The sequence below is a fragment of the Neofelis nebulosa genome, chromosome 4, assembly GCF_028018385.1.
Source record: "Neofelis nebulosa isolate mNeoNeb1 chromosome 4, mNeoNeb1.pri, whole genome shotgun sequence".
In the NCBI taxonomy this organism is placed as follows: Eukaryota; Metazoa; Chordata; class Mammalia; order Carnivora; family Felidae; genus Neofelis; species Neofelis nebulosa.
In genome coordinates, this window is record NC_080785.1 from 30,460,367 (window position 1) to 30,943,333 (window position 482,967).

Here is a 482,967-nt window from a genome sequence, read left to right on the forward strand (position 1 = left end):
GAAAACTTACATATATATAATGTTTATTTTAATTTTGAGAGAGAGGGTGAGCGAGAGAGGGACAGAGAGAGAGCGGGGGCAGGGAAGGGGGGACAGAAGAGCCAAAGAAGGCTCCCAGCTAACAGCAGTGAGCCTGATACGGGGCTCAAACTCATGAACCAGGAGATCATGATCATCAGGGAGGCCAGAACTGGGCACTCAACCCACTGAGCCACCCAGGCACCCCTAAAACTAATACTTATTTAGCACGCTGTAATTTAAAGCATCAGAAACACTGAAAACCAAACTGTTTTCTTTCTTTGTAAAAATATGAATCAAGAGTAGTTTGAACATTACTGGCCTTCATCTCGTCATAGAACATGGAGTGAGCATCTTTATTACACCTTGGTGAACTGTCATAACTCCTCTCTAAGTTAAGATCAACTGAACCAACATTTTATTCATTGTGTTTTTCACATCGTGAAATGCCTCTGATAATTCTTTTAATGTGATTGTCGTTGTTGTTGTTTTGTTTTGGTTTTTTGCCAGTGTCACTTCTGGGACCTCTTCGTTTTCTTTTCCCTTTGCAGTCCTCCCTCATTTATGTTCATGTATGAGGTCACCTTCGCTAAGTTCTTCTGGCCCCAAATCTAGAGCCCCTGGAACCAATGCAACTTCACCGTTTCCTCAGTAGGGTCTTTTAACTCCATTTACATTTGATTTGAATCCTGCCCTGTTATTTGCACAATGTGGTAAATGTTTCTGTCGTACTGCACAGATACTGCCTGCTTTTACCTCCTGCCGTAATACTTAGATGTTTTCAGTTGCATGCTTTATGACACATTTCTCCCCAAACTCAGTTAAAGTTACATGATCTCTAGTTATAGTATCAACAGCCTGTCCTGACGTCCATATACAAAAATGGGCTTTTTAAGTTAAAACACCCTCATGGCCCATTGGCTGGATTAATGAAGTTGTGTTTGGTGGTAAAAAGCAAATTTTCACATTTTCCAGTCCCCAAGGGAAACAGAATGACAGTCATCGTGCTTTAAAAGTTAAACTACTTGGCCTACATCATCTCTTTACAGCTGGGAAACCAGGAGTCAACACAATTACACACTTTCCTTTCTGTGCGTGGGCTGAGTAACATCTGTGTGGTCACCAGTTACCGATAGCCTTTGGAAAAGGTGATGTGAAGGTCATCGATCATGATTGGCATTTCCTATTTACGTAACGATTTGCGGGCCAGGGAGCTAGCAGCAAACTTTACACTTTATGCAATTGCTCAGTAAATATACTGTGAACACTGAAATTTAAACTGTGTCGTTGAGGGAAGTCAGTTGTGTTGTTTCACTAAGGTAACTGAAATTCATGCATGTTGGAACTGTGCGAAGTGAGGAATTCATATACTTCATATATATAGATATGAAAGTATGTGTTTCTGGAACCCAAATTTGTATTGTCCTGAAAGAGAAAAGCAACTTAATAAAGTGTAGAGCAGAGAATATAAACCTAGCCAAGTGATAACAGAGAGAAAGAGCTAGAAAGAAGAGAGTAAAGGAGAAAATCATGTCTTGTCTCCGTAAGAAGCAGGAATTTGCTTAGACTGCATTCTTCAGCTAATTCAAGGAATTTATGGACACAGGAACCAGGAAGGATAGACTGAGTCATCCTGTCCCAGCATCAGGAGACTGTCTGGAAGAACATTCGGCTTGATTTCAGTTTGAACGGACTTTGTCTCCAGAGACTGCTTTCAGGCAAATATCCAGCAGGCATCAGGTAGCGGAGCCAGGGGGACTTCAAGCCCCAGAGCTCCTACCGCCCAGGGAGTAATCAGTAGACCGGCCATGCCTTGATGCTATGAAATAGGAAATCCACACTGAGACTGAAAACAAGGGCCTGAGCAGGTGACACTGTTCTCTCAGGGAAAGGAGAAACATACCTTATTTTCCTTTCAAAGGTGGAAAACTGGCTCCTGAGCTCCACTCCACCTGGCCAGACAAGCCTAGTCTCACTCCACCAGCATCTTTCCTTATCAGCACAGCTTTCCAGCCTCATTTCAGGCATTGAGTCTCACAGACTCTTACCTTCCCCCCACTCACATCTGCCAGCTAGAAGCCTTGGCCAACCCCATCCTCCCTGGGCTGTGTTACTGTCTTTGCTTTCCCAGTTGGTAAGGAAAAATTTAACCTCCTAGTCATTTCCTAGATCCAGCTCTAGAAAGCTGTGATCAATCATTTCTTTCCCTTTCCCTAAAGAGAACAATGTTCATCACCCAAGTTCCCCCTCCATGGTTACTTTCCATCCCCAAGCTATCAGTTAGATGTCCCCACATATCTCCACTGATTTCTTATTTGGAATCTTTCATTACAAACTATAAAATGGTGAAGGCTATAAAACTATAAAATGTATTTAGTTTTTGTCCCAGAGAATGGAGTCAGTTATTCTCATTTACCTTTCTTATCTTACCTTATCTTCTTACCTTATCTTCATGCAATGGAATACTATAGGTAATACCCATAGACCCCTGGGTGGGCTGCAGTCAATTGACTTCTACAATGAAAAATGCAATACTCAAGTAAGCAAAATGTACTTGACCTTTACTTAACCATATGACCTCATGTGACCAGGTGACCTTGAGCAATTTATTTAGGCTCTAAATGCTTTGGTTTTATCATTTGCAAAATGGGAATACTAACAAAGCCTACCTCAGAGAAATGTAATAAATGAGTTACTATGTACAAAGCTCTGAAATAATGTCTAGCCTATAGTGTGTGCTCCATATGTTAGATTTATGGTTTTTGGCAAAATATGTCATTTAATCCTAACAACACTACAATGTGGGCGCTATCATCATCTGTTTTAAAGAGGAAAAAACTGAAGCACAGAGGGTTTAAATAAGTTTTCCAAAGTCACAATGTACGTAACCGTTCACCTCTATGAACTCATGCAGTCTGACTTCAGAACTCATTTTCTTAATCTCAGTGTTACGCTGCCTCTTGAGAGAATTGGTTTTGAGAAGACAGGGCTCATAATAGAATATATATTATATGGAAATATACTTGGGGCATATAACTCAACCGCAGGTCAGGTACTTATTAAAAACATTTCCAGCAGATCCACACTCTCTTCAGACTAATGAGGGGATTAGGCCATTATTGTAATTATTCTTTTCAGAATTGAGGTCTCTGTAAAGGAAACAGTGCAGTTTTATAGAAAGAGTATTCCCTTTAAAGTCTGACCCAGCTCTATATCTATCTACAGGCAAGTGATATAAATTCTCTGACTCTGTCTGATCGTCTGTAAAATGTTAGTGTCAGTGCCAACATCATGGCATTGTCCTGTGTATTAAATGAAAACATATGGAAAGCAGTTAGCACAGTCTCGTGCACATGGTGGATACCAAAATTATTAATTGTTTCCTCCTCTAAAAATTACATATTAGAGTTTTTCCAGTGATAAAAATAGTAATGCCCTCCACAATAACGTTGTTCTCATAGGGAAGAGAGCCCGTGCCCCCCTTTCATACACACAGTCAATCGCCAAGTGTGAGGCTCAACCTAGGAACAGATCCTCCTATCTTTTGCTTCCCGGTGGGGGAGCCTTCATCCTGAAGTGGCTGCTGTGGGAGGGGGAGTACAGGCAGAAGAGTGTCTTCCTTTCCCTTTTATCCAGGGAGCAGAAGTGAGAGTCTTGTTGAAACCTTGCCTTTCCCTCTCTCCTTAAACACTTGACATTTTCAGTATCTTTCCTCCTTTTAATGTCATTTTGATACCATCATTTCATTATCGGGCTTCCCTTACAAGAGTACTTAGATTTCAGCCCTGGAGAATTACAGTACAATAGCTATTTCCTTTGTAAGCATTACCAGGTAAAAAGACATAAAACTGGAGTTGGGAGGACCAGAAGTGAGAAAAAATGAACAATTCTATGAACTATAAACCTGACACCAAATATTACGTCTACCTTCCTGATGATGGATCTGAGTGACCCCATATAGCCAGGACCAGGTGTATCTATCTATACACATGTATGTACACACACACACACACTTAAACACATACACATGTATACATACATGTGTGTGTACACATAGGAATTTGTTATAAAGATTTGATCTTACTCAGCTGGGTAAACTGGCTAGCAGTCTTTGGAAGGCTGTTCTCTTCACATCTGAAGCCGGGGCTTGAAGTGCATAAGCAGACAGTTAGGAAGGACGGATGAATGCAAAGTGGATGAAAGCGAGGACAACCTGGAATCCGAACGCACGAGCTGGAGCCCATGAGGACAGACTGAAACCTAAATCAGTTCACGCTGCCTTTGACCTTGGTAACGTGGATATCCTACAGAAACCAGGTTCTTCCTCACAGAACTAAACACACACACCTTATCTCAGGCAGCAGAGAGGCTGGAGAAAGATCCAGGACACCGTGGAGCGGTTACGGGCCCAGCCACTGCCATACTCCAACAAGGTGAGCCAGCAGGTAGGAGACAAGGTGTGTGTGCCCTCCAAAATGGCAGCCACCTCACTTCCACCCTCAGAATCTTCTGCAAGAATTTCTTTTGGGTCAGTGTAACCAGAAACATACAGAAAAGGGAATTCTGGTAAATGTAGTTTGGCTTGGCCAAGTCGATACATTACTAACCTATTTTATATATATATATATATATATATATATATATATATATATGCACGCATATATATATATGTGCATATATATATATATATATATGCTTGAAATATATACTTATGAGTGTGTATATATACATGTGTGTATATATATATCCCCAAATTTAGCATCTTAAACAAGAAGCATCTCTTATCTTGAAAAGTGTCTGAGGTCACGAATCCAGGAATAGCTTAGCTAGGTGGTTCTGCCTCAGTGTCTCTCACAAGGCTGCACTTAGCTGTGGCTGAAGTCGTCTGAAGGCTTGACTGGGTTGAGGGTCTACTTTTCCCAGCTCCGTCATGTAGCTGTTAGCCAGAGGCCCGGGTTCTTTACTGTGTAGACTTTCCACAGGGCGGCTTACAACACACCCGCAGCCTGCTATGGAGGGAAGGATTGGAGACAGAGACTGAGAGGCTGTCATGTCTTAACCGAGTCTTGGACCCGACACACTAGCACTTCTGCCGTATTTTATTGGTCACACCGTCCGTCCCCAGTACTGTGTAGGAGGGAACTACACAGAATGTGAATACTGGAAGATAGAAATCATTAGGAAACATCTTTTTTTTTAATGTTTATTTATTTATTTCTGAGAGAGAGAGAGCAGTGGAGGGGCAGAGTGAGAGATAGAGAAAGAACCCCAAGCAGACTCTGTGTGTCAACACCGACCCCAATACAGGGCTCAAACCCACCATCTGCGAGATCGTGACCTGAGCCAAAATCAAGAGTCAGCTGCTCAGCTGACTGAGTCACCCAGGTGCCCCTAGGGAACATGTTAAAGGCTGCCTGCCACAATGTCACATCTGCATGGTTCTATAACACCGCTAAAAAAAAAAAAAAAAATGCCTTCAGGGTGGCTCAGTCGGTTAAGCATCTAACTTGATTTCGGATCAGGTCACGATCTCAAGGATTGTGAGTTCGAGCCCTGAATCGGGTTCTGCCCTGGCAGTGCAGAGCCTGCTTGGAATTCTTTTCGTCTCTCTCTCTCTCTCTGTCCCTCCCCTGCTTGTGCTCACTCTCTCAAAATAAGTAAATAAACATTAAAAAAAAAAAAGTGCCTTCAATTTCAGGGTAGAAAATTGGTTCTCTTCTGATTAAGGAGTGGTATCCTGTATTCATTTTATCTATGAACTCCATCCACTTCTCTGGAAACAACGCCTTTAATACTAATGTTCTTCTTTTGTATTGGCTTCTCTTTTACAGTACATTTTTACAAACATTGTCACATTTGAGCCTCAGACAGATAGTAAGAGGACAAAGCTGGGGTTCAAATTCAAGTCATTCTGTTTCCAAGGTGAACGTTAATTTTACATGTCCACAGCTAACTTTACAATATTTGCCTTGTCAAAATAGCCATTCTGTATTATTAATATTACTGAAAGTTTCATAACCAACTGACATAGTTTAGAAAAGTTTCTCCTTCTCTCCCATTACAAGTAATTTTTTTTAAGCCTGACTAGATATATTCAGTACTATGTTCCTACTTGCCATTTTAAAATCTAATTACATGCTTTATGCTAGTTTGTATTTTCGTATCTGTGAAGTATATGGGGCATAGCTTTCTCAACTACAAAACATCTTGCTTAAATATAGTTGCATACATTTTAATGTTTTCATCTTTTTTTTTTTTTTTAAGCTAGTGAGTCTCCTTACGTAAATTATTTCTTGGATGTAAACTTGACAACTTAAAGTGACAAACTACTTTCCCAATTATAGCTGGTAGTATTTAGCTACTCAGTATCTTTTTGTTATGGATACAACCTGTGTAGCTACAAAGTGGCTTCTCTGAACCACAGAACCATGGTTGGATTTCCAGATTTTAGCCTCTTTCCCTATTTGGTGAATTGACCCAGTAATTCAACGGGAAGTGAAAAAGGAATCCTAACAGCCTGCCTTCCTCTCACCTCTGAGCAGTATGCGCCTTCTCATCTGGCTCCTGCTTCTTCCTTATAATTCTCTATAGCCCAATTTACCCCTAAATAAAGATATTTCCATGTCTTGAAGGCACAGAGGAGTCCCCAAAGTGTTTTTTCCTTTGCCAAAACGGCATCCCCCTTTCCTAGTCCTGAGAGAAAATATATTAATACTCTAGCATTTTGAGTAATAATGTCTCTGTTCCATCTCCAGTCCTGCCTCCACTCTGCTACAGATGCACTTTGCACCTGAGCCATTAGGATGGAACATAGTTTCATCTCTCTCCAGCATTTTCCTGTTTACTTTTCTACCATTATCCCACTGAATATGCTCCTTAAGCAACTGGTTAACTCCTTACAGGACTCACAAAGTTGTGTGTTCTTGAAGCAATCTACCAACCCTTCTAGAAGTTTCTGGGTAAATAGGGTAGAACGATCTCACTTTATGGTTTTAGTGTTTCATAAAAAATATATTTGTAAGTGGCCACTTATATTTTGTGGGTTTATCTTAAGGTATGTTCTTACCTAGCACTTTAAGTACTTTAATTCCTCCTACTGTGTTATGCTGTGATTTATCTATACTTTCTCCAAGTCACTTTCCCTGCATTTTTATTTCCAGAGTGCAGCAAAGGGTCTGGCAGATAGTAATCATTTACTCAGCGATGACTGGAATAAATGTGCTCTTCAATGACCAAAGTCTTCTGCCAGGTTTTATGTAATATCTGTCCCCCTTGTCATCCTGGGGTGGTAGTCGCTGAATCAAGGGGGTTGTTGACCCCATCCCGTGATTTCCATGTAGCTCTACCCTTCTACACCCCAATGAGAAACAAACACTGAGACAATCTTCGGGGAAAAGGATTTGCGCAGAAATGCCATCTGGAGGTCCTTGTGATATCCCCGCCCTAATATGAAACGTTTGTCAGGGTTCCTAGTTGCAATCAACAGATAATGGCTAGGGCTGATTAAGCAAAAAGAGAGTTTATTCAAAGCATATTCAACGGTCTTAAAATTGCTGGGAAGGCTGGCGAACCAGACTTCAGGCTAATTCTCAGGAAGAAAGCCCAAAACCTCACAACAGAATTGGCCTGATGGAAAAACCTGCTGTCACTGCTGCTTTCCTTCCCACTGAGTACTAGAGAAAACTTGGCAATGCTCCCCTTCATGCTACTTCTGTGCCAGGAACTCTGCCTGAAACCCTCTGGGAAACTGCCCCTGCCACCACCAAGGCTCAAAGTTTAATGCATCTGTTGCCACACGCCCAAGCCAAAATGGAAGCTCCAGTCAAGGCCAATACCGTCCTGTTGCTTCTTGACTGACCCCCAGTGCCTGCACTTTATCGACTGGCCGTACTGGGAATTTAAATTAGGACACATGAAGAAGCAGGGTGCACTGTAAGAATTGTGTAGGAATTTACTCAAAGCCTTAAAAATCTTTCAAAGGAGATGGTTCAATCTTAAAATTACAGCTACACTATCAGAGACCAATTCAGACTTGCTGCTATGACTTATTAACATTTTCTTTTCAACACTCAGGTTTGAAACATTAGTTTCCCTAAATCTAGGTGAGAGTTTTACTCCAACACCCAGGAGGATGAACACTGGCCAAAACAGCCCATCTAATTTCTCTTTGTAGAATCATGAGACTAGATTATGACAGAAACTATGACTTTATGTCCCAATGGATAACCAACTTCAGATGACCTGTTTATGGTACCTGTTCATGAATCATTTGGTTGAAATCAATTAAATGTGACATGATGGAGATGCTAAAGGAAGGATATACTATTCATCTTAGGGCAAATATTATTTGTATTTCTTAAATTGGAAAGGATTCAGGACACAGGTTATAATTTCCTTTGTTATTTTTTCAATAGAATGATAGGATGTATTTTGACAATATCAATTTAGATGTGCCACATTAAAAAAAAAATTTCAGAAGTGAAAAGTAGGCAGGATCATACTGATGGAAAATGTCTAATTCACAGTCATCTTTCAATGCCTTATCCTTACAGCCATATTCTATAACTTCAAAAATTATTCGTGAAAATTTTGAGAACCTGGTGTCATAATTTTTGCTTTAAATTTCAATGAGTTTTCTTTTAATTACATTTCAACCACATGTTTCTATGGCCAAAATCAACTCATTGTTTTCCCACAAAAGTATTCCGCTTCTGAGATCTGAAACTCACCAATCCCTTCTCGGACGATGCCATTTCCCCCCCTCTCTTCTTTGATATCTCCTGAACCCCATCTCACTGCAACTTCCAGACCCCACATATCTCCCTATTATCCTATTGTATATCATCTTTTTATAACTTGCCTTGCCATCCAGCTGGGCCAAAATCCCATAGTCACATCATAAATCTTTACTGTTAGGTGGCCTTCACATTTCTCTGTCTCAGCTTCCAAACCAAAGCTGCCACACTTTGCTGAAGACAGTAATAAAATCATACTGATGGGATTATTAAATGTGTGCTCTCTGTGGGTGACTGCCCTAGTGTATGTCTATCATTTCTTGTCGAAGTCCTAATTCTCAAAAATGGTTCAAAGAAATATCTTCTCTCCTTAAACTACCCCCTACCTCTTACCTTTGGCAGGTGTTTTGTTTTGTTTTGTTTTGTTTTGTTTTTCTTTTACTCAATTGAACAATCACCTCCAACAAACCCATGCTGCCTGCCCAGGGATAAAATGCTGCACATATTGGTAAAGTCTATAGCATGAGTATGTGAGATTTTAGTGTACTGTCCCCAAGGCCGCAACTCTGGTTTAGGCTCATATTCAAAGGCAGATTTACATGAAGCAAATGCATTAAGCTTTGAGGCCCTTCCTTTATACCAATCCCAAGACCCTGGAAGGGATCTGTGTTCATTTTCTATTACAATGTAATAAATTGCTTCACAATTTAGGAGCTTAAAACAACATACATTTGATCTCACATTTTCTTTGGTTCAGGAATCAAGGCACAGCTTAGCTGGATCCTGTCATAAGGCTTCAATCAAGGAGTTGACCAAAGCTAGGATCTCATCTAAAAGCTCAACGAGGAAAGGATTGATGTCCAAATTTATGTGGTAGTTGACAGATTTTCAGTTCCTCAAAGGCTGTTGGACTGCTTCAGTTTCTAACTGGCTATTGGCCAGAAAACACTCAGTTTCTTGCCACATGGACCTCCCTAGTACCATGCTTTATAAAAGCCAGCAAGGGAGTATGCTAGTAAGATGGCAATGACTGTCTTATGTAACTTAATCCCATTACCTTTGTCACATTCTGTTGGTTAAAAGCAAATCTCCAGGCCAGCCTAACTCAAGGAGAAGAGATTACACAGGATTATTAATTCCAGGAGACAGGGACCACTGGAGCCATATTAGAGCATGCCTAGTGTCACAGGGCTCTACGAATTTGTTCAGTAGGTCATATATTTTCATAAAATTGGAAAAAAATAAGATATACTAACTACAGTTGGTTAAGACTAAATCTGTTTCCACCTCAACAGGCCTTCCATCTCATGTCCCCCAGCAACACCCACACCCCTTTGTCAAGCAGCATGGAAATGATCACAGGAATTTTGTATAGAGACAAGAGGTAATTGAGTTGGAGATTATTTGTGGTGAGTTTAGTGTGGTCTGTTAAGTGGTTCATACTCACTTCCTTGGGCAGCTAACTTGTTGCTAGTTTCTCAGGCATAGGAACGGTTTCAAGGAATATGCCAATTACTTACTATGCTGACTCAGTCAGCCTTGCCATACAAAGCAGAGGTCGTATGTTAATATGAAGGTATTCTCAGGTGTTCAACACTGTCACAGTTAGGAAATGAATTACAAGATTTGAAGGGTATAGAGCCTGAAGCTTGTGTGTGGGAAATTCAATCATTGGTGTTCAGTACAGTGGAGGATTCAGTTCTCATCAATGTCTAGTCAAAACAAGTTCTGCCTTGTCAAGAATATATTCAATGATGTAACATATATAATTATAAGTGTACCATTTATTTTGTTTTCTTTTCTGACAGTTAATGTGTGAAGTAGAATTATTAGATGTCCTGTGTGTAAAACAACAGCACATACATCTCTGGACAAAGTTTCGTATATTCCATCATATCGGAATCCACATGTTAGTGTGACATTACCAATAGCAAATTGTAAAATTAGAAGCAAATTTTCTAAATTATCAATGATTTCTTTAAAGCTGTGGTGAATCATACCACAGGACAGAAAATTATCTTTCCATTCTCCCTATAGACTCATGACTTTTTTCCTTTAAATTAATATTTGATACTTGGTTTTGTATTACTTTTCTTAAACTGTCTAATTGTGTAGGCATCAGGCCCCACAAAAACTAGATCTCCCTCATTTCTGACCACCATTGTTCTACACTCGCACACACAACTTCCTAAATGACCCATTGCCATCCCAAAGTCTTCCCAAGGAAACACTCCAATCACATCACTGCCCTGCTGAAAAGTCTTTACTCTCTTCCCATCACAGAAGTCATCTAAACTCTTCAGTTTGGCAAGCTAGGGTCCCAGTCTAATGTTTAGTTGTATTGTCAACAGCTCCCTGGTTTGGTTTGGTTTGGTTTGGTTTTCCTGCAATATAGATACTCGTTACCACAAAAACATCACTTGGGTGCCTTCTCTCCCTATTTCCCCTTTTCTCTCATTTTTATTTTCCATGGTCTTGTTCATTCATTAAGACCTACCTCACATACTTCCTTTCTAAACCACCTCTGCTCTCAGAATGTGACAGTCTTTACCCCCTTCTATGTGTCTGTTAGTGTTTTAATCTGTGGGGAATAGGCTTAGGAATTCCCTGAACTTGCACCGATGGGTTAACAAGGCATAAAGAATTAGAAAGCCACAGGATGAACACACCCAAGTTTGGGTAAACAAGATTAGGTAAATGGGGCAAAGTCCCTCAGTATAGGATCAAGGCATAGGAATAGGAACTTTCAGGATGAAAACATCCAAGATTAGGTAAACAAGATTAGGTAAATAAGATTAGGTAAACAGGGCAAAGGCCCCAGTATAGGACAAAAGTATAGGAATAGGAAATCTCAGGATGAAAACATCCAAGATGGGGTAAACAAGATTAGGTACTCAGGGTGAAAATGCCCCCCCCCCCAATTTAGAAAGCTGCTTTCACAGGAGGGAAGGACCAAAATAGGTAAACCGGTAAATAGGACTTTAGACACAGCAGGGTGAAGTTGCTCAGAGAGGAGCTAATTAGCAAAAGAAAGGTACCTTGATGACCCTGAGGTGCATGCCCTGTCTTTCTTGTCCCCTAAGCCAATTCAGGTAAACAGACTTGGCACCTCATGTATGCTGTAAACAACCTTCCACCCAGCACCAGAATTTTGTTTTGTGTTGGTCTGAACCCCTAACACTGCATATCTTCAAAACCCCTTTTCCCCACGCCCATGAGTTAATGTTCACAGTTTCATTGTCTTTTTGTGCACACCCATCATGCTGTGAGCCTTCTGATCCTAATAAAAACGGAGCAACGACCTTACTCGGGACTCTTGTCTCCTCCCGGACATTAGCTTCACTTGCATTTTCAGTCCCATGTCCCACTCTCTTGCTGGACAAGAGGGAACTTCAGACCCAGAGTCTGTGACATTAGTCTACTCTCAATGGACTTAGTTTTATCATTGCATATTGTATCTCCTGATTGTTGTAAATCCTAAACTCTTTGAGAAGAAATGTTACTTTTTTTTCATCATTTGTAACCTCTCTAGTGCCTCATAAGCTATATTTGCAGAACAATAAATATTATTGGCTATGAATGATTGGATGAACAAATAATGACTCATTTAACAAATGAACCTGTTCAAATGCTATCTCATCCATTCATTCATAACAAACAAATATTTATTGAAGCCATACTATGACCCAATACCTGTGCATTTCTGAGATTCTAAAAACATGACAAAACAACAACAATAAAAATGCAATCCTTGCCCAGAAGGAAGTAACATTCTAGTGAGGCAGACAAACATTGATCAAAAAATCCCACAAGTTAATATAAAATTTAATTTTCAATGGGGTTTATGCAATAAAGCTAACTGGGACTATGGAATTGTACATGTCGGATTTCAACCAGTCAGGACAGTTTCACATATATTTCCCATAATGAACAAGAAGATTACAGTTCTGTTTATTTTTAAATTACCTTCTCTAAGGAAATAGCTACATTGCATGGTATTTCATTTAACCACTTTCATAATGTTTAATTCCTTAACTAATAATTAATTTGATCTTGCAAATTTTACAAGATTAGAGCAATAGTTTGTCCCTTGTTTCCGAAAATTGGCGCGTTCTTGGTGCTGCTATCTGAGGGCATGAATGAAACTGAGAAGCCCCAAGGGCAGGCTCAGTCTTTTCTTTGGGTACAATACTCCTTTTGTCAGAGACCCTGGCTACTGGTGGCTGAGCTTATTGTCTGTGATGCTCTTGCTTAGTCTGTCAGCCCCTGGCCAGTGCCTTAGCTTGCATGAATCTGCCTTATCCTGCAGCCTATATTACAAATTGTCTGCTGCTGGGATTCCCACATTAGAGTGTTATGGGTTCAGTTCTTTCCCCCTAAGATAAAAGTGTTGGAGTCCTAAGCTCCAATATGTCAGAATTAGCTTTATTTAGAGATAGAGATATTTATTTACAGAGGTAATCAGGTTAAAATGAGGTAATTAGGGTGACTCTTAATATTACTGGTGTTCTTATAAAGGGACATTTGGACACGGAAACAGAGCAGTACAGAGGAAAAATATGTGGAGACACAGAGAGAATGCCATCTACAAGCAAGGAGTGCCTGAGGCTTCCAGAAACTCTGAAGTAGACACAGTCCTCATAAAGAACAGACCCTGCAGATGCCTGATCTTGAACTTCTAACCTCCAGAACTGAGACAATACATATCTGTTGTAAGCCACTTAGTTTGTGGTACTTTGTTGAAGCAGCTTTAGCAAACTAAAAGGTTATATTTCCTTAGAAAAAAAGTTATGCCAAACTAATGTCTTCTGGATATTTATTCTCTAGAGTTTTTATCTCTCTGTGATTATTTACATTTAAGCCTAAATGCAAATTCAGAAACAGTCCCTAGAGTCAAAATTGTATATGGACACTAAAAAAAAAATAACAACTGAAAGCTCTCTTGATACGAACACTTCTTTTCTGGAACTGTCTTCAACATCTCCAGGCCAACTTGGTGGGGGCTTCCTCCTCAGTATGCTGCTACCTCTGGCAGTATTAAGAGGGAGCTTAGCCATGACACCCTACGGGGTGCAATGAATGACAGCAAAAATGCTCCCGAGCAAGCAATCAGAGGGGAACACAGGGAGCACAATGTCGTTTTGCAGTAAAGTCTCTTGATGCTCAGGCTGCTACCATATTAACTTTAGAAATAGAAGAGACCATTGTATGTCCTGGCTCAGTGTGAAAGGTATTTTAAAATTCATCCAAATGGCTGTTCCCTGTGAAGGAGTGGCTGCAAACTTCTGTTCCTTTCATAATAGGACAGCGGGAGGGTGCTTTCCCATCTGGGCTGAAAAGGGGGACAGAGAGTCACTAAATATATTCACCAAATAAGAGTAATTGTTATTTGTATTTAACCTATTTGGGTAAAAATGAATTTTTGTAGGTTAATGATTCCTTTCAAGAAATATCTTTTGATGGGGCGCCTGGGTGGCGCAGTCGGTTAAGCGTCCGACTTCAGCCAGGTCACGATCTCGCGGTCCGTGAGTTCGAGCCCCGCGTCAGGCTCTGGGCTGATGGCTCGGAGCCTGGAGCCTGTTTCCGATTCTGTGTCTCCCTCTCTCTCTGCCCCTCCCCTGTTCATGCTCTGTCTCTCTCTGTCCCAAAAATAAATAAAAAACGTTGAAAAAAAAATTAAAAAAAAAAAAAAAAAAAAGAAATATCTTTTGAGTACCTACAATGTATCAAATGTTGGGAGTGCACAGGTGGGCAAAAATAGGCACAATGCCATTCTACGGGAGTCGGCAGACTATTAAAGAAAATAGATAATCTTCTGTGTATGTAATCTCTCTCTGCCTCTTTTTATAGGGATGTTTGTGATGGCATTTAGGGCTCGCCTGGGTAGTGAAGGATAATCTCCCAATCCCACGACCCTTAATTTAATCACAAAGTCTCTGCCGTATGCAGTGGGTTAAACAATGTCCTAGAAAAATTCTTGTCCACCTGAAAACTCAGAATTGACTTTATTTGGAAATAGGATTTTTGCAGATACAATTAAGCAAAGGATTGAGATGAGAGCATACTGGATTAGGGTGGGCCCTAAATCTAATGAAAGTGTGCTTGTGAGAGACAGAAAAAGACAGAGTCACAGGGAAGCAGGCCACATGAAGACGGAGACAGGGATTGGAGTGATGTCACGAGCCAAGGAACAGAAGGATCCACCGAAAACTGGAAGAGGCAAGGAAGGATTATCTCCCAGAGGCTTCTGAGAGAGCACAGCCCTGCCAGTGACTTGACTGCCAACTTCTGGCTTCCAGAACTGTGACAGAATGAATTTCTGTTGTGGAAGCCACCAAGTTTATGGTAATTTCTTGAGCAGCCCTAGGAAACAAATACGCCATATAAGATAATAAGCAGAGGACCCAGGAATTAGGATATGGACATTTTGGGAGGCCACTATTCAGCCTGCCACACCTATTTCACTATGTCAAAAGGGCAAGTGCCCTCAAGCAGGCCCTGCTTGGTGCAAGCAGCTCTCCTAGCCTTTTATCACACTTGATGAGACAAAGAGGCAATCACAAATCTGATAGTGTGCCATGATCAAATAAGCAACTCGGGAGTACAATAAGTCAATGGACCTCCCTCCCCAACGTACTCAGGAGGTGACAAGTAAAGGGAAGGAAAAGATTTGAGCAATACATGAGCGCCCATTTTTAAATGATAAATGAAATACACCACGAGACACGTACAGGAGAGGACATATCATCAGATGTTATTTCTGTGATTCAAACAGTAAGACTCAAAGAAACTTACAAAGAAAAGAAATTTTGACTTGAGGCAAGCAGTGGAAGTTTAATGAAAGAAACAAGACTTGAAGTGGGTCTTCCCTCCTCGCTGCCAGGAGACAGGAAACCATTCTGCCATCACTCAGCAGACTTGAACTAGAGTACCCCACTCTCTGAGCCTTACGATTTGCTAACCTTAGAGTTTCCAACCCTTGCCCCTGTGTTTCCTCAATCGGTCCACAAATCTCATCTTCCCTTTCTTACCTATCACCTGACCCATTCTATTACTATGGCTCCAATCCCACCCATTTCATTATTTCTTTCCACCCCCTTGCCTACTTGGTCTTTCACCACACAGCTCCTGAAACCTCCCACTCAGGAATTAGTCTACACATCTCCTCTCGCCTCCTCTACCTTGTAGGAAAATCACGAACTAGGACAGATTGAAATAGTTCCAAATTCCACGCTCAGCTGGGCCCTCGGTGCTGCTCGTTGTCTTTTTAAGAGTCTCCTGGTTACAGGAGACTAATGTTTACAGTAGCCAACATCACCACACTCTCAAACACCTATCCTAGCACTGTTAACGTCTGCCCTCCTCGGATGATTTTACCTCCTATTTCAGAGAGAGAACTGAGGCTAAATTCCTTCCTCTTCCTGCTTCTTCCATTAGTTTTCATCCATTCTTTTCTGAACATACACTTTCTCTTTCACAACAGTTTCAGTAGAAAATGTGCTAAGTCAAGATGAGTACCTCCGCCTGTTCTTCTCAGACAGCTCTGTTAATCTCTGCTGATGGCTCAGACTGAAGGGAGGAACACTGAGAAGCTGTTCAGATACTCTGTGCCCAGGAGTGGGGTTTGTTGACAGTCACCTTCACTACAAGGAGTCCTCTTGTGTCAGATTCTTTTTTCTTGGGCTGGTCAAGTTAAAGAAGGATCTCCTAGCTACTGCCTGGAATGGAGAAGCCTTGCTGCCACTAGCCGAGAATCAGTAGGGGAAGAGAGCTGGGAATCCCAGCATCCAGGATGGACACTTTCATTCAGTCTCCCTGTGTTCAGCGTGGTATCCTTGTCCCGAACTCTACCTCTCTCTGATTTACTCTCTCCAGAGAATCAGTCCACCAGCTGCGTATGACTGAGGGGCATATTTGGGGAACTCACTGCTTCTGAGACTTCACTTTCAGCCAACACTCTTCTTTTCAGCCCTTGCCCCACTTCTGGAGCAATGAGGGACTACTGTGGCCAATCAGTCCCTCAGCTGTTCCCTCTGCTGACTTGACATTCAGTTTTCTCAGATCTGCTAAGTCACTTACCACTGACCACTGACTACATTCCAACTTCCCAAATTTTGTTCCTGTCATCTCCTCTCACATAAATTATTTGCTCTTAGGGTTTTATGTGCTCTTGAAAAAATCTGTTTACACTCATTAGCAGAGTCTCAAGGATGAAGGGAGGCAAACATATGCTCTCTAAATACATTTCTGGCCTGCAGTCAGAACATACGGATTAATATTTCATTCCTGACCCTGGTAGTATATTTTTAAAAATTTTTAATGTTTATTTCTTTTTGAGAGAGAGAGGCAGACAGAACATGAGCAGAGGAGGGGCTGAAAGAGAGGGAGAAGAGGGAGACACAGAGGCCAAAGCAGGCTCCAGGCTCTGAGCTGTCAGCACAGAGCCTGACACGGGGCTCGAACTAACCAGCCATGAGATCATGACCTGAGCCTAAGTCAGACACTTCACCGACTGAGCCACCCAGGCACCCCCTGACCCTGGTGGTATATTAAGGAGCATTCTGCCATATTTAACTATTTTTATCCATTTTGTCTTCAGCTTTACTGTCAACCTTTCCCCAGTCCTGTATACACAGATTAATTACACTGTATCATGTCCAGAAAGTTCAAAGTATAAACTATGAAATGATGAGGTATATTACAGGAAAAGTTTTCTCCTTGGGAAAGGATTAAATCTTGCAATTGTTCTTTCCAGGCATTCCCAAGGGCCATTCCCAAGGCTCCCTTCTCTGTGTTCTTATCCTACCTTCCAGGCTTGAGTTTGCTAAACTCCACATGTGATTATGCTGCAGCCCTGTCTGCAGATTACAGCTGACCAGCCTATTTCACTAATGGATACTCTTGGGATGTTTCTGATCAGCCATCTTCCTAAGAGTCCCGAAGTCTTCATACATTTTTTATTTTGACTATTTGTAATGAAAATTATATCTTTTCCTGCTTTGGGAAATTGGAAAATTTCAAACAATTTTTTTTCCCCCTGGGAAGCTCAAGGTCATCATTACAAGCATCAGTTAAAGTACAGTTGATGCTTGAACAAGAATGGTTTGAAAGCAGATTTTTGACCACACAGGGGCTGGGTGCCTCTAACCACCTCGTTGTTCAAGGGGCAAGTATATTCTCCTCTTGTGATAGCTGCACTTGCCCTGCCAGACAGACATGGTCTCTCCTCTGTGCCCAACACTGCATCTTACCCTTATTACTCTTTGTCATTACTACCCTTCTGAGATTATAATTCCTTTTTTTTTTTTTTAATTTGTCCATCTTTGTTGACTTTGAACTCCCTGGAGGCAGGAGGCAGGAAGGGAGAGACCATCCCTTTTTCATATGAGTATTCCCCACTCCTAGCTTAGTACCTTTGTTTAGTAAATGCTTGACAACTGTGTATTAAATGAATGAATGGGACTGTAAATTATATTAAACAAAGAGCCAAATAAATAATGATACTATTCACATAACCGTGACCATGTAAATTTAGTTCAAGTAAGTACATGAATAAGTTTTCCTGTATGGAAAACATTTATGTTTTTTTTTTTTTTTCCTGAAGTTAACAATTGTCCTTTTTTATTCCATTTGCTTAAATTATCTATTTACGTATTACTAAATATTCTTAAGGGATGCTTTACCAAGTCTATAATCCATCACATAGTATGTCCGTTGCATTTTCCCCCCAAACCTGTCTCCGGCTCAATTCAGGACTGTGGATCTTCTAGCTCCACAGCAAAGCCTTGCTTCCTGCTCCTTCACCTTGCTTCCTGCTCCTTACCTTTTCTGTGCCGAGTATCCTGTCGCCTGCATCCCACATCTTTTTCTTTCCTTTCCTTTCCTTTCCTTTTTTTTTTTTTTTTTTTTTTTTGTCTTTCTTAAAAATTTTGCTCTCTGTTGAAAGAGCACCTGTCTCTATATTATTTTAAGAAAGGGGCAGAAGTTGGGGCACCTGAGTGGCTCAGTCAGGTAAGCGTCAGACTTCAGCTCTGGTCACGATCTCGTGGTTCATGGGTTCGAGTCCTTCCTTGGGCTCTGTGCTGACAGATCAGAGTCTGGAGCTTGCTTCGGATTTTGTGTCTCTCTCTGCCCCCCCACCCATGTTCTGTCTCTCTCTCTCAAAATAATAATAATAATAATAATAAAACATTTAAAAAAATTTTTAAAAGGGGGGCAGAAGTGTATTTAATGTGACCTTTAACTGCATGAAAATGCCTTCATTTTACCTTCATGTTTGATTGACAGTTGGCCTGGCAAAAAGTTTCTACGTCCAATATTATTTGTCAGAATGTTGCAGGAATTGCCCCACTGTCATCTAGCTTGCAGAGGGTCTAATGTCATTCCATTTCTTCATCTTTTGTGTACAACCTATTTTTCCTCCCTTTGGAAGCTTTCAACATACATACTTTGCCCAAGCATGCTGAAATTTTACAATTATTTTCTTTATTACAGTTCTTTTCAACTTTACCATGCGAGGCTTTCAGTGGACACTTTCCGTATGAAAATACATGTATTTTATTAAGTGCTGGGGAACTTCCTTGTACATATTTGTTGATAGTTGTTGATAGCTTGCTCATCTCCCTTTTCTCTTTTCCCTTCCTTCCTTTGATGTCGGTTGGTCAGATATCGCATCTTTTGCATTGTTCCCTTCATTTGCATATATTTTCTTCCATTCATTATTATTCTTCTACTTCCTATGTAATTTTCTAAAAGGTACCCTTCACTCTTAAATGTTAATTGAAATTTTTATTCTATTCTCTTAATTTTAATATCTAACGACTCAGTTTTCTGATGTTCTTCTCTTATGCCTTCTTATTCTCTTTCTGTGATGTAATATCACATGTTACGTCTCTGAGGCTCTATGTTACAGGGGTTTTTTTTTTGTTTGTTTTTTTGTTTTTTGTTTTTGTTTTTTGAAGTTGTCTTTTACATTCTAGAGTGGCTGTTATATTCCTTTATTTATTTATCACCTGTTTTCTGTGTTTGGTCTCTTTTATACTGGAGGCTTCCCTGAAATGTTTAACTCTTGGCCATCCATTGGTGTCAAATATAAAGCAGTTAAAATAACTGAAAATTCTGTGTACAAGGGCAGAGCCGGCACAGGGTGGACCTCTCTGAGGCATAATCAGCAGTGAGCGGGGTCTTCCATTGGGTGACTCCATAGTGTCAGCAAAGGAAGGCATTTCTCCTCGGGGTGTCAGTCCTGTCCTGCCTGGGAGAATTATGCCTGAATCCTGGAGTTCCGGGAGAGTGTGGGGTGGGGGGACGGAGGGAACTAGGGGCTTTCAATTCCATTCGCTGACATTCACTGTATTCCCTATTTTTAGGCTGCTCTGTTTGCCTGAATGAGTAGAGTTTCAGTTTCAATTTCCCCAACCTCCTTCTCCTTCAGTGGGGGGAGGGTTGAGGCAAGGTGGTTGCCTGGCCCTGTGACCGGCAGAGGGGCCCCACTCTGCCTCCAGCTTCTCCTCTCTAGGTCCTCCCCTACGCTTGGTGCCCCGAATCCTGGGGTGTTCCAGGTCTTGCGTCCTGCTGACACACTCCTGTGTGACCAGTAAGTGACAGCCAACTTTTATCATCTCAGTCAGCAGCCATTCCCCTCCTTCTGTCTTCTAACCAGGACCTAACATTTCTTGTCCCGTGTTCACTTCTCCTCTAGTCTCCTCCTTTGCTCTTTGTGCCCTTATCCTCTCCTCTTCACTTCCTGTCATTTTAGAAGAGATTGAGCTAAAAGGAATATTAACAGACAGGAACTGAACTAAAAACTCTTTAACACTGATCTTTCTCTACTGGCTTGGATTCTACATTATTTAGAAATAATGTACCTCAGTAAGGTTGTGGCTGTGAGATCATTCTCCACTGAATCAAAGCACCACAAACACTTCCGTGGCCTTTCAGACACCAGAGGTCCCCTCTCAAGGTAATAAAGTATGTCGTACTGGAAAGCTCAAGTGTGTCTAAATTTCCTAGTCAAGAGTTTCTAGATCTTTAAAGAAAAACTTTAAGAAATGAGTACTTACCAAGTGTTAATGGTGTGCATGTCACTAACAGAGGTCTCTAATTTACCCTCACAGAAACTTTAGAGATTGGTTCTGCTGTATACCCATGACTATTTTTATAGGTGAGAAACCCCAAATCAGAGGTTAAAAGAAATTTCTTAGTATTCTACACAGCCAGTAAATAGTAGGGTGAGGGCCCATTTCACAATTGACTTCTAAATCCACATTCTCTCACAAATTAATTCATGTGGTGCCTCAGTTTGAGGTTGAAACATCTGCCAAAATTCATAGGCTTCATCAGCATTTAAGTGATAGATTATGTTCAGTTATGATCTCTTCTGAAGTTGTCCTAGAAGTCATGGCTTACAAATTTTTTTTTTAGGTATTATATGTATCTCTAAAATTATGCATTCACATTGGAAAGTCAAAAGCACATTTCAAAAAACACACAAGTCAGTTAAACTCATTTTTCCTATTGAAATATTTTACGTTTCAAAGTAGTTTTGGGCTAAAGTTAAGAACACTTCCTTTCTTTTCTCTTTTCTCTTTTCTCTTTTTCCTTTTCTCTCTCTCTCTTTTTTAGCTAAGATTCCCATCTATTAAAACTACCTAAATGAAAAAAATCAACCAATCAATCAGTCAATCTACTTGAATATGGAACTTTGGCATATGCGGAAGACAATGGCATTTACCCGCTTTGAGCAAAGGGGTTTTTTAAATTCATTTTGTTGCACTTGTTTTGTATCTTCTTATTTATTTATGTATTTAATTTATTTTTTGTATCTTCTTTTTAAAAAGAAGAATGGTAAAAAGAGCTTTGGCACTTAAGGGCCAGATAGTCCTGGGTTCATTGGATTTTCAGCTTTGACACTTAGTAGCTGTGTGAATTTAAACAAATTTCTTAAGTCTGCTTTATCTCCATATTCCAAGTTGGTGGTAATTATAACTAACTTGCAAGTTTGTTAACAGGGTTAAAAAAGACAATGCCTTAAAAGACCTAGTAGAGTGTGTCCTTAGCCCCTTATCTCAGCCAGATTTGTTTGTTGCAAAAAAAAAAAAAAAAGTCAGATTCAAGCTAGTTCAAGTAAAAGAAATTATTGTGGAGGCGTGTGTAAATAGAAATTTCACCAAAGGCACATTAGAATGAAGGCAACTTGCAAAACAAGCTTTGCCTGCTTTCCTGTGTACAATGCGTGGGCTCTGCCTGCAATGTTACGTCTGCTTCCCTCTGGACTCCTGTTCATTCTCCTCTCCCTCTACTAACCTGCTTCCTCTACTGATTTGTCATTCTGCTCTTTAAAACTGCTGCTTGTACGTAGATTGGACTTAACCACACTCTCAACTCTTTTATTTATTTATTTATTTATTTATTTATTTATTTATGAGAGAGACAGAGACAGAGAGTGAACATATGAGTGGGAGAGAGGGGCAGAGGGAGAGAGGAAGAGAATCGTAAGCAGGCTCCATGCTCAATGCAGAGCCTGATGCAGCGCTCAATCCCATGACCCTGGGACCGTGACCTGAACCGAAATCAAGAGTTGTGCACTCAACTAACTGAGCCACCTGGATGCTCCCCAGCTTTTTCTTAGGATATTTCCCAATGTATCCTTTTGTTTCTGCCTATACTAATAATCCATTGACAGATTACTTCTGTTTTAGTTTAGAGTTTCAAGAGTAATTATCTTTAAAAAAAACAATTTGTTTGATTGATATTCAGAGTTTACACTAATTCAAAGGGATACATGCACCCCTCTACAATAGCCAAATTATGGAAACAGACCAGTGTCCATGGAACATATAAAGAATATATAAAGAAGATGTGGAATGTTACTCAGCCATAAAAAAAGAATGCCGTCTTGCCTTTTGCAGTGACATTGATGCAGTAGAGGGTATTATGCTATGAGAAATAAATCAGAGAAAAAAACACCAAATGATTTCAATCATATATGGAATTTAAGAAACAAAACAAATGAGCAAAGGGAAAAAGAGAAGTCAAGAGACAAACTCTTAATTATAGAAAACAAACTTACGGGAGGTGGGTGGGGGATGGGTGAAATAGGTGATGAGGATTAAGGCGTGCACTTGTCATGATGAGCACTGGGTGATGAATGGAAGTGTTGAATCACTATATTGTACCCCTGAAACTAATATAGCACTATGTGTTAACCAACAGGAGTTAAAATAAAAACTTAAAATTTTTTTCGTTTGATTTGTATTCAGGGTTTACATTACCGTAACTAGGTAAATGCCATTCATGCAATAATGTTTACATTTTTTTATACCATTTTCATTTTCCTGAAGTTAATAGATACAATTTTTGTTTACTTACTCTTTTATGTACCTATCACTCATTGAGCTCCACACTTTCTAGCAGAGACAGAAAGTCCTCAGTTTAATTAAACAAATTAAACAGATCACATAATCTCTTGCTTATTCTTCTGGAAACTTATGGCCCCTTTATGTTGGCTTTGCTGGGATTGGAGGTGGGGTGGTTGCCTAGCTGGTCCACCAGGAAGGATTTGAGAGTTTAATTGTTGCTTATACAGATTTTCAATCTTTCTTTGTTCAGTCCCATTATGTGCCCTGAACTACAAGGGTACATTTGTGGGGCTCTCGTGTGGAATTTCCTGTTTCCCCTCAGCTCCCCCTTCATGCTCATCAACTAACCCCCCCCCCCCCCCCCGACCACACGCTGTTAGGTGTACTACTCTGACAGTTCCTGGGTAACCAACTTCTTTCCGTCTCCTCAAAACATTTGCTTATCCTTTGCCTTCTGTTACTTTTAGCTCATATTCTTCTGGCCCCTGTGGGTTTACACTGATTTTTTTAAATGTTTTATTCTTATGTTAGCAGGGTTTCTAGAGGGAGCAAGGAAAAATGTGTACATTTAATCTACCCATGTTTAAAATAAAGTTTTCCACTTTCCAATGTGGAATAACTCACTGCTTCACAGCCCTGTCCCAAGTTCAGATGATTGCCTTTCTTTGTGTCCTCAAAGGACCCAGCAGAAACTTTCCAACGTGGGAGTAGCTTCTTTTTTAGTCTTTGGACCTTCAGCTGGAGTAGAAAGACGAGTCTTTATCTCACAACCTGTTTCAGGGATAACTAGGAAGGAGGAGACGTAGCCTCTCCCTTTAAGGCACTTACATTCTAAGAAACATAAAATATGTTGACCTGAGGCAGTATGCTAATACAATCACATGATGGTTTTCCACTCTGCTTAAATCCAGAATGGAAGTTTAACATTTTGGAAGATACATCTCAGATCACTAAGGGATTATTGAATGTATCAATTTATATAGAGTTGCTAAGAATTACTTCCCTGAGTGTCTAATTTACCATCTCTAAGACTTTAGACTCTAGTTTAAATATACATATGTGCCACCATGAACTGAGCCTAAAACAATGAAAGGAAATGACTGAACATCCAGTTGGTATGTAAGTGCTTTGGCAATAGTATGTGGAGGACATTTGTTTTACTTTTCCTGCAAGTGAGACACACACACACACACACACACACACACACACACACACACACACTGAGAGGGAGGGAACAGGGGATGATATGAAACTTCCCTAGGTAATAAATAAGTAGAATTACTTTGATAGTGATTACCCTGTAACTTACTTGGTTCTAACTGATACATATTTCTAAGTCCTTTCTTTGCTAGTTTTCCTTTGAGCTGGAGCTTGGAGTTGATCTCAACCTCTTATTCTTCTTTTCCCATCTGTTGTCTTCAAATGAACTCATTTTCTTGCCCTACTAAAAACACAAGAAGCCCTTATTCATTCTGTATCTCTTTATGGTGATTAAAGGGAATTAACCTAGATTGCTGGGAATCATTCATCCCCTCCCTCCTCTTTCTCTCCATTTCCAAATTGCTACCAAATCCTTTTATTTCTACTATCTGATTGTATATTGAAGCCATACGCTGCTCTCCACAACTGAATTCAGACCTTCTTTCCCAGCTGGCCTACGGCTAGCCCCTCTTAAGTGGTCTCCCTGACCCTAGACTCTGCTTTAGCCCCCACACTGCCAAGGTTTTCTTCCTGAAACACAGGTGTGATCATGGATTTCCTTGGTTTCAGATATTTAAAAAGCTTTCCATGCCCTATGAAATCAATCCCAAATTCCATAGACAAGAATTCTAAGAGCTTTCTAATTTGACAATACTTTTCTAACTTTCCATCAGGTTGTTTCCTCCATGCAGCCTCTGATCCCAGTCACGTTACTTGACCTTTAATGCGTCCGTGCCTAGCACTTGGCTGTTCTCTCTGCCGTGAACACAGTTTCCTGTCTTGTCTGCCACATAAAATCATGTAGCCCCATCTCAGATACTACATTTCAAGACATCCCTTCCCTTACTAATCAATTTAGCGTCTATGGTCTCATGGTTCTTTGCTTACCCTTCTATTTTGCAACATCTCACATTGTACAATAACCTTCTGCTTGTAAGTCTTTTCCTCCAATAGACCACAGGAAAAAATATTTTACTTATTTTTGCATCCCTAGCATCTAGTACCTGAGACAAAGTATGCACTCACTTAATCTTGACTGAATGATTAAAGAACTTTTTGCTATAAGTGTTTTTGGGAGAAATGCAGTTATTTTCTTTGCAGCAGGAAGTATCTCCGAAAAGAAGTTTTCACTGCTGCAAACCAAACACAATGATTTCAGGACATATGTCTGTGGTCAGAGATCTAAGAACATAGCCCTCATTCTTTGATATCTTCCAATACATTTCTTCTGAAGGAAATGATTAGGGATATCATGCTCAAGCATTCTCGTAAAGTATATGAATCCACTTTGCCCAATGAGAGGATTATGAAATCTTAGTGTCCACAGGGATGTTAGTAGCAATACAACTCTTATGGGTTGAATTGTGTTCCCCCCAAAAGACATGGAGAAGTCATAACCCCCATTACCTATGAACGTGACCTTATTTGGAAATAGGGTCTTTGCAGGTGCAATCAAGTTAAGATGAGGTCACAATAAAGTGGAGTCTATTCCAATATGTATGGGGAGATGAGGCAGAAACACACAGGGAGAATGCCGTGAGGTGACAGAGGTAGAGACTGGAGTCCTGCAGCCACAAGCCAAGGAAGGCCAAGGATTAGCACCCATCACCAGAACCCAGCAAGAAGCAAGGAAGGACTGTACCCAGAGTCTCAGCGGGAGTATGGCCCTGCTGACACCACTGACTGTGTACTTCAGCCTTCTGAACTGTGAGAGGATGCATTTCTGCTATTTAAACCACCAAGCAGGTGCTTGTGCCCTAAGAAGCTAATATAATGCAGGCCTTACCTGACGTCTTCAGGATCCCAGAGTTATGTTTGAATAACTCTTAAAATGGGAGACTTACTTCCTCCAAAAGGGGTGTCTTCCATAATAGTAAAGCCCAATGTGCTGGAATGTGTGAGAAGGATTTTCAGTTGACTCCCTGGGCCTTTTGCTTATTCTCAAACTGAAGATCATGACATATCTAGGTCCCATATTTTCAATAGCTTTTAATGACAGTTTACATATGGGTATTTCTACATGAAATGACCGAGAATTGAAAAATAAGGTCTTCACTTTTCAAGTATATGGGGCATAGCAGCTATTTTCCCTGGATTGACAAGAGACACTGGTATTTTTTTAGTGCGACCATACTCTGATTGACTGATGGTTTCTGTTTCTAATCACATCCTTTCAGGAAAGGGAAAATTATGTGGCTTCCTTCCTCCTACCTAGGCCTGATTAATCATAAGGGAGGTAAGATTTGCCAGTTTTCTGTTTCCTTGGTTGCTCAGGCACCCAGCTGGGTGGAAGACAGGTATAGGTATCAAGAAGTACTAAACCAGATTAAAGGAATTAGAAGTCAAAGCAGCTAAAATTCTAGTAAATATTATAGGATTAAGGGGAAAAGCAGGCTGCCTATAAAGTAAGTAAGCATCCCATGGATATAAAAGAAGAGGGGAAAGCATTGCTCAAGTTTGGGATTGCCATCCCTCAAAGTGCAATGAAAGGTTTGTGTCCGTGTTTACTCTCAAATGGCCCGTGACATTGATGTAAGCTGTGATTTGAAGATCATTTCCACCTTTTTAGTTATCAGAGCTTTGGGGAAAACTGAAAACCAGGACCAGGAAGGTAAATAAATTCTACAGACCGCTGCCAACTGAGGAAAATAAATGTTATCTGTACCGGAGGTGTGAACAAAGGTAGTAGTAGGTACAGGATGCTCAGATAACCACTGAAGATGTTAATCAACAGCAACTCTGGGCACGTCTGTAAACAGAAGGGCCGCGTGGCTATTCTCTTCCCTCTCTGGCTTCTCCACCGGCACCATCCTCCCCACCCCCACCACAATACAAGTGATACATTTCTCAGACAATCCAGGCAATTAAAGGAAGCAAAACCTCATTGCCAGCCTTACCTTTTATACAAAATAACAGAGAAGAAAACGGCTCATTGGTTTGTTGTGGAGTTTTGACCTAGAACACTACTTTATCGTATTCAAAGTTCGACACTTGGCTTTGCGATCCGTGGTGTGGTCAGCACCTGTGCCACCGTGACCCCCGGGGGGTTGTTTTTGTGGGAGGGCCTCACTCTTCTTGAAGTAGTTTCCTACTGCTCTACAGAGGTCTCTCAGGTCGCCGGGTCTTCGGTATTACGCTCACTTTGGGTTCTCTGCATAACATTCCTTCGGGATACTTTTCAATAAACTTATCTGGCTAAAGCAGAAATTAAATTTAGCATTTCTTAATTCAGAGAAAGGCTCTGTCTCTACTTGGGTTCAGCCAGGCCTGCACAGAACTGGCGGCAGGGAAGGGTTGGGCTGGTGCCACCTATCACAGGGTCCCTGATTCCTACCCTGCAAAAAACGATGCCGCAGCCTCTGCCTCTGGGTCCCACAATTCAAGAGTAGAAAGATGCACGGGGCACCTGGGTGGCTTAGTCGGTTAAGTGTCCGACTTTGGCTCAGGTCAAGATTTCACGGTTTGTGGGTTCAAGCCCTGCATTGGGCTTCGTGTTGACAGCTCAGAGTCTGGAGCTTGCTTCGGATTCCATGTCTTCCTCTCTCTCTGCCCCTGTCCCACTCGCACTCTGTCTCTGTCTCTCAAAAATAAACATCAAAAAAGATTTTAGAAAAATTAAAAAGAGTAGAAAGAGGCACACCAAATCTAAATCTAGGAAACTGGGGGACACTTAAAGGTATTCAATTTTTTCCTTCTATATCTTCCTTGACTTGGCCGTATACCTCTTTCATTGTGCCTACTTATTTATATCTCCTCATCTTCCTGATCAGCTGTTGTCTAGCCATCCCTCCAGTCCTCTTGTGGCAACCAGGCCTTCTAGCTTACCTGGATTGTATGGGAGCAGGAGCCACTCAGATCGCACCTCCACGTAGATCTCTTCCAAAGAGATACTTGCTTTTCAGTTGACCTTCTGGACTGGAGGCCAAACATTCCCAGACCTAGAGAGGTCTTACCCTACTGTTCTACAGTCATGCTGAATATTCTGCAGGGACATAAGCAAATGAGTTGCTGACAGCCCTCCATCCAGGGAGACCATGGTGTAAAGAAGATTTAAAACCAATACTAAAAGAACCTAAAAATTGGGTCTGCCTCACCTTATCATCATAAAGCAGAAATTCAATACAATACTGCAGGGGTAGGGGTAGGGGGTAGGGGATTGCCGCCTGAAGCCCCACTCTTAGCAAGCCATCCTCTTGGGTCCTGACATCATCTGTTGATCCCTGTAATAAAAAGGTGTTTAATTTGATGATTTTCAGACTCCTTATTGGTGTCCATCTGTGGCACTGGCCCTTCAGGCCTTCCACTGACTGTTTGTAGGTCTCTATGCCTTCCTCTGGGAGTTCTTTGCTTCTGTCCAGACACACTGTTCTCTGTCTTATCAGTCTTACTGAAAGTTGAAGTTCAAACTGGCTCAACCCTGAGGTGAACAAGGCTTCTTGCTCTTTGTTTCAAATGAGTTTGGGACCTACTTTTACCACATAAGCCACTGGCTTCAAGAATGAGTTTCATATAAAAGAAGCCTGCTTTATCTGGCCTGTCCCTACCAGCATACCAAATACAACTCTCTGGCCTTTCCTGCAATCTATTTCTAAACAATTTTCAGCTAAAATCCTAGTTTGGTCTCTCCTTTTCCATAGGAATCACCTTTTATTATTTAAAAATCCTAAAGCAGAGTTTCTCTGACCTCAGTCTTTTCACACACCACCTTTACACATTTCTCTGTAGCTAATTACGACTTAAATAATTACCCACTTCATTTCTAAGTGAAAAAAATAATTAAATAATCATTCGCTTAGCACCCAAATCCTGGTGCTTTCTATCACTAGCACAACATAACGTACTTTGGGAAACCCGGTTTTCAATAGCCAACATTTTTCCACCAATGAAGAGGAAATGTATTCCTTCATAGTAGAAGATCATTTTGTAGATAAATTATTTTTCTAGAAAAAAATCATAAATGTGTTAATTTTGCAATGATTAATATACACTTGCTGTTGATATTCATTAATGCGTTTATGACCACAGATAGCGAAGTCAGTGAATTAAGGAATATATTGTAAAGAATAGGAGACCAAATTAGCAACCTATCATGGCTTGGAGCCCTTCTGATTTCCCCCTTTCCTCAATACAAAATTTCTAGAAAACTCAGACCTCTGAGGCACCTAATCGTTTGATTAAATTATTGGCCAAGCTCTTGCATGACTGAAGTGCTTTTCTCTGCTTTGCTGGTATGGTTCGGAGTAAATTCTCAATGAGCCAAAGATAAAGTTGAGTAATCTGTAGGAGGATCTATTGAGTATTATATAGAGAATGGTTCTTATCTTCTCTGTGTAAGTGTCCTTCTTAATCTTCCATTTTGCTGAGTATCATTTACTAAAATGTTTATTTGTGTTTCAGGCTTTCAAGATGGCTCTCTTCATGAGCTCTAAAAGTTAGAAATAAATTTGTGTCATCTGTTTTTGTCTTCTTTAGATACATACAACCTTTGAATCACAGAATGATTGTAGGAAGTTATCAGAAAGCAGTAGCTTTCAATAAGTATTGCAAACAGTAGGAAATTGAGTTTTTCAGGTGTTCTGTAACCTGAGCAATGATCAAACACTGAAATACCCCATTCCAATTAGTTTACTCTTCTGAATCCAAGTAACATCTTTCAAAGACCTTAGTAAGTTGAGCAGTTTTTGTGGCAAAATGACTTGATTCCCCAAATTGTATTAGGGGAATCACTCTCATGAGACAGGATAATGCAGACTCTTGGCACCAAAGCCAAAGAGAGAACAACGTCCTGAATACATTTTCATTGGAGTGAGGAGATAATATGCAGGAAGCCCTGAGTTAACATGAGTTTCTCAAGCCACAGCCTCTCAACTTTGAGAAAACAACATTACTATACTATTTGTGTTGCTTAATTGTTTCCTTAGTACCTGAACACTGTCATGGCTAAGTCCAAAATCTGTTACATTTCATGAGAAGTAGCGTAATCTTATTACTTGGAATGTAAGTCAATCTGGATATAAAAAAATGAGAGATATTTGTGTGTAATGAGTAAAACACCCATTTGCCATTACCAAATCATAATGGTTGAAAACTAAGGGATTTTATAAAAAGACAGAACAGAATATTAAAGAATTAAATTAAACTTGAGTAACTTTGACATCAGCAAATATTTATAAAGAATGAATGTAAAACATTCTGAGAAATATCATAGTTTTGTGAACTGAAAAGGAAAAGTCTTGATCAACTGATGTGATAAATTCTAATCTTTTTAAAGGATACCATTTTCTTTTTTTAATGTTTATTTATTTATTTATTTATTTATTTATTTATTTATTTATTTATTTTGAGAGAGAGGGAGTATGAGCAGGGGAAGGGCAGAGAGAGAGAATCCAAAGCAGGCTCTGCAGCTGACAGCGCAGAGCCTGATGCAGGGGTTCATCTCATGCCCCATGAGATCATGACCTGAGCTGAAATCAAGAGTTTGAAACTTAACCAACTGAGCCACCCAGACACCCTATAAATTCCAGTTTTTATCTGATGAAAACTGTAGATTTGTCAGATGAACTGAACAATGACATTAGTAGAAAAACCTGGAATAGAAAGTGCCATATTACTCAGTAGATCCAGATTTCTGAGGAATTCAAAGCTGTGTGTGAAAGGGATAGGTACACTAGCAAGTGGGTTCCAGGTAAATAGGAATTATCTGATACAATGTTGCATCCATATATCATGTTTAGAGGTAAAAATGTACCCTTTATTTATCATATACTAATTAAAATATTTATTTTATTTTTATGTAAGAAATACATGTACCATAAAAAATTCTTATAACAAAAACAGGTAACAATGAAATGAGAACTGAATAGCAATAAAAATAAGTTAAAATCTTGGAAACAAACCAACAGACACATGAAAAGATGGTCTCGATATTACTGATCATCAGAGAAATAAAAATCAAAACTACAATGAGATATCATCTCACACGTGTCACAATCGCTAACATCAACAACACAAGAAACAACAAGTGTTGGCAAGGATGTGGAAAAAGGGAACCCTTTTCCACTATTGGCGGGAACGCCAACTGGTGCAGCCACTCTGGAAAACAATATGGCGGTTCCTCAAGAAGTTAAAAATAGAACTACCCTACCATGCAGCAATTGCACTACTAGGCACTTACCTAAAGAATACAAAAATACTAACTCAAAAGAATAGATGCACTCCAGTGTTTATAGCAACATTATTTACAATAGCCAAATTCTAGAAACAGCCCAAGTATCTATCAACTGATGAACGGCTTAGAAAAATGTGATATATATGTATATTACTACATACATATATATGTATATTATTCAGCTACAAAAAAGAATGAAATCTTGCCATTTGCAACAACCTGGAGGAAACTAGAGATATTATGCTAAGTGAAATAAATCAGTCAGGGAAAGACAAATACCATATGATTCCATTCATATGTGGACTTTAAGAAACAAAACAAAGGAGGAAAGGGGGAGAAAAGAGGGAGGCAAACCAGGAAACAGACTCTTAACTATAGAGAACAAACTGATGGTTACCAGGGGGGAGGTGGGTGGGGGGATGGGTTAAATAGGTGATGGGGATTAAGAAGGGCACTTACTGTGATAAGCACAGAGTGTTGTATGGCAGTGTTGAATCGCTGTATTGTACACCTGAAACTAACATTACACTGTATGTTAACTAACTGGAATTTAAGGAAAAACTTAAAAAAACACAGTAGAATTATGGAAATGGAAAACTTGAGAGCTGGGGAAAACTGTAGAATGCAGATATCAGTGAATTAGAAGATTGCGTTGAGATATTCACTCCTACCACAGAATGCAGAGACAAAGACGTTAAAGAACATGAAAGAGATGGATTAGAAATTAAGACGCTCCAACATTTGCCTGATAAGCATTATGGGAGAAGAAGAGGAAGTGGCAGAGAGGCGATATGTGAAGAGATGCCTAAGAATTTTCCTATACTGAGGAAAAGCATGAGTCAGATTAAAAGTACTCTCTGAGGGGCACCTGGATGGCGTCCGACTTCAGCTCAGGTCATGATCTCATGGTCCGTGGGTTTGAGCCCCACATCGGGCTCTGTGCTGACACTTCAGAGCCTGGACCCTGCCTCGGATTCTCGGTCTCCCTCTCTCTCTGCCCCTCCCCCGCTAGCACTGTCTCTGTCTCTCAAACACTGAATAAACGTTAAGAAAAAAATTTAGGGGCGCCGAGGTGGCTCAGTCGGTTAAGCGTCCGACTTCAGCTCAGGTCAGGATCTCGCGGTCCGCGAGTTCGAGCCCCGCGTCGGGCTCTGAGCTGACGGCTCAGAGCCTGGAGCCTGCTTCCGATTCTGTGTCTCCCTCTCTCTCAGCCCCTCCCCCATTCATGCTGTGTCTCTCTCTGTCTCAAAAATAAATAAACGTTAAAAAAAAAATTTCAAAAAAAAAAAAAAATTTAAAAAAAGAAAAGTACTCTTTGGGTGTCAAGAAATACAAAGAAAACTGAATCTATGCCTAGACCTTTTCAAATGTAACTGCACATCCATCAAGGATAAAGAGAAAATCTTAAAAGCTATTAGAGAGAAAGATCATTTTCGAAGGAACACAAATTAGACTGACAGAAGATTTTTGAACACTGTAATAGATGCCAGCAGAGAATTATATAAAATAAAGGGGAAAACCCACCCCAAAATTTGTGATAGCATTACACATTTATTCTTAAAGCATTCTTTCAAATATATAAAACAAAAACTGAAATTAAACACCAAGAGTGAGAAATTCACTGTCATTGTGGGATATTCATTGTAGCCTTTGTGGTTTTACAAACTTGGAAACAAAGAGAATGTATATCATCAGGGTGATGATTCAAAACACTGTATTCTACCCATACCATAGAATATTATTCAATCATTAAAAATATTGAGTGGAGGCATATCAGTTTCGGTTTTATTTCCACCTAAGCGAGAATATCGCAATGCAGAGAGATAGATGTGAAATGATGCCAGTGTGTAAAACAAACCCCACTCCACCCATGTGTGTACATATTTGTATATGGTTAAATGAGCATGAAGAAAGTCATGGAAAAATACATACAAGATTATTTAATTACTAACAGTTGAGGGGGAAGGTGGGGCACAGAAACTGTGGAGGGAATGGCAAACTTATTAAATTTCAATTATTACAGAAAAAAATAACTTTGATCCAGAGTACTCATCTAAAATTCCTCAAGAAAGGCAAGGAACAAAAACTAGTAGGTGGAGCCCAGCATTGGGGCACAAAGAAGATAGTTTGTTGTACCAGCATTAAGGGCACACAGGGTCTATCTGCTGCCTACATAGACAGACAGACAGTCACAATTTACCAAATGTGTTAGACGGCCAAACTTTGCCACACCTTCCTGTATTGAAGGCTTATGTCTTCATTTCCTCCTGTTATAATACCTTTGTCTTTAACGATACATTTCTGATTAGAAACAATTACTTTCTATTATGATTTGATCGAGAAACAGGAGACAGTCATTAAATGATTCCCCTTCATTTTGAACTTTTGGTTTTGGGGGGAAAAAAAGCAAAAATAAATAAATAAAGACCACACATTTTCCCAAATCAAAATTCCATTCTCATGTACGTGACAATCGAAGGTTAAACGTAGAGCCATTGAGTGTGGAGAACCCTTTCGTGGAATTTGCTCTAGAATGAAGCAGAGCTATGTGCCAGTAGCTGGAAATGCGGGAATTAACAAGGTTTGAATAAGTGCCATTGTTGTTTGAGTAAGAGTGATATCAAAGCAAGTATGATGGGGATGGGAGAAATCTAATGGAGAAGGAAAGGGCCATGAGAAAGATAATTTCAGAAGCAGCGCCCCTCAGCTGCCAAGTAGAGATGGGTTCTGATGTGTCTGTGAGGACTTGGCCTCAGATCACAGTACAGGCAGTTTATCCATCATAAAGGGACATGATGGGAGGGAAAGCAGAGTGTACTGGGTAAACATCCAAGTAGTTTAGCGGGGATGTGATGTTGGAAGAGAAGTGCTTTTCTGAAAGCTTATATTTTCTCAGTGAAATCAGAAGCAAGGCCATCAACTAAAACTGAGGAGAGGAACATAGAGTGTTGGCAATTTAAGGTTACTTCAAGGAAAAAACCAAAACTGTAAGAAAGAAAAGGTTAGAGTGGAAAGTCATAATGCAGCCAATAAATATATATTTATAAATGAAGCTACTTCTTTTGAAAAGGAAATAAAACTATATTTATTTATGATTATCAAAGGCCCATAAAAGGGAGGGAAACATAAGGCCAAAGCTGTCTACAAATTTACAACTTGGGGAGTTTCTATCTGCAAGAATAGAAGAGCGACTCCTCACTCCCTTCCTCACTGATCTATTGACTCCTTCTGGCTTTTAAGGTGCTTTAAACACTAAACTCAGCAAAAAATGTAACCCAGATACGTAGCAGAAGTTGAACTGAACAGGTCAAGTTTCATATTGTGTATATCCTTTAATATAATATTTTCATGCCAATAAATGTGTCATGCTTAAATGAAATGCTACACTGTCTTCTGGCTTAGCAATATTGGTCTGGGTCTCAGATGGATAGTCAGAACACAGCCTCTTTGAAGACTTCCTTCGCAAAAACGTGCTTATTTGCCATCTAGGTACTCCATGGTTTTGTTGCTGTGCCCGTATAAATTTACTTGAGAACAGAACTAAGTATCTAGTAACGCTTTTCTGAAGAAAACCATAAATTAGTCACATTCCTAGCATTCCTGTGGGGGGAAGAAGTGTATTTAATCAAATAACACTGAGATGCATAAAAATGAATATGGTGGAAAAACACTGGGATTCCACTAAGATGCTTCTCACCCATCAAATTGTTTCTAAAATACGAAGATCTACCAAAGTACCTTGCACTTCTGTCTCATAAACTCGTTCAACTTAGACCCAAATTTAGGGGTGGTCCAGAATTTATGCCACTAGCCACATGTAACTATTTAAATGTGAATTTACATAAAGTTAAAAAAAGTAAAAATTCTCTTCCTCAATTGCACTAGCCACATTTCCATGGGTGACTAGTAGCTAACATATTGGACAGCTCAGATAGAGAATATTTCATCATCATGGGAAGTTCTATTGGACAGTGCTTCTCCAGACCATGGAAGGCCTCTATGATTTATACCATCCTCAAAACTGTTTCTGGTCCAAGGAAATCATAAAGGAATATGAACTTCTGATGCAGTCTCTGACCCCAGACTGGAGCTCGAGCTTTCCTAGTCTGGACCAGACTCAACAGAGACCCACATCAACCATCAGAGTTTGAAGGAGGATAAGGCAACATTTATACCTCAAATGACATAATAATGCCTGGAAAGATTTTTTTAAAACTATGAAGCGCCCTGCAAAAATAAAATATTCTGTCTATTTCCCCATGCAATTGCCTTTACTTTGTTGTGGGAATCTCCCTAGATTATTACATTCAGTATTGGACTCTACAGCTGAGACAAATGCAGAAAATCTGGAGGCAGTTCAGAGGAGACCCACAAAGATGATGAAAGGTTTGGAAAACAAAATATGGTGGTTACAGACAAAAGTCATTCATTTCAGGAGAAAATTTTATAATTATCTTCAAGTGTAAGCATGTATAGCACAGAGAATTATGTCCAGCTACATTAAGAGATGCTTTGGACAGAATAGAGGAATTGGATCAAAGTAAGAGCACAGAGGCCATTTTCTGACAACGGTGTCTGTGCTGGAGTGGACCATTAAAGAAATTTAAGACGTCTTCCTTGGAAATATTTGAGAACAGAAAAAGGTCCATTTAAAATGCTTCCTGGTCACTGATTCCTTCTGAGGAAAGTAGTCAGACACATTTCATTATACATATGTTCCCATGTTTTGTATCATGTGCAAGTCTGGTCCCAGTTGTTTGGCCCAGAGATTGGTTCTGGCTCATATCAAGCTACCTATAGTCAGACCTGTGCACTTGATACTGGGATCGACACAGAGGATAACGTTGTTCCCTCCCCAGAATCCACTTCTTTTCTTATAACATAGCCCATTATTTTTCTTGTGGAATCGTCCCTGACCCATTCCATGTAGCCCGAGTCCAATTAATCGCTGTATCAGTCCTCCCTGGCCATAGTGATGCGTTCAGAAATAACAAATAACCCAAATCAATCTGATGAGACTCAATTCCAGGATTTTTTTTTTTAACCATTGGGTGTAGAGAATCTGACTTATGAACACGTTTGGAGGTGTGAGATAATAAGCCTCATTGTCATGACCTGGGATGGATTACCGCTGCATGGAGAGTAGAGAGCAGTAGTTTTCCTTATATCCAGTTGCATTTCTCCAGAGCAGAGGTATTCAAGCTCCTGCCAGGAAGCAAGCAGCCAGAGAGCCTTAGCTGCAGAGCTAGGGAAAAAGCAGAAGGAAGAGGTGAGCCACTTTTCAGTACACAGACCCTCAATCCAAGGCCCTCTTACAGCAACACACTCTGCCACCTCCAGCAGCCCTTGTCCTCTTTGAAGTTCTTTGGCTTCTTCTGAGGTTCTCTTGAACTTCCCCTCTGTCCCTTAATTCCGTTAACCACTGCACCGTGCTTACCCTTTGTTAAACATTGACTGAAATTTCCCAGTCACGTGTGTCCTATCTCTATTTTGTCTTTTTTGTCGTTTAAATATTTTTTTTTCTTTATCATCATATTAATATGGTCTTAGGAGGGAGATAAATATACTTGGTCAATCCATCATCTTTGAACTACTTGTCTGGTGAGAACAAGCCAAAATGCCTAAGAAGAATAAACAAGCATGAGGAGAAAGAAAGAATGAAAGCAAGACTTAAAGTGTGCTAGCTGTTGCTATGAACAAAGTGGCAAAGACTGGGATGCTTTTACTCAAGTGGCTCTGCAAACCTATTGTGTATGTGCGTAGCCTCAGAGTAACAGCTGATACTGCAGGGAGGTTGGAGATCAAATCTTGCTGAGTCCTACAAGAGACCAGTCTGTGGATGTTCGCAACGGCCATTTGCCCCTAGCTCTGTGAGAGCAATATAGAAGTTAATTTGGTTGGCTCTTTCCTTGTTTGGTTGTTGTTCATTTTGCTTTTTATTTTTGGATAGACCTCAGGTCTTCTTTGTTAGGCCTCTTTTTGTTGTTTATTTACCAAATATTGAATAACCAACGAATAGGTTCAGAGTATTATGGTACGTCCTAAGATACAGTGATAAAGACCCAAATCTTGCTTCGAAAGGTGTTTCAGTCTTTTTGAGAAAAGTCATCTGTATGCTAAAAAAATACACGGGGAGAAATATTTTGGGGGAAAGAGGAGAACAGGTGGGAAAGCAGATGGAGATGAGGTAGGTACGGCAGCAGTTACTTGAATCAAGAGGAAATATTTGGAAGTAGTCAGCCCTTTGGTGCCGAACTGGCATTGCCAGATGTCTCTTTAAAATCCCATCTCAGTAGCAGGATTAATATTGGAGAGACTTACCCAGATCTAAGGGCGGGGGGATTTGGTGAAGGCGCTATTGCTAAAACACACAATTTCACTCTACTCTTGAGCTATAATCTGCAATTTTTTTGCCGCTTAGTTTTCTCATTTAAAATGCCCAAGATTGGGGCACCCGGGTGGCTCAGTCAGTTAAGCGTCCGACTTTGGCTCAGGTTATGATCTCTCAGTCTGGGAGTTCGAGCCCCGTGCCAGGCTCTGTGCTGACAGCTCAGAGCCTGGAGCCTGCTTCAGACTCTGTGTCTCCCTCTCTCTCTGCCCCTCCCCCCGCTCGTGCTCTGTCTCTCTGTCTCTCAATAATAAATAAACGTTAAAAAAAAATTTTAGAATAAATAAATAAATAAAACGTCTAAGATTGTTTCAAGTTCTAAAATTTTAGTATTCAAACCCAGATTCTAGCTTCTCGACAATCTTACCATAGTCTTCCTATTTATACCACATCCTGTCCCCAAACCAATGAATTATTTTACTTTAACCCTGACTTGGAATTCTACATTAGTTATTTCAGTCCCCACCCTAAACATATTTCTTCTTCCCAATTTATTTTCAAGGTTGAAGTAAAGTTCAAGTGAAACCTAGCAACACATAAACCTAGAAAAGAGAGAGAAGCATATAATTTTTTTTTTTTTTGGTGTTTGCAGCTAAAAGCATACCAAATGCTCCCAAATCCATGAGTAGAGTTATATTAATTATATTTTCAGGGATGTCCTGAAATGGGATTTTTCTGACCTAAATGAATCACCCATAATAATAGCCTCCTAAGCTGAGAAGCCCAGGTTTTTTGATACTATAATGTACTGCAGAGCCATTTCTCTATCATATAATTTGGACAACAAACTCTAATTTTGTTTTCCTCCATAATTAAAAAGGATGTTTTAAAATTGGATGACTTTTGGAAATGGTTGGGAATTCTTCATTTTTGTTCTCTATTAGAATTATCCAAGTTTATGCCCAGAGAAACTCTAATTATACTATAAAATTCTCTGAAACGACAGTGCTACGTAAACAGTGCTTCCCACCTTTTTCTCATTTTGACACGCAGGAAAAATAATATTTGCATAGCATACAGAGATAAGCAAGTTGTGGAGGCTGCCGTCAGCCAGAATCAATAAATCCAGGGTTGTTTGGAGCCCTATAGACTGATGAGACCAATATTTCAGCACTGAGGTTCAATAACAAGGCACCCCAGTAGGGAAACTCTGGGGTGAAGCATGGACTTTGGTAAAAGAGTTGCTAAAAATTCCTTCTACTTCTCTTCCAAATCAGCCCACTTATCTCTGCCCCCACCTCACACTCCAAAAAACTGTTTTGCTCAAGGTGGGCTAAGCATATGTCGTGTTTGCAGTGGCTTAATAATTTTGAAAAATCAAAAGAAAATATAAGATGAAAATAGAATTGTGCTATTTTACCTTAAGGTAAGATTACTGCATTATACATTATGATTTTAGAGATAGACCTACTATGAGGGATCGTCAATAAAATTGTTGACCTTCGTAATCTATATTTAATAGTGATCGTATCAGCCGTCAGAAGTACATATTAGTTCTCATTGTGTTCTCATTTACATGACTTGAGTTGCATATCTAACCAAAAGCCCAGAAAGGTACTGAAAATTAAAAAAACAAAAAAAGAAGAATTGTTTCTGCTGTTACCTAGGAGATGAACAAAATCCCTTAAATTTTCTGTTCATTACCTCCTACTGACTTAGGTTTGTCAAAGATGCTATACAGATAATCAAGTTAGATGCCAATTTGTGATTGCCATTATACAGCACTATCACAAAACCACTCCTATTTTATAGAACAAAAGCGGAGAAGGAGAAAGAAAGGGAGAGTGAAGGAGAGAAGGAGAGTCTCAGTGGTGATCTTTTTTCCTTTTTCAGAAAGTAATTTTGTAATAAAAAAGAAATATATATTCATGATGGAATCTCTAGATAATAAGTAAAGAAATGCCTGTGGTAACTTTCTCAGGTGACTTATTTGAAGACTTCTTTCTTGCAAACAAGAAACATAGACTCAAAAATCTAGCAGAATATAATGATGGCTAGAATGTTACCAAGTTCTGGGTACCAGACTGTGCCACGCATGTCCCCAAACTTACCAAACTCATCTTATCCTCAGAACAACCCTATGAAGTAGGCGTGTTATCTTCATTCCATAAATGAGAAGACAAACTAAACCAAAATAGTTGGCCAGCCTGAGGCCATGCCTGGAGCCAGAAAAGATAGAGCAAGATCTCTCTGAGCTGTGCAAGCGCTTTGCTCTTGACCACATTGCCATAAGCCCAACCAGTGCAATAAAGGGGCTGTGCAGAAGCTACACCATCTCTCTTTATTAATTTACATCGTGGTTCTCAAACTTTGTCCCACAGTGGAATCACTTGGGCAGCTTTCACGATTCCTAACACCCAGGCCTTACCTCATACTACTTAAATCACAATGTTTGTTGGGGGTGGGAGGAACCAAGCATCCGTATTTTTAAAGACCTCTGGGTAATTTCAAATGCGGTAAAATTTGGGAACTTCTGGCTGATAGTCATTTTAGAAATCTCAGGCTATGCTTCCGATTCTGTGTCTCCCTCTCTCTCTGCCCCTTCCCTGCTCATGCTCCGTCTCTCTCTGTCTCAACAATAAATAAAAACATTAAGAAAAAAATTAAAAAAAAAAAAAAGAAATCTCAGGCTAAAGCTGGTTCTACAGTCCTAAGTGTAACTTTGGAGAGACCTTGTGCAGCGTTTGGGAGCTAGACATTTAGCTCCGGGCTATGACCACGCCCTATTTGTGGAAATCTCCCCTCCCATGCCAGCCCCTTCCAAACTACTCTATATGCATTACTTACACAGTGGGGCATGCCCAGGGGGTCTGAGCAACGGTAGCTCATGTTTTGATGTACTGGTACAGTTCTGGCTAAGTGGGCAGAAAAGTAAGAGAAAATCTGGGCAATTAGCAGTTATTTTGATACTGTCAGACAGCCAAACAGGAAAATTAGGCCAAAAAATCCACTTTGGGATTGAATTACCCCATTTGGCTGTCTACCATGAACAAACTAGTCACCAAATTGCCTGTTCACTTGTTCCGTGCACTCCGGCGTATTATAAACGAAAATGCTCATTTTAGAAACTTTTATTTTGGCTACCTTTTGTAGAAGGTAAGAAACGACGAAGATGTGACAGATCATCCAGGCCAGCGTCTTCATTTTACAGTTGAGGAAAATGAGACCCTGCATTCCTTGCCTTCTTCTCCCAGGAAACAGCTGGGGTTCTCCAGATGTCCTGCTACGGCCTGGGATTGACACTGTCAATCAATGTGGCCTTTCCAAACTTTTTCTGGTATAATTGGTTTGTTTGTGGATAGTCTGTATTGGCTCCATCTAAGTGTGCCATTTAGGATCTGGAATCAGGTAGGTTCTGTTTTCTGGGTCTGTAAGCATTTCTAAAACCGCGTACGTATAATCGATCCTCTTCTTTTTATTGCCATATATCCCCCACCCAACTGCAGAAGAAATCTTATCCACCTCCAGATTAAGAACTCCCATAATCTCTTCTCCATTCCCACTGCTCTAGGCAAAAGCCCATCACTCCAAAATCTTTCTGGCATTTTTTATCCATCCATCCATCCCAAACGCATGCCAAAACCTTCCCTTTGGCTGCAATGCAATTGTAACAGGAAAGAAAAATCGCTATTAAAAAAGATGACTCAAACTTGTTTCCATAACATGGGCAGCTGCGTAAATTTTGACTCTTTTCATCAGGTTTATTTATTTATATGAAAGTAGACCTTAGACCTCGGACAGAATTGGAAGAGTTGGAATGATGAAGACATAAATTCTCTGCATCATTAAGGGTTTTTTTTTCCCTCAGTTTTCCCTTGGAAGTCAGGAAGTCAAGGGAGAAAAAAGACTGGGAGTCCTGGAACTGGAAGAGAAGCTTCCAGAAAAAAAAAAAAAAAAGATTCAAATAGAAGGTGAGAAAAGGCTAGGTGATAAAAAGCACAAGTGAGACTATCCTTCTGCTGAGGATGTCTATGGATCTTGAATTAAAGTGACCTGTGATTGAGAGGGGCTTGGGAACTATCTTTATCTGGTCATTGACCAGAGACCCCTCCCCTCTTTTATCTACTCAGAGAACAGCCCTTTTCTGCACCATTTCATAATAAAACCTACAAATTTCAAAGCTATCTGTGTTAGTTACAACACAGAGAGAAATCTCACCTCTGTAAATTACTAAGATAATTAAAAGGAAGTATATTTGCTAAAAATATCAGGCCTAAATTGGGAACTGAGAGCATACCAGAAAAACAGGGCTGTCATAGTACTAAGAAAAAATCATCTGTCTGTGCACACATGTAGGGGAGGCTCATCATATAGATAAGGAGGAAAAGACCTCCATTCTGGAGGAAGGTTCCAGCTGATACTAATAGGGGGTAACTTCATATGTCAGACTACACCCGTTTAAGAAGCTAAAAACCCCAAGAGAGTACATCCATAGACTCTTTCCTCTTCAGAATACCTGTGAGGGGAGCCTTTCTTTACTCCTGGTTGTAGGAGCGCAGGAGAGCTGCTCAGAGGTGTCCTGTATCATTAACCATCTCCACCATATGATGTTTCTCTTCTTCTTCTGTTCTTCCTTCTTTTGTTCTTCAGAGAAACGCAGGGCTGTGGGAAAGAACAAGCAATGCTTTAAAGAAACCAAGCCCGGTCCCCCACCCCCTACCCCCGCCCCCACTTGTTTAACAAAAAGGAAGTGAATTGCAACCTTAATGTAGTTTTTTAAATTACTTATTGTCTGGGTCTCAGACAACATATAAGCATCATGAAGCCAGAAATGTTTGTCTTTATCGTTCAATGCTTTATGCCCAGCACCTAGAAAAAGGTTTAGATGATAGACGGTGCTAAAATCGATTTACTAAAGGGAATAAATGAATGTTGGTATGGCTCTGTTATCCTCAAACCCTGTGTGGATATCTGTTGCATAAAACAGCCTAGCGTTGGTGGTGGCCTTTGGTGAATGCAAGAGAAAGAGTAGTGCCCATGTGTGGCATGATGCCAGGCAAAGGTGACAGCCGCAGGAGTCAAGAGCATAAGCACAGATTGGGAATTCAGAGAGAACAGAAACTATGAGTAACAGATCAGAAAGATGTGAAAGTACAGGGAAGGGGGAAGGGTGCTTTCTTCCCCACAGCACATAAGATGGTGGTGGCCCAAGCCAATTATTTGGATGACGGGAAAGGTGACTCAGAAAGGCAGGACAAGTTAGGAACAACTGAATGGATCAATTGTGAAACCATTCTTTTATAGTGGGCAAATTTCCCTTCAGTTTTGACCTTTATCTCCACCTGAGATTTAGAACAAGAGACCAAACATCAATCGCTACTTATCAGATGAAGGCCCAAGAGTAAATTTCACTCTGTCCCATTGTTAGTTCTTAAAACTAGACCAACACCCCTGCACACCATGAATCAATGACAATGAACTGAAGTCTTACCAAGGTTCTGTCTCCATGAAACCTCATTTTTTCCCCAAATTGCTCTCTATCTCTGGTCCCGACTATCGAGTGTCTGACTGAGCAGAGATAATTTCAATCCTGTCTTTGACGTTTTGAATTTGAAACCAAAAGCAAAGGCAATCAAAGTAAAAATAAACAAAATAAAAATAAACATCAAGCTAAAAAACTTCTGTACTTCAAAGGAAATAATCAATACATTGAAAATGCAGCCTGTGGATTGGGAGAATATATCTGCAAACCACATATATAATGAGGGGTTAATATCCAAAATATACAATGAATTCATAAACTCAATAGCAAAAGAACAAATAACCAAATAAAAAATGGGAAAAGGACTTGGGTAGACAGTTTTCCAGTGATCCCATACAAATGGCAAACAGGTGCACAAAAAGGTGCTCAACAACACTAATTATTCAGGAAATGCCAATCAAATCCACAATAAAGTATCACCTCACAACTGTTAGGATGGCTATTACATTAAGGACCAAAGATAACTAATACTGGCAAGGATGTAGAAAAAAGGGAATCCTGCTGGTAGAAATGTTCATTGGTATGGCTACTATGGAAACAGTTTTGGGATTCCTCAACAAATTAACAGTAGAACTACCATATGATCCATATGACTTATAGTATATATCCATAGGACACAAATCATTATCTTGAAGAGATATCTTTATTCTCATGTTTTTAGCAGCATTATTCACAATAGCCAAGGTATGGAACCAACCCAACTGCCCACCAAAGAATAAATGGATAAAGAAAATATTTATATGTATATCAATAATGGAATATTATTCAGCCTTTAAAAAAGAAGAAAAAACTATCATTTGCAACATGGACGGATCTGGAGGGCGTTATGCTAAGTGAAATAAGCCAGACAGGGAAAAACAAACACTTACTCTTTTACTTACATGTGAAATTTTTAAAAAGAAGAAAAAAGTCAAACTCATAGATAAAAAGAGTAGAAAAATGGTTGCCAGGGGCCAGGGGATAGGGGAAATAGAGAGAGGTTGATAAAAGAGTACGAACTTTCAGTTATAAGATGAACAATATCTGAGAATCTAATGTATGAAATGGTGACTATAGTTGATAACACTTTATTGTATAATTAAAATTTGCTAAGAGGGTAGAACTTAAATGTTCTCCCACACAAAAGAGGTAAATGTGTTAGGTGATAGATGTGATAAGTAACTCAATGGGAGAAATCCTTTCATAATATACGTATATATCAAATCATCACCTTGTACACTTTAAATATCTTATGCGTTTGTCAATTATACCTCAATAAAGCTTAGGGGAGGGGAATCTGAGCAAGATTTTAACACACAAATTTAATAAATAGATCTTCCTATTGGAAACAAATAAGGCCATCGTCCTAATTGCCATTAACCTAATTCAGTCCTCCAGGTTGAGGACTGTGATTCTCAAGTGGTAGCTGTAAGTGCTAATTCCAACTTTCTGTTCTCCAGTCATGTGGAGAACTTCACTTCTCCACTCTCCCTTTGTTTGTAATTTTTTTTTTATTGTGACAAAATTCACATAACATAAAATTTACCATCTCAACCATCTTTACGTGTACATTTGAGTGGTATTACATATATTCATATTGTTGCGCAACCATCACCTCCATTTATCTCCAGAACCCTTTTTCATCTTGCGAGACTGAATTACACCCATTAAGCCATAGCCCTCCATTGTCCCTTCCCACTTGCCCCTGGCATCCACGATTCTACTTTCTGTCTCTCTGAATTTGACTACTTTAAGCCCTCCATGTAAGTGAAATCATACAGTATTTGTCCTTTTATGATTGGCTTATTTCACGTAGCATAACGTCTCCAAGGTTCATCGGTGTCATAGCATGTGTTAGAATTTCTTTCCTTTCTGAGACTGAATAATATTTCCTTGTATGCACCTACTATATTTCGCTTATCTATCCATCTGTTGATGGAACTGAGGCTGCTTCCACATTTTGTTTTTTGTGAATAATGCTGCTAGGAACATGGATGTACAATATCTCTTTGAGATCCTGCTTTCGATTCTTTTGGGTATATACGCAAAAATGGATTGCTGGATCATATGGTAAACCTATGATTAATTTTTTAAGAACTGCCACATGTTTTCCACGGTGGCTGTACTATTTTACATTCCCACCAACAGTGCCTAAGGGTTTCAATTTCTTCACATCCTTGTCAATACTTGTCATTTTCTGTTTCTATTTTTTGATAGTGGCCAGCTATCCTAATGTGTGGAAGGTGGCATCTCGCTGTAGTTTTGATTTGCATTCTCTTCATGACTATTGATGTTGAGCATCTTTCACATGATTATTGGCCATTTGATGTCTTCTCTGAAGAAATGTCTATTCAAGTTCTTTGCCCACTTTGGATTGTACTGTCCACTTTTTGTTGTTGCATTTTAGGAGTTCTGTATATATTCTGGATATTAATTCCTTATCAGATATGTAATTTGCTAATAGTTTCCCATTCTACGGGTTGTTTTTTATTCTGTTGGTAATGCCTTTTGATGCACAAAATTTTTAAATTTTTATGAAGTCCAGTTTGTCTATTTTTTCCCTTGTTGCCTATGCTTTTGATGTCATATCAAAGAAGTTATTGTTAAATCCAATGTCATGGAACTTTGCCTTGTGATTTCTTCTAATAGTTTTATAGTATTAGGTCTTATGTTTAGGTCTTTGGTCTATTTTGAAGTAATATTTCAATATGGTATTAGATAAGGATCCAACTTAATTCTCCTAGAAGTGGATATCCAGTTTTCCCAATACCATTTGTTTAAAAGACTATTCTTTCTCTTACTGAATGGTCTTGGCACACTTGTCAAAGTCATTTGACCATATACACGAGGGTTTTACTTCTGGACTCTTTATTCTATTCCATTGGTCTATATGTCTGTCTTTATGCCAGTGCCACACTGTTTTGATTACTGTAGCCTTGTAGTGAGTTTTAAAATCAGGGACTGTGAGTCTCCTAGCTTTTCTTTTTCTTTTTTTTTTTTTAATTTTTTTTTAACGTTTATATATTTTTGAGACAGAGAGAGAGCATGAACAGGGGAGGGTCAGAGAGAGGGAGACACAGAATCTGAAACAGGCTCCAGGCTCTGAGCTGTCAGCACAGAGCCTGACGCGGGGCTCGAACTCATAGACCGCGAGATCATGACCTGAGCCGAAGTTGGCCGCTTAGCCGACTGAGCCACCCAGGCGCCCCTCTCCTAGCTTTTCAAGATTGTTTTGGCTCTTTAGAGTTTCTTGCAGTTTCATTGAATTTTTAAAGTTAAATGTGCAAACAACCCAATTTAGAATTACCTTAGATCATTCAGTCCAATACATTCAACACTATAGATGAAGAAAGACCTAGAGAAGCTGGATGACTTTCCAAAGTCCTGAAATGAGCTGGTTGAAGACCCAAGACCAGAACCCAGTCACCTAATCTTCCAACCCCACCCCCCCAAATCCAACATTCTATTAGACCATGCTACTTTTCTAAGAGAAGAACATAACACCTCACGCTAAAAAAAAAAACAAACAAACAAAAAAACACAAAACAAAACAAAAAGCCTTGTTGACAACATTCTGCAATTAGAACTACTTAGCTGATTTTCTTCCCACCCTGAACCCCCAAATTTTGCTTTCATAATAAAAATTATTTTTAAGTATTTACTAGGCAAATGTGCTAAGCTATTTATATTCTGCATTATTATGGACCCTTTATTTACAAGCAATAGACAATGACAAGGCCAAACTTAAGCAAGAATGTTGTGCTCCTAACAGAATCAAAGGAAAAACTGAACAATAAAGTTTTAGAAAGAACAGGAAACAGAATGGCTTCCAAGATCTCAGTAACAACAATTCTCATAGAAATGCACTCATCTCCGTTTGTCCCCACTTAAGATTCAAATTTCTGGGAAGAGATTCTGATTACCCTAGCCTTGATCACCCATACTTGACAATACGGGGTGGGGTCCTATAAACAACAGACCTCTGGAATCAAATATAGTAGTGGAGAAGCATGACTTCAAAAGATGAGATGCTGCATGACCAAGAACACAAGTTCCCCATTATAAATACATTATCGCATTTCATTCTAACAATACTGTGGGGCAGGTAGTATTATTCCAGTTTTACTAAAGAAGAGATTGAGGGTCAAGGAAGTTAGTAATATACCCAATTGGACACAGAAAGTGGCACTCATATGTCTAATATTTCTCCTGGCTCAGCCCTGAAGCTCTTTTCTGAGTACTGTCTGTGTCTCTCCTACATATGTGTTTCCCTCTCTGGGTAGTGTTCTTTATCTTGTTGCCGAATTAGGAGACATTGTAATAGGCTCCCTTTGGTAGGAAAAGTCACTTCCTGTTGGTGTTCTGGGATCAAAATGGAATGCACAACTATGATACTCTGTTTCTAAAACAACAAAATCTTCCCTTGCAGTAGGATTATTATTTAACCCCTTCACATCCACTGCAGTGTGGGCACAGCAATTGGCAGTTTACCTGTTTTGCACAGTTCATTTCTATTACTGGTTGTGTTCTTACCTATCACTTCAACAGAAGGTGGTAAAATTTGATAGAGATAAAACTCTGTACTTTTATAAATTCAGAGTGATTGTTAACAGCTCCCATGAGACAAAAATAAACAGTGTAGGTTGGGGGAAAATATAGGTCTACCCACAATTTTGCAAGAATCTTTTCTTACGGCTTCTTCCCAAGTATTGATAATAGCCAGCTCATAATTGATGAGATTTAATAGATAAAAAAAATTATCTAGCAAAAACCAAAAAACAAACAGAAACACTTTCCTATAAGGAGTTTCTTGCTTCATGTTTTAATGGCATAGCTTTTTAATTGTTCACTTTGACTTGTATAAAAACTGAGAAGTAGGCAAGCTCCTTAAATAGATACTAAGGGTTTTTTTTTTAACCTCTAATTATTTGGTATAATTAATACTGATTATTTCACAGCATAAGTGAAAATTAAAGTTTTCATAAATCACTTTTACCTAGTATCAAGAATGCAACTAACAGTAATATCAAGATAAAATTACTTAGGACATAACTCATTATTATTATCATTATTATTATGATTATTATTATTACTATCTGTGATGGTTAATATTAGTGTCAACTTGGCTAGGCCACAGTACCCAGATAGTCGGTCAAACATTCTAGATGTTTCTGTGGAAGTATTTTTAGATGAGATTAATGTTTAAGTCCGTTAACTGAGTAAAGCAGATCACTCTCCATAATGTGAGTGTGAGTGGACCTCATCCAATCAGCTGAAGGCCAAAATAGGAAAAAGATTGACCTCTTCCCAGGAAGAGGACATTCTGTCAGTCCTGACTTACTTATCATGAGATTGATTTAGTTACTTGTTTCATGCATGAACTGGTGTTTTTTAATCTTGGTAAACTGAGTTGCGAATACAACGAATGGTATATAGAAGTTGCTCCCATATTTTTTTGTTGAAATGACTTATGAACTTTTATCATTAATTTTTTTTTTTTCTAGGGGTGCCTGAGTGGCTCAGTTGGTTAAGCCTCTGACTCTTGAGTGTTAGGCTCTGTGCAGTCAGCTTGGAGCCTGCTTCAGATACTGTGTCCCTCTCTCTGCCCTTCCCCTGCTTGCACTCTGTCTCTCTGTATCTCTCTCTCTCTCTCTCTCTCTCTCTCTCTCTCTCAAAAATAAACCTTAAAAAAAAATTAGGGGCACCTGGGTGGCTGAGTCGGTTAAGTGTCCAACTTTGGCTCATGTCATGATCTTGCAGTTCACGAGTTTGAGCCCCGTGTCAGGCTCTGTGCTGACAGCTCAGAGCCTGGAGCCTGCTTTGGATTCTGTGTCCCCCTCTCTCTCCGCACCACCCTTCCTTGTGCTCTGTCTCTCTCTGTCTTTCAAAAATGAATAAAACATTTTTTAAAAAGGGAAAAATTAAAAAAATTTTCTCTACATGTCATACATGTTGATGAAATTCATTTTCTACACATACTATAAATGACTTTTTACTAAACTATTTTATTTTTATCTACTTTTTATGTTTATTTTTGAGGGGGGGGGAGGGGCAGAGAGAGAGGGAGACAGAAGATTTAAAGCCGGTTCTGTGCTGATAGCAGAGACCCTGGTGGGGGGCTCAAGCTCACAAACTGTGAGATCATGACCTGAGCTAAAGTCATCAACTACGTGTTGATGAAGTTGGCTTCTCATGGGAGAAGAACACTTTAAAGGATATTTAACTTGAAAATTTAGAATAAAGTGTTTGAAAAATTACTTGGTTGTCATCTCCAATTATACTTTCTTTGTTGAAATACTTATTCTCCAGGGAAGATGTCAGTCGTGTTCCCTTTGAAGAAAAATTTATTGAGTGCTAGGGCAGTAGGCACTATTCTATGTTCTAAGGAAAGAGTGTTTGAACAAGACAAAGTGGAACTTAAATTCTCATGGCAGAGATAAACAATGAACAAGTAAACAAATAAATAATATAAGCTCACTATCAATACTAGGAAGAAAGTAAGGGAGAGTAAGGGGCTACTGAGTGTTGAGGTGGGGAGGTCAGGCAAAGCCTCCCTACTGAGAACTGATCAGAGGACAGAATGGTGAGATAAAGCAGTTGTGCAAAGGTCTGGGGGAAGAAAAGTCCAGGTAGGGAGAGCAGCCAGTGGAAAGTCCACGAGGCAGGAGGCAGCCTGGCACATTGAGTAACAGCCAGAAGGCCAATACTCATAGAGCAGAGTGAAGAGGAGAGAGGAAGGAACAAGGTCAGGGAAATAAGAAAGTGCCCATGATGTTGGGTTATGTAAACTTTGGACAGGGGTTTGGATAAAGTGGGAGTGAATTACAGATAGAGTATGGAAAATAAATATTTTGTGGTTGATATCATAGTCTACAAGTCAACCTAGAGCAAAGCTTCTAAACCTGGGATACTTAATTGCACTTACGACTTGGAAGCTTTGTAGTGGCCCACTCTTAAATATAAGCTGACAGCCAAAGCCTCCAGCAACTGGGGAAAGCCCTTACTAGAAAGGCAGAGATCAAAGCAAATATAGACAAAAAAGAGGACAGTGCAGAAGCAAGAGAAATGCTATTTTTAAAAACCTCATTGGGGGGCGCCTGGGTGGCTCAGTCGGTTAAGCGGCCGACTTCAGCTCAGGTCATGATCTCGCGGTCTGTGAGTTCGAGCCCCGCGTCAGGCTCTGTGCTGACAGCTCAGAGCCTGGAGCCTGTTTTAGATTCTGTGTCTCCCTCTCTCTCTGACCCTCCCCCATTCATGCTCTGTCTCTCTCTGTCTCAAAAATAAATAAATGTTTAAAAAAAATGTTTAAAAAAAAAAAAAACCTCATTGGAGGGGTGCCTGGGTGGCTTAGTCCTTAAGCTTCTGACTCTTGATTTTGGTTCAGGTCAAGATCTCACGGTTCATGAGATCGAGCCCTACGTTGGACTCTGCACTGACAGCACAGAGCCTATTTGGGATTCTCTCTCTCCCTCTCTCTCTACTCCTCTCCTGCTCATGTGCACTCTCTTTCTCAAAATAAATAGATACGTAAGTAAACATCTAAAAATAAAGAAAAACATCATTTGAGTCTTTAGGCTGGTGGCGAGGTGAACTCACACACACACACACACACACAAAATGGCAGTGGCCTGGGGTAGACAGAGATGGAAGGAATGAAGATTTCCATAAAAAACTGAAAGTGATCCATTATCCTATGTGTTGTACATTGTTAAGAGATTTGCACTCATCTAGGAAAGTTTGGAGTTGGATTAATTCTAAACAGAAACCAAGCAAATGAATAAAACAAGACAACTATTATGTAGAAAAAAAAATTAGAAAGAGTGCCTTGATGTCTCAGGCAGTTAAGCGGCCGACTCTTGATTTTGGCTCAGGTGGTTATCTCATGGTTCATAAGATTGAGCCCCATGTTGGGCTCTGCACTGACAGCATAGGGTCTGCTTAAGATTCTCTCTTTCTCTCTCTCTTTGCCTCTCTCCTCCCTCTCTTTCTCTCTCTCAAAATAAATAAACTTTAAAAAAAATAAAAAGAAAAATATAAAACTTGGCTGAGCTTCCAACAAAACTTACATAATCATAAACACTAAATGGTGACTCAGTTCTTTCAAAGTTGAGGAGGCATCTTTGATTTCAGTAAGTTTTGTCTTGAACAATTGGGAAATTAATACTATATGAAAAATACTTATATAAGAGAATGATATAGGGAAGTGAACTCGTGTCTGTGTGTGTGTGTGTGTGTGTGTTCAGGATGAGAGTGAGTTCATAATACTAGAAGAACTAGCTAAAAGTGTTGAAAATTTAATAATTAGTGGTGACACTATTTTTAAGAAGAATTAGTTATTGTTTATTGTATTTGAACTCTAAGGTTGCAACAAGCCTGTCAAAAATGTTTTCTGACAAAAAGAAAAGCCAGGATCATAGGCCAAATAGCCTAAAAACTAGCTGAGGTGATCACTATGTGCTCTTAACTGGGGGTGTTAAGAGCAATAGTAGGCAGAGAGACTAAAAATTATATTAGAAAAAAGAAAAGACTGGCCTTTAAAAGAAAGATTCAGAAAAGTACAGCGTCTATTTGTGCAGTCATTTAGAGCTGCCAAGAGCCCAAGACGTGCAAGGTCGAGCTACTGATAGACTCCAGGGAAAGCAGATCTTGATGGCAGATTGAAAGAGTGTTCTTTTAACCTTAAAAGCTTGACTCTGAGATACATTATATAAATATCAGGGTTTATCTATGAAACAAAAACTTCAATGGAAATTGAAGTGCAATGGGTTGAATGATATACCCATGTTCTAATCCCTAGACTCTGTAAATGTTACCTTATTTGGAAAAAGAGTTTTTACAGATGTAATTGAGTTAAGCATCTTGAGATGAAAAGATCAACCTAGATTATGTAGGGCTTCTTAATCCAATGACAAATGTCCTTATAAAGGCATGCAGAGGGGGAGATGTGAAGACAGAGGCAGAGATTGGAGTGATATGGCCACAAGCCAATAAAACCAAGGAATGCTATCCACTAGCAGGAGCTGGAAGGGACAAGGAAGGATTCTCTTCTAGAGCTTCTAGATGAAGTCCTGCCAAAACCTTGGTTTTGGACTTTTAGCTTCCAGAACTGTGAGAGAAAAAAATTGTTGTATTAAATCGTAAATTTAAACCATTAAGTGTGTAGTGATCTGTTAGGATAGTCACTGGAAACTAATAAAGTGCATTAGTTTCCAATGGTTATCTTTACAGATATTATGTATAAGATACGTAAGAGATTATATATCAGATACTGGCCAAAGAAATGAATATCAGGAGTAGAGGGCAACACACACACAGACACATAACTGGGATGGGCAGCGGGGAAGCAGGCTCTAAGCATGCCATGATAATTGTTCACACTCTTCAGGTATATATTAACATAATCCCCAGTCTTCTTTTCATGTGACCAGCTTCTGTGATTGTGAGGGGAGGGGAATTGTATACATCGATATTGATGTACGGACAATCGATACAAGCAGATTTACATCAGCGTACAATATATTTACAAAGGTCGGTTCTTCATATTTTCAGAGATCTCTAATTCAAACGCACCACCACCGCTGCCATGGTGCTTCTCTCCACCTATCTCAATACGGATTTGCTCTTTTTCTGAAGATAGGGCTAAAACAAATCTGATAGATCAACCTCACTAACAATTTAGTGGTGGTATTTCTCAGGAAGGATTTGAATTTTATCAAAGGACTATTGAAATAGAGAAAAGAAACTTTTTGAAAATTGTTTTGTGTAGTTTTGTTTGTTTCTTTTATTTCAACCTTGAAAGAACGGAAATTCAGGTCATCAGGGAGAGACCATCCTCAGATTATAGTAAAATGAAGGCTGCTGTTTCAATTCCCCCATGGCTGGTGTTTTTTAAAAAAGACCTGAGGGTTTATATGTGTAAACACAGTCTATAATTCTTCTCTTCGTAGAAGAGAAGCTGAAACAACTGAAAAAGACCTGGTTATTCCTTTCCCAGTCTCGAAGACCCACATACTCATTCCATCTATAATTCCTTCCTTGTTTCGCTTTCTCTTCCAGATTAAAGGTAGCATTTCGTGCTTATTCTTTCTTTACCACATTTCATCTGTTTAGAGCTCGACATATGGAAGCACACTTCCCTGAGAATGGTGTTGGTTCCACGCTCTTTAGAGAGGATTTGTGCGCCAGATTAGTCAAATAAACCCTCCTAAGTAGCTACCTGGTCATTAGGCACACTTTGGTTTCCTTTGGGTTGGTGCAAGCCATGGTGAGTAAATATAAAATCAGGGCAAGGAAATAAAAGATTTGTTTTACTTCTCTAAGTAAATGCCAAGTACTTCCCTAAGTAAGTGCTTTCAGGAATAGACCCAACATTATATAATATAATGATGAATCTAGTGCACTGGGAAAAAAAAAATACACGACCCTGTGATAATCAATTTATTTTTTTAAGACTGTGGATAAAAGTTTATCCACATTCCTTTCCATTGAACTTCTAAATAATTAAACTTCACATGAATAATTGACCACAAAAACTGTCCAAACATAAGAAACATTGTCAAGAACATAAACATCACACTACCTTGTTCGAGATCTTAGCAACATAAGTATGCTTGGTTAATCTTGTTAAGAGTTTATGAGAGAACTAGGCCAAATGTGTCTGTTTTCTAAATATTACTAACAAAGGCTAAATTCAGTGCACTTACTTCCCCACAAATTATAGGATCAGGAGTTAAACATATCTATTGAAGTATTTGAAGAGCGAATTGGAAGACATTTATAATTAAAAAGAAAATGTAGATGTTTTCTTTCTTTCTTTTCTATAATTAAAAAGAAAATGTAGATGTGTAAATATAGATGTCTGTTCTTCTTTTCTTCTCCTCCTCTTTTTTTAAAAATTTCCTCCAGGTGAAATATAAAACAAAACCATAGAAATCATAACTTCAAGTAGTTATAATATATTAGCATAGATCATGACTAGAGTAGGCCTTCTGATAGATTATATGCCTTGAACTGAATTTCATCTTTTCCTATAAGCACATACATGCTGTGAGATAGCATTTCTATTTGTTTCTGAAATCTGTTATTTTCTTATATAATCTCTCTCAATTTTGATTCATGATGGTTAGAAAGATACACAGAATCCAGTTAATCCATCATCTTTTTAAAAATTCTTAACTGTGTTCGGGGCGCCTGCATGGCTCAGTTGGTTGAGCGTCCGACTTCGGCTCAGGTCATGATCTCGTGGTTTTTGAGTTTGAGCCCCACGTTGGGCTCTGTGCTGACAGCTCAGAGCCTGGAGCCTGCTTCAGATTCTGTGTCTCCCTCTCTCTCTCTGCCCCTCCCCTACTGTGCTCTGTCTCTCTCAAAAATAAAAAACAAACATTAAAAAAAAAATTAAAAATTCTAACTGTGACCAACCAAGAGCAGACTTGGAATCCAGAGCCTTATACAAATTTATATTTACTCTTTCCTTGGGACGTACTTTAGTCAAGGCCAAGTTCACATTCTTTGAGTATCCAGAAGTCTGTTCTCTCCCTGAGCTACCCTTTTCTCTCATTTTCTATAGATTTCCTCCAGGTGTTGGCCTTGGCCTCTGGTCTGGAGCTTGCAAAATTGATAAAAGTTTCATGCCCTGGAACCTTGCCGTCTCAAGTTCCCTTTCCTCACATCCTCCTCAACCTTATTGTAAGTTACATACTCCTCTCCAAATCCCCAACTCTTACAACTGTGTCTGGCATACAATAGGTATTCAGTAAACATGCGTTCAGTGAATAAATTTTCACAGCATCATTGGAGTAACTAAAAGAACTTTCTCTTGCTATATTGGTGACTTTTTGTATTAAGGCCATGAGGGATCTGAATGGAAAAGACGAAGAAGGTGAAGGAAAAAGATGATCCTATCCTACTAGTAATAAACCACTTCTGGGAGGGGATCCATCAGACAGCATCTGGGAAGATAGATTGGATCCTTATTGGGTGTGGGCGCATTGACTGATCACAAACCAACTACAAAGAAGTTACACATCTGAAATCTGAAACCAGAACTCAGTGGGGAATGCATGAGCATATGGGCATTTGGGAAAGGGGGAAAAAAAAGTACTTTTATCATGGGCAGAGAGCAAGACAGACATGAGATGGATAGCCTTTTAAAAGATGACACCACCATCAGAGACCAGAGATGAGGTCAAGATATTATTCTGGGCCAGTGGTGAAAAAGCCATATCACAGAAAGGTGAGATCACAGCAGGGTCAACGATAGCAGTTCTGCACAAGAGGGACTCCTCCTCTCTCTAGGCTCGCAATTTGTTGGCATGTAGGAAAAGCATTTTGGTAGTGGGAGGCAAAAATAACTAAAGAGACGTCAAAAAAGTAAAGCATAGTTAGAAGTAAGGAGAAAAGGCAAAAACAGGGCAGCCTAACCCTTAGGTTAACTCTCTTCACCCGATTGGGCGCAGAGCTCTTAAGAGACTGAGAGTCCCTACACCGTGGGAGACCAGCCCAGGACCAGGTGACAGATAAAAGCATAAACTCAAAAAGAAAACTGAAAAGCAAAGTTTTGGAGGGACAGAGATTCCGCTTAGCTCACCCACCTTACCCTGGGAACAATACAAAGATACCAGACAGAGTTTAGGTGTCTCACTGCCTTATTTGCTTATAGGTTTGGAGATTTGTCCTGAAAATGTTTTCCAGTCAAGTCTATGTGTAGCTTCATTTTTCTTTACTTTAAAATATGCCATTTTGCTCTATGATGTCCTTCTTCCTATGTTCCTCTGCTACTTTTTATTTCTTTTTTTTCCCCTTAACCTCTTAACGAATTCACTTTGTCAAATTATAACTTGCTTAGAAGTAACAAAAGTGAGGGGCGCCTGGGTGGCGCAGTCGGTTAAGCGTCCGACTTCAGCCAGGTCACGATCTCTCGGTCCGTGAGTTCGAGCCCCGCGTCAGGCTCTGGGCCGATGGCTCGGAGCCTGGAGCCTGCTTCCGATTCTGTGTCTCCCTCTCTCTCTGCCCCTCCCCCGTTCATGCTCTGTCTCTCTCTGTCCCAAAAATAAATAAAAAACGTTGAAAAAAAAAATTAAAAAAAAAAAAAGAAGTAACAAAAGTGAAAGGATTGTTTCCCTCTCCTACCTAGACAGGTAAAAGGAGGGGGTCAAAATCTGCCTAAAGATTGGTTTACCGTAGTGCCACTAACGGGTAGAATCGATAGAGGGAAATGATGAGTGGAACTGGTGGAGGAATTAGCAGTTAACTGGTAAAATGAACCTCAGGAATTAGACCTGCGAGAGGAGACTCCAATAACTGTGTCCTTCCTGTTTACCCTCTTCCCTTTTTACATATAGGACAGGTTAAAAGCATATGCAATGTAATTCTAATGACCACTTAAGGTTATTGAAGTTTTGCAGTGAAAATACAGAAAGTACAAAGATGTTAAAGGATGACTTTTTTTTTAATGTTTCTTTACTTATTTGAGAGAGAGTGTATGTATGTGTGTGCATGAGAGCGCACACAAGTGGGGGAGGGACAGAGAGAGAGAATCCCAAGCAGGCTCCGTGCTGTCAGCACAGAGTCTGACTCCGGGCTCCATCCCACAAACCGTGAGATCATGACCTGAGCCAAAATCAAGAGTTGGACACTCAACCTACTGAGCCACCCAGGTGCCCCTGAAGGATGACTTTTAAAAGTCTTTAAGTTTATCTAACTTAAGAAACTAAACATGTCAGGTATGCTTAGTAATGTTTTTTCAGCACATAAGGCGATATGTATGTAAATAACCAACCACTTAGCCTTTGCAATGTGGCCTTTATAAAAGATCTCATAAAATGCTAACCCGATGCAATGAAATTCCAAACACAATTATTTCCTTTGCATTATATGTTGTGGAGAATGTTCTTTAATATTATATATCAAGGAGGCTATTTTAGTGTTTGGAGAGGAAGTAATGATATAGAGAAGGGGATCTGGCCAGTGGGGTGATTTGCTTAACAGCCTTTTGGCATTTGAAAGGGTAGTTCAGGAGATTGTAATCTTGTGTCCAGGGTTTCAGAAGGCGCATATACCTTCTGAAATCATAAGCATATCAAAGAGGAAAAAAATGTTTTGAACCATAACTTCCTTCTAAAGAAGTTGAAACTGTTAAAGAAAACTATGAGGTCTCAGAAAATGCTTGATGTTGCTACAGAGTAGGTGGGCCCTTTATTCAGCTAGGCACCTGGGTTCTTTCTTCCAACGTTTTCTTCTGGTAAGAGAATTCCATGATATGTAGCATATAATATCTATACACACAGGCAAAGGAATTGAAAAGGAAAGAAACTAATAGACAAGAAAGCTTTAAAAAAAATTTTTAATGTTTATTTTTGAGAGAGAGACAGAGCGTGAGCGGGGTGGGGAGTGGTCAGAGAGAGGGAGACACAGAATCTGAAGCAGGCTCCAGGCTCCGAGCTGTCAGCACAGAGCTCGACGCGGGGCTCGAACCCACAGATGGTGAAATCATGACCCGAGCCGAAGTCAGATGCCCAACCGACTGAGCCACCCAGGCACCCCAAGAAAACATTTTTTAAACAAAGAAATTTTATATTGCATATTTCTGTACTCCTTTTGTATTTTTTAAAATCTTCATGTGACTCTTTTTTATAAAGACATGTCGACATCTCCAGGAAATTAAGATTCATTTTGGCATTTCCTCTTTTCCTTCTTTCTAGATATGTGTACTTTGATCTCTCTGCAAAGACCTTTTTGGAGCTAAGATGATCCGTCGCTTTCCTTGGGTTTCTCTTTCAGATTTCAAAGACAAATTCTCAACCTTTTATTTCTAACACATCAACTTCTTATATTTTTGTAAATTTATTTATTTTTTTAGAGAGAGAGAGAGAGAGAGAGCACGATTGGTAGAGGAAGAGAGAAGAATCTTAAGCAGGCTCCATACCCAGCACAGATCCCAATGTGGGGCTAGATCTCACAACCATGAGAGTCATGTGCTCAACTAAGCCACCCAGGCACCCCTCAGCCTTTTCTTTTTGAAACTCATCTCACAAATTTCCGGTAGCTCTGGACTCAAAACACCCGCAAGTGAATAACAACTACCCTGTGAGAGTCTGTATGTAGCTGGTATGTGAGATCATGAAGCGTTTAAACCTGTCCAAGGCCAATTTGCTCATTACAAATTCTAGATTATTTGTGATAGATTAATGGTTGTTGCCAATACACGTGGTTGACAGTTAACTAATATCTACACACTTCCTAACAGATTCTAATGAAGATAAGTCTTGGGCCAAAGTCTGCCACATGAACGTTTATTAGGCAAACGGTCATGAGCGGTGGGCACAAAACAGAATAAAACCATTCATACAAACTCTTCTATGAGCTCTTTGAAATCCCAGTTCCCTGTACCCTGCAGAGGTTTGAACACAACTTGCAGAAGAGGTTCATTTGATACTGACACAACACTCTGGAGTCGGGGTCATTCTAGAGGCCATTCTAGAGGCCTCCACGGATAGTCCTTTGGGATACAAGCTTGCTAGATTCTCAAACCGTGTTCATACAATGCTGAGGGAATATTCTAATAAAAGTGTTACTTTAATATTTTTTCTAATGCATATATCACAAAACTAATTTCACCAGTGAGTGAACTCAATTTCTAAATTCTGTTACACTAATTAGCAAAACCTTTGGTGTTCACAGGAGATAAAAAGTATCCATAGCACTTGTAGTATAGCTGCTTCTGGCGTGAACATTAAAAAAAAAAAAAAGATTTTATTTTAAGTAATTTCTTTAGTTTTTTTTTAATGTTTATTTATTTTTGAGACAGAGAGAGACAGAACATGGATGGGGGAGGGGCAGAGAGAGAGGAAGACACAGAATCTGAAGCAGGCTCCAGGCTCTGAGCTCTCAGCACAGAGCCCGACACGGGGCTCGAACTCATGGACCATGAGATCATGACCTGAGCCGAAGTCGGACGCTCAACTGACTGAGCCACCCAGGAGCCCCTAAGTAATTTCTACACCCAATGTGGGTGTCACATATTTCATGTCATAGTCACATGCTCCACCGACAGCCCGTCAGGTGACCTGGGTGTAGCCTTTCTTAAATGTGAACAGATAGATAATCCCAAAATTGTTAATTTCTTTTTTTTAATTTTTGAAAAATATTTATTTATTTTTGAGAGAGAGACAGAGTGTGAGCGAGGGAGAGGCAGAGAGCAAGGGAGACACAGAATCCAAAGCAGGCTCCAGGCTCTGAGCTGTCAGCACAGAGCCTGACGCAGGGCTCAAACTCTTGAATTGTGAGATCATGACCTGAGCCAAAGTCAGATGCTTAGTGGACTGAGCCACCCAGGTGTCCCCCAAAATTGTGAATTTCTGATTAGGGCACTGACCACCCTTGAGCTGAGCTCAAACTAAAACAAAGGTATTATCACACTGTCAAGGCTGAAGTGCTTTACAAGAACATACTGATGTCACAACTGCCCCTTACGTTTTTCCCTTATTCTTGAGACATCTACACATGACCCCTACTAAGCTAAATCAGCTTCTTGCAAGGGGCAGCTGCGGGGGAGTTGGGAGAGTAGAATGCACAGAGTTAAGGTAGCAGCTCCACAGTTTGAAAGCCTAGAATAGGGAGCATACTGGGGTTCACTCAGCAGGCAAGGCCCTGAATGTTAGTCCTGGCAGGTCAATGGACACACAAGTTTACACTGTAACACACCTAACCTAACTGGTCACCTTCCTCAGAGATTAGCTCTGTTTCTGATTGTCAATTTCTAGTAACAGAGCTTTCCACTTGTTCTGTCATTGAAAATTATTAACTTGATGCATCTTATCTCTGCAATGTTGACATCCATTCAATAACCACGACTATTCTCCCTTCATGGTATTTCCAAACTAACTCCATAATTTGTGAGGCCAGTGCAAATGAAAATGCAGAACCCTTATTCAAAAAAAAAAAAAAAAGTATATATATATATATATATATATATATATATATATATATGTATATATATACTGTTAAAGGAACTAAATCATTTTTCCATGACCTTTCCCTCTCAATCTGACCTGGGTTTTTTGTTTGTTTGTGTTTTTGTGTGTGCGTGTGATTTAATGTGTGCTGCCTCAGGCATAGGGTCACTAGGCCCCTCCGCGTGACTATAGCAGCCAGGTTCCCTCTCCCACCAGCCGCTGGGTCACTTTCCAGGCCCTTTTTGGGATCAGGGAAGATCTGCCCAAATCTCCAGTGGATGGTGGCCGGTAAGATTGCAGCCTCCATGCCACGACGTGCTTAGCATCTGAATTGGGGAGGACAAGAGGTTTATCCCCATGGATTTGCCCACTGAATGCAGCTGGGCCCTGCCAGCTGGGGCTGGGCCTCCAGGCCCTTCCATGAGATGTTGTAGGGCATGCATGCCCGCCTTCAGTCCTCCTAAGCCTGCACCAGCCTACACTGGGGCCACTAGGCTGGGGCAGGGAGGAGGAAGTCAGGAAGGGCCTAGGACACCAGAGGTGGTGAGGCAGAGAACTCATCCTGGGGAGATGGGGAATCTGGGGGGATGGGCGGGGAATGCAGGGAGGGGGTAAAACTGCAGGTGAACATTGGCTCCAAGCCAATTACAGTTTCATTGTCCCACCAAACTTCACTTATAAAACACAGATTCAAAGGTAAAATGATTAAGAATGTTAAGACAGTAACCACAGAACATTAAACCCCAAGCAGGGTCCTTCTAAGTCCCCGTGATGGTTAGTTTTATGTGTCAGCCTGACTAGGCCACCAGGTGCCCAGATATTTGGTCAAATGTTGGTCTGGGTGTTTCTGCGAGGGCATTTTTGGATGAAATTAACATGTGAATCAGTGGACTGGGTCAAGCAGGTTGCCCTTTCTAATGTAAGTGGGCTTCATCCAACTTGTCAAAGCCTGAACTGAATAGAAAAACTTCCCTAAGAGAGGATTCCTCCTGCCTCATTGCCTTGGGCCGGGGACATCAGCTTTTGTCTGCCTTCAGACTCTTCCTGAGTTTTGGACCCACCGGTTTTGGGACTGGAAGTACACTATCGGCTCTCCTAGGTCTCTAGCTTGCTGTAGGTCTCTAGCAGCCTCCATAATGGCATGAGCCAATTCCTCATATTAACCTCTAGGTTCTGCTGCCCTGGAGAACCGCTACTAAAATAGGCCCTCTATGACTGGTTGCCTTGCTGTGAGGCCCGCCGTGGCTTCAGCTTCTTTCAGTCCCCACTGTCGCTGCCGGACGAGCTTGGAACTTTATTGCTTTTTGCCAGCTCTATGCCTGGAACTTCCCAGCTAGGTGATCTCTCCCGTTGGGCACTTCCCTGTCAGAGTCCTACAAATACAATCAATTGGCGTTACCTCTGTTAACAAACATTCCATGGTTCTCTTTTATCTTTAGCTTCTTTAATTACATCATGACCCTTTGGGTCTAGTCTCCGTGTAAATTTTATGTCATATACCTCAATGCCAGCCATTTGCCCCAGTCAGTTTTATTTCCTCACACTTATATTTGCAGTGGGCATTTCTACCACATGATTTTGCTCACATTATTCCTCAAGCCCGAAGTGCGACGCACAACCCTTTAATGACTATTTCAAGCTATTGTCCTTCATAAGGCCCGTGATAAGTCTACCTAAAGCCAGTTTACAATGGACCAGCCTTCTCAAATATCCTACACTTGACCCCTGCCCTCATTTGTCCTTATGCTGTGAAAATTAACAAAAGCTCTTTTAGCATGAAGTCCCAAGGCCAGAAAGAGGGAGCTCTCATGCCCTAGCACTCCTTGACCACTGCAGACCTAATAGAAAGAAACAGACCTTGGGCTTCAATACGACTTTACTGTGTTAATAGGAAGAAGAAGAGCTTTCCCCCACCTTGGCAACAGCCCAGCCAATGAGACACTGTCACATCTCAGCCAATGAAAAGCCACTGTACTTCTAACTCCCAGTTTACTCCAGGGGACTTTTTGTTTAGAACAGCCCTCCCCACTCCCCCCTTTCCTCTATAAAAGAGTGTTCCTCTCCTTTGTTCTACCCACGTGCCTATGGTGTGGCCATGATTTGCTTGTCCTGGATTTCAGTTCTCTGCTCTTCCTGAATCAACCCATTTTTGCTGGTTAAATAACCGGCAGTTTGATTTTTAAGATGAACAAGGCATCCCTTGTATCTACCACTGTCATTCCTCTTTGGCACGTGTTTTCTCTACAATGTGATTATAAGCTATTCATAGACGCCACGGGACACAGGCCATCTTCCCCAGCGTGCTATTGTGTTCCCATTAGGAACTCAAGGAATATTTCTTGAAAGAATGAATAAGTAAATTGATTACTGCTCGTTGGAGTAGGCTGAAAGGTGCCCTCAAAAGGATATGCCTGTCCCCTAACATCTGGAACTTATGAAGGTGAACTTTGTGGAAAAACGTTCTTTGTAAACATATTAAATTAAGTATCTTGAAGTGAGATCATACTGGTTTACCCAGTGGGTCCCAAATCCAATCACAAGTGTCTGTGTAAGACACAGAAGAGAAGACACAGAGAGAAGAGGAAATGGGCAGGTGAAGACAGAGGCATTGATTGGAGTGATACTTCCACAAGCCAAGGAATGAATGCCTAGAGGTACCAGGAGCTGGAGGAAGAAAGAGAGAATCCCTCCCCCCACCCCCAACAGAGCTACCAAAAGGAGCATAAGCCTGTCAACACCTTGAGTTCAGAATTCTGGCTCTAGAACTGTGAGAGAATAAATTTCTCTTGTTTCCGCCATCTGGGTCATGGTAATTTGTTATGGGCAACCCTAGGAAACTAATATATCCATCATTTCCTTGGGCTACTTGTAGAAATTAGTCTCTCATCACCTCTGTATACAATAGTAGAAACATTTTTCTCTTAGAAGCTGAAGAGACAGTTGCCCCAGGCTTCTAGTATAATATGTACCACTTGAATTCTTTTAAATGGCAGGTGCAAAAATTCCTTGAGCCCTCTCAAAAACTGACATCCCATTTACATGCTTCTCTAAGAATGCTGCCTTACTCTGATAGTCTAATTTTGAGATTAATGTAGATTCACACACAGTAGTAAGAAATAACAGGGAGATCCCATAGACCTCTTACCCGGTTTCTACAAATGGTTAACATCTGACAAAACTACAGTGCAATGTCACAACGAGGATATGGATATAAATACAATTCGACAACCTCGTTCTGATTTCTCCAGTTTTTAACCTTTATTTATTTTTTTGAGACAGAGACAGAGCATGAATGGGCGAGGGTCAGAGAGAGGGAGACACAGAATCTAAAACAGGCTCCAGGCTCTGAGCTGTTGGCACAGGGCCCGACGTGTGGCTCTAACCCATGAAACGTGAGATCATGACCTGAGCCGAAGTTGGCCGCTTAACCGACTGAGCCACCCAGGCGCCCCTATCTCTCCAGTTTTAATTGTACTCATTTGTATGTGTGTATTTAGTTTATGTACATTGATCACCTGTGTTGATTTATGTATCACGTGTCAAAAAAACAGTCAGAACACAGATCTATTCTATTGCCACAGCAATCCTTCGTGTTTTCTTTTTTAAAATTTCTTGAATTTTTTTTTTTTTTGAGGGAAACAGAGTGTAAGCAGGGGAGGGGGCAGAGAGAGAGGGAGACACAGAATTGAAAGCAGGCTCCAGGCTCTGAGCCGTCAGCACAGAGCCTTACATGGGACTTGAAACCATGAACCGTGAGATCATGACCTGAGCTGAAGTCAGACACTTAACTGACAGCCACACAGGCGCCCTTAGTGCCTTTTTATAACCACACCCACCTCCTTTTTTGTGTGCCTCATCCCCATCCTTGTCCTTGAGGATAACAAATTGGTGAATCTGAAGGGAATTATGCTGTATGGAAAAAGCCAATCCCCAAAGGTTACATATCATTTGATTGCATTTATATAACATTCTTGAGATGATGCAATTACAGAGAAGGATGTTGGTGGTTGGCAGCGGGTGTGTATTCTCTTCAAAGTGAAATTGATGTAAATATTGTCAGGGGACTCGAAGTCGTCCTATACAACAAGTTAAATTTTTTGTTCAATAAACATTTGGGGAAATCATTTTTTGTGCCTGATGCTATTCTCATGATGGGAATAATCAGTCTCTGCCTTAGGAAATGCACTAAGAGGCCAAGTGAGAAGCCTCTAAATGTAATTACATGTTAAGCCCCTTGGTTGGCAAAATGACCCACCATGTATGAAAGGCTCTAAAAGAGGTGACCGAACAACAAAAAACAAAGGGAGGTGGGACTGATGAGCAGATACAATGGTGTTCATGTAGGAAGTACATTAATGTTCTGTCTCCATTAAGGAACTGTGAGAAACTGTCAGAGGATTTGGAGTTAAGGATTTGAGAGAGTAAGCAGCTTAGGCTAAGAAAACAGTACAGACAGCTCATGATAAACCATCTGGCCTCTGGATTTCTGGAAGGGGAGAAATGGACCAGTGATGAGCCCAAGCCCCTAGGAGGATACCACTGGTATGGAGAGACAACCGTTCTCCTGGGTTGGACGGTGGCAAGAAGGGGGAGGAGGCATGAGGTGTCAGCTCCTAGGACAGCACAGGCTGTGTGTGATGGGTGGCACAAGAAACAGCTGAACAGACATCTCACCAAAGGTTTGCAGGGAGGTCAGGGGGAAGTGGGTGAGGACATTTAAGAATTCTTCAGGATCGTCTATGGCAAATGAGTTTCATCTCCTATTCTAAAAACTATACTAACTGTTCTGTACTACTAAAGAAAAAAAAAAACCCACAAAACCGGAACTCTGTGCGGGAATTGTTGTTGTTCCCGTTTACAGGGAGGAAACGGGCTTAGACAGACTAGAAAAGTTGTCTGGGGTCACTTAGCAGCTAGTAATAGACAGAGCCAGGATCTAAATTCATCTGTCTGACTCCAAATCCAACCCAACTCTGCCATCTCAGGCCTTTCAAAGAGTTAAACAATGATGGCATCGGGGAGGGGTGTCCTGGTGGGATAGAAGAGAAGGGAAATTTGGGCAGGTGACATTATTTGGGAATCTATAGAAGCTGAAGGTTAAATTTCCCACTCTTGGTTCTTTAAAGTGAAGTGAGCAATTTCCTTGGCTTTTGCTTCATGAATAGAGATGGAAAATTTGACTATTGGATAGAACTCTACAAAATACCAGATGCTCTATTTGAACAGGACTTCTCTGGGTAAATAAATTACACTTAAAAATATGCAGCAAACCTCAGTGAGGCCACAGCAGTTCTACAAGAAACATTTCAAAATAAAAGTGCAAAAAATGAACAGCTTAGGGACACATAAATAACCTTTCAAATTTAATCAAGATACAAATTCAGAATAGTTCAGATGTGGTATCTGTTAGAGGGAGTGAAGAAAGTGCAATGGAAATCGGCCTAAAATTGAAACCATAGGTCCTTATTGAAGCTGTAGGTATATCAGAGAAAGGCATTTTGCGCGTACAACCTTGCAGAGACCCTATGGCCTATATGACTTGACGATGTCCACGGCATTGTCTGGGTTCCAATGTTAACATATGCTTCCTTGGAATATTTACAAAGATGGCGATAGTGCATGGGCTAGGTTTTGTTTTGTTTTATTTTGTTTGTTCTGCTGCTTCTATATTTCTTAGATCTGCTGTAACCATTGGCCTCTTGGAGTGTTGCTGAACTGCCTTTAGTGACCATGAAATCCACTCGAGAATAGATCTTAATGCAATACTAATAATTGGATGATATTTTTGTTACTCATATTCCTATGGCCTTTCAAAGCAAACAATGCATCTCAGTTTGATGTAACTAGAGATCTTAAAGTTTAATAAAAATACCACAGTCATAGTGAATCCTTTTGTGCTTGGACTGAAGGGTTCCCAGATTCAGTTCTTAATCAAGAACTGAGGTTACAGACTGAAGCAATTATATTTTAGGGAAACACAAACTTTATTCCATATTTGTTCAGTTGCTTCTTCTCAGATGATTTTCTGGTGGACTCTTTTTTTTCTTTCTCTCTCTCTCTTTCTATTTCTCCTTCCTTCCTTCCTTCCTTCCTTCCTTCCTTCCTTCCTTCCTTCCTTCTTTCTTTATTTTAGTAGGACATGGAAAGAAGTGTTTTTGGATGACTTAATGCAAGGCTTATTCATTCATTTACTTAGAATTCTATGAATGTCAGGGGTGTAGTCACATTTTCCCATTCACTCTGTGGCAATAAAAAAAGAAGCTATTTGCTTTCAAGGTCTGATAAATATATATTTTGAAATACCTTACAGACTATGTGTAGACCATGCTTATGCAAGGGATGTGTGTGTGTATGTGTGTGTGTTTAGGCTGATCCATGGTTTCTTCATCTTTGCTTGGCATTACTAACAGGTAACATCACCATATAAGACTTTAAAAAATAGTTTTTACATTATGGTGCCGAGTCAGAAATTTTTCTAGGAGGTAATGTTTTATAAGACAGAATAATAAACTATTCTTCTGAAGAAACCACTAGTAATCTTAATAATTGTTTATAATACACACTTGCACATAATTTCAGGAAAAGTAAAGTTACTTTGTAGTTATGATTCCAAAACATATTTTAGATGTGGGTTACCATATTCAGTATATCATTTAATGTGATTTATCAACAAGACAAAAATGCCAAATTTTGCCACACTGAAAGATCTATTAAAAGATATAATCCAAACCAGAATCTCCCAGGGAGTAGAATCAAAAAGACATTTTAAAAACCCAATTTTTTATGGTCTCCAGAATTTCCTTATATGTTGCTAGAAAAGTAGTAATAGATGGAAAACTAGAGTCATTCTTTATGCAGATACATGTGTTATAATATGATTTCATTGTACCTTACATGTTTTATAACAAAAAATGCGCGTATTTTGTAGATACCATGTTGCTTACATATCAAATATGGTGTCATTAAATATACGAGTCTTTCAACTTTTTAACTATACTGTTTTGCCCATGTGAGGCAGATAAAGTCAAATTCATAGAAGGAGAAACTAGCATGGTAGTTGCCATGGACTGAAGGGACCATGGAATTGGTAATTATTGCTTAATAAATACAGAGCTTCAGTTTCTCAATGAAGAGAGTTCTGGAGATGGATGATAGTGTTGGTTGCACAGCAGTGTGAATGTACTTACTACCCCTGGGCTGTACATTTAAAAAATGGCTAAAATGTGTGTTAAAATGGTAAATGTATCAGATGTGCTATGAAATCTGTGAGTAGTCTATACTATTTTGCCCTTTTAGGTTCCTAGAAAATAGAAAAATTACTATTAACAAATAAAGTTATATTTGTAGCTGAACCAAAAAAAAAAAAGCATGTTAAAATGGGTCACGGTGACCCCCAAGCTGAGAACCCTTAACTGGTTCCAAAGCTAATTTGGGGATGCTAGCACAGAGGAGAATGAGAAGGATTTTTTCCTCCAAAGACCTAGTCCTTCATCATAACTCTTAGCCTTCTCTTTCACTGATGTACCCCTGCACACAGTATCCTTGTGCAGCCTGATTTTTAAGATGCAAAAAAATGATTATATGGTAGTCTCAAGGATACTCAGAAGAAAGCCTTTATTGCATAATTGAGTTTGAGTTCTCAATTATGCAATAAAGGCTTTCTTCTGAGTATCAACTGAGGTACTCAACTGAGTCATCACCAGTGGTACTCAACTGAGGAGGAGGTAATGTTGGTGATCCATTATACTTCATGCAACAACTTGGGTAAAGTAAGAGAAATGTTAGGGCTCCAACATAAAAGACAGTTAAGAGTGGGGATAGGCCTGGGAACAAGGATCTGGTATGGAATCTGTCTTTGGCAAAAACACACAGAGTGAGAAGAAAGGAGGGGAAAGTGGGGTGAGGCATTTAGCAAAGGTCCAGCCAGCTCACTCAGCCAACACAGGCTGTGAAAAGGAGAAATCAGGAAATTTGGAGTCTATGTAGATACCTGGGATTCAATTTGGCTCAAGTGATGACTGCCCTGGCTTGGCAGGAAAGGAGTTGGTGGGATGAAAGGAGTAACACTAGCGTCCTGAGACTTATACGAACAGGCTGGGTGACGTCTGAGAGTTCGAAATGCATGTATTTGAGGACATTCTGAAGAAAAGTTTTTCAACCACACTTGGGGGTGGTATTTTACCCAGTGTAGTTATCACATTTGACACTTTTACTCTTGTTTTTATTATTCTACTTCTGCTTTTTTTTCCTTAATATTTTTTAAAAAGCTAGGCAAGTTTCTGGCCATATCTCTACAGGATTGACTTTATGATCCAATATAAACACGCTTTAATATTTTAAAGTAACCCTACTCTCACAGCTGGTCGACTTTTTTTCCTTTTCCTTCCATGTTTCAGTTATCTGTTGCCATGTTAAAGACAACAACAACACAAAATTTAGCGACTTAAAAACACAACAAACAGTGATTTCTCAAGAGTCTATGGGACTGGCTGGTCTTAACTAGGAGGTTCCCAGGTGGCCAAGTGGTACTATCTGGGGTCACTCATGTGGTACATTCAGCTAGGAGCTTATCTGGGACTAAAACTTGTAAGATGATTTCACTCACACATCTGGTGCCTCGGGTAAGGTGGCTGGGATGGTTTGTGCCTAACTAGGTCTCAGTCTCTCTCTCTATAGTTTCTCCTCATCCAGCAGCCTGATCTGAATTTCTTTATAGGGTAATTGGATCCCAAGACAGTGAAAATGGAAGCTTCAAAGCTCAGAGGTCACAGGGCATCACTTCCAGGGCATTCTATGGATTAAAAAAAAAAAAAAAATCCCAGGGCCAGCCTAGGCTCAAGAGGAGGGGATACAGACTCCATCCCTTGATGGTAAAAGTGGCATGAATTTGCAAGGATGGGAGGAACTGTTGCGCAGAGCATTCTTGCAGGAAATTTACTAGTGCATATACAAGAAACAGATGCCAAGTGGAATATTCTGCTTGAGAATGGGTCCAATTAAAATTCTGACGCTTTTCATCAAGTTTTATATTTAACAACATTATGTAATCCTTATATGGAAAATACTGTAGTATGTTAGAGTTCTATATAAAATTCTGCACCCATTGAAGAGAAAATTAACTTTTCTCCTCAAGTATATGAAAGGTGGGGTTGGCTTTGAGGTTGAGCACGTGGGTTTGAATCTTGGCTCTGCCAGGTAATAGCAATAGGGTCTTGGGCAATTTTCCCTTTCAGTCTCGCGCTTTTCTCCTCTGTATTTAGAGGACTGTTGTGAAGATTATATGAGTCAATATAGCTAAACTGCTTAGCAAAGAGCCTGGCACATGGTAAATATGTAATAAATATTGGTTTTAAAAATACAAATTATTAATGCTTATTATCATGTAACACTTGTGTGGATTAAACCTCCTGGAAGTGCAAAGTTCCCTGTTCTCTGTAGTCTGATTAAACTTAATCATTTATCTTGATTACTTCCTCTGCCTCCCCTACCTCTTGCCAAGCGAAAAGGTAGGTGAAACGACTGATTGCTAAACAGGTGTTTTAAGAAAGTGACTTACCAACTTTTAAACATTGCAGTCCATATGAAGACATTGTAATTTACATTGTAACCCAGAACACTGTAACCAAGAAACTCATCCACCCTTAAATATTGTACAAATATTTTATGAAATAATACTCACCCTCATGTTCTGCTACGAGCACTGAAGTTTTTGTTCTATTCTATTCAAGTGTTTTGACAACAACAAAATGTTGGCTGTGACCCACTATAATTAATTTCATTACCTACTGAAGCATTCTAACCTATATATTATGGCCATTGGCAAATAGCATATTAAACACATTTTCAAACCACGAATTGTTTCAAGTGTAGTACTCTAAGAATATGACATACGTCATTTCTATACAGACTAATTCAGCTGCGGGTCAGAGAGCTCTTTCACAAATATGACCTGACCACTCTATTTGAGAGGTTTCGCAAATTCTTTCAGTGGGACATGGGGAACTAGGGGAAACACAGGCACACTAAATATTGTGGGTTTAGGTACCATAAGAAGCCAAGTGGCTCATTTGTTTGGAGCTAGAGGGACCTACGCTGGAATGCCAACTTCACAGCTTCCTATATTGTGGTTTTCTGCGAGCCATTTAAACTCAGCTGTGCAGTCTTGATTTTTGGTTTGTTAAAAGTAATATGCAAGTAATATCTATGTCAACTGAGTTGTGAGCATTAAATGAGAAGATATACCCAAAGGCCCAGCCAAGTATTGGGCACCAAGAAGCCTCTCAGAATGCATTTCTTGCCTCCTCCCCCTACGATAAAATACAAACTGCAGAATTCATAGCTATTATTTAGGTTCTGTGTTTTATACTTTTAGAGAAAAGCTAAGACTTGGTAGAAAACTATGGTCAAACCCTGTTACTTCTTCAGTGCAATTTAATTTCTACAACCATGCATTGTCTTGATTTTCTACTTAATAATATTTGATAGTTATTATTGTTCTGGAATGTGGATATGAACTATGAAACAATTTGGGGTTGTCAGGTCAGGTTTTGTATAATGGGGTTCAGACTGACTTCCAGTTATCAACCCGACTGCAGGGGAAAAAAAAATGTGTGTGGAGGAGATAAACAATTCTAACCCTGTGTTGCTAAGTAATTTAAACAAAAATGACGTGCAAAATACATGCACTACTTTTTTTCCGTTGGGCCAAATGTTTAAGGTTATCAGCGTTCTAGCGCTCCAGGCATGGAGTATTTTCACGGTAGGTTAGCTTGGCTTAGGTAATTGTCTAAGATCCTCGGTTGATCAAGACCCTTGCACAGAATCATCGGATCTCTAGAACGGGACTGGTTATTTTGAAATATCTGCCTTTAAGCTCAGAATTATGTCTGCGTGTGAAAGAGCGCAAAGAGGGCGTGACACATCTTTCCCACTCCCGGCTGCTAGCCTCCGCCTCCCGCCGCCGGGGCCGCTGCACCCACGTGGCAAGTCCAGAGAGCGCAGCGCCGGGCGGGGGACGGCTGGACGGCTGGACGGCCGGCCGACCCCTCCCTCGGCTCACGAACCCTTCCCGCCGGCCGGCCGGGCGCCCGCTCGGTCCTCCACCGCCAGGGGGCGTGCGCGGCTTCCCGGCGGCGTGGGCCCATTGGTCGCGGCGGGGAAGCGGGGAGGAGGCCCAGCGGCGAGCTGGCTTCCTCCTGGCCACTCGCGGGGGTGAGGGGAAGCCGGAGGAGCCCGGGAGGAAGCGGAGGAGGGAGCGGGAGGCGGCGGCGTTGGGTCCCGTCGGCCTCCGGCAGGACTGACAGCTGAGAAGCCGGAAGCCAGGCGCGCGCGGCGGAGAGGCGGGCGGGAGGCCGGTGAGATGGACGAGGAGGCGGAGGGAGCCGCGGCCGAGGGCGGGGAGGGATGCAGGGCGTCTGGGGGAAGCCGGGCACCCACCTTCACCTTCATCCTCCGCTCGCCCCGCCACCGCCGGCCGGGGGGCGGGCCCCAGAGCGCGCCGGGGCGTCGTGGCGCGTCCCGCGGAGGAGGGAGCGGGTGGGAGGCTGGGGGAGTGGGGGGGGAGCGCGGGCGGGACCGGAGTCCCCGGAGCGCGGTCGGCCGGGGTCCGGGCCGCCGCCCCGGCCGCGCATCCCCAGCTCGGCGTCTCCGTGCCCGGGTCCGCGGAGGGCGGGGCGGTGCCTGCACCTGGCGCTCGGTCTCGGCGCCCCAGCCTGGTGCTGGCGCCCGGAGCGCGCGTGCCACGCGGGGGCTCCGGCTCGCGGTGGGAAACCGGGGCCGAGTGCTCGAAGGAGGCGAGGGTGGAATTCGGTATTGCATTTGTATTCTGTGGAGGGCCGTCTTGGCTCACTTGTAAACTTTTAGCGTCTCCTAAACTGGAGGTACTTCTCATTTTTGAAATTTATCCAGCTCATTGATATTCGGTGCCATTGATGAATGTGCTCTTCCTTCTTTCTTTTTCTTTCTTTCTTTCTTTCTTTCTTTCTTTCTTTCTTTCTTTCTTTCTTTCTTTCTTTCTTTTTTTTTTTTTTTTTTTACCCCCGTCCCCTTTTTTGGCTACTATCCTCAAAATTCTTCACTATGGACAACAGTGAGTGACCCTAGATCTAAATAATATAAATGACAAATTGACGATTTGAGATTGAGATCTCCAGCTGTATTTCATCATCTTATCCCCCACCCTCGCTTTTTTAAGTTTCATATAATACAGAGCTGCTGTCTAATCGACAGAACCTTTTGTTTTTATTATATTTAGTCAGGAATATATGGATACAATATATGGATACAATATACTAGATGATATTAGATTGCTTACTAGGCACTGTACTAAATGCTTTCATATGTACATTTATTCCGCACAAGCCAAAAAGTAAGTCCTTTTATATTTCTTAATTTTGCAAATGAACATATGAACTCCTCTAGAGGTTAAGTAAAGGTTGATGACAGTAGATGCCGGACCCCTCGGACCCTTGACTACCTTGCAGGGCTAGTGGTATACTGCCAGATTTTCCAAGTTTTTGGAAACATTCCTGATACTCCTATGGTGCGCTACAGAGTACAGAGAGATCTCCATTTAACTTAGAAAATAAAGTTAATTGCTTATGCTCTTCAACAAGAAATTGGCAGAATTGGTATTGGTTTTGATCATATCACTAAATGTACCTCTTTCTAAAGGCTTCCGGTCTCTTGAATTCTCTAGCTGATTACTAAAGTTACATTCCTCCCCACCTCAATTTTATACAGGTGTTAGAAGCTTTGTTTCACAAATTCCATGTAATGTTTTCTCAGCTCACTAAAGACTGGCATTTCTTGACAGTGAGAAATAAAAAGAGTTCAACATAGTGATTCTTCACCTGGGGACTTCACAGAATCATACACAAATAAGACTCTTTAGAAAGGACACAGGCCCAGTTCCTCCAAAATCCGCATTGTTAGGAGATTTATGTTGCAAAAGGGAATCAAAATAAGACTGAGCACCACTGGATTAAAGTGACTTTCAAAATAGACTTAATGGGTGTTTTATTGGAATTACTAAAATTTGGATTGCTACCCTAAGCATGGGTAATTAACCAATCTTTCATAATTAATGAAGATACATTACAAAGGAAAGGTAATTGGAGAGAGGGTCAAAGGGCTAAGAGATTGTTGAATGGCAAAAAGTAATAATTTCAGTTTGGGCTCAGAAGAGTCTTATCTTTTTTTAACCACATATTTTAGATCTTAAATGGTGTCAGTGTTCAAGGATTTTTACATTCTTTCAAAAAAAAAATACTGAAGTACCTGGTAGGTGCCAGTTATAGGTATCAGGCATACTATGAATAAGACCACTAGCCCTTCACAAAGCTATTTTCTTTGAAACAGTGAATCTTTCTCTTTTCTTTCATTTTTGTACCCATTTCTTAAAGCTGAAAGGTGCGAGACCCAAGAACCAACCGCTTTTTTCCCAGGTGTCACAAAAATCAGTCTAGCTCAGAGCTTGGTACAATAGTAAACATTTGTCTTGAACTTAGTCCAGAACGGTTCCTGTCCTTGGGATCACATCATCTGGATTTTAAGTAGAAGTTCTGCATTTAGTTGCTTCGTGAATGTCATTGACCACATTAATTAACTATAGGCAGTGCCTTATTTTCTTAATTTGGGGATATTGAGTAAGATTCCCAAGATCTTTAAACTTTAAGAGGTTTTGTGATTTTTATTCAGCTCCTAAAATACAGCCAGCTGACTTACTCTCCAAGGAGGAAATTAAGTGTTCCAATTCCTCTAAATTTCCACTGTGTACCCCACTAGTATTCTTTCATTCTCTTCTTCATTGGCCTATTCCATTTGATTGAAGCTATTCTGAGATGACTTACCTTCTCCTTATTTCTAATCTAATTTTTTCATCTACTGTTTATGATTTTTTTCATTTTTTTGCTCATGAGTTTTTCCAATTTCCTTCCTTAGGAACTTAAATTTAATTCAAATAACATAAAATTTACCATTTTGAAGTGTACAATTCACTGGCATGTAGTACGTTCACAGTGATGTGCAATCATGACCTCTGTTTGGTCTGAAAACATTTTCCTCATTCCAAAAGGAAACCTCACATCCACTAAACGGTTATCCCCATTCCCCCTTCCCTTGAGCCCCTGGCAACCACTGGCCTGCTCTCTGCCCCTGTGGATTTACCTCTTTTGAATATTTCATACAAATGGAGTCATACGCGATGTGATCTCTTCTGTCTGGCTTCTTTCACTTAGCATCATGTCTTAGAGGTTCGTCCATACATACATAGTATGTGTCAGTACTTCATTCAGTTTATGGTGGAATGATACTCCATGCATGGTTACATTCCACATTTTGTGTAGTCGTTCATCCATTGATGGTCCCTGGTCAGTTCTTGTGCCCTAGTGAGAAAAAGTTCCGTGGACAGCTATAGCAGCCAGCCAGTTCCTGCACTGATTTTCATCAGAAGGTTTACAGGACCTCAGGCAGTATTGTGGCATCAGGTGTGCTATCGATACCATCCGTTATCTGCAGTCAAGTGATCATTAAATGTGTTTTTTGAAGGCCCCGTGATCAACAAAGATGAATTTCTTAAGTGGTTTGGGAAATTTTACCACTAGAAGCTACTTACTACCTGTTCTTTGCAAATAGCTGCTAACCCACATTGAGCTTTTGTGGTAGAAATGGTGCACCATGCAGGGTAGACCCAGCTGTTCTTCACGTGGAAAGTTTGAACCACAGAATTCTGTCCGCTCTGGTTCACTTAAACTCTGCAGATGCTTTAAAGACAGTGTAGGTGGAGAAGGTATGTGGGGTAATTCTTAAAACATTCATTCAGAATAGGAACTTGTAACTTCTCATCTGATACAATGCAAAATAGTTGCAGATGAAGATAGTTACACTGTATGTAAATGTGTGCCTTTCTATAATCTTTTTCATTGTTGCAACTTGTGAACCTGACACTTCTTTACCCTGCATATGTTCAACTTCTTACAGTTAAAATGTATTTTGTTTTGTTTTTGCCATTGTCCTCAATGATATCTATTTCTATCTATCTTTCTTTTCCTGGATGGTATAGTGAGGGATTAAGGTGGTTTACACTACAGCTGTTTAATCCACAGCTGTAGAACTCTGACGGAGTTGGGAGAACTAAATGTCATTTTCTTTTCTGTTTTTGGCATGTTGCTGGTGCTCTCAGTGGCAGAAATCTGATCACCATTTCATTTCTTGCACCGGATTAGAGGTTTTTAAGCAGAATTCTGCTTTGGTAGGTGAGGAAAAACTGCAAGAACACATTCAGGGAATTTTGAATCTAATACTGTTGTAATCATTGCAAACAGGATTTCTTTCCTCTGTTCCTCAGCACATTGTGTCCAGATTTATTCACTGCCCGCCTCTCCCTCCTCACCCCCACGGGAGGCCTGGCCCAGAGTCAGGTTGATTTCCATTCACTGTTAAGAAAGAATGAAATTCTTGTTCTGTGAGGTTTACCTTTGGGCTTTTTTGGCCTAGATTTGCCCTGCTCCCCATCCCCAAGCGTGTCTGTGTGTTCAGATTGCTGTACTGTAGATCCCAAGTTCTTAGACCGAGAGAAAGTGAGAACCACCTGGGGAGCTCCTTAAACTTGCAAGAGCTTTAATCCTTCTAGGGATTCTGGGCTCAGGAATTTGCATTTTAAAAAAAACCCACCTATAATCATGGTGTCCATACAGGGGGTTACATTGTAGTTAGGGCTTCAGAGAACCAGATAATGCTGTTTCATTGAATCTAAGATGTTTATAAGGTGCACCATTATTTTGTGTACTACTGTGGGAGAAAAATAGGGTTGTAAACCTCACCCCAGTTTAAGACCTGTTGAAATGAGGGAAGTAGTGTGCACCTTAGAATCAATAAAAATATCTTAGGATCAGAGGAACTACGGGCCCCTTTTAAGGTAAGTGATTATCGTGAGTCATAGAAGCTGTATGATAAATGAATTATAATGAAGCATTCTTCAGACTTTTTACTGTGTAAAATATTTGTTTATGGTAGAATTTAACGTAAGGTCCTTACTTGACGTTTATTTGTAATGAATGTCGTCCTGATGACTTGTTTTCAGATGTAAGGGAGCTGGATAGATGGGTGTAATGCAGTCTAGTTTGGCCCCCTCTCATTTTCATCCTAACCAGCCATTGATGTGTTGATAGTTCAGAAGCCTCATTTCTAATGTCTACAAAGACATTAGTGATTTCCATTTTGTAACTACAGTTCACTGAGATGATAATGTCACATTGACATCACGTGTGGCACGGTCATTTGATTTTTATCTTTTTTTTTTTTTTTAATAACCTTTTTTCTATTAGAGTGTCCTTAGCCCTCAGTGCCAGGAGTTGATATGCACAGACACCAGCCACCTATTGTCTTATCTTGGATAGTTCTAGGAGGGAGTGGCAGTACTATCAGGTTAAAAAGCAATCTGTGTCTGAGTAAACCTGAACTCTGTCTGCCAACTCATGAAGTGTCGTGGCATATTGGGGACTGTATGATAGAATGCCTGTGGGTTAGAACAAATCTTTGTCCACTAACGAGAATTCAGCGAAGAGCAACCCCACCTAGCTACGGTACTTCCTTCAGTGGTATCCTCTTGGAAAATGAAACATTTTTGTCAGGAAAACCTTGTTTAGTCCTGTTAGGTTTAGGAGGGGAAGCAGAACACGTGTCCATTTAGTCTTTAATAATCACCTGAAGTATTTACAGAAACCTTGGTTAAAAAGCTTGTTGATCAACTGAACTGTTTCTGGAACCTGATACCTCACCTGTCTGAAGAGGAAGAAGCTGTAGATCTCTAGCTGATTCACATTGGTTGGAGGAGTTGTGCTGTGGAACGCTTGATGTTGAGGTGAATCCTGTTGCAACACTTTTGTCTTCAGGATGTAGTGTGTGTGGTTTGTCTAGTTTGGTTACCTCCCCCTCCGTTGAGTCTTTGGGGTGAAGTCGGTGTAGGCGGGGCCCTTGTGTGATTTTACAGGACGTCTTCCCTTTTCTAAGTGGAGAGGCAGGTTGATATGATAGTTCTACTTTTTCATGTTTCATTCTTAGAAGAAAGGAGTTTTATCCAGCTGCTGTGGATCAGAGAGAAGTTTTCCAAAGCATGGCTCTCTCCATTCCCTGCCTGGAGAACCAAATAAAAACAAGGTGTAGGTATTTTTGGCAGACCGGGGTCGGGGAGAACAAGATTCACCCCGGAACAGTCCCAGGATGCTTCATATTAAGTGTTGGTTAACATTCTAGAGGGAAGCTAAGAGCACTTTGGCTCATGTGTGCATTTTCATAGTATGCTTTTAATTCTGTTTGTTTCTTAGCCGTAATTAGATACAAATCCTCTTTTGAATGTAATTTCACTATGATGCTGCATTAGAAAATAAGCCATTAGACAGTAGTTCACATGACTTAAAAAAATCTAGGCATAGATTGTGTATATTCCTCTCTTCCCAAGGTTTTCAACAGAAAATTAAAGTTCTGAAAGACTCATTGGTTCTGTTGAGCCATTATTTAAAAGTTTTTAAATAAGTTTTTTGGTCTGTTGCATTGTACTCTCATGTTTCTAAAAGCCCCTTTGCAGAAGAAGTAGAGACATTTATGTTTTCCTTGGGGACCATTTGAAAAAGTGGTTATTCTTGGCATTAGAGAATCATGCAGCTCTCTCCCCCTTCCCAAAGGAAAAACTATGTTGTGTTTTGTTTTTGGCTCCTTTTTTCTTCTAGTTAAAATGTAAGACTATTTTAGTTCCTTAAAAACCTGGAATACTTTTCTAGTTGTTACGTACTCATTTAAAATTTTTTTCCCTCAATTATTACCAGGTTATATCCAATTTTTAAAAGTTGTATAACGTGTGTATTAAAGTGGTAGGTTCTTCAATTTTTTTTTAAGTTTATTTGTTTATTTTGTGAGAGAGAGAGAGAGGGACAGAGGGGAGAGAGAGTGGGAGAGATAGAGAGAGAGAATCCCAAGCAAGCTCTGCATCACCAGCACAGAGCCTGATGTGGGGCTTGAACTCACGAACTGTGAGATCATGACCTGTGCCCGAACCGAGTCTGATGCTCAGCCGCCTGAGCTCCCCAGGCGCCCCATCAAGTGGTAATTCTTTTAAATGAATGCCTCTTCTAGGATTGAGAATCAGAGTGGCCTACTAGCACTAAAATATTTTCTGAAGTTGTAATTGGATTCTGTTCTATCAGGCGTTTAGTATTAATAACACCAAATCCTATTGAATTCACGCTATTTGTAACACGGTGAGAATAGCTCAGACATCATAATTAGTTTTCAGATGTTCAGACTTTTTTCACACGAGTGCAGCGTTTCACCCCTCTTCCTTTTGTTATTTCACGAATGTCTCCAGCGTGGCAAGGACGAGTGTGCGGTGGCACGCGTGTGAGCCGGGAGCCTCGACAGCCTGCAGCTGCTGTAGTCATAGGTGCTCTGTTTTGTTTTGGTTAAAGTAAAGGTTTTGGAAAGCTTAATATTTGCGATTTTAATAGTTGATCAAACATCAGGTGCACAGTAAACTCCCCCCCTTATGTCTATCACAAAAGTAATCATCACTTTTAATTGCGTGTGTAAAGAAAATAGTGTTCGTTTCTCCTCACTGACATAATTTTACAGTTAATGAAATGGGTTGTGAGAAGACTAATTTTTATCCAGTTTCTTTATACCTGCTAGGACCGCTTTGGAAAACGTTCCAAAGTCTAGATTATGCCTGTCTTTGCTATGGATGGGCTGCTTCATCTATAGGAACGGAAGGATTTGTTTTCCTTCCTTTGAAGAGAATCCCTGGTTTCTCATGGAGTATATGCTTCTTCCCATGGAGCGCAGCTGATTATGAAAGCGTGTGATTAGCATGTACAGAACACAATTTAGGGTTGTTTGATCCATCCTACTTCTAAAGTAGTACTTTCAAGGGGCGCCTGGGTGACTCAGTCGGTTAAGTGGCCGACTTCGGCTCAGGTCACGATCTCGCGGTCCGTGAGTTCGAGCCCCGCGTCGGGCTCTGGGCTGATGGCTCAGAGCCTGGAGCCTGCTTCCGATTCTGTGTCTCCCGCTCTCTCTGACCCTTCCCCGTTCATGCTCTGTCTCTCTCTGTCTCAAAAATAAATACACGTTAAAAAAAAAAATTTTTTTTTTAAATTAAAAAAAAAAAAAAAAAAGTAGTACTTTCAAGAGGACCAGTAGAAGCCTTGTGCGAGTTGCATATTCAGCAAACAACTGCAAGGAATGTTGGGATATTAGAGCATGGTCTGTTTTAAAAGTTGTTTTTAATTTAAATTTTATTTTTTATTCCTCTGTCTCGGTTGTCAAATGATGACCCATGGGTCCATGTGGCCCACAAACCAAGATAGGTTTTTACATTTTTAAGTGATTGGAAAAAAACCGGAAGAAAAATAATACTTGGTAACATGAAAACTTTATGAAATTTAAATTTCGGTGTTCATAAATAAAGTTTTATTATAACACAACTGGGCTCATTTGTTTACGTATTGTCTATGGCTGCTTTCCAGCTACAACTGCAGAGCACAGTAGTTGCCACGGAGACTGTATATATGGTCCACAAAGCCTAAAATATTTACCATCTGGCCCTTTTACAGAAGCGAGTTTGCCAACATTTTCTCTGTTTTGTTCACATGAATGCAGGTATTTTTTTCCGCAAATAGTGTTTTTAATACCATACTTCTGATTATAAACCACATCAGAATAACTCACCCTCATGACCTTTAGGTACAGCGTCCTTTTGTTTCCAGTGTTACCTCATTTCCCTCTTTAACTGCCGTAGGACTGAAATTTTAATCTACATTCTGATCTTGAGGGAGCCTGTTATTAGTCTGGGTTCTCCAGAAAATCAGAACTGATAGGAGAGAAGATATCTGTCTAGGATGAATAGAAAATCATAAGGAATTGGTCCATGGGGTTGTGGAGGCTGAAAAGTCCCAGGCAAGTGGGAGAGCCAGTGGTATAAGTTTCAGTCCAGATTTTTTTTTAAATTTTTTTTTTTTTTTTTAGCGTTTATTTATTTTTGAGAGACAGAGCATGAGCATGGGAGGGGCAGAGGGAGAGGGAGACACAGAATCTGAAGAGGCTCCAGGCTCTGAACTGTCAGCACAGAGCCCAATGCGGGGCTTGAACTCATGATCTGCGAGATCATGACCTGAGCCGAAGTCGGTCGCTCAACTGACAAAGCCACCCAGGCGCCCCAGTCCAGATTTAAAGACCGATGTTCCAGATGGAAGACTAGACAGAGGGAGTGAGTTCTCCCTTACTCAGACTTTTTGGTTTTATTCAGGCCTCCAGTTGAATGTGGCCCGTTCGTACTGAGGAGAGTAAACTGCTTTATGCAGACGTTAAGCTCATCCAGAAGCACCCTCAGACATTCCCATAATAATGTTTAACCAAATATCTGGGTATCCCATGGCCCAGTCAAGTTGACACATATAATTAGCCATTACAGGGCCTACATGTGCTTAAATCTATCTGCTTGCACTGACTTTTTTTTCCCTCTCAGTCCTCTTGAAAAGCCCCAGTTTGCATGAACATTACAGTCATCTGAACTTCACTTGGTTGATTCATTTGGAGTTGCCATTTGGCTAGCACCGAGTTAAAGTTGGATCAAATTGAGTGATGGTTTCTTTATATTTGTGGAGTAGGATTTATAGTATTTTCTCTTGGCTTAGTTGATTGTTGTTAATATTGAATACATCAGTGGGTGTTTTTGTGTGCTTCATTTTCTTCTATCCTTTCTGTCTGGGAGAGGTGTTCTAATATGTATTTGTAATCATTTTGGCAAAGTGTCACATCTCTGGAGTGGCTGGTTGGCGGCAGAGATTAGCAGTTCCTAGAGCACTTTGCAAAGGCCACACTGACCGGCATGGAATTGTGTCAGCGACTTGCTTGTATTAGAGTATGTCAGAGAGCTGCTGAGGTGAGAGGAAGTGTATGTGTTTGTATCTGCTTCTTCCTTACCCTTCGTGTGACCTGACACATTGACCTTGTCTATAATGCCATTGAAATACCCATGACTGGAGGGCTGTTAGGATGATTACATCAAATAAGAATGTGTACATAAAGTACTACTGAAAGCGTTATTACCTAGTTTATTTTAACTGGCAAGACCTTCCCCTCCTGGTAAATAATTGTTAATATGTCTTATTTTGTTGCTACAGAATGGTGGTCTTGTCATTGACCTGCTGTGGCTCAAGTCTGCTTCTCAAGGAGAGCGTGAAAGTTATCACTTGACCTGTGTTTTTATCTGTTGTACTGAAGTTGATTGATTCTAGGATGAGGCCTGATGATTCAGGCCTGATTTTAATAAAACTTCACCAAATTAGACCAAAGTAGGTAGTTGGGTTAAAGGAAATGTCTAAATTACAAGATACTCAAAGAAATTGAGTATGTCAGCCTGAGATCCTAATTTGGGCTCTCTTCTTCAGTGTGGGTCACATGCTTCATTAACGTTTCATTGCCCAGGGGCATCTTGGTGGGCATCTGTGTGGGGTAGACTCTAGAGGATTGTGCACTTTCACACGGCAGCAACCGGGTGGGTTTGAGCCTTTATCTGAAACACTGAAACTTGTTGTTTTGACTTATACTACACTTTGGGGGGCCAGTGTACTATCAGACTTTGTTTTCTTTTTTATTCTATCCTAAAAGTACTCTCTACCACCAGTATCTAATTTGGGTAAATAGCTCTAGTTTCCATATCTCTACCTTTTTAATGAATGTGTAAAAAAAAAAAAAATATTTCACCTGTGGATTCTGGATTAAAGAGCTATGAATTTCTAGCAGAGGACTTTTTACCCTTTTACCGTTGTGTTCATCTCGGAAGCTGTTTTACCTACTTAATTTCCGAGGTTCAATGCCTGAGGTTTATGCCAGGTTTATTCCATTATGTTTCTGCTTTTTTCTCCCTAAGATGATTATATGTAGTGATTTTCTTTGCTTTTAAATGTCATCCTAAGAAGACAAGTTAGGAATGCTTTGGAATTAGCACATTGTAAACAAGTTCCCTGATTTGCTCTCAAATATATTCAGTACTTTTTCCTTATGCTGATCTACATTCTTGCATCATTAATTTGCTTCTTAAGCAAACTAATTAAAAATGTGTTATAGCTGAGGTTTTACAAGATTTTAATTTAAGAGATTTTATGACATGTTTGTTTTCTCAGAAATTTAATGGAAAACATGAATTCTACTAGACAATTATAATTGCTTATATTGTGGTCTTATTAGTATCAGCTTAGAAGCAGGCTTGCTGGGCAGTGCAGATAGGTGGCAGATACGTGAGGCAGTGACTGTGCTTGGACAGGTGTGGCCTCCCCAGCAGATAATGGAAATGGTGAAAAAGAACAGCAAAGTGTCTGCCCGACTGATCTTCCAACTTCGAAAGAAATTTTCCTATACCACATTCAGATAAGAGTGAAGGTAGTTTGGAATATTACTGGGAGGAAAGGTATGCGTGTGTTGTGAACGTAGTGTTCCATTTTACTAGAAGTCAACAAAGGATTTAAAACCAGTTGGAGATTTCATTTGAAAAAACAAGGATTTTTTTTTTCCTGCTTTTATGGGATGGCTTATGGATACATTATGATCTTTTATTTCCTTTTAGTATTTTTCTAGCCTGTGGATAAGTAGTTAGCTTAAATAGATTGATAACATTGGCTTTTTGTATTACGTGCAATGTGTTCAGATAACTAACAAGGAAAAGAAATCAATAGTGCTTAATTCACTATTGGTTTAAAAGTTGATACTTTCTTCATAGTAAATTGGGCAGAAGAAAGGGAGCTCGCACAAGAGCAGCGGTCCTTGGATGCGCCCCCCTCAACCCCCAACCCAGCCTATTTCTTACTAAATATGAAAAAAAACGGGTGTCTCATTTCCTTTCTGTGTCCTTCAGGGGCATGCTGCTATTTTTATTTGAAATATTAGGTGAATTACTACATCAGACATCAGCATTGAAACATCAGTATCAAAATACAATGTAAAATAAATGTATCAGTTATCAACGTGACTCATTCATCAAAATTTTCTTTTGAATTCCTTTCTTGTACAATAGATTGAGTAGACCATGGTAGCTGTCTCGTTAAACTTGAGCATAAATTTCCTATCAAACTCATTTACTTTTTCTTTGTAAGATTTCATCCATCTTGAGTTATTTCGTAGGAGGGAAGCATACATACCCGTACAAAGATTTTTTCCAGTATCTATTTCTTGTTGTTCTTAGAATAGTATCAAAGAGTAGTTTCTTTATTTGACATGTAACATATACTATGAATAACAGTAATTACTGGAATATTTAAAATTGTAATTCTGTACTTATGAATATATTCTTTTACAAACTTGAAAACATGAAGAGGAAAATGATCCTGTTATTAACATAAGCCTTTGCTCTAAGTGCTTGTCACAGGGACACCTGAATTCTGTCATCCTAAACATGAAACAGCATCACACACTGGACCGAGCCTTAGAGCAGGGCCAGCAGACCTGCCTCTTGGCTCCATTTCTGCAAATAGTTTGTTCCATGACCTGACAAGCACTTTGGTTAGGTCATTCACTAGTAAGAAATAGGCTGGGGTGGCGGCGGGTGGGGGGAAGCATCCAAGGACCAATGCTTTTGTGCGAGTTCCCTTTTGGGGTTGGGGGGGGGGCATCCAAAGATCAGTGCTCTTTGCAAGGTCCCTTTCGGGGTGGGGGGGGACATCCAAGGACCAGTGCTCTTGTGCGACCTCCTCTTGGGCTGAGGCGCAGCATCCAAGGACCGAAGCTCTTGTGTGAGTTCCCTTTCAGGGTTGGGGGGACATCCAAAGATCAGTGCTCTGTGCAAGGTCCCTTTCGGGGTGGGGGGGGACATCCAAGGACCAGTGCTCTTGTGTGAGCTCCTTTTGGGGTGGGGGGCAGCATCCAAGGACCAGTGGTCTTGTGTGAGTTCTCTTTTGGGGTGGGGGGGCAGCATCCGAGGACCGATGCTCTTGTGCGAGTTCCCTTTCAGGGTGGAGGGGTGGCATCCAAGGACCAGTGCTCTTGTGTGAGGTCCCTTTTGGGGTCAAGGGAGGGAACATCCAAGGACCAGTGCTCTTGTGCGAGTTCCCTTTTGGGGTCGGCGGGGGGGGGAGGGAACATCCAAGGACCAATGCTCTTGTGTGATCTCCTTTTGGGGTGGGGGGGCAGCATCCAAGGACCAGTGCTCTTGTGTGAGTTCCCTTTCGGGGTGGGGGGGCAACATCCAAGGACCGAAGCTTCTGTGTGAGTTCCCTTTCGGGGTGGGGGGGCAGCATCCAAAGACCGATGCCCTTGTGCGAGTTCCCTTTCGGGACGGGGAGTGGGGGCAGCATCCAAGGACCGATGCTCTTGTGCGAGTTCCCTTTCGGGGTGAGGGGGCAGCATCCAAGGACCAATGCTCTTGTGTGAGTTCCCTTTTGGGGTGGGGGGAGGGAGCATCCAAGGGCCAATGCTCTGTGCAAGCTCCCTTTTGGAAGTGGGGGGATCGTCCAAGGACCACCACTCTTGTGTGAGCTCTCTTTCTTCTGTCTACTCTGAAGAAAATATCAACTAATTATGAATTGAGCATTATTGATTTCTTTCCTTGTTAGTTACCAGAACACCTGGCACATAATATGAAAAGCCAATATTACCAGTCTGTTTAAGCTAACTACTTATTCACAGACTAGGAAAATACCTACAAACTGGAAGTTTGGAACTCAGTATCGAAAGTTCCTTATAAATGCAGAATCACTGAGAATAACAAGGGGCATTATCTTCTGTTCCCATGCTTGATGGCAGGATTTCTCACATCTGTTCACCAAAATTAGCAGAGCGAGGGACAGAAGAGTATAAAGCACAGGCCCTCCTTTCAGGGGCTTTTATGTTCCAGTGGGAGGAGCCAGGCCTGGTGATAAGAGGTTTTTCATTCAGTGTCCATGTTGGTAGAATACTTCGAAATGTCATGACGTTTATCTAATTAGTTTATTATATAGTATACTTCAAGTCAGACTCAATCTAGACAGGAATGCTCCTTCTAGACCTAATGATGTTTGCCTTCTCTTTTGATTTTAGGAGGTTGTTTAATGAGAAGTGCCATAGACTGAAAAACGAAACATGAGGGTAGCAGGTAAGATATTTAATTCAATAGAAATAATTTTACTTTTTGTGTAACTTACTTATTTAAGTGGCTTGAGAGAGTACGTTGTCTTTTTATGTAGTGCGTGAAAAGCTGGAGTGTAACAAACTAAATCACTGCTTTGCCTTTTTTACTTTTTTATGTAGTTGGTAAATCACAAATTGGATGAACTTGTTGAAATTATTTATGCTAGGTTTTTAAACTTATGGCTTTAATGTTTATGTTCTTATACATTAAGCTTATTTGCCTAATACTATATATAAAATGCCCATATAAAGAACAATTTTGACAAGCTAGGGAGACTGATTTTTATTTTTGCGAAGTTCTAACTTCTTGAGAAAAATGCATTGTGAAGTTCAAAAGCTTGAATCTTTGCTATATAGGTACTTCAAATGGAAACTAGTGTATGTGAACCATTCAGTAAAATGTATTTTTGCTTAAGTGGCTATTTGCTAGTTCGAGTTCAGTCTGCATAGTTGAGGTTCTGTGTAAGAACATCTGTTCTTAGGCAGCATATGGAGGCAACTGAAAAACACTGCTTGACGTTCATAGTATTAAGGTAGCTGTCTTTGAATGTTATGAAAAGATGCATAAATACCTGGAGAGGCTGATAACTGCTTCCTGCCTTAATAGTGAAAATAAGTGTGTTCTCCTACCCCCACCCCTCCTTCAGCACGGCCAAGGGTCTAGAAGAAGTGCACACTCTGTACATAGAAATTTTTACTACTTGTTCTTCCAACATAGAAGATAATTTGTAGTTTCTCAAAATCGAGATAGTCTTCCTCTTAATTATCATCTTCTCACCAGCAAACCGTATTTTCCTATGGGGGCGTCTCTTAGAAGTGCCTCAGTCATGGTGGGTGAACAAATGCGTCTTTGTGCTTCAAGCATCATTCTGTACAATAAGGTGCAGGTGATGAAACATCATGATTATTAAAAGACATAACAGGGTTGTGCGCAAATGCCTTTGTAGAACTTTGAAAATCTGGACCCTTTGATCATGAACTTACAAAATATCCTTTTTTGAGTAGCTATTCAACAAGTGAAGGAAAATATTGCCAGAAACGAAGAGCTTGTTTATGGTTTAAAAATCATATTACAATGTCTTTTTTTTTTTAATGATCTTTGAATACAACAGGACTATTGATGATCATGTATCCTTGACTTTAAAAGTACATTAATTAAACATAATGATTGAAATAATCAAAGCAAGTTTCTGTTCCTCACATAATTCTACATTCATTCTAGTTGAAATTAAATTTTCATTGAGTTCATTTCTCTGATTCTAACAATTAATATCGAGGTTAATTGTAAGTAATTATTCATTGAGAACTTATTTTATGGTTGGCACTGTGCCTAGTATAGGTCTTGAAGTGTTTGCTTTTAATGAAGAAGGAAGATTAATTTAATTTATTGCCTTTAGAGTGATTAATCTCTTCTAGTTTGAAAAAAGTTGATTGCTTTGAAATATTCTTATAGGCTTTATTCTTACAGTGAGGCAACAGTGTCTAAAGTTTATGCTTTTTGTTTTGTGAAGAATAAGGACACCTCAGATTAGCGCAGTCCGTGGCTAGGAGGAAGAGAGAATCTTGTGGGAAGTCAAGATGGGGACTGTGGGGTGGTATGGTCAGGCCCTTTATGTCCAGAATTGGCTGGTGACCCAACTCTGGAGAGGACTCCTCTGTTACAGAAGTTCTAGAACTCTACCATTATGGGGTCTCTGCCAGTCTTCACCTGCCTGCTCTCTGGGACCATCTGCTTGTTCTATTATTAGTTCATTTCGCCACGTATGACTTTTCTCTGTCTTAGAGGTTTTCTTTCCTCCTAGTTCCTCTGGGTCCAGTATCAGTGAATAGGCCTTGGTTGAAGACTCATTTCTGCCACTGACTAGTTACGTGACCTTAGGCAAGTGATCTAACATTTTTCAGCTTTGATATCTTATCTGTAAAATGAAAATAATTACCTGGAAAAGCTATGCAAATGAGATTATACTTGTAAAGCATTTAGCTGTATGGTAGGCAGTCAGTGAATGGAGTATGTGTGTGTATTGTATACGTATGTGTATATACGTACGTATGTGTATATATGATGTATATAGCTTATTTAGTGTAGGCTCAGGTCTAACTTGGTACTGAATTTAGTCTAGAACTTTCATATGTTATAACCTTGATATTTTATTCATTTTAATATTTTGATCTTAAACAGTGACGGTTTCGTATATCTGCTGTAAGTGGCAGGGAGAGGTTATCTCTGGTTGCACATGCCCGTGATTGCTAGAAAATGAGTGGTTAAGATTGTCATGTGATATAGAATCTTCAAGCCCTTGGTCTTAAGTGATCAAGAAAGAATGTGTCACCTCTTACCATTCATCTATGTAGCAAACACTTGTTGAGAGTATGACTATGTCCAGGAATTTTGCTAGATCCTGTGGGGGCAAGAGTTCAAAGCCTATTGGAATTTTGCTGTCTTATGCACTAAACACGTAGGCAATTTGTGGTTGCTCTTGAAAACAGGAAGTAATTTTCAGAGGAGAGAAGGTCGGACGCAGGAGGTGAGGGAACTGATTAGGTTAGCTGTGAGGCTTCCTCCTGCCATCTCATTTCTGTATTGTAGAGTGTTTCTAAATAGAAAAGAGTGGCTCCGTGAAATCAGCACTTCTCAGCATCACTGGCCTTTTCCGAGCATCAGTGGTTCATCCTCGTCCCTCCCCTTTACGGATGCAGTCCTGGTTCTTTAGGAAATTAGAATGAACATAGGTCTTTTTGACTCTTCCTTTCCCACGGAGTTTTGGTAGTTTTTTTTTAGGAGAATGTGGTAATCTGGTGTTAGAATGGAGTACTGTCCAGAGCACTGGGCTGTGTCAGGATTCCAGGATTCCAGGCCTCGTGCTGTTGCTGAGTTATTTGTAATCTTGGGAGTTGCCGCACCTCTGGGCTTTTGTCTCCTTAAGGATAGGAGGATCCTGCTGATCCAATCCACCTCCTATAGATCAATAGAAATTAAACTTTGGGTAAAAGAGGGGAATGCAGATTGTATAGGCAAATACTAATATTCTTCCCCAACAACCTAATGAGATGGCCCTGAAAGCCTAGGGGAAAGAGGAAGATGTTTCTTTCCTGTCATTTTCCATTTCCTTTCCTGTCTTGCAGTGTTTTTTGTCTTTCCTAGATTTGCTTAGCTATGGAGAAAAAGACAAATCCTCAATCCCTATGAAACAGTTAGCTAATACCTGGCAGTGCTAACTAATTGTGAGACACCCAGAAATAGTTAAAGTTAGAAAGGTATGAAAGGGTACGAGTGTGTCTTCACAGAGCTTATCATGGAACCACGTTACAAAGCGTGTGTCATAGCTGCCAAATTAAGTCCTCTAGGACTGGAGACGGCCTGTCTTAAACTGGTATTCAGTTTGAGGAGGAACACTCTTGTTTGCCATGTCAGGAGCACTTGTGTTGCTCTAAGAGATACGTTGGTTGGTGATAGGACAGTAAACTGGTACATTTCACTAGAGAGTTCCTTGCTTAGTGAGCATCCTGCTAGTTGCCTTGGATCTCCATAAGGTCTGGTGTTTTTGTATTATCCCTGTATAGTATTGCCCTTTATATGTGAACAGGATTAGGAATGTGTCGTCCAACATGCTTGGTGATGGTGTTCCATTAGCTGTGATACTTTGGTACTTTTGTATAGTCAGCCAGCACTTGGGAGCAGTTTTTTTTTTTTTTTTTTTTGGGCAGGAGAAAACTAGGCAGATGACTCAAGCAGTCCTATGTCTGGGTTGCTAGCCAATCTGATAATTCTTTGAACAGGAAAATCCCTTATCTCGGTGGATTGCTTATACAGTTTTTCTTGTAACTCAAGTAAAATTAAGATCCAATACATAAACTTTATTAGTTTAAGAAATTTCTTTATAAACTTAAATTTTGCATGCAATGCACTGAAGTTCTCTGGGCTCATAAGCTCATGCTGAATTATTTCTCTCCTTTATCTAGGTGCTGCAAAGTTGGTGGTAGCCGTGGCAGTATTTTTACTGACATTTTATGTTATTTCTCAAGTATTTGAAATAAAAATGGATGCAAGTTTAGGAAATCTATTTGGTAAGTTCCATTTTTTCCCCTTTCTTAAATTTTATTTTCGATTGGTTGTCTGTAAATTGTTACCAGTTATCAATATTGAGTCACTCTGCTGTTTGTCTAGAAAAGAAGATACAATTATATCAATAAGTGTGATCCCTTAGAATATTCTAAAATACACAGTGGAAAGCCTTAAAATTAATCCAATATAAAGTATGAATCTTCTGCTCAACATTCTGAATATATTAATGGGGTCTGTTTCATTCATGTATAGGACATTAATCATGGCATTCTGAGCGAACATTCTAGAAGCTATCACACAGTATTTGAATTAGCTGATAGAGAACTTGGAACCAAATCTAGCCCTCAGATGGCAAGTGGAGTCATGATAATGCATTGTAAATACTAGCCATTGAAATCCATCTTGTATTCCTACCCTTATTTAATTCCTTCTGCATTATTTTTCTCTTTACCCATTTATTTAATGCTATGTTGCAAACACACCATTGTAAGCCACCTTAACTCAGTGTTTAACAAAATTCTTAAGTCAATAAAATAAATTAACTGTTGAAATGTTACAGTAAGCTCTGGATGAAGCATTGTTTAAAGTATGAAAAAATTAGGTGTGGGGGCACCTGGGTGGCTCAGTCAGTTAAGCATCTGACTTCGACACAGGTCATGATGTCACCATTCCTGAGTTCGAGCCCTGTGTCAGGCTCTGTCCTGACAGCTCAGAGCCTGGAGCCTGTTGCAGATTCTGTTTCTCCCTCTCTGTTTCTGCCCCTCATCCACTCATGCTCTGTCTCTCTCTCAAAAATAAACATTAAAAAAAAATTAAAGGGGCACCTGGGTGGCTCAATCAGTTAGGCATCCGACTTCAGCTCAGGTCACGAACTTGTGGTTTGTGAGTTCAAGCCCTGCATCGGGCTCTGTGCTGACAGCTCAGAGCCTGGAGCCTGTCTTCGGATTCTGTGTCTCCCTCTCTCTCTGCCCCTCTCCTACTCACACTATGTCTCTCTCTATCAAAAATAAATAAACATTTTTTTAAAAAATTACAAAAATTATGTGTGAAAAGTGAGACTGTGAAACGCAAAAATAGTATTTTCACCCATTTGGCAGAAATCAGATGAAATAACTTTGAGATCTCTGGAATAATGAGTTTTGCTTTCCATAAATTAATATTTGAAAGGGATCCCAATACCTCATTCACTCCCTCTCACATCTAGTTTCAAGACTCCCTTAAACCGGTGGTTCTCCAGTTTTAATGTCAAAAGAACCTCCAGGGAGTCTTGGTATGCAGATTCAGATTCAGTGTCTGGGATGGGCCCTCTCAGGGCTGCGTTTCTCACAGGCTCCCAGGTGATGCTGAGGTTGGTACCCAGACACCACATACTGAGTAGTGAGGCTTTAGACAATTCTGATGTGTAATCATCAGTTTCTGTATAAACGTTTTCAGGTGACTTTTCTTCCAATAACTACTTAAAAGTACTTTTTGTATTGCACTGAGTTCTGTCTTGTAAACTCCCAAGTAGTTTCAATCCACTGATCTATGATCTGCTGGAGTTCTCTCCTACACTAATGATCTCTCAAAGAGATAATTATAGTCATACTCCTTCAGGCCATCTTTTTAAAAATCTTCATCTTCTCGGGGCGCCTGGGTGGCTCAGTCGGTTGGGCATCCGACGTCGGCTCAGGTCATGATCTCGCGGTCCGTGAGTTCGAGCCCCACATTGGGCTCTGTGCTGACAGCTCAGAGCCTGGAGCCTGTTTCAGATTCTGTGTCTCCCTCTCTCTCTCTGACCTTCCCCCATTCATGCTCTGTCTCTCTCTCTCTCTGTCTCTCTGTCTCTCTCTCTCTCTGTCTCAAAAATGAATAAACGTTAAAAAATTTTTTTTTAAAAATAAAATCTTCATCTTCTCCAGTTTTGGAATCCCCCCCACCCCTTTCAACATTCCTCTCAGTATATTGGCTATTTTCCTCTGGAACCATCTATTTTTCAGCACCTGTTTTAACATGAAGCATCCGGGATCCAGCATGGAGTAGTCATTACAGAGTACAATGACATTTGACTTTACTTCTGGTCTACTTCTGTTACTACTAAAAGGCCAGGCTGGTGTCCTTTGGGAGCACAGCTGGTTGTAGTTGAATAAGGGGCAGAAAAACACTGAAGGCCTTGAGGACTTGTTCAGTGTTGCTGGGGAAACAGTGTGTAACCAGTTCACATAAGAAAGGTTGATGGTAAGGGAAGAAGGTTTTGGGATGGTAGCTTGAGGCAGAAGCAAGTTAAGTGTTTTGTTTTGTTTTGTTTTTTGTGAAGTAATGTAGAGTCTCACTTGTCTCTAGGCTTTGGGGAAAGATTCAGGGAATTACAAATCAGTGGGATGAAAGTGAACAAGCAAGAAAAGGAGGATCCTTGAGAGAAGCAAGGCAGTGGGACCATTGGTACATGTGAAAAACTACTTTGGGGAAAGGCCCGCTGTTTTCAGAGGGAAGAGGCTTGGGTGAAGCCTAGCGCTTGCCCTAGTTTGGGTCTTCGTCTCTAGTCTGGACTGTCTATTCAAACATCACAGGGATGTTCCATGTCTATTTCTCATCCCAGGTATCTGCCCGTTTCATCCCTGCCGGAGCAGGTCCGGCACTCATGAACCTTTTCCGGCGCTCATGAAGGTTAATAACACTCATGAACCTTTAGTGCTTCTGACTCTGAGAGAGTAAAATCTAAGGCCCACTGAAACCCCCACCCTGCCTCTGCCCTTCTCACCTTCTCGTTCCCCCCACCACGAGCCGTGTCTCACTCTTGCTTGTGCCAGTCTGCACAGGATCTACAGACAACGTACCTTGTCCTTCCATATCCCCACCTTGCTCATGCTGGTTCCTCACAGAGCACGTTTTTCTTATCCCCTCCTTCGTCTGTTAATCCATCTCATTTTTCGAAACTGCATAAATGCCCCTTCTTGAGAGAAATTATAGTTGAACCTCCCTCTTTTCCTATTAGAATGTATTGCTTCTTTTTGTGAGCTGTGTGTTCTAATGCATAGTACTTGTATCTCAATTTGGCACTGATTTCATTCTGCCTTACATCAGAGAATTTCTTCTATTTTTCATGTATCTGTCTCCCCTTACTAGAGAATGAATCTTGAGGTCAATAATATCTTGGTGCTTCACCCAGCATCTAGCACTGGGTCGTACGTGTAGACCGTCCACGCTGATTGAATGGAGAATGAATGTAGGTGACCAAGGATTAGTACTTTGACATGGAGAGGAAGAGTGGGATTCATTCAAAGCTATATTAGTTGAAAAGCCACCAGCAGTCACCTATGACCAAATGCTGAGCTACTTTAGCTAGGATAGTTGTCTCTTCATTTTCATTTTGATTTTTCCTAATGTTGGGAACTGCAAGGTTTTATTGTGTGTGTTTTAGCTATTTGACTTGCTCATTCTTAGGGAAGATGGCTTATTTTGTTGTTGTGACTGAAGTTGTACACTGTATCCACAAAACCTCATTGGATTCCAGTTTATTGAGTTGGTGAAAATTTAATTTGTTTGTTGTATTTTAATTCTCATTTCAGAATAATTGAGTAAAGATGGAGATATGGTTGTCTTTTGCCATTTGCTTAGCATCTAAGTCCATTCACCGAAGGGTAACGAGTTTAACCCAACATTAGAATTATTTCTATAATCAGTATATTGGGAGGGGGGTCTCGTGACATGAACTGTACTTCTTTTGGTGGTGAATTTTTTCATTTTTTCTACTGTTGATATAATAGCTTGATAGTGTCTATAAATTTAGTTTCAGGTTGGATATATAGTACTGTTTTAGAAAAATAAAATGATCTTATTTCTAGAAAGGAAGAATGAAGAATTATAGTTGAAATTACTAAAATACATTGTGATTTTTTTTGAAAACAAGTTTTTGTACAAAACTTATTGAGATAATTGTAGATTTGCATGTATTTGTGAGAAATAATATGGAGGGATCCTGCATACCCTTTACACGGTTTCTCACATTGGTAACATCTTAACAGAGCTACCCCTAGTGTCACAACCAGGATAGCAACATGGATACAATCTGTGAGTTTTAGTTATGGTTGCGTTTTCACACAGTGGTTCATTGTCAGGGTGGATACTTAACAACTAGTAAATATACTGAACACAGACCAGATTATTGCACACGTTGCTGCTGCCAGGACTTACTGTCCTATTGAGTTGATTACTTTTTACCCTTTCAGACTTAAACCACTGAAATAGTATATACATAAATTACTTGACGTTATTAAAAACTTAAGTACAAAATAGTTCTGATTTCTGTAGTTTGACTTGTGGAAAGACATTCATTGATTGAAACCAGATATGAAACAGAACTTCCAAGTGGATTCATTTTCTCAGCTCATCTGATGAGAGTAGATAATAATGATTAAACCATTAACCTTTTTCTTGAAGAAGGTAATTCTAATTGATATGTTACTTATTTCATAGATATTGCAGACCTTTGTTTTTCGGTTATTTTAAATGATTTTTGAAAAAAATTGTTCAGTGATTACATAAGCCATAAAAATAGCTGGTAATGTGAAAATTAAGCTCAGCTGATGTAAAAGATTTAGCAGTCAGCTTATTTAACTGTCCAAAGATATGTCTTATCTAAACCATACAAAAGTCCATTTTTCTTGATGCAATTAAATCTTGAGTAATTTGTGATAATTTTTCCACCATAAAAATAAAATGATTCCTGGCTGTTTATTTTCTTAACATGAAAAATTAACCCCCCCCCAAAAAAAGAAACCAAATCAAAAAGATTTACTATTGTTCCTTAAAGTGAAAAGTTGTATATAGTGAAAGAAATTAAGAATTAAAGCTATCAAGGTAGTTTGATGATTACAAGTTACAGGAAAGGAGGGCTTTTTATTGGTGTGCTGTGCCCATACTGCAAGTGGAAAACATTCTGTTTTATTTGTGAAAATTTACCTGTTTGGCCTCCAGGTGTTAAATTCTCAGGATTGCAGACCTAGTAGAGGGCTTTGGGTTTTGATAAGTATTAGACAAAAATTAGCTTTCATCTGGTCTGGAGAGAAAAGTCTTTCACGAGACTTTTTTGTTTGTTTTAAAGTTTATTTATTGAGGGGCGCCTGGGTGGCTCAGTCAGTTGCGCGTCCGACTTTGGCTCAGGTCATGATCTCACAGCTCGTGGGTTCGAGCCCCACGTCAGGCTCTGTGCTGACAGCTCAGAGCCTGGAGCCTGCTTCAGATTCTGTGTCTTCCTCTCTCTCTGCCCCTAACCCACTTGCATTCTGTCTCTGCCTCTCTCAAAAATAAACAAACATTAAAAAAAAAAATTTTTTTTTAAGTTTATTTTTTGAGAGAGAGTGAGAGCGAGCAGGGTAAGGGCAGAGAGAGAGGGAGACCCAGGATCCGAAGTGCCTCCACCTTGGCAACAGAGAGCCCCATGCAGGGCTTGAACTCATGAACCATGAGATCATGACCTGAGCTGAAGTCGAATACTTAATGGACTGAGCCCCTGTTTGTTTTTAAACCTTTAGCAACTTTTCTCCTTACTCTTAAAGTAAATGGAGTGATATTATGCATTTAAAAGCCTGATAATTAAAGAACTGGTTTTCTCAAAATCCTATCCCAGTAACGTTTTTTGAATTGAATAACATTTACTTTTTTTTTTTTTCTTAATCTCTTAAATTCTACAAGCAAACTAGTTTGACCATTTTACTGGCTCATCCCTGGCTTTCCCTCTGCCTTTCTTTCCTCAGCCACACTCTTCTTTCTCTGAGTATCAGTTGATTACTGATATCTCTGAAATTTTCTTATCACCCTTTTGACTTTAAATCCTCTCTCTGGGTGGCCTCATCATTTGTTAACTTTCCAGTTTGTATCTTCATCCCAGATCTCATTTAGAGCTGGCTTTTAGACTTTCTCACTTGGATCTTCTCCAAGAATCTAAAATTTGCAAGTCCAGCACAGAACTCATCATCCATCCCCTACCCCTAGCTCCTCACTAGATGATGAGCATCTACCTGAGTGTGGAGACGGTGTTTTTGTTCACTGGTTCATATGAACGAATAAATGAAAGCTTCTAAAGCCAAAAGTCAGAGAGGTAAACTTGATTCCTCCTTTTCCACCATTCCTCCATCTGTTCCGTTGCCAAGTCCCATCAGTGTTGCTTCCTTAGTTGTTCTGAACTGGTCTACTTGTTTCAAATCCAGTCATTACCTTTGTAGTGACTACAGAGGTGCCCTTTTTAACCTGGATTCCTTTAGCAATGTCCCTGTCCTTGTGGACATTTTGTCTCAAGTCTTGAACCCTCTTCAGTCAGAAGGTTTGTTCTAAAAGCTCCCTATTCTGGCTTCCTGATCTGAGCAGGACGAGCAGTTTTTTATACATGTGATCAGAAGACCTCAGACATTTCCCATTTTGCAATGCAATATGAATTTGGGTGCTAGAGTGAGATATGACTTTGAAAACTAGCTCTGCCAATTATTAATTATGTCTTGGAACAAATCAAATCAGTAAACTTCTGGGTTCCCAGTTTCTCTCTTTTTGAAACAGAGATGATGATTAAGTCAGTAATGCATGCAAAAGTACTTGGTGGATAGATTGCCCAGCATATGTGAATGAGCTATGTTATATCACCCCTCTTCTGATCCCCGAGTTTTCCCTGTATCTTGTTACCATAAGTTAGGTATACCAGAATTCCTGATTGAACAGTGTTCTTCTGTAAATATCTTAACACCTGAGTCTGCAAATATGTGTTTATTCAGGACAGAAGTGAAATTGAGAATGTCTAGTGTTCATGCTGCTAATCACTGGTTGTTAATCATTGTCTCAGCTTTCCTTTCCTTATTTACACAAGTGAGAACATTGGACCAGATGATCTCTAGAATGATGTTTCCCTTACTTTTATGACATAATGAAGGAAATTGAAAGAATGAGCTCAGTAGTCCCACTACTCTAATATACTAACTGGTCATTTGTTTTTGGTAAGTCTTTGTCCTTATCCGTGAATATTTTTCGTACTTACAGACAAGGTTTGCTTTCTGCTTTATTTCATGCGTTAGACTTTCCCCACGTTACTCCACTGCCTTTGTGACTTCAGGGGCATATAATATTCTCAGTATTTTATAGAGTTAGTGAGCCTTCACTTACTTGGTCATTTTTCTCTTTTTAAACATTTGCATATTATTTTTCAGCTTTAACTTTCTGTTCTCCACTTTGAGTTCTGGACTTACAGGAAATTCTCAATCATCTAAAATAATACAGAACTAAAAACCAAGTGACTATTTATAGTCAAACAGCTGGCAAATATTTATGACACTGCATGCTTATTAGCCAAATCAGGAAATGGCTGCCCACAATACTGTTGATGATTTAAACTGAATCCCCTAGGCTGGGATCAGATGCTAGTGCTTTTAAAAAGCTCTTAGTGTAGGTGGCTAGATTGCAATCTACTTCATTAAAGTTAAGATTTGATCACAAGATTCTGGCTTCCTTGAGCCAATAAATTATAACAGTCTTGGTAACTGACCTTAATTTTTTTTAAATATACGCAGTACACTTCTATTTTAGAGAAATTGAGTTCCTCACCACCACCACCCATCTTATGTTCTTCCACCCCCCAGATCTCCTAGCCTAACCACCAAGACCATTTCATGTATATTCTCCAGCATTTCATATGATGCGTGTGTACACAGCACCCTATAGCAGCAGCCACTTAAAGAAGTTTTTTTTCACGTTTTTTTTTATTTTTGAGAGACAGAGGGAGACAGAGCATGAGCAGGGGAGGGGTAGAGAGAGAGGGAGATACAGAATCCAAAGCAGCCTTCAGGCAATGAGCTGTCAGCACAGAGCCTAACATGGGGCTTGAACCCATGAACTGTGAGATCCTGACCTGAGCCAAAGTCTGACGCTTAACCGACTGAGCCACCCAGGTGCCCCTAGGCAGCAGCCACTTTTAAACACTGTAATAGTCAACAAGTATATACTTAAAGTCATTTAAGGAGAAGTTTGAAATAGTGTGTGGTATCAGGTATATGTGAAATCTAAAAAGGATAGACTCAGAGAAACAGATTAAAATAGTGGTTACCAGGGGTTGGGAAGGAGGTAAGGGGAGACATTGCTCAAAGGGTCTGAACTCCCAGTTATAAGATTTAAGAGTTTGGGAATCTAATATAGCAAGGTGATCATAGCTAATACTAACTAGTATGTGATACTACTGTATACTTGAATGTTGATTAGAGAGTAAATCTTAAATGTTCTCACCACGAAAAAGAAATGGTTACTATGTGATGGGATGGGCGTGGTAGCTAATATATAATGGTTATCATTTAGCAGTTTATACATGTATCAAATCAACATGTTGTATGCCTAAAGTTATACAATGTTACATGTCAATTACGTCTCAAGAAAGCTGGCAAAAAATTGAAAAATAAATTTAAAAAGAAGTTAAATTTGTAGAGGAACTTTCTGATTGGGATTTAAATTTATAAGTAGAAATAACAATAAAATGTAAAGATAAGAATAAAATGTTCTATCAGTAGTAGAATACTACCGTCCATAATTCCTCTGCATAATTGTTTATAGTGAGTTTTGTAGCCTGAAGTCACTTTTTCACTTTTTCTCTAGAGCAGTAATCTGTTTTATTTATTGTATACTGAGCAATAATTCAAGCACTTTCATTTTTATAGTCCTGTTAGTGCCAAATATGCTTAATATGCGGATACTTGCCAACAGCTTTATTCCTTCTAGCAAAGATAACTTTTTCTTTTTCTTCCTAGCAAGGTCAGCATTGGACACGGCAGTGCGTTGTAAGTATTGCATCTCAATATTTTGCAGATGGTTTATTCTATTTTATCCTATGTGCATGAGCACTTACATTCAAACAATGGGAATATTTCAATGTGAGCAAAATCGATTTAGAAATTTTTAAAGTTATAAGGATGCTATTTGAATAGCTCAATATTCTACATATATAATAGTATTCATAATGGATATTTTGTTAACATTTTTTAGGTTCAGTAACATACGCGCAGAAAATGTGTGAAAGAATTCCTCGTTAGAACTAGAACATAAACAGATACTCAGTGATGTTTTAGGCTTTTTACTGGTTCTAGAGGTAACCATGTGTTGTGTGTGCATGAACTAACTAGAAGTGTAAAGTAACAATTCAAAACCTCTCCTGTACTGAATTTTAAAAATAAACTTAAAAATAATTAGATAAAATACATATACCTTCATCAAGATCAACTGATATATTTATGTCAGTTATTAGCTTGTTTCCCAGGAGGTTCAGTGTTTTGTTTTGAGGTTCTTTGAAACCCTCAGGGTAAAAAAAGGCATGTATTTTAAGATATGTATATCTCGGTGTTTTTACATAATGCTCTTTTTGGTTTAAGACCTGAAACAAACTGACTCTAGAATCTATTAACTCTTTTAAAAAAAAATTTCTCCCCAAAGCTACAAAACCTCCCAGATATAAATGTGGAATCTCAAAAGCTTGCCCTGAGAAGCATTTTGCTTTTAAAATGGCAAGTGGAGCAGCCAATGTGGTGGGACCCAAAATCTGTCTGGAAGACAATGTGTAAGTATTTACCAGTTTGGAAGTATCTGGCGTGCCAGTGAATTTTAGCAAATTGAACCTGAGTCTAATGGATCTTTGGAAAATGTATTGGGCATGTTTTACTAAAGAAAAGTGATTTCAGTTTTCATTACACAGTTTTTTTCTCCCACACATTTATAGAGTCTTAAAATTCTGAGATTTCATATTAGAGTGACATAAGAACACAGCATTTGTCTAGCTTCACGTAAAGATGAGGGAGTTCCTCCGTGTGAATTCTCTAGATCTGTGCTGTCCCATCTGGAGCCATAGACACATGTGACTATTTAATTCTGATTCTTAAATAGCAGGGGGAAGGTTAATTCATTTACATTAATTAAAATTAAAAGTTCAGTTCCTCAGTCAACTAGCCACATTTCAAGTACTGAGTAGCCATACATGGCTTGTGCCTACCAAACTGAACACAAAGCATTGCCACCCTTGAAAAAAGTCCCTTTTGACAGCACTGCCCTAGATAATGAACGCTTTATCTTACAAACATCTTTCATTTTGGGGCGCCTGGGTGGCTCATTCGGTTAACCCTCTGAGTCTTGGCTTCAGCTCAGGTTACAATCTCATGGTTCATGAGATCAAGCCCCACATCAGGTTCTACACTGACAGTGCAGAGCCTGCAATTAATAGGAAAAAAGAAAAACATCTTTTGTTTTAAATGTCCAAATGCTGCTTGTTGACGTGTGAAGTAATCCAGTAATAACCTCAAGCCTGTTGTGATGCTGAACTGTTTGCCACTAAGCTCAATGGTTTTCTAGACTCAGATGCTTTACAGTCTTTAAGTAGTGTTGACTGTCACTTGTAGGTGAAGTTCGTGTCTCCGAAATCACAAGGCCTGCTTTCAGTTGGTTGCTTTTAATCTGCTCTTTCTTGGAAAATTAAATACATGAGCTTATTTAAATTTCATGTTAAAATAATAGACGTGCCATTAATTATATAGAATAAAGAGTTAATTTTATAGTAGGAGGAAACAGAAGCAGTTTCTCCCTGCAGTTTGTGTCTTTTTTTCCCCCTAACTTTATTTATTTATTTTAGGGCACACATGGGGAAGGGCCATAGAGGGAGAGAGAGAATTCCAAGCAGGCTCCATGCTGTCAGCCTAGAGACCAACACAGGGCTCAGGTCTCAATCCCATAAACCATGAGACCATGACCTGAGCAGAAATCAAGAGACACTCAACTGACTGAGCCACCCAGGTGCCCCTGTGTGTCTTCTTTTTGATGTAGAAGCTCTTGAATTTTTATCCTAAGCCCTTTTTCAGTTAGCTATGGGCATTATTTAGCCTCTTAGAATAATGCTTTTCTTGTAATTAAAGGCTTGAGCTAGATGATCTTTAAAGTTCCTGCTCATTTCCTTTCTTTTCCCTCATGCTAGTTATAATCCATTGTTAATCCATCACTGTCTTCTGACTTCCCATAATAGTCCTATTTTACTGAATTATGTAACAAGGAACTTGGATGTTAGAAGTTCAACAAACTTAGAAGTTTGCAGATTTTACATTAAATCATACCCTTCCCATTAACTTAGAATGTTTCCGTTCCCCTTTTCACCTTATTTGGCTAAGGAGGCCTCAAGTTTGATTCGGAATCATAGGTAGGAATTTCTCTTAGAATGCCTAACCCATGGTAGACTTTCTTTGGAGACTTCCTCTGCCACCCCGCTCCCCCCATGAAGCATGTTAGTTTTAATACAAAGAGGAGATCAAAGTTGTTTTACCAGCAGGTTCTCTATTTATAGATTGTATAGGTCAAAAAGAAGAGAGTATATATAGAGGCAGTGGAATTTGGCACAGTAAATACTAGGCTCCTAGCCAAAGAATTTGGTTCTAGCATGGTGGGCATGTCATGTGGAATTTGTATTTCAATTTCTTTAACTGTAAAATTGAAGCAGGCCTCCTATCCATCCTCATTTCAGGAATCATTCTGATACTCAGGAGAAATTAAATAATTGATGGGATTTTAGAGCTATGCATGAAGCCCCAAAATCTAGTCTTCAAGAAGGACTGAATAATTGGCCAGGGATCCCTACTGAAAAAACCGTGGGGACAGTTCACAGTCCAGTACATTGTCTCATATGTTCTGTTTCTGTATTGAAAGTTGTTGCAACAAAGAATTTAAACAAAGACCCTGACTTCCTTAGCATCATTCGTTCAGTTATTCAGCAAGCATTTATTGAGCATAGTCCCTGCTGTCACGAAACTCAGCCTAGTAGGAGAGACAGACATTTAAGGAGCAAATGCACATCAGTCATCGCAAACTGTGGCACAAGCTGTGCAGAGCTGGGTGACGAAGACCCTTGGGGATGAGTGATGTGAGATCGAGGAATGAGGGCCAGGGCAGTAGCAGCTGAAGGGTCATGATGGTAAAGAGGTGAGGTCTTTTCTTTCTTTTTGTTTTTAAGTTTATTTATTTTTTTTTAGTAATCTCTACACCCAACATCGGGCTTGAACTCACGACCGACCGAGCCAGCCAGGTGCCCCAGTGTCCCTTTCTGAGTGTTGAGTCGTTCACGGTTTTCAGATTCTGGCATGTCATGATTTCATTGATGTTGAAAAAATTACCTGACTGATGTGTAAAATGATTAGAACAGTTGGAAGGCCATCACTGCCAAGGTTCTTTGACACTGCCCCTCCTCCCAGTAGTAACAGAGGTTTTTTTCATGTGTATTCACTAAATATATAAGTAGACAGTAAAAATACATAAATAGAAATTTTACTATTTTCCTGCACATGTCCTGAGTACCTGCACACTCATTTCGGAGACCACTAGTTCAGATCAGTGCTTTTCAGTGGGACATTTGTCAAGGTCTATAGACATTATGGGGTGGTATAGCTATAGAGGCAGTACTCGTAAAGACTGGGATGCTCTTAAACACCCTCCAGTGAAGCCAGGCAGCCTTTACACATGAATTATCAGGTCCATAATGTCATCATAGACTAAATTTGAGAAACCTCAGTACAGACAAAAGAGGACAGTTAAGATCAGGGTGGTGGTTATGGTTTTAAGGACAGGTTGGATGCATCAAGATACATTACGGAGATTAACGTAAATTTCAAACTTCTCGTTAGTTTGTAATAGAAAATCCTGGGGATAAACATCAAATGTCACACACTACAGGAATTGTAGCTTCTTTTTATTCTGCATTAGAGAGCCCATAGAATTTACTTATGTTCAAGGTATAGCTCTTATTTTAGGCATATACTCATCTGATTTCAGTTTATATGACATTGATATTAGGATAATACCTCACCTTTTATTGTGGTCTTAATGTTTGGTATAGGAATATACAGCAATGATTTTCAGAGATTTATTTATTTTTGTACATTGAGAGACCAGATAGTATTTTTGGCTGTGAGGATCAAGAGGTAAAATCAAGGATAGTGTATAAGTACTTAAAAAATCATTTAACATATAACCATTTAAAAATACAAAAACCATTCTAAGCTCATAAATGATAAAACAAAAGTAGCCAAGCAGTTGGATAGATTTGTCCTGTGGGCTATAGGTTTGTTAAAGCCTGCTCTAAACTAACCATTTTAAGATGTAGCAGTTAAAACATAGAGTAAGTATTTGAAGCAAAACTTGCTCAAAGATGTAGAATCTTTCTATAGATTATGTAATATTTTCTTTAGATTTTTGTCTGGAGGCGTGGAATGGTAGTAGGGGGAACCTTCATATTCGTGAAAGATAAAGTATTTCAAATTGTGTGAGTAAGAGGGAGTAAGTAGCCTTTATACATTTAAAAATCTTGAGTAGTTTGTCATTTGCTAGTTGCAGGTTTTCCCGGATTGAATTCCTTGTTAAAAATCGATTAGCTACTGCCCTCTTGTGGGAAGCCTATGGCATAGTGCTTCTTTGTGGCTTTTATTTCTCAGCTCTGTGAAAGACGCAGCAGCATACTAACCCCATGATGATTCTACTTGGAGAAGACACTGTGATACTTAATTATTAATGTAACAGGTTAATCACACTATCGCTTCTTAACATTAAGGATGGAGTTTACTTATCTCACATATTTCTGAAGGGAGCAGAGCAAATACATTTTGAAATTCTCTCTTTCGGGCAGCACTTTTAGTGGGTTTCCTTATGACTCACCTTTCAGAACTGCTTGTGAGAAAAGTCTATGCTTTATTACATGTAAATTTTAGAGAATGAAAAGTGGGATTTTGAAGGCAGATATGTAACCCATATGGGTAGATAAATAGTTAAATGCTACTAAGCTTTTCAAAATCAGATTTTTATACTTTTCCTGTATGAATCTTCAAGTAGAGGGGTTTTTTTTTAACTTTTTATTTTGAAATAATTACAGAAATCACAGGAGATTGCAAAGATCACACAGAGCCGTCCTGCATACTCTATACCCAGTTTCCCCTATGGTTATATCTTAAGAGTACACTATCAAAAACAGGAAATTGACATTGGTACAGTGTGTGTATGTGTAGTTCTGTCATTTTGTCACATGTGTAGGTACACGTAGCCAGTAAGCAGTTGGGATACAGAATTATTGTATCTCCACAAAGAGCTCTTTCATGCTATGCTGTTACAGTCACCTCCATCATCACTGACGTCTGGCAACCACTAATCTGTTTGTCATTTCTATTATTTTGATGTTTTGAGAATTCTATATAAATAGAATCATACAACATGTGACCAGATGAGATTGGTTATTTCACTCAGCATGATGCTCTTGAAACATTGGTGCCTGTTAAATCCCTTCTTTTTTATTGCTGAGTAATAGTCTGTGTTACGGATGCAACACAGTTTATGCATCACCTGTTGTGCTCAGCCAAACAATTTCATCGTTTCCGGTTTGTGGTAAGCGTATGTTTAATTCTGTAAGAAACTGCCAAACATTTTCCACAGTGACTGCACCATTTTACATTCCCACTGGCAATGTATGAGAGATCCAATTTCTCTATATACTTGCCAGAATTTGGTGCTATTACTATTTTTTATTTTAGCTCTTCAAATAGATGTGTAGTGATATCTCAAGTTTATTGCTAGTGATGCTGAACATCTTTTAATGTGCCTTTTTTTTTTTTTTTTTTTTTTGGCCACCTGTATATCCTCTTCAGTGAAATATCTATTCATGTCTTTGTCCATATTTTAATTGGGTTGTTTTTGTTTGTTTGTTTTTTATTGTTACACTTTGGGAGTTTTTGAAATATATTCTAGGTATGAATCCTATTGTCAGATATGTGGCTTGAGACTATTTTCTTACAGTGTATAGCTCATCTAGACATCCCTTTCGCTGGGATGTTTTGTACGGCCAAAGTTTTTAATTTTGATAAGTTCCAGTTTATTGATGTATTTTTCTTTCATGGATGTGCTTTGTTGTTTATGGATTGGTGTCATGTCTGTCACTCACTCACGAACCGTAGGTTTCAAACATTTTCCTCTGCGTGATCTTCCAAAGCTTTTAGTTTTATGTTTTCTGTTTATATATTTAAATCTGTGATCCATCCTACATTAATCTTTGAATAAAGTACGACATGTAGGTTGAGGTTCAGTTTTGGCCTATGAATATCTAGTTGCTTCAGCACAATTTGTTGGAATGACTTTCCTCCTCCATTGAATTGCTTCTGCTCCTTTGTTGAAAAATAAGTTGGCTGTGTTTCCACTGGTACATTTTTTTTGTTCCACTTGGTTTTGGGTTCTCCATTCATTCCATTGATCCACTAATTTATCCACTAATACCACATGCTCTTGATTATATAGTTATAGAGTCTAAGTCTTTAAGTGGCGTAGAATGATTCCTCCCATTTTCTTTCTTTCTTTCTTTCTTTCTTTCTTTCTTTCTTTCTTTCTTTCTTTCTTTCTTTCTTTCTTTCCCTTTCTTTCTTTCTTTCCCTTTCTTTCTCTTTCTTTCTTTCTTTCTTTCTTTCTTTCTTTCTTTCTCTCTTTCTCTCTTTCTCTCTTTCTCTCTTTCTCTCTTTCTTTCTTTCCAAAATTAGCTATTCTAATTTCTTTGCCTTTCCATATACATTTTAGAATAACCTTGCCTCTGAGGCACCTGGGTGGCTCAGTTGGATAAGCATCTGACTTCGGCTCAGGTCATGATCTTGAGCCCCACATCAGGCTCTTGCACTGGCAGTGTGGAGCCTGCTTAGGATTTTCTCTCTCTTTCCCTCTCTCTCTGCCCCTCCCCCGTTGGCCCACACGCACACACGTGCATGCGCTCTCTGTCTCTCTCAAAATAAATAAACTTAAAAAAAATTAAAGAATAACATTGCCTCTGTATACAAAAAACCTTGCCGGGATTTTGTTAGGAGTTGTGTTAAATCTGTATATTGATTTTTGGAGCGAATTGACCATCTTTACTATGTTGAGTCTTTCAGTTGATGAATATGGTGTTTCTCTTTAAATATTCTTTGTTATCTTTCATTACCATGTTGTGGGTTTCAGCTTACAAGTCCTATACATACTTTATTAGATTTATACCTAAGCGTCCCCCATGTTTTGAGCAATTGTAGATGTCTTTGTATTTTTAATTCCAGTTTTTATATGTTCATTGTTAGTATGCAGACACAGTTGATTTTCGTGTGTTGGTCTTGTATCTTATAACCTTGCTGAATTAATTTCTCCTAATTCTATTTTCTGTTACTTTCCTTTTCTTGGTTTTTTGCTGTGGCTAGGATTTCCAGTACTATGTTGAGTAGTAATGGTAAGAATGGACATACTTGACTTGTTCCTCATCTTAAGGGGAAAGTGTTGTCCTTCACCATCAAGTATGGTGTTAGGTGTAGATTTTTGTAGATGTTCTCTATCAAGTTTAGGAAGTCCTCTATTACCGGAGTTTTGAGACTTTTTATCATGAATGGGTGTTGAATTTTGTCAAATGCATGTTCTATATTGAGATGACCATGTGATTTTTCTTAAACCTATTAATATAGTAGATTATATCAACTGTTCAAATATTGAAATGACTGTTTCTGTAGGCTAAGCCTGACTTGGTCATAGTTCATGATTTTTTTTAATATAATGCTGAATTCTACTTACTAAATGTTTTGTTAATGAGGATTTTTGCCTGTATATTAATGTTGGTTTGTAGTTTTCTTGTAATGTCTTACTCTGGTTTGGGTATTATTGTAATATTGGCTTTATAAAATAAATTTGGAAGTATTAAATTTTCTGAAAGAGTTTGTGTGGAAGTAGTGTTAATTCTTTTTTTAAACATTTGGTAGAACTCTCCAGTGAAACCGTCTAGGCTTGGAGATTTTCTGGTGAGGTGAGTTTATAAACTATGAATTCACTATCTTTAATAGTTACAGGACTATTTAAACGATCTATTTCATAATGGATGAGTTGTGTTAGTTTATACATTCTGAGGAATTGGATCTAACTCATTTGAGTTGTCAAATTCACATGTGTAAAATTGTTCATAGTCTTTATCCTTTCAATGTCTGCGGGGTCTATAGTGATATCCCACTTCACTCTTGGTATTAGTGATTTATGTTTTCTCTTTTTTTCTCTGTCAGTCTTACTAAAGGTTTAATTTTATTGATCTTTTTAAAGCTTTTTGTTTCATTGATTTCTCCTCTTTTTATTATTTTTTTTCTTCTGCTTGTTTTAGGTTTACGGCATTCTTTTTAGTTACTTGAGATGGGAACTTAGGTGATTAATTTGAAGCTTTTTCTTTTTTAATTTAAGCATGGAGTGCTATAAATTCCTTTCTCAGTACTCTTTTAGCTATGCCTCACAAATTTTAATAAGTTGTATGTGCATTCATTTCTGTGTGTTTTTTAATTTCCCTTCAGACTTCCTCTTTGACCTGTGGATTATTGAGAACTATGTTCTTTAGTTTCCAAGTGTTTGGAGGTTTTCCTGTTATCTTTCTGTTACTGATTTCATTGTGGTTGGAGAACACACTTGGTATGATTTCAATTCTTTTAAAAATGTTGAGGTTTATTTTGTGGCCCATGATATGGTCTACCTTTAGTATATGTTCCATGCACACTTGAAAAAAATGTGTATTCTGCCCTTGTTGGGTAGAATGTTCTTTAAATGTCAGGTAGACCCGTTGGTTAATGCTGTGGTTGAGTTCTTCTGTACCTTTGGTAATTTTCTGTCTGTCAGTTGTTGAGAGAGGGCTGTTGACATGTCCAAGTGTAACTGTACATTTGTCTCTTTCTCCTGTTCTGTCTGGTTTTGATTCACATAGTGTGTACCTCAGTTGTTTGCTGTATACACATTAAGGTTTACTGTGTCTTGTTAAAGTGACCCTGTGATCATTATGTGTCTCTTTCTGTGTCTCTGGTAATTTTCTTTGCTCTGAAGTCTATTTAATTAATGATTATATAGCCACTCCCTTGTGTAAACAGCTTTATTGAGATATAATTCACATGCTGTACAATTCACTCATTTAAAGTATACAGTCAGTGGTTTTTAGTGTATTCACAGGTACACTACAGTCAGGTTTTTTTTTTTGTTTTTGTTTTGTTTTTGTTTTTTTTGTTTTTTTGGTGGGGGAGAGAGTGTGCATACGTGAGCCAGGGGAGGGGCAGAGAGGGAGACCGAGGCTCTGAAGCAGGGCTCAAAACTCACAAACCATCAGGTCATGACCTGAGCCCAAGTCGAATGCTTAACCGACTGAGCTACCTGGCACCCCTGGAACATTTTTATACCTCAGAAAGGAATTGTGTCCTTGAGCTATTGCCCTTCCACCCCATTCCCATCCCCTTCCACTCCCTTCTCCCCTGCCCCCCACCAGCCCTAAGTAGCCACACTTCATTTGCTATCTCTATAGATTTACCTCTTCTGGACATATTATATAGAAGGTTTTACATGATAGGTAACTTTTTTGTCATCAGTGTCCTCACTTAGCAGAGTGGTTTCAAGGTTCATCCATGTTATGGTTTGATTAGTACTTCATTCCTTTTTATGATGGAGTCATTCTCCATTGTGTACATGTATCACATTTTGTTCATTCATCAGTTGATGGACATTTGGTTTGTTTCCACTTTTGGGCTATTATGAACAATGTTTCTTTCTTTAAAAAATTTATTTAAATTTTAGTAGTTAACATACAGTACAATATTGGTTTCTGGAATAGAATTCAGTGATTCATCACTAACTTACACCACCAGTGTTCATCACAAGTGCCCTCCTTAATCCCCATCACCCATCTAGCTCATTCCCCCCACCCCCCCCACCCATTCCTCCTCCAGCAACCCTCAGTTTGTTTTCTGTTGTTAAGAGTCTCTTATGGTTTGTTTCCCTCCCTCCTCTCCGCACCGCCCCCCCCCTTCCCCTATGTTCATCTGTTTTGTTTCTTAAATTCCACATATGAGTGAAATCTTACAGTATTTGTCTTTGTCTGATTGACTTATTTTGCTTAGCATAATACATTCTAGCTCCATCCATATTATTGAAGATATCAAAATATCTTTCTTTTTGATGGCTGAATAATATTCCATTATATATATAACACCACATCTTCTTTATACAATGAATAATGTTTCTATAAACATTTGTATACAGGTTTTGTATGGACATGTTTTCATTTTTCTTGTATATACGCTTAGGAGTGGATTTTGGTTCATATAGTAATTCTATGCTTAACTATTGGAGGAGGTGCTAGAGTGTTTTCCAAAGTGGCTGCACTAATTTGCCTTTTGACAGCAGTGTATCAGGTTTCCAGTTTTTACATATAACACTTGTCATTATCTAACTTATTGGTTATAGCCTTCCTAATGGGTGCTGAGTGGTACCTTGTGGTTTCAATTTGCGTTTCACTGATGTTAATGATCTTTAATATCTTTTCATTTATTTGTTGGCCATTTGCATATCTTTGGAGAAATGTCTATTCAAACCCTGCCCATTTCTAAATTGGATTATTTCTTTATTATTGAGTAGTAATGCTGTGTTCTTCTGATTAATGTTTATGTGATTTATCTCTTTCTACTCTTCTACTTTTCACCTACCTGTATCATTATATTTTAAGTGAGATTTTTGACCCAAAACCATAAAACTACTAGAAGAAAATCCAGGGAAAAAGCTTTATGACATTGGTCTGGGCAATGAATTTTTTTGGATAAGACACCAAAAACCTAGGCAGCAAAAGCAAAAATAGACAAATGGGATTACATCAAGCTAAAAAGCTTCTGCACAACAAAGGAAACAATCAAGAGAACAGAAAGTCAACCTACAGAATAGGGGAAAATGTGCAATCCATATTATCTGCTAGGATATTTAATATCTAAAATGTATAAGGAACTCCTACAACTCACTAGCAAAAAAATCAAATAACCTGATCAAATAATCAGTGAAAGGCCTAAATAGATACTTCTCAAAAGGATACAAATAGCCAACAGGTATATGAAGAGATGCTCAGTGTCACTAATTATCAGGGAAATGTGAATCAAAACCACAATGAGTTAATCACCTCACACCTGGTAGAGCAGCAGTCATCAGAAAGACAGAAGATATCAGATATCGTCAACACTTCATCAAGTGTTGATGAAGATGTCAAGAAAAGGGAGCCCTTTTACACTGTAGGTGGGCATGTAAATTGATACAGCCATTATGGAAAACAGGGTGGAGGTTATTAAAAAAATTAAAAACAACTGGCTTATCTAATAATCCCACTTCTTGGTGTATGTCCAAAGGAATTAAAAACAGAATCTTGAAGAAATATCCACTCTCACGTTCACTGCAGCATTATTCACAGTAGGTAAGATGGAAACAGTCTAAATGTCCGTCGACAGATGAGTGGATAAAGAAAATGTGGTGCATATATATGCGCAATGGAATATTGTTGAGCAAATAAAAGAAGAAAAGTCTGCCATTTGTGACAACATGGATGAAGCTGGAGGACATTATGCTGAGTGAAGTAAGCCACATGCAGAAAGACAAATACTGCCTGATCTCACTTATGTGGAATCTAAAATAGTCACATTCATAGAAGCAGAGAGTGAGGTAGTGAGTACCAGGGACTTGGGGGAAGAGTAAATGGGGAGATTTTGGTCACCGGGTACCAAGTTTCAGTTATGCAAGATGATTAAGTTCTTGAGATGTAATGTACAATGATGTGACTATATTACAGTACTTTATTGTTTGCTTGAAATTTGCTAAGAGGGTAGCTCTTAAGTGTTCTCACCATACACACACAAGTGGTAATGAAGGTGATGAATATGTTAATTAGCTTGATGTAAATATTTCACAGTGTATATCAAATCGTATACTTAAATAAATACAATTTTTGTCAATTAAAAATATACTTCAATATACCTATATACTAGTGTTCCTCAACAAAAGAAAGAATTTCTTGTAGACACTACGTAGTTGGGTCCTATTTCAATCCACTGTGTCAATTTCTGACTTTATTTGGTATGTTTAAACTACTTACACTTATTATAATTATTGACATGTTAGGACTTAAGCCTGCCATTTTATTATATTTTGTTCTCTCTTTTTTTTTTTTTCCTGTTTTCTTTTACTCGCTTCCTATGAGTTCCATGAACATTTTTTAAAATTTCTTTTTGATATATTTATAGTGTTTTTTGAGTCTATTTCTTTGTAGAGCTTTTTTAGTGGTTGCTCTTGCTATTTACTTATCTGGCTCCTGATAGAAGAAGTTTGCTGACTCAAGGTCTAGACAAGAAAGAGGAAGAAAATGTTAACTATGCAGATTAAAAGTATATTATGTCAGTAACTCTTACATTGTGAATAGCACAAAAAAATGAAGGAAGTTGTTTTCTAGTAATTTAAAACTTAATATGTGTTTCAACAAAAACATCACTCACATCATTGACAGGCGAGTGAAGTTCCAACGTATACCTTCATCATTTCAGTTTTTCCTTTGTCTTAACTCTTCAAATGAAATGTCATCCAAGGTTTGTGTTCAAACTGCATTCATCCATCACTTGCAACCATAGGTTAGCTACAGATGTGAGTTCTATGAAAATCAACACGTTCTGTGAGAATCAGTTGGCCACGTGGGGTTCGTAGTAGAGTATGACAGCTTCTCCTGTGAAATTGTGTGGAACAAATCTTTTATATCAGAAAAGTTCATGATAAACATAGGCCCCTGTGTGCGTGTGTATAGATGTACCACATGTGAGTGTGTGTGTGTCTGTGTATTCTCACATATGCATACTTGCCCCTCTCCACCAACCGCAAACCAGTTGTGAATCATTGAACAGCACACCACCGGCATTATCACTATTACCTTGAATTTTTAGAATTAAAGACACCTACAGTTTGAGTGTAATAATTCTGATTCAGCAAACCGAACCGACACAAGCCAGTGTTCCACTCGTACCTTCCATGTCACAGTATCCCAGTGGTCTGTAAGCTGCTCGTGGATGGTGATTACCTCAGCTGTAACAGTACGAGTGAGTGTGGTTCGATGCCGCAATTAAATGCATACAAGATTCCTTCTTCCGAGTGTAGAGAAATTTTACATTGATGATGATTAAGAGGATGTTCACCATTATTCTGGTTTTCAGATTATAAAAGCATCTCACTTGTGTTTCATGTCACATTGATATTGCAAAAAGTAGAACAGAGATTGTTTGATCCATGGAGGATAGTGCAAAATATGTGCGTAATGTCCACATGTTTTAAAGATTTTCTAAAATGCCATTTCATCACACAAAAGAGCAGCAAAAAGTAGTATTTGGGCCCTGATACATTTTAATATATCTATTTGTGAATTCTTATTTAAGGACATTGCTTTAAAATTATTCAAATTTAGACTGTCTCCTGTGACATAGTAGAGACCTTTTAATCTCCACTGCAGTTATTAAACAATTGTGTGTGTATATAATATCCCCAACTATTTTTTGACATGGCTTTATTTCTCTGAGCTAGGTTTATTTACAATATCTAATTCTAAATTTGTCTTGACTTTTCCCCTTCAGTTTAATGAGTGGTGTTAAGAATAACGTTGGAAGAGGGATCAATGTTGCCTTGGCAAATGGTAAGAATAATTATTTTAGCTTACAGATGTGATCAGTGGATACTCATGTGGTCCAAAGTAAAATGCACCTTAATATCAAGGGATCAGGTCAGAAAGTGCCACACTTGACCCTTAAGCCCTCTTCCCACCCTCATCCACAAAAACCACCTGTAGGGGGAGACTCGGTGTCCAAGTATTATAGCATGCTTTCTTGGAAGCCTCCCACTTGCTGTGCAGTGTGTGGAGAGCTTCCCACGTGAAATTGATGAATGCTGAGGAATGTGGAATCTAACAAAATGAAGATAGATTGACATGATGAGGGTGTGTGAATGACAGAGGGTGATGGACTAATGGGAGGGGTGGGGAGAGGAATGAAGAGTAAAAATTAATTGTAACTTTTCAGTATTATCTACATTCATCATGTAAGTTCATTAGTGAAAGTAAGTTCATTGAATCCTGAGCATCTCAAGTATTCTTGCAAAATCAAATCTGAAAATCTGAACCCGTGAAGTAAGGAACTGCATGCTTGTCTTTTCCTTCTGGTACAATAACCTGTAAGGCTGTAATGGGGCGATTAGGAACCACGGCCACCTTACCCAGTTCGTAGTATAGGAAAATATTCTTTACTTCTTTCACAAAAGATAAGTTTCTGCATTTCTACTTCATTTTCTTAGGTAAAAAGCTCTGTACCTATTTGTCTAATTGATAGCAAAAAAAAAAAAAATACACTTTAAAAGGGAAATAGGTGAAAAAATTTTAAAAGATGACTTTAATGATAGAAAATAGCATCAATTAATCTTTTTGTAAAAGGCTTACATATTTTTTGGTAATTGTTAAATAAGGGAAAGTGGTAACACCTAAGAATGAAAAATATCGACCTGAATTTGAGTGGTCTACATACGGTCTCTCATGAACTTCGGTTGCTGCTCCTTGGCTTAAAGATTAGTGAGAAAGTGCAGAATTTTAATTTATCCAAAAGTTACTCTTTTAGAAATATATTTCAGATGCACACAGTTCAGATTTTAAGTCTTTTTCAAAATAACTCTTTCTTGTAAATGAATTCACACCCATCATTGGATAAGATCATTTGTCCCATACAGTGTAGGAGTATATTTCAATTGCGTAATTTGATACGATTTCCATCTCTTTCAGGAAAAACAGGAGAAGTATTAGACACCAAATATTTTGACATGTGGGGAGGAGGTAAGTATAGGTAACATGTAACTGTTCTGTTGCTATAGCACTGACTGACTTTTTAAGCCTCCTCAATATAACATAGCCCATTACTGAGAAAATAATGGTATTTTTGTGTTCATTCATTTTCTCTTTTCACTAAACATCTATCTGTATCTAAGTCATTAGTCATATTGCGTATATTTTGCTTTTTTATAGAAATTGTGTAATTAAGAGCAATAATATAAAAATTCAGATTTTAAAAATCTGAGTCCTGTATTTTGCAGCACAACTAATTGAAAGCTTTGGATCCTTTAGGTTTCTGACTGAACTTTTTAAAAAGGAAGAAGTAATTTAGAGAAGGGCAGAAGTAATTTAAGCACTTTTACTTAAAATTAATTTTTTTGCATATTTTTTAGTCGCTAAAATAAATTATAACCAGGATTATTATTAAAGTAGATAAGTACTTGAGAGAAAGAATAGAGTGTTCTTTATAGTTCACTGCACGTAGAGTGATTCACCAGTACCTTCCTAATGTGGAAGTTCCTCAAGGAACAGGTATAAGTCATTTACCAGCATGCAGAAGCGAGGACCTAGCCCCTTGAACAAGAGTGTGCCCCAAAGACATTTCTTCCTCAGATCTGATGGAAGGCCAACACTGATTTATCTTTTGATTCTTTTCTGAGGTGTTGGTCTGGGACATATATCAGCATGAGGCTGTCCCCAGCACCTCCTCATTTCCATTCCCTTTATAGATTCCCTAGAAGCCAGTAGCTGTTAGTCTTGAAGTTTATGTTAGGTTTTCAAACCATTCAGCTTTTCTAGTATTTCTTCAGCTTGTAATGAGATGCAGTGTTTTATTTAGGACTTTTCATGGCTGTCAAAATGGTATAAACTTAAAAGGCTACCATCAATTTTATACTCTCACGGCATAATTGGCCCCACCAAAACTTATTACAGGGAAACACCCTTCCAAAACCTTTGTTGAAATCAGCCACATGACTAGAAGCTCTGCTGTTTCATCAACTGTAGATGGTAGATTAATTACTGCCGAACGCCGAAAAGACTCTTCAAGTGAAGAAATAGGTGCAGTTTACTTCCATCTTTGCATTTAAAAGGAAATGGTTTGTTAGCTGCTCTGTACATTTTCTCAGAATTGAAAATGCTATTATTACAAAAAAGAATGCAGTTAGAGAACGTCTTTGGAATCTGCTATGGGAAGAAACTGAGTAAATTTGAAGTGTTCCAGTTCTGAAATAGTGTTAGATTTGGGGACTGCACAGAGACCTGATATTGGAGCATTCAAGATATAAAACGATTGGTAGTACCTGATCTACCTCTGACCACTTTGTAGTCACTGAAGTGGTTTATTTTTAAGTTTTTGTGAATCTTGGTGCACTAGACGAAGCAGGTAATGACTGTGATATTTGCCATAATTAGATATAGCCTTCATTCCTCTCCCAAGATATGCCCAGAGGATCATAATCAGTGTGTGTGTGTGTGTGTGTGTGTGTGTGTGCGCGCGCGCGTGTGCGCGCGTGTGTATTTAATTTTTTAAAGAAATTGCAGAGCCTTTTATGAATTAGATAAAAGCTCTGTGTCCTTTTAGATAAGTACCCAAACCATTTTACATATACCCAGGGAATCACTGAGGCTTTCTTCTGCCCCCACCCCAAGTTTCTTTCTTTAAATTATAAGTCATGCTTTAATATGACTTTGCCATGTTTTTTGTTTTTTTTTTTCATTTAGCCCCTGGTGGAATGTCAGTACAAAAGACACGTAGGATGAATCAGGATTGGGAAATTCTAAGTTGATGGTGGGATCCTATTAAGGGACAAACTTCATTTTTAACCTATTCATAAGATTTATTTCCCTTTTGGTTACTCTTCTTTTGAAATTATTGATTTACAAATACTTCATGTTTTAGTTTATTAACTTTTAGGAGAATATCGTGATGGCTACTTAGTCACTAAAAAATCCCCCAAAACCATCAATCCTTTCTTTTTCTCCAGATGTGGCCCCATTTATTGAGTTTCTGAAGTCCATACAAGATGGAACAATAGTCTTAATGGGAACATATGATGATGGAGCAACCAAGTATGTAAACTTAAAATTTTATACAATTTTTGGAGCTATAATTAATTATAAAAGCAATACATTTTCAATGAAAAGAAAATACATAAAGCAGAGCAAAGTACTCAAATTCCAGATAAACACTATTAACATTTTTTTATTTGCTTCCTTCTGTCTCTGTATTTATCATGCATATATGGTCATAAAGTTAGAACCACATAGTACCTAAAGTTTGTTATACCCTTTTATATTCTAATTTTAGCAACCTTAAATAGTTTTCTCTAATATTAAGATTCTTCAGTAGCATTTCCCATGGCCCACCAAGAGTTGATCACACGGCCCCACCTTTATTTGAAAGTTTCCTATTATTGCCAACATTTTTGTATTATAAATAACATTTCGATAAACATCCTTTTAAGTAATCATGTCCTTAGGGTAAGTTCCTAGAAGTGGCATTCACTGTGAAGGAATAAGTGTGATATGTTTTTCATAATGTTTAATGCATGGTAAACTTTTATATAAAACTTTTTTCTTAAAATTGTACATGTTGTAAAACTTTGAAAATACAGAAAAGCACAAAGAAAACAAGTTATAGTTTGTCTACTCAGTGATAACCATTGATAAGTTAGTTTCCATCCCCAGTTTCCTTAATACACATATTTTCTTCATCTTAATCATTTGGAATGCTAGCATTTACAGCATACCTTTTAATTTCTTTATGTGGTGAATATTTTCCGATAACATTAAATAGCTTTCATAACAAAATTGTTCATGTCTGCCTAGTATAGCTCTTTAAACATGTGTCATGATTTAAAAATTATTTAATAAAATACCTGCTGCTGGATCCTCAGGCTATTTCAAGTGTTCATACTTAGAAAAATGTACTATCTTTAGACATTTTTGAACAATCATCTCTTTCTTTAAGACAGTTTTTTTGAGGTAAGGTATTGAATCAAAGGATGTTTATGTTTTTTAAAAATGATTTTTTTTTAAGTTTGTACCAATTTTACATGGATCTCATAAGTTTCAGGACACTGACTATTAATTTTTTAAAAGTTACCAATTCTAAAAGTTTTGGAAAGGGATTTTGTTAATGTGCCTTTCTTTGGTTATTGCTGAGACTGCATTTTTTTTCACAAGTGTTTTTGGCTCTTTCTCTTGTAAACTGTCTTTTGACCATTTAGGTTGACTCATATTGATTTGTAAGGACCTTTATATGTTAAGGATATTAACCATTTCTCATGTTAAAATATATTACTTTGTGGGTTTTTTTGTTAATTTATGGTGCTTTTTGACTTTCAAAGTTTAGACTAATTCCTATTTAGTCAAGTGTATGGATTTTTCATTTTAGTTTCTTCTACTTTTATACTTGAAGTGTTTTCCTATCTCCAAATTAAATATTTAGTACGTTTTCTTCCAGCAACTTCACTGTTTTCATGTATTTTATTTATTACACTATTTCATGTATTTTATTTATTGAACATTTACTAAAAATGTTTATTTTGAGAGCGAGCACACGCACGTGCGTGAGTGAGGGAGGATGAGAAAGAGAGAATGAGAGAGAATCCCAAGCAGGCTCTGTGCTGTCAGCTCAGAGCCTGACATGGGGCTCAGTCCCATGACCTGAGCAGAGATCAAGAGTCAGATGCTTAACTGACTGAGCCACCCAGGCTCCCCTGTTTTCATGTAATTTAAAAAATAAATCTGTTATTTCTCAGTGTCTTAGAATGCCTATTTTCATGTAGATTTGACTTTGTTTTTTATAATTTTTGTTCTGTTCATCTATCTCTTCTTCCCCAATAAGACACTGTTTCAGTTTTTTAATAACTATTTTATAAAAATAACTGTACTTAATACCTTTCTGGGGTGGTTAAGAAGTCTTTAATAATAGTGTTTCTCAAATCCCTTCTATGATATTTTATCCAGATGAAAAGTATGGTACTTTTATCAGGAATAAAAAGCACCCCTTACAGATTTTAATTGAAAAGGCTATAAAATTAAGTTCACAAAGGAATATGGCTTGTCTGTTTATTGATTTTTTTTTGTACCTGCATTTAATGTATAATTGCATTATTGCAGATTTGCACTAAGAAAACAGTGCTACTTTGTGAATGTTTTAAAGTGGAAGTATTTTCTTTGACTACATTTTATCTGGTTCAGCTAAGGATGTGTTAAATCCATAGATGGAAGGTTAAATAAAACTGATCTATGTATCCATTGCCATTTAGCTAGATAGAACTAAATGGAAAATAATTAGGCATTCTTTATGAAAAAACAAGTAACTTGCTATTTGCTTTTGCTGATAGATTAAGATAGTTTACATGTATAACTTGAGGTTTAAAAATTTTTAAAAACCTTGCTTTCCTGAGTAGATACACATGACCTCTCTTTTTCATCATGTTATTTCATAATTATAGCTGTCAGCTTCAGACCTGTTTCCCTTCTTCTGATAAATTGTGGCGATACCTAAGAACTAAGACAGGATGATATTTCTTCTTTAACTGACATTTATTGGTGCCCATCATATATAACAAGAGCAGAATCAGAAGACATTCAGCCTGTAAGGCAAAAGTAGAAATCTACATTTTGATGTCTTGGAGTGCCTGGAGGCTCAGCTGGTTAAGCCTCCAACTTTGGCTCATGATCTCACGGCTCGTGAGTTTGAGCCTGACATCTGGCTCTCTGCTGTCAGCATAGAGCCTGCTTCAGATCCTCTGTCCCCCTCCCCTGTGCGCTCTCTCAAAAATAAATTTAAAAAAATAAATAAATTGTGATGTCTTTATACTTAGCCAATATATGGTTCAACCTCTGTATATTTAAATGATTTCAATTGTCTGCATTTTCAGTTTGGGTACATGAATTTGTATTTTGAATATTTCCTTTTTCCAAACACCAGGAAATAAATTGTAAGTATTGTGTCCTTTATACAAAAATACACACGCAGTCTTTATAAACGGCCATCTGCATCTATTAAATGTAACGGAATTGAAGCGTACACCTTGGCAGGTATCTGTGGAACATTTGAAGTGTGATTCATCAGCTGTGGTATACCCAGTCTTCTATGGGAATAGAAGCTGTCTGTGTTTCAACTGATGTGTTAAGGGCTTTTCTTTCCATAAGGCTTCTGGATTTTACTTCATAGGAATGGTTTGTTTTCCTGCTTATACCCAATACCCAAAAGAGTTTAGAATTTGAAATGGATGTGCCTACTGTCTCCAAGACTGGGAGTTGGTATGGGTTCTCCATAGTTGTCCCTGCCTGATCCCAGTTATTGCTCTCAGCAGTGAGCTCCTTGGCTGTACAGTGAATTTGTGAGAGTGTTTGCGATTGGTCTCCATCACAGCACTTCCCAGAGTATGTTCTAGTGGGATCCCAGCCCTCTAAACTTGTAATGGTCAAATAAGTTTGGGGGATGGCACCTTGCATTTTGCCTCTTTCAGGGATTTACAATGCAAGGCCCTGAAGTTTGCCCTTTACCTTTGTTTATCCCAGTGCTTCTTGATTGTAACAAGGAAGCCCATTTTAAAAACAAAACAAAACAAAAAACAAACAAAAAAACCCCACTATATTTAAGAAAAGGTACATTTTGGAGAGTGCAGATCTCTAATGATGCCTACTTCCTCCCCCTCCCCCGACCTACCCTTCTAAAATAAATTATTTGTTTATTTAATGAAGAACTTTAATAGTTTGAGCAAGCTAAATTTTGCTATCGTAGCCCTCCTTTTGGAGACAACACTCTATGACGTGTTAGCTTCCTGGCTAAGTGAAAGGTTTAAATGTGGGTGATCTGAAGTAAGTGATCCTAAGTCATTTGACAAAGCATCCAAGCCACGGTTGGGGGTGGGGGGGAATTCCCATGGAACTCGTTTACAAATCTCTCCGCTGAACTGCTCACCTCTGAAGGGCACCAGTATCTCATCATTGCTCTATCTGAAACAAAACAGAGCAAAAAATTATTCTTAAGTAAACATTACGTTCTCAGGGTTGGTCTTCTAAATACCGCCTGGTAGTCTTAGCTTGGGTAAATGGAGCAATAAATATGTTCCCCAAATCATTTGATACTTCATGTTTGAAACTAATTAGCATTTCTCTTTCATTTTTCTGTTTTCCTGCACCATACACAGGACCCTTGTCACCTTGCATCATGTTAAGTTTATGGGTTGGTTTACCCTCTGGGCTGCATTTTTTGGGGCATCAGCTCTCTGGTTGATTATCAGCTCTCTTAAAATGAGTGCCCCAGATCAAACACAGGGCTCCAGATGTGGTCTGGTCAGTGCAGGGGAGATGCTAGCTTTTACCGTTCTGGAGATTACATTTCTTTGAATATTCATGCAGACTAGTATTGTATTAGTTTTCTTTAAATGGTCATATCACGTTTTTGACTCATGAATTTTTGGTTAAGTTAAACTCTTAGATCATTTCATTTGATCTCAGACCCCCCCCCCCTTTTTTTTTAAACCACTGCCAAGTCAGGTCTTTCTCCCCATTCAGTACTTTTGTTTAATCTAAATGAAGGGCTGCATTTACCCTTGTTATCCTTGTTACATTCAATTTTGCTGATTTTAGCCCATTAGGTCATGATTCTGACATTTGTCCTATGAGATTTCCATGATCCAGGCTTTGTAGTCTCTCCAGAGTTGTTCTTGTGTCTAAATCGAAGTCGTTGATGAAACTGTTCGCCAAGGGCAGTGTGCCACCCTACTTACTAGGGGCCTCCTCCAAGGGATTCATCTACTGATCATCTACAGAAACTGTTTTTTAAACAGCTGCCAGTGCACCCTAATAGGCATATCATCCAGCTGCTGCTTCATTATTTTATTCATAGAGGCTATTTTCTAAGACTCTCAGATGCTCACTTGAAACTCATGAACTATGCTAATTACAGTAGCCTAATCTACCACCCGAAAACCTCTTTACATGGTGAAATGCCTGAGATGACATTAACTTGGCTTGATTTATTTCTCCCTCCTCCTCACTACCCCATCTTTCCTCTTCCTCCTCTTTTTTTTTTTTTTTTTAATGTTCACAGGATCTCCTTGCTGTAATCCATTCTAGAATTTGCTAAGAATTTGAAGTAGTTCTATTGAACCATTGTTTCTAAAAATTTCCTTGCCTTTTTTGAAGACTGGAGTAACTTTTAACGATCTAGCACCTTCATTTTCCATAATGCTTCTAAAATAATGGACATTGCCTTGAAGATGATATTAATAAGTTCCTCGGAATTTAACTGTGTGATGTGTGTAGGCCTGGAGGCTTCACTTTACTTTAAAGCACTTATATAGACATTCCTGAACCACTCTTCCCTTTTTATGTTGCTCAGAGTGTTTGCCTCCCTGGAAAGGACAGGCATGCTTTGATCTCGATATTATACTGTTCTTGTGAAACAGTGGGTCACTTCGTTGTTTGTGCTTAATAGCAGAAGTTCTTTCTGTGGCCTTTTATAGTTTTAGGAGTCTCATCTTATTCTGAGCACTACAGGTCTTCCTGGTAGTAGTATTCAAAGTTTTGCCATCAGTAATATGATTTGCCCTACATTTTTGGATGCTTTTCTGAGTTTGAGCCCATCAGAGAACACTCCTATAGCAGCACTAATTTAGAACCTATCCTTCTCTTTTCTGGGATTGCTAGCAATCATACAGTGAAAATTATTGGGAGTTTTGGTTTGTTTTTGAAGAGTCCTCTTCTCTCATAAGAGCTTTTAATCTGAACTTTGTGTGATGTGCTCTCTTTAAAGTCCAGGCTCCAGGGTCACCTGTACCTGGCGTTGCTTATTCTTCAGTTTCCGGAGATAGTATGGTGATTTTCGTCCAAAGTTCTTGACACCTACACTTCCACTTCCCAAGTGGTTCTTCCCTGTTGGTCCACATTGAGCCCAGGACATTAATTCTCCATGTTGCTTTCTGTGCTTTTCAAGACAGGGTGCATCGGCCTGTTGTGATGGTGTGACCATGGGGCTCTCAGCGGCTCCTTTTTCCCCAGGAAAGATGGAGGCAGATCTCTGAGTCGCCCCCTCTCCAGTACCCACTTTCTCTATTTTACTCCAGATTGCCTGTGTGTAGCTGTAGAATCTCTTCTAGGAAAACTTGATCCCTGTCTCTGCTTTCTTGTTTGTCACAGGACAATTTTTAATTAATTTTAAAGAAAATGTAGTCCATTGAAATTTTTCACATCTCTGCTAGTTAAGACCATTGGTGGAGATTAATGTATATGTAACACACTCATGGGGGGGGGGGGGGGGGGGGGGGGGGGGGGGGGGGGGGGGGGGTCCTATATAGAATAAAAGCTTATATTTTTAAAATTTATGCTATGCATATATTAGTTACACTGGCTTTTAAAGAAATGGGAGGGGCTCCTGGGTGGCTCAGTCAGTTAAGCATCTGACTTCAGCTCAGGTCATGATCTCCCAGTTCGTGGGTTCAAGCCCCACATCAGGCTCTGTGGTGACAGCTCAGAGCCTAGAGCCTGCTTGGATTCTGTGTCTCCCTCTCTGTCTCCCCTCCCCTGCTCTTGCTCTGTCTGTCTGTCTCTCTCAAAAATAAAACAGCATTGAAAAATAAAATAAAGAAATGGGATATTTTGATACCTAATGTGTATTGAATCAAGTGCTGAGAATATTGGTTATGTTGCATGATTTTAAACTTCTTTTTGAAACATGAAATCATCTTTTACTAAAATAAAAGATGTCAGGAATAATGAAATCCTCCAAGTTCTATGTAGGCAAAGCAGACAATTTTAGAAATTACTGAGAAACTTACCTTGTTCTAAAACTATAGTGGATACTCATAGGGGCAAGGGGTGGGGGCGCATGGACCACCCCAGGTTTGAGGGTTTGCTAGGACTAGCATGTGGTCCTGCTCGCCTCATGACTGCTATTTGTTGCAGCAAAAGCAAAATCAGCAAAAAAGGGAGATATGCACTGAGCAAAGTCTGGTGGGAACCAGGCTCACGTTCCAAGAGTCCTCTCCCAGTGGAGCCACACAGGACAGGCTTCATTCCTCCAGCACCAAACAGTGACAACACTGTGAAATGCTGTCTTGTAGGAAAGCTTACTGGGGACTCAGTGTCCAGGGATTTTCCTGGCTACTGGCCACATAGGCACCCTCTGCCTGACACATCCCCAGATTCCAGACTCCCAGACGGAAAGTAGGTGTTCAGCATAGACAGCCTTGCTTCTGCAGTACAGGCACAGTAACCCATCCCAAACAGTTCTGGGAATGGGGGAAGCCCTCCCCAAATCCAAGTGTCCAGCTGCCAGCCGGGGACCAACCCGCTGTTAGGCCTTTCTAAAGATAGCCCTCGTAGGCCGGCTTTGTTGCCCTCTTCTGCACAGGACCGCAGGGTGTTCTCATGGGAAAGGAAGTAAAGAGATGAAGGGAGGGAGTCAAAACAAAGCCATTTTCAAGTTGCTTCTGGATCTCTGGCTAAATTGGCCTAGTTTATTCATGTACATCAAGATGACTGGTTCTGAAATTCAGAAGTAAGGAAGTAAAAATGATTGCCCTTCAATATATTTCTTAATTGATATAAAACTCATAGATGAAGAAGATTTTATTCATACTTTTTACAGGGAGCCAGGCCTGCAGTCAGAGAAACCACCGACTTTGCAAGCAGTTTTTTACTTTACGTATAAAACAGTCTCTTGGCATCTGTGAACTTCACCTTCAGCTATTTAGGAGCAACCCCAAAGCCCATGAGGTGCCAATTGGTAATTGTTCTGAGATGTAAATGTGAATCAAACCCCATAGCCTCAGGGCGCCTGGGTGACTCAAGTCAGTTAAGCTTCCAACTCAGAACAGATCAAGATCTCCCAGTTTGTGAGTTCAAGCCCTGTGCCATGCTCTGTGATGACAGCTCAGAGTCTGGAGCCTGTTTCGGATTCTGTATCTCCTCTCTTTCTGCCCTCCCCACTTGCATCCCCTCTCTCTCTCTCTCTCACTCTCAAAAGTAAATAAACATTAAAAAAAAATTTAAATATGTATTGCTGGGGCACCTGGGTGGCTCAGTTTAAGCATCTGACTTCAGCTCAGGTCATGACCTCCCAGTTTGTGAGTTCAAGCCCTACATAGGGCTCTGTGCTGACAGCTCAGAGCCTGGATTCGGTTTCAGATTCATTCTCTCTCTCTCTCTCTCTCTCTCTCTCTCTCTCTTTCTCTCTCTTTCTCTCTCTTTCTTTCTCTTTCTTTCTCTCTCTCTTTCTTTCTCTCTCTCTCTTTCTCTCTCTCTCTCTCTCTCTCTCTTTCTCTTTCTCTCTCTCTCTCTCTGTGCCCCTCTGCCCCTTCCCCACTATGCACTCGCTCTCTCCCTCCCCCCCAAAAAAATAATAAACAAACAAACAAACAAAAGCACCAAAACCTCTATAGGCAGTCATCACTAGGCTGCCTAGTGAACCTACTGCCCAACCTCTGCATTTTAATACTATTTATTCTTATAATTGCAGCAAGACTCACCTGCTAGTGCTGGTGATGCAAGTAAAATGTTCTAGGAAGGTAGCCAGAAAACAGAATGTTTGGATAAACTAAAGAGTGGAATTTGACAGTCTTCCAGATCCACGACATCCTAATACCATTTGGAAACAAGAAAACAGGGTTCAGGCAATGCACTCAGGGAGTGTCCCTCTAATACAGGTTGCTCGTTAAGCGAGCAAACAAATGAAAAGTGATGGCTAATTCACGTAAGGATGGGCGCAGGAAAACATGGCTGCTGACTTCGGGAAGAAAGCCAGAAGCATGTACACCTGATTCTCTGAAAGTCTCAAAATCTTCAGAGAGGCCAAGGCTTCAGGGTTTCTTTTGCATAGGCATTTCATTTATTTTTATTTTACCAGGTTGTAAGTGCCTCGCTTTATATAGATTTTTGAGTCTAAATATTCCAGGGTTATAGCTGATTTTTTCAGTGATTCTACCGAACTTCCTCCAGGAGAACAGCAGTCCACTAGTGGGTGTTTCCCCCCAAATACAAAAACATCCCTATGTCTACTGTGGCATTATTTACAATAACCAAGAGATGGAAGCAGCCCAGTGGCCATCAATAGATGAATGCATAAAGAAGATGTGGTATATATGTATGTGTACACATGCACACACATGGACAATGGAATACTACTCAGCCACAAAGAAATAATAAAATCTTGTCATTTGTAGCAACATGAATGGAGCTACAGAGTATAATGGCAGGAGAAATAAGTCACAAATACTGTATGATTTCACTCATGTGGACTTTAAGAAACAAGCAAAGGAAAAAGAGAGACAAACCAAGAAACAGACTCTTAGCTACAGAGAACAAACTGATGGTTGCCTGAGGGGAGGTGGGCAGGGGGGATGGGTGGAATAGATGATGGGGAGTAAGGAGAGTACTTGTCCTGATGAGCACTGGATAATTTATGGAAGTGTTGAATCACTATATTGTACGCCTGAAACGAATCTAACACTGTATGTTAACTACACTGGAATTAAAAATTAAAAGAAAAAACAACCCAGCTCCACTGCCCATGGATGTGGTTTGCATAAACTGGAAGTATAATATATATGCACTTCTTTCTTGTTTTATGCAGTTTTTTTTTAAACAAATTATTTTATTCATCGTCATGACAGTAACCTGAGAACTCTGGTACCTAGTGTTTCTTTCATTAGTACCTTAAAAGAGTTGACTGATAATGGCATGAGATGTTTCAAAGAACACTGTCAGGTAAATAAGTACCTTCCTCACTGCCCCTTATGCTATTTGCAAATAGAAACCTTACCTTGCCTCAGACTTTAGCAGAACAGACGTCTGTAAGTGACCTGTAAGTACCATCTCTTGGAAGATATATAGGACCTACTGCCGAATACCTGCACAGGTGGCCGTTGCCCTGAGCGATCTTTTGTTCTCTCTCTCTCTCTTTTTTTTTTAAACTCTACAGCTAGCTAGCGTGTATCTACTGAATTTCTTCCTTTTTGGGACACAGAGAGGACACCGAGAATATTCAGCATTAGGATGATAACCCGTACAACATTTCTTAACACTGTCTTTCAGTTAGCTGTTTCCCTACCAGTTAACTTTTGCCACTGCCCTTCGTCGTCGTTGGCTGCACTTCACCGCTATGTGGTTGATACTCATTTTTACTAAGTAACCACTCAGCAGTTCTTACTGAAGTACAATTTATATACTTATTCTCAAGATTCATTTTCTTTGAAATAAAACACAGTATTTGAAACACCTCGATACCTGTCAGCATTTACCTTTTTTCAAATGTAATTGACAGAGGGATTAGTGGAAATTCAAAGTGATTTTTAATTTTGCAAAGATACTGGTTGCTTAAGACCTTGTATTAACCTAGGTAGGCATGTGCTCACTGCGGTATCCCTTATTTATTTGGTGGACGTAGATGAAAGTGAATTATTGTAAAGATGAAGACATCTAAAAGGTATTTCTTAATAGAATAAACTTAAAATTGCTAGATTTCATGTCTTTTGTCACTAAAGAATTCAAATAGTAGGAATGTTGCTCTGAAAAGAAATTTTTTAAGTTTATTTCTTTATTTGAGAGAGGCAGAGACAGCACAAGCGGGGAAGGGGTAGAGAGAGAGAGGGAGAGAGAACCCCAAGCAGTCTCCGTGCTGCCAGCACAGATCCCGACATAGGGCTCAAACTCACGAAACTGTGAGATCATGACCTGAGCCAAAACCAAGAGTTGGATGCTTAATCGACTGGGCCACCCAGGTGCCCCTGAAAAAAATTCTTTATTCTTTTTTTATATTCTCATTTAAGCTGATACTTTCTCATTTCATCTCATGTTATATGTTAATATCCTTGTGAATCAGTATACTTAGATAATATTAGTGCTCTGTGTTAACTGTATTATTCTTTTTCCTCCTCTTTAAGACTCAATGATGAGGCACGGCGGCTCATTGCTGAATTGGGGAGTACCTCTATTACTAATCTTGGTTTTAGAGACAACTGGGTCTTCTGTGGTGGGAAAGGCATCAAGACGAAAAGCCCCTTTGAACAGGTTAGTCTTAGACTTTCAAAATTAATGGACAAAAGTAAACTGTGAAACTATACAGTGCATATTCCTATCCCAATTATTTGAAACTTAGACAAAGCAGCCATTAAATATGTTCATATTATTTTTCATAAGTTCTTGGTAATCAGTTATTTGAAATAACCATGGCACTGTTTTAAAACCAAAATTTAAAAACAGTCCTATTCTGCATGGAAAACTGTTTCCTATATGACAGTGCATTGGCATATCAGTGCTTTTATCAGGACCATTGGGAAGAATCGATTACTAAGGATTTTAATCGAGCTTTTGATATTATAATCAGTTAAGTTTAGAAATACATTAGAACTTAGAAGAACGTAAACTTCACTTTTTGACTAACAGGTGATCCTTTAGAAAACTTGTGCGATGTTTTGTTCTTTTGGCTATTTGAAGGCCTGCTAGGCCCCAAGGGTGGCTCATTGACTATCTGGAACAGTAATTGGTGTGCACGCATCACTGACATGAGTGTTACTGAAATGAGTGCACTGAAGTATGTTCCTGTAGAGCAGTGGTTCATAACGGTCTTTAACCCTGTGTCCTACTATTGTATTCCAACAGCACATCAAGAACAATAAGGACACAAACAAGTACGAAGGATGGCCCGAAGTTGTCGAGATGGAAGGATGCATCCCCCAGAAGCAAGACTGATGTAGAGGAAGTTGAAGGAGACGCACTTTCATTATTAGTGGCAGAGCTGTGACAGAGGAGCTATGTGTAAATACTTTAAGAGCATGCAGCCATCTCGGTGTGTGCATGAGCATTATCCCTTTTGATATCAGGATTATTTATTGCTAACGTAAATAGATGCCTTTGTAAATAGTCATCATAATGAGCAAATCACTGAACCATTTCTAAGCACATTTCCATAATAATAGTACAGTGGTTAGACTGCTCCAGTAATGACATCCTTTAATTCTAAAAGCATACCCGATGGATAACTGAACCGATTGTGAAAAATATATTGATATGTATACTGGTTGCTGTGAAAACCTACCATGGAATAATTTGGATTTTAGGGAGGAGACTTTGTTTTCTTTTATACACATATATACATACATGTATATATGTATGTATATATGTATGTATATATATTGCTTTTTAATGATAGTATCTTTTAAATTAAAAAGATATTTGGCTAGTTGTGTGTGTAATGTTACTTTACAGTCTCTCTGCTCTTTTTCCTTAGTCTTTCTCTTCTCTTCCCAAAAAACCTAGAAATAAATGAAAACCTGTATCAGATACGTGAAAAGCACAACAGAATTCTTTTTTTTAATGTACACAGTAAAAAAGTAAATATGTAAATGTAGATGGTATTCAGGATTGTAGTTTGCTGGATTTCGTGTTAGCGGTGTGAATAACGACTTCGCAGAAGCTGCTTAGAGTGAGGCTGGGGGTGGCAGCCCCACGGAACTAGGGAAGCTGGCTGCGTCCCTTCCCTGTCCCAAGCAGGTAGTGCGGGACAGCCATGGCAGTATATTTAGAGCAACACTGGCATAGATTTCCCTATTGAACTGTTGTCAGCATTGACCATGCGGTTTAGAAAAAGGCACACTTTAATATCACAGTTATTTTGATGGTCAACCAAGAAATAATTCTGTATTTACTTCATCTAACTTCATAATAGCAGTTTTGCCTGAAGATATAAGGACTTAGAAAAGTCGTAATTACTGAGTGGAGTGATACCATTTAAAAAATAATTTTATTGGACCTCAGATGACTTCATACCCAATTCTACATAAAATTTTGTTAACTTGAGATGTTAACTAAATGATTCAATTGTGTGTGTGTGTGTGTGTGTGTGTGTGTGTGTGTGTGTGGATACACACACACACACACACACACACTTTAAGGGCGTTAAATACCTATTGTGCATGAAATATCTTAAACTGGAACATAAATTAATGATCAAACTTCTATTCACAATAAAAGGCAACACTTAAATTTTGAATATAATTTTAGATGACTTGTATAAAAAAACTAAAGGCAGTATTTTTATTTTGCTTTAAGCCAACTTGGAGACTATTAGCTATTTCTTAAATATTAATGAGCTTTGGGGTACTGGTTCTTCTCAAACTGAATGTAATTCAAGAATAAATGCACCTTATACGTTTATAGAATTTTTGTAAACTTTTCAGATTTCTGGTGCTCATATGCAAAATCACATTCAGCATGTATATTTTGACATTTAAAATACTTCCCTAGATTATGTCAATTAAAAGAATAGCTCTTTTCCAGTTCCAGGGATGGTGAATTGATGTTGCATTTTTTGCATTGTTGGGTTTTGTTGTATTATCTGGCCAAATAACATACCTACAAAACTTCACATTAGTGTTTGTCCAGCGTTTATTGTACTGCTCAACATGGAACGTTTAAGACGTTCCTATGCTTAAACTCACTGATATCCTCAGGATATACATATAGAATTTAAGTACTCAGATGGCAAGACATCCCTTTCGAGGTGAAAAGCATAAGATGGTATCTTCGTGAAGCTGTACAGAATGTCAGAAGGAGGGATGAAGATTGGTTCTGTGGCAGTTTCGGTTCTGTGGCAGTTTCGGTGGAGTTTGCTTTTGCTTCAGTTCATGTATAGATGGTGCCAACTTTAGAAGCAATAATTCTCCCACATTTCATTTTCAGATCTCTTGTAAAAGTCTGCATTGTAAATGTAACTATGTTCATTTGATGTTGAGAATTTTCTTTATTAAAATCAGAAATTTGGCATTGACGTTTTGGTGTATTAAATGGTGTATGAGGACTTTGGGATGCATACTTTTTATTTGAAATCACAAATTTTTGTTTTCCAGAACAAGTGTGTTATAGTATGCCTATTAAAATTAAGCTAAGACTGTAGGAAAATAAGTGATATTTGGGAAATTAAAGAAAAATTGAGCCAGAGTCTTTATATTCCTGACTTTAAATTGATTAAAGTTCGTCAGTGTTCTGTCTACGTTTTGTATTTGTTTCAAAATGAATCAGCTAATATTTTATTATGCCAGATGAAACTCAAAGCATTTAGCCTGTATTGCACTTCATACTTTAACAGTTTTTACAATTCTCATTTGAACCCCTCCCCAAAAGATGATAGTTCAGTTGCCATACCCCATTTTTAACTGAAGGAATGAGAAATGTGCTGTACTCAGTTAGAATATGAAGAGTAGAAATGCATGTAGAATACTTTTTAAAATGAATAGACAAGGAACAGTTGCTCATGTTGATCAGGGAAAAGATTTCCTGCTTTACCCTCCTCAGCGAGGCCTCGGACAGCAGTCAGTACATGTAAGTTAAGAACTGCAGAGTAACGTACCAGATTTTACCTTCACTTTTTAAAAAAAAAAAAAGTTTATTTAAAAAAATTTTTTTAATGTTTATTTATTTTGAGGCAGAGAGAGAGTCCAAGCAGGGGAGGGGCAGAGGGAGAGGGAGACACAGGATCGGAAGCAGGCTCCAGGCTCCAAGCTGTCAGCACAGAACCCGATGCGAGGCTCGAACCCACAGACTGCGAGATCATGACCTGAGCCGAAGTCGGATGCTTAACCGACTGAGCCACCCAGTCGCCCCTGTTTTATTTTTGAGAGAGAGAGAGAGAGTGTGTGTGTGTGTGTGTGTGTGTGTGTGCGCGAAGCAGAGGAGGAGTAGAGAGAGGCAGAGAGAGAATCCCAAGCAGGCTCCAAGCTGACAGCCGTGAGCCTGACACGGGGCTCAAACTCACACACTGTGACATTATGACCTGAGCCAAAGTCGGATACTCAACTGACTGAGCCACCCAGGTGCCCCAGATTTTACCTTTTTTAAAGCACCCCTTAGAATTTTGCTGCCTCTTCCCAGCTTGATCTTTCTGTCGCATACTTGGTTTTTGATTGTCACGTGATGATAGTTAATCCCAATTCCCCTCAAAGCTCCCGTAATCTCACTACTGTCCTACCTCTGGTCTCTCCTCTCCCGCACCCCCGTTCTTGAGGTTCCTGTCAAATCAAGGCCAGCTAGAGCGAAAAGCAGGCCTGCCTGGCTTGGGAGTGGCAGTCTTGTTAGGCAGCTTGAAGGAGCGTGGGGAACGCCTTCCAGGAACCTAGGAGACTTCTTCCACCAGAACCTTCCTGCAATCCAGTGAGGGTGCAGACAAACCTGAGGGCAGCTATATTAAGGAAATGCTTTCAACACTAGGATGTCGCTTCCAGAAAGGAAAAGGGACTGGCTGATCCTTCAATTAGAGTCAGAAGAAAGGCTTCTGGGCTTTGTTGCCTAGGCAGTTTATAAGCAAACTTACTACAAAGACCGTCTTCCCAGTGGAGCTAGTTCACTGGCGCAACTCGCTGCCATCACTAACCTCGCTGTTTAGGGGCGCCTGGCTAACTCATTCGACAGAGCATGCAGCTCTTGATCTTGGGGTCTGTGAGCTGGAGCCTCACGTTGGGTGTAGAGATTACTTAGCAAACAAAACAAAACTCACTGTTCACCTCCACGTAAAGTCTGCCCATCCCTGGAGTGCACCGAACATTGAAAGAAGTTGAGACTGAATTGGTAAAAGAAGGGCGCGTGGGTAGCTCAGTCGGTTAAGCGTCTGACTTAGGCTCAGGTCATGATCTCGAGGTTTGTGAGTTTAAGCCCCCCGTGGGGCTCTGTGCTGACAGCTCGGAGCCTGCTTCGGATTCTGTCTGTGCCCCTCCCCTGCTTGCACTCTGTCTCTCAAAAAAATAAATAAACATTCAAAAAAAATTTAAATTGGTAAAAGATAGTCCTATTGGGAAAAATAATTTATGAAACTGCAGTCTCCTAATGTTTCGTGTAATCAGCCCGCATTTATTTGACTTGATCACCAGAGAGGAAAGGGTCCTAAAACCTTAAAGAGGAGTGAATTCTGTGACGGAGGGAGTGTAGCATACTGGTGAAGAGTACAGACTTGCCTGAGTATGTGTCTCTACTTCATTGCTGACTACATGGGGAACTTGAGAAAGTCTGTATCCTCACTATTATAAGGTAGGCATAATACCACGTGTTTGTGGTGCCTGCCCGAGTGCCCGGTACGCACTAAATGCAACTGCTGGTATTGTCCTTATTATTGACTGTGTCTCTTGCAGCTAAGAGTGTTCTGGTCAAAGAGAAAAGCCAGCCTCCCTAAGCTTCCCAATCCCATCTTGCCGAACACTGCGTACGGTCCCAATGTTTGTGTCCAGCTACCCCTCTTCCCTGCCCCTATTATCCGGTTGTTGAAACCTAATCTCCAATGTAACGGTAATTTGGAGGTGAGAACCCTGAGAGATGATTAGGTCAGAAGAGTAGAGCCCTCACTGGGGGTAGAGCCCTTATGAAAGAGACCCTAGAGAGCTCCCTGGCCCCTTCTGCCGTGTGAGGACACAGCAAGAAAACACATGAACCAAAAAGCAGGTCTTTATAAGACACCAAATCTGATCTTGGACTTCCCAGCCTCTAGAACTGCGAGAACGGAATTTCTGTTGTTTATAAGCCAACCCCGTCTGTGGTGTTTTGTTATAGCGCCCCGAATGGACTGAGACACCAAGCCAGAAAGGAGCCGTTGAACGACTTGGATAGTAAGGTCATGAGAGAGGACACAGCTCTTCACCCGAGCTCCTCCTTGACCTCGGCCTCCGATTATGTATCACCTGTTCTTTCATTCAGTCTGCACTGACACCAAACCGTATCTCATATGCAGAATCCAGGCTTTTGTGGATCTCCAGGGAGCCGGCAACTCAAATGATCACATGATCTAGTTGCACTTGCTGTCCCGTCTGGAGGGGAAGGTAGGGGAAAGCGTGTGACTTAGCCAGAGGCTGATTCCTTTCTGTGGTGGCAGCTGGCAGATGAGCCTCGTGGGGGAGCGCTCTGCTGCAGCCCCAGTCCAGGAGAGCCCAGAACAAAAGACCCGGAGCCCTGCTCCTAACCTGCTACCTAACCATCTAACTCCTGCTGAGGGCAAGGGGGGACCCAGCTGGCACCCTCTTGCACACCAGCATTTGCTTCTTGTTCAGAAGGCCCGTGGACGTTCTTACCCACTAGCGAGTGTTGCCTGGGCAGGAGAGGAATGCCTTGAATGGATTTTGAGACGCCTTTTGCTTTCTGAGACCTTTTTCCTTATAATAGTAAACTCATTATTTGAACTTTATGCATTTGACTTTCGAACATTTTTTCCGCGATGCGTTGTGCCTTCGTGTGCTGTCGCTGCTGCTTCGACCTGGCCTACTCGGGTGGACACGCTCAATACGGGGGCTGCTGAATCCCCTGCCAAGGCTTCTTAACCTCGGTGTCACCAGCGGAATGGTGAATGGAACTGCCCTGTTTTCTGTAGGTATACCGCTCAAAGCTGAGGAGAGTACACGCTGACCTCTGGAAATCAGGTTTTAGTGACGAGCCCAGTCTGAGTCTGAGAAGTTCTATCCTAAAACTTAACGTGAATTTTTTGGTTTATTTTATCATTTACTCAGATGTTCGTTTTAACATAGAAATCTTTTCAATTATTTCAAGTTTCAGCCTCTAAAAATGGTTAGCTTCTGCATACCCCGTGTGCCAGGAGTCAGACTGGAGAAGTGCTGTGCGCAGTATGTGACCAGAAGAGAAATGAACCCTGAGGAGAATGTCTTGCGAGTCTGAGCTCTGACCAGAGGAGAGATGTAGAAGCAAATGGTGCCGAAAGCTATAGTTAGAAGTACGTTTTTCAGTCGGTGGAGAAGGCAGTGGCGCCTGAGAGTTGCTGTTCTCAGAGGTAGGAGAGGTGGGAGAGTCGGCAGGTGGGGATTTCCTGAGGTCTGAGGAGCAAGCACCCGGCCCTCAGTCCTGGTGCCTCTTCCCAGGGGAATGCAGACAGCCCTCGCTGGCTTTCTGTTCTCCCTGAGGGAGAGGACCTAAGGTTTAACATCAGTAAATGAGCTTGTACTCCTAAAGAAATCTGAGACTTTTGTAGCATTTACGTATTTGAGAGAGAGAGAGAGAGTGTGGGTGTGTGAGTGGGAGAGGGGCAGAGAGAGAGGGAGAGAGAGAATCCCAAGCAGGGGGCTTAATCTCAGGAACCATGAGATCATGACCTGAGGCAAAACCAAGAGTCAGATGCTTAACTGACTGAGCCACACAGGTGCCCTGGAATCTAAAACTTCTGACCCAGGAATGAGGTTGGAAGCCAATTCTTGTGGAACTAGTAACACCTTGCAAGGGAATGTTAACATTCTCTTAACGGAAATAATCTGTTTGGAGGAAGTTCCCTATAATTCTACAGAACTGTGTCAGACACGGATACAATACAGTTGTGACAATCAACGTTTTAAGGCTGTAGTTCTCTAGTCAGCAAAGTTCAAAGTAGTTTCTCAAGAAATGATATATTGAGCACCTGGGGGAAAGAACAAGTGTTCAAGCCAGCAAAAGGAGAGAATTTCTCATTCTGAGTAGTGAAATTTATCTTTCAGCTTGTAAAATTATTTAGCCCATGCCCATTAAATAGAGGGCATGTTAAAGAGGCTTTATCACATTCACTTTTTCAGTTTTTCCATTTTGCTGGCTTGCCTTGGATGAAGCCGTAAGGAACAAACATTGGTAGTCTGCCGGGGAGTTTGAGATGAAGCATTTGCAAAGAACAGAACCTTAAACTTACATAATGTTATATGTCAACTATATCCCAGGAAAGCTGGGGGGAAAATAGAAACAATACAACTTACCAAAAAAAAAAAAAAAAAAAAACCAAAAAAAAAAAAAATCTTTTTTTTTTAAAAAAGAAATGTCAGGATTATGTACTAGGAACAAACAGGTAATTACTAACTTTACATTTTGTATATATACACCTGTAACTCATGCAGAATTTGAGGTGTACTTAAATGTGCGGTTAAATTTGGCGATACTCCTCTCTTGTCAAAGAACAATAGGGGCTACAAGGGGCCACCCTCCTGCTTCTTGGCTAAACATGGCCGACTGGGTATGGGCATGATCACAGGGGCTTGATTGTTACTAGCGTACATAAGGGAAGGCTCCTTGGCCTGTATTGAGGGGAGCCTCTCCGAGGGTTCAGAACAGCAGTTAACAGAGGGGAACAGGCAGCGCTATAGCCACCATTCACACACCAATCAGATGCTTTCACTTAACTCTGCAAATTAAAAAGTCACATACGAAACTGCAGTTTGTGTTGACTTGGTCCACATTTATTATTACTTTCCCTTTACAATCAGTGGGAGAGGCCGCTTTTTCAATCCTGATTTTGTTTCAAGAGGTTTTAATCATGCAAACCACCTCTAGTGGTTTTCCTTTGGATGTGAATGTAAATCGTTACCAATGGTACATTTCATCCGTGTATTAAAAATGACACCTTATGTAACAATTGGCTGTAAGCACAACAATAAAAAGGATGTAAGTATTTATTTAACGTCGCACTAAATTAGTTTGATCTTCACCCCCAGTCATTTCCTTTTGGAATGATTGTTAGGCTCTTGCATAATCCGACTGTTAGCCCACACTGGGATCTAAAATAGCAGGCAGTTTAAATCACTTAGAGCTTAGAAATCAAGAGGCAGTGTCTTTTCATTCTATTTCATGGTGAATTCTAAGCTCTCAGTTCTTCCATCATCTAACTACTGCTCCTCAATCAAGTTTATATAGCCAAACCATGAAGGAACATCCTGTAATTTTCATTTTATTTACAAAGGCCCCAAACTCTCTAAATGGTATACTGCAAACTCAGTGTGTGACAATTTCGATGCTGTGTGAAGCACATGTTGGTGAAGGGCACAGACTAATACATAGAAGTTACTTAATGCCTGGTACGTAGTAAGTGCTCATTAAGTGTTTGCTATTATTCCCTATTTCAAAGGAAATGAGTCCCTGGTGTACAACCACGTCCCCCTTTCCAGGCTGCGCCACATGCATTTGTCCTTCTCGGCTCACCTCATCATCCTACTCTGAGAAATGCTATGACTTATCACATCTGGTCTATAGTGAAACTGAAATTAAAAAAAAAAAAAAATCAAGGCATCTTAGCCAACTTTCCTTAAGAAGGGCTTGCCCTGAGGAGTATTCCCGGTTCCTGGAGATCAGACTTGAATTTTTCTTCCTTCAAGTCAGCTAAGTGGATTATAGTACTCTGGATCACTAACTAACTGGCTCCAAATGGTTGGTTTCACTCCGCAGTGTCTGGGCACTGCAATGCAATGCAACGCAATGCAACCAGTTCCAACAGCTCATCAAATTGCCTATAAATGAGTATTTTGATGGGAAGCTTTTCTGGTTCCACATTTTAAACTAAGTAGAAACCAGACACACTAGTATTGACAGTGCTTGCGAAAGTCAACGTGTGTTTCTAAAATCTCTACTGTGAATATCACATGATTACAAAGCTGCAAAAACATACAGGGTCATAGCATCTTATATAATTAGATTCTATTTTTACTCTAAATATAGCTATCCTAGTTCTTTAAAAACAAAACGACTATCATCCAGATTGTGAATAAGGAAAGAATGCAGTTGTTTATAGCCAAACAAATTAAAGCGTTTTTTAATGTTTTGCAAGCTACTACTACCAGGGAAATATTTTAATTAGCAAACTTCTTTATCTAGAGGTTATAGATAATGCCATTTGATATGCTTTTCTTGATATCATTTTCAGACAATCATCATTGCCTCTTACCACTGTCTCTATTAAGCATTTCCCAATTTACAAAATAGTTGAACTCCTACGTTGAAAATTAATACACTAGAGCACTTCCCCTCTCCTTTTCCCCTTTCAACATCATAAAGGGCATTTAAACAAAAGAAGGCACTTTGTACCCTATACATAAGTCACAGGGCTTTGTCTGGCTGTGAGCCTGACCCAAGTGCTGCCAGAAAGCTGTTTTCGAAACACATCACTGGAGCTGAAGACATCTAATGTCTGTGCTGCCCAGCACCCAGGTACCATTTAATGTTAACATAACACCCTGGTTTTCCTCTGCGGATTCACCTCTTCCCTCCCTTTTCTCAAGCTACGTGGGTTTAGTCGGAATGAATCACTCACTGCCACTTTCCACCCTGGATCTGATTGCCTTAAGATCATCAGTGTATTTATCCCCTAACCCCAATCTCCAATGCCCATTGTGATTGGTTCCCGGATGGACATATTAACCAATCAGAGCCAATGAGTCTCAGAACTACCTTAGTTGGTCATTTTGTGAAGGAAAAAAAAAATTCCATCTCTCCTATAGAAGCAACCAAGAAGAACCTCTCTCTTTCCTTAGAATGAGTGGTAGGAGAATGTGAGGTTTGGAGGGAGTGTAGCAGCCATTTAGCTAAGAAAAGAGAAGAGCCTGGGGCCCCTGGGGTGGCATGAGGTGGTGAGGGTCCCCCCACCACCTTGTAGGGCCTGAAGTAGAAGACAACACTGCAGAAGCCAGCCTGTTTAGGCTGGAGCTGGAAAGACCTGAACCGTGGGAACATAGTGTGAGTTTTCAGATCGAGCTCCACGGGAACCAGTCTGGACTCTGGACTCTTCAGTTACTGAGTCAATGCATTTCCTTTAACATTTGTCAGTCTGGGTTGTGTCATCTGTTACTTGCAACACGAAGAGCCCTAAACAATGCAGGCAAAATAGCCTAGATTGAATAGGAACATCTGGGCTCCACAAATTGTATTCCCGAGAGCACCACGGTGCTACCTGCAGCATGACGGGGAGTGGGAAGAAAATGAGCCAAGTCCAGGTTGGCCATCAGTTAAACTGGTGAGAAATTCAAGAATGGCTTCCATAGTGATGCCAGAGAGGAGAAGGAAAAGAAGAAGCCAAAGACACAAAAAGAAGAAGTCAAAGCTTGGGAGTTAGGAGATCCTGCTCAGGCATCCCAGAGAAGAGAGTCTGAGTTGGCATCACTGTCTTCAAGCAATGGCTGCATACTAGCGTTTGGGAATTAGAGGCTGCCTGATTCTACCAATTGGTTGGTAAGGTAATTATGAAAAGTTGTCTAGTTGATAGAAGAAATTGGTTGTTAATGGGAACTATTCTTCCCCTTAAAAAAAAAAAAAGAGTGCTTATTTTAATGCAGATAAAATAGATTTACTGTGCAAAAAAAGGGGGGGCATGAAAATAAGTCTCTCAGGTTATTCTAATCAGCGGATGCTAAAGATTGGTAAACCACTCTTTTAAATAAGTACTATATTTATTCAATTGTCATTTCCGAGATTTTCACTTATAAATAATATTTCTTTGTTAAACTGTAAGGGTCACAATGAAATGTTTAGCCTTGAATTTAATATGAAGCCTGAGACATTTTCCATGGGTTTGCTCTTTTTTGCAAATTATTGCTCTGCCTTGGGAAATAAGATTGAAAGGAAATAGGATGAGAGTTATGGGCAAGGAAACATTTTCTTGGCTTATTATTAGAAAAAGAATATTCTTTCTTTGTCCTTCCTGAACTTAGAAGTTTTTTCCTATAGAATACTGAAATAGTTAACAATTCATAAAAAACATAAGCATCTACATTAAAACACAACCTTAAATGTAGCCCTGTAATTTTTACCAGAAACCTTGTAAAGTATGATGAATATACATGTATGAATACTAAACTTAGAAAGACCATTCAACATTCACATGGAAATGCAGCATTACATACAATATAATAAATATCCAAGATATCAAATACACAAAGTGATCATTGTTTTGATGTAGATTCTTTTATCCAGTTAACACTTTTACTGCATAATTTATTATAATAGCCTTACAAGTTAAACAGAACTAATTAAAAGCAGAATTTAACTAATCTGCTGAAATAACACAATTCTCAATATCTTGCAGCATTTTTTAATCTATAACATGTAAAACTGTCATTTTGACAAGAAAAACACATCCATATAACTGCTCAATTAACTTCTTTTTCAATGTTTAAAAAAAGTCAGAGTTAATAGAATGAAAAGAAACAGAAGCTAATCTTATTTCTGAGATAATTTTATCGCCTTAACTCTTGGGCTTTGGCAATAATGTCTGAAGTTTTAATACATATCATCATATAACTTAAATACTGTATTTACAAAATATATAACTTTTTTAAGCAAAATACTGTACAAAATACTGTCTTACATGTTTAAAGGGTACTTTCCCTTACAATGTATGAAAGCCCTTTATGTTTTTACCTTTAAGTTTCCCACATGCTTTCGAGATCCCTCTCTTCTCCGATATTTCAGAGCTGGGGTTTTAATAGTAGAAACTGGTCTACAATTAAAGAATAAAGCCAAAGATAAAAGATTGCTGTATATCTCACTGAGATTTTTCTAGATAAACCCTCATAGTTAAAAGGCACTTAAAATCCAAATCATACATTTTACGTTCTATGTTTAGATTCTTCCCTTTTGTCACTAAACATCTCTAGCAAACACATTTTAGGGGTACTGTATCAGTTATGAAAATTCTTTTAAATTGCCCTTCTTTTGAAATGCACAAAAGGCAAGTAAGCACCTTCCACTTCTGTTAACTTTTCAATGTCTGTTTCTATGCACAGTATGATTTCTTCACCCAAATTACTGAGAAAATAAATGAGATCATGTTTACTGTTCCTTGCTGCTGTAAGATGCGTCTTTTAAAAACGTCTAACATTAAACCCACCGCTATGGAGTTCCATAACTGAATTCCATAGTCAAGGATCTTATCCTGAGCATGGCCCAGGTCTCCCCGCATGAAGGCTCCTTCTTCTTCTTTCTTGTTTAGGAGACAGATTATCTTCTTGGTAGGTCAATATGTGTTTCCAAACCACCAAAGAATGAACCCAAACCTTGTCAACTTTGGTATCCCCCCACATCCACATGCTCGGTGTGTGACTGGATATCCGTCAGGCAAGGAGAGCGCTGCCGGAGGCCCAAGGGTCTGGGACCTCGGAGGCAGGAGGCGCCTTCCACAGCCCTGCACAGTGGGGAGGCACCTCGGAATGGCACTCCCTTGTTTGGCACTGAGGAGTGGGGCTCAAGGCTGGATGGAGGGGCTACTTGCAGGTGTGGACGTCAGTCATGCTTTCACACCTCCTGCAGCGGACGTAGCAGCACCAGATGAACTTGCACTCGCACCTCTCCACGTGCCTGACCACGTGGGTGTTGTAGCCGCGGCCACAACAAAGGAGGTTGCAGCCGTCCGCGCCCTCTGACGTGCGGTTGCATTCTCTGCCCTGTGTTCCTGGGATCCCTAGTTTCTTGTCCTCTACACAGTAATTGGGAGACTTATTAAGGTAGAGCAGATCATCTTTGCGTATGGGTATCTTCCTCTGATCTTTTTCTCTCCTGCGCATTTTCCTCTTTATTTTGTCTGAGATTTGGACACTGTTTTCATATTTGTCCTTCAACAAATGGCCGATCTTTTCAAAGGAAGACATCGTTTTCCAGCACGTTTTCACAGCGCAGGAGCCGGACACTCCGTGGCAGCGACAGTCTACTGACATCAGCTTGGCGACGGCCTGAAACCAACAGGAATTGCATTAAATATCATTCATGAAGTGTCTTACCCAACAACAGAAGCGCGGCTGACCTCACCACTTCACTTTCTGGGTCCGTGTAGTCCTGCACAAAAACGGTAGTTTTGAACATAAAGGGTCTCTACAGCTGCTTCAGGGTTCCAGTGTTTTGTCGTTCTCCTGACCCTGCAGGGCAAACGTTTCCAAGTGTAATTTAAAGTAGTGGACCAGGCCAATGTAGTCATCAGGGTTGATCTGGGACACCCGAGGGAAACTACTTTTATGTCTATTTTTGTGTTTAATTTCGGGGTGGGAAGATGTCCATGCATGCCTCCATGTTCCTGATATTGCACCTTGCTACTCAGAGTGTAGTTCATGAACCAGCAGCACCAACGTCACTTGTGAGAAACGCAACTTCCCTGGCCCCACTATAGTCCCACAGAATCAGGATCTGCATTTTAATGAGATTCTCAGGGGACTCGTATGCACCTTAAAACTTGAGAAGCACTGACAGGATGGTCATCCTCGCCTCACCAGTGCATAGAAGCATCCGTGGAAACTTTGCAAATAACCAACGCAGTAATCGCTGAGATTCTGATTTACTTGGCCAAGGTGGGGTCCAGGCAGTGGCACGTCCACAAAGCTGCTCAGATGATTCTAACGGGCATCCAAGCATGAGATCTATGCACTGAGAGTTCTCAGGTTTGATCACTGTAAAAGTCCATTACGTTCATGCGGGCTTGGGGTACCGTGTTATCCTTTGGTCACAGACCACATGTGAAACCCTGACTAATCAACTTAAATTGGTCAAAAGGAAAAGGGGCTGGAGAGTGTGGTTGCTCCCAGCAAATTCTTCCCCTGTTGTGGAAAATTAATTCAAAACATATGTCCTATTCTTGATGGATCAGTAGCACCATCCTAACAGAAAAGGGATAATATATATACATAATTTTTCAATTCAAAGTGCTGAGTTTGGTTTATTCAGCCTGAGGAATTAAATGAGATTACATATATCTGTAAGAGTCCATTGCCTGGCACACATTAAGGTCTAAATAAATGCCCCCTTTCCCTGAAGAAGAAGGTCCGGGAAGAGTTGAGAGAAAATTTTACATGGGGCTCACCGTGCAAAAGCAATAGAGAGATTTCAAGAATTTGGGGGTTCTATACTCTTATACAGCAGGCTGGTTAACACAGCTTCCTTCCATCCCTAGAGGACGACAGAGCAGATTAATAAATCGCCGGGGCTAGCTGTAGCGCTGACGGTCTGTCAGCATGCTGGGTAAAATGGGAAATTGATCTGCCCATTCAATAACTTGGAAATTATGTGTGTCATCTCACCAAAGAAAGGAAAACCTCACAGCTTAAATTCCACTTACAGTTCTTATCACGACTCTAAAATGACAGGGGTTTATGTTTTGCCATTTTATACTTAAACCTGACACTGACGTGTTCGTGGAATGTTAGGTTTCCCAAGAAATTAAAGTTTCTGAACTATCTAATGAGATGGACTATTTCGGACAATTTATAATATTTGCAACCTTGAGTGAGAGCATATGGTATTGATTTGTGCAATATTCGATACTTATTAGTGTTGAAAATAATAAACAGAATAATATTTAAACCCTGTCCTTTATGGAATAGAGCACATATGCTCTTTTTGAATTCATAAAACTGAGAAGCAAGTAGCTATGTCTATTTCTTAGTAACTCAGGCAAAAGACAGCTTTCAATGATATGAAAGCAATTTATAAAGTATGGCACACAGCTTAGTTACTTAAATTTATGGCATTTGATATTCACAAAGACTTCCATTCTTTAAAATGTCTCCAGGCAAATAAATGTTCAAATTAATGCAATCTGCCTACTTTTGTTCAGATTTTAAGGGCTTGAAGGATATGAGAAAAAGAGAGCTCAGCTAATGCTAGGCAATAACAAAACAAATTGTCCAAAGAAAGCCAAAAATCTAAGAATGTCTGTTTATGTATTTAAACCTGATCAACATTCCTCACAGTCATCACTTGGTGATTTAAAACTGCCTCTTGCTCAGGATCTTACTGAGGGGCCGACTTTTGTTTCATCAACCAGTTCAGACATCATGTATGGTGTTGCCAATTTGCAAAGCATGGAGGACGGAGTAGATGCTCACCAAATACTTACGGAATAGTTAGTTCCAGCTCACTTGAACAGCTTTAACTCACTCTCTGTTGGTGCTCTGAAGCTGAAGAAAGAACTGAAAACCACCTTAAAGGAGTCACTGCCAGGAGAGTCAATGGCATGGAAAGGTCTTGATCCTAGGGGGCTCTCCTCCGATTCCTCAGCCCACAGCAGTGTTAGGCCACAGAGTTAGGACACATTACCTCCCAGGTTTGAAGGATAAAAAGGTGATATCTAATGATATCACCTGCTGAATTCACATTGGAATTCTGGGAAGATTTTCTTGCTATAGAAAACTAGAATCTTTTAAATACCTGGAGTTAGTTATAACTTTTCAGGGATGATATTTTTAAGTTTTGTTCGATTACCTTTCAATTCCATTATCTTTTTTGTCCTTAACAATAAGTACAAATATGGTATTTTTATCATGTGTATATTTTACATTTATATTTCATTTATTTATATTTTATCCTAAGTTTTATTGTATATATTTTATATTACATATGTTTTACCATATATATTATCATATATATGGATATAGATATAGATATAGACATAGCTATAGATATAGTCTAGGATAGAAAGACAAATAAACATCAAGGAGAAGAATTCCAAAAACTTGACATGAAATTTAAATGATTATAGCCCAAAAAAAAAAAAAAAAAAAAACTTTAAGGAAGAAACTTGGGCAAATAGGGATTAAAATAAAGCAATGTAATTACCATTAGGACAATTTGATGAAATGCAGAGTCCAAGGCAGATCACACACACACACACACACACACACACACACATACAGTTTAACTGCAGAACTTAGTGTTTCTCAGAGAACTTTTTCATAAATTATTTTACTTGATGTAGCTTTACAGAAAGAAATGCCTTGCACACAGTAGGTAGTTAATGAACATGTACTTACATATTATTCCAGTTTTACAAAAGAATGAACAGCATGGTTAAGACACTTGATTTACATAAGGAAAGTTGGTGATATATGATGTAAAGTCTGTATATGCAGCAGGAGAATTTTAGTAGAACAGAGAAAAATGAAAGTGGAAAATGTAGTATATTTAAGGAAATTGCATGAACACTCCAAAAAAAAGTATATTCTGGAGCTTTTCAGCTGGGATTCTTAATTAACATCAAATAGCCGTTCTGAACTGCAGTGATAGGAGCCATTTTCTGCTAACAGGAAAAGTTAGAGAACAGCATTCGTATGAGTAGTATGTGGTTATGAGAAAATTCCTTTCTCTACTCTAGTTGAGTTGTTAAGGTTTATAACGATATTAACAGAGGAATGTTTTGTTAACTATTGCAAACAGATGTGCACATTTTGGTGGAATATTTTTCAACTATGGGAGAGCAATTAGGAGGGTAGCATTCAATTTACTGGGCTCTTTGTGTTAAGTTTTGGTTTGATGAACTTCTATGAAGTGAAATAGGAAAGATGTATCATTAATACTTAATGTAAAAATAGAAACTGCTAAGAAGTGGTCTAAGGAGTGACTGGTCCCACAATTTTGATTCAGAGGTAACACAGCAGGCGATGATTGTTTTCCAGTGTATCGCTTTATCCAAACTTCACAGAAATGACCAAAACAAAACAAAACAAACTATTGTGGAACATTTTGTTATAAACATTTCATTTTGTCAACTATCAGATGATCTAGTTAAGTTTTTAGGAAAACTGTGACATAAGGTTGGATGGTTATATGTAGAATTCCTATTCCTCTGACCCATTTTGTCTCTCTCAGTCCAAAAATATATTTGAACCTGCTGAAAAGCAAAACACTTATGTGTTGTTCAAGTACTTATAAATATTCTTGAAACAGGTCAATGAAAATTTGGGGTTGGGCCCTTCCCACTTTTTTGAGTTACTCATCATAAAACAAATTATGGGGTAGGGAAACTTAAAAGTTTATGAGGTGGACATGGGAAGAATGGAAATATTTTAAGCACACCAAAAGAAATACCCATAAATATTCCAAGTCACATTATTCCCAGAAGTTCTGCCCCTGGAAGACATCACATCATTCTGTTAGCCAATCACCATTCGGCAACATTATTCTTGGAGTCATAACTTTAGGAATGGTGTCAGAAACCAAGTGGGAATCAGAGTATTTAAGGTCAGCGGTTAGAAAATCATCTATCCTGCTCACAGCACTACTAAGCGCCAGTACCCACATTTCTCTGAACGCTTTCCTACATTTTGAGTTTGGGATTTTGAGACGAGGAAAATCAACTCAATTGAATGCAGACCTTGAACTTTACTCAGAAGAATATGCCTATTAGATTAAAATCCTAATTGCCAATCTTAAAAATGGAGTTGATTGTTCTTCCATATTAGATAATAGCCTGGAAACCTGGTTGGTTTTTGTTGTTGTGGTGGGGGGGGGAGGGGAGGGGGGGTTTGGCTGCCAGTGGAAAGAAAAATACAAAATGGTTTTGAATTGTAATATTTCATGAAAACAGACCAACAAAAACTCCAGTCCAGGTAATGTTTTGTAATATTTTAAGACTATGTAGACCAATGAAGAACAAAAATACTCAGTAGAGAAAACTCCAAAATGTACACAAACTGCATATATATGTATAGGCTGAATTATTTTCTGCACGATTAGAATAATAGCAAAAACCTCAGTAATGTGAGAAGATTGTTTTTTGCCAACAAACAGTGGATTAAAATTGATGCTAAATAGTTGTATGTTTTTAATAAACTTGGAATATAAATACTAGTTGAAGATCAAGTGGTTACCGAGGCAAATATTGGTACCTAATTAGAAACAACACACAAGACAGAATAACACTAAATACCTGCCTAATGATACTGATAAAAACACAGAATACTGCAGAGCTTCTCAGAAGTTTAGGGATAGCTTTATTCAGGGAATTAATCATGACATGAATTTCCAAGTTTTGTTTTCTAGCAAAATGTTAAAAATCCCTACAAAATTATTTAAAGAATGATTAAAGAAGATTTAAGATCTAAATTGATAATTAATATACATTTGTGGGTCTTTTTAAAGATATTAATTTGACTTAATGTGTTTCTCATCCTAACTCTAGAGTTTTAAAAACTATGTATTAAGAAACACAAACATATATTTGACCTCTTTTATATTCATATGTTAGAGATAATTTTAAAAATCCTTTAGTGGATAATGTTTACATTGAAGCAGAACCTCATTCATTTAATTTTTTTTTTTTTTACATGGAAAACTTTAAGAAGAGACATGTGCGTAACTGTGGTGTCAGGCAAGAATTACTTTATTAAATTTTAAAATTTCTAAACAAAAATATGAAAAGCCTACCTAGCTATTTACTGACTTGCCTAGTTTCGATTTTGCTATTTTGAATCAATATTCACATTGAATTAAAAATTCAAATTTGAATTTGAAGCGTCATGGTGATAATAACATTTATTGAGATTTGTGTTTTCGCATTATAAACCAGAATGGCTAAGTAAAGAAAGCTGGCTGAAACTTGTACCTATTCTAAGCGGGTTCCATTTATTCACTTTCCAAAAATGTAAAACAAATGTAACATATACTTTAAATATTTCTGACAGATACTGCAACTTGTTTTAATTTATTTCAGGAGAATGTGGCAGATTGCAATGACTACTTTGGGACCTTTACAGGTTATTGGATATTTACAATAATATAGGATATGTGCTGATATTCCTGTCCTAAAAAGATTATCACAACATAGAAAATGTATATTCATAAAAAGGTTTTGACTGTTTTAAGAAACTCACTATGAATTACCAAGTAATTCCCCTATGTTGTAGAACTCAACTTTTATTGTGTCAATATTCATTAAAATAAATATGTTAAAGTTAAACTACAAATTTATTCCATTTTAAGAAAACTTTAGTATAAAACACAGAATTCATAAAAGAGGTTAATTAGATGGTGGTTCTTCAAATTTAATTAAAGATTAAATTAAATCTTTAATATGTATATATTTAAATATCCATATGTTTAATGTATCTAAAGCTTCTTTACATTTATCTGCATTTGTTGTTTTTTTATAATGAATCTGTATCACTTAATAATAAAATAACTAATTCTCTTTAAAAAAGATTTGTTTTACCAAAATATTAGTTAGGAGTTATGAATTCTCTAATGTATCCAAGAATGTTTGCTCGAGAAAGTACGGACACATTGATCACATTATGTTTAGGAGCCATTTCCCACTAAAAATAGATTTAAAGAAATAATCAAAAGTATATTTAAGACGGAATTTGATTTGGTACCATTAGGCAGATCCTGTAGATCTTATTCTGGCTCTATCGCTAAGGGGATGGAACAAAATCACCCAAAGGCATGTGCACATCTGTTATTTTGTAATTAGTGTTCCAGGTAGACAAAATATAAAATCACCAATACATCAATCCCTATCCGATGGAGAACTTAAACTGAATCGATGTAGAAGTCATACATATTGTTTATGTATACAATAAACACACATATATATTATACATATAGATGACATATGTGTTTCTTCCACTACCAGTGTATGTTTTTAAAATCACTTGGACAGATTCATTCAGAAGTGTCATCCCAGTGTTATTTAAAGGCACTAGATTTCATTCCATTTTCTGATACATACCTGCCTTCCGGCTTCATTGTTGTGTAGGTTCATTGCTAACAGAACTTTGCTTTCTTTTCCTGTGGTGTTTCTGATGGGGAAATCTAGGAACTTTCTGCTGAACCACATGCCATACTGGACATCATCGGAGCAGCCCCCCCAGTGCCAGCCTTCACTAGCTGAGCCGCCATTCTGCAAGGTGGTGTCACAGGAGCACTCGGTCATGTTGCCTGCACTGCATGACCTGGTCACAGAATGCACCAGGCCTGCAGCCATCACAGCATAAATAAATGCTGTTTCCTTGGTGCCTAGAACAAAACATAAATTGCTGAATGGAAGAGCCATACCTCCATCTGTTTATGTTCATAACAAAGCCTCTTAACCTCCTTGCAGGAAAGTGATTTTGCAATTACTTTCAATGGATGCTTTAATGAGTACATATTTAGAAAGGACAATTTCATATTGTTTTAGTCTTATAAAAAAGCTACATTAATTTTCAGTATTCCACTTGGGGGCATTTTTATATATTGTACAGCATAAATTGCCCTCATGACAATTAGAATCATCTGTTTATTTTTAAAATTTGAAATGTATGCCAGCACCTAGCTCAGTACTTAATAGACAATAAAAGTTCAATAAGTACATATTGAATTTAAAATCCTTTGCATGGATACAGTAAATGGTAATACAATGCCCAAAGAGTCCAGATTACCTTTATTTTTACATTTCAAATGTGTTCTCACAAAACACAAGCTGAAAAACTTGGTGTGATTTTTGTTTGTGTAAATAATACACGTCAGAATGCAAATTAAAAATAAGCAAAGGCCAAAGCAATCAGTAGATGTTACAGTTTACTTTCACATCAAAGACTGGTCTTTTTTTTTTTTTCCCAAGGATATCATAAACAACAGTCACTGATATTAATATGGAACAGTTAAATATTTTATATAGTGCTAGCTAATCCTTTTACAGTCTTAAAAGCAATGAAAGTCACCAGCAAAGAAATGAAATGTCAGCAGCAAAGAAAAAAAAAATTGTTATAGAAATCTGAGTATATATTTAGCCCACCTGCAATAGAGTTTGAGCTAAAATCTTTGAAAATTAAAGTTCATTAAAACATTAGTAAAATGGGCTAGAAGAGACTCAGCAAATGACCTTTTTTTCTTTTGAGAGAAGATTGGAGTAGAAACAGTTGCATGCCCGTTGTCCAAAAAACCTTTTCAACAGCTGATGTCCCTGAATTTCATCAACTAAAACTTTTCTGCTTCTAATTCTCCTTCTTCTCCTTCTTCTTCTTCCTTCCTTCCTTCCTTCCCTCCTTCCTCCTCCTTTTTTCCCCCCTTCTTCCTTCTTTTTTCTTCTGCGGGGGTGCGGGGAGGGGCAGGCCCCCTTCGGAAAGGCGCGCCGGCCAAAACGCAGCGGGGCAAATGCAATACTTTGGCGGCGATGCGTGCAGGGAGCGGGTGGAGAAGGGTCAAAGGAGGAGGGAGAACGGAAATGAATGTGAAAAACAACAACGAATCTTTCGGCGCCCAGGTTCTAAAATTCTTTGAATCTGCTGATATTCCTAGAACAATCCTGGTTCCCTGAACCTTTATCCCTACAGAGTCACTGGGCACGTGGAAGTGGAACTTTGTTTTACTGCAGCTTCCCGCGCCGCGGGTGTGCTCTCTGGAGGAAAGATATAAAAGGAAAGGAGACCAGAGGGGAGAGCCAAAGTAGTCGCGCTCGGGTTAGCCGCACGTTGAGTTGTCCAGGACATTCCCTTTTACAATCACCATTACTCTGTCTGCCCCGCGCTCCGAGGTGCCAACAAACGTGGGGCTTCGCTGCAATTAGCCCCTTGTCCAAGGCTCGGTGCGCAGCGGAGCTCTTAAATCAAAGCAGATGCGGCGGCAGCATTCCCTGCTGCCGACATCATGTTTCTCCAGCTGGTCACCCACGTAGGGGGGCGCTACGGGGTCCGAGGGGTCGGCGGGGTGGAGTGTCAGTTTTTCTGCAACTCCCGCCGAGCGCCGCGGGACGGAGGAAGAGCTACAGCTCCTAGCGCCCCATTCTGGACCTGGGGAGTCACCCCCCTCCAGGACCGCACCTGCACCCGGGCCTGGTTTCCGTCACCCCCCCAATTCTCGTCCACTAAAGGACCTCTTTTGGGATTGAGACAGCGGCGGACCACGAAAGCACTCCTTCATTTACCGTACTTGGAGGAGTTGTCGCCCTCCATCCTGCGCCATCCCCGAGGGTCCGGGACTTACCGCTGCTCAGCTCGTAGCCAAAGAGGGGGCTGGTGCCCGGCTGGGCGGTGGCGGTGACCAGGCAGTTCCATCTCTCGTGTCTGAACTGGCTCCTGCACTCCTGAATGCCCAGCCGCGCGCCCTCTCCGATGCTCGGCAGCAGGTACGGTTTCCTCTTGCACAGCTCCTTCTGGCGGCTGTTCAGCGGCAAGTTGGCGCAGCCCAGCTTCTCCGGAACCCCAAAGGAAGCGATGCCCAACCACCTGTAAGACACCGCCGCCCCTAGCGTGAGCCGCTCCCCAGCTCTCCTCTCCGATCCCAGGTGTTTTGCCAAATTTTGGGTCATCCGCCCTAGGGTCCCCGGCCCTGCTCCCCCGCGTCAGCTGGAAGTCCCCCGAGGCTGGGCACCCCTTTTGCCACAACCGCCGTGCCGCCCCCATACTCACATCCAATTTCCCTGGGCTCCGCAGGGGAACAGCGCGAGCAGGGCTGCCCACAGCGCGCACAGGCGGGACAGTCCCAGGAGCGCCGCTCTGTCCATGGCCCCAGCATGGAGTCCCCCAGCCCCAGCCGCTCCACTGCTGCCCTCTCTGCCCAGAGGCCCGCCAGGCCAGAGGTCAGTTCCCCAGAACCAAGTTGTCCCTCGCCCCCTCTCGCCCTGTGAGACAACATAAAAAGAAGGCCAGCGGTGGTAGGGGCTCTCAGCAGCCTTCCCCTCGCTTGCAGGGAGCAGTTGAAAGGAGGTGGAGAAAGGAGCTTGGGGCCCTCCTCCCGCGCGGAGCTGGAGGTGTGCAAGAGGTGCAGGAGCGTCCCTCGCCGAAATAGGTGAGAAACTTCTGTTGGTGTAGCTGTCTCCATCGCCCCCGGCCTCTCCTCCCATCTCCTCCCCCTGGCCGCGCCTGGAGCCTGATTGGCCCAGCCTCGGCCCCGCATCTCATCATCCCCGGACCTCAAGCTCCCATTGGCTGCGAGCGGGCTCCGCGGGGGGCGCTCGGGCCCGCTGCTCCGGGACAGCGCGTCCAGACCCGGGTGTGTTCATGACCTTTCCTCCTGTCGCGGTCTTCTAAGAGCGGGTCTCGGCGGGAGGGGTATTGATTCAACCCGAAGACTGCCAGGGCCGCTTCTGTCTTAGCAACCCTGGGGGAAGGCGTGGGTCGAATGGGAGATGTTTGAGTTCCACCCACCCCACTCGCATTTGGATTAATTACCCTCTGGGTGGAGTGGCTGGAAAACCTCACTGCCCCCGTTTCTTTCCTCTCCCTCACCTCACAGGAGAGTAATCTTTTTGAGTCAGAGTTGGTACCAAACAAGTTGACCTTTCAACACTGCTCGAGGTCTCAACGTGTCAGGAGACTTCAGATGGGTGAAATGCTGTCAGGCTTGAGGTCGTCGTCATTTAAATAGACATTTATTTATTTTTAGCGAAAGAGAAGATTCTGGCCTCCTATCTAACCTACCATATTTACATGGTGTTATGCGATTTCGTTTTCCCGGTCTGTCTTCCTTTCTGCCGTCTTTGAGAGCATTGTCAGAAGACGGAGGAGAGAGACAGAATGTGCGAGAGAGCTTCTGGGGAGCTCTAGAGTAGATGAGGGTTGCGTCCCTGCCCTTATCGCCACTCCTCATTGTGGCTCACGTGGAGACCTTGGACAAGGCTACACACGGAAGACAGTTTAAAAAGTTACTCGGTAAACGCTTCATGTTTGCCCAGTACTGTGGGAATTTATAGACAGTGTCCCTTCCCTCAAGTTCACAAACCAGCCACAGAGACAAGTCTAAAACAAAAGAATTTGAGATTTCAGTGAAGGAGAGCATAGAATCCAGTGAGGCACTCTAGAGCCAAAGAGAGTTGGGAAGCCAGAGAATGTATGGTGCCCGGCAGTTTAGGAAGGCTAGGGAACCAGTGATTTTCAGGATAGAAGATCTCTGGGACGGTTGGGAAGGCAAGCTGGACCTGCTCAGCCGTCGTATCCAACAGTCCTGCCTCGCCTGGTTGGTGACATGAAATGTTTCTGAGAGGTGTCACCTGCTCCCCAGAGGACTTCTGAAATGGTAGTAAATTCTCAGGGTGGACCTACCAGACTTACTCAGATAAAAGATTGGCTTTCCTTTGCTTTGTCCTCAAATAAAGGATTTTATTTGCTGCATGTCTCCTCCATCAGCCCAGAGCAATAAAAGCTCACTGAAATTCCCATCCCATCCCATTCATGCCTTTATCCAACAAATATTTGTTGAGCGAACACTATGTACCAGGTCCTAAAGCCACATTGTAATTTTTAGAGAGTCAAGTTGATGATAGGGTGTAGTTACTGATCCAGACATATTTTGGCTAATGGCTAGTGGCCTCTCTCAAAATCAGAGCCTTCATCCAAACTCACTTTATTCTGTGAGCCTCTCCAGGGGGATCATGGAGCATTTTCTGCTGTATCCCCGCCATTGGGCCCAGCACATGAAATCTTGGTTTTGAACAGAATTTATTGAGTGGATTAACATGATGAGGAACGCCCTGAGTGCATACCTAAGTGGTCTAAATGATGAAATAAGAGAAGTGACTTCCTTTTTGGGGGGAATGGGGGAGGGGAGAACATTAATACTTAGGGATTATTCTGTCCATACCTCTAAAGCAAAGGGTATTTATTTCCAAGAGTTGATGGAGCTGAAGAAATACACTTTTCATTCAATGAACAGACATTGGAGTGCCTTTTTTTTTTTCTCTGCCAGACTTTTATGCACGGAGAGTCTGATGAGTGCCTCTAGTATTCAATCTCTTACTCTCACTTTGTCTCTCTCTTCTCTCTCTCTTTCCACACATAATTTCAACCCTCCCAAATTGGTACTCATTTTATAGATTCAAAAATGAATTGGAGCTGTTAAAAACTTGCTCAAGGTCACTCAAGTAAGTAGTAGAGTCAAAAATAAGTCTTATTAAGGGGCACCTGGGTGGCTCAGTCAGTTGAGCGTCTGACTTCGGCTCAGGTCATGATCTCACGGTCTGTGGGTTCGAGCCCCACGTCGCGCTCTGTGCTGACAGCTCAGAGCCTGGAGCCTGCTTCCGATCCTGTGTCTCCCCTTCTCTCTGCCGCTCCCCCGCTCTCACTTTGTCTCACTCTGTCTCTCAAAAATAAATAAATGTAAAAAAAAAAAGTCTTATGGTAGCGGCTTGTTCTTTCCACCTCAATAACCTAATTCGCATCTTTCTTTCTTTCTTTCTTTCTTTCTTTCTTTCTTTCTTTCTTTCTTCTTTCTTTTTCTGATTAAATTCCACATCACTGGGCCTCAGGGGCTAAATTTGTCTTTTGTGTTCCATGGTTCTTCATATCACAGTTCACAGATCTCTCCATCAGAAGAGTTCGTCTGTCCTCTGAACAACCCACGGTGGGTTGCCTTGAAGTGGATCTCACTGAGGCAGATGTCCGTCCACCTGGGTATCCTGCCGCTTGCCCCCTCCTCACTGTCTGGTTTCTGCAGCCGAGGCAGAGCAGTGGGGAGAGCAGTGGGTGAGTTGGGTGACTGAGGCGCCAGTCAGTCAGTTGTACTCTTAGGCAATTCATTTCAACACTGAGTCTCAGTTTTCTCACCTTTAAGATTATAAAAAGCTCTCCTTCAGATCTGAAGCGCCTACTAGCATTCCCATAGGGCTGGAGGGAGGGAAGTAGTGGGAGTGTGTGTGTGTGTGTGGGCAGGGGTAATGGGGCGTGGGAGACTGCATTTGCGAGTGGATTTATAACCCCAGGAGGAGGAAGCCTTTAGTCATTGACAAGGGCATGTCTACTTGAGTGATGGCCCAGTTTCCAGGGTGACACAGGCTAGACTTTTTGGGCCCCTATCCTGCACCTTCAGTTCTACTTTTCCTTCTGAGTTTCAATTAAAATGAATTCTTTTAATTGCAAAAGTCTTTTTAAATGGTTGAACTTTAGGGGTACCTGGGTGGCTCAGTTGGTTAAGCGACCAGCTATAGCTCAGGTCATGATCTTGCAGTTCGTGGGTTCAAGCCCCACATCAGGCTCTGTGCTGACGGCTCAGAGCCTGGAACCTGCTTCAGATTCTGTGTCTCCCTCTCTCTTTGCCCTTCGCCTGCTCGGGCTCTGTCTCTCTCAAAAAATAAATACACATTAAAATTTTTCTTTTAAAAACGGTTGAACTTTAAAATACAGTATAATCTAAGGCTACCTGCGTGTCTCAGTCAGTTGAGCGTTTGGCTCAGGTCATGATCTCACAGTTTACAAATTTGAGCCCTGCATCAGGCTCTGTGCTGACAGCTCAGAGCCTGGAGCCTGCTTCCAATTCTGTGTTTCCCTCGCTCTCTGCCCCTCCCCCACTCGTTCTGTCTCTCTCTCAAAAATAAATAAACATTAAAAAAAATTTTAAAAATTAAAATAAAATACATTATAATGTTATCAGGCCATATGAAATTTATTTATATATTTTTTTATTTTTTTAGAGAGTGTATGTGTGCATGCAAGTGGGGGAGGGGCAGAGGGTGAGAGAGAGAGAGAGAGAGAGAGAGAGAGAGAGAGAATCTTAAGCAGGTTCCATGCCTGGCATGGAGCACCATGCTCACTGTGAGATCACGACCTAAGCAGAAATCAAGAGTCAGATGCTCAATTGACTGAGCCACCCAGGTGCCACGATATGAAATTTTATTTTGAGGGTAAAGGAAATTACAGATATTTTATTTATTCTGGAATGTGAAAGTGAGGAGTTCTTTTATAATCTAATTTATATCTCTAATAGAATATGGTTTATGTCTCCTATCATTAATGAGGATTATACTATGTAGAGAAAAATAAATGATGGGTCAAATCCAAACATATATATAACCACACATTTCAAATTGTTAATTTTTTAAGCAGCAAGCAGGAGCCTTGTTTCCTATTTATTGTTTACAATTCATAATTTGGAGAGAGGACACACTGTTAACAGGCCAATAGAATATGACCTGATGTTTTACTATGTGACGCAAGCTATCTAAGCTTCAGGTACCCATATCCGTAAAACGTTGCAAAGATTTTCTCATTCATTGTTCATAAATACAAACTTTACTATGTCATCTCATGATCTGAACCCAGCTACCTAAAATTTGATTAAGGCTAAGAAAATCACCATGTGACTCCAAGTTTGCACAGGTCATTGAAGCATCTATGCTGTCTTGATTCCGTAAGGAGAATGTGTATAATGAACCCATTTTCCTAGCAGGGGTTAGGGGTTTTGAGCTATATTCCAGAAGAGGGTGTTTAGGAGGGGGAAAGCCAGATTTCAAGCATATTCATTCACTCAAGAGAGCTCTCTCAAGGGACTGAATCTGTCATAATGGGGGCCCTCATTGACCAGCTGGGCCAACTGCACCAGATAAGGAGCTGGCTGGCAATAAATCCTACTGCCCACTCAGGACTGTTGTAGATTATTCGTTGTAGAACCGAGAGGACCCTGTTCTTTCTGGTAGTTTTCTCTCAGTCCCTGGGAAACTCAGCAAAAAAGTCTGCCTGCACAGATACGCCTTGGACTCTGCCTCTGGCAATCCATCAGAGAACGAGACTTCTAAGGACCCTGTTGTAAGAATTTCTGCTCAGATCACAGAGACTTATGTACTGGAAACTGATACCAGAAGCACCCAGCTGGTCTTAACTCCCATGATAGAACAGAAGACCAGAGGTGACTTTTTACATAACTGGGTCCCCATCCATTCTATTTTAAATTCCACCTGGATGCTACCAGTGTGGAACAGAGCACAGGCCTGTGAATACTGGCTCTCAGGCGGGGGGCGGAGAATGATATTCTGGACATCCTGCTGTCCTTTGGGGGCCCAAAAGGCCAGAGAGGAAGTCAGACTCAGAGCAGCAGAGGTGATGCCGGGGGCACAACCAACACAAAGAAGGGTGGAGAAAGGATGCTGTCTTGCTTTTTAAATTTCCGCAAGTATGAGAGTGAAAATCTTTCGGCTACTAGTCCTAAAAATCAAGGTTGAGGGAGAGAAGTGGCCTATCTCTAGTGGTAATCTCTTTGCAAGGAGGGAATACAAGTAAAACACCATCACTGACAAATGAGAGTGGTCACTCTTGCCTCAGGGCACAGGTAAGCAGAACACACAAAACTGAAATACGGGAGGATGTAGCTTTCTCAGTCTCTCTTTTCAAAAGTTGTTTTTTGAATTTTGTAAAACAGAACAACTCAATTGGTGAATAATTACTGATTTTAATAAGTTATGAAGAAAATGACTTCAACCATCTGGCATTTAGTTTTTAGAGTACTATTTTTAAGGTGATCACTGGGCTGTCTCTAATGGAAAAAACAAATCTTCTCTTTTTTTCCATTTTACTAAAATTGAGCAACCTTAAGGGCACCTGGGTGCCTCAGTCAGTTAAACGTCCAACTTCAGCTCAGGTCATGATCTCATGGTTGGTGGGTTCGAGCCCCACGTGGGGCTCTGTGGTGACAGCTCAGAGCCTGGAGCCTGCTTCGGATTCTCTGTCTCCCTCTCTCTCTGCCCCTCCCCCACTCTCTCTCTCTCAAAAGTAAATAAACATTAATAAATAAATAAATAAATAAAATTAAGCAACCTTAAATTTTAAGGGAGAAAATTTGGAGGAAGTGTCCTTTAGAAACTTGCCCGTTGTCTATCTCATTCTAACTGCTAGGTCAAATAATTACACTTGATTGTTAGGATGTAATAAATATTTGGCCAATAAAAGACCATTTAAAAATCAGCCCAGGCTGAAGTTGCTTTTGCTTTTTTTAAAATGTTTATTTATTTTTGAGAGACAGAGCATGAGTGAGAGAAGGGCAGAGAGAGGGAGACACAGAATCCAAAGCAAGTTCTAGGCTCTGAGTGTCAGCACAGAGCCGGACACGGGGCCGGAACCTACAAATCGTGAGATCATGACTTAAGCCAAAGTTGGAGGCTTAACCGACGAAGCCACCCAGGTGCCCCTGAAGTTGTTTTTGGATTCAAGCTTGCTGTTCACATTCCACCACTCACCACTGTCCTCATTGTGGGTGGGATGCATGTTCAGGTGTTTAAGTATGCCCAACCAATTAACAGCATTTGGGATTTACCTGGGTCTCTGTCTTCACATGGAGGTGAATCACATTTTTAAAAAGTTTTTAAGCTTTATTATTTATTTTCAAAATAAATAATAGAGAGAGAGAGAGAGAGAGAGAGAGAGCATGAGCAGGGAAGGGGCAGAGAGAGGGAGAGAGAGAATCCCAAGCATGCTCTGTGCTGCCAGTGCAGAGTCAGACGTGGGGCTCGATCATGACCTGAGCTGAAATCAAGAGTTGGTTGCCTAACCAACTAAGTCACCCAGGCGCCCGGAGGCGAATCACATTTAAACTTGACTTTAATGTTTTCACTTACCTGACTGAAATCCTTCACAATTTCTTATTTACTCCTTTAAAAAAAAAAAAAAAGTTTATTTTGAGAGACAGAGAGAGTGTGAGCAGGGGAGGAGCAGAAAGGGAGGGAAAGAGAGAAAATCCCAAGCAGGCTCTGCACTGTCAGCACAGAGCCCTATATGAGACTCAAACTCATGAAACTATGAGATCATGACCTGAGCCTAAATCAAGAGTCAGATGCTTAACCGACTGAGCCACCCAGGCTCACCCTTGTTTATTCCATTTTAAACACTTTGGTTTGACTTCTAAATCCTTCATTCAGGATTTGTCTATAGCAGTCATTTCTTTCTTTTTTTTTTTTAACGTTTATTTATTTTTGAGATAGAGAGAGACAGCATGAACGGGGGAGGGTCAGAGAGAGGGAGACACAGAATCTGAAACAGGCTCCAGGCTCTGAGCTGTCAGCACAGAGCCCGACGTGGGGCTCGAACTCACCGACCGCGAGATCATGACCTGAGCCGAAGTGGGCCGCTTAACTGACTGAGCCACCCAGGCGCCCCTAGCAGTCATTTCTGATGAAATTCACTCAATTTCAGCACATGTATTCATCCTAGACAGCCCAATTTCTTTCTCCTCTTTTCCATGAGCAGGGGCTGCATATTCCCATTTCGATTTCTTGAGAAGCACTGCCTCCATGCCTAAATTTTCTTCTCTTTCCTTTTTCATGTACCCAAACCCACCTACCCATCCTTTGAGTCATACCACTTTAGGAAGCCTTCCACAGTTGACCGTGTTAATGTATTGCTTTGTCCAATTCCTACATCATCTGAGGTACCTACCAGGAAATTTGTCACGTAATTAACTTTTGCTCTCTGATAGTTTTACGTGCTTTAATTGTAAGTCACCAAATAGATTGTAAATGTCTTCAAACCAAAAAGTATGAGTAACTTTTTTTTGCAACCTCCCTTCTCCCATTGCCCGTAAGGCTGAGTGCGTATTAGGCATTCAATAATGATTGTGTGGTTGCTGTTTTAACTGACAAGGAATTTCTCATAACAGTGGAATCAATAAAGCATTAAGTTGAGAGCTGTCAGCATTGACATAATCTACTCGTTTACCACTTTTCAACTGGAAATTTGCCAAGACTTGTACCTAGTACATTGCATGAGTATGTGCCACATGATTTGCTCAAGTTCCAAGGGGACCACCAGATGGCTATGTCTAGAGTGTTCACAGCTTCAGTTTCGGCTCGTGTTAAAATCAGTAAATAAGCTGATGCTCTTAAATCTTTCTGACAAATCTGTAGCTGTGCCATGTGCTCCTTCCAGGTAAGTTTGTTGAGCCGGGCTAATAACTCAACCGCTTACTGGAGTTTCCTCCAGAGAATACTTGCATTTGAGTAGGCAAGGGCTCCGAGCCCAGGAGATTTACGAGGGTTCAGAGACATAAACACAAACGGCATAATAGGTGTGAGGTGTGTTCCAAACGTGGCCCCTCTCACCTTCTGTTAATGATTACGAAGGGAGGCATCAATACAAAAACAGCCGACTGGAGGCTCTCAAGTTTGCAATCTGATGAAGTCTTCTGGTGCCAGACCAATTTTGGGGGCTGTCACATGGCTTAGTGAAGCAGCTTCCAAAGTGGGCTGAAAACCACAATATTGATATACTGGGCCACATGCCAGAACAGAGCCTGAGTCCAGCCGACCGGGTAAAAGATTCCAGTTGCTACTTTAGCACCAGCGCATTGTCTGGAATCCCCAGGGCACACTCGTGAAACCAGTACCAGACAAATATAGCGGAGCCACTTTTTAATGTTGTTTTGGGGAGAGAACTAATATTTGCCTTATAGGTTAACCGAGTTATGGCAGGTTTCGGCTGGAAGGAGTTTTCCTTCAGGAACTGATTTGGCCCTCAGCATATCTTAATCTTATAGGAATTGCTGGCAGTCTAGGGTGGGGTTCAGTGCTGGAATCTTACCCTTCCTACTCCACTCCCCTCCCTGCCCCAGGGGTTCTGATGAATAAAGCATGCACAGAGAGAACTGAACTGGTTTGGGCAAAGTATCAGCTTTATCAAATGTAAGGCTTCCTAGTAGAGCTAGATTATACAAAGTGAAGTTTCCTCTTCCTCCTCTCCTCCCCAGTTTGAAGACAGCAAGGCTGACAGAGCAAGGCTGATCCAATATGTCCACTCTGTTCCAGGCTGAGAAGCTAGACGTGAGAGAAGGGCTAGGATAAGGCAACAAGAAGTCAGAAGAGAGCTCAAGCTACTTAAAGATGTCCAGGTCTATGAAGAGAGAGGGTGGGACTATCTTGCTTGTGGGACACCTGTGCTGATGGACACCTACTGACGGGCCACTCTTTCTTCACAGGGGAATAGGTACAGACTTCCTCATGATAGAAGAAAGAAATGAGAATACAGACATGTTGAAGGAAGTCCTCACTTCCTTAGGCAAAGAGAGCAAGTTCATCAGCCCTGCCACCTACTATAAAATGTAGTGTTGTAAGCCCTCAAAACAGATGGGTCGGCAGATGAAGAACCTTCACAGAAGCCATAGGCAGGATACACGTGACACAAATGCTCTGGACTGTATTCTGAGGAAAGACAAGTTATACAGTGGCACACCGGTCAGGGAAGGGTTAGCATAGGGCATATCAGTGCTCACTGTAAGGCTATCCACTTTTGCACTTGGAAGCCTTGGGAAGACAAGAGCAGTGCCTCCTTATCAATCACTCTTGACTGTACAGATTAAACCCAAAGGGGCAGAGGGATGATTTCACACACAAAAAATCAGTGTCCCTAAACAATGTCCTCCTCCACTTTTTAAAGCTTAGAACACACTGTTTTATTTTCCTGCTTATGGTTTCCCTTGGTAACATTAAAATGAACTCATGATCCCTGACACATTGTCATCTCAGGCAAGTGGCCCAGAAGCATGTTGGGTTGCCTGGTAATCAATATAAGGTTAGAAAGGTAGTTGAGACAGAATCACAAAATAAATAAGCAACAGGTGGCTTAAGATCCGTGGCTCAATTTGAGAAATATATTGTAATGTGGATGTATAGAGATATTCATAAAAATGCTGAAGAAATATTTTTATTTATTTAATGTGCACAATTATTTGTTGATAGATTGCATAAATTGTCAGTCTAGACAAAACATGTGATGACTGCTTGTGATTGTTTATAAAGAAATATATATGCTTTGTTTTTTCAAGATAATTTAAGCCATTTGATAACACCTATGGTGGAGGGTTATTTTTGTTACTTGCTTGCTTTAAGGTGAGTCATGACTTAGAATTCAAACTCGAACAAAAGAAAGGAGTTGAAGGTCATAAATATGTTTCACAGCTGGAAAAATCAGAAGAGCCACTTAAAAAGATTAAGGTCATGCAACATTTGTTTATCTTCCTGGCTTAGTTTTATGCAGTAGCCTTCAGCAAGTCTTAGAATCTTTCTGTGACTCCTTTCCTAATATTTAAATTGTCCAGCTCAGTAATCTAGTCAAAGGGGTACAGCAGTGAATCAATGGAACTTTGCAGAATAACTTAAATAAAGTGACACTCCCACTGAAATTCTCACAAAGCCATAGGCTTTTAAGAAATCATATAGATGAAGTAATTAAATAATTGTCTAAGTCTTTTCATGAAAAACAACATTTTCCCACTTCCACACTGGCCATTTACTCCTCCCCAGAAGTAATAACTTCCAGCTGAATTCCTTGGGTCTTCTGCACCACTTTGCTAAATATCACACTTATACTGTTATTTCTGAATTTTTAAAAGCTTAGGCATTATTTGCCCCTTTCTTCTCTGGAAGTGGAGGATATGCTCTGTTCACCCTTCTCACCCTCCCCTTGCACATGTGTATACTTTGATATCCTTTGTGTCCCCTGTATGGGTGTCTCGAAACTGTGGTTAGATCAGCCGTCAGTCCTTATTTTCTTCTGACACATCATATTATTCATGCTAAGCTGTATAATACGCTGTGATTCTTTTCCTTTTCCTCACTTGTGTTTTTTTCCCCATTTGTCTGGTTGCTATGTGCTTATCACAAGTCCAATGTCAATCCTTGCCAGTTCCCAAATCTCCTCATGGGCATCAGAAGTTATATTAATATCATCTTTTATAACTCAGTGTTCCCCCAGTGTCCCCTGACCTATTCCAATATGGAATGGGGGCCCCCACATCTGTTGTCCATGCCATCTGAGATCTGCTTCACCATCATCCCACCAGTCACATTTTTCTTGGGTCTGTAGAAGGAACACAAAGTCTGCTTCATTGTCATTTCCAGCTTCTAGAGGTTGCCTGCCTTCCTTGGTTCTCATTGCCTTCCTCACATCGTTCTGACCTCTGCCCCTATTGTCACATCTCATTTCCTGACTGTGACCCTCTTGCCCCCCTCTTAGAAGGACCCTAGTGATTACATTGGGACCGCTTGGATAATCCAGGAAAATCTTCCCCTCTCAAGATCCTTCATTAAATCACATCTGCAAAATCTCTTGCTACAAAAGGTAACAAATTCATAGGCTTTGGAGATTAGCACATTGTAGTAGGTTGAGTGGTGACCCTCCAGAAGATATGTCCACAACCTAATACCCAGAACCTGTGAATGGGAACTCATTTTGATTTTTCCAAAGTATATTTCTTTACAGATGTCATCAATTAAGATGAAAGAGCAGACCTAGGCTGGCCGACTCCATTTTGTTCTGTGTCCTCCATCTTGTTCTGTATCCTCCATCTTGAGTGACTATGTCCCCAACATGGCCACAGAACGAAATTCCAGCTCAAACTTCAGACCACGCCTCCTCCCCTTGAGTAACTTCCCGATCAAACCACACCCGGCAACCTGCATAACGGGATTCTCACCCTTCCCCAGCCAATCGGCTAAGGCCACGACCACTACCTCACCGACTACCCCTAGATGCCTATAAAACCTTTGTGCTTTTGAAACTCTCTCTCTGTCCGGTATCTCACCGCTGCGTTGGCACAGGTAGGGGATTGGGCTCGAGCAAGCTCGAATAAAGGCTCTTTGCTTTTGCATCAGACTCGGCTCCCTGGTGGTCTTTGGGGATCATGAATTCTGGGCATAACAAAGATCATAAATGAAATCATCCAAAATTATCTGAATGGGCCCTAAACCCAATGACAAGAGTCCTTATGAGATATAGAAAAGAAGAAGACACAGATACAGAGAAGGAGAGGAAAGTCATGTGAAGGTTGAGACAGTGGAGCAAAGACACAAGAATGTTGGGAGCCACCAAAAGCTGGAAGAGGCAGGAAGTGTTCTTCCCTAGAGCCTCCAGAAGAAGTGCAGCCCTGTGACACCTCTTTCAGAGTTCTGGCCTCCAGAACTGTGAGAGGATATATTTCTGTTGTGTTGTTGTGAGCCACCCCATTTGTGGTACTTTGTTATGACGGCCCTGGAAAACCAGACAGGTGTGCACATATTTGAGGGGGTGACTATTGTGTTTAACATAATATATTAATGACATTTTTTTGCAATTTTCTTCCTCCTGCTTCTTCCAATTCACTTTTTTCTGCTTGCTTTGTGTCTATCTGTCCTTCCAGAAGCTGCTTCAGATGCCTGGTATTCCTTGGTTGTTGCTCATGATTATGCATGAAGTACTTAAAAGCCAGTTAGGAGCTCTGAGCATATGGGTAGGACTTACTGATTTGAAATTTACCTTATGGTGGTCTCAATGGGTTATTTTCCTGGTGAATCTTCCGGAACAATATATTTATGTCTTGTCTCTTAGGCTGGTCACATTCCCCAGAGAAGAATATTCCATCTCCTGTTTTGATGATACTGGCAAAATGTTCTTCAATCTAGTGGGGGAGAGGGCTTGAGAAGCTTCAGCAATCGCAGCCTAAATTGAATTTCTGTTTTTGTTTTAGTATAGCTGGCCTTCTACTGCAAATCCGATACAGTGCTCACATTGAAATCGCTTGATAATGTCAAGAGTTAAGTTTCTACACTGGAAAACGTGAATCAGAATAAAGGACAACTTTTATTACTGGGAAATGTGAGAAATGCAGTTAACAAGTGAGTTACAGCGGTTAGGTTTATTCCGAAACAAGAAAACTCATGACTCTGAAGACCGAGCTAAAAAAAAAGGATTAGTCCTTTTCAAAAGGCAGTTACAGAAGTAGCTGTAATCAGATTAGTTAGTACAAAGTGACATTTTCTTTTTGTGACTACAATTATCCTCTCTCTGATTAAGAGCATCTTTGTATTCCGCCAGCAATGTAGTAACTTAATGGCCACGAAAAAAAACACACAGCTGGATAATTGAAAATTTTAGTTTTCAGCGGGAGACTGTGACCTTTTGTTGTTTGTGACGTCTCCTCTAAGAGGCACACACTGACTCTGGTTAAACTGTAGTACATGCGTGCTGACTGAAAATCATGGCACCAAATGACATCTGCCACCATTTCTTAAGGCTTCTGAACCTCCTCTTTCTTTCTCCCCCAAATTCCTCTTGCTCTCATTTCCTCACTTTCTTATTCTTCTCATGTTCTGGGACCTCCTCCTTTTTTTCTTCTTTTCTTCTCATAGCCCGATGGACAAAACAGGCTGGCTTACCTTCCCACCTGGTGTTCTAGTTCAAAAACAAAAGAAGTGAACAAAAAAGCCGATGTTTCTGGAATCCTAAGAATGGGTGGCATAGGTGTTTGAATCTCGTGCCCCAAGAAAACTTAGGCCACTGGTCAACTGCTAGTATTGCATGGGAACAAACACTGCGAGATAGAACGCACTCTATTCAGGTAATGGTTACGCTTTTTATTTGCATGAAAGGAACAGGAAGCTTGAAGTTTTCATAGTTTGCCTTCAAACCACTAATCTACCTTACTTCTCTGGAGAGACAATCCAGAGACAATGGACATATCCAGTCAACATTTAAAAATCCTTTAAAATCCTTTAAAACATAGAATTTCACCACGAAAATTTTCAACCTTCCTGATTTTTCAGGGACCGCTCGTGTCTTAGAAGCTTGATGAACCTAGGCTCTCATATAAATTAACTGTAATAGATTTTGTGGAGGCTCTAGAAGGATAGAATCATTGTTATACACTTGATTGAATAACTCCTTTTCTCTCTGAAAAAAATACACCTGCACGGAGCCATGAGAATGGGTAAACCATTTAGGACACCCAGCCCACCAGCACCCCTAAATTGATCCTGGCAGTCCTGGAGACAGCTGGCATAGCAGCAAGATTGTACTTATATTCAAATCCTCTAAACAATAAAGGACAGATACAGATATTTACTTTATTTCCATCAACAGTTAAACAGATGATTGATCGTTTTCACTTTAACAACGCTTTACATCCTTGGCAACCCTCTGAGGTGGCCTGCTTTTACACGCAGGGGGCTGCTGCTTGGAAAGTGCAGAGCAATAAAGTGCAATCTTTTGTTGCCCTGGGCGGCGGTGGGAACCAGCAACTAGAGGGGACAACAAATGTTATGAGGTCTTCTGAATGAGCTGAATTGGTAAAGTGCAAAAAAAATGGGTAATGGGAGTAACCCAGTCAAGTCACCTCTCCGGGTGAATAATTTAGATTCCTGTACTGATTCCAGTAAGACATTCTATTCCAAGGCCGTTGCATGATTTTAAAGTTCAGCCTGTAGAGGTGAATGTGGCACGGCATGGTGCTTGGTCATAGTGGCTCATTGGAAACCAGTGCCCCTCTGCTTCTCCAGGTTCCTCCTTCTCCCAGAGGAATCTTCTTTGCAACAGGGTTCCCTTCGTAATTAATTATTCTGCATCCTCCTATTTACCCAGTGCTTTGAATTTGCCAGCTGTTTGGGGAAAAATAATGTGATTAAAGTCACTCACACTGCAAATGTCTAAGAGCTCCAACTTTCCGAGGATATTAGCATGTTAAAAGACCCTGGAGGTTAACGTGAGTGATTTCACTAATTGAATGATTTCAAACAGAAGAACCTAGTAAAATAAAGAATTGTGGACACAGTGGGGGAGCCATCTGGTAACAAAGCAAGGAAGCTTTCTTTTTGCTCTTAATTCCAGACCTAGCTTTGTGCTAAAGTAAGAGTGTCTTTCTCATGTTTTGCAGTCCTCTGTACATGTCTCAGATTCATATTTAGAAGGCATATATGATACCACTTGCAAAATTAAGTTGCTGATGAACAGATCTGCTATCTTGTTTTAGGAAAAAATATGCAGGGAAATCGTTTAGTTAACTCGCCGTTGTGAAAAAATTATGGAATCAGTGAGTGTAAAGGATGCAAGTACCTATTTGAAACGCACCAGAAACAGATGTCTCCCTACCTAGGCTTTTGAATGAAAATGTGATCCCTTTACCCATAGCATTTTCAGTTCTGTAATTAAATTCAGTTGCATTGTTAATGTACTGTTGACATTAACTTGTATCTCATATACACAAGACTGGGAATACACACATGTTAACTTGAAACAGCTGTTTGCAAAATTACTACAATATGGCCAGTACTTCTTTTAACCATTATGTCCCTCCATTTAAACATGATTTGCATCTGTAAGCACTTATTATATATAAAATTATAGGAAGATATATGACATAAAAATGATGACTTTTGATGCTACATTACTATTGCATTTGACAATAGTACAGGAGAAAAAGAAAGTTAATAGAATGCTTCTACAGATCAGAAGTCATGCCCCATTGGTATGCATGCCTGAGGGGCCGGGCCTGTGTGGATATCTTGCCACACACCCTAGGATCTGGTTAGTGGACAGCCCTTGGCCATCACTACCGCTTCTCTCCTGTCTCCTCTGTTCTTGCGGATGGCAGAACCTTGGGGATAAATTATGTGATGCTCCCTGCTTCTTTCAAAAGCCCCGTTTCTGGATTGCCGATGTCTGGAAATTTCACAACTAAAAACATCTTCATTTGCCCTCTTTTGAAGCCTCAGTACCCTTGTGAGGGCTTGGGGTAAACCTGCGCATCACGTCATGGCGTGACACCCTTTCCAGGTTTGCTAGGGGCAGGGCAGAGAGCACTGGCAACTGCTGAGATGAGCAATGAGTGGGGTACAGCAAAGAGGAAGTCCGGAGCACCTCAGATCTGTGTGGACTGCGAGCCTTCAAGCCCTGCTCCTGGTGTCAGCGGCTCCCCCAGCACCAGGCAGCCTCCCCAGAATCCGGGCAGGCTACTGGGTTTCCACCTCCTCCAGCCACCTCTCTGGGCCCCGCCTCAGTCCTCCAGGCACAAAGGGAATAAACAAACAACTGGCACTTGCTACAGACAACTGGCACTTGCTACAGAGGATTTGAGGAAGTGATAATGCGATTTCTAAAGCAATGCTTTCTCAGAGTCTCCTAGACAAGTTCCATTTTGAGCACAATTCCTATCTCCAGAAAATGTTAAAAGTTTGCTAGTGCATTTATTTCTTCATGGTATAAAAATTCATCGAGTGTCTTTTCTTTTGCTAGGCAATATATTTCCAAACTGAGAATGCAAAGATTAAAATACTGAGTGAAAGAAGCCAGCCGCAAAAGACTGCCTATAATCCTATTTATATGAGATGTTCAGGATAAGCAAATCTACAGAAACACAAAGCAGATCAGCAGTTGCCTAATGTTGGGGTGGAGGAGGGGAAGCGTAGAAAGTGATTGCTTTATTTCAAAAATGTTCGAGAATTAGATTACCGTGATGATTGCAAACCTGTGTACATTTACTAAAAACCATTGAACTGTAGACTTTAAATGAGTGAATTTTATGGTATGTAAATTGTATCTCAATAAAATAGCTAAAAATAAATAATAAATAAACACAACCAACCAAACAAAAAAGTCCCTTCCTCCTAGACTTGACATTCCAGGGGGTTCAAAATATGAAACAAAGAAAAAGGCTGGCATGGGGGTAAGTAGAGTAGCCAAGGGAGCACAAAGAAAGGACACTTTGGTGTCGGGGAGAATCCGAGAAAAATTCCTAGAGATGACATCTAAGCTGAGAAGAGGCAGACAGAGAAAGGAGATTGGGAGAAAAGTATTTGCCGAGCTCCTACTCTCTGTTAGACACTGTAATGTAGAAAGATGAGTTAAGACTCGATCCTAGGCCTTGAGGGGCTAAGGCTAGTGGGGTGGAGAGAAAGAGGTGATTAAAGAGAGGCACAGAGGCTGTGAAAATAACAAAAAGGGGAAACAAATCCAGTCAAGGAGGTGAAGGCTGAGGAAAAATTCAGACTTGGGGGAAGGCAGTGATGGTTTAACTTGATGAGCTACGGAACCGCCATCTTGCCAAGGCATCCCACCCAGCGGTGACTCTGTCACAGCTTACAGGGTTCCGTTACCATTGATGCCTTCTCACTCTTCACTCAAGTCTGCATTGGCCGAGGGGAAAGCCCTTTGAGATCAGAGCTACCCAGGAAAGCTTGGAGGTGGGGAGGTGGGCGAAGAGGCCGAGTGCACGACAGGAATCCCTACCAAGAGTAAGTCCCACAAGAGAGCTCTATTGACCCATTTTTAGCAGGGTGCAGAGCTGCCCAGGCCTTCTTTCTGCACATTCTCCTTATAGATTTAGTAGCTGGAATCCTCATGACTCTGCAGTTGAAGCTTTCCTAGCATCTTCCCATTCTGATGATTCCTGGCAGTTGGGTCACCTGTCACCTCCTAAGAGAAGCATCTACCAGACACTTCTTCTAGCTCCTGGCTCCTGGCTTGGCAGAGGCCTCCACCACATTCCCCACATGTCCAGACGAGCACCCGGTTAAGGCATCCAGAGACAGAGAACCTGTTATTCGAAAGGTTTTACAAGCTACTATAAATTTAAAAAGAAGAGGCATGTTTTAAAGAAATGAATGCAGTGAATCTAACAATTATTTAGTACGTCTCTGTTATTCATTACATTTTGTGTGTGTGTGCAGAAACACATGTATTGACACACATAAGTGCATATGTATGTTTATTCATTGTGAGTTTTGTTTAAAACAATCCAGAATTCCCATTTCTGAGTCCCTTACCAATACACTCTGCCCAGACACAAATGAAGGAAGGCTTGGTTTTGGCCCCACAGATTTGGATTTCATGTCTGCAGAGGCAGCATAACAAGTTAGTGACGGAAAGGCATTTATTTTCACTGCATTTGATAACAGTTTGCTGAAGATAGTGCCCAGGGAGGCTTCCATCAGAAGAGAAATTGACTTCCAGAAACTCAGTACTTCAAAGGCTTCTGGTGACCTCAGGAAACCGAAAAACACCACTTAGGCCAATCGCCCACTTGAGGCCGCCCATTCTTCTGGGAAATGGGAACCAGGGATGCAGTGTCCCTATCAGTCTCATCTTCGCGTCCATAAATAATTCAAGGAAAATATTAATTTATTTATACGATAGGTGGCCAAGAGAGAGTTCCAGATGTTTACCAATAACATGGTCTTGGAGCTCCATCCTGTTGAAATGGTTCCTGTTCTTGGCAGGAATAACTTGTGCTAAGATATACTTACAAAATATAAAAGGGGGTGGATCCACACCCTTTTATAAACATGCCATTGATTTTGCACAGCTAACGTGAGCACTGAAATGGGGACTCTTTAGAGACAAGTATGAACAGACACCAGGTTTTCCCCAGGGGGTGTGCACATGAGGCGGAAACTGTTGAACCCAAATTTATGCCATTTGATGACTATACTCATTTTAGTCTACAAAGGCATGGTTTCAATTCCCCCCTGTACTATTCCTAAAATCAGATCGAATTTTATCTTATAAGTAGAAGAAGTAGCTGCAAATAATTTCATGCCCTGCCAATGACATAGGCACTGATTTTTAACAAAAGGCTTATAAAACTTTTTATGATACCGTAAAACTGGAGCGCTCATTCCCATGAAAACATAAGCTTCATGTTACACGTAATTAAGGCGAGGAGGAAAACATAAAAAATGTAAGTTTAAAAGTGTATCTTGTACACATATTACACACGTGCACATATTAAATGCACACAGAAAACACTGCATAAGTTCCACCTCAAAGACAAAGGTAAAGACAAGCAGGAAATGTCATGGTGGGTGAATGATTCCATGGCTGAAAAATAAATTGCTATTTCAAGTTCTCCAGGGGATATGCTGTATTGAAGGTTAGAAGTCATTTTCTATTTTTCCAGATTGCAAATAAGAAAGTATCATGAAACGCACATTCAGCTGCTATTTTGGTCCCCTGAAGTTTGAAAATTATTATTTATTTTTTCCTTAGGAACGAGGACTTGTGTATGAGGAAGAGGTTTGAGGAGATGGGCGAGGCCCGTCAAAGGCAGCTGGAGAAGGGGCTCATAACCTCTATCTGTCCTAGAACCCAGTGGGAGAGGAAAGCTTATGCTGGGGACCCTCCTTTCCATCCGTTCAGATTGCGATGGGCCGACTGGATTCACTTAAGCCACGTTTGCTTCCATGGGGGCATTTGTAGTATCCTCTCAACTAAATGTATTCACTGCAGACAGATGTCAAGAATTCTCAATTCCAACTATTAATGTAAGACCTCCTGAGGACCAGACAACCTCTTATCTTTAAGTGGGTATACGATTGATTAGATGTTACAACATATGCCCTTTTTACTTTAATGGTCTGAACCTTTTTTCTAATATTCAAATTTATGATTTATTTTCAAAAGCATACAAATTATAGACCAAATAAAAACTCATATCATAGAGTGTGAAGAATATTAAAATGTTGATCTTGATGCCATATGCCGAGATTTCAAATCTACACATTTTGAACAGATTTTATTATAGGGAAAAAATGGAAATACAATTGAACAAAATATATAAATAAGTCATATACCATCATCATTATATCATTTAGCCTACCACTAAAACCTGCATCAAATTGATGTATTTCACCAGCCAACCATAAAATAAGGAAATTTTTTACTAAACAGTTGAAAATCAATTGAATACATCATATATATGAGACCATGTTATTTCCGAATTCTGATGTACAAATAACCAATTATAATTTCTTTGCTTTTTAAAATATCAAAACATTTAAATAAATTTTATAAGAATTACCTTTTCATGTAATAAAAATAACAATATATTGTTATCCTGAGAAAAATGTCTTGGTTAGATATATAACTTGTCTCCTCATAACCAGGCCCTCAGCATAAATCAAATTCAAACTTAATCTAACTAAATATGATGGCCTTGTAGAAATATATATAACATCCCTTTTATAGTGTTTTCTCTAAAAGCAACTGTTTAATTTTGTTCTTCCTATTAGTTGGGTTTAAGTAATTATCTTCATTTACATTGCAGATATACTTACAAGTTGTAAATATTCTTGAGAAGTTTAAGCATTAGTGTTTTGATTGTGTATTGTGTGTGTTAAAACATAGTGATCCGACATTTAATAGAGCCATAAAACAAATTCTTTATATTTCAGCGAACATAAAGAAAACAAATGGAGCCCCATTTTAGGAGGACTGCATGGTCTGTATCAGTTAGAAAAAATGAGATCCACAGCCCCCTACACCAGGTGACCAAATCATAAAAAAAATATGGAAGTTGATAATAGTAGTTACTACAGCAATAAAAACATGATAAAAGGTTCCCTGACAGTTTGAAACCTTGGAAGCCTTGCCAAATTGAAAGTCTAGTTTGGAAGTCCTGGCACTAACCTGCTGTCTTTAGTAGGTCTTTGGGTTTTCTGACAACTTCTGGTTCATCCCCTTAAGTCAAAGTGATCTATCAAAATGCCTTAGTTTCCAACAGCAACCAAAATCAATTGAACTAAAACACACATTTAAAAAAAACAAACTACTGTAGTATTTGTAGAGAAAGGACTCTTTGACTGAGTCAAAATACTCAGAATCTGCTGTAGATTCATTTTGCAAATGAATATATATTTTTTGGAGTTATCAGCCCTGAGCTTACTCAAATTTATGTTTGTTCATTTTAAATACAATAATCCTAACCACTGATTTTGATAACATTTTTCTTTTTGCAAGGTGGAAAATTCACAGGGAAAACTTTTAGATACCGATGATTAAGTCTTTGCTCAACTTAAGGATCCATAAGATGATAATTAATAAGATCCTAACGCTGACCGCCTAAGCTCTTAACCCTATTACTGTATTAGACCCCCGTCTCCAGACCATGCCAAAATATTACCGCTTTGAAATAACTTTTAGTGGGTTACATATTTTTTTGATCAGTTTCTGTTTTTCTTCTTGGAATCCTTCAGTGAAATGGAACTGAAAGAAGAAACTTCAAATACACAACAGCATTATGTTTTCCTCATAAACATTACCAGAACTATTTCCATTTCAAAAATCGGTGATTTATTCCAACACTTTCTAAGTGGAAATTATTGTTTTGTAGAGATGACTGCTAAGCACAGGGGTAACTAAAAGGAGGAAGATCAGATGACCCAAGGGTAAGCCTAACTGGCAGGGAATGGGGAGCCTTTCTTTTTCATATTTCCCTACAGGATCCTATTAGCCTACCTGGATGGCTTGCAAATAGCTCACTGTGCTTTCAAATGCACACACACACACACACACACACACACACAATGTCAACAGTGATGCTTGGACATGCTTATGCAGTTATTCTTGACTTTCAATATTATAAATGTTTTCTTTAGTTCAGTTTAGATTGGATACTAATCAGTTCTTACCAAAAATAATACACTTCCTTAAACTTTTACATCTAAAAATTTGTTTAAATACCTATTCTTTTTTTTTCTCAAATGATGAACTTGATAAGCACATACAAATACACATGCACACACACACACACACACACACACATATACACACCTAATTCCCCAAAGTAAAAAAAATGTTTTTTCAATTAAGGAGTAAAGAAAATAATCCTAGCATTTCAGGGACTTATCTTTAAAAAAAAAACAAAAAAACAAAAAACACTTCACTGCACTGTGTTCAAAAGTTTTGGTTGTTGGACAGCAGGGAGTTCATCTGATCAAAATTCAGAGGATATCAGGATTGGAAGGAACTAGACAGTTATCCTATTAAACCACATTCAAATAGTTGAATGTGTATGATAATATCTTTGCCAAGTAATCACTCTATGGTTGTATACCTCCAGTAAAAATGAAAATGAAAGATACTCTTTGAACACAGACTATTACTAGTAAGATATTTATTAATAGTATTGTTACACTTGTTTCTAAAATCTATTATTATTTCAATGGTGAAGAGGTAAATGCAGGACTAACCTCAGTCAGATGGTTATTATAGTTAGGTTGACAGTAAATTACAAGAAACATCCCTGACTATAAACCTATTATAGAGTATATAATACATTAAAACATGATGAGAGGCTGCATGAATTGGCAACGTTTTATATCACTAAAAAATAGTCAAAAACCTAAAAATAGTGTTTGCATATAGTTGCAGATATTAGAAAAATCTTTCATTTAATTTTTTTTTGCTTTATTTTATATTTGAGAGAGAGAGACAGAGACAGAGAGCGAGCAGGGGAGGAGCAGAGAGAGACAGAGACAGAATCGGAAGAAGGCTCCAAGCTCTGAGCTGTCAGCACAGAGCTGGATGCAGGGCTCGAACCCACGAGCAGTGAGATCATGACCTGAGCTGAAGCCGGACGCTTGACCGACTGAGCTACCCAGGTGCCCCCAAATCTTTCATTTTAAAGGTTAATTCTGTACCACTTAAAAAAATCTATCATCTGTCAGAGGCAGATATGTATTGTTTATATCAAGTGATAGTTGTGCTTAAATATAACTTAAGACAGTTAAATATAAATTCATGTTTACTTTCATATAAAAATATATATAAAAATAGAGTATTTAAAGAGGTGGATATTCATACCAAGGAACTGATCAATCAAAATAGTCTCTCTTTTTTTGTATGGTAATGAAATTGAGGTATTTGTACAGTTGTTAATTTCAGACATGTATTGAATAACACTCTCAGCTTTATTTTTTCCCCAAAAGAAAAATAATCCTTTAAAACACAATTGTAACTGTGGGATAGCTTACAACAAAACACGTAAAATAAAGAAATTCACTATTTTGAAATTAAAATATAGAAGAGAAAGTTCTCAATACTAGAACTAGGTATGTTTTCTATATGTATGCCACAGTTTTAATAAAAAAATATTTTTATTCCTACTCTCAATTTGGATTAGAAAAACCAAAATATAGTTACCAATAACATGGTATTTGTGGATGTATACAAATGCTTTATGAAAATAAATGCCTATGCAAATGCCTAATCCTTTGAAAATATTTACATAAAATGTAACCTTAAATTACATAGGCCTCTAACAGCAAACAAAAGCTTTCTTAAGTAGTATCATCAATAAAACATATTAAAGTAATACATGAGGAACTACATTTTGTTTCTCACTTTAACATTACATTTTTTATCAACTTAGACTGCAGTTACCCATCCAAGTTCACAGACAGGATAGGAGGGAATGTTACTGAAAAGTACAAAGAGTGCAAAGTTAAATCCATTGGTGTTTTAACTGTAAATTACTACACTTCCTATGTCTCTCCTAGAATCCCTCCGAATTCCCTGTGTGGCATTCCTGTTCTTTTCCTTTCAATTGTAAAATTTAAAAAGTATAGGAAGAAATGTTTTTCCTAAGCATTAGATTACAAAGTCTAAGCTATCGTACACATCACTCTTTCTCCTGGTAAAAAACACAAGCACAATCCCTACTTGCAAATGGAATGTAACTGCTCTTTTCCCCTCTTCAGTATTAATGTACCGATAGAGAAGATAACACAATACTCAAGAGCATTATCCTTTTTGTCCACATAATTGAAGTGTCTATATTTCTCCTTATTATCATCATGCAACACCTAGCCCACAGTGGTTCCAATTTATGATTATACTTCAAGTAACCTTTTTCATGCTCTAGCTTTCCCCTTGAAACCAAGTGATTGTCAAGTGCATATATTGACCTTATAAAGCTGTAGGAAGAAAAGTGTTATTATTACTTTTTTTTAAGCCATGTGTGCATTGGTGTGTATGTGTGTGCCAGCATGCATGAGTGTGTGGTCAATCCAAGATACCCGTGATGTGTAGGATTTGGTTCTTAGACCACGTCCAGGTGAGTGGCTTGCTTCCAATTCCAAGTTCAGTCCTCCTGCAGGGAGTCTACACAGTCCTTTTACTTGCACACATCCTGCTGAGAAGGATTTCAGAGCAAACCTGATTAACTGGACCTCTGACATGATATGGTGATTGAGAATTTGTTACAGAGTCTTGTTGTCGTTTGCTTTGATTGCTGAAATATTTTCCTACAATATGATTTCTTGATTGTTTCATTCTGATAAAGTGATATTCTTTGGATAACTTTGACTTCACTACCTGCAAATAAAGAGCAAAAAAAAAAAAAAAAAGTCAAAATCAAGGAGACTCAAGCCCTGCGTAGATTAGTATAACTAACTCACAAACTTGAGCGGCATCTTTATCACAGAGATGTTGCCTAAAGGTGATAAATATGATCTATATAACCAAGAGCCAGAGTAACTTACCTGTCAAAAAACCCCCTAAGGTTGGAATTAGAATTTCTGCCATTTTCCTTACCTCAGGACAGTTGGTTCCAATGCATCTGAGGGATAGTTTCAGATGGTTTCTATACCACACTGTTGCCTCTGTGTGTGTGAGTGTATGTGTGTGTGTGTGTGTGTACTTACGCCAAATGCTAACATATGGAAAAGACACTGAGGTGCCTGTGCTGGGTCAGTGAACCAAACATGGTACTCTAAACCTGTCACGGCATCCCTTTATAGAATGGAAATTAAAGCTATTTGTGGAGAAAAGAAAAATACTTTTCCATTGCACAACCATAAGCTGATGCTGTTACAATTAGTGGTTTCATTTTTTCTGGGTACTTAGTAAGTTATGGAATTTGTAGAAGCAGGCTATGCCATATTAAGCTAATAACTTATATATGTTTGTACATATGTAAATATATTTATCTTAAAATGTTTTGAATAGGCAGAATTACAAAGCATTTATATAGCATAAAAAGATATATAACAAAAATTTCCTCCCCATCTCTGCTTCCCCACCTCCAGTCATTCAATTTATGAGTGATTAATAATGCAATTACAAGACATTATTTTTGGTCAATATGGACACATAAACTATATATTATTGGTGACTAATGAAGGTAACACTGGCTCACATGGAGTTTTAAAATTCCTTTAATTGCTATATAATGATTTAGATCCACATTTTTTTATTCCATATAAGAGGATACACTGAAAACAGCTCCAAAAATACAGGATATTTAAACAAATACAAGATACTTATTTTGAAGATAAGGTATTTTTAGTTATATGCAAGTAAGTATGAACCTTTTTAGAAGATTTACTGGACTAGAAATTCTGTAAAGATATAAACCAAAATGTTAACAGTAGTGATCTTTGGGTAGAGGAATTATAGGTGATTTAAAAACGTATTCTTTGTAACTTTTAGTCTTGACTTTTTGAATACAACAAATGTACACTCCTTTATAATCATAAAAATGTTGAAGCTATTTCCATTCTGAAGAAAAAATGTAATAGTAATGCATTTTAAAACCAATTATACCCTGCTAACCCCAAAGAAATGAATTGTTTTCCTGTAGCTATGGGAGGTTTGGTTTTTTATGATCAGGCCTTCAGATGAAGTGACGCTTAAGAAGACCAGTGAAATCAGTGGGTTGTGGTAAGGAATCCCTACGGATGGTAATTCAGAGCTCAGTTTGCAGTTAACCACTGATTAATATTCCAGGTCCCAAGGTTGTAAGTTTCTCTTATGTGCAGTTCTTTCCACCCTGTTTAGTTATACTACAACTTTAAATATGATAGGCCAGGAGGTGCACCAATGTTTTCCTGAAGGTTCTGTTTTGGAGGAGGTGTGTATTCAATGATAGCAAGATTAGTGAACATTTTTAAGGAAGTTTATTTAAGGAAACACTTAAGCATAAATATTACATTCAACCTTGAAAAAATATTATTTCAGTGTTCTGAAGCCAAAATAAGGTTACTTTTGTTTGTATAAGTTTATCTTAAGGTCTGGCTTTTGCAATTGCCAGATGATCTACATGCTAATTAAATGCAAAACAGTTAAAAATACATCTCATTGCAAAAGGTTATATCGTTCTTTAAAATTATCTCAATGTCTTGTATGATTTCAGGGTTGCATTTAATGTTGCATTACAAATGTTGGAGAATGCTAGTGTAGATGCTTACAGCAATCTTGAACGTGATTTATAAAAGAGATAACACAAAAATGTTTATGTCCAGTGTCTTTGTTGAAGCCTATAGCTTCTCCTCAAGAGTAGTGTCAATATTTTGCCAGATCACATGGGAAGGTTGATAACGTATTTCTATTTTTAAACCAGTAAGGTGATCTCTGAGAAAGGAAGATGGGATGATGGAGTCTCTTCCACCTTCTGAGGGCCTGCCTAATGCCTCACACAATGCCACTGGTCACAGCAAGCTATTCAAGATTGATTCCTACACATCTATCCTAGGGCTTGGCCCAATAGCACTTAATTCAGTTGGTTTCCTTTGAAAGCTATTTTGCAAGAGATAATCAAAGACGATAACTTTCCTAATTCTTTGATTAAGCCAGTATTACTTTGAAGCTGACTCCTGAAAGATGACAAACCTACAAAGAAAGAATTACTTCAATTTTGATTTGTCAAAATAAAGATGTAAAAAGTCCCCTCAAATACTATTGTAAATTGAATCCAGGAGTCTTTAAAAAATCCAGCATTATTGTGCACTATGCCACTAGCACATAAAATTTATTTCAGGCATGCAAGTTTTAACATTACAAAATATTTTGTTATAGAAAATCACCAAAGAATTATTTGTAGCTATATGATTGTTTACCTGGAGAACCCAAAGGAATCTACCAAAAAATAATGAGATGGTATAAAGTTAATATTTAAAAATGATATAGCTTTTCTATATTCTATCAATAATTAAGAAGAGATATATCAGAGAAAAGATCCCATTACAATACTAAAACAATTTCATTCAGTTTAGCGATTATGCAGGTGAAGAAAACATGAAGTTAAAAAAAATTTTTTTTAATGTTTATTTTTGAGAGAGAGAGAGTGAGAGCGTGAGTCGGGGAGGGGCAGAGAGAGGGAGACACCGAATTGGAAGCAGGGTCCAGGCTCTGAGCTGTCAGCACAGAGCCCGAGGCGGGGCTCAAACCCAAGAGCAGCGAGATCATAACCTGAGCCTAAGTCAGACGCCAAACTGACTGAGCCACCCAGGTGCCCCCAAAACATGAAGTTTAATAAAAGGAAAACATGAACAAATGGAAAGACATACCACTTCAAATCCCTCCAGATTAATTAAAATACTATGCCAATTGTAATCCCAGCAGTATTGGGGGAGGGGGGGGGAACCTGACAAAGAAATCCTAAAATACATCTAAAAGAATAAATGTAAGAAAATAACCAAGACCAGTAACCAAATAAACAGTGGTGGGGGGTTGGGGGGATTTTCATTACCAAATGTTCACTCATCAATATTAACTGAGTCTACCACCAGCCTACCATAGACCCAGTTTTTTGTTGCATAAGCCAAGTATAAGCAGAATTCAATACTGAGAAAATACAGGGATGTCCATACTACAGATTAAAATGCATTTCATAAACTGCTATTCTTTCCTAAAAGTGTTTCTAGAGCAATAAAGTAGTTCTAAATAAAGCCCAATGTTATATAAATCTAGCAATCATAAATGCTGACATTGTAAGAGTATTAATTACATGGAATTAAAATCAAGAGTGTATGTATAAAATGGAGCTATGTACCAAACTGTTAATAGAATCTCCAATAGGGAAGGGAGTGAGAATTGAGGGGTATATATGACATAAAGGCTGGAATTTTTTTTTTAAGATTTTATTTTTAAGTATTCTCTACACTCTATTTGGGGCTCGAACCTACAACCCCAAGACCAAGAATTTGCATGTTCCACCGACTGAGCCTGCCAGGTACCCCTAAAGGCAGGAAGTTTTGTTTTTATTCTGTATACTTATTTTTACATTTTTACAGTTAGCAAGAATTCATGTAATCCTTGTATAATAGAAAAGCAGTAGAAGAGATTTACTGATTTATTTTTTTCCATATAATATCCAATTTTCAATCTTCAGTGTTCTCTGTGAGAAAACACATGGAGTAATTCAAATATGGTCCCTACCCTCAAGGGGACTATATAAAGACACATGTCTAAGATACTTGAAGTAAGCACAAGAATGAAATGACTTCAAAGACATTGTCTGAGACTAGTTCCCCAAGGTCAGGCACCATGTTGTTTCCACGTAACAAATAGTTTCTTCATACATTACTTAGTGCTAATTTATGGTGGGCATGGTAATCTGTTCACACAGCTATTATTTCTTTGAACTTATTTGTAAAATTTAGTCTCCAGCATTGCTGTCAAACTATTATCTCCAAGTTTCAAAATATTACTTTATTTCACCTACTCTTATGGGCTCCAAAGTGCAGGAAAAGGAGTTAGCTACAATTGTAAGGCTTGGAAATGTTTTGCAAGTGAAGATGTTGATACCTGTACAAAAAAGGGCTAATTGCTTTTTTTCTTTGATCTCTTGTGTGGAAATGTGCCCGTTTGGGTCCTTCCCCACATCAGAGGACCACTTAGGATTATTAAAATCCAACTTCCTGAGAAACTTAACAGAAATCCATGGGGGAGGGGAAGGAAAAAAAAAAAGAAAAAAAAGAGGTTAGAGTGGGAGAGAGCCAAAGCATAAGGGACTCTTAAAAACTGAGAACAAACTGAGGGTTGATGGGGGGTGGGAGGGAGGGGAGGGTGGGTGATGGGTATTGAGGAGGGTACCTGTTGGGATGAGCACTGGGCGTTGTATGGAAACCAATTTGACAATAAATTTCATATATTGAAAAAAAAATAAAATCCAACTAAAGTGTCAAATGGAATGTGGCTCTGAAAGAGAGATGTTCTCAATACAAATGGTAGGTTACCTCTGGGGCACAGTAATAATAACAGTAAACGACAAAAGTGATCTATTAGAAAATATCATGAAAGAGACCTTGAACCAAAGACAAAAGACTCTAGACGTGTTTGTATAGGGATCGTCTCAACCAGAGACAAATTCTAAGTGTTTGATGCTGACAAATGCTCCTTTAAATTTCGGCGCATGTGACCTGGCCAACTGAGAAAGAGACGTGTACCTAGAGGGATAAGGAGGTATCACCTATGATTATGTAATGGGATTTGGCACACGTTTACATTACTCTAAACATGAATGTTAAATGACAATTCTTTTGACACTTTACTTATTTTTAATATTCATTTACTTATCTTTGAGAGACAGACCGCGAGTAAGGGAGGGGCTGAGAGAGAGAGGAAGACAGAGAATCCAAAGCAGTCTCTGCCGCTGTCAGTGCAAAGCCCAAAGCCTGACACGGGGCTCAAACCCACAAATCGTGAGATCATGACCTGAGCCGAAGTCGGAGGTTCAACCAACTGAGTGACCCAAGCACACCTCTTTTGACACTTTAAAATACTCCAAAGTAACTCTTTGTTTTTAGCTTTGTGTGTGTGTGTTTGCTGTTGTTTATTTTCTTTTTATGAGTTTACTGTGTCAAATTACACATTAGGAAATAACATTAGGAACATTAGGAAGCAATAGTGAAGGACAATTGGTCCTCAGAAAGTGTGATAAGCTGTTTGGTCAGCATTGTTCTATAATCACAAGTATAAATGTGACAATAAAAATTATCTTTCTCATGACAATGCTCAAATTTAGATTAAGTTATATGTAAGAATAGACTTTCAAGTAAAGATGACAATGTTTCAAAACAGTAATATATTTGTAATATATTAACTATAGAAACTTAGGAGTATTTTGGTGCTGGAAGCAATTGCTGTCATGATAACATATTATAGAAATGTGGATGATCACATTTTCTGTGACCCAGGGTGACATGAATTGAAATTCTGTAGTTTGGCGTGCAGAAGTAAGTTTTACTTTTTCATAGGTTCCTTATATGCTAAGAGATCTCCCAGTTTATGATTGTAGATCTTTCTACATATCTATGTAATTAAAGACTTGGGCACAAACACATTTTAGAAGGCATACAAATGGCCACATTTCAACTTGACTGTTTTTGTCCTATGGTTATTTTAAGACTACCCAAACAAATGAAAAACTGTTATAAATTTACACAACAAAACTAACATTGCAACTTTTACTATTAAATGCATGTAATTTCAACCCTCAAAATTGATTTCACATAAATTTTAATCAGAATGAGTATATTACCATGTCAATTAACTGCTGCATCTGAAATAACTTAGAATTTTTGAAAAGTTACTACAAAAAAGGGAAAACTTGGTAAATTATTGGAAAAGTGTCAGGCAGATTATAAGCAAATACCTTTCCTAAAACTGATCTTAACCTGAATAACACCCAAGGAACTTCTGATGTGGTTCCAGATCCACAGAACAAAATAGAAAACAATTTTCAGTGGCTCAAGCGTTCCAAAATCTCTCTAGACTGGATTAAGGGGGATGTTCTGATTATAAACGTGTTTCACGGACAGGGATGGGCTATAAAGAATGAGGGTAATGGCTTTCCACGGTTGGAAAACATGAGCTTGACCAAAATGTGCTAATGTGGTCTTTAAAAACAAATGTATACTATTGAAGTACTTTTTATTTGGTATAGTCATTCTGCAGCCATGACATTCAATCCAAGATCCAGTCACCAAATTTATGACCAGCTGAAAAAGTAGCCCAAGAATTCACAGAAATGGAACAAAAATAAAGCAACAAACAATAGTTACAAGCCAGTCCTTATAATTCATGGTTCCATTTCAGGAAATCATGCAATTTTTACAGATAATAATGATTTTTTTCACCCTCCCCCCCAATATTGAATCATGGCCACATGAAATAAGTATGTTTTGATTGAAGGGAGTCCAACTTCTGAATGGGTCAAAGATGCTGAGGATTAGAGGGCAAGACTAAAGTTTTCTTTAGGAATGAGGAATTGTTTTTTGTTTTCGGTGTTTCCAGATTTGCAGTGTCTCAGTCTCTCCCCCCTACCTCCAAATCTCCAGTCCTTCTTACTCCGACAGCTGAGTCTTTTTAACTCCTGCTCCTTAGGCAGACCTCAGTTTCCGGCTCTGGGAACAAATTCTGCTCTGAGGTGAGCAGACTGATTATAAGGAGGTATAGACCAGTAGCTTACCAATTTAATGTTAAACTGTTGGTTCTATCTTGTATTCCTATGCAGCTCTCCAGAGACTAATTCCCATTTTAAACTCAATTTCCTAAGTGGCTGAATATTCATGTCACTGAATTCTTGATATAATATAAAAGACTTCCATTAGTGTAATTATTACAACCTAAGTTTCAACCTTGCTCTGTTTAGATGTACATCTTGGGTCTTGGAATCTATTTTGACCTTAACTTGCAGGTATTTGTTTCCATCGATCTCTCTTGAGCTGAGAAGTTTTATTTAAGCAAGAAAATGTTACTTAGAACCAATTTGTGTGGACCAACATTCAAACTGCCAACTTCACCGTAGGGATCCGCTGAGCACAACTGTGGCTTTTGAAAGATCTTCGATTGGGCCCCTCCGTTTCTTGTCAGAAGAGTCCTCTAGCCCCTTGTGTGAGGCAGTGCGCGCCTGTCTGCTGGTATTTTGGACGGTTTGGGGGGAAGTTTAGGGGCTCTACCCTTCAGGTGCCAACTTGTACGTGCATTTTTCTGAGTTCAGCCTCTAGAATAATTTGTTCTTTCCCATACCCGTGTTTCTGAGTCCATCTCTGATGTTCAATTTTAAAAGAAATCGTATATATGGAGGTATATATGGACAGCCATGGGGTGGGGTGGGGTGAGGGATTCGGGGTCCACCAGTTTTGCCTACAGATTGACCCGTGTCTCAGCCCCACCTTCTTCTGTGCTGGGCTCGTTCAAGTCTGGGTCAACCAGAGGCTCTGCGGGCAAGTGTGCCTTCCTCTCTAGTTGGTATCTCTCCTCTCTCTCATTTTCCACCGTAACCTCTTTTGTAGGCTAAGTTAAACTTCTTGAAATGAATTCGGATTTCTTATCTCTTATGAGTTATTTCTTATTCTGTCTTTTTGGGGGGAGGGAGGTGAATAGCTTTATGTCTTTAAAGTCTTTTGGTGGAGTTTCAAGTGGAAGAGAAGATAAATGCTTGCGGTCATTCTGCCACATTTAATCTGTACTCCATGCATGATTTTTGACCTTCTTCTGTACGCTAGTTTTTCCAAAGTGTGCTTAGTGAGGTGTTAACAGTGTTATTAAAAAAAGAAAAGTGGTTCTGTGGTCAAAAATGTTTGGGGAAAACTGGGTCAAACTAAGTTAAATAGTTTCTTTGCTGTAACGGCTTTTTGGATCATTTAAAATACTAATATTATTTGAGAATCTTTACAGTGGAGGAGTACACAGAATTCCCCAAACCACAGATCCTGTTTTTACTTGGGTAGAACATCAAAACATAAAGTAGAAAATGCTAATCAAGGTAATGCAGAGCCCATCTTAGCTTGACTTTTAAAGGTTGGCACTATTCCCCCAAAATGAGGGTTTACTGCAAAAAACATGAAATAGTTATGGGTCAACATCTCTTTCGTAGGCATACTGACATTCTAGGTTCTAGTACTGCAGAAGTTGGCATGTACAGCTGACTCATGGGGTCATAACACTAGTTCACATAGAGTGACTGGCACTCTTCGTTCATCTTTTATTTAATTATCCTTTTTAAGAGAGAGACCCTGATGTAATTGCTGTTACCACCATTCAATAGAGGATGCTCCTTCCAGAACAGGATTTTGTAGCAAACCATCCCAGGAAAGACTGGGCTCCCTTAGGGCTAAGGAATTCATTTTCAGCAGGCACTGATTTCTATTCTAATCATCCAGTGGAAAAAGCTAGAATTCACTTGCAGATGATGAAATGAGCACAAATTACTTTACACGGAATAAACTGTCTAGAGTCGCTTTCCCCCAAAAGGGGTTTAGGAATGGTAGGCAGTGAAAGCTCATGTGATTCCTCTTTAGTTACAGGGCCATCGAAAGGTTTTGAATGACAACATTGGGTTGGAACTATAGACACATCTTGGTGGGGATACGAAGGATGAATTTGAGTAGTTGAAAGTGAAGGTTCTAAGATGAAAATATTGCAAAAGTCTAGGGCAAATACATCATAGAGAAGAAGAGGCCTTCCAGCCAACCTTGTTCATTTAGCAGCACCCGACCAACTATTTACAGTGTCCTTGACTTGATCCTCCCCCACATTATCAGGGGCTTTCCTCCTATGCCCTCTTGTATTCCTGATGTATTCTGTGGTAGAGATTATTCTCTTTCTGCCCATAAACATGAAAAGCAGTTCCTCCTACCCTAGACTACTTTGTCTAAGTCCAGTATCTTTCCCCATTTCTTTCTTTCTTTCCCTTCCTTCCTTCCTTCCTTCCTTCCTTCCTTCCTTCCTTCCTCCCTTCCTTCTTTCCTTCCAGAGGGGGGGGGGTAGAGAGAGGAAAAGAGAGAGGGAGAGAGAGAATCTTAAGCAGACTCCACAACCCTGGGATCATGACAGAGCTGAAATCAAGAGTTGGACAGTTGGACATTCAACCAACTGAGTGCCCCACCTTTTTCTTATTTTCACTTGTTGAAAGGCTTTCCAGTCTCCTTTTCTCATTTCTTATACCTCCTCAATCTATTGTAGTCTTATTTGTGCCCCTAAAATTTTATTGAAATTGCTCTTTAAAAAAAAAAGTTTATTTATTTTTGAGAGAAAGAGCACAAGTGGAAGAGGGGCAGAGAGAGAGAGAGGGAGACGCAGAATTTGACGGAGGCTCCAGGCTCTGAGCTGTCAGCCCAGAGCCTGACAAAGGGCTTGAGCTCACGAACTGTGAGATCACTATCTGAGCTAAAGATGGATGCTTAACTGAGCCACTCAGGAGCCCCTTTACCGCAATCACTCTTTTTTTTTTAATGTTTATTTATTTTTGAGAGAGAAATAGAGTCAAGTGTGGGAGGGGTGGAGAGACAGAGACAGAGAATCTGAAGTATGGTCCAGGCTCTGAGCTGTCAGCACAGAGCCCAATGTGGGGATCGAAACCACAAACCATGCGATCATGACCTGAGTCGAAGTTGGACACTTAACCGACTGAGCCACCGAGGCTGAAATTACTGAAATTTCTCTTAAAGTGATCAGAAAAGACCTTCTCAATGCCAAATCCATGACTATTTAAAAATCCATATCTTAATAAATCCATCCATTACATTTGACAACATTAACGCTATTTCGATCTCTACAAATTTTCACTTTTTGACTTTTCGTCGCACCACACTCTACTAAGAGTTTTCCTCTATCAGTTTATTTTCTAAATTCAAATGTTCCTATTTCTCCAAACTTTGCTTAAATATTGGTGTCTCCAAGAGTTCTATCCTCAGTTCCTCTTACTCCACTCACTTTTTCTGGATGATCTATTTTCATTGTTTCAACTGTTCTGTTTTCTGATGACGTCCAACTTTTTATCTCCAGCCCCACCCTGCACCTCAAGCTTCAGACTTGTATAGCCAACTGCCTGTAAGAGATCTCCACCTGGATGTCCTACAGGCATCTCAAACATAACATGTTCAAAACTGAATTCATCATCTTTTCCCTGAGCTTGTACCTTCTGTCATTCTCTGACTCAGTTGCTGGTTCAGCTCTAATCCATCATCCAAGTTAGGAATCGTCTTTGAGTCTTTCTACTCCCTCATGCTGCAGATAAGATCTACAGGTTTTATTTTTAAAATAGGGCTTGTATTCTCCTTCTCTCTTATGCTTGCAGTCTCTGTCCTGATTTGGGTGAGCTTTTATCATCTCTCACCTGACTTCTGAAAAAGTCTCCTAACTTCTCTCCCAGACTCTGTCCTCTTTCACTCTGTCCCCCTTGATGTTATCAGACTTACCTATTTGAAACAAATATGTGACCATCTCATTTCTCTATAAAACCTTTCATTGGCTCTCCACTACCTATAGGATACAGTCTAAGCTCTTAACTATGATCTGGCCTTAGCCCACCTTTCCCAGGACCCTATTATAGTCGATGTTCTACAATATCCAGAATTTCCTGTGATTTCCTGAGAACATCAAGTTACTTCAAAGCTAATGTGGTTTACATCGTCCCATGGGGTTGAATGGCCTCCTTTCTGCCATCACCTTATTAGCCTGACTACTCATCCTTTAACAATCACCTTGGACAATTTTCAAGAGGAGGTTCACTCAAACTTCAGACTGGGTTAAGTGCCCTTTCTTGGTGTTATCACAATATCCTATTTATATGTATAACATGCTACTTAACATATTGTTTCATAATATGGGCTTTTATGCCTGATCCCCTGACTACACTGTCTTGAGGGAAGAGAATGTTTGTTATTTATGTTTGCATCACTACCATTTAGCTCAAGAACTGGACTCACAAACAAATTAAATAAAAGAATAAACAAGGTTAAGGCAACTGGAACAGAGTATGGAGAAAGGTTCAGAGCAGAATATTTAGTAGGTAAGGACTTGGTAAGTAGCTGGTCAGAGGTTGTTGGAGGCTGGGGAAAGATAAGAAGGAGTCAAGAATGATACTAGTTTGTAAATGAGAGTGCAGTAAAGAAAATCCAGGCCTTCTAGAGAAGAAAGTTTAAAGGGACTATTATACTTCTCTCTTTGGGGATATGTTGAGTTTGAGATACTCAAGGAGACCCTAAAAAATGTTCTCCTAGCTCATTTTATAGTAGTTAGTACAGCTCACACAGACACAAAATTTTTTTGAATTAAATTGCCTTTGCTAATTTATTAAAAATAGCCATGCTGATAAATTCTGAGATCTGCTATCCACGCTAACTGTATTTGAATCAGTTGTTCTTTTTTTCTCCAAAAGTCATTACCACAATTTTCTGGATAAATGAATTTAAAGGCTTTTTTCTTCATTGGGTTTATGACAACCTTTTAAAGTTTGAGGGAGAAAGGGAAAAACTTTAAGCCCATAACACAGAAGGAAAACTTTTCTAGGCCAGATAAGCTTTTGTTTACATAATTAAACTTAAATAATCAAGAGTATAAGATGAAGATTAAATAGTAATAGGAAACCATCTCTCACAAAGAACTAACAATCTTTTCTTCTTTCCATGGTTCCAGAATGAAAGGAAACCTAGTGGTATTAGAGCTGGGTAGTGATCAGAGGGATTTTTTTTTGCAGGGGGTGGGGGGGGGGGTGGGAAGAACTGAGGCAAGAGGTGTAGGTACATCTGCCAGAAAACAGAGATATCATATAAGGTCTGTACAGCTGATTAGACTAATTAATAATCACGTAACCATTGTGGTTTTGCCCCTCCTGCAGCCAGGTTTGGGCTGATAATATTTTTGTATCCTTCCCAGGTTTTAGCTTGTTCACACTAGATGTTTGCCACATAACTAACAGCACCATCCAAAACCACTCTTGGGAAAAAACTACCTGGATCCTGTTCGTTGTCCTGCATAAACGTTGGGAAAACAAAATTCCATTTCTGCCCATGAAGAGAAACACCTGCTTTTTTAACCAGCAGGAACATTTTAGTCAACATTGATGCACACTGGTTGGGAAATTGTTTAGAGATCCATGGCGGCAACATACTCTCTCTCGTGGTGACTTGACAGATGAAAGAGGTGGGCCGAGACCTCTCGTCTTACCTGTGGCAACAAGAGTCAACTGATGCAGGTGTGTTATGGCTCTGATAGAATCCTCACGACAAATCAGAGGACGCAACAAGATCTTACTGTAATGGTTGTAGCAATCCTTCTTAGGTATGTGAGGATCTATTGTGGGAATGGCTTAATTGAACACCAGAAGATACATACTCAAATTCTCATGGTTCTAGCACAGCTGATTTTAATTCTTGCTATTCCTGTATGACAAATTGCTTTGTCAGCTCATTAAGATGAGCACAGAGGGAAAAAATGGCTATTATTAACAAATTTCTGTCCTTTAATGTTTTACATGAGGCCAATAATCTCCTTTTCCCTGGCTTGCTACATTAATCATCAAATCATACTTTGCAAGGGCCTTTAGATTTTCTTGATTCTTTATAATAAGCTAACAGTGATTTAAGATGTTGGGTGATATCTTAGAAAGATTGTAAAACCTCAGCGTCAGCAGTAGAAACGTCCTGAGCTACAAGAGGTGCATTTTGTTCAAGACTTAAGCAGCAATTATGCCAAAGTGATGAACGGGCGTAGAGACTTTGTGATGAAGAGAGCGAGTTGAGAAAGATGACCTTATCACTCTGCAGTGTAACTGGAAAGGCAAATGCCCCCAGAAGTATTTTAGCTCAAAAAATAAAACTTCAAAATGGTAATGCTGCTCCAGAATCAATTAAGATAATTTGGAAGATACCTATGTAGCTTGCCAAGTCAACATGCATTAAAAATAGGGCTTGAGGCGCCTGGGTGGCTCAGTCAGTTAAGCATCTGACTCTTGGTTTTGTCTCAAGTCATGATCTCATGGTTCGTGAGTTTGAGCCCTGTATTGGGCTCTGCACTGATAGTGTGGAGCCTGCTTAGGATTCTCTCTCTCTCCCTCTCTCTCTGCCCCTCCTGCTCTCTCTCTCTCTCTCTCTCTCTCTCTCTCTGATAAATTCTGGGATCTGCTATCCCCTATCTGCTATCTTTCAAAACAAATAAATAAACTTAAAAAATAGGGCTTAAAAAACAATTTGTACATGATGATTACACATAATTATAAAGTCAAATAAGTGACATAATTTCACCTGACGTGCTTAAATTATTGCTATGCAAATTAAAGCTATTTTTATAAGTAATATTTATAAGCCAATATTCTAGTTCTGATGGTTCAAAGAGCCTTTGTTGTAGTTCTCAAATTCCATGACTATTAGTGTCAACCGGTTAATGCTGTGGCAGGAGACACATGTAATGCAATCATGTGGGAAGGGCATCTTCTGTTTTTAATTGGAGCCATGCTGGAAATCTTTGGAAGACTTCTCCTTTTTAGACTTCCCGAGCACTAAAGATGAAAAAGAAAAACAGATACCCTCCCCTAAAATACTAATTGAAGACACATTATATAAAAATAAGTAAATAAATAAACCTTTTCTAAAAGAGGCAAAAAAAAAAAAAAGATCAGTATATTGTCTTTCAAAGTCCCTGTTTTATGTGGGTTTTGGCAACCTTTGACTTGTTTTTGCAGCCAACTATGATACAGGGCTGGCTCAGCTGTAAGATTATTTTTTCCCCTTTCTGGCTACCTGCTCTCGTGTCTCTAAGTCTTGACTTTTTGCAAACAGAATAGGAACTCAAAGGGTGTTATATTTTTGTGTGTGTGGAAGAAATAAATAAACACATAGTCTCCTACAGTGTAAAATCTGTGCTGCAACAGCATGGCCAAACTTCAAGTTGCTAGACCAAAACTTAAAATGCCATGCTGTCTACTGTGGGTGCAGGCTCCCACTTCCCTGAGATGCAGCTCCATTTGTCCTACAAAATTATATGTAAAAAATATAACATAGAAAAAATATAACATATCCAGAAGAACCAATGCAGTGTCAGTAACTTTGGGTAGCCATAAAAATCTGAGGACCAAAATGAATTCTGATAGTCATCTTAAGGCTGAAAAACAGGATCCAAGAAACCTTTAGTGGTCATTTCCCTAGTCAGTCCAATAAGTGCCTTCTGGTTTACCAAGGGGGCCGTTTGAGAAAGAACAAGAGATCCCGTGTCTGGCAAAATGATCAGATGAGACACTGCAGTTTTTTCTTCCATTGCACTTTCAGCAGAAGCTCCTAAGATCTAGAGCAAACAACAGGAGCCAAGTAACTTCATACTCCAAAACAATGTATGCAGAACTTGAAAAAGTATAGAAAAAATCCAGTTTTGCAAACCTTTGTCTCATTAAAAGAGTAGGGAAATGAAGACGAAGGAAGAGAGAGATTTTCCATGTGAGTTGTCCAGATGATTGACAGTCTTTCTCCCTCATAAGGAATTGCTTTACCCTTGCTTCAAGCCAAATGAGAGGGGCCTTCGAGAGACCAACTTTAAGAAGTGGACGTGTGTCCTTTAGGGTTTGGGGAGCATTAGAATTGGTATGAGACACTGTGGCTATAGATGAGCTTTAAGCTGGCCGGGAGAATGAGAGAGCAAGGGTGAGACCAAGAGCAAGAAAGAGTGAAAGAGAGAGAGGGCTGTATTGGCAGCTAACTCTATTTCTAGCAACAGCAGAGCAAGTGTGCATGAGTGTTTCTGGTGGACCAAAGGTGGGCAACAGTATAGCAAGCCTAGTGCTATTTTGAATAGTTTTCAGGAGGGTGACTGGAGTGGCAAGGTGACCCACAACAGAGGGAGGGACAATTGGAAGTCAAGGGGCCCAGGTATTGCCTCTATCAAGGAAGGCATAGTCAGAGGGCCCCAGTGGGAAGGAGGGTCTTCAAGGAAGTCTACAAAAGCACTTTAACAAGAATTAGCATGCCTTACCCAGAAAGTACATCAATGGGTTATGCTTACACCAGTCAAGTAAGACTTTCATTGTCCTTAACATCTCCATAACCTGACCCAGTGACGAAAGGGGTGAGAGAAAGAGGAAAGAAAGCTCCTACACCCTCTCTCCTCCTTTGGGCTTTGAGACCCAAGAGGGCCTGAGCTGGGGGAAGGAAATGACTTCATGTGGTTATAACAGGACTGGGCAATTTTAGTACTGAACTGTCATTCTTCTTATGCCTGAAAATACTTTTTCACTCTTATTATCTGAAAGTGGTTTTAAAGTTATGGGACTTACTAAGATTTTATTCAAGTGATATAAAGAGGAAATAATCACAGAGTTTGAAAAAAATGGTGGGGGGGAAGGGAGGTTAAAATTATTGTCTGCTATCACCTTATCAGTTTAGCCTAATACATTACTGACCGCAAATGAAATAATTTTCACCACGGGGTGTTGGGGACTACTCAAAACACAGGCCCACCTGTTTAATGCATTGGATAAACCAATGGAGGAAGGTCGTTCATTAGTTTAGCACATTAAATTGTCTTGATTTTCATGCTCCACCAAAGAGATTTTATACCTTCTTTGGCCACAATTTCCTATGGGAAGGTTGAGAGTCTGTTAGTCAAGGCAAGTGCTCTCCACGTTGCCATCTTCCTGCTTTCATTGACCAGTGGTCTTAGTTTTTAAATGTCCACATAAAAACGAATTCTTTTTTAACATCTTATTTTGTAGAGTCTCAAGTTGTGATTGCTAAATGCTCTGGCTGAATAATGGTGAATACATCATTTAATCTCCTTCGGACATAGTTTTTTAATACAAAATAAGACTGAGAATATAATTAAAGATATAGTGAGCAATCTAACCAATCAAAAGATACAATAAATAAAGAGCCAGCGTAAATACCTCATGGAAATGACATCCACACGTCCCCTGCAAAAACTCTTTGTATCGCCCCATTGTTATAGTAAATGTGTCAACCACTTCATAGCCATATGTCTTTGCAGCATCCAGAATAATCAAATTTTCTTTCCATAAGTTCTGAACTTCACTCTGTATTGCAAAAGAGAAGAATGAGAATTTTTATTAAGAGGATTGTTTTATGATTTAATAACTCAGGTAGAAATCATGTAAATATAGTCTTTTTTACAGATAGATCCCACTGCAGGAAAAAGACTTAATTTCACATGCATTTTTTTAAATTTTATTTTAGGGAGACACAGAGAGAGAGAGAGCGAGAGAGCAGTGGGGGGGGGGGGTAGTGGTAGAGGGAGAGAGAGAATCTTAAGCAGGCTCCACTCTCAGCATGGAGCCCGATGCAGAGTATCGTGATCTGAGCCAAAATCAAGAGGCAGAGGCTCAAATGACTGAGCCACCCAGGTGCCCTTCACATGCATTTCTTAAGTAAAGATGTGTTATCAGTTTTTTATTCAAAATATAAATATGAACATTTATGTATATATAAAACACCAACACATAAATATCTATAATGACACACAGTTTGGAACTTTTCCTTCTATGAAAATTAGTTTTATTTCCGACAAAGATCCACTGAAATATTTAAAAGTCTTACTTTAAAAGTCAAAATTTGAAAATCACAAAGGCTGTCTCCATCTATTCGAACTTTTATTCATTTAGTCATTTGAATATTAATTAGTGTTTGTTTTGTGCTTAGCTCTGCTAAGGGACAAGAATACAAGGAAAAATAAATCATGACCCCTGCTCTTAAGACATTGTATTCTAACAGGAGAAATAGATTTGTAAGCATTTGCTCAGTCCTTTAATGGATTTAAATATGCTGGGCTCTGGGCTAGTCAGAAGAAGGAATAGCTGTGCAGGGGCAGGGGGACAGCTGGACAGTGAGGCTTCGGGAAGAGGATCCAAAGCAGAGTGAGGTTTGCCTATTGGATGGAGGTGGGGGCACCAGAGAAGAGGAGTGTGCTTCAGGGGGGCAGCAGAATTGAGTGAAATTTCCAGGCGCTGCTTTTTTGGATCATATTCTCCCCTCCCTCCCAACCATGTCCAAAGCAACGATGGCGCTTGGCAGAAAGTCTAATTCAGATCCACTGCTGAGAGGAGGGACCCTGCACTAACTACTCTAACTCTGAGATTCCTCATCAGCCTGGTTAGGATTTTCTTAGACTGACCTGTAGTCTGAGACTCTTCCTACCTCATCCATCCTTCCACTCCCTTCATATCAGACACATTACAGCCAACCACAGTGCCCAATGCATAGTAGACACTCAAAAAAATATTTGGTGCAAGATTGAGGGATATGCACTGGGTGCTATCCCCTGAAACTCTTCCTGCCTACTTGGCACCCTTCCCTTTATCCTTTCCAGACATTCTCCTTAATAAATCCCCTTATTCTGCTAATCTTGTCTGCTGTCTGTTTCTTAGAAAACCCAAACTGACAGAGGGAGGAGATTGCTCTTGCCTTTTCTAAAGGACAAAAATGCTGTTCATTTTCCCGGTGAAAAAGTGAATCACTTGCATTTGTTGATCAGGCTGCAAAGTAACAGAAGCAGTACACATAGGTTTAATTTTCTGTCTTCTCCACTGTGCTAGCATACCTAATCTTTATGCGACATCAAGAATCAACTGTAACCTTGACTATAGCCTTCAAATAACATTAAAGGAGATTTAACTCAAAACCCACAGCAAAAATTATCAAAGGAGCCCTCGTCTAATCCCTCAGTCTCCAACCCTTCAGCTACCCAACATGCAAACTACCTGCACTCATTTTAAGTGACCCTAACTTCCCCACACTAACTCCAAGAAGCTGAATTTGGAGGCTTGACTTGGGCCACTTTCTACCAGTTCTGTTTTTGCATCACAGATCTAGCATCTCAGCAGGCGAGATGACAAGAAGGGAGAGGGGGTTGTGTAATCTGCACCGGGGAGAGCCAGGAGAGCTCAACATTATTATACAAAAATAAATCTCACTCAGTTTACACAGTACACGGACAGCTCCCTGTCTCCCCAATTCCCAGTGCTCCCCTGAGCTCCCTGAAGCAACTGCACACAAACCTGCCTGCCGGTGAACTCTCCTCACTTGAACAAGAGCAGCTGGTTCTCTTGCCTACACATGTTGCCTTGTCTTTTCTTAGACTTTTCTTAGACTAGACTTAGACTTGTCTTTTCTTAGACTAATTTACTCTTTTCGAGAAGAACTGGTCAGAGGCTTCTAACTCCTCCCACTTATGAATATCCAAGGAAAGGAAAAACTAATGATACTACTTCAAAGACTTTTTTTTTTTGAAAAGCAATCAGTCAGAAATCATCTTCAAAAAAGCCACTCTTCCCCAAAGTACTCATTGACACTGACAATTTCATTTGTGGTTCCAGCATGAGTCTTTAAGGTGTATGAAACATTAGTGGGGTAAGGGGATACTTAAAGCCTAATCTCTCTCATCTACCCCCCAGTTCTTTGTTTTTTTCATAGCTCGGCATCGCTTTTCTTCTCTTATGAGCTCAAAGCATCCACAATGTATTCATGTGATATGGTCTCCTTATTTCCCGGAATAATTATAACTGGTTTGAAATCATAATCCTTAACTATATTATCCTCCTTTGATTTTTATGAAGGCCACTGAGTATTGCGTAGTGTCTTGTGGGTTCTTTTTCAGACACCAGCAAAGATTCTTATAGGAACCACAAAGTTCACATAGCCTGGAGGGAATGGGCCTACCTGTGTCAAGAAATGCAGTCCATCCACTGGGAGATGAAATCCAATTCCCAAAGTTTTGATGATCACAAGGATATTGAGTAAATTTTCCCTGTGAATCAGAATTCTGAGGTCATAAACTTTGATTACATTTCTAGATGTTTGTGCTTACATAAACAAATACACCGGAATTCTTCTAGAATGTGATAATTAGCATATAAGACTAAATTCTCATTTTATAAATATGATACATTTTAGGGTGTTTTTTTTGTGGGTAGAGTTTTATGTGCCATTGGGCATGTTTTTACCCATAGTAAATTCACATTTGGATAATGAAGAGCCATACAGTGATTGGATACGAAAGTATTTTGAAACATTTTAAACTAGACTTCAAGTATGTTATTCTAAATTACAAACTGCTCTTTAGATAAAATCTTGATGAAATTTAGTCACATTAAGGGTGACTTTTCTTTTTAACTTAGGAAACTAATGACAGTTATTACTTCAGAAACCTACCTCTTCAAAACCTTGTGAATAATTTGTAGGTGATTGGAATTAAGCCACTGAACACCACCAACGACCAATACGGTCTGGCCTGTATTCTCCAGGGGACGTGATCTGAAATCCAGGAAGGAAAACAACACATGTTGCCTTGAAACAGATGGCAAACATTTTAACAGCAGTGCCTCACATTTCACTGAACCATATCTAGCATCCTGATCACAGGACCCCCTTGTCGTTTCCAACTCATTTTCAGCCATATTACTTGGCATTTAAGCTTTTCAGCACATTTGATATACAGTGAGCCATTATGACCGCTAGTAAACCATCAGCACATTATGGCATTGTGCCATACATAAGAGTTCCATTGTACCTTTGCAAGAGATGTTCAAGTGCTTTTTCAAATGTTGGTCTCAATGAAGGGCTTATCCAGAACTGGGGATAGTAGGAATAACTGACCAAAGTCTTCCCACCATTGACATTGTGGTAGAATTTTGTGCCATGGACCTTCTGCCATTCTTGCAAGGTTTCATTTAGTCTTTCGATCAGATAGTACATTATTCCTCTATTGGTTGAATCTCCAATGAAAAGAATCTGTAAATTAAAGAAAAATATTTGCTTTCAAACCTGATGTTTACAGGATGAGAGATAATATAAAATAAGTGATTTCTTGAGGACTCATAAAACCACAAGTCTAATTCTTTGAAGGAGAGCCCTTTCAAATGTTAGAAATGACATCCATCATATTCTCCCCCAAGCCTGTTCATTTTCCTCTCTTCCACACTCCTAGCAATGATATCAGTCACTGACCTGCTAACTCATGTTTAAAGCTTTTTGCTTTACACTACCTTCAGGTTCTCCTCCTCCTTTATGCTGTTTGCCTTCCCATTTAATTAGCTTCACAAATTTTATTGATTCAAATAGGTATGAACTATTTTAGTGCTGTAAGAACACTTAGAGATTTTTCTAACCTCTTTGTTTTATAGATGAGAAAACTGGGGATCTGCAGAGGTTAAAAATCTCAGTAAAAGTCATGCCACTACTTGAGTAAAGAGCCACAGAACCCGGAGCATGAGTTTCTGAACAGTCGTCTATGTCCCCAGGAGCAGATCCCAGCACCATTGGCCCTCAAACACTCATACTCATCACCTCTTCCACATCCCCTCCCAGTGTGGCTCTGCTTCAGGCTCCCCTTAACTCAAATCTGTGCTAGTGGCCACCCTTGAATTCATTCTACACACACAGTGCTACAGGGATAAATTTCCAAATGCCTACTTCTGGTCATGTTACTTTCATGCTCAAAAACCTTATCAGCTCTCCATTTTCTATAAAATTAAGCCTAGTTACTTAGGTTCAGCCAACATTTGCTAAATTTTTGTTGCATATCAGACTTTGCTGGGTGGAGATTTCACACAGAGTACTCACTTCTAATCTTCATAATTGTGAGGTCTGAGTCATTATTCCTATTTCACAGATGAGGAATTTGAGGCTCAAAGAGATTGAGGTCATAAATCTAGTAAATGGGGAACACAGGACTCAAGCCTAGGCCCTTTAACTCCAAGTGCAAGATCAATGGCCCCATCCTCTCAATGCTTTCCGTCATGTAAGATTCCTACTTTTTCACTGAACATGATTTGCACTCCACAACATCTGTTTCTCCTTGTACTAATCTGTCTAGAAAGCTCCTCCCTCTGCCACCCCACCTGTGTAAACGCTACACAACCTCCAGACCCGAAACAAACATGTCTCGTAGTAGGTCTTGCCCAATGCCCCAGCTTGTCCAATGACCTTGTCTGTCCTCTGTGATTTCATTACATTTTTAATTTCCATGACAGATGTTATCAAAGACTACATGAAACTATGGCTATTTGTGTCTGTGTCTTTTTTTCTCATATCATATCAAGAAGTATTTGAGGTCAGAGCCAGGGTTAATTTCTAAATTCTAATTTCCCCCATACTACCATGCATGCACTTTAAAAATATTTATTGAATTGAAAGTCAAAACGACTTTTGTTAGAGACAATCCTTTTTAAGGTCTTTGAACAGGTTGATTTCATTCTTCACTTTTCTCTCTCTGTATTGAGATTTCTCTTTCCGTTAGCCATGCACATATTTTCCTCTGATTTCAACAGCAGTCATTGCTATCACTTCTCAGGCACGACTGCATTTGTCCATGCACAACAAATTAGGTGAGAATCTGCAAAAGTTTGTCCTTTCCATAGTGAATGTACTCAATTAGCTGTGTGAAGAAATGCCAGAACGTCTCTGATTTGCCCTCAGATCAAACACCATAAGCATCATCGAGTTGAACTGAATAACATACGATGCCAAGGCCCCAGTCACAGATCCTCTTGGTCAAGTTCTAGTTGGGGCAATAAAATTCCAGTATGATTAAATAACTTGTGAAATCATTTGAAATTCTTACTTTGACCCGTAACTATTTGTATTTCTGGCCCAGATTTCTGATTTTTAAAAGGGGAATTGTGAATAATCAGGAAGGCTCTTAATTTCAGACACAGTACTAGTAATTTTCCAACTCCATCTGTATTAGTTTGCTGGAGCCCCCATAACAGAGTACCACAGGCTTGGTGGTTTATGCAACAGAAATCCATTTTCTCATGATTCTGCAGTCAAATGCTCTTCCACTGAGCTATACCCCCCATTTTCTCATGATTCTGGAGGCTAGAAGTCCAAGATCAAGGCATTTGTATGGTTGATTTCTTCCGAGGGCCTTTCTCCTTGCCTTGTAGATGGACATCTACCCTGTGTTTTCACATGGTCTTTCCTCTCTGTGTCTGTGTCCTAATCGCCTCCTTTTTTTTTTTTTTTTAACGTTTATTTATTTTTGAGACAGAGAGAGACAGAGCATGAATGGGGGAGGGTCAGAGAGAGAGGGAGACACAGAATCCGAAACAGGCTCCAGGCTCTGAGCAGTCAGCACAGAGCCCGACGCAGGGCTCGAACTCACGGACTGCGAGATCATGACCTGAGCTGAAGTCGGATGCTTAACCGACTGAGCCACCCAGGCGCCCCTAATCTCCTCTTCTGGTGAGGACACCACTCACATTGGATGAAGGCCCACCCATAAGACCTTATTTTACCTTCATTGCCTCTTTAAAGGCTCTACTTTCAAACACAGTCATATTCTGAGGTATTGGGAATTAGGACTTCAACATATGAATTTGGTTGGGTGGGAGCACATCTCAGCTCTTAATACCAGTAAAAGGCCTTTAATATCAGCTTTTTAAAAAAAGTTTTAAAATTTATTTTGAGAGAGAGAGAGAGGAAGAGACAGTGCCTGTGTGAGCAGGGGAGGGGCAGAGAGAAGGAGAGAAAGAATCCCCAGCAGCCTCCTCTCTGCCAGTGCAGAGCCCAACCCGGGACTTAATCCTATGAACCAGATCATGACCCGAACTGAAATCAAGAGTCTGGTATTTAAACAACTGAGCCACCCCAGCACCCCAAGATCAGCTTTTAAACTAAATTGCCACTACAAGTTTTCCTGAAAGTTTCTTTTCATTATAATATGAAGTTGCAATCCCTCCTATGGATCTCCAGGCAGCCAGTAAGGTCACTGGGTGTCTGTATTGTGGGTTACAGAGAGAGATATAGAGGTTTAGGAAAATCAAAGTAGCTGCACGCTATTGAGAGAAGCACATCTCTATATAGTTGGTCTTTTCTGTGGGATTATACAAAGATAGAGCCCACCAAAAATGTTAGAGGCAAAAAGAGTTAAGGGTCAAAATTCTTAGGTATGGTTACTTATTAACTAGGCAATTTTAGACAAATTATATGATCCCTCCAAAGGTTCATTCTCTTATGAGTAAAATGGGGAAAATAATAGCACCACTTTTGAGGACCTCAATGAGATTTTAATACCTGTCTTGTTCCTGGCACACAGAAAGCATACAAAGTGAGCTAGCATTAAGGCATAGGAAGGGCACGGAGCACTTTTGAATGTATTTAGTGTGACTTGCAGTGCACTGCTAGCCCCTGTAAATTCATTAACTTGTTTAGAGAAAATGTCAGAGAAGATGGGGAATGTCTAAATCACAGCAGTCTCTCTCTTGCCCTACTAACCTTGCTATAGGTCCCCCAGCAGGACGCAGAGGGTTGCTGGTGAAACTCCAGTCCCTCACATCTCCATCCCTTCGTAGTGACCAACAAAAGGTGCATGGATGGGGGGGAGGAAGCCCCACCACCGTCCTCTGGAAAACAAGTTCTAAGTTGCAAATATCTAGGGGCACTTGGGTGGCTCAGTCGGTTAAAAGTTTGATTCATGGTTTCAGCTCAGGTCATGATCTCACAGTTCCTGAGTTTGAGCTCCATGTTGGGCTCTGAGCTGACAGTGTGGAGTCTGCTTGGGATTCTGTCTCCCTCTCTCTCTGCCCTTCCCCGGCTTTCTCTCTCTCTCTGTCTCTCTCAAAAATAAATAAATGAACATTACCAAAAAATGAACTGCAAATATCTAGACAGCATTTTTCAAGTCTAATGGACACTAGTCTGGGAAGAATATTTTCTAGAGAATTATTTTCTCCCATTGCCTTTCTATTCATGACAAATTCAAATGATTAAATTGTAATGAAAATGAAAATACAGTTGTGATTTTAAGATTGCCTATGCTGTAGGGGAAGCAGTTTTTGTAAAACGTTGATTGGTATTCCTACCTAAAAGATTTCTAACTTCAAAAGGTCAGCTCTTTTAAGTACACATACACAATTTAAAAATAACATCAGGAAATGGAGTGGTTTTTCTTCAGTTACATGGCTAATATTCAATCTTTATATGTTTTATTTTATTTTTTAAATGTTTTATTTTATAAATATATTTTATTTAAGTGTTAGATATTTTATTGTTTAAATGTTTATTTATTTATTTTTGAGAGAGAGAAAGCACAAGTGTACGTACGCTGGCAGGGGAAGGGGCAGGGAGAGAAGAGAGAGAGAATTACAGGCTCCAGAACGTGAGCCCAATGTGGGTCTTGATCTCACAAACTATGAGATTATGGCCTAAGCTGAAATCAAGAGTCAGATGCTTAACCGACTGAGCCACCCAGGCACCCCCAATCTTTATATCTGTTATATCATCCAATTCAAGAATTTTTAAAAATAAAATTTGTAGATTATTTGTTTTAAAGGTCTTTAAAAGGGCTAAATCATCATAACAGATATTCATAACAGGTCGTACAATTTTCAAATAACTCTTCTGTCCCATGAATATTATTGCCTCACACTAGCACGTACAGGTATTGATTGGCATAGGCAATCAAAGAAAATGAATGTGATCATTAAGTACAAATAACCAGTAAGCAATTATAAAAATAATCCATGTCGGCAATAAAACATCAAAATAGCTAATTTTTCCCCTACCAATTTAGCAAAGATTTTAAAAGCACCAACAATCTTATGATCTCAGGGAAATGAACCCTCTCCTTCAGACTATGTAAGGATCACGAGGGAGAGTTTTTATCTTCTTTCCTTTCAACTGTTGAATCCCAAGCTTCAGAAGAGTGCCTGGCATAAAAGTCGGTTCTCATGTGTTAAATGGATGAATGGAAACCGCTGTTGTGTGTATAAGTTGGCAATTTTTAAAGAATTCCACTTCTAGGAAATATTTAAGGATGTCTATTAAAATATATTTTAAAAGAAAAATAAACTGGAAGCAGTGTAAATGTCTGCCAGATTGCTTATATTAAAGTATAATCATACACTTAATTTTTTTTCCTCTTTTAACAATGATATCGTAATATGGATACATTGTAATGGGGAAGATTTCAGTTAACTTTTATAAAGGGCTAATTACAATCACAATATAAATAATGATTGCAATTTTTTTGGTAAAAAGCATGTGGATGTGTAGCAAAGGTCCTGGAAAGTTAACTGTGGTTAGTTTGCAAAGGGAGATACGACAGTGTATTCTGTTATCTAAAATGAACATATATTGACTTTTTATGACAATAATGAAACAACACAAAGGCAGCAACAGTGGCAGCAATAACAGTAAGTGCATTTTCATCTTAAAAACATTTTGAAAATTCCCATAAAAACAACCAGCTTAAACTTTTGTGGAACAATGGCTTAAGCATTGGTTCAATAAGCCCAACACAGGAATCACGTGAATCATATTTCGGATTCCAGTAGCAATCTTATTCCAAGATTGAATGGCATTTTCCCATGCAGCATCTCTTTTTGGGTTCTGCAGTGCAAGAGGAGAGCCTGTCTCCATCAAGGTGGGCTCTGGAGAGGAGCAGAAGCATCTGTGCCTGGATGTGTGCTGAGAGGCTGGACCTCAGTGCATCAGTGGGCGACAAAGACGTGTTCAGAGGACTTTTGTAACTTTTCTATTCCCAAGACTCAGCAGGAAGTGTGTCACTGAAAAGTTTACAGGGGCTGGCATCTTCCCACTCTTTTTCATACCACCATGGACCAGAGGACCTAGAAGCACATCATGTTCCTAGGCTCTGTTAAAGCCTGGGACTTTTTTTTTTTTTTTTTTTTTTAAGTCATCTCATTAAAAACACACGACATGGTTTAATTGTCTTTATCTTCATTTCTTTATTATCTAGTCCTTATATTAGGTGGGACGGGCTATGTGCTATAACAAATAGAGCCCTGAGAGGTATAATTGCCTGAACACAAATGAAGTTTATTTCTCCCTCAGGAAAACAGTTCGGGTGGTTTGAGGCAGGTGTATGTGTGGGGTGCGGCAGGGTCCCAGGATGTTTAGACTGTGCCTGCTTCAATTATGGCTTCAAAGACCTTTGTGGGCATCCATATCCAGCTGAAAGGAGGAGTAAAGAGCTGCCAGGTTGTCTATGGGCCCCCGTGGCAGCTGGGCACATCACTGCTGCTCACACATTCCATTGGTTAGAACTCAGTCCTATGGCAGCACCTAATTTCAAGGGAGACTGAGAAATGTAGTCAAGCTACATTTGCCAGGAAGAGGAGAGAATGAGTTTTATCAACACATAGCTACCACTTTCTCCTACATACCATCTTCCTGGGGAAAAAACCTAAAACCTAAATTCAAATTTTTCAACATGTGAATTAGCAAAAGTATGAAACATATGAAAAGCTAAATTTATAATCCACATGATGCATAGAAAGACTTCTAAGAAAATCGGTTCCCTGAGACAAATAATAGCAGGAAGTATCATTAGTATCAGTATCAGTATCACTATTAGTATTACTGAAAATGCAACTAGAACTTGGGAATTTTTGACTGAAATATAAAATAAAATGGTTTTCATTCCACTCATCGTGAATGAAGGGAACTAACAATGGTGACACTTAAGCATACAGATATTATACATTCCATTGCCTCTTTTCTGCAGAGTCATCAAAAGTAGCAAGGGCATAGTTAGCAAGCCAAGTTATAAAGAAATGGAAAGAAGAGTATCTGGCTATCTGGGTTGAGTCAATATAAAGGCAGTAGAATGTCTGGAACTTGTTAGCTTTTCAGAGTCTCCTGATCTGTTGAGGCCAAAAAGAATTTGGATATATGTAGAATCAATAGACAAGGAAGAAAACTCTTGATTTAAATAATTTCCATCCTTTCCTCTTTCCTCTTGGATAGACTTTATCTTCAACATTCACAGAAATAGGGATATTTCTTCAGAACCAACAGAATGCATGTAGATGCCGAGACAGGACTCAACCCAGCTAACAGGACCTAACTAAAACCTTCCAGGAGGGGAAGTTATATAGGAATGCAATAGAAGCTACTTGTCCATTAATCTAGGCAATGCCTGCTTACTGGAGTGCTCTCTCATAGGTAATTAAGGAAATGACAATGAGGTGAAGGGGCATTTTACTCATTACATATAGTCCAGGGCCAACCATAGCCCATCTATTTAGAAAGCTCCACAGCAATTCTGATGAGCCGTGTGATTGAGCACCACTGCTCCCAGAAGATATTCATTTCTAAACAAAACAAGGGGTCATCCAGTCTTAATATGAAGCTAAGACTGATCAGATGGCTAATGATATTTAGGGCGTGATGAAAATCTAGCTCAGCAAAGCATCTCTCTGTGAGATATAATATGGTTATAAATGTTTTCCAATGATGCATTTTGATTAAATTGGCTGTAGATAACCAACCAAATTGTTCTTTGGGGTCAAGAACAAATGCAAATTGCCATTTAGGCAAATCACCCTCAAATACATGAAATTTGGCCAAAAAAAGGGAGGGGGGGTAAACAGCTAAGCAATATCACCTACATGTAGGTCTAGCTGCTCAGAACAAAATTATTTATCTACATTGCTGTTCAATTTGGATTATGGGCATTACGGATAAGCCATCCTTTCCTGGTGAGAGTGAGGTGATTTCCTTCCCTTTTATCCTTCCTTTATATTGAAACTGACAAGCAACAAGAATTGTGTAACTATAATGGAACTCACATATTAGTCAGAACATATTATTATAGCCACACTTCAAAAATTTAAACACCTTTAAGTCCAAGACACTACTTAACTTGCAAATATTAAAGATGTAAGTTACGTTTCCTGTTTTAACAGCTGAATTTAAGTACTTTCAGTAAATACCACCTTTTTGTATTTCCCTTTCTTAATTGCACTCTTCTCTCAGATACTTTATTACTGTTTTAAATTCTGAGCTACGTTTTCTTTTTTTTTTTTTTTTTTTTTTTAAATTTTTTAAATTTTTTTCAACGTTTTTTATTTATTTTTGGGACAGAGAGAGACAGAGCATGAACGGGGGAGGGTCAGAGAGAGAGGGAGACACAGAATCGGAAACAGGCTCCAGGCTCCGAGCCATCAGCCCAGAGCCTGACGCGGGGCTCGAACTCACGGACCGCGAGATCGTGACCTGGCTGAAGTCGGACGCTTAACCGACTGCGCCACCCAGGCGCCCCTGAGCTACGTTTTCAACTGACAAACAAAATAAGGGCATGTTTAATTCAGTTTGGTCCGGCTCCTAAGTTTTTTCAATTGTAAGTTGATTATCATATTTCCAAACTATTTCCTATAAATTTCGCACTGTGATTACAGAGTTATGCTCTGATAAATTTGTATATGAATGTTCCATTCAGAGCTTATTAAGTAAGAGGTGGGTATCTATTTAGGTAAATGTGTGAGTATAACTGAACACATAGCTGATATTTTTCAATTGATTTTGCTTTGACCCAACACAGTTATACAACACAAAACCTATACATAACACATATGCAAAAACCTGTACATGAAATAACTCATATTTGGATAAGTTTAGAGTCTAAAAGGAGTCCCACATTTACTTGCCCTCCACACACAAGCAAGTATGACCTAGAAATGGGGTACAAACGCTTCGAGGAGAAACCTTTTTCCATCTTTTCTCCAGACATCAGCCTCCTGTTTACAACACTGTAGTGAAGGCAAATGATGGACTATAGAAAGTACAGTCCTGCTCACGTGCCACTAAGCACACGTGCCAGGAAAGCACTAACTTTCCTGGTCAAAGTTACTGGAAACTTGAACTCCTTTTTAAGTCTCAACTGATTTGTGTCTTGTCCCTTCCCCACAGGTGGGCACGTATTTCCTAGTATAGCCTTGCATTCATCAGTGTAAAATAGTAGTAAAAAGATGTAAAAGGTCGTAATAACAACATAAGGAAATTCAGTTGAGGGAAATGACCACTTAGAGATTCTAAAGAAAGCAGAATGCTAGGAGGCCGAATTTGCCAACAGTTCTCACGAGCTCAGTCAAATTCTATGGCATTTAAACCTGATTGTTGGAGAAACATTTTTCCATTTAATGCATCTCCAAAAGCTGAAGTCTGCCTTAATTTGGATTTGAAGTTCTGTTTTATTGTAGCACAACATTTGCACTACCTGTTCATGGCAACAGTGAAACTCAGCTTCTCACTGTAAAAAGTCTGAGTTACAAATTAATTGACAGTCTTCATGTTAGTAAGGCTACTCTACTGTTAGAATTTGCATGTTTAGATATGTCCCCACTTTTACATAATCCAAGAAACATAAATCGCAATGCACTAAAAAATGAGAAACTTGGACTCCTCTCTTGCGCTCCTGATTGGTTCCTGCCCCTCCTCTGTTTCTCTCCAATCTGAGAGAATCAAAGGACCTAGGCTCGAGTGATAGGACTCTCCTGGCAGATTCCTTTTTTTTTTTCTTTAATTTTTTGAAGTTTGTTTATTTATTTTGAGACAGAGACAGCCTGAGTGGGGGAAGGGCAGACAGAGATAGAGATTAGAGAGAGAATCCCAAGCAGGCTCCACGCTTCAGCACAGAGCCCTATGTGGGGCTCAAACTCACAAAACTGTGAGATCATAACCTGAGCTGAAACAGAGAGTCAGATGCTTAACTGACTGAACCACCCAGGCGCCCCTCCCTGCAGATTCTTTCAGGGGAAAGAAAGGAAGATCCTTTTTTTTTTTTTTTTTTTTTTTCCAGTTCATTTAAACCAGTTCATTTCAAAGTAACGTGTTTGGTAGATTGCCTGTAACTACCACCACCACCCTCCATAGGCACTTTCTCTTTTACCAACTTTTCCAGAACCTCAAGTACAGGTCAGGTGCCAGCCTCTGAGCTTCTTTCTACCTGTACAGTTATCACGCTATGAGGAAACAATTGCTTCTCTCACGTGTCTCCTTCTACTGGAAATTTAGCTCCCTGGAGGATCATGTTTGTATGCCCCTAGAACAGATTGTTAACTCAACAAAAGCTAGGCTAGTGAATGAACAGTGGAGCATCACAAAAGTTATAAAAAAGTATTGTGAGCTTCACTTTAAGCAATCAGGTGGCTAACTTCTACTCTGGTACCATGTTAGGGATAACAGATACTACAAGGTTTCTGATGTGGGGCAGCAGAGTTGATCTGATGGTGTTGATGAATAAAAAAATCACTTTGTCTGATGGGATCAGAACTGTAGTTAGTGCAGGCTTCCTGATTGTAGGTCTGAAGTTCCTACCACTCCCTGACCCTGCTATCCTTATGAAGTGAATTTCTGTATAATGTCATTCAAATAATACGCATCTGTTGAATGATTGACATAGTAGAAAGTGAGCCCCCCCAAATGTCAGTTTATAAGGTGTTTAAAAAACAAAATATTTATGTGACTTGTTTTTCTGTTTTTGTAAATGGTATGCCTTAACATGTATTTGTCTTTGGAATAGAATAATGATTATGAAAAATTCTGGGTAGGATGAGAATTGTCTTAGTTTAGTAATGAAAGAGTTTCAGGATACTTTGTGTATTTATATTTCTCTCATGGAAAATGAGAAATCAATGTACTGGGAAAGCTTTTTGCTAATGCACTTCTATGCATAAATAGAGTCTTCTTAAAATAAGTGCTATTTGATAGTCATAGTTGTGAGTGTTCATGCAATTTTCTCTGTGCTGTGTGGTGTATGTGGGCATGCACCTGTCTATATTACCAGGTCCATGATGTGAATATAAGATTTCTTCCTCAGGGTCTCTTTCCTTTGCATTTCCACTGCCTCTGCCTTAGTTCTGATTTAAATTTTAAAGTACAGATTTTTAGATTTAAAAATATGCACCCATTGTAAAAAAAAAGAAAATCATACAGATATTTTAAAAGATCTCTTCATCCTTCGCCAAACATGTTCTGCTACCTGAGGTGGCATCATGGGCATGTGACCTTGGGTGTTGCACAGAGTCCATGTAGCGGGAGGGCCTGGCACTCGTGCTATTGCTTTGCGGTTGCCTTCTTGGGAATCTTAATAATTTTGAACACAGGCTCTCGCATTTTCATTTTGCCCTGGGCCTCCCAAAATATGTCGCTGGTCCCATCACCACCCCACCCTTCTCCCACTCCCTTTCACTTATGTGATCATTTATTTTGTTGTTGTTGTTGTTGTTGTTGTTGTTGTTGTTTTTGAGAGAGACGAGCTGGGGAGAGGGACAGAGATCCAGATGTTCTGTGCTCAATGCTGAGCCTTTCACAGGGCTCGATCTCACGAAAGAACCATGACCTGAACCGAAATCAAGAATTGGATGCTCAACCAAATGAACCACTCAGGCACCCTCCTATATAATCATTCTTAACTGTGTTACTTCCAAAATGTTTCTGTATGTGTAGGCATGCTTGTATGTATGTATTAAGTTTTTATATTAGTGGCATTATTGTATACATATACTATTGAATATATACTAACTTTGAATCTGTACTTCTTTAGAAATCTATACTTAGAATCTATACTTTCTTTGACTCTTCAATGTTGCATGATGGAATTTTTCCACGAAACAGCCTCTGCTTCCCTAGCACCCACTTCCTCCTCCCCGTAGGCAGTCTCCATACTGCTGCAGAAAGATTTTTCTAATTCTAGCTGTGTCATTCCTCTGCTAAAAATGTATAATGCTTCCCTGGCGTGTATAGAAAACTTTAGCATCCTGGTAAACAAATCAGACTCTGTAGAATCACTGCCAGCATGCTAACAAATTGGAGTTCTGAGCACGAAGGTCCGAATAGCACCTCTGGACTAAGAGAATCTCTAAGAGAAGGCCCCCCCACCCCACCCCACGCAGCCAGCTAACTGGTCTCTGCCAGGAGCACCTTATCTGCATATAGGGGTTATTTTTAGAGTTTGCAACATTCTGTCTCCCTAACAGACAGAAAGAGGGATCTTCCTTTTTTCTTATCATTACTTTGTAGAGTTGCTAATAATCTACCTTGAAATTAGCAAAGACCGTATCATTTGTGTCCCTTCCCCATGTCCCCCCACCCTGGGTTTATTTATGTGTTGAAACCCTACCCCCTCGAGTGATAGTACTAGAAGGTGGAACATTTGGAAGGTAATTAGGTTTAGATGAGGTCATGAGGGTGGGGCCTCCATGATGGGATTAGTGTCTTTAGAAGGAGAGGAGACCAGAGCTCTCTGCCCTGTGAGGACAACAGAAAGGCAGCCGATGGAAGCTGGGAAGGAACTCTCACCAGAACCCAACCCTGCTGGTCTCCAGATCTCAGAGATCTCGGCCTACAGAACTATGGGGAATGACCCCAGTCTATGATATTTTAACACAGAGGAGGAAAAGGGCTTTTAGCTTCCTACAAAGCTGATTAATCTACAGCATAGGATTAGATCATATAGGCTTCTTTTATTTTACAGAGGAATAAAATGAGCCCAGGAAACAGTATGTGTCATGTCAAAAGCCATGGAATTTAGTTATGAACTTAAATGAACATCTACTGCCTTTCAGGTTAATAGACTGTGACATCTTGGAATTTTCCCGAATGCTCTAAATTCTGAGGTCGGAACAGTATCCTGGAAGAGTTTAGAGAAGTCTGACTGTTATAGCAACAACTATTTTCATTGCTTCCAGTCCTGCATTTCTAAGATGTGGATGTTGGGTTATCCAAGTTGGTGGTTAAAAATGTCAGAGTAGCAGCCACACATTCATGTGTGATCATGGGAGAATTACTCAATCTCTCTGAGCTTTAAATTTCTTAAGTAGAAAACAGATACAATATCTACCTCACAGATTTGTGATGAGAAAGAAGTAAGATTTTAATTTATTTGTTTACTCTACAAATATCTGTTAAGTGACTATTACGTGTCAAAAAGTTGTGCTAAGCAGTGATTCAAACATGTTCCCTGTCCTCATGAAGCTTACAGTTTGGTCAGACATAAGGTATGAAAGTTAGCAGCACACCTAGTTCCTTGCACACAATCAATTCTCTGTTAATAAGAATATTAAGTGACAGTTAATAAAAGCCTAAATGTTTGGTTTCTTCTCTTTCTTTTTTATTTTTTAAAAAAACTTTTTAAATGTTTATTTATTTTTGAGAGAGAGAGACACACAGCATGAGAGGAGAGGGGCAGAGAGAGAGGGAAACAGAGAATCTGAAGCAGGCTTCAGGTTCCGAGCTGTCAGCACAGAGCCTGACATGGGTCTCGAACTCACAAACCTTGAGATGATGACCGGAGCTGAAATCAGTCGCTTAATCGACTGAGCCACCCAGGTGCGCCTCTTTCATTTTTTATTTTTATTTTTTAACGTTTATTTATTTTTGAGAGACAGAGAGAGATGAACTGCAAGCAGGGGACGGGCAGAGAGAGAGGGAGACACAATCCGAAGCAGGCTCCAGGCTCTGAGCTGTCAGCAGAGAGCCTGACGCAGGTCTTGAACCCATTAACTGTGAGATCATGACTCGAGCCAAAGTTGGATGCTTAATCAACTGAGCCACCCAGGTGCCCCTCCCCCTTGCTTTCCTTTTTAAAAGTAAGTAATACTGATGCTTTTATATTTAGAGATACTCTCAGTCATGAAAATTGGTGCAGTTGTATTGGAATCACCATGAAGAAATGTCCATCCTCCTGCCCTGCCCCACACCCACTGTCATTCTTTTTAAATTATTTGCTAGTAGAAAATCTAACCATAGGCCTAATCTGAAAAGCTGGCATACATTCATTCCAGTACTCATTTCCTTTTGCATTAACAGAACTTAAAAAAAATCAATTTTGGAACTCCGTGTTGCCCATCTGTGAGAGCTTACAAACAGTTTGTAAGGAAAGAACTTTGAAAATCTGGGTAAGAATTACTTACTTCATGTTAACCAAGCATCTCAGTCTATGTGCCCGGTTCGCACGTCCAAGGGCTCTGCCGGAATCTACCTACTCAGAGTGCGCCTAGTAAGAAGACACTGCGTGTCCAACAAATCAGCTTAGAAGCCTCACTAAAGCAAAGGCAGCCTAGTGAGGTCCGTTTGAGACCTGCCCGGGAATGTGAAAGAAGATCAGGAAGGTTAGTGTCTCATGCACCCAGGAAGCTCTAGCAGAAGTGAGTCTCACATGCAAGAACATTTCATGGCTTGTGCAAGCGAGCTGCAGACGTCGGCTGTCACCGCAGTGCCTCGCTAGAGCTGCAGTTTGACCAGGCCAGCTGCTCTGAACCTCCATCTGTCAGTTGACGTGGCAAGCGCTCACCAATTTGTGCTGAGAAAAACCAGCATGGAATTGGGTCAGCACAGGACATGACTTTAATATCCTCCATCTGTCAAGTAGACTTATTTGGAAATAATTGAGCAAGAATTGTTAAGGCTCTTCTATTCTAACATTTGCCCGTGATTCAAAAAGCCAGACTGCATTGCATTAGTTATCCTCCGCAGAGTAAGAGAGCAGGAATTGGTCTACTAAATACAACAGCGTGGCTTTTGGTGATGCAGGTGGCAGAAATTAAAGGCTTCCCCTGCCGGATCCGGAACCTACCTTCCTTCCCCCCAGGCACCGCTGGAGTTGAGGCTTAGTTAGAACGCTGTACTGGCAGTTCTGAGGCTGCCACGTTATCTCTCTCCAGTCACAGGTCCTGTTGTCTGAACAGCTAAGGCAAGGCACGATCCATTGGCCTGGAATAGACAGCAGGACCTTTGTTCACATTCTACTAGTGAAATTACAGCTTGCAAGTTACTTTAGAATTCAGCTATGGCACAGTATTATAAATATTACAGTGAGAAGACCACTCTTGCGTACATCTGTGGAGCGACGCACACCCCCCTGACAACCAAACAGAATTGCAACAGGTAAAAATATTCTGAAAGAACACAGTCCATGCTAAAGTCAAGTACGGGTCCTGCTCTGTGAAACTGCATCCTTACAAAAAACTAAGTGATTGGGTACTACTCAATTATTACTTGTTTTTAAAGAGTACACTAGGCACTTAATAGAACCAAAGTAGATGGGAAGCCACTGATATCGAGGTAATTGACCACTAATCTTTATTAGCGTGAGACATGCTTAGCTTAGCAAGCCAATAATACATCTATCCCCTGCCTTCAAGAGAGTCAAGATATAAGAGAATTACTTCAATATACTGCTAGTTTGTTGTTTCGAAGACTAGTTATTGCTCTTAATTTGATCGGTGACCTTTTTGGTGTGAATCTCTTCAGCTCTTTCTAGCTCTGTGGCCTTCATTTCTCCAGCCCTTAGATGAGGTATGTACTGTTCTCAGACGGTTGATGGGAGGACTGAATGGGATAATGTGCTTAATATATCTAGCACAATTACAATATCGTATTTATCTTTGTTACTAGCTGACTTCAGGCACAGAGTAGGTCATGAGCTTTAGTAAATGTTTATAAGATAAATGAATATTCTCAATGCATTTGCGATCTTTTCTATTTTAGTGATAATATGTATTCAAAACGCTTCAGCTTCTAGTGTGAGTAGAGATGTTCATAATCAGAAAAAAATCAAGAAAGGATTTTTTATTTTTGTTTTTTCCTTCTTCATCTTTTCAGAAATGGAGTTTGAACTAGAACATTGAATACAGAGTGGTTATTTATATCCTTTGTGGAGAATGCCCTGACGTCTCCAACAATCACATGCTCTACCCTAAAGGTCTTGCTTATGTTACCACTAGATGTTTCTCTTCAAAACATTGAGGAGCCAAATATTCCCAGCTACTTTTTGAGTTAGAAAGAAAAAAAATTAACAATTTTGTCCATTCTGGCTTTGATTTGTGGTTCTGCTAACAAAAGTATCTGGTGTGGTAGAGGGAAGAATCTCTACTTTTGAGCAATGAATATGGTGTGCTTCCATTGCATGACTTCAAGGATGTCAGAATTGTGTGAGTGTTTTTGGAAATAGTTAGAAATGATAAAATACGAGAGGAGGTTTAGCTTATGGCCTCCTACTTGATCACAGAAAAGAAAAAAAGAAGTGTGGGTATATTAAGAGAGAACTGGGGGAGATGAAAGAAAATAGTACTCTCTAGGAGGATTTTAACCTAAAACGTTATTGAAGTATTTACCCTACAAGATGTTAGGTGCTACTGATGTTAAAATATAATAATTTTAAAAAATAGTTAACATTTCATAGCACCTGCCAGAGGTTAGGGATATTCTGAGCACTTTCATATATTAACATATTTAAGCCTCTTAACTACAATGTTAAGCCTCAAAAAATTTACAATCAGGTTAGAGGGTTACAATTTATACATGTAAAATAGTTACAGCATAATAAAAAAGGCGTAATTGAGTAAAAATAGCTGCGTGGTATGAAAAGATTCTGGGCTCTAGAGACACACACACCTGAGCTCTGCCTCTAGCTAGTTCTGTGGACCTCAGCACTGCATGTTAGAGTCACCTAAAAAGCTTTTTAAAATCCCCATGCTCGGATCGTATGCTGGACCAATTTAATCAGAACCACCCGGTATGGAACTCAGGCGTCGGTGTTTTTTAAATGCTTTTCAGGTGATTCCAATATGCAGCCACAGTTGCGAACCACTGTTTGGCTTGAAAAAATTACTTAATATTCTCTCTATGAGGAAAATACATATGGCACCTGCCATAGTGCCCGATACCCAGCAATCGGTGAATATATTTTACTCCTCCGCCTCCACCTCAAGTAAGCCGTGGTAGTTCAGAATAAAGAAAGCATCACAGAAGTCAGAATTGCCATGGAGCATTTGAAATGTGTTCACGTCTTCTGGATAGACAAGATTTGGAAAGATGGAGTGGGTGGTACTTTGGGTGACGAAGCCACCCTGACAGCAGGGGCTGAAGAAATAAGTGGCTTCCACAAAAGATTACATATAGGAGAAAAAAAGGTCTGCTCGGTAAAAGGCATTTCCAAAGTTTCCAAATGTAGAGAAGAGCAGTGCTACTAAAAGACGGAGAGGTGCTGGCTTTTGAATGGCAATGTGAAGATTATCCTCAAAAATGCTTGTTTCTCCATCCATTTCCGTTTTGTGATTTTTCTGTGGTTTTCATTTAGAATATAACTTGCTTCTAATTCTGACTTTGCCCTGGAATATAGGGTTTGTAATCAGTAACCAATTTCTTCACATCTTCACATCTTCACGATGATTTGTATTCAGTGGGCATCCTCTTGAATGTAGTGGAATGGGCTTTGGATCTTGTGTCCACCCTCCTCTTTGCCAGATGAGGTAAACTGAGGCCACAAGAATTAAATGAAAAAAATGGGATCATGCTGTTAATGACAGGTTGGACCAGGACTGAAGTCTTGGAGTCTCCAATTTTCTGATCCTTTTGTCGTATTAGGCGAGGTTATCACAAAATCATCAGTTGAAAATGAAATATGGCCCAATGGTCTCTTTGGTAGCACTTGTTTATAGGAAAGCCCACATCAGGTTGTTTTAATGAATGTCTTTATTTTTAAAAGCTGGATTTATTTAGTGGGTTCACCTGTTGATGGAGACTATGTTTAAAAAAAAAGATGGGTAATTTTCTTTCTAATAGGATGGTGGGTATGTTGGGGACATAAATGTGTTTCTGCTAATGAGATTATATCTAATAATATTTTGAAGGTCTCTGTTTTCATCAGATCCTTGAATATTTAAGGGCACCTGCGTCCTCTCCCCCAGACATTTTGTCCTGCTCTAACCTTGCTGACAGCTAATTTTGTACAAGCTGAGGTCTTCTTTGGCCATTTGCTTCTAAAGCTGAAGAAATAAGTGGCCAATTGCATGCACAAAAATCCAAATATGGGCACAATTAGTTTGTGGGCATAAAATCTCATGCACATCAAAAGGACCCCTGATTGGGTCTCTGAAATCTTGGCCTCAATGCTTCATACTACTATATATTTATACAGTCATAACGCTTTGCATTTTTGTATTGGTTTAAAATGCCCCCCCCCTTTTTTATTGTGATTTAGTAATGCTGCTTGAAATAGACATCTGTATAACATCTGCAAGACTGGAGTTTCTTGACATTTTAAATGATACCAGCTCTTAACTAAAATTGTCAAAAAGAGAGACATGAATTCTATGTTATATATTTAAACATTGAATGAATCAAAGCTGTGATTTCTGAAATAGAGTATGACATATGTTTTAGGGAATGACATTCTGAGGAATAAATAGGGCTTTTGGGAGAAGTTATTTGGTTTATAATTATAGCTTTATATTTAATGCAAGTTAGATTCCAGCCATTTAAGTGAATCAGATTGGCTGACATAATGGAGGGAAGAAACTCAACTTTGTGACCTAGGGCCATGTTGAGATGTAAAATCATATAGATGGCACTAAATCCTGACTCTACACTGTTATAAAATAAAGCAGTTTTCCCTTAAGAAGAAAAAAACACATCATATTTTCAACACTAGAAGTATTAAAGTGTAAGTTGTCATATTCCCTTGCTACAAATAAAACATGATAAAATATTTTTGTTTATATGTCGTAAAATGCCTTTGGAGTTATTTTCCTTTAAGGTAATTATCATTCAAAATCATTGTATAAATTTCTTCTTTCTTTAGATTAGAATTATTTTTTCTTTCTTAAGCAAGAACTTTTATTCTTAGTCTGTGTTTTATAGTTAGATTCTTCTCTAAAGGCTTAAGATCAACTTAAAAATATGAACAAAAGTCACGCAAAATGATATTAGCTAGCGTTATCGAAAAGACACATAAACCATCATTTCGTTGGCAAGGTGAAAAAACGGACCCAGTCCTGCTAAATAACTGTAATGTGCTGTGAAAATAAGATTTCAGAACTAATCTATGGTCATGCAAGTTAAGGCTGGACTTCCTAAATAAACTTCCTCCCAATGTTGTCCCACCGTGACAGCTTCTTTCAGCAGGAGGGAGTCCCACCATCAAGGAAGGAAATCGTCTCTGGCAACAAAACTCCATTCGCGCAAACTGCTGTTGCCGATCTCACTTATTTGTTTGGAATCTTTAGATCTTTAGGACCATAAGAGTGAAGCAGTTTTCCCTGGTCGATTGTGCCCTGACTGCTCGCAATCTTCTGTGGAAAGGAGGAGGGCTTGGATCTCGGTTTTAGTTCAGCAATCATTTTTGAATCATCTTAGACACTGAAAGATGCATGAGGGACAATCTCGGCTCTGGAGAAACACAATCTAGGGCAGTCATCATAAAAACGAACTGCTAATGCACCCTTACTATATTAGTACACACGCACTGTAATGTAGGTACCTATACTTCCATATCGATGTATTATGTTTGTTATAAAACAAAAATAAGAATGATTAGACATAAATAAATGTGTATGTATTTTAAGCTTTACTGGCTTCATCTTGGGGACTGTCCCATGCCACTCCCTCCTCTTGCTCAGATGTACCATTCCACTTTGAAAACTACTGATTAGAGAAAGAGAGAGAAATTAAACACTTGAAACATAATGAAGTAAGTGCTACGGTAAACATGTGCCCAAAGTATTCTGGGGAGCTAATCAGGGGGTGGGGTGGTAAGGAGAGGCTTCCTGGAGAGGAAAATATAGCATCGGGAGAATTGGACCAAGATGAGAAGACTTTTAGGAGCACAGGACAGCATGGACAAGAATGTGGAACCCTGCAGCAGCATTATTGGCATGAAGTGAAACCAAGAGGCTGGGAGGAGCTGGGAGAGAGGAAGGGCCAGATTATGGGGGCCTAGAAGGGTCAGATTACGAGGCCTGGTATCGTCGGGCTAAGAGGCATGGGCTTGACTGGGGAGTCAATTTTGGGGTCTTCTCTAAAGAAGCCTCGCTACTCAAGTTACCAGAAGGTCCCTGTTCGAAGGCAGCATCTCCTGTTAAGGACCAGGCATGGAGATAGCTTCATGACAGGGCCTGGCGTAAGTTACAGCAAATTTAATGAACAGAAAAAGATGCCACTTCTTGAGGAATCTCAGTACCATATCTTCAACTTTTTGTTGATGAACTTTTGACTTGGCTCAATAGCAGGAAGAAAGTTAAGTTGTTTTATGATTCTCATAAAATGTCATCTGATAAAGAAAATCCATAACTAGACACATCGGGGTCTTCTTTGTACGTAAGAGTGTATATCTCATTTAGCTGAGAATCATAAATCATACCTCCTGACATGTCATAATGGGTAAATCCCTCCCTACGCAGCGACTGTAATTTATTATTTAGAACACATGTTCAAGAACAGGGATATGCCCACGCTTGCTCACCGTGCGTGCCAAATTGCGATTTGTACTGCTCGTTTGTGAAACTCATTTCCCATTCAGGTTGTGGTGTGAAGTTCATGGTGAGGGTAGAAAAGCTCCTGAGTGTTTTCTTAGACTTTTTAGATGAAGGGAGACTTGGGGTCGTGAGGCCAGATGGGCAAGCAGAAATCTCAGAGAAGATGCTCCCTGTTCCTCTTATCTTTTTGGAGGCATTTTTGGTCCCCACCTTTGGATTGACCCCATTAGACTCCACTGAAAGAAAAGTGCTGGGGAAGGAGGTAAACAGGGAAAGTGGATAGTGGCACCAAGGTGTCTCATTCCGGGTCTGTTCTAGAATTAGGCAGGATTCAACACTATAATTCCAATTTGACATTATGATTTTCCTGCTTCTATTAATGCTCAATATATGGGAGACATGAGAGATCATTCTCAAGGATTTTTTTTTTTTTATATAATCAAAGGAAACGAAACTTGTTTCCTTAAGACAGTTCTTTGGCTGACATAGTCTACGTACTCTGTAGAAATTATAGTACTAAGTGAACTGATAGTGTGAACAAGTCAGATTCCCTGTCCTCGTGCAGCTCACAATCTGGGAAGACTGACACCAAAGAATTAATTACATACTTAGCATTTAAATAATTGTGGAAATTCTCATGGAAGAAAAGCATGGAGTACAATGAAAATGTATAATAAAGAAACAAATCAGAGGCTGAAGAAAGGCTTTCTGGCACAAGTGACTTTTTGGCTGATATCTGTAGATGAATATGGATTCACAAGGCAAAGAGCGGAGGGTGAAAAGAAAAGCATTTAACAAATATTTCATATATTAAAATAATGCATTAATTACATGTGTTACAGTTCATACTAATGAAAAAGTTGTGTAGTACCTTGATTTTTTTTGTATAAGGATAGTTCAAATAAACGTACACTCGGGGCGCCTGGGTGGCTCAGTCGGTTAGGCGTCCGACTTCGGCTCAGGTCATGATCTCACGGTTCGTGAGTTCAAGCCCCGCGTCAGGCTCTGTGCTGACCATTCAGAGCCTAGAGCCTGTTTCGGATTCTGTGTCTCCCTCTCTCTCTGACCCTCCCCCATTCATGCTCTGTCTCTCTCTGTCTCAAAAATAAATAAATGTTAAAAAAAATTAAAAAAAACCAAATAAGCGTACACTCATCTATATCAAATAATTTTTTTAAGAGAAGTGACACCCAATGTAATAGTCACCTTTTGTGTCCCCAGATGGACAGATCTTTAGTTCAGGCTGTGAAATGGCTTCAATGTAGTCAGAGGAAATAGGCTGTAATCCACAGGCTTCTTCTGGGTGAATCAGCAAACCACAATCCTGCATTAAAATGATAGATAGAAATTAGCTGCAGTGAACATGACAGATAGTAATAAAATCTAAAGAATAAGATTTTTTTGTGCCAAATAAACTTTATAGATAAAAAGGAGCAACTGCTTACCCTTCTCACGGTATTGGGTTGTCAGAAGTTGTTTGTGCTAGAAGTAGCTACTTGCATTGAGGGATAAATATAAATTCCAATGGCAATTCAATCTTTATTTTGGCACTGACATTCATTGTTGCATTAATACTGTCACTGATATTATTACTGCTCTGCCAGTTTTTAAAAGAAATGGATGCAAGTTTTACTTTAAAAACATACCTGTGTGTTGTTGATTCATTAAAAATATACTGTATTAGAAGACCATATATCAAGTGAATAAAAAGCCATTAATGTGAAAAAGTGGGAAATATTTGAGGAGAATTAACAGACAAATTCCATTTCAATTCACATTTATTAAGGACCCATGATATGTCAGAAATGGAGTCAAATACATATATTTTTTTCAAAACATGTTCATGTATTTATAAAAATAGGTAGCATCTCACTGCAGTGAGTATCATTGTAGAGGCATGATATGTACAAAGCAATTCATTCTCTAGTCTGACATGTGCAGTGGAGAGCAGCAGTTTGGCTCTCTGAAATCTCTCTTCAACTCTCCCCTGTACTGGCAGGTTAGAATACTCTCATTTTCACTTACCTTTTCCTTCTTCCCTTCCTTCCTTCCTTCCTTCCTTCCTTCCTTCCTTCCTTCCTTCCTTCCTTCCTTCCTTCCTTTTTCCCTTCCTCCTTCCTTCCTTCCTTCCTTCCTTCCTTCCTTCCTTCCTTCCTTCCTTCCTTCCTTCCTCTTTTTCCCTTCCTCCCTTCTTCTTTTCCTTCCTTCCTTCCTTCCTTCCTTCCTTCCTTCCTTCCTTCCTTCCTCTCTTTTTCCCTTCCTCCCTTCTTCCTTCTTTCCTTCCTTCCTTCCTTCCTTCCTTCCTTCCTTCCTTCCTTCCTCCCTTCCTCTCTTTTTCCCTTCCTCCTTTCTTCCTTCCTTCCTTCATTCCTTTCTTCCTTCCTTCCTTTTTCCCTTCTTCCTTCCTTCCTTCCTTCCTTCCTTCCTTCCTTCCTTCCTTCCTCTTTTCCCTTCCTCCCTTCTTCTTTTCCTTCCTTCCTTCCTTCCTTCCTTCCTTCCTTCCTTCCTTCCTCCCTTCTTCCCTTCCTTCCTTCCTTCCTTCCTTCCTTCCTTCCTTCCTTCCTTCCTTCCTCTTTTTCCCTTCCTCCCTTCTTCCCTTCCTTCCTTCCTCCCTTTACCTTTCCTCCCTTCTTTCCTCCCTTCCCCCCCCTCCTTCTCTCTGTCTCATGCACACACGTGCTCTCTTTTTATTGAGGTAAAATTGATATATAACATTATATGTGTTTCAAGCGTGGAACATTACAATTCAACGTGTGTACACACTACAAAGTGATCTCCTAGCTTATTCTCACAAGGTATTGGGACCTGTACCTTGCCTGTGTCCCTCCATCCTCCTTCACCTGATTCCACTGCCTCCCTTTTCATCAGGCTCTCACAGTCTATCATGTTTTGGGGCAGGTAAAAATGCTATTCTTTCTATCGGGAATGCTTTCCCTCTCATTTTTCCTGGAGAGTGTCTTTTTGTGTTTTAAGTCTCAGCAAAGCCTTCTTGAAACTCTAGCATGATTATGTAGCCCCTCCCTAGTCCATGTCACCTCCGCTTGTTTCCTTCATGCCCTTCACCATTTGGTGATAATTTGTTATTTGTGTCTTTTCCACCAGACTGAATACTATATGAGAGCAAATAATTATTTCATTCACACATATACCCAGTCCCTACCATATAGTAGGCAAATATTTATTGGATGCATAAATGGTTAGGCTCAATTGTCTCTCACTTCATATCATAAATTCTCGGTAATGGAGAGAAATAATGAATGGGTTTGCCCTCCTCTTTGCTCTGTAACTGTCTCTAAGGAGCAATTTCTAGTCACCATCCCTCACCCTTTCACATAACCTCACACCCAACTCAGATTTCCACATCTCACATGAGAAGGTTCAGGATAGTAAGGAACAAAAGGAACGAGGGTGATGTACAGACTTCTTAAAATCTTGATTCAGTATACATATTTCCATTTTTAAATTAATGACTGAAACTGGAATTTAGAATACTGATTAAAGATTAGGAAAGTAATTTGTGTTAAAGAGCTCCTTATAAAAATCAATTAAAATGACACAAAGTTAATAAATGTTGTGAGGAGTTTTTGTCTGAATAAACATCTATGTACGATATGTATGAGTGTGTGTGTGTGTGTGTGTGTGGTGTGTGTGTGTGATATCCATCTATACATTTATTTTTGGTGCAGGTTGGACCTGTTTTTAAGGCTAGAAAAATGACATTAAACATTTACGGAATTGCAAAAAAATGTTTACATTAAACATTAGAGAAGACAATGAGAAATATCATTATACACTGTTGATGGGATTGCAAATTAGTCCAGCTACTTTTGGAGGAAAGTTTATACTAAAATAAAAAAAATCACAGACTCCATAGCCTTGATATCAGACTTCTCAGAGTCTACTCTAGAGAAAGCCTTATGTAATGCATAAAGATAGACCAAAATGAACGAACCAATATGGAGAGATTTCTAAGACACATGATTGAGAAAACAACTCAAGAAATGCTTTGTTACAGAACAACATATGCCATATAAAACACACCATGGACATGCCACCAAGGCACCTAAACTCAGGTACTTTAGACTGAGACGCAGTGTTCAATGTTTTAATAAAAAGATACCTTTCAGTACATATATATATTTATGTGTATAGATATAGATAGATGATGATGATCATGATAGATAGGAAGGTAATAGATACATAGATAGTAGATTGATTCATGCAAATAATGTTGAGACATTTCTAAAACTCTGGATTTAGATAAACCTTTGCCTGAAGATTAGTTTGTTTGGGGTCTTTCTGGTGTACGTATGTGTGTGTGTGTTCATGGACAAATCCTAATATTCACACGGGGGGCATTAGAAAGTCCAGACCACAGCTGACAGAGTCCCAGCTACTTCTGCTGAAGCCCAACATGTAATTGACATGGATCCATCACTGAGAAAAATGTACTGTTACATGTGCTGATCTGTGGGGGGCCCAGCTCAGTCACTGCTTAGTGGGTGTGGGCTATTTGGGGTGAGTTAGTCATGGGAGCTTTTCTGAGGTAACATCTGAACTGAATAATGGGAAAATCAGGGAATGAGAACTATGAGAAGAAATGTCACGTCAAAGGCCATAAGATAAGGCAGGGAAAGGATTTATCTGACATCTTAAGTAAAAGAAGAAAGTCATTTTTAAGGAACTCATATGCTGACAATCTACATTTTAATGATCAAATCACAGAATCTTTCTTGAGATGGCATCTCCGAGCTTGTCTACTACAAACTCCTACTCAGAGGAAGAACAATTAATTCATAACATGGTCATAAGCATTTTTGAATACATCTTCAAAATGGAAAAGTATCAATACCTAGAATGTGCAAAGTGCCATGCTGAGAATGCAAATCCCTAACCTCACGTGGCACAGTCTAGCTCATTGTCAGAAGTGTCTTCCTAATCCTGCACTGAAATGTACCTCTTATTTGTTCTAATTATCTTCATAGATGCAGCTTAGAAAAAGTTTAATAATACAGAAGCATGTTCTGACTTCAAAGCTTCTGAAACAAATGGATGGCAATAGAGTATGGTAATCTTTTCTTTATTTTTTTTATTTAAAACAAAAAAAATATTTTTTAATCTTTATTTACCTTTGAGAGAGAGAGAGAGAGACAGAGTGCTAGCAGAGGAGGAAGAGAGAGAGAGGCACATACACACAGAATCCAAGGCAGGCTCTAGGCTCTGAGCTGTCATCACAGAGTCCAATGTGGGGCTTGAACCCTCTAACTGCGAGATCATGACCTGAGCCAAAGTTGGATGCCCAACTGACTAAGCCACCCAGGTGCCCCGAGCATGGTAATCTTTTAAACCGTTCAGTCGGTTAAGCATCCGACTTTGACTCAAGTCATGATCTCATGGTTCCTGGGTTCCAGCCCTGCATCAGGCTCTGTGCTGATAGCTTGGAACCTGGAATCTGCTTCATGGATTCTGTGTCTCCCCCTCTCTCTCTGCCCCTCCGCCCCCTCATACTCTGTCTCTCTGTCTCTCTCTCTTTCTCTCTGTCTCTCTCATAAAAATAAGTAAAACATTAATTTTTTTAATAAAATAAAATGAAATGTTTAGTGTTTGCACTTTCTGAATACCCAGGATCCCACGTATGAGCCTATGATAATAGAATAAATATAATGTAGAACACAGAAAAGCAGAGTGGGAGGCAGACTGAGGGACCACTCCCAGACTGAGTGAACTTTGGCCTTTGTGTCTGAATTGCTACCTGGCATGGTGCTATTTCTGCCTCAGATGGACGCTCCCATCAGCTACTGTTCTGTGACAGTTGGTAGGATCAGACATGTTGGTTCTAACTAAACAGCCATGACTCTAGGAAATTATTTTTCTTTAAGTTAATTTATTTATTTTTGAGAGAGAGTGGGGAAGGGGAAGAGAGGGGGAAAGAAAGAATCCCAAACAGGCTGTGCACTGTCAGTGCAGAGCCTGATGCAGGGCTTGAACTCACAGACCATGAGATCATGACCTGAACCAAAACCAAGAGTTGGATGCTTAACCACCTGAGTCACACAAGCACCCCCTGCTCTAGTAAATTCTAAGCACAGGAATCAAAGTAATATTGCAAAAGATAGATATAGCAGAGGTTAGGAGAGGGAGAGCAGATTTTAAGGTAAATGAAACTTAGTCATATTCTCCTTTCTGAGGTTTAGGTCAAAGAATATTCTATTGTATTCTGTGTTTCCTTTTTTATTTCTCCTTAGCAGTTAATCTTTGTTTGCAGTTCATAAATCTTAACCCTTTAGGTTAAAGTCTTCACTATTTTGGAAAGCCAAAGCAGCCTGCTGACGTGGACATTATTCATTTTCTGGCTGCAGCCAAACAATGTGACTCTTAAGGTTGAATGAGACAAGCATATGGCTAAATACAGACCTGAGTCTGGAAACAGAGTTGAGGGAGTAAGGAGAAGAAGAATGGTATCTGTGTAACTGGGGGGGCTCTGTGCACAGTTTATGAACTAAGAGAATAGTGGCATACATTGGAAAGAGCACCACTGTGTTAAGGGATCATACTTTCAAATTTTGGTTCCAGCTTTGCCATGAACTGTCTGTATGATATTGAGTGGGTCACTTGATCTAGTTTTCTCAACATAAAATGAGGAAGGGTGGAAGAAAAAGAAGGTGGAAATTGCATTAAATGATCTCTTAAGTACGGCAGCAAAAGTTAGGTGCCTACAGAATACCCATTCTCCTTTCCTCCTTTCTAACAAAAGACCTTTGTTTTCTTGTGCAGAACAACCTATCTAGCATTAAAAGAAGAAGAAGAAGAAGAAGAAGAAGAAGAAGAAGAAGAAGAAAAGAAGAAGAAGAAAAGAGGAGGAGAAGAAGAAATTCTATTTCCCAGTCTTCTTTGTAGCTAGACATAGCCATGCAACACGATTCTGGTCAAAATAAGTAAATAAATAAAATTAGTAAGTGAATGTGGAAATTGGCTATGAATTTCTAGAAGTTTTGCTTCCCTGATATAAGCTTTGCCTCCTTGATGCTATACATTTTTGGTCACCCTGTTTCTTGATTCTGCTTGGAATGCAGATGTGAGCCTGAAGGGGGAGCAGCCATGCTGTGACCATGAGACGGCCATGAGCAGAAATTTGAAAGCGCCCAGGGCATAGATGAGGCTACAGAGATGCAGTGCCAACTTTGGGCTGTCCTCTGTGCTTCTTGCTGTGGAAGAGAAACAAACTCATACTTGGTGAAACCACTGTGGAGATAGAATATGCAGCCAAACTTCTCTTTTCCTCTAAGAGTCTGTGAAACCTATTCTTCTCAGGCCATATGAATCTTTTTGAGTACTGCCTTAGCTATTAAAAGTGCTTACCCCTACCAGTAACAAAATTTAAACTATCTTGAAAGAAAAAAACTCATTAGCATCTCTCCTTTCTTTCTTCACTGGGGTGATTAGTAATTTGTTCAGGCTCAGGCATATTCAGGAAAATGAATGACAGCTCTTTTGATCTTAAGTGTCATCCCTTGGAGCCTCAGAGTCTAGATACACAAAAAAGGTGGTATTTAGCAGAGTTGCTTAAAATGGTCTTAACCCCAGAGAGCTCCACATTTAGAGTACATCATTTTGCTGGAGATTTCACAAATTCTTTACTGGGTTGTCATAGCTCTCACTAGAATCCAATGAGATAATTATCAGGGATTTCCTTGTTCAAACATGTGTAGAGTATATATGTGTAGTATATAATTTTAAAATTTTACTAATTTTTCATGAAATGTTGTAGCAACTAACAGAAGAATCTTAAGGTGCCCTTGGTTTTACCCCCTACTTATCCATGAATCCATGATCACTATTTCTTGTTACCAATTTTTCTGGAAACCTATTTAATTCCTTAAAAACATGTTTAGCCATAAAGGAATTTGTGGTGTTTCTCATTTTTGATGTGATATTACCATATTTTTAGAGGCACGGACTATTTGATCTGGTAGGTATTTTTAAATCTTACTTGCTTTTCTGGCCCCATGGAATCACCCTTTTAAGATGAAACAATTCTCTCCTTCTCCTACTAAATAATGAAAAATGCCCATCTAAATTTAAAAATACACATTCACTCTCTAAGAAATCCACACCTTCCAAGGTACCCATTTCTTCCTCTCCTCCTGGACCGCTGCTTTTTCCTGTAAGTCAGTAGTGACTTCTCAAACTTGGCAATCCTGGTACAGTTCCTAGGGAGGCAGGGACCCCTCTATATCAAGACTGGTCTTTCTGACAAGAAATTAGGTTCCTAAAGGATCCTAAAATTTGTCTGGAACAACAAAAGACCCCAAATAGTCAAAGCGATTTTGAGAAAGAACAAAGCTAGAGTTTCCTGATTTCAAACTGTATTGCAAGCTATAGTAGTCAAAATAGTATAGTACTAGCCCCAAAATCAAACACATAGATCAATAGAATAGAACAGAATAAGAGCCCCCAAGCCCCATTTCTATATGGCCAATTAATCTATGACATAGGAGGCAAAAATATACAATGGAGAAAAGACAGTCTCTTCAATAAATGGTGCTGGAAAAACCAGACAGATACATGCAAAAGAATAAAACTGGAGAACTATCTTACCCCATATATAAAAATAAATTTAAAGTGAATTAAAGAATTGAATGTAAGATGTGAAACCATAAAACTCTTAGAAGAAAACATAGGTAAAAACTCTATGAGCCTGGTTTTAGTAATATTTTTTTTGGACCATTCTCCTTACACAAGGGTAACAAAAGCTGAGATAAACAAAAGGGATTATATCAAACTAAGAAGCTTTTGCACAGTGAAGAAAACCATCAATGAAACAAAAAAGCAACCTATTGAATGGGAGAAGATATGTGCAAATCATATATCCAATAAGGGACTAGTATACAAAATATATGAAGAACTCACATAACTTAACGTAAAAAATTCACAAATAACCCAGTTAAAAAATGGGCAGAGGACTTGAATGAACGTTTTTCCAAGGAAGACATATAGATGGCCAAAAGGCACACAAAAAGATCGCAACATCACTAATCATCAGTGAAACGCAAATGAAAACTACAATGAAATATCACCTCACACCTGTCAGATTGGCTATTATCAAAAAGACAAAAAATAACAAGTGTTGGCAAGGATGTCGAGAAATGGGAACCCTTGAACACTGTTGGTGGGAATGTAAACTGGTGTGGCCGCTATTGAAAACACTATTGAGTTTCCTCAAAAAAATTAAAAATAGAGCTATCATAAATTCCAGCAATTCCACTTCTGGATATTTGTCCAAAGAAAATGAAAATACCAATCCAAAAAGATACATGCACCCCTATGTTCATTGTGGTATTATTTACAACAGCTAAGATATGGAAGAAACCTAAGTGTCCATTGATAGAAGAATGGATAAAGAACTGATATATATGTATGTGTGTATATACGTATATTTATAATTTTATATAAATTATATAAATATATAATAGAATATTACTCAGCCATAACAAAGAAGGAGCTCTCGCCTTTTTCAACTCCATGGATGGAGCTAGAGTGCACTGTGCTAAGTGAAATAAGTCGGAGAAAGACAAATACCATATGATTTCACTTATATGTAGAATCTAAAAACCAAAACAAATGAACAAATGAGACAAAGCAGAAACAGACTGATAGCTACGGGAAACAAATCTTTGGGGGACTTGCAAAATAGGTGAAGGGGGTTAAGAGGTACAAATTTTCAGTTATAAAATAAATGTCATGAAGATGTAATGTATGCTGGGGAATATAGTAAATGATATTGTAATGACTTTGTAAGGTGACAGATAGTAACTAGACTTATCATGAGGATCATTTTGTAGTGTGTAAGAATATTGCACCACTATGGTATACACCTGGAACTAATAAGATACTTACATTTCCATTTAAAAAGAAAGAAAGAAATGAGGTTCCTGAGGAGCTAATTTCACTATCTTGTTCCAAAAGCAAAGAATTTTTTTTTTATCTTCACATTGTCTCTAAATTGAACAACTGCTTTCCTTGTATTGTAGTCAGCAAGCTATAAAATACTGAATAGTTCTTATGTGATTCACATTATTAGATACCTAATGAACATTCATAGAAAATTAGCTGAGGTATATATTAGCAATAAATAATTACAGCATAATCCACCTGAAATCATTGTTTACATACCACATTGATCCTAAAACTGAACTTTTTCATTAAGAAAAGGGTGCAATGCCTATAAATTCATATGAAAGGAGACTTATATCCTTCATGGGAGGCATTTTGAAAATATCTTGCAAATATAATTATTCTGCTAAGACTTTATCCTACAGGTATACTTTATAAAGTCTGCAAGGGAATTTATTAGAGTGCTTTGTATAGTAACAGAACTTGACACAACTCAAGCATCCATCAATAGGGAACTAGTTAAATAACATCCATGTAATGGAATATTTTGTAATTCTTAGAAAAAAAGGATACAGAGTAAAGATATGGAGCAGTACAAAAGAAATCTTATTAAGAGCAATAAATCAGCTTGCAGGACATTATGTATACCATTTACTTATTTAAGTTTACTTATTTAAGTAAAAGAAAATGCTAAATATTGTATTTGCCTGACTGTGCCTATGTATTGCTGGAATGATGCACAGATGCCTCTGATCAGTGGCTCTATTGGAGATTAAGAACGGTAGGCCAGAGATGAAGAAGCAGAAATGAACTTCTTCCTTATGTTTTTCAAGATTTTGCCATTAGTATGGCTCATGATTATATTTTTAAAAATATCTATTTAAGTGAAGAAAATCATATTTAAATTTTTTCATGTTTATTTTTGAGACACACACACACACACACAGAGCATAAATAGGGGAGGAGAAGAGAGTGGGAGACACAGAATTTGAAACAGGCCTCAGGCTCTGAGCTGTCAGCACAGAGCCCGACATGGGGGTCCAACTCAAGAACTGTGAGATCATAACCTGAGCTGAAGTCTGACACCCAACCCAGGAGCCCCAAGAAAATAATATTTAAAATGGAAAAGTAAAAGAATAGAAAATCAGAAAAGCCCTGATAGTTCCTTTAAAGGTATACTAGTTTTCTGTGCCATGACAAACTGCATGGCTTAGAATGACAGAAATGCATTGTCCCACATTCTGGAGACCAGAAGTCTGAAATCAAGATGTCGGCACGTGTGGTTCCTTCTGAGGGCTGTGAGGGACGAGGGACCCACTCAGTCACTTAATACTGACCTGGGTTCACAGCGTTTGTAGTTTATCAGTGGAAACATCATCAAAAGGGAATCGATGGAGTAAATGCTCCAGGTAGAAAGATGAGCAGCTGCCACATTCGGGAAATGAGTGAAAACATGGCCATTCAAGTTCAGAGAGGACGGTGTTCGAGGGCCAAGATAGGAAGTGGGTAGAAATCAGTAAAATTATTCTGGAATCATGATTTTCATCCTTGTCTCATTCTAATGACACAAATGCAGAATTGTGACAATGAATTAAGCTTCTTCAGTGTTTAAAACTTCTTATGGGATAATGCTGTAAGCTCTATCCCCTTACAAAACTTATAAAGCTTGCTACTGAGTAGATGTTCTTTTAAGAAACAGCATACAATTGAGGCTCCTGGGTGGCTCAGTCAGTTAAGCTTCCAACTTCAGCTCAGGTCATGATCTCATGGTTCATGAGTTCAAGTCTTGTGTCTGGTTCAGAGCCTGAAGTCTGCTTCAGAGTCTATGTCTCTGTCTCTCTCTAACCCTCCCCCACTCTCACTCTCTCTTTCTCTCAAAAATAAATAAACATTAAAAAAAAATTAAAAAAAATTTTTTTAAAAGAAACACCATACAATTAAATATTTTTATTGAGGAGAAGGAGACACTTTGACTTTTATTTACAGTTTGTTCTAATAAAATATTTGCAGTGAATAAACTACCTATGCAATTGCCTTAGTTTGAAGTTTAATGTAAATGAGTAACTATACTTTGTGCAGGAGTGATGGCTAATAACATTGCTTTAAAAATTGGGACACTATATGCTAACTAATTTGGATGTAAATTTAAAAAAAATACAATTAAAATTAGCCTAAAAAAATTGGTACTTTTCAATGCTTGATGTTCCTGTTTTAATGAGAGTTTATAAATAGGTTTTTAATTTTAATGACTTTTAAGGAATAATGGAACTTGATGTTGGGGAGCAGAATTATAAATGCAGCTTGACTTGCTATTTGTGTTTGGAATTCATAGTCTTACGTGTAACTGATTAGGACCCATGTAATAATGAGCCATCAATAGGATAAAACAGTTGTGTGTTTCTTTCCTTAAATATCAGCTGAGAGTGGCCATATATTATACTACCTGAGACTATTAAGCTGGTCCCCAGTGAACTCAGGAAAAGGGGAAATTGCAACAAATTATAAACAGATGAATTAGTTCTACTCAATTAAATTTATTAATATGACATCAATATTTGGAATACTTCTATATATTTCTCATGCATTCCACATCCCTGAACTAATATGCAATTTTCTCTCTTTTAACCTAGATGGCCTCTCACTTAGCTAGGACGGAGCCAGCATGATCCTGCTTGCTGCAGTCCATTCTGAGAGGCACCCTGTATTCTCAATTTTAAAATGCATATGAATGTCTGGGTCCATGGAATGGAGTCTGGAAATCTAGTGAGACGGAGCCTGTGAGGAGACGGATGCTTCCCACTTCCGGTGAGCTGGGAACCCCAAGGAAAGCAGCCTTTGTTGTGGTCTTTCAGCACTGCTGGTTTGGGTTGCAGATGGAATCCAGAGGGTAGATGTGAATGCAAATGAAAAGAAAGAATGAATTTATAGGTTTCGATATTTGAAAAAGTTCAGTTCTTTTTGATTTGTGAACAAAGGCGTGTGGAATTGGAACTGAATGTGTGACCATAGGGTCTCTCGTGTTTGGAAGCATCTGGATCAGTTTGAGAAGTGACAGAGTAACAACAGTCATAGCAACTAGAAAAGGTTGTTTCCTATTTCGAAGGAGCAAACCTATTATCTGTAGACGGAAGCAGAAATAGTAGTGCTTGGAAAGAGGCAGGAGGCTACAGAGATATCTTAAAGGACAACTTTTCACTGTTGTTTACTTACCAATAACGGTGACACCAAATATAACAACATTTGCCACACATTAAGTAGCAGTCAGGTCTTCCCAGGAAATACTGATCACTCATGGTGAGTATAACTGCTGATGAATTTCAGCAGGGACAGTCCCACTTGTCAATAGCCCACTAATAAAGTACATGGAGTTGTGATCCTTAAAAATGTAGCTTTGGTAGGGAATCATCTGTGTGAGTGGCACAAATAGAGTAGAATATTTTATTTTTAGCATTTATTCATTTTTTGAGAGGCAGGAAGAGACAATATGAGCAGGGAAAGGACAGAGAGAGAGGGAGGCACAGAATCCAAAGCAGGCTCCAGGCTCTGAGCTGTCAGCATAGAGCCTGATGTGGGGCTCGAACTCACGAACCATGAGATCATGACCTGAGCCGAAGTCGGATGCTCAACCGACTGAGCCACCCAGGTGCCCCATAGAGTTGAATATTTAAAAAAAAGTTTGGGGCACCACTCAGGCACTTTCTGCCTACATTCATCTTGGTGACTGTTACACAAACACACCTATACCTACACACACCCATACATGCACACGCAGGTGCGCACACACAATGATCCTTAGAATTGTGGAATTTTGAAATTTTAAGGGAACTTATGCCAAGTGACATGTGAAATATGCTAAAAAAGAATGATCTCATTACATGTCTTAAGTTATAAATTCCACCTCTTTTGAGGCTTTAATAGTAATTACTTAGCATTAAGAGTATTTTTAAAGATCACCCACTGATCAGCATCCTATACATCCACAGTTAAGCTCAAAGCATGCTAAATGTGGCTACATTCTGTTCAGAAGAAAATGTGAATGCATTTAACACCAAACATCCAAGCTACTATGACATTGAAAGATCAAAAGTTAATGTTAATTTTTAGTGTAAACATATCCCAACAATGCGAGTATTAGACAGTTATGAAAATAATGGTTCTATAACAGGACAGTCTTTTCTATGTGTAATTTTATATGTTTATACATGCTAATCAAACTTTTAAAAATAATCTAAAATACTCCAGGAGAAATCTAAAGGTCACTCCCCTAAGTCATTACTACACAGAGAAAAATGTAACTTCAAGTGGAGAAGCCCAGCCAACACTATCCTCATTAAGTGATTAAGAGAAACACATCACTTCTGCAGAATTTTTGCCACAAACGTATACGTTCACTTAATGAGAGAAAGCATCAACACAATTCCAAATTGAGAGCCACCCTACCAAATAACTGACCTGCATTTCCCAAAAGTGTCAAAGTCATGAAAAACAAGGAGAGACTATGGAACTGCCCCAGATTTGAGAAGACTAAGAAACATGATGACTAAAAGCAATTTGGGATTCTGGAACGGAAAAAAACAACAACAACAAAAAAACAACAAAAAAAACCCCCAATTATTGGAAAAACTAATGAAATTCATATAAGGTGTTTAGTTAAGTAAAGATATTATACCAATATTAATTTTTTAGTATTTTTTTAAAGTTTTATATATCTTCAGAGAGAGAAAGAGTCCCAAGCAGGCTCCACGCTGTCAGTGCAGAGCCTGACGTTAGGCTTGATCCCACGAACTGTGAGATCATGACCTGACCTGATCAGGAGTCAGATGCTTAACTGAGCCACCACATGCCTTAATTTCTTAGTGTTGATAGTATTGATAAAGTAACATGGTCATGTGAAATGTTAATATTAGGGGAAGCTAAATGAAGAGGATTTGGGAACTTTCTGTAATTGTAAAATTAATTTTACAAGTGAAAAGATAGTCTAACACAATTTGATAGTCATATTTTAGGGTTTTCTTGAAGGGAAAAAATATATTAACAGTAGAAGAATGTTCTAACCACTAAAAAGCTTTTAAACAGTTTTGTTGGAGTGTCATACAGCAGAGCAATGACATATGGCAGTGTGCTATTGGCATCCATGGATATCCCATGGCAGAAATTGTAATCTACAAGCATTGTGCTCTTAAAAAATGGGAGAACTATGGGAGGACAGTCTACAAGCTAAAGAAGAGCTGAGATACACCTACTGTATTTATGGACTAACTTTGGGGGAGGCACCAATCTCCTAGTGAGTTGGCAAGAAGAAAGGGAAATACTCCTTAGAGAGAACCTGGGGTATGCCAAGCACCAGGATGGGCACTTCATATACACAAATGCACTGAATCTTTACAACTGTTTGAACATTCATTCAGCAGATGAGGAAATGAAGATTTGTAGAATGTGGGGAAGCTTTTCTGAAGTCAACAGTTTAATAAGTAGAGTAGGTAGAGTTTGAATCCTGGGTCTAAGTTTCAACCCATGCTTCCTAGACTGAAAAAAACAAAACAAAACAAAACAAAACACCCAAAATAAAACAAAACACACCATGCTAAGAAATGAAGATCATGTTTATGAAACATTTCCAGACCAATTAACTCTTCATCAGGGAAGACTCTTTTCTCATGGCTACAGATGGCATCTCTAAACATAACCAGCTGCACTTTAAAATGCTTACGGTTGGTCAAAAGTGGGACCAAGCAAGAATGTGAATGATTCAGGTCAAATCTATTCTCTCCAATGGAAAAAAAAAAAAGCCTCAAAGCACCTTTCCAGCTCATGCTTGGTCACTCAAATATTTTTTAGTTTTGAATAACAGCACATTAGGAAGTCACTTATTAACTAAAGACTTAAAATTAATTCCCATGGCAGACAATAAACAGTTATTTACATATTATGGCCTATCATCAAGGAAAATATCTGTTTTAATATGATTTTCAAAATCATCAGGACTCCCATGTCATGTGTTTTTAGTTCTCCAAAGAAGTTTATGGTTTATGACATTTATTCGCTGGGTTTTTTTCAACTGATTCCTTTAGCAGACATTTGTTCAGCATGTACATGAGCTAGCCACAGCCACTGCCCTCCTGGAGTTCTGGTAGAGAAAACAGATATGTAAACACACAATTGTGGTGGAAAGTGCTAAATGCTGTAATGAAGATTGTTCTGGACATAGTGTTGGCACAATGAATGTGATCAACTCTGCTTTGCAAAGGAGATTACAACTTGAAATACACTGGTGTTCACCAGGCAGATGGGGGCTGATGGAAACCATGGAGGCGGGGGTGAGGGGGGCAAAGCAGTTGATTCTCTGCAGTTCCAAGGCCTACAAAGGAGCGAGCACCCTTTGTATCTGAGGGCTAACTGCACTCTGATTTATAAATTGCCAATTTTTCTTCCCTGCTGTGACTATTATTAGCTTGGGATTCAGTCTTCAGCCATAAAACACACAAGACAATGTAGAACACACTGAACATGGATTTTGACTACTTGTGTTTGGGGACCGTGTAAATCATATGGTGGCAGCTACAAAACTCTAAAGCAGTTTGTTCACAATGTAACCCAGCCATATCAGTTCAGGCTTGGATATTGTCAGTTATCAGCAAGTTTGCCCAGTGAGAAGCTGGCATTTTCCTGTGGAAAATGTGCTATCTTCCTTGGCATGCAAGGCAGAATTAAGTGTTGCCCATTCTAATGGAGGAAATCAGGACTCCAGGATCCCAGTTACAAGAGAAGGTGTCCTGGGGAAATTTTAAGATACAAGATTGTCATTTAGCCTGTCTTAAATTCCCCATGGGTTTTAAATTAGCTCATTATTTCCTGAACTTGAATGCTTAGCTGTGATTTGATCATTACTGATAAGCGGTTGTCACAACTCACTGTGTGGGATGAAGTGACTCTTTCATTTGAAGCCAACTCTGGAGAGTGAGACCTTATAGATCGCGTATCTCTGAGTCCCTACAACTTTAGCCTCAAAGGCTCCTGTTATGTATCTTGCCTCAGGTTTCCTCTCTCCACTCAAAACCACTGGGTCTTCTCTCCTTGGCCACACACTCAGGGGACTTGTCTCCTACCACTGCTTCTCAATAATCCACAACCACATGGCATTTCAAGCTGATTGCCAGAATATGTCACTTCTCTGCATTAGTCCACAGCTGTTCTGGGATCCTGCTGTCACCAATCAGATATGCTTGCTCGGCCCAGCAGAGCCAAGTTATAGCTAACATTGCTTTAAAGTCAGAGGCCTGGCTTTGTTCTAGAACTCTGCAGTTGTTACCCTGCTCAGATATGATACTTTGTTGCTCCTTGGTGTTTTATCTCTAAAAGGCCAACTGTGTCTTAAGGCTCCACCGTATTGGCTAACTTTGACAGGTCAAAACCAAAACGGACATAGCATTAGACAATATTAATTCCCACTGAGTCCCCCTTCCCTATGCCAAGTGTTTCTTGTAATTGGAGCTGTGTATATAACTGAACCGTTTAACAGCTAAGGCTGATAATTGGGGAAAAAAATAGTATCTAAGAGGATAAATTGTTCAATAGATGGACCATTATTTTTTTTTTTTATCGTTCCCTGTGGTGTTTTAAAGTTTCAAAATCCTATTTTAATTGTACTTTAAATTTTTTATTGAAGTAAAAATGATGTAAAACTTAATTCAAAGAAAGACTGTGTGTTCCCCAAAGTGTGTTCCATGAAATATCATTTTTGTTTTTATTTTTTGGAAGTCAGTATGTAGGTGCTAAGTCAAAAAAGAGTGGTGTACCCAACCAAACTTTGGCAAAGAAATGTTAAGTAGATTTTGCCTATGCTTGCTGTCAGTGGTAAGGCATTCTAGCAACAAATCTTTATAATTTAATAAAGCTGTTTCTTTAAAAATGGTTAACAAGTTGTCATTGTTTATACTGGAGATAATTCAGCTATCTCAGTGAGTTTTAATTTCCGGAGGAGGAAGTCATTTTTGATGAAATCTTTTTGACTATCTATTAAAGAACTTATGACCAGGGGAATTTTTACCCACTTAGCTTCTCTGATGACTAGTTTGTGTTGAAAACACTGAACCAAGAAATCACGTGGGATCATTTGTTCTATCATGTGGTCATGAGCGAAAAACTCATATGTGGCAGCTAAGATCAAAACAAAAGAAAATATCACAAAGCTATATGGAAACAATTGACATCCATTTACTATTCTTTTTAAAATTATAAACAAAAGAAATATTCTGTGATGACAGACATCTGTCTGGCATAACTAAGAAATCACTCCTGGATGATTTCTTGAGTTCTTGAATTAACTGCAAGCTTTCCTGTTTCAGTAAGTCTCCAATTATGGACATGATATGATTCATATTCTGTGAATACACCAATTTCTTTGTTAATTTATAGCAATTCTCCTAGATGTCAATAACAAAAGTCATTATGCAGATGGTATGCTATGCTATTTATTTTTTTAATGAGATTCCTTTTCTGAAAAATATTAATCATATTTCATATGCTACATAAGATGCTGTCCATTATTATGCCCCGGAAATTGGTTTATATACTGTGGAGTTCTCCTATGAAATTCACATGAGTGTAAAGCATGGAAAACAGAGTTTTTGAGGCCAGTGTAGCACATAAGAGAATAGAAGGGTCTAGATCTAACTTAATCAGTAGTACGGCGGGTAAGGGGGGGTGGGGCTCTTATGTCAGATTGCTGAAATTTCTGATTTCAGCTCCATCGCTCAGTGTCTTTGTGACCCTGGGCAAATTAAATCCTTAGTTGCTTTAGTTTCCTCTCCTGTGAAAGCCTGCCTCGTAAGACTGCTCAGAGGATTAAATAAATGAATACATGTAATGAATGCAGAACCATGCATGATCACAAGAAGGGCTCAACAAATGTGGTTATGATTAAAATTAAATATTGTGCACCAAAAGCCACATTATGCACATCATGCAACATATCTATGCATTAGTATTAGCTCTATTAATAGACATTCTAAACAAATAGCACTTGTAGAGTAATTTGTCTGGTGGGACGTTTCCTTTGAGGTGGGTCAACATTTTCAAGGCTTTTCCCCCCTTGGGAAAGTTTCTTACACACATAGGAGGAAAATTTGTTTTTATTTGCAGCTAAGTTTTATGGAAAGTCAAGATATGAAAGTATATAAATGTCATTTTTATTTAGGTTGAAAACAAAAACAACTTATTACCTGTAATGAGAATTAAACATGCACACACTTTTCTCACATTTTAAGAACAATTTTGTAAGTATTGTGAATCAATAAAAATCAGAAAGTGACTTGATATTGTTGAGCAGTAAGTATTAAATGGTAAAAGTGGACCACAAATTAGAAAAAACAATTACTGATGGAATTTTGTGTGATTTGATATACATAAGAATATGTACCCAAAGATTGTCCCTTTGTGAGTAGAATAGGAGAAAAACAAAGCAGTGTCTTAAAAACCTGCTTTAGGGGGGTGCGGCTGTGAGGAGAAATGAATGAGCAGAGTGCAGAGGACTTTTAGGACAGTGAAAATACAATGTCAGATGTTGTAATGATGGACACATGTCATGATACATGTCTCTGAATCCATAGAATGTACGATGCCAAGAGTGACCTGGAATGCATTTTGAGGATGGACTTTGGGTGACTATGATTCATCAGCGTAGGTTTGTCATTGGCTTAAAAAAAAAATACCATTCTGGTGAGTAATGTTGATACAATTTTATTGTAAACCTAAAACCGCTCTAAAAAAATCAAGTATTTTTTTAAAAAGCTGCTATAAAATCAGAACTAGAGGCAGGATGAAGCTTATAGGGAACAGAAAGGAAAGTAAATACAGCCCAGTTACAGTACATGTGAGCAGCCGAGAGCTAATCGACAGCCAACGATGCACAGATGGACAAAGTCAAAGTTGTGTCAAAAGGTTGAGATAATTTCCTTGGGATAAGTTTTTCAGAGCCGCATGATTCTCAAAAGTAAGGGTTACTCTTTTTCTCTCTCACAGCCACGCATAGGAATTAAATGTATTCATTTAAAAAATGCAAATAAGTTATGTAAATATCACTTTATTACCCATTTAATTCTTAATGACAAGTGATACATTATACAAAATAAGAAATAATCAATTTGGAAAAAAAACTGCTTTAGAAGTCCACATATAATACTGAATCATACTGGTTTCGGTAAGTACAATGTAAGTTAGTAATAATTACATGGTTGAGAATTAAGAAATTGTTGTCATCCTTCTTAAACCCTTTAAAATCACCCAATACATGTTAGCATATTTTATTCTCAGTGAATTTAAATAGCAATATCTATGTGGCTAAATGAGTCCTTTCTAATGATGTTAAAAATGACTGCAGGCATTTCTGTATTAAGGAAATAAAATGCAATATAAATAAAAATAATTAAAGTTAAGTAAAAAACTTCAAACTTCAAATATGGCTTATCGGAGAACACCCATGTATTTTTAAAAAATGGAGGACTGATAGGGTTGGAAGTCAGTCGATGCTTTCCACTTGTGCCTACCACAAGAGGACATCATCTAACATTGCTGAAGAAGTCATTTGGAGTTCTTTCTTATGATGTTGTATAAACGGTATTAAGGTAAATACTGAGGGAGACTATAACCTCTAATTTATTTTCATTTATAGCCAAGAGAACATTCCGTCATTCATTTCCTCCAGGATCATTTACTTTGCTCTCATCCTGTGAAGAGAAGACCCAGGTCAACGGGATGAAATAGCCCCAGTGTTGAAGGAGCCTGGTGTTAAAAGGGGGAGACCAATTTGAAGGATGAGTAGAAAGAGAAGAGGAAACCAATGTCTTCAAGAAAAGGTAATAAATATGCAAAAGCTAGCAATTAGAAAGAAGGGTGTATTTTAAGAACATCAAGGACACAACAGGTTATAGGTCAACTTTAGGTTTTGTGGGAAGCGGGGGCCAAAGGATAGAGTGATACAAACTATACTAAAGGGTTTGGGTTTTATCGTTCCTCTCATTAATTAATTAACTAATTAGTAACATATACATGCTCATTAGAAGGTTGGAAAATAAAAAATAAGTTAAAAAAATGGAAAGTACCAATGACATTTTGGATTTCATCATACATCCATGCATACTATGTTTCAGTTGTGTATTAAACACACCGCATTCATTACATGTGCATACATTTTGCAGAAATGAAGTTAAACTGTTCGCTATGTTTTGTCATCATTTTTTTTTACCTTTATGTAGTATTAGGACATGATAGAAGGATTTTGATGGTGATGGTGGTGGGGTGGGCTTTTGGAGTATAATTAGATCTGCATATTTTTTAAAAACCCTAAAGAGGTCAGTGTGCCTAGGTGGCTCTCAGTTGGTTAAGCATCTGACTCTTGATTTTGGTTCAGGTCATGACCTCATGTTCGTGAGATGGAGTCCCACGTGCTGAGCCTTCTTATGATTCTCTCTACCCCCCTTTCTTTCTGCCCCTCTCCCTTGCTCCTTCTCTCTCTCTCAAAATAAATCAATAAACTTAAAAAAAAAAAAAGAGGTGTGGAGACTGCTGGGTCTAGAGGCAAGGCAGTTGGTGAGGGGACTATTGTTATTGTTAAGGCAAAAGGTGATGGCAGTCTAGAATAGAATGGGGGGGGGAAGGGGCCAGGACACAGGAGACGCACAGGAGGAAGTTATAAGTAGTGGCGGTGAGGGGGAAAAAAAACAAAGCTACGAAATCTTTTGGAAATCTTTGGGCTATTGAATGGACACACGAGAAGGGAGAGAATAGTTTGTTCATGAAGGGAGGCGAAGGAAGAAATGTTTGGTTTAGTTGTCAAGCTCGAAATGCCTGTGCGATGTGCAGGTAGACTGCCTATGGACAGTGGCATAAAATGTCGAAGTATAGAATTCCGAGGAGAGGACATACATGGTGATGTTTATTGAAATACTGTTTCTTGGGATCAAAGTTGTGTTTCTTTAACTAGACTCTCCCTGGGTGTTATGAGGAGCTGCACAAGTCTACCCCAGTGATGATTTCCAGACTTCCTGGAATGATGGTGCTCAACAATTACTTGTTCACATCTGTGTGTCCTCCTTGTTTTAAAAAAATCCACTGGCTCACCAGTGAGGATAGGCTTAGATCCAAATTTTTGGCATAACAGCCAAAATCCTTTGCAACTGAGATCAATCGTTCTCACTTGAGTGCCTCTCTCTTATTCTTCTCATTTTTATCCTGTATTCCAGCCCACAGATCTACTTGCTATTCCCTTATGACTTCACCTCTGTCTAGAAGTCCTAGGATGCTCTGGGACCACACAAAATTGCTATCTCTTGTGAGAAATCTCTCTTGGCCTCCCTTCCCTTCTTGCCTCAAAGAGGTTGTTCTTGCTTTGCTGTAATGTCATAATATTACAGATGTATCATACTCTACTGTAACTACTTATCCATAGACAGGTGTACCTTTTTCTTCAAGCTTCTTCAGAGATTAATATATATGTATCAACACACACACACATATAACATAAATTTTAAACTATATATACATAATATATATGTACATACATATGTACATTTATAGTGTAAAATTTGCCCCAAGAACTGGACAACCTAGATAGCATACAGACAATAAATATATATATATGTACATATATAGTGTAAAATTTGCCCCAAGAACTAGACAACGTAAATAGTACACAGATAGTGACAACTGAATAAATTTGGGTTTTGAGTCAATTTAGCCTTTGTTCAGTATGTGGTATGTATTACACCACACCATATATTTAATCAGTACTAAGTATCAATTCTTTTCCAGCTTCTTGGTATGTAGTGATGTCCCCCTTGGTTATAAGAGAGCCTGAAATTAATACTATTGGAGAAAAGAGTTGGTATCTCTTAGTGATGTATATAAATTAATAGAGCACTTCCTTGTGCAAGTTTTTGTCAGTGTGTCTGAGAACCATGATGTACATCTAGTTATATTCTCCACTTTAGCTTCTAATGTTGTAACTAACACCAGTGTTGATGAGAGTGTGGGGAAACAGGCAAGCTCATGCATTGTTTATGGAAAGTAATTTGGCAAGATCTATTAAAGTTTAAAATTCTCATTCTTTTTAATCTAGTGATTCTACTTCCATTTACTTTTTAAAAAATATTATTTATTTAAGTAATCTCTACACCCAACGTGGGGCGCAAACTCATGACCCTGAGATCAAGAGTCACACACTCTACCGACTGAGCCAGCCAGGCGTCCCTTCCATTTTCTTTCTTACAGAAATAAGAGTGTACATATGTAAAGATTTATGTGCAGAAGGCTGATTATTGTAGTAATATTTATGGTAGCAAAGCATAAGAAACCATCTGAATGCCCACTAATGAAGGACTAAGTAAGTCAATACATTTTATTCAATAAGGACCAATAAAAAGCAGCCACTAAAAAGATGGAGGTCATTATATATCAACTGATCTGAAAAGATGTACATACATATTAAAGTCGGGGAACAACAGAAATTTCACACCACTGTTATAGCAGTTTCATTCTTATTAAAAGAAAATATATTTAGGTGTATATATAGATATGTCAGTATCATTTTGGTCAAAATCTGAAAGGATATACTCATTTGTATTCACTATCCACATTCTAAGTGTGGGTTGGTAGGATTAGATGAATGGAGAGATTTTCACTAACTATTTTATATAAGGTTTTTCAGATTATGAGTAGTTTTTTCCTTTATTCAATGATTCTCTGAATTTTCAGACAATAAAAAGAAAAAAATTATAAAAAGAATTAAGCATGAGTATGTATTGATCAAAAAAGATATCCATAATATTGCAAGTGAAAAATGTAGGTTACAAATAAAAGTTTATGTTGAATTGCTTCACTTTTAGGTAAATATATATAATAGTTAGCAGGCTAGATATGTATATACCAGACCATGATGTTTGGGGCATGATGTTTGTGTATATATAACAATACAAAATACACATTTTGTATTGTTTGGAATAAAATCAGTATAAAACAAAATAAGTAACCATTAATAAAAGGTCATCATGGTTTGTTTTATACCCTAGATATGTTCTTTGAAAGTTCTGTGCAAATTAAATTTTATAAAGGAAAATTGTATTTTAATTGGAACAATAGAGTTTTCAATTATGCAAAATATTCTTCTGTAAAGAGAATATAACCTTTTGTGATATTAATATTCACGACTCCCAGCTGCCCATTTTGGCCTATTTAATGCTTGTCCTTCAGAGAAATAAAAGTCAAAGTTTCTTAATTATCTGTTTAAAATTTATAAGGCAAAAATGTCATTATTTTGCTTTTATTAGCACTCTCAGGGAATGCTTTGAGCCCCTCTCCTATGCATTCATTCCCTTTTCCTTTTCAAGGGAGGGTATCTGTCTCTGGCAATTGAAGCTCCTTTTAGCATTGATATAATTTCAATTTCAAGATGGAAGAAGGAAGGTTACTAGTCCCTGTATTTACATACAGGAAGCGGGTGACTGGATTTGCTTGAGTTAAAAAAAAAAAAAAAAGTCCTGTGACAACAGCTGTCCTGTCTGGCTTTCCTGTCAGTGGAGCGAGCTTTCCTTTCTCATGGATGTTGAAGCCTACGTTTGGTCCAAAGTCAGTCTTTATCGGCCTGTTTAAGGTAACCAACTAATTGGCTGGGTAACTTTTAGCTGTCTCCTTGCTTCCAATTCATGATTTAAAGAGCTTTTTTAGTATCCAAATATTTAAGTTACATTTGAACTGAACAAGTCACAGTGTCTTATGCTTTCAAAGTGATCAAAATCTGAGCTCGCTCCCAGGCATCACTATACATGAATGCTTTTGAGAGATTCAAGAAAAGTAAGCCAGATGAATAGTGTGCATTCTATTTCTTTATTTAAAATCATATCTGACTCCGTTCTCCAGCTCAGAACAACCAAAAGAAAGAATTATCTCTGACTGGATTCGAGCTCAGTTCCCAGAAAATAAAGACAAAAACAATACCAGAAACTTCTGAAAGTGTGAAGAAAAGATTATATCACAAGTACCTGAAAACTGACTTTCCTAAATATCAACTGAAGAGTGATCAGAAAAGTTTTTCACCAGGTGAAAAGTGAACGCAGAGTTCAGAGTTACTTATTTTTCACAGGGTGAAAAATAAGAGGGATGAAATAATTAACTGACTCCAAATGGAGACAGATAAGTGGGATTTATAAAATCCGAAGTTACAGATTTTCTCTATTTCTGAATTATAAAGGGCAATGTTTCTGAGGGTCTCATAAAACATAGGAAGACTTCTTGTGCATGGTAACATATACAAATGTAAGAAAAAATCCTCAAAAAAAGGAGAAATTACAATAATTATTTTACCTATTAATAGGCACAGCCATGTAGTTTTCTCAGTATATGTAATTCATCCGAAATCTGCATCATCAAAATAAATCTTACTTTCCAGAGTGGAAATTAATTTAACCTTTTGTTGAATTAATAATGAAAGGAACTGCATCTCAGAAAAGAAAACCAATATTTTATGGAGGAGGCCTGCAGCCCCCATTTGAATCATCAAGATTAGGCAATGACTCCTTTTTGGTTATATTTATCTGACCGTTTTCTGTAGGAAAGGCACATTAATAGCTATATAAAGCTTCCACACATGGTGCACAGAAAGGACTATATAATCTGCTATTATTTCTGCCTGTAAATGACTACATGTCTAGCACTGGCCTGGGGCAAAATTGGCTGCCAGGAAACTTGACCTGCATCATGGGCTTAATGAAGCTGTAACTTTCTGTTTATAATTCTTTCCACTTTTAACTAGTATTGTATCCAGGGGAAATGAGATAATGTGCCTCTCCTTTTTAGATCATCTGGGCTACTGACAAGTCCTGTGTGAAGGGATAGTGCTCATCATCTGAATGCTATTCAGGTTCTGTGGCCTGCTCTGCCTGTCACTCTAGAGGATCAGTTCAGATCTGGCCCAGGTAGGACACCTGAGGATTTGCACCCATGGGAGCAGAGTGTGAGATCTGGTTGCCTGTAGGTGTGTGCTAACTGGCCAACTTGGAAATATATTAGTGCAGAATTTCTCCTGCCTTTTCTCAGAAGACAATGAACATGAGCAGGTCTTTCCAACACTTAGTTTAGAGTACTTTTCCTTCAGCATCTCTAGGCTTTTTCTGATCCTTTTTTCTCATTCAGGGGCTTCTACTTGGTAAACCTATTATAGACTTTTAGACTTCTATAGAGAATTTAGGTCACCTCAACAAAAAAGCAAAAGCCTTTTTTTTTTTTCTTACCTAAACTAAATTAACTTTAGTTTGTATTTAAGCCCCCCTCTCCCCAAATTTGGAACAAAGGTCTTTTAACTGAGACATCTGTTAAGTACGTGAAAGAAGTTTTTAGAGTAGAGATTCATTCTCCGGAGTGTCCGGGAATTTCAGGAGTTTGAGGAAATACAGACTATGGCAAATCTCTTCTTTTTGAAGCCATTCTGCCTTCCCTCCTTGAGAGTGGGGGAAGGGGGTGGATGAGAGCAGGGCAAATGGAGAGCTCTGGTGGAGAGGTGAGTCCTGGCTTTTTGACGCCATAGTGTGACAGTCCCAAGACCTGGGGCGAGCCTTGCCAAGCATCCCCAGCTAGCAAGCAGCTTCTCACCTTGTTTTCTTTCCTTTTTCAGCACTCCCCCCTGCACTTCCATCTTCTATTTTCTGCCCTTGGACACCCAAATAAGACATAGCCTCATAATCGACTCACTCGACACAGTCACCCTCCTCCTCCATCATGCCTCTGGTCATGTTCCCTCCTGTTAATATTAAAGTTGTTAATTTCATTAGCCTTGTTTCTCTCAGAGAGAAAATTCAGCATTTCCATAGCACCATGAAAACCAGAAGTTGTGCAGGAAGGGGACCAAAATTTCTCGACTCAAGCGCACTGAGGACAGTTGGCAATTTACTTACCTTAAAGGGCAGAACTACAGAGGGAGCTATTGTGGCTCTGGGGTGGTATAGAACGGTCTGTTGGTGGACTGGAAGTCATGCTGCAGGAGGCTTAGCTTTTGACAGGAGGGGAGGTGGAAAGATGGTAAGATGGCTCCAGGAGTCACAAGGATAGGGAAAGAATTACTTAAAAAATTTTTTTTTAATATTTATTTATTTTTGAGAGACAGAGAGACAGAGCACAAGTGGGGAGGGGCAGAGAGAGAGGGAGGCAGAATCCAAAGCAGGCTCCAGGCTCTGAGTTGTCAGCACAGAGCCCGAAGCCGGGGCTCGAACTCACAAACCATGAAGTCGTGACACGAGCCGAAGTTGGACGCTCAACTAACTGAGCCATGCCGCACCCTGAGAAATAATTACTTTTAAATGTGGAGGTGACTTTTGCTGACACAGAGGAAGGATGGACTTGAAAAATAATTCATTGATGGAGCAAGGTTTCCAGGAGATAGGAATTACTGAGGTCTGAGGGAAGAGGAGAGATTAGTCAGAGAAAGGAGGAATCTGTGAAGGTATAGAAGAATTCATACCAGCTTACTTTGATCTTGTTAACGATCTGTTGAGACTTAGGGCACAGGGATGAAAGCCTGAGAAGAGTGGAAAAGATCTGGAATGGGTGGGTCATGTCCTTTGGTGGTGGGCCAGGTGTGTCATCTTTATTTACGATGGGCTACACGCCAGCGGGTCTTAAAATAGGAGCAACTGGTTTTGGAAATTAATAAAAGCCTAAGCCTGAAGGAGGGGATAATTCTAGAAAAAAAAAAAAAAGAAAGAAATACGTGTGTTTTGCATCAAGCATTCTTTGAGAGCTTACTGAGTACACAAACCTTTAGAGGTGCTTTGGAAAATGTGTCAGATGACTTGGGTCATAGCACCAACTCAGCTACTTAATAACTGGGTTGTCTTTGGCAAGATCATTCATTATTCCCGAGTCAGATTCTCCATTTGCAAAATGGGCATCCATTAATTCACTCAATAAATAGTCACTGAATGCCTACCACAGGCCAGGAGCTCTGTAGGGCAATGCAGGTGCGATAGTAAACAAGACACTCTCTGTCCTCACGTTTCTGCAGTGGCTCCCTGCCCCTACTTCCTTTACCAGGAGCGTCACGTGAGATAATACACCAGAATGTGTTCTGATAATTCTGGAGCCCAACTACAGAAAAAAAAAGCAAACACACTATGGAAAAGTATTTTTTTTTTCTTGAAACAATTGTCTTGTTTTGATCACGATCTTAACAGTGATTATACTTTCTGGATAGAAGACTCTACCTCCAAATAATGCCCCCATGGCTCTCTCAGGCTTAGACTTCCTTCCTACACAGCTTCCCAACCAGGAAGGGTGGCACTGCCTCTCACTGGGAAGTGGGGAGCATGGCTTTCCAGGGGGCTCTTGGAATCTTCACCACTTCCCCATGTCTCCAATGACTGGTTGCCCTATTCCTCTGGCTGGCTCCTCTGAAGACATCGGTGCTAATTCCAGCAGGAGCACAACAGAGAGCTGTCCCAGCAGCCAAGTGGAAAGCAGAAGAGTTCTTTGATCTTCAGCCTGGTGCATTCTTTGGGTGGTCAAAACTTTGGAAGGACAAGCTAAAAGAGTATGTCTGGTGACTGGAAGCCAGGTCAAAGGTAATGTTCTGGAGAGGATTTTTGGGAGTAGAATTAAGAAAATTGCCCTTTCTTTTAGATGTTTAAGTCTAGAATAGGACACATATTCCCTGAAATGTATCTTGGAGTTCTAGGAATAGTCTTTCATTACAGCTCTGGTCAGAGTTTTAATTTCTTTATAGTACACCCGAATTTTTTAGCATACTCAATCTTACTCCATATTTCTGTTTTATCAAGTATTGGAAAACTGTCATCCATGTTGGAGAGGAGTAGGTATCTCTCTCTCCTTTTGTGTTCAGGCTAAGAGGGGGGAGTCCATATCTAAAAGCAGATTTTGCAGACAAGAAAAGGAAATACAGGCTGCAGATTAGGTGAAGAGTAAAGGAGGAAAATGAAAGAGATTGCTTTACTTTGTGTTTTGCGTGTCTTCCTCTGGGAAGGACTATATCTATAAGGGGATCCAGAAATTAGATTCTGAGAGAGAGCTTAACAGGTAGGGACATGGGTCAGTCACCCCACATCTAGAAATGCAATAAGCTATTGCTTAGAAGAACAAAATTTCCTGAATATTCATATCTAAATAATTCATTTCAGTAAATCATGTGATTCTTGGGTATCTGAGTAGAAATTATACTTTCTAGAGTTTCTTCCCCAAGTTCTGGATCTTGACCTTTTCATGTGATACACGTCCTCCTGTCTTTTGTCTCAGATCTCATTTTCTCAAAAAAACCTAAAGATTTACCTGTTAAAAGCAGAAACTCCCATATGTGTTAGGTGAAGAGTGTTTTTTATTAAATGTTGGCATATTATTCCCTTGCCTCGTTTTGTCTACCCTTCTCTCCATGGCTTTCCTTGCCCTCTCTTGTTCTCTGATTTGCCGTGAATGTGAAGATTCTCCAGTAAGTGAACTTGACACGGAACGCTTGAGAGGAGTTGGGAGGGGCTTCCCTGCTGTGTCAGGAACACAATTTCTCTCACTGTCTTTTCCTCATTAACCTGAACTTGGTAGTGTGATTTGTTTCTCTTCCTGGACTTATGAAGTTCATTACTCTTCAAGTGCTCTACTCTGCATTGGTCTTTATCAAACTTTCTATTGAATTCAATCCAGCAAATATTTACTGATAATTATGCTCAGTCCAGTGTGAGATCAAGATGTGAATAAGAATCTATTTCTTCTTTCTAAGGAACTTAGAAGGAGGCGGCCAAGTGAAGAGTGTGCCAAATGCTATCACAGAGATTCTGCTGGACACACTGGAGAAGAATTAACTGAAGGTACACCCACAACCCCACAAAGGCTTCCCAGGACCGCTCCATTTTGCCTCTTTCCGATTTCCAAATTCCGACATCACTTATTTTGGGCTTAAATCAGCATTTTCCACAGTATGTTCCTTGTAACACTAGAGCCAAGAGATGTTCTGTGAAAAAACAATTTCATGATCAATTAAGAATAGGAAATATCATATACACATTCTCTTCTTGGAAATCCACAATGGACATCAGCATATCCGAAGTTTCAACTAGAAGAGTGGCAGATGAAAATTTGTTTAACCCAGAATTTTCTGAACCTACATAATCATACCTCATTTTTTTTTTTTTTTTTTTTTTTTTTTTTTTTTTTTTTACATAACACCTTACAGGAAAAGTCTGTTTCTCAGACTACACCCTTGGAAACATTGCACTAATTGATTAATTAAATGATGACTATGAATGTTATGAACATCCCATTTGTTTGCAAGATTTTATTTTTATCACCATGTAAAAAGACCTTTCATACCAATTAGATTTTTATTTTTTTATTAAAAAAATTTTTTTTAATAAAAAAACATTTTTTTAAAATGTTTATTTTTGAGGGAGAGAAAGAGAGAGAGAGAGAGAGAGAGAGAGAGAGCAAGCGGGGTAGGGGCAGAGAGAGAGGGAGACACAGAATCCCAAGGAGGCTCCAAGCTCTGAGCTGTCAGCACAGAGCCCAACACGGTGGGGGGGGAGGGGGGGCAGCGGGGCTCCGGCTCACAAACCATGAGATCATGACCTGAGCCAAAGTCAGATGCTTAACCGACTGAGCCACCCAAGTGTCCCTCCCAATTTGATTTTTAAATGCCTAAGATTGTGCTGTCCAATAGGGTAGCCACAAGCCACATGTAGCTCATCTCACTTGAGATGCACTGTGAGTATAAAATACACACTAGATTTGAAAAACAACATGAAACAAAGAATGGAAGGTATTTCATTAACAGTTTTATATTGATTACAGGGCGCCTGGGTGGCTCAGTTGGTTAAGCCTCTGACTTCGGCTCAGGTCATGATCTCGCTGTTTGTGAGTGTGATCCCTGCTTGGGTCTCTGTGCTGACAGCTCAGAGCCTGGAGCCTACTTCGGATTCTGTTTCCCCCTCTCTCTTCCCCTCCCCACTCATGCTCTCTTTCTCCTTCAAAAATAAATAAACATTAAAAAAATAAAAAAATACAATTTTATATTGATTAAATATTGAGATAATTTGGGTATATTTGGTTAAAAATTTTTTGAAATTAACTTCACCTCTTCTTATCTCAATAAAAAGTATGGTTAAAAAAAGAACAAAGCATTGGTAAATGTAATTTGCCATCATCAAAAAATAAACACCAACATACAATGGGAAAATACTTCAAGATAAAGTAAGTGGTATTTCAACTGTTTTGCTGATGTGTTCATGAGAACATGTTATCTCCTTTTTCTCATTATTTTCAGAGCTCAAAGTCTACAATAAAAGATTAAGACATTTAAAAAATTAAGTTCACCTCTTCCTACTTTTTTAATATATATTTTTTAATGTTTATTTTTGAGAACCAGAAAGAGCGCGAGCCAGGGAGGGGCAGAGAGAGAGAGAGATACACAGAATCTGAAGCAGGCTCCAGGCTCTGAGCTGTCAGCACAGAGCCCAACGTGGGCCTCAAACTCCCAAACCAGGAGATCAATGACCTGAGCTGAAGTTGGATGCTTAACTGACTGAGCCACCCAGGCACCCTTCTTTCTACTTTTTTAAATGTGGCTTCCAGAAACCTTAAAACTATACATGCGGCTCACATTATTTTTCTACCAATAGCCCTGGCCTAGAAAATAGGAATTGCATTTTCCATATATTGTGTATACCTTCTACAGCGCACAGAAAGATGCTATACCCAGTGAAGACATTCAACACATTAATTCAGTGAAGACTGAATTTGGCTAGCAAGGTTGGGATTCGGTTGAGACAGCCAGTGAACTGTATCTTATTCTCAGGGGCTCACACTCTCATTCATGATTGTACCCACGGTGTGGATTGTTCTTGTTGTGCACTCCTTACTTCCGCTTATAAATCTTGGAGAACAACATTTAGCAATACCAAGCTGGCATTGACCTTCTAAGACCCTTTGTCAGATGCTCCTTAGCTTCCCAGTCGGAATGCTCACGTGCACCTGTAATTCCTATTCCAGTGTAATCTTTCTTACGGCATTTCAGCAAGCTCCAACAATTTTGGGGCATTTACAGACTGTAAAGTTGTTCCCTGGCATTTAATCTGCATTTACTGAAGGGATGACCATTGTTTCTCATAACCCAGAAGCCTATTCCTTGGTGGGTAGGGGAAAAAAACAGTCGATTTTAACCCACCATTACCATACTTGCTGCAGAGGGATCTTCATACATGTGTCCTGAACTCTGAAGGTTCACATAACGAAGCTAGGAAATAACTGATTTTCACCGTGTTTTCGGTTACTAACAGAAACGAAAGCGGAGATAAAAATCACACTTTGATAAGTCATGCCACATCTGTAAGAACAGCCTCCGGCGCATTGATTTTCAGACAATGGGGAGAGGCGGTCTTGGCGGCAGCTCCTGTGAAAGTTGCTTCAAGAGGAGAAGAGCAGGATTGGGCATTGCTCTCCAAGCCATGAGTCAGAGGGGAAAACAGGGCACAACACCATGGAAAATAAGCTGCAGATGCTTTCAGTCAGACAGAAGTATGCCCGCTCCGCTCACACCCGCCGTCCGCAGAGTTAAAATGAAAACGGATCCGATATACTTATCTTACAGGCAAAGCACAGTGTGTATGCAAAGGAACCACACTGAATGCAACGACCAAAGAGGGGCTTTCGCCCAAGAAGCGACAGAGAGCCCTCAAGAAAGGTGTGCGCCCATGACCTTCGGAAGGTGGCGTAGGAACCTTAAAGGCTTCTCACTTTGTCAGGCCGGCCCTATAGAGTCGTTGAGAGGCTTTTCTCCTGAAGTAATAAAATACTCTGCTGGAACCAGCTTGTCTTTTGCATCACTGCCATCCCCAAACAGTACTTTCGGACATTTTTTTTTTTTTTTTTTGGCAATTGTATTCCATGCAAGTTGGATCAGTCTTTCTCCATCGCAACCCAAACACTCTGTTATCAGACTTAAACTTTGAAATGCATTTCAGAGTGTATCCCCAATATTAAAAAAAAATAAAAACAACCCGTCAATGATTTTTCCATTGGCATTAAACAAAGGCCATACGCCCCAGCCTGACCTTTAGAGTTGTTATAATTGGGCCCAGCCTACTAGTCTAGCTTTACACCCGTAATCAACTTGCTGTACTCCACAGTCTAGGCAGTTTGGGTGGCTTGCTCCCCACTCCTGTGGCCTGGCAGCCCCAGCCTCCAGCTCAACACATGCAGGTCGCACGCACTGTCCAGGCTTCAGCCCCATTCCGTGGTTCTCCCAGCACGGGGACTCTCTGTCTTCTGGGTCCCCTCAGCAATTTTCCAAGCATTCTTCTGCCCGGTCCCCTGCGTGCGTGCGTGCGCGCGTGCGCGCGCGCGCGCACACACACACACACACACACACTCTCTCTCTCTCTCTCTGTCTCTCTCTCTCTGTCTCTCTCTCAAGTGTAAACAATCCTTCCTGAATTAAATCTCTTTTCTGCCAATTACCTGCTGTGTGACCTTGGCCTTTACTTAACCTCTCTGCGTCTCAATTTCCTTAAGTGTGAAACTCAGGATAATAATAGCACCTACTTCATGGGGTTGTTACAAGGAATAAATGAAATTGTGTAAAGTGCTTCCTATAGTGCTTGATACACAGTATGCCTTTTGTAAGTGATTGCTATTAGCAACAGTAGTCATGGTAACGGTATTAGTGGTATTACTTTTATTCCTGACAGTATTTCACGTGATTTCATACATTGTACCTGATCAATAAACATTTATAGAATAAAAGAATAAGTACATGAGCATAAAGCAAGAAGTTTTTGAGTGACATTCAATGCACTCGTTTGTTGCGACTTGAAAAACCCGCTTTAGGGATTCTCTTTTAATGTCAGGACTTGATAGATATTCTTTAGGAAAAAGTATAGCATTTTTCACAGGAAGAACTAAAATAAAAACAAGGCTCTATTGCTGGCAATTTGTGGGTTAACTACTTTCTGAAAAATGCATATTTTAGTGGGTAAGTCTGGAGAAGCGAACATTTATCTTCATTTATATTTGATATCCTTAAACTGCAATAAACTTACACACAGTGAAAACTGTTAAGGCTGAATGACAACTGAATGGAGGTTTTTAACTTTCTAGATTGCTTTTATGCCCGTTATCTCATTAAAGCTTTCTTGCTCTAATGAGCTAGACTTATGGGAAGGGTTTAAAAATAAAACTAACAATAAATTAAGTGTGATCTCAAATGTGGTCACGTGCATTCTTCTCTATCAGCATACAGTAGCACAGGGACTGAAGAGCCACTTTCTGGCCTTTGAAAATCAATGTGCATTTCGTGGAGGGGAACTGTTGCCTTTCAGTTACAGTATTTTCCCTGCTGTCTTATAACTATGTCCTGCACTAAATTTAACATGTCCCCAGACTCCTATTTAATTCTCACAGCTGGGAGACAGGACTAGCCTGGCCAAATCTATTTTCCTAGAGTACCTACAAATCTGCCCCTTAATAATTTATTTTCTCCACTATAATGGTCTCTAACTTAGCTCTAATAGATTTTGCCACATAGTTGCTGCTTTAATCAGGGAAGAGAATTTTACAGGTTTCTTAATCGTGCTCTTTTTCCAAAGCTGCTGATTAAGTATTTGCCTTATGGTTGCAAGCAGCCAGAGGGTACAATGGAGGCCGCAAGCTTACCGAGAGGCAGGCTGCAGGTAGCTGGCACCTAGGGGCCGCTACAGACTGCATACAGCTGATGCCAACTGACTGAAGTTTCAATTCTCCCAGCTCTTAGCAACAGCTTGCTCCCAGCACTCTTCTCCCTACCATCTTCTTCCCCAGAAGGTTCCAGCAGGCAGCAGCAGAATTCCTCTCTGCTCCCCACATCCCAGAGAAGCTAAATTATGTCTGAAAACTGAATGATATGCCCCCTGCGAAAGAATGCATTCGGCCACGAGACAGCGCTTACAACAAAGTTTACTTTGGCCCACTCAACCAGCAGACCGACTGAACACCATCTCTCCCTGCCTTCTAGGAAAGCAGCAACTTTAGCCACATAGTCGCTTTACGTGTCACATTCATGGTACCAACACGAGTGCCAAACAACACAAAGAGGAGGCTTCCTGCCCTCCAGAAAACCCTACTTCTCCACAGTCAATTTATAGCGCACTCGTGAGAGCACACGTTCAGACGAACACCAACCAAGCTAGAGATTTTGTTAGATGTCAAGACACCAGGAATTAAGCAGTGAGTAGTGTTTTTGGAAGACAAATAACCTGACATTTATTCGTTTTATGAGGAAGATAAATATTTCCTTCAAAATTCATAGCTGTCTGGACGTCCTTCAAATTTCTCAGATACAAATGCCAACCTCCCTATCCCTTCAATGGTCGTTGCCGGGCAGAGATGAGTGGAAATATTCTTGAGGTAAATTTGGTTTTGATTGGTCCACTACTTGCCCAGACTTTTCTACATGTGGCTCCAGAGCAAACATCTGAAGCTGTACTTCCTATTCTGAGCCTACTGTAAGTGTGTTAGATGCACTTCTCTGACCTACAATGATCAGATTTTTTTAAAAAATTAAATCTTTACTTGAATTATCACCACTAGCTATGTTGATGTGCCTTCAATCATCAAGCCAATGAACAGCTCTTTGTTTAGATAAAGGCTACTGTAGGGTGAAAGGTATTCCTCACCATCTTCAATAATAATGAGATTAATTAAACTGCAGAAGAAGAAAAAAGAAAAAAAAATAATTTTTAACGTATGTGTCTTCATAATTAACTTTACACAAGGATTTCTGGAGTTAATATTATAAATATCTGCATAGATACTTTATCATGTTTACTAAGTGGGTCTGAGGCCCTCTATGTTTATACTTGTATCTCATAATTTTTTTAATGAATTAATAGACTGATCAATGGAAACAAGAGACTTTAGTAAGGTGGTTTGCATATCGTCATATAGTAAGGAAGAAAAACATACCATTTGTAGAAAAACTAATAAAAGAGATGTAACAGATCATTTTAGTTCTTCTCTAATGGAATTTATAAAACTAGAAACTCCTTTTCCTAAATGATGTATTAGAAAGTCCCAAAACACAAATGAATTCTGATTCATTTCTATTCTTCACATTATATTATATTTTATAATAAGCCATGAGACATACTGAGTTGAAAAGCTTGACAGATTTAACTGGGAAAAAAAAAAAAAAAAAGCCCAAACCATGTTCTGCTGGTAATTGGAATGATTATCCGTCACAGTTTTGCTATACGGAGACAATGTATGCTCTGCTTCAACGGCCTGGAAAACTAGTAAAATAAGTTTATAGTCTGCTCTGTGGTAATTAATTATTTTTAATCAGTATTACTCAGGTAGCGCCATGAACATTTGTTACTGCTATCATTTTAAACTATATTATAGTCAGTGTTTGCTCATCCATGCTAATAGAGGCCAAGCCTGCACGGATAAATTAAGTCTACAGATACCAATTTCTAACTCTTAAACACATGTAAGAAAATACATCTGACTTATTTCTGGGTTTTTATATCAGGCATTTATTACTCTTGTACCCCAATTCTACAGGTAATATGAAGTCGTGAAAATTTGGTGTAACTCAGAACTAGGCTTAAATCTTAACTCTACCCCTAGCCTTGGGCAAAGTGTTGACCTTTTTAAGCCCTAAGTTCCCCATCTGTGGAGTTAATAACATTTATAGAGTGGGGGCAATTGTGAGATAATGGATATAAAGCACCTAGTCAAACCTAACACACAGTAGGTGCTCAGGAAATGGCCATTCTATTTCTCCGACCTTTTCTCTGCTCTGGGTCTCTCCCTTTCCACTTGCTTGGAGCCTACTCTCTAGAGTGAAGGAGCTAGCACATCATAGCTGAAATTTTCAGATGATCCACAAGAAGACAAAGAAATTAAAGAAGAAATTGAATTAATGTGATTTTTGATTTTATTAGTTGAAATGACCCAAGAGAAACTTCCACCCAAGAGGAAGAAAAGCTTGAACATACAACAAACAAACCTTCAAGGTATTAGGGTACTATCAATAGTTTATTTTTTCAACTAAAGTAACCCAGCTTGTTCACATTTTCCATCGTTTAACTTGGGTATCTTTAATACAACGTTGGCCAGTCTAACTGCTCTCACATTTCACTTTTGGTTCTTTCTCTCTTAATTTTTTTTTTTTTTATCAAACATTTGTTCATATGCATTGTAAAAACAAATAGAAATTAACCATAGTGATGGCTAAAATATAAACCACAAATTCGACTGAGTCACAGGAGCTCATTTTGGGTAACCCAAAATTCCATGTCTCTGTGTATTTCAGTCCCTTTGTCAACTTATTAAATGATAAATGAAAGAGATCAGATGAACAGAATAAAAATTAATCCATCTTAAGGGTTCTATATGTTCTTGGTCAGATCCCAGATCCAAAAGGAAATTTGATCTAGGTTTTGAAAGCAGCAGGGTCTTAGAATGATTTTACTTGATGAAGTTCCCAGAAAATACACGGCTGGGCCTGGCAACAACTTGTCAGAAACTCAGGGGGGAAGTGCTCTGCTTCTCCTCAACTGAAAACATAAAAATCTTATCTATTTTGTTACTTCTTTCATTTTGATATAAGTGCACTCTCTGTCACTAGGGATAAGCCTTTATTTATTTATTTTAGAGCATGTGTTTTGTATTCAGACACGGAAATGAAGAAAAGGTAATTTTCCCTGAAAATGTCTTCACCTTTTCATCCCTCTACTCCCCTGACTTCTAATAAATACTAGCCTGCCTTTCCCCATAAAGCTGGACTGTGGTTACTCAAATTTGAACCCTATGTATCAAGCATTTAATGCACAATATTAAGCGAGGTGAAGGGTACAGAGAACAAGATAAGGTTGGCCCTTATACTCGAGAACCTTATTACCAGTACCTCCAAAGCAGCATGTACATCCATGTATCCCATCCACCATATAACCGGCATTTATACACACCCTGCGACTGGGGAGGATGGGGGAAAACGTTAAGAGAATGAAATGACACAGGACAGTGTCAATGATATTTAGGAAATGACCAAACGTGTGGTATTGAGCAGTTGCAAATTCAAATATAATGTTGAAGATTTAACAGATTTTCCTCTCCCCAGTTTCATTCCTCTTTGCTTCTGGCTGTCTGATTTACTCAGAATTCGAGGAATAGAATCACCGTACAAGGTATTTTCAGTGTCCGTAAAGGTCTGCTTTAAATATTACTCATTATCTAGAAAGGACTTTCGTTGCTGCCATCTGGAAAAAGGAGCCAACGACATTTTGACTAAAATATGTATTGCAGACCTAATTGTAGTGTCATTTTTGCTGTTATACCAGGGAAATAATGCAGAAAGAATGTGTATAAATTGAATTGTTCCAATAGTAGTGTTTCCTATTTCCTTTTACCATCTTTCTCAATTTCTGGGATGAGCTTGCCAATTAAAAATACATTTGGGTTGAGGTCTGAAACTGATATACCTCCCAGAGTTTTGGGCCCAAAACTCAATGAAAGAGAACCACAGAGGCATGTAACCAATAACCACCCAAATTTGAGCGAATTAGAACTATTCTGTTTTGCTACACTAGTCAGAAAGCCACAGGCATTCCACCACTCCAAAAGTTGCTGAAGAGTTGACGGAAAGTATAAAAAATGAACACAGATTGTACATAATTGTGCTGTTGCATTCTTACTCCAACAACTGTAGAAAGAGCCCCAACTTTTAATTCAAAGGCTTCCCTTGCAAAAAAAAAAAGTAGTTTTTTTTTTTAAAGTTTATTTATTTATTTTGAGGGGGGAGGGGAGACAGACAGACAGACAGAGACAGAGGATCTGAAGCAGGCTCTGTGCTGACAGCAGAGAGCTCGATGCAGGTCTCAAACTCACAAACCGTGAGATCATGACCTGAGTCAAAATCAAGAGTTGGCTGTTTAACTGACTGAGCTATCTGGGTGCTCAAAAAAAAAAAAAATAGTCTTTCTATAACAATTTTTTTAATATTTATTTTTGACAGAGAGAGATAAAGAGAGACAGCAGGGGAAGGGCAGAGACAGAGGGAGACAGAGGATCTGAAGGGGGTTCTGTTTGACAGCAGAAAGCCTAACATGGGGCTGGAACTCATGAACAGTAAGATCATAACCTGAGCCGAAGTTGGATGCTTAACCAGCTGAGCCACCCAGGTGCTCCTCTAATAACAATTTCAACTAAATTTTTCACTCAACTGGTTTTTAAAATATGCCTTTAAAAATACACCCTAAAATACACAACTCATATTTTTCATATAAACATGGGCAAATTTTTAAAAAAAATTTTTTTTTTCAACGTTTTTTATTTACTTTTGGGACAGAGAGAGACAGAGCATGAACGGGGGAGGGGCAGAGAGAGAGGGAGACACAGAATCGGAAACAGGCTCCAGGCTCCGAGCCATCAGCCCAGAGTCTGACGCGGGGCTCGAACTCACAGACCGCGAGATCGTGACCTGGCTGAAGTCGGACGCTTAACCGACTGCGCCACCCAAGCGCCCCTAAACATAGGCAAATTTATAAAGATGTACGTTTAATTTTTCCTTTGTATTTTTTACACTTGAGAAGTGTATATATATATGACTTTTAGGGAAAGAACACATTAATTCATTTTATTGCATGAATATTTACTGACAAGTTGACTACATCAAGACACTTTACTGGGTGCTGAAGATATATAAATAAAAGACAAAGTCCCAGCCATTAGAAAGTTTTTAACTGGAGACAGAAACTCTTATAATACTGTGTGATATGTGCTCTCTGATGGATAAGAAAAGATAATCTGAGGAAACTGAAGGGTTTCTCTCACACTCGGTCTAAAACCTCAAGATGAGTTCCTCAGAGAGATAAACTCGAACTGAATGTGTCTGCTAGGAAAAAAGAGAAAAGTAATCCAAGAAAACGGGTAGTGCTTTAAAAGACAGCAAGTTAGAGGAAATGAAAGTAAAATGAGGAATCCAAAAGTTGAGGCACAAGATGAGAACTGGAACCATGGGCGCCATTTTATAAGGAGATTAGATTTTATCCTGAAGGCATGGGGGCCAAGAGTTTTATGGGCAGAATAAAATCATATTTGCCCCTTAGAAAAATCACTTAATTGTCTGGAGTGCCATGAGACTAGAGGTAGAGAGAAAAGTCTGTCAGAAGTCCAGATGAGAAATAGTGAAGACAAAGTTCACAAGATATGAAAGATGTGGACAAGCTGGACCTGGCAATCAATTAGGTAGGGATAAAGAAAGGCACAGAGAAACAACATCACGAAACATCTCAAACGAGTCTTCCTAAGTATTTTTTTTTTATGTGTCTCTTTCTTCTGTTGAGAACTATAAGAATACATACTACCAGATTTCATAGCTTGATCTCAGTTAAGCTCATGGTAATCTTGGGGGTAGACAAAAATACCCAGCCCAGCCTGCCTGAAAATCCTTTATAAAAACCACTCATTTTCTACATTGTTTGGGTATAGAAAATTAAACATTAGCCTTCTTTGACAATGGTCAACGACACTTTTTTGTCAACACGGTAAATGAGCTTCACTGCATGTACGCCACCAGATAGAAATACCAAGATAGTTTTTGTTGGGTTTTGCGCATGAGCAACATGGTACTACTTACAGTTTCTCAGATGTTACACATTGCTTTTCATCTTTCCTTCTGATGTCCCCGGGGCTGAGAATGCACCCTCCCCCTCAGACTGCCTTCTACCAGCCCTTCAATATCATCTCAGATGTCACTTTCTCCAAGAAGTCTTCCCTAATACACTCAAATCAATGCTTTATAGTATAGACTGCAGGAAATAGGTTTACAGTGTCCTTTGCTCACTAGGGTGTGAAATGCTCTATAAATCTGTAAACTATTTGTTAATCTCTGAAAATGCTGTCTTTGTCCTATACTCAATGTTTCTAAAATAATTTGGATGTTAGTTTATATTCCAAAAAGTGTCAAAAAGCACACATCAAAAAGTTCTTTTGCTTTTTCCCCAAGTACCTATCCTCTGAGATTTGGGAATATTTTCGTCATTCTTTTAATTCTCCCTCTCTAATAGCACATGGCCCTTACCTCCAACTGACCTTGACATTTATAGGCTAAAGGAACCAATACTGTAACAGCCAAGACTGGCCAGACAGGCTTTAAAATTCAGCAATGACAGGGATGGGGAAAATCTGATTTGTATGTGGGTGACTTTTGTAAACTAATTTGTAGTTGAACTCACATGACTTCACCAAGATTTAATAAAATCCTGTCATCACATTCAGGTTTCAGACTTTAGATGTTTGCCAAATGCAGAATAATTCAGAGCTGCTTTCATTTTTAGAGTTTGAGAGACTGTATTATTTGAGAGAGTTTTTGATGTTCAAAAAAGTATACATTTCTTTGATAATAGGAAATAAAAATGGGTGAATAAAAAGTGTTTTTTAAATATCATCTGGTTATCGATTTATTTTCTAGTTCTCCTGAGTTTAGAAAAAATATTGTTTCTCTAGTTTTTAAAGTTAGAATTGAAAGTTAAAGCGAAATTAGTCACTGAGGATGGCACATGGAATGAGAGGCAGAGTCTATTGTCTGGAAAACACAGGCCTTTCTCTGAATTGAGAAATTCAGAATTGAGAAATTGAGAAAACCTGGGCCTTTGTCCTCCTGAAAACACTCAGTTTCTTTCTTTTTTTTTTTTTTTACTTTTTATTTATTCATTAAAAATTTTTTTTAATATGAAATTTATTGTCAAATTGGTTTCCATACAACACCCAGTTCTCACCCCAACAGATGCCCTCCTCAATGCCCATCACCCACTTTCCCCTCCCTCTCACCCCCCATCAACCCTCAGTTTATTCTCAGTTTTTAAGAGTCTCTTATGGTTTGGCTCTCTCCCTCTCTAATTTTTTTTTTTCTTCCCCTCCCCCATGGTCTTCTGTTAAGTTTCTCAGGATCAGTTTCTTTTTATACATATAAGAAAGATACCGTAGAGAATGGGCTAGAAGTTTCTTTCACACAATGTGGCCACATGTAATTTAAAAACCTAATATTTAGGAATACAATGTTGCCGTGTTAGTAATACCATACAAACACACCAAATATTTTATATATTTGCCAAAAGTTACTTTGTGAGCTTTTCTAGGACTTGGTGGAGTTGCTAAGGAATAAAATAATGTTCACACTTTGCTTGACCATTTCTAAGCAATGTCCTTAAACTTTATTCACAGCATCAGATAAATAATGGGTGAGCACACACAAACACACAAGTCTTTTTCAAAAATAAGTCAGATCATGCTATGCGGGTTTTCAAAATTATCCAATGCCTTCCCATCACCTCCCCCCCGCCACCCCCCAAAGTAAATTAAGTCTTTAGCATGGTCTACAAGGCTTCCATTTCCCTGTGCCCACCTCATCCTCTTTCTCCTCCTCACACCTATTGCTGGAGCCACACGGCCCCCTTATTCCCTGTTCTTCAAACCACCAAGCATGTGCTCGCCTCAGGGCTTTTGCACTTGCTGTTCCTTCTGCCTGAGATGATCTTTTGAGAAAGTAAGGCTCGCTTTCTCACTTCATTCAGGTCTCTGCTCAAATGCTACTGCATCATAAGAATTTCTCTGTCCAACTATTAAAATAGCACCCTTTTCACTTTCTGCCTTTTTACTGTGCTTGATCTTTCTTCATAGCACTTATCACTACCTGATAAACTGTATTTTTATTTGTTAAAAATTTTAAATATCTTTTCAACCCAAATGTAAATTTCCTGAAGGCAGGGATCTTATCTGTTTTTGTTTACTGCCTGGTTCTTGCCCAGTGTTATTGGCTGATATCTGTAATAGCGCCTGATATTTAATAGGCACTCAACAAATACTTGCTGATTTACTTACAGAATGAACAAATACATCTTTACATCTCTATCCTAAGTCTGCATAGAGTTAAGATGGTAAGGAAGGCGATAGTATATACAACTTATGTGAAAAAAAGAAAAACCTAAGAAAGTAGAATAAGAGTATGGCTAGAAACAATCTTATCTCTTTTCCAAAAAATGTGAGAACCTAAAAAATCACCCATGGATAAGCTCTTTATTTTTTCATAAATTGTAAGGCATTATGACTACATCACTCTTGCTATTTCTTTGATTTTATGGAACTTCTTCATACTGACATCAAAAATATCCTCCATAAATAAAAGGAAAAAAAAAAGCTCTCTTGGAACATGGAAGATGTTGGCATTGAAGACAGAATTGAACACGAGTATGTGACAATATATACTCAGGATTGAGGAGTGCCTGAATCTTGCCATAAGATGCAGCATGAATGATGTAACTCTTCTAGCAATTCCTGAGGTACAATACAAGGCATGATGGCAAATGGGAACCAAAGTTACCTGTGCTCACATCTGTGTCCCAGTTTTCTTTAGTAGACCTGTCAGCTCACATACTCAAGTGCCAAGAGCAATGTCTCCTTGCTCCAAGACCAATACCAATCTCATCATCTTTCCACTCTTTGTTTTGCTTAATTTTTTTTTTTTGAGTGGAGGGAGAGAGACAGAGAGAGAAAGAGAGAGAGGAAGCAGGGGAGGGGCAGAGAGAAAGGGAGACAGAGGTTCCAAAGCCAACTCCACACTGACAGCAAAGAGCCCGATGTGGGGCTCGAACTCAGGAACTGGGAGATCGTGACCAGAGCCAAAGTCGAACACTTAACCAACTCAGCCACCCAGGCACCCTTCATTTCTTAGTCTTACAAAAGACTTTGCTTCTTTAATAAACCACTAAGCACTGATAGCATTTGACATCTTATTTTGATCATTTTTTCTAGATATATGTATAATATCCTATGTGTTGTGAGTTTCCTAAGAATTATATGTTATTTTGGTGTTCAGTGTTTCAGGCACCAGGAAAAAAAAATCATACTGACCTAAGGACAACATTTTGGTGGAGGCATAAAATATCAGGGATTCCAAATAGAACCATAATGACTCTTTTATAATAAGCAGATAGAAGATAAGTGCTGGTGTGTCATCCACAATATTCAAACATCTCACAGAGTTGCAAGTTGATGATAAAAGAAGCTTACTACAAATTCCTACACATATAATTTTTAGGTAATTTCCAAGTCTTGACGTAAAATTTGAAGCATATTTTTACCAAAGCAGAGAAAGAATAAAGAGCTGTAACAAGAATTTGGACAGCATTTGCAAATCTGTTTTCCCTGTCTGCTCAAAATTATAAATAACCAGATCTTGAACACAGAATAATGTTTTGGGCAGGAGAGCAAATAAAAATAAATGAAACTAAACGCCTTTCTTATCCTGGGTCTATTTTCTTAATGATGCTATGGAAAGGCAGCCAGTGCTACTACCAAAAATATAAAATATATGTTCCATAATAATCAGTGTGGTATCCAGTTCATTGGATGTAATTTTCAACACTTTAATGCATTATCACACATGACTAATTAATTGTTTGCAAAGCATTTGAAATGTCCAACGTCAGATTACTACCTGCCCACTGCAATTTTCCCAGCACATTGCTTCCTTCCTTCTTGCTGAAATGGGACTTATGGATTTTTCGAGCACAGACTCTCAATGGATTCCTAAAAATCCATTAGGAAACTGTGATAATTGGACACATGTCAGCAGTAGCAAGTCATCATAAGAGCCCCCAGTAAATGCACAGTTTGCCCACATGCACCAAATGCAGTTGCTTGCTGAGTTTTGCACTCCCAGATTATGGTGCTTTGTAGAGATGGGGAATGAAATGCAGGAGGTTGTCACATTGAACTTCATCTTTTTCTATACAGTTTCTACCAAACCTCTACAATTACTGAGATATTGATCCCACAACAAGAGGCCTATATTCTTAATTATTGGCAATAAAACATATTTTATTTTTAGCTCTAGCTATGATGTTACCAATCCTTGTATATTACATATTTATTTATTGTATATCTTGTGATTTAAGAGAGATTTTAGAATTAACATTCAAACCTGTTTGAGGTAAAAACAGATACTTTGAAATAATGCTACAATGAGTGTTTTCCTATGTTATTGTAGTATTCATTTATGAAATGTATAATTATTGAAGAGTAAGAGAACAGATTTTCTTGTATCTAATCTTATCTCTGTAATAGAGATACATCACTTGTTACATTTTTGGTCTAGTAAGTCTTTATATCTGTGTATGCCACTTAAAAATTTCCAGGGACAGTATGCTCTTCCTCATACAGAATATATAGGATCATACAAAATCGATGCTGTTGACCTAGAGAACTTTTATTCTGCTTTGGGTCTCAGGTGGAGTGACAGGGTTGCAGGGACCCAGGTCTATTCTTGCACACACCATGCAATCGTTTATGATGAACAGCATCTATTTTTGAAGGGTTTGCTTGCAGGCTGGTGGGTAGTTTAATGGCAAAGCAGAGTGAGGTTAATCTCCTAAAGGAATCCCTGGCTGTTCTCCACTCTTCATCTAACCATAGGAATTAACTAGTTCCACATATAGCAACATTTACTTTTATGCTTTCAACTGTATTCTTAATTGAATACTGTTCCCTTCTCCAGGCTTTGCAATGGCCCCTTTGTTGAAGAAATGCCACTGTCTTCAGAGAGAAGTTGTGTATCTTTTACTTAAAACTCACTTATCCTTCTTCCCTTATCCATTTACTACCAGTGAGAACTGAGCAGGCTTCTAGCGCATGCATTTTGCGATGGTTTTCTGTTCATCCACTTCCACTTCTTACTCCAAGTTATTTGCCAAGTTTTGATGAAGCCGATTGTTAAGTGTACTCAGTATAACAAAGTATAACTCAGAAAACACTTACAATTATCTTCAATATTGTTAACATTGGAAGAAATGGAAAACCCACCCACTAGTCTTCTGTGTGAAATACAATGCAAAACTTATTAAGATAAAATATGAGTCTCCTTAAAAGTTTTACAAGAAAGGTTAAGCATTGTACGCATTTTGACGGGTGTAGTAAAACTCAGAAATAATGAAAAGCAGCTTTAGGATTAAATTAAAATAATAACAGTATTTATTTTACATTTATCTGAAAGTGGACTAGAATCTCAACTGTGTTTACATTTCCACTGTTCACGTTTTATCTGTTCACAAAAACTGTTGGTTTGCCCTTAGTTTTTCTGTAGCCTTAAGGAACTCTCTTCCCTTTCTACAATGTCAATTTACCATTTAAATAATAAGAAAAATGGCTGTATCTAAACTCTTCAACATCCAAATAGAGAATCCAACTGTGGTTCTCCTTCCTTCTTCCTGGAAGAAAAGAGCCACACAAAGAAATCATTTTTAAAGAAGTGTGGAGGGGCGCCTGGGTGGCTCGGTCGGTTGAGCGGCCGACTTCGGCTCAGGTCACGATCTTGCGGTCCGTGAGTTCAAGCCCCGCGTCGGGCTCTGTGCTGACAGCTCAGAGCCTGGAGCCTGTTTCGGATTCTGTGTCTCCCTCTCTCTCTGACCCTCCCCCGTTCATGCTCTGTCTCTCTCTGTCTCAAAAATAAATAAACGTTAAAAAAAATAAAAATAAATAAAAAATAAATAAAGAAGTGTGGAAAATAACTGGTTTTCACTCGAGTGAGTTGCATGAATCTTCTTAAAAATTTTTTTCTTGGTTTTTATCTATTTTTGTGAAAGACAGAGGGCAAGCAGGGGAGGAGCAGAATGAGAGGGAGACACAGAATCCGAAACAGGCTCCAGGCTCCGAGCCATCAGCCCAGAGCCTGACGCGGGGCTCGAACTCACGGACCGCGAGATCGTGACCTGAGCCGAAGTCGGAGGCTTAACTGACTGAGCCACCCAGGCGCCCCTCAGTTAATTGTTTATTTAAGCCGTTTGCTACACGTATTCATCCACTTCTCCGGTGCCTACTATTTCATCTATGAGGTATAAAGACCTGCGAAGGAACATGAAGACAAATATCACCCCTTATGTAACTTACAGAAGACCCCCAGGCTTCTGAGACACTCTGCAGATACCTAGAACCCCTTCCCTTGGGAGGCTTTGAGGGTGAGGCCCCTTTATGTTCTCAAATCTATGTCCAAATTAATATTCACTAAACGTCTCTCGGCTGACAACTGTTACCATGTCTGCTTTTGAACAGTTTTAAAAACTTGGAAGCAAATATTACTTAAATTTTAAAATTTACATTGCCATATGCTACTCATTTCCTACTGACAGCTATAAAAATCAGAATTTCAAAACTGAATGGAATAAGGAACGGTTAGAAACCTTGAGCAAAAGAACTACCATAAGCCAAACGATTTCTCAGCCCACAAAGTTGAGATAAGCCGTTGGCATTTAGGGAAAGCTTGTGGGTTCTACTGCACATAATTGCTATGAATTATCTATGCCTATTAATAATTATGATTTTTGGCAGTTCCTCACATTTTTGAAAAGCTTTGTAGAAAAACCAAGTGCGATTATTTTTTTCTCCAAAAGGACAAAGCTTGAAGCTTAGAATGATAAATAGGAAAAATTTCTTGAAGAAAAAAAGTGCTAGTAAAAAGGGGAGTGAGGTAAAAGGAAGGGACTAATATATTTCAACCATCTTCCAGGCACCAGGCACAGTGGTCTTCAGGCTACATGTGTTGTGTTATTTAATTAAATAATGCTCACAACACAGTGAAGTAGGTACTAGAATCCCCATCTTAGACATGAGGTCAAGTAACTTGACGGAAGTAACTCCAACAGCAAGAGGGAAACTGGGATTCGAACCCAGGGCCGTCTGACTTTAGAATCTGTGGTCTGACCAGAGGTGATTCTCTGCACTTGCTGCTTCCAGTTACACTGAACATCAGGTGAGTCAGAGGGGATGTCTCAAGGCTTAGAAACCTAATGATGCTCAATAACCAGAAAACAAATATGGAAAGGAAAAAAGGCAGGTGGATGGGAGGAAAGGAGGGAAGGAGGAGGGGAGGAATTATAGAGAAAGGAGAGAAGGAAGAAGGGAAGGAAGGAAGGAAGGAAGGAAGGAAGGAAGGAAGGAAGGAAGGAAGAAGGAAGGGGGAGGGAGGAAGGAGGAAGAGAGTGAGGGAGAGAGGAAGGAAGAAAGGCAGTAGGGAAGGAAGGAAGGAAGGAAGGAGGGAAGGAGGGAGGGAGAGAAGGAGGAAAGGGAGTAGAAAAAGGAGGGAGGATGGAGGAGGTAGGGAGGGAAGGAAGGAAGAAGGGAAGGAAAGAGGGAGGGAAGGAAGGAGGGAAGGAAAGAAGGAAGGAAGGAAGGAAGGAAGGAAGGAAGGAAGGAAGGAAGGAGGGAGGGAGGGAGGGAGGGAGGAAGGAAGGAGGGAAGGAAGGAGGGAGAAAAGGAAGGGGGAGGGAGGAAGGAGGAAGAGAGTGAGGGAGAGAGGAAGGAAGAAAGGCAGTAGGGAAGGAAGGAAGGAAGGAGGGAAGGAGGGAGGCAGAGAAGGAGGAAAGGGAGTAGAAAAAGGAGGGAGGATGGAGGAGGTAGGGAGGGAAGGAAGGAAGAAGGGAAGGAAAGAGGGAGGGAAGAAGGAGGGAAGGAAAGAAGGAAGGAAGGAAGGAAGGAAGGAAGGAAGGAAGGAAGGAAGGAAGGAAGGAAGGGGGAGGGAAGGGAGGAGGGAGGAAGAGAAGGAGGGAAATGATTTACTGAGCTGTTAAGCAGTTACTCCATTAAGTGATTTTCTTTCATTCTGATAAGGACTGATCTGCTTTTAAGGAAGTAGTAAATACTTTAACATGGTCTACCTAACTCTTCTGGTATTATTTGCATGTATTTTATATGAATTTTTATTTCAGGAAATGTAACATCATTAAAACTAAAAATAAAAGGCTCTCATTTAAGTGTTTAGCATGGGCTGACAGGTTTAATTCCACTGTTGCTTTTATAGTGGTTTTTATTGTTTCTTATTGTCTAAAAGATCAGAAATATTTTAATATGTTGGACGCCCAGTGCAGAATATTTTTATGAGGGAAGTACACATGTGTGACACAGCTGAGGTAGATAGACATAAATGGCTTCTAAATACTTTCCCATGTTTATTTTGGAATAGATACAACTTTAGAATTTCCATATATCAGCTTTGCTTAGAAATATCTAATTCAGAACTATATTAAGAGTTGTGAGAGAAATATACTCAGTTAATATGTGTCCAATATTCTTGTATATAGCGTGTTTTAGAGCCTGACAATTATATCTCTGATTTGCCACAAACTAGCTGTGTGATCTTTGGAAAGTGACTCAACCACTCTGTGTTTTAGTTTCCCCATCTGTAAAATGGACCTAATAATAGAATCTTTCTCACATTTTTGGATGTTATATATGTTTTAAAAATCTTATTTTTTCTTGAAATTCAATTTTAATTAAAAAAAGTTTTTAATGTTTTTTTTTTTGAGTGAGAGAGAGAGAGAGAGAGAGAGAGAATGAACAGGGAAGGGGCAGAGAGAGAGAGAGAGAGGGAGACACAGAATCTGAAGCAGGTTCCAGGCTCTGAGCTGTCAGGACAGAGCCCGAGGTGGAGCTCAAACCCACGAACCATGAGATCATGACCGGAGCTGAAGTCAGAAGCACCCAGGTGCCCCTTAACAATCTTACTAAGATTTTCTAAAATATTATAAATGTATTCATGCAAGCAACAATACTTGCAAACTTTTAATATTAGCCAAGTTGCCATTTTAGTTAAGAATTGACTAATGTCTCTTGGTTAGTGATGAAATTAGAAAGTACTTTCTATGGAATTTTTCTGATATAGAATATAAAAAATGTTTTAAATCTTGTGATTGCCCTTCATAATCAGTAATGTACTCATGTATGAATCATAGCAATACTGTGTGAGAAATGTATTTCAAATTAATATCTTGAATTCCGTCCAAGGAAACATACAGATTCCACCATAATGCAGTCATTGCTGAGGCTTGGAGACCGTGGATCTTTACCAAGCAATATGTAGACATTTCAATAATTGAACAACTGGGAACTTCAGTTTTCCTGCTTTAGTTTTCATACTGTTCCCATTGCGTGAATACCCTTTTCCTCATTGATGATGAGTGAAATGCTCGTAAACCTTCAGGGATAGCTGAAGAATACACATCCGTGTCAAACAAGCTGGGGAAATCATTCATCTTTTAAAAAAAAAATTCAATTAGCTGAAAACAGTTGTCTCTTCTACAGTGTGATAATCACTCATATGAAAACAGTAAATCACTTTAAGAATCATCACGCACAATCTCATCCAGCTTGCCTGATAGCAACAGAACCTTTACTATTGGTATTTCTTGAAAATGATGAAAAAGCAGTAGTTTGAAAAATTATTTTGTGGAAAGAAGTCAAGTTAGTTGGAAATAACTAAATGCCAAGACACGTCCCTACTAATCACCACATTAATTTTCTAAATGACTAAGAAAGTATTAGAGATGAAGTATGAATTTTAAAAAAATACTGGTTTTTACTTATTGATCATTTAATGATAGTATCCTGTTCCTCCCAAAAAAACAGATTTAATGCTTTTCTTTTTTCTCTTCACCTTTTTCCTGCTGTAAAGAAATATCTATTGTACAGACATTACAGACAATAGGAATCATTAGTAGGTGTAAGTGGTACTGTGTGAATCAAGGTAAATTCACTGAGGGAAGTGACAGTGAGGCAGGAAATACTGGGAGAATAAGAGTGTACAGAAAACATACCATGTGATTCTATATTTTTGTCATGAATGTCGTGTAGTGTATTAAAATAATTTTTAAGCATATGACTACCATTGGCTTCAAAACACTAAAATAAAAATTTCTATCCTCATCTAAAGGACTGTTTACTTTGTTATTTTTGACTTCTCTGAAGTCTAACTTCTGTTAGATCTTTAAAAACATTAAAATTAGATAGATGGTGAGTCAAACTACCAATTAAAGTGATAAAAATATAGAATCTAGGTTTTAAAAGAAAATCAAACAAAAGAGATATATTCAGACTGAAAAGAAAAATAGTACCTCTTTGTGCATGAATAATGGAGAAAAACAAATTAAAAACCTCAGAAGTCTTGAAAGAATATCAGATTTGCTGCTGCCCCATTAAAAGTCCATTTCCGTTTTAGTGTTGATATTTTCCCAGAGAAATACAGTTCTCAAAATCTGGGGAAACTATTCATGTATTGGCTAAAAAAAAAAAAAAAAACAAAAACAAAAAAACAAAAAAAAAAAAAAACACCAAAATAGACCCTCAGCTGAAAAAAAATGAAAATTGTCCCATAGTTGTTTGTCCTGCAGTGTGATAATCACCTCGTATGAAGACCTAATGAGTTCAAGAAGCATCACACACATCTCTCACAGTTTGCCCAAGTGCAGTGGGGCCCTTACTGCTGAGAAATTGCCAGGAAGAAAGCTAGACATCATCTAGGCCCCATCAGATACTCTTCCAGGATTCTGGAAATACAAGAGACCTAATTCATTGACAGAATAGCAGTGATGGGGACTTTGACAAAGTCATGCAGTAAACAGAAAGGCACACCTGCAAATCTGGTCTATGCCATAGATGTGATGATTTTTATTCCAATATGTATCATAAACAAAGCACAAGCACTGTTAGCATCTTTTTTTTCCTTCACAAAGTCTGTGAATAATTTATTTACTTTTATTAAAAAATTTTTTTAATGTTTTTTCATTTTTGAGAGACAGAGCATGAGCAGGGGAGGGGCAGAAAGAGAGAGACACAGAATCCGAAGCAGGCTCCAGGCCCTGAGCTGTCAGCACAGAGCCCGACGTGGGGCTCAAACCCACGAACCGTGAGATCATGAGCTGAGCCGAAGTGGGACACTTAAACGACTGAGCCACCCAGGCGCCCCTAATCACTCCTTTCTGAAATACCTTTCACTCTTGATTTTCCAGGCACAGTACTGCTTGGTTCCCCTCCCATATCTCCAACTTTGCTTTTCTATTGCATCTGGGGGCTCCTCCCTTTCTCCTAGGCTCTAAATATAGGGCCCTCTCCTAATTCTCTCCTTGAATATCTTTGCTCTACTCTTCTCCTTGGATAATTCCTCTGGCTTCCCCATTATACCAATGACATACACATCTCCAAACCTCATCTCATCCTTCTCGAAATTTCTATTCAGTGTCCTGATGTCCTTTTTCATGACCCACTTGTGTCTTCACCTCAATGTGCCCAGTGAACACCCTTATGTGCTCCACAAAGTCAGCTCATCCTTTTCCCTGATGGATTTACTGGGCCACCAGTACATCTTGTCTTCTTCTTTTTTTTAACAGTTATTGAGAGAGAGAGAGAAAGACAGAGAGAGAGAGAATTCGAGCAGGGGAGGAGCAGAGAGAGAAGGAGAGAGAGAGAACCCCAACCAGGCTCCACACTGTCGGAATGGAGCCCGACATGGGGCTCAAACCCACCAACTGTGAGATCATGACCTGAGCTGAGATCAAGAGTCAGACACCTAACTGACTGAGCCACCCAGGCACCCTGTAAACCTTGTATCTTCTAAGATCAGGTCCTTTTATCACATTTCGCTGCTTTCTCTCCTTCACTCCCTGCATTCATACCTTCACCCCTTCATCAGTTCAGTCCTATTCATCGCCACTACAGTTTAGGCCACGGCATTTCCTACAGTCCCGCCTGCCCGTCTGCACAACTTTGTGTTTTTCATTTGTAATAGGCATCTTCAAATACACTTTAGGTGGGTCTTCTGACCAAGTGGTCCCCCACTCCCTCTCTGCCCTGACATTACAGCATGAGAGTAATGGTCTTCAGCAGAACCAAGAAAACAGCTGCGAGTTCCATTTCTCCAGGACATCAGAGGATGGGAAACTTCCAGATGCATTTGCATTTGGCCGTGGGGCCATAAGACATGTGGTGCGGTGTCTCAGAGGCTGGCTATCTCCTGAATATTCTCGGTGGTCGTCTCTCCTGCTGTCACAAGGAGCCGGCCCCACCTGCCCCCTCCTCACAGGCTTCCTTCGGAAAAGTGAGGGGGAGATCCTCTCTGCTGATGGGATCCCAACCTCTCTGTGGCTCTGGGGACACAAAGGATCTGTTTCCAGGGCCTCTTCTCAGGGACACTTTCTAGCACCCGGCGCTCTCTCTTCCCTGCTGCCTTTTCCTTCTGCTCTGCAGTCCAGAGAACTGTAATATCTTGGGGGTGGTTACGAGGGACGGGTTCCTAGAACTTTTCCTCAGGGCCGGCTTCAGCTCAGTGAATTTACTTATCTTCCTACTTGGGTTTATGCTATGACAGCCTTACCACCTGGGGGCGTAAGCGGATTCTTGCCTGGAAGGCGGGTGGGGGGAGCAGGAGAAAGGGAGGAGCGTGGCTAATATTACAAAATACCATCTCGTTACATTTTAAGTAGCAGAACTTAAAACCCATTGGCAAACCTATCCCCCAAGACAGACAATCGCTCAGCTGCAGTGTAGCGTTTCCCTCCGGCAGAAGGAACTGCCCAATGCACTTCTTTCCTTTAAACTTTGTTCATTTGCATTTGACGATTGTTTCTCTTTTCTAAAAGTTTTTTATTTATAGTATGTTTGAAGACGTCAGCTCACCCTATACCTCAACCACAGCATTTCCAAAACTCTTTATGGAAGAAATCATTTAAGTCTATATTTGTATTTTTTTGGAAGGGGAAGGGTATACAAGGTTTTAAAACTTTTTTTGGAATTTTTTTGTGACTTGAGAGTTTTCAGATAAAATCAGCTTTTCTGCTTCTCTAGAAAAATATTTGAAATGGGCAATTCCAGGAATTTGTACAGATTTAGTTTCAGTAGAGGTTTCAAGGTGCCAAGGAGAGAGAACTAATATGAACTAATATGCCCTTCTATGAGCTGGACAACTCAACACTCACCACATAGTCCATTTAATCCTTGCGTTAGGAAGGTACAATTTTATTGTTTCCTTTTATTTTATTTTATTTTATTTTATTTTATTTTACTTTACTTTATTTTATTTTATTTTATTTTATTTTTATTTTAAGAGAGAGAAAGAGCAGGGGAGAGGGGCAAAGGGAGAAAGGGGGGAGGGAGAGAGAGAGAGAGAGAGAGAGAGAGAGAGAGAGAGTCTTTAAGCAGGCTCCACGCTCAGCATGGAGCCCAATGCGGGGCTCGATTCCACACCCCCTGGGACCATGACCTGACCCGAAATCAAGAGTCTGACACTCAACCACCCAGGTTCCCCTGTTCCCATTTTAAGGCACAAGTGACAGAGCCAAGAGAGGAACCTGTATCTCTCTCACCGGGAAGCCATTCTACTAAAGAGAAAACATCTGGAAAATAACTTGGTCCTGATGCTTCTATATCCCAGTGGCGCTTTCCATGAAAACCAGCAAACCAGCCAGAATAGAAAAACATAAGCCGGCCCCATTCCTTGCTAGTCCTAAGCAACACCTTGTTGCTAGAATCCTCTCACTTCCTAGATAGTAATTTGAAGTTGCTATAGATCAAAACATGACAGATTTACTCTAAAGCTATCAATCCTTTTGTTCTTTGGAACACCGCTATTCACTATAATCACATGCTTCCTTTCCAAGGATTTCAAAAATTCCCATGACCAAAGTAATATATAAGTCACTTGAATTTTACTTCAGATCACCCTTGTCTTTTTCAAAATTGGGAGCATATCTGCTGAAAGAGTGTACAATGAGGTGCAATAAGGTACAATAAGTGTACAATAAGGTACAGCAGAGTCGTTCTTTCCACCCTGTAAATGCACAGAGTAGCAATCTTTTCTTTCTAAACCAACTCTGCTTGACAAGATATACTTGCTGTTGTGCAGATAAAAAAAATGTGTCTCCTTCCAGGAGCTGTTGCATGTCTCGGATATCTGTGCACTGCCGTCATGCCCCTTGCCTCTCCTTCTGGACATATTTGGTTCCTTTAATCATGGCAAATAAATCAGGGTTTCCATTCTCTTAACAGTTTTTCCTGCTTTTCTCTGAACTCCATCCAGTTGGTTTACGTTTTTAGTAATGAGCAAACCAAAACTAAATGTGATATTCCAACTGGTTCTCTTTTTTTTTGGGGGGGGGGGTAATATTCCAAATGTGATATTACAAAAGCTATCGGTCCCCTGTAAAACAGTTAAAAAAAAAAAAAAGAAGGAAAAAAAAACAAGCAAACCACGAGAAAGACAGTGGTGGCAGCAGTGAAATATTTTTTAGACTTTCCCTTTTCTTGCGGTGTTATTTGGTCGGCTTTGTTCGTTGTCTTTTCATTTTTGTTTGTTACCTTTGCTAGTGTTTGGAGCACTAAAAAGTTTCTTTCAGTGAAAACGTCCTGTTATTACTTTAACCCTACCCTGTGGACAGGGTCCTTTAAGTGCTTCGACCTGCCTGTCCTAAATCGCCAAGTGTCACTCATTCCCGGCTACTGGAATAGGAGGCGACTCATAGGAGGCGACTCACCAAGAGTCAGCTGGCTGCTTCCCGTAGCCCTGCTGCCCACATTTCTCGGAAAGAAGATACACCATATCCCAAGGTCTAGCTGCCTCGCCCAACAAATCTATTGTTATCAAGCACGGCTTCCCAGCTTCTGTCTCACTTTGTTGGCTCATTCTGGCCCCAGCTTCAGCCTTCCTCTACCACTCTTCCTACGCTGGTAAACAGCTATGTTGTGCTGACGAGTCCCAAAATATGATAGCCGTTAACTCAAAATATATTTTAACTTAAAAATCAGGCCTTCATTTTAAAGATAATCGATCTTTAATGTTGCACCTTTCTTGAAATATTCATGTTGGAATCCAAAAAACAAAAATGTCGGTGCAGTAATAACCCTGATGGCTTTTAGCTAAGGCAGAATGGAAGAGTAGTTGAGGACACAAGACTCTGGAACCAAACTGCATTTGAATCCCAGCTCCACTATTGCATGTAATCTCAGCGAGATACTTAACTGCCCTTGTGCCTCAGTTTTCATAACTATAAAATGGAGGCATGAATGATAACATCTATTTCACGAGGCTGCTGTGATGATTAAATCAGTATCAGCGTGTAACACACTACTATTTTGTGAGTTGTTACAAGCCCCTCTGAAGAATTGCATGTCATTGAGCTAAATGATAAAAGGAGATCTAAAGCTCCTTCGGGCCCCTGCCCCCATAAGTGATCTCTGTCTCACAGACATTGGTTTCTAGTTGGAAATTCAAAATATGTACACACACAAAGAAAAAGGACAATCATAGGACTATGTGTGTGTATACATATTTATATTTAATCTAGACCCATATTCATTTGTATAAAGTTTAAAGTTATTAATCACTAGAGACTTGTAAATGCTTCACTAATAAATCTAGATGATTCTTCTTAGCCTGATAGTTAGAGCCAGCTGGATCTTTCCATATATTGAGTAATAGATTAATGCATTTACTCCAATTTATCATAGATTATATTCTGTTCTGGACCTGCTTTGAACAAACTGAGACATAGTATAAAATCCTAAACTATTCAGGCATTTAGACTAACCAATCTCTCTCTCTCTCTCTCATCTATCTTTATTTTAAACAGACAGGCACATAAATCAAAATTCTGAAAGGACATATATCATATTTGTTAAAATATTTTATTGACATGGGGCGCCTGGGTGGCTCAGTCAGTTAAGTGTCTGACTTCGGCTCAGGTCATGATCTCAAGTTTCATGAGTTCAAGCCCCGCATTGGGCTCTGTGTTGACAGCTCAGAGCCTGGAGCCTGCTTCGGATTCTGTGTCTCCCCCTCTCTCTGCCCCTCCCCCTGCTTGTGCTCTCTGTCTCTCAAAAAATTAATAAATGTTAAAAAAAGTTTAAAAAATATTTTATTGACACCAATATCACTATATATTTTTGTGAGAAAGCAGCTTTCTATAATCTTTAAGTTTCATAGGAGACTTATTAACTATATTAAAGCAAAAGAAGAAAAAAATCTCCAGTATAATTACACCTTGAAATAGAGGAAAAAAAATAAGAAAAAAAACATTAGGAGTATTTCAGTCTTAAGAGAATTGAGAAAACTGTGAGATAAAAGAAAAAATATCCTTGGTTTTTAATACTTGCTAGTATTGTGAATTAAGCACTAGATTTATAGTTATTTGTAAATCTGCAAATATATGTCTCCAAACATTCAATCCATAAGATACTGACTTTTACCCATCCAGGGTGGAGGCCAGGGATTGTGCCTATTTTAATCCACACTGTATCTGATACATTGCAATGATAATAGTAACAATAATACGTGTTAATTTTTATTGAGTGCTTATTTTTTTGCCAGGCTCTGTTTCAAGCATTTTGTATATATTACTGTAAAGTTTATTTAATTGTAATTGCTAAGGTGGTAGGTATGTAAATTTATGATGAATCAAAAAATGTAAATGTATATGGAGAAGCACAAAAGACTTTTTAATGCCAAGCCGAATGAGGCTGGCGGTAAGGGTTGCCCACACCACATGAATGATAGAAACAGGGCTCAGAGAGGTACAGCTACCTGCTTAAAGTCATAGGGGAAGATCAGACATGTAGATTTCCTGATGATGTGTCTGATGTTCCTGAATGTAGGGCATCCCATCAACTTTGATGCATTAAGTTAATCACTCTGAAAACGGTATGTATTTCCTGTATGAATATACTCTGTGTCATTCATACATTCACTCAACAAACATTTGCTGGACATTGACCTTGTGCCACAGTGTTTCTCAGGGTAGCAGTGATAATCAAGACAAGGAAGAAATGGGACTGGGGAGAGAGAGATGCTGTAAACAACAGTGTCACTAAGGGGTGGTCAGTGTAAAATTTAGAAGTGTAAATTATGATGGGGGTCAACGGAAGAAGTGGTAATTCCCACAGACACTGATAAAATCATTTGCTTTAGTGGAATCCTCCCTAATGGGGGAAAAAAGAAATTTCGAACACAACTCTTTTAATGTAGTAAGAAAAAAATGTGAATCTATCTTGGATATTAACCCAGAATCAGTTTATCACTGTCCTAGAGAAATCACATTGGAGCACTATTATCCTGAACAGAGTGAAAAGAATGGCTTTGGCTGTCACTCTTCCTCTCTGGACACATTCATCACACGAGGATGAGCTCATTCATTCATTCAACAAATACTTATTGGATGTCCATCATGTGTCAGGCACTCTGTCAGGCATTGGGATATAAAAGTGATGAATTTAGAAGATCAACCATTAATTTTCTCAGGCCCCTACTTATATTTGATATTCTTGTTTAAATGAAAAATACTATGAAAATTATTATTATTACTATTATTATTATTGCCATGTGGCCACTATGTAGCCTCTTTTATTGGAGGATCTATTTTTCCTTCAATCAGTAATTGTTTATTAAGCACATACTCAGGCACCGGATTCAGCAGTGAACACAACAGACAAGAACCCCTGTCCTTACAGAGTTTTACATGAGAAGTCATCACAGGGAGATGGGCATAATGGGATAGATGATTATTTGATTTGGAAACATGGAAACAAATGATTGGAAAGAAATCAATTGCCTCCATCAAACTGACTTGGTTAATTCCAAAATCTGGGCCCCTTTCTGATAACTGCCCTGGGTCAGAGGCTCACCTGGAATGCTCACAGGTATGGTATATAAATGGGAGAGTATAAAATGGACCAGGTTATAACTCAGTGGAGAGTAAATCAGGTGACAGTAATAGCTGTCATCTGGGAAAATAGCCCTGGGATTGCCAGATCTTCATCAGGAACTAAAATTCAGATTTTCTTTTTTTTTTTTTTTTTTTTTTTAAACGTTTTTTATTTATTTTTGGGACAGAGAGAGACAGAGCATGAACAGGGGAGGGGCAGAGAGAGAGGGAGACACAGAATCGGAAACAGGCTCCAGGCTCCGAGCCATCAGCCCAGAGCCTGACGCGGGGCTCGAACTCACAGACCGCGAGATCGTGACCTGGCTGAAGTCGGACGCTTAACCGACTGCGCCACCCAGGCGCCCCTAAAATTCAGATTTTCATGTGAATCTTTTATTGTTTAAATTCTGGCAGCTACGTAAAAAATGAAAAGGATATTTTGATCAAACATTTTATCAAAGCTTTATGAAAACAAAGAAGTTTTGATTATTTGCTACCTTCTAATAAAACTAAACCTAATTCAATGCCATGCTGTTCTTAATATAAAATAAAAAACTCTATTTAAAAAAATACATTTTAAAAAGGGAAATAAGCAGGACTAAAACTTTAAAAAGTATAAATAATAAAGTTTTTTCTTAATTAAAGTTAATTTTTTTCTAATTACCTTCTTTATAGAACTTAATAATTTATTTTAATTTTACAATCATTTTAATACTTTCTTAGGAATATTATTTAAGCTAGTTTAACTTATTTGTGAAAGCTACAGGCAGCTTGTTAAATTTCTTTGACAATTTTATAAAACATGATGACCTGAAATCTATTTAGCATTGAAATGTGTAAACATATTCATTCATATGTGCATTTTGACCTGTATCTCAATTGCATTTCACATTTTTTTAAAAAAAACCTTGTAATTTTATTTTTTTAAAATTTTTTAATGTTTCATTTATTTTTTTGAGAGTGAGAGACAGAATGTGAGTGGGGGAGGGGCAGAGAGGAGGAGACACAGAATTTGAAGCAGGCTCCAGGCTCTGAGCTGTCAGCACAGAGCCCGATGAGGGGCCTGAATCCACAAACTGTGAGATCATGACCTGAGCCAAAGTCTGATGCTTAACTGACAAGCCACCCAGGCACCCCAAACCTTGTAATTTTTAAAGCTGTTTCACCAGAACATTTTGCAAGATGCTCTATTTGATATCAATTTCAATTGCTATCAGTCATCATTAATTTAGAAAATAAAAGACCTAGTTAAGGTTTTAAAATTCAGTTTAATTTTCCCTTTTCTTAAGACCATGACGGTTGTAAAGTTGTCATATTAAAATGTCTAGCTTAACAAATACTCTTGTTTCTGAAAAATTATATAGGAACATGTTTTGTCAATTAAAATCATGTATTAAATGTGATAAGAGAATCCAGAATTTTGATCGTTTGGATGGGGAAGACTACGTTTGAAACAGTCTTCTCACTAATATTTTAAGAACTATAAATTTTAAAAATTCACTTCAGATTTCCATAAAGTGAAAGTTTAAATATCCATCTGGTAAAGGGGTCAGCTGATAAGTAGCTTTTATTCGAGCAACTCTCTCCACACATTAAAACTCTGACCAGCAATAAATACTTATGCTATTATGGTGTCTAAAAAGTATGCCAGTAATGATGTACTCTGCACACACAGGGAAGCTGAATCGAGCAAGGATCTCAGGAACTGAACTCAGCCCTTGCAACTTTAAAAGCAGTAGACTCTTGAGATAAACTAAAACTAATAGGTTCCAGTAGGTTCTTTCATGCCTTAAAACCCACCCCAAGTTGTTTAACTTCTATATTAGATCCCAGATATGTTAAGACTCTGCCTCAAATAGCTATAGGATGCAGATAACGCATCTGTTATCTGCATTAAGTTTCCCATTTAGACTCTAGGCCGTGATTCTTTTCAACAACCCCATGATCTTGAATCTGATGTCTCACCTTGCTAGAATATGATGCCTATATTAAATAAACAGGCTGAAACTAGTGGAGGGTGAAGGATTCACTCTTGGTTGCATTCCAGAGAACTCCTTTCTCCATAGAGAAATGCATTCCGTTGACAGCCCTTTACTCTTAAGGTTCTTCCTCTTTCCTATGGGGACAGAGCAAAGTTTCTTATGCTCTTTTGCCATCATCATCCTGGCTGTGCTCTGATTTCATGACCTCTGAGTTAATCCTTCTTTTTTTCCTATTAGCAAGTGTAAGCAGGCCGACTTCAAACGAAATGCAATAGGTCACAAGGTTTAATGGGCACTGAGATAATCATCTAAATTACATTTCTAGGCCTGATGGGCTAGACAGACTTAGAGGGTGACTTTACCAGCATATTTGCTGTTAATCACAGCAAGATTGGTGGGTCTCCGAGTGTAGCTGCCTGGGCCTTCCTCCCTGAGAGGCTGGGTCATATTGACTGATTAGCAAAGGCAGCTGCGTTAACTTTAGTCTCCCACAAAATGTGTCGTGTCCCCAAAGGACATGAAAGTCAAATGTGGCCACACCTCAAACACCAGACGCACTCTTTTCATCTCGGTGGAATTATCTGCCCTCTCCTTGCAGATCATGGACTGCGGCACAACAGTTGTTGTTGATTTTCACGATCTGTTAACACTTAGGAATTTTTACATTAAAGAAATTTTTTCTACATTTATTTCCTGTAGCATTTAGGGCAATATCATAGCCTATTGTATATATATATATTTTTAGTACATGATTCTTAACTTTACAAGGAAGCAGAAACATGGAATTAGTCTACAGATAAAAGGAACCAAAATAATTTTTCACTCTTAAAATTCAAAGATACACATCTCCTTGGAATAGGCAGAGGGAGTACCACCATGAGTTGTTTTACAATTACAGGCTGGTCCAATTTGGTTTCCTATTTCAGTTCTTTATCAATGAAAACAGTGTTTCCTCTGATAGAGTATGATATTAGAATATAATGTTTAACTGAAACTCCCCCAAAGAATGAATGGAATCATTAAAAATCAATCAATATGCCTAATATATAGGGGCTCCTGGGTGGCTCAGTTGGTTAAGTATTTAGCTCTTGATTTTGGGTCAGGTCATGATCTCATGGCTTGTGAGATGGAGCCCTGCTTCGGGCTCTACACTGACAATGCAGAGCCTGCTTGGGATTCTCTGCCTCCCCCCCCCCCCCGCTCCTCTACTGCTCGCGCTCTCTCTCAAAATAAATACATTAATTAAAAAAAATAAAAATCAATCAATATGCCTAATATATGAATATAATACAGTATCTTTCATTTCTATAACACCTTCTAATTTCAATAACCTTTTATATCCATTGTCATTTTACTCTTAATAACAACCCAGTGAAATAGGTTGGGACAGATATTATTATCTCCATTTTATGGATCATAGGAATTTCCTGAGAAGTTAAACTGTGGCATCTCAATGTCACTGCACAAAAATCCAGATCTTCTGATGCCACACCTAATCCCTGTGTGTAGCTGAATAACATTTTGAGGGGCGCCTGGGTGGCTCAGTTGATTGGGCGACCAACTTCAGCTCAGGTCATGATCTCGCGGTTCATGAGTTCAAGAGCCCCATGTTGGGCTCTGTGCTGACAGCTCAGAGCGTGGAGCCTGCTTCAGATTTTGTGTCTTCCTCTCTCTGCTCCTCCCCAGCTCACACTCTGTCTCTCTCTCTCTCTCTCTTTAAAATAAATAAACATTAAAAAATCTTTTTAATAAAAAAAAATTTATTTTATTTTATTTAATAAAAAGAAAAGCATTTTGAAAAATGTGGTCTTCTGGTGGAATGCATTAATGGTTTAAAAAAATATCACTCACTCAAGGAGGACCTATTGGTAAGGGTAGTAGGTAAACTGTGTTTACTCAATGAGCATTCTAAAGTGACAAAGTCAGATACACTCAACTGATTTAACAAGAAGGATGTTGATTTGTGAAAATAGCTACATACATTAGAGTGTTTCTAAAAACTTGGATGACTCTGTATAGCGTGGAGTTTATAAAAGCCACAAGTACATGAAATCATAGTTTGGTTTGATTCTGAAGAGACCATGTAGACGTTTAACAAACAATGAAATACAAATGATTTTAGTGAAAGCCAGAATCAAAAGAAATGTTGGGCTTTATAAATCCCAATCTTAAAATATTTTAAGACTTTTTCTGAATTGTAAAAATTTTATTTCCTCCCAAACCACATACTATAAAAGGAGAAACAGAAAGAAAAAACAATTTAGAAACCTTAGACTCAGTGGCGGTTAATCATACAGAGGACAGAAGGAGGCAGTGGATGTATTATAAACTCCGTGGTGAAGGCTCTCGAGATTGGGGACAGAAGAAAAGAGAAGGAAATTAAGAGTGTCGGGGAATGAATTTCTAAGAAAAGGACTTTTTAATGACGTACAGATTGGTCAAATGATTGCTAAACATATCATCACTCTTTCACGACTGAGGAGTAGGAGGAACAGGATAAAATTATTGGAATATATTCACACAGCAATGGGTCATCACACATGAAATCTGGTCCATTAAGGAGCACAGCCTGTATTTTCATTACTGAACAATTTAGAAGTTTCAAATTTTTAAAATTTTAACATTTTGCTTTTAGAAATCGATTTTACCAAAACAGACAAAATCAACAGAACAAAATAAGAAACAACACTGGATCCTCAAATAAAGTCTTATCCAAAATATACTACTCTTTATGATATGTCTTTTATCTGGTATTTGGAGAAGTTTTCTTTTTTGTTTTGTTTTGTTCCATTTTGTTTTCACAGACCTGAATTATGTTTAACATGGGCAAATAAAACTAAAATACATAATAACTGATATTATCAAAATAATAATATTTTTAATGTTTGTTTATTTTTGACAGAGAGAGAGACAGAGAGTGAGCAGTCAAGGGGCAGAGAGGCAGGGAGGCAATCTGAAGTAGGTTCCAGGCTCTGAGCTGTCAACACAGAGCCCAACATGGAGCTTGAACTCAGGAACTGTGAGATCATGATCTGAGCCAAAGTTGGACCCTTACCGACTGATCCACCCAGGCACCCCTAAAATAATTATTGAAATATTCAGTCTGATATAATATGTTACATGCACAAAACATGAATGCCTTTCACAATACTGGATAATTCAAGAAAAAATACAGAAATGCATCTTTGTTGTTCAGAATCACTTACAGGAAAGGTTAGTAAGTATTAAGAAAAGGAATAAAAACACATTTGTGCCATAGAGAATACAGAATGATCAATATAGGATTGAAAATCAGAAGAAAGAAAGAAGGAAGAAAGGAAGGAAGGAAGGAAGGAAGGAAGGAAGGAAGGAAGGAAGGAAGGAAAGAAGAAAGAAAATCACGCTATGGGAAGCACCATAGAAAGGATTTATTTTGTTTCCTGGGAAACTATCTCCCTGGTGACATTACCTAGAAATCTGTTTTTTTCCCACACAGCAATAGAGTTTTTTGAAAAGTAAAGAAACAAGCTTTCCTATCATGCAAATACATGGACTACAGAACTGTGTTGGAAAGTGTGCACCTGGGCTACATAATCCTCAAAGCAGATACTACTGAGAAAGAAAAGGCATAAACTCAGGGATGGTAACAAGTGATGGTTCTCAAAGTGCAGACCAGAAGCGGGGATTCGCATCACCGGGAAACTGGTTAGACATGCAAATTCCCGGCCCACCTCAGGTCCTCCTGAGTCAGCAAGGGGCTGGAGCAAGCAACCTGTGCTTTCCCAAGGCTTCCAGGACATTTCAACATACATTCAAGTTTGAGAATCACTAGTGTAAAGAAAAGTAGTGACAGGGGAGGAGTGAAAGTGAAGTGAAGGTGGCTGAGGGTAGCAAGGGCAGTGAGCCCTGGAAAAATGGGAGAGGGTATCAAAAGCCCCTACAATGTGCACAAGCAATCAGTGACACATAAAGAAACTCAGATCTAGGTCAAAGTGACCTAAAGAGGTGTAATAGACTGGACCGGAGTTGGATGGCAAGCTGTGGGTCTAATCCTGCAGATCTGCTTTGTCTCACAGCTCCTTTAAACCCTGGGCCATGTAGCCAGAAGTAGGGCAGGGCATATGTCATGTGGAAGAGGGAGGGATCACAGGGTTTTATGCCCTTCAGATCAGACTTGTAATGTCCTGAACTTTTGCTCTTCGGTATTTGTAAAGACACCAACAGTGAAAGTAAGAGCACAGCATTTAGCAGTAACACAGACTGGGATATCCTTGTAATTTTTCATTTATTTAAAATGTATAGACTAGTAAGGTTTTAAAAAGTCATTTGGTCCGCCCAAGCTTGTGGTGCCTGAGTTCTTTCTTTAATTTTGCCACCAAATGGTCAATGGGTCTATGCTTTGGACACTTTAAAGGGAAATGTATTGCCTTTGGAGGGGGCCATTTTAATTTTGTCTTTGGAGAGTTATAGGTAGAACACACTTATATTGAATTGGTAGCTGTCTTCCTATTGTGAGGTTCAATAAAATACAAGAATTGGAGACATTTGTCATTTCTTTCACCACTTATTACTCAATGTTTTCTTGATTATCGGGAATCTTCTACAATGAAAAGCAGATACTCCTGTTCCATCTATTTGACAAACTGAACATGGACATATGACCTAAATTGTCCAACTGCGTATCCCACCCCAAGACTTTGATTTTGGAGCAAATGATACAAATAAGAAGGGACAGTTTTGAATTCATTTATTGGAAGGAAGCAGTGGCAGAAGCAGCAGCCTGTAGCTTCTGGAAGAGGGAGTATCTGGAACAGAGAGTGTGTCCAGAGGCAGCAGGAGGAATGGGGCCAGGAGTGGCATCCAGACCAGATGTTTCTCATGGTGTGATATTGTCTGTGGCTTCTTCAACTTCCTTTGATTCCTGTTTTCTGGTTCTTTAGTCCTCCCTCAATAGCTCAGTTCTGTAAGTTACCAGATATGTTTTGAGTAAGTCCATTTCCTGCTTAGGTTAGCCAGAGTTGATTTCAATTTCTTGCACCCAAGATCCTTGACTAATGGATGGAAGATTGTAGGAAGTTGCGAGGGGGGAAGAAATAATGAATTTGACATTAAATATGTTGAATGTGACAGAGAATTATCTAAGTAAAAGTGGTTAATATATAACTAGAGAAGTGGATGGAACCCATGATGAGGATTCAGACTGGAGGTAGGCATTTCGTAGCCATCTTAGATTTAAAGTCCTAGGACCTGGAAGAAGTATTCACAGAAGAAGATGAACCTTATTTGGAATCTTTTCTTTGCTTCCTAGCATCCATCTTCTCTGGAAAGACTATTCCTAATTTCTTTTGGTGATTGATTCTTGTCCATAGCTAGCTATGAGCTTTAGAAGATTGACCTCTTACCAGCTGTAGAGATAGACTGGCTTAATTCAATAAAAAGTAAATAATAGGGCAGAAAATCTGATCAGAGATGAGATTTGTGCAGATTTTTCAAGAACTCCTAGGAATGTGATCTGAGGATATAAAGTCTAGTATGGCCATAGCCAAGTGCAGACATGGAAGAGGACCCACACTGCCCAAAGGCTCCCAGGTGGAGTCTGCGAGAAAAGCAACAACTAGAATGCACAGCAGTGAGATGGAGAGGAAACAAAGGACATCATTTAAGTACTAAATCAAACTCCAACTAAAGCCAAAAAAAAATCTCAATTTTTCAGTTACACCAGTTAGCAAATCCCCTTTATTTTAAAATCCACATCAAGTTGGGTTTTTAACACAAGTAATATAAATTGTTCTAACCATTTAACCTTTCTTCTCAGCTTTCATCCTTCCGACCTCCCTCACCAATTAAGTTTATCATTTATAATATGACTGAATTGGGTGACATCAGAATACACACAAACTAATGGACTGTGAGTTGAATCTGATCACAAAAATTTTATTTATTTGTTTGGCTGACAGAAGGTTGGTTCCTTTTTAAAAATTATTACCAGTATATAAAATTTGGGAGGTATCCCATCAAAATCCATACATTTGATGGCTTTTGAAGACTCAGAAGATCTGACGCTACTAAGCCAGAATTCCAAAAAGGCAACAATCATCTTGAGCTGCACGGCTACTCCTCACTTTTTTTTTTTTTTTTTAATATTTTTTTTTTCAACGTTTTTTATTTATTATTTTTGGGACAGAGAGAGACAGAGCATGAACGGGGGAGGGGCAGAGAGAGAGGGAGACACAGAATGGGAAACAGGCTCCAGGCTCCGAGCCATCAGCCCAGAGCCTGACGCGGGGCTCGAACTCACGGACCGCGAGATCGTGACCTGGCTGAAGTCGGACGCTTAACCGACTGCGCCATCCAGGCGCCCCTACTCCTCACTTTTAACAAGGCGTATGTCTTCCTTTTGCCACAGTCCATGCCACTTCCTATTGCCTCACTTTTGGCCTAATTCTATCAGATATTTTACCCACCTCTGGAAGGATTTGTGTTTGCAACCCAAATAAGTGGTCAGTGAGGTCTCCCAGGTCTCTGAAATTATTTCATTTAAGTAAAAAGCAAACAAAGGAATGTAAACAAAATGCAGTGAAACTGCTAATCTTGGAAAAAGAACTAACAGACACTTGGAATCCTAACCATACTCTGCATATTAGGCTTACTGGAATTTATTGGGGGGCAGAACATGATTTGATTATGAAAGATACCCAAAGCTCTGATAACAGGCATTTTACTTTATGGTTAAGCAGGCTTCCTCATTTGTCATCTGGGGTAAAAGTAACTTAGTAGTTTAAGAGTGGCTTATTGCATAAGAATTAATACCATGAGCTTTAAAACCAGATAGACATGAATTTAAGTCCCAGGTCCTCCCTTGTTTGCTGTGATGATAGTGTCTATTACTTATGGTTATCATGTACATTAAGTGATAAGATGTGCCAAGAACAGTATGTGGCATATGGACATTTATTATGATAGACCACTCTACGGCACGAGCTTATTCCAATCACGCATAATAGCTCTGATTGAAGAGCCTCAACTTGGAAGTTACAAATAAGTAGTAATTTTATTTTTTGCATTAACTACTACTCTCACACTCCATTGACTGAACTACCCTTTTTCTTAATGGGCCTGACTCCCTTAATGATATTAAAGCCCTATATCATTACACTTTAGTTATTGCCAGTTATAAAAAGTCTCATTTTCATTATAAAGACTTGGGTTTATTCACTAAAATTTTAATTTCATATTGGATCCACAGCTTTCCGCAGGAAAGTGATTTGTAGCCTCTACAGTTTATGACGTATAGAGAGAGTGATAGATTTAATTCTAAGATTGCTCTTACAATTCCCATCCTCTGGCGTATATACATTTCCTCTACTTATTCAAACACTACTCTAGGGGCACCCGGGTGGCTCAGTCGGTTAAGCATCCCACTTTGGCTCAGGTCATGATCTCATGGTTCGTGAGTTCAAGCCCAGAGTTGGGCTCTGTGCTGACAGCTTAGAGCCTGGAGCTGCTTCAGATTCTGTGTCGCCTCTCTCTCTGCCCCTCCTCCGCTCACACTCTGTCTCTCTCTCAAAAATAAACATTAAAAATGTTTTTAAAAAATGTTAAACAAACACTACTCTAGGTGTTACTATGGAGGGATTTTGCAGATGTCATTAATGTCCAAAATCAGTTGACCTTAAATTAGGGAAATTAAATGCAGGTCTAGGAAAGACAGAGAGACAAAACCTGAGAGTGATTCAAGGTGTGGGAGATTCTTCCATTGCTAGCTCAGGAGACAGAAGGAACCACATGGCAAGGAATGTGTGCAGCCTCTGGGGGCAGAGAGCAGCCCTTGGCTGACCCTTAGCAAGGAAATGGAAACATCAGTCCTACAGCCACAAGGAACTGCATTCTGTGACAGTCTGAATGAGCTTGGAAACCTATTCTTCCCCAGAGCCCCCAGATAGAAATTCAGCCTGACCAATCCCTTGATTTCAGCTTTGAGCCCCTGTGCAGAGAACCAAGTCATACTCTCCCTGGCATTCTGAATTACCAAACTGTGAACTAGCTAATGGGTATTGTTTTAAGCTGCTAAATCTGTGCTAATTCATCATACAGCAATAGAAACCTAATATTGGAAGGTTGGAGGTAGTGGGTGGGCCCTACTCTCTCACAGTTTCCCTAAACTCACGCCTCTTGATTTGTGATAGGACGAAGGAGAGGGGAAAAGAGATCTCCTTTTCAGTGGTCATCACTGTTGATCTAGCTCATTGTTTACCTTTGATGTAGATGGGGGTCTCCTCAAATAAGCCCTGATGATGAAGCAGCTGTCTGGAGACTCGAGGGTCTCAGCTACCTTTTCCAGTGTATCCTGACATACTTATAGTCTCAGGAACATTTTTTGCCCCATGCTGGGTCCCTACTAGGCCTTCTGAACCTAGTTTCTTCGACATTTTATTGCTTGGATTCTATAGGCTGTGGCCTTCACCAATGGCAGTATCTCAGAGAGATTTTCTCCCTCTCTGGTAGTAGAAGGCCATTCTACAAGCCCTGCAAACTAAGCAGACATCCAAACAGGTAATCAAGCATCTTTCTCTCCTTCTTAAAGTCATGTCCAAATGTCACAGGTGATTATCTCAGAGAGGAGAAACTGGGGACTCCTCTTCCTTCACCCCTTGGGAGCAGAGGGAAGGAGGTAGCTTTTCCTCACAAGGAATACAAGCTCCAAAGGTCAGCTCTTCTCTCTCAATGCCCTCATACCTCTCTTGCTGCTGAGTTTGTGAAAGTCTGAGGCTAACAAGGAGGCTTTCTTTCTACTAAAACATGAAGAACTTAGATACTGAATTATTTGGTAAACTTCAGGACAGGAATGATGCCATCATTATACAATGATGCTGCCAATGTAACGAGGCATTTTAACATTTTTGAAAGAGTCTTATTCATATGATCTAGAGCATAATAGCTTTAAAAATAGAACATATATTTAATTTTGTATCTAGCTTGGAAGTGTCACTTAATTTTGTAAATATTAATTAAGAATCTTCTAGGCATTGTGCTAAGAGAAGTGATCAAAGATCTACGTTTTGGCCTGGAGAAACTGTGTGTGTACGTGTGTGTGTGTGTGTGTGTGTGTGTGCGCATGTGTGTGTGTGAGAGAGAGAGAGAGAGGCAAAGAGGTAGCAGAGAGACAGAGAGTAAGCCCCAGGACAACTATAGTGTCATAATAAATATATCCACAATGATTTCACTATTTTGAACAATACTGTGCCAATGGGTAGAGGAATCCACTGTATTTAAAATAGGATTTGGGGTGCTTGGGTGGCTCAGTTGGTTGAGCGCCAGACTCTTGATTTTGCCTCCCAGGATCGTGGGGTTGAGCATGGAGCCTGCTTAAGATTCTCTCTCTCTCTCTCTCTCTCTCTCTTTCCCTTCCCACCCTCTCAAATGAAAATAAATAAATAAATAAATAAATAAATAAATAAATAAATAAAGGATTTGAATGATGCTGTGAGTGCTTCTTCTGGTAAGAAATAAAAATAAGAAGTAGTTTTATGTAAAAATATATTTAAGCTTAAACATTTTAAGATTTAAACATGGATGTTACTTCAGATGTTTCCTTGGCATAATGAATCCATGCACTTTGTTTTTGAAAAAGCAAAATACAACAAAACAAAAAGTGAAAAACACACACAAACTTTTGATCAAGTCAGAGGCCTCTCTGATCTCTCAAGAAGCGGGATCTCGCTGAAAAGAGATCATCGCTCTCTACTCTTGGATCTTTGGGGCAGTTTTGAAGAATCTTTTACAAATTAGAAAGATGAATTGCAGCAATGTCTTTTCCTCTATTTTTAATGTGAAATTTAAACTTTATAGCATTTGTTATTATACCCAATAAAAAGTGAAATCTTTGTGCATCTGCAAAAGCAACTTTTGAAGTAGGATATGTCTATCAACATACTTATTAGAAGCATTTTTCCCCCCTACAGTTTTGGAGAGTCTGAAAATCAGAGCCAGTATGGTTTAGATATTCATAATTGTTTACACATGTCTCAATAACAAAATATATTTGGGGGGTTGGTGCTTTACTTTTAGGATTTGGGACAGCTGGAAATTATTATTATTATGGTTAAAAGTGTTCTTACTGGATAATGGTGTTAAAAAGAATATAATCTTTCAGACGCTTCCTCTTAACATGGAATGTATATTATTTCATTAAGTTGAGTTAAATATGGATTGGCTATTGTCTGGTCAGTTACACATGAAGGTGACTGAGGAAATAGATTCTCAGAAAAAGCATCGAATAAAAATGACTGTGGTTTATTATTATCAATATTATTATTGTTATACAGAGAAACCTTAGTACTCCTTCTAAGGGCTAGATAGCTAATATTGCACATATTGCAGTGACAGATTCTAATTAAATGTTTAAGAAATGGGACACCGTTTCCAATCATGATACACGTATCAAATACCTTGGAGATGTGTAAGAATTCTTTTGGTATTTGCTTATCCAGAAAAAAAATAGTGATTAGTAAGGGAATCTGTGGCTCCCAGAACCCAGAGTGTTTCTTGTAAAGAGCCAGACTATATTAAGAGCCAAGAGGAAGCCAGGTTCAAAGGAAATTCATCTAATATTTGTGCTCTGGTTATGAAAGGGGTGAGAGGCTGTTCATCAGCAGCATGTGGCCAGTTGGCAAGGAGGGCTGTGGGCCAGGCCGAGGGGTTAGCGTGATCACAGATGGACTTAGCATGGGAAAGAGGATGCCAGAGAGTCCTAGGCAGTGCATGCTATTTTGGGGGCTTTGCATGAATCATTTTTTTCATTCAGTGCCAGCACTGACGTAGACAAATGTATATGTTGATTGGCTATTGAAGATCTGCAGATTACCAAAGTAAGTCCCATCTTTGGAGACATCACTCAAAAAGGATTGTTTTTTAAATGACAATTTATAACTACCTCTAAATATAATGTCTTTTTTAATAAAAACTTTTTTACTTACAGTTTTTATAGTTTGTTACATGAAGAGGATGCTACTAAGACTTAACAAATAGGGGTATGGAATAACTGACTACATATTCTGAAGAAGAAATAGAGATCTCTTTAGTCAAGCAGAGTGGTCAGCAAATTTGCAATTGATGGTTCATTTAATACATGTAGAAAGAGAAATTTTGCATTGGAGACTTAAGGATATGGAGCTGGCTCAACAACTCAGGAAACATGTCTAGGTCTGGATTCCAATAATTCTTTTACATGAGGTACAACGACTAACTGCCAGAAGGTTTGATAACCAGCCCATAGGTTTTCATCCCTACTCTGCCACTCACTGGCAATGAAACTTGGTAAATTATTAAGGATGGATGTTGGCAAGTTATTGAAGTTTATTCTTTTTTTTTTTAATTAAAAAAAATTTTTTTTTAACGTTTATTTATTTTTGAGACAGAGAGAGACAGAGCATGAACGGGGGAGGGTCACAGAGAGAGGGAGACACAGAATCTGAAACAGGCTCCAGGCTCTGAGCTGTCAGCACAGAGCCCGACGCGGGGCTCGAACCCACCGACTGCAAGATCGTGACCTGAGCTGAAGTCGGACGCTTAACCGAGCAAGCCACCCAGGCGCCCCTTAAGTTTATTCTTATGCAGGATGAGGGGTTGGATATTTAAGATCTCCCCAACTCTGAAGTTTAGCGCAACACTGAAATGCAAGATTCACGAATAACCTTAAAATGAATATACCTGCTGCCCACAGAGCTATTGGTCCATCCTTCCGCTAGAGACAGACCAGCTACTCATATTCTCCTCTACTAGAATCTTCCCCATTAATGGCCTGGGCCATGGAGCCCTTCATCCACACAAAATCCAGCATAATTGTCCCTTTCCTCAGGACCCTTCTCGCTGTATTAAATATCATACATTAGGAGAATTTTTGGAGGTCCCCTGTAACCTAGCCTCACTTGTAAATATGCTTCTAAAGAAAAAAAAATGACAAGTTCTAAACAATAACCTACAAATTAACTTTTGAGGCCAAAGTCTTTTGGAAACCATATACTTATTTCAGCAATCTAGTTTTGGACTGGAATATAGCGGCTAACAGCAGAGCTTATGAGTAGCAAAACCCATTGCTCGTAGGTTGCAAAGCTCTGGGACCAGGCTGCCTGGGTTCCAAAACGGGCTCTGCTACTTGTAATTGTGCCTGTGGGCATTTCTCCATCTGTGAAATCATCGGGCATTATCAAAGTATCTGTCTTGTCAGTGTTTTACATTGTGCTGAGAACAGAGCTAACGAATGTAAAGCAATTAGAATAGGACCTGGCACACAGTGAGGCCTAAAAAAATGTTAGATACTACGCATTTTAAATCTCAAAAGTGACAAATCTCTCATCTGTGAAGATGTATTAGCATTTGGAGCAAACTCTGATTTTAAACAAGTCGGGGAGAGTTTCGCAGTTTGGGTTGAAATTATGATGTGAATTTACATGATGGGGCATATTTTCTCATTTAGATTATTATCAGGTGTGAATACATTTATTGTCATTGGAAGTGATGGCTTTCAAAAGTGACAGTGCTTTTTAAAAAAATTATACACACTAAAAAATTAAATCACATCAGAGTTATACCTTCCGTCTGATGACATTTAGGTATCCTACATCTTTGTCCTTGGCTGCTCATCATAAAAATGGCGCAGGAACACTGATCTTCTCACCTTTAAAGTAATCCGCCAGATAATATCTGTGAAGGATGTCCCAGCATTTGGCAAAGAAATACTTCTCCTCTTTTTGTGAAGTAACTCTCTAGTTCTCGGTCTATGAGACTGCCAATATGATGGCATACAAAATTAGTTGTGCAACTATCAATTTTAAAACACGTTCAGGACAAATTTTACATTGAATTCTGGAAGTTTCATTTTATTACATTTACCATAAAATTTATTGTATAATTTAGCACAGGTGGTTGCTCTGCAAAGCCCTTCATGTTTTTATATCTTATTAAATCTAAACTTAAATATAAGGAATTTAAAAATCTCCAATTCAGTTTTTTAAAAAGCCTATTTTAAACTTTCCTCTTATACCAACCTGAAGACATTTTATTTGTCTATTTATGTTTGGCAAACTTGTATATTGAGCTCTGTCTGTAGCACCAGCATTATTCCAAATTCTAATTATATTAACTCAGTTTTTCCTTAAAACCACTCTATGGGATCAGTAGTATTATATCCCTACCTGACAGATGAGAAACTGGTCTAAGTTCTCCAACACGTAAGTGGTGAGCTGTGAATCAAATTCAGACAGCACAAATAATATTTTGATCAAAGTATTTAAGAGAAGTTACTCCACTTCAAAGAAAAATTTTCCCTTCCTTGGTGTTTCTTAAACCTTTGAAATCTGGGTCCTTTAACTTTATCAGTAATTTAACTTTAAAATAACCTATGAGGTCTGGAAAAATCATTCTCAAGCATTTGGGTCAGGGGAGGGGGTGGTTAGACGAGGTAAAAACCCAGGAATGTCAGTGAAAGTCTGCCCCACATTGCTGAAGAATGAGATCCTAAAGAGATGGGGGGCCACTGGGGTGGAGAGACCTGGTCTGCTTTGAAGAATGAGGTCATGTTCAATGTTTTAAACTCATTAGTCCTGCCTAAAAAAAGGATGTGGATGAAAAAGGAAAAAAAAAAGACAAATTAGCATCATTTTCCAAAGAAGTTAAATATGTCAGGCTGTAGAGTGTCCTAATTCTGCCTTCAGGGAACATATGTCAAACTAACTTGTAGTTCTGCAATCGGTGAAACTGTCTGCAAGGAATACCCCATCCCTCATTCTTGTTCCTACAACACATACCTACTGAAGGAAATGTTACAGTTGGTCAGACGCATGTAGAAATTTTGTTTGCATTACCTAATTAAGCCTTTGGGCCAACCTTTCTTTGAACAAAAAACAATTTGTTATAGCTTGATGAGAGAAAGCACATCAATGGCTTTGACTAATTAGGACAGTATAAAGAGTCCAAGTGACATATTATTAGTTTTCCCCATGTTTCCAGGACCACCATTACCTACAACTTATAACCGCTTTCTGAGAGAAGAAGAGGGAGAAAGAGAATCTCAAGCAGGATCCATGCCCAGAGTGGAGCCCAACACGGGCCCCATCCCACGACGACCCTGAGATCATGACCCGAGCCGAAATCAAGAGTCAGACGCTTAGCCGACTGAGCCACCCTGGTGCCCTTAAGTTGTCTTATACGTAGCCAAACTCTGTTGTTTGATGGGGCCAATTTTTTTTTTTTTTAATGTAAGTCATATTCCAGGCTTGGTTTGGTAGGGACAGAAGAACCTATTAAATGCCTAATCCAGGACCCAAGCTCTCTCCCCTCTCTTGCCACCATCCTCACTATCTTGCTGTGTACCTTTGCTAGAGTTAGTTTGGACTTCAGAAATGGGGAAGAAATGGAGAAACAGATAAAAGCTCAAGGGGCCCTTTGGAGCAATGAAAGCCCACAAAGAAGTGGGTATTAGGATTCGGAGTTATCAAAAAAGAAACCCCATTTATCTGCTTCGTTTTTAGCCACAGCTTCCTTCAAAGTTTCAAATGTCACATTTGAAATCTGGTTACTCTAACAGAATATTTTATTTAAAGACCTGCCAGCGTTCTTTTCTGTTTCCCTGTGAAGTTTTGAAATCAGAAGACTAATTCGTTAACTTCAAACAAAAATGAGTGTACATATACAGAAGATTGTACTCAGAGAAACTTCTGGATGCTGAAGCCAAGAAGAACTCATTCTCTTCCACACTGTATTGGTGCGGCTGCACTAATGATAGTAGAAGTTTGTTTCTTCTTGCAAAGGAAGCAGATGTGACTTGGAGAATGAAACATGGAGAACAGATGTGCTGAGCAAAAGTTTTTATTTCAGTGGTAATTTATCTGACCATAAGTTATATTAACTCATGAGGTGAGTGTTTAACATAGCTCTTTTTCACCAACTCAGAAAGATAATTTATACAAGCACTCAAACAGATCATGAACTAAAGAACACAGCCCTTTCCATCTTCACTTGCTTTTTAAAAAAGCTGAATGCTGGGGCGCCTGGGTGGCGCAGTCGGTTAAGCATCCGACTTCAGCCAGGTCACGATCTCACGGTCCGTGAGTTCGAGCCCCGCGTCAGGCTCTGGGCTGATGGCTCGGAGCCTGGAGCCTGTTTCCGATTCTGTGTCTCCCTCTCTCTCTGCCCCTCCCCCGTTCATGCTCTGTCTCTCTCTGTCCCAAAAATAAAAAAAAATAATAAAATAAAAATAAAAAAAAATAAAAAAGCTGAATGCTAAATAAAAACTCCCAAGCCTAGGATGTATGTGAATGCTTACTGGCCACTGAGGGGGCTACTGCAGTAAAAATGTCTGGGTGTGTGCGAACGGCTCATAGAAATAACATTTCACTCCCCTTGCTGCTACATAGGCTCTTGAAGAATCCTGGTAAAGGTGTTCTCAGTCCCTGCACAGAACCTAAAACACCTGCAAAGGGCTAAGTTTAAGTCAAGAGCATTTAACTTGAAAGAATGCCTACAGCCCGGGTCATTGATAATGCTACGGATGCCTCTGCTATACATCTTTTAGAGTGAAGAAGGAAAGTGGGGCCAACTTCTCTATTATGCATAATGGGAACCATGCCTACAGCACATAGTACTAATTTTAGGAGCCCAAGAAAATATTTTAATATCCTGTCTAATTAGAAGAAAAAACAACTCTTCAAAGTGTGTATGTATGTATTCATGTGAGTATACCAACACAGTTGAAAAATATAATTTTAAGTATTTTTTTCATGAAAGAAGGGGTCCATGAAGGCAAAGGTGCCTAGGACTCATGAACGTCTGGAATACAACTGTGTGGATCAGCCCAGGTAACTCACTGTCCTTTCTACTTCCCAAACAGTTCTTCCTGTCCTGATTCCTTTCAAATTCCAGCATCCTTGCTATTATTGGCTTCTACTTCTTTCGCTATTCTCTTTCTTCTTCTTCTCCTTCTCTATATAACTGCAGGTAAGTCCTAGAGGTGCTTCTGAACAAAAAGAGTTTTCATGATGATGATGATGCTAGTCACGATCATGATGAAGATGCTAATTCAATGCTGACTGAGTACTTAATCATGTACGAGGCTTGTGATAAAACTTTGCATTTGTCATCTAGTTGAATACTTTGAACTATTCTATAAGATAGGTTCCGTTACTAGTTTTATTCTTAAAAATAAGGACACTGAGGTTTAGAGAGCTTATATGCTTTGCATTAGGAGATACAGCAAATTAGGCTAGTTAGAAGCAGAGGTGGGACTGAAACCCAGGCTTCCCTGATAGCAATTATGGTCATAAGCCTTGGAGTCCATGGCTTATAACTTATGATTTTTTTAAAGTAGGCTCCATGCTCAGCACAGGGCTTGAACTCATGACCCTGAGATCAAGAGTCACATGCTCTACTGACTGAGCCAGCCAGGTGCCCCTATGGCTTTTAACCACTAGGTTAGGAAAATGGCCTGACATAATTTGCTAAGATGCAAAATTTGCTCTATAAAATACTTTTGACGGACAAAAGGGACTTTCATCCTGTTCATAGCACAAGAGAAAACTCTGACATTTACGATTAAGACATTCTCTTCTACATGTGTGAGTACTAAATGTAGTATTTATTCACGGATTCAGGAACCTATTAATTTTCACTCATTAAATAAGGCAGAGAGCTATCATGACAAATCACTGAAGGTGGAAACTGACCCTTGAAGGGCCTGTTCTTAATACCTTTGAGACATATCACCAAAATAGAAAACCCTTAAAATTAAACATAAATATATAAATTAATATAAATATAAATAAATACATAACTTTATAAATGAATATAAAAATATAAAATAGCCTAAGACTTAATTTTTCTCTTAGAAGGAGTGGGGTGAGGTAGATAATAAAAATCACTTATAGAATCTTATCTGTTTGTGTGAGGTTTGTGTAAGTAAGAGTATGAAAGTAAGGTCCTTTCACACTGGTGAATGTATCATTGAAGTATTGTCAAATTGTCAGCTCCACAATACATTCTTCTCACTAGGATAAAGTTTATGTGGACAAAGGGCTTTTTAAGTGCTGCAAAAATGTATTGTGGATGTTTTAAATAGAAACAATAAAGTAGTGAGTTGTGTCAAATAGTAAAAATGATTAACTGTTAACTGCTTTAATGTGTAATCAAGCCTATGAATTGGAAAGCATTTTAGCAATTAGTAGAAATAATAGGAGTCTGACTCATTCCAATATGTAAAATATTAGACCTGATTTAAATACTGGGACCAATAAAGACAGACTGATACTGATACTAGGATATATATGGTGTCTGGTAAAGTATTAGGTGTTAGCTCTAAAATGTTTCCAATAGATACTCTATGGAAGGGAAGATTCTGATTCCATAACATTTCTCATCAAAGTAGAGATTATGAAGACCTCAGAATTTTGCAGTGATTCTAGAACATCATAAAAATTATCATTGTACATGACCATGAAAACAAATTTTAGCTAACTAAATTTTAACAGGTTACATTCTGGCCGAATGAGTTTCCTAAAGAGGTTAATTAGATTATAAGTATAATAAAAGTTTCAGATTTTACATTCCAGAGTAATGATTAAGGGGATCAGTTTGAAGTCTGTCAGACCTGTATTCAAACACCACCTTTGCTACTAATTACATATGTTTTATTTATTTAAACTTTTTTTTAATGTTTATTTTTGAGAGACAGAGCATGAGTGGGGGAGGGGCAGAGAGAGAGAGAGAGAGAGAGAGAGAGAGAGAGAGAGAGTCTGAAGCAGGCTCCAGGCTTTCAGCACAGAGCCCTACGTGGGGCTTGAACTCACAAGCCATGAGATCATGACTTGAGCCGAAGTTAGATGCTTAACCAACTGAGCCACCCATGTACCCTGTATGTTTTAAAGTCTTATGTTCTCCATCTGTCAAAGGATGGGGCAATTGTCACCTGCATTTAAGGTTGTGGAAAACATTAAATAACATAAAAAGGTAAAGTGCTTAGCATCGTGTCTGGCATATAATAAAAGTTCTATAAATATTGCATTGTCCCTACCTCTGCTGCTATTGTATCTCCTACAGTACATGACATATTTGTAAGAACAAAGAGCATAGCAGAAACATTATTAAACAGTTGCTAGTTGGGAGTCTTTTACTACAACACAGGCTCTATTGTTGGAAAACTGAATCACTTTTTTCTGGTGTCCTGGGGTAGGCAAGGTAACTAAAAATCACTAAAATGAGTATTTAATAGGTATTACAACTTTGGAAATGAACAAAGGCATTTTAAGTAGTCACTGATAAATGCTCTTCTATTCTTTTATTATGGGTATTTGCTAAAATATTAGACAATTATTGCATGAGCTGTTTTGTAACCTTTGTGTCGAGAATAAGTGCAAATATAGATGGGAAAATTATAAAGTATTTCCAAATGCTGTAACTGGAGTCATTTACACATCATTTAATAGTTCAGCATATAGATCACTAATTAATTTTTTCAATAAGGCAGCAAATGTCAGTTTTAAATCTATAGCTAAATACTGGACAAATCTTTTTCAAAAGCTGAAATTTTTTCTTTCGTTGGTATTTTCCCTTTATTAATTGTAATTTATTTTAAAATGAAAGCTGTTTCTAACAAATGGATCCTTGAAATGTAGTCTCCTACACTTCTGCTCTATGGCCTTTCTGTAGATTTTATTTATGGCTCTATTCTGGCACAACACTTTGGGGGCAAAATGTGTATGAGCCCATAGATCATTTATACAAATCAATTTCTGTGGATGCTGTATTGTTATCCATGTCAAAAATTTTTGATTTGGAAAGAGATATTAAAAGAAATATTTCCCCATATGTGTTTTAATTTCCTTAGAACATAAATATATTTTATTAATTCCAAAGCATGACATATTCCAGCCATAATAACAGTTTATTACTTTCTAAATCCTTCTTCCTAACAGCAAAACATTATGCTATTTATGGGTAAATCAAAATGAAATAACAGTCTAGGTATGTTATATGACTTTTTTATGTTTCATTAAGAATCATGTTTTCTATAATTGAATGCATATTTCTGATTATAATTACATTAGGCAGGAAAGATGGCAAATTAATGAGAAGAATAAAGAGCTGTCACAGTATTACCGACTACAGAAATAATTAAAAATACAAGGATGAAAAAAGATAAGAGTGAGTCTTCAACATTCAACGTTGAAGGATTACCTCTAACCTATTCATACTTGGAGTAAATCCACTACAGATTTACTAGATTTATAAGTGGAAAGTAGAAAAGTAGGCCTGTTATTGGTATATATCAGTGGTTCTCAACTGGGGTCAATTTTGTCCCCTAGGGGACATTTGGCAATGTCTGGAGACATTTTTGGTTGTCACAGCTTAGAGAGGGTATGCTTCCGAAATGTAATGGATAGAGGCCAGGGATGCTGCTAAACATTCTACCGTGCTCAAGATAGCTCCCCAAAATGAAACATTACCTGGCCACAATATTGGCAAGGTTGAAAAACTTCAGACCAAATCTAGTTGTTTTCCATCAGTTATGTAAATTAGCCCTTTCTCCTTCACTGGTAATAACTAAACTATGAGTTGCCTCTATGGCAACCATATACAAATTCCAACTGGCAATATAATTAGAAATAGACACTAAACTCAAGCAGTTAATTATGGCCAAGCAGGTATTTAACAGTACTTGATCATATAAATGATTTAAAATGTCTATTAACAAATTAAATAAATTATCTTATTATTCACCAAAATGTCAAAGTGATTGATTTTTTTAATTGACTAGTATGCCTTCTATTTGCCTTCTCCTCACTGTTAGTCTTTTGGTGAAAAGCTAAAATGAATAGTCAATATCCAGAAGGTGAGAGAGTGTTAGAAGGAGAAATTAGGAGGCTTGATTAACCACAAACTGGATACTCTTTTTTGGATATTTTAAGGTAGATCACCTCTTATGCTTGTTTAAAATCTAATAATGGCACCCATTAGGACAAAATCTAATTTGAAATATAAAGAAGAAATGTAATTTTTCCCCTTAACCAACAAAATATAATTGAAGTTTAGCTCATTTCCTTTCTTTTGGTACCTGTAAGCTTTAGGGATTCAAACACAATGGTCTACCATTTAATATGCAATAGTTTGGACTCTAGACTTCATCATGAGAATATAGAGAAGGCACTATGGTTCTTGATAAAAAAGAAAAAGAACAATTTAGAATAACAAAAGTTCATGAGTCTCATAATGTATATGTGTTTATTAATTTGGAAGCTCTGGAATAGCTGAGAATTAATAGGAGTTCAGAAACTGTATCCCTTACTCTTTGTATTCTGAACATCATTATGGTGTCATTTTGCAGTGAAAGCTCAAGACTCTAATGAGATTAAGCATAAAGTAGAAATAAGGGAAAGGTCTCTGGATTAGAACTATCACTGGAGCCTAGGGTGAGAAAATCTTACCTCTGCCATTGACTTCTCCAAGTTCCTGAGGCCACACATGCCTCAATAAATGTCTAAATCAATCCTTATTATTCATTCATTATCTCTTTAGTCGTTTGACAGTTTGTAAAAGGAAGGCTAAAAAAATACTAGTGCTTATTAGACAGTTTTCCATGTTATAAAATATAGTACTGCTATGGGACCACACATAAACTTTAAATTAAAACCTTCTGGAAAGGATTCTTATAAATGACTAAAATACTTTTCTGCAATCATCTGTAGGATACATCCCACAAGAATTTTCTAATATTTTTCTTCCTATCATAGTAACAAATTCCTAATATAATCCATTGTCTAAGGAAGCTGCATGGTAATTAACTTATTTTTGATGAATATAATATTTGAAAAGAGATGCATGTCTTGGAAGATAATACATACTTCCCCACTAATGCTTCACTCTTAGAAGTATAACTTACATTCAGCATACGTAATTTATATATAGCAAGATACATTTAGATATACTTTATATACAACAAATTGCACCGATCTTAAGTTCATAGTTAGATTTTTTATTTATTTATGTACCACTTGGTTATATATGTGACCACCATCTAGATTTGGAAGCATGTTTGGGGACGAGTGGGCAGGCCAGATGAGCGGAAGCATAAAATACACTCTGACAAAGAATGGGTAGAGGGGGAGAGAACACTTATCTGGCCTCTACATTTAAGGCAACATGGTACTCATCTTACTCACTGAGTCTCAGTCAGCTACTTCTCTCCTTTGTTAATCCTCTGTGCTTCAGTGGACCCAACAGACTGTCAGTCATTGAGACACGACATATTTGCAATTATACTTTCTAAGTGAATTAGGAGATCTGATAAGAGTATCAATTACTACTTCTCCGGAAGGATCTCCAGTGAGGGTATATGATGCGAGGAAATGTGGTAGGTTATACCTAGAATCCTAACAAAATGAAGACACAGAGGAAAGAACCACCAAAATAGATAAAGTCTCTGGATAGAAGTCACCTTCCAACATCAACAGGGCTACATAACGGTATGTGCTGCTCACAAGAGAAACTACGGCCTTTAGGAATGATTAAGATGGAGGACGTGCAGGAAAAATATATATACTCAAGCAAACTTAATTTCATTCATCTGGTATCCCTTCCATAAAATAGCTTCACAAATTTTCCTCTAATTCTTTAAAATAAACTCCACTGAATCTAGTTTAAAATTTCAGAGTAGGTTCAGGTACAAATCCAAGAAACACAGCACAATTTAAAATGGAAATGTAAAAGCAATTTTATAACTAAGTGTGAGCACTCAGACATTTTTTTTCAATATTAACCACAACGAGTCCACTGAACACAGTACGTGTAGGGAGGAGCCACCACACTAGAAAGAAAACCACTGGCAGCAAGGTATCTTAAATACCTGGCTGGGGCCCTTTCTCTTTTAAAATGAGACCAGTTTGGATTTGAAAAGCATACATTTTTTCCTAACAATTTTCACTTGGCATTTTGCACCTGGGTTAACAGATCACTCCCAATTCAACCCAAGTGCAAATGTAGAATTCACTTACCTGCACAAACCCGCATGCTGAGAAGTCCTCAAACAAGGGCAGACTTGGACGATCTTCTCTGTAGATGGTGAGCTTGTACGTGATCAGGGTCTCACCCTGTGCTGGAGACTCATCTGCCACAAACATTGAGATTTTGTTCATTCCCAAGCCCAGAGGGTAGTTGGCAAAGCTGGAGAGAGACAGAGAGAGAGAGAGAGTAACATTTATTCAGCCCAAATGGATTTATATATCAATATTCATTACATGCCTAGTTTGCATACGAAAGTAGATAAGGTCTATACAACTTCATAAGAAACTTAAAATATGAAAAAGTTTTCATTATGTTTCATAGTACTTTGGTATGCCAACAGTTATCTTGTAGAGCAATTCAGGTCCTCTGTCAACTACAGAGAAGGAAACTCATATTTATTAACCACTTCTCAGGGTCATACATTTTCTGATTTAATACTCAAAACAACTCTATGCCCAAAGTCCCATGGTAGGGTCAGGGCTGGAACCCAGGTTGGTCTGACTTGAATCCTCTTTTCTTGCTACTGGACTCTCTTAGCTCCCAGGATGCCAAGTGTATTTCTTTCCCTACAGCACGGGAACATGAGTATCTTCCTTGCCTTGGACATGGCATGTAACAAAGTTCTACCTGCTGTTCAAAATTGTAAACAAAAGAGTCGGTGATTCTCAAAAGGGTCAATAGAAAAAAATTCCATGAGACTGGGAAAGTTAGTGTTAGCATGTTCATAAATTGTCATGAAAATGTTTATTCAATCCCTGAATATTCAAAATCTTGAAGAGTTGGGTTAGGGTAGAAGGAAGCTACCCTTGATGAGTCTCTTTAATATTTCACATAACAAGATCCTCCCTTGCTCAACATTGTTACAAAGATTAGGTACAAATATTGCTAAAAGATCAGTAGAGCACTGATGTGTTCTTTTTAACCACATGACACCTGAAAGGTAAAGGATTTCACACCCTGGTGATCTCTCCAACTGATCTTACGCTTCAGATTTTCTAAATCTTCAAAGGATGCTTCAAATATCTGCTTCCCATTATTATGTCTCCACTCAGCCCTGGTCAACATCCCACCGTACCTTGTTCCTGCCCGATCGTGCAGGTACACCTTGCACTGACAATTAGAAGTCTCTGCTCCAATTGTCACTGTTACCATGTCAAATGGAACTTCAGAGTAATAATCTTTGATCTTCGGGTTAAATTCAGGATTCAGTTCCAAATGTGGATGTGTGAGTATCTGTTTGATATAACATTGTGTGTCATCTGTTAAAAGAAAAAATAACAGCAAAACAAAAAACAAAAAAACAAAAAACAAAAAAAAAGACAACTGTGAAATGGATAAATGTTGAAAACTCATATATGATTATCCTTTGAACAACCTTAGTCATTCACTTAGTGATCACTGCTGATTTTCCGCTTGGCACTCTGGTCATATTTGATTTGTGGCTTCAGCTGAATTTTCTATTTGTCAGATTTTGTACAATTTGCCTTATACACAGCTGTTGACTTTAGCTGGCATTAGACAGTTGCTAGTTTTTGCTCAGTCCTTATACGTTTGAAGGCAGAGAGAAGGCGGGAAAATGTCTCACCAGTGGATTGATAACATGTTCATGACATTTACTGCATGTATCAAGCAACTGGTGAATGGGGATGATGACTCTGAGGTGGTAACAGAAGGGCGTCAGCAGGGAATGAGGAAAATTTCTTAATAGGGAGAGTCATTAAACTGCCATTGAATTGATATAGTAGCTTACAGGCAGTAGGGTGGAGTGAAGAATGTGAAATCCAATATTACAGCAAACATTTAGATACAAAAACATCAGCAGGACATCCTGGACCCCCCTCCCTACTCCACCCAGGTCACCTCAGCGTAAGGAAGTACCCTCAAGTATGAGAAGGAAATGGCATACTCTGTTCAATCTTGTCATGGAACCTAGCATATTACTTCATACCACTGATTCTAAGTCATTTGAAAAATATGTTTCCATGCGATAGCCCGATTTTTTACAAAAGGATCTTGATGAGTAAAAGAAAAATACATTTGTAGGCACACACACCAGCCACTGCTAAATTATATTGCGTCATATTTGGGATAAGTAAATTACTCAAAAGAAGTTTAGCAAACGTTTTTCAAAGAAATATTAATAAGTATTTTGCTCCATAAATACTTTTCAGTAGTTCACAAAATTCCAGTAAGTGAGAAATTTTATAGAAATCGGTAAAATGAAAGTATCTTTTGTCTTTTAAATAAGATGTTCAGTGACGGTTAACAACATGGCAACAGAAAAAGGGAACACAGAATTCGTTGCAGGAAGCTCTCCACCGAACTTAAAGCAAGTAGATTATCTCATCAGCTGTGACTCTTCCCCTCTCTGTATACAGTTATCACAATGATTTTTCTACAATCAGTTCTGGGTCAGCTTCAATTCTTTAATGCTTTCTCATTATCTCCAAAATTTAGTCCAAGCTCCTAATAAAGCAGACAAGGCATTTCACAATCTCTTCCTTGTCTTCCTCTCTCATTACATCCCTGTTATATCCTGCACTTTGTGACTTAACGATGCCAAATTTTTTATATTTCTTTGGCAGACACGGGGATGTACCACCAAATCTGTGGCAGTGGAAACCACCAACCTTCTGGGTGTCTGGACTCCAGTTCTGAGGCCTGTATCTCAGTACAACTTCCATCAGGCACTAATGAGAATGAAAACGAAAAATGAAATTGAAAAAAAAAAAACCCTACGTACTTCTGACCCACATTGTATAGTTTTCCCAGATTTTGAAAGAAAAAAACTCCTCAGGTGCAAATTAGGCATAAATAATAATACAATAGATACATTGTAATTTCATTGTAGGGAAAAGTCTTAATAAAAAATAAATGACTAGTCAATTTGGTTAAATAATTGGGGAAACTACCGACTTTATTGATTTTACTTGTTACCAAATATTTGATCTGGCTGAAAAACGTAGGTGGATTGCATCTATAATTTTGATGATCATGTCAACTTTTGAAATTTCTATAACAAAAGACAAACCAATGAAAGAATGAGGGCAAGATTATATTATTAGATCTCATCCTAAAAAGGACCATAAGTTTTTATTTGAATTCAACCACTTATTAATAATGCATTCATTTTTTTTCAAAGATCCTCCCCCCCCACCAGCACATTCTGTGTTCAAGGCACTGAGATAAGCACAGTAAAAAACAGGCTATTGTTGGTCGTGAGATCTGACTCAAATGGAGACTGTGAACCTAACATAACACTTTAAGCAGGCTGGAGTCCAGAGATATAAAATGTGCTTTTGGGAGGACCATTTCCTAAGTAGAAAGGGAATACATAAACACTGGCATTACTCTTTTATGTTCAAAACCAGCTAAATGAATAACCAAGTAGAAGCTTTATTTTTTCAAAACAGTAACCACAGAGGACGTACTTTAACTTCAGATGATATATTTTTATAAATCAGTCACTGAGAGTTGATTTCCCTGCAGTTCACACTTTCACTTAACAGTGAAAGTTTCCAGTGGGGCTTGCCCATTATAACACCGCAACTCAGCCCTACATGAGACCAAATGTGTAAGGAATTCTCTTAAGCAGGATTCTAGCAAGTGCTTGTTTTTGGTTTCATCAGAATCTCTCCACCTCCGGCTGAAGTGCTCCATTCTAAACCCCTGCTTAAAGGCTGATTTATCTAGACATGATCTTCACCTGAATCATCAGTGCTGCTGATACACCTGGAGTTTCACTGGCATCCTTCCCAGCCCGGGGCCAGCACGCCTCAGGCCAGCTCACCTAGATCCACGGAGAACCCAGTGCCAGCTATGGCGGTAGCAGGCTGCTTAGCCTCTTTGGCAAGCATATTTGGGAAAGCTGTTTGAAGTTTTGGTTGTTTTTAATGAATCCTTTTAACCACAGAGTTTTATTGCCCTCTTGAGGGATAATCATAACTCATATTAAACACGAGAACAGCCTAGACTCTGAAGGATAATCCCACCTGTTCTGAGGCATCATCAAGTTATTTTTTAAACCTTAAATTATACCATAAAAGTGGGAAGATTAATTATGCGGACCCAGGTAGGACTAGTTTTTATCAACATAAAAACATGAACTAAGCTAAAGAGCTTATCTAACACGTTCACCTCCTCCAGAACACGTTACTTGGGAAGTGGAAAAAAAAAAAAAAAGAGATTATCCCCATACAGTTGTTTCATTTTATAAATTATAAAATAGAATACCAAAGAGGTGAAGTGGCTTTCCTGATGCTGCATCTACCCCAGAACCTAGCACTTGACAAATATGCATTCCTAATTTTTTAATGTTTATTCATTTTCGAGAGAGAGCAAAAGAGAGGGAGAGCAAGTGGGAGAGGGGCAGAGAGGGGGTTGCACGGACAGAGGATTCGAGGATGGCTCCATGCTGACAACAGAGAGCCCGATGAGGGGCTCGAACTCATGAACCATGAGATCATAACCTGAGCTGAAGCCGGAAGCTTAACCTACTGAGCCACCCAGCCACCCCCAAATGTGCATTCTAATCTTGCTCCTGGTTTTCTCCCTAGTACTTTACCCACTATAGCTAGGCACCAGTCTCCCAAGAGTTGCATGTATTTTTCTAGAAGAGATTGGATGGCAAGTGCAGGGAGGGAAGGGCATAAGTGATATCTGTTCTTTTTTCCTGATCAGCAAAACTTTATTTAAAATGTTGCTTTTTTAATTGAATGTATTTGTTGATTCTATTATGCCATACTATTATATAACCTCTCAGTCTACCCCAATTTTAATGATAGTGTTAAAACATAATGAATTACATTGTATTATAGAAGATACAAATTAGATTTTATTAAACTGGAAGACTTTTATTTATAATAAATTAAACTTTAATCTATAAATTTTATTTTTTTCCAGATTTTATGTTTTCCTGGAATAGATTTTTTATTTGTGAAAGGCTAAATTTTCTAAGTGCATGTTTTAGCACTATATATATATATATATATTCAAATAGCAATATATATATTCAAAAAGCAAACCTGCTAAGTAAACTCTTATTATTCTATCATATTATTATAAAGTATTAAGATAACTCATGAGCTTTAAACAAAGAATTGGAAGACCCAGCTTTGATGCAGCTCAGGTATTTAACAGTCCTGTGATCCTGGAAAGATCAATTAGATTCATTCTCTCTCTATATATTCTATTCTATATATATCCTATTCTCTGTATATTCTCTTTCTATATTTCTCTCTATATATTCTCTAGATATATTGGCAAGGTCACTGGAATAATGCTGACCAGAGTGAACAAAGTTATTTTTACATCCTAAAATCTATATAACACTTGAAATGTAGTACTATAATATATATACTATTTTTCTTGATTATACTTTGGTTTAAAAAAATCATGAATTTTAAGAGAATAAGTTAAAAAGCAGCTTAAAAATTCTCAATTCTAATAAAGAAAATTCAACTCAAGTATTATCCATTATGTCAATAATCTGACATAAAAGGAATCCCTGTGGGGTGGTGAGAGCCCTAAAAATCAATGTATAAGGCGGATAAGCTTAAGTGTTTGCACTTGAACAGTCTCCAAGGCAAAGCCTTAATACCCTAAGGACTCCTCAAAATGAGTTTGAAAGTCACTGTCCTTAAACAAACACATGAGCATAATATTTCATGTTCAAAAACAGAGATATAAAAATGCTCTTCTTATGCAAAAGTGACAGATAACAACTTATTCAGAAACTTCTAAAAATGTACTTAATATTTATTTATTTATTTATTTTACTGCAATATTAATATCGTAGTCTATAAGTGTCCAACTATGAGAAAATGACGATTTCTTCAATGCAGGGCTGTGCCTCACTATTGGTTATGCCACTGAAAGACTTTAATTGGAACTCACCATTACTACAATGAACTTCTTTGGTTTCACTCATAATTCGTGGAACAGAAGCTAAAAAAAGAAAAGTTAATTTAAAATGAAAACTATTAATCAAAACAAAAAGAATACATATTCATTAATCTCAAACAGCACAACTTAATAAAACACATATTTTATTACTTAACTTATTACATCAGAAAGCACTTCTTAGTTAAACTGAAAGCTATGTAAAATAAAAGGAGTTACTCGGTTCAAATCTCAGAAGAATGAGTTTTCCAAATAGGAAAATATTAGGGGAGAAAAATGAATGGTCTAAATGTCTCCATTGCCTGAAGGTGATCTACTGAGATTCCTTCTAGTTCTATGATTTTATGACTTTAATATCCCAAATCATTAGAATTACAGAAACTCTATCCAGTTGATTCCACTGACATTTACTTTTAAGTTTCTGAATCGAACCAAACATCTCTATAAAAAACTCCTTAGTAAATACTGGTGGAACGAAGGAATGAATAAACGTACTCAGAATGCTTAAACTATTCATTTAAAGACAAAAAATGGTGGGAACCAGAAAGAGTCAGAGCAGCAGTTTATAATCAGTTCTTCAATGGGCTTACCACTTCATTCTATTGAATAAGTCTTTCTCAAACTTTAGCATGCCTCAGAATCAACTGAAGGGCTTCTTAAAATACAGAGTGCCGGGGGTGCCTGGGTGGCTCTATGGGTTAAGCACCTGAACTCAGGCATGATCTCGCGGTTTGCAAGTTAGAGCCCCACATCAGGCTCTCTGCTGTCAGCACAGAACCTGCTCTCTGCTGTCAGCACGGAACCTGCTTTTGATCCTCTGTCCTCCTCCCGTTCTGTCCCTCCCCTCGGCTTGGATTCCCTCTCCCTCAAAAAATAAAATAACACTCAAAATAAATAAACACTTAAGAAAAATACAGAGTGCTGGGTCTCATACCCAGAAAAGTAGGATTCTGATTCAGCAGGTATGAATCATCTAAATTTCCCAGGTGATGTTGATGTTTCTTCTGGTCTAGGGGCCACACATGTTGAGAACCACTGTATTGTATAAACCTTGATTTGTACTAGGAAAATTTTGATTTCTAAAAAATTGTAGACACGTAGTACTTCTTTTCATCTTTTATTCTTAAAGTTAGAAACATTTTCTTTTTGTATGACAAAAAGCTCAGATGTTCTTTAGAAGGAAAAAATTAGAACATAAAGATAAGTCCAGGAGAGAAAATTACAATCACCATTAGTTTTCCCTGAGGCCCAAGCTGCTTGTAGCCAATTCTCTCATTTAATGATATACCATAAACATCTTTCATGTCATAAATAACTCTTCTGCAATATTGGAATGGCTTTATCATATTTTGTTGGAAATCTATAACTTAATTTATTTATCCAATCCAGTATTATTACAGTAGAAGTAATTGTATTATAAGTAATTTTAGAACTGTAGAAAATAGCAGTTTCTAATTTTTTTATTTATTAATAACTCATGTAACTAAACTTCTGTGTACATTCTCAATTATTTGCTTAAATTGAATATCTAGGAGTGAAATTTCTGTGATGCAAGAATAACTTCTAAGGATTTTCTTATATGTTGTTATGGTCCTTAAGGGAGGTTGCTCAGTTTAACTAGCACACGTAGCATGAGAATGCTTACTTCCCTACACTTTCCCCAGCTCTATTATCTTTAAGAGGCAAAACTGTTTCAAATTTGAAGGAAAATTGTATTTCCTAGTTTAACTTCCATTTTTTATTGCTAATGAAGCGAAACACTTTCTTATGTATTTTTTGAGCCACGCAATACTTATTTTCATGTTGGAATCAGCGAGACCATATCTTTTTACCTTTTTTATTTTCAATTGCATCAAATGGCACTTGTGGTTTTTCAATGTTCTCATCCTCTGTGAAAGAAGCCCTGCAAATGCAATGCCAAACAAATCTAGATCAATGAAATGAACACCATTCATGGAAATTACATTGAACACACTTTTTTTTTTTTTTTTTTTTTTTTTTTTTTTTTGTCCTGTGTGGGCACAGATATTTTGATGAACACAAAGAAACACTTTCTGGATTTCACTCCTCAAAGCTGGCAATCTCGCCTCAAGTGAGGTGGGTGGAAATCTCATCATCTCCAATCAGCAGAAGTACATTTGAAGAAAACCAGGGCAAAAAGTCACTCTTCAGTCCAAAAGTGAGCGATCTCTGATAGCCTGGGTCCAACAGAAGTGAATTTGGGAACACACATTCTTACTGGAATTTGTTTGGAAAAAATTACACAGTTCTGAAGTGAGAAGCTTGGAGCCCTGAGACATAGACTCAGGAGAACATGCATATAACCTAAGAAACAGAAGCGTACTATGCAGAAAATGACCTATGTCTTCCTGCATCTTCTATCCTTAAACAGTAACTACGCTTAACAGTAAGGGTTAGTTCTATCTAGTGTGTTTGCCTCAGTTTTCTGTTGTATAACTAGATGCCTAGCCAGATACCCCTCTAAATCCTCAAGTTTGGTACCAAATAATCAAAACTGCAGCAGAAAAATTGCTGGTTCTGATGATGGAGACTACTTTCCCGGGCTGAGCTGTGATTCTCCACTTCTCCTGCAGCAGAACAGAGATAACAGCCCTGGCCTTACTTCACAGGGATGAGAATGAAATCAAATGCCCTGTGTTAAATTACATTTTATAAATATTTATTGTCCCAGATATTGTGCTGGGCACTGTGGTAGGGAAGAGATGAATAAGGCATATTCAGTTCCTTCAAAATACAAACATCAGCAAATTACGAAGAATCAGGGAATTAAAAGTATTGCAAATGTTGGAAGGTGTGATAATTTTATTTCAGTTTACTTTGTAAAGGTGTTTTTTTTTCCTTGATACATACAGTGAAGTAATTAGGGGTGAAAAATAATAATGTCTAGGACTTACTTTAAAATATTTCCTTCCTCCCAAGGAATGAAGAAACATAAAGCAAGCATGGGGTTAGATATGTTTAGTTGAAGGTTGACTGAGTGCCAGGCCAAATTAAAAAAAAATAGCTCTGAATTCATAGAAGCAAAAACTCAAAGTGAAGCTCATAAAAGATACAACCCTGAAATGCACGTACACTGAATTAGTATCTTAACGGGATGAGATGCTTTGTATGTTAAAGCATCCTGCAGTGATTCCTTATGCAATTTTGTGAATAAATTATTTGTTTTAAAAATGTGGATTTTTCATGGAAAGCGTATGATGAGAGCAAAGCAACTGTATTTCTAGTAAAGTGAGAATTAACAGATAGTACACAAATATTGATAGTAAGTAACATTTTCATTTTGTTCAGATTTACACTAATTCTGTTGGGACCTCTGGATTCTAAGCCTCAGGGCGCACACATAAATAATTATCACTTTTTCTAACTCTTGCTTTTCTGACTTTATCTCTTCTCACCTTGTTGCTCCAAGCAAATGATCTTTATTTGAAAGGAAGCGTGAGGGGTGCCTGGGTGGCTTAGTCGCTCAAGCATCCGACTCTTGATTTTGGTTCAGGTCATAATCTCATGGTTTGTGAGATCAAGCCCCACACCAGCCCTGCACTGATAGCATGGAGCCTGCTTGGGATTCTCTCTCTTCCCCTCTCTGCCGCTCCCCTGCTGGCGCATGTGTATGTGCTCTCTGTTCTCTCTCTTTCAAAATAATAAATAATCTTTAAAAAAAGGAATCATGAAGTCATTAATCCCTACAGGTAGCACAGGTATGTAAAATTGGCTAGAAGTAGAAGAAGCTGGAGGTGACTATTGTGAAGATACAGATAATGACAAATGACTACACCTGACCTCCCTTCTGCAGGATGAACTGGAATAAAGACTGGACCGTGGACATGAGGCCAGGGTCCTAAGCTCTCCTCTATTTCTCTTACCTGTGTGGCTTGAGCAAACGATCCACCTTTTCATCCTGGTTTCCTTGTCTGGAAAATATGTATAATATGCATCCTCCTTGTAATACAGCATGGATGATAATTAAATATACATATGCTCCCAGGTAAATTTGAAGATAATTAGAATTGAGTTTTATTTCTTGAAATGTTCTGAGGTGATTTACCTAATTGCTTTTTGATAAAGATCTGAAGTTTAATTTTCTGTGTTAAGTTAGATAAAAATCTTTTGAACTTGTCTTACTTTTCCTATAAAAGAAAGAAAAATATTTCCTCCACCGTAGATCCTAAAGTGACCTTTGGATAGCAGAGAAACATGAAAAGTCAGTATTAATATTTATTACCTACTTGCCCTGCAGCATACCAGACACCATGTGGTACGTGGAAATTATCTTATTCAATTCTTGTAAAATAATATGTGGTAGGTAGTATAATCCATATTTTATAGATGTGGAGATTGAGTCTCAGAGGGGTCAAAACTTTAGCTGCTGTAATTAATAACTCTAGGGTTGGGATATTTGAATCCATGTCCGTCTGATTCAAAAAAGTCCTGACTCTTTCTACACTGATCACTTTCAACACTGACCACTAATACATTCCTTTATTTAAAGGGAATCAGTTAGGGTTAGGGTCAGGGTTACAGTTAAATTTAAGATAAGCCCCTTACTTAACCTACACTACATGTGACTCTTGAGAAAAACTTGCTGAGAAACAAACTTTCCAATGCTTGCATATCTCAAGGGAATTTAGTCAAAGTTAAAAACAGTAGCTAAATCAAGTTTGCTCCTCCCAACTGATAATGATGAATGAGACAGACTCGGATTCCTTGAGTGAGTGCAAAGAACAGAGAAACAGGCACTGAGCTCTATTATTTAAAACATACTTTTCAAACAAACAAATAAACTTTCTGTTTGGCTTACTACTTCGGGCATTTAGGGAATAAGGCCAACTTCCTAACGTTATGACAATTAAAGTGAGTTCTGATCCTGAGTAATGTGCTAAGAATTCATCAAATATATGAGTATTTACATTTTTTAATTAAGAAAAAATTATTGTGGATCTGCTTTCATTATCTCCTGAGGTAGAGGGAAAGGAAGCAGCACTCAGGAGAACCAAAGCCATTCCTTCCTGAGGGTAACTGCAAGAGACAAAAATGGTTATAGCCTGGCCATTTCATCTTTCATCTCCCTAGGAGGTTTTAGGTTTGCTTCTGTTTTCCTGGCAGTAGAAAAGTCAAATATTCCCTGAATTCCATCCTATAAAAGAAAAGCAGACTTAGCCAGTGTGTTAGGCACTGTCCATTTTCAACAATTACAGGAGATGTTAATGTGTTCACCTGGCCTATCCTTTCTTCCATCTGCTCATTACTACCTTTCATTAGAATGAAAGTGGAAGGGGAGGCCAAATGTTTCCCTCTGAGATTCCACCTTCTTTTTTTTCTTTAATTTTTTAATGGTTATTTATTTTTGAGAGAGAGAGAGAGAGAGAGAGCGCGCAGTGGAGGCGCAGAGAGAAAGGGAGACACAGAACTAAAGCAAGCTCCAGGCTCTGCACTGTCAGCACAGAGCCTGACGTGGGCGTGTGAGTATGTGACCTGAGCCGACGTCGGATACTCAACCAACTGAGGCACCCAGGCTTCCCGAGATTCGACCTTCTAAAAAAAAAGAAAAGTTCTATTCTTCCGGCAGGGACAGACATATTTATAAATTTGGATACATTCTGCCCACTTTAAAGCCATGCCTCAAAACCTCTTTAAATAAATGTTCATACCATCTTGGGCTCCACGCCGATATTAAAAAAAAAAAAAAAAGAAAGAAAAGAAAAAAGTCACCCAAGTCTTTCTGTCTGATATGCCTGTAATTCAAGGATATATATCACAGAATGAAACAAATTTGAAGGTTTTAATTTTAAACATTACTCTTTAGAGTCAAGTCCTGTTGGTTTGAAAAACTGTTGGCTGTGTTCTTATTACAGTGTTTGAAGACCACTAGAATTGTTATGGTTTCAATGCTTTACAGAAGCTTATTTTCCAGAGCACAAATTTTTGGACACATTTCTTTTTGTTGCTTTCTTTAATGCAGGCAAAATCTTTTGAAATCAATCTTTAGAGAATTTTTGGATCGCACAATTCAAATTTGTGGCTATCTTACCATTCCAGTGGGTGTAGCTGTGCGTTTTTATTCAGGAGCCGAAATTGTTCAAATACATTTAAAAGAGACCAGTACTGAGTCAGGACTGAACCAGGTTGTCCTATAGGATTTGCCATATCATAAAATTCACGCATCAAAGACTGAATCCCAGGAGCAGTAGATGGGAAGAGCTGAAAAGAAACAGTCAAAATGAGGATATCTGAATAAGATATGGAAACTAATTTAAAAGGTGTTATTACTAGAAAAGTCTTTGTATTTTATTCAGCTGTTTTTAAAAATCAGACATTTATTTAAAATCCATTGGTCAGTATCATAATATAATTTTCTGTGCAGTTGTCAAGGTAATGTCACTTTTGTTGATCATATTTCTAAATAGGATGAGTTTTCTTTCTCTTTTCATTGAATGGAAATGGACGTCTCCTTCCTAAAGATATCTGAGAACAGGTGAATGACAGACTGAGTCAGGCAGTAGGAAGAATGAGGAGAAACTGCTTTGGATTACAAGTGAACTTTGTCAGGGTGAGAGATATTAATCCTACAAAAAAAAATCTAGTCATCCTCTTTTGACACTGAGAGTCAGGAAATTAGGATTTGCTCTTTCTCCTGCGAAATAATTCTGTAGTCTGTGCCGAGTGATGTTCACTACATTCACAATATCTTAAATTATGAATTCCTGAAGAATGAGACCTCTTTCTTTATATTTGTAGAGTTTTGATCCAACTGTCACAAATGTAATATGCGTATGTTTAAATTAATTAAAATAATCTACCAATTAAATTATCTTTGGGACAAAAGCTTACTTTGAATCCTCTAAAATATGAGTCTATTTTGATGAGCAATGATTGTTATATGTAAGTGATGAATCATTAAATTCTACTCCTGAAACTAATATTGCACTGTATGTTAACTAAACTAGAATTTAAAGAAAAGTTTGGAAAAAATAAAATAAAATGAGTCTAAATTATAAAAACAAGTGCTAAACATTCACTAATTAACTTAGTAAATTAGTTATAACTCAGATAAGTATAATGTGAATACATGTTTTTTTAAGTAAAAAATAAATGTTGATCCATACAGATTAATAACAAACTATCAGTGGACTTTTAAAAATGCTGTTTTAAAAAGATGTTTTGTATAAACAAACCTTAGGTATAAAAATATAAATCCATTGTAGTCTATCTAGACAAGTGACAGAACTAGAGAAAAAGCAAGTACTGAACATGCACATGTATATGTACCAAATTATCTTGATATTGACCAATACATTAACAGAACCCAAAGAAATACACAGAAAAGACAATAAAATGTCATTGATTTTTTTAGGCTGAAACCAGTAATGGTTATCATAACTATTTACATTTTCTTTCTTTGAGGTTTGCTATAGAGTTGCAACAAATTAAGATTTAGGTAGTTTTCTAAGATGTGGTTATATTCAGTAATATTTGATTTTACACAAACAAAAAGGGCACAATGAGCAGAAAGAAATTTTTGTCAAACATAAATGTCCCAAAGCTAAAAGCAAAACTTCTCTAGAAAAACGTGGACATTTTTCCTTAAGAACTGCCATATACTGGCAGCCCTACTGATCTCATATCCTTTAGCTTGAATAAGCCATGTATTATTTGCAAAGTCCTAAAGAAAATGGATTCTGCTCATTTTAATATTTAGATCTCTGAAAAGAAGTAAGAAGCTTACAAAGGTTTCTAGTTCTTAATGAAATATCTTCATCAAGTGAAAATCAAATAGCTTATGGCTGATCTACTATAATCTCAGTGATCATGAGAAATCAAATGTCACTTTTGTTTTACCAGTTGGAATGGCCCCAAACTCCCAAGTTCCTTTATGAAAGTCATAATTGAGTGCATCTCCTCTAAAGACAGGCATTGATTTGGTTCCTTTTGATAGTTTTCGCCCTATAACGGGGGAGGGGAACAAATCTTAAGCAATTGTTACCAAGTCAAACCATGTTTAGCCCAATTGCTTCCCACTTTATACACCAAAGTTCAAACTCTACAAACAGCTGAGCTAATTAACGCTAAATAATACATAGTAGCTTCAGCTTGTCACAACAGTGTCTGACTCTAAGAAAATTTCATATTTTACAAAGAGATGCTGAATGAAATTGCTCAATAGTGCTTTGGTAGTAAGCCTGGGGAGATGAGCCCTATAGGGTAGACGGTGTGTGACAATTTGGGAAGGCAGGAAGAGTCTTCTTCAGCCCTCAAAGTACCAGAGATCAGAGCAGCAAATGAACATGTGAATCTCTTCCAAATTACAGTTTTGCAGTTTGTGGATTCTGATAAACGGTCCCCCTGCCCCATTTTCCCCTCACATCTATTTTTTTCCTGATGCATCCCAGAGAAGAGAAGTTGCAAATATTTTCCATTCCTTCTGGGTGAAGTGGTTCTAATGGTTTTAATGACAATCTACTCACTAGTGAAGGAAAATAGGGAACTAGAAGGAGAATTAATAAAATCTCAGGGAAACAGCAGTCTATAAAGTTATGTTCTATCTCTCACAAACAACTCTCCACAGAGCAAGAACGTTGTTTGTGAGAACTTCCATGTTCTACTCTTCCAAGTTCTCTGAATACGGGTTTTAAAACAGAAAGACGTATAGAGAATAATGCTGTACTTAGTAATCTGTACAGATTTTTTGATCCATCAAGAAAAGTTGTATTAACATGTCATTAAAAAATTAACCAATGCTACTACGAAGCACTACATCCTAATCATCAGAAATCTAAGCAAAGATGTTAACCAGATGTGAATTCTTTAAAAATTAGTATTATAACTCCAGTGCCTTGGTGTCAATCTAGAGCACTTACTGCTATTCTAGACTGGCTCCAAAAAGTTCTCTTATTCTCCCTATTCCTCTTAAAGAATTCTAAATAACATAGAATATGTATTATTCATAATATCCACAAACATTCCTTAGGAATTAGGAATTGCCTTATTTTAACCCATAACTGCATCAGAATCAGTCACTCATACTTAGTTGACGTAAAATAATATTAGTCTTTAGGCCAGAAAAATATTAAGAGATGTAATATAATGGATACCAATTAGTTTCAAACGAATTATCAATTTGCCTAACTGCACAATAAAGAAAACGGCACCTTCCAAAGAATGACTTGAAAGAAATATTTGTCACTACAAGAATATGCACTTACCTTAAAAACACCTGATACATAAAGTCCCTGAAATATCTCAGAAAACATGGGAAGTGAAGATTCATTAGAGAAGAGAAAATTGAAAGTATCTTGTAAAAGGGATTCTTCTGTGTTTTGGTCCTCAAAATCCGTATTATCACCATCTTGAAAATTTAAATGCTCATGCACCTGTGAAAGAGTAAAAGCACGGCAAATATTTTTCATTGACTTTTATATTAATGCAGTGGAATCACTTGTAAGACATGATTCATTCCTGTTGGATTGTAGATCAGAACTGACATCTAGTGGCCTTTTTGGAGGCCAACAGTTTTATAAAATATAAGAAATGTTCTTTTAAAGATACAATTTTTATAAGAAAATTAATGGATTATAAAGTCACTTAAGTTTATCTTGAAACTCTTTACTGTTAGAATTCGTGTCCATGAAAGATAATAAGTAACAGTTCTGAACAATAAATTTTAAAGAACACACTAAGATGTGTGCAAGATAATGAATAATTTAAAATGTAGATTCATGAAGTTTCAAAATTTTATGAATGAGTCTTTGAGCTATTAAACTAAATGTCTGAGCCACATATGATATAATCACTCCCCTTGTACAATAGTTTGAAACGCAGTCAATGCAATATGAAGTTGAAATCTGATTGTTCATAATTTTATTTTGCTCCTCTTCCCTTCTGCCTACTCCATACCCCAAAATAAAGCTTTCTGTAGACTTATTCAATGTTTTTAAATCTTCTTGCCACAAAGGGATATTTTAGATGAGAAATATGTAGGAGATGATCTGAATGAGTTCATTTAATTTGAAAGGAAGCAAAAGAATCAGGGTATATAAAAAAACACTCTTCAATTTACACATATTTTATACTAGGAAAAAAAACATATATTTGAAAAATTCCCATGGCTTTTTAATTAAAATATAGGCCAATTTAAAACTAAATACCTAGGGGCACCTGGGTGGCTCAGTCCATTGAGCATCTGACTTCCACTCAGGTTATGATCTCAGGGTTCATGACTTGGAGCCCTTCACTGGGCTCTGTATTGACAGCACAGAGTCTTCTCTGTCTCCTTCTTTCTCTGCCCCTCTCCCACTCACTCACTCTCCTTCTCAAAAATAAACATTAAAAAAACCCTAAATATCTATATGTAAAGAATAAGATATATCTATCTATCTATCTATCTATCTATCTATCTATCTATAGATAGATATATATACCTAAGGGAATAAGCTGGGTAACTGCTATTTTCTATTACCCAAATGTCTACCACTTTATTTCGTAAACAGTGACTGAACCATAGAAAAATCTGTGCCTGTTCCACAGTGAGGCATAGTAGGGACTGGACCTCAAATCATAGATTCTCCATACATTAATTAATTTTCTAAACTACAGTAAAATATAAGCCTGCAGTGACTTTAATACAAGTTGCTACTTATTGGTTGGCTATTATGAATGCAAACAACGCGTGCACACACATACACACACACACACACACACACACACACACACACACACGCATATAGATCATTCAGCATAAGGCGGGAAGCTCACAGAAAGCCTTTGGCATACGCACCTGGAGCACAACAGGGTACCTGAAATTGTAGTAACCAATATCAAAAGTTAAAAGTTGAAAACATAATCTGCATCTGAAATAAAAACACAAGGTAATATAAAAATATATTCTATTTGCTACATTTACTCTATCATTTGATGCATTATTAACAGTTACTACAGTTAAATTTCAAGGTATGTATTAATTAAAGAGAGCAGTGGCTTGGATAATATGGAATTACATGCAACCTATTTTTAAATTGGAATTTGTTTTGTTCCTTATAGAAAATACAAATATAACGCATTAAACAATGAGTTTAATAATGCATCAAACATATGAGTTTACTTCATGAAAATGCAAATATGGAGAAGGAAACTCTCCTACTCCTACACGCTGGGCATTCTTATTCACATAGGAAGCATGATAAAGCTTAATTGAGCCACCTCCTTTTTGTTGACATCGTAAATTTAACTTTTTTTTTTAGAAAAAGGGCATTAAATTACATTGAAGTAGGTTGTAACATGAAAATAGTAGCTATTGACTATTGTTAATAAGGGCCATAAGTAAAATTACACCTAGTCAATGCAAAGTGCATATGATAGAAATACCTAAGCTTAAAGGAGTTACAATTAAAATCCACTTAAACAATGTGTGCTTTATTTCTTGTCACTATTATCTAGACACTAACAAGTCTGTAACATGCTTTGAAGTGTAGGATCTACAAATATGGAAAGATGCTTGCAAGCCCATATTTATATACTGACATAACATTTTCCAAATAGCACCTACTTGTAATAATTAAGATATATTTTCACTAATAATTTTTAGATTGGAGTTTTTTAATTTTTTTAATGTTAAATTTTGTTTTTACCTATTGAAGGCCTTTGGTCCCAGAGTAGATGTTTCACTGAATACTTCAGCTGCTAGGAGGAGTTTGCTAATTGCTTCCTTCATATTATCAAAAGCCTGAAGAGGTGAACTGGCTGTCAGGAATGTCTCAAAAAATGTTTGCAACTGTGAACAAAGTAAAGGGTTAACTATTGAGTCAATAATCTCAGTTTGTCTATCATTTCCAAGGTGACCGGTTTGAAAGATTCTGTTAGGTTATATCTTCCTGTCATGTTCAAAAAAACTCCTTAAATAGGAAAGTTTGGTAACCTATATATAATATATATGTATAGGGTGTGTATATACATACGCATATATCTTACATATAATATACTGAAAGTGTATATAATATACTAAAAGTATGTTATAAATGAATATTATGTATATAATATTCAATGTCTATTATGTACATAATATGCAATATGTATAGATTATACACATTTAAAAAAATTTTTAAGGGGCGCCTGGCTGGCTCAGTCGGTTGAGCGTCTGACTTAGGCTCAGGTCATGATCTCGCAGTCTGTGAGTTCAAGCCCCGCATCGGGCTCTGTGCTGACAGCTCAGAGCCTGGAGCCTGCTTAGGATTCTGTGTCTCCCTCTCTCTCTGCCCCTCCCCCGCTCATGCTCTGTCTATCTCTCTCAAAATTTTTTTTAAATTTTTAAGCCTTTCAATTGAATATAGGGTGCACTACATCTTATAATTTAAATTACTTTAGCATTTTTGCTTCCCTTTTCCTCATTTCACAGCATCTAATCATGGAAAGTGAAAAGGAATTATTAACAAGAACTTGTGATCAGAACTTACAGGTTTAATTTGTGACTCTACAAACTAGATGACCTTGGACTGACAACTCACTTTGGATTTCTGTGTTCTCTTTAAAATGGGTGAATACTACCAACAAGAGAGCTGTCAATACAAATCGGAAGAAAGTGTACTTGAAAGCCACTGTAAGGTATGAAATCCAAATCTAAGCTTTTTAGTATTGTCACTTTTCTGTATATATTGGAACAAAAATAACTGCATGAAAGTTGCTTTTTCACAGCATCTTGCTATGGGAGACCTAGCCAACTAATGAAGAATCTAAGAGAGTCTCAGTCTCCTCTTAACGTTTTCGTTTAAGGAATGTTTCATGTGGATAGAAAAGATAGGGCAGTATTACAAAAAGGAGAATAAAGCTCAGGCTTATATTTTCTTAGAAATACCATTGTTCATGTCGTAAACAGCCATTTTTATTTGCTTAAGTATTAAAACAATCACAACAACAAAACTACCTCTTGAAGATGCTTAACATCAAAGTTCAAGTCAAAATTTTTTTTAAATGTTTTTTTTTAATGTTTATTTATTTTTGAGACAGAGAGAGACAGAGCATGAATGGGGGAGGGGCAGAGAGAGAGGGAGACACAGAATCGGAAGCAGGCTCCAGGCTCTGAGCCATCAGCCCAGAGCCCGACGCGGGGCTCGAACTCACGAACCGTGAGATCGTGACCTGAGCTGAAGTCGGACGCTCAACCGACTGAGCCACCCAGGCGCTTCCAAGTCAAAATTTTTAAAAAGCATAAAACAAACTTCATATTGGGTTGTACACTTTCTTTGGATAAACATAATCTCTCAAAGATGAAGAACAAAAAATATTTTTTGAAAAAACATGAAGCAGGTATCCTCTTCATGCTTTTGGAAGAACAGACTAGATCGCTCTGAGCTGCATTAAGACTACAAAGTGAAAAACTTTTGTTGCTATGATAATGAAGGACAGATAAGCAACCTGAGGGAAATGGTAAATGTATCTTTAAAAATACACAAGTAAAATCCCCCAAGTGAAACAAATCCTGACTTCATAAACTTTTACCAGCTGAAAAACAGAAACCTAATGAGATGTGCATTTTCAGACTCTATGGACACAACATTAGCATTTGGCAATTGGGATGTTTTGCCATTTCACTAAGGAAAATAAATGTAATAATTGTATGATCAAAAGAAAACAAATTAATACGAACACTAAAAATGTTAACACCCTTGAGTCAAAACAGAGTAATATTGTTTTTCCAAATAAAAAGAACTCCTATTTCACTCAGTTCAGCATGATTATGTAGAGAGGGTTACTGATTGTATTATTGCATTTTTTATTTTAATGTTTCCTGAATATCACAAAGGTCAAGGTTAATAATTTAAGAAAGTTGGAAATGTTTGTATAGCATATAAGATGTATACGTTTGATATCACATTATATCTTCCATGGCAAAAAATCATTAGAAATTAATGTCTTAGGGTTGTATTTATTCTCCCACTGTGGAAATGATTATTTCTTAATTTCTGTCTGTAACAGTGAGCATTGAATATGGGCTGCCAGTATATGCATTCAGTTCCATTCAATTCACATTTTTTAGTGAGAATTTTACTATGTGGAAAGTACTATACTGTTAGGAGTCATGGCACATAGCACAGTGGTCACACTATAGATTCTAGAGGCAAAAAGTCCTGGGTTTAACTTTGGCTCTATGCCTGTTACTATTAAATTGTGAGAACTGGGATTAATGACAGTATCTATTTTGCAGAGGTATCGCTCAGATTAAATGAGAGAATGTACATAAGGTACACCACCTCCCAGCACATCAATACTCAGCACATGTTCGCTCCTTGTATCAATTAAAATGAGAGAAGTCCGCAGCCATTTAAAGGAGTGGCTGTTGAAGTCAGATTCTCATAATGCGATGCATTTGTGGAAATTCAAAACTGCCTCTGAGAATTTGAACACATGTGACACCAATCAAAATAGAACATTTCAAAAATATATGATAAACCTTTAATAGAAATGTTTTAAAAGGGAGAATAAAGAGGTATGATGGTTGAATGGCCCCCTCCAGTGGGATGCCTCCCAACAAAAGTGAGAGAGCAGAACTGAAGAATCCAAATAATTGGCTGTCCCCCCCAATTCCCCAAGACCTCAGTCTGCTCAGAGAAGGACCAACATCAGCCACCAACAATGAGAACAGGGGGCCAGAACATAGAGGCCTTCGAGAAGTATGAGGACAGGAGAGAGAAGCAGGGCTCGGAAAGCATGTTTCGAAATGGAGCAACTTGTTTTATTTTTGTGTTAGCTCGGTTCCAAATTGTTGTCTCTGTATGCATTTCCTTCTATCTCGCTGCACGAATTTTAAATGATCTAAGCCCTTCAGTTCAAAGGAAATTCTAGATGAGTGACCTATTTATTTAGTACAGTGGCAAACTACATATGCCAGAAATGAAAATAGAATTGTGCAAGTGTTTAATAGGTATTTAAAAAAAATCAACTTTCAGTGAGTGACTCTGAGAAGGCACAATACTTGTATCAGTCCTTGTAACTAACTAATCCCCACACAGGCTAAGTGGAGGACTTCTTTGTGTATCTGGTCCTACTGTAATTTGTTATACTTACTGTATTTCCTTGGTCAAATTACTTGAATTCTGTGCATCTCAGTGTGTTCAGATATAGAAAGAGAATTGTGCTCAATGGTCTCATTAGACAATGGCAAATCTGAAATTATTTGATATTAATACCACTTACAGCCATCAGAGGTTGAAAAACCCATTTCACCCAGGAGCTTTCTTAACTCAAGAACAAATACCCGAAGAAGCACTTTCACTTTCGTTGCTAGTTTAAAATAATGAAGCCATAAACTGAAATATCAAGGAGACTTATCCCTCTCTACATCAAGATTTTTAATGGATGTTTTTGAGTTACATAAATATGAGAATTAGATCCCAAAGAAATCACTGCCTTGGCAGTAAGGTAAAAATAAGTAAAAGAGCGTCTTAAAACTTTTAACATGACATGAAACTATTTTATAAATTCTACATTTTCCTCCTTCATCGTAAAACTGAAATACAAATTTTGTGCAAAATAAATTTTATAGAAAATGACCTAGTAGGATCGTGGTTGCGGGCGCCTGGGTGGCTCAGTCAGTTAAGCATCACTCTTGATTTCAGCTCAGGTCATGATCTCTGGTTTGTAGGTTTGAGGCCACGTCGGGCTCCACACATGGAGCCTGCTTGAGTTCTCTCTCTCCCTCTCTCTCTACCCCTCCCCTGTGCTCTCTTTCCTTCTCTCTCTCAACATAAATAAATAAGCTTTGAAAAAGATCATTTAAATATACACAGATGGATCAAAATTATTTATTAAAAATGGAAGGACAAGAGGAACTGAAAATCAACTTGAAAATATTTGTAGGAAAACTTCCATCATATCTTTGATATCTTGAAATACTTCTAAGGAGTCCTATTCACTTCATTCCCCTTCCCCATGTCTGACAACCCTTCTCATGCCAAATTCTGGGCTTCACTTGATTAATTAATTCCCTTTATCTTCCCACAAGACCTTGGGCAAATTGTTCTCAATGGCAATACATTGAGAGCAAACTTGCTGACTTTCTTGTCTGTTCTTTTTTTTTTTTTTTTTTTTTTTTAAATTTTTTTTTCAACGTTTTTTATTTTTTTTTTATTTTTGGGACAGAGAGAGACATAGCATGAACGGGGGAGGGCCAGAGAGAGAGGGAGACACAGAATCGGAAACAGGCTCCAGGCTCTGAGCCATCAGCCCAGAGCCTGACGCGGGGCTCGAACTCACGGACCGCGAGATCATGACCTGGCTGAAGTCGGACGCTTAACCGACTGCGCCACCCAGGCGCCCCTCTTGTCTGTTTTTACCACTAGACTGTGAAATCTTTTAGGGAAGAAGCTGAACCATTTTATCTTTGGGTGGCTAGTACCTAATGCAGAGTAAATATTGAGTGAATAAAGCTAAGTATAGCATTACAGAAACCACGGAGACTTTGATAAGGGAAATAATTTACTGGAGCTTCTGGATAAAGTAATTTTTCTCCTTAGGACATGTTTATCTCTTATTTCCATCTCATGAGAGAGGGAGGATATGCATTTTTCTGGTGGCTTGTAATAAAACCTTTGAAAAATTGAAGCTTACAGCAGTTCAAGAGGATTTTTGAGATAAGAAAATTTAATCTAAGAGTTAAAACAAAAGATGAAAGATTAACCAATATTAGAGTTGTTTTTTTTTTTTTTAAGACATGTTCTCGACTAGCTGGGAAACTATAGCAGAATACAGTTATTTTAGTATCTTGAACTTTGAGTAGTGTTTAATAGCATTGTACTTTACTAAAGTTTCCTAGAATTTCTCTCAATATTATTGCATAAAAGAGAAATTTTCATTGTTTCAGTATGAAGAAGAATATTTCTACTTAAAATCATTTTGCACCAAAAAGCATATGAAAAGATGTTCAATGTCACTAATCTTTGGGGAAGTACAAACCAAAACCACAACAAAATATTACCTCATATCCATTAGGATGGCTACTACCAAAAAACAAAACAAAACAACAAAACAAAACAAAACAAAACAACATAAAATAATAAGTGTGGGGAAGAATGTGAAGAAGCCAGAACCCTTGGACACTGTTGGCGGGAATGTTAAATGATTCAGTATGAAGGTTCCTCATAAAATAAAAAATAAAAGTACCATATGATCCAGTGATTCAACTTCCAGGTATATAGTCTAAAGAATTGAAAACAGAGTCCTGAAGAGAGATTTGGACACCCATTTTCATTGCAGCATTATTCACAATAGCCAAAACGTGGAAGCAGCTCTAGTTTCCACCAATGGATGAATGGATAAACAAAATACATGGTGGAATATTATTCGGCCTTAAAGAGGAAGAACATTCTGACACGTACTATGGCTTGAAGAACCTTGAGGATATGCTAAGTGAAATAATCTAGTCACAAAAGACACTGTCTGATCCCCCTTACATGAGGTGTCTAGAGTAATCAAATTCATAGAAACAGAAAACAGAATGGCAGTTGCCAGTGCCTGGGGGGAGGGGCAAATGCAGGGTTGTTTAAAGGGTATATAATTTCAGTTTTGCAAAAGGTTCTAGAGATTGGTTGCGCAACAATGTAAATGTGTTTAATACTACTCACCTGTACACTTAAAAATGGTTAAGATGGTAAATTTTGTTATGTATTATTACCACAATTAACATTTTTAAAGTAATTTTGTAGTTTTTACAGCCTCACTCCCTCTAACAACTATGTTCAAGTACTTGCTTAAACAACTTAAACAACTATGTTTAAGTACTTGCTAATTTTGTGCCACCAAAGTCCAAGAGACCACTTCTTCAATGGTTAAAAACTTTACAAAAGAAACAAAACAAAAATAACCCTTCCCTTGTTCCATTTCTCAGCTCCTGCAAATAGTGGAAATAGTCTCCATCTCTACTCCACCTATTGCTAGTCACTGCTTTATCCATGAACACTCTTTCATTCTTGAGCTTTTTTGTGCATTTGTTTAGGATAGGAAACAATCACATAGCAAGCTTGAATGTTGACAGGAATGATCCGGAAGAGAGGGCAAATTAATATGGAACACAAAGTGAGTCTAGAGGATGATCGTTATAGGTTATAATCAATGCTTAAAAGGAAATAGCACAGAAGAGCTCAGACCCCGTTCCATCCAAGGGTAGAACTAAGTGCACCCTTAGTTCTAAATATATGAAATCCAAGATTCTATGTTCTTTGTCCCAATTAAAAGGGGAATAAGTATAGATTCAAATCCACCTATTTGTAATGTCCTTGGAATTTAAGTCTATTGTTTTTGACTGATACTATTATTCTTTCTGTCTTTTACCGACTGGACTAAGATCTCCCTGTCTGACTCTAACCTAACCAGCCTGTCTCCCAGGCACTTGCAAAATATTCACAATGTATCCAGAGAAATACAAATACCTCAGCATTTTATCCCAATGTAATATATTTTATAAATAAAAGGATTTTTTGATAACCCTATAATTCTCAATAAGAAAAATGTATTTATAAATTTAAGTTTTTAAAATTACAGTTTCCATATGGCTCTAAATTTTAAAATGTTTTTTTCTTCCCCAGAGTTATGATTACAGTTATTGCTTGTACACAATTGGTCAGGACAATATAAATATATTATAAATCTTATTAATGAATCTCTGAAATAAAAAAAATTGTCATGAAAATGCATCTCTTAGATGGATATAATTTCATGAAATTTTTTTTATTCAGTGAAAACACATATCCATTAAGAGAATATTACTTATGACTAGAGTGATAAGGGTTTGGCATCAGTATTAATATTACTTTTAATGTAGCATGGAGAAAGCTTGTCCACAGAAATATATATGTATGAAATATATGGATGGAAGGGTGTGTGTGTGTGTGTGTGTGTGTGTGTGGAGAGAGAGAGAGAGAGAGAAATGGGAAATGGAAGAGTTTAGTTACAGCAACATGACTTAATTCCTTGAACTCCTTCCAAAGTACATGGGAAAAAACGCCACGTAGTGATTTATCATGAAATATTTAATTTTGTTAAAAACTGAAAACAATCTGAGTTGTGCAGGATTTGTTACACAGTGTTATGTAGTGTTTGTTATGTAATTACTATTGGCATCCTTCACTTTCTCAAGTTTTGTTTCAGGGGAGTTGTTTTGTTTTGTTGTTTTGTTTTGCAGAATTTTTTCGCCATGAACCAATCATCACCATAATATTAAGGAGAGGTGAAAGTTAGGTCTTTTTTTTTTTTTTTTTTTTGAGGAGCAGAAGAGTATCTGTGAAAAAGACGGGGAAAGAAGATTCTCTTGAAACCATCCATGTGCCTGCAAAGCCCCTGGAGAGGCTTTATGGATCCCCAGAAACACAGGACCCCCTGCTTGAGGATCACAGCTCTGGAAGTGTCTGGCCCTCAGGAGCACATCCACCACTCATCAGGGGGCTGCTGCAGTGCCAGAGAAGTGCCAGTGAGCAGTCTGGACCCAAGGAAAAACTCTCCTTTGTGTTTTAAAGGGATATGATTTAGAGGGCAAATCAGATATTTGCAACAGAATAAAAAGAAGAAAAACGATTTGAGAAAGGGAGAAAAAAAAGACTAAATTATGAACCCAAGTACTGGTGCAATTTTTCATTTAGTGCACGTGTGATATTTCAATATAATTCTATGTTGCATTTAATAATCGTTCACCTTAGCCAAGCTGACACCACGTGCCAGACACTGTGCATTTCTCATGCACTTTTTTGTTAATATTCATAACAATGCGATGAGGTTGACACTCATTTTCCCCATTTTACAGATGAAGAAACTGAGGGACGCGAACACAAGTAATTTGCCTAAGGTTACATAGCCAAGACGTCACCCGTAAGGGTGTTAAAACTCGTCTGCTTCATTGCAAAGCCACAGCATTACCTCTGTCATTGTGGTTTTGATTATACTAGATTTAGAAATGTGGATGGACCCTGAAATACAGAAGAATGAATCATCTGTGTTTTTACTTTCATGGAAAATGTGTTTGAAACTGTCAGAATTCTCAAGCACATGACCTTACATCCACACATCTAAATACCAATTCAATAACTCGAGCATTTATGTAGCCTAATCACCTTTTGGAAAAATTAAGAATATTTCTTTGTAACTTAAATTGCCTGGATCGAGAGCAAATTTTGTGTTAAGTTAAATGATTTAAGAACATAAATATTCTCATTATTTGTTTTAGCTCATTGAAAATTGGCTTGCTTTAGGGTTTACCATGGAAAAACTGAATTAATTAGCTGAACCTAAATTACGATAGTTTTACTCATTCTCTGGAATTAGATCAAAACTCCAATATTTAAATAAGTTTCATGCTTCCCGTGACATGAATAATTTTATTCATTTGTACTTCTTAACAACCCTAAGCTTTAAAGCATACATTAAACTTGGAAACTCAGAAGATTCAATGTGATTTAATCAGTTTCATAGTTGGAAATTTTAAAATCTTCCCCACGTATATCAGAGAATTGATCAGAAGCAAGGTGCAGAAATACAAAAGGCTGTGAATAGCATAAAATTTAATTATTTGCTTTGAATGGTAGAACCCTGATTGCATTATATTCAACCTTCTCAGAGAACTGGCAGGTTATTTTTATTGCCCCTTCTGGAATCTCTCAGTGGGATATAAAGGAGCAGAGAGATTGAGTAAAGAGCAAAAGTTAAAGTTGTAAAAATTTTATCATTGGATTTTGTATGTATATATCTACTAATTTTCTTTATGTGAATGCCATTGTTCAGGTAGGTCACAACTCTTTCCATTAAAGTTAAAACACAGGCCTTCTTTCAACCTTCAGTAAAATAAGGTCTGACAGTTGTTTGGAAAACCTTCCATCTTTTATTAATTGGTCTTGAGTAGAAAATGACATTGAAATCAGGTAACAGGAAATATTTGTAACAGGCAGTACAAAAATTTGCAAACAAGGATGCATTTGGTCATTTGGTAGAAACATACCCATCTCATATCTATAAATACTCTCGGAAGAGTAAGAAAGTAAAAGGCAAAATATTTTTCATTTATGTTCTGGATATTTTATGCAGCGTATCTGTTTTAGTTCTTATCAAGTTTCATGGTCAATCACAAAAAAAAAGAAATGTATTCATTATAAAAATAATGAGTTCTGGTTGTACAATAAAGAAAATGATAGACCAATTTGCCCTAACATATGAGAGCTGGAGTGTTAAAGTCTGTTGAATCCATAGATTTACTACAATCCTCCACTATTTTCTTACACTTCTCTTATATCAGGTACCTTATACATCTCTCTTACCAGTGTTCAAACAAAACTCCTTCTTTTACATGGGATATTTTAAATGAACATTTAAATATTATGCACAATTTAAAAGTTCATGATGTAGTACTCTAATTAAATATACTGCTATCTAGCCCAAATCAATGTCTTCTCACTGGGGTCCAACTACTGACTTTTGATTTCTCTGCCCCCAACCTCTTTCTCTTTCATTGCTGCCGGAGTCATTTTTATGAAGCACAGTTCAAACATAAAGGACAGAAGTCCCAATGTTCACAGAAGGAGGCGATATAATAAACAATAGAGGCCCTTTTATCTTTTTTGCTACAAAGGGATAGCAATTTTTATAGGAGTATTCAAAAGAAAAAGCAATGCATGAAAATTTTAAACATCTTATTTTAATTTAAAAAACATAAATGTTATTCCTTTGTCAACTTTGTAACACACAGCCAAGGTATTTTATTTGCCTGAAGGTGAACTAATTGGAATTGTTACTCATCTACTTTATGGAAACCTCACCCATAATGCATTGGTTATAGCCACAATTATGTAAGAACATAAAGACACTTGCAAAGAAATCTCAGGGCAGACAGAATACTAGGTTTCACAATTCTCCCTGACCCCACGAAAGCTGTTACACCACATAGAATTCACCTGCAATGTTTCCAAGAAATTTTCCCAGATAGATTCCTTTATAAACATTCCTTTGCTTTTATAGAACTAAGTCTATCTCTTTTTGCACCGATAGTTCATCAGTGCATGATGAGGTAAGCATACAAATGCTTGCCTCAGACACTGAGTTCTTGGGCTCAGCAGTCAATATGCTTTATGGAGGGCATACAGAGCATTGCTTAAAAGTACAAGTAGTTAAGTGGGAATTAAGAGAGATTTTATTCACTGAAGATCTGAGTCCTAATCCTAATCACGTTTGTTAGTTCTGTCATCTCTTTAAATCATGAATCTTGATTTCCTTATCTATAGAATGGATATAAACATATCACCCTATCCCTAAGGATTCTTAAAAATATCAAATGAGATCATATATGAGAATATATTCAGAAATGATCCCACTGTCATTTTACATTTTACAGTGCATGAAATCCCAGCTCTTCCAGATCTGACTCTAACATACCTTTGCTGGTTTCCCCTACTCCACAAACCCGATGTCTTTTTCCCTTTCTTTCTCTCCAACCCTCCCACTGTAGGCTATCCTAGGATTTTTCCCACCCTGAAATATATACACATTCTAGCCAAATAAATAAGGCAGCTCATACTTCTGAGACTATAACCTATGTTCCTATGCTTCATGATGTCTGTCCAAAGAAAATGCAAATATCCCTTCTCCATTTCTAAAGACACACTACTCATTTTTCCAAGATCAGCTAAAATGCCACCTATTTTATGAAACCTACCTCACTTTCCTACAGCTGAGTAATTTTCTCCTACTCTTGACTGTCCCAGCAACTCAGCCATTTATTGCACTCCGCTTGGTATTAAAGTTATTTATAAATGTCTTTCTCCCTCCCTTTCCCCAACTGGAGGGTTCCCTGAAAGCAACAACCAACATTTCTCTTTTGAGTCCTTCTCCACATTGCCCAGTACACAGGTATCCTTTAAACAACTGTGGAATATAAGTGAGCTGAATTGAGTATGAACAATTATTAAATAGTCAACACTGCTTCTCCTTTGAGTTGTTTTTGACTCCATGATTAAACATGAAAATATAACATATACAATGAGATACAAATTAAACACATTGATTCCCCACCAATTTTTTTATGGGGAGAGATACTGTTTTTCCATGTTACTCGATGAGGAACACACAACTATTAGAAGCTTCGTTCTCATCAAGGAGTAGAGAAGTCATTGGGTCAAATACTCTTCCCTTTCTCTCTTTTGCTGTCTTCTGTCTCTAATTTTTTTTTAAAAAGTTTATTTACTTATTTTGGGGGGGAAGGTGGAGTGAGCAGGGGAGGGGCAGAGAGAGAGAGAGAGAGAGAGAGAGAGAGAGAGAGGGAGAGAGAATCCCAAGCAGGCTCTGCACTGACAGTACAGAGCCCGACGCGGGACTCAAACTCATAAACCACAAGAGCTAAAATCAAGAGTCAGACACTTAACCAACTGAGCCACCCAGGTGCCCCTCTCCTGCCCCTAATTTAAAAACTTCCTTGTTCTCTAGTCTAAATAAATCCCATCCCATGAAACCTGCTGACAATCTGCTCCAATGTGAAAATCCTTCTTTACAGTGGTGTGGCAATTTGGAAAAACTGGCCACAAATTCTTCGAACCTCTGTATTCAACCCCTCCACCACACCTCCTCCCATTCAGAGGTGGAATCTCTTTCCTCATTTCTTGAGTCTTGGTTTAGCCCTGTGAAGCTCTTTGGTCAATGAAACATCAGTAAATGCAATGCAAACTGTTTTAATTTCCTGGGCTACTGTAATAAATTACTTCAAACCTGGTGATTTAAAACAGTAGAAATTTATTATCTCATGGTTATGGAGGCCAAAAGTCTAAAATCAAGGTGTTAGCAGAGCCACATTCCTTCTTAGGGATCTGGAAGACAATGCATCCCTTGTTCCTTCCACCTTCTGGTGGCTGTAGGCTTTCCTTGGCCTGACGGTGTATAACTATAATCTTTGCTCCATTTTCACATGATTCTCTCCTCTTCTGCCTGTACCAAATATCCTTTTGCCTCTCTCATATAAGGACACGTGTCATTGGATTTAAGGCCCACTTGGATAATCCAAGATGATCTCATTCTGAAATCCTTAACTTAATTATATCTTCCAGGAACCTTTTTTCCAAATCAGGTCACATTCACGGGTTCTTGGGGTTAGGACATAGGTATATCTTTCGGGGAGCAACTCTTCAGCCCACTACACAGACAAAAGCTTGAAGAGAACTTGGCCTTCGGGGCTTGCTCACTGGCTATTCTTGGGGACCCTGACACTCCCACCATATGAAAGAACACTGGGCAGCCTGGTGATGAGAAACACATGGCCATGTCATCTCCATGATCCTAGCTAATGCCAGGCCAACAGCCAGGCATGTGAGTGAGACCAAGCTAGACCATCCAGCCTCAACCGAGCCACAGAAATTGGCAGGGCTTGCCCAGCTAACCAAACAGGATAAGGAGAATAATAAATAAATATTTGTCATTTGAAGTCACTAAGTTTGGGGGTGGTTTATTATGGTGCAAAAGCTAACTACTTAAATTTGCTTTTTTGCTTGTTTATTTGTTCACACTGTGTCTTACTTTCCTCTCATTTTGGCATGGATTCTGCATCCCTCCTAAATCTCCCACATGAGAAAGAAGGGGATCTAGGAACTTCATGTTGCTTTATTTTCAGTGCTTAGAGTATAGTGTAATGCCTGCTGCTTCTGGTTTGGCTTCTCCACTTCAAATGCCTCCAACTTCACTCTGACTTCCATCCCCAACACTGAATAAATTTCACCCTTTCGGTGGACAGATTCCTAAGCCTTCTCTTCTCACCTTCTTGCCTGAATATACCAGAGTTGACAACCCTGTGAACCTCAAGGGCATCATTTGAGGATTCTACTTATGATTTGAGACCCCATCTATTTGAAAATAACCCGTGAACCTATGGTGTCGAGAGCAGGCACTTCTGCCCAGGCTGTTTTTACAATGATGGGAATCTGGACACAGAGGACGTGCCTTGTCACATTAGGAAGTGCAAGCAACAAGTGATAGGATACCTCTGTTGGAAATAGCAGGAGGGAGAAGGGAATGGCGAGAAAAAAAAAACAAGAGGAGGAAGTGAATGAGTAAAGAAACACCAAATTCCCAAGGTGAGAATTTTTCTGTGTAGGGCCCCCAGGCAGGGTATGGAGCCAAGGAGACCTAAGAACCAGGCAGATGGGGGGAACCCCCACATGGGTAAGCAGCTGTGAGATCAGGATCCCATCTCCCTCTCCACTTCCTCACTCCTCCATGCTTTCCATCTGATCTAGCTCAGGAAATGACACCACCATTCAAATATTGCCTACAGTGTGCTCTTTGAGCCATCTCTATCCTCTTTCTCAACTCATCACCAACGTTTGTTTCTACCTCGAACAGGTAGAGACTTCTCTCCTTCTGTAGACCACAATCTCACCAACTAGTCCAAGTCACCAAGCTTTCTACTCTGACACCCAAATAGGCTTGCAATTGATTTCTCCACCTGTGCTCATAATCCTCTTCAATGTGATCTCCACGCAGCAGCAGAGTGGGCTTGAAAAGGTAAATGAGAGTATGACATTCCCCTGTTCACCATTTTTCAGTGGCATCCCTTTGCTCCTAGGAAAAAAGTTCAAATTCTTTACTTTGCCTATAAGTCTTGCATGACTTGGCTCTTATCTTTCTCTCCTACCTCCTCACTACCACTTTTCTTTTGTTCAACATAACACACTTTCAGTGCCTGTGATGTTCTGTGCATGTGCCAAGATCTTCCTATCTCAAGACATTGGAATTCTCCACTTGCCAGCAACGTTTCATCACCAGTTCTTCAAATGCCACTTAGTCTTTTTAAAAAAAATTTTTTTAACACTTATTTAATTTTGAGAGACAGAGAGAAACAAGGACAAGCAGGAGAGGGGCAGAGAGAGAAGGAGACACAGAATCCAAAGCAGGCTTTAGGCTCTGAGCTGTCAGCAAAGAGCACAATGCAGGGCTCAAACCTACGAACCATGAGATCATGACCTGAGCCAAAGTTGGACGCTTCACTGACTTAGTCTTATCAATGAATTACAGCCCAAGTATCACCTAGTCAGGGAAATCTTTCTACCATTCTCAAAGTGGGTAAACCAGTTACTATGTACGCAACCCTGTTACTCATTTCATTCTTAGGTACATTAAAAATCCATCATTATCTATATTTGTTCATATGTGTATAACTAGTTCTTTATCTGTATTTCATCTACCATTCCATACAAGGATAAACTCCATGAAAGCAGGAACTCTGTCTTGTTTATTACTATATCAATGGAGCTTAATTAACACAATGTCTAGCATATGAGAAGTCCCCGGTAAATATTAGTAGAAGACATGAAAAACCTCATTTAACTCATTGGAAGATGTTCCTATTTTATAGATAGAGAAAGTGGTTTGGAAAGACTGAAAGACTTGCCTGATGTCATACAGTTGGTACAAGAACACTGTTAGTGAACATTCATTCCCAGGCCCCTAGAGGTCATCATGCCTTGGGATTTTCTTTTTAGTCCTATAGATCCAGCACTATAGATCCAGTGTTAGTGATTTATGACTTTTTCCTTTAGAGTAAAAGTGCAACCAGATATTTGCTTATCACTCAGATTGAAAAGATGTCATTATTGTCCTATTCATATTTTGCAATCACATCTCTTTTCATTTTGACAGTCACTCACAGAAAGCATGGAAATGTAATATATTTCCTTAGCGTACTGTTTTTCTTGTGTGACTTTGGAATTTAGAGTAATAATTTCACTCTTTGTCACTTGAGTACATGTTCTTTATGTGGATGATTTGGGTAATCCAGCACATGGGAAAATTCTCATACCTTTCAAATACGTTCAGGCATAAAATTTCTGGTAGAAATCATTTTGGTACAGTGTTTTTTAAAACAGGTAGTGAAAGCTGTGGTACTTGGAACTATTGGATTCTGGAAGACTAGGCTCCAGGCATGGGGAAGCTGGTTTAGAGAGGAAGTCACACTGTACCTGGACGCATAAACCTACAGGGACACCTGTGATATCCTTTCCCATTTGCAGTCCCTTGCTCCAAATTTTAAAGACCTGCTTCATAGAGCTCCTAAGAACTGCTTTCATGAGTATGACAGGGGGACAAGAAGACAAGCTGTTATGAGACTGAGAGGATAGAGTGGTGGGTATGAGGATGCTTCCTATCAGTAAAGAGGGAAGTCAGGGAATGAGTGAATCAGGCTGATGCTCCATAGAGATACAACTAACAAAAGCGAGGATATCTGTCTGTATAATGTAGTAGATATAGAATGCAGCATGAGGTATGTGTGCAGAATTCTGATAAATAATTCATCTTTATCTGTCTTAGTAGCACTCAGAAAAATGGAAGACAAATGTTCAGTTTCATATCACAATATTAGGTCATTTACATAATTCAAAGGAATTTGCATTAACCAACACTTTGAGGTTCAGGTTGAAATCAAATAGAAGTACACACCAAAGATAATGGTTAATGGAATGCATTTTCAGATACTAAGTCTAAAATGCTAATGCTAACTCTACAGTAATTAAAAAGAACCTATGTATCACAAAATTGTCTTAAATGGAAAAACAATGTCCAATGACTGACAAATGCTGAAAGCATTCCAAGTAATTTTGTGGGGTAGGCAATTTAAATTGCACTGAAAATGTACCATCATTCAGAATCTCTACTTAGCACTAAGCGTGGATTACCAAATCATGTTTTAAAAATAAATGTGTATAACCTGATGAAAGAAAAGGGCCAAAGTGTCTAAGCGTTTTTGTCCTTTTTTCTTTCACTGTTGGACAGCTCAGGCTATTAGTGCAATATCTAAAAAGATCACTTGGGGGCAATACAGTATTCTTGTTTTTCTTCATCTCATAGTCATGCTAGTTTCCTCAGTGACAAAAGACTGCTCTTTCTTTCAAATTTGAAACCACCTTTTAATATATGGGAGGGATAAGGCTGTATATCATTTTAAACTTACAGTGCATAAATCACATAAGACAAATGCAAGTCAGATTTTCTCCTGAAGGGAGCAAAAGTCTGTCTTCTTTTAGCAGACAAATCAGTTTTACCTAGTTGGCACATTTGGGGATATTTTATATTTACAATTTGTCACTGGCTTTGAGATAGATCTCAAAGAATAAAGGAAATTGTTAATAGAAACATTTAAAATGGCTGACATGTAATAAGCTTCGAAACGTACTGGTGGAAAATTATTTTGTTTCAATAACCAAAGTAAAAATATAAATATCATCTGTGTTCTCCATTGGGTACATATTTTATAATAAACTTAAGCATGAAAGTCATTAATTGTTTGAGATACTTATTGCTATTGCCTTCTCTGGTATTGCGTCACATTCACAAAACACTTGACAAAGGGGTTATTTTTATATCTGATTATTTTTTCAGCAATTTGATGAGTGGTGTCTCCATTCCAAGCCGTTTCTCTTCCCCTGTCTTCTAAGCACTAGGTATCATGTCAGGCACTAAAGGTTTATTTCCTTTTTAAATAAAAAATAAACATAATATCTTCGTTCAAGGATTTTAAGCATACTTAGGCCAATAAATTTTTCTTCTTTGTTTTTGTTCTCTTGATTCTTTGCTGACTTTATCTGATTTTTTTTCTCCCAACGTATTTTCCTGTCCTCAGAAGATATTTATCATTACCACAGTGATGGAACACTCAGGTGTGTCTTGTAAAAATATAGGAATCAAGATTTATAAAATCAATTTTAACTCTCTAGGTACCTACACAGAAGTGGAAAAATTCAGGAAGACTGCAGGGAGTTTTGCCTTAACTCACGGGTCCATTAACCAAAGCACCATCTTACCATTCTTTATTGATGGAGAGTAATAAAGGAGGGGATTACAGTTGCGCTGTCTTTGAACATCTTTCTGGCTTTGCTAGTTCATCTATTAAGGAAATAATGAGAAACTCAAAAATTGAAATTAAGAGGGTGCTGTTCTCTATGGATGCTTAAAGTATTTGACACATTGCTTATATGCTTTTTCCATGTTCATTTTTTGCTCTAAACATTTGTTTATTTTATAAACTTATGATTGGCGACGTGTAACAAATCAGAGCGACACTTCCATGCTGGACGAGCCTGCACTAATTGATAATAGTTTCTATGACGTCCATATGCCATACACTCGTAGGCTCCAGTTTGGAGAAACAGAAGCTCTTTGCAAGTCCTCCGTTGGACCCCTTCCTCATCCTCGCACAGGTATCCACTAGATGGCGCCAGAGAGAAGAAGGTTTTGAACAAAACCAGTGAAGAGAAGCATAATAGGGAAATACACATCCTAACATCCAAATGCCACTGAGAAACTCCCTTTTCTATCTTTCAACCATTCCGAAGGCATTCATTTACTTCCCCTGATTTCACACTGAAGTAATTATTATATTACATATAATATAATGTATATATAAAATATATATATTATGTATATGTATAATTATAATGTAATATATAATATATAATGCATAAATACTAGTTAATTTTAATTTGAATAAATTAATTAGTTCACTGAACTAGTTCTGAAAATATATATCTGAATTAACAAAGATGTGATAGGTAAATTCATCATATTCATCTTTTGTTGCAGAACCTACTCTTAAATCTATTTTCCCCAAATGAGAGGTTTTTTGTATGTTACAATTAATGAAGTACCCCATAATAAAAATAATAATGATAGATAACCATTCATTGATAAACATTTTTTGAGTGCCTTCCATGTTTACAGGCATTTTCTGAGGCTCTCAGAATACAGAACATTGCATGCTGTCCTGAACCTTATGGTCATGTGTTGAAATGATAATTTTTGATCAAATAAACATGACTATGATTAATGAATAATTATCCTCCTATTTAGGATAATAATTCAGATGCAGTATTAAGAATTAATGAATGTACATAATTACCTGACAAACTTTTTATGCAACAATGCTGGGAGTGAATGAATGAAATGAATGAGTGAATGAAATTTTTCAAAATAAGAGACAATTTTGCCATCAACAGTACCAATGCAAAATAACAAAATTATTTTAAAATCATGTGCAGTTGCAAAACAACCATTCTTTTTCTAGAGCAATTATAGACCTGAAATAATATTAACACCAAAGTGGGCTGATTAGATATGTTTTTATTTTATAATTGTTATTTGGTTTTTATTATGTCAGCTTTAGCCACATGCTTATTTAATTTTGTGCTTGTTATCTATAATTTTTATTTGTATAAAATCATACTTTAAGATGACCACCCTGATGCAGTTTTTAAATTTAATCCAAATAAGAGTAGATGAAGTAACACATCAATTCATTTTACAAACTCCTGAGACCAGCCCTTTATTCACATTCTTTCTACAAGCTGACATAAATCTCCGGGGCCTGCAGAAGGGCCAGATGCTCAGTAAAAAAGTCTTTTACAAGGTCAGTTCCACAGTCTGCAGTTTTAGATGTAAAATGAAGATCAGAAGAAGAACACTTCCTAAGGTTGAAAAACCATACTGTAACTTTAACCTGCATCCAGAGACATTACTCATTTTTACCCCGGGGAATATATGAGCAATCTCATCCAACATTATGAAAGGCACTGCATAAATACTGATGACAAATGAGGCTAACTTCATCCCCTGCAACTGTGTGATGTCTCCAAACCTGAGTTAAGAGATATATGCATTCTTTAAAAAGGGTCTTTGTAAATAACAACATCCCTGCTTTGTCAGAGTTCGCTCTCCTCTGTGTACATTTGCTGACTGCACAGATGTGAGAGGCAGGGGCAGGCACTGGAGATAGAAAATGGTCCCCGGAAAGCCCCAGTGGTGGGAGAGCTGGTGATTTAGAGCTGCAGCCTGGGCAGGATGTTGCTTTAACTTGGGTTTCTTTTGGAGATGAGTCTTACAGATAGATACTGACTTAAGAAAAGCCCACATTATCCCATGTTTTCCCCTTTCTATCAGAGTGGCACTGTCCAGAAATTCAAATTATGACATCTGTCCAAGGCATTCACCAGAAAGCCACTGGAAGACCACTGAAGCATAGATGAGCTAAATTAGAACGGTTAGGGATGAAATAGATTTGGGCATTTCTTCACACAGTTAAAAAATTTTAAATGGTAGTAACTAGACTTATCATGGGGGTCATTTCATAAGGTATAAAAATACTGAATCACTAGGATATTTATCTGAAATTAAGAAGGTACTGTATGTCAATTATACTTCAACTAAAAAGAACATATCATCTCCAAATACAGTTTTACTTCTTAAAAAAATGGTTGAAATGATCCTCAATTGAATTCAATCCAAAACACATTTATCAAGAGCTGATTATATTCAAGGAATTATCTTCATCTAACTTTGACTACCGAATATCAACAAATGAACGTCTTTAAATGTAAGATGGCTGATCAAACAATGAGTTCATTTAAGTTATGTCTCAACTAGACAAAATAAGACTTTTGACAAGTCTTCCTGCTGGAAGTCACAAATCACTCTAGCAATACATTTTTGTCAAAGCGGTCTGTTCTGATCACAGGTATAAAGAATCTCCAGACGTCATAAAGAAGTTACAGATATGAGAGCTTCCTCTCTGCTGGATAACTAGAATGGATAAAGGGATAAATCGTGACTTTTTACTGTAAGAGCCAAATTTAAATTTATGACATTTCTTGCCGTTAATCTATATGACCTGTGCATAAAGACAGCCATGGACCCATTTGACCAAAATTTACAGTTAGAATGTTCATGTAAGAGTTCCAGTCATGAATTCATGGATAAAACTGGAGGGTTTTGTAATTGAATTGAAAGCATTTTAAGGGAAGAAGTTGTTGAATAAAATATGGCTTAAAATTGGATTTATTATATTCACCAAGAATATTGACACTGCTTTAGCAGCAACTTATTTTTTTAAGAGAGACAGAGTGAGCACGTGCAAGTGTGGGGTGGAGGGGGAGGAGGAAGAGGCAGAGAGAGAATCTTAAGCAGGCTCCACACCCAGTGCTGCCCAACGCAGGGGGCTCAGTCTCAGGACCCTGGGATCATGACCTGAGTTGAAATCATGAGTCAGACACTCAACTGACTAAGCCACCCAGACCCAGGCACCTCTAAATGGTTGTTTTAAAACGGAATCAAAGGATATAGTAAACAAATGTTACATATGCTATTAATTTTCTTTCCTGTTTTCTATGTTCCCCTCACTTTTTTTTTTGAGAGAGAGTGAGCGAGCGAGCAAGACAGAGAGCAAGTGGGGGATAGGGGCAGAAGGATAGGGAAAGCTAGAACCCTAACAGGCTCATCGCTCAGTGTGGAGCCCGACAAGGAGCTTGATTTCACCACCTGGGGATCACAACCTGAGCCGAAATGCAGAACTGCACGTTCAACCAACTGAGCCACCCAGGCGCCCCTCTTCTCCTCAGTTTTAAATTTGAACATCCTTTGGAAACACCTAACACTTACATTTTAAATTGTTTTTATCGTATAGAAGGAGATCTTAGAAAAAAATTTACTTTATAAAGTATCTAGTTTTCATTATTTCTCAAATTTGCATTTCTTGATATTTTTCAAGTCTCCCTAAAGCTTTGGCAGGTAAAATATCTCAGCAGCAAACCTAATTGGAAATAAATGAGCTCATAGTTATAGCTGTTATTACTTTCATACTTCCACTAACTGCCAGAATATTCTATAAGTGGCCACTGAAAACCGGTTTAGTAGGTTTGCCTCACTGCACAGTGCATAAATCACGACTGATTTAACTAAGTAATTCAGCCTTTGAGTCAAGGACTCAGTACACACACACACACACACACACACACACACACACACACAATTGTGTTTCCACAGAATTTAAAGCCAGTAAAACTTTGATGTCACATAGTCAGGCTTCAGAGTGGATCTTGGTCCTGTCTTCCACATTAGCATTGAGAACCATTTCCGCATATTTTTCACATCTAAAACTATCAGGAGGAAGCAGTTTTGGAGGATGGTCAAGTGATTTAACAGATAAGTAAAATCTATTTGTTTTAGCTGAAGCAACAAGCACTTCACTTGAGGGGTAAATAGACACTCCCTTGTTTTCAGAAATCTAGCCATAGCATCCTGTATAACTTTGACCTCGCAAGGAAATAATCGCTCTCTGGAACATTAACCCAGGAAGCTGTACTACCTTCCTGTGAGAGCTGATAACGGTATTGCCCAGAGTAATCAGGCAAGATCTTGAAAAGACAGATTCCAAGGAGAGGATAAAAATGACAAGAACTGCATGCTTTCCAGTGCTACATCTACTGCTTGCCTCTGTCCTGCAGACGCGACAAGGATATGAATAAGAAACAAACTAGTGAATAAAGCATGAAAATCTAAAGAGAACCAAATCACAAAGAGCTTTTTTTTCTTGTGCTTTACCTTCAAGAAATACAGTAGTCTCCCATTATCCACAGGGGGGGGGGTCTGTGTCAAGACCCCCCGTGGATGCCTGAAACCACGGATACTATTGAACTCTGTAGGTACTGGTTTTTTCTTACACATACACACCTAAGATAAAGTTTAATTTATAAATTAGGCACAGTAAGAGATTAACAACAGTAACTAATAATAAAGTAGAACAGTTGTAACAATGGGCTGTATTAAAAGTTATGTGAATGTGCTCTCTCTCTCTCTCTCTCTCAAAATATCTTCTTGTGCTGTACTCACCCTGCTTCTTGTGATGATGTGAGATGATAAAATGCTTGTGAGGGAGGAGGTGAGGTGAATGACATAGGCACGTGACGTAGGGTTAGGCTACTATTGCCCTTCTGCTGATTCATCACAAGGAGGATCATCTGCTTCCAGAAGCCTTTGGTGGCGGGGAACAGAAATTGCGAAAAGCAAAACTGCGGGTAAGGGGAGATTACTGTAGGTAAAAAGTGTTTTATTTCTACCAGTCATTTCTACTGGGGCTAGAAGAAGTGATGCTTAAATAAAGAAGAAAAAAAGGGGGGGGGATACTTCAAAAGGACAAATAATAAAAATCTGTGTGAAGGGGATTGTGCAAGCCGTTTTGAACTGGTCTGTCCAGTGGTGGCAATGGTCAGGATGACTGGAGTGTGGGGAGGGTGGGTGCCAGAGGCTTCTTTGAGGGGACAGAATGGAGGAAAGTATTTTTGTTTTCCTCCTGCCTCTCTCCTGTGATCCCCTGTAAAATCCACCCCAGGACTCAGGCTGCTTAATTCTGGGGTGATTATGTCCTGGTCAGGTGAAGACTTGATGAGAAGTGTGAGATTGTAACACATCTCATATTCACTCCTCCACTCTATTGTCTCTCAAACCTCAAGTCTGATGGATTATAATGGAGAGAAGTGCTTCCTCCCAAGGCTTTATTTACTTCCTAAGGGTTTAGGGAGTAAAATTCTGACCAGAGAAACCACCTGCAAGAGTGGCAGCAGAGAGAATTGATTGAAAGTGTTTTTGTGACGCCTGGAACTCATTCTGTGCCATCTCCTTGGGGACACCTACAGGACTGACCTTCCCCAAAGAGCAGACCCGTTGGAATACAGAGTATCTGCAGGAGCACTTCAGCTCAAAGAACAAAACAGGGACACATGAAAAGTACAGCTACCTCCAGTAGGGGGCAAGCAAAGGAAAAGTAAGGCAACAAAGTAAAAGACACATACATTGCTACTACAACTAATAATAGACTCAGGACCCTGTGGCGCAATGGATAGAACAGTGACTTCTAAAACTAATGGACTAGGAATTTTTAAAAAGCATGATTAATATACTCAAGGAAATAATATATTCAAGGAAGACAGGAGCAAAATCAAATGTGAAAAAGAAATGATAAAGAATCAAGAAGAAATAAAATAAGAAATAAATTGGCGTAAGTAAAAATATGCATACTTCTTAAGGGGTTTCTCCACACGAAATGAAGGGGTCAAAATCTGGACAACAGAAGAAAGGAAGAAAAAACAGTGAGCAAAAATTTTTCAAGCAATGATGAAAACACATTTTCCAGAATTAAGGAGTAAAGAGTTCAGGCCCAAATTGGAAACACTCAGTAAGGAGAGAAACAAATAAGGGGAGGATGTCGTTAAGCAATCTGGAGAGCTAATTCCTATCTTACACGAGTTGTTCCAAAAAAATTGAAAAAGAGTGAAAATTATCTAGTCCTATTTTATCCAGTAATCTCAACTCTAAACACCAGGTAAGAGAAATATAAGAAAATACAATTATAGGTCCATATCATTTATTAACATAGATATAAAAATCGTAACTAAACAAATCCAACACATTATTGCAAAATAGTCCCAAATAATCACATAGGTTTCATCTCAGTGATGCAAGGAGGTTTTATTAAAAGAAAATCTAACGATGTAATATACCACAAAAATAAACCTGAGGAGGAAAAAATCATATAATTTTATTAATGCAGGAAAAAGCATTTATAAAGTTCAAAATCTTTTTATGGTGAAGACTCCTAGCTAACTAAAAACAAAAGGGAACTTATTTAACTTTGTAAAGTTTATAAATCTGTCTCTCTCAAAATTACGCTCTAAAAAGGTTTACAAAGGAAATCATGTGATGTCTGGGATTTGTTTCAAAATAAACTGTTGTCTGGGAAGGGGAGTGGAGAGGGTGCAGATGAAACAAAATTATCCATATATTGCAATCGTTGTAACACACTGATGGATACTTTGTGGTTATTTATATTATCCTCCCTACTTTGGCAGGAATTATAAAAATTAAAGACCAAAACCTACTGCAAGCATTTTACTTAAGAGAGAAGCTTCAGCTACACTCCTTTTAAAATGAAGAACAATTTGAGAACACTTAACTCTCATTTCTACCCTTAAAGACAGTACTGGAGGTTCTGACCAAAATTAGTAAAGGGAAAGAAAGAAAGAGAAAAGATGTATAAGAATTAAAAAGGAGATTAAGGAGCAGCTGGGTGACTCAGTCGGTTAAGTGTCCGACTTCAGTTTAGGTTATGATCTCGAGGTTTGTGAGTTTGAGCCCTGCATCCGGCTCTGTGCTGACAGCTCAGAGATTGGAGCCTGCTTCGGATTCTGTGTCTCCCTCTGTTTCTGGCCCTCCCTTTCTCACACTCTGTCTCCCTCTCAAAAATAAACCTTAAAAAATTATTTTTTAAAAAGGAAATTAACATGACTTTATTTGCAGATAAAATAATCATCTGCCTTAAAAACTCAAACCTAATGATACTGATGATAAAATTATTGACACAAGTTTACCAAATACAAGTTCAACTTCAAAAATAGTATTTCTCTATCCGAGCAATAACCAACTACACAATACAATGTCAAAAAGCATATCAACAAATATTCTAAGGAATCTAGAAATAAACATAAGAACATACAAGATCTTTCTAGAGAAAATATTTTAAACTCTAATAAAGGAAAAACAAAATGATCTGACTCAAGAGACAATATTACAAATATAATAATAATAATAACATTATTATTATTCAAAAATTAATCTATAAATTTTATGTGATTATATATTGAAATTACTGGAGGATCTTAAAAATATACTTGAATGCTAAAATATTTATGAGGAAATAAATGTCTATACCATAGTTAACTTGATTTTGAAAAGAAAAAGTAGGAGCAACCTCCCTGCCAGGTGTTAAGATGTATAACTGTCAAAATAATAAAACAAGTGGGCCAACTGGAACAGAACAGAGAGCTCAGAGGCAGCTCCATATACAAATAGGAACTTATACAGTAAAAGTGATATTACAGTCATGGGAAATGATGAGTTTTTAGCCCATGAAAATTGATTATATAGAAAAAAATTCTGGATCAAAGGTGAACTCTAGTTGAATAAAATATTTGTGTGTCCTGGAAAAATTATAAAGGTAATAGAAGAAAATGAAGAACCCCACCCCTGTGACTTAAAGATAAGAAACAACTTCTGGAACTAAATATCCAAAGCAGAAATTATAGGGAAAGTTTAATTTGATGAATCAATTGAAGATTTCTGATCAACAAAGGATACCAAGGATAAAGTTAACCGGTGACAAATTGAGCCATTTGCGAGACTAAGATACTACTGTTCACCTGTTGCAAGCTGGAAAGGTTAAGTGTTGGGCAGGTTGTCGGGACATGGAAAGACTGATAATGGCACAGAAACTGGCACAGGCATTCTGGAGGGTAAGCTGGCATTATTGAATTCTATCAAATGAACCCATAGCTGATGACCTAGCAAGTCCAATGATAGGTGTATGTTTTCCAGAACAAATGGATTCAGGTTCATTAAGAGTCTAATACAAGAATTGGTACATCTGCGGCACTATTTGGGTTAGTCGAGAGTTGGAACAATCAAGGTGTCTCTCACTGGAACGCTGGTTAAGTGAAGTGTAACAGAATACATCATGGAATACAGTAAATCAGTCCAAAGTAACACAGGAGGTGGACACATAACAACGTGGGTGTTTCCTTCCCGAAAATATGCAGTGCTTCACATAAAAAAGTTAGAAGAAAAAAATCTCTAATACAATACAATTTACGTAAATTAAAAGCACATATATGCACAAAAAAACAAAACTGCATTTTTACAATAACCTAAACAAAAAGATACACATTAAATCATTGTAATGCTGCCCCAAGGAACTGCATGGGGAATAGGGATGAAATGGATTATATAAATAGATGTGGGAGTCTTGCACCGATGGCTAATGGCAAATTCTACAAGAACAGGGATTTTGGACTGGGCTCCGTAAACATTTGTTGAATGCGTGAATGTGACATGAATTTAGTGATACGATTCTTTCATCTCTCAGTACCTGAGTTCCAAAAATTAGGTTACATCATATGAAACTGCAACTTTTTGTAAGTCAAGAATGGCCACATACTAGCAATTTCATATAATTCAACCTAATATAAACAGAAATCTGAAAATAATTAAAGGTACTTAGGTAAAAATAAATAGCCACTGTGAAGACTGGTAGGAGATAACGTGAAAGACAAACCAAATTTGATGCTACTTTTTCATAATTAACTAAAAAACACCTATGTTGATATAGTTACGATAATTGTTCTTTAAGTATCTTATGACTTAAGTCATCAACACTATTTCCCTAAAATGTCAGCCATCTATTTTACTAAGGAATATAGCATTTGCACCTTTTATCATGCTGATCCTTTTTTTTAAATTGACAATATTTAAATGAGCCATTTAAAAAATTTTTCACCGGGGCGCCTGGGTGGCGCAGTCGGTTGAGCGTCCGACTTCAGCCAGGTCACGATCTCGCGGTCCGTGAGTTCGAGCCCCGCGTCAGGCTCTGGGCTGATGGCTCGGAGCCTGGAGCCTGTTTCCGATTCTGTGTCTCCCTCTCTCTCTGCCCCTCCCCCGTTCATGCTCTGTCTCTCTCTGTCCCAAAAAAAATAAATAGAAAAAAAAAAAATAAATAAAAAAAAAATAAAAAAAAAAAAAATTTTTCACCATTGGAAGATTTTCCAGAATTTACAATGTAGTTTATATAAGATAAATTCTGAAAGAAATCAAGTTCAGTTACTTCTGAATCTCTTGAAGCTATGAAAGGCATTGCACATTCTTTTTAAAAACAACAACAACATTTTATTATGATTGAGATACAAAAAGCTGTACCTATTTAACATATTCAATCTGATGAGTTTGGAGATAACTACACCCATGAATCCATCCTCACACTCAAGCCATAACATATCTATCCCATCCAAATTTTACCTCCCACCCTGTGTATGTATGTATGTGTGTACGTACCTATATATTATGTGTTATTTAGCGATAAGGACACTTAACATAAGATCTACTCTTTTAGCAAATCTTATTAACTGCAGGCATTATGCTATACGTAGAACTCTAGGTCATACTGATCTTGCATAACTGAAACTTTGTACCAGTTGACCAACATTTTCTCATCTCCCCTTTTCCCCCCACCCCTGGTAACTATCATTCTATTTTCTCTCTGATTTTGTGAGTTTGACAATTTTATTTCTATTTTTTATAATGTTTATTTATTTTTGAGAGAGAGAGAGAAAGAAAGAGCACAAGCAGAGGAAGGATGGGGGGTGGGGCGGGGGTGGGGCGGGGAGAGAATCCCAAGCAGGCTCCACTCTGTTAGCACAGAGCTGGACGAGAGGCTCAGTCTCACAAACCGTGAGATTATGACCTGAGCTGAAATAAAGAGTTGGATGCTTAGACGACTGAGCCACCCAGGTGCCCCGTGTTTGCAAAGTTACATTGTTATATAAGTAGGATCATGTAGTATTTGTTCTTTGAAGGAATTTTTGATTTTACAGAAATAATTGTTCAGAGGACAGGTAAGAGAAAACAGGAAGAAATTGAAAGAACATACAAACCAAAGCACTTGAGTGTTCTTTCAATTTCTTCCTATTTCCTCTTAACTGTCCTCTGAATGATTATTTCTGTAAAGTTGGAAACTTCTTAAAATTTACCCAATATGTTGTCGCTAGACCTTATTTTCAACTGAGGCAACCTGAGTTACCTTTTATAACTAAATTTTTGGGGAGTTATTATTAAGTGCTTCCCAGAAAACTTTCTCATCATGCTTTATATCATGACTTACTATCTTAGGCACACTTGAGAGCTTTGTTTTTCACTTAGGAAATATTCCATATTGACTACTGTGACAAAATAGGTATTTTGCTTCCTAAGAATGAAGAAAAAAACATAAGGGAAAGGTAATATTTTCATTTGTTGCAATGAGTATATTTTTCTTAAATAAGTGGAAAGTCAAGAAAACAGAATACAGCTGAGAATTAACTTTGTAATGGGTCAAAGAATTGAACTAAAAAGATGAATTGAGAAAACAAGATGTAACTTTTGTGATCCCTAGTGAATTAAGCTGCTTCCAGTTCATTTTTGAGCCTGCACCTGTTAAATGAGAATCTCCACTTGCAGCAATAAAATGATGCAATCTTTGTTCAATGGGATTTGATAATCATGAAGGTCAGAGAAAGGCAGTTCAACTCACTTTACTTATCTTTAATATACTTTGAATGAAATAACAGCTTCGATGGAATTTTACCTTGACAGTGAAGCGTTTTTTCTTTGGTGGATTCCAAACCGCGCCGGTTGAATGAATGAATGCACGCAAAGGGCTTAAAGATGTCACCAACACATATGCTTTAAGAATCACAGACAGTTCTTCAGCTCTAAAGATTGTTTCATGTGGAGCAAGGACTGTTGTTTGATTCCTAAAAAATAAAACAGCATAGCTAATGCTCCATAACTTAGGGTATGTAATTTGTAAATTACCTCGAAACTTTGTACACTCATCTATCCTTTGTTGGACCTCAGCCTTCCATGTGTGGGTTTCCTTCAGCAATCCCACTGCTCATTAGCATCACTACAGGTACATATACAGGTACAGAGAGAGAGAGAGGAGATCAAACTGATAAGAGTTCTGCACTCTGGTAGATTTAATTAAAATAATTTTTTTTTGAAAGCAAGGTAGGAAAATACCTAAAATGAGGTTTAAAGAGTTCAAAGATGTACATTGGTCATGTATGTACCATCACTACAAAAGTGATACAAATTATAGTTTAGGGAACAGTGAAACCTGACATTTTCCAGTCCTGCCCTCAGTTGCCTTTGCTCTACCTTCTCCTTGACAAGAGATACTATTATATTTCTCAGTAGTAGACAGGTCACCAAAATATGCCAACATACATTCCCCACTAGTTTGATTCTACCCAATAACCATCACCACAGATAATTCTGGATTAATTTAAAGCACAGAGCATGAAGTAAACACTTCAGTCTACAAAGGAAAATTAACACTAATACTTTGTGATGAAACAAATATACTTTCCTCATAAAAGATACCAAAATGTTTAACTATTTGCTTTTTGCATGATGTTTCTATGTTTCATATCTAAGTTTAATCAATGAACAGACTATGCTATTTCAACCTTTGAAGTCTTAGGTAAACAGAGGTGCATATGATCCTTCAATAAATACTGTTAACTGTGGAAATACTACCTAATAATTATAAAATTAGATGAGGTAAACTATTCTGTCTCTTGGATAAGATAATGAAAATCTCTTAATTTTTCACTAAAATCTATCTACATTGAAAAATCATTTTCCTGGAGGAAACTTAAATAACTTGGTACCCTGCAGTTGCTTTCTTAGATCATAAGGGCCATAAAAAATATATTAACTAGAAAAAAAAAATCATTCAGCCATACTCATAGACCAGGGCAATGTCATTTGAGTACAAAATGGAAGTTAAAATTTTATAGTTTCACATTGTCAAGGTTTCAAATTCAATTTCCATTAATGTAACTTCCTAGATAAGAGTCCTATTTACCCAAATGTTTATTTTTTGGCAGGAGAGGTTTGAATTAGTCTAGGAGAAAATCAATGATGGTGTTCTTTATTAAGAAGAGATAGCTGAAATTTTATGTAATAGAACCTAATCATTCAAACATGTAATACCCCCTAGATATCTTCAGGAGTTTTCTCTTGTTAGCTGTCTCCAAAAATGCATGCTGGATAGAACAATTCAAAATGATTAGCTTACAGCTGTTCACGTTGCCAGTCCCATGGTTTCCACATATGTGGCTTCACTGTTTTTAAAAGGTCACTCAGAGTACTCTGCTTTAACTGTATGCTCTGATCCAGACACACAGAGGGGCTCACCACAAGTCGCAATTCTGAAAAAAATTCAAAGAGCACAAAACAGTCATTTTATCATTTCTTTTTGGAATTGCTTCCAAAATAGTGTTTGCTGTGTTCAAATACAGCGTCCATGGGAAATATGCAACCAATTTTTTCTCCATTCTTAATCAAAGTTAGATTCATTAAATCATGGATGTTTAGAAAAGTCTTTGTTTTGTAGTTTATTGTCTTACAACAAAAGAGGAAAACAATTGTAATAACTGATTTCAAATTTTCTTGCTCAGAAGGGAGGTAGATATGATGTCTCCAACTGACCTCACTGAGCAGATCTATTCTCCCCACATGTTAGAGATGCACTCTTAATATGGGGAAGATGGCTGCAGGGGCAGCCTCCGTTTGTGAGGAGAATATTACATGGCTGACTTGAGGAGATTTCCTGGCAGTGCAGTCCGTCATGTGCTAGAGTCTGTCATGCTTCATGACATCGGTAAAGTGAACAACAGTGCTTTATTATTTTATAAAATATTATTTAATAGTTTTTTGAAGTATATAAAACTGAAGACCAACAATAATGACTTACTTCAAAGTACTCACTGGTATTTAAAAAAAATAAATGTATTGGATGTACATGGTTAGAAAAAGCAAACTGTATAGAAAGCTATCCAGATTGGAAAAACAAAACAAAAAACTCAGAAGCACCCAGCAATCCACCCCTAACCAGAGCCTCTCTCTGCCAAAGCCAATGCTTTACATATTCACCTTTGAAGTCCAAAGAAGCACCCAATGGGTAAGATGCATATGGGTCTTCAATATGTAAATTGATATAAATATCAGTATATCTACATGACTTATACTTGTAGATGTTTCTGCTTTTTAAATGATCCAAAGGAGACATTATAGTAGTTCCCCTCATCTGTAGCTTCACTTTCCTCAGTTTTAGTTACCTGTGGTCAACCCCAGCCAAGAAGCAAATGATCCTCCTTCCAACGTACCATCAGAAAGAAGGTCAGCAATAGCCTAATGTTATGTCACGGTGCCTATGTCACTCACCTCACTTCATATCATCATATTGGTATTTTATCATCTCACATCATCACCAAAAGGATAAATGCAATACAATAAAGTATTTTGGGAGAGACCACATTCACATAACTTTTATTACAGTCCAGTTATAACTGTTCTATTTTATTATTAGTTATCGTTGTTAATCTCTTACTGTGCCTAATTCATAAAATAAACTTTATCTTAGGTGTGCATGTATAAGAAAAAACATAGTACGGATAGGATTTGGTAATGTCTGTGGTTTCTGCACAGGGGGTCCTGGGATATATTCCCTAGAGATAAGGGGGGATTACTGTATAATCTAGGTCTAAATCTAGCATATTAACCTACCAATCCATCCCAGAATCCTTTCCATATCAGCATATATATAGAATTACATTAGACTTCTTAATGGCTTGGGGTGTGCTGTTAAATGAATGCACATTTAATTTAATCGTTCTTATTGTTGTGTATTCAGATTAGTTTTGTAATGTTTGTCTTCTGTTATTTCAAAAATACTGCAATGAATGCTCTTATCCATCTATTTAGGTATACTTTTACAAGTTTATCTAGGGGCAAATTCTAATCTGTATGCGTAATAGTCAGATCAACGAATAAACGCATTGTAAATTTGATAGCTATTACTGAATTGCCTTCGTTGTCCACATTCCCATTCTCTCCAACAGCATTTGAGAGTTGTTGTTTCCTTACTGCCAGGTCACAGTGATTTATTTTTAAATTATACAATTTATCTAGCTCTCAAAATGGAACAAAGCCTTTAAATTATTTTTCCCCCTTGTGCACGTTTCATCAATACTAACATAGTCTAATTTAAAACACTTCACACTCTTAAGTAAAAGTCAGCAGAAGTCAAGCTGTTCAATGTATTCCCATATCTCATTATTTAGCACAGTGTGATCTTTCTCAAAAAATGATAGCCTACTTGGAAGGCTTCCTTATTAATGAAGTTCTAATACATCATAATAAAAGAAATACTCAAATCGCTTGTTTCTGGAGGTGGCAAATGAAGAGTCATTAAGGTAATTTCTTTTCTTGGGAATCACAACTTAAAAAAGAGTTGAACTGTTTCTATAATCCTTTACATTTGCAGCAAGGAAATGTGTTTTCTTTCTTTCTTTCTTTCTTTTTTTTTTTTTTTTACTGAATAGACCTTTTTAGAGTTTATTACTAGGATAAGTTTTGTCTCTCCAGAAGAGCTAATTTGTGGCCTTCTTTTGTATAATATGAGAACAGTGTAATTTACTCCGATTTCCTTTTTATCCTTACTGCCAGGAAGCACAGCATTGATTTGAAGCCCAGGCAGAGCTGACTTTGAAGAAGCTACCCCTATTAAGTGTTTTACCAAGATAGCAGCTCACTGATTTTCAGGAAGTAGTAGTCAGCAAATATGTCAAAAAATAAACAATTTTATGTCACCCACTTTTGGCTTAGTTCAAGTGGAAGAGCCTATAGCATGGAGCTAAAGGAATCCAATACAGGAATTGTCAAGAATATGTCAGATTTCCACATCAGCCCCTGAAACTGTGGTTGAACAGTGGAATTTAGTATCGATTAAAGTAATTTTTACCCTTTGTGAAATATATGTAACTTTCCATTATCTTATTCCAGGTTTGGAGGCTACTCTTAATGATTCTAACCCCCTTCCCTGCAAAAAACCCCAAAAAAACAACTCTAAGTAGATGTTCTCTGACATCAAAAATCATTTCCATTTCCCTTGATTATAGCTAAAAAGTAAAAATAAGCTCCATTAATACTATAAAAGCTGCAACTACATTTTATGGAGCTATATAAATAATTGTGGAAATCTTAAATATCCTAGGTTCTTATTTAACAGAGTCAAAGAATTGTCTGTAGTCACTCTTCCTTCCATCTTTCATTTGGCCTATCTATCAAGGGCTCTCTCAACAAACTGGTCCAATCCACTTGTTTTAATATTCCATTCCCTCCTTCTCCCTTGACCCCCCCCCCCCCCCAACACACACAGAAACCTAGAAATCCTCCATAAACGATGCCAAAACTAGCTTCTGTTTTGGGGGAAAATTGGGAGATGAGTCTCTGAGATGTAGTCTTTCATATGACCTTGTAATTCATTAACACATGTTTATTATTTCCAGAAAATAATTAAAGATGGAGGGTCTAGCATGTGTCTTTAGTGCTTTCCTATCCCACCCTATGAGGACTAAATGAATAAGCAGATACAGATACGAAATATCATAGATTTTTATTTATTGACTACTCTTATCTTATTTTAAGGAGCTCTGAAGCTTATAACTTTACCTCTTACCCAGAGGAAAAATGAACTTTTTTTGAAGGCTGCTTTTCTCTGCCTTCTAATATCTGGTTACTGATATAGCCAAGTACTGAATACCCGATGAGTGTGGTGCAGTTTTAAGAAAAGAAAGATTAAACCAGAACCACAAGACCTGGGTTTTCATTTTGATTCTTACCAACCAATGCTTCATGGGCATGTGACAATGTCAAGGAATCTTCTAGAATCCAGAATATGATTCCCCATAAATCTCCTGATTGTCCCACATCACTAAACACAATGCTGATGCATAACAAGTGCTCAGTAAATGTTTGTTCTAGCAATGAGCTAGTTTGGAAGGTAGGAGGACTAAGCCAATGTGTACTTGGAGAACAAAATGATATCCCAATGTATTAAAAATATTTTAATTTTTTCCCTTGCTTATGGCATATAATTATATATATCATAGGCAAAGACTAAACACTGTAAAACTAGCAAAGATGAGCAGCCAAATTTATACTGTATTTGATTTAATGTTCTGCCCAGAGCTAATAATTAATAGAAAAGTAATAGTTGGAAAATGTAATTATATTTCATAAATGTTTGAGTATTGTCTTGCATTTCATATTAGGAAGCTAAACTTAGCCAGTATTTTCTTATTTTAAAACTTCCAATGAAGATAAAAGGTCTTAATTAATAATTGACAATTAGTTTTGAGATTAGAAGTATACATAAATACCATTTGTGGGTATATTAATTGTTCTTCTTACCCAAAGATATTTACAAGTCTTAGTCCTTCGCCTAGCCTGCAGGTATAAGCTATGCAAATATACCCTCAAAACTTATATACATAACAAATATAAATTAATATATGCAAAACTAACTTCATAGCCAGGAAGTAACTCTGGATCTGCGCCCTGGGAGAAAATGAATGGATGGCAGAGTCAAAGGGGTAAGTGAAGAGACTATTAATGGAGAAACTATTACAGAAAGGACTGTTAAACAAATGAGAGGAGGGCTAAGAGAAAACAATAGGTAGTGAAGCTCCTGGCGCTTACCTCCCCTAGCTCAGGAGGGCAGGGATTATAGAACCAAACAAAGAGCATAAGTGTGGGAGAGGACACTGAGCATGTGCTTTGGTCACAGGTAGAAGGACAGAAGTACTTCCAAGCCAGGGTCTGGCAGGAAAGCAGGTTGGGGATAAATATCCCAAAGCTCTCTCCTCCTGAACTCTGATCTCCTGCAGAAGCCAGGGGACAAGGGAGCCCTGTTGATTAGTCTGCAGTGGACAGTTTCCTGGGGAAGGGTCTAGAGTAGAAGGCCAAATGGAGAATATCCAGCACAAACCCTGTATTTGGAAAATACAAATTTTGGCCCTTGTTTTCTCCTTACTAACCACATGTCCTGGAGAAACAATTATATGATATGTGTGTTTGTGTGTGTGTGCACGCACATGTGGGAAGAGTAAGAGAGAAATAATATTAGCTTTGATCTTGAAAGCATTTGTACATGGCAGCAGGACATGTCTTAAGATGAATCATATGAAATTACCTTTTGTTAGTAAAAACATGGCTGAACATTGATCAAATATCAGCAATTCATAATGTGTCTTTTACCACAATGTGATGCTTATTGAAAGAAAGCAAGAGAGTACATAAACCTACCACCTGTGAAAGAAGGTTCCAGTGGCTAGAATGTCTATGGGCAGGAATGACAAAAGAGTGCATTGGTTAGTTTTATGTGTCAATTGGTTAGGGATACCCAGAGAGCTTCTTAAACATTATGGGTGTGTCTGTGAGGGTGTGTTCAGAAGAGATCGGCATTTGAATTGGTGGAATGAGTAAAAGCAGATAGCTCTCCCAGAGGTGGTTGGGCAGTAACCAATCTATTGAGGGCCTGAACAGAACAAAAAGGCAGAGGAAGGTTGAATTTGCTCTCTGCCTGATTGATTGAGCTGCGACATTAATCTTCTCCTGCCCTTAGAACACTTGGTTCTCAGGCCTTCAGACTCAGACTGGATTCTAACCATTGGCTGTCTATATCATCAGTCTTCCTGGGTCTCCATCTTGCAGATGGCAGATCATGGGATCTCTCAACTTCCAGAATCATGTGAGCCAATACCTTACAATAAATTTCTTTATCTCCTACTCTCCCAATAAACACATAAATGATAGATAGAGAGATGATAGATAGATAGATAGATAGATAGATAGATAGATAGATAGATAGATATTAGAGATCTTATTATCTGTTTCCCTGGAAAACCCTGACTAATACAAGGGGCTATCTTGAAATCATTCAATGACTATTTGGTACGTGCTCTGAAAACAACAGGAGCGTAGCCCATCTGCCAGTTCCTAAAAGAGAACAAATATCCTCATCTCTGAATCTGTTTCCTCTTTTGCATGATGATGAAAAAGACAGCAGCAAGCACAGTGGGTACTAAACAAATATTTACTGAATGAACAACTAAGTGATTTCTAAGGTCTTTTACAATTCTAAATTTCTGTGATCCTAGGTCAAAAGTTATGTTATAATTTTTAATATATGCTATATATGACCTAATGGAATAGATAAGTAGCAAAAGTCCAAGGGCCAGGGCTGGAATATGGCCCCTCTGTGAATTCAGGTATATTCCAGGAATCCTGAGTGCTCCACAAGGTCAGCCAGGTGCATTTTTATTTGTGTGAGCCCCAATAGACAACATAGGAGAGACTGTTTCTGAATCTCCTTTGAGCTCCTACCTTCTGAGAAAGTATCTGGGGAATATCAACCACCCTTTCATTTCTTGAGCCCTGTACAAACTGGAAAGGAAACACACCACAGATAGCTTCAAGTTCACCAACTTGATGACTCATTGGCAGTTAGAGAGGAGGGATTCTTTTAAGTATTAAGTACTTCAGACGGAATTCTCAGTTTACTGGACAGTGAGCTCTATGAAGTCAGGAATTCGGGTTTTCTCTTTCCATAGCATATCTAGTGCCAAACACACAGGCTGGCACTTAACGTAGGAGCTCAATATATCTCTGCTTAGTAAGTGAATGCTAATGTCTTCTCACCAAATAGCTAGAGATATGTGCACTGGCCCTAGGAAAAGGGGCTGAAATGTAAAGAATGAGCCATCTAGCCGCTGAGCAGTTTTACTAGGGTTGTATGGTGTAACTTTTTGTTCATGACCTAGGATATTAGCATAACATGGACAAGAATTGGTTTTCTCTGTCCACCTCAATGTGGTATCTGTTAGAGTAGCATGATGTGTTACGACCCTATCAGAGACGTTGCAACAATACTGAGGAGGCTCCAGTGAAGAACCAGAGATGGACACCATGAGAGGAACTATCAAAGGCCAAGAGGTCTAATATCAGCAAAGCCCCCTGGAAACCACAGCAAGCATAGAAAGCCATGGAAGAGAATGTCATAAGCAGACTTCTAAGAGGAAGGCTGCCCCTTACAGGGACACCAGATAAGAGAGGGATTTGGGGACCAAGGTTGTATCTGTTTCACCAAGGAAACTGAACCTGGGCCTGGGAAGACATGGATGAAACCCATAAAAATGCATGTTCTGCTTTGTCTAAGATGTTGCAATATAGTTGCTGCCCAGTAACTTTTTTTTCAAAAATATTTTACAAATAATATTCCAAAGAAATTTATTTTAAAAATCCTGATTCTTGTTTATTAATGGATTCCTATTCATAAGTATGACCATGAACAAATTCCTTAACTTTTCTGAGTTCAATATCTTTATCTGGAAAATGAGAATTGTAACAGTAGTGACAAGAAGAAGAACGTACCTCATACGGATACTGACAGAATTAAATATAAAATGTTCTTTAAAGTGCTTTGCACAGCACCTGGAATATATTAAATCCTAAAAAAATGTCATAGAACTACTTCTAGTAGTAGTTTAATATAATCCTTTCCTATAACCTAGGAAACCTGTTTATAATTGGAAACTTCAAAGTGTAACTAAAGTGTTATTTCTTTTGAATTTACTCAGCACTAAGGGCTCATCACTGATATCAAAGACTAATAAATCCTCTTTTACATGATTATGAAACATGTGACGTTTGACATTAGTTGCTTCAGAACAAAGCAGGAAATATGAGATATGCACAGATGCATAGACGAAAACAAAACACAGCATCTTTACTTGAAGTAGCCTGTGAAGACACACTGGTTTTAGTGACTTTCCTCAAGTTTAGCATTGCAATATCATCCCAGCAAAGCAGTTAATTTCCTGTTGTTTCACTTATTTAAAGGAGTTCTATATTAAGACTAGGTTTCTGTGAATGGAGTAAGCCTAGGACTGACCCAGTTTTGCAATAGTGAAGTCTATTCTTCTCTATTTTGTTCAGGAAGATAACTTTTTCACCAACAACCACCACAACTAACTCTTAGTCAATAGAACTAGCTCTTGGTCAACAAATCTATGACACATAGACAAATCTATGACACATAGACAAATCTATGACACTATTTCAGACCTGCACTTGAGTTTGAATGGTATAATTTGAGGATCTATGTGCTCCAAATACATCAATTCCTTAATGCATTTTTACTTTCATTTTATGAGAGTGGAATTATTAATACATAATGCTAACCTTAAGCTAAGCAACTCAAAATTTATTTCTCAAGATTTGACATTATTATATTACTACCTATGTGGATTTGACACCAAAAGTTTAATTTCTCTGGTTTCAGAAAATCTTTCCTATGTTACCATCTCAGGGTGGCTCACACCACAAATACAAATATCTTACTATTTCAATATAGTACTTTTTGGGGGAGAAGAATAACTTCTATTTTATGTTGTAAGAAATAATATGTACTCCATGTCCTGATGGAAATGGAGACACAATTTGACCCACAAAAATTACCAGATCAATGACACAACAATGTGTTTTAAAGAAGTAGTCATTGCATAAAGTGTTCACCAACTAATCAGTCAATTAATCAGCCAATCAATCGATCAAATGCTTATTGAGCACTCAGTAAATGCAAGCCATAAATGTTCTTTCTGTTCTTTTTCAGTGGAAGTGTCGAAGTCATGCAATTCTCCAAAAACAATTTTCCCCATGAACTGCTCTATGTTTTGACCATGACAACACAAGAACCTTGAATTCTGTTCACTTTCCTTGGTAATAAAAGCTATGTCAAGACGAGTACTTCAATTTTCTTGCCCCTGTGATTTCACTGCAATGACCAAACAGCATGAAAGATTGTTTTATTACTTTATGGCAGCTTAATTTTGCTTTGATATTTTTCTGCATGAATTTTCCAGGGAAAAAGAAAGGGAAAAAAATGCTTGACTAGTTCAGCAAGACCAAAGATGAATAATTCAGTATAAATTAATGAGCATCATTAATAATTTGAAACACAGTCTCCAACAAATATTAATACATAGAGTGCAACAAATATGATAATAGAGTAGCTGTCTAAACCTACCCATTGTGAAAATAAGTTAATCACTTTATTAATATTAAACTTTTTTTCTCAGTAACATTTTCTGGAGTAAGCCATGAAATATTATTGATATATATTACATCAGAATAATTAATGACTTACTAAAAATTTGTGATTTCCAAATTCTTCTTAAGTATATTAAAGTCAATCCTAATTTAAATACAAGACACAAACGATGGGGGTGATTGCCCCTATTTTAAACAAAACGATGCATTAACCTATTTCTCCTTTAATGGTAACTTCACAGACCAACTCAATCTTCAATTTTTACCCTATGTTTTTGGTATAATAAAACATGCACAGTATTACTGTCAATTTTCTTCTCTACTTTTACACTATTTATAAGTAAGTGTATTATATGTGAGCCAAGTACATATTAAGAATATCAGTATTGTCATAATATCTAACTCCAAGATTGAGACAAAAATATAGAACATGTGGAGACTAGAGCCAGTTGCCAAATGAAATCTAATGAGGGCCAGAGATCCAAATGCCAGAAATAGGTCAAGAACATGGAAATATGTCAGAAAAGATTTTTGGTTAGGAGACAGCAAACATATTTCTATGGAACCGTTTTATTCTAAGTTCTTTCCCCTCCCACAACTGACCAGCCATATAGTTGGAGTCTTTGGAGATCAGGCTTGGCTGAGCGGCATCATAATACAAGAGTCCACTCCTAATATAGATGAGGACACAAAGGGCAAGAGTCAGAGGTCAAGTGGAACCTGACAAGGATTTGTGAGATGGTGTCTCAGTTTGCAACCTTAGCCAGGTAAACCGATCATTAGCCAGGTACATTTGACCTATTTTATACCTTGTAAATGACTAAAAAATTAACCAACTAATTGAGCCAAAAGGGGAAGGGTCTTCATATCTGAAGTGCTAAATAACTGTTGGTCTTTAAAAATGTTAATTAGGTGATAAAAATTTTGAGTTTTTCTTTTCCTACTCTTCTCTAGATTTTAAACCCTGAAGTTAAGCTGTCTCCTCTCTGTGAAGAATTTTGGTCAGGACATTAAATTCAAATGACTATTTTCTTTTTTTTTTTTCTTTTTTAAAAAAATTTTTTTTTTCAACATTTTTTATTTATTTTTTTTGGGACAGAGAGAGACAGAGCATGAACGGGGGAGGGGCAGAGAGAGAGGGAGACACAGAATCGGAAACAGGCTCCAGGCTCCGAGCCATCAGCCCAGAGCCTGACGCGGGGCTCGAACTCACGGACCGTGAGATCGTGACCTGGCTGAAGTCGGACGCTTAACTGACTGCGCCACCCAGGCGCCCCACAAATGACTATTTTCTATAAGGATATTCTTCATATTTTCTTTATACATATCTTATCTTTTTTATTGCCAAGATGCTTTTAGTATATACGTGCATGTGTGTGTATATATATGTGAGTATATGGATATAAATTTTATGTATATATATATATATTTTTAGAAATTTTTAGATAATTATTTTTCAGAGATTTAATACACTCTAACTCAGGCTTTAGTTTTGACATCAGCATTTTATCTCAATTAACCCCACTTGTCTGCATGTCCCTGAATAGCAATCCAGACTGAACATCCAGTTCTAAAGTGCCACTTAGATGCCTTAAAATAGGTGGATGGTGGATAGCAAGTCATTTATATCTTGTTTTTTTTTTTTTTTTTTTTTTTTTACTTCCCAAATACACTGAATGCTTTTGGGAAAATGACTCTGTGGCACCCAATAATGTCCCAGTCATTTTTAATAAATTAAAGATGTGTAGTCATCACCTTAAAAATCCTGTGAGCTCTGGCATCAGTCAAGGCTCAAAGTCATGAGTTAACCAAACCAACTCTGCTATACTTTGGCTCAATGGAAGCTGAATTAAAAAGCTTGGATTGTTGGGGTGCCTGGCCAGCTTGGTTGGTGGAGCATGTAACTCTTTTTTTTTAATTTTTTTAAATTCTTTATTTAGTTTTGAGAGAGAGACAATGAAACAGAGTGTGAGCGGGGGAGGAACAGAGAGAGAGGCAGACACAGGATCCAAAGCAGGATCCAGGCCCTGAGCTGTCAGCACGGAGCCCAACATGGGGCTCAAACTCATGAACCACAAGATCATGACCTGAGCCGAAGCTGGCCCCTTAACCGACTGAGCCACTCAGGTGCCCCAGAAGCATGTGACTCTTGATCTCAGGGTTGTGGGTTTGAATCCCATGTTGGGTATAGAGATTACTTAAAAATTAGATCTTTAAAAATAAAAAAAGTTTTGATTGTTAAGTGGTGGAAAAAATTGAAGCTAGTTTTAAGTCAAAAGGGAAAAATATTGGGTAACAGTGAAAAAATTATCAAAGTACAGGTATTCCTCTCCTCCTTTCCCATCTATGAAAGAATGATGTATGCTTATGTGGGAACCATGTCTTTGTTACGGTGTTTGGAGTAATGGGAAGAAATACATTTAAATTTTTTAATTTATATAAATAAGTTAGAGAGAGAAGAGCAGACATAGAAATCAATTAGAAGAGAGGTTGTACAGGTGATGCTTTGTTGAGCTAGAGGGGGTTGCCCAGAGAGAGATGAGAGTTATGAATGCAGATTTGGGCACAAATTTCATTTTTTGTTGAGTAAGGCTAATTCCTCCCTTGCAGTCATTTTGTCCTGACCCCTCCACATTTCAAAAAAAAAAAAAATCTATTAAAAAACTCTAAACCACTCTTCAAGGCTTTTCGAGTCAAACCTATTGTTGTTGGAAGGGGTGTTTTGTTTTTTTTTGTTTGCTTAATTCAACGTAATATATCAGCATTCTCTCAAAGGGGCCATTTTTGCCTAGGTGCTGCCATTCATGATTCCAGCCTCTGTAGTCAAGGTTGGGTCCCTTGGCCCAAGGTCGGGTCCCTTGGCCCAAGGTCAGGTCCCTTTGCCCAAGAGGACTCCTAGGGCACTCTACTGTGATGTGAGGGAAGGGATGCCACTGGCAGCCAAACAAAATCAGATTTAGAGAAAAAGTCATGAAATTTCTATTAGGAGAAACGTTGAACTCAAGAGTTGTTCATTCAATTTCATGCACCTAGAATGAAAAATGACAAAAGTTCATGGCTACCATTATCCATTAAATGATTTGCAATTCAGGTTTTCAGCAAAATGCTTCAGAACTACTCACCCAGTCTTCAACTTGCCACTACCCTGATTTCTGAGAGAATTTTGCTTAGTGTTTTCTTCAATCCCCCAAATCTGGCTTTTATTTACCAAGTCACTTAAAATAATCACAGTATCCATTATTCCTCAGAGCCTGAGTTGACATTAGGGCACATGTTTCTGACTAGAAATTTTCAAAACTGACATGAGACTCTAGGTTTTTTGGTTGCTTTTCAGTTTTGCTTTTCCCTGTGAGCTATATTCTATATAATTAAGGACTTTTCACCCACAGACAGCTTAAAATGTTGTTTCCATAGCTTACACACAGCAAAATATTCTATTAAAATGTGTCCTTTAGGTAAAATTAGTCTTAATTTAAAAACTCAGGGGCGCCTGGGTGGCGCAGTCGGTTAAGCGTCCGATTTCAGCCAGGTCACGATCTCGCGGTCCGTGAGTTCGAGCCCCGCGTCAGGCTCTGGGCTGATGGCTCGGAGCCTGGAGCCTGTTTCCGATTCTGTGTCTCCCTCTCTCTCTGCCCCTCCCCCATTCATGCTCTGTCTCTCTCTGTCCCAAAAATAAATAAAAAACGTTGAAAAAAAAAAAAAAAAAAAAAAAAAAAACAAACTCTTTTAAAAAAAAAAAAAAAAAAAAAAAAAAAAAAAAACTCAGGGTACACCTGGTACATCGTTCATTTTGTTTGTAGCACAACACATGTGTACATTTACCAATAAATCACGTAGCTGGAAATTTTTAAATATCACTTTGTGGGTGGTATCTCTGCTTTTTATAGCCTGCTATGAATATAGTTTAAAGTTCTTTCCCTTAAGTGACACTAGTTCTTCTAAAATTGGTTGTTGACTGCCCTACTACCCAGGGCTGAGAGAGAAGGGATCTAGAAACAGCAACATTACAAAATACTGAACTGAAAAAGATAAATTAGGGCAAAGACCAGTTGACTTAACCATGCAATCTTTCTTCTTTTCTTCTCAATTCTGTATTTAGATTCAAAGTAAACTTTTGCTTCTACAATATTTGGAACACAAGGACATAAATAGTAATGGCTTTATACTTGAGGAATAAATACAACCCTTTTTCCATACTCTGTTCAAGAGAGATATTTCCGGTCCAGTTGTGACATTCTAAGAACTCAACAATGCTAAATGCTACCATCACAGCCCCCAAAAATGGGAAAAGAAAGACACTTCTCTGTGTTGTTGCTCTTTTAAACCCTATGGTCAATGGGAGACGCAAGACTGTTATCTGATTATTATTTACCAGTGTGATAGAATTTTAGTGTGAAACTAATCCGTGTTCAACTAGGAGTTCACCACGTCTGGCCTTGACTGGAAGAATTGTGGGTGAAGCCTAATAATAAGGAACCTATCCTAAAAAGAAAAGACGTGGCTGGCAAGATACTTCTCAGGATAACGGGACATGTAAGAGGAGGGCAGCTTCTAGTACACTGCTCCTATATTCCATAGCCTGTCTTCCATTCCAGGTTTTGGTCAGAGCAAAAACAATACTAAAACAATTTTTTTATTATATGCAATCAAAAAACTATAAAGAAGGATTTTAACTCCTGATTTTTTACTCCTAAGTCAATTTGGTTTTGACTCATTCGGGCTTCTGAGAATACCAAGGGACTTCCAGGCCATTGGCAAAATAGTGAGTATTCCAATGGGACATGGCATCGACGGTTTCAGCAGCGGCCATAGGAGAAGCAGGCACAGCATGCACCTGTGTGCCTGACACCGGGCTTAGCACCTTAGCACAGACAATGACAGGCACAGCAGCAGCAGCCTCTGCCATGTGGGGCGCCAGTGACAGAGCGCCTTTGGTGGGCATGACCAGGGGTGTATATCAGCAGCAGAGGAGCACAGGACACCAGGGCGGACGTGGAGTAAACGGTGGACATGCTACCAAGGAATGAGAGATTGCATTCATGAGCAAATAAGATACACCCTCGAAGACAAAGAGGGTATTTGAGGGCATGGCAATGATGAAGAATGCTACTGAAATTTAATAAGTAAAATTTAATGAAATTTAAGTGATTGGATTAAACTTAACGATTTAATAAACACTGGATTTGTGCTTTGTGTAGGATAAAGAGGATATTTATTTGGAAGGTACTGGTAAGGTGCAAAGTCCAGCATGTTTCAACAATTAGGCATCCATCCTCATTGGCCAGTGCACATATCACAACAATTGTTACCATGTCGAATATCACTCTGTGTACAACAAATTCCCTCTTATCCCTCATCACTTTTGAATATCTACCTGGACGTTGATGTAGGTAAAAAGCCCGTTGGTGATTATTTGAACCTAGAGCTTGATTCCATTTTATATAAAAACTATAAGTAAGAATTTTACCCAGTTTTAATATACACTGAATTTTGCAGGGGTATAATTCCATGGGCAAACAAGAGAAAACTATTGTTTGTCTTGTTTGTGACTTTCTCAAGCTGATCACCATTTTGGAAAGGGACATCATCAATAGTGACATGACCCAGGGAATCTTAGTCTCCTTAAGATACAACCGCACCAATCTGAATTTGTATCTGTCACATTCATGGTGATTCAAACTCTAAGTGCCAAGCATTTGGCAATTTTGTTACACCTTATGGTGTCATTATGCCTGAAATTTACATACTATATTATATATTGTTATATTATAAAGTACTTTCCTTTTATTTAACCTTTATTTTAAACTTAGGGCATTTTACTAGCTTGTTGAAATTGTATGTACAGGTAAGCTATAGATTAACCAGAGGTCAGAAAATATATCTGCTATAAAAAAAGAATGCAGGGTCTGACAGGAACAGAAGATGACCCAAAAGTGATTGGCAAAAGGATTTTGAGATGAAGGGGCCTGAGGACAGTGAGTATAAGTGGAAGCAAAGAAATATTTTTGTGACTATTTTAAGATCCTAGTTTTATTCCCACATTGAATATGGGAATTCCACATATGAATATGGGGAATCCCACATTCATATTCATTGAATATGAATCCTGACAAACAAGCATCTCACCAAACTACCAGTTAGTAATCATCCACTAATATTTATGAAAATACTTATTGAAGCAACAGTCATTATACTTAACATTTGTGGGTTGCACATTCTGTGCAAGGCATTGTTCTAGGTATTTTAAATGTATTGACTCATGCTATCCTCTTACCAGTCCTAGGAGACACAGTCATTATTGTCCCTATGTTGCAGACAGAAAACTGAAGTGCAGACAAGGTAAGAAACTTGCCCAAGGACAGCGGACTATTAAGTGGCTAAGATGGGATTCCCACCTATGCAGTCTGGCTCAGCCTCTGCCTAGCCACTATCCAACAGCAGATGTGCAATCAGGTCAAAGCAATTACTTGTTCTGAAAACCATGGTCAAGAACCATTAATTCCACAGAAAGCATATATTTCCCACAAAACATAATTTGGTTCTACTCACATTTTTTAATCTACATCATGAATGTGGGTTTTATTAACCACTTTGGCTGCACAATCAGGGAATTCTAAAAACCGTCCCAGGAAGATCAGAAAGGCAGCTTCAAAAAGCCAGGACAACTAATTCTTGGCCCTCCTACGTGGCCCAGGGTGGTTACTAAAATTCCAGACCGGAGTCCAGCGGCTATACCCACACCTGCATCACTCCTAACCCCAGGCATGTGGCTGCAGTTTGAGGTTTGTTGCGGTAATTTTCTACTCTGCCTAGAAAGGCTGTAGATAGTTTGGGGAGCTGAGCCTAGAATGGGCACATCAGAAAAAAAGTAACAGAGGAAAAATCAAGAGGACTCTCGAGAGAGAGAATGACCGTAAGTGCTGAGGACTCAAGCTTCTCACTACCCAGAGCTGGCAATTTCCATCTGCTATTGAGTTCCCTATTAAAAGACCAAAACAAAACAAAAAACAATGTTTTTGCCTGAGCAAATTCACTTCACATCTGCTTATATGTAAATATTATGATAAATAAGAGATTTAAAGGGTTATTTTATTTTATTTTTAAAAAGAGTTATTTTAGGGGCACCTGGGTAGCTCAGTCAGTTAAACGGCCAACTTCAGCTCAGGTCATGATCTCACGGTTTGTAGGTTCGAGCCCCACGTCAGGCTGTATGCTGACAGCTCAGAGCCTGGAGCTTGCTTTGGATTCTATGTCTCTCTCTCTGCTCCTCCTCTGTTCATGCTCTGTCTCTCTTTCTCAATATATATATAAACATTAAAAAAATTTTTTTAAGTATTATTTTAGTTGATGAAATAATTACAATCATCATAATAAAATGGGTAAATAAGTTCAATTTCACATTAGGCCCAGGTATTAGGCTTTCTTAAATAGCTCCTTTCTTATTTTCTTACATTATAAGACAAGCTTAAAATAAAGTATAGAGGCTCAGGGTTATTATAACAGGTATAGGACAGTACTTGAGAATTGGATTTTCTAGCTATATTTCCCAGAGGTTCTTGGAGCTTCCATTTCTTTATCTAAGGAAGTCATAACAGTATCTGTCCCATAGACGGTCATAGAGAGTTATAAGAATATGTAAAGTCCTTGACAGTGTCTGACATGTAGTAAAAACTTAATGTTACCTCCTGTTCTTGTCTTGGGGTAATTTATCTATAAAATAATTCTGTGGCATTAATCAAGAAGCCCCACTATAACTGTCTATAAAACAAACCCAAAACTAGTACTTATTCTTTCTGATGGCTATCTGTATTCAACCTCTTACTCTGGGTAATACTTGCCTACTTCCTTCCGTATCAGAATGCCTCCAAAGAGAACATTTCTGTTATGTCACAGTTATGTCAATGTGGAAAATTGGAAGCCTCATTTAATTTTTCTTTCTGAGTCAATTCATGGACATCCTGAGTAATATAGAAATAATGCCTCACATATTACTTTTACAGATTTACAACACATATTCTTTTGGAAAGCATTTCCATGACAACTCTATCAGAAAGAATGGTCAGTATAATTGTTCCCATTTTACAAGCCTAGATAAGAGGCACAAACGGACTAAGTACTTCTCCCAGAGTCACATAACTGTAGGAGCAGTTGAGTGGAACTAAAATTCAGGTCTTCTCGAACCTGGACCTTAGGATTCCTGAATTCTGCCTTCACTAGGTAGAAGCTTAAAATTCTTATCAGTTCATGCTTTCTTGCAGATGCTTAGAAATGGGTGAGGCAAAACGGACCCTCAAAAGGCCCTCTTGGTGAATGTGGATGAATTACCTACTTTTGTCCTTTTTGGGTTAAGCTGACCCTTTGACATGCTACACATTTTCTCATGAAATGGCTATCAACACTGGAATTGTAGTGCCGCTATGACTCTATGTTGTCATTAATTAAAATGACTGAGAAGAAAGAAGTTCCATTATTTTACCATTAGATGGTGCTAATAGAAGTTTAAAGAAAATGGTCTCAAAAGTTATTAGTGTAATGAACCAGAGGATTTGTATGTGTTTACTATATAATAGAGTCGATGCTTCTTTCCCAGACAGAAGCACACCCAACCCATCATCAAAGAGTAAAACATCCTCCAAAACTACTACCCCATTCATTCACTTAATTATGGTTCTGCCAAGATATGTATCCTTTCTAATCACAAGTTCAACTACAAATGAAGGATTCTAACATTCTATTTAGGAAACTAAATGTATTTCACTTTGTGTATAGCTTGCTGCAACTCTCATTTTGGGTCTTTATCAATATATTTTTCAACAGGATGTGTCAGATTGGAAGACATTAAATGCCTGTTAAAATGTATTGGTACTAATAAATTGTATTGTTAATTATTATGCTTTCAAAGAAAAATTCAAGAGACTAGTCATAACAAGAATCACCTTCCCATGAATAATATGTTAAACAACATACCCTTCATGAAGCTGTGTGCATTACAGTTCATGGATCACTTTAGTGGGCTTTTATCTTATAATATTGATGATAATCTTGCAAATCAAAAGTCAGTTCATGGTCCTAGACTTCCATGAAAGTGAATGAAAAAAGATATGAGCACAAAAAACTTATTAACAATATTTTTCTTTCATAACACTTGAAATTTTGTTGTTCAACATCTATGTCTACTGCCATTAGGAGACTGGGAGAGAGGTTATTTTGAAGTTCCACACATTGTATCTTCCAACACTACACACACACACACACACACACACACACACACACACTCTTGATAGATGGATAGACTGATTGATTGATTGATTTAATTAATATAAAAATTACATTTATGTGTTTACATATTTATATTTATATTCATTTATCTAAATACATAAATGACAGATTTAAAAATGTATAGACAAATGAATCAAAATTATAGTATAGTTCTCCTTTGCCTATTGAGTTCACTTACAAATCAAGTATGTAACTGTCAGGATGAATTTGCAACACGTCACCAGCTAAATCCTTGAACCTGATTTTGTTTTGCAACCTTCTTAATCAGCTCTTGTAATCCCCAAACAGTGTAGCCCCCCGATGGCATAAAAATAAGTTTGGCCACTTCTGTAAGAACTTTTATGTCTATTTTGAAGCACGTTATGTTTTCAGGCATCTTATCAAAACTTCAGATTCACTGCTAACATATCTGTTACAAATACAATGGCTCCAGAAGAACTGAGGTGGGGAAAATACCATTGTCACTGCTTGGGTGATGCATTTGTTGAGGAAAATGCCAACAAACATAGTATAGTTTATTTTGGCAGACTACATACTGAGTCATGGAATGTGTCTACACTTAGCAAGATATAAAACAACTGATGAATAAATGCAGGCTGGGATAACCGAATAACCAAATCCATGAAGTATAAATATAGTTTACTGAGTCTTTATTATGTAATGCAAAGAAATCCAGTTTTATTGTTTGAAGTTCTTCACAGTTGTAACAAGTTGCTTTGGTATTATTTAAGTGTTATTCTCACTCACCTATTTTATCGTCAAAATAAGTAAATAGCAGCCTGCCACAGAGATTTAGGCAACAAAAGAGTGAAGGTCACTCTTACCACTTCTTCCTTTACAGTCCCATTGAAAATCACATTTCATAATCAGAATCATATTGTAAGTGTGTTACACAATGTTGCCTCTGTTATATCACAGTATGTGGCCGAAGATAACAAACTCCAAGTGAAACAGATGGATATACCTACATGGTGGCATGAAGTGCAAGGTCACAAACCAGTAAAGATTTACCAGACTTTTCCTACCAAAGTACAAAGGGATTAGTCAGCTCCCTCAGCTAGCTGGTCTTTAGCACAACTTCAGAGATGTCAACGAGCTGCCAAATGTTTACTGAAAAATGAACATGCTGTCCCTTTCAAACTGGCCTCATGCCAAACGTGCAAAGTGTAAAGCCATGAGTGACACAGAAGCAAGAGACACTTTTGGGTCAGTGATCTCGGGCCAGCTTCTCCCTGAGAGAAGATGACAAAGTGGATCTCCTAAAATGCACACTCATCCACATATCCCAGTGCTACTGGCCACCACTGCCTTTGCCTTCCATCTTGCCAGTGGCCAAGCATGAAGCACTACATAGTATATATATCTTAGGCCCATTGACAAGCTTGTTTCTTTTTAAGAAATACCAACTGGAAGGAAGAATTATGTAGTTTCCGACTAACAAACTACATACTAAACAGCAGATATTTCCCCCCCATTTTTCAAGGAAATGGAGCAAGGCTATGCTATCATTTCCCAAAAATCTCCACTTGATTTTGGCTGTGATTAGCTAATTTAGAGATTTATGTCTTACAGGCAGAGCGGTGAATTTTATGGTTAGGTCAGACAGTGTCAGAGATTGCCTGTCACATTTGCATGATTCAGCAGTTTCCATGAGGTTCTGCAATGGTGTCTAAAATTCTCACCAACAGAATTATTCATTTGGGTTGAAGTATGTCCTGGGTGGGGGTGGGGCAAGTACAGTACAGTTGAGACAGGAAAGCACAGCAGGACTAATTAATTTATTAAATTAGCTGGCTCTGGAGAGCAGAGGCATGTGAGAACTGGGCTTCAAGGCAGGAAGTGAGAACTAAGACAATCCACATAGGGGTCAGCAGAAGGGCACTTGAGTCCCCAATGGACAGTATTGGACTCTTGGTGCTGAAGAGAAGAAAGATAGTCTCTCACTTTAAAACGATTTGCGGTGGGGGTGTGAGGCTGTTCTGCCTAAAGAATTCCATGGGCTTTATCGTAACCAGTCAAGTTGTTTTCATCTGTCCAATATCCCTTTCTTCCCCTGGGGATCTGCTCTCCTCTCTCCATATGGATCTGGTGGAACAGCCAATCATATTTCCTTCCTCCACCCATCTCTGGCTGTTATGATTGGAACCGTGTCCCCTAGAAGTTCATCTGTCGAAGTCCTAACCCCCAGCACTTCAGAGTGTGACTGTATTTGAAGGAAAGGTCTTTAAAAGAGATGATTAAGTTCAAATGAGGTCATTAGAGTAAAGGCCGGGAGAGGAGAGGACAGTTAAGTGTGCCATTGAAGGGACAGAGGAAAGAGGAGCCTGGCTTGAGCAGATTTGGGTGGAGGGAATAGTGGGCGACCAGGGAGGAATGGAGGCTGCCATCCAGTGGGAGCCTTGAATACCATGCGAGGAGCTTGGCCAGGTGCAGTGGCTGAGAAACTTCATCCTCCAGACTCATAGTGTCTGTGTGCAGCTACCACCTGTTAAATGTGTGGTCTTGGGAAACATCCCTGATTTCTCTCCACTTGAGCAAAAAAGGAATAGTAGTATCTCCCTTATGGAGGCATTGTTGACGAATGAATGAACTAATACATGTATGTTTATAGTAAGAATATGTTTTGAAAACAAAATATTGTTAATAACATTTTATAAGTAGATATTATATACATAGGCAAAGCATATAATAATATAAAATATATGTACAGCATATACAGGGATTACCCTTATTTTTAAGTCAACAATATGGTATGATATGGTATGAGCATTTTTCTCTGCCAAATAGTGTCGATTTCCATCATTTTTAATGCCTTCATAGTTTTCCACTGATAAATATGCCATAGCTTATTCACATTCAAAGTGTATGTTACTCTACTATGTAAAATTTGTACATTCATAGGGAAGGTATGAAATATTATGTAATGACACTGCATATACACTTTTCTTTCTTTTTGTTTATCTGTATTTTCTAATCTTCTCATAATGAATGTATCTCTAGTGTTATCAAGGCATAATAAAAGGGAAAGGTGAAAGTAATTTTAAAAATTCATGTTTGATCACTCTAAAAATTTTGTTTCTGTTTTCATTAACTTCCTTCTCATAGGTGACCAAAAACCTGAACAGGATACAGGAAGGAAAGAGAATATTCCTAACTTTCATACTTGGCAAATAGAATCATGGCAGTATTTTCCACCCCCACTGGCTGCTATTAACTCTCTCTATTCTAAAGCTCCTTGTCTCAAGCCATGATTCCCAGACTGAACTCTGGTGAGCTTGCCGGGGTCGAGTAGGTGTTAGGAAGTTGCTTCCAGGGGCCACCAAGAGGATGAAAAAAACAAAGGGAAGGATGAAGAGAGTAGGATCCTACCCATTATCGATCAGAGCAGCTCCATTTCTTTGTTAAATAAGGTTTCTGAGATTTTTTTTTAAGGTTTAGAGCTTTAAAAAGAAAAATAATCCACCTAACATTCACTGCAATCTAGATCAATGCTCTTTCTTTCTGATTTAGATGTTCTGGCCATATCTCAGACACCCTTACTTTCACAGGATCCATGGAGAATAAGTGCTGAAGCACAATAGTCAGCAAGAAGTATTGTATTTCCTCTACTCTGAATATAGAACCATTAAGATGAAGAAAACTGTCCAGAGAGCTGATCTATAAGAAGTACTAAAACCTTACTGCATAGGAAAGGGAGAGCTCTTACTATTATCTTCCTTCTCCATCATTCTGGAGAATTCTTAGCTTCTACTCTAAACAAGTGGCGAACAAGTACTTAAAGACTTTTGGGTAGCAATGGTATGCAAACAGGAGCCTACCCAAGGGAAGAACACGTCCACGTGTATCCTGCATGAATGATCAGTCAACAGTGTGATAAAGTGTTAAGCTTGTCCTTTTAGAAAGCAATGAGATATGAGTCTTTTGGCTGCAGTGGTGATCCCCTAGAAGATGAAGCTGCCTTATGTAATTTATTGGTATCTTTCTGCCTTGCACATGTGTAATAGTATAACAGTTCTCTAGTTCTTTCATAAGTGCAAATGCCTTATTACTTAAAATGGGTAATTCTATCTTGGAGGACTGCGACAGTATTTTCCAATTTGCCTGCCCCTGTCCTTTGCCCCAAAGTACCAACTTAACATTGAGCTCGTAATGGGTAAAGGGATAAATCTGTCTAAGCTTTGCCAAGACCCCCGATGATGGGTAGGGCTCTCTTTTCACAACACTGATACCCTCCATTAACATCCTCTCCAGTCTCTAATTTAAAAAGACTAGAGTGGCTGTTACATACCAGGAACTACGGCCATGTACTGAACTTGAGAAGTGAGAAATAAGGTCCTGCCCTCAGGGACACTCAGTCCTTGTGGGAAGACAAACACATACAGATGCAATTAAGATACAATGTGAGGTGACTATAATGGAGGTTTTCACATGGTACAATAGGAACACAGAGGAAAGAAAGTATAAATTTACCTCAAAAAATTGGGTAGACTTCACTTGGAAGGTACTCTCGAGTAACAAAACACAAAAAAATGTTCCCAGTGATTATTTCTGGGTTAGTGAATTCAAGATATTTATTCTCCTCTTTATACTTTTTTTTTTCATTTTAAAAACAATATGCTTAATTTGGAAGGAATGTGCCCTTGACTTCCCACTTGAATTTTCTGGTACCTAAAGCTGAATGACAGATTAAGCTCCATTCCTGGTATCTAATGTGTTTAGCCCAACTGATGGCTGGCTAAAACCGCAGCAGATATTCTTTTACAAACCCATCCAAACCATCAACACATTCTGCTCACTTTTCTTTGGAAATACATCATAACCAAGGACGAAGAGGATCTTCTCTATCAATACAAAATTAAGAATGACAATTTACTTCCATCAGCCTTACAAAGCATGGAAAGTCCTCCTATATCTGCAATGCACATGCTAGGAACAGTTTTTAAATGTGTGTGTGTGTGTGTGTGTGTGTGTGTGTGTGTGTGTGTGTGTGTGTTTTCGTAAGTATTTTAGAGAGAAATTAGGACAGGCTGCTTCAGGGGCCACCAGCCAGCTGTGGTGGTGGTTGAGCTGACAATTGCAAAGTAGTATGATTTTTTTTCCATTTTAGCAAGTGAGGAAGACATCCTCAGGAAAAACAAAACAAAACCAAAACAAAACAAAACAAAAACACAGCAAACTCCTATGATTTTCTCCAGTGTTTGTTGTGTAGAAGCAGATAGGTCAGGTTAAGAGATTTTTATATAATTGCCTTAAGGACTGGTGTGGAAGAAAAATACAATGTTGCAAGTGCTTGTAGAGAAAAATGTTAAGTGGCAGACTAAGTGGTCTAGGCTTGGTAAGAAAGGAATTATGACCAAACATGGCCGACAGACTTCAAGAAAGAAGTAGAATTAAGAATACTAAAAGTGTCATTTGAGGTTTCAGCCTCTGGCACTGAAGAAGTGAAAACACCAGGAAGACTGATTATAAAGTCGTGAATCAGTAAGCTTTCAAAGATGGGGTAGTGCTGCGTGATGCAAGCCGCTGACGAAGTCTACAGTACTTGGAGGCTAAAGTTGATTAGAAATGAAGGTCATGGCTTGATAACATCAAAGAGCTGCAAGGTTAGGACAATGAAAGGTCATTGGTATGCACATCAAAACTGACAGGAATGCTGGCATATTTGAAGTGGAGAGGAAGAAGTTAAACTGGGTGCCAATTTCCTTACGGAGTATGTTGAATGATCAGAATGTCAATAGATGACAGTAAGGAGAAGGAGCGAAGAGATGCTGAGGATCCCTCCCAGCTCCAGAGATTAAGGTTTTTTTTAGCAGAAAACCCAGAGTCATTGTTCTCGGGGGTTAGCAAAGTTCTGTGAGGAAAATGGAAGCTGGAATCACAAAGAGTTTAGGAAAATGCAAACATGTGCCAAAGGGGAGGAGCATAGACAAGTATAGGGATCAGACGGTGAGAGAAGAAGGATCACTGCATGGGATCTGGATCTTGCAGGGGTGAGACACAGGAGGGAACTTCCCCTAAGTTTCCAACACTGCAACATTACTGAGGTACATCTGGGTGATGCCACATGGTACTGCCTTGTACTTGTCCACGTCTTCACCTCCTCTTCTCTTCTTGGAGACCAAATGGCTTAAAGAGTCTATAAATTTGATGACAGGCCAAATCTGAAAATGTGTTGGTTATCTGACCTCTCAAGCTGCTGAATTTGCTATGAATTTATTTAAGTCACATCCCAGGTCCCTGACAACATTTGGGTGTGGGACTTTTCTTCTACATAAAATCTAACCTTGGATCAAGTCAGAGCATCAGAAAGCCAGTTACCTAGGCCTCGCTGTTTAGTCCCTAGATAAATTGCTCTGAGGAGGTCTAATAAACTTGTTTTATTTATGAAAAGGATGGGGGAAGATAACTCTGGCTTCAGTCTCAGTAATGGAGTGGATTTTTCACGGGCAAGAAAGGAAGGGGCAGTTTATGAGAGAATGTTGGCTTGAACTAGACTGGTCATGGTAGAGACAGAGAAAGTAGACGGATCCAAGTAGCTTTGCAAGTGGACGGCTTACAGATGAAGTGAATGGGAATTTAAGTGCACTTCCAGAAATTCTACCAATTAGAAATTCATTGGCTTTGCAAGCTTCTTTTATAAAAATGCAAATACATCTAAGAGGCTTATGACTGGGGTGAGGGTGTAATTTAGTCTGAATTAGTTCCATCAGCTTACTTTCTGCTATCACCTAGCTGAAGTCAGTCATACTAAAGAGATGAGTTTTACTTGGGGAAAGAATGTTTTGCATAAAGGAAACAATCGTGTATAGGACAGGAGATGGAAGTCTTTGGAAAGGCAGAAACATGAAGGAACACACAGGAGACACAGAGAAGGGGTGTCAGCGTTTGAGAGGACAGAGAATAAGCAAACCGGCCTTTCTCTGAAAGTTTGCCTGATTGCCTTGAAGAGACAAGTCCCCAGTCTTTACTAACGGGAATGTTCTCACTTTTTGTATTCTTGTTTGAAGGAGAGTATTCCTCCAAGTTATAGCGGAAGGGAGGAAAAAAATGAAAGCAATAAAAATCCTCAGGCAGTATTAAGCATTCACAATTTCCATGTTGCTTCATTTAAATCCAAGCTAAGCTACCTGTTTCCCTGATGATATTCCACTGACATCATATAACAAATAGGAATTTTTAGACCTGGAGTATTAAAATCGATCATCAGTGCCACGTGAGATAAATAACTATTATTGATCAATGTTTAAAAATAATTTCAATTATGTTATTTGGAACCTATGTTTTACATTTGGTAGTAAACATCTATGATTAAAAAATATTTTTTTAGTGTTTTTATTTATTTTTGAGAGAGAGCAAGACAGAGTGCAAACAAGGGAGGGACAGAGAGAGAGGGAGACACGGAATCCAAAGCAGGCTCCAGGCTCTGGGCTGTCAGCACAGAGCCTGACATGGGGCTCGAACTCACAAACCGTGAGATCATGACCTGAGCCAAAGTCGGACGCTTAGCTGACTGAGCCATCCAGGTGCCCCACATCTATGATATTTTAAGTCCAGTCTTCTTTAGATACAACAAAAGGTTAATTTTGTATCGTTTTACTTTCTCTTTCTGTACCCACACATTATAAAAATGAGGACACAGGTCCTAAAGTGTTCAAAATGCTACCTTTGCATCAAGTCTGGGTACTACCATTTCAAGCTTCCCGTGAATGACAATGCTCAGGGGTGAGGTAAAACTACTGGAAACCACAAGTAATGGACAAAAATCTGGCACACTTCTAACCAGGGCTTATTGGGTGGTGATGCTGCATAAAAAAGAACAAAAACAACAACTCAGAACCCAAGTAAAACCTTTCTCTGATGTTTTGCTTTGTGTCTCTATTTCAAATATGGGAAAGAAATCCTTTTTATCTAAAAAAAAAAAAAGCTTACTAAAAAGCAACAAAAAACATTAACCAGAACTCTGGGCCAACTAAAAGTTATGAAACCTTCTTTCCCCAAAAGGCAAAGCATATAAATGCTAAGGTAAAAATAAATCTCTGTGCTAGCCAATAAAATCCCATGGATTTGTGACTTTTAAAGTGAGTCACAAGTCTGATGGCAGGTACATTCAGTTTGACTATGGAAAGGAACAGACTGTGTTAGTCTTACATGCTGTCTTCAATCACTCCTCTACCTCTGGCCCAAACTCTGTCCTGCCACATGTGCAGGGTTCCAGCTACATACACCCAGATGATCTTCTCTCCTCTCTTAGCATCCCTGTCTCTGCCTACTGCTTAAGATAAAGCCCAGGACAGCATGTTTGAATGAAAAAAAAGGTACAGCAGAATCATAGAATCTCAGCATTATTATTCATTGCCAAACATTGTATTTTCATAGGCAAGAAAACCGAAGCACAACTCGGCTTTAAGTCTTGGTCAGAAGTATACACTGATTAAGCTTCAGAGCTAGAATTTGTCCGGTATTCTCTGAAACTGTTGGGAGACACTTCTCCATGCATCTTTCACATTTCTGTACATTTTGCGAACAGAGGCACTGATTATCTTTGTTCTGAACTATCTTTTCAAAGATATTTATATGGTAGATAGAATTGAAAGATAGAGATGGTGTCTCACTCTGGAAAAAAGAGAAGGTTTTGTCCAGTATAACAAAAATAATATCTCTCTCTGGAGCAAAGGGCAGGTATGCTCACTGCCCATTATAAAACATTCAAACTCCCTAAGCTCAGAGCTGCTCTACTGAAACGCAAACCACTAAGTATACAAGTGTCACCTAGCTCTCTTCACATCACCCTTTGGGAACTGGGATTCAGTGAACCAGTGCAAATGCTGCTAGTCTGCCTACTGCTATTGCTGTAAATAATAAAGTCGTTTGTCTCTGACCCAGGAGTCTCATGTCTTTTGCCAGTGCTTGGGAAACAGTGGCAGGCTGACTTGTGAGCTTGGAAATAGGGGGAAATCTCAGACCCTTCACAGTTTTTGCCAGAAACATAAAATCAGAGTGATAATCAATCATATAAAGAGAAAAAATATTAAACACTGTGAGGTGTGTTGTTTGATTTTTTGCATCTAGGATGAGCCATTTACCATTACTTGAGCATTATGTCAGGTATAATATATAATATGCTTTATTATTCAAATCAAATTATACACACACACATAGATAATAGGAACTACTATATTTTTTAAATTAAACTTATGAAATGGGTTTCGTTATCCTCACTTTATAGATTAAAAAGCAAACAAACAAACAAAAAATGAACAACCTCTGAATCACAGAGCTAACAGTTGGCAGAGTTAAATCTCTGGTGTCACAAATTTGTGTTTTGTCTACCTCCAAAGGAAACAGCCTAAAACGGCACAGGACATTTTGGCTTTAAGTAAAATGGCTAAATTATAAAGTAGTTTGTTTAGTTTCACTATCTTACCTCTTTAATAGTAGTGTATATTTAGGTACTGACGTAGACATGTTGTTATCTAATCTGTTCAATATTAAATATTCAGTATTGACAACAAATAGAATGTTTTCAGTCTTGTGAATACAGGGTTTATACTACATAGTGTATATTCATAGCAACAGTCTATAACAAAAGCTATTGATTATAAAGTTTAAGTCAGAAAGTAATGCTGTGAACTTACATGCTGTCCTTTAAAGCTACACATCTAAGAAAATTATCTTCAGCTAAAGAAAGATAACATGATAAGAGAAATAATTTTACTTAAAAGGCTATATATTCCATGAAATTATCCTGTTAGTCACAGAGATAAATAGAAAACTAAAACACTAGATGTCGTAGTGAAAGGACTACATATTTCTAGAGCCTATAGATGTTCTTGAGGAAAAAGTAGTATTTAAAGCAAATGGAGACAGTTAAAAACCTCTTAATTGTAGGGCACCTGGGTGACTCAGTTGGTTAAGAGTCTGAATTTGGCTCAGGTCATGATCTCACAGTTCATGAGTTTGAGCTCCACATCAGGCTTTGTGCTTGCTGATAGTTCAAAGCCTGGAGCCTGCTTTGGATTCTGTGTCTCCCTCTCTGTCTCTGCTCCTCCCCCGCTCATGCTCTACCTCTCTCTGTCTCTCAACAATAAAAAAAAACTTCTTAATTGTATGGAAGCAAAATATAAAATATAAACTTGTGTAAGAGTTGTTTGGCAAGTGTTTTTAAAGTGATAACTAATTTCTGGTATAAATGAGCTTTTAGTCCTATGATTCTACATGTTCTGCTAACTCCAATGCTAAAGAAACTTAATGTTTTTTAGTTAATGTTTTATTTATTGAGAGAGAGAATGTGAGCAGAGAAGGGGCAGAGAGAAAGGGGACAGAGGATCTGAAGTGGGCTCTGCCTGATGCAGTGCTCGAACTCACGAACCATGAGATCAAGACCTGAGCTGAAGTCGGACACTCAACTGACTGAGCCACCCAGGCGCCCCAAGAAACTTAATATTTTGAATCTATCATTTTGAAATGTGAGTAGTCCAGAATTGTACCTACAAATGTATGGCCAACTAATCTTTGACAAAGCAGGAAAGAGTATCCAATGGAAAAAAGACAGTCTTTTTAACAAATGGTGCTGGGAGAACTGGACAGCAACATGCAAAAGAATGAAACTGGACCACCTTCTTACACCATACACAAAAATAAACTCAAAATGCATGAAAGACCTAAATGTGAGACAGGTAACCATCACAATCCTAGAGGAGAAAACAGTCAACAACCTCTTTGACTTCAGCCACAGCAACTTCTTACTCGACACGTCTCCGAAAGCAAGAGAAATAAAAGCAAAAATGAACTATTGGGACCTCATCAAGATAAAAATCTTCTCACGACAAAGGAAACAATCAACAAAACTAAAAGGCAACCGACAGAATGGGAGAACATACTTGCAAATGACAAAATCTATAAAGAATTTACCAAACTCAACAACCACCCCCAAAATAATAATAATAATCCAGTGAAGAAATGGATAGAAGACATGAATAGACAATTTTTCAAAGAAGACATCCAGATGACTAATAAGCATATGAAAAAATGCTCAACATTGCTCATCAGCAGGGAAATACATATCAAAACCACATTTAGATACCACCTCATACAGGTCAGAATGGCTAAAATTAACAACTCAGGAAATAATAGATGTTGGTGAGAATATGGAGAAAGGGGAACCTTCTTGCACTTTTGGTGGGAATGCAAACTAGTGCAGCCACTCTAGGAAACAGTGTGGAGTTTCCTCAAAAAAATTAAAAATAGAATTACCCTATGACCCAGCAATAGCACTACTAGGAATTTATCCAAAGGATACAGGAGCTCTGATTCATAGGGGCACAGGTACCCCAATGTTTACAGCAGCACTATCAATAAGAGCCAAATTATGGAAAGAGCCCAAATGTCCATCAATTGATGAATGGATAAAGAAGATGTGGTTTATATATACAATGGAATACTACTTGGCAATGAAAAAGAATGAAATCTTGCCATTTGCAGCAACATGGTTGGAACTGGAGGGTACTATGCTAAGGTGAGATAAGTCTGTCAGAGAAAGACAAATATCATGTTTTCACTCATATGTGGAATGTGAGAAACTTAACAGAAGACCATGGAGGAAGGGAAGGAAAAACATAGTTATAAACAGAGAGGGAGGCAAACCATATGAGACTCTTAAATACAGAGAACAAACTGAGGGTTGCTGTAGGGGGAGGTGAAAATGGGTGATGGCCATTGAGGAGGGCACTTGTTGGGATGGGCACTGGGTGTTGTATGTACGTGATGAATCACGGGATTCTACTCCCAAAGTCGAGCACATGTATACACTATATGCTAGCTAACTTGACAATAAATTATATTTTTTTAAAAAAAGGAAATGTAAGTAGCAACAAAGAAAAACATACTTTAATAATATGTAGGCTCTGTTAAAAATATAAACAAAATTTTTTTTCAAATTCCCTAAAGGATTCCTAGATACTTCCTAATAATATTTTTTTTTGTGTGTTTTCCTAATAATATATTAATGGAAATAATTACTTTACTTGCATCTCACAAAAACATTACATTTTTTAAAATAAAATAAAAACTACCCAGCTGAAGTTTACGGAAACAAAATAAAACAAAACTTAGAGATTATGGAGGCAGTTACAATTGCTACATAAAACAATAACTATAAAACCAAGTTTATGCGACTATTATTTATCTTAGGCAAGTATCTTAAATTGAAAGTTGAATTTTTGATTCATTTTTACTACATTTTAATCCTTAATAAATGACAGCAGAAGACTAGTCTTTACAATGGGACATACCAATGTGGCTTATCTTTGGTATGGAAGCAGAAACCCCATGGAAAACCCAATGGGATAAGATACCAGTTTTCTGATTCCACCAGAACACAAATTAAATTTTTAAAAATAGAATTGAAGCTATGCAGATCTAAATTTTAATTACATAGTGAAATACTTTCTAGGGGCATAAGCTGTATAGCATGAAATAGGTTTTAAACAAGAAATTTGAGAAACCCTTTCACTGATGGGTTTTAAAGTAAGCTATAATTTGATCTATGAAGACTCATAGACCGTCTGATTTTTCTTTCACCCTGGGAATCTATGAGGAAAAGATATGGTAATTTTTGTCCCAAATTACTAATGTTGTCAAGGCACAGAATTTACTCATTCAGTATCCTGTGTAAAACAGGCAAATTCAGGGAATTTCAAAAAAAAAAAAAAAGGAAATAGATTTATTGAGACCAGAATTAATCATGAAAAAATACATATATTTTTAAAACCTCAAGTTTTATATAATTAAGAAGTATTATAATAATTGCTTTTAAAATAAAACAAGAAAGAAGACATCCGGATTCCAACAGGCACATGAAAAGATGCTCAACATCGCTCCTCATCAGGGAAATACAAATCAAAACCACACTCAGATATCACCTCACGCCAGTCAGAGTGGCCAAAATGAACAAATCAGGAGACTAGATGCTGGAGAGGATGTGGAGAAACGGAAACCCTCTTGCACTGTTGGTGGGAATGCAAATTGGTGCAGCCACTCTGGAAAGCAGTGTGGAGGTTCCTCAAAAAATTAAAAATAGACCTATCCTATGACCCAGCAATAGCAATGCTAGGAATTTACCCAAGGGATACAGGAGTACTGATGCATAGGGGTACTTGTACCCCAATGTTTATAGCAGCACTCTCAACAATAGCCAAATTGTGGAAAGAGCCTAAATGTCCATCCACTGATGAATGGATAAAGAAATTGTGGTTTATATACACAATGGAGTACTACATGGCAATGAGAAAGAACGAAATATGGCCTTTTGTAGCAACATGGATGGAACTGGAGAGTGTGATGCTAAGTGAAATAAGCCATACAGAGAAAGACAGATACCATATGTTTTCACTCTTATGTGGATCCTGAGAAACTTAACAGAAACCCATGGGGGAGGGGAAGGAAAAAAAAAGAGGTTAGAGTGGGAGAGAGCCAAAGCATAAGAGACTCTTAAAAACTGAGAACAAACTGAGGGTTAATGGGGGGTGGGAGGGAGGGGAGGGTGGGTGATGGGTATTGAGGAGGGCACCTTTTGGGATGAGCACTGGGTGTTGTATGGAAACCAATTTGACAATAAATTTCATATATTGAAAAAAAAATAAAAGTGGGTTTTAAAAATAAAAAAAATAAAAATAAAAAAATAAAATAAAACAAGAATGATTTTAAAGAAAAACACGAAGAAGGGAATATTCACCTTAAAAATTAGAAGGCAAAACTAAAAGAAAGAATACCAACGTTGTGTTTGTATTCCTTTTTATCAGGGTCTCCCCATGGGCAAAAACCTTGTGGATTCTGGAAGATTTGTGATAGTGAAATGATAGACAGAGGAGCTAAATATATGGATCTGAGATCTCATTATTTGGTATCTGCTAAAGCAGGCTACATATCTCACATGTTTATGCATAAGGAGGCAAACTAAAGATTACCTGGAAATCTTCTAATTATTTGACATAATCCTTCTTTACTGCAAAGCTGATGCTGTATTTCTGGTAATATGTTTACCTGCAAGGAATGAAAAAGCTTCTAGTGAGTTAGGCATTCATAAATGCTAAAGTAAAGAAAATGCAAAAACTCACAGGGTATAGACGTGAACTACTGTGTACTCCATCCACACCCTACCTTCAAATCTCTGAAAGTCAACATTTAAATCCAGAATAATAAAATGGTTTATTTGATAACATCAAACAAAAACTTGCCCTTAGAAATTTGAGAATATTTTTGAAAACCTTGATATATTTCCAAACCATGATATGTGCTAAAACTAAAAGGAAATAGATACATTCTTATGGTAAACAGAATAACACAAATAACTTGACAGTTGCAAATTTTGCTTTGGCAGAAAATAGCACCAACCATACCTCAAAGTCAACTAAACTCTGAAGTTCCAAAGGCCCTCACTGATTTAAATCACAGACATTTAGTGGGAAATTCAGTGCTAATCCTGTTTCAAAATTTAATATATAATCTTCCCTTCATATTGAAGGGCATTATTGCTTCCAGATATAAAATCCAGGCACTGCAAAATTCTATTCTAAAAAAAAATTGTTCTTAGAAAGCTTCATAGAAGTTATCATAAATTCAAATATACTCTTCTGAATTCATAGACTGATTATCTAGGTATTATCAACTAAATTCCAAAAATGATGCCTCAAATGGCAAAGCCTTGTTAAAACCAACAGAAAGAGATCAGGGTAAATTAGCTTGAAAATCAGGTTCATTTTTGTGAAATTATTGAATACTTTCCAACTCACTCTAAACGAATCAAGTATTGTAGTTTCTCCGCTGTGTTCTACTGACAAGGCTATATGAAAATAACTCAGCTGCAGTTGGAGAACCAGAAACATGAGTTACAGTCCTACTTAGGACAGTTAACAGAATCGTAACTTTGAGCACATCACTTTTGCTTCTCGTTTTCAATTTCTACATTTGTAAAATAAAGCACTTAGAGCTTTTGGTCTCTGAGTTCCACTGCTTCTCTAAGATTTTTATGAAGTAGTAATTCAATCATCAGTTGTAGTTTTACAAAGAAATGATTCTCTTAAAGTGCTTTGAAATAGTGTGTTGATTAAACATCCTCCAACCCTTTGATGGGGGCCGGGAAAATGGGAGATGTGCATTGAGGAGGGCACTTGTTGGGATGGGCACTGGGTGTTGTATGTACGTGATGAATCAGAGAACAGACTTCTGAAGCCAAGACTACACTGTATGTTAGCTAACTTGACAACAAATTAAAAACAAAACAAAAAGCAAAAAACATTCTCCAACTCCTGCAATCCCGTTAACTCTATTCATTTATTCAGCAAACAGTAAACTTCAGCCCACGTTGTGTATAAATGAAGCCAGGGCTTCAGCAGAACCAGCTCCTGTGAATCTGCAGGAACAACGTTGTTAAATACTCGAGTTTGAAAGTCTCCAAAGATAACAAAGTCTGAGTCACTTACATTCTTAGGGCACAGGGTGTGGGGGCAAAGGCTAGAAGTATAGTACACTTCAGATTTTAGGCATGTCTACTTTCTCAAATTTAAAAATGATAAGGTTCAGAGACTAAAAGTGGAAAACAAAGAAGGGTTTTCAGAAAGTCCTTAAGGTCATAATTCAGACTTCCTAAGAAAGGCTGGAGGGAAGAAGCAGAATACTGCAAAAGTATGGAGAAACTATAATAAAGGTTTTTTGTTTGTTTGTTTTAGATTTTTGTTTGTTAAAGATAATAGAAGAAGTTTTCTAAATTAGATCGTCAAAAGCTTTAAAGGTCAATACACTTGAACCATTTTCCCCACCCCAGGCAAAATCACTCAGTTGCTACTGACTAAATAGAAACTTTAATAGAAGGACCCAGAAAGAAAAGTAGCTTTAAGTATCAATTTTTTAAATGCTTATGTATTTTTGAGAGAGAGTGTGTGCGTGGAGGAGGGGCAGAGAGAGAAGGAGACACAGATTCCGAAGCAGGCTCCAGGTTCTGAGCTGGCAGCACAGAGCCCCATGCAGGTTCAAACCCAAGAACCATGAGATCATGACCTGAGCCGAAGTCGGAGGTTTAACTGACTGAGCCACCCAGGGTGAGTAGGTAAGTATCATTAAAGGTTATGTATTGACAAGGTCCAGATTAAAACTTTCTTGCACTTTTTGAAGAGCTCACAGCAAAAGTGCTGTTATACCAGATGGCCAGCACTGGTATATCCTGGATGAGCTGTCCCATCCTTTACAAATTGAAAGAGGAGTCCCAGTCACTGGGCAACCATAACTGAACTAATGGGCCAGAAGAATTTGCAAAGATGCTGCAAAGACAGAGTACAGCTTGCATAGATTTCAGACACAAGTGCAGGTTGTTGGGTCTTATCAGAGAGGTGACTTTCTATATGAGACCTTCAGTCAGAAGAATGAACTGACCCAGGATCAGCAAAGCATTCGCTTCAAGAAAGCAGAGCCAAGCCAAGGGAAGCAACTGCTCCCAGGCTTCTGCTTTCTACTTTCCCTTCCTCCACCCAGTGACCTCTTCCGTGTTCCCTCCTCCAAAGCACCTCTTTAGAATACAGAGTCTCAGCAGATGACATAACCGAGGTGACACGTGACACCAGAAATACCATTTCCGTTTGACTCTGTGTAACAGCACCAACCTGGGCAGTTAAACCGAATAACTTGGCACAAAGAAAGAAACATATTCAAAGGCTATGGGTCATATAGCTATATCAAATCAACTGTATTACATGTATTCCATGTATTTTTATTGCTAAACCTAATAATGCTCTTCTATATCCTCATGCTTGGTTTTTATTTTTTTTATGTGCATCATAAAATATGTAAGATTTCCATCATTGTCAAAAGGAACATCATCAATGACATTTTACTTGGATTAGCTGACTTCAACCCCACCAGAGTGGTACATTTGTTACTCTTAAAGAATCTACACTGTACATCATTATCACCCTAATAATTATTTTCAATATACACTGATTTTGCATTGGGTTTGAAGGCTTTACGTACACTTATATGTGTGTGTATGTTTTATATAAGCTGCTATTTTTCTTGACATAAAACCTTCCATATCTTTGAAAGGGTTAGAATACATAAGGGAAATGATAAAGATAATGATGTTTGGGCCCTGGGATATTTCTGAGATCAAACTGAGAAAAAGGAAATGTGCATTTGGAAAGATTTCAATCCCCACATACCTTCCACAATCCTAATCTGTGACTATTCCACATCTAAATTGTTTCTATTACAGATTATGAGAAGCAAAAGTAAAAAAAATCATTCTTATTTTGAGACATAGTTCAATTAATATGAACAACAGTATATCAATGACAAACATTTAGAACGTGTTTATAAACTAAAACTAAAACTACAGTAATATGATTAACTCATTAAGGAGAGACATTTGAGTTGGACTATTTATAACTACAAAGTGTGCAAGAAAGAACCCAGGGAAAAAATTGGGACGGGTCATTCATGAATACCGAGAGTAACACAGACTTCACAGCAATATCTTTTTATTCTCTTTCTCTTCATTAGGTTGGTACAAACATTCTCTATTTTATCAGAACTCAGATGTTCTCTGGAAGCTGTTCAGTATCATTCACAAGGAAGAGAACTAATGACAAGAAGAGTCATTATCCCCTTGTCTCTCCCATGCAATTATCATTCCATCAAATTCATCTGAAAATGTGTTCAAATGCTTTATAATAAGAGCCATTTCAGTATTTCTCAGTGCTCCGGGTACTAAAAACAGCATACTGTTTTAGGGACTGCTAATCCTACAAACATTTAGAGCTAGAAATGAATCCCTCTGCTCTTGAAACAGTAGAACCTTTCTGTTAAAGGTGAAATACAGTCCCAGTTACTAAACTTAGTGTTACCCCAAATAGTGGACCTCACTTCACTTTCCGCATCACATGGACCAATACAGTTTTAAAATCATGTTACTCTCCTTCTGACTAGAGAGACTCCAGGCCACTCATTTTTTATAACAAATCTTATGATCACTTTCATTAAGCACTTAGATTCCAAAGCTCTCATGTGATTAGTAATCCTAATTTGAGCAGAGGCCTTTTTCTTTGTTCATCTAAGAATCCCAACAAATCTGAAGCAACTTCTGTTTTCAATATTTATGTTTACATAAATAAGTCATGGTTCATAAAGCTTCAAATTATTCATGCTCCAAAGTGACAGTTATCTAATATGTATCATTTAGAACTTAGGCATTCTTTAAGGATCTTCATGAGAATAGGCTGTAAATGCTGTCCTAAATATTTATTTAGAAAAATTTTATAGTGATGTAGTTAGGAAGACAAAATTTGTAGTCAAACTGCCTGAGTTTGAATCCTGGTTGCTTCATTTATTATCTATGAGGACTTAGGAAATTCTCTTAATTTTTCTGTGCTTCAGTCTCCTATGTGTAAAGAATGAGCATAAATATGTGAACACTTGGAATGATGCGTGGCACCAACAGGAGGCCTTGGCAAGAGTTTGGGGGGTAGTAAAGAGAGGTTGAGTACTCATCTCCCTGGCTTCCTCTCTGCAGGCTTATGATTTGGCAATGGCTACATTCCCCTACTTTATAGCTCCTTTCCAGCGACCCCTCTTTTTTGGCTCCAGCTCTCATTAGGCTTTGGTAACCATTCCCTCTATAAACCCTTCTTCAGACCAAGGGTGGTAAAACTTTATGATGCTGCTGGTCCCTGGGTGCCTCTAATCTTTTGTTTTGTTTTGTTTTGTTTTTTCCCAATCTTTTTAATTACATTCTCTCTAATCTTGTTTCTCTTATCTTGGCAAAACCTCAGTAAATAGCTCTTTCATTGGTTTCCCTTCAGTTAAGTCCTTTCAAGTATGGAATTTGTCTCCTGCTTGGAGGTTGACCAATACTCACAGGGACGAAAACTGTAGGCTTTACCTTATAGTTGATGTAAAGCCATTCAAGATTTAAGTATAGGACTAACTAGGTTAGCTCAGAATTTTATATTTTTTTATCCTGATAACTTTGGGCAGGATGGATTTCAGGGGCAGAACACTTGCTTCAGAAAAAGCTGTAAAGAGGATTCTGTAATAACCTGGTAAGATATGGTGAGTATCTTGCCAGAATAAAAGTAGTGAGCATGGATATTTGAGAAATAATATACTTGAGAAGTATTTAGGAGTTAAATTCCTTAGCACTAGTAATTGATAGAATGTAGACCACAAAGGAGAGGAAGGGATCAGAGGTGAAGGCCAGATTTCCACCTTAGGGAGTGACAGTGGTTGCTCATGCCGGTGACCAATATAACAGAAGTTCTGCAGAGCCACTGAATGCGAGAGTGGAAGTGGATTTACTGGGGAACATACGAGTGAGTTTTCCCCATGGTGACTCTGAGGTGTCTGTGTGATATAAAAGTGATGTTCAGCAGGCATTATACACACGAGCCTGATGCCAGGGAAAGTGCTTGAATTTTAGATGTACTTTTGGGAATCATCAACAACCTTGGGAGTGGTGTTGAGGAACACAGGAATCTAAAGTATGAGCAGACAAAGGTGGCTATGAAGAAAACAGAGAAGGAATGGCCAAAGATGGAAAAGAAGAGCAAAAATAATGTTCTCAGCCCAAAGGCCAATGGAGTCAGGAGTTACAAGGAGGAAGGACTTATCAAGATTGTCAACTGCAGAAATATCAAATGATCAGTGTAGCTACTATAGTATTATTTCACTACTGAGAAATAGCTGTAAGTTTTGATGCTTTTTTCACATTAAAAAAATACTATGGACCAAGATATGCTGCTGTATCCAAGGGCTGTTAAAATCTGTAGCCATTTTGAAAATAAAATTTACCTTTTGATGTAAACCTAACTGGCACATGTCTTCCTTGGATATGCAAGGTTTTCCACCAGCTTTCCTAGAAGACAGGCAAATGAGCAGATCCCAAGAGCCCAAATCACCTAATGGCAAAAGAATATTGAAAAACAAATATTTTTTTATCAGATTTTTGAAGGCACCATTCTTAGATTTAAGAATGCTATTATTTAAATTATAAAACACAAGTAACAATGATTCTGAATATGTTTAAAAGTCAATATTCAAAGTAACTGAAATTCAACTTTTCTAATTTAGAAACACTTTTATATTTACTATTGTATCTTAGGGAAAATTCAATTATCTAACACAATGTCATAAAATTCCTAAAAGTCTAAAATTTAAATGTTTTAAGCCACTAATTTTATAAATTCACAAAGTCTTATTTGGAGATCGGGAGGAAAGATGGTTATAAAGTCTTTTAAGATAATAGACGATGGTTGCAAAATCAAATAATGATAAGAAGTCAAAACACCAAATATTTCGTTCTAGGCTTTGATATCACCATTACTTTTCACAAATCTTAAACATCAGATATACTTTTATAACATTTCTTCCAAAGAAAAAGTTGCAGTATACTGAAAATAAAATTCAATGAAAATTCTAAAAAACAGGTTTTGTCTAAAAGGAATTTGTGGTCTAGTTATCGATAGCAGAATTGAGCTAAAAATACAGAGTATAACATGGACTGAAGCAAATAATATTTCAGCTATTTACCAAGGACAAAGCCCTTTGCCAATAAGTCCTAGTAACTTGCCAAAATAATCTCAGAAGGGTACATTCTTGCATAATACTTGAACATTTGAAAATTAACATTTGTGTGTTATGAGTTTGTTTTCTCTTAGTCTCTCTGATTTATTTATATGTTTTTATCAACATGTCTTGCATATAATTGGTGCTTTAAAAATATTTGATAAATGAATGAATAACTAGCCCCAGGACAGAGTAGTAAACATGTTACTTCAAAGGCATATAGAAATAGTTATCTCAAAAATAACCAGGCAAAAAAGAACACTAAAGAATGTATGAAAGGATTGATATTACTTGTGAAACTTCCTCCATTTTGGGTGGAAATCTACTTTTAAAAAAATCAAGCAATTTCTGTATGCATGGCTTCTGGAGTTAAACAATCCTGAGATCATATTCCTTTGGTAACTATTTATGCCAGATCTCATAAGTCACCTCTTGCATTAGGTATTAGTGGCTTCTACAAAGCCTGAAAATAACCAAATCCTGTCTTTAAAAATTTCCCGAAAGAATTTCATACTTGAGGGGCGCTTGGATGGCTCAGTCAGTTAAGCATCTGACTTCAGCTCAGGTCATGATCTCGCAGTCTGTGAGTTCGAGTCCTGCGTCGGGCTCTGTGCTGACAGCTCAGAGCCTGGAGCCTGTTTCGGATTCTGTGTCTCCCTCTCTCTCTCTGTCCCTCCCCCACTCGTGCTCTGTCTCTCTTGCTCTCAAATATAAATAAAACATTAAAAAAATTTTTTTAATAAAAAATGAATTTCTCACTTGAACGCATAATGCTTTCAAAGAAGGACTTTATGGGGTAAAAAAAGATTGATAACGAAGACTGATCTATGACAATTAGGAATGAAATTTCACTCTGCACTAATCAAGTCCTTTACCATTTGACAAGCTCCGTGCTGTCTGGGCTATTGATTCCTCTGTAATTGTCCTGTTCCTAGAAGAGAAACCTCTCTGCCAAACAAAGGGATCCAGACAATTGAACTCAAGTTAAGCTCTTGTCTCTTGTTGCGTGATGTATCTCAAGATGCTGGAATACAGTGCAACAGTTCAAAGGGACATGAAGAAATGATACAGGCGATTTGGGGATGAGAGAAATCTCTCCATCTAGTAGCCATCCGGCATTAGACTTGGAAGGTCCATGCATCCTCACTTTGAAGGAAACTCTAAATGGATTTCTTGAGCCAAAACCAAATACTCTATGATGATTCCAATACCTTATTTAAAATGTGCACCTGGCACTTTCAGCCAAAACCTTTTGATATGGATTCAAAAGGGAAAAAACAAAGATGGTTCCATTTTATATTATTTCTAGCCCAGGAAACACTAAAACCTAGAAGAAACATCCTGACATAATATACTCAACCAAATATTTTAAGAAGACAAGGATATGCAAAGAGAGGACTTCAAATCATGTACTGTATTGCAAAATGAACTACTGGGACCTCATCAAAATGAAAAGCTTCTGCACAGTGAAGGAAACAATCAGCAAAACTAAAAGGCAACTGACAGAATGGGAGAAGATATTTGCAAATGATATAACAGATAAAGGGTTAGTATCCAAAATCTATAAATAACTTATCAAACTCAACACCCAAAAAACAAATAATTCAGTGAAGAAATGGGCAAAAGACATGAATAGACACTTCTCCAAAGAAGACATCCAGATGACTGACACATGAAAAAATGCTCAACATCACTCATCATCAGGAAATACAAATCAAAACCACAATGAGATACCACCTTACACCTGTCAGAATGGCTAACATTAACAAGTCAGGCAACGACAGATGTTGGCGAGGGTGAGGAGAAAAAGGATGTCTTTTGCATTGTTGGTGGCAATGCAAGCTGGTGCAGCCACTCTGGAAAACCGTATGGAGGTTCCTCAAAAAACTAAAAATAGAACTACCCCATGACCCAGGAATTGCACTACTAGGCATTTATCCACAGGATACAGGTGTGCTGTTTCAAAGGGACACACGCACCCCCATGTTTATAGCAGCACTATCAACAATAGCCAAAGTATGGAAAGAGCCCAAATGTCCATTGATGGATGAATGGATAAAGAAAATGTGGTATATATAGGTATATATAGGTGATATAGGTGTATATATATATATATATATATATATATATATATACACACACACACACACACACACACACACACACACACAATGCATACAATGGAGTATTGCTCGGCAATCAAAAAGAATAAACTCTTACCATTTGCAACTACGTGGATGGAACTGGAGAGTATTATGCTAAGTGAAATTAGTCAGTCAGAGAAAGACAAATATCATATGACTTCACTCATATGAGGACTTTAAGAGACAAAACAGATGAACATAAGGGAGGGGAAGCAAAAATAATATAAAAACAGAGGAAGGGGACAAAACAGAAGAGACTCATAAATATGGAGAACAAACTGAGGGTTACGGGAGGGGTTGCGGGAGGGGGGACGGGCTAAATGGGTAAGGGGCACTAAGGAATCTACTCCTGAAATCATTGTTGCACTATATGCTAACTAATTTGGATGTAAATTTTAAAAAATAAAATTAAAAAAAATCATGGACTGTATTGTTTAGGCATTAAAAACACAGTACATTTCATATTCCTCCAAGTCTGATGCAAGCTCCCCTTCGCTACCCAAGACATACACACAATTTCTGGATTTGATTAAGATATATATATTTAAGCCATAAATGTTTAAAATGGGAAGACATGTTTAAATAATTCAAAGTATTTAATTTATAAAGAACCTCCTATGAGCAGGACATTGTACTAGAATTATGAATGTAAACAGAAAAAAAAAAAGTGGTCACTGACCTCAGCAATCTTTGAGAGACCTGAGCACTAAAAAGAATTTAGGATAACTTGTAAAGTGCTACAGTTTCTTGACATTCATAAGGGTTACCCCATACCTCTCAAAGATATTTAACGAATATTTTAAATTTAAAATTCAAATTTCAAAAATATTTTATAGCACATAAATTTCCTCTTAAAATTAAAGTATAACCAAAAATTTCAAGTAATCTCTTCATATACTTCTTGCCTAATTCTTTGCCACCACAATCTGAAAAATGCTGATTGTTTCCACTCAAAATTCTTACAGATACCCTCCCTGACTCCTACCTCAAACTTCCTAAACTCTATCTCCTAGTTAAATCTCGAGTAGACCTTTTCACTTTCTCTTCATTTCCATCTCCAACCTTAAAGGTCAACACTGTCCCCTGATTCCCACAACCCTTTTTAAAGAAAAAGCTTTTATTTGTTGCATGAATGGCACTATGTACTCAAACTTGGTTTAAAAAACCCCCAAAGCCACACTGAAATCTGGAAATTGGGTACAGACATAAGCACATTCGCCAGCTAAGTAAGTCACATTCATAAGTCAACTCGGAGCATTTGGGAAACAGATTTGTGCCTCAGTAAAATTACACATTGCAAGTATTGTGGAGCTTTGGGGCCATGCTCAACTAGCTGAAAGCATGAGCATTTAGTAGGCAAACGCCCAGGATGTACAACAGAGATTGTAGACTGCAGGCACACAGGGAGAGTCAAACGGCACGTGGGGTGCATTTGGCCTGCACAATTTTTGTTTTGTTTTCATTTTAAATTTTAAGTATTTGCCAAAATACAAATGTCAGCATAATTCATATAAAAGTCCAGATTTCTGCCTTCATTTGAAAACTTGGAGGCTGTGGTAATACTGGGTCCATATCCTATAAGGCAGCCACTGACTGGAGTGGAGTACAGCCTCCCGCATTTTCTCCAGTTTACCATGTGGGTCCCCCAGGCCCTCACTGCCTGGGCTGTGCCTCTAGTAGGCAAACCAGTCCTAGACCTGGTATAAAACACCATGTGTCCGTTTTGCATGAATTGCCCATTCAGCAAGTTGATGTTCCAGGCTTTAGCTTTCAGTGAATTAGAGTTGTTCATTAGGTAAATTGGTCTTGTTAAGATGACTGTGGGCAAATTGATATTTGGTCAGTTGGTCTTATAAGGATGTCTGAACACACCTTTTGATCCCCAGATCCGGCCACGCTCTCCCACAAGGTTGAGCAAGGTCATTTCAACTCCAGAGACATTTTATTGGCTGTGTTAAAGTTGGTAAGAATTGACGTGTGGTCTCTTAGAGTAATTCTTTTTCTCAGGAGCCTGGAAAAATCAGGAGAGGTCTATGGAAATCTTTTTCATTTATGTCTTCTCTCTCCAGTTGAACTGATAGAGTGACCCAGGTACCACTCCTAGGTGGGCCTGATCCCTTCTCTTTCTCACCCACAGTCTCTCTTTGGACTCTTTTAAGACATTCAGCCTGTCTCAGGACTGTTGCCATAGTTAGAAGCTGCCCAAGACAGGCTTCTTCTTCTTCTTTTTTTTTTTTTTTTTTTTTGGCATTAGGGCAAACATTCTTTATGTTGGCCTTACTTGATGTACTTCTTCTGTCCCTAGAAGGTTGACATTAGAGTGTAAGAGTGGAGAAGTCAGATGTGGATTTGAAAAAAAAAACAGGCAAAGCTGCCCTTGGCCAACCTGGATGGTGGTTTCTTAGGTTTCCCTGGCAGACAGAACAGGAGACCTTTATGTGATTCAGCCTAGCTCCTTAGAATATTGCATTAGGATTTGGGCGTCAAAGCCACACTAATAAATAAATACATAAATAGTAGTAGTAGTAATGATATCAACAGTACATCTTTCTTGACCACTTACAGTAAGCCAAGTACTGCTCCAAGTATTTGTGTTAATTCATTTATTCCACACAATATCCTCCCGGATATGATTATTCTGTTTTTGAAAAGCACAGTAAGGTTAAAGAACTTGGTAAACTCATCATCTAGTCATCTAGTTAGTGGTGGGAAGAGAATTCGAACACAGAAGTTTAGCTCTAAGGGTTCATAACCATTATATCATCATCACTTTAAAAACCAGGGAGGCAATAGAGAATACCTTATATATTTTAATTTACGCATTACTTCTAACAACATTATGGGGTATAAGCAATTATTCCATACTCTTTATGAGAGAGGGTACTGAGACAAAGAGGAATTATATAGGTTTGGTATTTCTTCCAACTACTGTCCAGTGCATCTATTTTCCTTTGGGACCTCAGAGGGAAAAAGGAGTATAACAAGTATCTTGGGTATTCGTAGACCCTCACCCAGCAACAGTGCCCCCAAACATTATTAGCTACCACTGGTAATTGAGAAGTAAGTGCTTTGATCTTTAAAAGGAAGGAATATTCAACTGCACATGTACTCAGAAACCATAAATATTAACTTGGCTACCACCTACTTTTGAAAAGAAATCTCCAAAAGTTTCTTAGATTTTTAGATGATTAAAATGATTTCTTTTGCAGTCACAAAGCAACCAGAGCAAGACTAGCTCCCAGATTAGACTAGCCAAGCCCATAAATAGAGAGGTCACAGGACATTGTTCTAGGAAAACAGGATGTGGATGTTCTGTTCTCCATCTCATAATCACAAAAACATGAAAAATCTATAGGCTTCTCCCCATAAACTGTGGAACAAAGTTGCTGATAATACCACACTATCATGCCTCCTAGTGTTGGCTCAGGTAGCAATGAAGACTCCCCGGACAATTTTGGGAGCTGTCTGGGTCCGGATTTATTAACTCAGACGTAAACAACTACTGACTTTAGTTTTTATCTTTCTCTACTTGTTCTTGGGAACCAAGTAACATCTCAGTGTTAAAAGTAAGAGCTATTTTTAAAGGTTCTGTTCTTGTTTCTGTTTTAATCAAGCATCTGCCCTATGGAGCAAGGGCTGACTCTAGAATATTTCCAGTCCCTCATAGGCAGGCTGCCATGTAAAGCAAACAATCATTTCCTGGCTCACAAATGATCTCCCTCAATGATAGAGTCTACCAGATCAGTTACTCGATCCAGAGAACAACAGACAGCTCTGAGATATCATCATTCATATACATGCTGTTTATTCTCAAGGAATGACAATTTTTATTTTCTGGCACACTGTATAAAAATCTCAGAATATTAAGTCTATTCCTGCTTTTTCTTTACAGCATTTATCATCGTCTGACAGATTATGTATCTCTTGTCTATTTATTTATTTATTGCCTGCCTCTTCCCCTTAGAATGTGAGCTCCATGAGGGCAGGACTGTGTCTATTTTGTTCACTGCTATATCCTTAGTATCTACAACAGTGGTTGGGATTTCAGAAACAGCTGCTATAGATTTGTGAGATCCATAGTGAAAATATAATTGAATGTGAGCAACTGATCAACAATTAAAACTCAATCAAAAGCCAGTCATTGTAAAAATTAAAAATGGAGGCAGTGAGGACAATTTTAAAGTAGTTTTACAAAGAGGACCTAAAGATATATTTCGGTTCTTAGTAAGGATGAGAGAAGTAAGCCTATGAAAATAAAATAACCATTCCTAGCATCTGAAGAAATTATAAAAACAAAGCAGATTCCTAGCGCTTTACTTAGTGGAAAATTTTGTGAACACATACATCAAATTGAAGCAGAAAAGATTTATAAAGTCTGACTTGGAAAATAAACTTGTCCAAAAGCTTGCAAGATACATAGCTACAAAAGCCAAGCCTCATTTACTTATTCACAGTGTTAGACTATTATATTCCATAAGGATACAAGTACAGTGATTTCCTAAAATGTGTGGGGTTCTTTTTTTTTTTTAGCATCAAATACACAAAATGTTTAATTTTAAACAATACATAATATTCCTTTATAATATAACATAAGAATATTTCATATATTCACAGTTCTATCTGTATACTCTTTTTCTGTTCACCACTAGACTATGAGATTCTTGCTGAATAACAAAGCCTTATTTTCTCTGTACCCATCCTTTATAAGAATTAGTAAATAATGTGACATTTCATGAATACATTATCAACTTATTGATGAAAAATTAGATTCTATGCTTGATAACCCCGTAAGTTTGTTTGGATATAAATTAGCCACTGCAAATACCTATATCTTTTCCTGAATCTTTCAGATTGCATTAACCAGTTCCTTTAACTGTATTCTTATACAGAACAGCAACCCAGGACCCATAGTAAAATTTATTCACAGCTGTTCTTTAAGGACAAAAACTATTCACGTTCTTGTATCTAACACAGATTATAGTAGACACTTAGATGTTTATTGGATTCAATATGGAAATTTTCAGAATTTAAGAGAAATTATATATACAGAATCTTTAGATCTTCAATAAATTATACAACATAGTCACAAAATCTAATTAAAGTTTCTTACCCCAAAAATCTGGTCATGGATTTTTGCTTATGCTACCTCTGGCTCCTTACCCTTTAAGAGCCGATGATAAAAATTTTTGTTTTACCACAGAGAAACTCTAAGCCATTCTCCCCTGGGTTTTCTAAATCCACACTAGAAATCAAGCTTTCCTGTTCTACTATCTACCCTCTTTCTGCCCCATGAGAGGTTGTGAAAATCAATGAGATCATTTCCGTGAGGAGTTTTGAGCTCCTGAAATTCTTTTACTCTACTCATAAGCTTAAGAAACCAATATCATGCTTAAATTTTTGCAAAAGTTTAAGACTCCCGTTCTGAAGAAACTTGTCATAAAGAAGAGTTTGAAAGGATGGGGTTCCTGGGTGGCACAGCCAGTTAAGCCTCCGACTCTTGATTTTGGATCACGTCATGATCTCACTGTTTGTGAGATCAAGCCCCACGTCAGGCTCTGTGTTGACAGCATGGAATCTGCTTGTGATTCTCTCTTCCCCCCTCTGCCTTTCACCCACATGCATGCATGCATTCTCTCTCTCTCTCTCTCTCTCTCTCTCTCTCCCTCCCTCCCTCCCTCAAATAAACATTTTTTAAAAGAAGAGTTTTAAAGGAAATAGATCAGTTTATTCCTATGAAATACATTCAAGAAATATTTACTTTAGAAGGCTTGCTGAAGTTCCTTCATATTTTTTTAATTAAAAAAAAAATTTTAATGTTTGTTTATTTTTGAGACAGAGAGAGACAGAGCGTGAGCAGGGGAGGGGCAGAGAGAGAGGGAGACAGAATCCAAAGCAGGATCCAGGCTCTGAGCCGTCAGCGCAGAGCCCAATGCGGGGCTCGAACTCACGAACCGCAAGATCATGACCTGAGCCGAAGTTGGACGCTTAACCAACTGAGCCACCCAGGCGCCCCACATATTTTTAAAAATATTTTTAAAGATTTTCATGGCACTTCTGTAAGTGTGCTAGTGAAGTGTACTGGATGTGTGTTTAAACTTTCACCGCTTTCAAGACTGTTGTCTGTCTGGGATAAAACTCTCATTATAGCATTTTACCAAATTTCTAAATGTCTGGAATCCTCACCAGCTTAGAAGACCTTAAAAGAATGAACAGTACAGCAATTAAAAAAAATAAGACTACACCTAGTGCCTAGATACTGGTTTCTAACATCATTCTGCAATAAAAGGAACCATAGGTCCTTGAAGAAATGGCTTATTCAAGAGGCTGGAGTCGTAAATATAGAAGCCGATACTAGAGCATCATTCCACCAGAAAGTAAGGAAGAGCTCAAAACAAATAATTAAACAAATGAAAGCAATGATGGAAGTATATGACAGGGACATGGGAACCAATTGTCAAAACTGGAGTGATTTCAGCAACAGAATAAGTAATATTGGATTATAACCGAAAGTATAAAGTAACTATCCATTAGTCCATGCTGATATAAACAAATTATCTGAATTAACAAATAAATGGGGATGAAGAGACAAACCATGTGAGTAGAAAAATACCAAATAATTTATGTAGCTACTCCAAACTCAAGGAGGTGGAGCACAACTTCCTGATCCTTCTCTGGGAGCCGAACATAATAACATCCTTCCAAAGAGTACAGTATGGAAAGGGAAAGGAAAAGAGCGACAATGGAAAACCTGACAAACACTACCTCAGTCAAGGGATCAAGGTTAACACCAACAGCTATGAGGCAGGTTGATAATATATACCCTTGATATGAAGTGATGAGAATGATGTTTTACCTCTGTGGTCTTACTCCTGCAAACCATAATTCCAGTCTAATCATGGGGAAAACATCAGGCAAATCCCAGTAGAGAAAGATCAAAGTACCTGACCAGTTCTCAGAGCTGCCAAGGTCATCAAAAACAGAAAGTCTGAGAAACCGTGAAGCCTAAGAGAAGCCTAAGGAGACATGATGGCTAAATGTAATGTGATATCCTGATGGGACTTCGGAACAGAAGAAGGACATTATGTAGAAAAACAAGAAAATCTGAATAAAATATGGACTTCAGTATTTAAAAAAGCAGAATAAATAAACCCTCCAGAGGAAATAAGATGATTATTAAGTATGTGGATGTAGGCATAAACTAGGCATAAACTCTCACATACTAATTACACATCTTCCTAAGGATTTTATACTCAGGATGTTGTATTACAAATCCAGTCAGCACTACAATGCTGAAAGTGAAAAGTTTTTATTTTTTATGTGAGATGCATTCTCTGGTAATACAAACTCCAATGGTATTTAAAATATAGAGGACTGAAAAAATAGATCAAGTTTGGGTTTTGAGAGCCTCCTGTTAACACATGCAGCTCTCCAAATTCCTCGCCTTTCTTTGCATTTGTTACTATTTCTCTCTAAAGTCAAATCCTTTGGTGATTTTATTTACATCCATTGCTTTAGCTATTGCTTCTTTGCATTGACTCCCAAAGTTACATTTCTCTACCTTTCTCATGTTTCAGAGAGGCATTTCCAGTTACATTCTAGAACAAATGCCCTGCTGAACAAGTACAAATCTGAACCCATTATCTCTGGCCAAAATCTTGTCCTTCCTTCCACTTTTCTTATTATCAAAGGTGCAGCCTCTCTTTCTCCCTCAAGCTGGAAAGCATAAGGTCGTCTTCAACTTGTACCTGTCTCTCAATCCCACATCCCATTCATTTCCAATTCCCATCAATTTTAAATTTGAACTTCTTAAATAACTTCCTGACTTTTCCAAATTCTACCACATTCCCTAAATCTAAGATTTCATCTTCTCTGCAAAGTCTCCTAGTCTCCCTACTTATAACTCTTTTTCCTTCTCTAACCCACTTCCCCTCTACAGTCAGTCACCCTCTAGAAACATCTTATTGCCAGCCCATCGCAGATCAAGTTCCTTAGCAATACAACCTAGGCTCTTTACATGTGCCCCAACCTAGTCTTCTAGTCAATCTAGTCTTGTCAAAGCATCCCCTGACTTCCTCTTCCACCACATCAACCCCTTGTTGGTCCCTGAGACTCCAAGCACTTACAGACCTGCGTGTCTCTGGCATGCAGCTCATGCGGTTGAACCTCTTCCTTCAAAAATCTACTTGAGAGCTCATTGTTACCTACCAACTATTCTACTTGCACACCTGCCAAGATCCCCACACTCAGAATTGGCAACTTTTTCTGTTCTGGAATATTTTGTTTGCAGAATATTTTATTACTGTTCTGGAGTATTTTATTACAGTTAAACATGGGCATCCTTACTACTCAACAGTGGTCCTTGGCCCTACAACATTGTCATCAGATGAAAGCTTGTTAGAAATGAAACATTTCAGGAGTGCCTGGGTGGCTCAGTCGGTTGAGCGTCCGACTTCGGCTCAGGTCATAATCTCACGGTCCGTGAGTTCGAGCCCCGCGTCGGGCTCTGTGCTGACAGCTCAGAGCCTGGAGCCTGCTTCGGATTCTGTGTCTCCCTCTCTCTCTGACCCTCCCCCATTCATGCTCTGTCTCTGTCTCAAAAATAAATAAACATTAAAAAAATTTTAAAAAATTAAAAAAAAAAAAGAAATGAAACATTTCAGCCCCCAAATTAGACCTTACCAAATCAGAATTTGTCAATAACAGGATCCCCAGGTAATCTAAATGTGCCTGTAAATTTGAGAAGCACTCATATACAACTATGCCCTATAGCTCCTTGAAAGGTCTCACTCATCTTTGAAATTCTGTCTGTCCCAACAATGCCAGCCTTAGCATCCTACCCTTCATTCTTGTTTAATAACCATGTATTGAATATAACTTGAGTATCTAGTGTCAATAACTTGATGCCTGACTATAATGTCCTACTGGTAATACTTGTTATGAGGTTAGAGCTTTACATTAAGTTCTTTTTTAAATTTTTTTAAATGTTTATTTATTTTTGAGAGAGAAAGAGATAGAGCATGAGCTGGGGAGGCAGAGAGAGAGGGAGACACAGAATCTGAAGCAGGCTCCAGGGTCTAAGCTGTCAACACAGAGCCCAACACGGGGCTCGAACTCACAAACCACGGGATCATGACCTAAGCCAAGTTGGACACTTAACTGACTGAACCACCCAGGCACCTACACATTGAGTTCTTTTATTACTTGAGTACTTGACATGAGTTTTTGACAGACATTCCTTATACTTAATTCCATATTATGGAACAGGAGGTTTTAGTGTATAATTAGCATTGTGACACTTCATTTAACCAAATATCATTTTTTCTTCCGGTTTTATTAAAAATCACTTTGCATGACTTCTTTAAAATGCAGTGAATGCAAGCTAGTCATGTCTGGTTTAACATTTTTTAATAAGGCACTGGGGACTATGAACAATGTGAGAGGGCGGAGGGAGTCATCGATTTAAAATTTACTCTACGAACAATTCCACACTAATTCAGCACAGATGAGAACTAAGGCTTGAGAAACTATAATCCACTAACATGAGAAAAAGAATCCACTCCCTCAATGGCTTATTACTTAGTGCAATAAGTATTTTAAGATTACATATCTCCTACTCATAATGCACTATTTTCCATCTCTTTGGAGATGTATTTAACCCAATCATAGATTTCTGTAAGATATTTATGGGGCAAGTCTTATCTTCCATTTTCAAATCAAGCAATAGATAATCTAGTGACCTCATTCACGGCCATTCCAAAAAGTAGTTGTAATAATAACACCAACACTTAGGGAATGTTAGGAGGATTAAAGGAATTAATATTTGTAAAGTGCTTAGAACAGTGCCTGGTACTTGATGAGCTTTATATTAGTATTTGTTTAATGAATAAATAGGTGAGTAGTAGGTATACATGGGCAGATAAATTCTAGATCTAGATGATGAACTTATTTCAAGACACAAAATGCAACATCTTCTATGTGTTTTGTAGATTATTATTTAAGGCTTCTGTATAGAGCAATATAAGTGGAATTTAGAGAACACAGGGAATAACCTTCTCTCCCAATTCCTGGCTACCCCTTTTATGCTGCTTCAATAGGCCTTCTTACCATAGGAGGAAAGGCATTCATTGGTGGCTTCAATCTAAGGAAAAGAGAGGACCTCATTAGTAGTAGGTCCCAGTTAAAATTCAAGCACATTATCTACAAAGGGGCTCAGCAGTTTTCTCTCCTTGACACTGTGCATTTGCTAAAACAGGTGACCCCTTGAGCCTTAAAACTAATGATGAAGGAATGTACATTCTCCTGAGTGAGTAGCAACAAGGCCCAAGTGGTAGGTGTGACCTGACCACCTAGGCCAACTCCTCTGACTCCCTGAAGTAGGTGCTTTGGGTAAGGAGGGACCTGGCTAGTGGGTAAACTGGGCTATCGCCTAAGACAATTTTCATCCACTTCACAATTTTCGGAAAATTGGCCCTGCTCCTAGAAGCCAAAAGGATATTGGAAATGTCTCCTGAGGCTAATAATTCTGTTATCCATGAGATGAAGAATATTTAGGTCAATGTGAAGCCCTGCCAAGTACTGTTACAGTGTACCATTCTTTTAAAGTGACTTGTTCTTAAGCATTTAAGAGGTATAATTTATCCCAGATATTTTAACAGAATTCTGCAAAATCATAGTTTCCTCTTATCTCAAACATTAATTTTCCACCTCTCTGGAGATGCTTGGAACATAATTTGCTATTTTTCTCTCTAATTATTTACTACTCAAAATTCATACAGTAATCTCATTTCCTTTATTTTAATTGTCCTTATCTAAAATCATTCTCTCTGCTCCACTGACATTGTTAATTTTAAGATTTATGTACATATTTGATTATGTTTTGATGCTGTGACTTCTATCAAATTGATTCTCAAAAATATTGCTATCTAAAAAGTATTTGTATTTTAAATTTTATAGATTTTTCCAGATTGCTTTCCAAAAGAAACTACAACATTTCAGATTTCTGCAAGCAAGTTATGAGAGCTTCCACTCCCAGAATTCCTACCAGCAATAAGTGATATCACCAATTTTGGATTTTGTCAGTTCTATGAATGTAAAGTGATATTCTATGCTTTAAATTGTCTTTCAGTAAACTTTTCTTAATTTTGTGATCTTTTCTTCTTCGTTGTACCACTTGTATTTGCTTTCTATAAACGTCTTTTTTTTTAATTTTATGTTCTAGGTAATCTCTACACCCAATTTTATTTTCTAGGTAATTTACAACCCTGAGATCAAGAGTCACATACTCTACCACCTGCACGGGCCAGGTGCCCCCTCTATAAATTTCTTATTTATATGCATTCTATAAAAAAGTTTTATACGTAAAAATGAAGCCAAATAGACAACATTTAGCATAAGAAAAAGAATTGTATTTGATGTGCAAGTAAAATTTCCTTTTTAGTAAAAAATTAAACTGATGTGTCATTTTTAATCTCATCAGATTAAAAAACATGTTAGCATGTATTTGCTAAAGATCATGAACTAGCACTGGTGATGAAAGTAAAAACAGGAGCCAACCTTTTGTGGAGAAATTTGGCAAGGAGAACCCCAGTTTTAATATTTTCACCCATCCATACAATAATTGAGTTTCACACTAAAATCTCCAAAATTTAATCTAAATAAATATCGTAGCAAAATTGTATTGTATAGCAATTAGTTGAAACGATTCTAAATACCTATTAAGAAGGACTTAGTTAAACTATCGGGGCATTCCTTTCCATATGATAAAATACTAAAAAGAACGAAGCAAAGGAAATTTCCTTATACTTTCCAGAAACGACTTTGATATCGCAGTTAAAGACGCAAGTTTGGAGAGAGACAGCCCAGGGCCAAACCTCAGCTGTCCCATTTATGAGACTCCTTACTCAGTTCCTCACTTACAAAACAGAAATACCAACCTATGGACTATGAGTGAGAATTCAATGAGTTAATGCATGTAAAGGACATATCACACACAAAAAAAATTAAAAAATGCAGTGCATATCACAGTGCATTTAGTTAGTAATCAAAAAAAGACAAACTTAAAACTACTGATATTAAAATTTTTAAATTATGTTGATATTGCAAAGCTTTTATCAGAATATCTGAATATTAACATTTTATCTGTTAAAACATGTGAGATAAGCTATGGTATAAAGAGGCAGGGGGCAAAAGGGTAAGATGAAAGTGTGTGTGTGTGTGTGTGTGTGTGTGTGTGTGCGTGCATGTTTGGGTTGTGCTTAGGGAGATGCCTGGAAACATGCACAATGTCAACTGTGTTCTCTCTGGGTGAATTTAGATTTAATTTTTCATGCTCATCTTTGTATTTGCAAATATTTGATTCAATATTCTACCATAAACATATGACATCTTTGAAATGGGACTCTTTTCTAAAAATACGGTCAGGGGCGCCTGGGTGGCTCAGTCAGTTAAGCGTCCGACTTTGGCTCAGGTCACGATCTCACGGTCCGTGAGTTCGAGCCCTGCGTCGGGCTCTGGGCTGATGGCTCAGAGCCTGGAGCCTGCTTCCGATTCTGTGTCTCCCTCTCTCTCTGCCCCTCCCCCGTTCATGCTCTGTCTCTCTTTGTCTCAAAAATAAATAAACGTTAAAAAAAATTTAAAAATGCGGTCAGGATATGCATCTAAGTAAAGAAACATTTTCTCTGAGAAAAATGACATTGAGTCTTTTTGAGATATACACATTGAGATACACACATTGCATTTCTTTCAAAGTACTGTAAAATGTCAATTAACTTATACAGAAGCAAAAATGTACAGAAAATTAACCTGGATCTTGATCATTTTTAAATCCAAAATGTTCATGATATGATAGTGTCTTAAAAAATACTCAGGGTGACAAAGTAATAGGATTTCTTTCCATCAGACAAGAAATAAAAATCAGTCTCAGCATGCAGTAGTCATGCTGTGTATGCTTATAAGTTAGGATTTCAGGTACCCACAAAATAAGGTCTTGATGATAAACTTTAATATGCTATTTCTCAAACAAATGGACATAATGAATAGAAATCCTTCAGCAAACAAACCAATGGAAATGCAAACACTCATTATTCCTCATATGTTGGCTATCTGGATGAGTCTTCAGATTACCATGGAATGTGCCAGCCTTTCTGGCCTTCCCGGCATTCTTACTATGATGCAAGTACCAATTTCCAACAGAAACAATCTGTTTTACACTACAGCTGTGAATTTGGATTTCCATGCCATATGCCATACTTCCATAGAACAATGATAAAGTTCTCATTCTGAAAATAAGATCACTTATTAAAATGACAGAGTTTTGATACTGGTGAGGTTTGGTGAGATGGGAAATTTTTTGCACGTCTAACGAGGAATGCTTTAACTTTTTCAGGCAGAATTTTGACAGCGTGAATGAAGAGCTTCAAGGTGGGCCCTCATTCTTCATTCCAGTAATTTTACTTTTAGAAATTTAAAGAAAGAATCAGAAATGTAGACAAAGATTTATATACAAGAATTATTTACAACAGCCAAATATTGGCAATATCAGAAATATTTAACAATGTGGAAAAGATTAAGGAAATCATAGTAAGTAAATATTAAATACATCCATATAATATAATTTTATGTAGCCATTGAGATAATGTTTACAAAGTTTTTATGGCATGTGTTTCTGATAAATAGTATGCTAAAAAAGCAAGCTAGGAAAGTGCATAAAATGTATACAATACTTGTAAAGAAACATGTCCAACATTAGCTGTCTTTGTTGGTGGCATTGTAGCTAATCTCCTCCATTCCTTATTGTACTTTTTCTGTATTTTGCAATTGGAGTAGATCTGAAAGATTAGTCAAAAAATCATCTTCTGTAAAATGAAAGGCGTCCGAAGAAATTAGGTAACTTAGTCACGGCTTCACACAGACCGTGCAATCCAAAGTAGTCGCCCTCCCTTCCATAGTACCATCTTGCTGCTTCTCAGGGGCAGATAATTACGATTTAGGATAAATCGTATGTCCATATTTTTACCTCGATCCCACTATACGCAAGCAAGCCCAAGATGCCCAAAGACAGTTTGAAATTCAGTGGCTTGTTGCTCTCACTTTCAAATGGATCCCGGGCCTTAGACTCTAAAGAATGAAGATAGCACATACCAGAGCTTTGCATGCCAACTTTTAATTGACGGGTTTAGCATTTGTTTGAATTAAGGAGCAGGGCTTCCCACCCAAGTGGGTGACTGGTTCAGAGTCCTGCCAAGGCAAATGGGGAACTGGGAATCGTTTGGCCACTTAACTACTTAAATAGCAAACAGGCAGAACTTCTTTGTGCCGCTGGAAGAAACACTGAAAAACTGTAATAAAGAAGTATCAGCACGCTAGTTCTCAACACATGCTCCAGGATCAGTAGATTAGCATTCCCTGAGAACTTGTTATCTTTATCTTAACCATTGTTACTGGATCAGATCTCCTGGGAGTATGGTTCAGCAGTCTGTGATTTAACAAGCCTTCCAGACAATTCTGATGCATATTAAGTTTGAGAATCATGGGCCCAGCAAACAGTAGCTACTACCCTGGAGCTTTGCCAAAACCATGTTCTTTAAGCAACCACTGAGACAGGGATTCCCTTTACCCACAAGTACAAAATAGAGAGCTCGCTATTAGAGAAGCAGGGCCCCCTGCGAGTCGCTTCTGCCCTTTATAGCCCTTAATCACTTGTGTGGTCACTCTGAAAATGAGGTGGAATGCTAACAAGATGTTTTAAATTCCAGAAGATACCCCACTCTAAATAGACTATTTTGTTGCATAGATGATGAGATTCACATATGCCTTTCGTATTTGTCCTTAGAGAAAGAGCTGAAAAGAGTTATTATCATTACTATTAAAAGGTTATTATTAACTTGGTGGAATTGCTTCTTTGAAAGCAGAGAGGGCACTGGCTTGAGCAACTCTGAAACGAGGTTACAGAGACTCTTCACTAAGAACGGCAGGTATGTGAGTTCTGTTTTTCAGTTGGTTTTGCTCAGACACGGCCTGGAGCACATTTTATTTTGCTCTACCACACAGCTATCTCCTATCATACTAAGTATTTTTTCCCTACTTTTCTAAGAAGCGAATGGTGCTTGAATATGCAAAGGAAAGATTCAGCTATTTTATTAGTATATTTGCAGGTCTATTTCTTCAATTGCTTATTCATTTAATAGTGTATCTACTAGGTACCTGCAAGACACTGTCCTACGCAGAATAGAGTATAAATAGACAAATAAAACATTCCCTGCTTTACAAGAAGTTTATAATATAGAAGGGGAGATGAGATGAACACATAAGATTTAAAAATGTAACACAGAACATACTCTAGGCATCAGAGATATGTAAATAATGTGTGGTGAGGTCTCAGATAATTTGTTTAACATTTCTACTTTGAGGGTTTTTATGGGTCAACTTACAGATTGATTTGAATTCTAAGAAATGGCAGACAGGAAGGAATTCTAGGAGCCAAAAACCTCAGTAGCAATGCAAATCACAAAGCTTTGAGCATGATCAGGCAAAGATTAGTAGGCCAATACCAGGAAGCCCACACATGACCATCCCTGGGAGCTCCATAAAAAAATAGCAATGCCCGAGTTCATTCTGCTCCCCTAAAATTCTGATATAATTTTCAGAAGTGAGGCCTCGGCACCGACTTTTTAAATTGTTAAGTTCCCTGAATAATTTGAGTGTGAGGACAGGCTTGAGAATCACACTACAACAGGGCTGGGGAGGTATCTGATACCATGGCCTGAGAAGCTTTGAATGCCACACCAAGAAACATGTCTTCTGATTAGAAGGAAATGAGACATCACTGAAGACTTCTGCACAGGGAAGTGATGTGATCAGAGCTATGTTTGTGAAATATTAAACTGGCAGTCATGATGGGGGTGTGTTGTAGAAAGTACAGACCAGCAGCTGGGAGAGTATTTAATAGCTGCTGTGATAGCATGAGAGGCACGGAACGTGGAGCCACGGCACAGAGGAGGACTTGGTGTCCAACGTGTGTTGCAGCTGAAGGAGAGGGAGAACCTGACGGTGAGCTTTAGCAACTGAGAGGCTGAGCGGGTGCGGTACCAACAAGAGAAACACGGCAGGCAGAACCACAGATGTTGCAGGCGTGGGAGGTAATCGGTGCAGTTTGCTATATGTTGACGCAGTGACACACACAAACCAAAACATCTATCAGGTACTTGACAATCAAGACTCTAAAAATCCTGCCTACAGAAAACAGATTAGGATTCAACATTATTCAAACATCATATCTCCAGAGATGTTTTTTAGTGAGATATAATTGCAGATAACATTATATTAGATTCAGGCACACAACATGATTCAATATGTGTATATTGCAAAATGTCCATCACAATAAGTCTACTTAACATGCATCACCACATGGTTACAAATTTGTGTGTGTGTGTGTGTGTGTGTGTGTGTGACAAGAACTTTGACCATTTATTTTTGCAGCGACTTTCAAATATAAAATTCAGTGTAATTAACTGTAGTCACCATGCTGTCCATGATGTCCCTAGAACTTACTTCTCAATGGAAGTGTGTACCTTTTGGCCACCTTCACCCATTTTGCCCAGTCCTCCCACCACCACCTCTGGCTGCCACCAATCTGTTCCCCAGAGGAGATTATTGAATCTGCAGAGTAGAAAAATATCTTGAGGAAATGTCAACATAGGGGGGAAAATGATGACTGGGGTAAATGTCTTGGAGAAAGCCCAAATTTGGAGGAAGGTCATAAAGAAGCAGCGTCAGAAAGGTTGGAGAAGCAGGAGAGGGCAGCATTAAGGAAGTTAAGGGAGAAAAGAGTTCATAAGAAAATTCCAGACCCTGTGGGACCCACTCAATTCTAGGACAAGTATCTATTCCACTGGTTCACACATTTCACCAAGGTTGGGAAACACTGATAGGTAAGATCAAGGAAATTGAGAAATTACCTCAGTGAATTCACACTAAAGCTTAATTTCAGTTTTTAAAATATTTATATAACTCCTGAAGAATACCAATATTCTACTCATGATCAAATCTGCTCTTATACCAAAAACAATGCAAAAACAAAACAGTGGCTGTATTTTGTAAAAAATAAAAAAAAAAAGGAGTTTCCTGGTAAATTCTGGAAAAAAAACAACTTTAAGGGAGAAGGGAGTCATATTATTATTATTATTGAGGGTTAATTAGAGAGAGATTATGAAGAAAAAAATACTGACTTTTTCTTAAGTCTTCATCTCCCAAACTGTAGTCTGGACATCCACATCCACAAAGAGATAATGTTAGGAAGAAGCAACTTTAGCTAAAAAGAAGATGAAAAATAACAGAGGATATCTAGAGGGAAATATTGATTAATCATAATTAATTAGCTAATTAATTCTCCAGAGGGAAAATCAAGTTTCAAAAGAAAGTGGGGAGGTTTACAATAATTATAAAATGCAGAGCAGAAAGCAAAAGTGCAAAAGTGAAGAGGCAGTCTTGAAACTGTGGTTAGATGCTTCCAAACTCCTCCCAAATTGAGGAAAATGTCTAAAATATTTCAAGCATCTGAATGTGATAATACACTAGCATAGTAAACACATTATATCTGGAGTCCCCAAACTCCCTTGTAGTTTATCCACATGCTCTGTCACTTGAAAAGTCCCATATGAAACAGTTTGCTTTTCTTTCCTGGAGTCTTTCCTTAATCTAAATATAATATGAATATTATTTGTTTTTACAAATTAGATCTGTCATTCAAAGCATAGTTTAGTCTATAGCAAAACCAAACAAAATGTCTAATGTCTAAAAAAAAAGTCTTTAATTCTAAAGAGTATGAAAAAAAGCAATGACCTGAAATAAATTACAGCTGACCCTGGAATAGTATGGGGGTTAGGGGGTACCAAGCCCTGCAGGGTAGAAAATCTGTGTATAACTTTCAACTTCCTTAAAACTTAACCACTAATAGCCCACTGTTGACTGAAAGCCTTACCAATAACATGAATAGTTGACTAACATACATTTTGTATGTTACATGTATCATATGCTGTATTACAATAAAGTAAGATACAGAAAAGAAATGTTATTAAGAAAATCATAAGGAAGGGGAGCCTAGGTGGCTCAGTGGGTTGTGTCCGACTTCGCCTCTGGTCACGATTTCACGGTTCATGAGTTCGAGCCCTGCATCAGGCTCTGTCGTGACAGCTCAGAGCCTGGAGCCTGCTTCAGATCCTCTGTCTCCCTCGCTCTCTGCCCCTCCCCTGCTCACACTCTCTCTTCCAAAAATAAATAAAACATTAAAAAAAAAGACAGAAATTCACAAGGAAGAGCAAATACATTTATAGGACTGTACTGTAAGAAATCCAAATATAAACGGACCCCCATGGTTCAAATCTGTGTTAAGAGCCAACTGTATTTATAAAAATTTGAGATGAAAACAACACAGCACATCAACCAAAGTTCCCAAATTTACCTGTACTTTGGAATCACCTGGAGATTTTAAACTCATGATATCCAGGCCAGAACTCTAGATCCATTCAATAAGAAGATCTGGGGCTAGAAGTTAGCAAATGGGAGTTTAAGGCTCCTCACAGAATTTCAATGGACAGCCAAGTTTGAGAAACCCTGATCTAAAAAGATCAGTGGGAATCCATGTTACCTAGTGTCTGAAATGAGTTCAGTATTTTAACTGGTCACTGAATTTGGCTATTAATTTTGTAACTGAGGCAAAACCAGGTGAAATGTAGGTTTCTGTTACTCTATATAAAGCAAGCATATGTATTTGCCAGGGGCAAAAAACTGCAAGGATTTTTTTCCTTCACACTAAACCAAATAATAGTACAGTATGTTATTTGTAATGTGGTTAAATAAAATCAATAGCATTGCAAAAAAATGTTAACGCTGTCCCTTTTTTAAAAAATAAAAGTAGCAGAAAGTGCATTTAAGGAAAACGGTTCAGAAAAAGGATCTTCAAAGCTCTATTAAACATTTCCCAGCTTTGGAAAATTTAAATACCCAATCTGGTTCCTATGAAACTTAAAAAGATCAAACGATTAGAAGGAAGCGAGGCTTGAAGGAGAAATGTTGGGGATTTCAGTAAACATCTGGTTACCATTTTCAATAGTAAGAACCAACCCACTTAAGGAAGTAGTTTCATTTCTTTGGAGTAAAAATGAGACACTGGCTTTTTGTTCTCTGTGCACAGTGGAGGGTAAAGGAAACATTAGAATGGAGAGGTCACTTGAAGCTCAACTTTTATAAATAAGAAAGCTTTTTTCAAAAAGTAAAGTAAATTGAACTCAGGTCTCTGTAGTATAAACAACTCAACTGAGTTAGGGTTAAATAAACATTCCTCGAGCTCTAGTGTGCCAATTAAAGAACAAATTCTGTTTGGTCATAAATACATCAGTACTTCTATAAGCACTGAGGAAAATAACAATAAACCTGAACACACAATTACTGCGTGTCATAATACAATAAAATTGAATGGTGCAGACCTGTAAGTTTCTTTGATTCAATTTCCTTTTTTTCCCCAGTTTGATTAACGAAAGGCACAGAAGCACTTCTGATATCGTCCAAAACCCATTACTTGCATAATAAAAAACATATGTCAAAGGTGTTCTAGGTGAAATAGTGACAAGGCAAAACACACTCTGCCTTTTAAATGTGACCTTTTACTCTTTCGTCTTCTTGCTAAATGTTCATATAGCATATTAAACTCAGGAAAGCAGCAGGGGTGCTGGTTTCAGGCTGGCGACAGGAAGGAAGGAAAAGAGACTTCATTAGGCTCTTGAGTTTTAAATGATCAGTGGAAGCATCTGCTATCGACATGCACTACTAGCCAAAGGGGATCACCTCCCACTTTGCCTCCAGACCAATGTTTCTCCACGCCTTTGCTTACCATTCCTCTCTTCTGCCCTTGGACATGAGACTAAAAAGACTCAAGAGAAAGAATCCCTAGAATGATGAGGTTTAAAATCGTGTCTTACTTTCTCTCGTTCCATGGTCATGAATGTTATAGAGACGATCTGAAAAAGACTTGGGTGGTGATTTTCCTCATTCTCCTGAGGAATAAAACAACCGCTGGGCAGCACCCCTGACTTGACTCTGTTCTCACAACACTTCCTGTGTTCTGAGATGGGCAGATCCCCTGCTGGGCAACTCTGACTGATAAAACGTTCATCCTTAAATGGGTCCTGGTTATGTCTTCTAGGGTTGCTACAAATAAATCTTGTACCCAAGTGTCCCGTTAAACAGTGGGGAAACAAAAATATTGGTCCAACTACTTGCAGGGCCTCCCAGAAACATTCTTTGCAATTGGAACCATCTATTTTCTTGTGGCTGTTGCAGATCTGGTTTCGGTGGCGACTGGAGAAATATGCCCTCTTCAAGTACACATAAATAATTCTCACCCAATGATAAAATATACTGTGTGTCAGAGTCTCTTGGACCATATATTACTTAGACTCTATCCTGGGAGCAAGTTAAAAACTTTTGGAACATATTTATTCTCTCTTAGGCCACTGCTCCGTTCTATGAACTAAAACACTGATTTGCTAAATAGGACCTGGATAATATGAAAGAGAATAATGTGATGGTGATTCTGTTTCTGCAGGGAAGGTGTATATTATAAATATATACTTTTGCAAAGCAGAGGATTGGAAGAGCACAAGCAGGAATATTTTACACTATGCTCAGCAAAGAAGTAGAGAGCATAATGTAGATGACAAACAGGACCTAAATGACAAGATGGGGGTTCTGACCCTTGATGCTTTCTATGTTCACAAGCTGCAAAAGCTGTATGCTTACTTTTACGTGTCCTTTATTGGAGAATATTTGTTAGGTAACATTTCGTGTTTCGTTGTTTTGTGGAATAGTAAACTTCCGGTGAATCAATCATCACCTCTCAGCAAGTAACTCACAAATCTTCATCTCCTGCCCTGGCCTCTCTACTTTCTTCAGTTATGGCTAAATACATTCATAGAAAAGCTCACAGCACCTGAGACTGAATATGTTTAGAACTAAACTCATCCATCCTCCTCCAGAACCAACAGGCAGTAGCACTGGTCAAAGTGACAGAGGAGTCTTAAAAGCAAAAGAAGAGAAGAATTCTGAAAAATGGACACAAGCACTTAAAACCCTCAACAGGTAGTATCAGCCCTATTTACTTACCATATTTGTGGATGAATTATTTTTATATAAGAACAGACTTGAGCATGGGTAGAGTATCAGTGCTCCTGTAAAGTTATGTAAAAATAAAAGGTTTATCAATTAAGTTTTAATGTGAATTCTCTGAAGTAGTCGACCATTTAAGGAGCTCAAATACTGGTACACTGTTCTTCATTTGTTCACGTATTCAACTGTATTTGATACATATTTATTTTGTGCCTCTGGATGGAGAGCATGGTTTTAAGGGATAAGCGGAATAGATATGGTCCCTGACTTCAAGAAACTTACAGATTATTATTATTATTTTTAATGAGGGGTCTTTTCCAAGGGAATGATCCAGGAGACTGTGTTGGAATTTCAGGAGCATTTACAGCCCAGACCTTTCAATGGGAACATGTAAATTGATAAAGAGGGCCTTGAAAACACCTATTAAGTTCATTTATCACAAAATATCCAGCAGCAGCACCCCTATATTCTTCATATATGTGTATCTCCCGAGAAAGGAATCTCCATAATCTCCTTTCTGTTAGTTAGTTCTTGACAGTAATGACAATATTAGCTCCCATTTCTGGAGTGCCTGTAACATGGCATTCACAGAACAATCCAAAACAATCAAATCCCAAAGGGAAAAAATAGAGCTTTCAGAGGTTAAGTAACTTGTCCAAGGTTGTATAACCATTAAAGGAAATACTAGAACTCAACCCAGGTTTGATCTTACTCCAAAGCTTATTCTTTTTAATTACCACAGTCTACAACCTCTCCAAGAAAGCAATTATTGTGGTTAAGCCCTTCCTACTTACGGGTAATTTAAATCTCAACTTCCTTATAGCATCTTTTGAATACAAATAAACTAAGGAAAACTTGAAATATGCTTTCCATCACAAAAGTTAAGATTTGTCTGTAGCAGATGTTTCTTTTCCATACAAATCTCAGAAACAGCTTCTGGCAAGTAGCCCTTGTAAAAGAAACCTTCAAAATCCAACTAAATTTCAAATGGTACATGGATGTGTTGGACATTTTTACGGGTGCAAGTGAATGTAAATAAAAATATAGGAGGATGGAAAACTATTAAATTATAAACAGGGAAGGAAATAGGCTTTTTCTTTTCTAATATATTTTCCACAACATTAAGTAGTGATCTGTATCTTTCGCTCTATTAACTATATCTTTTAATAGTGCTTCTCAAGAACACAGTTGGATAAATTACAGTATCCTTATGGTGGGGTTGGGGGAGGCTGTGAAGCAACATTATTTAAAATACCATTCTCCAGAACATACTCTATCAAGTTTAATATCAATACAAATATCAATAAACACCATCATAGTATTAACTCTAGCCCTTCTTAGAAATGCCTTCACTACATCATGCTGTTAACGTTATACTCTCAGCTTGTGTTAGAAGTTTGCTATCTGAACCAAGATATGACATCCACTTCATTTGCAATACAAATGTTGCTCTGGCTATTGACCCATTATATAACTTAGGGTTGTCTACATAATAATTCCTTCAAAAAACTTATTTTAAATATACTACTTGGGCATGTGGAAGGTTAGGGGAAGGAACATAGTGTTCCCTTCTTTCTGAGTGTAAAATTTCTATTCTTTCCCTTGTTGCTTTTGGCTCAAGCCAAAATTAAGCTTAAATTATGGTAACTAAGAGGAATATCCAGTTTGAGCCCTAATTTTATATTTCCATTTTAGTAATTTCATTATTATATGTTTTAGTGTAAACCATCAAATCCTTTTTGAATGAGGTTTGGTATAAGTTAAAAAACTAAACCATCTGAGTCCTAAAGTTTAACCATCAGCTTGGTAGGGGATCAAGTGACATAGAATTAGTCTAAATACATAGGTCAGCAAACTTTTTCTGTTAGGGCCCAATAAATGCTTTAGGTGTTAAGAGCCATATAGTCGCGGTTGCAACTACTCAACTCTGCCTTTGCAGAACAAAGCAGCCAAAGATAGTATGAAAACAAATGTGTGGCTGTGTTCCAATAAAGCTTTGTTTGCAAAACAAGCGTTGGGCCAGATTTGGCCAGGGGGCCATAGTTTGCCAACCCCTGGAAAGAAAATCAATGTGGTCTTGCACTTTCTGTATTTCTTCAAAAAAACATTCCACGTAAAACACCCAAGTTACAAAAACAAGAGCAATGCGAAACCATAAGAGTAACCAATTCCGCAGCTTTGACAGCAGTTGGCATTTGTTTTGCATGTGACTATATAATATGTCTAATTTAGAAGTGCAAAGTATATTCAGAAGTGAACAGAAAACTGCTAAATATGCACTACTCTTCAAGTACACAGAAATAATTCTGATCCAATGATACAACCTACTGAGTCAGAGTCTCAGGGACCACAATACTACTTGGACGTTACAATGAGTTTAAGAACTTTTGGAAAACATTTACTTTCTTTTAGGCTACTATACTATTCCATGTACTAAAGCACTGGTTTACTAAATAGTACCTAGATACTAGGAAGGGCAATAATTGCTTGGTGCTTCTATCTTTTCCTTTGGAGAATTATATGCTCTTATAAATACAGGGACATAAGATATATTTTTCCAAAGCAAGGACTGAAGGACCATAAAGTATATGTTTTACATGCTGCTAAGTTTTGTAGGTTTAAACCTGTAAAGACAATTATCCTCTAACTGTTTCAAAATCAGCTTAAAGATGAAATGTTTGTAAATACCTATATAGTTAAAACTTAAATTTTTTAAATGTGTTTATTTATTTTTGAGAGAGACAGAGAGAGCACAAATCGGGGAGGGGCAGAGAGAGAGGGAGACAGAGTCTACAGCAGGCTCCAGGCTCTGAGCTGTTAGCACAGAGCCCGACATGGGGCTTGAACGCCTTAACCACGAGATCATGACCTGAGCAGAAGTCAGACACTGAACTGACTGAGCCACCCAGGGGAGCCATAGTTAAAACTTAAGTAGTACAATGGCATTATAGCAAACAGACTTTTGCATTGTTTTATTCCCAAAACTAGCTCTAAAGATTGTTATTTTTTGAGCCAACAGTATATCCCTTAGGATGGTGTGCCCCAATGGACTATATATCAGAATCACAAGTGTCTGTATTTAACATATACATTTCTAGGCCCCACTCCCAGACTACTGAATAAAAAATATTGGCTGGGCTTTACTTTGTCTCCTCCCAGAACTCTGATGGGGCAGACAAAGTGGTTAAATTCTCACCACATACTAACATGAAGTAATATCATTATTGCATTTAACAGATAAGAGAACTAAAGCTCAAAGAACCTAACTTGCTTAAAGTCACATATCCAGGGCCTGACTGTCTTTCCCGATAGAGCCACCAACTTCTGTTATGTCACTAGAATGGAATTAACCAGGGAAAAAACATGATGCCCACATTGTAACTTAGAACCTGAGACTGCTTATTTTTCCTTTCAATAAATGTTTACTAAGTAGTAAGGAAACTGAATAAAATATAAAACCCAAATATTACTCTACAAAAACTGATTATACTTAATAGTGGAATGTTGCCTAGGTAAGACCCTTTTATTTTTGCTAATTTTTATCCACTTCTGGCCTTAAAGATTTAAAAAAGAAAAAAGGAGCCCCAGGGACTCCTGGGTGGCTCAGTGGGTTGAGCGTCCGACTTTAGCTCTGGTCATGATCTCATGGTTTGTTAGTTTGAGCCCCGCATCCGGCTCTGTGTTAACAGCTCAGAGCCTGGAGCCTGCTTCAGATTCTGTCTCTCTCTCTCTCTCTCTCTCTCTCTCTCTCTCTCTCTGCCCCTCCTCTGCTCAGCTCTGTCTCACTCTCTTTTAAAAATAAATAAACATCAAAAAAAAAAAAAGTAGCCCCAGGCTGGAAAGAGGCCACCTGTGCTTCAAAGGATGGCACAGAAAGAGGTCAGCAGAAGTGATTGGGGTCAAATCAGAAGAGGAGAGAAAGGCAGGTAAAATGGATAGGTAGACAGGGGAAAATTTATTTTGTATTTATTTTCCTACAACCAAGAATGTATTTTATAAACATGTCAAATCTGCACCTGGGCACTTAGTAATATTTGTGGTAGTACCTGATTGATTTTGGATGTAATACTTTCAAATTTCAGTTTAGCAAAGAGAAGAAACTGCAATGATGAAGTGAAAGATAGGTGGGGTAGGTCTCCGGATCATTCTGAATTGCCCCCACTCCCCCCAAGATGCTCGGCATGGACAAAGGAAGTTTAAATGTGCCAGTATAACATCATACTTTCTGCTGCTGTACATATAGGCAAAGAAGCATTAGGGGAATATGCGAAACTAAAGAGAAATGAATTTTGTAAGAATCAAATCTTTAGAAAATATATTTGTAATGAGTACCCCAATTCAAACATTATCTACAGCTTAAATCTGTGGCCATGGAAAATAAGCTTCAATAAAAAAGTGATTCTGTTTCTTATATGTTAGAAAATCAAGGAAATGTTAGATCATGGTCACAGAACTTTTTGTTTAATTTCTAGGTATTTGATGTTGCTCTCACAGTGAAAACTACAAAATCAAGTGAAAACCAAAAATCAGTTTTCCATACTCATGAAACTGAGGCCTTATCCAGGAATAATATCTTACTACACCGAGAAGAAGAAACCAAGAAAGAATGAGGAAAAGGATGTTGTAGAAGAGGAGGGAAGGTGGAATAAGAGAGCCAAATCAGTATTTACACTGACAAATTCTGGTGACACCATCTCCTTATCTTATGCTGGGCCTACCAGCTCCTCTGGCTGCCAGATTTCATTGCCTTCAGGCTGTCTGTCTTTGCACTTTCTTGATATTTGGAAGCCTCAAAGTAATTCTCCCTTTTCTTGTAAAACTGACCCAGACATTAAGGGAGAGAGCAGACATACTCCTTCTAAATTACAAACGGATGAAATTGAAAATTGAAACTGAATTGAAGTTGAAATGCACAGAGAATCCAGGTCATCCACATACTCAGTCAGTAGCGGTACCAAGGAGGTCGAGAAACAGGCATTTCAGACAACAGTGCTGTGTAATCATGGCTGATGTTTTCACATGGCACATAGGTGGTGGTTATACATTCAATCACCTAGGTCAATGATGGGCTAAAATGTTTTATGAAGGTGGAGGGTGCCTGGGTGGCTCAGTCGGTTAAGCATCCGACTCTTGGTTTGGGCTCAGGTCATGATTTCGAGGTTCTTGAGTTCGAGCCCCACGCTGACAGTGCAGAGCCTGCTTGGGATTCTCTCTCTCTCTCTGCCCCTCCCCTGCTCACACTCGGTGTGTGTGTGTCTCTCTCTCAAAATAAATACATAAGTTTTTTTAAAAAGTAACTAAAAGGGGGCGCCTGGGTGGCTCAGTCGGTTAAGCGTCCGACTTTGGCTCAGGTCACGATCTCGCGGTCCGTGAGTTCAAGCCCCGCGTCAGGCTCTGTGCTGACAGCTAAGGGCCTGGAGCCTGTTTCGGATTCTGTGTCTCCCTCTCTCTGACCCTCCCCCGTTCATGCTCTGTCTCTCTCTGTCTCAAAAATAAATAAACGTTAAAAAAAAAAGTAACTAAAAGGTTTTTGGGGATGAGAAGGAGGCTATACATTCTATATCTTTCCTGAACATTGATAAATGTTTTTCTGACAAATACCATTTATGGATGTTCCAGAACTTTCGGTTGGTCCTTAACAGAACCAACTGCAACGACGTTTGTAAGATTTGTTTTCAGCACTCTTTGACATTCCAGAGCTTTTACCTTCCTTTTTGTTTTTCTCATTTGCTTCCAGAAGCACAAGGCTCTAGACTTCCATACTACTCCCAGTGGGGCAGGGATGAGCAAATGGCATTCCTGAAGACCTGTCCTAATGGCCCATACTCTGTACATTTTTAGGATGTTTCTTTTCACCCAAGTCTATCTTTTGGGGCCCTATCCTTCAAAAGCTTTGCTAGCAAGGTAGCTTATAGCTTTACTACCAGTGTGGTAAAAGTGAACCTGGTGAAGGGTAATTGTGGCTAACGGTCTCCCCAACCTCATTCATTCACTGGCATAAGTTTGCACTTTAAAGAGCAAGGTGGAGTGTATCTGTCACATGGTTAGTTGCTCAGGAACCGCTAGTTGTTATTCTCATTGCCCTTTTTGACCCTCATCATCTGCTCAACTTTCTTTTCAAATACCTTGTTTAAAAACTTGTCTTTTATTTCTCGTTTCAAATGATAGAAATAAAAGTACTTGACTAGTAATAGTGTCTGTGATAAATATCCATACTTTTTCCCCATTTTAGAGCCAATCTGTGAATCACATTTAAGCCGGCTTCTCAAAACAATTTCCAGCACATTCTACTTGCAGTCAGATGAAGTGGCAATTTTCTTAAAATATGGAGCAGTTTGGTGCTGGGCAGAACATGTATTCAGGCTCATAAACATAAACATTTTTTATGTAGCATTTAAATATGAACTATGCAACTCCAAAATGCTACAAAAATATAAACAAAGTAATTTCAGGAATAAAGAAATAGAGCTAAAGAAAAATTGAGAGGAAGTAAAAAAGGAGCCAAATTTTCTTTGATGCAAGAAAGGGGATCATGGGTAAAATTTTGTTTTTATAAATTTCTTTAGGGGGAGATAGTAGCACATTCTAAAAATTGTTTAGCATTGTATGTCAAGCAGCTATGGCGTTTACTTCTTATTCTGACCTTTTTCTAGCAGCCCCAGCCCAAGACCAGCACCAAGCCTTTCTTCAGCGATGACGACCGAGTAGCGATGCTGAGTGAGGACGTGCTGATGGAGCTGAAACTCCATTTTGCTGTAGGAAGGAGGCCTGTAGAGGACGGCCCTTCTGTCATGGCTCCCAAAGTGTGTCTTTATCGATTTCTCGATCTAAAAAAAAAAGAAGAAGAAGAAAAAGAAAGAAAGGAGGCATAAAAATTCAAGAGGAAAAAGTAGCACACTTTGCCTTGAAGGACATCATTAATGCAAATCAAGGGCCATTCAGAAAGTTACCCTTCAAGTTGTTCTCTGGAAATGAAAGACAAATTCTCCGAAAGGCTGGCAAGGGCAAAAGTGACCTCATAGGCAAGAACCGAAGGTGAATTGAATTTTTCTCTCTATTACAGAGAGATGAAAATTTTAGGCCATTAAAATATAGAGGTCCTGGAGGAATACTGTTGCATAGAAATACAGAACTCAACTCTAGCTGAAAATATGAATTAATAGCAATGCCTTTCATCTGCATTGTGCTTGTATAAAATACTTCCAGCTGCATTATCTTCTAACAGTGCTTTTTAAGTAAACATGGGAGAGGAAACAGACTCAGAGAGGATGGATTTTGTGCTGGAAGGACACGGTTAGGAACGGGGAGAGCTGAGAAGCAATTTCAGAGCCCTCTGGAGATACACAGTGCTGCTTCTCCTCTCAATCAGAACACAGCAAAATTGGAATGCATCTCAGGGTGGCAGGCTGGGTCTCTGCCCAAGATCCAGAGCATCATAATTTCAGGTTCTTCCTTCCATAGTTTATTGATCGCCCACATAAATATTCCTCTTTCTCACGACAGTGTTTGAAATTCCATTAACAAAAGGGAATTTTCCAATTGACAAAGTAGAAAGACTGCTGATATTTGAGTTCATTATAAGGTGTAATTGTAGACATTGGGTATTTTCCTGAAAACCTGAGATTAAAACTGGATAAAGTAGACATTTTTTTGTTACCGGAAGGAGCAGTGAGATTGGATGGGGGTTTGAGCAAAACCTGGGAGAGACTGAAGAAGAGGAGACGAAGGAATTGGAGAAGGAAGATGAGGGAGAAGAGATAAAAAACAAAATTGGGAATCCAAAGTACGTTTAGTGACACCTCTGAATCGAACTGTCCGGTTATGGATCTAAAAGTATGTACCACATGCCTCCTCACTATTTAAAGTTCTTTATTATTTCCCATTAATGATAGAATCAACTCCAAATCTTCATCAAGGAACACAAGGTCATTCAAACTTAAGCCCTGTCTTTCTTCTCTGTTCATATCACATACCTTCATACACATACCTGTGTCTTCTACTTAAATTCCTTTTTCTCTCTCCATTCATCCATCTGGCTAACTCTGAATCAAACATCACCTCTTTTGGAAAGTTTTCATTGAAATACACCCTTTTATTAGCACTTAGGAAAGGAAATGTGCATCTCTCCCTGATGTGAGCTCATTACAGGCAGTATGCATGTACACACAGGATGTGTTTAATAAATGAAGATATCTATGAAATTAATGAGCCACAGTGGTCTATCAAGATCTTTTGTAAACTCTCCGAGGGCAGGAACTATATCCTATTTTTCACTGCATACGAATTATCTCCATCTGTAAATGGACTGACAAAGCACAATGACGTGCAGAAAAACACAAACTCTGGAGAGACTGCTGGGTTTGAATCCCCTGGTTCTGCCAGAACTATCTGTGTGACCTTGGACAATACCTTCTTCCTAAGGGCGCTGTGAGAACTAAAGGGTTAATGTTTGTGAATGGCTTAGAACTGTGCATGGTATACTATACACATAGAAAGACCATCTATGTGTTTTTTAAATAATAATATAAAAAACAAAGAATCAGAAAAACTTTCTGAATCTGAGCTCTGCCTGGCACACAGTAACATAGGCTTTGAATACTTGTGTAGTGGATTTAATAGAAAGGAACAGAAACTAGCTAAGCACACCTCCCCTGCATGGTACTTTGGGCAAACATGATTGATTAGATACTTTCCCTTGTTAAAGGATATTGTGTTTTCTTGATAATGAAACTATTTAAACTCAAAAATTTAACTGCTTATTGGGACACGATTCCCCAGCCAATATCATTGTTTGTCATGGTAAACTTATTAGAAGGAGTCTTTGAAGCCAAAAAACAGTTGAGCCTTTGTCCACAGGAGTTAGAAGGAACCAGTATCCCACAGGAGGCCAAAATAAACAAACATGCATCTAGGTGCAAGGGGAAGACAGATGCTTCCAAATATATAGTTGTCACTCAAGCAAAATGCAGAGTGCCCAGAATTCCCTTCTCACATTATTTTCTTTCGTAATCACAGGATGCTCCTCTCTATTACAGCTGGCTCAAGTAGAGCAGTGATTTCACATGAGGTGAGTGTATTTTCAAACTTGACGTTATTATTATTTTGAAAGATACACCCCTCCCTTCCCCCCCCCCCCCCTGACCAGGATCAGTTTAAACCATAGCCATGTGGCTCTTGCCAGTATATCTTACAAAAGTATATTTTAAATAAAGTATAATAAGTGGCCATATTCTATAATAACCTTTATAGCATAGACTGACATTTTCGCTCACATCTCAGACTACAGAGAATAATAGGAAGTGAGCTTGTCAGTCAAATTATGTTGTATTACCCTGTAATACAAACTGCTCCTGTCCTTGTCATATTTATAACAGACTGTATCAGCACAATGGCCCAATACCAAGGGGCAAGAACGCTTTTAGCTGGTCCAATGACAGGTGCACACACTGCATATGCGAAATAAAAACTACGTGAACAATTATGTCAACCACACCAGCAAATGCAGGATTATCAAATGCCGAGAGAAGCACTTTGGGAACTGAGAGCTCTTGATTACTCCTACAATTCTGAAGATATATTTTTAGTGAAAGAATTTAACCTAGCCACCACTACCGCAACTAAACTTGAGACTCGCAGGCCTTCTGAGAAGACTTAGGAAAGAATGAATGTTACTGGATGTTGACACTCTGAGCTCCCAAGTCACTTCCCCCTCTCCCTTCTGGAAAGATCTGAAAAACTGTCGCTCAGAAATCACTTTGCCAGACTACATGGAAGTTATTTTAAAACTAAACACTTATTATTTTTATTGGAAAAACTTCAACATCTGAAACTTTTATACCACCTTAAATAAAGCAAAGGACAGAGTGTTGTAATAAACGACCTGGATTGTTAGATGCAGCATTGTGGAGGATGAACAGGAGAGGAGTGGGGATCAGAAATCTGGATTTAAATTCAGAGTCTGCCTTGCTTCATCCACTGGGGAGAGTTGTTTTATCTCTCTACATCAGAGTTTTCTCATACGTATAGTTGAAATAACAAATCCTACTTCATGAAGTTGTAAGAGGAATTAAATGAATTTGCTATCTAAAGGTATCCAACACAGTGTCCCATTAATAAACGATGTGAACTATATATGATTAAACTGAGTAATATTATATTTTAATTCTGCTTTTCCACTAAGAACTCTTTCTTTTCTCAATGAGAGAGAGAGAGAGAGAGAGAGAGAGAGAAGCAAAGGGAGAGAGAGAGAGAGAGAATCCACACTCAGTTGCAGAGCCCAATGCAGGGCTTGATCCCACAACCCTGGGATCATGACCTGAGCTGAAATCAAGAGCCAGACACTTAACCAACTGAGCCACACAGGAACCCCTCCCCTAAGAATTCTATCAGCTTTTCAATTAATATAGTTTTGTCTCTGTCATAAAAACCATTTCTGCAATAAGCTAGATGCATCCATATATCTTGATGTATGTTTTTCTCTATATGACTCATCACCTTTTAATGTAAAAATAGATCTTATTTACTTACTGTGTTTACTGTCTCCCCAAACCATAAAAGTAGTCAAATAAAAGCATATATTTTTTCTATTTTGTTGACTTTTGTTTCCCCTACCTAAGAATACCACTGGGCACATAATGGGCACATAATAAATATTCTTTGAATGAATGAATACAAACATCTTTTTCTTCAATGTGTAAAAGTCTGGGTTATAAATACTACCATGGAAGATTGGGAATATAAAAGTGGTGAACATTTGTATTAAGAAATTTATTTCAGCAGAATTTCAAAGCAAGAGCAAGAATGACAAAAATAGAATTAAATGTTTGAGCAAAGTAATGAATTTGCAGCAAAAAAAAAATCAAATAAAGAGCTGTATTATTAAAGTACCATGTTTCTCAGTTACTTATAGTATTAAAAAATCTTCACCAGGACTTACCACAAAAAGCAAGAAATGCAACTCTTTAAAATATAGAAGGGATGAAAAATAAAACTTGTTTTTTTCCACATGACAGATTTTTTTTTCTAGATTTATTAAAGTAGCCATGTATTTATGACACCTTTTGATGCTATAATACAAATCATATAGTAGACCTTGGATGTGTGTTATATATAACTAAAAGTAAAATTGCCTTGCTGGTCTCGATCTTTGACATTTTAGAAATATTGCGGAATCTATCACAGTGAATTATGCTTTAATTTTTCTACTATAAGAATAAAATAGGGATTTTTTTACTCATTGGTGAAATTTATACTTATTTTAGAGAATTCAAGAGATAAAACTGAGTTTCTTGGATGCAGGTCCTCTACATTTTCTACTTAGAAATTATTTATAATTGCAGGACAGTGTAGGAACCACAGGTTTCCCGGATATGCAAACAGAGCCTCATGAGAAATTTCCTCCATAAATGAACATTTAGTTAAGTCTGCCTTTATCTCACAACTGATTCAACTGAATCACAAGCCCATCATGGAGTAAACACACAATTCTCAGACCTACTCCATGACACTGAGGGCCTTCTGACTACACTGGCAAACTGTACCTTGGGGCTACTGACTATCCCAAGAACATCCAGTGAAAAGCAAGTTTGCTCATCTGTGCCTGTATGTAAGTTTTAAACAATGACAGAGAAACAAAAGCAATAAGGCTTCAATATAAAAAAGATGTATCCTCAATATAGCTTTGATAAAATGGCACCTACTTAAACAGCTATTCCCAAAACCCATCATCACCTATCTCTCAATCTATCTTTCCCTTTGGCACGCTTCACAATTTATAGTAACATTATTACTTGTTTAGTGTCTGACCTTCATACAAATTTTCATGTTTCCTGAAAGCCTAAATGTGTCTTCTTTTAACCATTGCACATACAGCTTACTACCAGTTTCCAGTAAAAGGGAATGGATGGATGAATGAGCAAATGAATGAATGCATGAATGCTAAGTATGATTTCATTGTTTGTAAACACATGCATGCCTTTTAATTATTTTACTTTGAGGTGAAAATACCCACTAGAAACTTCTCAGTGGAAGCTTTGATATTTGCATCTCAAGCCATGAAATATCTATGACTTCTTCATCCCTAATGCCTGTCTCCTCCACTTTACTACAGTGGCCGCTCGAATGGCCATAATCTTGGACTTTATGGTCCCCAAACACCCCCACCTCTGAACGTATAAAATGAGATATTCCATTCTCTGATCACATTCAAGTATTTCCATCTCATTTATTCTCAACATATCAGTTCTTCAACACTAGTCTTTCCCGCTCATGCCAACTTTCTACTAGCCTCTTTTCTACCTTCTTTCTGTGCAGCCTGGATCCCCTGGTCCAACACTCCAACAACTCCCTACCCAGAATATGAAATTATCCCCTTGCTCCACTGGACTTGCGTCACATTCACATGGCAAAGCTTCGAGCACGGAAGAGTTGGGGACATGGCGGTTAACAAGCCAGACAAGTCTTGGCCCCCACAGAGCTGACAGCCCATCAAGGAAAGCAGACATAAACAACTAGTTACAATAATTATGACATGCCACGTAAGCTGAGAGGACTAGGGTGCCGTGGAAACTCTGAGACCCAAAGATCTCAGCAGCCTGCCTGTCCTGCACCCGGGCTGGGTTGCTGAGAGCTGCTGGAGAGAAGTGTCCAGTGGACAGATTCTGGTTGGCAAAACCAGTTCCGTCTTCAGGGCTCCCAGACCATCCTGCTATGCTCTTCACTGCTCAATTCTCTCTCACATTCTCCATAGTGACTAACTTTCCTATTCTCCAGCTACCTTCTTATTTCTACAGAAAACTGCCTCCCATTCACAGTGAAATTTCCACTGCTAGAAGGAAACACACTGATTTAATTAAATAGCCTCTGTTTTGTCAAACGCATAGCCTATCAGCACGACTAACATTTCCTCTTTTCTTCTGACTTCCACACGAGAAACCTGTCCTCCCTTATCCATGGTTAATCGCTCTGATTATTCTCCAGATTCCACAAACCTCCTTCCTCTAGGCAACAAACCTCCTTCCAATTTCTACCCTCAAATCCCTGAGAATTTCATCCATCTTTTCTCCTTCTCCTGGATCCTTAATATCTCTTCCCTCTTGGCTCTTTCTCAATGTTTATTCACTCACTCACACTCATTCATCCACTTAACCATTTGATATTTTTGAACGCTTTCTATATGATAGGCATAGTTCTAGGCTCTGAGCAATGTAACAGTGAAGAAACTTGACAAAGCTCTATCCCTCACTGAGTTCACATTTTTAATTTTTTTTAATGTTTATTTATTTTTTTGAGAGAGAGAGAGAGAGAGAGAGAGAGGGAGAGACAGAGAGAGCGTGAGTGGGGGAGAGGCAGAGAGAGAGGGGAGCAGAGGATCCGAAGTGGGCTCTTAGCCCGATGTGGGCCTCAAACTCATGAGCTGTGAGATCATGACCTGAGCTGACGTCAGGCACTCAACCAACGGAGCCACTCAGGTGTCCCTGAACTCACTTTTTAGTGGAAGGAGTGATAAACAATTAGTGAATCATGCAAGGTAAGTACCTGCAGAGAAAAGATCTCTGGTCTGGGTAAAGTGTTAAAGAATGACTGAGGTGCTCTTTTAGATGCTGTTACTCACATGTATTACGAATGTTGTGTGTGAAAGCAAATGAGAGAAGAAAGATAATTCTTAGAGGGAGAGAAAAGATGGGCAGAGAAATTAAAACAGGAAGTCCTTCAAGGTCAGTACCATATGTACTTTTTATTGTGGATGGTAAATATAGCCAGATAGGTAACAAGTAACTGGCAATGAGGACAAAAGTATAGGTAATACATCATTATTCATTATCTTTTTAAGTACCTAATAGGAAACCAAAACCTAATAAGTAGTAGAGAATTTAAAAGTTGGTAACTTTATGCTGGTCTTTCTACCTAGGTACAACCTCAATGAATTCTGATTCCTTTTACTAAAAGCCATAGCAGGAAAGAGGCAAATGAGGAAAACTGGGAGGGTGTTTTATTGTTTTATTTTGTTTTCCGGATCGATGGGCATCCTAACAGAATGCCAGAAGGCAGACTTTTACTTCCTAAATGATAAAATTTCCTAAGAACTATATGCCATCATTTCCATAATACAGAAAAGTTGTGGGGTTTTTTAAAGTTTATTTATTTATTTTTGACATAGAGAGCTCCAGCGGGGAGGGGCAGAGAGAGAGGGAGAGAGAGAATCCCAAGCAGGCTCCTAGCTGTCAGCATAGAGCCCGATGTGGGGCTCAGACTCATGAACCGTGAGATCATGACCTGAGCCGAAACCAGGAGTCGGACGCTCTACTGACTGAGCCACCCAGGTGCCCCTGAAAAGTTTTTCAAAAATGTTAGTACTCAGTGACCTGGGCGATCAAGCTATAAGACGGAGACATGACACCTGTCCTAAGGAGGCACCGAATCACATCGGGGGAGCATCATCGGAAATGCACTGGGAGGGGAAAGGCAGTAAGTTCTGTACTGTGGAGGCTCATTTGTGATAGAAAGAAGGAGAAGCAGCAACAGGACAAATCACGGTGAGTGTAACTAAGACAGAGGTAAAGTACAGAGGATGAAACCTTCCAGAAGTGGGAAGAAAAGTTCCAAAGAAAGGATTGGCCATGAATTTACTTGGTATTAAGTAAACAGGAAGGGAGGCTAGAAGCCTGACATATCAGAAGAAAAGCGGGCACAAAGGAGGAAAATGGAAGAGAACAGCACGACAGACCCTGACCTGGCCATCCTCAGCTAGAAAATATTTAATGATAAATAATGTCATATTGCCCGAACCCGCTTGGAAGATCTGAAATACTGAAACTTAAGGGACATGTAATGATTTTTGCTTAGCAGTAAAGACGTCCCACCACATCTGTAAAATCTGAAGGCCGACCCTGAGAATTCCCACGTCATCCGTATGTTAAATGCCCAGGCTCCACACTCACAACCCGGGAACAATGCTGTGCCTTTCTAAATGGGGCACAAGTACAGACTTTGTGCAGCTGGAGGAAAGAGGAGAGGCTAGCAGAGGGCAAGTTGCAGGACAGAAAAGAGAAGGTGAACTAAACAGCTTCTGGGCTCTCGAGGCTCCAGCGCGCAGCTTCAGCCCTGCGCCCCAGGCTAACCCTCACCCGTGGCGGGAATCTTGGAGAAACTAAAAATGAAACCGAGAACACAGGAACAGGGATTTCTCCTCCAGCCTGTGTCTAGTGTCTCCTGCGGCGAGGTCCCCTCTTCCCTGTCTTGTAGCTGCAGCTGGCTGGCAAACTCCACCGCGTGAAAATCTCAGCCATTTCCACCAACGTGGAGGAACTTCTATTCCCTTCTCTGCTTCTCCTAGTGTTTCTCTTTCTCTTTTCTAGCTGCTTGGAAGTCATGGGAAGCCTCTGTTTCAGCTTCCTCTGGAGGTTTTTCCTCCAACTAATTCAAGGCTCCCCTTTGGTTGTGGTGCCACCCACGAAGCACAGCTGTGGGTCTTCAGTGTACTGATTGCTGCAACTCTACAGACGTAACAAAGACCCAGCAGAGATTACAGAACCCCAGGGGTAGCTGGGAGATGGTGCTCATGATCGCGTCCTTGGAGATATCACTAAGAATAAGATAAAGCTGTAAATGAGTTTGGGAGAGAATGTAGATTGCTTTTCCTTTAGGCACATTTGATTTTACTTCCTATTTTGGATCAAATAAAACCACTCTCATGAGGGCCCTTCTTTTGTCTCTTCTCCTTCCTTCTGCTTTCCTGACCCCACACTCTTCTCGCTTCCCAGGCTTTCCTTAGTCCGACAAGCTCATGGAATTTAAGAGGGGGAAGTCATTTTCTTCCCATCCTCAAGCCCCGATCACGTTTGCAGGTTTCAGAGCCAATATTCTCAAGCCCCCTGAACCTTATCACAGTGTCCGCAGTAGCCTGAAGGATATCCGTAATGAAGAAAATATAAAGTTGACAATCCACAATTGTGAAACACCAAGCAGAAAACAAGGGGAGACCTTGTTCTTTTGAAAAATGTTAAAATAATAGCAAGTCTCTGTCCCCTGGTGCCCAAACAACCAGTTAATTCAGTAATTCAGTCTTAAAATAGTAAGTCCCTACCAAAACAACGTAACAGACAGGAAAGAACACTGGGGTCATTACGGCAGTATCAATACCTAAGCATCGTACAATCTACCAAACATTTTTATAGATGCCAGAGACTAGTTTGAGTCTTTGCCAGCAACTCCCCAAGGCCTTCTAAATCCTGGGTTTCCCCTCTACTTCCCGCCTTCCATTCATTATCTGCTAATACCACTTAAACTCTACTTGATGTACTTCACTTTCCTCATCTGCAAATGAGTACCAACCTCCGTCTTACTTTTCATGCTAGTGGAAGGGTTGAAGGAGACTCAGTGAGGATGAAAGCAGTTGAATATACATAGCGCCTCATAAATGTAAAGCGTATTAAATATCTCTTAAAGAAGTTATTGCATAAAAGAACCTCTTGACAGACACCGGGGTGGCTCAGTCGGTTAAGTGTCTGACCTCATCTCAGGTCATGATCTCATGGTTCATGAGTTTGGAGCCCTGCATCAGGCTCTGTGCTGACAGCTAGGAGCCTGGAGCCTGCTTCGGATTCTGTGTCTCCCTCTCTTTCTCTCTCTGCCCCTCTCCTGCTCATGTTCTGTCTGTCAAAAATAAATAAACATTAAAAAAAAATTCAACCATGTGATTTCGTAGGGGTTCTGTCAAATTACAAGCGGAATAGGATAAGGTAGTATTTATATACTAGGGACATTAACACATTTACACATAATCAGTCATTTCTAATACTTCTCTTTCATAAAAACTCAGTGTTAGAGCAAACGTATTATGAAAGAAAAAGGCCATTGATACCATATATAAAATGGACATACTTTTTAGATTTTGGGTGCTAGATAAAAATTAAGCACTATGTTAACTGTGTAACTAAATATGATTTAATTTTACATTTCATTATAATGTTCTATAAATAAATTCACAACTGGGATACACAAAGTTCTCTAGCACGTTACACTCCCTCGTTTTGGCTAAGAAGTTAATGGTCACCATCGTCTAGTCTTAGAACCTTCCATAGCATTCACCTAGGAAATTCCTGAACTCCTCGTTTGCATTCTCCATTTCCATCTTCATTTTCTTCTCTCTGCCACAAGGCTAGCTGCTAACCTGCCCACCCCCAGCCCAGTTTATGATCTCCACTGTCCTCCTAAGCCCTGTAGTCCTCTCTGCACTTCAAAACTGCACACACAGGGATCCCAGGCTTCTGCAGCCGGCCACCACAATAAAATGTGCGCTGGCCAGCCGAGAATCTGAAACAGCACCAGAGTGAACATGACCCACTCTGCACAGAGAGTCCAGCCTTAAAAATATAATATATATCTGCCAGAAGTACAGGTAGAATTCAGGCGCTGAGGTGGGGATTGAGAGTCTCCATCCACTGCCTGCCCAGTCACCACATTCAGACCCCTCAAGAGAGGAGGAGGGGCTACTGAACTCACTTCAGTTAAGTGTCTAATGTCAATCCCATGCAGATAGATATCTGGCTCCTGCCTCTCAGAACTCACAGTACTCTTTGCCTCTCAGTACTCACAGCCCTGTAGCAACCAGATGATCCAGATTCTTACCAGAAATCCCGTGTCCCCATGAACTGGACAGATGGTTAAGGATGGAAAACCAATATCCTCCCTTTAGGTGCCCCTCCATTTCCAGGGCGGCAAAGGCCAGCTGCAGTGCTTGGTTGAATGGCCACGGGACAGAGGCCCATACCTCACAAACCCAGAGAGACTCTGCCTCATCCTACCCATGTAGGGCACAAAGCCTTAGGATTAATGGAGAAACAAGTGTTAAATATGCAGGCACCACGCTCTGCATGGAAAAAAACATCCTGCCTTAAACCAAATTTACACACGAAGTTTCCTCACGCTCGCTTTTTTGGCTTGGCACCCATTCTGCTTTCTTGCTTACTCGGAGCACCCCCGTGGTGGTTGGTGCTCCATGGCCTCCTCATCTTATCCCTTCAGCTCACTGGCCAGTACTAATATACAACCGTGGCTCTCCTTGGGGACTACCCTGGGTAACACGTTCCCAGCCTGACTGAGCCCTAGGAAACCTCCTTTCCATGCTTCCCCTCTAGAAGCCTCCACCTGGTCTACCCTAGTTCTGCTCATGCTGCCACATGCTACAATATTACACCAACACATCGTAACACAATCTCACATATTCCCTTCAAAATCTACCTTAGAGCTTTCCAAATTACATACTCACTCTAGAATGCTTAAGTATTCGATGGCCAACTTTTTGCTTTAAAAATCAAAAATTGGCAGGAAATGATAATATCTAGTAATACCACAAAATAAGCACTATCTCCCGAGGAAGGAGTAAGACATCATCTAATACTGCTATCAAATTTTCAGCTCTCTAAACTCTGTAATTCTTCCCTTAGGGGATGGATTATGTTGCAGAATAGCATTTGGCTTTCTTGTGTGACTGGCTAGAAAAATGAGTTCCCTTCCTAGAGGTACAGTTTATTCTTAAAGGGTCCAGCAAAGGGTCTCGTAGGCCAGACCTACAGAAGAAACCATCTCTTCTAATGTAATAAATTGCTTTGGTCTTTTCAGGAAAGTGAGGACATCTTATAAACTGAGAAAGACCTAGATGGGTTGTTTGGGGAGAAAGAGTTTAAAACTCCAACTGAAAACACAAAAGAAAAATTTAAGGACCAGTGGCACCACAGGAATCCCTAAACTGGACACACAGCATGAATTATACTAGATCCCATTGATCCATTCACTCAACTTATGTGCCAGGCACTGTCTAAACCTGATCCCTGCCCTGATCCAACTGCTAGTAATTCATTAGAAGATGTTGTTTAAATGCTAGACTTCACAGGGGGTAGTTACATCATTATTAATTCTTGGTTACTTTTTCAGGTTTTTTTCTAAGAATTGTATTGAGGACCATGTGCAATCATTGGAGTATGAGAAATCTTCTCATTTATATCACAGAAAAGGGGCTTCCTTTTAAAATGCCATTATTTTGGGGTGCCTGGGTGGCTCCGTTGGTTGAGCATCCACTCATGATTTTGGCTCAGGTCATGATCCCAGAGTCATGAGATTGAGCCCTGTGTCAGGCTCCACACTGAGCATGGAGATGCGCTCTCTCTCTCTCTCTCTCTCTCTCTCTCTCTCTCCTTCTTCCCCTCTCCCCCACTCAAGCTCTCTCCCTCTAAATACTACTATTACCACTACTACTACTAATAAAATGAAATGTCATCATTTTATATTAAAAACAGGAGACAGTTCTAGCTTCCTAAAGTTTCTATTTCTGACAGAATATATTTTCACAAATACATTTTATCTGTTCTCCACCAAACAAGTTTGTTTAAAGCAGACAAAATATTGCTTGAACCATTGTTTCCTTAAAAGAAAAATAATCTGTTTACCTCCTTTTCCCTCATTTTTATCTTCTCCACACAAAAAAAGAAACAAACAAACAAACAAAAACACACTACCACCACCGCCACAACAAAAACACCTCTGCCCCAAATCTATCCATTTTTAAAATAGCTAATGTAGCGCTAAAATATTTGGACAAGTAGGTTTAGCTTGTGCACACGAAGATTCAGATGTGTTATTAATATTTTTATTGTTTATGAGAGAGAGAGAGAGAGAGACAGAGAGAGAGAGAGAATAAAGGGAGGAGTGAGGGAAAACCCACTTGAAATCACTTCTGCCCTCTGGGTGTGTCTAGTATGGAAGGTTTCCTGCTCAGTATGAAAGTTGACTTTCTGGTTGATGCTTTGCTAAGGTCAGATAGTTCCTGCACTGCTACAGAAAAGTTAATTTCCTGTTGCATTTTTCCTGAAGCATTTGTGCACTTTGGCTAAATTAATGCTAGATTTTCCACCGGAGAAGAACTAGGCTTAGTGCTGAAACTATCGGAATGCTACCATACTTCTTATTGTTTGTTAAAGAACCAGTGGAACATCAAGAGGAAACTCAATTGTGACAGTGCAATTTTGGATGCCTGGTGGAATGCTGAGACATAACTGTACAACTTGACATTTGTCAACGACATTATACTGTAACTTTTTAATGAAAACAGGAGTATTGCCGGTACACTTTTGTTGCCGATACACATTCTTTTCCCTCAAGAGATGCTAAATGTAGTGAGAATATTTTCATGGCAGTATCCTTTGGGATGTGTCAAGTTAATTGAACATGGGGGCTATTTGGCTAAGTGGCTGTAATGCGGTGGTGGCCTATGTAAGGCAAACCAAAATCTAAGCCTGTAAGTCCCTCAAGGTTAGGAAATCAAAACCTAAGGACAACCAATCACAAACAGCCAACTAGGTTTCAAGCTTTAGCCAATCAATAATTGCCTTAGTTTAGGGTGCCCGGGTAGTTCAGTCAGTTAAGCATCTGACTTGATTTCAGCTCAGGTCATGACCTCATGATTCGTGGGTTTGGCGCCCCCCCCACCCCCACCCCGTTGAGCTCCACACTAACAGCGCAGAGCCTGCTTGGGATTCTCTCTCTCCCTCTCTCTCTGCCCCTCCACACTCATCCTCTTTTTCTTAAAATAAATACACAAACAAACAACAATTGCCTTACCTTGCCTGTGCCTTTTCCTGACAGGAAAACACTCTCAGCCACTTCCGGTTTGGTGCTGCCTCATTAGAATCGATTTTTGCTTAAATAAGCTCTTAAAATTCTCAATATATCTCGGTTTATCTTTTTTTTTTCATTCGGTTTAGTGTAATTTTTTAATTTAATTTTTTGAGAGAACATGCCTGTGCAGACGGGGGGTTTGGGTGAAAGAAAGAGAGAGAATCCCAAGCAGGTTCCACACACATGAGGGAGGGTCATAATCCCAGGACTGTGAGATTATGACCTGAGCCAAAATCAAGAGTCCTAACGCTCAATCAACTGAACCACGCAGGCACCTCCCCCTCAGGTTATCTGTTAACAGAAGTGATAATGTTTATTCCCCTGTCTTTTATAATTTCAATGTTTTTCAAAACATTCTGAGCTATCGTGTCTAACCTGCTCCCATGACATCTTTGTAGCAGATATTTCCATCTTTATGCCATATGATATAAAAAGAAACCAAAGAAGTCACTTGTCCATGGTCACTCAACTCCTCAGCTTTGGAACTCAGTCCTCATTAGTTCTGGGTTTTTTTCAAGTTTTTATTTAAATTCGAGTTAGTTAACATATAGGGTAATATTGGTTTCAGGAGTAGAACTTAGTGATTCATCACCTACGTATAACACCCAGTGCTCATCACAACAAGTGCCCTCCTTAATAACCATTAGTTATTTTTTCAGTTCTTTTTCTCTCTCACCTGGGGAGAAAGTGAGCAGAGAATAGTACGATCTGCCTCAGATACACTGACCTTTAACTAGCACATCACCACCCCAACACGGTCCACTTTTCCTTATGTCAAAAGGAAGAAACACCAGGTCCCTGGAGCAATATTACTATTTAACAAATTCTCTTTTCTCCCTATAGATTATTCGCTCTCGTGAGGCCTTTCCCTTGCCTGAATCTCCCATCCTGAATTGGTCACTTTTCCCAGATCACTCTCTGAGGTGTAGTCAGAATATACTTAGGACAGCAGATACAAACTTCGATTTGCCAAAAATCAGCTGTGAGGTGTGTTATAAGAAATTGGTTTTGAAAAGAATTAAAATGTCAAAAGCTGTGCATAATTCACACTTCATGAATCAGGGAAGATGTGCTGCCTTCCTGCTACTTGCAGCCCAACACTTTCTTGAGCAGGAGAGGCAGGAAGTATTGTTCGTGTATCCCTAGAAAACCAGTGGAATGTGCTTGCATCTGACTCATCTAGAGGTATCAAAGAGAAACTTTGAAGGCTGCTAGCATAGAACATGATCCTTTAAATATTTGCTTACGTAGAATATAATGAGGAAAGCACATAGGCTGAAGGCCAAATGTAGGAACTACACATATGTGTGTTCTGGAAACACGTATATATATAATATAAGCCATTTAAAGTGCTTGTTTTTGAGGTCAGAGCTTAAATCCACCTTCTTGGGTCAGGAAAGACACCAACATTTATTGACACAAACCTTGGTCAGCCACCATGTGTTTTCAGACACACATTCAATTCTCACACATCAGGCTTAGTTAGCTCCGTTCTTCCAGTGAGAAAAATGGAGAGTTTAGAAATCGAGGTAAAATTTGCCTATGACCTATCCTAGTAAATGACACAGTTGGAATTTGAACCATTGTGTGCCAAAGCCCATGTCTGTGCCACAACACACCTATGCTCTATTAGACTTCTTATTCAACCTACTTAACGGGTTCGAGGTCAGAAGCCTTGACAGAGATAGTTAGGTAGATTCCCACCAATATGCAGGATGTCGGAGCCTCCCCTTAGCAAGTTGCTCTGATTGGGATGCATTCTAAGCAAACCGAGAGGGGTCCATTGAGAGTCCCCCAGTCAGGTTAGAGATACCAAATGTAGTTATATTTCGGAACACATGATTGGGCCCATCCTGCTTTTCAAAGTCCATGTGTTCTTCTTAATGATTATTTTGTTTCATCTATTATTTTGGGTCTTAAGTGAATTAGCCTTCCTTAGTGAATTTAATTGAAAGTTAAATAACTTTTTTCATTAAGATACTTATATATGACAAAACCTCAATTTATATCTTATTATTATATTCCTTTTCAACCCTGTACATAAGTCTAGATGTTTAGTTTTACATTTTTAACAAGTCTCTGGAAAGTGCAAACATTACCAAAGTACTATTTACCATGCAAATTTCCAACTTTAGTATAGTTTTTGTTAGAGAACATAAATCCTGTTTTAGAAAATGAGCTCATCCTTTTAGCGAGAATGGCTCCTTAGAAAAAAATGTCCAAAGGAAAAAAAAAAAAAAAAAAGAAACATGTCCAAAGGAAACCAAAGGGAAAAATGAAACCAAACATTCCTTTCACCCCAAAAGGCCACAGACTCCAAGTTGATAACAGGAAGCACTTTTTACAATGTGAGTGTATCTAGCGGTTTCCATTTCAGAGGGTTTATGTGAGTTTCCAATTCCATTAGAAAAAGAAACAGAATTGCTTAGAGGGAGAAAGAAGCAGAAACTATCGCCACTATCTTTAAAAAACAAGAGAGAATGACACCCATAAAGTGATTAATTCTTTGATTCATAGGAAATTTAACATAACTTGCTTAAATATGAGCTTCATCAAGACTTCATTAAAATTTATCCAACATAAGCAAATTTGAATTTGTTTAAAATTCTCTCAGTATGAACCATTTTTCACCCATGTGCATATTTCATTATAAAAATCTAACATAGCTCTAATCAACTATCTCAAAGAAATCCACAGGCATTAAATGCTCATCAGGCAGCCTAACTAATTCCATGAAAGTCACATACCTGTTAGTATGCTGACATCATCTCCCAAGAGCCTCCTGTGCATAGACCTCTGTATTTAGATTCCTATCAGCATACTTTACAAATATTTACCTTCAGATATGCTTAAAATATAAAATATAAAAACATAAATGGAAAAGCTCAATTTTTAGTAGAATTAATTTGTTAAAAAATAGAAAGAGAGGTTAGATGATGGTGACTCAGAAGCCAAGAGAGATAGGAAGTAGTCAGAAAGGCACACTGGTTGGGAAAGGATGCACTCCTTCTCCTTCTCCTTCTCCCCCTTCTCCTCCTCCTCCTCCTCCTTCTTTCTTAAATATGGTAGATACCTGAGATCTTTTACAGGATAAAGATCCCAATGAGACAAATGAACTGAAGAGAACAGGAGAAATGGATAATAACTGAAGCACACTCAGTGTAGCAAGATGGCAGATGATTAGCATTAGTCGCAGGTATAAGAACAGATGGTACAGAAAGGGGTTCGAGGGATACTGGCACAAGAAAAAGATGGGGTGCTGGATCTGAAAGCTCAACAAAAATTAAAAAGAGATGGAGGGACCTCCTCTCCTTTTCTCATCTCTGCTTTAAAGTAGGCTTTCTCTGATCCTCACAGTCATCATTCATCCATTCATTTATTCACTGACAAGATATTTACTCAGGGTTCACTACATGCCAGATACTGTTTTGGCATTGGGGCCATATGCAGTAAACACTTTAAATCATGGCCTTGCCCATAAGGAGCTTATATTGTATGTAGAGAGAAAGACAACATATAAATATATGTATTTGTTCACAGTCCAAAATCTTCACCTCTTTCCTGTACTCCCCATCCAACTCATCTCTCCACATCCTCAACTATAGCATGTCATTAATCCCAGCATCTTAAATTAAAAAGAAAAAAAGGAAAGACTCAGCCGGAACCAAAGACCTTGCCTACAGATAAATAGGCCTGACTCTGACTGACATATCCGCTTCCCCAAGTCTTGTCTTGATTGCAAAGGCTCATTTTAGTGTGGAAAGGCAACAGCTCAGATGCTGGAGGAGAGGGAGAGAAACTCAACAAGGCTTTCATCTCAGACACTCCTCACCCAGGTACTCTTGTTCACCGCAGCCATTACTTATTGCTCACCTACTTTGTGAAGGCCAAACGGCAGAGTCTGTGAGGACTACGGGGATGAGTAAATCCTCAAGGAAATTATATAATAGTTAATATTTATTGAGCACTTTCTGTGTGTCAACCACATAAGTGCTTCACAAGATTTATCTCATTTAAGCCTCATGTTAGCCTTGTAAGGTAGGTGATAAGATATCCCTTTTAGGTGAGAAAAATGAAATCCTAGAGAGACCAAGAAACGTGCCCAAGGTAGCAAGGTAACAAGTGCTATTAATTTGACTCCAGAGCTCATGTGCTGAACTGTTCTGCCTCTTCAATTTTATTGGTTTCCTAGGCCTACCGTAACAAAGTACTACACAAACGTGGCTTAAAATAACAGAAACACATTGTCTCACAATTCTGGAGGCTAGGTGCCTGAGATCAAGGTTTCAGCCATGCCACGCTGCCTCTGAAAACTGTAGGGGAATTCTTCCTTGTTTCTTTCTACCTTCTGCTGGTTTGCCAGCAATCTTTGGGGTTTCTTGTTTTGCAGCTGCACAACTTCAATTTCTGTCTTCATCGTTACATGGCATGCTTCCCGTGCGTCTCTGTCTTCATTTGACTATCCTCATATAATGCCAGCCATATTGGATTAGGGGCCCACGATGCTCCAGTATGACCTCGTATTAACTAATTATATCTATGACAACCATATTTTTGAATAAGGTCACATTCTGGGGTACTGGGATTAGGATTTCAACATATCTTTTTTGAGGGGAATGCGATTCAACCCATAATGCCAACGAATGGAGAGAGTGTATGGAAATAGAATGGAGGGTATCTGGAAATAGAATGGATATAGTATATGGAAATAGAATGAAGAGATCATATGAAAATAGAATGGAGAGTATATGGAAATAGGATGGTGATAGTCTACAAGAATAAAATGGATATAGTATACGAGAATGGAATAAATATAGTATACGAGAATAGAGTGGAGAGTATATGGAAATAGAATGGAGATAGTACACAAGAATAGAATGGATATGGTATACAGAAATAGAATGGAGAGTATATGGAAATAGAATGGAGATAGTATATGGAAACAGAATGAAAAGATTATATGAAAATAGAAGGGAGAGAGTATATGGAAATAGAATGGAGTATACAGAAATAGAACGGAGCTAGTATAGCAAAATAGGATGGATATAGCTAGAAAAGCACAGGTCTCAGTCCAAACCTGTCATCGTTATCAACTCCATTTGTTACTCTGAGAGGCACTTTCTTTCCGCAAGTTTCCTTTTTCTCACTTAGAAACGACCTCAAATCTAATGATCTCTAACTTGTTTCCAGTTCTAACAGTCTCATGTTTCTTCATTTCTAAATAATTATATTGAAAAATGAGTTTTATTAGGGATTCTTAAGCACACATCAAGTCATAGAGACAAGGCGTGCCACCAGGAGGAGGTGAAATTCCAGCTTCCAGAGTGCTTTAGGAATGATTGTGAAGATTTCTAGAGGTATTGATTGGGGCAGACTCACTGGAGAGGACTCCAGACAAAGACAGAGATGGTGGCATTTGGTTAACTAGGGTAAGGCTGGCTTATGCGTTACAAATAAAAGCAGAGTGGAACGTAAGGCCATAAAAGCATGCTAGGACATACTAAGAGTGAGAGGGATAGATTCTACTCAATTTAGTGGGTTCAATACAACAACTCCTGAAGGCTACTGAAGAGAGAGATCATAGGAGTTGTACGCAAATGGCCTAGAATACCCAGTAGATTGAAGGGGAACTATTTACATTACTAAAATAGCCTAGGTTAGTGGCAGTGGGGATACAGCATTAAGATTGTGAAGGTAAACTCTAAGATTTTGGAAAATTAATTAGTTATTATCTGGATTCATTTGGGGGCTTGGAAAAAGTCATTATATACCAGTAATACAGTCTTGGGCTAAGGTGATATTTACTAAAATTACTTAGTATAATAAAGGGCCAAATGTGCATCATGGTCTCCAGAGAGAAATCAGAAGTCAGATTTGGAAAAGGAATAGTATGTGTAAAGGCAGTCTATAAACCACAAACAGGACATCTAGGAATGGGCCAGAGGCCAGGGAAATGGAGAAAAGACTGGGAAACAATATAGAAATTGAGCTAGCTTGAAACAAATGGTTCGGAATAAGGGTTGTGAGCAAGGCAAGAGTGTGTGGCCTTTACACAACAGTATAAATAGAGTTAATACTGCTGAATTGTATACTTAAAAATGATGAAGAAGGTAAATTTTATATTTTGTGGGATTTTTTACCACAATGAATTTTTTTTAAAGGTAACAATTTAAAAAAAGAAAATAGGGAAACCTGAAAAGTCTTGTGGCCTTTCTAATTAGGAGCTGGCCATGTGGATCAGTGATAGGCCGACAGATTTAGTAAGGAGCCAGGCCAATGGATTAGGTGAGGGGCAAGGTATAGAGAAAGAGTAAGTAGTTTCAAACGTAACTCTAAAGAGGTTTAAAATCTATTCATTGAGGAGAATAGGGATTGGAGGAGTCCTTTTCACAGGAACAGAGAGGCCAAGAGGAATCATTGATTTGGGCATAAAAATTGTGAAAGAAAAATATCTGAGTTTAAACAGTTTTTATTACTCCTCAATAAAAGCAAGAAATTGGATTTCTAGATCTGGGGGTTCAAGAGTGAGATCCAAGCTAAGAATATACCTATAAGTTATCTTTACAGATTGAAAATTAACAGTACATAAAGTTGATAATCATCACCAAGGGAAGGTACAAAACAAGACAACTGAAAGCTCAAATACACTAACTTTGGCATCAGAGGAAATGGATCCTGAAAAGAGACCACCAGTTATCCACAGAGGTCAGAGAATAATCCCACTGTAACATGGAATTCAAAAGGGAAGTTGCAAGATAGAGTTGTTGGCCAATAGTGTAAAATGCTTCAGAGAAGAAGGATGTAGACTGGAAATAAATCATTTCATCTGGTAGCCAAGGGGTCAGTGAAAACAAATTTCAGGAATGGGTGGGGTGGCCAGGAAGTGAATCCAAGGAGAACCAGCCATAGTTTCTCTGAGAGAAAGGAGAGAAGGAGCACACTGGGTTCAGTGGATTGCCAGGTACAAAGAAGGCTTGTTGTTATCACTTATGAGTATGTTTACTGGCAGAAGGCATGGTCCACTGGAAAGGTTTGAAATGGCAATATTGTAACTAACAGAGAGTAACTCTGGAATCCCTCTGGAAAAGGTTAAGAGGAGGTGTTCAACACAAGAAGAAAATAAGATTTGGCAAAGAAGAGGCATTGGGAAACAGCCTTGCAGCTGGATCTCCTTACATTCATTTCTACCCCCTCCAGTCCATTCTGCAATATACGTTCTGGAGCATTCTCTACAACATAAATCTATTTATGCCACTTTTTGCTTACCACTCTTCAGGGGTCCCCTGTTGCCTTCACGATAAAATCCAGACTCCTTATCATGACCACATTCCCACATCTAGACCCTGCTGAATTTTCTACCTTATTTATTTGCCTTTCTGCTCTGCTCCCCTATCACAGTGCACACACACACACACACACACACACACACACACCCCACATAGTGAATACATTGAATCCTCCAAATCTACCACACCATTGAATTTCTTCTTTGCATATCTGGCATTATCTGCTTATAACACATTTCTCTTTCTCCACCCTTTCTAGCTCCTTCTCATCTTTCAAAATGTTCTAGTAAAGTCATGGATTCCCTAGCATTTATTTAATTACTTGTCTGTCTCACAGTGCCCTTTATTTCTGTGTCACCAGTGACTAGTACAGAGTCTGGCACCAATAAACTGCTCGATAAATAGTCACTGTAGGAATGAAGAAAATGAAAGAATGAATGAACGAAATGGATTAGGATGACAAAGGGTAAAGATGAAGCGAGAATTTTTTTTCAGTTGGAGAAGAGAGTTCTTAGTGAGATAATTACAAACATTTCACTTAAAGAGAGCGATGCCATTTCCCAAGAGTAAGAGCACATTTGAGCGTTTTCTGTGACTTTTAGAAGGCAAAATTAGCATAACCATTGTATCAGCTGCCAGATCACCATGCCTCACATACCCCTCCAGCGACATTACTCCTGCCATGTTGTTGTGGTAAGTGATGGACACTGTTTTTATCACCTTGGTCACCACAGACCTGGGAGTGTTCCTATGCACAATACTGCTTGAAAAGGAGGAGTGGGGAGCAGTACTGCCCCCACTGAGGCCCCAGCTTCCCCAGTGGCCACCCCGAGAGTCCAAGTAACACTATGTCGTAGCAGCTTGCAACAACTCTAACCAGTGAAAGATCGAAGAAGGGAAAAGCCAGGAGGTAAACGGCTTGCCCCTCCTGACCTTCCCCACAATACCTGTTCTGAGATGCAGAGTTTCCTCCAGACTCTCTGATTATGTCTCCCATAAACGCACCCATTTGTTTCTCTCCCTATTCCTTCCCCTACCTACTCTTGCGTCCCTGGGATCGCAACATCCAATAAAGTGTTAGCTTGCAAGTGTTTGTCTTAGGTTCTGTTTATAGAAAACCTGGGCTAAACAATCCATTTTTAGAAATTTTCCAATGTTAAAAATAATGTATTATTAGAGACACAAATAAATTACACAAAGTATATTTGTATGAAAACATTCAATTATTTGCATTGGATTATGGTTGGATCCTGGGGAGAGTAGTTGTAGAGAGCAGTCCCTGAAGGAGAATGGAGAGTCCAAAAGAAATGGAGAATGACTAGTCAAGCAACAAAGAACTAGAAATTCTCCATCTGGAACACCAACAGGAGATAATCAGTAACACATGGCTACGGTGAGTATAAACATATTCTCCAAATAGTAAAGTTTCCATTAAAGGAGCACACACTAATGATCTATACTGAGCATATTTTTTTTTCATTGTGTCTGCTTATAATTTAATGTGTTTCTTATGTTGTGAAATATTAAAGGGTTAGATTCCAAAAAAATAAATAAATCTACTGAGTGATCTACTTCAGTGAAGACAAATGAAGTTGTCTTTGGTTTAGACATTAAATTGAAACAGTTTTAAAACATAGCAGATTATCAGCCCAAATTCAAACTAATGTTGGGAGGAAACCCAGAAGAAATGACAGAAGTACAGCTGCTTAGCAAGGTCCTTTTGGAAAGTTCAGATGGAAAAAAAGAATTAAAATTTGGCCAGAAGAGGGAGAGTACTCCCTCACTACGGAAAGTTGGCATATACTAGACTATGATCTCAATCTGTATTGAAAACAGTTTTAGACAGTGAACCAGGTCCCAGTTGTAAAGGTGTAAAGGGCACAGTCTGTCACCCATCTTTAAATATTTGCTACCGCAGAACCCTCTATGACTTGGCTGACAGGTACAAAAGGTCTTCTCTTAGAAAGAACTGCAACCAAAAGACTGGGAAATAGTTACTGCTTATTCGATTCGAGAAACTATGAAAACTGCGATTCGAGAAATACACTGTGAGTGTATTTTAGTTTCTGAATGTTTATCCCGTATAGACACTACAGCATTCACAGTAGCTTTTTCAAATGTCCTTGCATGGATGCTTTCATTATGATTTTGTTTTCCTTTTTCAGATTTATAATTCCAAACCCAACTTACACTTCCTGGAAGGGCAAATAAAGTTTAAATGCATTGCTTTCTAAGCACTTTGTCTATCTGCTTCTTAATATTTCTTTAGGTTTGAATATCTGAAGGACCATGATTTTTCCCAGACTGTTGTGCATATGCATATGCACGACATCTTGTGTGCAATGCCTGCCTTTGGTGGTCATCTTCAAAATCCAAATACTTCCTGGAACCCATGAACCTTAGATCACAATCAGCTATTTTAAGTAACTTTTAAAATCTCTTTAAAATGGATGGATACCAGTAAGGGAAAGCCCTAGAAAAGTGAACATTTTGGCTTGTAAATAAAAGTAATAACAAAACCCCAAATTTCTAGATAGAAACAATGCTTCTTCTATAAAATGCCCAAAAGCTGTGTTTTAGGTCTTGAGGAAAATCTGTGTAAGCATGCCATCAGTTTTTTAATGAACTTCATAAGGTAGCTCTTTTTGAGAAAGATCTATATATTGATCCCAAAGACATTTGTTTCTTCACTTTATCTTCAAGAATGTTTAATCTTCAAAACTGGATTATTATTTGATTCTTGTTTTGGAACACGTATCACAAGAAGAACTAAGTTATATCTGGTTTTAACTAACTTCCACATGATTCTTCTAGTTTCCTTTCTATCTCTAATAAAAACTGGCTCTAAACCAAAGGCTGACACAAGTTAAAAATAGAGATACATGGCAAATGTTTGGAAATTCAGTTATCATATCCACCAGGCTTCTGAACTATAATTGTGAATTAAGAATCCTGCTTATGGTTAAAATATTTAAGACTGTGAACCATTTGTGGAAAAAATCATGTGATTGGCATTTTTGTGTATGTCAAGAAAATTCTAGAGTGAATGCTTTACACAACCAGCCAATAAGTTTCAGATGGTTTGTAAGTAGCAGGAGAACCAAAGCTGAAACAGAATTCTCTGTGCCAGTCTACAAATAACAGTTAACATATGCCTATGTTACAGGCAAAGGCAGGAGTCACATAAAGTCAAGCAGGGAGTAAGAAGGGCTGTGAGTTAATGAATGAAAACCTTTTATCCACAATTCTTAGCAAAACTTGTACGTACTTAAAGAGCAAAACCATCTCAATTATTTTTAAAGAAACTATATGTGTTAACATTGGAAAAAAACCCAAGAAGCGACTTTCCAAGTCACAGGTTACACCCATTAGAAATTCAATGTATTCAAAAAATGCAAAAAAAAAAAAAAAATGAAGAAAACATACACATTCTTCCCTGACTTCAGAACCTTTAATAATTGATTCACACTTGCCAGTTGAAGTTCCATCCAGAAGTGTTTCTAGTGATACTATATTTCTCGGTCAAGATGTTTCTTGATTGATAAGCTAAGTCACTCACTTAAGCGTTAAAAAAATTTTTTGTTGTAATCTAATATTATTTTGTATTTCATTGAGTTCTTACAGTTGTTTTTTCATGAATTGTTATTAGAGCTTTGAACTTACTTCGATTTAAGCACCAGTCCTGTGGCAGGAACCAGGTGGAGATACGATGTCACATGCTAGCCCTGTGGCCTGCCTAAACATCTTTGAATGTCAGTCATCGTAACTGAGAAATGATGACCGTCACAACTCCCTTACCTGCCTCACAGGGCTTGAAGAGTCTGAGAAGAAATACATAAGGGAGTTTTTGAAACAAGATGGCAGCACTGCTGGAGTTATTAGCAATAATGGCAGGAGCAGCGTATATTCAACAGGAAATTCTGCTCCCAACAATAACCACAGTCATAGGCTCTACCTAAATCTACTGCAGGTATAAGAAAGCACTTAAAGATTCCTAAATTATCTTGCTATACCTCTTGCTGTAGCACAGGAATCAGTAGCTTTGCCACTATGGATTTTTGCGTGTGTTTTTTTTTCTATTTTTTCTTTTTTAGGTTGGATTATATTAAAAGTCATCATTTCACTGACAGGCATAAACAGAGTGGTATATTAAAATAGAAATCCCATGGGGTTTTGTGTGTGTGTGTGTGTGTGTGTTTTGTGTTCATTCCAACGCTTAACAAAATTAGTAAAGTATTAAAATAGTGTAAGTGTAGAATAATCAATATTTCCCAAATTCTGTAAACAATAAAATTCAGGGCATCAGTTCTTTTGAGGAAAGGTATTATACTATTCTTTTAAATGGTTCAGAAATAAATATGTTGCTTTAGAAATGCATTCACCAAGGAAAAATCGATTCAATCAATTATAAAATGGAATTCTGGAATATCTTTGAGTCTGGAATGGTCTGGTCACTCATACTGACTACCTTGAGGAAACACTCAATGTTGACCAAATGTTATGAATCTGTATGTCTCTGAACTGTAAATCTTCAGATCTCTTAGAATCCTAGTATTTTAGAAAGAATTTACACCACGCCAACATCCTCCAAATTGTCTTTTTCATTCAGCTGAAATGAAGTACAATTCTAGGAGACAAAATAATGGCCAGGACTTTCTGGAAGTAAACAGAAGTTGAAGCTAACTGTCATAAGGTCACTCTCTGGGCGGCTATACTCTGGATCCCTTTCAGACCTCTTGGAAGTTAATTTTAGTTTTACGGAAAGGACAGAGAGAGGCAGACTGCTATCTTTGCAGAAAATGTCAAGGTTAAGCTTATGACCACCTTACCTTTCTGATTTCCTGCGCATTACTGGGGAGAAGGAAGCACTGTTTGTCCAGGGAGAGTCCTTTCTTACATCTGCTTGCTTGGGTTTTGGTGGGTGCGTTTGGGGCAGCCCCAGGGTCAGCGGCTGTGAGCTTCCTTGTCCCTCGGAGTGTCAGGATCTGGTAGAAGAGACAGATTGCCACCACCAAGCCCACCAAGAAGGGCCGGGGGCAAAATCGCCGACGACAAGGGAACACTGGACGACAGACCATGACCAGCTCAGCTTCACTTGGCCCCCGTCCACGTTGCCGGAAAAGTCATAGCAGCTCTTTTTGGTCAGCATGAAAAAATACAAATCAGTCTTTAAATCAAGCTTGCTCCATCCCCGCTTAAGAACTTTCCGAAGGATCATGCCAAAGAATCATAGGTCCCCAAAGTCTGAGGCGGTTAATAAGATCCCTTCCATGGATGACAGTGAAAAGTGGCTGGCCTGGGTTAAAAAAAGACATCAAAATAATAATAGTGGTAACTAATAACCTGAGCGTATCCCCAGGCTGCCAAACTTTTGCTTCCGGTGATGCCTTATTTTCACAACATCCTTAAACTCGCAGCAAAGACTTTACAGGAAAAGAGAAAACAATACCAAAGTAAATCTGGAGTCTGGAAACAGCGCTGAAGAGCTCAATAGGTTAAAACCAAAAGTGCCTGTTGCACCGCGGGATGCAGGCCAGCTTGCCCGAGCAGTTCCTCATTCTCCTCCGCTTTTAGAGCAGTCCTGCTTCCAGCCTTTCACGGTTCTTCACTGCTTCCCTTCATTCCGTTTTAAATTGCCACTTTCCTGTAAGCATTCACGGCTTTTCACATAAAAAGGGAATGCACGGTTTGAATGGACATGGTTACTGCTAGGGTTTTGCTTGTATTTGTTTCATTCCGCTTCAAGTTCAAAGTTCTGTGTACTTACTCAGTTTTCATCCTTTCAGCCACAAGAAGAAAAAAAAAAAAAGTTTCCACGCTCCCCTAATGGATTGCTAATCAAAACCACTCGGAAGGAAACACCCAGTCGTGTGACTCCAATTCATCTCCCACACGCGGACGCACGCCCGCAGGCACAGCGCCCCCCGCACGCGCGCGGCGCTTCGGGCCGGGAGCTGGGCCCCGGGGCCCGCGGCCGCACAGTACGGCGGGGCGGGGCGGGGCTACGGCCGGCGGCGCGGGGTCCCGGGGCCGCCGTGGCGCGCCGTCAGCCCCGCGGCGGAGACAGTGGGCTTCCCCCCGTTGGGGACCCGCGTCTCCCGCTGCCCTGGAAATGTGGCTGCCTACCCGCAGCCTGCAGAATTTTAAATGCTCATTTAGTGTTTGACCCCCTGTGTCATCTCTTTTCCTTAATACAGAATTGGAAAAACAAATAGCCCTTCGTCGACTGACGACCAAGGTCGAGGGTGAGGCGAAAAGCGACCTCCGTGCATGAATTGTTAGGATCTTCACTCGAGGTAATGGTGGTCACTCTTATGGGGGCTAGGAGGGTCCAGAGTACCATCTGGACCTCAGAACTGGAAAGCCTGTGAATGCACCAGAAAAACTTGGAAGTCATCTTTCTGCTTTGGTACCTAACTCCTATCACTTGTTATTGCTCCTTTCCTGGACTAATGACTAAGTCTTTCAAAGGCTAATTGCCTGATAATTTCGCCCCTATAATAAGTGGATAGTAGCAGGTAATTTTGCCCTGCGGAAAGAGATACACAGCAGGCTTTGTCCAAATTCAACTCAATGTAATACTATACACACCGCCACAAGGACGCTCCTAGTAGGGCAGTTCTGCAAACACCAACTACTTTTGCTGAGTCAGCTGAAGGGAAGCCAAGGAGAAACGCAATCTGTCCAGTGCTCGTTGCTCAGCCCTTCCAGCTCTAGCCCTGGATACTCAGGGCTAGCTCAAGTCATTCTTCAAAGGCTCTGAACCTAAGTAGGTTTTGTAACTTGTTTCTAACCCAAACTCTTTCTTAAGGGCTGAGGTTCTTCTGTGAGGCCACACCTTTGAAATGATCCCTTCTGTCAAGCTCCAGTCACTTATATTTTGTGAGGCGGAGCGCCCCCTAGGGGTGCCCTGCTATTATAGACCCAGAGAAAGGGGCATCCATGGTTCCTCGCTGAGAAGAAACTGCTTTAAAACCTTTATGAAACAGATTAAAGCGTTATAGAATTCAGTATTCACACTAAGCTAGATTTAACCCAATGATTTAGAGTTCTTAATCCCATGACAAATGAAGAAGTAGAGAAACATGAAGTGGCACTTGACTTTTAGAAGCCAAGAGTATTTTAAGAGAAACGGCTAAACAATCATGTTGGAAGGTATAGTTTTAGTGGATTCAATGTGATTTGAGAGATACTAGGAATTATGAGATCTTTACATTGCAAGTGTTCCTGTGCTGATGAGATCAAATGAGATAAAGTTCTTTACTAGGAGAAAAGGAAGGGGATATACATTTCTATCAAGACAAAAAGTCGGAAAAACTGAGTTTGAAGAATCTGGAGGGTCATTTTTATGCATCATTAAATTGTTGAGTACAAGAGAAAGCATAAATCGAGATGCTAAAATCATAGTGCCTTTGGGCTGGGAAAAGTGAAAGACAACAGCACAGATCATTTTATAGCTAGACTTTAAATAACAAGAATCAGAAAGAAAGTGGAAAATTAATGTTCTAGAAGTGATACCGTAGGTGGCTTGAAAGACCCCAGTTCCCTGTTTGAACCACTGAGTCTGAGAAGCAGGAGAAGATGGCAAAAAAAAAAAAAAAAAAAAAAAAAAGTCCATCTGCAGAAGTGAGAAAAAGGATAGGGTGGAAAGGTGGAAGTACAAGGTGGAAAAGAAGGTACAGCAGGAGTAACCACCAAACAGACTGAGGGGGTCCATAGACGACATCGGATATTAGAGTTAACCTAGTCTGGATAGTATCATGCTGCTGCCTATTAACTGTCTTTAACCAAGTGATTTGTGAAATGGGAGTACTAACGCCTCTTTTGAAGTGTATGACAGATGACACAATGTATGGAAAGCACCGAAGCATTCTGTGTACCCATGTTGAAAGAACGCAGGCTGAATGCATGTCTGTTATGTTTTGGATGCTGAGGCAGAGCTCAGTCTGGAGTGGAGTCAGGCATGCGAACAGATAAATTATCAAATAACGGACCCCTTGGAACACAGCAGCCCCAAAAGCAAATATGAGCACTTAGTATGTTCTTTTTCCTTTATTCTGTGAGATGGAGGCTGGTGGCAGATGCTGGTTTGGGAGAATGAGATCAAGAGTGGGCTGGGCGTGAGCAGTAGGTGGAGACAACAAGCAGCGGGGATTCATGCCCCAGTTTTGATGGAAGGCTAAGTAGGAGCCTGTGTTGGAGTCTGAAGGCGTCAGAACAGGAACAATGAAGACAGAGTAAGCTGCTTCGGTGAGCAGAGTAGGCGGGTGACACGCTGCCTGACTGCGTGCCTGTGGGTTCTGGCAGTGTTTCAGACTGAATGCTTTTGTGCATATAATTTCATAAAGTATCCCTTCCACCAAATTATTTCAGTCTTCAAGGGCCTGTATCTAAGCAGCATCAACCTGAGACAAGGGGGCAACAGTCCTTTTAGAATTCTAGAATTTCAAGGGTGGGCAGAACAGAACAATCTTCTGCCTCACACCTCTCTAACACAAAATGTACTCCTCCGTCATACATACGTTTCGTTTTGGGTTTTTGGTAATGAGTCGGGGGTGAAGGGAGGTGGTGAATTTATTAACCGTTTGAAGAAGGTATTTTAAAAATTATTTTATTGTTCAAACTAGACTCAAGTTCTAGATGAATCAACAGTACAGACAGACCAAATCCTCCAAACTAAAAGCTTTATTTACATTTTATTTATTTTTTTAAGTTTATTTATTTTGAGAGAGAGAGGGCAAGTGGGGCAGGAGCACAGAGAGAGAGAGAGAGAGAGAGAGAGAGAGAGAGAGACAATCCTAAGCAGGCTCCGTGCTGTCAGCACAGAGCCTGATACAGGGCTTGATCTCCTGAACTATGAAATCATGACCTGAGCCAGTCAAATCGGACGCTTAACCGACTGACCCACCCAGGCACCCCAACGCTTTTCATTTTAAATTGTCCACTAGACCAGCATTTCTGAGCATGCAAATCACCTAGAGATTCCATATAATAACGCTTGGTGCTGCCTTTTTATTTTTATTTTTTATTTTTTTTTCCAATATATGAAATTTATTGTCAAATTGGTTTCCTTACAACACCCAGTGCTCATCCCCAAAGGTGCCCTCCTCAATACCCATCCCCCACCCTCCTCTCCCTCCCACCCCCCATCAACCCTCAGTTTGTTCTCAGTTTTGGTGCTGCCTTTTTTTTTTTTTTTTTTTTTTTTAAATTTTTTTTTCCAACGTTTTTTATTTTATTTTTGGGAGAGAGAGAGACAGAGCATGAACGGGGGAGGGGCAGAGAGAGAGGGAGACAGAGAATCGGAAACAGGCTCCAGGCTCTGAGCCATCAGCTGAGAGCCTGACGCGGGGCTCGAACCCACGGACTGAGAGATCGTGACCTGGCTGAAGTCGGACACTTAACCGACTGCGCCACCCAGGCGCCCCTGGTGCTGCCTTTTTAAAATGGGACATACGTTCTCCAACTCTCCATAGTTCTCAACTAGTTGCTTTACTTCTTTTTCACAACTTTCCTCCTATATAAGCACTTTGGACTTGCTTGCACCAGAACCAAAATTACTTTTGTCATAGTCTGTGCTGTATTTTAGTGATTAGTGTAATTTTATCCTTTTGCAATATAAATTGCTTTGTAACAGAAACTCTTTTAAATATTCTGTACTGTATTTTAGGGACTAGTATACTTGTATCTTTTTACAGTATGAACTGCTTTGTAACAGAAACTATTTTACTCACCACCATATCCTTGCAGCATCTACTACTGTCTTCCGGCAAGTGATTTAAAAATTCCTATTCGTGGAGGTCTATACATCGATTTAAATATTTTCCATATGATTTCCATTTTTCCCATAGGAAATATTTCACGTCTTGGTAACATGCAGCCCAGCAGGGGAAATTTTGCTCCCCAGGAGACATGTGCCAATGTCTAAAGACATTTCTAGTTGTCACAACTTATGGGCACAAGGGGATGCTACTGACGTCGAGTGTGTGGATGCCAGTGATGCTGCTAAACATCCCACAATGCACAGAGCAGCCCTCTACAACAAAGCAACATAGAGTACAAAATGTCAGTAGTAGCTGAGGTTGGAAAATGGAAGCTTAATCAAATAGTTATAGCATAATTTTTACAGGTGGCTGCCTGATCGTTACTTAAGTCAGAATAGTGTATACCTGAGCAGCTTGTGGCAATGACATTGAAATTTTAACCACTTCCTAAATGTGTAATTATACCACTTCCCCAAATAAATGCAACTTTGCCCATATAATTTCTTTTAAGCCTCTCTAATTTGTTTTGAAGATTTGCATCCTCTAAAAGACCATATATTCATGTATGTAGATATATGTGCACACACACACACACACACACACATATTTATGCACACAGTCTAGAAAAAAGAAAAAAGAACGAACGCATGATAGGAAGGGAGGGAGGGGGAGAGGGAGGAAGGAAGAGAGGATCATTTCAATCAGTGAGTACACAGGTAGACTGGCAAACATTTAATCCAATGAATTACACTATTTGTTTTACTTTCTTTAGGGCACAAATTTACACCGTGGCATGCAGCCAGTATTCCTAAGTTTTTATCTATCATTCTATAAAACAACAATTTTAGCTTTTGTTTTTTGTAACATAGTATCAAATTATGTTCTTTAACTCAGTTAGAAATCTCATCTGTATTCTCTGTAAACCTGCAATATAATATTACCTGGAAACCAGAATACATTCAAAAAATTGTCTCAAGATAGTGACATAGTGTTTCTTTTTTAAAATGCAATTACAATTTAATCATTCATTCTTATTTTCAGAAAATAAAAGGTATTTTGAAATTTTTAGAGCATCAAACTTACTACCTAAAAAACTGATGTGTGATAGGGGATGGACACGAGGTAGGTTTTGTCTTATCACTCCAGTGAAGAATGGCAAGCATTTAGCTACTCTGAGTGGGTAAGGACACATTCTTTGATAGAGCATGGTTCTTGGGTCACATGTATACCACATAAATTCAAAAGATTACTCCTATATGTAAACCATATGATCACTAATAAATAAGCTTATTTTTTTGTTTTCAACAGATAACTGGATTCTTTCAAACATTTATAAATGATAAGCACTGGTGAAGTGAAGACATGTTTTGGCACACTTGTGAAACCCATTCAAAAAAATAGTCACTTCTCATACTAAAGATAAATATAAAAGGTGCTGCAAGGATATATGAACATAAATTTTGAAAAGTTCTAATGAGAACTACTGGGGAGGTCAGACTACTTTCTACTAATTAGTCATAATATTGGTAAAATCAGTTACACTAAAACTTTCTATTGACTAGTCATAGCATTAGTTATAATATTAGTAAAATATTAGTAAAATTTGAATGAACTCATATTTATGTTCAGGATTATTCAGAAATATTTCTGGCTGGCCTCTTATACTACATGTAACCTGAGCAGCTTTGTAAAGTAACTTAGTACCTATTACAACTGTTCTTGTTTTAATGTATTAGCATGAAGGGTCCCTCTACTGGATTAGATTAAACAACGCAAGAAGAATTCAAATATGACCACTGTTGTTCCCTACCACTGATGTTACACTTGTGAATGTTTCAAAGTACTTCACCATTAAAGACTAGCAGTTATAACTTTCCTAAGGAACACTATTCTTATTCATTAGCACAGGTAAGTAGAAATGGAGGCCGGGAATAAGCAACACACACATAAGCATAATACATTCCGGACCCTCATTTCCCAAATTGGCTTCTGAGTTCTTAATAAGCAGCGGAAAAGTGTAGGATTATAATAGTCTCCTTTGCCAGAAACAAAGAAAGTAAAAGGTGGTTCTGGATTAACCAAAAACTGAATTACGTTGCTCTGAAGAATTTATTAAGAAATTATTATTAAAGGGGCGCCTGGGTGGCGCCGTCGGTTAAAGTGTCCGACTTCAGCCAGGTCACGATCTCGCGGTCTGTGAGTTCGAGCCCCGCATCAGGCTCTGGGCTGATGGCTCCGAGCCTGGAGCCTGTTTCCGATTCTGTGTCTCCCTCTCTCTCTGCCCCTCCCCCGTTCATGCTCTGTCTCTCTCTGTCCCAAAAATAAATAAAAAACGTTGAAAAGAAATTATTATTAAAAAAAAATTATTAAATTTTTACCAAATAAACATTTTAATATGCCTAATAATTTATTAGTTAAATACTGACTTGTAAAGTATATATACTTACTACTTTAAAATGGAAAGGGCCAAGAAGGGGTATACCTCTTTTTTTATATCAAGCCGAAATCAAAAAAGAAAACAATTCTGAAGTCAGTTCATCTTTAAGTCACTTTAAACTTTATTTCTCTGGAGCAGATTCAAATCATGAATATTAAGATCCTGGGTTGGAAATTACAGTCTTGAGTAACGTAGATTTTATCATCTGAGGAAAACAAAAATCTTCACTAGCAATTCTCATTTGTAGTTTCAAAAACTAGGAAAAAAGATTCTTTAGAATTTTTTTTTTTTAGCAATTTCCAAGTTATAGGCTACTTGTGTCATCCCTACATTAAAATAAGAAAAGTGCTATAATTTCATTAAATTGCTAAAATAAGAATGTATTTAGACAACAATATGTAAATGCCACCACTACCCTCATTAAACAAACAATTCTAGGACATTGTGTAGAATGCTTGTTTCAACTGTTGCTCAGTTTTCTGGCTTTATTCTCTGACCCTCCACCTCCCTTCCCGACGTCCACTCTGCCCAGACTATTTTTAAGTTTCGGGAGTGTAGTGGCCCTTGAACGGTTCCTTTTGCCATGAAAACCTTCGCTTACGTCATCTGTCTTTAGCAATCAGTTCAAATGAAACCTCCTGTGTTTAAGTCCCCCAGTTTCCCACAATGCTTTGTGCGTCCATCGCAGCACCCATCAAAGTGCAGCAGTTCCCTGTTAACACACTCGTCCTTCCCACACCCACACCCGGACACCTTCATCTGTGTGTTCTCAATATCTAAGTGCTCGATGTGTGTAAAATTATAAAAATAAACGTTTTTGAGGCTATTCGTTTCCTCTTAAACCCATCTGCTAAAGATTTCTTTTAAAAATGTGAGTTGAAGGAAAACACTGCAATGTCTACACAGAGTATTTCACCTCTCACAACCCACGTGTATTAGACATTTGTTTTTCTAACATTAGTATAATTAATTAGATCAAGAAGCCCATTTCTGAGATCTAAGGACAAATGGCTCTAACACTGCGCAAACCAAATACAGTTAAAAATCGGAAATATGTGGAATTTGCTTTAAAGTAGAAAAGAGCAAAGAAAAAAAAAAACATGAACTGCCTTTGAAAGAATGATGGTATATGTATGTTTATCAAACACTCAGCTTCATTTAGGCATTTAATTAAGCCGTTTATTGCTTCAAATGTGTCACCATGAACATTTTAATGTACACTTCATAGCAGTAAGGCCTCAATTTTCACCACCTATAAAATGTGAACCCACATTTGGATTCTTTGTGTCACCAATTATTACATGAGTTTTGTACAACAAAGATTCTGAATGTGTATTTTGTAATAGCAAAAATGCTTATCACACCTCTTGGCCTAAGCATCTCAAAGTATATTAATAGTTGGCCACATTTTTTTTTTTTCTTTTTTTTTTTGGAGGAGGTAGTTCCACGTTTGGCCCATTTATTCATATACATATATAAAATATCTTAGATACTAACTGGTTCCACCAATTGCTAAACAACCGAACAAAATTTTCATTTGCTTCTTTATAGATGCTTCATAAAATATTCAATGTTTGAGGTTAAGTTTTGTCAAAATGTTTTCTAAATGATTTGGTAACTAGTGGAATTCACACACTGAAAGGGGTTGCAGCAGCTGGAAATGGGGGATGTTCCTGACTCCGACAAGGAACTTTCTCTTAAAATAAGGCTGTACATAAGGCTTTTTCCTTTGACCAATTCCTGGAAAATGAGTAACTTGGAAAAATCATTATATAGAATTAGGAGATTGAACAATACCACAGAGCATCTCCAGGCAACATGCTAATAAGCTAACTGAATGCTACGTTAATATATTATTTCTTAAAGGTTTATAATATCTCCATGAAAATACTGAGTGTTACGAAATCATGATACTTATGATATCGTGAAATCATGAATACCCACAAATGAACCTACTTTGTTTTAGGGACTCTCCAGCTATAAAATCACTCTGCAACAGCTCAGAGTTGCTCAGAGTTGAGGATTCGTGAAGCTAAAAGAGACCTCTGAAATCCCCTATCTAATCCATACCCTTTGGGTAGCATTGCATAGATTTTATAGACTTCTGAAAAAGTTCTAAGAGGCTCATAAGTGGTTTTGATTAAAGCAGAAATCTAAAGGACCCATAAGTTTCAACATAAAAGAAATACGATGTAATAAGTACTTTTAAAGTTTTAAGGATTTTTCTACCAACCAGACTTGATATTATACCTGAAATAAAACCTCCACTATGCAAAATTTATAATTTAAATAGCACCTATAGAATAAAACCTTAGGAGTGCTTTACAGACATCCTGCAGCCAGCATCACCCTGGTTTAATAAGGCCCAGAGTGATTCAAAATTTGAATGAACTGTCATACCAACATGTGGTAGTATCCCAAATAGAACTGAATTTTAAGCTCTAATCCAGGAGGTCTCTTTATTTAAATTGGCCACACTGCCTAAAGTCAAAACATCTATAACCATTATTTCTATTTTATCTACTATAATTAGACTGTTTTCATGTCCTTTAGACTGAAGGAAAAGCCAGAGAGATGTTCTAGAAAAATACATTTGCATTTCAAATTTACATTAAAAATGTCTTTCCCTTATTTTTACGTCCCGAATTCCAAGCATTGTTTAAGAAATCACAGATTACATAGCATTCTGTGTCCTGGGCCTCTGTCCTTTTTAGATTAGGAAAACTGGAAGTTAACTGGAATTAAGAAATTTTCCTTATTGAGTGTGTAAAGTATAAATACAAGTAATTTTTTAAAAACTTTATTTTAACACCTAATACAATTCCAATTTTAAGGATTACTTGCACAAAAAAATAAACACATTTGGTATAAAAATGTATCACTTTAACACCCTTTGCCCTTCAGCCCCTCCCCCGCCCCCCCTCCCCTCCCATGAACTGCACTCTATCTGGATGCAGAAACATATAAAGACTAATGGCACAGATTCGTTTTTACCTACAGGAGTTTCTGTTTATGTACCCAGGTACTCTAGAGGACACCAGCCCACTTTATCACATGAACCATTTCCTTCAGCCTGCTGAATTTAGTTTCACAAAGAAACAAAGCTTATTATAAAGGCGTTTTAAAAACCATTATCTTAAATTCTTTTTAGAAGCACTGACTTTTTTTTTTTTTTTTTTTTTTTGCAACCATTATATACAGTGTTACATAACAGCTCTGGAGTACAGTACATGCAGCAGAACATACCTGTTGAATATAAAATGCTTTTCTTAAAATCTTCATCGTTGGAATTCTCTGAAGTCTAAATTATAGAATGCCCATTACTTTGAGAAACTGGTTGAGGAGTACAAATGTCTGCATATGTTGGCCACTGAAAGAATCCAAGGCTAACTGGAATAATATTCGTAGCACACCAGGAGTGCATAAATAATTTACTTACATTATTAAAATACAACCCATAAAATTCAAGTTCAAGATCTTACAGGATTGTCTATGTAAATCCTTGAAGTGGTTGCCTGGAAATGCATTGTTTCTCTTTTCTCTTTTCTTCTGTTTTAAAGTCCCATATAAAACATTTAGTTGAAGTTTTTCCTTGCTCACATGAAATGACCACCTTTATTTGTGCCGACTGCCTCTCCTCTTCATAGCGGCGGTGCACTGCGGACAGTACCACTTTCCTTTTGGAGCTTCTGTCAACCCAACGCACCCATAATGGAACCACTCTATAGGGCACTGGAAGGCAAAATTGCAGAGAAATGGTTCAGACCTCTAAAGATTACAGAATATGCTGAAATATGCCCACTAGACTGCGTATTATTAGATTCATGGAAACGGAACTTTTAGATCAAGGAGCCGATTTACAGATCATTGAATCCAACTGGTTAAGTTTCAGAGATGAGGAAATGGAGGCACAGAAAAAGCACGCATCTTTGTTAACTCGGAGGTTCATATAATCCCTTTTCATAATCCCAAGTAACGAACAAAAATTCACTAATTCTCGTTAAACTGGAGGATACCAACTTTCAAGGACAAGAAGTGAGATGGGTCCCCAAAAAGGCAAATATATTTTACGGATTTTATTTGATATTCAGCATTATTCACTGCCTTATAAAGTACAATAAGCTGGTTGCAATGCAAAACATGAAGGGATACCCTGGATTTCCTCTCTGGGTAGGTCTGTGCCTAGACATGCAGAGGAGAAGTATTCTACTCTGCAGCACATTAAGCACTTGCACACGGGCACAGGAGATCTGAGCACTCGAAGGGCACACCTGGGAGTGAGGGATCAGAGAGTACAACGGGGCGGTCATGGAAATGCATCATCTTCACTAAGTGCCCCAGGACTTTACAACGCTGTTCTTGAAATGATCGGGCAATATTGTTTTACAATAATCACAAACAGCCCACAAGTGATTCTAAAGAGGGAAGGAGGACAGTCTGTCTCCATCTATGTGAACGTGCTGTTGGACCCTATCATGTCAGGAAAGTACAAACTTTAATGCACACCAAGCCAACCCTGTTCAATCTTCAGATTGTGTAAACTGTTGATTAACCTCAGGATTCTGACATTATGGATTAGTACTTCTTTAGAATTCAGGGTTCTGTTACCCCTCTGCAGGAAGAGATAAATGGAGGGGGACTGGAAGTTTGAGACAGTAAGGAGGGAATAAAATTACTAGAAGAAATATTCTCAGCATCCAATAAAAACAGATCTCTAACCAGAATTAAGCTTCCTAAAAAAGAAATAGGAATTCTTTTCTTTCAAACCTGCTTCACTTTTTATACCAGAAGTGGCTCTTATCAGCTGACAGCTGCAGAGTACAACAGGAAGTACTCTACTGACAGGAGGAAAATATCTTCACATCACAGCCTCAACATTTGCACCCCAACCCCTGGCCGCGGGCTTCCCGACAGAATGCACTGTTTTAAAATTCTAGTTCTTCACCGCAATAGGTGAACTGGATTCTAGTAAACACTGTATTATTTAGCAAAGGGGGTGGAGAGTGTTTCTAATTTTCATACAATATAATACTTTTTTAGAATTATAATCTGCACATGAAACCATAAAACTAGCTTTAAAAAAACTTAAATTGGGAACACATTAAGGGACATTACCTGTTTTGCAGAGAAATATTCTAGCATTAATATGTAATTAACATAACTGCAAACCTGTGTTCTTAAACTCAGTGACACAGTAAATAAGAAAAATAGTCAAGTAATAATAATTTATTTTTTTCATTCCCAAACAGAAAAAATTTAATACTTACATCTTGGTTATCACAGCCCACCATCTCACCATAGGATACCTAGTTCAAATAAAAGTAAATATTTTTTATTATGACTTATGACAAGCGTCTAAATCCAAATTAATGGTTTATGATACTGTTAGGAAATAGACGGAAATATACCATATACTCAATTGCACTAAAAAATAGGGTATATAACTTTTTTAATAAAGATTTTATATAATTTAGAGCTTTTTACTAAAAGATTTTGGGGGGCAGGGGGACAGAGAGAAATACACAGAAATTACGTGCTCTTGGAAAGTATGAAAGAACCTTGACAGACTATCTTTGTGAGTGCTTTCTTTTATAAAGAGTTTACATTTCTTTCTTGGTTACTTACTTAAGGTTTTTCCTTTTCCTTGGGTCACTAGGTCATTTATATTTTTGCAGTCAGTAGTCGAAACTTCTAAACTTAGTATAAATTTACTATCTGCCCTTTCTCATTTTTCTTTTTGCTGCTCATCACCAGCACTTTATAATTTCCTAATTCTTGAATTAACTTATGTTCTCAATGGACCAAAACATTTTTTCAGACAGGGTTATAACTAGAGGGTATACTGTCTGATTCTCTGCACTAGTGAGAGTATCTGTATATGGTTGTATGCACATGAATGACTTCTCTGGGTAACAATTTTGGGAGGGCACCCAGATTTTTCCCTTAGAGCTCTACAGATATATTGCATCAACTTAACTAGTTTCCAGTGTTACAGATAGGCAATCTAGGGTGAATCTGATTTTGTTCTTTTGTAGGTAAGCTACTTTAAATGACAGGATTTTTACACAATTTTCTTTTTTTAATCACTGATAATAAAAAACATTTGGGGTGCCTGGGTGACTCAGTCAGTTAAGAGTCTGACTCTTGATTTTGGCTCAGGTCATGATCTCACGGTTTCGTGAGTTCAAGCCCCACATCAGGCTCTGCACTGACAGTGTGGAGCCTGCTTGGGATTCTGTCTCCCTCTCTCTCTACCCCTCCCCTACTTGTGCTGTCTCTGTCTCTCTCAAAATTAATAAATAAACTTAAAAAAAAAGTTTGTCAGGTGACAGTACAAAAACTAACAGACTCTTTAATGGCAAATTCTCAAAAATTAGATTGCCAACTCACACCATTAAACACAATAAATTGTAGATAGATTAAAGATTTAAATGTGAAGAAACTAAAGTATATCAAGAGCTAGACAAAGCCATTTGCAAATAAGAAAAAATGAAAGACACGTTTATAAGAGGTAAAAAAGCAAAAAGGCCTCCTAAGCATATAACCCATGGCTGACTTCATAAAGACTGAGTCATTACTACATAAAATTGGAATTTCAAAACTAAAAAAATAAATACATAAAAATAAAAAAAAAATAAACCGCAAAGCATTCTTTTCAACGTTTTTTTTTTTTTTTTTTTTTTTTTTTTTTATTTTTGGGACAGAGAGAGACAGAGCATGAACGGGGGAGGGGCAGAGAGAGAGGGAGGCACAGAAGCGGAAACAGGCTCCAGGCTCTGAGCCATCAGCCCAGAGCCTGACGCGGGGCTCGAACTCACGGACCGCGAGATCGTGACCTGGCTGAAGTCGGACGCTTAACCGACTGCGCCACCCAGGCGCCCCCAAAGCATTCTTAATGTACAAGACAAAAATGATAGAAAAATCGGCCAACACCTTTAAGAGTCAATTCATAAAAGAAGAAATAAAAATGGCCAAAAAGGGTCCAATTTTACTACTAATGTAAATTGAAATGATTGTGTGATATAAAACTATCAAATTGGTACATGGTTTTCAAGACAGAATAATATCCAGTGTTGGACAGGGTTAAGGAAACAGGCACGCTCACCAATTTTTGGTAATGAATTCCAAAAGATAATTTGGTAGTCTATAACAGATATATTAACTTAACTTTATTTCTAAAGATTATCTTAGAAATACCTGTATAAAATGGATAACATTTAAAAAATGTCTACCATAACGTTATTTGTAACTTCAAAAGAATTAAAGCCACTAAAAGACATATAGCTAACTATTGGTTTAAAAAGTTACACACAGCCTAACAGATAACTGTGAGAAGATTAAAAAAATTACTTAAAAATGATGCTCAGTACATATGACTTAGTGAAACAGTGTTACATAACAGTGTTACATATACTGTGACTCCAACTGGTCAAATTCACACACATATATACACATACACACAAACATATACATGCACATGCGTATCTGCACATCTGTGTGTACATATGTGTATGAGACTGAATGTTTGTGCCTCTCCCCTAAATTCTTGTGTTGTATCCCTTCCCCTCAACTGTATTTGGAGATAGGGTCTGTGAGGCAATGAAGGTAAAAATGAGGCCATATGCGTGGAATCTTAATCCAGTAGGGCTGGTGCCCTTATAGAAGAGGAAGAGACACCAGCGCTCTCTTCACCATGAGGCTACAACACGAAGGTGGCCCTTGGCAAGCGAGGAAAAGAGCCCTCACCAGGAATGGAATCAGTCAGCACTTTGACACTGGCCCAGCCCCCAGCACTGTGAGAAGATAGGGTTCTGCTGTTTAAACCGCCCCATCTGTGGTATTTTGTCACGGCAGCCTGAGCAGACTAAGACAACATGCATGTGGGGTGTATGGCAGTGACAAATCAAAATGTCTAATTACAGGCTGTATCCGGGGGCTGAGATTATGGGTGACTTACACATTCTATTACATTCCTTATACAAGAAAGCAAAAGTGTTTTAACTGGAGGAAAAAAAGAGCACTTAAAAAATTGAAATAGCTCCCTTTCTTCTATTTGATTCAGATTATGCTTTTACCTGATTACAAATGCAGTATCGTGGTTCATTTGGGTCGTAAGTCCAATCAACCTGACTGTTTGAATCGGATTCTGGTACCACTGTTGTCTGTTGAGACATCTCTTGGACGACGGCTGATGAAGAAGAACACGAGGACAGAGAGGAGGAGGAGGAGGAGGAGGAGGACTGCTGATTTGAAGACTTGTTGTTGTTTCTGAAAGAACAGTATCAGATATATTTGCTCAGCATCCAAAAGAAGTTACGTGAGAGTAACTCCTAAGTGAGTGGTATGACATGAAATAACATCAAATGTATAAATTAACATTTAACGCAAAGTTAAACTAACCTGATAAACATATTTGAAAGCGTAATTGTTGAGAGCAACAAAGAGCAATTATCTTTCATAACCGTTTTCTTTCTTTATATATTTTTTTTGTTTTCTGGAGAATAAAGATATTAAAAAAACTCAGCATATCTTGGTTTTTAAAATAATTTTTTAATCAGTTACTACGTAGCATTGACTTAAATTATAGGTAATAGTTTTAAGAATTAATATTAGTTATGGCTACCTTAGAGACATTCTTTGTATTTTTTTTTAATTTTTTTTTTTAACGTTTATTTATTTTTGAGACAGAGAGAGATAGAGCATGAACGGGGGAGGGGCAGAGAGAGAGGGAGACACAGAATCTGAAACAGGCTCCAGGCTCTGAGCTGTCAGCACAGAGCCCGACACGGGGCTCAAACTCACGGACCGTGAGATCATGACCTGAGCCGAAGCCGGTCGCTTAACCAACTGAGCCACCCAGGCGCCCCATTCTTTGTATTTTTAAGCCAAGTGAATACTGTTCATCAAAATCTAAAATACAAATACACATCCCAAAAAGTGTCCTTCTTAATGCCCATCACCTGTCTAACTGCCCCCCCCTCCTCCCCTCCAGCAATCCCGTTTGCTCTCACTTTTTGGGATGAGCACTGGGTGGCATATGTAAGAGATGAATCACTGGGTTCCACTCCTGAAGCCAGACTGCACTGTATGTTAACTAACTTGAATTTAAATAAAAAAATATATATACAAATACACAAAAGCATTTGATGAAAATGATCATGACCATCTGTCAATACGTGAATACTTACCTGTGTTAGATAGGAAACAGAGTGTTAAAATTCACAAGCAATTTACTATTATTTATATGCTAAAATTAAATTTTAAAAATAGGGAAATTTATCATCGGCAGTTATAATAAATTTGGGTCACTAAGATGAATTATTTTTTAGGATATCTAGCACTTTTGTGTTGATTCTACATTGATCATTCTTTTAGAGATTTACCCACAGAAGATAGAATACATTTAAAAATAAATTATGATGCAATTACTAGGTAACCTATTCTTCTGGCCTACCATTCAGAACTTCCATGATGGCGGAACACCTACCAAACGCAGACACCTGGGACAGGTGGCGCCGAATGCTGTGAAGTTTTCATATTTAAAATTCAGACAATCTTCCTTAGAGTCTCATACACTCAATCTAGAGATATTTTCATAATTTCAGTTTTGGGGGCATAAGACCAAGAATGAAGGAAGATAATTTACTTTTAATAAAAGTGAATAATTTTATTCAAAAAAATTCCCAGGATAAAATTTGTGTCTTATGCATTAATTTACATTGAAACAATGATAAAATAAGGGATGATAGCTGAAAAAAGTTCCATAAAATGGTTTATCCTAGGGAACGAAAGAAAGTAAACAGAAGTCATTTATACCCAATGTAAGACTTTAGAAAGATTAAAGACACTTAACGTCTTCTAAAGACTTTACTCCTCCAAAGTAGGGCAGTGTGAATGAAAATGTCATGTCTCCCTGCTTCCCTAAAGGTCACCCTGATCCTTTATATGCTACCTGTGTTTAATATACGGAAGCCCAGCTGGGTAGCAAGTAGCCTGCATACTTAGTAAAGGCATGGGGCTACTGTAATGATCAAACTTACTTGCTCTTTCTCCCACTCCGTGAGTCGGCTGCTGATGAACCAGCGTTCTGTGTTAATGTAGTCATGAGTGCTGAAGATGATGAATAGCCAGCTGTTTCTCTGGGCATTGAAAATTCTTTTCCCAGCTGAAAGTCATTATTCTTAAACGCTTCATAACTGGCTTTTAGACTTGATGTTCTTCGTCCCTCTTTCATCTTAAATAGACATTCATGGAGAATATTAATAAACATAAGTATGCAGACTTTCTTTTTCAGTCCTACTAGTTATAATATTATGTTGGTTATCCAGTATTATTTTGTTTAAGCCATTATTTTCATCACTGTAATTTAAGCTACTTTATGTAAAGATTTAAAATCAGTTTTTACACAGTTAGGAGGTGACTATAGAGTGGGCAACTTAATTTGGAATATATTAATTTGGCAATCTAAGTCCTGAGGCCATTGAAGAAACCCCGAAACCAGCAGAGAGAACAGAGTGCTCTCCTAGCAGGTGCTGTGGCTCACTGTCAAGACTATGCACATCATGAGCAATTACTGGGTGAAGGGCTCTGCATGAGATTGCACAAAACTATTTTTCACTTTTCATTATCAATCAGGTAAATTAATGCATATTCATTTCATTAAATATTCATCAGATACCATAAAACCATGATTTAAAAATGGAACTACACAACGTAAAAAAACTCTTTCTGTTCACATCTAGTTGTTTCTATTCAAGTTTGTCAATGATTCAGACAAAATGTACCCATTTCCAAACCCCTTCCTTTTTACCTGAGCTGTGGCTTGAACGGCTTGAGCTGCGGCCATGGTAATTGCCCCTGCACCAGTTCCTGAAGATAATGAGCCAATGTTATAGGATGCCAGAGGTTGGGAGGAATTCACGTTGTAAGCATTGTTGGAAGAGGCTGTAGAATTGTTATTTCGACACCCTATGTAGAATTAAAGAAGAAATAAGAATGGTTGGAGAGAACATAATGTTAGTGAGCTTAAAATACATTATTTCCCAGTACAGATATAATCGTTAAATTTAACATTTTCACGCCACTATAAAATTTTCATGTTCCATTTTCCCTTTTTCTTCTTTTCCCACATGTGGACTTCAACCAAGTAAAAAATCTGTAAGCTTCGTTAATCCCGAACACTTTAATTTCCCCTTATTTTATTTTATTTTTTTTATTTTTATTTTTTTTTATTTTTGGGACAGAGAGAGACAGAGCATGAACGGGGGAGGGACAGAGAGAGAGGGAGACACAGAATCGGAAACAGGCTCCAGGCTCCGAGCCATCAGCCCAGAGCCCGACGCGGGGCTCCAACTCACGGACCGCGAGATCGTGACCTGGCTGAAGTCGGACGCTTAACCGACTGCGCCACCCAGGCGCCCCTCCCCTTATTTTAACAGAAACAAAAAGCAAAATTGATATTTAAGATAATAAACTTACCTAACGTATTTTCCTTAGATGCATCTGATGTAAGGGTAGATAGAAGAGCTTCAGATTTAAACTTCTTTTCAGGAATATGATCTGTTGTTGTATGGTGAGAAGTCAGATTATATTTCCTTTCTGAATATAAAGAAAGAATCTGTGTGTTTTTAAACTTTAAAGAACTATGGACAAGGCATAATACTTCCATCCAGTTATAAACAAGTACAGCTATGTTCTGAGTTCTTCACAGAATACAGAACAGTCTGTTTTCTTAGAGGACAGGATAAGAAGAACTCTCTGTGTCACCTATTTCATTAAGAGTAGACTTCTCAAAAAAAAAAAAAAAAAAAAAAAAAAAAGAGGAGACCTCTCACACAAATCACAAAAAAAACCCCACAAAACTTCAGTAGCAAAGTACTGCAGATAACCCACGATTCACCATGGTTTTACATATAACATGAGAGGAACTTTGTTTTCAAAACTCTACAATTTTTGAACAGTTTTCAGTCAACCCTTCTTTCATTCAAGTTGATCTGTCACAAAATGCACTGATACAGTCTTCTAGCAAGCTAACATCCAACCAAGCATTCATTTACTCACTCGCCCACCAATCATTTGAGACCTTCTTATATGCCAAAGTAGGCTAAGCACTGGACAAGCAAGGATGAAAAACAAAACAAAACAACAAAAACAAAGAGCCTACCATCAAGTAGTTATCATTTGCCTTGGGTTTTAACACTCTCTAGAGAGAGTCAGGTGTCTGCATATGGAAGTGTATACTGCTATTAATACCATACATTTGTCCTCCAAGTATTCCAGGAAAAGCAAACTCTCTACTCCCAAATCAAATACACTTTTTTCCCAAATGAAGAAGGTAAGTCCACCAGGAACTATAATGAAAAAGTAGATCTCACAAAAGAAAAGGAAGGGAACTTTTTCCCCCCTCAACTGATGGCATAGAGCCAGTTAAAAAGAATATACAGCTAATATAATGAGTTTTTAATTTTAGCTGCCCTAAACCAAACTTACTTTCCACTGGAGTATGTGAATGAGCATGGTGATTGTTCACTGGCTGTGAGGGAGTATCTAATTCCAAAGATCCTAAAAAAAAGGCACAGAGATACAACTCCATTAAATGTCAACACAAAAATTTACAGGTCAATCAACTAAAGGCACTATGTACCCTTACCCAGCAAAGGACTGGCAAGTTCTATGCATACGCCTGTATCATTTTAGTTAAGCACATTAGAGAATCACCACTTCCAGTTTCACCCTGAGCCAATTTCATCCTCCCTCTAAACAATACATAATCCACTTCTTAATATTCACCTTAAGTACAAAACAGCTCAAGGCATGCTAATGTCTAATTGGGGAATTCAGGACAGTGGGTACCACATAAGTGGATGAATGGATATCATAAGTCCATTACCGATAAGATCTGAAAAACTCAAACTAATTATACTGGATTGAAGAAGACCTTTCAATGGGAGATCCTACAGTATTAGGTGATGGGGCATTAGTACATGAAAGAAAATTCTTTGATCATTAAAATGACACATGATAGTAAAGACTTCCTGAAAGAAGTTAGGCACAGAATCTCTACTGCCAAGCATTAACATGCTTTTAAAGAAATATTCTGGGTTTATCTTGATCCCTTGAGATGAAATTATGGCAGGGCACAGGGTGGAGCAGATTTTAGAACTTGATCTGGTTTAGTTCCATATGTCTGTGTCCTTACAGATGATGCATAATTAACCTTCCTGCAGTACTGAATAGGCATGAGTTACTGTTATTCACAGCTACTGTCAGCATTTCAAAAAAAAATTAGAGCAGTTATATTTTATTTTGTCTCAAAATACTATTCTCAAATAGGATTTCCTTGGAATAAAAGTATCACAAATAAATCAGACGATCATCTAAAGTGATAGATCTACTTTTGAATACAAAAATGCACTACGGATACCAAGATGGATTCATGACTGGTTGTTTCCCTATTCTAGGGAGCATGTGTATGAAAGAAAAAGAGAGAGAGAGAGAGAGAGAGAGAGAGAGAGAGAGAGAGTGTGTGTGTGTGTGTGTGTGTGTGTGTATAATATATATACATACATACATGTATACATACATACATATATAAACACATCACCTAATACCATAAATAAATTTTTCATCAGTGTGTAGAAACTTGTTCTTGCTGTTGAAATGAACCAAGAAAAAAAAAAAAGTAATAAACAGGTAAATTATAGCAGGAGATCAAGTCGAACCTTGCAAAGAAATATTAAAATGACTTCTCATGAATAAGAAAAAGTTTAAGAAGGACTTACTTGAGAAAGAGAGGAAGTGTTTTGGAACTAATTAAAATCTTTCTTACTGAGGGAAAAAACCTTAAGGCAGTTCTTAGGAAGAAAAAAGAAAAACTTTCCTCAAAGTTAAAGTGTATCCAATAGGCAGGGCAAAGTCAATACATTTAAAGACAGATGGTTAACCTGTTTCTAGATGGTTCTATTTCTTTAAATCTTTGTTCTTACCACTCAACTTACTAATATATATATGCATATTAAAAAATGGAATGACTTAATATGTGATTTTAATAAAGAGAGAGTGTATGATATCCTGTATCCTCTCTCTCAGCATCCATAACCCAAATGTTCTAACTGCTAGAGTCCACGCTTGTCCGACCCAGGTGCCACCATCCACAGAAGCGCGGGATCTGAGAAGTCCCCATGGGATAAGTGTCTCCTTAGTGATTCGCACATGGACTGTCCGACATTGATGGAAAACTGTAAATTTTACTTACGCCTCTCTAATATTTCTGTAATTCCAGCATTATCAGCTTCCAGCTCCATCTTAAACTTAGCCAGTTCCTGATCCAGCTTTCTCAAGTGTCGATCTACCTGTTTCAAAGAAGATCAAAGATAACCACCAAAATTTGGGACACTATTAAAGTGTCAGTTTAATGAGGAAAACTAAACCTTTCTTCTTTTAGTGAATCCGCTTAATATCCTTGAGCAAGTCAATTAACCTACACCTCAGCTTTTTAATCTATGAAATGAGGGTGCTAGACAAAATAATCTCTCAAGTTTCCCTTAATAATTTGAAGTTTTAAGAAACTAAAATCACAATTTGTGAGAAAACATTCAGAAGAGGTGGGATATGGAACTAAAGCAAAACTGGTATTTGGGACTTGAGGGGAGAGGAAGTGCAGGAGGGTTGGTAACTTTTTATAGTATCCCCTGGGATTACTTTCAACCTAATCCCCTACTTATAATAAGGTCATCCACACTGCCATCCTATAATAACTGTTATTTAGAATGAAGAATGAAAGATCCTTGTCTATAAACAAAGAGGCTCCTATATTCTATACATACATTTCTCGAAGGCAGAAAATTAAACCATTATACTTGTAAACATTGATGTAAAGGGTTGAAACAAAGGGAGTTTTTAGCCAGAAAACTCTATTCCCCAAAGAGCCTGGTTAAAATGGTTTTACTGTAATACTACTGTCCTTGTTAAGGTAGCAAATTTTTTCATTCACCTAGAGATCTTTTGACTGATTTCAGAAAACTATATGATACCTCCAACTAGCAGCAAGTCTTAATTTCTTAAGGTTAATATTAAAAATTTTTTCAATGCTTTTTCAAATTTACTACTTTGAAGTGAAACAAAGAAAACACAAATTTTTTGAAAAATGCTGTTATATTCTTGACAACACCTTTTTTCAAACTCCAGATTCCCAATGGATCATTGTTAAATAATTTAAGAGTGACTTTCTGACAAGTATCAAGAGGTCTATGATACATCATGAGGGCAAAAAAAAAATTAAATAAGAACAAAATAACGTGTACCTAAAATGAAGGAGATGGGGAGAAAAGTAGCAAAAGATAATTTGTTTGTGTCAGACGCCACATAACGTGCTTGGTGCATCAGATGCTCTTCTGTCTTTTCTAGCCCTTGCTCTGATCTTCTGACATAGGTTTTTACTGTCTCCATTTCATAAGGGAAGAAACTAAGGCTTAGAGGGTTTAAGTAAGATAGCCAAAAGCAACAGTTAATGCCTTATGGAAAAGGAACTTAACTCTGATCTATTTGTAATAAATTGTACTTCACCATCTATACCTAACATTGCCCTCTGAACTTCTGTATGCAGCACCCAACTGTTTATTAACTCAGAATAAGAGAATTCAAATAGAAAAATAAGAATATCTCATTATTTATATTTTGTATATTAGCAGCACCCATTGGGGTATTGGTTAGTGACTTTTCAATATTTTAAAACCCAATTTTCCCCTCCATCTTCACACGCAAGTCATTTTTCAGAGCCTGGTAGAGACTGTCCTCGCAATATTTAAAATCCTATAGAGTCACATATTACAGACAGTTGCTCCTATTCAAAGAACATGCAGGTAATTGAGCATTCTTTAATGGAACCTCCCATCCAATAATAATGTGTGAACACAGACCTCAGTTATTCAAGAATACATCTTACATTGTCAAAATGTAATCTCAAGGGAAGTCAGAAAAAATACTCATATTTAAATTCCAAGAACACTCAATGCAATGAAAATACTCCACCAACTTTATTACCTACAATCATACTACCACTAAATACTGCATTCCTATTATGTGCTTAGTTAGCACTGGGTTAAATGCCAGACACATGAAAAATGAGAGAGAATCCCTGCCTTCATAGGAATTACAATTTAGTTGACAAATCAAGATTTCTGTAAGATGTTTAACCTAATGTTTTAAAATATATATCTCCTAGATGTAGCAAATAAGCAAAAGCTGGAAAAGGATCAGAAGAAATACATTAAAAAAAAAAAAAAAATATATATATATATATATATATATATATATATATATATATATATATATAAAACACTGGGCTGTGGTAGACATAAAGGAGGTATAAATGAGTTAGAGGGTGAAGAATGTATCATCTTTGAAGGGATGGAAAGAATGAATAGACACAGAAAGACAAAGGATTCTAAGAAAAAAAATAAAAAGTAAAGAACAGTGTGGCCTGTAACAGGTATGTACAGTATAGACAGGTAGAATATTAGAATCTTGGCTGGGAAGATGGTGCCAGAGTGAGATGGCGACGCCATGGACCCTCCCCTAACTCCTTCCACCCCTGCATCTAATAACTGTTTCGATGCATTAAAGATAGTACTGATAAGGGTTATCATACATGAGAACATGGAAAATGATGGAATTTTCCAGTACTAGCAGCTCAGAAAAAGCAGCAGAATCCCACGATTTCATAATTCTAAAAACCAAAAACATAATTAAAATAAACCAACACAGAAAAGCCTAAACCACATTGTAGTAGGCAGGCAGCTTTGGAAAATAACTTCCAATCATTCCTACCACCTGAAAGGTAAAAAAAGATTATGAACAGATGAGTATTATAAGCAATCAGTAGGCAATGAGAATTAATTTGTCTCAGATTCACCGCTGATGTACTAAATCGAATTAAAGTTAGAAAGTTGACCACAGATTTAACTTAAGCTATAAAGCACCAGAGTACTTAAATGGTATTAAACAGCCACAGAAAGAACACTGAACTTGACTGAAAGCTGTGGACTGCATGTCCTCTACCCTCACGATTCTGCATGGGTAGAGCACCCGTTCTGGCAGATCACCATAATGGCCCCATAGGTATCAGGCAAAGCAAGAACCTAAATTACCCCACTCCTCCACACACATCTGACCTCATAAGATTGATTTATAGTAGTAAAGAGGGTCCTACGCCAACTGAGAGACATTTTCCATTAACCACAGCTTTCTAACACAAGGCTGACCATGGAGTCTAATTATTTGATTTGCTCCCCATTTAATGTCAATAAATAACAGCAGCAAAATCTTCCTTACTCTATAGCCCCAAATCATATCTGATAACCCCAAATGTAATTCCTTTAATTTTAAATCAATTACCTTTTTTCTGACTTCTTGAGAGCCAAAGGAAATTCTGTCAACATTATTTGTTAACATATTGATGATCACAAAGATATTTAAGTCACTCTTGGCCCCTCTGCATGAAACAAAAAAAATCCTCATACTTGAACATTTTTGCATAGAACTGTAATCATTTATTCTTTCTCTTTTGACTCCCAGTTTTCCAATATTCAAATTTTAAGATGTGTCACTGGTGGACCCAAACTGAATGAAATACAGCATTTTAAAAAGTTTCTGCGTGATTTATGGCTTCTAATACCATGCCATTCTAAAATTTAAACGTCTAGCTTGCCCTTTTAGAAAGAGCACAAGTTAGTATATAAAGTTCTAAGTTGAAATTTATGACAATGAGAGATCAATTTCTAACTGTGAAAAGATCTGGTAACAGTGAATAAAGAGGGTAAATTGGAGAAGAAAAAGGAGACGTGATGGCAAATTATTACTCTGACAAGTCATGAAAATGATCCTCCACATCTCTGAATTTTATTTAAAATAGGTGAAAATTTGACCCATCTTTAGGCTGAATCAAATATTTGAGGCCTAAGCACATAAACTACATCTAATCTTCCTTAAAGACAATGAGGATAGGAGACAAATCAAAAGGTCAAACTTACACAATATATTTCCTTAATTAGAGTATCAGATGAAGAATTCTCAAATTTATAGGTAAAATGTAGACCTGAAATATAATCATCTCAGGAACAGGCCAGGATATAAAAAAGAAGCAAGTTCAAGGGTACTGAGCAATGTAAGAGATTGCTAAAATCATTCAAGCATTAACTAAAAGCTCAAATTCTATCAGAGTGTACACAAATCAACTTTATTAGGTATTGTAATGTAATACAGCCTTATGACAGTGACATCTGACTGAGAAACACAAATAAGTGTTTAATGACTATGAGCATCAGGATTCTAGAAGGAAATTATTTTAATAGGACAGCTTTTTGTTGTTGTTCATTTCACTAAGACAACTACTGAAATAAATTTTCAGTTTGTTCTACAGAACCTCTAATTCCACCAATCTCTTCATTTGTGGATATTTATGCAGTCTCGTTTCTTTTCTTAATAAATGAAAGTAACAGTGTAGGGCTACTTCTAGGTATTAAAAGTTTACTACTGACGTTAAAAGTAAATAAAGTATCTCAAAAATTAATAATACAATCAAATACCATGCTATATAAAACACTGAGGGGCAAATCAAATACAATTATATACTAAATTATTGTACATTAAAATCTGTAAATATGCTTACTTGAAATTACCACAATAACACAATGTTTAAGCAAAGGCATGCAGACAATCTCCTCTAAGGTATACTTCACTCCTGTTTAAGGTGGCCTCCTGCTGCTTTCAGAAGAAAAAACACACAGCTTGCATTGGCTTACAGGAGGACCTTGCCTGTGGTGGCTCCTGCCTGCCTCCTCTGAATACCTTTCTTACATACACCAACTACACTGGCCTCTTTCTGATTGGACCGGCCAAGCCCTTTTCCCCCTCAGACTTGACGCGTGGTACATCATCTACATCATCTGCCCGAAATGTGCTTTCTGAAGCTCCTTTCCCATGGCTGGCTCCTTCTCGTTTTCCAAGTACTACCTCAAATGTCACCTACTAAGACTACACTCATCCTGGCGACATTCTTAACAGCCTCCCCTGGTAATTCATTCTTCATCCCTCTTTCCACAATGTTTATTTCCTTCACAGCACTTACCAAAATCTAATCTTTATTTGATACTATGCCTATATTCATTGCTTGTCTGTCATTACTGCCCACTATACCAATGACTGCTCATAGCTGGAGCTCTACAAATATTTGCTGAATGAATGAAAGTTACTCTCTCCCACTATGCAGAAGTGTATAAATAGAGGTACCTCTGTTTATTGGATAAATGATCTATGAATGAAAATTGCTGTAAGTTTACATTTATACTATGCCCTATCCACTCACCTTTGAAGTATTTAGCTCCCTAAGCTCTCAAGTGGTAAATGTTATAGGAATTTAATTCCTCTTTCCTTTTTTTTTTTTTTCCCCTCTTTCCTATTTATAAAGACTTTCACCTGGATACTTACTGTTGATATTTTGGGGACTATAACCAATTTAAGATAGTAAATTCATTTAATAACTTCCCTATGAACAAGGCAATAATTCCCTTACGTTCAACTGCAATTACCTGCAAAAGTACACTTACCCTCAAGTGTAAAGTGCTCAAATTCCACATGCCACTCTGGCAAAGTGGTGCAACAACACGGAGCACAAGTATTCCAAGGAGGCTATTGTTTTTTAACATTTTATAATGACTTATTTGTGATAAGTGATACTCATTTTTTCACTTACATTAATAATATCAGATTACCAAATAAATTTTCCTCTTACATAAATTTCATTTTAAAATTTACTTAGTAAATGGATGTACAGATGATATGAACACTCTAAAAGCCTGAGGGTAGGATGCGAATATTATGGTCTGGGAAACACTGGATTAGATCACCTCCGAAGTCTTTGTCCTTGTGCTCACCATTCAACGAATCTGTTGTGCCAGGCTCTGAGGGTAGAGAATGACTACAAACCTTATGTACCCTCAAGGGCCCTGGCTAGGAGATCTACTATTTTTTATTTTACGAAAATAATATTGTCATAATTTTGAACTGTCAAGGCCTAATAGTGTTTAATAAACGTTTTCATACTTTAAAAGGAATCTCTTTAAAAGCAAAGGTACTGAAAATAGTCAAAAATTATTAATGTACAACTATAAAGTGAAAGGTATTTAAATAAAACATGTACCTCATAATAAGTTTTTTATATTTTTTAAAAAATGCCCCTTTTGCTGAAGGCATACCTATAAATCCTGTTTTAGAACTTTCAAAATGAGCTTATGTATCAGAGATAGAAATCTATCTAAACTGAAGACACTAAAAAAATTGAGAGCAATTTAAAGAAAGGGATGCCAAAAAGATGTGAGCAAAGACATAGATCATGAGATTGAATGTGTGGTCTCCTAAAGCGATTCTATAAAGGAAACTAAACTCACTTGAATTATATTACTTTCATTTCTCTTGGTTTAAAGCCATACTTTGACAAGAGGTGGCTATTTGCCTACCCGTGTTTGGCACAGCAGCCTGTGTTTGTCCGTCAAAACCAAGCCAAACTTAGCATACTAAAATGTGACTCTGTTACCTTCTGAGAAAATGTCACTCAACTGCCATATCTGATGCAACAAACTGAACACCACTAAACTCTAGCCACTAAACTCATAATGTGGGAGTCCCGTTAGTGCCTTTTCGTCTCCATTAAATAATTTAGGCGATCTTGTTCAACAAATGTTTACTGAGAAATAACTACGCTACAGTCTGAAAACACTAAAAGATTTTTTAAAGACATAGTCCTTGACATTTATAGTAGGGAAGACACACATACAAGTAAAAGGTAAATACATAATTATCATTTAATTCAAGTAATAATAAAATCATGGGAATAACAATATTTAGAGGTCAGTATGATTCTGTTGAGGGTAAGGTAAGGCCCAAACTGCTAATTACCTACTCAATAGCCTCCTTCCTTACGGATAGAACCCCAATTGTACTCCAAGGGTTGCAATGTACCCTGTTAAGCAACATCTCTCAGCCTCTCTTGTAGCTAGAAGGAGTCAAGAAGATAAGCAGGAATCAGTAGGTAAGATTTCCAGGCTCCTTTAAAGGAGCTGACTGAATTGCAAAATACGCCCTTTTGAGTAACCCCCACAGCAATTCTTCTACCTATCCAGAAAAGAGGAGGAACAGATCAGAAGCAGCCTGGGACAACAAAGATGTCGGGGTTGCCACACAGCTCCTGGCCTGCCTCCTCCAACAGTTATTTTACATGAGAGGAAAATAAATCTTTTGTTTAAATCACTCTTGTTGTGGGGTGCCTGGGTGGCTCAGTCAGTTGAGCGTCCGACTTCGGCTCAGGTCATGATCTCACGGTTCATGAGTTTGGGCCCCGCATCAGGCTCTGTGCTGCCCTCTCAGAGCCTGGAGCCTGCTTTGGATTCTGTGTCTCCCTCTCTCTCTGCTCCTCCCCCACACGCGCTCTCTCTCTGCCTCTCAAAAATAAAACTAATTAAAAAAAAATTTTTTTAATCACTCTTGTTGACTTTCCTAAGTGGTCAAATCTCGTCTCCTAGATATAAATGACACAGATATCAATATTAAGGCGATTTTAATAAAGAGACTGCATGTGGAGGATTATGAAAGATGGAGAAAGTTTCCTAAGCAAAGATGAAAGGAAAAGCATGCCAGTCATTTGTTGTTGTTAAAGTTCTTGAATGATGGCAGGCTGTAGAATTGGAGAGGAAGGGGTAATGAGAGATGCTTAGAAAATAAAAATGAACACGACATAGTGATCCACTAAATGTGGGGAGGCCAGGGACGAGGAGGAGGCTAGGATAACTTTCGGTATTCCAATGTGAATAACTGGAAGATCAGTGGTTCTTCTGAGAGAAGTTGAAGGGGAGACTAAGAGTTAAGACTGAATACACTGAGCTCCAGGGCCTGGAATTCTCAGGTAAGATGAATAGGTTCAGAAGACAAGTCTGAGTTTGGGGAATCATTCATGTTTAATTGCTAGAACTAAGAGAACACACAGAAAATTAATGGAGAGATTTCTCAACTTGGGTTGTGTGTGGGGCAGGGGATAAAACTGGCATTTGAGAGATCAGTTCTTCACCATGTGTCATTTGGTCTTTCTGGCCTCTGGAGTTGGGCAGAAGAAGGGAAGAGTTACCTCTACGTGAGAACTACTTGAATACAGTAAGAAAGAATGCAGGTCAAGGACAGAGTCCTGAGGAACAGCAACCATTATGAGTGACACCCATGGAGACTGAGGAAGGTCAGAAAGATGGAAGGATGATAATAGACAATTAAGTCTCAAAGAAGAATGGATTTTTATTTTAGAGATGTCACAATAGCCTGAAACAGCAATTTAATATGGAGTGCTAAAATAGGAAGGAAGCAAAAGGGGGAGAGGAAAAGAAAAGTCACAAAAAGAAAAGGCAGAAGGAGGACAGAGAAAGGAAGGGGAGAGGAAGGAAAGAAAGAAGAAAAGACAAGACAAAAGGCAGTTCTGGAAATACTGGGAGACTGGAGAAAAACCAGGTGCAACTTGGCAGAGCTGAAAGGGAAACAGTGGCTCCAAGAAAGTGGACAATTCCAGTTTGAGGAATAAGATGGAGTGAATCTTTAAAGAAGTGAGCGCCTACTATCTGCCCAGCTAACAGCATTTATATACATATGTGCAAATCTATCTGTAAGGCACAAATTAAGACTGCTATTTTACAGATCAGGAAACCAAGGTTCTGGGATTAAATACTTTTTCCAAAGTCCCACTGTCAGTGAAGTGGCTGAACTCACGTCTGTATGGATCCATTATGGGCACTTGCTTTTTATTACATTTTGTTCAGTTTATCACATCACCTTCAATTATCTCACTCCCTACCCTAAATAAGGATTTAGGGTAGGGAGTGAGATAGGAAGAGGAATTAGGAAGAGGAATTAGGAATTTAGGAAGAGGAATTCTTCCTCAAAGAATTTACTAGGTTTTATTTTCATTCTTTGTTTATCCATTATCTCTGAGTGAAATGCTTTCCCCTCAATACCACACCTAATCCAGGCCCCTCAGCCTCTGAATAAATTCTGTTCAACACTCATCTCATAACCTCTAAGAAATTAACAATAACTCTACTGTGAGTTAGTTCAGTCTTTTGTCAGATATTTATCTTTAACTGCATTAATCTTTATTTGTTACACTGTTTCTATACAGGCTCTTCACTTTAGTTTGTGGGCACATCTTCCCAACTAGTTTACCAACACCTTGAGGACACAAGCCATTTATAGTATTTACTTTTTACTCCTTCGTTATAACTCCAGGTAAAACTCCATTATATGAAGCACAAGAGTAAATAAACAGCGTGGTTCATAAATAATATATAAATACATACACAGAAAAACACACATATTAAAAAGAACATATTTATATTATACATATTTTTCTAAGTGTATGAAGTATTTTTTAAACATACAGAAAGTACTAAAATAACAAAATATAAACCAAGAATACAGCCAAAGATCTATATGATTTAAAAAGAAGGTAGTCTCTAAATAAAGACTGACACATATAATCATTAAATATGAGGACGATGTTACTAAACAACTTCCTCTTGGATTCAAATATACATGTCTTTTTCTATGTCTATATATATAATTCAAGACCGAAACAATTAAGAACCTTTTTTTTTTTTCAATTCCACAGTAAATCAAGCTACCATTTGTTCTACCTTCCTTTAGGCAGTATATCTTTCATGAAATTATTTTCAGAACTGTATGAACAAAAGAGCCTAGGTTATTTACACCAGTAAAACTTTCTACTATATGAGAACAACAAAACATTTTCTATAGCTTCACAGGACAAATGTTTGCTAGTTTTGCATAAACATTTACAATGTGCACCATGTGTGGTATGTACGTTTTATCTCGTGTCTTGCTCACCAACAACATTGATGTTTACATACACTTGTTCAGTAATAAGATGGCATCCAGGTAAGATTTACAAAAATACGATGTGAAATCTATATGCTAAAGTAGACCATAAGTGACCACTTATTTCTTTTTAGCTTTAATTTGCTTTGAGGCAGAAGCAGAAATGAGTATTTCCTAAAGGATGTATTTTAGAAGCTGCTTAACATAAAAGAGAGCACCATAATTATACCAGTTTGAGAAATACTGCTTCTGTCTTCTTAGTGATTTCAATCTTTCACAAGTGCTGCTACTGCAAAAAAGAACCTTTTTTTAAAGTTTAATTGAGTGTTTCCCATTTCTGCCACCTGAGCCAGTCGTCGAGTGCTATCTATTGACATCACTTAATAGATAGTTGAGTACTATCTGTTAACACTGACTTCAAATGATTCTCTTCTTCATTTAATCAGGCTACCAAAAAGTCTTGTCAGCACAGTAGTCTGACATGTATTTTACCACAGAAAGAATCTCAAGAGGATGTACAGGGAAGTAAATACACTACCTTAAAATAAGGATTAGTAAAATAAATTTAAACATCAATTCTTGTTGAAAAAAAAAAAAACAAGTTTAACATCGGATAAAACCTTATAGCAAAGTAAATTCGGCTAAAATGTAAGGTTCTAGACCTGTTAACTAAAACTGCAGACTCTCTTTTCTGCAAAGAAACCAAAAATGGACACTAAAACCTCAAATTAAATGTGATCAAGAAAACAATACCTCAAATTTAGTCTGCTCTTCCTATTAACATTCAAGCCGATGAAACTTAAAACATAATCCATAATGTAAATACTATAGCACAGCATTCACATTAATTTTACTTACCAAGTCATATATCTGGTTTGCCAACTGTACCTTCTCATCTGCATCTTCCAAAGCTTTATAGTAATCCTGAATAAAAACATTTTCATTTTAAGAACAAATTAATAACTTAAAAATATGTGCAGTTAGGACATAAAACTGCATTTTCATTATCATACCCTGTATTCAATGTCAGTCAACCTACATCAGCAATAAAAACCCAGTTAAGGATAGGATGGGGATGGGGTAGGATTAGAAATTTTATACAATGGTTAAGAATCAAAGGAAGATGTTAAGCATTCCTAAAAAAGATATAAGTAAAATTAAATACTATTCCAAGTCTAGCCTCTAAACTAGTAAAAGTTATGTGAACTAATGAATACTCCTTTTCTTTCAAAGAAAACGTTACAATTTATCTAATTTATACTCTCCATTTTTAATTTTTTTTAATAAAAGTATAAATATTGAAAATATTCTGACCTGCATGTCTCTATTTTCCAATTGTTCTGGAACTCTCAGGGGTTTTTTTGTTTGTTTTTAATTTGAGAGAGACAGTGAGAGCGAAAGAGTGGGGGAGAAGGGCAGAGGAAGAAAGAGAGACAATCTTAAGCAGCTCAGTGAGGAGCCTGACAAGGGGCTTGATCCCACGACCCTGGGATAATGACCTGAGCAGAAATAGAGAATAGGACACTTAACCAACTGAGCCACCCAGGTGTCTCAGAACTCTCTTAAGCTAAGTATTAATTCCTATAATTCATACAATGTCAATCTATACTTTAGATTTCTCCTCATATAAAGCAAATCATTTAAAAACATAGAAACCATGGACTTTTAGACTTTTAAGGGTATATCCAAGCTGCAGTGCACCAAAAACTTAATAGGTTAAAGGAATAATAACTGACTTGGTGTTGCCCATTTGACCCTTGAACATGGCGGGGGTTGGGATGCCAACCCCCCTGCAGTTGAGAATCCACATAGAGCTTCTGACTCCCCAAAAGCTTACCTACTAACAGTCAACTGTTGACTGGAAGCATTTACTGATAACATAAACAGGAGATTAATGCATGTTTTGCACAAGCATTATATTCTGTATTCCTACAATAAAGTAAACTAGAGGAAAAAATGTTATTCAGAATATACTTTTACGGTACTGTTCTGTATTTGTCAAAAAAAAAAAAAAAAAAATCCAGGTATAAAGTGGACCCATCGATACAAACCCATGTTGTTCAAGGGTCAACTGTATATGTGATGTCTATACTCATACACACCTGGGTCTCCAGGTATCCTCCCAGTCAGGACCAATTCTGTTACAGATTCTAATTTTTTTCTCCTAACAGAAATAATCTTCCTCCCATGTGGCAAAATAAATAACACAATACACGAAATTTGTAGCTTTCAAATTTCTTTCTCAGTTGATCTTTGATCAATTCTATGAAGGACAGGGATGAAGGAGCCATTATTATCAGAGATATTAAAGAACCTTTCCAATGTCACACAGCTAAACGGAGGTCACGACAAAACGTGGGTCTTTTATGTAGTTCTTCCAATGTATCCCAAATACACTAGGTCATACATTTAAAGCAAACCTTGGGAGGAGATCTGATACTCATTCTAATCTGGAAGAGACCTAAGAGTACTATAAAATTAACAAAAACTCAAGGAATTCTGTATTTCTAGGCCCAATTCATAGAGAGTTTTAAATAAAAGATTTTTGAAGGATCTTCTCAACTCTTAAAATTCTGTTCTTCTGTGATTCCACCAACTCAGGTACCTAGCAATATGTAAAATATGCTTCAAGGTGTGCTATTTTTCATACCAGTTTGGGGCCAAAATTAGAAGACAGTATTTTCATCTCTAAAGACAAGGTAACTTTAACTACCTGTAACCAGAATAAAACAAATTAAAAGAAAAAAACTGTACTTTTTATGATTCTGTAACTCTCTAAAAAAAGTTGCTAATTTTTATTGCCAAAAAGTTATTAAAAATTCCTACACCTAGGGGTGCCTGGGTGGCTCAGTCGGTTAAACCATCTGACTTCGGCTCAGGTCATAATCTCGCAGTCCGTGAGTTGGAGCCCCGTGTCGGGCTCTGTGCTGACAGCTCAGAGCCTGGAGCCTGCTTCGGATTCTGTGTCTCCCGCTCTCTCTGCCCCTCCCCTGCTCATGCTCTGTCTCTCTCTGTCTCAAAAATAAATAAAAAAATTAAAAAAAAAAATTCATACACCTAAAGCTCTAAACCACAGCAAAATATTTAAATTTTAAAGAGCCACTGGTAACTTTCCCTCATTCTGAGATCCAGAAAACTATTTCATTTTAAAATATCTTTTTCAGAGAGTCCCAATATTTACTGATAAATCATCCAGAGTGTTGAACATACTTTTTTGATGGATGCCATTTGTTCTTCTCTCCACTCCGGTTTATTTTTCTTTGCATTCATAAAGAATTCACTGACTCTTTGTTCTAGTTGATCCATTGCATCTATGACATAATAAAAACATTTCATATTTAGATGACCAAATTCATATACTGAATATACATGCTTTGATTTGGGGAAAGAAAAAAATATCTGACAACATACACTCTTTCACTTGGCCAATAACTTAAATATGTCATGCTTTGATTATGTAAATGCTTTACTTTAGAAAAAAATAACAATTTTCTCTACTGACAATTTATTTTTGTTATTTCAAAAATTTTCCAGTCACAAAGGAGTCGACTACATAGATAAGTTCTGTACGACAGTATTTCAATAGTACAGCCTTTGGATCAAAAGCTAATGGCATTAAATCAGCCAAATGTGCCAAAACACAATTTCTCATCGAAAGTACCACTAGAGGGGTGCTGGGTGGGTCAGTCGGTTAACCGTCTGTCTTTGCCTCAGGTCACAACCTCACAGGTTTTTGGGTCCGAGCCTTGAGTCAGGCTCAGTGAGACAGCTCAGAGCCTGGAGCCTGTTTCAGGTTCTGTGTCTCCCTCTCTCTCTCTCTCTCTCAAAAATAAATAAACATTAAAAAATTTTTTTAAAAAGCACCAGTAGATAATCCTCCCGTTTCCTTCTTTAAGTTTATTTATTTTGAGAGAGAGCAAGTGTGTTGGGGGGGGGGGGGGGAAGGGCAGAGAAAGAAAGAAAAAGAGAGAGAGAGAGAGAAAGAGAGACAGAGTGTCTCAAGCAGGCCCCACACTGTCAGTGTGGAGCCCGACCAAAGTGGGGCTCGAACTCACAAACTGTGAGATCATAACCTGAGCCGAAACCAAGAGTTGGAGGCTTAACCAACTGAGCCCCCCAGGCACCCCTACATTTCTTTTCATAAGAAAAAGTAATAAAACGATTTTAAATTCTCACTATATGCATTAAGCACCCGATTGTCTCACATCATGACTGAAATAGAGGGTACAATCATTTATTCACTTCATACACTATATTATTTATTCTAGATGTTTTTCTCTAAGCGTATGCCAAGAATGGTCATCTCATTCCATGTCTGCTAAAAAAGGAAAAGTTAAAAAAAAAAAAAAAGGGAGGGGTGGAATCTGTTGCTATGTAAGTTGAGGAAAACCTTTTGGAGATTTTCAGGGCATAATAGGTTTTTAAAGATTCTAAAAAGTCTTGCAGTTAATTTTTTAAAAGAATTTTCCTTTGTCTAAGTAAGCATTTTCTAACTTCAAGTTAAAATGAATTTTGTGAGCAAGCCAAAGAAAGACACAATTCAGACTTCTACACTACAATCCACCAAATAAAAGAAAGCTTCCATATCTTATCACCTTGTATTAAGTGCAGCCACATGAAACTGACAAGAGGCTGAGAAAAGTATATTCATGAACAATGGTGCGGAAGGTAGAGAGGGGCAGAGAAACAAGTGAGGAAAAGTACAGGTCCTTAGCTACCTCAAGGAATGGTTGGTTCTCTGATCTCTTTCCACAATACCCCTTTTCTCCCAATCATATCCCAAAACCCAGGTCTTCCTTCACCTCTACTTTTAAAAAAACAAAAAACATGGGCAGCATGAGAAACATTTCATGTGTATAGCCTAAACATCACTGGAATAAATGGGATCAAGAAACCTATTTTTTGAGGATACACCCCATGAAGGCCAGCCAGCCATTATTATCACTTATACAATTTAATTAAGGAATAGCTGAATTTCTCCAAAGCGGGAGTAACATCCAGCTATAAAGGTACACCAAACTATATACTTTAATTAAGTAACATATAATTCATTTCGCATTCTTAATTTGTAACATAGTATGTCTACAAGATAGTTAGAACAGCTATATTATATGCATTTCATAAAAGGGGAAAGTTCATGAGGTTCATTCAGAGCATGGTGGACATAAATTTGTACTTAAGTGTAATGTTGCTCTAAGTATTTACCTTATCTCCAAAGACATTGATTCTTTACTTTCTTTGAATTGTAAACCCTTTTTTAGAAACTCCACAGAAAAAAAAAATGATCATATAAACCACATACTGCTCTGTGAAAGAACAAGGTTAATTTTGGGAAAAAGTAACCAGACTACCAAGCTACCACTGATAGAAAAAAAGTCAATATTTTTATTACATCAGATAAGAAGCTTTACAGTAAAATCTTATTTCCTTCACTTCGAGAAAATATCATCCTGTTGACAATTGAGAATGTATCCTATAATGTGTAACTTTCCAAAATTTGACATTCCAAGTTCACCAGGGTCACTAAAGAACCACGTATCACCTATGCTTCTGTTTTCCGCTCTTGAAAATTTTTGAATAGAACGAACTTTAACAAAAGTATAAATGCTGAAATCTATGTTCCATACATAAGGGCTCAAGTCAAAATCTTCTCAACATTTACACCGATGTGCATTAAAACAGGTATCTACGTCCTCACTGAAGGTACAGAAGCTTTTATTGCAGAGTCTCGAATTCGAGAAGAAACAGATACACGTGCCCTAATGCCTCCTTCTCTTGTAAAAGCAAGGAGAAAAGTAGCGTGGAAAGCAAGAGGCAAGATTAGGCACTGCCTTTTCTTTTTCACAACTCCTTATCCACTAGCCAGTGAGCCGGAGGAGAGTCAAATAGCGGAGGCGATGAAGTCGATGGCAGGGAAGTCTGGACTGAACGCGCGCGGCGAAGAAGGGCAAACGCGCCGACTTACTCTGCACCTGCAGGTCCATCTCGCGCATCTCAGTGAAGCGGTCCCGCAGGTCCATTGGAAGCTGTTCAATCACTGTCAAAGGGAGAGTCTGTCAGAGGGGCGGGGCCAACGGCGAAAGTACGCGCTTACGTCGCTGCGTGCGTGCGTGCGTGCGGGGGGGGTCGAAGGAGCCGGCAGCCCACAGCGAGGCTGCCAGTTACCGTGAGAAAGAAACATCCCCCGCCTCCCCCTCCCTCCCGCCATCCCGCCTGCCCGTCCACTCGCGCTCTTGCCCGCCCGCAGGTCCCACAGACTGCCCCTGCCAGCGCCGCCCACTCACTTTCCAGATAGTCCTCTAGGTACAACATCGCGGCCCTTAGAGCTGGGGGAACGAGGGGGTCCAGGGGTTTATTTGTGTCACTCGCTGTCGCCGGAGTTTTGTCCCTTCCAATATGGCGCCTCCGCTAGCAGCACCCGCTCAGCTTCGGCGGAAAAAAAAAAAAAAAAAAAGAAAAAAAAAAACCACTTTGGCGCCTGACGGCGCTTGCCTCACTGCCGCCCGGAGCTGTCATTGGTTGGCTGAAGCAATGACGTAAGCCGACCGGAGCCCGCCCCCGTGCCATTGTGGGAAGTGTAGTTTCATTCCTTCCCAGCAGTTATTAACGTGCTGGCAGTTCCTCATGTAGAAACTACAAAAACCAGGCGTCCTTGCGAATGGAGCGCAACAGAATCTGAAATGCGGTGCCTATGTTTATTTGTTGATTTTTTGCACAGGGGATGACGGGAGTTGTATGCGCCTGCAGAACACAACTAGGAACAACTTTTCACCTGTTCTTTACTGCTATGATTCCATACCCTAGGGTTTGTGAGTCATAGATTTCAGATAGTGCTAGGCAAATAGAAAATGTTCCAACGCTAGAATAATCAGCAAAGTTCGGGCGACTTGGATTGTTTAAAACAGAACTCTCTGTTGGAATTTATCCTTAATATCCACTGCTAAAAATATAAATGGGACTTCTGGTTGGCTTCCATGTAACTAAAATAGTGTACACTAAGATTATGGGGTGAATATGAATTTCCCATATTAAAAGATGCAAAAATAGCCCTTTATAGTCTCCTACACATTTTATTTTGCGGTCTGTCTCACTGTCATGGTAATGTAATTGAACTATACATAGAACCTGCACCCACAAAAAAGAAGAAATAGTGAACAGGTAGAAATAACGGATGAAAACTTAATATCTAAGGGGCTGTTCTAATAATCACTTTAGATTACGTTGAGTAAACAGCCTGTATTAGATGTCTATAGTCCTGGGCGGTGTCTATTTCTACCTTTTGACTCCTCCCCGCACATGCTCCACCGTGATGTATTTAGTCTTTCACTGCTCAGTTTTCTTTTTCTTAAAAACGTTCGCACTCAGTAAAGGTTGGATTTTGTTCTTTTCCACCTGTCTTAGCTCTATCTGTTTTTGAGGGAAATTTGTCTTTAGTTCATAATTTAATGTTCTATTTAAATATTTTTCAGATTGGAGTTGAAACATTTTATGCATTTAAGTTTCCTGCTTTCCCCCTCCTTTACATTTTCTTATACTCAAGATTTTCACCGCTCTTAATCAGGATACTTACCTGTCATTTTGATGAATGTCAAAGGAAACTTACCTCAGTTCTAATAATTAACTAGTTTACTTTCTGTACTTTTATCTAAAATCTGGTGCTTTCAGTCTTCCTCCCTCCCACATTCCTTTCCTTCCTTCCTTCCTTCCTTCCTTCCTTCCTTCCTTCCTTCCTTCCTTCCTTCCTTCCTTCCTTCCGGCTGCTTTTAAGATCTCTTAGATATTTTTGCAGATATTTTTGCAGTTTCTCAGGGGTGAATCTAGGTTTGTAGTTAGTTTCTTTCTTTCTTTCTTTCTTTCTTTCTTTCTTTCTTTCTTTCTTTCTTTCTTTCTTTCTTTTCTTTCTTTCTTTCTTTCTTTTTTCTTACCGTTCAGAAAAATTTTAAGCCATGCTTGGATTTGAAAGGATTGCTGAATCTCAAGATTAATGTCCTGTAATGATTGTAGAAAATTCTCAACCATTTTCTCTTATGTATTGCTTGTTTTCCATGTTCTCCATTATCTTTTAGAAAATTTATGAGACACCTCTAAGACTTTGTCACTTTATCCTCCATTTTTTGGTCTTTATTTTATATGGTCCATCTCAATATTTTCAGATAACTTTTAATTTTTACAAATTCTATTTGATTCTTTTTGAGCCATTTTCTAATTTCTTATACATATTAAACATCACATGAACATCAAACAATCTATATTCTGTATCTGTTACATCCCAAACTGGACGTTTTATGGATCTTTTGTGCTGTTTCTTCTAGCTTTTGCTCATGGTGCCTATTTCTTTGTGGATTGTGATTTTGGATTCTGCACTCATGTTTCTGGAGTTGTAACTGTCAGAATTATCAGAGGCCAGAGTTAAAATTGAGTTTTCCTAGACAGTATTGGAATTTGCTTCTGCAAAAACCTAGGACCAGATTAAACTTTTCACTTAAAGTGTATTGGACTGCACAGATAGATTTCATTTGGCCTCAGATCCAAATGGCTTGGATTTGATTCTCAGAGGACATTCCCAGAAGAGATTTTGTTTTTCTTTCCTAGATTCCAAGGTCAAGTCAGCCATCAGATTTCTGACAAGTCAGAAATCTGACTTATGCATCAGATTTCTTCCTCATTCACCCTTACACTGGGAATGTAGTCCTTTAGGGCTTCAGATATTTGCCCCTGTTAGATTCCTTCTTTTAGATGGGTTCTTGGCTTTATTTCCTGACATTGGCATGCTGCACAGCTATAAAAGCAGGAGCTGTAGGTGTCCAGAATTTGACAGATAATCTCTTGACAAAATCCCACTTTGGCCCTCACTTATTTTTCAGGATACTCTCATTTTTCTTCTTTTTTTTCTTTTGTTCCTTTCTGAGTATTCCTTCATTTCCTACCCGTTCATCAATGTATTTGATATATTTTTTTAACCTAGCAGTTTTCAGCAGGTGTTTTTTCAGAATAGCTAAAATAGCATGCTATGAGAAACAAGAGAAATAGAAACTGAAGTCTTTCATTTTAGTGAAAACTGAGCTTCTTCAGGGAGTTTTCCATTTTAGGGAAAAATGAAATAATAGGAGGATCCCAGTTCATTCAATATACATATATACTTCAGAAAAACCAAAACATAATAAAACTTACATGGTATGTATTTTAGTTAACGAATGTAATCCTCATTTATGGACCATGTATCACATGCAGAAAATCATACATGTACACACATACGATAGTTTCTTACATCATTAGACTGTATAGTAGGTGCTACTTGGGGTGCCTGCCTACTCACAACCATTACCGTGTTTTTTGGCAGTGCTCCTTATATACAGGGGTGATGGTATCAGGACTACGTTATTGTGCTCTCTGATCCTTGCTCATTAATTTACCAGGGATGGACCAAAGCTGGACCTATTAGATGCACTCTCTTGGGATCTGAAATTGGGAGTGAAGAGACTTGGAGACTGAAGGCATCGTGGCAGATCTGCAGCACAATAAATACATGGTCCACAAGCTTCTGCTGCTTCTCCTTGCTTTCTCCCCCCCTTTCTCTGTCACTTTCTCACTAGTCACTAGTTGTATGACCTTGAGAAAGTTATTTTAACACTCTGTCTCCAATTCCTCATTTGTAAATGGAAATAGCAATAGTAGCTAGTGTTAGAGGGAAATAATACTGTCTATGCAAAGCACTTAGGTTGATGCCCAGTGAATGGTATGATGCAATAAATGTCAGCTTCTATTACCGTCCTCAGTGAGTCCCCACCTAAGTTACTCAGGTTGTAGATGCTCCTTTGTGCTTCTCTGAATTTTGCCTCGTGCTCCCGTTTATTTTGTGGCTGGGCACCACCTAGAACTCTAGGATTGTCCCACCTCCAACTGTTGTAATGTCACTGTCATGTGAAATTCAAAGGAGAAGTGATGTGGGAAGGGTTATATCAGAGTACTACTTAAAAATGGATGCAAAATACGACTGTTACCGAGTCTAAGAGAAAGGAAATTTTAAAGCCTTCATATAGCATGTTTTCAGGCAGACCTTTGCCTTACGTCTTAAGATTCTGCTGCTTCTGTATCTTATAAAGAAAACTCGATCCTCAAATCTTCATAGTAAAACTTTGAAATAAAATATTTTCTTAGCTTTGGGCCAAGTAGTGTATCCTCTCTGACAGACTTCTGTAATATGGGAAGAAAGCAACTAAAATTCTGTCTTTACATGAATGACTCTAATTTTACATCTTTTAAAATCCATTGAGTCACTCACTGGATCAGTTATAAGCAGCAGGATAATAGCCTTCACTTTGAGTATCTCTGGATGTTTCCAGCCTTTCCTACTCAAAATACCCACTAAAAAAACTTCTAGGGAAGGTTCTAGTTTCCTGACCTTGTTTGTGGGGGTTTGCAATAGAGAGTCTGGAGAAGAAGGGAGAAGGGAAGAAGACAACAGGGGATTAATGGGAGAGTGGGGGTTCAATGGATGGGAGAAGGAAGATATCGAACAGGGTGACGGAGAGATAGATATGAAGCTGTTATAAAACCATTCCCTCCGGGGCGCCTGGGTGGCGCAGTCGGTTAAGCGTCCGACTTCAGCCAGGTGGCGATCTCGCGGTCCGTGAGTTCGAGCCCCGCGTCAGGCTCTGGGCTGATGGCTCGGAGCCTGGAGCCTGTTTCCGATTCTGTGTCTCCCTCTCTCTCTGCCCCTCCCCCGTTCATGCTCTGTCTCTCTCTCTGTCCCAAAAATAAATTAAAAAAAAAAATTAAAAAAAAAAAAAAAAACCATTCCCTCCAAAGGGAAATTTGAGATAAGCTTGAAACTAAAAGAATGAAATCCTCAGGTGCCAGAAGTGAAAAGTAAACTCAAAGTCACAGTAGTGAACAGGAGTTGGAGCTGAAGGAGTAGAGGGTTTATAGGCCTTAACTGTTGGGTCTTGGGTTCTGACTATAGCAGAATGAAGACACTGCAAATTTTGAAATGAACTTCTAGACCCAGGGTGGAGCTGGGGTGCCGTGTTAGCAAACTGAAACTCGGATGATAATTGTCACATCCCTGTAAATGTTGCTCTTGATCAGACTTCCAATCAGCCAATCCCCAGATGCCAAGTTAATTCTAAGCTTTATACTTACTTTCTTATTCTTTCTCATGTGAAGGAAGGTTGACTCCTTCCTTCCTGAAGGAAGGTGTGGCTCCAGCTACTCAGATATTTTTATTGTTTTCTTCTTTATTCTTTATTCTTTATCCTATAAAATCTTCCTGCTTTCTACCCCATTTTGCAGTTCTCTGAAAGGAGACTGTCCACTTTGTTGAAGTGTTACAGTTTTTTTGCTTTTTGCTTTTTGTTTTGTAGCATCTAAATTACCTTCTTTAATCTTTTTGTAAACACAAGCCTGGGGTCATATACTTGTAGGGAAACTAAAGATAACCATCTTGCAAAAAGCCAGCAATCTCAACACACTGCTTCAGCGAAACTGACTGGGGAAACATCAAAGAAGCCACCCACCCATCTAAAATCAAGGGAGAGAAGGCAGCCCAGAGGAATTTAGACCTCAGACCTGCACCGTGCCTGAATGTCGAGTCCGAATTCATACTCCTCACAAGGTACAGAGACCCTTTACCAAGATAGTAAACATCGGTCTGGCCCATTTGAACCATGAAGGGGCCCATATAGGAGACAAATACGATACCCATTAGGATTGTGCCTCAAGCTAGGACACAAAGAACAACTTGTGTTGGAAATAAGCACACGTTCAAATATTACAAACCACTTAGGAAACAAAGACTCTGGGAGACTTCAGCAGCTAGAATAAACAGGGAATTCTAAATGTAAGTATCAGAAGTTATCATTGATGAAATCAATCCAGAAAGTAGAACAAACGAGCAAAGAGAAAATCAAAAAGATATAAAAATTGGAGGGTCAATCTTGAAGTTCCAATATCTGATTAATAGGAGTTCTTGAAAGAGAGAACAGAAAAAAAAAATGGAGACACTAAAGACTATATGCTCTATCATGACATTGAGATGAAGTTTCTGAATAGATAAAACTAATCCATGGTGATAAAGGAGAGTGGCCACCTCTGGGGAAATCGGGTGCTTGACTAATCTCAGAACCCTTACTGACAAGAACTGTTTCTTATGCACTGCTCTATTGATAGCTTGCAGAAGGCCCTCAATTCGTACGTGTTGCATGAATAAATAGAAGCAGGACTGGCTGGATGAAGCCTTTCAAATCAGACAAACCTGAGTTTGAACACAGTCTCTGTTGTTTGTTCATGTGACCTGAACCAAGTTACTTAATGTCCCTAACATAGTTTCCTCATCCGTGAAATGAGAGTAAGGAAGGGTAACTGGCACTGTCAGAATATGGGGAGGCTCAAAGAAAATAATGAATAAGAGTATCTAGCACCGTGACCTGTGCAGAAATGTAATCATGAAACAATGTTATTTGTAGAAGTGACAGCACCATTAGGTAAATGGTCTAGTAAGTACCGTTCCAAGGGCATCGCGATGGGAATGTTTGCCCCAGAGCAGACAAATAAGGGAAATCGTTGTCTTTGGGATTTAAAAACAATAATAAAACTGACTTTTACAGTCTGCTTTTATTTTTACTATGTGCCAGCAATTCTAAATAATGTCAGTGATAAAATATTTCTCCCTGAAAAAAAATATTTTGTTGGTTTAAGTTCTAAACTATCTCTGAAGTTATGGTTGAAGTTAATAAGTGGCACCACATATTCCTGTTAAATAATGGCTTGGACAGAAACGTTGAAAGCACAGTGATTATAAAGACAAAGACACGGAACTTGAGTTATTTCAATTATAGAATACTATATGATCACTTGTTGGAGTTTTTCTTTGTATTTAAATTTTAAAACAGTAAAACTGACTATAAACTACCAAGTATGATATTTTTGCTCATCAAATGCAAATTTTAGTTCATACATGAAACATATTACTGAATTTAATATCTTGAAAATACAAAATGTATTATTTTCAAATTGTTATTCTTGTTTAACTGGTACTTAATTGCTATTATATTTTAATGTTATTAGTGCAACAAGCCCGTATGTTTTTCCTTTTTCAAAAAAATGCTTGAATATAATTAAAAGGAATTAATCTATTACTTTTTTCCTTTTCACTGTAAAATTAATTAATTAATTATTCATTGTGAGCATGATTATGTAATGAAGTTTAACAAAAGAAATTTTATACTGTCTGAGTTTCTTTTCTGGCCATTACCATCATTTATTTCATGTAATGATTATTTTTGAAAATAACTTTCTTGTTAAGGAAAGGGGTATATTGGGGCACCTGGGTGAGTCAGTCGGTCGATTAACCCACTCGACTTCAGCTCAGGTCATGATCTTACGGGTTCGTGAGTTCGAGCCCCATGTCATGTTCTGTGCTGACAGCTAGGAGCCTGGAGCCTGCTTCAGATTCTCTGTCTCACCCTCTCTATGCCCCTCCCCCACTCGCATTCTGTCTCTTTCTGTCTCTCAAATAAACATCAAAAAAATTTTTTTAGAAGAGAAAAATTTAGAAAGAA

At 38.6% G+C, this 482,967-nt stretch overlaps 4 protein-coding genes and 1 long non-coding RNA gene across 12 annotated transcripts; 2 read left to right on the plus strand and 3 right to left on the minus strand.

The window, feature by feature from the left end:
• The first annotated feature begins 64,793 nt into the window (after nucleotides 1-64,793).
• FAM3C (FAM3 metabolism regulating signaling molecule C) lies at nucleotides 64,794-128,970 on the plus strand. 2 transcript variants are annotated; one of them, XM_058724472.1, is made up of 10 exons: nucleotides 64,794-64,824; nucleotides 85,342-85,396; nucleotides 89,392-89,496; nucleotides 98,251-98,280; nucleotides 98,930-99,053; nucleotides 111,943-112,001; nucleotides 113,133-113,183; nucleotides 115,166-115,250; nucleotides 126,086-126,212; nucleotides 126,804-128,970. In XM_058724472.1, the coding sequence occupies exons 2-10, from the start codon at nucleotides 85,384-85,386 to the stop codon at nucleotides 126,891-126,893; spliced, it is 684 nt and encodes a 227-aa protein (XP_058580455.1). In that variant the 5' UTR covers nucleotides 64,794-64,824; nucleotides 85,342-85,383; the 3' UTR covers nucleotides 126,894-128,970. The 2 variants fall into 2 exon arrangements, with proteins under 2 accessions (XP_058580455.1, XP_058580454.1); XM_058724471.1 differs by lacking the exon at nucleotides 64,794-64,824 and adding an exon at nucleotides 71,435-71,636.
• An 8,365-nt stretch (nucleotides 128,971-137,335) lies between these two features.
• On the minus strand, nucleotides 137,336-149,567 carry WNT16 (Wnt family member 16). The gene is made up of 4 exons (XM_058724473.1): nucleotides 149,054-149,567; nucleotides 148,629-148,870; nucleotides 146,395-146,681; nucleotides 137,336-139,633 (listed from the first exon to the last, which is right to left on the minus strand). The coding sequence occupies exons 1-4, from the start codon at nucleotides 149,485-149,487 to the stop codon at nucleotides 139,169-139,171; spliced, it is 1,428 nt and encodes a 475-aa protein (XP_058580456.1). The 5' UTR covers nucleotides 149,488-149,567; the 3' UTR covers nucleotides 137,336-139,168.
• A 19,069-nt stretch (nucleotides 149,568-168,636) lies between these two features.
• On the minus strand, nucleotides 168,637-439,297 carry CPED1 (cadherin like and PC-esterase domain containing 1). 6 transcript variants are annotated; one of them, XM_058724474.1, is made up of 24 exons: nucleotides 438,112-439,293; nucleotides 411,967-412,150; nucleotides 381,247-381,353; nucleotides 375,378-375,453; nucleotides 343,259-343,391; nucleotides 341,759-341,927; nucleotides 313,395-313,537; nucleotides 312,545-312,617; nucleotides 310,974-311,141; nucleotides 309,610-309,714; nucleotides 307,802-307,971; nucleotides 303,585-303,655; nucleotides 301,747-301,797; nucleotides 298,482-298,541; nucleotides 296,927-297,110; nucleotides 295,842-296,010; nucleotides 286,998-287,045; nucleotides 214,629-214,746; nucleotides 207,743-207,879; nucleotides 192,932-193,152; nucleotides 192,574-192,675; nucleotides 192,082-192,169; nucleotides 189,297-189,443; nucleotides 168,637-173,233 (listed from the first exon to the last, which is right to left on the minus strand). In XM_058724474.1, exons 1-24 carry the CDS (start codon nucleotides 438,358-438,360, stop codon nucleotides 173,021-173,023), a joined length of 3,186 nt encoding a protein of 1,061 aa, XP_058580457.1. In that variant the 5' UTR covers nucleotides 438,361-439,293; the 3' UTR covers nucleotides 168,637-173,020. The 6 variants fall into 6 exon arrangements, with proteins under 6 accessions (XP_058580457.1, XP_058580460.1, XP_058580458.1 ...); XM_058724477.1 differs by lacking the exon at nucleotides 309,610-309,714 and having other exon boundaries at nucleotides 438,112-439,297; XM_058724475.1 differs by lacking the exon at nucleotides 286,998-287,045 and having other exon boundaries at nucleotides 438,112-439,282.
• Nucleotides 352,859-357,309, plus strand: LOC131509077 (uncharacterized). Its single transcript, XR_009260282.1, has 2 exons — nucleotides 352,859-352,921; nucleotides 356,234-357,309. It is a non-coding gene; the product is annotated as an uncharacterized LOC131509077 (long non-coding RNA).
• A 7,343-nt stretch (nucleotides 439,298-446,640) lies between the features above and the next one.
• On the minus strand, nucleotides 446,641-475,851 carry ING3 (inhibitor of growth family member 3). 2 transcript variants are annotated; one of them, XM_058724481.1, is made up of 12 exons: nucleotides 475,693-475,851; nucleotides 475,374-475,445; nucleotides 472,619-472,719; nucleotides 470,267-470,332; nucleotides 459,738-459,834; nucleotides 457,973-458,044; nucleotides 456,962-457,042; nucleotides 456,294-456,451; nucleotides 455,524-455,717; nucleotides 453,559-453,751; nucleotides 450,751-450,789; nucleotides 446,641-449,215 (listed from the first exon to the last, which is right to left on the minus strand). In XM_058724481.1, exons 1-12 carry the CDS (start codon nucleotides 475,718-475,720, stop codon nucleotides 449,099-449,101), a joined length of 1,218 nt encoding a protein of 405 aa, XP_058580464.1. In that variant the 5' UTR covers nucleotides 475,721-475,851; the 3' UTR covers nucleotides 446,641-449,098. The 2 variants fall into 2 exon arrangements, with proteins under 2 accessions (XP_058580464.1, XP_058580463.1); XM_058724480.1 differs by having other exon boundaries at nucleotides 456,962-457,081.
• Nucleotides 475,852-482,967: the final 7,116 nt, after the last annotated feature.

Excerpts from the sequence above, each read along its gene's own strand:
- FAM3C (XM_058724472.1), top strand. Across the intron at positions 99,054-111,942 it reads ATCTGTCTGGAAGACAATGT|TTTAATGAGTGGTGTTAAGA; the intron begins GTAAGTATTTAC and ends TTTCCCCTTCAG. Across the intron at positions 115,251-126,085 it reads TATGATGATGGAGCAACCAA|ACTCAATGATGAGGCACGGC; the intron begins GTATGTAAACTT and ends CTCCTCTTTAAG.
- WNT16 (XM_058724473.1), bottom strand. The coding sequence starts at position 149,487 with ATGGGAGGAGAGGCCGGGGGCGATGGAGACAGCTACACCAACAGAAGT. Across the intron at positions 148,871-149,053 it reads GGAGCCCAGGGAAATTGGAT|GTGGTTGGGCATCGCTTCCT; the intron begins GTGAGTATGGGG and ends GGTGTCTTACAG. Across the intron at positions 146,682-148,628 it reads TGGCTACGAGCTGAGCAGCG|GCACCAAGGAAACAGCATTT; the intron begins GTAAGTCCCGGA and ends GTTTTGTTCTAG.
- CPED1 (XM_058724474.1), bottom strand. The coding sequence starts at position 438,360 with ATGGTCTGTCGTCCAGTGTTCCCTTGTCGTCGGCGATTTTGCCCCCGG. Across the intron at positions 297,111-298,481 it reads GGAGTCCAGACACCCAGAAG|ATGACACACAATGTTATATC; the intron begins GTTGGTGGTTTC and ends TTCTTTTAACAG. Across the intron at positions 193,153-207,742 it reads GGTGCCTGGGGGGAAGGAAG|ATTCTTTTCATTGGAGATTC; the intron begins GTAGGTTCCGGA and ends TTTAATTTACAG.
- ING3 (XM_058724480.1), bottom strand. The coding sequence starts at position 475,720 with ATGTTGTACCTAGAGGACTATCTGGAAA. Across the intron at positions 459,835-470,266 it reads CAAACCAGATATATGACTTG|GTAGATCGACACTTGAGAAA; the intron begins GTAAGTAAAATT and ends TCTTTGAAACAG. Across the intron at positions 450,790-453,558 it reads GATACTGCATTTGTAATCAG|GTATCCTATGGTGAGATGGT; the intron begins GTAAAAGCATAA and ends TATTTGAACTAG.